Consider the following 576,716-nt stretch of genomic DNA (forward strand, 5'->3'; position numbering starts at 1 on the left):
CAGACTCCAGCGCAGCAACATCAGCATAGTGGGTCTACCTGAGCGCAGAGATGGCAAGGACCCCATGGACTTTGTCAAAAAGTGGCTGCTGGAACCTTTTGGCAGGGATACCTTCACCCCACAGTTTTCCGTGGAGCCCACAGTACTTCTACTCAACCGCTGCCGTCGGGACACCTGCCTAGACCATTGTTGGCCCACCTGTTGAATTACATAGACAGAGAAATTGCTTTACGTTTAGCTCAGGAACAATTCAATATTCAGTTTAATGAGACAAAAGGTATCCTTTTACCCTGATTTTTAATCTGAGTTCTAGCATAAGAGGGCTACATTTCTGGATGATAAAAAGAGCCTTCAATGACTGCATGTGCAATATGCGATGCTATACCCAGCCCACCAGAGAGTTACAGGTGCATTTCTTCTATACAGCTACCGATGCCTCTGACTGGCTGGATGCAATGATGCCCAACTGTATGAACAACAAACTGAAGCAGCCCCTAATGGCCCGTACACAGGATCCGAATATCGTACGAAAATTGACATCCGAGGAAGAATCGTACGCTTTTCGGATCGTGTGTACACTACTTTCAACAGCCGATCAAAACAGTTCATCCCATATAATTCGATCGGACATGCTCGAAAATTTTTCTTGTACTATTCCAAATCGTACGATTTTCATTTAGTTAGTATAGTTGTCGTCTGAAAGTACAATACAAATACATTACAACACATGACAACACTTCTGATTTTTTTTTTCTGTCGTACGAGAATTTCCGTGACTTTATTTACCTATTCAATTCCTACTTTCGACTATTAAGCGAAAAAGGTTGTACAATCTATCGTACAATATTCGGAACGTGTGTACAGGCCATTAGTGTGCCCTGTTTCATGGGAGAGAAGCATGGCTCTTAACTACCTTCTTACCCCAGGACACGTTCCTATTTTTGTAGTAAAGTTGTGCTCCTACAACACTAAATAGGCTCTCCCTGATATGGCTACTACTTTTGAAACTTGTCAGTTATATGCTAAACACAACCCACTGCCCCTAAGGGTGTGCCTATTGGTCACCCCAGGGATTGTGTACTGGCTGTTCCTAAGCCAGTTCACCTGTTGTTTTGAATGGAACTTTCATTCTATTTTGGTTGCTGGCTATTTTGCAGTGACTCATCCTTGTTCTTATAGTCGTGACTGTGTCTATGCTCCTGTGGTGGTTCCCTTCTGGCTGGGTGGTAACCTGGTACTTTTTGTGACTGTCTCCTCCTGTCATCTAATACACTTATGCCTGCATTTATGGTGGATATTCCTCTGATATCCTGGAACTTCAGAAGGGTTACAAAGGGTTACAAAGCCCTCTGAAGATTACACAGTTCTATGCAAATATCAACCTGCAATAGGTGGCCTTCAAGAAATGCACCTTACAAAGGGCACTTTAAGTTGTCTTAGTTACTTCTGGATTGGACATGCTTATCACTCTACTCACACATCCTATTCTGGGGGGTGGGTTAGCATTTTGATACACAGTTCTCTGAACTTCCAGGAAGTTATATCTGCCATTGACGCAAAGGGCAGATATATTTTCCTGTACTGCAGATTGTACATGGTTAACTGTATAATGTGCACCTTACTTTAAAAGCTAGTTATAAATTGGGGTGTTTGCCATTTTTGTTTAGTTTGCTGGCATTGGTATAGGGACACATTGGACACCTTCACCTGCAAATTGTGCTTTGCTTGGCTTCTGGGATAAATGGGCTTTCTCCAGGCACACCTTCCCCCTAACATATGCATTGCTATATATGCTCCAACATGGAATAACTTAAAGACTAGGAGCACACTATACAGAGGACCTTGACCAGACATTGTCAAACAAACTAAAACTAAAATCCAAATTGTTAAGACAATGTATTTATTTATGTTTGCTAGCTAGCTGGTAATTGGGAAATACATTGGAGTTGGTTTACTAAAACTGGAGAGTGCAAAACCTGGTGCAGCTGTGCATGGTAGCCAATAAGCTTCTAACTTCAGCTTGTTCAATTAAGCTTTGACAAAAAAAGAACAGGAAGTGAATTGGTTTCTATGCAGAGCTGCACCAGATTTTTTAGTCTCCGGTTTTAGTTTGCTTTCACCCTTGATGATGCCTGACCAAACATAGTGCTATTTTCCCAGAGACTAAAGCAGATGAATGCAACAAATCTTACCCAAGCTCTACTGCTGTGTTTGGAGTATGGAGGCTGGAGACCGGTGCTCTGGCTAAGGTGTTCATTTACTACAGTGTAAGTCCATAATGATAATAGCTGGCAACTCAGAATACTTCTTAATACCATGTATGCTATGAGGAAGGCTTTGTAAGCCGAAACACGCTAGCATTTTGGATTTTGTGTGATTGCTTTTGTAGCCAATAAAGAATTCATATCAAGAAGCACTCCGAGTTGCTGGCTACTATCATTATGGACTAAAGCGGATGAATGCATTGTCTGGAGAAGTGCTGCGATCTCTGTAGGAAGTAATGAATAACTGAAATTTTACACTGACACCTAATGGTGCTAAGTCCATGTAACTTAAAATTTGTGTTAATCGCTCTATGGTTGTCAACTTTACACAACAAAAGATGTTGTGCAACAGAAGCAAAAGAGCCTACTGCAACCTGAAATGGACCCCCTTATGTCTCCTACAAGAACCCCTGATGGATCCTTTCATGTTTTAGTTTTCACATAGTTAATGAATCAGGATGTATGTCCTATGTAAATGCTCCTAGATTGTTAAATAGTAGGTAACAGATAGAAATAAGGAGAGAAATTCAGCTTATTCTGAAAAGAATGCAGCTAGTTAATAAGGAGCATCTTCATCATCACCATAATCATCATCATCAACATTTACACTTAATTATACCATAGACAAAGTTCATACATATTTCTATCTTTCAAATGTTTTATTTTCTCACACATAGGGACAACACTGTTTAGTTGTACTAACAAATGATAATAGAGGACTTCCCAAAACATCACCTGAACACTTGGTAACAATGTGGTGTGCCTATTTACTTAGGGTTTTACAAACCGGTTAAAGTTGGAGTGAGCTTTATTAGTTAAGCTAGCCACTGACAAACCACTGTAAGGTGTTTGGTTTGTTTTATTTCCATGTTTGTTGTATTAATAGGCCTTTGTTCTTGAGTGTTTATCCAGAGCCCATTTGCTCTTTGATGTCCAAGTGAAATCCTTTATGTGGATGAAGTGTGGACAGATGTGAAAACCTAGCAATTGTGATAAAGAAAGAGAAAAACATGACTTCTCTTGCTAGCTAACTGAAAAACTGGTCTAAACCAGCAGTATCTGCAACATTCTGCAAAGTTGGTGTTGACATTCCACAAGCCAGCTTATCTGACAGCTAAATTATTTGTCTTCTATTGCCACAGCTAAAAGCAGAGGAGACAATAACCTATCCCAACTAGTCAATCCTGGAAGGGTTCACAGGTCAGAAGGGAAGGGTTTAAAGGCCAAGTTTCTAGCAAGAATTCCATTCTGTTTATGTGGTCTTAGATATTTGTCATTTAAGCATCACACGTCAGAGACAGGAAATTGTTGGAGTCTAACCATCACAGCTCCTTCTTTTGGCTATTGGCCGTGAATTGGTCTAATCCAGCTGTTAAAAGCTGACTAGGATTTTGGGGAAACAAAAAAGAAAACAAAATAGTACCATTTTAAGATAGAGGAATAAGGCCAGCGATAGACGGTTCAACAGAGAAAATTGAGACGGATACTGCAGAGCGTGGCACCACATCCAATAATATATGAGCAAAGAATAAATAAAAATATATTTTGCACCTCCATCTTAGACACCCTAAGTGTTACTCCTTGGATCACCAGATGAAAAGAAAAAGAAAAAAGTAAAAAAAAAAGAAAGGAAATGCAGACACCACATTTAAGCTGCAATACATACATTTTTGGGGTTTATTCCAACTTAAGCTTTTGCCTAGCAAGGCATAACTCTTTTAACCTGGATTTCAGGGTGGCAACCTAGTAGAATAGTTAGCTTCCTGCCTTTACAAACTTACTTAGACAACAAAGCTAAGTTATGTAATACATTTTTGTGTTTTTATGCTGCCCAATTTATTTGTCAAATAAATCAAAACCTGTAAACATTAAGGGGCAGATTTACTAAAACTGAGGCACTGCACCGGCACAGCGGTGCAGTGGTTAGCACTCTCGCCTAGCAGTAAACAAGGGTCGCTGGTTCGAATCCCAACCACGACACTACCTGCCTGGAGTTTGCATGTTCTCCCTGTGCCTGCGTGGGTTTCCTCCGGGTACTCCGGTTTCCTCCCACACTCCAAAGACATGCTGGTAGGTTAATTGGCTTCTGTCCAAAATTGGCCCTAGTATATGAATGGGGACCTTGGATTGAGGGTAGGGATTGATGTGAGTGTGCGATGTTCAGGGTTAGGGACAAGGGTCAGGGTTGTAGACCCACACTCACTCAGGTTGAACTGGATGGACTGGTGTCTTTATTCAACCTTACTAACTATGTAACTATGTAACTATGTAACTATGTAACAAAGAATCTGGTGCAGCTGTGCATAGTGATAACCAATCAGCTTTTAATTTCAGCTTGTTCAATTATGCTTTGACAATAAAACCAAAAATTTGATTGGTTACTATGCACAGTTGCACCAAATTCTGTGTGCACCAGACTTAGTAAATCCCCCCCACATGTCAAACTCTACCCTAAGTGCACAAAATCATTCTGAAATTAATCTCCAATCTACAATTCATCAAACACAGTTATTAAAACAATTTAATGAATCCTATATTAAAATTAGTGTTGGGCGAATGAGTTTGGGCCGAACATTTGCCTGTTCGACTGTTTGCGGGTGTTTCTGTTGTCTTCACTTGTATTTCAACAGATCATTTGTGGTTATCAATTGTGATATTAAACTGTACTTTTTCTGTATTAGCATCCAGATCCATTTCCTGTTTTTGTATATTCATGTGTTCATTCTTTCAATTTAAATTATTAAAAGATTTATATTTTTGTAATACTCGTGTGATACCTCAGCTGCTCTCTGTCCCTTTCAAAAGTCCCATCTAGAGGAAACCTGTTTCTTAACTATGTTCGACTGTTTGCCGAACACCCGAATTTGCAGGTTGTTCGCCCTGCCAAACACCCTACAATGCACTGCATTCTGCGTCTTGATTGAGCAAAGCTTTGCCCAATCGGGGCGCAGTGTAAGCTGGATGTTAAGGAGCGGGGCTGTGAAGTTGGCCGTGGCGTCCTTAACAACTGATGAGTCATCAGCTTTCAATGGGTTTCCCCGCTAAAGGCTGAATAAAAAAAGTGCCGGTTAAAAAAAAAATGGCGTGGGGTCCTCCCCAAAATCCATACCAGACACTTATCCGGGCATGCAGCCTGGCAGGTCAGGAAAAGGGGGGGACGAGCGAGCACCCCCCCCGAACCATACCAGGATGCATGCCCTCAAAATGAGGGGGTGTTTTGGGGCAGGGCTCCCCCAAAGCACCCTATCCCCATGTTGATGGGGACAAGGGTCTCTTTCCGACAACCCTGGGCTGTGGTTGTCGGGGTCTGTGGGCCGGGGAGCTTATCCGAATCTGGAACCCCCTCTTTAACAAGGTGACCTCCAGATCCCAGACCCCTCTATGTGAATATGGCTATGAGGTACATACCCCCCTGCCCCAAAGCACCCCCCCATGTTGAGGGCATGTGGCCTGGTATGGTTCAGGAGAGGGTGCGCTTGCTCGTCTCCCCCCTTTCCGGACCTGCCAGGCTGCATGCCCAGATAAGATTCTGGTATGGACTGGGGGACTGGGGGGGGGGAACCATTTTTTTCTTTATTCCTTACATTTTTTAATAGCTGGTGCCGGAAATTGCAACCGTGAGTCATTTTAAATGTGATTTGACTATTTTTTTTTTTATAGAAATTTTTGCTGCCTCATGTTATATACACTGTACAGATGTGCCACTTTACAGGCAGACTAAGGGGACCCCCAGGCACTATATTTAAAGGAAATTTTCATTTTTATTGTTGCACTTTAAGCATAATTAAAATCTCTGCTCCTGAAAAAACAATTGCTTTTAAAAACGATTTTGCTTTGATACATGTCCCCCAGGGCAGTACCTGGACCCCCATAGCCCTTTTATGGCCAATTACTTGCATATAAGCCTTCAAAATGGGCACTTTTGATTTTTCCTGTTCGGCTCTCATAAACTTCAATGGGGTTCGCCGTTCAGGTTAGAATCTTTCCCCTGTTCTGGAATTCTGCTGTGAACCAAACAGGGGGTTGTTCGGCCCATCTCTAGTTAAAATTTATTGTGATAATAAAGTGCTCAGCTGTCTGTAAATGTGCAATATTTCAATACAGTTCATTCATTAAAATCCAATTTTCATCCAAAAGTGCTCAGTGTGCCGTGTCTTCATTCCACACATCAAAAGCTGTGCTCAACCGTGCTTGGTGACCCACTCCCATAAGACCATAAGAGAGTAACTCACCAAAACATTTTGCCTTTCTAATATTAGATCGGCAAAAACAGCTTGTTCACTCCTCATGGTAATGATGCTTCACTTTTCAAACAACTTTCAATCCCTTTCAGAATGCCTCGGTTTTGATCCAGATAATGTGCTTCATTCAAAAGAAAAGGACAGCCCAATAGTGTAATTTCATATTAAAAATACATGTATTAAGCCAATAAAGCCTACAAACAGACACAGGGTACAAGAGATTATTTCAATGAGCCACCGGGTCTCTGCATTCACACCGCAATCAGCTGCCACGCTGTGTAACCCTCAAACCAGAGTTCCTTGATCTCACTGACAGCTTGCACATGCCCACTGATTAAAGAACACCCCAATGTGTTTCGTCCGTTACGGACTTTATCAAGAGGATCAATTTTTTTGTTAACCACAGTTTTACCAAACAAAGTAATTATGAATAAAAGACATCAAATTGCCAAATAGTTGTCAAGTGTATGGCCAGTATTAGGGTTAAATGAGACCTTAAACCTTTTTGCTGCTGGAGGAATGTTTTAGACTTCCAGATTTCCTGGCCATTCTTTCTAATTTTAAATGAGCCATTGGGGTTGATTTACTAAAGACAAATAGACTGTGCACTTTGCAGGTGCAGTTGCACTGTGCAAAGGAATGTGCTTAGTACATACGGTGATGTTTCACTTTGCAAATAATACCAAATCACATGCAAGAAAAATAATAAAACAGCAGCAATTACTAAACTCTGGAGCAAATTATCTTGCAGAGTGCAACTGTGCTTGCATAGTGCACAGCCTTTAGTGAATAAACTCCATTAATTTACTTATTTTCCTCTCCCATGCAGGTCAGCTGCATTCACCGAAAAAGGAACAATCCGCCGCGCTAGGTGTAAACAATATATACAAGTCTTAAACAGTCCCAATATGGTGATATAAAACTGCACGTGCTCAATAGTAAATCCGTGTTCCGAGGTGCTCGAGCACGGATTTACTATTGAGCATGAGCACAAGCACTTTTATATCACCATATTGGGACTGTTTAAGATTTGTATATATTGTTTACACCTAGCGCAGTGGATTGTTTCTTTTTCACTTATTTGCTATTTAGCAAGTTTTTACTGCAGCTTTACGTTTGAATTTATTTGATCATTATTCATTGGCGCTCAGTATTTATTCCTATGTCAGCTGCATTCACCATTGGGGCAATAATCTCTTCAGTGCATAGTCCAGGTGTCTAAAATCTGCCATCATTCCTCATTCAGTAATCAAGACCATATGTACAAATCTGTGATGATGTAATGGGCATTTTTTTTTTTTTTTTGCAGTGGTAAATCAGGGACAAATCTATCATTGTCATAGCAGTTTAAGGGTTAATCTGCTGGAAATGAAGGCAAAAGACCTCAAAAATAAAGCAAAGACCTAAAGGCTGGGTTCACACTGAAGCGCGAAGCACATGGCTCCCAGCAGGGGTCCGGTGCATCCCCATTCACCATTTAGGGTCCAATTTCAGCCCAGATTTTTGTCTGAATTCAGACCTGAAATGGACCAAAAGAAGTACAGGGCTCCTGTGCAGTTCACACCGGAGCTGCTCTGGAGATGTGTGAACCATAGAGAGCCAGTCACAATCTCCTAAAAAGCGAATTGGATGCGGTTTCTCCGCATCCAATTTGCAATAGTGTGAACCCAGCCTAAAAGCTACTGGAGCTTATGTGTACTTCCTTGCGAACATAAACTATTTGCTCAGAAACGCGATGTTTGACAAATGAAAAAAAAAAACCACGTCAGAATTTCAACTGTCTTTTAAAGTCAGATGAGTTGAATTCACTCACACTATTTTTACTTCTAAATTGCGTCCTTACCCAGCCTAGAATAGAGATGATTATATTTTTGCCGATGGCAGGAAAATATGTGGTCAGTGACTGTACAGAGAAAAAACACCTCTTAGTCAATGCCACCTATTGGCATGAGTTTACTTTGCTTAATGTTAAATCCAGCCTTGATTTTAAACCTGGCCGTACGCTACTGGAATTTCAGCTGTTTCCTGCTGAATCAGCCAAAATTTGAGCCAAGGGTCACTCTGTTGGCACCCATTGTCAAACAAATAATGACTGCATCCGATCAGATGGTGTCAGTATTCTGGTATTCAAGCAACTGCGGGTGTAGCGGCAGTGTTGGCAGTGGATAGTCCTACATTCATGCTGTTAGGAGTGGCTGAAAGAATCTATCAGACTTCTCTTGCTCAGCTTGCTGGCTAAACTAGAGAAATCTATGCATGTAAGACTATCCTTACATTCCATTTTAATAATATAGTCACATTATGTTCAAATAGGGCTCTGCTTAAAATTATACATGTGTCAGGGATGAGAAGTGTGACAGTTGCTGCCGACTAGTACTGTTCTTGATTACATGTCACTCACATTCAAGCTAAATCTAATAAGTGAAGGTAGCAGTCTAATATGTAAATGTATTGCCCGTGTTGATTTTTTTATATTTTGATATGCCTTATAATTAATTTTAAAGTATATCATTTTTGAAATGAAAGAGAATCTGTCATTTACAAAAGAGCACATGGACAGGCAGCAATTCACGCTGCTATATTAAACAGGTCTCTGCTGTAACCAGGCATATATAAAAGATCTGACTCTGTAGTATAAAGCCGGTACACACTACAGTTTTTTTTTTCATGCAACCCAGCACAAAGAAAAACTAATAGCTCCGGTCGGAGACACTGTACTAACCATGCAAGGTTAGTTCAGCAATCTCCCCCGCTGAGCTGTTGTGTTCTGACAGGGGTATGATGTCTCCCGACATTCGGCCCATGTGTACAGGGCTTAAGAGCCAATCTGATTGGATAAAACTTAATTAGATTAATCAGGTAAACTCTCAAACTACAATGTTGATTGTAAATCTAAAGGAGGTTCTACATAACTTGCACAATCAGATTGTACATGTATGGCCAGCTTTAAAATAGAACTTCACCTAAAAGGCAAAGTTCCTCTTGTCTGCCCACCCACCCCCCACCTTTTAACTTTTGGCAATTTACTTTTTCCAGTTGGATCGCCACAGTGATCCTAGTGGGAGTTCTCCCCCTCCTTCCCCCGCAGCCTTCTGGGACACATCACAGGTCCCAGAAAGCTGTGGGACACATCACAGGTCCCAGAAAGCTGTGGGACACATCACAGGTCCCAGAAAGCTGTGGGACACATCACAGGTCCCAGAAAGCTGTGGGACACATCACAGGTCCCAGAAAGCTGTGGGACACATCACAGGTCCCAGAAAGCTGTGGGACACATCACAGGTCCCAGAAAGCTGTGGGACACTTACAGGTCCCAGAAAGCTGTGGGACACATCACAGGTCCCAGAAAGCTGTGGGACCATTCACAAAGAGCATCACAGCTCATTTATGTGCAGTAGGAAGCTGGGTGTTAAGGCGCAAGCAGTCACAGCTGGCTTCTCAAAGTGCCGCCACCTGGACTTGAAGACAGCCAAAGAGCCACCTCGGTGAGGACCACGATGGGTCCCTGGCCAGGTGAGTGTCCTATTTTATAAAGTCATTACATACAGTATTTGTAGTTGCTGACTTTTAATTTTTTGTTTTAGACTGATTCAAAAAACAAGGCCTGGATTCCTTTCTAAATGTACATAATATAACTAGATACTAACATTTATAGGTAAAGTTGATCCAGGGAATATCCGATTACCTCTTGGGGGATCAAAAAAGGAATTTTTTTCCCTGCTGGGGCAAATTGCATCATGCTTTTCTGGGTTTTTTTTTCCTTCCTTAGAATGTAAGCTCCACGAGCAGAGCCCTCCTATCCCTTCTGTATTGAACTGTATTGTAATTGTGCTGTCCCCCCCCTACATTTTAAAGCACTGCGCAAACTGTTAGCGCTATGTAAATCCTGTATAATAATAATAATAATAATAATCAACTGTGCGTATAGGATTGTATATATAGGATTGTATGATTTATTTTTCCCACCATTTTTTTAGCTGAACTAGATGGACTTGTGTGTTTTTTTCAACCAGAATAACTGAAGGACCACTTTAAGCGTATACACTGCTTTCTTCAAAAAGTGTCAAGGATTTAAATAAAGGGGACAATACTTTTTCGACAGATCATTATTGTCAATGGTAGCATGGATGAAACATGGAAGTAAAGGCGCTTTCAGAATCTACTCAGATTGCTCTACAACACTGTGATATTGCCTCTTGTAACAGATTAAATTGTAATGGATTAAAAAAAAATTATACTATTCACAAAACAATTTTAATAACCCTTTAAATATAAGGAAGGCACTGTAAATGTGTTTCCTAGAACTTTGTGGTAATATTTTGTGACATAAAAAACTACCACTATTTTATTCTCTTGGGTGTCTGCTTTTAGAAAAAATATAAATATTTTTGGGTTTTGTGTAATCTTCAGGCCTAAAATGATTTTTTAAACATGCGTGCAAAAAATGCAAAAACGGCTCTGGCAGTGAAAGGTTTTTTAAGTGGGCATGGCAGGGGGCCTGTCCTATGCCTACATAATTTTGGCAATAGGTGTCCCTCGTTGCCATCTCAAAAAGTTGGGAGGTATGCTTCTGAGATATGGGAACCGTGGAAGAATAAGCATTTCAAAAACTTCTGAAACACATAGGGGGTTATTTACTAAAGGCAAATCCACTTTGCACTACAAATGCAATGCAAGTGCACTTGGAAGTGCAGTCGCTGTAGTTCTGAGGGGGACATGCAAAGAAAATAAAAAACAGCATTTTAGCTTGCACATGATTGGATGATAAAATCAGCAGAGCTTCCACTCATTTCAGATCTTCCCCTCAGATCTACAGCGACTGCACTGCCAAAGTGCACTTGTAGTACAAAGTGGATTTGCTTTTAGTAAATCAACCCCATAGTGCTTTACGATTATGAAGTACAGACATATTCAATTCTGAGTTTTGTAAATTTGTTTGGGGAAACTCCCTGACGAGACACGTGTGTTTCAATTACCAGGCCTTCATACATGTCACTGTCCTCCAAAGGGGCTTTCACACTTCCTGTTGGGCCCCTTTCACATGGTCGATTTGTTGCACTGAATCTGGGGTGACATCGGCAGCTTCTGGTCACATTTAGCTGCACACAGAGCGATTAGCTGTAGTTTGTAGCCTGGAGACAGCTGACTGCCCACCATTAGTTTAAATAGGCTGAACGGCCCCTGCTGATTGCATAACCTCATCATTCTAGCAGCAAGAATCCGCAGAACCGACCATGTGAAAGGGGCCTTAGAGTGTCCATTTTATATTATGGAGTAGGTAACAAGAAAGGGAAGAATACTCGAAGGCGAGGTATACCCAAAACTCCAAGATAGATATAAACAGAGCTAGGAAATATGGTAGCAAACTCTCACCAAAAGATACAATAAATGAGCAGATGACTTAGCTTACTAGACTAAACCCATATTATTATATTATTATTATTATACAGGATTTATATAGCGCCAACAGTTTGCGCAGCGCTTTACAACGTTAGGGCAGACAGTACAGTTACAATACAATTCAATACAGGAGGAATCAGAGGGCCCTGGTCGTTAGAGCTTACAATCTACCCATAAGGCCCCTTTCACACTGGGGCGGTGGGTGCGTCGGCGGTAAAACGACGCTATTTTTAGCGGCGCTTTACCGTCAATTTTGCGGCGCTATTTGGCAGCTAGCGGGGCACTTTTACCCCTGCTAGCGGCCAAGAAAGGGTTAAAACCACAGCAAAGCCGGCGGTATAGCCGCGCTGCCCCATGAATTCAATGGGCAGGAGCAGTTTAGGAGTGGTGAATACACTGCTCCTTCACCGCTCCAAAGATGCTGCTTGCAGGAGTTTTTTTAACGTCCTGCAAATGCACCGCACCCGGGCTTTCACACTGGAGAGACAGGAGCGGCGCTTTACAGGCGCTATGCAGGCGTTATTTTTAGCGCTGTAGCGCCTGTAAAGCGCCTCAGTGTGAAAGGGGTCTAAGTGAAAAATCACTTTTAGTAGGTTAACTTAAAGTGGTTCTTAACCTCCCTGGCGATATGATTATGTCAGATTTTTGCGTCTCAAAGCGGTACAATTATTTTGCATAGAAATTTGGCGTTTTATATTGTAGGCCTGTAATTCTTAGCAATAACACACTTAAATCTGTCCAAACAAGAGTCTAGTAGATATCCCGGGTATGATGAAGTTTGAAACACAAAATCATAAATTATAATATAATAAATAAATATAAATAATTATAAAAAATATTAATAATAAAATTAATTTCCCCACAATTCACTATCGCTCAATTCTGCAAGTGCTCTAATTTACTATCGCTGTTTTCTAGCTGGTCTAAAACCACTTTTGACGTAAAGGGACACTTTTTGGTTGCTATGGACAATCTCCAGTTTCCAGGGAGAAAGAACTTCCTATGGGGGCGCACCAATAAGAGGAGCCAAGGGCACCAGCAGGGGATCCCCAGAAGAGGAGGTTTGGGACCGCTCTGTGCAATGGTATTGGTTTATATAACGTATTTGTTATTTTAGAAATAAAAAGCCCTTACAACTTTTAAAGCGACACTAAAATGTAACATTATTTTCAGAAAATCATCCATGCACATCCATTACGTAATGACCTTGTAATCTTTTTTTTATGAAACTGTTTCTTTCTGCATTTTTTCTGCCTCTTTGTAATGTCCTCTGTGATCTCCCAAGTTTTTCTTTTCCCCTACTCACTTCCGTTTGTTTAGAACGAGCAGTGCATGTTAGTTGTGGTCATGTACGCTGCTCTATGCACACTCCATATCCCATAGTTCATAGTCCAAAACCCATCTCGTGAGTAAGCAAGATAGGGTGGCTACCTTCCTACATACAGTGGGATCGTAGAGAATGAATGTAGCCACACTGTAATGCCCTGTACACACAATAGGATTTTCCGACAACAAAATCCGTGGTTTTTTTCCGATGGATGTTGGCTCAAACTTGTCTTACATACACACGGTCACACAAATCTTGTTGGAAATTCCGAACGTCAAGAACACGGTGACGTACAACACGTACGACGAGCCGCGAAAAATGAAGTTCAATAGCCAGTGCGGCTCTTCTGCTTGATTCAGAGCATGCGTGGAATTTTGTGCGTCGAAATTGTGTACACACGATCGGAATTTACGACAACGGATTTTGTTGTCGGAAAATTTGAGATCCAGATCTCAAATTTTGTGTTACGAAATTCAGATGGAAAATATGGAGCCTACACACGGTCGGAATTTCTGAAAAAAAGCTCCCATTGAACATTTTCCGTCAGAAAATCCGACCGTGTGTACGGGGCATTAACAGTAAGTCAGATCACAGCAGCAAAAACATATCTATTGGAGATTTGGAGGAGTCTGAAACTAGTAAAAGGTACTTTTTGGGATAAGAATATATCATTTTTTTAATGCAGAGTTTAGTGTCACTTTAATGAAGCTGCATCATTTTTTCTTTTGTTTTTTGTGTTTTTTGCTCTGTTACATATGGCTTTTTTTCACTGTTCTTTCACACTGAGGATAAATCAATAATAATAATATGATTTTTTTTTGTGTAGAGTACAAGATACTCTCTTCTGTTGTCACATGTACCTTTCACTTCTTATTTATTTATATATTGTACATTCACAACAGTCCCTGTCCTCAAGAAGCTTATAATCTAAGGTCCCTAAAGGTGGGTACACACTATAAGAAAATTGGGCAAACGATCTGAAAATTGGGCAAGTCAAAACCGAGGATGGAAATAACATACGAAAATTCTCGTATGACAGAGGCTTTTTTGTTGTTGTTTATTGTTTTTGACCATGCGCAGTCTTTCGTATTTGATTTTTCTTGTACGAAAACCGTACGATAACATTACACACAACATTACACATTAAAACGAAAATCATTCATTCTGTTCACATACAAGAAAAGTTTTGGAGTTTGTCCCTTCAGAAATGTTCATTTGGAAAGTCTGAACCTAGCACATATACTTGGGCCGATATAGACAGGAGCCAATGAACCTACCAGCATGTCTTTGGGGTGTGGGAAGAAACCCGAGTACCCAGAGGAAACCCACACAGCCACAGATAGAACATGCAAACTCTGGGCAGGTATTGCCAAGGTTTGAGTTTGAACCAATGACCATGGTTCTGCTAGGTGGAAGTGCTAATCTCTTAGCTACTGTGTTGTCCTTATTAGCTTTATATTTAACAGCTTGCCGGCCATATAACTTACATATACGATGGCAAGGCAGCTCGGTGACGCTCCCGGATAGGGGGGCGTTAAGGGTGTCGGCAACGGCCCGGCCGTGCTGTGATTAGACCCAGCAGATGTCGACCACCGGGTGCTGGCCAATGGATTACCGCCAGCACTCGGTGATTGTCATGAATTTACACAGGACAGAACCCTGCCTATGTAAACAAGTCAGAGTCATGTCCTGTCAGCGGGGAAGTAATGGATTTTCTTTCCCCGCAAAGCAGGGAATAAAATCTATTACTTCCCCTAGTAAAAGCACAACATAAAGTACACATAAACACTGGCTAGGCAAATATTTAACCCTTCGATTGCCCTAGATGTTTAACCCTCCTGTCGGTATTCCCAAGTGTGGCCCTGGGTTAAATTTCAGTACCATTAGCGGTAACCCCAAGTCACACTCGGGATTGCATTGCAGAATCCTGGTACAACATTGCCTTGTCACCGGGATCCTGCGAAGTCCCCCCGCTGTGTCCTCCACCAGATCATCCGCCCGATGCTCTGTGTGATTTCAAACTTTATCATAACCGGGACGTCTACTAGACTCTTGTTTGGACAGATTTAAGTGAGTTATTCCTAAAAATGACAGGCCTAATTCTTAGGAGTTCAAAAATCTTACATAATCATACCACCAGGGAGGTTAAGTGTCATTAGTACAGTGACGGTGTATATTTTTAGCACTGATCACTGTATTAATGTCACTGGTTCCCAAAAAGTGTCAAAAGTGTCAGTTAGTGTTTGATGTCCATCACAATATCTCAGTCCTGCTATAAGTCGCTGATCGCCACCATTACTATTAAATAAATAAATAAATAAAAATTCCAGTATATATCCCATAGTTTGTAGACTGCATAACTTTTGCGTAAACCAATCAACATATGCTTATTGGGATTTTTTTACCAAAAATATGTAGCAAAATACATATTGGCCTAAATTTATCAAGAAATTTGATTTTTTACATTTTTATTGGATATGTTTTATAGCAGAATGCAAAAAATATTGCTTTTTTTTTTTTTTTAATTGAATTAGATCAAGTAACTCCGAGCCAAGCTTCCCTAGAAATAACATGACAGACTGTAATATTACAGCACATTGGGGTTGATTTACTAAAGACAAATAGACTGTGCATTGCAAGTATCATTGCTCCAGAGCTCAGTAAACTAGATGAAGCTTCACTTTCCAAAGAAAACCCAATCACATGCAAGGAAAAAAAAAAGAAATGGCATTTTTGCTTGGACATGATTGGATGACGGAAGTCAGCACAGCTCCCCCTTATTTACTAAGCTCTGGAACAACTTCACTTTCAAGGTGCTCAGTCTATGTGCCTTTAGTATATCAACCCCACTGTCACATTACTGGGTATCCCTCTGAATAAGGCATGACTCACTTTATGTATAGTGGTCCTTCATCAACTTCTCTTAGGTCACTTTGCATTTTTAAGGAGTGTAGCTTGTGTTTCCACTTTGCAGACATTTGTTTCTTAAAACCTGTCTGACAAGACTACAAAACACCCTTCTGAATCTACAAGAAACAACCAGTTTGCTCTGGTTTCTTCCTAAATTTAGTGCATCCCATATGTGAAATGGGATGTTAAGTGTCAATAAAAAAAGCCACCGTTGACTGAACCTGGTTACCTGGAATTATATATAGGTAAACGATAATGTTTGTATACATCAGAAAGAGCTGAGTTCGGAGAAAAGGGAGGATTGCTTTTCAATAATGACCTTATTGCACGGCAAAAAGTGCATTTTACCAAACAAGTAAAACACTTGAAGGTATATATATATATATATATATATATATAGAGAGAGAGAGAGAGAGAGAGAGAGAGAGAGAGAGAGAGAGAGAGAGAGAGAGAGAGAGAGAGAGAGAGAGAGAGAGAGAGAGAGAGAGAGAGATATACAGTATCTCACAAAAGTGAGTACACCCCTCACATTTTTGTAAATATTTTATTATATCTTTTCATGTGACAACACTGAAGAAATGACACTTTGCTACAATGTAAAGTAGTGAGTGTACAGCTTGTATAACAGTGTAAATTTGCTGTCCCCTCAAAATAACTCAACACACAGCCATTAATGTCTAAACCGCTGGCAACAAAACTGAGTACACCCCTAAGTGAAAAATGTCTTAATTGGGCCCAACATGTCAATATTTTGTGTGGCCGCCATTATTTTCCAGCACTGCCTTAAGGCTACTTTCACACTGAGGCGTGCAGGCGCTGGCAGTACAGAGGCGCTAAATATAGTGCCGCTTTACCGTTGTTTTAGCGGCGCTAGAGGGGTGGTTTTAACCCCCCGCTAGCAGCCAAAAAAGGTTAAAAAAAAAGGGTTAAAAAAAGGGTTTGCAGTGCTGCCTCATTGTTTTCAATGGGAAGGAGCATTTTAGGAGTGGTAAATACATCGCTCCTACAGCGCTCCAAAGATGCGGCTTGCAGGACTTTTTTGACTGCCCTGCAAGCACACCGCTCCAGTGTGAAAGCCCTCTGGGCTTTTACATTGGAGTGCATTGAGCGGCTCTTTCGGGGCGCTTTGCAGGTGCTATTTTTAGCACTTTAGCGCCTGCAAAGTGCCTCTGTGTGGAAGGAGCCTAACCCTCTTGGGCATGGAGTTCACCAGAGCTTCACAGGTTGCCACTGGAGTCCTCTTCCACTCCTCCATTATGACATCACTGAGCTGGTGGATGTTAGAGACCTTGCGCTCCTCTACCTTCCGTTTGAGGATGCCCCGCAGATGCTCAATAGGGTTTAGGTCTTGAGACATTCTTGGCCGGTCCATCACCTTTACCCTCAGCTTCTTTAGCAAGGCAGTGGTCGTCTTGGAGGTGTGTTTGTAGCCCAATCTCCAAAAGGGAGGGGATCATGCTCTGTATGTCACAGTAAATGTTGAGTATTGGTACGCCTGCCCTTACCCCCACATGAAATTTAATGGCATCCCAGGCTTAGCTTAGTCTGTAGGGTTCAATATTGAGTTGGCCCACCCTTTCCAGCTATAACAGCTTCAACTTTTCTGAGAAGGCTGTCCACAGAGTTTAGGAGTGTGTTTATGGGAATGTTTGACCATTCTTCCAGAAGAGCAGTTGTGAGGTCAGACACTGATGTTGGACGAGAAGGCCTGGCTCACAGTCTCCACTTTAATTCACCCCAAAGGTGTTCTATCAGGTTAAGGTCAGGGCTCTGTGCTAGCCAGTCAAGTCCCTTCACCCCAAACTTGCTCATCCATGTCTTTATGGACAGTGCTTTGTGCACTGGTCCAAATCATTTGGTGAAGGGGGGGGGATTATGGTGTGGGGTTGTTTTTCAGGGGTTGGACTTGGCCCCTTAGTTCCAGTGAAGGGAACTCTTAAGGCGTCAGCATACCAAGACAGTCCTGGGTGGATGCCATTAAAGTTCATGTGCGTGTAAAAGCAGGTGTCCTAATACATTTGGTAATATAGTGTATATGTACAGTTTATACATACAAATAAAAATAAATTGCGCTTGGTGCAACAATATATGTACAGAACTGCACTGTATATATATGTATAGATTATGCAAACATAGGCTGATGGGCAACTTTATGGCTAGCGACCCTGCTGCTGGCAATTTGTCAAAATCAGCAGCGGCAGGATGGCACGCAGGCTACCTGTTTGTTCCTATGAAATCGCTACCTCTGTAGCTGAGGCCACAAGATTCATCAGCATTAAGGCCAGGGATAGAAAATACTCTAGCTGCATCTAGCAACAGATGGAGGGATTCCATAGGGACAGACAGGAAGCAGTGGCGAAATTTCCAGGGTCACAGCAGTCGCACTTGCGACTGGGCCCTTGAGTTGTGCCACTGTAGGGGGGCCCGCTGCGCCCGGGAGATAGTACACTCACTGGCCATTCACGGGCACACAGTCCCCAGCTGCTCCACCCATCCTCTCCGCTCCTCTCCGCCCATCCTCTCCACCCACACTTACGGGCACACTGCACAGTCCCCTCCCTCTCCGCCCATCCTCTTCTCACGCTCCGCCCATCCTTTCTGCCCGCACTCACAGGCACACTGCACAGTCCCCACTCGCTCCGCCTATCACTCCTCCCTCCGATACGGGCACAGTCCACGCCCATCCTCTTCACCTGCTCCACCCTTCCTCTTCACCCTCCCGCATGGGCACAGTTCCCACCTGCTCTGCCCATCCTCTCCGCCCGCACTCATGGGTACACACAGGCCCTGCCCATCCTCTCTGCCCGCCCAAGCAAGACCTAGCAAGGAGGGGGAAGCAAGTGATCTGCGAGTAATCTGCAAGTGAGTGGCACTGTATTCATCCCTCATATCAACATTGCTAGTGCCACTGATACCCCCCACCACCACTACTGCCAGTGATTCCCCCCCACACCACCACTACTACTGCCACTGATTTCCCCACCACCACCACTACTGCCACTGATTCCCCCACCACCACCACTACTGCCACTGATTCCCCCCCCACCGCCACCACTACTGCCACTGATTCCCCCCCCACCGCCACCACTACTGCCACTGATTCCCCCCCCACCGCCACCACTACTGCCACTGATTCCCCCCCACCACCACCACCACTTCTGCCACTGATTCCCCCCCACCACCACCACTACTGCCACTGATTCCCCCCGCCACCACTACTGCCACTGATCCCCCCCACCATCACCACTACTGCCACTGATTCCCCCCCACACCACCACCACTACTGCCACTGATTCCCCCCACACACACCACCACCACTACTGCCACTGATCCCCTCCCACACCACCACCACTACTGCCACTGATTCCCCCACCACCACCACTACTGCCACTGATTCTCCCCCACACCACCACCACTACTGCCACTGATTCTCCCCCACACCACCACTACTGCCAATGATACCCCCACCACCACTACTGCCACTGATTTCCCCCCCACCACCACTACTGCCACTGATTCCCCCCGCCACCACTACTGCCACTGATCCCCCCCACCATCACCACTACTGCCACTGATTCCCCCCCACACACACCACCACCACTACTGCCACTGATCCCCCCCACACACACCACCACCACTACTGCCACTGATCCCCTCCCACACCACCACCACTACTGCCACTGATTCCCCCACCACCACCACTACTGCCACTGATTCTCCCCCACACCACCACCACTACTGCCACTGATTCTCCCCCACACCACCACTACTGCCAATGATACCCCCACCACCACTACTGCCACTGATTTCCCCCACCACCACCACTACTGCCACTGATTCCCCCACCACCACCACCACTACTGCCACTGATACCCCCACCACCACTCCTGTCACTAATTCCCCCCTACCACCACCACTACTGCCACTGATACCCCCCACCACTACTACTGCCACTGATACCCCACCACCACCACTACTGCCACTGTTTCCCCACCACCACCACCACTACTGCCACTGATACCCCCACCACTACTACCGCCACTGATACCCCACCACCACCACTACTGCCACTGATTCCCCCCACCACACCAAAACCACTACTGCCACTGATTTCCCCCCACACCACCATGACCATTGCTGCCACTGATCCACCCCCCCACACCACCATGACCACTGCTGCCACTGATCGACCCGCACCCCCACGGCCACTGCTGTCACTGATCCCATCCCGCAACTACCATCCTTGCCACTGATCCCATTCCCTCCCCACCACTGCCACACATCCCATCCAATCCCCCCCTTCCAATACCACTCAACCCATCCCCCCAACCACCACCCTCGCCACTGATACCATCCTCCCACCCCCACTGCCACTCATTTCATCCAATGCTCCCCACCGCTTCCACTCATCCCATCCCCCACACCACCACCCTTGCCACTGTTCCCATTGCCCCTCACCGCTGCCTTTCATCCCATCCCCCACCACCACCACTGCTGCCACTGATCCCAATCCCCACCACAACCGCTGCCACTGATCCCAGGGACATAACTACAGGGGTCACAATTGCAATGGCGCACATGTTGACCATGTACACCTGGATGGGGGGGGGCATATAGAGGAACAAATCCCCTCCATTTTTCTACTGCAGCCTCTAAAAGCCTGCTTCTCCTCCTCTCCCTCCAATAGGCATTGCGTGGCTGCAGGAGGAAAATGGAGGGGATTTGTTCCTCCGTATGCCGTCCCTCCTATCTTGGTCCTGCTGCCCCCCCCGGGATCAGTGGGAAGGGCCTTGGCCAGAGATCAGGGGGGCCCTTTATGGTTTCTTGCACCAGGGCCCTGAAGGTTCTAGTTACGCCACTGACAGGAAGCCTCTTTAACAATCCTGCCGCTGATGATTCCAATTGCTAAAATCGCCTGTCTGACATCAGCCTTACAGCTATAGGTTTTGATGAAAACAGAACACCTTAAGCTGGCTATACACTAGTAGTCTTCGTACCAACAATCATATGAAAATTCTTTGTACATTTGATGGCTGAATGACTGTCATTCAAAAGTCCTTGAAATTTTTGTTTTAACGTTCGATTTTGGAAAGATTGTAATTTCCTGAATGAAAACCACATTCACCGACGGAAATTGGTTAATTCGAGAAAAATGTTCTACCTGCTGCTCTGAATTTCCTTGTCACCCTGGTCAAAAATGAACTTCAGTTTGACCCCACTAATAATTAGAAAATCTAAAAACAAAAGCTTTTGAATTAAATTCTACTAGAGTATAGCCAGCTTTAGTATTGAATTTGAGATAAGCAAAACCTCTCTAAGTGGAATAAATGGTAAATACACATAAAATATGAAATAGTAGGAACTAACATTAAGTTCTCACAATTTGTGGTGGGATGGGTTTCAAAAAGTCAGTGTTTACAGTCTTTGTGTGAATTAATTGATCTCATTAACAATCACATTTTTTTTTATAATAAAATTATAAGAAAAGAGACTTTTTTCACTGTTCTACTAGCAATTTAAGCGGGACTAAACTGTATCTGAGCAGCGCAAACTGAAAAGGCTTTTTAATATGCAACGCAAACTCATTTATCCATGTCTCCATGCTTCATTTTGTTGAGAAATCACTTTGAAAAAACCTCCTAGCATACAGCCATTCTAGCCACAGCCATCTTAAGTATGGGTGGATGATACATGTAGCATTTACTTCCTGCAAAGCCCCTTCCTCCAAATAAAAGCAATAAAAAAAATAAAAATGCCCATGGTGACCATTTGAATGTATGACATAATTTTGACCTAGGCCAGAAAGTTTAGTTTAAAACAAGTAAATATAATATACTATACCTTCCTATCATCACCGATTAGTCATTACTTTGTGACCACTGACAAGTTAAGTGAATAACATTGATTATCTCATTAAATGGCATCTAAAAGATAGTGAGATATATTAGGCAGTACGTAAACATGTTGTCCTCGATGTTGATGTTTTGAAAGCAGAAAAAATAGGCATCATAGTTTGTTGCATGTGGGGCAGCGAAGCCGCAGACTGGTCAGGGTGCCCATGCTGACATGTGTCCACAGCCAGAAGTGCCTAAAATAGGCATGAGCATCAGAACTGGACCGTGGAGCAGTGGAAGAAGGTTGCCTGGTCTGATGAATCTCCTTTTACATCATGTGGATAGTCGGTTGCATTGCTTACTTGGGGAAGGCACCAGGATACAGTATGGGAAGAAGTTTAGCTGGTGGAGGCAGTGTGATGCTTTTGGCAATGTTCTGCTGGGAAAGCTTGGGGTCTGCCATTCTTGTGGATGTTACTTTGATTTGTACCATCTAGCTAAACATTGTTGGTGACCAAGTACACCCCTTCATAGAAACGGTATTCACTAATGGCAGTGGCCTCTTTCAGCAGGATAATGCACCCTGCCATACTGCAAAAATGGTTCAAGAATGGTTTGAGGAACACCACAACAAGTTTGAAGTGTTGACTTTGCCTCTAACAGGACTTAAAGAATCTACTAAAGACAGCTCTTTGCCAGATACCACAGCATACCTTCAGAGGTCTAGTGGCTTCCACACCTCACCTGCCAGGGGTGTTTTGGCGGCAAAATAGAATAGAAAATACTCAGTATTAGGTGGGTGGTCATAAAGTTATGACTAGTCAAATAAATCAATTCTAGCAACATAAGGATTGAAAATAGTTAACTTTGATTAAGAGAGTTTAGTTTTGTTGTTAAGGAATATATATGTGTACAATTATTTCTGATGGCTTAATTTAAAGCCCAATTGAAAGTTTACTTTAAATTAACTAAATACCCTTTAGGTACAACAAAACAAGTGGTATGAAAGGTTGTACAAGTTGTTCCCTTTAGAAAGCAACCACAGCTTGAACAGAAAAGCCTGTCCCTGGTCAGAATGTTATACAGAAGAATCCTCGCTCTCTGGGTAGAAGCAGTGTCTATCTGCTTGTCCTGTTGAGTCAGGCCTATAATCTGCAATATGCACAATTCATCCTGTTGATTGGGAAGCTCAAGCTCTGAGTCAGCAGGGGGAATCAAATACATGTGTCACAGTAATTGCACCTACATGTGTGTACGATTGTTGTGGAACCAGTTTTGGTATCACCCACACAATCAGAAAGCCAACATATTCCTCAGCAGTATTTTACAGAAAACGCACATTTATTCAAATGAATCCCTTCTTCTAGAGCAGCTCACAATTCAAGGTCCTTATCTGAGTCAAATTAACATACATTCTAATTCAAAATTGTATGCAGGGCTGCATACCTCCTAACTTTCTAAGATGGGAAAGAGGGACACCATATCGTGCATAGTATGTAGGACAGTCCAATGCCACACACCTCAATTATGAAGGCCTTAAAGAATGACTACTAAAACCAACAAATCCTTCATACTGGTTGTTCAAAACAGCAGATGTAATTCCCCGTACACACGATAGGAGCTTGTTGTCGGAAATTCCGTGTGTAGGCTCCATCGGACATTTTCCATCGGAATTTCCGTCACACAAAATTTGAGAGCTGGTTCTCAAATTTTCAGCAAAATCCGTTGTCGTAAATTCCGATCGTGTGTACACAATTCTGACACACAAAGTTCCACACATGCTCGGAATCAAGCAGAAGAGCAGCACTGGCCATTGAACTTCATTTTTCTTGGCTCGTCGTACATGTTGTACGTCACTGCGTTCTTGACATTCAGAATTTCCGACCAACTTTGTGTGACCGTGTGTATGCAAGACAAGTTTGAGCCAACATCCGTCAGAAAAAAAACATGGATTTTGTTGTCGGAAAATCCTATCATGTGTACAGGGCATTAGAATTAAGAGGATAGATGTAGCATAGTGTAATATTTTTTATAGTTAAATATTACATTGTTTAATGAGGTTTGTACTTCTAGACCAAAGGGACAACTGAGGAAAGAAGGACAGGTGGATTTTGTTTATAAAAGGGGCCAGTCCCTTGAAATGAGGGACAGTTGGGAGCTATGGGACTACATCTACCATAGTACACTCATGGTCCAGTGTCTAGGGTAGCAGGCTAAGGAGGGGAGGCACCATGCGTAAACTATGACATTTTTTTTATTCTGTTTCCACTATTTGTGGGTAAATTTGAAAAGAAAAAAGCAGAGAGGATTGCAGAGAGATCCGCTATAGTTCATAAACATTAAACCATCTTTCCCTTCTCTTGTTCCTTAATTTGTATATTTGAAGGTAGTTTAGACTGTAAAGCAGATACTATGGAGTGTATTTACTAAAACTGGAGCACTCAGAATCTGATCCAGCTCTGTATGGTAGCCAATCAGCTTCTAAATGCAGCTGATTGAACTAAGCTTTAACAATAAAACCTGGAAGCTGACTGGTTTCTATCATAGGTGCATTATTGCATTAGGGTGTGCACCCCAAAGCTCAAACACACATGCGTGTATCTGTATATATATATGGCCCTGGCACATTGATCTCCCTGCTGACGCAGTGACAGAGAAGTGCATAAGCATTTCTCTTATGGCAGAACCGGTAAGAGGGAGATCTTTCCCATCTCTCCACTGCTACACAAAGCGAAAATGCTTATGCGCATTAGGTGATTATGGTGTGCCCAGACACATCCGGAACACCCTGTGCGCATGCCTATGGTTTTTATGCAGAGTTGCACCAGATTTTGCACTCTCCAGTTTTAGTAAATACCCCCATATGTTTCACTCAATAGCACATTTTCTTACTTGTTTTACTGTACTGTATTTATGGTGGACCGGCATTGTCACCCTAGGCTGCTCTCCTGATTTGAATTATACACATCTACTCATTGTCCTCATCTTCATTACATAGAGAAGAGGTGTTTTATAGTTCACAGAAGAATGCTGGAAAAATTGATGACCTTTGAGATATCCATTCAATGCAGGGGAAGTTACAAGGCTACTGGATTTCCATTAGGACTAACAAGTATTTGCAGAAAATGAAAATGAATATAGCCACTGAATCTAAGTACTGGTAAGCTGCAATATATTACATTTTTTTCTTGGTTTTATATATCCTTTAATATGGGCTGAAAAAAAATAAATTATTCATAACTGTATTTAAATGTCTACAATTATAGTAGGTGGAATGAGGAAACCAGTGACAAAGACAAGAAATGGGCAATACATCCTTGCTATATTGGATGATGAATACAGGTCAGGTTAGGTGAGCAATAACTGGTCTTTTATTTATCTTTCTGCTCTGCCCACCCGTCTGTCTGTCTCTCTTTCCCTCCCACATTCTTTCAGCTTTCTAGAAGCAGCTCAAACACAATCTGATAATGCAAACAGTGCTTTTGAGCAGTCAGGTTTTCACTAGTTTTGGTTGGCTTTCCAGTCAAGATTGTTGACATTTTTGTTCAAGATAAGTGACATTAGCAGTATAATATGGGTCTGACAAATGTCGTCTTCCTCCAACCTTGTATAGCAACACTATACTGCACAGTTAAAACAATAATTACTTGCAAAGTAGCTGGATATTGCCTTTTTTTATCACGCTATGCTAAAGGTCATATATTGATCTATATTTTGAGAATGTTTATTATTAATATAGTTAACTTTATACTTTTAAACGTTCATCACATTATTCTTATAATAAATTTGAATCTGGCCTCCTGCAAGTATGTCATTTCAAGAAAATTCATAAATGTAACAATTGACAACACACAAGGCACCATATTACCAGGTTTTAGTTATACTTGCATACAGGGGCAGTCATACATTTTATGCATACTGTGTTTCTGTAGGAAGGCCCTCTGGGAATGAGGGTCCCATTCCTTTTAGACATTGGTGGAACTACTGTCATAGCAGCCCCGGTCAGGACCAGAATGGGTGAGCTATCTGCGTGTGGTCTTTACCTGCCCTGATACTATGCTCCTCCACCTTGACTGCCCAAGATTCCTATACACTTGTGTACTAAACCTCTGTGTTCACAGGTGCTCTCCTTCCAGTGGACGCCTAGAAGGTCCGGCACTGATTAAATTAGTCAGGGCCAGAAGGTGCTGCAGAAGAAGAAGATAGCTATAGAATAGAATATCAGCCTGTTTGGGGGATAATATCTTCACAAAGACAACAAAGATTCTTGCTAGGACACCAATAAAGCTGGCTGGGGAGTGGGGGTTATTACACTGAAACTAATGAAGCTGGTTGGGGAAGAGGGGGGTTATTTTCACATGGACACCAATAAAGCTGGATTTCAGGGGGTATTATCACACTGACACAAATAAAACTGACTGCAGTTATATTATCACACTGACACCAATAAACCTGGCTGGTAAAGTTTTTTTAAATTATATTATGGCCTGTGAAGCTGGCTTGAAAGGGGTATCATCATGATGACACCAATAAAGGTGTTGGGGAATGGCTATTTTCACACTGAAACCAATTAGGCAGGAGGGATAGGGGTTACTATCAAACTGCCAGGTACCACAGAGGGGGGTCCCAGACAGGGGGTGACTTATCAAAATTTTGCTATGGGACTCCCTGATCTATAGGTATGCCTCTGACATTAGATATGGGTCAGATCAGAGGTGGCCAATCCATAAGGGGTGCAGGGGCGCCGCCCCCCTAATCTCCCTGCGGGGCACCGGACTCATAGGTTTCTATGAGTTTTTTTTTTTAAGCACATGATTAGAGCCTGAGGCTCTAATTGGCTTCAAAAAGGTTGAGCTGGGAACCCACCCACTTGTGACATTAGCGAATCAATATTCGCTATAGTCTTCTGGCTTCTCCTCCTGGCCAATCGGGACAGGAGGTGGATCTTAAAACTGGATTAACCGGGAGGAGAAGCAGGGGAAGCCGTGACCTGGATGGGGTAAGTGCGGACCTGGCGGGGGGGGGCTTGTTTGCTGCCCCCCCAAAAAATGGGTCAGATAAATGTTGAGACCCACTTTCACTGTGCTGTAGACCTGGATACGATACGACTCACTTCTATCTCGCTATCAATCGATGCACAGTGAATATTTTTTTTCACTTGTGATAACTGGTGGGGCACAAAAATTGGTCTTGCATAAGGGTCCCTCGGTGACCCTGTCCACCACTGCTTGCATAACTGCTACATTTATTAGACCAATATTAAACATGGCAATATTCCAATATTCCACTTACCTTGTTTCTGTTTTCTTCTGCCTTTATAAGTTTCAGGACCTGCTATTGAGCAACCTTTCTCAACCTTTTTAACATGGAGGAGACCATAATAATTAGAACAAGCTTATCCTGAAGTAAAATAATGACACATCTTCTTCTGTAAGCAAGAAGGACCCACTCTGAATAAATCCTTGTGCTGGCTCTGGTTGCTCGCTGCTACTAGGCCTAGTAGTTTAAAAGCACATTTTGGATAATAAACTACTGTTCCCAGCCAGCCCAGCTTGCAAATCCTGTGCCTGCAGGCCACATCGATTTGACACATATCCCCACAGTCTCTCCTCTAATCCAGGACTTTTCATTCTGTTGAATAAGATGACAACACTCTGTCTCTGTCCCCCAGTTGTGCTTCTACGCTGTCACATGGGTTTCCAATAAGGACTATAAGTGGCCTTTTTCAATACACATTACGCAGGCATGATCCACTGTTGTTATATCAGGAAACCTGCCCCGACAAATGCCAAGTACCTATCACTAAATATATGTGTGCGCACTGCGCTAATGAAAAACAACTGTTTGTGCTGCCACTTAATATTCAGTAAACATGCAAATGGGGTGAAACAAATGTCAATGTAAAAAAGAGACAAATAATTCCACAGTACCGCATTAATCTACAAATCTCCTAAATATTAGCATTGCGAAATGATCAACATAAAACACCCATACATAATGAAAAGTGTCCATATGGCATATCCAACCTAATGGAGCTTGAGAGGTCCTGCAAAAAAGAATGGGAGAAACAGCCCAAAAATAGGTGTGCCAAGCTTGTAGCATCATACTCAAAAAGACTTATTTATTTATTCATTTCAGGTACTTATATAGCACCGTCAATTTACGCAGTGCTTCACATATACATTGTACATTCACATCAGTCCCTGCCCTCAAGGAGCTTACAATCTAAGGTCCCTAACTCACATTAATACATACACATACTAGGGCCAATTTAGATAGACTGGAGGCTGTAATTGAAAGGTGCTTCAACAAGGTATTGAGCAAAGGTTGTGAATACTTATGTGCATGGGATTCTTTTCCTTTTTTATTTGTAATAAATTTGCAAAGATTTCAAACAAACTTCTTTCACGTTGTCATTATGGAGTATTGTTTGTAGAATTTGGAAGAAAAGAATGAATTTAATCCATTTTGGAATAAGGCTGTAACATAACACAACGTGGAAAAAGTGAAGCACTGTGAATACTTTCTGAATGCACTGTATGTTTTGAGGTGACCTTACAAATAATTGTATTTGTTGCTTATTTCTCCCTTCCCTAGGCCAAGAACTACAAGCAAAAAGAAGACAGAAAACAAAATACTAGAGAGATCTGCCAATGCTGCCCTTCTTCTGATAAAGTAAGCCACCCAGCTATTTCTCCAGACACCTGCATAAAGTATGAAGCAAGTAAAATCAATGTAACTAGCACTCCTGATCTGCATACATATACGAGTTCAGTCACTACTGAAGCCAGAGAATTCACACAACAGGCATCTAGCATTTCCAAAGGGGGAAAGTGATGGCAGTCCTTAGTTTCCTGTCAGGACAAGTGTCTTAAAAAAAACTCTGCCCCAGGTTATTCCACAATGATCTGGCTAGTTGCAAGAATTGCATATGGTAAATAGTACTTTAAGTTGTCTATCTAGTCATCAGTGACACAGAACAACCAAAACAAAAGCAATCCCAATGATCTCTGGGGGATGTGTTACCTTTGCCTTTTATTACCTCTTCCTGAGCCAAACAAGTTTAGCTTTACTTTCTCAAACTGCCTTAGGATACAAAATTCAAACAGTGAAAATTCCTGTATGAAGATGCCTTAAATCTCTAACGAGAGAACATGTACAGTCTGTCTTCACCGTAACTTGAATAGTACGTTCTCTTACCAAAGACACCAAGGTCTTTTTCTGAGTAGAAGTAGATGAATATCTGTATTGTGAACATTCTAGGTAATTGATTTGATTTTATTCAGTGAAATATTCCATACAACAAAGAGCACATGGGCACACAGCAATTATCTATTTAATTATTTATTAATTCTATATAATATATTTTTTTTTTTTCATTTAGTTATTTTGCCATGTAAAGGGAAGATTTCCCTTCCTTTCCTGTCCCATAGCCAAAACAGGAAGTGAGGGGAAATCCCTCCAAAGTGAGGGTGCCACCAGGTCATCAGAATTAATGTCCTGATTGGAAGATTTCCCCACTATTACTGTTCTGGTGTCAACCCAAAATTTTGGGATATTCTTTTTTTTTTTCACTTTCAATGATGATGGTAAACAGAACAGAGGGTGAATCTTCATAATGGGGTCACAGAGAGCGATAAAAACTGACAAGTGTTCTTGTCTCCCTTCACGCCATTAAAAAAAATGTTTTTCTTTCAGATATACATTGATATTAAAATATAATATAGGATCTGCTAGGAGACAAACTATAGAGAATAACTGCACATTCAGAACACCATTAAGTGCCACCACATCCTTTTCAAATATGTCACATATTGAAGCATAGGTAATAAAGCCATGTCATTCAACACTACTATTTACTCAGCAATGGTAACATTAGTAAAGTAAAATCTCAGACATTTTGTGAAGTTCTGTCTGTATTCAGACTGGACACAGTACTGGCACTGCAATTAATTTGATCTTGTCTTGCCAAAAACAATTGAACAAGGAACCAATAGCAGCCAATGAAAATGTACTTTTCTGAAGTCAGACCAGTATAAGGCAGATTCTGATAAGTTGCTATGGGTGCTATGGGTACTAGGCCCTTGGCTTACTATCCCTGACCTGAGCTATGCAGTTTTGTTTTGTTTGTTTTTTTTTGTTGTTGTATTTATGTAAAACCTTTAGTTTAGAAGTAAACATGACATACCAGGTGGATTAAAGACATTTCTGTACTGCACGTTCAGTACTATGGGTTTTCTAAAGGTAAAGTGCTGCAGATGCTGTTTTCCTCCAGACTCTCTCTGTCGAATTGATATTTCTGCATTTGTTTATTTACCGGTAAGTCAAACTCAAGGCTTAGCTAAAACATATTGGTTGGAATGCTCATGTCCCAACATACATGGAATGGACAGTGTCATTTGTAGAGAAACCTGTGTACTGACAAATCACAGTACTGTTGTTAAAGAGGAGTTCCACCCAGGGGGGCCGTCAAAAAAAAAAAAAATTAAAAGTCAGCAGCTACAAATACTGCAGCTGCTGACTTTTAATTGGACACTTACCTGTCCCTGGGTCCAGCAATGCGGGGGATCGAAGCCCCGCTCGTCCCCCCCCTCCGCTCGTCGGCGCTGGCATTTCAACTGTGGGCGCCGGGCTGTGGCTTCACAGCCTGGCACCCACTGCGCATTCGCGAGCGGCGCCGCGCGCCGTGATTCGCCGCTCAATTACCTGGGACCTGTAATGGGTCCCAGATGATTGACAGGAGGGAGGGAGCAGAGCGGAGCCCTTCCTGTGCCTGGGGGGAAGTGATGTCACCAGCCCAGGCAAAGGAACAGGCAGACTACGAGGGACCACCTAGCAATAGGCATTTAGAGGTAAGTGAAAAAAAAAAAATATCCAAATGTTTTTTTGTTTTTTTTTTAGAATTTTTACAGGTATTTTTGTTTTTTGGGTGGAACCCCACTTTAAGAGTGGTTGTATATTCTCAGGCCGAGCAACCATTATATTAAGGACAAATTTACAAATGATATAACTACCCCCTTTAACAGTCCTGTAGACTACATTATACGGAACCACTCCCCTCCCCAGGTGCATACTTGCCTCCTCTGATGGGATAGCCTCCCGTATTGTGTACGTCCGATAAAAATCTTGTGCCTGGAGTTCAGCTTTAAATAGCACACATAAATTGGCTATACACTGATCAAAATTTGTCTGGGTTAGCAGGGACCAGCTGAATTTCGATCAGTGTGGACAGAAATCGATCAAACGATCAACATATTGGAAAATGTTTCTCGATTAGAGGTTGCAGCTATTGATTAGCGTATTCTGACAGCTGCAAGTGCTGCTGTCAGAATACAATGTCCCAGCAGGAGGGATTCTTTCATCCACCTCATTTGTATTTTTTTTTTTCTTTAACTTGTGTGTGGCCTGTTTTACTCTCCGATTTCTGGGGTTGAACCTACGCTAGGTACAGTCTTCAAACCCTGCTGTTAGTTCACTTCATAGGAGAAACCAGTAAATCACTTTTTCTCTCAGTTCATTCAAAATTCACAAATATCAGGCTATCTTCAAAACTGTCTGATCTGAATGGAGTATCTGTTGGGGTAATTGAATTTTTTGGGGTAAATAAGATTTTGGGTTTTGGGTTCTCCCTTCCTCCTGCAGTAAGGAAAAAATTAGCCTAAGCTCTACATAAGGCTAGTACTTATGGGGCGGTTCAACAGAAACTGGTGGCCATTCGGCCAATGTGTATAGCAGCCTGTCCAACAGAAGCCAGTCCAACGACCAGCTTCGGTCGAATGGGCATGCTGAAAAACCAGCACCTGATAATAACTGGCAGCTCGTCTGCATGTTCTGGTGGGGGAGGGGGGCAGTACCTGTCAGAACACAATAGCACAGCGGGGAGATTGCCGCACTAACATTGCTTGGATACAGTGACCTCTCAGTTTTTTTTTCATTCAGCCCACTGCATTGAGCAAAACAATACTGCTTGTGTGCACCTAGCTTAACCCTCTCTATACTCCAGCACTGTACCCAGCTTCCTCTTCTGTTCAGCTCTACTGATTCCCATTGGGTAAAACGACAGCCAGCACCATTCTACCCATTTCCTGTGAGCCCAGCCTGTTATTGACATACCCCCTGGGGGTGTCTCATCATACAACTTGGGCTCACAGTACTCTGAACGGCACTCACAGATCATTATGCAATTGCTGCTTAGTCCAGGAGGAAGGGCTGACTCTAACAAGGCAGACTGTAACGTTATGGGAAGGACTAGAGGGCTGTACTGTAAAAAGTATGTATGGGAGGTTTTCTAAAAATTTAAAAAAAGGGAGGGGGGTTTAAAGGATGGTGGGGGGGGGGGGAGTTGGGAGGGAACAGAAATAATTGTTACATTTTAAACACAGGTATATTTCTAAAACAAAGTATTCTAGGAACAATTTTCCAAAATAATAGTTTTGGACAGCCATGCTATGTCACTTTCATTCATTTCATTGCATGTATCCTTGTGTTATGAAATAAAAATTGAGGACTTATACTTTCACTGAGTTTGGATCCGTGCTTCTCACTAGATTAGATTGCCAGGAATCAGGATGTATTATTTGGAAGATTAGACATGAAGGTGGATGACCTTCAGAGATGTCTCATGAGAGGTTTTGGTGAAGACAGACAGAAATATTTGGTCAGTAATAGATCTGGTAAGTGTAACATATTGGGTTGCCAAAGGCTTGCTAATATTATACACTGCTATAGGGATGAGAGTAAAAGACCCAGCCAGACATATGACCTTTTCTTGCCCAGTTTTATTGCTTTAACTCCTACTGCTTGCTTTTATCTAGACTTTAACTAGATAGATCACTTACAGAATCGGTTTACAGAGGGAGCTTGTTAGTCAATACTATTTTCATGCTGTACAAATACTGTACAAATATATATATCAACAGCACCAGTGCTACCAACATTAAGGTTGAGAAAAAGGGAAAACCTGAAAAGGAAAGCGTGCTGCAGAGCACAATTGGTGACTACTTTGCACTAAATACTGGCTGGAGCCAAAAGTGACAAGATTAAATATAGTCTAAACCTACTCACAGTACATACTGCACACATATGTCACAGTCCTTGTACCTACATAGAGAGCTAACAATTTGTGTTAGACTACCTTTATAAAAGAACCTTATTAAAATAGTCAGAAACTACTTAGCAACCAGAAACTGTTGAGACAATAAACACTTTCGGGAGTATGTAACACACAGTGGTAAGCACTTTGTTATGTACATGTTGTTTAGAGTGCAGTGGTCAGCAGTATGTGTCACGGTGCCACTTATATTGCTGGTCAGCAGGAAGAAAAAAATGTCTGGTATCTGTGGCCTGTAGGATATAAAAATGTGCAGTATCTATTGCCAGTGGAATGTAAAAATAGCAGGCATCAGTGGCCAGTGGGATGACAAAATGGCTGGCAATGGAGATTAGCAGGAGGAAAAAAAATGACCAGCATCAATAAACAACAGAGTAAAAATTAGCCAGCATTAGTGGCCAATGGAAATAAAAAAAAAAAGAAGCTGTCATTGGTGACCAGTGGAGGAAAAATTGCCAGTGTTGATGGTCAGTGGAAAGAAAGATGCGCTCAGTGGGGTAAAGGGGGGATTTGGTGCTTTGAGAGTAGTTGGGAGGGCATTGGGGCTCTGTGAGGGGGAGGAACTGATGTTCTATGGAGGAATGGGATGATGTTTGGTGGAGGTAGAGGGGGGCACTGATGTTCACTGGAGGGAGAGGAGGGCAAAGTTGCCATGTGGAGGAATAAATTGGACACGGTTGTTCTGTGGGGGGGGGTCACTGATACCTGGTTAGGTAAATGAGTCATTGGTGTAAGTGGGTTACTTACCTGTCCTTGTTCTATGTTTCACACCACTGCTTCCCTCTGCCAGAATTATAGTGCTCATGTAAGACAAGAGATCACTCCAGCCGACAGATCGACAAAGGAGCCAAAGCTGTGTGTGTGATGCCGGGATTGAGTTAAAATCCTGGGACAGTTCCACGGAATCTGGGACTGTTGGAAGGTAAGCATTACATATTTTCTCTGAAACACCAATTAGAATTTTCCAAAAAATATTTTTCCCACTGCTACATCCCTCAATTCAGGAAGCAAGTAAAGTTTCTGGTGCTCGTTTTAGATTTAAATATGCAGGTTGCACATTTTTTTAAAGCATCATGAATGTATGAATTAATTTGCTAAAGTAACCATTGTCACCAGGAAAGTAGGTAGAAAATATAGTTCCATTTTCTCCCTCAGTAACTGCTTGATTTAATAAAGATTAATTTTAAAAAAATATATCTAAACTCAAGAACCAACATCTAATATATTGCAGCTTACCAGTCCTTAGATGTGGTGGCCACATTAGTTTTCTTCTTTCAGGTTAAGTACATTTTCCAAGCTCAACTTACCGACCAGCCTGCGACCAACCGAATTGACCTGTCTAACAGTATGCGTTAAAAACAGGGGTTTAGTTGCACACATTTGCAAATACATGAGTAAGCCACAGAGCCCTGGCAAGGCACCCCATTTTCTGTTGGCCTAAACTCTCATTTCTGTGAGTCTCCAACAATGGAAGCAGATGCATTTAGATGGACAGGTGTAGGGCAGATAAACCTGGAGGGACCCCACTCCTCCTTAAAGGCACAGGGGCACACTGAACACCCAGCCCATAGCACTGTGGCAGAAAAGGTGTCAGTGCGTTGCCTGGCCAATATCATATCCTTTAAGGAGGGGTGGGCTCCCTCCAGGTTTATCTGCCCTACACCTGTCCATCTAAATGCATATGCTTCAATTGTTGGAGAATCATGGAAATTAGAGTTTAGGTCCACAGAAAATGGGATGCCTTGCCAGGGCTCTGTGGTTAGCGCATGTATTTGCAAATGTGTGCAACTAAAAACCCTTTTTTAAACGCATACTGTTGGGCAGGTCAATTCGGTTGGTCGCAGGCTGGTCCGTAAGTTGAGCTTGGAAATGTCTTTGTTTTTTTATATGCGTTACCTTTCCAATGCTCCTTGCTGCAGCGACCAGTTACAGGTGGGGGCAGTAACCACTTGTTTGTACTATTAAGTACATTTTCTACAAGTACAGAAAAATACCTGTTGAATTGTCAGAATTCCAGTGTACTTGTGCACTGAACTAATATCAAACAATGGGGATGATTTACTAAAGACAAATCCACTCTGCATTACAATTGCACTTGGAAGTGCAGTCACTGTAAATCTGAGGGGAAGATCTGAAATCAGGGGAAGCTCTACTGATTTTATGATTCAATCATGTACAAGCAAAATGCTGTTTTGGATTTTCCTTGCATGACCCACTCGGATCTACAGCAACTGCACTTCCAAGTGCACTTGTAGTGCAAAGTGGATTTGCCTTTAGTAAATAGACCCCATCGCTATCAGCTCTGCCAGCTATCTTCTGCTAACAACAAAACACCTTATCTCTATGTAGTGGCGATGAAGAAAATAGGATGTATTTGTGGTTCAAATCCAAAGAGCAGCCTACAGTGACACCGTTTAGGTTCTGCCACAACTGAAAGGTTTTGATTTTTTTTGGGCAGGAGAGAAATGTAAAGTCTCTTTTGCCAAAAAATAAATAAAAAGTTCCCCCCCATAGTGAAGTGCATCATACAGTCCTGACTTTTTCCCAGCATTTGTCAGCTGCCAATAGAGAGAATATATTTTCTGTGTGCACGGTAGCCCAATGATACAAAAGAAGTGTTGTGTGACCCAGGAGCAGATGTTAGGGTGGGTGATGGAGTATGACTCAGGCCTGGACCTGATTTGGCTGGAGGAGGCCACTGAGTGAGGTAATTGTGAAATACTGTGCAAGTATGCCATGCATACATGAAAATTATAGTAACTGTCCAACCCTCACACAGCAGACCCTAGTTCCATTTTAAATGCCAATTCCTAAATGCAGTAACCATATGTCTGTGAATGCTCTCATTTATCCAGGTCAAGTAGTAATTGGTAGCATTCAACTTGAGTTGTTCTATAGAGTTTAGGGCTTTTTGAAGCTTATTTTCTAGGCATTTCTTTAATTATAATGAGTGTCAGTTAGACACCCCAGCTTTTGTATCCAAACAGTTAGCACTAACACCTTGATCCAATCACCATGGAGAGGTAGATGCTGTTGTCCAAGAACACAATGGGGAGTGTGAAAATAGTGAAACTACCCTATTCTAATAACATAATCCCATTTTTGGTGTCAGGAACTCTTCATAGATGTTAATCCTTTGATTTACATGGCGGAAGGTGTAAAAATGGTGGGGCAGAGGGTGTTAAAAGAGCATTATATGTGGAAAATGATGGCTAAAGCCTAGTACACACCATGAGTTTTTTTTTTTTTTCCTTTAACTCAGTAGGTTAGTACAGCGATCTCCCCCCTGAGCTGTTGTGTTCTGACAGGGGGACGGCCCCCCTGCCAGAACACTCTATTCAGTCGCTGGTTTTCCAGCATGCTTATCCAACAGAAGCGAGCCGAACGCTCGGCCTCTGTCAGAATGGCTGCCATAAATGTTGGACGTTTTTTATTGAACAGGCCAATGTCATCCGATATTCAGCCTGTGTGTACTAAGCTTTAGAACAACCCAACCACTGTTCAATGATGGTTATTTAAAATTGACATAGATGGCCCCTCTCGTGTTACTTGTGAAGAAGTTGTCCTCACTTTCCAAAATGTGCAGCTTACGTTTCTTAAAGGAATGTCCCTTTTCCTTAAGGTGATGAAAAACTACTGCATCTTGACCTGTAGAACTTGCCCTCAAATGCTGGGCCACTCCTTTGTTAGGAGGTTGCTTCTTCTTCCCAATGTATAGGTCTTTGCGTTCCACCCTACACTCCATTGCATAAGTTGCTTCACTTGTGTTTGGGTGAGGCGTCTTTTGAATGTACAAGCTTCTGTCACAGTTTATTGCTGGCCTTGAAACACATGGGGATGTGATGTTTGCTTTTCCATGATGGTTGGATCATGGAGACAATGCTTCCTGTGCAGATATAAGGGCTTTGGTATTTTCCTGACACTCATTAGAACTTGAGAAGTGGCTTGGATAAGCAACAAAATCCAGTTGAATGTGACTAACTACCAATTGATATGACAACTAGCTTGTACTGGTTGAATTTAGCATAATGGATTAACTGGTTTCTATGGTTTACTACAATTAGGAGCTCTCTTTCAAATAAAGATACATTTAATCTATAATTCTGAGATAGAGTGCTCGCTTTTCAATTGCCCTTCCCAATTGCATTAATCTAGTTTGAAATGTATATTTGTGAAACCAGGAAAAAATAACAGCTGCAATAAGATTGTTTGCCATGAGCAACATAGAAAATGCCCGTTACTATTAGAAATATGTTCCTGCAAATATTAAAATATAATATCATAGCCAAAAAGTAGAAAACTGTAGATACATTTCATTAGATTGTCTTGTCACATCTTAGCTGTTCCAGAGAAAGCATTTCCTATGGAAAGTTTAGTAATCCACCATCCCATGCTAGCTAATGATATTGCTGCTGTTTATAGATCTGTAAAAGGCACGTGGATTACAACTTAAAAGTTCATGATCTGCTTTTAACATGAAGTGGATTTATACAGGGATAATTCCATTACTGTAAATCTGTCTGAGATGATATGTCATTATAGTAGATTTGTTTATAACTCCAGAGGTCACATCTAACATTGGCACAGACAGGTGTCATTTGATAGAGCAAAACAGTTGAGTGTAGCCACAATACCTTTCACTTGATAATGTGAAACGTAGAAGAAATATCAATTAGTTAAACTCTCCTTCTTAAGTTTTGATATAATTTAGGATCTGATTATCATATCACAATAGCTCATCTTGCGGATATATTTTTTTGGATGAGATCCGTTATATTTTGATACATTTTACTTAGCCTTTTTGTCTTACGCTCTAGTTTCATATCATTAAACCATGATTTAATTAGCAATGTTTTGTTTGTTAGCGGCATGCTCTTTTAAATGGTAGGCCCTGTAATGGCTTCCCATGGTGGCCTTTGGAAGTTAGTTTTGCACTTTGTTCAGGGAAAAGTTGTTTTTTGAAATGTGTAAGTGATGGGACTCCCATTGGGAATGGTCAATGAGCACAAGTTCTTTAACACCTAGAAACTGTTCAGCTATCTTAGAAAGTGGATTCGTTTTCACCTGGCTCTAGTGACAATATGCCTAAAGGAAAATTTCAGCCCAAACCTTTTACTTGGAAAGCGTTAGTACCCCTGTTGACTTTTTATTGCTCTGTTCCTGAGTTCATCTGGGATATTCATTCTTAGACCTCATTCACACAGCCGTACCTACCCATACATCCATAGGAAGGGGCACCTTTGCCCGCATTAGATGCCCAAAGGTTTCTACTTTGGGTATAGCCGACTTGGAAGTGCTATGCAAGTGAGGCATAGCCAGACAGTGCCACAATGCCACCAGCAGTGCCTTTTACATTGGCGGTCCGTGGGGAGAATATGTAAGGTGATTATTTTCCTGTTACCACCAATGTAAAACACATTTTCTCCCCTGGCCCCCAGTGTAAGTAACATTGATCCCTCTGACCATATAGCTCTGCTCCCACCAATTGAGCTCAAGTTATTGTCACTGTTGTTGTCATTACCCATATATTTATTGGCTGTGTATTGTCAATGATTAACCATCTTTAACCCATATATTGTCAGGAATACTACATATTGTCAACCCACACCTAGAAAATCATAGACCTATGCATTTTTCTTATACAGGCCTGCTATAATCTTCATGATTTGCCACAGAAAACTTGCATGATTATACTGTATATACACCAATTAGATAAAGAATATCTTCACTGCAACAGTTTTTTTTTTTATTACTAATATTGATAATCCTTTATATTCCTGACCAATAATGAAGAAAATCCAGCACAGGTGTCAAATATGCTAGGTATGCCACCAGGTACATATTCAGCTTCTCAACTTCCTTTGTGTTATCTTATTTATGTTTGCAATTATTGAGGGATTGTTAGGGGGACCATAGTTGGGCAGATCTCTTACCGAGAATGACAGGAGAGGAGTCAACTGACTGTTTTAGCAAAGGAGTTTCTGTTGAGAAAAGTGAACTACAGAGAATTTGCAACCTGTTTTGTTGCTTCAAAGCACTCATTTCCCCACCCTCAAACTACCTAACTGTAACAAGCCCTGCTAGAAGCTGTCACAACGCTAGCTCCAGTCAGTCCGTGTAAGGTCACCCTTGTAAATGCTGACGCTAATGTATATTAAATAATAGTTACAGTATGTTTATTTTACGCAGGGTCGTTCAGCTAAGGAAATGCTCTCTTATAGCAAATGAATAGCTGCAAAAATATAAACATATATAAACAATAATTAAATGTGATCTCTATGTCTCTCTACAATTACCTAACTAAAATACCTAAATTCTACAGTGTAACCTTAAATTATATGTTATTTATGGCTGTGATATTAAAGTGTGTTAATGCATGCAAGCAGTACAGCTAAAAGCAGTGTGTGTAAATGTAACTTTGTACTGCACAGTGCATGAAATCCCCTGTAATTACCATCTACCCAGAGAAGGTTTATGTGTGCTTAAATGTTCCCAGGCTTTGAAAACCCCCTTCCGATCTGACTATTCATTCCATTTGACAAACATGAAAATGTTTACATTTTTTTACAGAAGTTAATAATGTAATATTTAGATTATGTAGATTACGTATTCATATCACAAAAGAAATGTCCCTTCCCCATACGTTCCTGCACCTTTACCTTGAAAGACATTACATCATTTCATGTGAACATCTCCCCCGGACTGATCGTACTGTACTGTACTTGACCTTGTTTCATTTGATCACTTTGTACATAGAACAGTAATCACAAGCCACGGGTATCTGCAACACTGACAAATACAACAAACTGGTAAAAAAAAAAAACTTCAATATGCACTTAGCAGTAGACGGAAGCCACATGTAAGTTTACAAAACTGGTTGCCCACCACCTATTAAGAACCATTCACTATGGAAGAACTGCATTTGGAAGCACATTATGAAGTGAACAGGCTGACCCCTATTAACAATGTGTCCCATAACATTTTAGTCTTCTATTTAAATGAAATCCTAAACAAAGACAGATAATTCAAGGTAGTAGCCACAATGTTTCATTTTAGAGAAAAATTTGAGTCTAATAATCTAGCTTTAAATATATCTGAGGCCAAAGCTATTTTTATTGGAGTTTTGGATTGGTGTGGGGAATGGTTAAAAATCTCTTACAGGTTTATATTGCTGGTTTTGTCCCAAATGGGGGAGATTCACTCTCTCCACTTGTCTTAAGGTGGCCATAGACGGATCAAAATTCAGGTGGTTCAACAGGAACCGGCCGAATTTCAATCCATCTATGAGCAGGCTGGTTGTACTAAAGTCGATCTATCTATTGACTTCATTACAACCAGCAGAAAGCTCTTGTGGCCAGCACACAATAGTGCAGCCAAAGGGATTGCCTCAGCAACTCTGACTGTATTGATGTGAAATTGAGTGATTTTCTTATCTTCAAATCGTGGTTTGAAGAAAGAAAATTGCATAAGCTATAGCCAAGAACTAGACGAGAGTACGCTTCCCTATGCACCAAAAGGCCACTTAACTAAAACGTAACCTTTATTGTAAATCATAAAAAGTATGTAAATGACCATATGACCATATCAGGTATACCTATAGGACAGGGATATGCAATTAGCGGACCTCCAGCTGTTGCAAAACTACAAGTCCCATCATGCCTCTGCCTTTGGGTGTCATGCTTGTGGCTGTCAAAGTCTTCCTAGGCCTCATGGGACTTGTAGTTCCGCAACAGCTGGAGGTCCGCTAATTGCAAATCCCTGCTATAGGATGAGGTCAATGCCATTATATATAAAAATCAACGTTCTATCTCTTATGTGCTAATATTAACATCTACCAAGTTTAAATGGTGAAACCTTCTCTTGAATATATAGGTATAGACAATATGAGGGTTATAATTTCCTCCTATGTTCAATATAAAGGCTCCAGGCTGTATTAGAGGATGCTTGCCGACCAGCCACCTCAGTTTTACTGCGGCAGAATGGCGCAGCTGGGCAAAATGACGTCACCTTACGTCGCTTCACCTTGTGGCCACTAGGGGCGCGCATGTGCCAGCAGCGTGTGCCCAGAGCCGGTGCGCTCCCATGATCGCTTGTGACATCATGTGATCGCTCGTGAAAACACACAGATCCCGGTTCTTTCATGGGAGAGGAGACAGATCGTGTGTTCATACTATGTATGAACACTGATCTCTCTCCCCTCCTAGACAGTCCCATCCCCCCCACAGTTAGACACACAACTAGGGAACACAGTTAACCCCTTGATCGCCCCCTAGTGTTAACCCCTTCCCTGCCAGTGACATTTACACAGTAATCAGTGCATCTTTATAGCACTGATCGCTGTATAATTGTCAATGGTTTCAAAAATGTGTCAAAAGTTTCCAATGTGTCCACCATAAAGTCACAGTCCCGATAAAAATCGCATATCACACTATTACTAGTAAAAAAATAATAATAATAAAAATGCCATAAATCTATCAAATTTTGCAGACGCTATAACTTTTGCGCAAATCAATATTCACTTATTGCGATTTTTTTTTTACCAAAAATATGTAGAAGAATACATATCGGCCTAAACTGAGGAAAAAATTTGTAAAAAATAAAAAATGTGGGATATTTATTATCGCAAAAAGTAAAAGATATTGGGGTTAATTTACTAAAGGCAAATCCACTGTGCACTATAAGTGCATTTGAAAGTTCACTTGGAAGTGTAGTTGCTGTAAATCTGAGGGGAAGACCTGAAATCAGGGAAAGCTCTGCTGATTTTATCCTCCAATCACATGCAAGCAAAAATGCTGTTTCTTATATTGCTTGCATGTCCCCCACAGATCTACAGCAACTGCACTTCCAAGTGCACTTGTAGTGCAAAGTGGATTTGCCTTTAGTAAACTGTGTTTTTTTCAAAATTGGCACTTTTCTTTTGTTTATAGTGCAAAAAATAAAAAACGCAGAGGCGATCAAATACCACCAAAAGAAAGCTCTATTTGTGGGGAAAAAAGGATGTAAATTTTGTTTGGGTACAGCGTCGCATGACCACGCAATTGTCGATTAAAGCGACGCAGTGCCGAATCGCAAAAAATGGCCTGGTAATTGAGCAGCCAAATTTTCTGGGGCTGAAGCGGTTAAAGGTCTACTCACCAAAACCACCTGGTATCAAGAGATGGGGGCATATCTGTCTTTCCTCCCATCTATTGGCCACATATGAAATTGAGATGAACAGAAAAAGAGAAGATATGCTAGTGTATACTGTCTTACTGAGGATATGGGCTATCTATCTTCTGTGGCCAATAGATGGGAGGAGAGACAGATATACCCCCATCTCTTACCAGATGGTGTTGGTGAGTAGACCTTTTGATAAAGGACATTTTGGGTACTTTTGTTAGGTACGTTTTTAAGCACGTCATTTAGCAAGAATATTATGCATATGTCATATAACATGTAAATTGTGATACTTGTACTCTTGTGATTGGATAAACTAAGGGACCGCCCCTTGGTTTGCCCCTAATGATGTATAATGAATTGTTGCCCTATATAACATGTGAAAAGATATAATACATTTGTATTCTCGATATCCAACGCGCTGTGTGGTGTCTTGTTTACCCAATCGATTGAAAAAGATCTTCTTGGTGTCTGAGTCCAGCTCGAGCAAGGAAAAGGTTTGGGGGCGCACTTGACCAGTTGACCAGTTGACCACTAGCCTTTCATTTACATATCCTCTAATACAGCCTGGAGCCTTTATATTGAATATAGGAGGAAATTATAACTCTCATATTGTTTATACGCATATATTCAAGAGAATGTTTCACCATTTAAACTTGGTAGATATTAATATTACTACATAGAGATGGAACGTTGATGTTTTTCTGTATAATGGCATTGACCTCATCCTATAGGTATACCTGATATGGTCATTTACATACTTTTTATGATTTACAATAAAGGTTAAGTTTTAGTTAAGTGGCCTTTTAGTGCATAGGGAAGCGCACCCTCGTCTAGTTCTAATCTAATTTTGCCACAGTTAAGTGTTATCAATATCACAGGCATTTGTATATATATATATACAATCTATAGCCAGTCTTAGTGACTATTGTCACTAGCTAAGATTGTCATGTGAAATTCAAAACATTATGTTTGTCTCAAAACAAGACGTGAGGGAAAATCATTTAATAGTGACACCTGTTCTGGTGGGAACTGTGTAAGAGAGGATTTTTCCTCACTTTAGAAGAATTTCCACCCTTTGCCATTGTGTCTCCAGATCAGCAAGTGAAGAGAAATCTCCCTAAAGGGTCAAGGACAGCAAAAAATTGACACAGGCTTTAATCTGATAACAAAAAAAGTTTTGCTGTAAATACACTTTATATGTATCATAAATGTTCTTCATCTCTTAAGGATATTATGCAATGATTTTTAACTTTGTGTAATGAATCCTCTGTGTTTCTGTGTGGAAGTTAAACTGGCTGCTACAGGCGCTACAGGAAATTGGAGTTCTCAGCGATAACCAGCAGTCGTGTATCTAGTGGAGATAAGAAAAGGAAATGTAACAGTCAGCAGATCTAAGTGCAGCAATGAGTCAACATATTTTAATAAGAAGTAATGCACTTACTACAAGTGCTTTACTTCTTATTAAAATATGTTAACTCATTGCTGCACTTAGATCTGGCGCTGCTTGTCCTTCTTACGTTTTTTGGTAGAGGTTCTTCTATCCTCCAGCACGCTGCCTTCTCAGTGCCAGCTACATATCCCCTGTGGTAAACCACCCAGCCTACGGACCCTCAACAAACATATCCCTATCAGAAATCCTCCTTTACCAGTTCTAATTTATTATTGACTCTCTGATTTTCCACCCCCTGGATTTTTGGACCACATGTCCAGACCCCAGACATTTTCTACCTTTTCCCTATCCCACGGATGACATAATCCTATATGGTCATAATACCTTAGCGCAACAACTTTGTGTGTTTCTAAAAGTCAGCAGATGTCCTGCGTTTTGGGGACTAAAGGCTGTCAAAGATGGTTTGAATCTCGGCTGGTTTAGCAGGGACCGGTTGAGATTCTGCAATCTATGGACTGGCTGATTGTACCCAAGTCAATCCATTGACAGTACAACCTGCATGTCAGATTTTCATTGTGTTCTCTCAGGGACGGCTTGCCGCGCCCCCACCTCCCGCCGGGAGAACACAATAGCTCCAGGGGAGAGATTCACAGTCATGGTTGATGGGGGAATCAAGTGATTTTGTTTCCTGCAACCCGTGGTTGCAGGAAAGAAAATCGCATCATCTATGGCTGGCTTAAGATTGAATCCTCTTCAGCATGACTGGGTTGGTAGATGATACTTTAGGCTATGTAGTTGAATGAACTACCTTTGGGAGTTTGGATGTTAACGCCAAAACTTTTCTATATAATTCTGTTATATTTTTAATATAGAACAACCTCGATTATGCTTCTGATGAACTGGAATCTCATGTGAATTTATGAATTAAAACCTATGTGCTATAAGTACATTTAATATGATTTTATTTGATATTAATAAACTGACTTTTTAAATAACAAGCATGTCTAGTTTGGTTACCTAAGAAAGCCACATACTTTGTCAATATATATATATATTTTTACAGTAATGCTAGAAAATAAAAATTAAAGACGTATTAAAGTATTTAAAAAGATGGTCTGTAAAAAGAGCATGGATAAATCAGATCATGGGAAAAAAAACAACAAACTATTTATTTCCAAAAGTACTGCCTTCTATTAGTGGTCAATGGCAGGAAGCTGGGATCATTGGATTAGGTGGTTACTTACATGACTGCAAGCCCTGGCAGTGATTGTCTAAGCACTGTGCATGCACTTCAAGCAGCACATTGATTTGCTAACCCATAGAGAGTTACTAGTGCCAGCTTGGATAAGTGCAGTTCACTGTTTTCCATCAAAATCTCTGCCCACCACCATGTTGTTGAAGACGACATTTTATTCTTAGCACCATGCCAGTAGACAGCACAAGATAGATCTGTGGTTCTTGGCTGCTAGGCGGCAAAAAAAATCCCACTGCTACTCTTCAGTAAAATAGAAAGTGATAGAAGCAAATGTAATGTCTGCAGTACCTTCAAAAGGGCAGAAACCCTCCTAATTTATTCTGGAATTCCTGGGAAATTGTGGGGAAATATGCTGATGTTTATGTAAAACATAGTTTTGGGTTCACGTGACTTAACCCTAATATTTTTGAACATGTGCTTAAAACAACAGAACAGTTCAGGAGAAATTTCCTATGATGATACATGTAAAGTATGTATTTTGTGTTGCAAAGGTCTTAAAATAAAGTCAAATTTCCTTTTTAGAATGGGGCACCTTGGGAACCCAGTTTCTTGGCTGATACAAAGCGACAGACTTTCTTGTCTCGCTGCCTGTGAATTAATAATATCTGCAGTTGTGGAACATGACTTTGGGCAAGGTTATGACACAGTTTCTGAATCCATGTATTTATTAAACAACAGAGTGGCTGCGTCTGTATTTTCAATGTGTGACATTTCAACTCTTTTCTTTTATTTCTAGTAATTATATTTGCCTAATGTTGGCTGTACATGCTATGTCATCAGTAATAACAAGCCTTTGGATGGAAAATTTTAGAAATCAACTGCAGTGCATGAAAAGAAAAATCAGTAATAATATTTAATATTATGCTTGTACTCCAAGCTATGAGCTAAAAGTCCCACTGTAATATTTCAAATACACAGTAAATTTAATGGCTTGTGTACACCTGATCACTACTTGTTACAGAGCAACAGACACCATATTTAATATTTACCTTCTTTACCCAGGCTTTGATATTCTGCCAATTCGAATAGCTATTAGGGGGATTATGGGCTGCATTTTCACCAAAACATATGCAGCAACCCGCATTTATTTCAGCCCAATAGGGTACAAAAGTAGTGGACTTGGGGATGATTTACTAAAGGTAAATCCACTTTGGTTTTTAGTTTTGGACAAAGTGGAAATGGATTAGAACACCTGGCAGGTTTTTACTGCTGTCTGTGGCCTGAAATTCCCCCTCTCTATTTGTCATGTTTACTGTTATCACCAAACTTGAAAGTTCAAGAAAATCCCAAATTTTGAGTTGCCTCCAGGACAGTAATGGAGGGAAAACTTCCAATGGGGAAATAGTTGTGGTTACCTTGATGACAGGGATTTCTTCACTTTGAAGGGATTTCCTGTCACTTCCTGTTTTGACTATGGAACAGGAAGTGACGGGAAAGCTCCCAAATGGGACAGAGATGGAGAAAAAAAAAACTGACAAGTAGAGGCGTAACTAGAACCTTTAGGGCCCCGGTGCAAGAAATCATGAAGGGCCTCCCTGACCCCCCCCCCCTTTCCATCCGAGCCCCAGGCTTCTAGTTCTGGGAGGGCATCCATGGACATGCTCCCAGAGCCCTGCCTCGTGCATCCACAGTTTGCGGTATAGGGCCAATTACAGCGGCCCTTTACTATGTGATCAGCTGATCACATGTAAACAGACTTGCTTAGATTCACACTTCCTGTGGTGCACACAAGAGGAGAGGGGCAGGAGGAGAGGGAGCAGATCGGCTCTCTCTTCTCCCATCCGTGAGAGGGAGGAGGGAGAGGGAACTGTCAGTGCAGGCTCTAGGATGCATGAGAGAGATGCTCTCAGCTCACTGCCCTGCAACTAGCAACCCTGCTGGGGCCTCATGACAGTGGCGGAACCATAAGAGCCCATTAACACCTGAGCGTTTTGTAGCTTGAAGCCTGAAGCTACAAAACACTTGAGGGGAAAAAATCCATTATTCTCTGTGGAAATGGTTCACATCTCCACTCCAAGTCACCTGAAGCTCTACGCCTGAAGCTCAAGCAAGTTCTGGACCCTTTTTTGTCACGCAAATCGGGCAGATTTGGGCGTTTTTGTAGCAGGAAGCAGATGACAAAATCTAAAAACATAGCAACAAATGATGAAACAGATGATCATTTTTCCTATTGGCTAATAAAAAAAACACCAAAGCTCAAAAACAGCGGACAACGCTGCATGGAAACGCGCAAATATGCCCAAAAAAGCATGACAAAACGCTGGAAAAACACTAAAAACCGCTACGCTCAGGTGTGAATAGGGCCTAAATGTGCACAGCCTATTGCATTAGAGTGTGCACCCCAAAGCTCAAACACATATGCGTGTGTGTGCGCATCTATATATATACTGACAGTGTCAGTAGGGCAGAGATTAGTGTCAGTAGGGCAGTGGATGGTGTCAGTAGTTTTTATTTTTATATTTATTCTTTTTTTTTTTTTACAATTTAATTTTTTTATTATTATTATTTTTTACTATTTTTTTTTAGGATCCCCTTTAGGTGGCTTTTGTGAAACATCGGGAGTTTTAACAGGGGGAATCTGCACCACATGGGGTGCCCTTCCACCCCCCAAATACCTACCTGAGTCTTGTATTGATACAGTGCTGTGCCTGTCTGCCGATCTTCTCTCCACTCTTTCACAAGCTTGGCTGAGAGCAGCGCGAGCCAAGCTATGGAGGCAGACACAGAAGAGGTCACCGGTGGGGACCCCAGAATAGGTGGTTTGGGGCTGCTCGGTGCATTACCATTGCACAGAGCAGACGATAGTAAAACATGTTTATTATTTTAATAAAAAAAACCTCTTTAAACAATGATTGGATATTGGTACAGTAGGTATAATTTATTGAACAATATGTAAATAATTCATTACTGTGTTAAGCAGAATGTTTTTTTTTTTTCAATGCAGTAGTTGCAAAGTGATTTAAGTTGGAAAAGAAAACAATCTGTCCCAAACTCCAGAGATTTCTGGCAAGAGAAGCAAAGACAAGTCTACATTTTTTTGTCTCTCAGGGAAAAAAATATTCCTTTATAATCCTACAAGGCAGTCAAATTAGTTTCCTTGATAAAAATTACTATCCTTAGCAATTGTAGCTTTGGAGGCTGTTAACTTTAGTAAAAACATTTAAAACCTTTTGTTTTTAATTCTGTTATCGATATCGCCATTACTATCATCTGTGGTAGTCCATTTGACAGCTTACAACCTTTACTGAAATAACCCTTTCCTAAAGTATACTGATGGTTAAAATGCCTTTGTATCCTACCCAATTGTCATTGCCTTGTTCAATGTATAGGCCTTGGAATAAAAATGTAATATGACAAAAATTTATACATTAAGTACTGTAGGTTTAATCATGTTATCACTCCTAACTAAAATCCTAAAATCCTAAAAATCCTGAAATCCTAAAATTGTTATTTGCTCTACATATGCATTCTTTATGGGGTCATTGATCCTATAGTGGTTGAAGGATTCTCTGTAACATAGAAGATATGACTCAATAACTGGGTAGTCCAAATGAGAGACAGAAACACCTTTATAATGGCCTTTATAATGGAAAGGGAAGGACGGACAACTCCTGGAAAAAAAACACACGTTGAGAACACCCAAACCGTCTCCTACAGGACAGCAGCAAATGTAATAAAATCAGGCCCCCGATGACTCTTGTTCTGGTCTTGACTTTTGTCAAAAAATAAAAAAACAGAAAAGGCATTGTTCATAGTTAGATTATGAGTAACATAAAAAAATCACATAGTTTATGTTAATGTGTTTATTAAATCCAGCTTTCATATATTGCAAAATGATTGATGAGTATATCTTGTTTTTATATTCATTTTGTTTTTTGTTGCTTGTTTCTAAGAAAATGATCATAATGTTCTTTGTCAACAAACACTCTTGCAAAAATCTGGATATGTCCGTAGCAGCTGTTTTTGTCCTGAGGCATATGGGACAATGGGCCAAATTGTCCTATAGCTTACAGCGTCAATAATGTCTTCCCTGTATTCCATCTAACTACAAGCTATTTATTAAGGTGTGTTGCAGTGAATACACAGCTCACCCAATCAGAATTAGCCAGACAGAACAGGCCTTCATTGGCAAAAGATTTATAAAATGTTGATACAGCAATGCATGATAACATGTTTTATTGAGCAAGTCCGCTTAGTATAATCAAGCAACCTCTCTATTACAACACAGAGATCAGGCCAAAGTGACCTCAAAGTAAGATACAGTGTGCAATATGCAGTGGCACGACTTGTTTTTTTGCAGAACTATAGTTATATGACTTATAAAAATAATGTTATATTACTTAGTGGGCATACCAGCTGTATACATGACACACATGCCTGAGTCCTTATACCACCAAAATATGCTTTTTGTCACATGTCTCACAGACACAAATGAAGCTCAGCACAATCATTTTTTTTAAAATATAACAGTTCCTTTATATAGAGCCATAGGTGTGCACAGCTTATTGCATTAGGGTGTGCACCCCTAAGCTCAAACACACAAATGCCTGTGTGTGTGTGTGTGTGTATATATATATAAATATATATACTGTACATACACACACACTTATATAAAGAAATGTAAACATTTTTATTTTATTTTTTAAAGACACTTATCAATGTAAACAAATACTTAATTTTTTTTAACTTATCGAAAATATGGTATGGATAGTCAGTGGGCACTATGCGGTGTGGATAGTCAGTGGGCACTATGCGGTGTGGATAGTCAGTGGGCACTATGCGGTGTGGATAGTCAGTGGGCACTATGCGGTGTGGATAGTCAGTGGGCACTATTTAGTGGGAGCACTAGCAGTTTTCCAATTCTTTGTGTACAGTGTAAGGGTTGAAGCAACACAGATGGAACATGGAGGGATTTCCTGCAGGGAAAAGGTAAACCTCTCCCCATCAGCCACTTACAACATGGCTGGAGGTAGAAGACTCCCGGGCTACCATCTCTGCCCCACCTCCTTCCCAGTTTAAGCTGCTTGATCAGCCAGAACAGCCACCTGTAAGTGTGTATGAAGGAGAGTGTATGAAGCTGCACAGGTTGATACTGAAGAGCTGAGAGAGAGAGTCCCTGCAGGCTGCAAGCTTCAGGATGCTGTGTGTGGTACCCTAGAGGGGCACCTCGGCCTGGGTAGAAAGTCAAAGACAGCCCTTGCTGGCCTGGCGACAGACATGGTCGTAGAGATGGGGGTGAACCCAAGCTCCCCCCTGGTGCTGCCTCTGGATTAGGGTGTGCCCAGGCACACCTGGCACACCTTTGTATAGAGCTAACACATTTTTTGAGCCTCCCTAGAAAGAACTTCACTAATATAGTCTGGGACAGATCGGAAGACATAAGGTGGAAACGCTAAACCCAGCCACTATATACAGAGATAAAGATACGGCTTCAGCCTGAACTCCTCCTAGGTTTGCTCCTCTGACATGCTTTGCCCTGCCTACAGTGCTTAATCATAGAGATCTCTGTCTCTTAATTATAGCGTTCTCGTCTTTATGATTAAAGCACTGTAGGTGGGGCTAAACATGTCAGAGGAGCATAGCCAGGAGAAGTTCAGACTGAAGCCATATTTTTGCCTCTATATATAGAGCATGGATTCTGGGGGTTGGCATTTCCACCTTCTGCCTTTTGATTTGTTTTAGCTAGCCTAAATGACCTTGTTTGAATGTGGCACCAGATCTGTGCTTTGGACTGCGGGGGGAGTTTTGCAATGCTTTAAGTGGTGCTCTAAGTTTTTGTATATGGGTCATAATATAGTCTGGGACTACTGATCCACCAGTAACTGTTGAGATCATTTACATTTGGTCAAGAGTATGTAATGTACAATATAGTGCAGGGATAATAAGCATTTAAAGCACAGAGTGCAAGAGTCAGGAGTATGTAACAAAGTCCAGCATGAAGGGGGCTGACATATATACATCCCAGTGTATAATTATCAGGATACCATGTGCTGGTATCCTGTAGTTATAGCATGACTAGATATATGGAGCTACACAAAGGAAATCAGACTTAAACCCAAAGTAAGGAAATAGGATTTCTTAAGAACATAAACATAAATACAGCAGCCTATACAACACCCTGTAAATATACATGACAAGTGAAAATTAAAAGGATAACTATGTACAGAGAAGAAGGGGGGGGGGGGTCAGGTAACCAGGGTCAAGTGGGGGGTACAAGGATCAGAGATCAAGACAGGTTAGAAGCAGAGTTCCTGGGGTAGCAGGTTCATGAGCAACAGATAGAGGTAACAGTTTTAGGGGAAGCAAGTTCAAGCTGCATGGATCAGAGTATACCAAATACATAGACCAAATGCTGAGGCCCTGTGAAATTCCTAAGGTGGTGCTAAATACCCTTCCAGCAGCCAGTATCAGTTAGAAACTAATTTCCGGGATCTGATGATAGCTGGGAGATGCCGGCTGGTGGACACTGGAACTGCACCATTTAGGTCCGGGAACCAGAGTGCCACCAGCAGGTTTTCCAATTCCCAACAGTAATGTACAGAGCCTTTTACAAATATGTAACATACAGAGTGCAGGTGCCAGTATGTAATGTAAAGAGTGCCAGGGCCTGGAGAATGTAATGTGCAGATTGTAGGGCACAGAAGTCTGTAATTAACAGTCTTGAGTACTAAGTGCAGGGGCCAAGAGTATGTAAAGTTAAAAAGCCCAGAATAATGTACAGGGGCCAGGAGTCTGTATTGTACAGCTTAGTGTACTAAGCTCAGGAGTCAGGAGTATAGAACATACTGCCCAACCTACAGAGTGCAGCAGGCATAGGTATTTAACCTACATAATAATCTAGTGGTATGTATTACACAGAACAACATACAAAGTATGTTGTTCAGAAGTATGCAACATATAAAGTACATTACATATGCCTGACTGCTGTACTCTGCATGTTGCATACTCCTAGTCTCTGTACTGCCAGCATACAGGGTGCAGAGGTCAGGAATACACACAGTACAGATTGCAGTCTTTAGGTGCAGTCTTTAGGTGTATGCAGTGTATAACGGAGTGCATGTTTCAGCAACCCCACAAGCAAAAATTCATTCTAAAGCAATATGTTTCCAAATAGAAGTCTCATATTTCCAAGCAGAAAAATTCACAAAGCAAAGACATCCTGGATCTCCGTCCAAGCAAAACCCCCCTCCCCCACCCCCCCAAGTAAATATTATCTTTCAAGAAACTCTCCCAGAAGTAATAATCCCTTCTCCAAGCACCCCCTCCCAATGCCCCTCAAAATAAACATCTCCACTCCTCCCAATAAACATCCACCCCATCAATATTCTACCTCCATCAATATCACACTCCCACACCGATAACATCCCCACCAGTAACAATAATACCTCCTCCAATCACCTTCTCTCCTCCAGACCTCTGATGCAAAGAGGGCCGCCTACATAGAGGTAGTGAAAATCCTTCCAGGCTTCCCCTCAGGCTTTGTTACACGACCCACCATTGCTGAGAAGGAGCCTAGGAAAGCTTCTCTCAACCCTAAGAGAAGGCTGTAATCCCTTAAACCCCGTACACATGGGCCTAATGTCGGCCATTTTTTTATTGAACCACCTGATGTCTCCCGACATTTGGCCCATGTGTACAAGGTTTTAAAGGGTAACTCCACTTTCATGGGGAAAACATATAGCAAAAAAAGAAAAATAATATAGCATATACAATTGCGACACAAGTCTTATTGTAATTGAATGTCATTAAAAATGACCTTTCCTTTTCAAACTGCAGCTGCTGTAATTTTCTGTCAACGCAGTGCAATATGGCTACCTGGAGTTGTTCAGTACACAGAGTGTGTACTGACCACTCCCCAGAAACATAATTTCCTGCTTGTGTGATTGGCTCACCAATTTTCCCAGAAGTCTGCCTAAGATATGTCAGATTTCAGGCATCCCCTGCAACAAAAATGTCATTTATGGTGAGATACTCCCTGTAGGAACACGTCTAAAGGGATGCAGGCCCAGCAGATTTCCTCATTGGTGCTCTGCAGGTGCACAGCTGAGAGATAATTATGAAATCACTCCCATTAGACCCACTCATCGCAGAGGAACATACATGGATTTCTTCAGAATAACAAAAGGTAGGAATCTGCAACAAAGGTTGTTATAATCCTTGCAATGTACATAGATCACCCAGAGGGGAATGTTTTTTTCTCAACAAAAGTGGAGTTATGTTTTAAGGGATTACAGCCTCTAGATACATGATTCTGTACTTTTTGACCTTCAACTTATTCCTCAATGAGCAAATAAAAAGCTACAATGGCCTAAGAAAGAGGACGGTGCTTCAAAAATAAAGCGTGTATGCATGCAGCATACAATAATGCATTTTAACAGCTTCATATTCTGGACAATTCAGTAAATAATTGGACAGCAGTAGGACAGTTAGAACAGTCTGTAGGTATAATGTGCTCTCTTGATGCAAAATATCTATGTTTGGCTATATGTGTACCCGGTCCTCTAACATGCTTATATTTTTTTCTTTATGCACACCACTGTATATTTTTTTTTTCTTTTACATTTTCTCTCACCTGACTAATGTTTATAGGAAAATGCTTATGCACTGATGCGGCCTATTGCCTAAACTAACTGATGTTGGGGTTGATAAGTAAACCTAGCAGTGTTGCCAGGAGCATTCTCATGTTTTTCCCTCCAATCTCCTAAATAAGATAAGATGAATAGTTTCAGCACGTGTTACAAAGCAGTCTGTCTCTTCCTACTAAGCTGCCTTAATTGAGCATAGGCTTTAAAAAGGATTACTCCTTACCTGTCACATAACAGAGAAGTAAGCCACTTCCAAGAATATTACAATTATGTCAGAGAGGAGCATTTTCCTATGGTACCCATCATATAACATACCATTTTACACATGCAGCCCAGAAATGCCAGAGCATATACAGTATCTGTGCAGGTTAGCCACAGAACTGTATACCAGTACATAGCTGTAGGATCAAACAAATTTGCCGGGAATCAATTCGCAAAGGGGTCAGTGAACTTGAACTTAGTGGTGAATCACAATGAAGTCTAGTGGGGTGAATCTGAATCTGGCCTTTTTTTAAGCTAACTACTGTCAAAAAAGGCACAGGGCAGCTGGTCACCTCTATGGGGGACATGTACAAGTTAAAAAACAAGTACAGCAGGGGGCTTTGAGGTCAGGACCAGTTCCTCTGCCGCGGCAGTACATTTAGGGGTGTCCCACAAAGCCCCAGGCCACTCCTCAAGCTCCTCACAAGGAGCTGAAAGCCCACACACCACCACCGACTGTGGTGGTTCCTCGACGGGTAGGGTAGAAGACATGCAGTGCCTCTGATGGTCATAGAGAACCACTTCCCTCTGCTGGGTGTGCTGCTGTAGGTGGCAGTGCCTCAATTGCCTCCATGGATGATACCTTCGATGCAGGCTCTTGACAGAGCTCGACCCTGCTGGCACTGGGGGAGCGCTCCACCCCGTGGGCCATGGGGGAGCCCTGGTGGGTACTATCCTCCTCCACCAGGTTTGGAGAGCCTGGGTGTTGCACTGCAGATGACATGGCCACAGTGGTGACCTTAGTAGCAATGGTCCATAGTGCATTGTGTCTTGGTAGGGTACCAGGTAGTCACTTAGAGCCTCCCCGACTGGGAGCACCTCAAAGAGGAAGGCCTGGCACTCCCCACAACAGACCCGGATGTTAGAGCCAATGTCAGGACTCCAAGCTCAGGGCACACAGAAGCCAAGGTTTCTGTGATCCCAGTGGGGCACACTGCCAGAGCCCTTCTGGGCATGACACAAAGTCCAGTGTACAGAGAAACATCACGGATATCAAGTAATATAAAGCGGGACCGTGTCACCCGAGCTACAGTCTGTTTCAATATTTTCTACTGTTTTTAAAAAAATTTACGATTTTTTTTTGGGAGGGGTGCAAGTAGCTGGTCTTGCCTAGGGCGCAAAATAGTTTAGCACCGGCCCTACTTACAGTAGCACTCAAAACTGAAAAAATAAATTTTTCAGGATTTAGCAAACCCACATGCTTTTTCATCAAATGGTACTAGGCCTGCTTTGCCAGTTAAAAAATGATCAGTAATTTCTTTTTCTTGCTCATGGCCTGCTGGCTAATTTCTGTCAAACTGTTATTAAAAAATAAGAGACCACAGAAGATACAGCAGCATAAAATTAGCAAGCAGCAGAACATTTTTAACGAGAAAGAGTTGTCCAAAATGTGCTAGAGAAAAAGAGCACATACAAGTGTTACTACAAGAATTAGGAGACCACAGATGATGCAGAAAAGTAAAGTTTGCCAACAGTGGGAACGTTTTAAAACAACAAGGGTATTCCCCCGGGTCATTACTTCAAATTAGGATACTGCAGAGGATGCAGCAAATCTGCATCAATGACAAAAAGGTAAGAGGTCTAAAGGGACCATTTGGGTTGCATATAATCCCTAGCTTAATGTTAACACAGACAGCTTTCCAAGGCAATGGACATACCATATGCATATCAGTTTGAAACCTAAGCCTATCTACATTAGGCACCAGTGCTTTAAGTATTGTTCTCTTTCTTTGAGTGCCATTCTAAAACCATTGTCCAAGTATGTTGGAAGTGTATATACAGTATATTTATATATACACTGATCAACCATAACATTATGACCACACACCTAATACTCAGATTGATTAGGCCCCACTTTTGCCACCAAAAGAGTCTTGACCCATCGAGGCATGGACTCCACTAGACAAAGCATCACACTGCCATGCCTCTTTGGCGCCATCTATTCCCCAGGTAAGCAAGGCACATGCACCCAGCCATCCACACGATGTAAAAGAAAATGATTTCATTGATGATATTCATCAAACCAGGTCTCCTTCTTCCATTGCTCCATGGTCTAGTTCTTATGCTCACATGCCCATTGTGGGCAGAGGTCAGCATGGGCACCCAAACTGTTTTTTGGCTATGCAGGCTACTCTAAGATGGAGGATTCCCTTTTTCTGCTTATGGGACACTGGAGAAGAAGCTGAAGAAGGCGCAGAAGACAATTCGGCAACCTCTTCAAGGAATTTTGCACAGGTCCCTTCTTTGAGTGCCTCAGTTCCACTTCCATTTGAATCTGTGGCAAGAACTCTGGGGCTTCAGGCCTAAGTACATTAGAACTACCCCCACAGCAGAAGTGGATGGAGTGGCATCCATAGGCTGACAAGGCCACAACTAATCCACATCCAAGTCATCATCACTGTCATCTTCTTGTTCTGCTTCAGCAGGTGAATGTGGTTGAGACCTAGTGACTGGAGCTTGCCTGGAAGAAGATGGTCTGGAAGATGGCACCTCAGTTCTTGCTGGTACCCTGACGGCTTCACTCAGGGGCGGGAAATGGGTTGGATGCCGAGTCTTCAGAAGTCTGGTCCTCCAAACAAAGCGAATATGGTATACAGGGAGGCTAGGCAGTTGCTTGCAGATAATATATTGCTGAGAACTTGACTGGTCAGCTAACTAATGCTTTCCAGGAAGTCTCAGATTTCTTAGCAACAACCTGTCTCCTGGCTGTAAGTCATGTACTTGAACTCTCAAATCAAAAATCCTTTTGTTCAGTGGACCACTGGCATCAGTAGCTTCTCAAGCTTTCTCATGAGTCTTTTGGAGCCTGTTCACATAACCACTGTGAACTGCAGCTGACATTCTGTCTAGGGAGATGCCACAGGCCAAATACACTGGCAGATGAGCTTCTCTCCAAAACATAAGTCTATAAGTGGGGTCTAGTCGCATTGTTCTCAGTACTATTGTAGGCATTCACCACAGCAGATGTGTTAACTCAAATGCTGCTTTCTTTCTGAAGGAAGGGTCCCTAACATGTCAAGAGATTAAATCCTTCTGATTGTGGATCCCCTTGAGGGTGGTAGAGTGGCATTCTTAACTTCCAATAAATCAAACAGCTGTTTATTGAGCCTGCTCTCAAAATCTCTTCCTTGATCGGAATGGATTCTCTCTGGATAGTCCATAGTGAGCAAAGAACTGCTTCACTAATATGTTGGCAACTGTAGCAGCTCCTTGATCTCTTATTGGAAAAGCCCGGACATAACAAGTGAAATGATCAGTCACTACCAGTACGTTCCCTTGGCCACTCGTGTCAGGATCAATACTCAAGAAATCAATGCACAACAAATCTATGGGACCTTGATGGCCCATTGGGACTGCGCTGGAGGGCAGAGTCTTGCTCTGGATGCAGCAGAGACAGGCGCTGCGCTCTCAACTGCAGTCTGCATACAGGGCCAGTAGAAACGATCTCTGACTAACTTGAATGTTCTGCCAGGTCCCAAATATCTATATTCATAATGTAACACATTTTGCACTGTCCCTCTATGTTGATTGGTAAGGAACAGTTGCCATCATTTATGTCCTAATTATCTTACTAGACCAGCCTGGCCACAGGAGCAAGTAAACTCTAGTTGAACTCAGCTGTTTCATTTGAAAGGTTTGTTTACACCAGATGCAGTAAACCGCATTTTTAAACGCAGTACCAATGCATATGCAAGAATAATGAATGGCTGTGGCAAATTTAGGGTATGGATAAAATGAGCTAAAAGGGGCAGAAGCTTAAAAGAGATGTATGGGGTTTTTTGTTTTTAGAATTATACTTACTTAGGTGGATGCAGCATCGGTTCCTCGACACATCTAATACTGAGAACCGACCGATTGAACACCGCTCGGTTTTCACAGACCCCTGAGAAGAGAGCTGCTGGCTGTCAACAGCCCTCTGCTCTGCCCCCTCCTCACTCACTGGAGTGCTGAGCTGTGGAGGGGCGGGAGAGGCTGAGTCGGTTGCCGGTCTAGGCATGTGGGCGGATCCCAACTCCATTGCCGCGATCTTGCCCGAGCCTGGACCGACTCTGTGATGTCAGCTGACAGCGGGCTCAGCCTGCTGTCTGCTGAAAATGGGTCACAGGAGTGCAGAATGATCCACAGGAGAAGTACAGCCAAACGAGCTTTGGTTGTACTTCTCCTTTACTTTTTTTGTCCACAGCTGCAGCTTAAGTTTCCAGTACCACTCAACAGTGCACAACAGAGCAAGTTTTTTTTTAGCAGGACTTAGCAGAACTGCAGACTTGCCTACCTACACATATTGTCAGCAAAGAGCAAGGAAAAAAAAGCTTACATTTCACAGCTTCTCATACATGCACATCAGTGTAGCCATTTCCTGTTGGAATCTTAACCACATCAGCCCCAGAAGGATTTGCCCCCTTAATGACCAGGCCATTTTTTGCGATACGGCACTGCATCGCTTTAACTGACAATTGCGCAGTCCAGCGGCGCTAGAGCAAAACAAAATTGACGTCCTTTTTTACCCAAAAATAAAGCATCCTTTTGGTGGTGTTTGATCACCTCCGCGGTTTTTATTTTTAGCGCTATAAACAAAAAAAGACCGTCAATTTTGAAAAAAAAAAAATAATAATTTTACTTTCTGCTATGATACATATCCAAAAAAATATATAAAAAAAAATGTATTCATCAGTTTAGGCCAATATATATTCTTTTACATATTTCTGACAAAAAAAAAATGCAATAGACGTATATTGATTTGCGCAAAAGTTATTGCGTCTACAAACTATGGGATAGATTTAGGGACGTTTATTTTTTTATTGTTTTTACTGATAATGGTGGCGATCTAAAATAAAAAGAAAAACTGCGCTGCAGAGCAAAAAAGGTCAAAGGTAAAAGCTGCACACAAAATACACCAATATCTGTGTATACCATGAAAAATAAAAAATAAATAAAGTGCGCTAATTATATGAAAATACACACATAGATGTGAATACATGTGGGTGGTAGTAAAAACCACAATCTACTGAGAGCAAGTAAATGACTCCATGAGTGGTAAAAATATATAAGTGCAAAACATAAAAACTCAAATAAAAAGAAGAAACAAAAAATGTGTACATGTGAAGTACAATGATATTAATAGCGTGAAAATCTGAAAATCAAACAAACTCAGTCCATGGGTTCAAATATAAAAAGTTCATCAGTGAAAAAAAGATTCCATCCACTATACAGCTCAGCAGCAACTAATCCCCCTATGAGTGGATTGACAAAGGAGAGAGATGTGCAGGATGGTGCAAATCCACTGGCGGAGACTCCAATAAGTGAGAAAGTGATAAAGGTGGACTCTTACCCTCCGTGTTGGACCCCCTCCTTGGCAGGGTCTATCAGGCATGCAGATTTTTGCCCTCTGCAGGGACCATGTAATGAGAAGATCTCCCCAGCAGCTGTTAGGAATGTTGTCTCCGATCCGGGCTGGTCCAAGTGAAACGCCTGGAGAGGGGGGAAGGAAACCTCTCTTGCTCCCAGTGTGGCAAAGGAAAAAACAAAAGAGCAGAGCTCCAATAGTGTAAAAAGTTTCAGAATTTATTAAATAAAACTACAGACCGCAACGGAGAGTGCACGCTCCGTGAGGTGAAAATACAATTAAAAACAAGCCGGCATATAAAAATCGTAATAACCCGTGCATAACATGGGGCAATCGTGACGGCAGTTTTGCACTTATATATTTTTACCACTAATGGTGGCGATCTGCAATTTTTAGCAGGACTGAGACATTGCGGCGGACAAATCTGACCCCAAATTACACTTTTTTGGAACCAGTGACATTATTACACTGATCAGTGCTATACAAATGCACCAATCAATGTAAAAATGACACTGGCAGAGAAGGGGTTAACACTAGGGGGCGATCAAGGGGTTAAGTGTGTTCCCTGGGTGTGTTCTAACTGTAGGGGGGATGGGCTCAGTGGGACATGACAGAGATAACTGTTCCCGGTCACGGGAGCAAAAGATCTCTGACATGTCATTAGGCAGAACGGGGAATCGCCTTGTTTACAGGCAGTTCCCCGTTCTGCCTCTGTACACATCGATCGCGGGTCGCCGGCACGCCCACCCGCTATCCTCCTTGCACAGACCAACGTACAGGTACGTCAGTTCGTGCAGGAGAGCTGACCTGCCGCAGTAAATGTACGTCAGCAGGTTGGCAAGTGGTTAAAATAATTACATGGCAAGATTATTTTTCTTTAGCAGAGATCCCCAAAATCCCACCCTGGGAAATGCACTTTGGTACTGCATTTGCCGCTGGAAAAAGAAATTGATGCACACCACAGCTGTTCCTGAGTCCTTTTATTGAAATATCCCAATGTGACACACACATGACAATGTCAGGCTGTTTGACGCGTTTCATATGATTAAGCACAGTTTTTTGTGTGAAACGCATCAACCATCTGTAGCCTGTCAGTGTCCTGTGCGTGTCACGTTGGGATATTTCAATAAAAGGACTCAGGACCAGCCATGGTGTGCAGCCATTTATTTTTCAAGTATACGCATCACGGAGACAAGCAGGGGCAGGCACCCATGTGTGGAGTCTAAAAGGTTCAATTACCTCACCTGGAGTGGAATGTCTCTTGCCCTCCATGGCACTGCATTTGACTTTAAATGAATGATAAAGGCACCATTAGCCACTCCAACAGGCCGTAGTAAGGCCAGACTCAGGGAGGAATTTGTGTGTGGCCAGCCACCTCATGCACCATTCTCTTTTCCAGTTCTACCCATCCACCCACAGTCGGCCTCCTAACAAAATGGTCTCTGGCTCATCCCCCTCTATTCCCCCTCCTCTATCTGTAAGGCATAGCTGCCACATAGCACCACTTACATCTCTGCATGCATAAATCAGCCATTCTGATAATGACCCGGCAGCCGCTTCCAAACTCTGGCATTGCCTGGGTCTTTTATGTGCAAGTCCCTACTTATGACCACAACTATGCATTTATGTAACCCAAGCTGGTACGATAGTAGCAAGTAATTGCTAATTCATTGCTGTTCAGAAATTGTGAGTGTCAAGGTGCATAAAGGTGTGTAAAGCTAGAAAAGTTAGGGAACATTTCCTGGTGCATAAAGGTGTGTGAGAGTCTCTAAAACTAGAAAAGTTAGAGTTTGTAAACATTTAGCCAACAAAAGATTGACAGCACAGTAGAATCTCTATCCTAAAGGCATATCATCAGCCTTTTACCAGATTTCTCTGGGTAGAGGTTGTTTAAGTTTTCTGAGGTGAACAGTAATTTTTGCAGATATACGAAGTGAAAACACATTCTAAAGCCTCGTACACACAGTACGATTGTTGGCAGGGGATTGTCCATTGACAGACTGTTGTCCTAAAATCGTACATCGTTGATGTTTAATTTTCGTATGGTCAGTACACGAATCCGTCACACAAAAGTCGAAAGTACAAACACGCATGCTCTGAATCAATGCTCACCAAACACAAAATTAGCAGAAGGGGCCCAAATGATGGCACTCAAGAGCTGAAATTCCTCGTAGTACATCACTATGTTCGTGTTTGTGGCACGACAACTGTGTAACGTTAGTATACAAGACAAGATCCTGGCACACGCCCTTTTGACAAAAATCAGACGCTCGGTTGCCCAACAATCGTACCGTGTGTACGAGGCTTTACTACCAAGGGCATGTATTCAGTTGCAGCTAGGGAGTAAAGGTTGCAAGGCTGTAGAGATGGGCAACTTTTCATGATGTGGGTCAAGCCTTGCATCCCATCATTTTCATACATACAAGGCCAACTTCTGAGAAATGCAGGTTTGTGCACCTTCTTGGGATATTCAGGTGTAATAAGCCCTAATGACCTAAAGTTGAATGACTCCATCACCACATGGCCAGTTGTAAAATAAGCCAAGCCTGTAATAGAGGCTATATACTAAACTTTCTGGAGGCCAGTGTGTTGAAACAACGCAGCTTTGCTGCTCTTTGGCCATGCCAGGTATTCTACACATCCAGGCATTTTGTGGTGAAGTATGAGGCGGTGATAGGTAGTACAGTGTGCAATGGTAGGAGCAGGTCTTTACTCACCTGTGTCAATGGTGATATTTCAAATAACAAGCTGACAGAAAGGTGAGAATATAACCTCTCCTTTCACACGATCGGACCGTTCAGGTCCGCCTGTCAGTTTTGACGGCAGACCTGAAAGGGCGCTCCATGTTAGTCTATGGAGCGTCGGATGTCAGAGGAGACATGTCCGCTGACATCCGACCCCGTCCGATCCGCTAAAACCAGACGGATGGCTCTACGTCCAGGTCCATCGCTGGTGGATCAGATCGGGTGAGATCTGATGAAAACGGACATGCTGTATGTTTTCATCTGATCCCTCCATAGGCAGCACTGGCGCCTGAGAAGCCCCTCCCCGCTCAGTGAGCAAGAGGGACCTGTCATCCGCCGGCTCAGCAGAGATCAACGGAGTCCGCCTCGTGTGAAAGGGGGCTTATAGCATGGGCCTTATTTCTAAGTGCCTAGTAGTAAACCCTTTCACTGCCGGGGGGGGGGGGGCACTTTTTTTTTTTTTTTTTGCCCACATGCTAAAATGCACATTTTCTGCCTCAAAAATTACTGAGAACCGAAAAACCATATATTTTTTTCTGAAACGAGAGACACTAAAGAACAAAATGGTTAGCAGTTGCAATTGTTTTCAATAACACCATAATTGCACTATTTCTTATCAAAACAAAATTTTCTTAAAAAAATGCTGAAATTCATTTTAGTGCACACAAACATTGTAGTTTTTTGAGTGCATTTTTTTTTTTTTTTTCCAAAAATACAAAAGATGAAGTTGCTTTGCGTAAATAGATACCAAATATGTCGACCCTAAATTTGCATGTGCCATTGAAATGGCCAAATTCAATCATACCCAAAATTGTTTATAGGTAATGCTTTAAAAACCTTTACAGCTCTTCAATTTAGAGTTGACAATGAATGATGGCCCTGCAATTATTGCTATTACTCTGGTGTGTACAGTAATACCTAAAATGAGTAGCACAAATGTAATTTTTGTATGCATGCTTTTAAACATTTTTGGGGGGGTGTTTTTCTTATTTATTTTATGAAACTTTTTTTCTGTTTCTTTGCTTTCAGTTTAAACAGAATAGGAGAGAAGAGGGTGCGATCTGTGTGTAGTATAAATATGTTTATTGAGGTGAAAGACAATTGGCAACTCATATTATACAGTAAGGATGAGCTGCGGCGTGTTCGCACAGCCCACGTGCAGAGCCCGCCAGGAAGTCGGCACTGCGCTGCGCTAATCACAGGCAGTGAGACATTTCCCGATCTCTGCAGCCACACATCGGGTAAATGTCTCACTGCCTGTGATTAGCGCAGTGCAGTGCCCACTTTCTGGCGGGCTCTGCACGTGGGCTGTGCGAACACGCCGAAGCGCATCCTTATTACAGTTAAAAACACTGGCTCATCATTAAGGATGAGCTCCGGCATGTTCGCACACTCCACGTGCAGAGCCTGCCAGGAAGTCGGCACAGCGCTGCGATAATCACAGGCAGTGAGACATTTTTCCGATAAGCAGCTGCAGAGATCGGGAAATGTCTCACTGCCAGTGATTAGCGCAGCGCCGACTTCCTGGCGGGCTCTGCACGTGGAGTGTGCGAACACGCCGGAGCTCATCCTTACTCATCATTAATTGGGGCCTCTGGGGAAGATCTTCAGCACAGCAGGACACCTGGGTCCAGGCAAAGACACTGGGTGGGCTGGTGGAAAAACTTGTAGGGCCAAACTAAGTGCCATATATTACAGGCAAATTGTAGGTGCATATAAGTTAGCAACTCACATGGTGGGAAACAAATGGTGCTTTTTGTAGCACTGCTGCCGTCGGCTGGCTAATGCATGTAGAGCATTGAGACTCATCTGTAAAAATTGCAGCCTTGTCCAGAGGTTGGGCCAGGAACCAGCTGTGTAGGAGGAAGCAAGATGATGGTGGCAGACTCCGCAGAGCGGACCTGATGTGACGTCAGGGGAGCAGGGTTATGCGTTTTGAAGCTGCCCAAGTTCCTGAAAACAACCTTTTGGCTCAATATTTAGACAATATTTAAGTCTCCTATCACACAGGCAGCCGGAGGGCAGTAAAAACAGATGGTTGATTCGTGTTTAACCGCCTCTAACTATGAACACCTGCAAATCTCCTTTCACCGTCCTTTGAAAAGTGATCCACCGCGGTAAACACTAGTGTGAAAGGAACCTCAAGGAAACTAACGTTTTCTGGCTTACATTAACATGCAGTATTTTATGTGCTGTCTGGAGGTAGTCTTATGCCGCTTACAAACGACCGGAATTTCCGACAACCAAACCATGGATTTTTTTTCGACGGATGTTGGCTCAAACTTGTCTTGCATACACACGGTCACACAAATGTTGTTGGAAATTCCGAACGTCAAGATTGCGGTGACCTACAACATGTACGACGAGACGAGAAAAATTAAGTTCAATAGCCAGTGTGGCTCTTCTGCTTGATTCCGAGCATGCGTGGAATTTTGTGTACACACGCGGAATTGTGTACACACGCTCGGAATTTCCAACAACAAGTCTTGTTGTCGGAAAATTTGAGAACCTGCTCTCAAACAGTTGTCGGAAATTCTGACAGCAATTGTCTGATGGAGCATACGCACGGTCTGAATTTCCGACAACAAGGTCACATCAAACATTGGTTGTTGGAAATTCCGACTGTGTGTACGCGGCATAAAAGTTTAGCAGAACGTTTGTGTATTAATTATTGCAGGTACTGTATTTATTTAGCACTTAACATACTGTATATTCACATCAATCCCTGCCCTGAAGGAGCTTATAATCGAAGGTCCCTATCTCACATGCTTACATATACATACTAAGGCCAATTTTTGGATTACCTGCACTTGTGGAAAGTGAAAATTCTTTTTCTCCTTAAAAATTCTTGCTCCATATAAACCATTACTATGTTTTGCAGAATGCTGAACGTACACACTTACTACACGTAGACACACTACAATTCTGTCTGTTTATGTTTTATAACTGTTCCTCATAATATGCAAAGGTGTTCAGCTTCTTTTTTTAAGTTCCCCCTTCTCCACTTCTCCCACCTCAGCTGCTCCACCTAGTTTTTATTGTGGCAGATACCAAATTGTATGCATTATAATTAAAATTATTTGCATTTCCATTAGTCACACTACTTGTCAGATCTGAATGGATCACAAGATAAATGATAACAGTTAATGTTTTGTGATCTAACAAGTTCATTTTGCCACTTCAATAAAATAACAAATTATGCTTGACTGCTGGAAGTACAACAAATAAATATTAGCTCTAGGGTGCATATGCACATTTTATATACATTTTGGCAGCACAGCAAGTGAGCTGGTGCCAAAAAATACATTAGTCTAATTGGTACAATATGACCAGGTTTATACTAAAACACAAGGGGGTGGATTTATCTTTATTCTTTTAGCCCTGGTTCACATTGATGCGATTTGGCATGCAATTTGACATGTCAAATCGTATGCCAAATCGACGGCTATTGCCCGCAATGGAACCGTCCGAATCGGTGCGATGCCAACCGATTCCCAAAAGTAGTTTCTGTACTACTTTTGCCGATTTCAGGTGTGATTTCAAAAGACATCTGTGCAGGAAACCGCACAGATGTCTCTGAAATTGTCAGACTGATATGCGGGAATGAAATTGTGCAAGTTCAGCTGAACTCGCACAATTTCAATCCCGCAGCAGTGTGGACCTGGGCTGAATGTACTTTTTAGGGTAATTTTCTATTTAGTAGTCTTTGAAGTGTAACTAAACCCACAACAGTAAGATCAATCTGTATATGCAGTAAAGCATGTTTGTTAAATTCACTGTGGAACCTAAGGGGTTAATCCTCAGCATTGTGTAAAAAGGCTGTTTGATCCTGTCTTCTCTGATCCTCCCCTTCTTCCACAGTCCCCAATCCATCTGCTGATAGTACAGAGTATTGGATGCACTCTGTACATGCTCAGTTTGAGGTGTATTGCTAGAGAGTTTTTTTGTTTTTGGAGGGGGTGCATGTATGGTTGCCACCTCATCCCGTTAAAACCAAACACATATTAATTATACAGGTTCTGTTGCTGATTAAGGTGGTAATGAAGCTCACTCAGTGTCTTATCTGCATTAAGTTAGCCACAGACCCTGTGTAATTATTATTATTATTATTATTATACAGGATTTATATAGCGCCAACAGTTTGCGCAGCGCTTTACAACATGAGGGCAAACAGTACTTACAATACAAATCAATACAGGAGGTATCAGAGGGCCCTGCTCGTTAGAGCTTACAATCTAGAAGTTAATATGTGTTTGGTTTTAAAGGGGTAGGGTGACAACCCTAAGTGCATGTGATTGGCAAAGTCGATCAGCACTCTTCAGACACAGGGTCAGGGGTCATGCAGCCTCATAGGACAGTCATAGGAGAATGGAAACTCCTCCTACAAGCTTTAACCAGCTTGTAGTGCCACTGGGCACTGATAGAGGTCACATGACTACTATATGCTGCTGAGAAAAGGTATTTAGCAGTTTATACTTATTGATGTAGCAATATGTACTACAACCATACAGTGATCCTCTTATATTTCCATGCTTCGCATGTACCTCTAGTGATCAGTTTTATCAGGTGACATTATATTTGTGTGCCAAATAAAAGTGACTGTGGGATGAGTAGTTCCTCAGACTGATAATTGCTTGACATGATTATGCGCCTGGACTGCATATCTCAGGGATCTTTGCTACCATCAGGAAGATTGCTGAGAGTAGCTATAAAAGAAGCAAAAGCCAGTGCGGAGTTCTCTTCCTCCTGGGCCTGACGTGAGACAGACCTCTTCATGCATGGAGAGAGGAGTCATGGCCTACCACACAGTATAACACACTTCTACCCGTACCAGAGGGCCTAGCTCCGCTGCTTGTCATCTGATGTCCATCCAGCACCACTCCGGTCACCTGCCAGTCGGTGTACCAAGATTCACATCAGGAGATCGAGGCGGCAGATCCGCTGCACGAGTGTCGCTACAAGAGATACTGTCCAGAAGACATCATATCAGCCTGGTCGTTGGTGAGAGGGAAATCGCCCAAACTTTACCCATCCTTTACCCATAGCTAAGGTAAATTGACTCCAGAAAGGACACCGCCTGAACCGCCATCTTCACGTGCAAACCACCAGGACTGGAATGTAAACTTTGTAAGGTAAGACTACCTTGGTCCTAGGAGGAGGACAAAAAAAGAACACGGTCTCTGACTAGATGCAAAGATTTATGTGAGTAAGGTCCTGTGGGGTCCTATGAGGTATGAGAGGCGGGATTAACCCATACGTAGGCTGCCATGGAATCTGTCAGGAAAGGCTATTTTCTCTTCTTAACTAAAGGTCTTTTATTATGGGCAGTAGTAACATACTGAAACTGGAGAGTGCAAAATGTGGTGCAGCTCTGCTGATTTTAGAAGCTGATGGGCTACCATGAACAGCTGCACCAGATTTTGCACGCTCCAGTTTTAGTAAATCAGCCCCACTGTATTATGGCCATTAGATAGAGCTGAGAATAGGAAATACATACACTTTGTAACAAGAGATACAATGTAACAATTCTAGAGAATGCTAGAGGGAATAGCAAATAAATGCAACCATTTGTAAAATTATCACTCCATGTCAAACTATAAACCTGTACAGGGCTGGTTTATAATTCAACAGTGTATTGTCACACAGCACCAAGCGTGCAGCTCCCACCTTGCTGTACTATGCCAGGCCACATGTCCTTCAACATTGAGGATACATTACATGGAAGGGGGATAAGGGGGTGACCAGATATCCACCCAATCCCAGGGGAATGAGTACCGAAAACCCTTACCCAATCCCACAAAGAGTTAAAAAAAAATCCTTTGATTAAATAAAAACACAAACACATATTTAAAATAAAGTTTGTCCCAGAAGCAAATGTAGCTGCCTCTAAATGACAAATTCTCATGTGTGTTAGGTTAAATTTATTGCTGGGAATCCCGGGTAACCCCATTGACCAAATCAATGACATCAACTGGCAGGAAATTTAAACTTTCCCATCTGGGATTTTAGTGTTGCATGTACAGCCCTGACTTTAATGGTGTTCGAATTTGGGTTAAGTGTTTTTGCCGCATATTAGCCTGTTCGGCCAAACTGCACAGAAATCGAGCACAGACATGTTTGAGCAACTCCAGGTAATATTGCATCCACTGACACAAAAGTTGGGGGTTATTATTGCATCCACCGACAATGATGGGGCTTAATTTACTCCCACTTTCTCTTGTGTACCCACAGGCCTTATTTCCTCTAAAGCAGTGGTTCCCAACCTGGGGGTCGAATGACGATTTGCCAGGGGTCACTAAATCCTGGGCTGTTCCTGAAGCCTGCACCGTTCTCCCAGCTTTTTCGCAGCAGCCCATTCATTTCACGGCATGACTGGGGGGGCAGAGACTAGAGGTCAGCTGACTGGTGAGCAATGTGAAGTGGGAGGGGCTGGAGGAAACCCTATCTCCTGATTTCAGCATAGGTGTCACTGCTGCGAGACACCACAGAGTCGGAGACACAGTGAGTAACACTACCTGTGATTATAGTTGCCATTAAAAGTCCGCACCAAGTTGGCTCATCAGAACTCCCCCCAGCATTTCCACTAATCCCACCCCCCCACCAGCACTGCCACTCATCCCAACTCCCCACCAGCACTGCCACTCATCCAATTCCCCCCACACCCCCACCAAAGAGTAAGAGAAGGAATAAAAATAAAGAATACATGGAAGGGAGAGGAAAAGAGGGGGAGGAACAAAGAAAAAGGAGAGAAAGAATAAGAGAGAGAACAAGAAAGATGGCTAGAAAGAGGGATGGGGAAAAAAATAGGAAATTACGATAGAGATAAAAGGCAAAGAAAGGAGAACAAAGAGAGTGGTACATCCTAAAATGTACCATAAAGGGTTTTAATATTGTACGAGTGGAAGGGACTCGGGGACGCTAAATGTCCTTGGGTTAGGGGTGCAAATTACTTGTCTTGCCTTGGGTGCTGACAACCCTTGCTACGAAAATTATTTTTCTGTTAGGGGTCCTCACAACTTGGGAAATGTTATCAAGGGGTCACAGCACTGGAACGGTTGAGAACAACTGCTCTAAAGCATAGCAAAGCAGTGGGGCATAGGTGCTGAACCTTAAGTGATACTCACTTTTTTGACCATGCCAACTTTTTGGCCACATCCTCAGCATCGCATTTGTTTTCCCGATCCCTTGAAGATATTTCTCCTAATTATTTTCAAATGTTGGCAACTACAGTCAGGGCCATAAATATTGGGATATCGACACGATTCTAATCTTTTTGGCTCTATACACCACCACAATGGATTTGAAATGATGAAAGATGTGCTTTAACTGCAGACTTTCAGCTTTAATTTGAGGGTATTTACATCCAAGTCAGGTGAACGGTGTAGGAATTACATCAGTTTGTATATGTGCTTCCCACTTTTTAAGGGACCAAACGTAATGGGACAATTGGCTGCTCAGCTGTTCCGTGGCCAGGTGTGTGTTATTCCCGCATTATCCCATTTACAAGGATCATATAAAAGGTCCAGAGTTCATTTCAAGTGTACTATTTGCATTTGGAATCTGTTGCTGTCAACTCTCAATATTAGATCCAAAGAGCTGTCACTATCAGTGAAGCAAGCTATCATTAGGCTGAAAAAACAAAACAAACCCATCAGAGAGATAGCAAAAACATTAGGTGTGGCCAAATCAACTGTTTGGAACATCCTTAAAAAGAAAGAATGCACCGGTGAGCTCAGCAACACCAAAAGCCCGGAAGACCATGGAAAACAACTGTGGTGGATGACCGAAGAATTCTTTCCCTGATGAAGAAAATACCCTTCACAACAGTTTGCCAGATCAAGAACACTCTCCAGGAGGTAGGTGTATGTGTGTCAAAGTCAACAATCAAGAGAAGACTTCACCAGAGTGAATACAGAGGGTTCACCACAAGATGTAAACCAATGGTGATTCTCAAAAACAGGAAGCCCAGATTAGAGTTTGCCAAACAACATCTAAGAAAGCCTTCACAGTTCTGGAACAACATCCTATGGACAGATGAGACCAAGATCAACTTGTACCAGAGTAATGGGAAGAGAAGAGTATGGAGAAGGAAAGGAACTGCTCATGATCCAAAGCATAACACCTCATCAGTGAAGCAAGGTGGTGGTAGTGTCATGGCATGGGCATGTATGACTGCCAATGGAACTGGTTTTCTTGTATTTATTGATGATGTGACTGCTGACAAAAGCAGCAGGAGGAATTCTGAAGTGTTTCGGGCAATATTATCTGCTCCTATTCAGCAAAATGCTTCAGAACTCATTGGATGGCGCTTCACAGTGCAGATGGACAATGACCCGAAGCATACTGCGAAAGCAACCAAAGAGTTTTTTAAGTGAAAGAAGTGGAATTTTATGTAATGGCCAAGTCAATCACCTGACCTGAATCCGATTGAGCATTCACTTAACTTGCTGAAGACAAAACTGAAGGGAAAATGCCCCAAGAACAAGCAGGAACTGAAGACAGTTGCAGTAGAGGCCTGGCAGAGCATCATCAGGGATGAAACCCAGCGTCTGGTGATGTCTATGCATTCCAGACTTCAGGCTGTAATTGACTGCAAAGGATTTGCAACCAAGTATTAAAAAGTGAAAGTTTGATGGATGATTGTTAATCTGTCCCATTACTTTTGGTCCCTTAAAAAGTGGGAGCCACATATACAAACTGTTGTAATTCCTACATCGTTCACCTGATTTGGATGTAAATACCCTCAAACTAAAGCTGAAAGTCTGCAGTTAAAGCACATCTTGTTCGTTTCATTTCAAATCCATTGTGGTGGTGTATAGAGCCAAAAAGATCTAACCACTAACGGGGTTTATTTTTACACCACTGACACCATTGATAGAACCATTGCATTTACTGACCAGCAGTGTAGGGAACGTAGTTACATACTTCTGACCTCTTTACACTATATTGTATTTTACTTAGTTCTGACCACCAGAGTGTTTGCTGGCTGCTAAGTATTCCCTGACAGTTAACAAAGTTTTTCTCAAAGGTAGGCTTGGAAATAACCTTAGCCCTCTGTCTATATTCAGTGTACAGAAAAGTATATGTAATAAAATTGTTAATTCTTGACAGTCTTTTGTTATATATGAACAGTCTGTAACAGTCTTTAGTACATGCGAGCAGTCAATAAAGCATTTTGTAACATGTATTGTAACTGTACTCTCTGCCCTCATGTTGTAAAGCACTGTGCAAACTGTTGCCATTATGTAAGACCTGGTTCACACCTATGCATTTTTTAGTGCGTTTTCAGTTTTGCAGAAACACAATACAGTCCATTTAAAGCAGAGGTCCGCCCACCACTGCAAAAATTAAAAGCCAGCAGCTACACATACTGCAGCTGCTGGCTTTTAATAATCGGACACTTACCTGTTCTGGAGTCCAGCGATGTCGGCACCGCAGCTGATGTTTCCATCAGCTGTCGGGTGCTGCTGCCTCCATTGCGAGTAAGGAAAGCCGGCAGTGTAGCCTTACGGCTTCACGCCGGGAACCCTATTGCGCATGCGTGAGGCTCAGCTCCTCTCTTCTACTAGCCCAGTGGCTGGGAAAAAAAGGAGGAGGGAGGAGGAGGGAGCCTGCGCTGTGACACAAATATCCGTGGCTCCCGGAAGTGGGGACAGGATACCTGTGAAAGACAGGTATCCTGTCCCCCCTTCCCCCCTGAAAGGTGCCAAATGTGGCACCAGAGGGGGGGGGAGAGTACAATGAGCAGAAGTTCTACTTTTGGTTGGAACTTTGCTTTAACATGGTTTCCTATGGATGTAGTTCATATCTGTGCATTTTATGGAAAGGGCCAGGGATTTTTTTCTGGTTTTTGGTTCCATAGATTTCAATGGATCAAAAATGTATATTGAAGAATGCAATATGCAACTGGAATATGCAAACTGCAACCTGCATAGGTGTGAACCATGCCTAAATCCTGTATATTAATAATAATATTAATGCAAGCAGTCTCTGTTGGTCTTTGTAACCTAAAAACCGTAGTAATAGGCTGCAGGTAGTTCGCTCCCCTGTTACTTAACCACTTAATACCGCGCCATACCCGAATGACGGCTACAGCACGGCTCAATAACTCTGGGAGGGCGTACATTGACATCATCCCAGAATCCCGCTCCCGTGAGTTCCCTGGGGCACGCACCCGGGAATATCTGTGGCCCTGGCATCACGGATCACGGTAAATGGCCCCTGACAGCGCCCGTTTACCACTTGTAAACAAACAGTTGTCATGTTCGGTTCCTCTCTCCCCTCTCTGTACCGATCAGTACAGTGTGAGCGGAGAGGGGAGAGATCGGGTGCAGCAGCGCTGTGGGCTGGATCTATAGTGCACACAGCGCTGATCCATCCATACTCAGCATTACTCATCCATCCATCCATACTCAGCAATACTCATTTATCCATCCATGCTTAGCCATCCATCCCTAATCAGCAGTACTCATCCATGCTCAGCCATCCATCCATACTCAGCAATACTCATCCATCCATCCATGCTCAGCCGTCCCATCCCCCCCATCCATACTCAGCCATACTCCGCCATACCCAGCCATACTCAGCCGTACTCAGCCATACCCAGCCATACGCAGCCGTACCCAGCCATCCGATTCATACCCAGCCATACTCAGCCATACCCAGCCATACCCAACCGTACCCAGCCGTACCCAGTCATACTCAGCCATACTCATCCGTACTCAGCCGTACTCACCCATACCCAGCTGTATTCAGCCTTACCCAGCCGTACCCAGCCATGCTCAGCTGTACCCAGCCATCCCATCCATACCCAGCCATACTCAGCCATATTCAGCCATACTCAGCCATACCCAACCGTACTCAGCCATATCAGCTGTACTCAGCCATACCCAGCCATACCCAGCCATACTCAGCCGTACCCAGCTGTACTCAGCCATACTCATTCATGCCCTGTCATCCCATCCATACTCAGCCATCCCCATCCACGGCTCATCCCTCCCCATTCATGCTCATCCATGCCACATCAGTTCTCATCCATGCCACTACAGTGCCTCACAAAAGTGTAATAGGTAGTCCAATTAGATTTGAAACTTATGCCCCTAGAACACTTGATGGTGCTCCCTGCATGTTGGGCCTCTCTATGTGGCCAGGCTGTGTAAAAGTCTCCTACATGTGGTATCGCCGTACTCAGGAGGAGTAGGAGAATTTATTTTGGGGTGTAATTTTTGATATGTACATGCTATTTGTTAGAAATATTGTATAAATGGACAACTTTGTGTAAAAAAAATGTGTTTTCATTTTCTTTACACATTTTCCAAAAACTTGTAGAGAAAAATTACATGTGCAAAAGACTCATTATTCCTCATAGATTATATGTTGGGTTGTTTTCTTTCCAAAATGGGGTCATTTTTGGGTTATTTCCATTGTCCTAGTGCTCCAGGGCCTTCAAAAGTGTAAGAGGTAGTCAAGAAATTATATGAGTAATTTATGCTCCAAGAACGCCTGATGGCGCTCCCTGCATGTTGGGCCTCTGTATGTGGCCACCATGTGTAAAAGTCTCACACATGTGGTATCCCCATACTCAAGAGGAGTAGTAGAATGTGTTTTGGGGTGTAATGTGTGCTATGCATATGCTGTGTGTGAGAAATAACCTGCTAATATAACAATTTTGTGAAAAAAAGAAAAAAAATCTTGATTTTGCAAAGAATTGTGGAAAAAAATTACAACTACTTTCCAAAAAGGGGTAATTTGGGGGGTATTTGTACTTTCCTGGCTTGTTGGGGTCTCAAGAAATGAGATCATCAGTGCATCAGGTGTGATCAATTTTCAGAGATTGGCACCATAGCTTGTGGACTCTATAACTTTCACAAAGACCAAATAATATACACCAATTTGGGTTATTTTTACCAAAGATATGTAGCAGTATAAATTTTGGCCAAGATTTATGAAGAAAAATTACTGTTTTGCAAAATTTTATAACAGAAACAAAGAAAAATGCATTTTTTACAGAATTTTTGGTCTTTTTTCTTTTATAGCACAAAAAATTTAAAAAACAACGGTGATTAAATACCACCAAAAGAAAGCCTCATTTGTGTGAAAAAAGGGCAAAAATTTCACATAGGTACAGTGTTGCATGACTGAGTAATTGTCATTCAAAATGTGAGAGCACCAAAAGCTGAAAATTAGTCTGGTTAGGAAGGGGGTTTAAGTGCCCAGTGATCATGTGGTTAAAAATGAAATGAAACCAATATGATAAAAAAAAAACATTTTTCCTATACTGGCCCTATATTTCAATTTAGAGTAAAGCTGGGTACACACCAGTAGAATTTTGTTTTAAATGTATTGTTGTAAGAACGCTTGTTCTATTTTCTAATCATTAGTGGGGTTATATAGTTGTTAAAAAAAAATTCAAAGCAGCAGGATGGAAATTTTTCCTCAAACAAATTTCTAACTGTGAATGTGGTTTTCATTCAAGACAGTTCATTCACTACAAAATTGAACGTTAAAAGCAAACTGAATTTTAAACTAGTTTTGAATGACATTTGTCAAGCCGTTTAATGTACTGAGAATTATTGTATGAATTTTAATGAAAAACTTTTACAGTGTTTAGTCGGTCTTTCAGAATACACTAATTAGTGGCCACAGCTACTGATTGAGAAAAACTTTCACTTCGACTGAAGTCAATCAAGCAATCAACTTCTGCCAAGTGAGGATGGCAACACACTGATTGAAATTTGGCCCTGCTGGATCAGCCTAATTTCTGTTTCAATAGTTTTTATTCAATTTTAAGAAGAAGTTAATATGCAAAAGTTCTGCCCATGCAGGGGCTAGCACTGAAGTTGGAACAGGTATTAGCTCATAAGAAGGGAAAAAATAAAGTGACACAAGTAGAAAAGATGCAACAGCAGTAAATGATACCGTCAGGATTCAGGGGTCCCAGAGAGGCTCCACATAACTACCGGGGCACCCCCTAGGTCTCTCAAAACCCAAAAGGTGGTGTAATGTACAGCTAAAACTGAACTAGCAAGGGAAGAGTAGCAGAAAACAGAAGAAAGTTAGGCAGACAGGTGAAGCTAAAGAGAAGGTCGCTCACCTACTGAGTATGAAGCTAGAGAAGGGATATGGGGATCTAGGAAAGAAAGGAAAGGCCAGAAGGATGGGGACCAGGAGATGGAGAAAAGGGAAGGGCTCAAGAACATCTGGACCGTCCGTCACAGGTGGTCCAAGCTAGCTGGGGGAGGGTAGGAAAAGCATATGACAGCCATGGTTCCCAAATTTTGAAGAACTTGGCATGAGTGTCTCTGTGGATGCTTGACATCTGTTCATTAAGCATCAACGCGGTCATGCAATCTTACACCCCTGAAAGGGGACAGATGGCTTTTACCAGGCTTGGGCAATAGATCTTTTTGCCGACAGAAATAGGTAGGAGGCAAGTTTCCTCTGATAAGAAAACTGGAATTGAACAGTGTAATAAGGCAAACTTGGCCTCTTTTGGTACAGGCAGGTGAAACAACGTAAATAGGAGGCCAAATACCTGAGACCAGAAGCCAATTAGTATAGGACATTTCCACCATATATGTATAATATCCCCCCTGATGGCCACACCCCCCAGAAACAGCGGTCACTGTAGGATGGATTGGCATGGGCAATGCGAGCAGGGATTCAATACCAGCGTAGGAGCATCTTATATGTCGCCAACAAGGTTATTAAAATAGCATTTGGCCACAGAAGACCAGGCCCGGCTCTAGTCCGCCAAATCTATTTTGGTCGCCAAATCTCGTTCCCACTGAGCTACATACTGTAAGTGAGAGAGGTATGAGATGAACGATCATTCAGAGAAGCATAGAGAGCCGAGATGAGTCCTGGGGATCCCGGGGAGTGCAGGTAGATGTGCTCAAACGCGGTTTTCTGGAATGGGTGCATAGCAGTCCCGCACATCAAGGTGAGCCAATGCTGAAGTTGGAGGTAGCGAAAGAGCACCTCTTCTGGTACATCATGGGTCTCCCGAAGCGAAGCCCACGTGTGAAGTGATCTGGTGGTTAGGAAGTGTAGAACATGTGAGAACCCATTAGTGACCCACCTAAAAAATGCCCGTGGTTGATCTAAACCCCAGGCAAGAGAGGATGTTTACTGATTGAGAGCAAGGGCAGAAAGGGCGACATGAGGCAAACGGAGTACCACACAGAGTCCCAGACTTGTAAGCTATGGTGCATGAGTGGACTCAAAGTTGATGGGCGGAGGTTATGGGGTAGCCAGAGGAGGATTGGCATGGCTATGGGAGCACAGTTGGGTAATTCCAAAAGAATCCATAAAGGAGTATCAGAAGTAGCATGAAGCAGGGATAATTGGGCAATCTGGGTGGCTCAGGTAGTATTTGGCGATTTTGGGAACCCCCAGGCCCCCCTGTAGCCTGTGTGTCAAAAAGGTCGCTCTGGAGATCCTGGGGCATTAATTGGCCTAGATAAATTGGAAGATTCTGTTTTGGAGCAACCGGAGAAAATGCAATGGAACTCGCACTGGTAGAGTGCAAAAGTTATATAAAAGTTTGGGCAAGATAGTAATTTTCACGAAATTAATACGACCTATCCACGATAAGTGCGGAAATTGCCAAGACTGCATAAGGGAAGATATAGAGCGTAGCAATGGGTAATAATTAGAGGCAAATAAGAAGACGTATGAGGGGGTCAGCCGGATCCCGGGGTAGTCAATGTGGGAGGACGTCCATTGGAAAGGGAAGTGGGACTGTAGGTGAGTGACCAGGTCAGGGGCCAAGGTCACATTAAGGGCAACCGTTTTGTTGAGATTGATACATAAGCCCAAGAGAATCGGTAAAGGACCTGCTGCAGATTTGGGAGTGTGATGAGAGGATTGGTCAAAGTCAATAGGGTGTCACCTGCGAAGAGGTTAAGCTTATACTCATTGCCTGCATAAGGGATTCCGGAGATATTCGGGTCAGCCCGGAGGGCCATCACCAGAGGTTCCAGCACCAGGATGAAGAGAGCTGGAGACAGGGGGCATCCCTGCCTCATGCCCCTCTAAATGGAAAAGGGGGATGAGAAGAACTCTGCATATTTCACAGAAGCAGAAGGTGTCGAGTATAAGGCATGGATCCAGGCTAAAATGGCCTCTCAAAACCCCCAGCGAGACAGTACAAAGCACAAATATTCCCATGACAGGGAGTTGAAGGCTTTGTAGAGGGCCAAAGATAGTAGGAACCCAGGAATTTTCCACTGATCTAGGAGGTGTATGAGGTGGACCACTTTGGGGAACTTGTCATCTGCCTGTCGACCTGGGACAAAGCCCACCCGGTCTCTATGGACCAGGTGGTGCAGATATTTATTGATACGGAGGCTTAAAATCTTTTAAAATCTTCATATCCTCATTTAAGAGAGAGATAGAATGGAAGGCTTTTGGTTCTGGGGTGTCCTCTGATGTTTTAGGGTGTGCCCTGAGTGCGTCTGAAGAAAGCAGGGACCCCTGTTTCAAGGCCTTGAAGTAATTGGCTAGGTGAGTCGCTAGAGGACCAACAAATTTCTTGTAATAAAAGCCAGAGAAGCCATTTGGGCCAGGAAGCGAGGAAGGCCTCAAAGACCTGATAGCCTAAAGGACTTCAGCCTCTGTTATGCTAGCATTGAGAGTCACAGTGCAGGGAGATCCAAGTCACAAAAAAAGACTTCCGCTTGGTCTAATGGGAATGGATCAGGCTTAGCATAAAGTTTTGACAGAAAGTCTGCAAATGTCGACGTGATCCATTGAGGTTTGGAGGTATAACCTCCTACAGACAGTTGTAACGGGACTGGCCTATATGGCTTCCCCACCGAGTTCTGCTTCCTAACCAGCATCGGGCCCAGTTTGTGTGCGCAGGTATAATATTTGTGCTTGGTCCAGCGCAGGGCCTTTTTGGCATCTGAGGTGGAAATTAAGTCCATTTCTGTGGACAGGGCATTACGGGCCTTCCTGTGGGCTGAGGTAGGTTGTGCCTTCCAGCGTACCTCAGCGATGGCTAAAAGGGAATGGAGTTTTGACAAGCGATGTTCCCGCTCTCACTTTCGTGAAAAGGCCAGCTGCATAATCTGGCCACATACAGTGGCTTTATGGGCCTCCCACAAGGACACTGCAGAGAAGACCGAGCCGACATTGTCAGCAAAGTAAGTGTCGATTGAAGACTGAATGTGTTGGCATGTAGCCTGGGGAGGTTAGCAAACTAGGCTCGAGAGAGCAATCAGGAGGACCAAGGGGTCATGATCGGACCAAGGAGATGCAGGGATAGATATTTTCTTTACCAAGGGAAGATGGTAAAGATACATGAATATGTGATCAATTCTGCAGAAACCGTCATGAGGGTAAGAGTAAAAGGTAAAGTCATAAAGAAGAAGGCCTTTTTGATTATGTGAGATCACCTTGCATAAGTGAGAAAATAATCTGTGTTGAAACCTATTGGGAGCATAATAAGTGACAAGGGTGACTTCGTGATCCCAAATGGTGCCCTGCAGAAACAGGTATCTGCCAGTGGGGTCAGCGATTTCTAGAGTATAAATGAAGGGGAGGTTACACCGAAAGGCGATCAGGACTCCCCTATGCTTCTCAGCAGCCAAGGCTGTGTAAAATGTAGGGTAGTGTGGCGATGGGTATCTTGGTGTGGATGATAGGGCGAACCTGGTCTCCTGAAGACAAACCACATCATTTTGTTAAGATTTAAGGTGATGGAAAACCTTAGACTGCTTGACAGGTGAGTTAAAGCCATGAATGTTGTGGAAGTAGATCTTCAATGGGGCGGTGGCCATGGTGGAGAGAGGTGAAGATGCTCTGCAGCCGTAGCGTGTGTCAGCCAAAGTGTTGTACGCCAATTGGCGGATGGCCCGAGGAGTCCCGAGACCCAGGGGGAACAGGGAGGGGAAAGGAAAAGAGGGGAAAGAAAAAGAAAGAGAAGAGAAAGAAATAAGAGTCAAGAACAAATAAGAAGGCACCATCAGTGAAACACATCCCAGTAATGTAGGATACTAGGTAGGGGTGACTCTACCACCGGACACATAGCTATTATAGTAAAATTCAACAGAAGCTTCCAGGGCAGCTGGGGGAGAGGAAACCAGGAGACTGCTGGCGTCTGGGTCGAAACCTGGACCACTGTACCGCAGTAGCTAACACTTGTAGGAAGGAGGGGGGAAAGGGAAGGGGAGGGAGAAGAGGAAGGAATTAAGGGGTTCAGGGCTAGAGGTTTGAGCCCAAAATAGGAGAATTAAAAAAAAAAAACATTCTGCAACAACATTAATAAACATACAGATAATAAAAAATAAACTAGTTATGGATTGCAAGAGCCGTGTGGGGGAGGGGTAGGACAAATCTCAATCCAAGGTCCCCCCTCTATAGATAAGCATTGCAAAGTGGCCTCCCAAAAGATGGCTGCTGCACTTCTGTATTGATGAAAAATCAGTTTAACCCTGTCCACACTGCAGAAGGATTATAAAACAGCAACAAAGGAAGAAGTTCCGCAGCAGTTATCCGCTACAGTCCAGGCTATATACATCACAGGGCATCTTTCTTTCTCTGTTTCCTGTAAACCAGCCAGGTATTTCATCTTTGTAGCATGTGCATCAGATTGTTTCATTATTGGACTGCTCATCATCTCTAAAATGAAGTGGTATGCTCAAATTTGCAAATGTTTTTTTCTATTGTTATTTTTTTTATTATACAGGATCATACAGGATTAATATATAACTAACAGTTTGCACAGTGCTTTACAAAATAAAGGGAGACAGTACAGTTATGATACAATGCAAGACAAAATGGTTTATGTAACTTTTTTTATAAAGAATGTTCATGCAATAAATATGTTAAGATCAGCCAGCACAGCATATCAGTAACTGTTTTACTAATCCTTCAGTTACCTATGGAATGTGTATATAAATGTTCCTAACTATGTTTATATGTGTACACTGTGCTTTTTACTTTGTTGTTTGACTACTTACAGACCTTTTTTTTCCACTTTTTTCACTTTCACAGCTCATCTATTGTATATACATTTTACAATGTAGTTATATTTATACTCTTTATAACTCAACCACTCATAATAAAGGCTGTTACAACTGTGTGTAAAATCTTTATATGTGTTCATTCTACAGGCCCGGGTTAAAGTGGGTTCCACCAAATGTGAACAAAATGGAAAAGTGCTTGCACCAACTCCATTCAGTCTACTCTTAGGTAATAAGTAGGATCAAAAAGAGAGGAATCTGGATGGCAGTGCCGTGGGTACTCTGGAGAAGGAATCAGAAAGGGGCACAAAGATAGTTTATAGAGATCAAAGTTTCCAAAAAAGGATACAAAATACATAAGCAAAGCACCAGAATATAAATGTGGTTGCCCATCTGATGCCCTGATTTTTAGAATATTCTGAATGCCAACTGTCCTCCTCTGTTAAACCATTGCAGGTGAATATGCTAACATAGCATAGTGCCTACATTTGACCACTCAGAGATGCTTGACCTTTTTAACACAGTATACCTCTATTCTCAGAAAAACACTGGAAGGCTGGCCATACACATTTACAATCTAAATATACTGTATATGTTCAAGGACACAACATATTTCCTGTAAGTGGTGTGCAAAGAAACAAATGTATATATGCAGCCTAAACCAGTCTGAAATGAGTAGGAGGAATTCAAACAGTACAAATCTAACCAAAGCAAGCTAAAACTAGTCAGCATGATGTGAAAATGGAGCAATATGTTGAAGAACAGCTTTTGCTGGCCACCTCCTTCTCAGAAGGTTACTGAAGACACTTTTGATGGATGACTTTATTTCCAACAGCATAGCAGACGCATTTTAGAAACCTAGCAGAAACAATGTAGACCGCCAAATTCCATATTTACAGCTATATATAACAAATACAGTAAATAAAATAATTTGTCTAACTAAAACTGTCATAAGCTGTAGTTTTTCATTTTTGCTCTTAAAAGTAGTGGATATCTGCATAGCCAACAAAGGCCATGGCTTAGGGCAACAGAGCTGCCAGGTATGGAACACAGCCACCCACAGGTCATGTTACTGACTGCCATTAACACATTTTTCTGTCTAATAATAGGATCAGGCTGCCACCCTGACCTCAATGGGGCTGCCCCTGCACATTCTGTGCACTTTTGTTGGTGGGACTGTGAACTGCTCACTAACAGTTTGCCCTCTCTGTCCCTGTACACCTGAAAATGAATTTCTAGCAGAGTAATGCCCCGTACACACGGTCGGACATTGATCGGACATTCCGACAACAAAATCCATGGATTTTTTTCGACGGATGTTGGCTCAAACTTGTCTTGCATACATACGGTCACACAAAGTTGTCGGAAAATCCATCGTCCTGAACTCGGTGACTTAAAACACGTACGTCGGGACTATAAACGGGGCAGTAGGCAATAGCTTTCGTCTCTTAATTTATTCTGAGCATGCGTGGCACTTTGTGTGTCGGATTTGTGTACACACGATCGGAATTTCCGACAATGGATTTTGTTGTCAGAAAATTTTATAGCAAGCTCTCAAACTTTGTGTGTCGGAAATTCCTATGGAAAATGTGTGATGGAGCCTACACACGGTTGGAATTTCTGACAACAAGGTCCTATCACACATTTTCCATCGGAAAATCCTATCATGTGTACAGGGCATAAAAGGAACAGTTTGTTCTGATCATCCAACCTTTGGTTCTAGATGTTCTAATACAAAGTGGGAAAACTGTTTATTCACATTCTAGCCTTGTTGTGCCTTTTGTGGCTTTAGTGGCTTTTGTTAGTGTAATACTAAGGTAATCTCTCCACTGGTGTAAGATGGGCATTGCAGAAAACAGTTGTAGTAGGGGACTTAAAGTATAAATCATGCCCTGGTAATAGTCTGGAGTCAATACATCACTGAATCAATGTACAGAATATTGTTTGTTAAAGGTGTTTTCATTTACAAATGTTGCCATACATTATACCTGTTGGCTTTAAAAATGCAGTGAGTTGCCATTTACACTAGGTTGTCTAATTATGTATAGAGCATCCCAGGACCCCTTGAAGCGCAGGGAACTGTGATGTGCCAATAGAAATTACATACTATGTTCACCATCTCTGTTCTTTCAAATCGCTTCTAGGATCACCTGTAGAGGAACCCAGGTCCCCCCAAACTGAGCTGCCCTACAGGTGACCAGAGGTCATTGGTCACTGACTCTGGACTACCCCATCTTGTTTCCTTCCTAGATCATCACATGGGTGGCCTCACTAACCAGTAGAAAGGTACGAGAGCCAGGAGGTGGCAGATCAGAGCCAGCAACCAAAGGTGGTGGTTGCTTTCGGCACAGCAGAACATCCCAGGATGTGAGATTTCATCTCAGCAAGGTGATGATTATTCAGAGGCTCAGCTTATAGATAGGAAGTGCCAAAATGCAAATCTAAGTATAGATTATATTCAAATGATTAGTTACAAGCCAAATCCACACTCAGAACACAGCTGAAAAGCACTCATTATGCCACCAATGTATTCAAGTTCTTAAATCGGTAGTGGTAGGTATGATTGTGTCTTGCAAGGGAATTTGCTGAATGTTAGCAAACATAAAATAGAGGACTCTGATTTATGAGTAATGAGATTCAGTAATAAATCTGCCTTAAGGAATACTGAAAAGGTACATTTTTTTGTTTTTGTTTTAGATAAACTGGAGACAGATTAGAACACCTGTCAGCTGTTCTAAATTGTCAGGGAAATCTTCAAATGGGGACATTAGTTCTGGTGGTGACCCTGGTGACAACATGGGATTCCCACACTTTGGAGGGATTTCTCTCACTTCTTGTTTTGGCTATGGGACAGGGAGTGAAGGGATTCTCCTCAACGGGACACAGATGGCAAGAAAAAAAAAATAGTTCTTGTGAGGAGTTATGCTCACTAAGCACTAATCAACAGCTTATATTGTATGTAAACAAAATACTTTTTTTAGTCTTAGATAGAGTGGGGAAGGGTTTGACCCTCTGCCAGTTTTATTGTTGTCTGTGTCCTTGCTGAGGCCATTTACACTGTTTGTCCTGGTGACCACTGTCACCAAGATGGAAAGTAAGTAAAAATCATAAATAAAGAATTGTCATTAGGGAACTCCCTTCACTTTGGGAAGATTTCCTCTCACGTCCTGTTTGTCTTTAAAGCGGTTGTATATATATATATATATATATATGTCTTTTTTTTTTTTTTCTACACCTGCAAGGGAAAAGGCATAATGAGCTAGTATGCACCGCATACTAGCTCATTATGAGATACTTACTTTAGAACGAGGCGCCGGCATCTCACCTGGTCCACGCCAAGGGAGCTGACATCTCCCCTCGGAGTGTCTTCCGGGTATCGCGGCTCCGGCGCTGTGAGTGACCGGAGCCGCGATGTCGTCACTCCCGCGCTTGCGCGCGGGAGACTTCTGCCCGGCAAGCTCCGGAGTTTGCCGGGCTGTTAGCCAAGAATCCCCTGTGCGCATGCGCCGCTGCGGTCAGCGGCTCATTGCGAGGGAAATATCTCCTAAACCTTACAGGTTTAGGAGATATTTTTTTTTACCTACAGGTAAGCCTTATTATAGGCTTACCTGTAGGTAAAAGTTAAAAATAAAGGTATACAACCGCTTTAAGACAGTAAATGAAGGGAAATCTCTTCAGTGGGAAATAATCTGATAGGGGTTTTCCAAAACCAAAAACATAAATAAGTAAATCATTTTGGCCATACATATGCTTTAAGCTACTGCAGTTTGGCTGCTGAGCAGTGAGACCTGCTAGCCACTGCAGGGTGCAGGCAGCTACAATGAAGAGGCCCATACTAAAAAAAAAGTATTCATACCCCTTGAAATTTTCCACATTTTGTCATGTTACAACCAAAAACGTAAATATATTTTATTGGGATTATATGTAATAGACCAACACAAAGTGGCACATAATTGTGACATGGAAGGAAAAAGATAAATGGTTTTCCACATTTTTTACAAATAAATATCTGAAAAGTGTGGTGTGCATTTGTATTCAGCCCCCCTAAGTCAATACTTTTTAAAGCCACCTTTCACTGCAATTACAGCTGCAAGTCTTTGTGGGTTTGTCTCTACCAGCTTTGCACATCTAGAGAGTGAAAGTTTTGCCCATTCTTCTTTGCAAAATAGCTCAAGCTCTGTCAGATTGGATGGAGAGCGTCTGTGAACAGCAATTTTCAAGTCTTGCCACAGATTCTCAATTGGATTTAGGTCTGGACTTTGACTGGGCCATTCTAACACATGAATATGCTTTGATTTAAACCATTTCATTGTAGCTCTGGCTGTATGTTTAGGGTCGTTGTCCTGCTGGAAGGTGAATCTGTGCCCCAGTCTCAAGTCTTTTGCAGACTAACAGGTTTTCTTCTAACATTGCCCTGTATTTGGCTCCATCCATCTTCCCATCAAATCTGACCAGCTTCCCTATCCCTGCTGAAGAAAAGGATCCCCACAACATGATGCAGCCAACACCATATTTCATGCTGGGGATGGTGTTTTTAGGGTGACGTGCAGTATTAGATTTCCGCCACACATAGCGTTTTGCTTTTAGGCCAAAAGGTTTTTGTCTCATTTGACCAGAGCACCTTCTTCCACATGTTTGCTGTGTCCCCCACATGGATTCTCACACACTGCAAATGGGACTTCTTATGGCTTTCTTTCAACAATTGCTTTCTTCTTGCCATTCTTCCATAAAGGCCAGATTTGTGAAGTGCACAACTAATAGTTGTCCTGTCAACATTCTCCCACCTGAGCTGTGGATCTCTGCAGTTCCTCCAGAGTTACCATGGGCCTCTTGGCTGTATCTCTGATTAATGTTCTCCTTACCCGGCCTGACAGTTTAGGTGGACGGCCATGTCTTGGTAGGTTTGCAGTGCCATACTCTTTCCATTTTCAGATGATTAATTGAACAGTGCTCTGTGAGATGTTCAAAGCTTTGGATATTTTTATATAACCTAACCCTGCTTTAAACTTCTCCACAAAGTTATCCCTGACCTGTCTGGTGTGTTCCTTGGCCTTCATAAAGCTGTTTGTTCACTAAGGATCTCCAACAAACCTCTGAAGGCTTCACAGAACAGCTGTATTTACTGAGTTTAAATTACACACAGGTGGACTTTATTTACTAATTAGTTGACTTCTGTAGGGCAATTGGTTTCACTAGGTTTTAGTCAGGGGTCTCAGAGTAAAGGGGGCTGAATACAAATGCACACCATACTTTTCAGATATTTATTTGTAAAAAATGTTGAAAACAATTTATCATTTTCCTTTCACTTCACAATTATGTGCCACTTTCTGTTGGTCTATCACATAAAATTCCAATAAAATTAATTTATGTTTTTGGTTGTAACATGACAAAATGTGGAAAATTTCAAGGGGTATGAATACTTTTTCAAGACACTGTAAAGGGCATGAAGAAAGATCCAACTCTTCTATTAATTGTCCTGTCATTTACAGACTATGTATAATAGATTGATGTTAAAAAGTACAAATCTGGGGCTTTTAATAGTGGTTTACATCCAATTTTTGAAATTCACAAAAAAAGTGACACTAAATTTTGGATTTTCAGAGGACATAAAATACTTGCACATTATTTTACTTAGCCATACTCTATGGGGTTCATTTACTAAAGGCAAATCCACTTTGCACTACAAGTGCAATGCAAGTGCACTTGGAAGTGCAGTCGCTGTAGATCTGAGGGGGACATGCGAGGAAAAAAAAACAGCATTTTTGCTTGTACATGATTGGATGATAAAATCAGCAGAGCTTCCCCTCATTTCAGATCTTCCCCTCAGATCTAAAGCGACTGCACTTCCAAGTGCACTTGCAGTGCACTTGTTGTGCAAAGTGGATTTGCCTTTAATAAATCAACCCCTATGTGTTACTAATAATAAAGAACATTTTTTAATCGAATCTACATATAAAAAAATAAGAACCACACTATATTGGTAGTGATGAGATTAAATTCCATCCATAATGTAAATATATATCTTCCCCAATTTAAAAAAAGAAACATATATTTTCTAATATTCTAATGCTTATTCCCTAATCCCTGATATGATTTTCCAAAAACATGACATACCTATGCACTAGTCTAAAATGATGGGCAGACACACCCAATATGCTTAGTATCACTATTTTTTTTATTTGCATTGCATGATACAGGATATAGCCAGAACATTGTACTATGACATTGTAAGGCTTTATCATCTTCTAAATCAATGATTTTGCATGCTCTTTAAAAGGATTTATGTGGATATTGAGTAATACATTGGAGGAAGTATTATCATGATGAGTAAAAGTTTGGAATTTCCAATAAGCTTCTGTCTGTGTCGACAACACACTCCTGTTTGTTAATATTGCAAGAAAGAGCATTAGAGGTAGACATATTGCTGAAGCATATACATGTATAAAGATGAACTACGGTATTTTCTTTAAAAATAAATAAGTAAATGACTTGAAATCTGAATGGTTCTTACCCTGCTAACCTATAAAAAGATTTCTAGGCTGATGGGATTTGTGCTATTTCCAACTATGAGCTTTAACAGTTTATTTTTTATGGAAAAATATATACTGTATATTCCTGCTAGGTTCCTACATGTATTCCACCTTTTTGACTTACATACATACATACATACAGTGCTTTGAAAAAGCATTCACACCCCTTGACTTTTTTTACATTTTGTCATGTACAACCAAACGTAAATGTATTTTATTGGGATTTTATGTGATAGACCAACACAAAGTGGCACATAATTGTGAAGTGGAAGGTAAATAATAAATGGTTTTCAAAATTTTTTTACAAATCTATCATTCGAAAATGGAAAGAGTATGGCACAACTGCAAACCTACCAAGACATGGCCGTCCACCTAAACTAACAGGCCAGACAAGGAGAGCATTAATCAGAGAAGCAGCCAAGAGACCCATCCATGGTAACTCTGGAGGAGCTGCAGAGATCCACAGCTCAGGTGGGAGAATCTGTCCACAGGACAACTATTAGTCGCGCACTCCACATATCTGGCCTTTATGGAAGAGCGGCAAAAAGAAAGCCATTGTTGAAAGAAAGCCATAAGAAGTCCCATTTGAGGTTTGTAAGAAGCCATGTGGGGAACACAGCAAACAAGGAAGAATGTGCTCTCATCAGATGAGACCAAAATTGAACTTTTTTGGCCTAAAAGCAAAACGCTATGTGTGGCCGAAAACTAACACTGCACATCACCCTGAACACACCATCCCTACCGTGAAACATGGTGGTGGCAGCATCATGTTGTGGGGATGCTTTTCTTCAGTAGTGACAGGGAAGCTGGTCAGAGTTGATGGGAAGATGGAATGGAGCTAAATACTGGGAAATCTTAAAAGAAAACCTGTTAGAGTCTGCAAAAGACTTGAAACTGGGGCGGAGGTTCACCTTCCAGCAGGACAACGACCCAAAACATACAGCCAGAGCTACAATGGAATGGTTTAGATCAAAGCATATATATGTGTTAGAATGGCCCAGTCAAAGTCCAGACCTAAATTCAATTGAGAATCTGTGGCAAGACTTGAAAATTGCTGTTCAGAGATGCTCTCGATCCAATCTGACAGATTGAGCTATTTTGCAAGGAAGAATGGGCAAAAATTTCACACTCTAGATGTGCAAAGCTGGTAGAGACATACCCAAAAAGACTTGCAGCTGTAATTGCAGTGAAAGGTGGTTCTACAAAGTATTGACTCAGGGGGGCTGAATACAAATGCACACCACACTTTTTACATATTTATTTGTAAAAAAACATTGAAAACCATTTATCACCTTTCTTCCACTTCACAATTATGTGCACTTTGTGTTGGTCTACCACATAAAATCCCAATGAAATACATTTACCTTTTTGGTTGTAACATGACAAAATGTGGAAAATTGCAAGGGGTATGAATACTTTTTCAAGGCACTGTATATCCAAAAATAAATGATTTAGATGAAGAGTGTTTTACTAAGGGCATTTGAGCATATTATCCTGTTACATTCCAGAAATGGAAGTTGGATTTTTAGCTAACATAGAGTCAACGAACGTTAAACAGACCCAGTCAGCAACTTTAAAAGCGCAGAAAAACAGGATATTTAAAAGCTTACTTGCTGCATTTTTCCTTTCCATTAATTTTTTTTTACTTGCAATGTACCTTTGAACTTGTAGAAAATGTAACTACTTCAAGAAAAGAAAATTCTTTATGACAGCCCCTACCCTCTTTCATGTCATACATAGTTACATACATACATAGTTACATAGTAGGTGAGGTTGAAAAAAGACACAAGTCCATCAAGTCCAACCTATGTGTGTGATTATGTGTCAGTATTACATTACATATCCCTGTATATTGCGGTCATTCAGGTGATTATCTAATAGTTTCTTGAAGCTATCAATGCTCCCCGCTGAGACCACCGCCTGTGGAAGGGAATTCCACATCCTTGCCGCTTTTAGAGTAAAGAACCCTCTACGTAGTTTAAGGTTAAACCTCTTTTCTTCTAATTGTAATGAGTGGCCACGAGTCTTATTAAACTCTCTTCTGCGAAAAAGTTTTATCCCTATTGTGGGGTCACCAGTACAGTATTTGTAAATTGAAATCATATCCCCTCTCAAGCGTCTCTTCTCCAGAGAGAATAAGTTCAGTGCTCGCAACCTTTCCTCATAACTAAGATCCTCCAGACCCTTTATTAGCTTTGTTGCCCTTCTTTGTACTCGCTCCATTTCCAGTACGTCCCTCCTGAGGACTGGTGCCCAGAACTGGACAGCATACTCCAGGTGCGGCCGGACCAGAGCCTTGTAGAGTGGGAGAATTATCGTTTTATCTCTGCAGTTGATCCCCCTTTTAATGCATGCCAATATTCTGTTTGCTTTATTAGCAGCAGCTTGGCATTGCATGCCATTGCTGAGCCTATCATCCACTAGGACCCCCAAGTCCTTTTCCATCCTAGATTCCCCCAGAGGTTCTCCCCCCAGTGTATAGATTGCATTCATATTTTTGACACCCAAATGCATTATTTTACATTTTTCTACATTGAACCTCATTTGCCATGTAGTCGCCCACCCCAGTAATTTGTTCAGGTCTTTTTGCAAGATTTCCACATCCTGCGGAGAAGTTATTGCCCTGCTTAGCTTAGTATCGTCTGCAAATACAGAGATGGAACTGTTTATCCCATCCTCCAGGTCGTTTATGAACAAATTAAATAGGATTGGTCCCAGCACAGAACCCTGGGGGACCCCACTACCCACCCCTGACCATTCTGAGTACTCCCCATTTATCACCACCCTCTGAACACGCCCTTGTAGCCAGTTTTCAATCCATGTACTCACCCTATGGTCCATGCCAACGCACCTTATTTTGTACAGTAAACGTTTATGGGGAACTGTGTCAAATGCTTTTGCAAAATCCAGATACACCACGTCTACGGGCCTTCCTTTATCTAGATGGCAACTCACCTCCTCATAGAAGGTTAATAGATTGGTTTGGCAAGAACGATTCTTCATGAATCCATGCTGATTACTGCTAATGATATCATTCTTATTACTAAAATCTTGTATATAGTCCCTTATCATCCCCTCCAAGAGTTTACATACTATTGATGTTAGGCTAACTGGTCTGTAATTCCCAGGGATGTTTTTTGGGCCCTTTTTAAATATTGGTGCTACGTTGGCTTTTCTCCAATCAGCTGGTACCATTCCAGTCAATAGACTGTCTGTAAAAATTAGGAACAACGGTCTGGCAGTTACCTGACTGAGTTCCCTAAGTACCCTCGGATGCAAGCCATCTGGTCCCGGTGATTTATTAATGTTAAGTTTCTCAAGTCTAATTTTAATTCCGTCCTCTGTTAACCATGTAGGTGCTTCCTGTGTTGTGTCATGAGGATAAACACTGCAGTTTTGGTTACTGAAGCCCCCCGATTCACTCGTGAAGACTGAGGAGAAGAATAAATTCAATACCTCTGCCATCTCCCCATCCTTTGTAACCAGATGTCCTTCCTCATTCTTTATGGGGCCAATATGGTCTGTCCTCCCTTTTTTACTGTTTACATACTTAAAGAATTTCTTGGGATTTTTTTTGCTCTCCTCCGCTATGTGTCTTTCATGTTCTATCTTAGCCATCCTAATTGCACCCTTACATTTCTTATTGCATTCTTTATAAATTCTGAATGCTGTGGATGATCCCTCAACCTTGTATTTTTTGAAGGCCTTCTCCTTTGCTTTTATATGCATTTTTACATTGGAGTTAAGCCATCCAGGATGTTTGTTCGCTCTTTTAAATTTATTACCCAATGGGATACATTGGCTAATGCCCTTATTTAATATGCTCTTAAAGCAAACCCATCTCTCCTCTGTATTCTTTGTTCCTAATATTTTATCCCAATTTATGCCTTTTAGCCAGGTTTGTAGTTTAGGGAAGTTGGCTCTTTGATTTGATTTGTCATAGCCCTCTCCTTTTCTGGGATGTCTAAATGCTCTGTATGCTGGCCCAGCTCCTAAACCCTTCCCTTCACATCCCTACATGATGTTCTATGTAGCTGCTGGGGAGAAGCGAAGGGCAATACTTTAACGTGTCACTTGAGTGCCAACTCTGAGTCTGCTGGGGCTGCTGACATCACATCCAAGATGGTGGCACCCAATGGTAGTCCCAGGGCTATTAGATGTCTACAAAAGGTTTTATAGGTTTTTGTAGGTAAATAACATGCATAAAATACATTAATTACACATCTTATATTATCAGTATCTTATGGGAAGATTTTTGTTGAACTGAGTTGTCTGCCAATTGGGTCTCTTTAAATGATTGAAGCCCAACTCTGGGAAAGTCTAGGGAACAGGAAAAGTACTTTTAATATACTGATCCTCTGCTCCCCAGCACATGGCAATCCGCAGTCTGCTGGGCTGATGACCTTAGACCGCAAGATTGTAGGGGAGAAGAGGCTGCAGTGACTGATTTAGCAGCCTTGAGAAGCCTGATGGGGCAGAGGATCAGGTAAGAAAAACTGCTAGACCTGATCTCCCTGGACATAAATGCGCAGCTAAACCTTGCAGTTTGGACACAGCCCCATTGCAGGGGAGGACTTTTATTTTCCCCAAAGTTCAGCTTTAAATACAAAGGGGAAGATTTACTAAAACTGGTGAGTGCAAAATCTGGTGCTGTTGTGCATAGTGTCCAATCAGCTTCCAGGTTTTATTGTCAAAGCTTATTTGAACAAGCTGATTGGCTACCATGCACAGCTGCACCAAATTCTGAGTACTCCGGTTTCAGTAGATCTACCCCAAAGGGCCTATACATGACTAAACATTTTCAAATGCAAAAGACAAGAACAAGAGGAAACAGAATGTTCTCAATAGCATAGAATCATGCTAATGTATTGTCTTGCCAAATATTGCGAAAAAAGTTTTGCATGATTCATTTTGTGTGCTTTGACCTATATTTCATCATTCAGGTCAGTTAGATGAAGTCCTGAAACTGGAACTGTAGCCAAAACTTTTTTTTTTGTTGATAAGGAGAGGGATTAGAACACCAGTCAGCTTTTTTATTGCTGTCTGGCAAAAGGGAGGAGGTTCACCCTCTTTATTTGTCCTGATAGCCGTCAATAAGTGATGAGCAATCTAAAAATTTTAAACATGAATTCCAGTTAATTATATTGTATAGTTACATTTGCCCAGCTTGGACCAATGTAACTATAAATACACCATATCTGACAATGCCCCTGAGAGCTTGAAATCACTGAAGTAGATTGCTACTTCAGTAATCCTCCACTAGCCTTTGGATCCCATGCTGAGCGGCCAGCCTGATGCATTGTGAATACAAGGGGTCAGCCATTGAGCATGGGTGCCATTCAGAGAATGTTTTGCATTCCCTGAATAAAAGCAACACGCTCTATGATTGGACAAGGTAAAGAGCATGATATAACTGCCCTGTCTCTCTGATATGTGAACTGGGGATGAACACCTAATTCTCACATATGCCAGCACTTGGGGTAGAAAATATTCACAGTACTAAAACCTGGGACTGGACAATAAAAATATAACTTTACTTTCAAACAGCCCCTATCACATTACCTGGGTCATTTTGTGTAAATGGGGAGGAGGTATGTATCTATTAGCTCTCTGTGTTCTTGAATTGACTAAATATAACTTTAATACAAATATGACTCTGCTCCTAAAATTAACCTAAAGCCTCGTACACACAATCAGATTGTTGGCCAACAGAGCGTCAGACTTTTTTTTAAAAAGGCGTCTGCCTGGATCTTGTCTTGCATACTAATGGCACACAATTGTCGGCCAACAAACATGAACGTAGTGACGTACTACGTGGAATTTCATGTCTTGAGCGCCATCCTTTGGGCACCTTCTGCTAATGTCGTGTTTGATGAAAACAGACCGTTGTCCGCCGAAAATTTACTAGCCTGCCATCCAAAATTTGTTGGCCGAAAGTTGGACCACAATTGTCAGGAGCGTACTAACAGTCGGATTTTAGGCCAACAGTCTGTCATTACACAATCCCCTGCCAACAATCTGATCGTGTGTACGAGGCTTAAGACTTGCTATATTCAGATAGATGACTCATAGAAGGTGATATTTGGTGAGATATCTACCAATACTCTTGACAACTGAACCATTAGATTGGTTGCATTCTTCTCCCTGACCCTAGAAATGTGTACATCAGGTGCAGACACGGTGAGAGGATCTGAAAAAGGGAATGCTTGCTATCTGGTCACAGAGATCTCTAAACATTTTGCAGATTTTCTGTTTTTGCTTCCAATGTCAGAGGCACTGATTAGTGATACATTCATTTTCAGTACTAGAAGTGATGCCCCATGCTAAGGCCAGCCTCCTTTCCCATACTAATCTTCTCTATGACCCCAACCCAAACACTATCCCTCTCAAATGGTAATTTAACCACTTGTTTGCATGATCATTTTCTCTAATCTGGGATCCTCTGCAATGAAGATGGAGACTCCCTGTGCTGGAAGAAGCTAAAACCAAGGTCCTTGCAACTAAATCTCCTTTTTTACCACTATCTGTTAACTGTACATGGCTCAATGATTACCAACTGTTGTGCTTTAATCTGCTGCACTGACCTTACAGAGTGGTTTTATACATAAATGGCAAATCCCAGCACAGTTTTTAGTATTAGCATCTCGGTTGATCAGAGATGGCCATATCTCTTACTAGTAGTAGGATATCTGTGTATTTTCTGCACTGAACAGTCACAGCTCACTTTAATATGCCTTTAACCTTATATTGTATTGTATTTACCATAACGTCTCTTGTGAGCTTAGGCCTAGGGTAGAAGAGCTCAATATGGAGGCACCAGGCCTCAAAATGCCTAAATTGTGATTAATTTTCCCTTATTATGTTTACGTCTTCTGTGCACTTCTGGACATTTATGGCTAAATTCAGTAAGAAACCATTTATATATTTGCAGTGTAGGAGGTCTCCCGGTCGGCTCAGTGGACTAACATTTCAACTCTCAGGGCAGAAAAAGGCACCAGTCACTTTAGAATGTTTAAAAAGTTTAATTAGCACAATAAACTCAGGAGAGAGGGTTAAGGCACAGCATACCCATAAACAGACATAAATAGCTCTACAACTCATGCTATGGACCGAGATGGCAATCTGTTTTGTAGAATGTTAAGCACAACCAGGTAACACAAGTACCTTCTGGTATGACCAATTAGAATTTCCTGCAATGTCCACCAGCAGCAACTTGTAGCAGGGGGTTACAGTCCTGTTAGAGTGAACCATCTTTCTGGATATTTTAGGATTGATTTATGATACCGGTAGTGTTGTGAAAACTGAGGAGGTTTTGCAAGTGTTTAGGAGGCAATACTGTGACCCCCTAATACCTGTTTTTTTTTTACTTTTTTCCTGGAACACACCAGAACTGCAAGTCAAGCATTCGGCTCATGCTTGCAGTGCAACCCCATTCACTTACATTGGAGGGTTTGACAAGGCGTTGTCACCTGTTAACATCTGCATGCAGTGTCAAAGTTGCCACATCATGGCCATGGCAATGCTTACGCACCTGAGTAGCACCATGTCCACTTGTAGGTGGGCAGTTGGGGGACAGTAAAAACAAGGATCAACCCCTGTCTTTCTGGGAAGGGCTCTGCCCACTTTCTATTTAGGGGAAGAAGAAGCATGGCTAGGAGTCGTCCCTGAGAAAATAGAGAGAAAGTATTTGCAGTAAGCCATGTGCATGCAATCCCCATTCCAAACAAACAAGTAGGCCCGGGGTAGGAGTCTGAGAAAGGAGTCATATATGGAAAAAATAAAAAATAAAATGATCTGGGAACATCAGAATACAAATGACATTCCTACCCCCCCCCCCCCCCCCCCCATATGATGGGACCACACAGGACCCAGGAGATTCCCCCCCCCCAAATAAAGATGGTACCCCTGAATGATACCACCTGCAGCCTGTTCCTAACCAAGGTATGCACAGTGTGAAATGCTCCCAGAAGTCTAGCTCTGCACCTCTAGCTCTGCACCTTATAGCCACAATGGGCGAATGCAGTAGCCTGACCCGTATTAACTATTTTTGGGAGACAAATCACTAGGGGATGACCACCTTGAAAAGCTACTTCCTATATATCAAATGGAGGTTAGTCCCTGCTGTATAATGGAAGTCCTGATGAACTTGTCAGGATGACCGCTGCAACAGGCGTAAAGTTAACATGTGCTAGATATGAGTGGATGGCTTAGTCTAAGCATAGGGACATCGCCTATCATGCCTCTTGAAGTCACCACAGGATTCGTCAATGAGAGACTGTGAGTATTGATGGAATTGATCTCATTGTTTCATGTGAAGCATGTGTAATAGCATCCGATCAGGCCAGAGTATGTGTGGATCACAGCACACCGGGTATCCATAACTGCCGATATGATTGGTCATGCAACAATGTGAAAGTACTCAATCTCTTGCTTCCTCTAGTGACAGCTTGGTATTGTTAGTGTGATGTAAGTCCTCCAAAAATCCAGATCACCGTAGCTGTTCATGGATCATGAGTCGGAAAGGTTCAGTGGGGGCCACATATGGGATTTCCCAGATTAGTCAAGATAGCCTTCAGAATCGATGAGGGTGTTGAGAAGGAAATCAGAGCGGTATTTAATAGAGATGAACCAAACATATCTAGTCGAGAAACTGAGGTCAAGTAACGATTTGGAAAATATAGCAACCTAACAATGAGGCATCTAAGGAGGAAATGGAACCATGTTTCACTAGAAGCCTATATTGAGGCAAAATTAATCCCACGATGACTACGGAAACGAATTATCTCGGCAGAGCACCTCCTTATTGACCTATTCTTTATGTGTGGAAAGAAGAATCGATCAAACATGGACTGCACCTTATGGGACTAATTATAAATGAGGAAAAAATACAGCTACGTGAACTGGAGGAGCAGTTACAAGAGTCTATTAAAGAGGAAGTAAAACCTGATGGGTTTTACTTTCTCTTTTTTCCCCTGCAAAGTAAAAGTATAATGGGCTAGTATGCATCGCATACTAGCCCATTATGTGCCACTTACCTGCAAACAAAGCCCACGATGTCCCCGCTGGTGGCCGCATACATCTTCACCCCTCTTCCTTCTGGGGTCGTGGACTCCGGTGTTCTGCCGAGAAAGTTCCCCTCGGTGGATAAGGACCCCCTCTACTGCGCAGGCGCAGCGCTTGCACAGTAGGAACAACTAGGGAGCCGCCGAAAAGAGCCGAAGTTGAACACCTGAGTCAGCTGTACACGGCGCCTGCGTGCAAAGACTATTTTAATAAAAAAGAGTTTGTAACAGGCCGCTCGCCACGCTTCGGGCACGGCCTCGCTGCGCTCGGCATATTATTATTCTAACTCTATGTCCACTTGGATGGTGGGGCTTTAATGTGGACATAGGGTAGAATGTAGTGCGCAGGGGCCGTGTACAGCTGACTCAGGTGTTCAGCTTCGGCTCTTTTCGACGGCTCCCTTGTTGTTCCTACTGCGCAAGCACTGCGCCTGCGCAGTAGAGGGGGGGTCCTTATCCGCTGGGGGAACTTTCTCGGCAAGACACCGGCTCTGTAACGGGAGCCGACGGTCATGGCACGGGTCCTATAGAAATGGCACGATCGTGCCCTTTCTTAAGTGCGCATTCGTCAATGACGTCAGCGCAAGCATATATGATAAATATATCCATATTAGCAGTACCTACAGATAAGCCTTATTATAGGCTTACCTGTAGGTAAAAGTGGTCTGTAAGGGTTTACAACCACTTTAAGGGACTGGATGAATATAAAAAAATTAAGGAATTTGATAGATTTAACGACAGGTTGAAAAAGGAGGTAGATGAATTTCAGAAAGAACAGAAAATAGGCAAACAGAAAAAATATCAAAGAGATGTGGTAGACTTTAAGAATGGACAGGTGTTTGACCTTGAAGGAAAACGAGGACGGTGCAGATCTCGAAGCAGACATAGAAAATTCAATAAAGATGGTAATCCAGTAGGGAAATCAGTCAGTTTTTTAGAGAAAGGAGTGGACAGGGAAGACCCAGGCGGAAAGGGGAAATAGAAAAGTAGGAGAAAATGGGAAGGAATCCCAAATAGGGAAACCAACGAAATCCAAGATGGATAACTATACTTCTCAGAGAAATGGAGTAATAACTCAGAGCCAGAAGAGAAACTAGAACATAATGTGATTAACTTAACTGACATACATTAGGACAGGACCATCTATCCCTACTTAATAAGGGCCTGGGTTTCTCACCCTGTAACCAAGGTAACCTTTTTGATAGATAGATATATATATATATATATATATAAAATGTACCCGTCGCAGGAACAGACATATATCTTTATATATATATATATATATATATATATATATATAAAGATATATGTCTGTTCCTGCGACGGGTACATTTTAAATTGATGTATTATGGTAAGGTAGACAATAGAGATATGAACCAGGAAATAATGCAGCTAGATGATCTTGGTGATATCGAACTGGTTGATTACCTTGAAGTAAATACATGGATCGATTCGGGTCTACTTGATCCCCCACCCCCATCAGACCTAGCTAATAAGTCTAAAAAATTCCCAATGTTTGGAAATAATAGATACTTGCAAATGTTTATGGAAGCGATTACACATGATTTACTGTTAACTGCATGAGAACAGATGCAACCTATACAAGACGACCTGACCCTAGGGGAACGGAAGGCTCTGGACGAGCTAAAAGAACTGCCCAACTGTATAATAAAACCCAGTGACAAAGGGGGCAATATGGTCCTATGGCAAGAACAAGAATACCTAGATGAGGTATATAGGCAACCTAATGACCCATTATGTTATGGAAAATGTATCAGAAATCCATTCTCAGAGCTGGTAGAGGAAATGAATTACTGTCTTAGCAAAGCCTTTGAAATAGGCTTACTAAAGAAAAAGGAATATGAGTACCTAAAGGTGAATGAATGCAATATCCCACGTTCTATGTCACCCCGAAAGTTCATAAAAATATAGAGAAACTGCCAGGGGCCATGACACGAATCTTGTAGTGACTTCAAGAGGCATGATAGGCAATGTTCCTATACTTGGACAAAGCCATACACTCATAATTTGTTAACTTTCCACTTGTTGCAGCGGTCATCCTGACAGGTTCATCAGGACTTCCATTATACAGCAGGGACTAACCTCCATTTGATATATAGGAAGTACCTTTTCAACGTGGTCACCCCCTAGTGATTTGTCTCCCAGAAATAGTTATTACGGGTCAGGCTACTGCATTTGCCCATTGTGGCTACAAGGTGCAGAGCTTTCCGTTTAGACTTCTGAGAGCATTTCACACTAAGCATACCTTGTTTAGGAACAGGCTGCAGGTGGTATCATTCAGGGGTACCATCTTTCTTTAATTTCAGCTCCCAGGGCGAGGTCCCTTGTGGTCCCATCATGTGTAGGGGCAGGGTGGGGATATCATTGGTATCCTGATTTTGCAGTTTATTTTTGTCGTTGTGGGGAGGAACTATGGGGGGGGGGGGGGGTTGTGTGGTGGGGGAACATAGCTTTCCTGGATAGGAGTTTTCAGTGATGCTGTTTATCTTTTTGTCTCAATAAATCAGACATCAGGAGTTAACCCTTGGGTGTCTGGGAAAGGAGAACAGATATATTCAGGACAATCACAGCACAGCACAGCAGCACCCGTCCGTTGCCATCCAACACATGAGAATAGTTATGTAAGTTATAACCATATTTTTGGTGAATTCTCCCATACTTTTATGCCGCGTACACACGATCAGGATTTTGGTTGGAAAAAGATACGATGGCTTTTCCGACGGGATTCCGCTCAAGCTTGCCTTGCATACACACGGTCACCCAAAAGTTCGCTGAACTTTCGACCGTCAAGAACGCGGTGACGTACAACACTACGACGAGCCGAGAAAATGAAGTTCAATGCTTCTGAGCATGCGTCAAATTGTTTCCGAGCATGCGTAGGAATTTTGCACGTCGGAATTGCTACAGACGATCGCATTTTCGGATAAGAACTTTTTCCGACTGAAAAATTGAGAACATGCTTTCAATCTTTTGCTGGCTGGAATTCGGCCAGCAAAGGTCCGATGGAGCATACACATAGTCGCATTTTCCGACCAAAAGCTCTCATCAGTCTTTTGCTGGCTGAATTTTCGATCGTGTGTACGCGGCAATAGACATGTTTTTGGATTGTAATTTGTAAAGCCTAATTTACTGTTAAACTGTTCGCTAATGACAATCAGCGTAAGAAGTGAAGCTTAGCTGGGTAACAATCTTTCAGCAGCCAGGTCTGATACATTATGCAGTTGTTAATTATGCTAAACTGGTAGTATAGTCTTTTTGAGACAGCAAGACACAGCCAATATCTGGGGAGAGTGACATTTTACACCGGTTAAGGTATGGAGTGAGCGGTGGTTTAGTGGTGAAGGGTCCGTCAGTGGTGGTGGCCAGGAGGATTTTCCTGGATGCACAAGCACGCCATCTGGGCCCCCATTCCCATGGGCTTCAGATGGGACCCCCTAGGACTAAATCTGATGCCACTGATAAATCAAGGCCTCATGAGCGAAGTGTAAGTTGTGATTTTTACCAGGCCAAGTGCCAATGTAACATGGAACCTGAGTGTGTAAGGAGCCGGTGTGTGGAGTTGAAGCCTTGGCTTGCCACCCCTGAAAAAGTGAATCAAGGGCCCCTGTCTGACAGCTGGCTTAGCAACCCAGGTGCTAGGGGGCCCACTTACAATCCTATTCTGAGCTCTCCAGGAAACTATTGAGCAGCGCAGCCTTTTCTCAAGATACTCCACAATCATCTTTCTACTCCCCTCTTTCTTGGTGTACCCTCCAGCAAGGCAGCAGAAATTCCTTAGTCCCCTCTTTTAGCAAAAATCCTTCCTAGGCAACTGGCCTGGAAGACAAAAGACCCCCAACACTTCCTCCTCCAAAGACAAAGCATGGAAGGTCACCTTAAATATTATATTTCTCCCCAGCATGCAGAGAGGAATATGTATTCATAACTCTGTGATATTGTTTTTTTCTTGCTTTATCGGCTAGGTACGCTGTCTAACAAAAAGCAGAAGAAACAATAGTCTGTAGGCTCAATAGGCTCACGCTTGAGCATAGAGTATCCCAAGTGATTGAAAGGCGGTTACTTTTTTTTTTTTGCACATTTTTTGTATGCTTTAGTGGCAATTTGCTGTTAAATTAGCTTTTTTAGGGGCAGGATCACATTTTTTTGTCCTAAAGACTTATAGTATGGGTGTACCTGATGTAACACGTGTTTTCTCATGTACTTCCATTGAAGTCTGCAGAGCCAAAAACACCCAAGACAGCCCAAAAAAAAAACTGTACTTTTTCAAGCAACAGGCATCTACAGTAGCAACAGGCGCCTGAATGCTTCAAGCTACAAAATGCTCAGATGTTAATGGGGTCTAAGTAGAAACCAAACAGAAATAACTAGAGCTCATGCTGCCTTTAGCCAAGCTTCCCAATCAATTTGGACTAGGAACATTCCCGCTTAGCGCAAAGTCCCTACACATCATGACATGTACATTGCCATGTGTTACTACAATGCAATACTGTAAATGGAGCCCAAGAAAACTACAGATTTAAAGAGAAAGGGGGATCCTTGAAAGGAGTCAGAAAGCTCATTGTATTTCAGAAAACATAAAAGCAGTTCTCCTTTTGCTTGTGTTTGGTCTGTTACATATAGTTATATAGTTACATAGTAGGTGAGGTTGGAAAAATACACAAGTTCATCAAGTCCAACCTATGTGTGTGATGCTCCCCGCTGATACCACCGCCTGTGGAAGGGAATTCCACATCCTTGTCGCTCTTGCAGTAAAGAACCCTCTACGTAGTTTAACCTCCCTGGCGGTATGATTCTGTCTGGAATTTTGTGCTGAAAGCGGTACAATTATTTTGCATGGAAATTTGATGCTATGTATTATAGGCCTGCAATTCTTAGTAATTACTTACTTAAACCTGACCAAACAAGACTCTAGTAGACATCCCAGATGTGATAAAGTTTGAAACACAAAATCATGATTTTAAATTTTTAAATAATATAATTTTATTCAATAATGTAATACAAACTAAAGAAATTTGTCAGACAAAGAAAATTCAGTAAACATCCTGAGTGTGATAAATTTTAAAGCAAGGTACAGCACACAGTCCCACGTCACAATCTGGACAAAAGAACCTGCTTTCTTTTCGGATTTTTTTTCCCTTGTCATCTCTGTGTGAACAGCAAACCACACACATCCTGGTAGGTGCTGCCTTTTTTGCGGTTGGCGGTATATAGTCCATAAAGTGCCGACCTGTTAGGCGTTCTGGGTTGGCAACACCAACAGCACGTCGTCCAGGTCTGTTCGCATCAACTGATGGCATCTGGTGTTTGGCAAAAATCTGCTCAGCCACCTTCCAGATAAAATCTGAATGAACAAGAGGCCTGTCACTCCCTGCTCGGTACAAGATGTACGCGTTCCAAAGGCATTGTTCTAGAAGATGCCTGAAAATCTTTTTGTAATATTTTTTCTGCTGTTTCCGCATAGTCGGATAAAAGGTCATTGCCTGATCGGCTCGGTCGACACCTCCCATAGTGCAATTATAGTCTATGACGACTTGCGGCTTCAGCACATCTTTCCCACCTTTTGTGTGGACCGTGGCAGTGGAGGTATTGTGCACAGTGCTCATGAGACACACGTCCTTCTTGTCTCGCCAACGTATTGCCATCATCTTACCCTTCTGCCAGACAACCATTTCTCCGGGTTTTAGTTTTTTCTTTCCAAACATTGATGGCATGTCACGTCTGTTAGGCCTAACTGTACCATAGGCATCCGTCTTGTTTTGAATCAAAACCTCAAACAGTTCCGGCGACGTATAGAAATTGTCCATGGTCACACAATATCCCTGGTTCAGTAATGGCTCCAGCAGTGTAAGGACAGATGATGTGGCCATCCCATAATTGCTGTACCTGGGGTTGAACTTCGTGCCTTTACCGGTGTAAATGACCGAGTTCCATATGTATCCGGTGGATGACTCGCAGAGCATGTATGATTTGATGCCAAACCGCGCTCTTTTGGATGCAATATACTGGATCCAGCTTAGGCGTCCTTTGTAGGCCATCAAACTCTCATCCACGCTGACGTCCCTTTCTGGCACGTAGGCCCGCTGGAAATTGTTCCCAATAATTTGGCATACCTCCCAGATTTTTTTTAGCTTTGGCGCAGGATGCGTGGCCTCATCAAACTCTTCATTGTTAGTGAAGTGAAAATATTTCATGATGAGGGAAAAACGGTATTCGGACATCACAGTACCAAAAAACGGAGTGGCCAATAACTTGTTGGTGGTCCAGTACCATTTCTGGCGTGGTTTCCCCACCACCCCCTGAAGAATAATGAGTCCGAGAAACAGCCAGATGTCCTCTTTAGTCACCGGTTCCCACCTTCTGCTTCGGGAAAACCTGGCATGCAGCGTAGTGGATTGCTGCTGTTGGTAGCGATTTGTCTCTATGACAATTTTTTCAATTACCTCCTCTGTGAGAAATAATTGCAGGTATGCCAGAGGGTTGCCACGCTCAACTTCGACCTTCATCCCAGGTGATCCAGTGAAGGGAAATCTTGGGGGCGCTACCTGGTCCGTATCGCACTCAATAGGGCACCAAGTGCGCACATCGCTGATGTCAGGTGCAGGATCATCACCGCTGTCATCGCTGTCACTTGTCAGCTCAGTGTCAGATGACAAATCTCCCCACGACTCGCTATCGCTGAGTTCTGGGAGCAACTCCAAGTCGCTGTCGCTGTCGCTGTCATTCAACTGCTCCAAAGGCGATTTTGTAGCGAAATGACGCTTTTTGGATTCCATTTTCTCAATATTTTATTGGAGGCAAAGGGCACAGGGGCACTGTATCAGTGAGATCTGAGATGATACAATGTAATCCTCTCAGATTACACTGTATCACCTCTTTTTATATGTGTGTTTTGTGTTTAAACTTTTCAACTTTGAATTTCCCGCCTAGTTCCGCTCCCGTGCGCCGCTGCTGCTCGCAGGGAACGGAACTAGGAAGTGAGATGCTGTGATCGCGCTGGCGATCACAGCGGAGCACACCCGAGGACACTGGAGGGCATCGCTGGAACCCAGGAGAAGGTAAGGGCTCCGCTGGATGCTCTGCAATGTTACCCCGAGCGTGACTCGGGGTTACCGCTCCTGACAGTAAAAGTCAGACCCGAGTCACGCTCGGGATTACCGCCAAGGAGGTTAAGGTTAAACCTCTTTTCTTCTAATTTTAATGAGTGGCCACGTGTCTTGTTAAACTCCCTTCCGCAAAAAAGTTTTATCCCTATTGTGGGGTCACCAGTACGGTATTTGTAATTTGAAATCATATAAAATATCCCCTCTCAAGCGTCTCTTCTCCAGAGAGAATAGGTTCAGTGCTCACAACCTTTCCTCATAACTAATATCCTCCAGACCCTTTATTCGTTTTGTTGCCCTTCTTTGTACTCGCTCCATTTCCAGTACATCCTTCCTGAGGACTGGTGCCCAGAACTGGACAGTATACTCTAGGTGCGGCTGGACCAAAATCTTGTAGAGCGGGAGAATTATCCTTTTATCTCTGAAGTTGATACCTTTTTTAATGCATGCCAATATTTTGTTTGCTTTGTTAGCAGCAGCTTGGCATTGCATGCCATTGCTGAGCTTATCATCTACTAGGACCTGCAGGTCCTTTTCCATCCTAGATTCCCCCAGAGGTTCTCCCCCCAGTGTACAGATTGCATTCATAGTTTTGCCACCCAAATGCATTATTTTACATTTTCTACATTAAACCTCATTGCCATGTAGTTGCCCACTCTGTTATTTTGTTCAGATCTTTTTGCAAGGTTTCCACATCCTGCAGAGAAGTTATCTCCCTGCTTAGCTTAGTATCATCCGCAAATACAGAGATTGAACTGTTTACCCCATCCTCCAGGTTTTTTATGAACAAATTAAATAGGATTGGTCCCAGCACAGAATCCTGGGGGACCCCACTACATACCCCTGACCATTCCGAGTACTCCCCATTTATCACCACCCTCTGAACTCGCCCTTGTAGCCAGTTTTCTATCCATGTACTCACCCTATGGTCCATGCCAATGGACCCTATTTTGTACAGTAAACGTTTATGGGGAACTGTGTCAAATGCTTTTGCAAAATCCAGATACACCACGTCTACGGGCCTTCCTTTATCTAGATGGCAACTCACCTCCTCAAAGAAGGTTAATAGATTGGTTTGGCAAGAACGATTCTTCATGAATTCATGCTGACTACTGCTAATGATACCATTCTCATTACTAAAATCCTGTATATAGTCCCTTATCATCCCCTCCAAGAGCTTGCATACTATTGTTGTTAGGCTAACTGGTCTGTAATTCCCAGGGATGCATTTTGGGCCTATTTTTAAATATTGGTGCTATATTGGCTTTTCTCCAATCAGCTGGTACCATTTCAGTCAGTAGACTGTCAGTAAAAATTCGGAACAATGGTCTGGCAATTACTTGACTGAGTTCCCTAAGTACCCTCGGGTGCAAGCCATCTGGTCCCGGTGATTTATTAATGTTAAGTTTCCCAAGTCTAATTTTAATTCTGTCCTCTGTTAACCATGGAGGTGCTTCCTGTGATGTGTCAGGAAGATAAACAACTCTTTCATATAAAGCAGACCCCAAGCAGCTTTCAAGGGGACATATTCACTAAAAGAATGGCACAAGAATTGGAGAACTATCATTCAGCTGTTGCCTAGGGTAGCATGATGTTTAGGTGTTGCCCTTCCCTAATGCCCACCCTAAACCAAATACTGACTTATTTTGAAATGGAGTGTTTGGCCACATTAGTTTATAAGAAATAATTGCCTGAAAATTTGCATATATTTGGTTTGAACAACATCTCACTATCCTAGATTTGCAAACAGAACTTGCTTGACAGTCGTTAATTGAGGAAGTGCTAAGTAAACATTGCCCCACTAAGACAGCTTTAGTAACAATGCAAATTACAGGTGATTATTTCCACTAAGAAAACTTTAATGACAATGCAAATCACAGGTGATTATTTCATGAATCATCTATTTAAACCAAATATATTGGTTATACCTGTATGGGATACATATAATTTTGTCTGATACATGTTTGAAAATTGATTTCAAGGGGCTAAGTAGTTAGGACTTCCACCTAGCAGCATTAGGTTGTCACTTTGAATCATACCCCAGCAATACCTGCCTGGAGTTTGCTTGTGTGGTTCCCTGCCACACACCAAAGACATGCGTGTTGGCTGATTGTCTCCTGACTGCATTGACCCGATCCCTAGTACATGTAAGAATGTGATTTAGGCACCTTAAACTATAAGCTCCTTGAGGGCAGGGACTGATGTGAATGTACAATATAGGGAAAGTGCCGTATAAATTGATTGTGCTATATAAGTATCGGTAATAAATAAGAAGACAATAAAGAAGTGCTACAATCAGTTTGTAAAGTACGTAAAATCATTAATACACAATCCCCTGCCAATGTGGTGAACGGTTTGGCTGACTATGACTCAATATTGGTATGCACTGTATTTCTTTCTATAAACAGGACTGTGGACAGTGGCGTCTCCAGCTTTCAAATTTAGGGGGGGCACATGGGGGGACAGGGACAAAAGTAGGGGGGCAACTATAAAATGCATATATATATATATATATATATATATATATATATATATATATATATATATATATATGTATATCCTGGGGCCCTTTACTACGACCCCACAACGGGCCCTTTCACATGTTCTGCAGTGAGCTCCCTTCCTACTGTATTGGGGTCCCCCTGGGTGGCAGAAAACAAGAGATATATGTCACCAGCATATCAAGAAAATATAAGGATCCAAAGCAGTGGGAGAACTATCAGGGTTGCAATAGTTGTCTTGCCTCCGGGCCCTGGTGTTGTGCCACTGTGGGGTTCCCCAGCCTCCTCTTGCTGTCCTGCCCCTGCTATTGACAGCTCTGGTCTGGCATCTCTTGGAATTTACAGGCTGGTCCTCCTGTCCTAAGGACGGGAGAAATCAGTCTGTTTTTTCAGTAACTGAAAGTCCTGGTGGAGTCCTTCCTGCAACTCGCTCTTCTCCCTGCCAATGAGGATGCAGGTGAAGGAGCAGATCAGGCGGCCGTGGTTGTGTGAACGCTCGCATTATGCAGTGTCAGTGAGCAGGGGAGGAGGGAGGAATCACCCGCAGGAGCTGACTGGGGACTCTCTCCCTCTTAGACATTGATTTTTTGTAAAAAAAAAAAAAAAAAAAATTTTTTTTTTTTGGGGGGCACATGGTGGGGCACAGCATAATGTTGGGGGGGTCAGGGCCCCCTCTGCCCCCCCCCCTAGGGTCGCCATTGACTGTGGATAAGCTTGGATTCAGTCTGAACCAGGTTTGGACCAAACCCAGAAGTGAGCTGTCATTACTGGGCCAATGAGCTGCAGACAGGAGATTTGCCACCCTGCAGCTCCATTGATGTCACGGGGATACACGTGACATCAATGACCTAATATGGCCATAGTATGACAAAACCCAAGTGTGAATCATAGCTCATCACTAATTGGGAAATGTCTTACCTTCCTGCAGGTAATAATAAGCACATCAAATGGACAGAAATGCACATTGTTGCATGAGGAGATTTTCTAGCCTGTTATTAATCTGCCCTTGCATGAGCCACATCATACTTTGTACTGTGTGCGCATTGTTGTCACTCATCAGTAAGATTCACTGCAAGTCTTGGTTCTGAAACATCTTGCTTGTTCTCAGGAAGGCATCTTCACCTCTGGGGCAGCCCTAACTTATAAAACAGTTTTTAGAGAATATCTAAACTAAAAAAAAAATGTAATATATTGCATTTGACTGGACCTTCGATGCGGTGGCTACTTTTTTTTTTTTAGTTTTTTTTTTGTTTTTACCTGATGATCCTTCCAATAACATACTTCCAGTCTTACGGTGGCGATACTGTATTATATCAGGGGAGAAGCAGTGTTGTCACTATAGGACAGAATTGCAAACAGTTCTCGCCTCTTTTCTATAATATAGAGGGGAGGTGATGTAACAAATAAGGGTACATAAATAAGGGTACAGCTCAGGCAGAAGGCATAGGAAGTTATCAGCTAATTACATTTCTGGAAAGATCAATAGGTATCTTTTGCACTTATCACAAAACATTTTTAATTTTATTTTTAACAGACCAAAAGGGACCGAATAAGAGATGCTTATTGTTAGAATTTACATACTCTTAAAAAAAAAAAGACAAAAAGTGATATAAGGGTGATTTAGGTTTGTTTATGAGTGGGTCAGCAGCATTGCATCCTAGGTTGTTCTCCTGATTGAACTACAAAGCTGAAAAAATAGTTTGGAATTTTAGTTAAATGAACAGAATGTAAAAAAAGACCCAAGATATCTATCAGGATTAACAGCCATCACATCTAAGCCTAGCAGTTGCATCTCTGCAAGTGAGCAACTCACTATTATTTAGCAGATGCGCTGAGGTGCAATTCTTATTGGCATCCCCACGCATTGTAAATGATAGCACATTTTCCTGTGTGTAGAAACACAGAGTACCATGTGGTTTCTGTGCGGCTACGATTTTGGAAAGGGTTCAGGGACCTTTTCCCTATCATTTCCTGAAAATATAGCATCCCATTCAAATGAATGTGCTGCCATGCCTGTGCAAACACAACCGCAGAGAAACTGCATAGATGTGAATAAGGATGAGCGCCGGCGTGTTCGCACAGCCCACGTGCAGAGCCCGCCAAGAATTTGGCGCTGCGCTAATTACAGGCACTGTGACATTTCCCGATCTGTGCAGCCGCGCATCGGGACAATGTCTCACTGCCTGTGATTAGCGCAGCGCAGTGCTGACTTCCTGGCAGTCTCTGCACGTGGGCTGTGTGAACACGCCGGAGCTCATCCTTAGATGTGAACCTAGCCTAAGTGCTAACAATATTACATATTGGTCTTGGATTTACTATCAGAGACACACGCTGCATACAATTGCTTGTGAATGTTTTCCTGTGGGCTTCTGATTATCATTGATGCTTTCAAAACAGTGTGGTCCACAACAAAATGGGCAACACAGTGGCTAAGTGGTGAGCACTTCTACCTAGCAGCACTAGGGTTATCAGTTCAAATCCCAACCATGGCACTAAAAATACTGCAGCTGCTGACTTTTAAAATAAGGACACTTACCTGTGCAGGGCGCTCGCGATGTCGGCACCCAAAGCCGATCTCTCCCTCGGCTCTCGGGTGCTGCCGCCGCCATCTTCGGTGAGGGAATCAGTAAGTGAAGCCCTGCAGCTTCACCTCTTGGTTCCCTACTGCGCATGTTTAGAGTTACAAAGGAGGTCTAGTGCTAGAATTATTGCTCTCACTCGAATGATCGCGGCGTAAGTAACCTGTGTGTATTTAGCTCTGATACTAGCCAGTGCCTCAGCAGCCACTGACCTCACTGCACGTCCCTGACCCAAATCTTAAAAATACATTTGGACAGGGCTGTACGAATGCTGTAGCTGTGATGCTTTACTTCATAGCTGCGACTTTTTTTTTTGTAATTACTTTAGCTGCAGCATCTTTAACTCAGCCTGCAGAGTTTGACAGGCAGCACCGCCTGTCAAACTCGCCTATTGATTTCAATGGGGCCACTCTGCAACTGCAAGCCAAACTCGCTCGCAGTAGCAGCATAGTCCAACAATGTAAAAATACAATTCAGCAATGTAAAAAATTAACAAGGAGGCGGCAGTAGCACCTTATGAACGCCTGCTGCTATACCACTCATTGAAAAGCAATACACCACAGATCACTTTTTAGAGGGCAGTAAGCATTACCGCTAATGTGAAAGAAACTTGAAACACATCATCCATTTCACACTCCCCACCAACCAAGTCACTCCCCAGCCACTTCCCATGTTAGCCACCTCCCTTCAACTTATAAACTTATATCACAGGTGACCATTTCCCAACCTGCAGATGACAGACCCTACTCAACAAAGATATCACTCCAAGTTACTCCCCCCACCCGCTGATTGATATCCCTCCTTGACCACCTCACACCCCTCTGCTGACAGACATCTCTCCCCAGCCTGTCCCCACACACCTTCTCAACTGCTGACCTGTGGATGGGGGAATCACTCCCGCAGTGTTATTGTGTTCTGCCAGTGGGGAGCCTTCCCTACCTACACAATACAATGATCAGTGTTGCTAACTATAGCTGGCAGCACTGATTGTTTTGGGAAAAAAACCTTGTTGTACTCCAGTCGATTAATAGAATGACTTGTGTACAACCAGCTAGCCCATACATAGATCAACTATGGCTGGTCTCTGCTTAACTGGCTTACTTTCAATCCATGTATGGCCCGCTTAACCACTACGCAGTCCCTAAACATCCTTCCACAAACCTTTACATTTTTCTTCCCAGATTCCTTCACCTGTACATAGTGCCCGCTGTCATACCCTCCACACTCCTCTCCTGTACATACTGCTCACTGTCATACCCTCCAAACTTCTCTCCTATACCTAGTGCCTTCTGTCATACCCTCCAAACGTATCTCCTATACATAGTGCCTGCTGTTATACACTTCTTTCCAGAACATACTGCCTGCTGTCATACCCTCCACACTCCTCTCCTGTACATACTGCCCTCTGTCATACCCTCCACACTTTTCACCTATACATAGTGCACGCTGTCATACACTTCTTTCCTGTACATAGTGCCCACTGTCATACCCTCCACACTGTCATACACTTCTCTCCTGTACAATAGTGCCCGCTGTCATACCCACCACAATCCTCTCCTGTACATACTGCCCACTGTCACACACTTCTCTCCTGTACATAGTGCCCACTGACATACCCTCCACACCCCTCTCCTGTATATACTGCTCACTGTCATACATTTCTCTCCTGTAAATACTGCCCGCTGTCATATCCTCCACACCCCTCTCCTGTACATACTTCTCACTGTCATACACTTCGCTCCTGTACATAGTGCCCACTGTCATACCCTCCACATTCCTCTCCTGTACATATTGCCTGCTGTCATACCCTTCACACTCCTCTCCTGTACAAACTGCACACTGTCATATCCTTAACACTCTTCTCCTGTACATACTGCCCACTGTCTTACTCTCGACACTTGTCTCCTGTGCATACTGCTCAGTATCATACCTTCCACACTGCTCTGCTGTACATATGGCCCACTTTCATAAACTCCTCTCCTGTACATAGTGCCAGCTGTCATACCCTCCACACTCCTCTCCTGTGAATACTGCCCATTCTCATACCATCCACACTGCTCTCCTGTACATAAAGCCCACTGTCATACCCATCACACTCCTCTCCTGTTCATACCGCCCGCTGTCATACCATCCATAAGCCTCTCCTGTACATACTGCCCCCATCATACCCTCCACACTCCTCTCCTGTACATACTGCCCACTGGCATACCCTCCACACTCCTCTCCTGTACATACTGTCCACTGTCAACTCTCCACACTCCTCTGCTGTGCATACTGCCCACTGTCATACCCTGCACACTCATCTCCTGTACACAGTGCCCACTGCCATACCCTCCAAACTCCTCTCCTGTACATAGTGCCCACTGTTATACCCTCCACATTCCTCTCCCTCACCTGCACATACTTCCCACTTTTATACCATCCATACTCCTCCCCTATGCCTCTTACCCACAAAAACAGTTCTTTAAAATTATATATTGAATATCCTCAATGTTACAATGTTACAGTCTCTAAAATGGGCACACTTTTGTTAGTTCTTTAGTTAACTAAAGGAAATCTTCTCAGTCCTCAAATTTGTTCTGCCCATTATTAGTATTTATTTCATTTTGTGATTACTACTGTTATATATAGAGGAGCATAGGGGATGTCAGCTACTCTAAATATACCACTGGTAAAAAAAAAAGTGTCCCTGAAAATATTTTTGAAATGTTGGCAACTATACACTTGGGCACTGCCCAAGGGCCACCGGGTCAGTAGGGGGCCCCATGAGAGGCTCCTGGGATCGTGTGATATTAAAGCGGTGGTAAACTTTGCTAACATTACTACTTTTTAGAGGCCCTGAGGTAGGTTATGCCATAATCTACAAGTATGCACAGCATATTAGCATATTAGGGTACACTTACCTGTCAGTCTGAGCCCTCCAGCGCTGCGCTGTGATCAATCCGGCGGGTCCCAGGCGTTTCTATCTTCACCCGGTCTTCCTTCTGGGTTCTGTGCCTTCGGTCACTTGCCTTGGCCGGGCTGTGTTGATGTCACTCCCACGCATGCTCATGCGCATTCTCTCTCTCATCCTCCCTTCCTTACCCCTCACCCCTCTCCCATCCTCTTTCTCTCTCTCTCATCCTCCCTCTATTTAATTAAATTTTTTATAACAAAAAATTGTTTGCATTTTTATTTATTTTTTTATAAAAAGCCCCGCCAAAATCCTCAGTACCAGGCCCATGATGTTCTTAATCTGGCCCTGGCCCTAACCCTCTCTCCCCCAGTTCTGTTTAAGAGACAATAAATTCATTCATTTTCTTGCATTCCAAAAAGTGACTGGCGCCTATGTTTCCAACTAGCAATACACCCAACATGCCTTATAACCCACACTACAAGGAAGGATGTCAGCTCTCCCTGACTCTGGAGGTCACCATTAGGCCTCCGGAGGTCGGGGATGCCACTACAGTAAAAAAAAAAAAGAAAGAAGAAAAGTCATATAATGGGGGGATGAGCTTCTTTATGTGGCATCAAAGGTAATATGAAAAGTACAGGTCCTTTAAATTACAGGTTGGGCAATGCTATAAAGCTGGACTTGGTAGTAAGGAACCAGTTTGGTTTTCATGGACAGCCTTAATGACAGTGTACTTTGACATTATTATTATTCTAAATTATTTTATTCTTTTGCAATAAGCTTGTGCTTACAGACAGCAGCAGTCTAGTATTATTTGATTAATTTTACTTAAAAAAAGGTATTTTTGTCGTTTTAGCAGTGACACTCATGTTTTCAACAAGAAGTTTTAGGCCTTCTTTGACTGGCAGAAGTGGTAGGTGCAAAATACCTAAATGCAAAGTGGGAAGCCGCACAGAGTTTACTGTCTAAATACTAAATAGTACTTACTAAAAAAATGTAAGCAAAATTGCTTGGTATGGGATGGGTAAAAGTTAGTAAATGTAGTAAAAGTAGAAAGATAGTTTAATGACATGAATTGTGGGAGGGTGAACAAAGCACTCCCCACACCTCTCCCATACCCATATTCCCAATTTCCCAAAAATATTAGCTTCACGGGCCTCAGGTATGATTTAGTAGAAGTTAGCCAGTGGCAGGACAATTTGGCAGTAACAGGAATGCATACCTCCAAACTTTTTGAGATGGGAATGAAGGACACCTATCAACAAAAGTATGCAGGTATAGGACACACCCTTTGCCACGCCCCCATAAAGGAGAATTGTACAAAAAAACAAGATTGGTTAAAGCCACTATTCCTTTATATTGGCTTTTGGAATTTACAAATGCAGCAATTTAGAAATCAGATGAAAGGTTTAGGGCTGTAAGACTTTTTGATAGATAAAAAATTCATTTTATATACAACTACTGTATATAGATCAGACCAAAATGAGGGACAAATGAGGAGGAATGAGGGACAGAGGGACATTGCTCAAGATCAGGGACAGTCCCTCAAAATCAGGGACAGTTGGGAGCTATGGGAATGGGCCAAATGTGGGGACACAAGGCACAGGCAGTTTTTTTTTTTTTTTGTCATAATATAAAAAAATAGAGTGTCAGCTGAAAACATTGGCTAGCTGCAGTACAGTTTTATAGCAGGTATAACAAGACTATCATATAGACAAGGCACAGGCAGCGTTTTTATATATATATTAACTGTCCTCTGTTTGAAGTGAGACTTGCTCTACATCACAGACAGGCATCTTCTCTATGCTGTGCTCATCAGCTCCATCTCCTCCTCCATTTCGTTACTGTCAGTCCACTCTCAGAGAAAATAAAGGAAGACTTGTACATCACAATGCCTTTTCTCTGTTTATGGCAAATCCTGCAGCAAGCCAGAAATAGAATATTTAAATAATTCCACCAATTCCTCATGGCCAGTTTGTATGGGTATTATGGGGGGGATTAGCAGAGGAAAAGTAAGAGGGAGCAGCAGCAATGCTGGCTAAATGACTGTTCTGTGCCCAGGAAGAGGACGCTGACGAAAGCTTCCTGAATTAAAGTGATTGTGAATGATCACCTTGTAAAACAACACATTCATTTTACAATAAAAATGAAAGGCAAAACATTTGTATATACAGTGCATACAGAAAGTATTCACAGAGCTTCACTTTTTCCACATTTTGTTATGTTACAGCCTTATTCCAAAATGGATTAAATTCATTATTTTCCTTGAAATTCTACACACAATACCCCATAATGACAACGTGAAAAAAAGTTTGTTTGAAATCTTTGCAAATTTCTTAAAAATGAAAAACGAAAAAATCACATGTACATAAGTATTCACAGCCTTTGCCATGACACTCAGAATTTAGCTCAGGTGCATCCTGATTCCACTGATCATCCTTGAGATGTTTCCACAACTTGATTGGAGTCCACCTGTGGTAAATTCTGTTGATTGGACATGATTTGGAAAGGCACACACCTGTCTATATTAGGTCCTGTAGTTAACAGTGCATGTCAGAGCACAAACTAAACCATTTCATTGAATGAAGGATGAATGGAAAAATGTACCAAGACATTCTTGATAAAAATCTGCTGCCATCTACCAGGATGATGAAGATGAAACAAGGGTGGACATTTCAGAAAGACAATGATCCCAAACACAAAGCCAAGGAAACTTTCAATTGGTTTCAAAGAAGGAAAATAAACTTGCTAGAAGCTGTCAGTGTGTCCTAAATTCAACTGTCCAGGATGAATTTGAGTTCTGGAAAAATATAAAAGGCTAATACATTAAATCACATTTACAGAATATAGGCACATCTAATGCTGCGTACACACGACCGTTTTTTCCGTCGGAATAAACTCTGAAGGTTTTCCGACGGAGTTCCGCTGAAACTGTCTTGCCTACACACGATCACACCAAAGTCCAACCGTCTAGAAGGCAGTGACGTACAACACGTACGACGGGACTAGAAAAAAGAAGTTCAATAGCCAGTAGCCAATAGCTTACGTCTCGTACTTGCTTCAGAGCATGCTTCGTTTTTGGTCCGTCGGAACAGCATACAGACGAGCGGTTTTCTCGATAGGGATTGATTCCGTCGGGAAAAATTTAAAACATGTTCTATTTCTAGGTCCGTCAGCATTTTCGAAAAAAAGTCCGATGAGGCCCACACACGATCGGAATGTCCGATGAAAAGATTCCGTCAGCCTTTTCCTGCGGAAAGTCCGACCGTGTGTACGCAGCATAATGCCATTATTATATTACTGTAATTTTTTTTTTTACCAGTAAATACACTATATTACCAAAAGTATTGAGACACCTGCCTTTACATGCGCATGAACTTTAATGGCCTCCCAGTCTTAGTCCATAGGGTTCAATATTGAGTTGGCCCACCCTTTAAAGTTTTAACAGCTTCAACTCTTCTGGGAAGGCTGTCCACAAAGTTTATGAGTGTGTCTAATGCCGTGTACACACGACCGGACTTTTCGTCGGACTGAACTCCGAAGGACTTTTTGACAGAGTTCCCTCGAAACGGACTTGCCTACAGACAATCACACCAAAGTCCGATCGCTTTGAACGTGATGACGTACGACAGCACTAGAATAAGGAAGTTCATAGCCAGTAACCAATAGCTGCCCTTGCGTCCTTTTTTGTCCGTCGGACTAGCACACAGATGAACAGATTTTTCGATCGGACTCGAGTCCATCGGAAAGATTTGAAACATGTTCTATTTCAAAAGTCCGACAGATTTTTCGACAGAAAAGGTCCGATGAAGCCCACACACGATCAAATTGTGCGACAGATTCATTCCGTTGGACCAGTTCAGTCAAAAAGTCCGGTACACGGCAAGTTTGGGGTGGAGGAACTTGACTGGCCTGCACAGAGTCCTGACCTCAACATGCTAGAACACCTTTGGGATAAATCAGATTGGAGACTGCGAGCCGGGCCTTCTCGACCACATAATTGCCAGACGTCACAAATGAGCTTCTGGAAGAATGGTCAAACATTCCAAAAGACACACTCCAAAACCTTGTGGACACCCTTCCCAGGAGAGCTGAACCTGGTATTGCTGCAAAGGGTGGGGCAGCTCAATATTGAACACCACGGAAGAAGACTGAGATGCCAATAAAGTTCATGTGCGTGTGAAGGCATGCGTCCCAATACTTTGGGTAACATGGTGTATATTTACATGCAATCACTAAACTCTCCTATAACATGTCATTTCAAAAGTTGTTTTCAATATATTAGAATCTGAGCTTTCATTAAAATAATACCTGTGATCCTGCCATAAAGGTCCTTATTTAGATGCTTCCTGGTATAGGATGACAATGCACTGCCCTGTCTCTCAGTTGTGCTCCAGTGTTGTCACAGTAATGCCGTGTACACATGATCGGACATTCCGACAATAAAATCCTGGATTTATTTCCGATGGATGTTGGCTCAAACTTGTCTTGCATACACACGGTCGCACAAAAGTTGTCGGAAATTCCGAACGTCAAGAATGCGGTGACGTACAACGAGCTGAGAAAAATTAAGTTCAATACCCAGTGCGGCTCTTCTGCTTGATTCCGAGCATGCGTGGAATTTTGTGCGTTGGAATTGTGTACACACGATCGGAATTTTCAATAACGGATTTTGTTGTCAGAAAATTTGAGAACCAGCTCTCAAATTTTTGTTGTCGGAAATTCCGACAACAAATGTTCGATGGAGCCTACACATGGTCGGAATTTCCGACAATAAGCTCACATCGAACATTTGTTGTTCCAACCATGTGTACGCGGCATTAGTGCATGTAGACAGGAAGTGCCTGTAAAGAGGCTACAGGAGGTTAACACCCCTAAGATGCAACAAAGGATAAAAATGGAAGAAAAGAAGGTATTTAATTTAAAGTATGGTCTCTTCTTAATGGTACACACAGTGCTTTAGCAAACTAAATGTTACTTAGTTAGGATTTACATCTACTTTAAACCCAGGGAATACTTTAAAACTCCTGGAATACACAGTATACAAATATAAGTCATAGGATAGTAAAATACAGATGCTCATCAAACTGTCACATATGTGACTGTTGTTGAATAATGTCATAAAAATGTTTTTGCAGACTTTATTACTGTTTCGGTAGTATTTACCAAAGAAATGTATTTTGCAGATCTCAGATACAGTACATTAAATCTGAACTCTGGCCAATTTTTATTCCCATACAGTTGGGCTGTGCCCGCACTGTATGGGTTAACTGCTTGTTTTTGTCTAGGGCAGTGGTTCTCAACCTGGGGGTCGGGACCCCCTCGGGGGTCGATTGCTGAATTGCCAGGGGTCACCGAATCCTGGGCTTTTACTGAAGCGTGCACTGCTCTCCCAGCCTTTGTTGCGGCCTCCCAGCAGGGCTGTTCCTGGAGCTTTTGGCCACCCAGCTGGGCTGTATCTGGAGCCTGCTGCTGCCCAATCAGCCTCTTCGCAGCCACCCATTCAGTTCACGGCATGGCTGGGGGGGCAGAGACTAGAGGTCAGCTGACTGGTGAGAAATGTGAAGTGAGAGGGGCTGGGGGAGACCCTGTCTCCCGATTTCGGCATAGGTGTCACTGCTACGAGACACCACAAAGTCGGAGACACAGTGAAACCGGAGACACAGTGAGTAACACTACCTGTGATTATAGTTGCCATTAAAAGTCCCCACTACAGTTCTCAGATCAGCAGATGACCTCAATGAGAGCACCTAAGTTGGCTGGTCAGAACTCCCCACCAGCACTGCCACTGATCCCATTCCCCCACCAAGGAGTAAGAGAAGGAATAAAAACAGAGAATACATGGAAGGAAGAGGAAAAGAAGGGGAGGAACAAAAAAAAGGGAGAGAAAGAATAAGAGAAAGAACAAGAAAGATAGCTAGAGAGAGGGATGGTAAGAAGAAATAAGAAATTAGGATAGAGAGGGATAAAAGGGAAAGAAAAAGAGAAAGCGATGTACATCCTAAAATATACCATAAGGGGTTTTAATACTGTACGAGTGGAAGGGACTGGGGGAGCACTAAATGTCCATGGGTTAGGGGCGCAAATTACTTGTCTTACCTTGGGTGCTGACAACCCACACTACAAAAATAATTTTACTGTTAGGGGTCCCCACAACTTGGGAAATTTTATCAAGGGGTCATGGCGCTAGAAAGGTTGAGAACCACTGGTCTAGGGGATTGCAGAGCGGAGATATACTCACTTAATCCTCTGATCATTTCAGTGCAAGACCGGTCCCTGCCTCTCCCCCGTGGTCCAGCAATCTTGGATGGGGGGAATGTTCCTGACATCATTATGCCCATAAACCGACTTTGGACGTGAATACGTCAGGACCAGTCCACAGCTGGACGTGGGGGAGTGCCGTTTTCCCGAAGATCGAAGGTTTAGGTGAGTATAGGTTCTGTGTTCACCCCCCAGTCAGAACGAGCAGTTAACCCATGCAGTATGGGCTAATGATGTAAAATTTCCAGAAATGTTGAAGGCATGAAAAAAAAAAAATGTTTATTCTTTTTTTTTTAACCAGAAAAAATCATTAAAAAATCAGCTAAGGTATTGTGTATTTTTGTGAGGCTGCACTTTGCAACACTTCCTTACTTGAAGATGATGCCGGTGAAGAAACACTTTATGATGATCCAGAAGCAGCAGAAAGAGTGTTCTGGAATGAGAACTCTAGAGGGAAAAGATACTTGCACTTTCATTATGGTCATGTCATGTACCAGGGTGTCATTGACCCGGGATGTTCCTGGTTGCACAGCTGTAGCCTTACCTGTTGTGCCACAGCGGAGCTCTGGAGTTGTCACAATGTTTTCCCAGCCTGATGCATTGCCTTGAACTCACTAGCCCCACCTGCTGCCAGCTGCGGAAAATGTACAATCAAGCAACCCATAAATAGCAGCACTTCCTATTACTCAGTGCCTGTTTGTGTGGACTAGCTCCCTGGGTATATTGATAGTGCTGTGACTCTGATTACCGTGTATGAACATCTGCCTGAATTCTTGACCACTCTCTAGCCTGTTGATTTTGTACTTCGCCGCCAGCTAATGTTTGACCTCTGCCTGTCTGACCACTCTCTGGATTTTGATTGTGCATCGCTTTGCCTGATCCGTTGCAGACCTGCCCAAATCCTCAGCACACAAGCTCCACTTCGGACACTACCTTACATAGGTACCTTACAGGTCCTCATTATTTAATTCCATAAATTATTTTTTTATATATTTAAGGACACCTCTGGCATGCTAGGATGTGTTTTGTCTTCCTTGTAGCATTTGGAAATGAATATTTCTTCTCACAATATTTGCAAATTGCAGCTTTGCTCTCAACAGAAATTGCACTGTGAAAATGTTTTCAAACTCTAGATACATTATTATTATTATTATACAGGATTTATATAGCGCCGACAGTTTACGCAGCGCTTTACAACATTAGGGGCAGACAATACAAGTACAATACAATTCAATACAGGAGGAATCAGAGGGCCCTGCTCGTTAGTGCTTACAGACTAGGAGGGAATATAGGATGGAGGAAATGAAAAATCAATTTACTGACCAGACTGTAGGTAAACATAATGCTTTAGGGGTGGAGAAAATTAATAGGAATTATTTAAAGGTTAAAAAAAGATACACTAATCTGTCAGACAAGTTTACCCTCTTACCTGTCAAGGCCTGTGAGGACAGAAACTATCATTTACTTTATCCCAACAATCACCCAGCTGTGGGGGGGGGGGGGGGGGGGGGGGTAAAGATGGAGACCACAAGCAAACTAAACTGGAGCCTTCCCCTGCAGTGCCCCCTAGTGGCAAAAATGCATATTTCTCTTGTTTGAGAACTACATTGATAAATACAGTGTTACTTGAATTGTATTGCAGGATTTGCTTGTCTTCAGCAGAGCATAAGAGAACTTGCAATCTTTTAAAACTTTACATAAAATGTCTCCAATATTTCATTAAGGCCTTCATGTTAAAAAGTTTAAATACCACATCATAGGTATAATAATTATCATTGTAAAAGAATATACTCCACACTTTTTATTTTTTCACATTTTTCAGGAAAAACGAACAAACAAATGGCTTGGGAAAAAAAAAACATTTTTTTACCCAATTTTTCTTTTTTTCTTGTTTCCAGGCCTTCCTATCTCTAGTGAGGGCACACACCACTGGATGTGAAAAAAATTTGGACTAGAAATGGCCTTTAAATATATAATATAATGAAATGAACACAAATAAAGAGACACTGACAGCTTGCCCATGCTGCACAGCCTGTAGCTGCTATACAAGTCATGCATAATAGTAATAACAATAATAATAATAACTGTAGGTGAGAACAGCTGGGTGATTTTGATAGTGGATATGACATGTTTACTGAGACACAATAGTAACAAAGTATAGAATGACGTTTCTAAATCAGATAGGATATAGATTCCCATAGCTGATAGCTGTGCATATATATTTAAGGTGCATGTTATGTAACAATACATGACCTCCAGGGATTTGGCCTACAGCTAAGGAGGTTGCAATTAAAATAGATCTTTAGTCTCAATTTTCCATTTAATTTTTAGTTCACACAGCATTTCCTCCGATAGACTAACATGCATTTCTAGTTCTAGAAATAGACCTAATTGCATCAACTAATCCTAACAGATGTTGACCAGCCTAATAACATTATCTGAGTCTATCCAGGATGCCTGTCCTAGACCATGGTGACTTACACCATCTGTTGTTAAGATCACATAACTGAGTCAGAAGTCAAGGCTCTTTGACCATGTTATATAAAGCATGCAGTATGAGCATTCATTGATTATTTGTTTTGACAAAATTATCAAACTTCGGCAAAACTTTAAAACTGACATTTATATTTAGAAGAATGGCTTTTAATACAATGCATGATATATTAAAGAGGAACTTCATTTGGGTATTAAAATTAAAAATATTTAAAGTATGTAATTAAATAATTCAAATTAAAATGTATCTGTAGCTGCTGACTTTTAAGAAACAGATCCATAGTAGTCCAGTGCAGTAGTACCAGTGCTGTAATATATGGGATGGAGACTTTTGGTATTAGGGCAGTTATATCTTGGATGGAGACTTTTGGTATAAGTGCCAGGCCAATACAATATCTTCTAGCACCCAAGGTGTAGATGCCAAAGTGCTGACTACAATTTTTATTCTAAAAGACTTAAAACACCTGTACAAAAGCTAAAAATAAAACCCCTGAAAAATGGTCAAAGATTTCCAGTTTAAGTGTGAATGGGCCTTAGATAGTAAAAAAATGAAAATCCCACACTTTGAACTCTATAATTCCCTGTCATTTAACATTAAATAGAATAGTTACATAATATATCCAGTTTAATGAGCTTACAGAAACAAAGGTCAATGCCTTTATTAGGCTACCTCAAGAAATCGTTGGATCAAGCTATTACTACACTGTTCTAAATGTTCTATTTTTATGCATAGTGTTACAGCATAGTGGAATCTTACAGAATGACCTGTATGCTTTTCTATAGACAAGTAGGGATGAGCTTTCTGTTTGGGTCGAACATGAGTTCAACTTGAACATTGGTTGTTCTCCCGTTCGTCGAAAACATAACATTGTGGGCCGTTCACGCCAAATTCGAGTGGCGCGTAACGGCCCATAATGCACTGCGGGAGCGCAGTGCATTGCTGTATGATGACTGGCCAAAGCATGCACATGACTTGCATGCTTTGGCCAATCCCAGCGCCCTCAACTAAGAGAGCCATAATTGGCCAAAGGCAGGGTGCACGTTCCCAATCATGGCTCAGGGGGAATAAGTCCACGCCCCACACTATATAAGGCTGCCTGCACGTCGGCCCCGTGTAGTGTGTTGTTGGCATGGACGGAGAGAGAATCTCATTTAGATTGAGCAGGCAAGCAGTTTATTCAGCTGCAGTTTATTTATATATATATATATATATATATATATATATATATATATATATATATATATATATATATAATATAGCCACTGTATCCAGTTTAGCTATATCTGCTACTACTTTTCTGGTGGTGTACACAATACAGTACAGCCACAGTTGTTATTACACTTCTGTTGGTGCAGGGTACACAGTACTGTGCACCCCTAGTGCAGTTGCTACTACTTTTCTGGTGGTGTACACAGTACACAATACATACAGTGCACCCATAGTTGCTATTAGACTTCTGGTGGTGTACACAATACTGTTCACCCCCTAGTGCAGTTGCTACTACTTTTCTGGTGGTGTACACAATACAGTACACTCATAGTTGTTATTACACTTCTGTTAGTGTACACTGTACTGTACCGTGCACCCCTAGTGCAGTTGCTACTACTTTTCTAATGGTGTACACAGTACCATGCACCCCTAGTGCAGTTGCTACTACTTTTCTGGTGGTGTACACAGTACACAATACAAAGAGTACACCCATAGTTGTTATTACACTTTTGTTGGTATACACAGTACTGTGCACCCCTAGTGCAGTTGCTACTACTTTCCTGGTGGTATACACAATACATACAGTGCACCCATAGTTGTTATTACACTTCTGTTGGTATACACAGTACCATGCACCGTAGTGAAGTTGCTACTACTTTCCTGGTGGTGTACACAATACATACAGTGCACCCATAGTTGTTATTACACTTCTGTAATACACAGTACCGTGCACCCCTACTGCAGTTGCTACTACTTTTCTTGTGGTGTATACAGTACACAATACATACAGTGCACCCATAGTTGCTATTAAACTTCTGTTAGTGTACACTGTACTGTACCGTGCACCCCTAGTGCAGTTGCTACTACTTTTCTAATGGTGTACACAGTACCATGCACCCCAAGTGCAGTTGCTACTACTTTTCTGGTGGTGTACACAGTACACAATACATACAGTGCACCCATAGTTGTTATTACACTTTTGTTGGTGTACACAGTACTGTGCACCCCTGGTGCAGTTGCTACTACATATCTGGTGGTGTACACAGTACACAATACATACAGTGCACCCATAGTTGTTTTTAGACTTCTGGTGGTGTACACAATACTGTTCACCCCCTAGTGCGTTGCTACTACTTTTCTGGTGGTGTACACAATACAGTACACCCATAGTTGTTATTACACTTCTGTTAGTGTACACTGTACTGTACCGTGCACCCCTAGTGCAGTTGCTACTACTTTTCTAATGGTGTACACAGTACCATGCACCCCTAGTGCAGTTGCTACCACTTTTCTGGTGGTGTACACAGTACACAATACATACAGTGCACCCATAGTTGTTATTACACTTTTGTTGGTGTACACAGTACTGTGCACCCCTGGTGCAGTTGCTACTACATATCTGGTGGTGTACACAGTACACAATACATACAGTGCACCCATAGTTGTTTTTAGACTTCTGGTGGTGTACACAATACTGTTCACCCCCTAGTGCGTTGCTACTACTTTTCTGGTGGTGTACACAATACAGTACACCCATAGTTGTTATTACACTTCTGTTAGTGTACACTGTACTGTACCGTGCACCCCTAGTGCAGTTGCTACTACTTTTCTAATAGTGTACACAGTACCATGCACCCCTAGTGCAGTTTCTACCACTTTTCTGGTGGTGTACACAGTACACAATACAAAGAGTACACCCATAGTTGTTATTACACTTTTGTTGGTATACACAGTACTGTGCACCCCTAGTGCAGTTGCTACTGCTTTCCTGGTGGTATACACAATACATACAGTGCACCCATAGTTGTTATTACACTTCTGTTGGTGTACACAGTACTGTGCACCCCTAGTGCAGTTGCTACTACTTTCCTGGTGGTGTACACAATACATACAGTGCCCCCATAGTTGTTATTACACTTCTGTTGGTGTACACAGTACCGTGCACTCCTAGTGCAGTTGCTACTACTTTTCTGGTGGTGTACACAGTACACAATACATACAGTGCACCCATACTTGTTATTAAACTTCTGTTGGTGTACACAGTACCATGCACCGTAGTGAAGTTGCTACTACTTTCCTGGTGGTGTACACAATACATACAGTGCACCCATAGTTGTTATTACACTTCTGTAATACACAGTACCGTGCACCCCTACTGCAGTTGCTACTACTTTTCTTGTGGTGTACACAGTACACAATACATACAGTGCACCCATAGTTGCTATTAAACTTCTGTTAGTGTACACTGTACTGTACCGTGCACCCCTAGTGCAGTTGCTACTACTTTTCTTATGGTGTACACAGTACCATGCACCCCTAGTGCAGTTGCTACTACTTTTCTGGTGGTGTACACAGTACACAATACATACAGTACACCCATAGTTGTTATTACACTTCAGTTGGTGTACATAGTACCGTGCACCCCAAGTGCAGTTGCTACTACTTTTCTGGTGGTGTACACAGTACACAATACATACAGTACACCCATAGTTGTTATTACACTTCAGTTGGTGTACATAGTACCGTGCACCCCAAGTGCAGTTGCTACTACTTTTCTGGTGGTGTGCACAGTACACAATACATACAGTGCACCCATAGTTGTTATTAAACTTCTGTTGGTGTACACAGTACCGTGCACCCCTAGTGCAGTTGCTACTACTTTCCTGGTGGTGTACACAATAAATACAGTGCACCCATAGTTGTTATTACCCTTCTGTTGGTGTACACAGTACCGTGCACCCCTAGTGCAGTTGCTACTACTTTTCTGGTGGTGTACACAGTACACAATACATACAGTACACCCATAGTTGTTATTACACTTCAGTTGGTGTACATAGTATCGACTTTTCTGGTGGTGTACACAGTACACAATACATACAGTGCACCCATAGTTGTTATTACACTTTTGTTGGTGTACACAGTACTGTGCACCCCTGGTGCAGTTGCTACTACTTTTCTGGTGGTGTACACAGTACACAATGCATACAGTGCACCCATAGTTTTTATTAAACTTCTGTTGGTGTACACAGTACCGTGCACCCCTAGTGCAGCTGCTACTACTTTCCTGGTGGTGTACACAATACATACAGTGCACCCATAGTTATTATTACACTTCTGTTGGTGTACACAGTACCATGCACCCCTACTGCAGTTGCTACTACTTTTCTGGTGGTGTACACAGTACACAACACATACAGTGCACCCATAGTTATTATTACACTTCTGTTGGTGTACACAGTACCGTGCACCCCTAGTGCAGTTGCTACTACTTTTCTGGTGGTGTACACAGTACACAATACATACAGTACAAGCATAGTTGTTATTACACTTCTGTTGGTGTACACAGTACCGTGCACCCCTAGTGCAGTTGCTACTACTTTTCTGGTGGTGTACACAGTACACAATACATACAGTGCACCCATAGTTGTTATTACACTTCTGTTGGTGTACACAGTACTGTGCACCCCTGGTGCAGTTGCTACTACTTTTAATTGCATGACTATTGGTGCAAAACGCAGCTTTAAAAATCAGGTGAAGCTTGTCGCCCAAAATGGAACAGGAGATTCTTTTGGGCAACAAACACTTATAGGGGAGCCCATTGAAGTGAATGGTTTTCCCTATGCGTGACATGTGGAATTGTGTGAAAATTGCTCACACAGAATCACGAGCGGGAACACTAGGGGCCTTAGATAGGGATAAACCGCTGTTGTGCTGTATCTCCTTGGGAAGATTTCCCTTCATCAAGAAGAGGAAATTTCTGCAAAGGGGAAAATTATTTCCTAGAGCTCATTCACACCTGCAATTAGGGACGGACAGCAGATTCCTGTGACAAGAATCAGATGATTCCTACATCTGGGAAGTCAGATTTTTTTTTTTTTTATGTAAGTTGGAGTTCAGCCAAGGTAAGTGTAGAAAGGCTGAGTAGCAGCCTAATAGCCACAATGAAAACATGGAGGCTACCATTGCTGAGCTCTCTTTCCCAAGATGCCAACTCTCTGGCTATCATGCTGACCCTTTTTTTTTTTTTAATTATTAGGCAGTATACAGATAAGAATTTCTGACATGTCTTTTATTTCCCACATCTGCTATCTTTTACCAGGTCGATGACTTATCACACACACAAATACACACACACATACTCATTTACTGAATTGGACTCCAGTAAATGAAATACAAGATAGTTCATCTCGGCACATTACAAGAATCAGTCACAAATATATAAAGGGAAAACTGCATCTGCTATATTTTTGTTGTGTTCTGGAGTCTCTGGACAACAAACTAGAAGTACCTGCAATAAATGGATTTGTAAGGCTCAGTGCTCACAATAAAAAAATATACATAAGCTGAGATTATATAAGTTTTATTTGTAGCCAGGAGTTAGCTAATATTGCTTACATTATCAGGAGACACTTCGCAGCACTTGCCACAGTGAGAATGTTCCCTCCTAGTGCTCAGCCAGGACTCTGTAATCACATCCTGAAAGCAGAGTGAATACCTAAGAGTGAAGCAAAGCATCTTGGGACATGTAGTCTGAAGAGCCAGGTTTTGCATTCAAGTCAGACTGTATTGGACTACAAATACCAGCTGGCTGCATAAGAGAGAACAGAACTCTGGTAGACGGATTATAAAGCCTGTGAGGGTATGGGATCGCTCTCTTGGGACCTCGGCCTGGATCTGCAGTGACTCGAGCTGTAGGTTGTGCTGCAGTCAGGTTGCGGCCTGTGTTACAGAGACAGAGAGTGATTGCGAGTGGTTGCATTCTCTGCCAGCCACATCTGATCGTTTGGCGGCAGCCTGGAGGCCACCCTCATCATGTCCACGCCAGATCCAACTGGACAGTAGTGCTGTCTCTTGAGCCAGACTCTGCAGATGCCTGCTGTGGATCCCTCACGCCACAATCCAACACAGAAGGTCACCGGGATAGGTAAGCGGCCACTTGCCCATTCCTTTCACAACAAAGGACACTGCATGCAGACACCATTGCCTTATTCACTACAAGTCTGCAAAGGGGACCCTTGTTGTACTTTAATCCATACTAAGAGATTCCAGTGCACATCTTGTCTGCCAGGATACATTGTGCACATCTTATAGAGCTTGCTGAAGACTCAAGCTTTCCTCTTCAAAGGGGCTACAGAATATCCCCCAGCCCCCCTCACCCACAAGGGATATGAAAATAAGGTGCCTACCTAGGTCCATACAGTAACCAAGGACTCTATCTGTTATAGAATAGGGATAAGAACTCTAGTGTGTTTGATTAATGTGAATTTAGAGTTTACACATTACTGGGACTGTGGTGTCAGGGGATTAAAGGGAGAGGTTTAATGGAAGCCTAGTCACTCCTTTACCCTTAGTGGCCTGTAGCCATAGCCTCAGTTCAGAGTTATATTCTGCTGTCTATATGTTTTGAAGTGCTCTAATTGCCTATTTCCTCATAGGTTATGCCACCAAGCTTATTGACTGTGTCTTATCTATTGCAAGTTACAAACTCTTTGTTACTGAATTCGCTGCCAGTTTCACCTGGTTTACATTGCATGTGAGTTGACCTTTAAATTCTTTATTTATAACAGAAATTTCAGAACCCAGAGTGGAGTGTCAGAGGTGTTGGGGGACGTGCAAGGTCAAGGCAGCCAGTGGGGTACATAATCTGTGAGCGGCCCTCACGGCGGTAGCGCTACACATATTTTCTGACTTACCCACCTCAACAACTAGAATTTGTCTCTACAACTCAATGGCAAAGAGTGGCTGTACTGTTCTTGTTGGGAGTACAACTTCCTGCATTTTGCAAGGTTTCATTAGTCACTTGGACTGCAGATCAACTATGAACAATGTTTACTGTCCTTACTGCCAGTGGCTTATGACTGTGGGTCTTGTTCTTTGTACTTCTACAATCTTATCATATCCAAAAGTGACACAAATTAACTTGTCTTCATTCTCATGCCCCCTAAGCCATATATGGAACATCAGAGAGAAAGGGAGTACAAAGGTTAATTGTTTAGAAACAGGAGAGATACACAAACGTGAATAGCTCAAATAGCCTGCCCCCATGCAAGACTGCGAATAAAAACGCCCAAAAAATTATTTTCTTCAGTGTACACTGGACAAAACACAAAATTGTATGTACTTTGATAATATATTCCTGAGTAATATACCTCATAGGTACTATATCATTGCACAAAGTGACATTATCAAATTGTGTCCAGGACCATGTCAGAATCCTACATTTAATGAGGTGCTTCACATTACTTAGTAGGGAAAGGCTTCTAACAAATTCTACAGGGAATGTAACCAGAATCCTTAGGCCTTGGTTCTTTGCTGATGGTGTAAAGGCTGTTTGCTACAGAAACATTCATCACCATAGACTGCATAAAGGCTTTATTACATACATCCATGGCAGTTTTATAATAGCATATCTGAATATCACATGGTACATTAACACATAGTATTTATAATCAGAAATAACTTTTAGCATATTTTCCTTTTGGTTACCTGTATCACGATTGCTTTTGATGGGAGTGTGTGAAGAGGGTACCAAACATAGAGATATATAGTAACACTACATTTTATTGTGGAAATCTCTTTTATTAACAAAACAAAGAAAATAGTAACAAAAATATATGTTTTTATTATATATTCTTCGTTTTTATTATAGGTTTAGACAGGGCCACTGATAGGGGGTACAGGCAGTCCTCCTGTACAAGAGAAAGGGGGGTAACTGGCACCAAACATAGAATATTATGAATACTGACAGCCCTATGGATAATAACATGTAATCATGGACCAACATAAATAAATGAATTAAATCAAATAAGATACGATGTTAAATTCTCAGGTATATCAAGTCTCAAAGTCCAATCAATGGCTAATGGTGGCAGCCATCCTCAGAGATAAGCCAACTCTGTGAATACAAGCAAAAACAGACAAAGGAAGCGCCACCTGAGTGTAGTATTAAAATGCACAATTTTACTCATAGGATTGAAAAACTTTTTTAACTGTTTTTTAATTCTATGAGTAAAATTGTGCATTTTAATACTACACTCAGGTGGCGCTTCCTTTGTTTGTCCGTTTTTGCTCCTGTACAAGGCCTGGGCACCATTGGGTCAACAGGAAGACCTGGCAGGGGCTGCTTGTGGCCCTCCACTCTCCTTGAAGTTCAGGTTGTCCTCTGGGGCTCTTGAATATCTCCTCCCCAGTGCCCCGTGTAGAGTAACCTGGGGCCAGGGGCCAGCGGGTGCTAAGCAGTTTCTTCCCAGGCAGCCAGAGGTGGTGGGTGGGGCAAGGGTTGTGGCTGCCTCCTCCCCTTCATGCCCAAGTTGCCGCTTCATTCTGGCTGGCCCAGAAGCTGAAAATGGGGCAGGAAGTGGAGCAGAAATAGCAGCCTTGCAAGTCTTCAATCTTCAGCTGTGTGGTGACTGATTGCCCTGCCACTTCAAACTGTTCACCGATTGCCCTGTCACCACATACAACTCACTGACCACCCTACCACTACATACTTCTCAATGCGCTGCCAATACATACTGCTCGCTGACTGCCCTGCCACTGTATACTGACTGTCCTGACACTACATACTGACTGTCCTGACACTACACACTGCTCACTTACTGCTCTACCACTACATACTTCTCACAGACCCCCCTGGCACTACATACTGCTCACTGACCACCTTGCTACTACATACTGCTCACTCACTAGCCTACCACTACATACTGCTCACTGACCACCCTGCAACTACATACAGCTCACTCACTAGCCTACCACTACATACTGCTCACTGACCACCCTGCAACTACATACTGCTCACTCACTACCCTACCACAACATACTGCTCACTGACCACCCTGCAACTACATACTGCTCACTCACTACCCTACCACAACATACTGCTCACTGACCACCCTGCAACTAAATACTGCTCACTTACTACCCTACCACAACATACTGCTCACTGACCACCCTGCCACTACATACTGCTCACTCACTACCCTACCACAACATACTGCTCACTGACCACCCTGCAACTACATACTGCTTACTCACTACCCTACCACAACATACTGCTCACTGACCACCCTGCAACTACATACTGCTTACTCACTACCTTACCACAACATACTGCTCACTGACCACCCTGCAACTACATACTGCTTACTCACTACCCTACCACAACATACTGCTCACTGACTACCCTGCAACTACATACTGCTCATTCACTGCCCTACCGCTACATACTGTTCACTGACCACACTGCCACAACAAACTGCTCACTGACTGCCTTACCACTATACACTGCTCACTGACTGCCCTATCACTACTTCCCTACCCTGCCACTACATACTGCTTGCTGATCTCCCAACCACTACCTACTGTTACATACCATACACGCCACAGCTCTGCGCTGCCATTTTCTACTGCCCTGCACTGCATGTATTGTATTGCTCTGCACTAACACCAAGTGGGGGAAGGGAGGATGGACCTGTCAGATAAGCTCTATGGCACCTCATGATTTCTAAAGGTGTCTCTGGGTTTATAATATATTATTATTACGTTATTATCATATATTGTATTATCTGTTAGGTTTCTTATTATTACATACAGTGCATATTAATGAGAATTACATTTTAAAAGCAAGATTTCAATAGTCAATTTATAGAGCACAGATATTTAAATATCAGTTGAATTACTTGCTATTATTTGAGCACATTGGCAGCAACATCTCAACATTTGGTTCTGGTCCACTTATTATCCTTGTCCATAGCAAAGGCATCACAATCTTTTTCATTAGAGCGAGACTGCTTGTCAGAAGGGGCAGAGCTGGAGACATCAGACATAAGAAAGCGCTATTGGGTGGAATTGCTGCAGTAGATCAAATCACAGTGCCCGCCCCTCACTGAAATGTCAGTTTTAGACTGACGCATTATATATGTAGCGGTACCCCCGTAGGGGCTGCTGGTTTGTACATCATCATTTTGCCAATCACTCTGCTTCCGATTTCCCATACACGCACATGACACCAAACAGTCAATGTTTAAGTTTTATACCTCTTTATTTGTGGCGTTAATCTGGGGTTGTTCATAGGTAGATACGAGACCCCATTTTACAAGTGTATCATCCATAGCCGTAGCTTTTGTTAATGGACTTCCCTTATACAGAACTCCCAAGATGAACAGAAAGTCATTACTCTGAATAATTCCCTCTGCTTGACTGATAGAATTCCTTTGGAGTATTACTGCCAAGTCACAGGCCTTCACCGCCTATTTCCAATGACCCGCATGCTAACGCTCCTCAGTCTCTGGAAGTTACTGTTCTTATGGTTCCTTCACTTGTTTCTCTGGGTTGTCACTGACCTGTTTCCTCCCAATCAACAGTCAATGTTTCACTCACAGAAAGTCGATCACCCAGTTCACTTCCTCCGCTTTACTCCTACTTCTTCCTCGCTTGCCCGGCACATCCCTGTGTGGGAATGCCCGGCTCTTCCCCAGCGTTACATGCTGGCTCCGCTGTACTCCAGTTGCCCGCCTGGACCTCCTGGAACACTGCTCGACCTCCTTTCTCTCTCTCAGGCCCTCGACCCTCTCCCGTCTCCCGGGCCCACGGCCCTCTCCTCTGTCTCCCGGGCCCTCGGCCCTCTCCTGGGCCCTCTCTCCTCCCTGGAGCATGTGACCCCCCCTTATATGAGAGACCTCCTCACAACCAAAACAAATTAATGATTGGTTCAGACTCTCACATGAGCTTCATGCCACTCAGATCTCAGCCCATCTTCTCCTTCCCAGAACAATCCACCATCAGGCAGAGGAGGTATCTCTGAGCCTAAGTGTAGGTGGCCACACCCCCCTCTATTCTGACACTCCCAACCCTGAATCAAAACAACCAGGCCTGGCTAAATTTACCTACAACTAAATGCTATTCTATTAAACCACACTATAGCACCTACCCTAGGGTAGAGGGCGCTACATATAATTATATATTACCTTGGCAATTATTGGTAGGAATATTGTTTTTGGAATGTAATTCACTTTTGCCTTTGTATAAAATGCAAAGATAGCACATGAAATTCGTTTTTTTTTTTTTTTACTATTAACAGAAGTGGCAAAGAGCAAAGCAGAAAAATATGTGCTGTTTCAAAAATACAATCATCTGTTTACTTCCATAGTTTCTGACTGGCATATTATCATTGTTATCCATAATAATGTATAGCAGATGAATTTGCAGTGAACAGGAAAGCCAACATCTAAATAATGCATCTGAAAGGTAAAATAATGTGATCTATTGTGACAATTTGTCTCAGTGGTGCTGTTATAGGGAAGAGAAGTTTCTAGCTTTGCTTAAGGCATGCATACACAATTATGTAGAATTTTCTGCAAACATGTAGCTATTATGCTAAATACAGCCCACTCTGGTAATGGTAGCGAGAGGAATTCCTAACTCACTCCTACAACAGTCAGAACTGTTCCAGAAAGCTTAAAGCTCAACTCTAGACAAACAGCTAAATGCAAAGTTAAAATATATGGGAACTGTTTTACCTGCTGAAGACTTTTGCCCTGTACACACGGTCGGATTTTCTCACGGAAAAAGTGCGATTGGATTGTGTTGTCAGAAATTCCGGTCGTGTGTGGGCTCCATCGGACTTTTTCCATCGGAATTTCCGACACACAAAGTTTGAGAGTAGGATATAAAATTTTCCGACAACAAAATCCGATCGTTTAAATTCCAATCGTGTGTACACAAATCTGACGCCCAAAGTGCCACACATGCTCAGAATAAATTAAGAGACGAAAGCTATTGGCTACTGCCCTGTTTATAGTCCCGACATACATGTTTTACATCACCGCATTCAGAACGATCAGATTTTCCGACAACTTTGTGCGACCGTGTGTATGCAAGACAAGTTTAAGCCAACATCCGTCGGAAAAAATCCATGGATTTTGTTGTCGGAATGTCCAATCAATGTCCGATCGAGTGTACAGGGCATTTATGTTGTCTAACTTAGCCTAAGGTGTACACAGCACAAACAGACAAAAGTTTCCCAGAACACTTACCAACTAACAAAAAAAAAAGAAATACAAATTGACCCAATTTACAATAAAAACAGAGGTTTTAATTGCACACAATTGCAAATATATGTGGAAACAGCAGTGCCTTTGTCAAGGCTCCTCTGTATAACGCAATCCTAACATTTTATTTTTGAGAGTCTCTAAGTTGGAGCATACTGTAAATAGCAGTGGATAAATAAGGGCAGATTTGCCTGGAGGGAGCCCACACATTTCTTTAAGGCACAGGGATATATTGGATGCCCAGCAAGGGCTCAATGGCAGCTGAAGGCATCCAATGTCTCCCCATGCCAAATCCAATGACCAAGCCATAAAAAAAGATGACAACCATCCCAATTTAAAACTAGCCTTTGCAGTAAGGTGCACATGGATGGGCAACACACATCACAAACAGACAAAAGTTTCCCAGCACGCTTACTGGCTAGCCTGCAAAACAACAAAATGACCCTGCTTAAAAATTCACATTAACAACCGAGGGTTTAGCTGCCCTTAATTTAGCCATTGCTGTATATGCTCCAACTTGGAGATGCTCAAAAATTAAAAAAAAAAACTCTTTTTATTGTTAGACAGGGTCGATTTGTTTTTTGTTTTTTTGGGAGGGTGGGTAGCTTTTTTGCAGGATAGCTGGTAAGTGTGCTGGGAAACTTGTATGTTTGTGATGTGCATTACCTTTTCCATGTGCACCTTACTGCAAAGGCTAGTTATAAATTAGACCCCTTTCACACTGGGGCACTTTGCACATGCTACAGCGCTAAAAATAGGTCCTGCAAAGCGCCCCGAAAGAGCCGCTCCTGTCTCTTCAGTGTGAAAGCCTAAGGGCTTTCACACTGGAGCGGTGTGCTGGCAGGACGGTAAAAAAAGTCCTGCTAGCAGCATCTTTGGAGCGGTGAAGGAACGGTGTGCATACCGCTCCTCCACCGCTCCTGCCCATTGAAATCAATGGGCAGCGCGGCTATACTGCCAGCAAAGCGCTGCTGCAGCAGCGCTTTATGGGTGGTTTTAACCCTTTCTCTGCCGCTAGCGGGGGTTAAAAGATCCCCGCTAGCGGCCGAAAACCTCTGCAAATATGATGGTAAAGCACCGCTAAAAATATCGGTGCTTTACCACCAACGCCGCCCCCGCCGCACTGTGAAAGGGGCCTTAGGGTGGTTGCCATCTTTTTAATTAAAGCGGGGTTCCACCCAAATTTTGAACAATATCTGTATGTATTCTCTTCCTTGCCTAGATGCTGACATGCCGTTTAAAAAAATTTAAATCCCCGTAATTACCTTTTATTTTTCTATTCTATTCTATAGCACTTCCTGGTTCTCCTCCCGTGGGAGTAGGCGTGTTTCTAGCCTCTCCCAGACTCCGCACAGAATCCTGGGAGCTAGTCTCAGGCTTCCCAGGATGCCACTGAGCATGTGCGGGAACGAGCAGTGAATGCTGGAAGCATAGCATTCACCACATCCAGGAAATAAATGCTTGTGGGCTTCAAATGCCCACAATGAAGATGGAAACCGTCTGCAGTGAATAATATAAGTTATTCTTTCCGACGAAATCTGACACAGGTGGACATATTACACACAATATGTGAGTATGTAATGCTGAGAAGAAAAGTTTGTGAATGAACTAAAAAAAAAAAAAAAAAAAAAAAACGATAGATAGGTGGACCCCCGCTTTAAGGTGTACACAACCCTACCAGACAGAAGAGACAGATTTGTGAATGGCCTTTTTTCTATTGCAGTTAAGCAATAATGCCTAGTTGCTTCTCTACCTGCCAAGTGGCCAATGAAGAAGAAGCAGAGTGATGAGGTCATCCCACTCTGCCTGTCAGTAGGTTCCTTCTGAGCATTGCTAGTTTGGACCCCCCTCTACCTGTATAAGTGATCATTAGTACAGGTAAGTAGTAGAGGCTGATTCCAAGTCAAAGTCACATTACAAAGTGCACAGAGGACAAATATTCAGATAATAGTGGGTTTTGATAGTGACAGGCCTGCAGTGTGTTCAATGATAGGACTATGGTCCTCCAAACAAACAGCTCTAGCATAGACAAGACAAAAAATATCAATCCTGACATGGGAAACAAATATACAATCTTTAAAATATGCAGGCTAAAAATGGGCAATATATTTTAGGAATACAAATACTGTACATTGCATGTCATGTTTAAATTGATGGTTATTGTATTTTTCCACATGCCTTTGTATTTGGAGTGACTCTTTTTAAAGTATACTTGAACTTAAAAACAAAGATTTGCTATGTTATTTGGGGACAAGAAATGTTAATTGTGCCTAAGCAGTACCCTGGAAAATATACCTTTTGTCCTGTATTCCTCCTGAAAAATAGAAATGTTTCTATGTGAGGATGCCAAGCACTTCTGTGTCTACAGCCTCATTGCTTTTTAACTGTAGTGTGAATCTCAGGAATTGTGCCTCTAGCTGCTACGTTTACCAGCTGTGGAGCAAGATTTGGTGATGGCAAGAACAAGGCATGGCAAGTCATGGGAAAAGATCAGACTCAAGGACAAGATCGAAGACAACATCTTTGCCCTCTGCCTGCTTTTTTGTGCAGAGCATCTAAAGTTTTGACTTTTCATTTTATATATATATATATATATATATATATATATATATATATATATATATATATATATACAGTATCTCACAAAAGTGAGTACTGAGTACACCCCTCACATTTTTGTAAATATTTTATTATATCTTTTCATGTGACAACATTGAAGAATTGACAGCTTGTATAACAGTGTAAATTTAGTGTCAAAATAACTCAACACACAGCCAATAATGTCTAAACCGCTGGCAACAAAAGTAAGTACACCCCACATGTGAAAATATCCAAATTGGGCCTAAAGTGTCAATATTTTGTGTGGCCCCCATTATTTTCCAGCACTGCCTTAACCCTTTTGGGCATGGAGTTCACCAGAGCTTCACAGGTTGCCACTGGAGTCCTCTTCTACTCCTCCATGATGACATCACGGAGCTGGTGGATGTTAGAGACCTTGCACTCCTCCACCTTCCATTTGAGGATGCTCCACAGATGCTCAATAGGGTTTAGGTCTGGAGACATGCTTGGCCAGTCTATCACCTTTACCCTCAGCTTCTTTAGCAAGGCAGTGGTTGTCTTGGAGGTGTGTTTGGGGTTGTTATCATGTTGGAATACTGCCCTGTGCCCCAGTCTCCTAAGGGAGGGGATTATGCTCTGCTTCAGTATGTCACAGTACATGTTGGTATTCATCATTCCTTCAATGAACTATAGTTCCCCAGTGCCGGCAGCACTCATGCAGCCCCAGACCATGACACTCCCACCACCATGCTTGACTGTAGGCAAGACACACTTGTCTTTGTACTCCTCACCTGGTTGCCGCCACACACGCTTGACACCATTTGAACCAAAAAAGTTTATCTTGGTCTCATCAGACCACAGGACATGGTTCCAGTAATCCATGTCCTTAGCCTGCTTGTCTTCAGCAAACTGTTTGTGGGCTTTCTTGTGCATCATCTTTAGAAGAGGCTTCCTTCTGTGACGACAGCCATGCAGACCAATTTGATGCAGTGTGCGGTGTATGGTCTGAGCACTGACAGGCTGACCCCCCACCCCTTCAACCTCTGCAGCAATGCTGGCAGCATTCATACGTCTATTTCTCAAAGACAACCTCTGGATATGACGCTGAGCACGTGCACTTAACTTCTATGGTCGACCATGGCGAGGCCTGTTCTGAGTGGAACCTGTCCTGTTAAACCTCTGTATGGTCTTGGCCACCATGCTGCAGCTCAGTTTCAGGGTCTTGGCAATCTTCTTATAGCCTAGGTCATCTTTATGTAAAGCAAAAATTATTTTTTTCAGATCCTCAGAGAGTTCTTTGCCAGGAGGTGCCATGTTGAACTTCCAGTGACCAGTATGTGAAAGTGAGAGCGATAACACCAAATTTAGCACAACTGCTCACCATTCACACCTGAGACCTTGTAATACTAATGAGTCACATGACACCGGGGAGGGAAAAATGGCTAATTGGGCCCAATTTGGACATTTTCACTTTGGGGTGTACCCACTTTTGTTGCCAGCAGTTTAAACATTCTTGTCTGTGTGTTGGGTGAGGGGTGTACTCACTTTTGTGAGATACTGTATATATAATATTTATAATATTCATATATTACCAATATAAGCTCTACCCAAAATGTTGTTTTAGTCTGCATCATATTACCGCCATACCATGCTACTGCCACAACACTATATATTGCTGATTTACCCAATCAGACTTTGAATACAGGAATCCAAATTATATACTGATAATAGCATATCTGTTTATTCACCCTTTCTTGAGGGTGAAAAAACACAATGCAGACATTCATTTGTCGTGATTTACTTATCAGCAGAATTTCATGGATACTAATGTTTGCTTCCTTTGGTCTTTGGTCATCACTAATAGTTCATGTTTTCCAGACCTCTAGGCAGAAGTACAATTTTTAAAGTCTTAAATAATTAAATAAATCACAATAATTAGTTTTCATTAAAAAAAAAGTTTGAAAGAGAGGTGGAAAATAAGTTATGCTAGCTGCTACCAAGGACCGATGCTGACAACAGTGGACCAGATACCCTACCGTACTTCATGTGAGAACATGACCAGTCAAGTGATGGACAATTAAACAGTGGAATCAAAGATAATGGAACCAGTTATTTCCAGATTTTTCTGGCTAGCTAATTCTGCTTTCTTTCCAAGATAGTTGGCTTCCTAAGTGTTATTACTGCAAAGCAACACATCTCATTGCACTTCAATGGCATACATTTGTTTTGCTCCACTGAATCTGGATTTGTGTACACTGCACTATGGAATGGTAGCTTTGTAAATCAGCAGACCAGTGGTGAAAATATCTGAATGTTATTCTGGATTGAGTTTTGCAGGAGGAAAAATAATATTAAAAGAAACCCAAAAGGTTAAAGACATGTATTTTGGGAAACATTCAGACAGCCGGAATGTGGTGAGCTGGAAAAACATTTGCCCAGAAAATGTTTGCTTAGTCTAAGTAGATTTTTAGGCAAGTGTTCAGTTTGTACTAGTTTGACAGATTAATAACAAAACAGAAATATGAAGGAATTGCACGGTGAGTGGATGACAGCAGCATTTAACTATAGACCCTTTTTCATTCAGACAACCAGGCAACATAAAAGTAAATGATATACAGTTCTTTGGGATGAAATGTGCCATGGTTCTTTTTACAAGTGTGGTAACCATTTGCTACAGTATATTCTATTGGCTTTGAATCTTCATTAACATATGCCCACTAAAAACATCGTTAACAAACACACACTGCTTTGTTTTTGATTATTTGAAGGATAAACATCAAGCAGGACAATTTGGTACCGCCCAAGCCAAAACAATGTTTGTATTTGAGTGCACCACAAGATCCAATAATTAATGCATGTGTCATTGCTATGTCTTCTATATACTGTATGTGTAGCCGAGTGCCACCGATCTGTCAACCCCCCCCCCCCCCCCGCTGCAAGGAGCTGTACACATCTATGTGTATTTGCAGACTCCACCCCCCGACTCGCAAAGTTGAACCTCTGGCGAGATCTGACAACTGGAACTGTTAACCACCAAGCATGTGGAGTCACACGTGTCATCTGCTGAGAGGAGATAATACAACACTTAACCCCTTACTGCATCCAATCCACATAGTCTGCTCATTACTCGACAGCCCTGTGACTATTCTCCACACACTTTTAAAGATACAGATCTGTCCGCACCATCCACAGAAGGGCCCCACCACAAGCTTTCCAGTGCTAATCTTGAGGCATCAGGTACTTGAGATAGCACCATTAAGGTGGTACCCCGCTTAAGAATATTTACAGATACCCGCATCTGGGGCATCAGTTTAGAGTGCACTCAAGAACATTACCTTTGTGTTAATTTGGGTCTAATTCAGCTTATTGATGGTTATCTCAGTTAAAGTTTGAACTAACATTCATGCAGCTTAGGTATTTCTCCTGTTATAGGCAAGAGTTCACTTTGCATAGTTCTACACCTTTAAAGTGTTCTATTGTTTGATGCTATGTTTGGTACTGTTTACCTGCTTTGATATAATACACTTACTTTACTTATCATCTGGTAGTCTTTGGCCTAATTTCTGTGCATTATTATACATTTGTGACATTCATTTATTAATCCAGATGTGAGTGGTCCTCTACCTTTAACTGGGTTTGTCAGTGGGGACCGGGCACTTTTAAGAGTCATGACAGAACAGAGGATCCACCAGCGGCTCCTGTGTAGGTAAGCATTACATATGCAACCAAACTGAATATAACCACTCTGCTTTCTCACCTTCTTAGAATCAGGTGCGTGGCAAGTCTTCTTAGGTGCTCAGGTGTGGCCTAGAATCTTCAGATTCTAGGCCACAACTGACCTAATCCCTTTTCTTTTAAAATTGTAATAAAATACCAACGGGCATAGTGATGGACCCCTTAGCTGTTTAAATACTGTGACTTTATCTGCTCCTGTAATTTCTTCACATGCTCTTTTTTTCAGATATTTCAGACTTATTGGCTAACAAAAGCATCTTAGTAATGTGACAATTTTAAGAAGCGGTTTATATTTCTGGATATAGTTCCTGAAGAAAACTTTTACAAAGGTCCTGTGAACAGTTAAGCAGAAAAAATGTTTTTTGGGGGGAGAGACAACATTAGGCTATTTATTAGAGCTAGCTAGCTAGATAGATAGATACATAGATAGACAGATAGATAGATACAAGCTGCATGGCTTTTTTCAGCCAAAACGTGGCAGTACTCTGTAAAACCACCTCTGGCACTGCCCTGTCCTCACTTACTTGTCACTGGCACTGGTAAACACAGATGTGTGGCGGGGGAGCTCCATACTTTGGGAGTGGGAGGAGACATTCTGTACTGGGGGAGAAGGGCAGTGGGGGGAGAGTTTGGAGAAAGCTCTCTACTGTGAGGTGGAGCTCTGCACTGGGGTGGGGGAAAGCTCTGTACTGGGGGAGGGGAAGCTCTGTATTGTGAGCTGGAGCCCTTTACTGGGGGTGGGGAGTGCTCTCTAGTGGGACGGTTAGGGAAAGATATACTGGCCTGTGCTACCCATTGCTGAGTCCTGCACCTTGTGCTAAATATACTCCTTGGTCCTGCTGCAACCTGTGTGATATGCACTCTTGAGTCCTACGCTATACGCACTCCTGGTCAGTAATGGCAGCGCCTATGTTTTTATTGTGACAGGTTCTCAATATGTATATGTAGAGGAAGTATGTCTTATCAAGTCTTTTTTCAAAGATCTCACAAAGCAGACACAGAAGGCTCACATTTGACAGTGCTAAGATTCAATGAATTTCAAATGTAAAGCATTATGGCCCATAAGATAAAGAACATTTGCTAGGATCACTCAGAGGTATTAGAGGCAGATCAGATGTACAGCAAAATCCAAATGTTGAACAGAGCGGAGTGCTCACCTACACTTACAAGCTCGTAGCATATATGTGTGAAAGGGGAGAGAGGTGATTAGGCTAATCTGAAGCAGTTAGCTAGTGGTATTTAGGAGGTTTCACAGATATTTGGGCTAGATTTAATTGTTGTCATCTAATGTCTGTAGGTAGTGCAGTATAAGGCCAGTTTCTTTGCTGTTTGTGCTTGTTATAGCCATTCTGTAGGTCGTCTCCTTGCTGTCCCATGTACTATAATTATTGCTCCGCTAGGGCCTACAGGAATCGAGAGCTATCCAGGGGCTACCTTCTTGGTACTGTAACCAGCCCAAAGCCCATGCAGACCCATATTGTCTGCTTAAACTTCATGTATGGAAAGCAAATTCAAATTCCCATACCACCACCCCTCTAGTCTAGTCCAGCACCAAACCCTTGAACGAATGGGGGTTACTCCTTCACAAGGCCTTATATTCCACACATTGCAGGTTATGGCTCAGACGATCTCCCCAGGCACCTGGGGCCAGTGCAACATGAGGCTTAGATCACCTATGTTCCATTTCAGTTCTATGTGAGGGGCCCTCTACTCACTGTCAGAAGGATAGTGTCACGTACCTAGTGGCAGAGCCTGATGTGTAGAGGGGAACATCTTGTACAGCCCCGGCACTGATGTTGCAACAGTGGCCGCGAGAGCACAAGAGCAGGTAATAGTGCCTATAAGATCTTCCGTTGGTTGCAGAGGTGCGTGGCAAGTGCGTCACCAGTGTTGGGCTGGATAGCTAAAGCAACAGATGACAACAGGAACAGCAGACCCTAGGCTGGGTAGGCAGCAGTTGGTAGCAGATGCAGGAAGGCTGGCAGCACACAGTAGATGGAGGACCAGTGTCACCAGTCACAATGCAGAGCAGTACAGACGGATGACTGGATACAGGGTCAGACAACCCAGGTCAGCAATTGACGATCAGGTATAAGCATAAACGGCAGGCAGAGAATGGTCAAGATGCAGGCAGAGATTGGCAACAGGACATCAGGCAGATGAGCAAAGATAAATGAAGTCTAAGGCAAGCCATGATCAGGACAGGTGGATTGCAAACACGGTCAGGATAATCCGGATCAAACACAGGAATCAAGCACAGATAACAGGAACATGGCTAAAGCTGCAGATCAGACAGCAATGTACTAGTGCAGCTGCTGCACTTATAAAGGCCATTTGGTGCCAGTTTTAATGGCTAATACATGCGCGCATGCACATAGGCGTTTGCATCTGCGGGCAAATATTTGTGCGCATACATTCGTGCGCCTGTGCCAGGAAAAATGGACACCTGCAGGACTGTGCCTGTGCATAAACATTAGCCTTGCCTTGGAGATTCAGCTGTGCTATGGCCAGCATGTCCCTGACAGATAGACCTCTTTACACTAGCCACCATCAATTCTCAACCCGAACAGGTACTCTTTGCTCAGGATAATGACCAATGACAACCGTGAAGCATATTATAGGTTGCACCCTTCCAGCCAACTGTGGCCTAACTATGTACAGGCCCACTTACTACCCTTCAACTCAGGTATTCAGGCATTGCCTTGAAACAAAATACCTCCAGCCAGAAACCAATTTCTTGCTTTCCTCAGCAATAAATAGTGCAACTTCCAAAAACAGACAAAGTAATAAAGTCACTTCTGGTTTAAATCCATAAAAGCCAAATCTTCTGGTAATATTTCACATCCTTTTGCCCCTGGTTAGTAATAAGGGAAAATAGGTGTGTAAATTGCGTAAGCTGTTTTCACAGCGTTGTACATGTCTTTTCAATAAAGGAATACTATTTTTGGGATGTCATCCTGAGTGCCGACCATCCTTTTCCTTATAGTGATGAGCATCAGGTTTCTTTAAGCCCAAAGCAGGGGAAGCCCACATAGTGAAACCGGGCATAGTTCCTCCACTAGTCCACTCATACATCTTCCTTCTCTAAGGAACACTGTCATCTTATTACCACCTGATACATGGGGTTCTGCCAAAAAGGAAGAGATAATAGGTCACTTCCTATAGGAAGGTCCCAAACTAAGAAAATAGGTGAACCCCTTTCTACAAGTATCTCAATGCAGTAGCCCAAGCTGCTATTGCTAACCACAGCTTCAGCTAAAGTTATAAAATAAGCAGCCTACTGAATCAGCCAAAATTCTAACAGTGTTTGTAAAGGCTGAAGGTTTTTTACCTTCATGCATTCTATGCATGAAGGTAAAAACTTTCAATGTGTAGATTACCCCTTAGCCCTCCTAATACTTACCTAAGCCCAATCTGATCCAGTGATATGCATGAGACCCGAGGCTCTCCCGGGGTCTCTTCCTCCTGATTGGCTGAGATGTAGCAGCAGGAGCCATTTGCTTCCGCTGCTGTCAATCACAGCCAGTGAGGCGGGAGTGGGGGGTGGTGTTGAGCCATGTTCTCTGTGTCTTATGGATACAGAGAGCCGGCTCAGGAGCGAGCATGCACAAGTTCCCCCTCAGCAAGGTGGAGGGGCCCAAAGCGCCGGTGGGGGACCAGAGAAGAGGAGAATCGTAGCTGCTCTTTGCAAAACCACTGCACACAGCAGGTAAGTATGACATGTTTGTTATTTTTTTTTATAAAAATATTTTCTTTACAATCGCTTTAAAAAGTGCTTTAACATCGGTACTGCTGATTTTGTAAAATTATGGTCATTTATGACATCTTTTGTCTTTTACCTGGAGCATTTTGCATGTAATTTACAACTGCATGTGTATTAGAATTGCATCTTCCAAGGTGTTTTAAGACAATATGCCCAATTTTACCAAAAATGAATATTAGGTTTCTGTAGCTGTGTGCTTGTGTAAATTTGACCAAAACAATTATTCCCTGTCCTTTCAATTACAGAATTTGTTAAAGCAATAGTTATCAAGGCCTTTCCTATCACAAATAATATTTGAAACTAGCCTGACACAATGGAAAAAAATGCCATGGTCTAATCCTATAAAACTTACAGTTAGGGAAAATAGTTAAACATTACATAACTAACAGCCCTTCCTAGACACATTGCTAAAATGAGATGACTGAAAAGCACTAACACCATTCTAAGAAAACGAATCATGTGATTACCAAGACATGTGCCTTTATAAAGGGTAACCAGACAGATGACCTTGTTTTCTCTAGCAATCCCTGCACTGAAGGACAAATGAAACACCTAATTTACATATTTGAAGGAGCCAGTATTATAGGTATACTTGCCATATACCTGAAAATTGACACCCATGGGACTTTATCTTCAAAACAACAAAATCTTATTTTTTTTATTCAATATTCAACAAGTTTAAGAACATTTCTCATTATACATACAGACAGATAAAAAAAACAAAAAAACAAAAAAACAATTGGTTTTCTTCTGTCAAACAATTTAGCAAAAATAGTAGCTGTGTAAGTTACAATTTCCAAAGGCAGTATTTCAGGAAACTTATGAATGGATGGATTATATCATGAATCTCAACATGTTTCTTGAATATTAATTCACTTCGTCAGGAGCAGATGTGACTGACAGGGTGTCTATAAAAAAAGAATTAACAAGTTATAGAACAACATATACAAGTCCAAATATAATGGAAATATCAATTTTAATAACCACTTGCAAAAAACACTTACAAACCAGATTTGAAAAAGGAAGGGGAAATAAAACCAGAAGGCTTCGTGAATGACAACCATCCACTGGCATCAGTCCCCAGAGCTGTGGGAGGGTGAGGGCCCACACGATGCAAGTTACAACCAAATAAAGGGCTCACAAACATGATTAGTCTCTATGGCCCAAATGATGTCACTAAAGTCACTATAATGACATCATTTGGGCCATAGAGAACCACTCCTGCATTTGTGTTATAATGTAATTTCCATAGGAAACCATTGTAATAGGGTGACTACAGGGAAGCACAAATGAGAGACATTGTCACTATATAACAGGAAGTGCCTGAACCTGGACCTTCATCAGGTTTTATTTAAGTGAAAGCTGCGGATTTATATGAAATTTAAAGATTGTGTTTATACTTGAAATAATAGGTCATTTCTTTATATATACCTTAGCCATCTTTTTTTTATTAAAATGTATAATTAATCTGTATTAGCTAATTACATGCTATAGTGTCATTTATGTTACTGTCGCTTTTAATTTATAAACATCTTAACAGAGCTTTTCCAGGTTGCAAAAAAAATATATGCTGAATATCTCATAAAATATATATTATATATTATATTATATATTCCGCCTTTCTTTACAGCCTGATGAAGCCTTCAAAGCAATTTTATACTGCATTTGGTTCTTTTTAAAATAATCTTCCTTCTACTTTAGATTCTATGCCTGTCTATGCCTTTGTATGTCTCGCGTGTGGCATGATGTGCTTTTAAATTGCTCAAAACTATTATAGTCCGTGTGAATGCAAACGTTAGTAATGTTTCATAGCAGCTAGCCTCTGTAGGATCACATTTATTGGAGCATACAAAGTGCCTGGATCAGGTCTTAGCCAGCAGCACCTTTCCAGTGCTCAGTGCCAGGCCCAGTAAAGTTACATCATATGCAATACATCATATACAATTCTAGCTACCTATAGGAAATATGTTATTTCTCCTACGATTTCAAGTTTTTTCGGTGAAAGGGAACCAAGCGGTAAATGTATCCCTTTAGATTAGTGCATATCCAGTGTATATGAAACATCCAAGCGTGTTTTAAAAATGCCTTTTTAGTGTAACGCACTTGAATGCGATTAATATAGTATTTCACAAAAGTGAGTACAGCCCTCATATTTTTGTAAATATTTTATTATATATTTCCATGTGACAACACTGAAGAAATGACACTTTGCTACAATGTAAAGTATTGTGTGTAGAGCTTGTATAACAGTGTAAATTTGCTGTTCCCTCAAAATAACTCAACACACAGCCATTAATATCTAAACCGCTGGCAACAAAAGTGAGTACACCCCTAAGTGAAAATGTCCAAATTGGGCCCAATTAGCCATTTTCCTTCCCCTGTGTCATGTGACTCGTTAGTGTTACAAGGTCTCAGGTGTGTTAAATTTGGTATTATTGCTCTCATTCTCTCACACTGGTCACTGGAAATTGAACATGGCACCTCATGGCTGATAAGGTCAGGGATTTAATTTAGAGTTCTCACTTAATATGATGCCTACATGTAAATCTGTTTTTAACTTTTTGGCTGTTGAACCCAATTGAAGCTGCTTTTGTTGTCTTGTAACTATATTGCCATGGTGTTGAAGCTTGTGTTCGTAACCCAGGTGACTCCTGTTGTTGTTTACCCTTGCCCTGTGTGGGGGGGTTGTGCTAATGCTATTGTTTGTATAAAAGGCCTTGGAAAGATTAAAGAGCAGCAGTCCATTATGCTCAAGAACTGATACACGGATTTCTGACTCTGTGTCTTAATTCCTATATGAAGCAATAATTTGGCAAAGCAATATAAACTATAAGCAACTTATTTAACAGTTGCATCTAACATTTTGGCGCCCGGACGAGGAACTCACCGATGATACTACAAGAGGTGGATGAGCTACGCTGACGGAACAAAAGGCAGGCATTCCGGGAACCACAGATCAAAAAACCTGCGCAGGTAAGAAAAAGCTTTATTTTTCTTATATTCTGTGCTCCCCTGATTTGTGCCTATCCGTTCTGTCAGTTACGGTTCTCCTGGTTTTAAAACACCAGCCTCTGTAGTGGTGAGTCTAGAATTACTGCATATTTTCGTTTATATTGCTGGAATTATTTGTTTGTTTTTGTTATCTGTGTTTGTCTTGTCTGTCTTGTTGAGAAAGTGAATGAGCCTTGTCAAGGATGGTATGAGTTAGAAGGGGATTGCCGAACTAAGCAACAGAATGCGCCTTACCTCACACGATTGGGAACCTGAGGGCTTGTGAGCTTCGGGGTCTGACGCTTATGCTTAACCTCACATCTAACTCATAAACCATAGACGGGTTGAGAGTATAAGCCCTGTCTGCTCCATAAAGCAGGGATAAGAGTGTATGAGAGGGATTCCCAGATACGAGGGGGGGAATAAGGTCTCAACAAAGTCCCGAGATCTAGTCGGATACCTGGCCACTTAAAGGAATGCTTGTATATGTTGTAGCCGCATTTTTGTATATGTTGTAGCCGCATTCTGGTTTGTTATTGGGCTAGCATATAAAGTAATTATTTATTTTTGGGCTAGCATATAAAGTAATTCGGTTTCAGAAATCTCATTCCGGAGAGGTTTCTAGAATTCTAGCACCCTAAGAGGAAGGCAACGAGGAACTAGTGTAACTTAGCTGGTTTGCTATTGGGCTAGCATATAAAGTAATTATTCATTCTTGTATATGTTGTAGCCGCATTATATTGTACACTAAGTGTCCCACACGCTACCTAGGCAGGACTGTTAGAATGGGCCAGAGGAACACAAAACCCCGTCAGGGAATTGTAGCACATTACACAGTGCCACAGATAATTAAAAACATCTGTGGAGAAGATGAAGCACGGGACTTAAAGGATGTCCTTTGTAAATTTAAGGTGAAAGGAGCAGCGGGTTTAGACCCGGATGTATGGAGTGAAATAGTGAAAAAAAAAAAAAAAAAAAGTGAAATAAAAAGGGACAGACAAGGAGAGGTGTTAGAGAAGCAATGGATGAGTCAGGTTCAATGCTTAATTAAGGTTTCAAATAGAGAAAAAGAAGAGGGGTGGAAACATAATCCAGATTGTGATGGTTGGGATATGAAAGACAGAAGAACAAAAAATGTTGAAATTTTAAATAATCTTAGTTCAATCATCCCACCCCCATATACTGACATAGAACGTAAACCACACAAGATATATCCTGTACTTAAGGGTAGAGAATGTTTTTTTGTTTTTTTTTTCAGGTTTGTGGAGTATAAGAATTTCATTCAGAAACTGTAGCTCCCGTACGCACTGATACATGCATTATAGTAAAGCCAGCTGTTTTCTGTAGATTTGTGACACAGTTAATGAATACACATGAAGCAACCTGGCAGGATGGGGAGGATTTATGCAGACATAAAATGACTCTGACCCTGTTTAACCAGTTTATGACTGACCTGCAGACCGAGCTGAGGGGGATGGCAATACTGGAGACAGACAGACACATAGACTCAAGGGCTCCTTTTATTGTTAGATTAGAAGTTTTCTGTCAGGCAAAACAACAAGAGAGGGGGTCAATATCACCCATGAAACAAATGCCAGGACAGACTGTATCAGAATTTTACTTGTCTATGGAAAGTATGATGGCAGATGAGAGAATGGATTTAGAGCTGCCAGTCACGATCCGAGCCTTCAATAGACAGTTTATGGAAGGATTAATTCCACAGATAAGTGAAAGACTGAAAGCTTGCACACCACCCTTAATTTGTTGCGATTTTTGGCAGAAAAAGGTTGCAAAGGTTAATAAGAAAAAGTTGCAAGTGTGTCAGGAAAAGGTTATCTTTTTGGGACATTGTATATCACAAGGTACAAGACATCTCACTGAGGAGAGGGTTCAAGTGATAAAGGGAATGTTACCCCCACGGAATTTCAAACAATTGCGTATGTTTTTAGGTATCGTGTCATATTGTAGACAGTGGATACCACATGCTAGCGCTTTGATGCAGCCATTATACGATTGTTTGAAAATTGTACCGTATATGCTTACAGAAATAGCTTATGAGTCGTTTATCACTTTGAAAAAGTTGTTGATTTCTGCCCCGGCTATTGGTATACCAGATTACACCAAGATATTTAATCTGTACATTGCTGAGATCACTGGACACGCCACAGGTGTTCTGACACAGGCACATGTAAAACAAAGACCAGTCGCTTACTTTTCAGCAGCATTAGATCCAGTATCTAGAGGTTCACCGTCTTGTGTCAATTATCATAGATAAGTCATCAGAGATTGTTCTAGACAATCCAGTCGTAGTGCATACCACACATGACATACATGCAATCTTGTCTCAGGTACAGCCCAAACACATTTCAATGGCCAGGCAATTAAGGTTACAGTGTACTTTACTCTTACCTCCAAATGTCACTTTTCAGCGCTGTACAACTTTAAATTTGGCCACCTTTTTGCCTCTTCAGTCACCAGATTTGGCAAGGGGGAATGATAGTACTAATAGTACTAGTGAGAAAAAAAATGAGGACACTGACACTCTTTTGTTTAAAGAAGTAGATGAGCACGATTGTTTTCAGCTCATGGAACAGGAGACAATGGGATTCCCACATGTTACAGATACACCGATTTTAAATGCTGAGCACACCTTGTATATAGATGGTAGTAGGTTTGCTGATGACAAGGGTAAATATCACACAGGGTATGCTGTAGTGACTGATACGCAGGTAATTGAAGCACAGGCCTTACCAGCCCACATGTCAGCACAGGAAGCAGAATTAAAAGCTTTAGAACAAGCCCTAGAATACTTAAAAGAACGAGAAGGGAATATTTATACTGACTCTGCCTACGCTTATGGTGTAGCGCACGATTATGGCCACATATGGAGGGCTAGAGGTTATCTGACAGCAGCAGGTACACCTGTAAAACATGGAGAAGGGATTAAGAGAGTCCTGAACAATCTTCAAAAGGTTAAACGAGTAGCCATTATGAAGATAGCGGCACACACGAGCGCAAAAACAATTGAGGCAAAAGGAAATGCATTTGCAGATTTGACTGCAAAACAGGCAGCTCTAGGGGAAGGAAGCCCTGAGACCTTAGCAGCGGTAGAGGTGAGTATCCCAGAACCAACATGGCAGCAGCTGAGTAAATTACAGGAGCAAGCAGGGGAGAGCGAGAAAGATAAGTGGGTCAGAATGGGAGCAGCACCAGACCTTGACAATGTATGGAGGGAAGGGGGCAAAATATGCCTGCCTGCCTCTCTGTACCCAGCAATGGCAGCGGCAGTTCACCTACCCACACACGTCAGTTCCAATTCCATGTATAGGATTGTGAACCAAGGATGGCTCGCCCCTGGATTCAGTAGTACTGCAAGAAACTACTGTGCAGCCTGCCAAATCTGTCTCCTGAATAACCCAGGACAGAGAGTAAAAACCCCACGAAAACACCAGGTCCGGGCCCAATACCCCTTCCAGAGACTGCAGATTGATTACATACAAATGCCTAAGAGCGGCCCTTTTGAATTTGTCCTCGTGTGTATCGATTTATTCTCAGGTTGGCCCGAAAGTTATCCAGTAAAATCGGCTACAGCTAAAGCCACAGCTAAGAAACTGATCACTGAGTTAATACCTAGGTTTGGTCTTCCTGAAACCATAGAATCAGATAGGGGGACACACTTTACAGGAGAAATCATGCAGAATGTGATGACCATGTTAGGGGTTCAACAAAGTTTTCACACCCCTTACCACCCACAGAGTTCAGGATCAGTGGAGAGAGTAAATGGGACAATAAAGTTAAAAATACAAAAGGCAATGCAAGGGTTAAACAAGCCATGGCCTGAATGTCTGCTTTTGGTTTTAGTCTCTATAAGGTACACTCCAACAGGAAAAACAGGATTGTCCCCATATGAGATACTTTTTGGTAATACGCCTAGATTAGGTCTATACTTTCCACAGAGTATGCAATTGCAATGTGACAGTTTGACTGCATATGTAATACAATTACAACAACGTCTAACTAAGATCCACAAAAGTGGGTATTCTTCTCTTCCAGACCCTAATTAAATAGCAGGTACACATACTCTGCTACCAGGGGATTATGTATATGTAAAGAAACACACCAGAAAGACATTGGAGCCAGGGTTTGAAGGTCCTTATCAAGTGCTTCTGACCACAGCCACTTCAGTAAAGCTGGAAGGAAAACCTACCTGGATACACGCATCACACTGCAAGAAACAACCCGAGAAAACAACATGATGAAATATCTACTGACATATTTTCTGTTGAAAATTGTTGTTTTACAAATACATGCATGGACTCCTGGTATTAATGTACTTGAGGTAGAAGAAACAATGACTTTTGAATGGAGTATAGATGATCCTAAAGTAGCAAATGTATCAGGATATGAGATAAATAAGGATTACACTGTGGGTAATTATACTGTTGAAGGACATAGGCGACCATTTCATGTAGATGTAGGTATAGCATGGATACAGGCAGACCCCCTCTCAGAAGTAACCGTAACTTCCCAGTGGAATGATAATATGGGTTTCCCCTTTAACAATAGTAAGAACCATAGGTGTCATAAAATATCCCTTTCACAGACATGGAAACAAGCCCGGGAACGGGTAGTGGGACAAATGTACCAAATATTAACAGTCATGGCAGAAGGAGGGAATATAACCGAAGGGATGTTTAATCTGACAGATATTACCGTTAATCAATCCAGTACTTTCCTCTGTGCCTCTTGGTGGAGGGAAGAGAGAAATGATGGGTGGTATTGGAGTGCAGAGGCCTATGGGTTTCACATACAAATGGAGGAAGAAGTAATGCCAACAATTGAATCTTCCATATTAACACCCGTACCAAACACTTGCATAAATGTATCAACATCACAACAGAAAACAAAAATAAAATTCATTATCACCTTTCCCTCGATACCGGAGTGTAGGTATAAACGAGAATGGTATGACACACTATTGGGACTGACAGGTACAGGGATGGGAATTTTAAACTCGGTCGAGATAGAAGAAATGAACAACAGATGGAAGCATGCAGGGGGACACATAGCTGACAGCTTGACTATCACAAGCAAATGGTTACCCACCACTTTTGAAACCCAATTGCAAGAAATACCCCTATTACAATTTTTGGGAGGGTTAATAAATCACACGATAGGAGCAGAGCTCCAGCTGTGGAATCAAAATCAACAGTTTGTAAATTTCACACAATGCTCTTTTAACCTCTTATCCTATCATATACAAATAAATAGGGCCAGGACTGAACTACAGTTGGGAAATTATCATACCTGGATGAAATATTTTAAGGGTTTAACTGACGATGGTGTATGGTTCCAAGTAAAAGGGGATAAGATAGAATGTGAGGAGAAATGGTGTGTAGGAAGGTTTGAAGCATACCGGGTAGCAGATGTAATGGAAATGTGTAAAATAGTGGTTATGCCACTAGTAATTAATGACGAATTTTGGTATCTAGAAATATATGGGAAAAATGTAGATAAAGGAAACAGAACCCATGATTTAACTCTATGTGAAGGAACTAATAAGGGAATGGTATGTGGCAGAAGTTCCCCAGTATATGAACCTTGCTTGTTAAAATACCAAACTAGTATATGCAAAATGCAAAGAACACCGATAAATGTGAACAATAGATTCATAGAAATAGGACCCCAGCATATTTGTATCACTACTAATGATAACCGCACCATGTTAGCATTAAATAGATCGGCGCCGTTTGCGGGATGTATAAAAAAGATTAAAATATTACAATGGGGTAACGACACCTATCTTTTTGAACCAGACGCCGATAAGATATTCTCTTCAGTCTATGAGGTACATAATCTCACTGACACTACACCCTTTATAATTTCTTTAGAACCACTAAAACAGGTTTTGGAACAATCAGAGTTGTTAAGACAACACATAGAAACACTAGAACATACCCTACAGAATAACCTCGTATCCGCAATTATTGACAAAGGTAGACTAGTACATCTTTCCTCACAGATACAACAGGATACTGCACCACATTGGTGGGATATATTTAGTGGAATGTCTTCTACAGCAACCAATACCTTTCACTGGTTGTTAAGTCCAATGGTAATTATTATTTTAATATTAATATCACTTACAATCACGAATATATGTGTATACAGGAAAATAAATAGGAAAATTAGGAGAATAGACAGGGTATACTGATAAATGTGTATTGACATCACCCTACTCCTATAAATCTCCTCTTCTTGAATTTTAAGATGTTGGTAATACCTAGGGAGATGGGTTCTACCCCTCTGACAACTCGCGGTCAGGGAAAGGACTCTGGGGAAAAACTGACTAGAACTTATTCATGAGGACCCAGGGGGAAGGAGAGGATGATGTCAAAGGGGGAAATTGATAAGGTCAGGGATTTAATTTAGAGTTCTCACTTAATATGATGCCTACATGTAAATCTGTTTTTAACTTTTTGGCTGTTGAACCCAATTGAAGCTGCTTTTGTTGTCTTGTAACTATATTGCCATGGTGTTGAAGCTTGTGTTCGTAACCCAGGTGACTCCTGTTGTTGTTTACCCTTGCCCTGTGTGGGGGGGTTGTGCTAATGCTATTGTTTGTATAAAAGGCCTTGGAAAGATTAAAGAGCAGCAGTCCGTTATGCTCAAGAACTGATACACGGATTTCTGACTCTGTGTCTTAATTCCTATATGAAGCAATAATTTGGCAAAGCAATATAAACTATAAGCAACTTATTTAACAGTTGCATCTAACATGGCAAAGAACTCTTTGAGGATCTGAAAAAAAGAATTGTTGCTCTACATAAAGATGGCCTGGGCTATAAGAAGACCCTGAAACTGAGCTGCAGCACAGTGGTAAAGACCATACAGCGGTTTACCAGGACAGGTTCTACTCAGAACAGGCCTCACCATGGTCGACCAAAGAAGTTGAGTGCATGTGCTCAGCGTCATATCCAGAGATTGTCTTTGGGAAATAGACGTATGAGTGCTGCCAGCATTGCTGCAGAGGTTGAAGGGGTGGGGGGTCAGCCTGTCAGTGCTCAGACCATACGCCGCACACTGCATCAAATTGGTCTGCATGGCTGTCGTCCCAGAAGGAAGCCTCTTCTAAAGATGATGCACAAGAAAGCCCGCAAACAGTTTGCAAACAGTTTGCTGAAGACAAGCAGACTAAGGACATGGATTACTGGAACCATGTCCTGTAGTCTGATGAGACCAAGATAAATGTATTTGGTTCAGATGGTGTCAAGCGTGTGTGGCGGAAACCAGGTGAGGAGTACAAAGACAAGTGTGTTCTGCCTACAGTCAAAGATGGTGGTGGGAGTGTCATGGTCTGTGGCATGGACGGCATGAGTGCTACTGACACAGGAGAGCTACAGTTCATTGAGGGAACCATGAATGCCAAAATGTACTGTGACATACTGAAGCAGAGCATGATCCCTTCCCTTCAGAGACTGGGCCACAGGGCAGTATTCCAACATCATAACGACCCCAAAGACACCTCCACGACTACCACTGCCTTGCTAAAGAAGCTGAGGGTAAAGGTGATGGACTGGCCAAGCATGTCTCCAGACCTAAACCCTATTGAGCATCTGTGGGGCATCCTAAAATGGAAGGTGGAGGAGCGCAAGGTATCTAACATCCACCAGCTCCATGATGTCATCATGGAGGAGTGGAAGATGACTCCAGTGGCAACCTGTGAAGCTCTGGTGAACTCCATGCCCAAGAGGGTTAAGGCAGTGCTGGAAAATAATGGTGGCCACACTAAATATTTACACTTTGGGCCCAATTTGGACATTTTCACTTAGGGGTGTACTCACTTTTGTTGCCATCAGTTTAGACATTAATTAGTGGTCTTCTTCTGCTGTAGCCCATCTGCTTCAAGCTTCGATGTGTTGTGTGTTCAGAGGTGGTATTCTGCATACCTTGGTTGTAATGAGTGGTTATTTGAATTACTGTTGCCTTTCTATCATCTCAAACCAGTCCGCTCATTCTCCTCTGACATCTGACATCAACAAGGCATTTTCATACACACAACTGCAGCTCACTGAATATTTTCTGTTTTTCAGGCCATTCTCTGTAAACCCTAGAGATAGTTGTGGGTGAAAATCCTAGTAGATCAGCAGTTTTTTTAAATACTCAGACCAACCAACCATGCCATGTTCAATGTCACTTAAATCCCCTTTCTTCCCCATTCTTATTCTTGATTTGAACTTCAGCAAGTTATCTTCACCACATCTAGATACCTAAATGCATTGAGTTATCACCATGTGATTGGCTGATTAGCAATTTGTGTTACCAAGCAATTGAACAGGTGTACCTAATAAAGTGGCCGGTGAGTGTATATTGATATGGGGTGATTAGACTACGATGTGTTGAGCATTTTTAAGTGAGTCCACGTAAGATAGGAACCATATTGAAGGGCTCAGTGGCCCGCTTTTATTGAGACACAAAGTCCAACACAAAGTTCAGTTCAGACTGGTTTCCCACACAGGGGTTCAGCAACCATACACAATGAGAAAATGCTAGCCCACCTGGCCACACTGCTGCTATTAACACTGGTCTCCCAGATCATGAGTTCTTCAGGCTCACTTAGCCTCTTTGTCACAGCACCTCACTATACGGGCTCCCTCCTGGCCTCCAGATAGGGCTCTTCCAGCACCTCGGGTTCTCACAAACTTCTTGGGAACTCAGACTCCTTTCAGGCCCTTTGGATTCACAAGTCACCTCAGCTTTCCCAGTCTCTCCAGACCTGCATAGCTGTCCTGCCTTTCCCAGTCCAGTGGGCAGATATGGGTTAGTGTAGTTTTCTGATACAGAGAAACCTCACCATTTTCAAAAGACACCGCGGTACCCCCCCGTTTGGTGATTTTAGTAACTGGAGCTTTCTGAATTCAACAATTGAGTCAGGCAAGTTGACAGTTAATAGACAGCAGGAAGCAGGGATAGTGTGCTGTAGCTTGTGAGCCCTGCATGAGATTAACTATATAGTAGGCCATGATCAGAGGTGGCCCCGAGGGAAGTGACTGAATGGAAATTGGCAAGACCGGGAAGAATGAAAGCTAACTCCATGGCTCGCATGTGAGACAGGCCAATTCTTTTTCATTAAACTCATATACCACGAAGTAGAGTATAATGCATCTCCTTGTTGCTTGGCCTACATTCCTCATCCCATTATGAAGAGAACACAGGGCTCCGAAGAGGCCACTGAGTGCCTAAGGATACCTTTCTAGGAGAGCGGGGGTAAGGTTAGGCTGCTGAGCATGGCCTGATGGCTGTGAATGTCTCCAGAGGACCAGATACTTTATAACTGGTCACCCTGATGAGGGACGAGGGTCAAAAAGATGAACTAAGGGGCTGATTCCTGAGAGGATTAACCTAAATGCTGGAGGGAGAGACTGGGAAAAAAAGGGAACAGCCAGGCAGCCATTAAAGATTTTGCCATGGACTGTAAGCTGCTCTCTGGATGCAGGTTACACATTCCCTCTCTAGTCACCCTGAGTGAAGAATAGAATCAGTGCATGTAAAAGGCTGATCCCTGAGATGACCTGTAGGTTTTCAGCTGTATCCTAGTTTGATTCCTGTGACATAGTTATTATTAGATGCTCACTACTAAAGGCTAATTACAATGTCAGTGCAAGCCAGGGGCACCTCCAACAGACCAATGTCAACTTGCATGATAGTTAGTGCATTGCATGTGCTGACTGCATTTTACAGTATGATGTAGGGCCAGGGTAGACAAACTTTGGCCCTCCAGTTTTTGTGGAACTAAACTAACTAAACTAAGTCCATTAGCATGGCAAGATTCTGAAAGCCAAAACCCTGACTCCCAAAGGAAGAGGTATGATGGGACTAGTGCAGGGATATGCAATTAGCGGACCTCCACCTGTTGCAGAACTACAAGTCCCATGTGGCATTGCAAGACTCTGACAGCCACAAGCATGACACCCAGAGGCAGAGACATGATGGGACTTGTAGTTTTGCAACAGCTGGAGGTTTGCTAATTGCATATCCCTGGACTAGTGGTCCCAACAGTTGGAGGCCAGAGTTTGCCTACCCCTGGTATAGGGTCTTAAATAACTTATGGAAAGGTGCATTCATTAAGTAACCTATTGAAAGGTACCTCACTGCAGAGGGGCGTCCCCTAATTTCTGGGCAATTTGAAGCCACATTTTAACAAGCAAGTGGTGCTGATGGGCACCTTATAGTGTCTATAGTGTCCTTATTGAAGATGCAAGTATAGTTTTAAAAGTAGCGTAACAGGTTTTGTCTAAATTATCCAGAGATTGTGAGATGATTATTGCCAAGGAAGGTCATTTTAGGTCTCCTCTGCCAAAAATGTCCCTATGTATGGCCATCCAAGGACATAAGTGACTTAAGTTAGCCATACCCAGGCAGATCCCACAGCAACACACAAACAGAATGTACCTTTTCATAAATCCCAAGTACAACCAATATTTTGAAATGCAGCTCATGCAGTCAGTGCATTTTATAAGTAAAAATAGGGAGTGACTGCTAATTAGTCACAAATTGAAAATACAGTGTTACATTGTAGTGTTTACTGGTTGTAAAATAAAAAAATTGATTACTGGGACAGATATCGGTTAGAGAAGTGGCCCTTTAAAAAGCAGTCTGGAGGATAAATCTCAGAAAATGTGGCAATCAAAACGTCACTTCTGGTGTTAACCATGCACCATGTTCAGTTACATGGTCAGCAGCATCATGTCTTACCTACAAACAAGATAAAACCAAGTCAGGGTAGGTGCAGCATTACCGTTATTTTCTGCTTAGCATGCTGCTTGTAGTTGAGTGGTTATAAGGATTGTTGTGGTTTATGCAGTACTTATACCACCAGTTCATAAAGCATTTACACTGGTCAGCTCTATTGCAGGATTGTGCCTCCAATTGCAGTGAGCCTAGAGTTCCACTTAAAGAAATAGTTTGATCTGATAATTATAAGTTGGTGAACATAAAATGTCAAAGGCTTCTTGAGTTGAAGTCTAGCATTCATTCACAGTTTACATGGGGTGACAAAATGCTTTTAACAACCAACTAACGGCCTGTGTTCTCAAACAATGTAGAACTTCTCTGATTTGTCTTCCCTGTTAGGTTTCAAAAGCACAGTAGTACACAGCCACCTAGTGGCAGCTTGTCATACTGCAGAAGACAAACATCAATACTTTTTTGTCTTTTTTTTTAATCAGAACATTTTGAGATGGGAATGAGGGACACTTACTAGCAAACATATGTAGGCATAGGACACGCCCCCTGCCACACCCCTTTAAAGGAGAATTAACAAAAAAAAAAAAAAAAGGTTAATTAAATTCACAAGGCAGACATCTCAAGTCTCCTGGGAGCCGCGGGAACCTCCCGCATTTGGCTGCGGGCTCCCGCGAGTGTAGGGCGATCTCCCAGCTGTGCCCGTCACACAGCCACAAACAGACAGAGCAGGCCAAATGGAGTACGGCCGCTTGGTCTGTGGCTGAGTGACAGGCAGATATAAGTTGCTGCGAGCTGAGGCAGAGGGGGGACAGCCCATACTGCTGTCCCCAGTCTGCTTTTGCTGCTGCATGGGCACGGGTACTTTTTTTCAGCAGGGAAGGAGGGGGGTGGGCGCATCCGGGTGACACCTGTGGGCAGCGGCATCACACGATCCGCACACCCCACTGATCTGTGGCTCTCGGCTCAGATCGGAACCCCGCCCCTGCAGCCTTCTGCACTGCAGCTCCTCCCACACTACTGTACACAGGATGGATGAGGGAGTCCATGGAGGGACACGCTGCTGTGCAGGGGGGGGTCTATGCTGTGGGAGGGGGATCTGCACTGGGGGGTCTATACTGATGGAGGGGGGTGTATATGCTGAGGGGGTCTATACTGATTGAGGGGGGTGTCTATACTGAGGGGGAGGTCCATACTGAGGGGGGTCTGTACTGAGGGGGAGGTGTCTATACTGCAGGTGGAGGGTCTGCACTGCGGGAGGGGGGTCTGCACTGAGGGAGAGGGGTCTGCACTGCGGGAGTGCGGGAGAGGAGTCTGTACTGTGGGAGAGGGGTCCGCACTGCGGGAGAGGGGTCTGCACTGCGGGAGTGCGGGAGAGGAGTCTGTACTGCGGGAGAGGGGTCTGCACTGCGGGAGAGGGGTCTGTACTGAATTAGCTGACTGGGATGCCTCACCAGCCCCGTTGCAGCCAGACCCCAGGACTAGCAGCCAGACCCTTGGCCCCAGCAGCCAGACCCCAGGACCAGCAGCCCAGCTCCAACAGCCGGACACTTGGCACCAGCAGCCGCACCCCAGGCCCCAGCAGCCAGACCCCAGGACCATCAGCCCAGCTCCAGCAGCCAGACCCTAGCAACCAGGCCCTTGGTCCCAGCAGCCAGACCCCAGGACAAGCAGCCCAGCTCCAGCAGCCAGACCCTTGGCCCCAGCATCCGGACCTTGGCCCCAGCAGCCAGACCCCAAGCTCCAGCAGCCAGACCCCAGGACCAGCAGACCAGCTCCAGCAGCCAGACCCCAGGCCCCAGCAGCCCAGCTCCAGCAGCCAGACCCTAGCAGCCAAACCCCAGGACCACCAGCCCAGCCCCTGTGTGATCAGGCTGCATTTCACAGGCACTGGTAAGGATGCATTTCATGGGCACTGGTGTAGCTGCATTTAATTGGCACTGGTAAGCCTGCATTTTATTGGGGGGGTCAGCACTGGCGCGAAGCGTCACCTCCCTGAAATGAGTTTGAAACCTCCCTGAAATGAGTTTTTGTAGGTTGGGATGTCTGCAGCACATGCAGAACCCTTGGCTTACAGGACTGATTAAATCCAAAAAGTTACAGCCATTTAGGTCAATTGTCATATAACTGTTTTAGTCCTTATTAGATTTTGAAACAGGGTACTTAGAAATCACACATAAAGTAGAACTAAAGGCAAACTTTTTTCATTCTGGATAGAATAAAGAAGGGTTCAGTTTTTTTCTTTTTTCTTTCTTTTTGCTATCTGTGTCTTATTGGGGAGATTCCAAAGACTAATAGAAGGTACAAACTCGATAAACAAACTAAGGGGTTATACGTATATAAATCCCAAGCATAGTTATCTGAAAACTGCACAGACATCTGTTTGAAAAAAAAACAAAACTCTTAATTATTGATTATTTTAATGCTTTAGTTTGACTAAGCAAGAAAGAAACACTTTTAAAATTACAAATTATTATAGTAGCATACAATATATGTTGAAAATATAGACTGTAACCTGTTCAAAAATGGAAACAGTAATACTGCCCTCTTGTGTCTGTCTACGGAACTTCAATTACCCTATCCTATACATGGTAACATTTTACCAAAAAATATAATCTGCACATTTAAAGAAAAAAATATTCTAAGTATTGTCTTGCAAGCTTTAAGAGGGTTAGCATTTGTGTAAAGAAGAAGAAAATGAGAGTTGATTTGAACAATTTAGGCAATATTGGAAACATGGACATATTTACACTTGGCTTACTCACTAACAAAGTAGATAGGGCATTTAAGATGAGTGAATTATCAATCAGAAGGCCATTTATTGAGTAAGATCAGTGGAAGATAGACTCTCGTTGGATGCTATGGGTTGCTCTCCATATCATCATTGCCATTTGTACTAAGTTACAGTATAAAACATATGTAATTATTAAGGTGAGTATAGTTGTGGAAAATAGTAATCTGGACTTTGCTTTGTGTATTTGAATATTGAAAGTCTCTAGTGTCTCCTCTAGACATTCCCTAACAAGGGCCTGGCTGAGGCAGAATAGGCAACTGTCTTGGGCACTGTGCTGCGGAGGACTCAGCTGAAGTGGGAGCTTCTCTTGGCTCTGCATTGCTTGGCTGCCTCCTGCACTAAGCAAAACTGGGCTATTAAACTCATAGCTTAGTCTTGCAGATTACACAGATCCTGCAGACCTCCCAGTTTAGTTAACCCCTTTTAGTTTTATTAACTCTTTAATTTCCTTCCATTTTTATATTGTTTGCATATATACAGTATGTTTATAATTCGTGGTCCTTTTTGTAGTGCTGAATTAACGAAGACTTTATACTGGCACTGTCCCTAACTACTGCATTGATGCATGTGTATGCCAGGACAATTAGATGTAAAAAAAAAAAAAATACAAGCACATGCTGGACAGCCATCCCAGTTTCTAGATGTATCAGAAAGGCTTTAGCTTCACCTCCTCCCAAACCACGGCCCTTAAAGGCGTATCACCCGCTCATGTAGGGTTGCCACCTCATCCCTTAAGGCTTGGTTCAAATTTGAGCCGCACCTGACGCACAGCAGGAGTCTGGTGCATGCTGGTTCACCATTTCAGGTCCGATTTCAGCCCGAATTTTGGGCTGAATTCGGACCCAAGACGGACCAAAAAAAAAAAAAGGCACATGCTTTTCCTGCAAAACGCACCGGAGCTGCTGCAGAGATATGTGAACCGGCTCCATAGAGAGCCAGTCACATTCTCGTACTATGCGAATTGGATGCAGGGAAATCCACATCCAATTCGCACAGGTGTGAACCCAGTCTTAAACCAGAACACATATGATTTACACAGGTTCTGAGGCTAATTCAATGCAGACTGTGACCATACATACATCTATAAAACAGAACAGAAGACTTTTAAACCATAAAAATAGAACAATATACTTTTAAACTCAGTAATACACTTATTTATATTAAATCAAACACAATAAAACCTGCAGATGTCCATGTAAATGAGCAGTCTGACCTATTTGTCCATAATTATTTTACTGTTAGACTGCTTGTACAGACAGACCAGCAGGGTTGCAAAGCTGATTATTTCAAGCCAAAAGGCAAAAAAAAAATCCTGGTTACCCAACTTTTTCAAGGACACCCCAAATTGTATTGTTCTTTCTCCCAGCATCACATATATAATTTAATGATCCCTTTACCTTAAAAGGCTATAAGCATGTAGGCGGGGACTAAACTGGATAAGTTTGGAGTAAGCAGCCACATATTTTACATAAGCACAGTTCCTTTACAGTATATGTGTCCTTATTATTGTACAGTATGAAGAAGTATACAGTCTTTGGCACAGTTTATGGATATATTCAATATTTACAGAGTAGAGCAGAATTGTACAGTATAGCATTTCCCAATGATGTTATCAGAGAACAGCTTCAGCTAGCAGGGGTAGCATTTCTTAAGAAGATGTATCTAGGGCAAAATAGGACCTCTCACAGACTCGTATCTCTGTTCTGAATACCTGAGAATTATCAATAACCAAGGAGCCTGCCCTGCGCTGCCCCTACTCCTCAGGAACCTTTCCCTATGCTTTGCACTCTCCATCACAAGCCTGCCTTTTACATATTCCTGGCTTGAGGCCTGTTACCCGCAATAAAATACATTCGCCAGAAGCATGTTGACAGGTGCAGTGCCCTTTATTTGTAACCCCTCCTTTGATGATGCAGTGGGTGGAGTTTATGCTCTTTATATAACAGCTGTGGGTGGGACCTAGGCAATCTGGGGTATGGACACCCCTGTTCAGTAACATGTAGAACCGTGTCTGTAGGAGAGATCAAGGGCCCTCTGCAGGGCTGGATTGCTAAAATGACTAGAGGACACATAGGGGAAAGATGGAGGAATCTTGTCACCCCTGACCTTTGTTTAGTAGGCCCTGCGGCTTTTTTCAGGTTGGCCTCCGAGCCTAAGTGAGGAACACCTTATGTGTGAAACCGCATGTGGGAAGTGTCTGGTAGCATCCGGGAAGATGGCTGGTTGCAATGGTAATGTGTACTGCACTGTGGCTGTGTATCACGAAGTTGATGTATCTTTGAATGTGTCTGGGTTGATGGGGTAAAGCATTAAAAATGCTTTTGGACTAGATATATTTTATTGCGGGTAACAGGCCTCAAGCCAGGAATATGTAAAAGGCAGGCTTCAGGCCAGGATAATGGACCTGGGCCAGCTTGGTGCAAACCACCATACTATCTAGGCCACTTACAAGCCCGCCAAAGTAGGGTTGCCACCGTTCGGGTTTTAAATCATGTGTCCGGGTTTTGGCCCGCCTGAAACCCGGACACAATATTTAGACAGGAATGTGGCTCAGAACAAGTCCTGATAGGAGGGTGAGGGGGCACTATGCATGTCACATTATCATTCTCTTTGGAGCACCTAAAAGGTGTCCCAGGTCTGCTACAATCCTATAGTGTATGTTAAAAAAAAAAAAAAACATTTTGCTGTGCACCGCTAAAGTGTTCGGCTTGAAGAAAAAGTGGCAACCACATGCCAAAGTAACATGGGCCCTATATGAGACTTCCCCTGTATTAATGGTACAGAGCCACCTACAGGTAGGAAGGTTAACTGCACCTGCCTACAAGCTCTTCTACCTTCTGCAGCCTTTGGTGATTGCTAAAGATGGGTACACACTGATAGTTTGTTTTTAAAAACTGACAGATCACAGTACCAACCCAAGTGTTGTTGGTGTGGCAATCTCCCCTACTGTTCTAATGAATTCTAACACTGGAGGGGCCCTCCCGCCCTGCTCCACCAGAATTCACAGATCAGTACTTACAACCATTGGCTGGTTTTCCAGCATGTCACCTTGCCTGTTCATCAAAATAATGAACAAAGAGTTCTTCAATGATGAGTCTAACAGCTGGTTTGCACCATTACCTCTTCGTGCTGCAAGGGTTAAACTCCCAACCAATCGTGAACAGGCTCCATCCAGATTCAACTCACTTCAACGAACACTAAAGAACAGGCCTGAAATGAAGGACCATTTCATTACCTTTATGAAAAGGATCTTTGACAATGATTATGTTGAACCAGCTCCACCACTTCAAAGACACGATGAGTGCTGGTACCTGCCTTTCTTCGGAGTGTATCATGCCACCAGGCCAATGTCTGCAAGTGTCTTCGCAAATTCTTCTTGGTTAACAGGGCCTGAATTCCTGCTGGATCATCCAGAAGAAAGCACAGCTGATGTCTTCAGTCTTCTAGAACCTGACAAGGATCCAGAGATTCGCCCTGAAGTTAAAACCCTCATCACCAGAACTGAACAAAGACTCGCCTTGGGCTGTCAACACTTTGAACGTTTCTCCAAGTGGAGGAGGTTTGTACGCACCATCGCAAGGTTAGTTCATATTGCAGAGTGCTTCCACACAAAGCCCACAGATGCTCACTGTCAAGGTTGGCATGTGTGCCAAAAGCTTCTTTCTGCAAAGGACATTGCTGAAGGTGAACTGATCATAATACAAAGTGTGCAACAGAGTGTCTTTGGCTCAGAAATTAAATGTATCCGTGACAAGAGGGACATTGCAAAAAAACATCCCAATTGCCAACCTGAATCCATTCATTAACAATCATGGTATGTTAAGGGTTGGTGGACGTTTAAACAAGGCTGAGTTGAGTGAGCAAGAACAGAATCCTCTCATTATATCTGCTCGCCATCACATCACCACTTTGCTCATACAGCACTACCATGAAGGGGTTAAGCACCAAGGTAAACACTTCACAGAGGGTGCCATAAGAGCTGCAGGCCTTTGGATTATAGGAGCAAAAAGACAGATCACAGCTGTATTCAGTGCCGCAAACTGAGAGGGAAAACACCAGCAACAGCAAATGTCAGATTTGCCAGCTGACAGGTTAAGTACTGACTCACGTTTCACTCATGTTGGTCTGGATGTCTTTGGGCCATGGATGGTAACAGCCCGCAGAACTCGAGGTGGCCAAGCAAATAGCAAATGATGGGCAGTGCTGTTCACTTGCATGAGTGTGCTTGCAGTACACATTGAAGTAATAGAATCTATGGATGCTTCAAGTTTTATCAATGCTCTAAGATGATTCCTAGCCATCAGAGGACCAGTCAAGACACTAAGATCTGACTGTGGAACTAATTTCGTTGGAGCCTGTCGAGAGCTACAGCTCAACTCTAGGCCAATCCAAGACCTGTTAGCTGAAAAAGGCTGTACATGGATTTTCAATCCTCCTCATTCTTCCACATGGGTGGCTCATGGGAGAGAATGATAGGTATCACACGTAAAATATTGGATTCTATGCTTATGGACTTTAATTCCACAAGACTTACCCACGAGATCCTAACTACCTTCCTGGCAGAGGCATCTGCCATAATCAATTCAAGACCACTTGTTCCAGTGTCCAAAGATCCAGAGACCCCAACTATCCTTACTCCAGCTACTCTTCTTACCCAGAAGCTTGGGTCTCTTCCTGTTCCACCTGGAAACTTCAAAGTAGGAAACCTTTGCTATGACCAGTGGAAGCGAGTACAACACCTCGCCAACTGCTTCTGGAATCGTTGGAAGATGGAGTATCTTTCTACTCTGCACGGATGCAGGAAATGGCAATGCCTGAACCCTAACATACAAGTTGGATATCTTGTTCTGCTTAAGGACCAGCAAGCTGAAAGAATTGAATGGCCCATGGGACTTATTGTAAAGAGCGTTCTTAGTGATGACGGTAAGGTACGCAAGGTGGGGGTGAAGGTTTCAAGACAAGGGACTGTAAAGACTTTCATCAGACCTATCATGGAACTTATTCTGCTCTTACCCCTTGGAGAATGAACTTGTTTGCCTACGCTGCTGGATCCTACCTGCGACTTCAAGAAGAAAGTGTCTTGGACTTAAGTTGACATATCCTGAAGCCTTGAATTAATAGTTGTTGTTTTAGCATTATATGCATGTTCTTTATGTCTTTCAGGTCTTTAAGACATCCAGCAAATTACACTGTTGTTATTTGCAGTTGTATCACTACCGTTCTGATATATATAGTGACATTTACCAATGCCAGACGGGGAGTGTGCTGCCCCAACAGGGCATAGAATTTATATATATTGTTTTCCTAACCATTTTATATGGACTTTTATGCTTAGTTTACATGCTGCCATCTAGTGACCCTTTGTGGTAATGCACTTGATTCTCAAGTATATTTTTCCCTTATGTTATGACACACTACCTTTGAATGTAATGCTCCACCCTTCTTCCTGTGTTTGTACTTCCTGTGTCATCTATGCAGTTAACAAGCCACCAGTGGCGGCCCGTCCATAGAGGGCGCCTGGGCGCCGCCCCCCCTCCTGTAGTCAAAAAAAAAAAAAAAAAATTCCCAAAAAAAAAAATAATTTTTTTTAAAACGGCCCCTTTAAGAACAAAACGAAAAAAAAAGTCATTTAACAAAGTGCACTGTGGCGCCAGACCCAGTGCACTATGGGAAGCGCCACGTCAATGCAATCACGAGATTGCAGACGTGGCGCTTCATTTGCGGGCTTTTAACCCGCCTTGTGGCGCAAACGAAAACGCTGATTAGCTTCCGCCCGTAGAATCAGTGTGATTCTATGGGCGGGAGCATTGCTTTTCAAATCTTGAGGTCACTTCCGGCTCTCGTGAAACAGACGAAAGCCGGAAGTGACGTCGGCAGCTCCGTTCTTCGGCCGAGCGGAGCTGCAGGAGGAAGGTAAGAGAGCAGTATGAGGGATCGGTTGCTGTCTGGCAAGGAGGGTGAGCTCCAGCACAGCACAGCTGCATCTGTCTCTGTCCCTCTCTTCTCCATCCCCCCCCCCCTCCTGTCTCACTAACACACGGACTCTTCCTATACACAGATAGAGGGGGAGGGGGAGGAGAATGGACACATACACAGGACGTGCTGATCTGAGGTCTGAATATGACACTGCAGGGGAAGGGGGGCAAGTTATCAAAGAAGGATAATTACAGTGATTTTGGGGGCTGAGAGGATGCTGTATGTGCTAGGGGCCACTTTGGGAGCAGAGAGGATTTGTGCTAGAAGGGGGGTTGAATAGAAAATTAGACCCCCCCCCCAGCACAAATCCTCTCTGCTCCCAAAGTGGCCCCTAGCACATAAAGCATCCTCTCCCAGCCCCCAAAATCACTGTGAGTATCCTTCTTTGATAACTTGCCCCCCTTCCCCCTTGTTCAAAGAGATGCTGGCTGCTATTAAGGAGACAATCCTGGTTTCTGGGATCAGTGGACACAGTGAATGCGTTTTTGATGACACAGTGAATGCGTTTTTGATGACACAGTGAATGCATTTTTGATGACACAGTGGCTGCGTTTTTGATGACACAGTGAATGCGTTTTTGATGACACAGTGAATGCGTTTTTGATGACACAGTGGCTGCGTTGTTGATGTCACAGTGGATGCGTTTTGATGACACATTGGATGCGTTTTTGATGACACAGTGAATGCGTTTTTGATGACACAGTGGATGCGTTTTTGATGACACAGTGAATGCATTTTTGATGACACAGTGGCTGCGTTTTTGATGACACAGTGAATGCATTTTTGATGACACAGTGAATGCGTGTTTTGATGACACAGTGGATGCGTTTTTGATGACACAGTAAATGCGTTTTGATGACACAGTGAATGCGTTTTTGATGACACAGTGAATGCGTTTTTGATGACACAGTGAATGCGTGTCTTGATGACACAGTGGATGTGTTTTTAATGACACAGTAAATGCGTTTTGATGACACAGTGAATGCGTTTTTGATGACACAGTGAATGCGTTTTTGATGACACAGTGGCTGCGTTTTTGATGACACAATGGCTGCATTTTTGATGACACAATGGCTGCATTTTTGATGACACAATGGCTGCGTTTTTGATGACACAGTGGCTGTATTTTGATGACAGTGGCTGCGTTTTGATGACAGTGGCTGCGATTGATAACACAGTGGCTGCGTTTTGATGACAGTGGCTGCGATTAATGTTTTTTTTTCAGAATTTTTCAGTTTGTTTGCGCCCCCCCAAAAATTTTGAGCACCAACCGCCACTGCAAGCCACATGTAGCAGGGCACATGTATTCTCCATTATAATTTGAAAAAAAGAGAAACTAACTAAATGGGACTTTATACGAGGACATTTACAAAAATGTACCTCCATCCCCAAAATGTATACAAAAAACAGAGAAATGGGGGGGTTTTGGGACTTTAAATGAGACATGCAGCTGGGAAGGTGACACAACATAGTAATGATATGAATATCTAGTAATTGCACCATACATGCGACCGCATCGTATTGCATAGTAATAAATGTATAAACAGTAAATTGTAATAAATCAAGGAAACTTTATTGCATAGTAAAATATATATTATTGAAACATCATAAAACAACAATAATGGTTAAAAACCATAAAGGGTTACTTACAAGGAACCTATGTGGATGGGTGGAGGGCACCGAGGGTGTGAGCCTGTCAGGGATAAAAGTCAAACAATCCCGGGAGCTGAGGCGGTACCTAAAGGGCGACTAGTGTTTGTGAGGAGTTATTGGAAGTGAAAATCACATCTTCATGTCCTAAAGGATAAGAATACTAAAATTGGTACCATGATGACCATAATAGGCTGCTATGCCATTATGTTGTTTTATGATGTTTCAATAATATATATTTTACTATGCAATAAAGTTTCCTTGATTTATTACAATTTACTGTTTATACATTTATTACTATGCAATACGATGCGGTCGCATGTATGGTGCAATTACTAGATATTCATAATCATTACTATGTTGTGTCACCTTCCCAGCTGCATGTCTCATTTAAAGTCCCAAAACCCCCCCATTTCTCTGTTTTTTGTATTCTCCATTATAAGCTACAGACAGTATCATCTTTTGACCGCACAATACCACAACCTGTTCATCTGTTTGTATCCTGTCATCTGCTGTAATCTGATGTTTGGAATAAAGCATCTGTGGATGGAAATCGGTATTGGTGAGTTCAAGCTATCTGATGAGGATTGTCCTCAGTGATTATATCGGCTTATACAGGCCAGGCATAGAGGTCTCACAAGGGATAAATTGCTTCACAACAATTGGAGTCAGAATACCATACAACACACTGTAACATAAATATTTGAATGCAATCACCAGTGAAATGTGCAAAAAATGATTAAATATGAAAATAAAAAACAAAATAAAATTTCCAACAAGGTCAAGTCCACTCCGATGGGCTATTAAAAAGAAGCCCCACTGAATATACAGTTCATAGTGATCTTCCAAGTGATGATTTTGCAATCCTCAAAGTAGTAGTTACATGCAACCGCAACACCAAGGGAAATCTGATGGGGTGCGACAGAAAGGTACCTCCACCTGTAATAACACTGCCGCTTACCAGCTCGTTAGATCTCTTGTTTAAGGAGATCATGCGTGCCTGTGGCCCTCAACCCCAGCACTGGGTCTTTAAAACATGGATGGCTAGATGTCCTCAGACAATTTTCTTGGGGTTTCCTCTTTACGGCATATGTGCACTGGCTGATGGTGTCCTGGTCTGGAGGTTGATGTGAAGCTCCTCTGATGAGTTTTCTATGGTTGGGGTCCTCTTGGGTGGTCCCTCTTGGCTCCTCTGATGAGTCTTCTATGGTTGGGGTCCTCTCGGATGGTCCCTCTTGGCTCCTCTGATGAGTCTTCTATGGTCGGTGACATCTGACTCTTCCCAGCACAGTGACTGGACATGAAGGGGGAAATCTCTCCCAACTCTTGACTTCTCTTCCTCCTGCTCACAAGTGTCCACAATCAGGGGAAAGTTCTCCTTAAAGTGTCATTCCACCTTGTGGGAGGTCCTAGGCCTGCAATGTGCAGACTGAAGACATGAAGCTGATTCTGCTCTGACCTGTGTTAGGATCTTCTCTGTCTCTTCTCCTTGTCCTCGATGGAAGATGGAGGCTTCTTGTCCTGGCAGAGAGGTGTGAGGGACGTTCTGTGTCTGCACTACGGATCTGGGAAGACTCCAATCACATTGTGAGCCAGCTTTCTCACATGTGATTGGAGTCTTCCCAGATCCATAGTGCAAACACAGAACGTCCCTCACACCTCTCTGCCAGGACAAGAAGCCTCCATCTTCCATCGGGAACACGGAGGAGAGACAGAGAAGATCCTCACACAGGTCAGAGCAGAATCAGCTTCATGTCTTCAGTCTGCACATTGCAGGCCTAGGACCTCCCACAAGGTGGAATCACACTTTAAGGAGAACTTTCCCCTGATTGTGGACACATGTGAGCAGGAGGAAGAGAAGTCAAGAGTTGGGAGAGTTTTCCCCCTTCATGTCCAGTCACTGTGCTGGGAAGAGTCACGTCACCAACCATAGAAGACTCATCAGAGGAGCCAAGAGGGACGATCCAAGAGGACCCCAACCATAGAATACTCATCAGAGGAGCCAAGAGGGACCATCCAAGAGGACCCCAACCATAGAAGACTCATCAGAGGAGCTTCACATCAACCTCCAGACCAGGACACCATCAGCCAGTGCACATCTGCCATACAGAGGAAACCCCGAGCAAAGAGTCTGAGGACATCTAGCCATCCATGTTTTAAAGACCCAGGGCTGAGGTTAAGCGTCACAGGTACACATATTCTCCTTAAACAAGAGATCTAACGAGCTGGTAAGTGGCAGTATTATTACAGGTGGAGGTACCTTTCTGTCGCACCCCATCAAATTTCCCTTGGCGTTGCGGTTGCATGTCACTACTACTTTGAGGATTGCAAAATCATCACTTGGAAGATCACTATGAACTGCATATTCAGTGGGGCTTCTTTTTAATAGCCCATCGAAGTGGACTTGACCTTGTTGAAATGTTATTTTGTTTTTTATTTTCATATTTAATCATTTTTTGCACATTTCACTGCTGATTGCATTCAAATATTTATGTTACAGTGTGTTGTATGGAGTTCTCATATCTCCATTTGTTTAGCTGAAGCATAGTTTTTTCTTTTAAGTCATTTTATTTTTTGATCACTAAAATTACACAAGACAGCTTCTTTTTTCTTATGTTATATGTATTGCGTGTGTCTCACATTATAGTTGCGGCTTTTTTTCACTTTAAATATGGTTTATTCCATTATATATGATTTATTAGGATAGCGCAGCAAAGATTACTTTTTCCTGTTCAATAAAAACCATCTGACATTTGGCCGGTGTGTATGGCAGCCGGTCGGACAGACCGTCAGATGAGCATGCAGAAAAACCAGCAGCCGACCGACTCCCGATCAGTGCTCCCAGCCAATTGCTGAGAGTGCTAATTGGAGTGTTCTGGTGGGGGGGCGGGGGGCTTCCTCCTGTCAGAATACAACAGCTCAAGGGGGGAGATCGCTGTACTAACATCAGACCGTTAGTACAGCGGTTCCAACCAGAGCTGACAGGTTTTTTTTTTCGAAATGAACTAATAGTGTGTACCAGGCTTAACTCTTCTGGGATACAAACTCAGCTGCCTCCCCACCCCCTAACTTTTAACTACTTATAAGAGGTTCCATTCTATCAAAAATATCTTTGGGCCTAAAATTTTATCAGGACCAATGGTTAATACATATTTTTGTCAAGTAATGTATGATAAAAAATTGTTTAACTGTACGCTTATAGTAGTTTTATAGCACTGACAGATATGTCAAAAGGTCTTGACACTATATAATTCTATTATAAGCCCAAAATCACAAACATTTAACATGCTCTGTAAAAGATATCAGGATACGTTGCCAAAAACTGTAGCAGCCAAGAATTGTTTGGCACTACATACATCATTAGGGTTCTTGGGCACTGTACACTGAATTTTCAGTTCTAATTGCCATACCAACTCAAATCAGTCTGATAGAGCTGCTTATCTGCTCCACTGCCTCGGATCTTCCTGTTGGCAGTGATGTAGCTGGTGCATTTGCAAAATGGGGGGGAGTTAAGTATATTAACCTTGCAAACCATACTGGAATCGATCCTATTATGAGCATGGTACTGTAAAAACTCCAAACTGATCATAGTGTATATAACATGAATAAGATTTGTCATCAGCACACTCACAAGTTTGTTGTCTTCATGTGCTTTTATTTTATGATCACAAAGCAACATTTTGGGACTATGCAGGGACCCTACATCAGACATGTGGGGGGTGACTGGCAGGGTTAGGCCCTCGGAAGAACCTGTACAGCCAGTATGATATTAATATACACCAGTGCTGCAACATCACGCTAGATGCTTTACGGAAACTGAGTGGTACAAAAGCACACAGGCTTGGGCCTATTTACATCCTGTTGTCTCGTCAATAGATACAGTGGGCACGACTGAATTTGTTTCACAAACAGTCCATAAAAATCGAATAGTTGGCAGCACTGTAGGCCAGTAAGGCGGAAACTCTTATCTTACAGTCACCTTTATACAAATTCTAAAACAAGAGTCAGACATTTTATATGTGTTTTGTCTTCTGGTAGGCCAGCCATTTGAAAGATAATCACATTGTTTCCTCGTATAAAATTTATTTAAAATACAAATAAAACAGAAGGGCCATTTTATTGGTATGAAAGTACACATTTATTGCAGCGCAGAGTACAGTACAACATGTCTCCAAAGGTTTCTGTACTAATCATGGTAATAAGAATGCTACTTGTGTGCGTCCAGTGGTTTTAGGTCAGCAGTCCTTCCACATCACTGACTTCCAGAAAACTGTTCCAGTTCTTATACGCTAAATTTATGTGGGTTGAATGGGAACATGCTCATGACATAGTACAAATGCTACATATGCAAAGCAAACATAATACAAACAATGTATAACATTATATATTTCATAAATAGGAATCAACTGAAGACAATCAAAAATCCTGGTAGCAGCCAGATGTGTGTGTGTGTGAGACATTACAGCCTCAATGATCTAAGCTGCTAGAAGGTGATTTCTGTCCACCTGCAATGGATTACTGCTTGCTTATCTTTTCTTTATGGGATTTTTAGTGAGTAAGGGCCCTTTCACAGGGGATTTGTCCGTTCGAGTTAGCAGAGGATCCACAAGCAGGTTCTCTGCTGAACTGGAGTAGAACTGAACAGATGTAACTTTTGTGACATCCATGTCCTTCAGGTTTTTCCTCCAGCTTGAAACTGGAGCTTAACCAACCCATGTTAGAATTATGAGCAGGTGGATGTAACAGATATGTCTGTTTACATCCTTTTACCTTTGATCCATCACATTTAGGTCCGAAGAAATGGAAAAGCCTTTTCCATTTTCTTCAGACCTAGATGGACTCTGAGGTAGTCGGGTGTAAATGGACATGTCTGTTTACTTCTGCCTGTCCATAGACTGACATTAAGCTTTTGTTCAGATCCACCTGAAAAACTGTCAGCCAAATCCGAAACAGCTGTGTGAAAGGTACTAAGCTTATTGCTGTATTATTTAATAAGCCTGTATAAAAGCGATTCAGGTACCAGTTAGTGGTAAATAAGCCTGGTAACATGTTGCAGACACTTCAAGCATCTGCTTCCACAACCTGCAAATTGCCAAACATTCTTTTCTGAAAAGCTTCAACATTTCTTGATAGTATCAGGTAAATTTACCTGTATTCCTATTGGTCCATCAATAGCACAGCCAGCCTTACTTGTGTAGCGCTGGTAGATTTTTAATCTACCACTGATAGGTAAATCTAGTGGGTCACTTGTTAGAGGAAGTCGGATTTGCCTCTGTTCCAGCTTGGCTGAGTTGCATGTGGTTCCACACTGTGACGGTGGGTGTCGTAGTCACTATGGGCCAGTGTTGGAAAAGCAACGAGTTGAAGCTTATGAGTGCTCCTCTGTCCCGGGGACAACTCGGTGGAGGTGGTCCTCCGAGTTGCATTCTGGGAGAGGGTATTTATGGGACAGACGTCATATTTTGGGGTTCGTTTTCAGCCACCTGCTGGCCCTCCTCACCGACAGGTATGTGTTAAGAGTACCACCTCGTGGTCCTCCGTTCCGGAGGCCCACGTCGCTGCGTCGTGTGGGTGGGCCCAGAAGCCTGTCTGGGGCCTACCACAGCAGCAGAGGTACGGTCCTGAGCTGTCTATCCTGAGTGAAGTAGCTGGACAACTGAGAAGATCCCAGGGGAGGACCCATCATGGAAGGATCATGCAGAGTGCTGGTCTGGAGAGGGGCCTAGTGACTCGGTTGGAAGACGTATCCTGAAGTAATCATACTGCATAGTACTGCCGGGTTGGCTTAAAGGTTCAAGTACTGTGTCTGACATTCATCGCAAACCAATACATCCTATGGCAGAGGATCGTACGGGTTTCATTCCAAACAAGTCTGTGGCAGAGACTTTTGTTCGTGCTGCGTACTGGCTGCTAGGCAAGTGAGAGTTGTCTATCCAGGTGGGCAAAGATTAGATTCTACAAAAAAAGGGGAGACTATTCAACTACAAGTGTTCAATTCCAAAGAATGTTCTGAAGATTGCTACTGAAAGGTATTTGAGCTTCCCTGCAGCTTTCCTTCTGCCTCTTTCCTGCTACTTCCTTTATTTGTTCATTAAAGCATTGGAAAAATATACTAGAGTGTTCAGTGCTTGCATCACCCAGAGGTAAACTCAACGGAACCCTAGACCCGGTGCCGGTGAAACAGAGGTATCGAGAGTGAAGGTAACAGCCCGCTTTAAACCAGCAGCTCCACCAAGAGTTATTGCTACACTTGCTATTAGGAATGTACAGAAGGCAAGATTAGATAAGCAATCTTTAACAGTGCCAGGAATAATAGAAATCTTTGCAGATCAGAACAGCTGGGATTCAGGGGTAGCAGGAAGGATTTAGGAACAAGTACCTGCCCTTCATTTACACTATGTTTCTAGCCTCATTTTTGTCAGGTGTCCTTTAGAGTCTATGTATAGCCAAAACTTTTTTGTTTGTTTTGGGTAGAGTACATAAGTGTTAAAGCTTCTGCCTGTTTATATTTTGCTGTCTGTGTACTATTAGGAAACTTTCCATTTATTTTCTGTACCAGGGCTGCAGCAGGAAGATAGAGGAAATCTCACAAAGTGAGAGGAATTCCCACCTTAGTTGTCCCGGAAATAGGCATCCCTGTTGGAAAATTTCCCCCAACCTCTTGTTCTGGGAACAAAGCTAACATTTTGGATTTCCCCTCATTAACTAGATGAAAATGGTCACCAGTAAAAACAGAAGAGTTCTCCACAATTGGGACATGGCAATAAAACTTGACAGAGGGTCTAGCCCTTCCCTATTTTTTCAAACTAAAGAATGTTTAGACATATACTTTGAAGATAAGTACCTAATATCTGGTATAACCCTTTTTTTTGGGGGGGGGGGGAGGGTTGGGTATGACAAATGGCCCCCCCAAACAAGATATTGCACCAAACCTGTAGGTAAATAAGAGACCCAGTGTGTTTGACAAGTTGGCAGTGCCTCCACCCTGTACAGAGCCTCTGTGAACAGAGGGGGTGCCTTCCTGGGAAGTTAATCAGTAATCCAATCAAAGTAATTGGGCGCACTGAGAACAATAAGATAGATATGATCTCACCTATATATTCCAACCTTCTTTTGCTGTTGCCGCCAAAGTTGCCTTGTAGGAGTAAATTGGAGCAAGATACAGTATATGGGATAAAGACGGTGAGCGATGGGATCTGGTTCTTTCATCTATGCCATTAGTTTCAGTATCTGCTTGTAGGCAGGTCCAAGTCTACTTTCTCCACTGTGGGTGACACTCTCTGCAGCACTGCAGTTGGAGAGGAATTAAAGAGGAACATGGTTCCTCTATGGTTTCCTGGGTCGCTGAGGAAGCATCCAATAGGATGCTGCTAGGTAATGTGACTCTGGGCCTGTTTAAGGCTCAGCTCCCAGGATGGCTAGGCTAGACCGTATTCTTCCCCTCTCTACATACGCTGACAGTCGGCTACAGTCTGCTCTCTATACGTTGCTGGAACTGTGAGTGTTCCCAGCTGGGCTTCCTTCCCATGGGGTTATTTGTGGACTGTCTCTGCATTATTTCAATACAAATTCTTTTTCTGCACTGGGATTGAGTGTGTTATTCTGCCGCACTGTGCTGCACCCCACCATCCCCAAACAAGAAAAACAGTTCAAACGTAAATTGGGCAGATGAGATTCCCCATTTTGCCCCAAATGTAATGAAGAGGCTGGGGACCTGCGGATAAGTTGCGAATATGTCCAGAATTATTCAAATATTTGAAGGATATTAGTAGCATTGTGTCTTCAACTTTTGCAGTTATTATTCCACCCGATCCCTTTGTTTTTTTCTTAGGGGGTTTGGATTAGGAAATGTGTACACCCGACATTTATATAGCACTTCCTAGACTTTTATATATTGTCATAAAACCAATAGAGAGACAGTAGAACAGGTCAGTTCTGTACTAATATGTGAAAAATTAACCTATCAACATAGGAAGTTTACCAAGACATTTATGAAGATTTGGAAATTTTGGCTAAATATACCTGGACTGGCTCCACCACAACTAGTTCTTCATAGATTGCTGGAGAATTGGCATTCTCTCCTACCTGTTGGAACATATTTAGAGTAATAGTCCTGATATTTTCTGGAAGAACGGTCAACACACTAGGCATTGCTATGAGCATTAGAACTCTTTCCAGTCCAAAAAAATTAAAAAAAGGGATGAGATAGTGGTATTTAAATAGGTTATATGATTTCTCTACCCTGCCATTTGGAGTTTATTTTGTTTGGTTTGGTTTTTCTGTAACACCAGATATGCTGAATATGTGTCACACATGCTTACTAACGAATAGTATGTAATTTCACCAGGATGTATACAGTATGTGAGATTCTTGTACATTGCGCGCACAACTATGTTAATAAAAACAAGTACTTGATTTTAAAAAAAGTAATTGGAAGCAGAAGAACTACTGCAACCAGCATATACCTTTAACCTTTATATATATATATATATATATACACACAGTATCTCACAAAAGTGAGTACATCCCTCACATTTCTGTAAATATTTTATTCTATCTTTTCATGTGACAACACTGAAGAAATGACACTTTGCTACAATGTAAAGTAGTGAGTGTACAGCTTGTATAACAGTGTAAATTTGCTGTCCCCTCAAAATAACTCAACACACAGCCATTAATGTCTAAACCGCTGGCAACAAATGTAAGTACACCCCTAAGTGAAAATGTCCAAATTGGGCCCAAATTGTCAATATTTTGTGTGGCCACCATTATTTTCCAGCACTGCCTTAACCCTCTTGGGCATGGAGTTCACCAGAGCTTCACAGGTTGCCACTGGAGTCCTCTTCCACTCCTCCATGACGACATCACGAAGCTGGTGGATGTTAGAGACCTTGCGCTCCTCCACCTTGCCTTTGAGGATGCCCCACAGATGTTTAATAGAGTTTAGGTCAGGAGACATGCTTGGTCAGTCCATCACCTTTACCCTCATCTTCTTTAGCAAGGCAGTGGTCATCTTGGAGGTGTGTTTGGGGTCATTATCATGTTGGAATACTGCCCTGCGGCCCGGTCTCCGAAGGGAGGGGATCATGCTCTGCTTCAGTATGTCACAGTACATGTTGGCATTCATGGTTCTTTCAATGAACTGTAGCTCACCAGTGCCAGCAGCACTCATGCAGCCCCACACCATGACACTCCCACCACCATGCTTTACTGTAGGCAAGGCACACTTGTCTTTGTAATCCTCACCTGGTTGCCGCCACACACGTTTGACACCATCTGAACCAAATAAGTTTATCTTGGTCTCATCAGACCATAGGACATGGTTCCAGTAATCCATGTCCTTAGCCTGCTTGTCTTCAGCAAACTGTTTGTGGGCTTTCTTGTGCATCATCTTTAGAATAGGCTTCCTTCTGTGATGACAACCATGTAGACCAATTTGATGCAGTGTGCGGCGTATGGTCTGAGCACTGACAGGCTGACCCTCCACCCCTTCAACCTCTGCAGCAATGCTGGCAGCACTCATATGTCTATTTCTCAAAGACAAACTCTGGATATGATGCTGAGCGTGCACTCAACTCCTTTGGTTGACCATGGAGAGGCCTGTTCTGAGTGGAACCTGTCCTGTTAAACCGCTGTATGGTCTTGGCCACCGTGCTGCAGCTCAGTTTCAGGGACTTGGAAATCTTTTTATAGCCTAGGCCATCTTTATGAAGAGGAACAATTCTTTTTTTCTGATCCTCAGAGAGTTCTTTGCCATGAGGTGATATGTTGAACTTCCAGTGACCAGTATGAGAGAGTGAGAGTGATAACACAAGATTTAACACACCTGCTCCCTATTCACACCTGAGACCTTGTAACACTGACATGACACCGGGGAGGGAAAATGGCTAATTGTGCCCAATTTGGACATTTTCACTTAGGGATGTACTCCCTTTTGTTGCCAGCGGTTTAGACATTAATGGCTGTGTGTTGAGTTATTTTGAGGGGACAGCAAATTTACACTGTTATACAAGCTGTACACTCACTACTTTACTTTGCAGCAAAGTGTCATTTCTTCAGTGTTGTCACATGAAAAGATATAATAGAATATTTACAAAAATGTGAGGGGTGTACTCACTTTTGTGATACATTGTGTATATGTATGTATATATATATATATATATATATATATATATATATATATATATATTTACACACACACATACCAGTATGGAATAATACAAGCTTTATGTAAAAAATATTAATAACAGTACACACATTTGATGTACAAACAGATAATATCATCAAGGGGCGATAGGAGTCCTAGTGCCATTGTGCACATATACCCGTTTTATATATATAGATATTTATAGAGATACCTTCAGATGAATTTAGCAGCAAAGTCTCATTGCAGGGCCCTTAAGGAATTATGCAGCATCTGTTTTTGTATCGGAGACCTGAACACAAGATTTGCAGTGCTGAGGAGACCTTCCAGGTATTATCCAACGAGTCTAGAATTATATGGCAATGTGCATGTAAGATAGTAATAGGGCAGAGAGATACTCTGTTTGTCACAAGGATTCAGCAATACACTCAAGACATGAGCAGCTGCAGTTAAACTATTAGAATATGGAAATGCTTGCATAATCATCTCTTTTAATATGGTATTAGTAGCATGGACCAAGACATGTGGCTAAGAGCCTTCCTGGATCTTTTCCCAACAACCCCAGAGTCAGGAAGTGACATGCATACCTTTACATTACAGTGTAATATTAGCAGCTGACAATAGAGGACAACAGATCCCTACACACGTATTAGCCTTTTTGTAATTCACTTCACGTCAACAACATAGTTGCCCACGGTCCCGATTTGTCTGGGACAGGCACAAATTCTAATCATCTAAGTCCTTGTCCCTGGCTGGTTCCTGAAAAAACAGGATTGATGATGGACAGATAGCACCGTGGATGCTGCCCACATGTGCCCAGCATATTTGAGCTAGGGTTGCCACCTTTTCTTCAAGCCAAACCTGAACACTTTAGCAGCACATGCCAATTTATTTTAAGGAGGAACGCTGTGGACTCTGGTGTAAAGAAGAACTCTGATGTAAGGGGGTTTCTGCTCACCAAAGCTCCCACTTACTTTGGAGTTCCCAGCATTTCCCCTTAAATCAGGGTTTCTCACCTCCCGCCCCCCCTACATCAGAGTCCCCCTTATCTTAGTGTACACACTCGCTCAGAGGCAGGAGAGAGAAGAGAGGAAGGGGAAGACTTCAGACATTGGTTGGTGAACTCACTCACCCAAGGATGGAGGCTCAAGCACTGACACCTTTCATCCACAATGTATCTTCTGGCTGTTGAGCTTCAAATTTCCACGTATCCCTTTCTGGTGATTGAAGAATACCGGGGATTGGAGTTTGGGTTGCCAGACAGAGGGGTAAGGGCAGGAGAAGCAGAAGGAGATCAAGTCCTCTCTCCTCTCCTGTCCATGTTTGGGGGTGGGCACACCTATGTACTTGGTGCTTGTGGTACTCAGTTACTTGGGGAACCACAGTCCATTCTCAATAATGTGTCCGGGTTTCAGGAGGTCTGAAACCCAGCTGCACAATTCCAAACCCAAACTATCCAGGTGAATCCTGGATGGGTGGCAACCCTAATTTGAGTACACGTGTATCACATCAGAGCTCAAAAATGCTGCTGAGCACCATGAGTGGGGTCATGGTGCCAAAATGTGAGAGGGAAGAACATGCTGGGGACCTCCTCTTCCAGCCGTCGATGTCTTCAGGTGGTGCTCTCACTGGGAAATTACTGAGAACATGCAGTGTGACCGTGCAATGATTTCTCCTTCTGCTCAGTGTGGGTGTGAGGCTGCAGAGAAAGCATGGACAGAGGCGAGTTAGTGCTGGCGGTCGCTGCACGTGCATGTTACAATATTGTTTGCTGACCCCATACCAGAGGATGCAACAGAACACCCCTCTCACAATTCAATCCAGACTCTGTGTACAACAGTACCTCACAATCCCTCTTTGTATGCCGCGGTGCTGTCAAACCAACAGTCTCTGGACTAGTGGAAAAGTTGGATATTGTTTTAAAATAAGATGTTGAGATCTCTGAATTTAACCCATTAACACTTTTACTTCCTTTCCTGTGGATAAATCATGCTGCATACTGTACTATCAGAACATAATACTGTCCCACAATCTGTCATCTACCACCCTGCACACAGTCCTCTCCATATGCTGTACACAGGGTCATCTCCATGGAAGGTTCACACTTGGCATCTTTGGCCCCTCGACCTGCAGTGTACATTCCCTATTTAACATTACCATATTCTGTACTCTGTAAGTAATCTCAGACTCTATTTAACCACACCCAAATAAAGACACACCCAATTATAAGCGTAATTTAAACCACACCCACTTTTTGTCAAAGCGCACTTAGTGTGCCACCTTTTTTAGTTCTCTTGCTTCTTGTAGCCACACCCATAACAAATTAATGCCACACCCCTAATTAACCAGTTCCTGACCGGCTCAGGTACATGTACAATGGCACAGCTGCGCGAAACCCCGTATATATACGGGGTTCCTTTAAGAGCCGCCAGAGGGCGCGCGCCTGCTGCGGGGACCCGATGTGCATGGCCAGCGGTCGCGATCGCGTGAACGAGCGCCAGCACGTGCTATCAGAGGAGAGGAGACATGTTGTTTGTTCCTAGTAAGTAGGAACAGCGAAATGTCTCCTTCCCTGCTCAGTCCTATCACCATAGAGTTAGAACACACATTTAACCCCTTGATCGCCCCCTAGTGTTAACCCCTTCCCTACCAGTGTCATTTACACAGTAATCAGTGCATTTTTATAGCACTGATCCAATCTGTCCGCCGCAATGTCGCAATACCGCTAAAAATCTCAGATCACCGCCATTACTAGTAAAAACAAAAATAATAATAATAATGCCATAAAAATGCCATCAATCTTTCCCATAGTTTGTAGATGCTATAACTTTTGTGCAAACCAATCAATATGCGCTTATTGCGATTTTTTTTTTACCAAAAATATTTTTGAGGATATTTATTATAGCAAAAAGTAAAAAATATTGTTCTTTTTTCAAAATTGTCGCTCTTTTTTTGTGTATGGCGCAAAAAATAAAAAATGCAGAGGTGATCAAATAGCACCAAAAGAAAGCTCTATTTGTGGGGAAAAAAAGGACGCAAATTTCGTTTGGGTACAGCATTGCATGACCGCGCAATTACCAGTTAAAACGACACAGTGCCAAATTGTAAAAAGTGCTCTGGTCAGGAAGGGGTTAAAACCTTCCGGGGGTGAAGTGGTTAAAGCAATGCCCCACCTGCAGTGGCTTTCTAGCACACACAAAAACACAGGTGTACCTAAAAACTTTTTTGAAATGTTGGCATCGATGCAACAATCAGATTGGAGTAGGTAAGGTCAACAATTTCTACAAATCAAACTGTATTGCTTTGCACTATATTGTCAGCAAAACCTTGAAACATGCCTACAGAGGGGTATGACAGAGGAAGATACAGGACCTGGCTGTTTTCTGGGAAGGATGCCTTGATCACAGGGCTAAGCAAAATTATAAACATTTTAGCAGGTCATGTTTTTTTTTTTAATGCACTTCATATGTCTTCCTGGAGTTCAGCTTTAACATATTTGGTACCAATAGGCATATGAAAGCCGATATGTAATATGTTACTTGACTCTTTTGGTAAAAACTAGCTGTAACAATTACCAAGTCTGTTTATTCCTACATTGGTGTCTGACTCCCATTGCTATAACAGCTGTCAGCCATATTTCAACAATGGCATTTCTGATAATATGAAAAAAAAATAAGAGAGTGGGAGGCCCCTTTTCAATTGCGATCAGGAGGTATAGGGATTTATGGGCTAGGGATAATTCCAAGTAATTGGCGACCCTACTTTATAATATGTGGGTACTGCAGTGTTGATTTTAATTCTTTTTGATTTACTGTAACCCTTTTAATTGCTGGTCTGCTGACCTGGGAACTTGTGCAAGGTTAAAGATTATTCATGCAAAGTTCAGTAAATTACTGGGACATGAGAACAGACCATTATATAAAGAACACTGAATGTTTATGAACATCATAGGATAGTCAATGAAAATGTATATCATACAGGAAAAAGTCCATTCAGCGGCCATTCTAATCTTGGTGTCTTTTTCCATGTTTCCTTCATATAAACCACATGCACGCTTCTTCTATTAATAAACCCTTAACTAATACATGGAGTAAATCAGCAATGTATACTGGCATTCCTGCTTTACCCACTATATGGGCAGTTATAACTTTTTAAATTGCATCTTTTATTTTAGTAACTAAGCTATGTTAAACTGTAGCTACCTATTTTAATTAGTGAAATGTGATAAATTATACTTAAGCGCTGACATAATTTAATTTAATTTAAAAAACTGGTTAAATTAAAAAAGAGTACCAAATGACATCAGCTGCAACCATTCAAAAAGTGATCTGACACTAGTTAAGTGATATATTATAATAATGGTGCGCTAATATCAACCTTTTAAAATTTGCACAGCGCCCTTAACATATACACATGTTAATAATGTGACAAAAAATTGTGACTTGAATACCAAATGAGAATTATTATGACATCACAAATAATAAAATAAAAATAGGTGAGTCCTCCGTAGGTGAAATGAATGTGAATGAAAAAATTAATCACCACCACCTAGAATGTAAAGTGTCCGCTCACCTTCTAAGCTAGGTACAAAATAGTCACTGGATTTCCACATACATGTAGCGATCAGATTGACTTTGAGTTTTTGCATAAAAGACCTTTCCGCTTCTCCGTAAATGCTTGATTAGAAAACCATTTTACTTCTCCATAAATGTTGGTTCTCAAAGAGAAGGGATAAATGATATCGTGCAATATTGCTTTAAAACTGTGCTCGGTGTTATATAAATGAATAGACTCACATATGCACAGATGTATCGGGCGTATCGTAACAGTCAGGCTCATAGGCTTGCTCCTCCTCACTGCACCTCCCGTGTAGCAAGACACTGGAGTGACGTCACTGGCTCCTCCCGACGTGTTGCGTCACAGGTCACGTGACTTTTTCAAGGGAATAAAGCCTTGTGACGAGCGTGAAGGGATTTATAGCCACCCATTGTGTATGGATTGCTATAGTGACATAGGAATCATCATAACATCATGCCATTACACACTCGGCTTCACTCAATATAGTGACATCTGCCAATACAATAACATCTGCTATTGCAATTTAAAATAATTAAATGCAATGATACCATTATGGTTATACATGGTTCAATAAAGTGCCTGATTAGATAACATGTCACCTGTTACATGATATACAATTCGACAATACTTTAATTAAAACACATAAGTTAAAAACCTCTTTGAAGTATTAAAAAATATTATATTAATATCAATGTACTTTAAAAATAGGACCAATTGGAAATGAAAAATAAAAAATAATTTAAAAATAGTTTAATACTACTGACAACTAATATAATCCAAAAAGTCCCCCTCTGGTGGCAATCAGTGATAATGCACCTAAAAATCAGATATGAAACAATTTAAATTGAAATCAATGTTCAGCCCTAACGCCGCAAAACAATTGATTTCAAATATCCATCTTGATTCGCTTTTACTCAGTTCCCTTACTTTATTACTTCCCCTCCAATGAGGTTTATCGATTGCCCAAAACTTGAGATCAGTGGGATTTTTGTCATGGTATTCTGCAAAGTGCAGAGATACACTATGTTTTGGAAACCCTGCCTTGATATTTTGTATGTGTTCCCGCAGTCTTTTCCACATAGGACGTTTTGTTCTTCCTATATATTGTAGGGAACAGGAACACTCCAAAATAACTATTTCTGGTATAATACAGACTATTATCGGCAACTCAATGGAATCGGAATGGGAGCAAAGCATGCACCGAGTATTTCCAATATTGCCAATATTTTTATGGCAAAGTGGGAAGAAGAAGTAATGTACTCTAATTTTCCAACACAACTGGTCCGATGTAAGCGATTTATAGATGACTGTATCATAATCTGGAAAGGAGATCAAACCAGTTTAAGTCAGTTTTTTTAAAAACTCAATGATAATCAAAGGAACGTCAAGCTCTCGTACGAGATCGGTAATAAGAGCATAACATTTCTTGATCTCGAAATAACATTAGAACTGAATGGTCTCACAACGAAAACATTTTTTAAATCAGTTGAAAGAAATAGTTATATCCCAGTAGATAGATGTTGATCCATGGCTCATAAATATACCTAAAGGACAAATGATACGTATAAGAAGCACCTGCAGTAGCCAAAATGTTTTTCTGGAGCAGGCAAATTTAATTGGGAATAAATTCATCCAAAAGGGATAAAATTGAAGATTTTATAAGAGAAAAAATACAGGAGGTATCAAAACTACCAAGGGAGTCCCTTATTCAGGATAAAGAGAAGAATCAAACAGACCACCAAGAAATCCCTATGATTTTTAATTATACTGTTCAACATAGACAAATTGAACATATAATTAGGAGGCATTGGCCAATTTTAAAAGCAGATAGTCAGTTGTGGAAGATCTTACCAGAGAAACCTTGTTTTATGTACAGAAAGGCCCCAACATTAAGAGACATGATAGCAAAAAATGTTCGTGATCCCTCCCCCAAAAAAGTCAGGATTTTACGTTCTTCCAAGGGAAAGGATTTTATCCTTGCAAAAAATGTTATGCCTGTAGGACTGCCAATCAAAATGGCCAAAAGTGCACTAAATGTATATCTAATACCACGAAAAAAGAATATCAAATAAATTACTTTATGTCATGTCGGACAGAAGGAGTAGATTATATGTTGGAGTGTTCCTGTTCCCTACAATATATAGGAAGAACAAAACGTCCTATGTGGAAAAGACTGCGGGAACACATACAAAATATCAAGGCAGGGTTTCCAGAACATAGTGTATCTTGGCACTTTGCAGAATACCATGACAAAAATCCCACTGATCTCAAGTTTTGGGCAATCGATAAATATAAACCTCATTGGAGGGGAAGTAATAATGTAAGGGAACTGAGTAAAAGCGAATCAAGATGGATATTTGAAATCAATTGTTTTTCGCGGCGTTAGGGCTGAACATTGATTTCGATTTAAATTGTTTCATATCTGATTTTTAGGTGCATTATCACTGATCACCACCAGAGGGGGACTTTTTTGATTATATTAGTTGTCAGTAATATTAAACTATTTTTAAATTATTTTTTATTTTTCAATTCCAATTGGTCCTATTTTTAAAGTACATTGATTTTAATATAATATTTTTTAATACTTCAAAGGGGTTTTTAACTTATGTGTTTTAATTAAAGTATTGTCGAATTATATATCATGTAATGGATGAAATGTTATCTAATCAGGCACTTTATTGAACCATGTATAATCATAATGGTATTATTGTATTGAATTATTTTAAATTGCAATGGCAGATGTTATTGTATTGGTAGATGTCACTATAGTGAGTGAAGCCAAATGTGTAATGGCATGATGTTACGATGATTCCTATGTCACTATAGCAACCCGTACACAATGGGTGGCTATAAATCCCTTCACGCTCGTCACAAGGCTTTATTCCCTTGAAAAAGTCACGTGACCTGTGACGCAATGCGTTGGGAGGAGCCAGTGACATCATTCAGGTGTCTTGCTACACGGGAGGTGCAGTGAGGAGGAGGAAGCCTACAAGCCTGACTGTTACGATACGCCCGATACATCTGTGCATATGTGAGTTTATTCATTTATATAACACCGAGCACAGTTTTAAAGCAATATTGCGCAATGTCATTTATCCCTTCTCTTTGAGAGCCATTTACGGTGAAGCGGAAAGGTCTTTTATGCAAAAACTCCACTCTGAAATACCATACTTTGAAGTCAATCTGATCGCTACATGTATGTGGAAATCCAGTGACTATTTTGTGCCTAGCTTGGAAGGTGAGCGGGCACTTTACATTCTAGGTGGTGGTGATTAATTCATTTTTTATTCACATTCATTTCACCTACAGAGGACTTTCACCTATTTTTATTTTATTATTTGTGCATATTTAATAGCAAATTATGTAGCTACAGGCTTTCCATAATAATATCATTATGAATCTGATACCAAAAATAACATAGGCCCATCCCTCAAAACAGAGCGGAGGAATATATGGCTGTCCCAGAGATCTCATTTGTTTCACTGTTTTCAATGATTACCAAAGGCATCATTGCTTTATGCAAGTCCTATACGGTGTGCACAATTTACCCGGGAGAGCTCCAGAGCAATGCACAGTTTCTTGATATGTAACATTACCAGAAGTGACCAATAGGAATCTAAATGCAGTTCATTGAAATCTTGTAGTTAATACAGTTGACTGTTATTCACTGCCTTAAAAAATGTTTTGCTTTGTTTTTAAAACAGCAGGATAGGGTTGAAGCCTCTGTCAGATTTTTTGATTACCATTGGCATCCTTTTTTAACAGGTAAGCCAATTGCATCCTTCTTTCCACACACTTCCTGTGTGGACAGGAAGTTTTGGGAAGTCTCTCCAATAAAGACATGGACAAAAACAAAATCTCCTATTTAGCAGTGTGAGGAATGGTTGGACCTTATGCCAGTGTTTTTATTGGCATCTGTGTCTTCCTGTCCCGGTGACAACTGCACACAGCTTTTCTTGTGTTGGCTCCACAGGGATAGAACGTGAAGAAAAATCTCCTCAATAGGATCAGCGACAGAAATAAAAATGGACAGAGATGTTAACTCTCCCCTATTGTTTGGCTGGACTGATTTATAAAAGAAGCAGAACAAACATGGGCCACCATGGACATCTATCTGTACTGTAAATGGCACCTAAAGTAGCTTCTAGTCTGGTAATTCCACCATAGCAGAGGATCACCAGTAGCCTTAGCAAATACAGTATAAGAACTGTTTTGTAGCTCCCCCGACATTTGTCAGCATTCAAAACTGCAGGTTGCAGTCTGAGCTTCATTCAGCTTTTTGGCTGTGGTATCAGTGTATCCCATGCGACTCCTACAGTTCTGACATTTGTCAGTGCAATATTGTGCCTTGTGATTTGCTGCAACACATGTGTGTTGTGGAGTTGCATTTGGGTGCCATTCCAAGTGATGGCACTGCAGTGTTCCAAGGCATAAAGCAGCACAATGGCATGAATAGGCTCTAAGGTCTACGGCAGGGGTGGTCAACCTTTTGAAGAGCGAGGGCCACTTCAGTAATTTGGTAACTGGCCACAATGAACTATGGGATTTTACTGCCCCCAAACTGCAAATGTAAACGAGCCCTTACTGTCCTGAGTCCCCTATAATGCTACTTTCACACTGATGTTCACACACACCGCGGGTGCAGCACAGTGCCCCTGTGGCTTTCCTGCAGGTTAGCTGCGCTTTGTTATAGTCTTCAAATACATCTTGGGAGTGTGGCGCACTTTTTGAAAATGCACCAAACTCACAGGATATAATAGAGGTCTATGGCTCAGTGCAGCTAACCCGCAGGAAAACTGGAGGTGACCTGTGCTGCACCTGCGAATTAGTGTGAAAGTAGCATAATAATCCTTTTTATAAGTGCTAATATGGCCATTGCAAAACTGTAGTGGTTGTGATGTTTAATACACTGACCTTTTCCTCTTCCAGCTTCTGCTGGCATTACTCTTCAGGCTGCTAGAAAAGTCTACATTCACTTGGTGTCACTCCACCTGGGACAGGAGCCAGTGCTACAGAGGAAGCATCAGTTTATGCAGCTCCTGCTCCCTCCACTGCCGGCGCCAGCTTCATGCACTCTGATGCTCTGGGGTGGCCGGTCAGCAACACGTTGAACACGATCTGTGCTTGCTGATCCACCATCCCAGAGGATGGGCATGTGATTCACTGGTTTGATGTCCTGGGCCACATCAGTTTAAAAAGGACCGTTTACAGGAAATTGCTTAAAAAAGTTTTTCATGAGTAATTTTGATTACCTATAGATAAATATCTTAGGACCCTTTCACACCTACACTATATTACCAAAAGTATTGGGACGCCTGCCTTTACACACACAAGAACTTTAATGGCATCCCAGACTTAGTCAGTAGGGTTCCATATTGTGTTGGTCCACCATTAGCAGCTACAACAGCTTCAACTCTTCTAGGAAGGCTGTCCACAAGGTTTAGGAGTGTCCAACATCAGTGCCTGACCTCACAAATGCATTTCTGGAAGATTGGTCAGCATTCCCAGAGGAGTTGAAGCTGTTATAGCAGCAAAGGGTGGGCCAACTCAATATTGAATCCTATGGACCAAGACTGGGATGCCATTAAAGTTCATGTGTGTGCAAAGGCAGGTGTTCCAATACCTTTGTTAATATAGTGTATATATGCATGTGTTGATGCAAGTGTTAACATACATTATAATGCATACATAAACATGGGCATACCAGAATGTACACATATACTATGCAAACAAATGCACCTGCCCCTCAGTGCAATGCAACACAACACATAAAAAAAATGTTTTTTTCTGTGGCTACGCACAGTGCACTGCAAATCAAATAATGCTTGAAAAACACCTACATAGGTGTGAGGGGGCCCTTAGGGGTTCAGTTTTAACACATATGTTGGATAGAGGTCAAAATAATTCACCCAGCCTGCAGAAATTTTCTCTGTATTTTCTCTAGTACAATTATTTTCAGCTCCATCTAGTGGCCAAAATGCATTTTTCCTGACAGACTCCATGGCAGCATACATGTGGGTCAACCCCGCTTCTACTCCTCCCCTATAGCACCCCTCTCCCATAAATCTTTGCTTCGGGCCAGCGGCCGTTTTCCTTTTTTGTCCTCCTCCTAAGGACCAGTTTGGTTATTCGTCTACCTGAAGTTTTTTCTCTCTGTGTTCAACACTGGCCGGCAGCAAGCACTGGGAAGAGATGTTGTGATACTCCGATAAGCCCTGACTATTAGCAGGGTATGGAACAAGCTAAAGGGAAGATACTCCGATAAGCCTTGGCTGTTAGCAGGGTATGGAGTGGGCAAGCGAAGGAGGCGCTGGTAGAGCTAAAGCCTGGCCATTGGCAGGCAAGCGGCACAATGGCCAGATAGCCCAGCTGTTAGCGGGTGGCCCTATCTGCCCCAAGCCCAGTGTGAACAACCTAGCTGGCCCAGTCTGATCGTGGAAGCAGGATTGAAGCTGCCTTGTGCGGTGATGTATACTTTTATATTACATATTCTATGGCAGCAGTTTGTGGGTTTCTGTTTGTCTGTTTCTTCTCTAACTCAAATGTCTTCCAGTCTATGGCAGCTGGAGCGCATTTGCGTTCCAAGCCGCTGCTTTCTCTTTTGGCTAGGCTTCCCTGGGTTGCTTCTGCCTAGGGGCCCAGTGCATGGTCGCTGAGGGCAGTGGTGGTATAATTTCAGTGGAGAATAAGGATGAGCTCCGGCATGTTCGCACACTCCACGTGCAGAGCCCGCCAGGAAGTTGGCACGGCACTGCGCTAATCACAGGCAGTGAGACACATTCCCGATGTGCGGCTGCAGAGATGGGGAAATGTCTCACTGCCCGTGATTAGTGCAGCGCCATGCCGACTTCCTGGCGGGCTTTGCACGTGAAGTGTGCGAACACGCCGGAGCTCATCCTTAGTGGAGAAATTAAATTGGCGGTCAGTACTGTTGATATAGGGATTTCTCTGTAGGCAGCTTTCAGCAGTTTCCCTAAGTAATGTGTGCAATCATCACAGGGTATGGTCTGCATTAACAGCCTTGTATGCTGTCTCTGTGTGATTCTGCTATGATTTGACCACCTGTGCAGGTTCACACTGTGGATGTATCACGTCCCCCCCCCCCCCCCGTGTGGCCAGCCCTGGTGTAGCAGGTATTGGAGGGTGGGTTTAACCCTTTTCCTTTCCTTGCTGACCTGGGTTCTCTTTTTGAGTTTTTTAACCATTTCGTTTCTATCCTATTCTGCTTTTGTGAGTCTTTCTAGGTCAGGTTGACAATACATGTCAAGAGATGATAAAGACATCATTAGGTCACAACATTTTTCTTCAGATGTATTTGTCATAGGTCACCATCAAGGTCCAGCCTTTATAACAGAAGCTATGAATCCTCCTGTACGCACCCACCGCTATGTCAGCTGCTCCAAGGAGGGAGCCTGCGGGGGCTGCGGGACTCCAGTCCCAGAGGGCAAGCTCTGTGTGAGCATGATAAGCCCAGGCGGGGTTGTTTTCCAGCAAATGGAATCCCTAGTGAGGCACGTGGTGCAAGAATCCCTTAAAGAGTGGGATACAAGCCACACACGAAGTCCAAAAGCCATTGTGGCGTGTTCTTCCACTAGGATGACCAGGAAGAACTGGAATAGTCCCAACCAAGGTAGAGTCTCCTGAAAAGCAAGGGGAAGTTCTGTAAGCACCTCTAGGATCTGTTTCCACTAGTGCGACTTGTCATGCGACTTTGGACACATGGGATCACATGGCGGATCACAGCCCATTGAGTTCAATAGCACCCAATCTATGTAACTTAGATTTGCAACAACTTGAGGGGGTCCTGCGCTACTTTGATGCGACTTTTGATGCAACTTTGATCCAGACACTGTAAAGTTGGATTGGAGCTGCACTCGGAGTCGGATTGGGGTAGCACGCTGAATCGCACAACTTGGAGACATAGCCGTTAGAGAGAGTGTGCTAAATTCTCATTCTTAACAGAACTAGTGGACATCGTTTTGGATAAGTGGAGCAAGGTCGCAAGACATCCTTCCCTTCTGAGTAAGATGGCCAAGCTCTATCCATTCAGAGATAAGGATGTGAAAATTCTAAAGGCTGCCTCTCTAAATGGCTGAGGCCTTGATGAGGCAAGCAAGCATGCAGTGAATAGCCCAAAAGTCGGCCTGGGCTCTTGTGGCCATAATGAAAAGGATGGAAATGTGTATGGAGAATGTGGACGAAGTATACAGGAGCGTTTTCAGAAACTCTATAGTTCAGTTTTGGAGCTGGTGTCGGTTTCCATGATAAGGCTCCAAATGACATCAGCCACATAGTGGCACGTGTTATGCTCTCGTCAGTTACAGCAAAGTGAGTGCTATGGCTGGGGCCTGGGCCTGCTGTTCCCGCCTCTAATTGGCGTAGAGTAGCATTCCCTTTTAGGGAGCTTCATCTTTTGGCAAGCTGGATAGCACCGTAATGCGGGCCACATTTGGCAAGTTGAGGTCCTACCTCAGGACCAGCACTGGCTAGGCCAGAAGAGGACAGCCTAGAGAACAAAGTTCAAAGCGTGTGAGGGTCGCACATTTTTACAGACCAGTTCGGAATTTTAGGAAGTGCTGGTGAGGGGACCTAATATCCCCTCAGAAGTATGCTAAAGCTTGAACTTGGAATCCAAGAAGCTACTGCGTTGGGCTTCAGACAATTGGGATGTCAAAGTGGTCCTTTTGGGACATGCATGGTCCACCAGAGGTCCTCCATCTTCTCTGATTCATTTCCATGGATTTTGCCTCACGCTGAGGTAAAGAAAGCATATACTCATGCTTTACATAAGTCACTGGTGTCGCAAAGTGCTGCTGTGCCAGTCTCTGAATGCGAAAGATTTCAGGGCAGGTGCCCGCTCCCCTCTTATGGTCATGAAGAGGAACAGCTTGCAGAGACCGGTTTTAGACCTTGCGTACCTGAGGCAATTTTCCACAAAGGAGAAGTTCAAGGTGGAAACATCGTCCCTGTTTCATAGGGGGTTCAGCCAGGTGACTGGCTTGTTTTCAAAAGACTTAAGATGCTTACCTTCATGTCCATTATAGAACACTTCCGGAAGTTCCTTCGGTTCACTGTAGGTCAAGACCATCTCCAGCTCCAGCCATTCAGGCTTTCAACATCAGGGTCTTATTGGTTGTTAGTCTTTATAAAAACAAGGAGCATACGCCTGCCTAGTTACGTGAATGTCCTAGTCATAATGTCCCAAGACAGAGGGCAGCTGCTGGAGCCCAGGTCCTTTCTATGCTCCTCAAATTTGGCTGGCTGCTGATTCTGGCAAGGACAAACCTGGAGCCCACTCAGTCTCTTGTGGGCCTCGGGGCACAGTTCAATATCATTTTGGATCACTGCCTTGGCTTTGGATTTCAATGGTTTAGATCTGAATTCTCCTGGCCCGGATTCCTCCCACCTATGCGCCTTTCAGTGTCTAAAATGATTGGCACTATGGTGTCTACGGATCTGAGGACCAAGTGGAAGCTGGAGAAGGTGGCCTTTCTGGAAGGGTTTTCTCCAACAGTGGGAGCCAGGAAGCAGATTTCACCATATAACAAGGGAGCATCAGTGCTCTTAGGTTAGTCAACACTATGGCGGTCTCCTACGTTAAAAGACAGTCTGGGGACTCAGAGCCTGTTCTCTATTACAGGAAGCGGAGCCCATTATGTCTTGGGCTCAGAAGAATCAAGACTAAAGCTCAGCGGTGTATGTTTCCAGAGTCCAAAATATTCTAGCGGATTCTCTTTCCAGAGTCCACAACAAATGGTCTCTACATGTGGAGGTTTTTAGGTGCAGATGCCCTGATGGATCATTGGAAATGCGGTAGGACCTATGCATTTCTTCCAGTCCTGGTCAACCTTGGGTTTTTTACGAAGACTCCGAATGGAGGTTGTGGTGTTAGTGGCACTGATGCCTTATTGGCCAATTAGGTCATGGTTCCCCTTGCTAGCACAGTTCAGCTTCTGGAACCCAGTTCACCTTCTCCTCAGGCCAGGCCTTCTGTCATTGAGTACAATTCTACATTCATGTCTAGCACGGTTGCATCTGATGGTCTGGTTCTCGAGATTGGAGGTCCTCAGCTGCTCTTCTAGAGTCATCTCTGCTCTCTTGAATACTAGAAGAAATGAATGCAGACAAAGTTGACGGGAGTATCTGGTCAAAGTTGTTCAATACATGTCTGCTGCTGACAGATCATGTGGTGATCTAGAAGTTTTAGCTATTCTAGGCTTCCTCCAGTCGGATTTAGTTCTGGCTCTATCGGTTAGCTCCCTCAGAGTTCAAGTGTCAGCTTTATCTGCCTTCACAGGTGTTTTCCGGTCTAGGCATGTTTCCTGTCCAACAATTCTTCAAGGAAACAGCTAGGCTCAGACCTTGGAATAAGCGGAGGTTTTCCAATGGAGTCTCCCTCTTGTTTTCAACTCCCCCTCTGGAATTGGAGCGGAGTGTTCTAGGGCTGTCTCCATTAGAGGCACCCCTATCAAGTTTGTCTTTTTCCGGTTATCACGTTGGCATAAAAAGCCTAATGCCCTGTACACACGATAGGATTTTCTGAGAACAAAATCCATGTTTTTTTTCCAACAGATGTTGGCTCAAACTTGTCTTGAATACACACGGTCACACAAATCTTGTCGGAAATTCCGAACATCAAGAACGAGGTGACGTACAACACGTACGACGAGCCGAGAAAAATGTAGTTCAATAGCCAGTGCGGCTCTTCTGCTTGATTCCGAGCATGCGTGGAACTTTGTGCGTCGGAATTGTGTACACATGATCGGAATTTACGAGAACAGATTTTGTTTGCAAAGATTTATGGAAGAGGGGTCCTATAGGGGAGGAGTGGAAGCGGGGTTAACCTACATGTATGCTGCCATGGAGTCTATCAGGAAAGGAAAATTACGGTAAGTATTTGATAGGAAATTTTCAGTTATTTTTCTGATAGAGTAAAACCTTGGATTGCGAGCATAATTCGTTCCAGAAACATGCTTGTAATCCTAAGAACTTGTATATCAAAGCGAATTTCCCCATAAGAAATAATGGAAACTCAAATGATTTGTTCCACAAATATTAATTGATAGGTCCTTCAGTTTATAGTCCATATAAAAAGATTATAGCAATGTGACCAGGTTGTGTGACCATAAAATGTCCGTCCACAAATGGAAGCCTCCACAAGGGGATTAGAAGCAAAATCCATCAGGAGCTACAGAGTATAAAAGAGAAGAGAGGTTCCTCTGAGAGCCCATTCACACAGGGGCAACTTTGGATCCGACTTCAAGTCGCCCCAAGTCGCCCCTAGTCGCCTCAAGTCGCACTACAAGAAAAAATCAATGTAAGTGAATGGATCTGTCTTAATGCACACTACTGCAGTCGCTCCGACTTCAGAAAAGGTTCCTGTACTACTTCAATCCGACTTGAAGGCAACTTGTACCCATTGATTTCAATGGAAGTTGCCTCCAAGTCTGATCACTGTTCATACTGAGGCAACTTTACAGGAAGCAGAAAAGAAACAGAAAGTAATTTCCTCCACTAAACAGCCAGCCCCCTCCTTCTCACACACAGCTGATAAGCTCTGATTGGCCACTTGTAAAGTTCCCTGTCCTGGAGGCGACTTCAAGTTGTGTTGTAAGTTGCCCCAAGTCGTGCTGTGATTCATACTCAAGTCGTGTCCAAGTTGCCTCCCAAAGTCGTGCTGGAAGTCGTGTTGCCCCTGTGTGAATGGGCTCTAAGTGTAGCAATATGTTGCTAAATGTTGTATCTTCATTAAATGTAACCATATTGCTACACTTAGAGGCGTCTCTCTTCTCTTTTTATACTCAGTTGTGACATGACACTACTTGTATATCAAGACATCACTTGTATATCAAGTCAAAATTTATTTTAAAATTTTGCTTGTCTTGCAAAACGTTTTCAAAGCAAGGTTTTACTGTACTTTGATCAGAAAAAAATACTGCATTTGTGGAACTGGGCATTATAAAAAATAATAGTTTTAGAGAAAATACAGAAAAAAATCATGCAGGCTGGGCGAATGTGTGTAACATTTGTCCAGAGATTGTTTTATACATAGATCACCAGTGTGGATATGTTTCAGAAATCCTTATAAAGTTGTTAGTATTCTCTTCAGCAGTCTCCTTTATACCTTGTTGAGCAGTTTCCATATTTTATTACAGTTTTATTGCCACCCACCTATATCCTCTATAAAATAGGAAAACCTTCTTCTGGATTTTTTACAAACACAGCAGGGCAAGAGCGGATGGCTCATTTACCTCTAGGTCAGTACTCTTCAGGACATTAACCTAGTGATATTCAGTTGATTATGACATCAATCCTATAGTTACAAAGTGTACAGGTGACAAACACATCTCATGCCATACCAGTCATTTTTTGTTACTGCATATCAGAGGCTGACTGCCAAAAGTTTATTATGTACCCAATCTATCATGATCTTTTCTGGTAAATCTATTCCAGCCGATTCCGGCCCTGCAATTATGTACAAACAGGTGCAAATAATCTTTTGGCAACGAGTTAGGACTTAACTGGAAAACAGACTTGTTCTGAACAACACTGCAATATTAAAATGGCTTTTAAACCACATTTATACTTCCTTGAAATAATTTTCCATCAATCAACAACAACAAAAAAAGATCAACTTAGTAGACAAAAACATTCATTTTCTATTATGTGATGTTTTTACAAAATGTTTACTTTTTTTCCTATGGCTACAGAAAAGTATGGCATATGTACTGTAGGCAATGGCGGATCTACCGCCATAGCGACCCACGCGGGCGCTACGGGGCCCGCAGCCGAGTGGGGCCCGGCAGTGGTCTACTAACTGGGGGGCGGGGGCGGTCCGCACCGGGTGGCACACGCTGGGGGGATGTCAGGCGGCGTATGAAACAGGCTTGGTAGCAGCAGTGGCGATGTGCGCAGGGAGATCCCAGCTCAGGTGGACTGACCCATTGGGCATAAATATAGGGATGTCTGCTGTACTTGACACACTGCCGTGCATTCTACATTACGTTCTAACAGCCCAGCAAGTACAACTCCTCCCCCCTCCACAGAAATGGAAGAGGCTGCATCGGCTCTGCCCCCTCCCTCCCCTCTGTTCCTGTGTCTGTCCAATCTCGTGCAGCCCGTGTGCTGTGTCTGAGAGGAATGTGGGGGCGGGAATGTTTACACAAGCAGCCGACAGCTACAGACGCTAGTGTGAGCATCCTGGGATCATCCAAGTTAGTTAGCAGCACTGTCAGTGTCCAGATTCTGCCCTCTCTCTCTCCCCCAAATCTCTTTCTCTCCCCCTCTTTCCTCTGTTGTCCTCCAGCAGAATTAACTCTATCCAAAGCATTTTCTTTTAACCAGCCCATACTAATAAATGGCCACACCATGTTTCTTTAGCCAGGGTTTTCACTAGTGCGATCACAGACATTGCATGTGATTCGCACCGCATTGCTGTGCAAATCACATGCGATGTCTGTGCAATGCAAGTTCAGCCATACAAACTGTATGGCTGAAATCACATTGCATTCGCTCCAAAATGGTGCAGGACCCTTTTTTTGGTCCGCACTGGAATCGGATCACATGGGTGTTCACACCTATGTGATCCCATTCCTGCACCATTTTACAGTTCGCACTGCGATCTGCAAACTGATCTGGGGATGTCATTAACTTTACATTGACACCCGTAGCAGTTTGCAAAGGGCAGTGTGATTGCCGACAAGTCACATGCAATGCAGGAATCCGCAGTAGAATTGCGCTGATTCCTGCATCGCATATATGTGAACCAGGACTCAAGTGGGTTCACACTGATGCACTGTGGTTCAATTGCAGTACAGGTGTATACACAGTTTTCCTGCATTTACCTCCATTTTCACTACAGTCCCACAGACTTCTATTAGGTTACACATTTTTGCAACATTTTCTGAAAGCGCACCAAATGTCCTCTATACTGCAACTTTGGTGTTTCAGAAAACACAGTAACATTATACAAACTAATAGAAGACTGTGGGACTGCAGCTAAAAATGGGGATAAAATGAAGAAAAACTGCATATACCCCAGCACTGCGACAAACTCCAGGACACCAGTGTGAACCCAAATGCTTCAGGGTGCAGGGTGCTGTGTAATGTAAAGGGGTCCAGATGTGCAGGGGGTTGTGTAATGTAAAGGGGTCCAGATGTGCCGGGGGTTGTGTAATGTAAAGGGGTCCAGATGTGCAGGGGGTTGTGTAATGTAAAGGAATCCAGATGTGCAGGGGGTTGTGTAATGTAAAGGGGTCCAGAGTGCTGTGTAATGTAAAGGGGTCCAGAGGTGCAGGGTGCTGTGTAATGTAAAGGGGTCCAGTGGTGCAGGGTGATGTGTAATGTAAAGGGGTCCAGTGGTGCAGGGGGTTGTGTAATGTAAAGGGGTCCAGAGGTGCAGGGGGTTCTATAATGTAAAGGGGTGCAGGGAGTTGTGTAATGTAAAGGGGTCCAGAGATGCAGGGTGCTGTGTAATGTAAAGGGGTCCAGTGGTGCAGGGGGTTGTGTTATGTAAAGGGGTCCAGAGATGCAGGGTGCTGTGTAATGTAAAGGAGCCCAGTTGTACAGGGGGTTGTGTAATGTAAAGGGGTCCAGATGTGCAGGGGGTTGTGTAATGTAAAGGGGTCCAGAGGTGCAGGGTGCTGTGTAATGTAAAGGGGTCCAAAGGTGCAGGGGGGCTGTGTAATATAAAGGGGTCCAGTTGTGGCGAGGGGGTACAAAGTAGTATGCAGGGAGCACAGTGGGGTGTTTTTACATTTTAAAGTTGGGGGGTGCCAGATATAGGATGCGCCCCGGGTGCCAAATGCTCTAGGTACGCCCCTGGGGCCCAGTGAGGATGAGGAATGTAAGTTTGCTGTTAAGCCTCCTGGGCCCTGCGAGTCCAGCCATGTCCTGACACACGCAGCCCCATACAGCAGGAGACAGGAGCAGAGAACAGAGTGGGCGGGAGCAGAGTGGGCGGGGCAGAACGATCGAGCGCGCCTGTGAAGAGACATAGTTTTCGGCACGAGGAGGCTCTGGACTCTGGACAGGAGGTAGAAAGGGAGTGGGAGACTGTCATCTGTTTTGCACTGTTTTGCTTTTTTGTGGGGGGGGGGCATACAACATTTTGTTATGGGGCCCTGTGATTTCTAGTTACGCCCCTGACTGTAGGATGTGACTGATGGAAAGGCCACATAGCCTCATTCCTGGTGTGGTAAAATTTCATTACAATGCATGAAACCTTGGTTATATGAATAGAAAAGTAAAAGGGGCAATGGTGTGAGGCATGTGTCCGCTCTAATAATTCTGATGCTGTAGAATTCTGGTTGGTGACAGATCGCTAACGTGACAGGGGACTAAGTCAGTAAAAAAAATGATCTTCATATCATAAAGGTGTAGCGCAATAAATAAACAAAATTATAAAAATTCATATAAAATTCATGTAAAACTAATCTTATGCAGAGATGAAAATAGACCAATGAGTTAAAATCATGTCATAGTCATCATTTAGGTGTATACGATGCTCAATCACATCACCAAAAGCAATCGTGGCTGCTCACCTTATGAATATGACCCCTGAATCAACCGGGTTGGGCATAACACGCTTTCCCTGTTAAGGTTAACACTTAAGCCTCGTACACACAATCGGATTTTCTGATTGTGTGATGACAGACTGTTTGTACGCTCCATCGGACAATTGTTATCGGATTTTCCGCAGACAAATGTTGGATGACAGGATTATACATTTTCCGTGGACAAATGTCTGTTGTCAAGTTTTCCCATTGTGCATACACAAGTCCGTCAGACAAAAGTCCAAAGTACAAACACGCATGCTCGGAAGCAAGGACGAGCCAGAAGCTGTCGGTCTTGTAAACTAGCGTTCATAATGGAGAATTAACATTCGTGACACGGCAAATTATGAAATCTCAAAAATGCAGCGCACATTCTCCTATTCTTTAATAAGAGAATAATGAAGCTGCTTTGCTGGTGATACTGATGGAGTTCTGCCAAACGTATTTTAAGTCTTTTTTTTCTAGTGATATCAAGAATAATATTATTATACTTTTTTTTTGGGGGGGGGGGGGGGGGAGTTACCACAACACCATTATCCCGTAGTTTTTAAGATCAAAGATACAACTATATTGGTGTGCCTTGTTAATTTTACATTGTATTTTTTAAAATGTAACTGCCTACTCCCAAACTGTCATTTGAGGTAAAACACATAGCCAAGTATTATTCTCCAAATTTTTTTTATTGTGCATTAAAAAAAGAAAACAAATAAAATTAGACATGCTATCTGCCAATAGAACTTAACCAAAAAATGCATTCTATGCATCCAAATATATAGAAAATATACCAAATCAAATCATTATTATTCAACCAAAAAATAAAATAAAAGCCTCATGCATGTGTCCTGCTTCTTAATATAGGGGGTCAGCAATGCCAAGAGTTGGTGAAAGCAGGGGTCCATCATCTAGAGATAATTCCCCAAATCATCCGGATTATATTCCTGGAGCTCCCGCAGCAAAGGCATATGACATAATTAGTCACGATTAATAAAGCAACCAATTATTGGTCCAAGAAATCCTCCTCCTCCTGTTCCTGGACTGGACTTGGGTCAAAACAATAACTCCAACATGTCTGGTTGACGAACGGTCGTTCAGAAACAAAATGAAAAGCGAGAAATGAAAAGCACAAATCAACACTCACCAAACTTCTACTAACATGAAATTAGCAGAAGGAGCCCAAAGGGTGGCGCATGACATCTAGTACGTCACTACGTTCGTGTTCGTTGGCCGACAATTGCTTGTCATTTGTATCCAAGACAAGTTTTTGGCCAACGTCCTTTGGACAAAAGTCGGAGGCTTTGTCTGCGGAAAATCCGATCGTGTGTACGATGCTTAAGGATGATAACACCACTGTTCCAGGCTGAGCAATCCTCAGACACCTTAGATGCATCAAGTGTACATAAAAAATCAAGAAAGGGACAAATAGTGTTCTCTGCTATATTTATTATACTAAAAAGAAGTTAAAGTTATTGTAAGGCAGAATGTTTTTTTTTTTTTATCATAATGCAGAAAAGATAAAAAACCTGCCGTTTGCAGCAGCCGCCCCAGCACCCCATCCCGATCCTGCGATGTCCACCAGTCCCTCGGGCCGTCTGGGACTCTCCCTCCTGATTGGCTTAGACACAGCAGGGGCGCCATTGGCTCCTGCTGTGGTCAATCAAAGTCAGTTAGCCAATCAGGAAAAAGAGGGGTGGGGCAGAACTGGTGCCTCCATAGCAAGCTGCTTGCTGTGGGAGCACTCAACAAGAGGGAAGGGCTAGAATCAACGAAGAGGGACCCGAGAAGAGGAGGATCTGGGCTGCCCTGTGCAAAACCACTTCACGGAGCAGGTAAGTATAACTTGTTTCTTATTATTTTTAATTTTTTTAAAACAAGACTTTACAATTACTTTAAAAAAGCACACTTACAAAAATGGCACTTTTTCAAAAGTGCATAACCAAGCGCTTGGTAAAACACAGTCCACATTGACCCGAAAGATAGCCATGGGTGACGTCAATAGCTTGACTTTTTTTTTTTTTTTAACAGAATGGAGATGGAAACCCTGACCTGAACCTGGTATATCTGTTATGCCCTGTACACACGGTCGGACATTAATCGGACATTCCAACAACAAAATCCATGTTTTTTTTCCGACGGATGTTGGCTCAAACATGTTTTGCATACACACGGTCACACAAAGTTGTCGGAAAATCCAATCGTTCTGAACGCAGTGACATAAAACACGTAAGTTGGGACTATAAACGGGGCAGTAGCCAATAGCTTTCGTCTCTTAATTTATTCTGAGCATGCGTGGCACTTTGTGGGTCGGATTTGTGTACACACGATCGGAATTTCCGACAACGGATTTTGTTGTCGGAAAATTTTATAGCAAGCTCTCAAACTTTGTGTGTCGGAAATTCGGATGGAAAATGTGTGATGGAGCCTACACACGGTCGGAATTTCCGACAACAAGGTCCTATCACACATTTTCCATCAGAAAATCCGACCCGTGTGTACAGGGCATTAGTCTGGCTCATTGTCTTGGACACTGTACAGTCCGTTTCCCAGCCAAGACCAACAGCTGCAGCCAGCATAGCTCCATTGCGAATCAAACTATTCCACCTGGCAGAATACCTTTTTGTAATGGTACCCCTCCCTATCTTTCCATATTTTGAATTATCTGAGTTTAATGTTTACAAGATATGTACTTTATGTGATTGTAGCCGTATTAGTCCAATTGTGACAGAGAAAACTGAGTACTGTCCGTGCTACTTTTTTTACAAGACATGTACAAACTTTTAGAACATTAAAACACATTATCATAGCACAATATGGTACACATACTTAAAGCGTAACTTCACTTTTGTTGAGAAAAAAACATTCCCCTCTGGGTGATCTATGTACATTGCATGGATTATAACAACCTTTGCTGCAGATTCCTACCTTTTGTTATTCTGAAGTAATCCTTGTGTTTTTGTCTGTGCCTCTGTACTGAGTGAAAAAGAGATGCCCCAAGGGGCTATTATGGACAGGGGACCACCACAGGATCAATAGATTATAAATACAAAAAAAAAATCTAAAAATATACATTTTATTCAATGTACAAAAAAATACTAACATCTAAAAACATATATAGAATAGGAACAATGGTGTCGAAATACAGCTGCTAAGTGCTGCAGCAAACACAGGTTCTGATGGACCAAAAGGTCAAAGACAGATTGTAGCTGCAACACAAACCCTACATGTTTCGGAAAACACAGAAAGATTAATTTCTTTTTATGATATTGTACTTCCTTCTTCAGGGTTCAGATAAAGCAGGCTGTTGCATTTCTATCAGAAAAAGACATATACATACATATAAATAAATGGATAAACATTACATCTTTATATAAGAATCAGTTTTGCAAAAATAAGAAAAAAGTAATTTCAAAAAGGCAGAAATACACTGGAATGTATGCTATATAGATTGGTACTCACACAACACGTGTTCCTCTATAGTAACAATGGAGCACAGCAATGATGTAAAAAGATGGATTCCCACGCCCGTAGGTCCACTGAGCTGGAATGCCATTCAAAGGTACCCCCAATGGGTTAAAGCTCACTGAACTCTTCAAAGGCGGTAGATTAAGGTATGAAATTGAACTTTGCCTGCGACTGGGGCTAACCTAGTACCACTGAGCGGAGAGGCAAGTCAGAGCTCAGGAGGAAAAAAGAGATCTCTTAAGTGGGGGGCAGTTGGAAAAGCCATACAAATAGCCAAATAGATTGGGGAGTATAGATGTAGTTGCAGGGAAGAAAACCCCCCATATAGATATAAGAAAGAGAGTTAGTTACAGACCTTTTCTAGACAATCCTCTGAAGACCATGCGAGAGCGACGCTCATCTCGGCTGTGCAGCAAAGATATGTTATGCTTACCTGAATTAAAAAGTCAGAGCAATGGGAGTGGTAAAGAAAGAGCAGCCAATTCCGCATGCTGGGTGTTCCTGACAACAGGGAACGGAATAAGCCCTAATGATAAATCTATCAATTAGAACTCCAGGCACCTACATGGAAAGCACACCTGTGTGTGAGAAGCATCATCCAATCGAGGTTTCCCGGCGGGCGTGTCAATGACGTCAGACGTCGACGCAGGCCGCCGACACAGAGGGTGGGCAGCAACTGAGAGCAAAGATGGAAAGCGCCAAGTCGGGACACTCGGTCAGGCGCATGTGCCGCAAAATAATGCCTCCGTCTCCAACTTGGAAGGAGCGGAGGACCCCCCGTGTCGGGGAGCGCCAAAGAGCCACACCGCCAAGGGGAAAGGAGAGAGAAAAACATAAAACCCAGCAGGCCAAAGCTCAATGCCATCCAAACTTTGAGAGAGAGTGTGTTTAATGTATTATATATATTTTTGGGGTAAACTTCTGTACATAGAAATGTCGTTCTTGGAACATTAAGAACAAAATCTGTAAACAACAAGAGAAACACATATGATTTCAAAGAAAAATAAGGAGAACCATATTAACAAAACATAATGATAATATTAATATGTAAAGTGTATAACATTTAAAAGGACAATGAAATGGGCCAATACACCAAAGATGACTGATAAAGTAAAAGAAAAAACAAAAAAGGAGAAAAGAGGAGAAAAAGTAAAAGAGAAAAAAAGAAATGGGTAGAAGGGGAGAGGGGGGGAAAGGAAAATAATAAGTTCAAAGTTCCTTATCATAGCCTCCTGTAACGAAACCTGGTAGGATGGGTTTGAGGTTGAAGGGTTTGTACTGAGTGGGTCTAATGTGAGTGGTTTCATAATTATCTGTCAGTTGTGCAGCTGCAGGGCACTAATGAGGAAATCTGCTGGTCCAGCATCCCTTTAGACATGTTCCCATTGAAAGTATTTCTCCAAAAATGACATTTATGTTGCAGGGGATGCCTGAAATCTGACGTATCTTAGGCAGACTTCTGGGGAAATTGGTGAGCCAATCACACAAGCAGGAAATGATGTTTCTGGGGAGTGGTAAGTACACACTCTGTGTACAGGACAACTCCATGTAGCCTATTGCACTGCATTCTCAGAAAATTACAGTGGCTGCAGATTGAAAAGGAAAATAAATTTTTAATGACTTTCAATTACAATATGATTAGTGTCGCAATTATATGTGCTATATTATTTTTTCTTTGTTATTTTTTTCCCCCACGAACGTGGAGTTACCCTTTTAGTATAATAAATATTATACACCCTGAAAAACTTCTACTAAGTTGATTGATACTGAAGGTTTTGTCTTGTCTTTAAGTAATCATAACAGGGATCATTCACACTATGTTTACTTTATGTCTGTACCTGTGCTTTTAATTGTAATGCATTTTTAATGTGGTAGCTTACTGCTATAGTGATCTATTTGAAGAGATCTGTTGCTGTAGAGCTGTATGTGGGTCCTAGATCTGGTCTCCACTGACTAGATCTAGCCCGCCCTTCCCTCAAGAAAATAAAGTAAAAAACTAAAAAACAAAAAAAAAAAAAATATATATATATATATATATATATATATATACACATACATACACATACACAGTGTATATTAATGTTAAAATCCCCTCCCTAGATGATTAGTTTCCAGGTCTCAACAACAACAATAATATTGGATTACTTGGCTTACATTTGGGTTTATTGCACATGCGCCAAATGCTCATGCCAATTTGTGCCCTTGTCAACCCACTTTAATCTTAACCATATAAATCTCATCATTTTTCCCTGCATGCGTCGCAATGTAGCATTGTACAGGGATAAAGCTTTTCTAAAGTAAAAAACATCCATTCAGTTTGAGCCATTCCCCTAAGCTACATAAAAGTCATGCTTGTGTAATATCATTTTAATCAGCAGACCTTGTTGGCTATATTTTCAGGTAAATATATGAAAAATAAAGTTAAAGGAATACTGCGCTGTGAACCTGCAACTTAGCAGCCAGCACAGCTTGTAGACAAAAAGCAAAAACTGTAAATAAATAAGTGCAGCGCTAAGGTTGAAAAAAGGCTGAAAAAAATACATGTATGGTGAAAAATGTGCTAGTATGGTGACTTTACCATAAATTAGGTGAGAGATAGAAATTAGGGTGTTAATATTAAGCAGAAACACATCAAATAAACAAGGATTAACACATAATGAATGTAAGTCCAAACTCCAAAAAAATTAGAATAATTTCTGAAAAATGTGCTAGTATAATAATGTGCTAGTATAACTGCACAATAAACAAAGTTCAAAAAACAGAAATGGTGAAGTCCAAAGAAATCCAATTAGATGTGCAGTCCCGTTAGACATATGGGGAATTTCAATCACTGGTATGAACTGTGAAGGAAAAAAACAGAAGTACCACCACCATATACAGGGGGAGGCTTACCAGATCTTATTGACTTGGCGGGGCTTACACCACCCAAGTCTGCAGAGCTTATTAGGTTGCACACATCTGTTGGAAACAACTGGTCCTAGATCTGTATCAATCAATTGACCTTGGACTGTCACTGAATAGTGACTTGAAGGCTCCAATCATCATGAGGAGGGTGGAAGGTAAATGCCAGGAGGGATATATCATGCAATGAAAAGATGGGCTAACATAGTGTGATACCGTATAAAAAAGGCAATTTATTAAAAATAGAATAAAACACTCACATTTGGAAGAGTAGAAAAAAGCATATGTATAACAAAGAGCGATGCAAACAGGAGGTCCACCCGATGAGTTTCGACTCCACGGTCATCATCTGGGGTGTGCATATGGGTGTGTGCAAATGTTATAGTAATAGAGTAAAATGCATTTTTTCAAATTTTTACTATTTATTCACAATAAAAAGCCCCATCTATCCTGAAGCACAGGTGGACAACAAATGCTAAACTGTATAATGTGCAGAACTGAGACATCACCAAAATGAAAAAAATGCTCTGGAACTCAGGGGGACTTGGCAAGAAAAAGGCTCAATAATTCAAGTTATTGAGATTGAACAAGATTAATAAAAAAAATGTAAAAACAAGATTGTAATACGGGAGGATGAGTGCTACACTATTTATTCCAGTGAATGAATGCTACACTATTTATTCCAGTGTGCCGTCAGTACAGATTTCATCTTTCCCATACAAAATGGCTTGGCAATGTGTCTTTTCCACTTTTTCTTTTTAGCAGTTGATATCATCTCAGGTCTGAAGATCATCCAGTATTTCACATGACAATAGTGCTCTTATCTTCTAACATGACCCTGCAGAGGAAGATCCTATTCTGTCTATTCATGGGTTGGGTGGGGAAGGAAAGGAAATTGACAGAGGATGCCAGAAACAAAACATGTTGAAACACAAGCTGATACTTCTACTCTGCTCTGGTCATGTGCATTAATATCTGACAAGTTACAACCCTGATGGGAACTGAGAAAAGTAAATATCTGTCTAACCTTCCCAAAATGACTTGAACATCTTCCAGTGTTTCCCAAAAGAGGAAAGGCTTATTATCAGGGTGTAGACCTTCATTTCACGCTGAATGTGGGAATATGGTTTATGTGAAAAATGTTTTTCTGCTTACATATAATCAGATACAATCCTGGCTTCACTTTAGGTGGAGGAACACAGTGGTAGCTGGAAAATGCCGTAGTACATCAGCAACCTTTAAAATGAAATGCAATCTTTATATGCAGGATGCAGCTGTGAGGCCTGTGTAACATCACCAGTGCCTCACTCAGCCAGGCGGTGGAAAAAACAGTATAATCAGAAAAATGATTGTTTAATGAATGCAAAATGATTTCATATCAGTATGCGGAGTAATTGTTACAGAAAGTGGGGAAAGGGTTTAAAGAGAATCTGTTGCTAGGGTCAAGAGGTGCAAAGTGCTTCAGATTATCAGTGAGTTTATGGTTTGGTCCAAAAGTTCCGACCAAACCTTAGCAGTTCAGGCATTTGGATGAATGCCTGAACATTTACCTGTTCAGTGGGAGCATCATCTAACATAGCAGAATTACCGTATTTATTGGCGTATAACACGCACTTTTTTCCCCTTAAAATCAGGGGAAAATCGCGGGTGCGTGTTATACGCCGATCCCCTGCGATCCCCCGCTGACAGATCTAAAAAATCGCTGACCGCGATTTGAAAATGGCGCCGCCGGTGCCGAAATACACAGAGCCGGTCCTCGGCTCTTCTCGGCCACTTTCGGCTTCACTCGACGCCGCCCGAACCTAGCCGAGTGTACTCGGCTAGGTTCGGATAGCTCCGGGCGGGACTACGAGTGGAGCCGAAAGCGAACGAGAGCCGCCGAGAAGAGCTGAGGACCGGCTCTGTGTATTTCGGCGCCGATGGCGCCATTTTCAAATCGCGGTCGGCGATTTTGAAGCCTAGGATGGCAGAGGATCACTGGGGAAGGCTGCACTGACAAGGCTGCACTAACAAGGCTGCACTGGGGCAAGGCTGCACTGGGGAAGGCTGCACTGACAATGCTGCACTGGGGAAGGCTGCACTGGGGAAGGCTGCACTGACAAGGCTGCACTGGGGAAGGCTGCACTGACAAGGCTGCACTGGGGAAGGCTGCACTGACAAGGCTGCACTGGGGAAGGCTGCACTGACAAGGCTGCACTGAGAAGGCTGCACTGAGAAGGCTGCACTGAGAAGGCTGCAATGATGGGCATTTAAATGTAAGTTTTTTTCCCTTCAACTTCTCTCCTAAAAGTTTTTTTTCCTTAAAATTCCCTCCTAAATTGGGGTGCGTGTTATACACCGGTGCGTGTTATACGCCGATAAATACGGTACTAGCTAAATATAAATGGACGCTCACCTTGTGCGCATAGACAAATAAATATATATATACAGGCAGGTCCATAAATATTGGGACATCGACACAATTCTAATCTTTTAACTCTATACACCACCATAATGGATTTGAAATGAAACGAACAAGATGTGTTTTAACTGCAGACTTTCAGATTTAATTTGAGGGTATTTACATCCAAATCAGGTGAACGGTGTAGGAATTACAACAGGTTGTATATGTGCCTCCCACTTTTTAAGGGACCAAAAGTAATGGCGGTATGATTATTTCGGATTTTAGGTGCTGAAAGCGGTACAATTATTTTGCATGGAAATTTGGCGTTTTATATTGTAGGTCTGTAAATCTTAACAATAACACACTTAAATCTGTTCAAACCAGAGTCTAGTAGATATCCCGGGTATGATAAAGTTTGAAACACAAAAACATAAATTATAATATAATAAATAAAAATAAATAATTAAAAAAAAAAAAAAAATTGTAATAAAATAAATTTCCCCACAATTCACTATCGCTCAATTCTGCAAGTGTTCTAATTTACTATCGCTGTTTTCTAGCTGGTCTAAAGCCACTTTTGACGTAAAGGGACACTTTTTGGTTGCTATGGACAATCTCCAGTTTCCAGGCAGAAAGAACAGTGTATATCATGTAAAACTGCATGCAGGGCATGGGCCAAAGCACTGGGGACAAAAGGGATGTGAAATCATTTCATACAGTACTGTAATCTGTAAGATTACAGTACTGTATGTGTTATGATTTTTACTTTTTTTTTAATTTGCCGCCAGGCTCCACCCCCGTGCGTCGCGCCGCTCGCAGGGAACGGAGCATGGCACGGAGAGGCTTCAGAGGAGGACGGAGCCCTCGGACACTGCGGGTGACATCGCAGGATCCCGGGGACAAGGTAAGTAAAGCCGCCCCAGGATCCTGCAATGCGATCCCGAGTGTGGCTCGGGGTTACCGCTAATGGTACTGAATTTTAACCCCGAGCCACACTCGGGAATACCGCCAGGGAGGTTAAAGCCTAGATATACTAGGCATTGAATCACTGGTGGCAACTTTTCATTGAAAGGATTACCAAGTGCCTTCTCATCTGTTTTTACAGCATCTCTAGGTCACTGACCATTGCAGAATCTTGCTCTCCATTGATGGAGCAATACTTCACTGGTTTGGCAAGGTCTGATGCTTTAAAAGCCAGCGAATGGTCTTTTACCAATATGCCACTAGGATGGTAGGGTACAAGCAGTTATCCTGTAGTATGGACGCAAACAGATTGGAAAATAAGGGTGCATTTCTTATTCCACACAACCTAATTTTGTATGCTATGCTGTATATTACTATTTCCACACTGCCTCATTCTGTACTGTGTGCTGTACATTCCCTATTCCAAATAGTCACTTCTCTCTGTGCTCTGCTGTACATCCCTCATTCTACATCACTTTATCTGTATGTAGTGCTATATCTTCCTGATTTCACAGTACCTAATTTTGTACACTGCTGTACATTCCTTATCATACATGACCTTTATGGTGAGCTCTACATTTCCTTTTCCATACCACCTCATTCTGTCCCCTCTGTACCCCCTTTCGGCACCATCTCACTCTGCTCTGTTGTGATTTTCCATAAGTCCTAATTCTGAACACTCACACAGAAGTGTCATGTTAAAGAACATTTAGCCGTTTTATGTGTTTGTACATTGGTAAGGACCACATCTGGACTTAAGCCTCGTACACACGATCGGATTTTCCGACAGGAAATGCGTGATGACAGGCTGTTGGCGGACTATCCGACCGTTTGTACGCTCCATTGGACAGTTGTCGAATTTTCCACAGACAAATGTTTGATGGCAGGCTTTAAAATTTTACGCGGACAAATGTCTGTTGTTGGATTTTCCGAGCGTGTGTACACACGCCCGTCGGACAAAAGTCCAAACATGCATGCTCGGAAGCAAGGACGAGCCAGAAGCGGTCGGTCTTGTAAACTAGCGTTCGTAATGGAGAATTAACATTCGCAACGTGGCAAACTATGAAGTCTCGAAATGTATCGCACAATTCTCTTCTTCTTTAATAGGATAATAATGAAGCTGCTTTGCTGGTGATACTGATGGAGTTCTGCCAAACGTATTTTAAAAGTCTTTTATTTTCTAGTGATACCAAGAATAATATTATTATGCTTGTTTTTTTTTGGTGCAAGTTACCACAACACCATTATCCCGTAGTTTTTAAGATCAAAGATACAACTATGTTGGTGTCCCTTGTTAATTTTACATTGAATTTTTTTAAATGAACTGCCTACTCCCAAACTGTCATATGAAGTTAAACACATAGCCAAGTATTATTCTCCACAATTTTGTTATTGTGCATTAAAAAAGAAAATAAATAAAATTAGACATGATATCTGCCAATAGAACTTAACCAAAAAATGCGTCCGTCATACGGAGATAATTCCAAAAATCATCCAGATTATTCTCCTGGAGCTCCCGTAGCAAAGGGATATGACATAATTGAAAAAAGAAGAAAAAAGCTGCGCTAGAAACCAATAATGTGAAGCAGCGGCTATTAGTGGGGTACACCAAAGACAAATAAAAATAGAAAAGCCACGCATTAGACTGATATATGCATATATAAATTAATAATAAAAATGAATCTGTGAAAAAAGTTTTTTGAAAAAGTTCCTTTGTGATATAGAACTAATAAAAGTCCAACTCCAAGAAAGGAAATCCAAAACTACTCGACTGTCCAATGGTTATCACTTAATAATTGAATAAAACAATTAAAAGTCCCAACTGATGAATGGTATGCTTACCAGATGGCAAGCCAAATCGAGCAGATGGCTTAAACCCAGTCTAGGCCTTTGAGAAACCGATCACAGTGGAATATGGCAATTTTCACTCGTGAGATTGACGTGGATTCATCAAAAATTCAACCACTGGCGATAAATCATATTTTAGTCATGGATCGCTTTTTTTTCTCAGCACTCCACACTGCGCAGCTGCCCGTTACCTAGTTACCGCCCTCACAGCAGAAGCCTTCACTTCCGGTGCACGTATGACATAATTGGTCACGATTAATAAAGCAACAAATTTTTGGTCCAAAAAATCCTCCTCCTTCTGTTCCTGGACTGGACTTGGGTCAAAGCAATAACTCCAAGGCCAATAATAAATAACACGTTATCGCCTCTGATTCCGCAACATGTCTGGTTGACGAACAGACGTTCAAAAACGAACTGAAAAGTGCGAAATGAAAATCGCAAATCAACACTCACCAAACTTCTACTAACACGAAATTAGCAGAAGGAGCCAAAAGGGTGCCGCTAAAGAGCTGAAAAACCACGTAGGACGTCACTACCTTTCATGTTTGTTGGCTGACAATTCCTTGCCATTTGTATGCAAGACAAGTTCCTGGCCAACGTCCTTCAGACAAAAGTCCGAGGTTTTGTCTGCGGAAAATCCAATCGTGTGTACCAGGCTTAAGCCTTCTGTAGAAGAGCCAGCTGGTTGTACCTGCTTGGATATTCAGTTTAAACAACCTTTATAATCGCCTAAATTCTATAAGTAGCAAATGTTTTGTCTATTTCATAAACCTTAATGCCCTGTACACACGGTCGGACATTGATCGGACATTCCGACAACAAAATCCATGGATTTTTTCCGACGGATGTTGGCTCAAACTTGTCTTGCATACACATGGTCACACAAAGTTGTCGGAAAATCCGATCGTTCTAAACGCGGTGACGTAAAAAACGTACTTCAGGACTATAAACGGGGCAGTAGCCAATAGCTTTCGTCTCTTAATTTATTCTGAGCATGCGTGGCACTTTGTGCGTCGGATTTGTGTACACACGATCGGAATTTCCGACAACGGATTTTGTTGTTGGAAAATTTTATAGCCTGCTCTCAAACTTTGTGTGTCGGAAATTCTGATGGAAAATGTGTGATGGAGCCCACACACGGTCGGAATTTCTGACCACAAAGTCCTACCACACATTCTCCGTCGGAAAATCCGACAGTGTGTACAGGGCATTACATTGATTTAAAGTAGGTCACCGCTACTACTAGACACCTTATCACTTCACATCATCTATCCCTTTGTGGACCTTTCAATGTTACCCTATTAAACCAACCAAAATCATTTCTGTTGTATATTATAATGGTTTGATTGCTGTTGGTTGAATTATTTCTAGTGTTAGCAGGTTTAAGCACAGTCATTTTTTCCGTTCTGTCTCTCTCTCTCTCTCTCTATATATAAAAATATAAATAATCAAATGTGCCTGTCTTTGTTGTAAGCAGACCAGAAGCCAAACAGGTAAAAGATTAGCAGGTAAAATGCTTTGCTTTTGTTATGCATAACAGGAAATAAACAGGCAATAGAAACGTGGTGATAAAACATCTAAATTCACATTGTGTTTCATGGTTCTCACTAATTGTTTATATGGCAGGTACGGTATTGTCATGCTCAGAAGTCAATAGTTTCAGAATTAGCCTTTATTCTTTATTATATTGCATGCGCATGACAATCCAATCACTATCCAAGCACAGTTCAAACTGTGCTGCCTTTACTGCTATGTTGAAAGAAAGTGGCCTGGCTACTGTCTGTCAGGGGCATCTAAGATGCAGTTCACACACATATATTTCAGTTGTGAATTTATTGGTTTCTGAGTTTTGTTGACAACAAAGAATCAACTACTTTGCATCAGAATCTAATGGGGCCTTCTGTTTAATTGTTTAATTTCCCCTAGCAATAGGAAGCAGCAGCATTGTACAGTACTATAGCATAGTTGCCAACATTGCAAAAAAAATACGTGGGACACTTTTTTGGCTGTGGGCGGAGCTGTATAATAATTACGGGGCGGGGCATGCGTTTGTAGGCGTGACATAGCACTAAAAAAAATAAAACTGCGGCTTCACACGCTGCTGCGGAAAATGGGCGTGGTTTACGTGAAATAGTGGGCGTGGCTTAAATGGGTGTGGCTCAAGGGGGTGTGGTTAGAGTCTGAGATGAATGAGGGATGGAGAGGGAAAGGGGGAGAGAGGAATGAAGGGACAGCAGCCTCAGATCCTACACAACAATGGAAATATGTGTATTCTAGAAAGTTTAAAAATCAGCAGATAAAGATACTCCAAACACCTGGTGTTAGGACTTCAATCATCCCGGCACCATGATTGTTATGATGTCAGGATGATTGAAGCGCATTATTTCTATTATTACATAAAAAATTAAATTAAATTATAAAATTAAATCATTCAACACACCATAATGCCGAATCAGTGGGATCCCTGAGCATGTCACCTGCCACGTCGCCTGCCACCAGCAGAGTCCATCCTTGCATCAGGGGTCCCCAGCAGAGTCTGTCCTTGCATCAGGTGCCCCTAGCAGAGTCCGTCCTCGTATCAGGTGTCCCCAGTAGAGTCCATCCTCGCATCAGGTGCCCCCAGCAGAGTCCGTCCTTGCAACAGGTGCCCCCAGCAGAGTCAGTATAGACCCCCTCAGTGCAGACCCCCCTCAGTGCAGACCCCCCCACCATCAGTGCAGACCCCCCCATCAGTGCAGACCCCCCCATCAGTGCAGACCCCCCCATCAGTGCAGACCCCCCCCCCCATCAGTGCAGACCCCCCCTCCATCAGTGCAGACCCCCTCAATCAATGCAGATGCCCCTCCATCAATGCAGACCCCCTCAGCAGACCACCCTCAGTGAAGACCCTCCCCTCCCATAACGCCCCCAAGGCCCCGGCAGCACATATCCATTACAGCATGAGTGGCACCTGCGACCTATGCAGTCTCTCGACCCATGTCACTTCCTGTGCGGCTACGCCAGAACACAGCTGACGGCGGGGCTTTACTGCGCATGCGCAACTTCACCACGGCTTCACCACGCGTGCGCAGCCTCTCCTTGCAGTCGAGGAAAATTTTAGACTCGAGCGGGCGGGCGGAGGCGGTGCGAGTACATTATCATCACATTACATTATCGTCAGCACCGCCTCCACCACCCCTGCCCCTAATATGCCTCTAGCCTGCTCTGGAGAAGGGGGGCGGGCATAGGACAAGGTCGAGATAAAATATAGAGCTGCCCCACACTTAGCCTGCTCTGCTGAAGGGGGGAGTGCCCATTTCCCGCATAGCACAGTCTATATGAATGGGGCAAAGTCGAGATAAAATATAAAGCTGCACCGCCTCCAGCCCCGCCCCCGCCCCGAGCCTGCTCTGGTGAAGTGTGTTCAGTGGAGAGGGGAGGGGCCGATCCGTGCGAGAGGATTCATTGGCTGCACGGATCGAGCCCCCTTCCTCTCTCCACTGAACACAAGGGGGAGCGATCGAGCGGCGGCGGCAATTTAGCTGAAACCAGCTGCAAAAAAAGGTAAAATGCAAACATTCCCGATTCGGGACAGCCTCCGATCGGGACGAGGGTCCCAAAATCGGGATTGTCCCGGGAAAATCTGGACTGTTGGCAACTATGCTATAGACATATATTTTTATGTTTTCAAGGCACCTTCTCATGTTTCCCCTTGCAGCCTATTGCCTAGTACACATTCTGAGAAAATCGGAAGAAAAATACCCATTTCTAAGTGATTGTGCAATAATCTGATTGTTAGTATACAGCTTTCGAGAGACGATCACGAGAGTTCATGCTAAATTTTTGGAAGGAACAAACATGAAAATATTTCTTTTACGATGCAAGAACAAACGATATTTGTTTAATCAGTATAGTATTCGACCGAAAAAAAGACCAACACCGCGCATGTTCGGTAATGAAAGAATACGTTACTCTACAAAACAACACATTACATCACTTACAAAGTTGTATTCTGTCATACAAGTTTTTTCATAACTTTAGTAACCTATTGGTTTTTGATACAAGACTAGCATGCAAAAAATAAAAGAAGGATCATTAGTCCAATACTCTCATCATGTGTACAAGGCTTAAAGTGGAACTTTACCCATAACAACTTGATAAAAAAATGTTCTTTAGCGAGGAACATAAATTCAACATTAATAATTATGCTACCAAAATAGTGTGTGCTGTAAATTGCCTCCAGCATTGTTCCTGTTTCTTCTTGCTGGAGGTTGCCATTTTGCTGAAGCCCAAAGCCCCAACTGTAAATCATAAAGCAGAACTAAACCCATCGATTTACCAGTTTCAAAAAAGTTTGATTTGATTGTGCTCTCAACCAAACTGTCAATCTATCAAATGACTGGTGTTATAACTGATCACTTGTGCAGCATCATTAGTGTGCGTTAGCTTAATCCAGTTAAAATGCGAAATGCTTGTTCCATTGATATAATGTTTCTATTGCTCTTTTCAATAGAAATGTATTAATAAAAAAAAAAAAAATGTGCAGCACCATGACAGTTGCAGTTCAAACAAAAGCAGCTTCCTTGGCTGTAAAGGATAGGAGGGTTTAATTTCACTTTAAGGGTGTCAGAAGATCATCCTCTACAAACTCAGCAGTGCCTAAAAGTGCCTAAAAATGGAGAGCAACTGAGCATGTGTAGAACAGGGTGAGACAGTGTATTACTGGATTTTAAACAGTATAAGCACTTATTTTTAATGTTTTACATAGCTATACCTGCAAAAGGGGCCAGCCTGGAGTCATCTAGCAGGACTTAATTTTCTGACTAAAGTTCCACTTTAAGAGCTATGTCACACAGGCACTAAAACATTGCCATTAATAAAATCACCCATGAGAGCCTTATGCCCCGTACACACGATCGGACATTCCGACAACAAAATCCATGGATTTTTTCCGACAAATGTTGGCTCAAACTTGTCTTGTGCACACACGGTCACACAAATCATCTTGGAAATTCCAAACGTCAAGAACGCGGTGACGTACAACACGTACCACGAGCCGAGAAAAATGAAGTGCAATAGCCAGTGCGGCTCTGCTGCTTGATTCCGAGCATGCGTGGAACTTTGTGCATCGGAATTGTGTACACACGATCGGAATTTACGACAACTGATTTTGTTGTCCGAAAATTTGAGATCCAGATCTCAAATTTTGTGTGACGAAAATTCCGATGGAAAATGTCCAATGGAGCCTACACACGGTTTCCCGTCGTAAAATCCGACCATGTGTACGGGGCATTATACCTACCTCTATGGGATCACTCCCTCCCTGGACTAGAACAAATTTCCCTTACAAATGAGGGACAGAAATAAAATAAATACATAAATACAAAGAAATAGGCAAACAGTCCCTAAATGATCTTGGCACCGGCGAGTTTTCACCAGTGACAGGATCTCGTGTGACATGGCTCTACAACATCTAAATATGATAAATGACAGGATCTCTTGTGTAACATGGCTCAACAACATCTAAATGACTATTTTTGTAAACCCATTTAACTATTTGTCCATTAAGAACACTGTAAAAAGACTGTAACTACTGCCATATCATCCCACACAGATATTGTGGGACCTGAGAGGCAGGGAGCTCAATCGGAGTGGAATTTCAGGAGCATTTGTTAAGAGCTACTCAACCTTTGCTGACAAAGGATCTTTCAGATTATTAGTTAAAGCGGGAGTCCAGCGACCAATCTTTTTTTTTTTTTTTTTTAGGTCATTGAGACACTTTGCTAACCCCAAAATATTACTCACAGTTTGGGTGTAATATTTCCGCCTCTGTCTGTTTTCGTACTGAAGAATAACTTAAAAAATGTGATGCTGGCTGTTTCCATCTTGCTTGTGGGCATGTGAAGCCCACAAGCATTGATTTCCTGGATGTGGTGAATGCTGTTCATTCACAGCTTGTTCACACGCATGATCATTATTTCCGCACTGAATCTTGGGAAGCCTGACACTAAGCTCCCAGGAGACAATGCAGCGCCGGGAAAAGGCAATAAACACGCCTACTCCCATGGGAGGAGAGACAGGAAGTGCCACAATAAAGTACAATATAAAGGTAATTACAGCGATAAAAAAAAAATTTGTGCAGCATTTGAACATCTATGCAAGTAACTGAAGGGGGTAAGATTAAGTTAAAAATTTGAGTGGAACCCCGCTTTAAGCATAGTTTCCCTATCAAAAATGTGGTATAGGTCATTGACTAGCAGCAGTCAATGGTGCCATTATTACGGGTGCTGCAATGTAAGTTAGTGGCCACGCGTGTACATCGTTGGATACTGTACAGAGGGGTCATCAGAAGGCCCTGGTATGCAGCCCTGTGATTTCCAGTTCCACCCTTGGAATTTCTAGATGTCATAGCTAATCTGAAAGGCTGGTTTTCTTGGCAAAGCAATGCAGTACATCATGTCCCTACAATATTAAGAAAAATAAATATCTGTTTAATAGGTAGACAAAGTTATACAGCCTAACCTGAAAAAGTGACTTACATTCCATGCATAAACTATTATAAAGGTTACGGTCTGATTAATCATTGTTCACAAGCAGTTCCTTTAAAATTTTTCTTCAGTAAATCATTTGGGGTCCTGCCAAGAATACATTTCTGGGCAAGGAAAGACGTAGGTGAGAGGTTAGAGAAATGAATGAAGAGCTTTCTGATAATGTTATGAAAGACACAAGGGTGAGGACTGGTATCTTTTTGAGATATCTTTTGATCACGCACAGTAAATGTCACAACACTGACATAAAGCAGCAAATCACATGGCAGCCTCCTGACAAGCGGTATAGAAGTGAGAGCCACGAGCCAACAGGTCAACCACCACTTCCTCTCTCCACTACTCTGCTACTATTTTAGGAATCCATAAGGGAGGGAGAGGAAAGGACATGGAAACATATCCCAGTTAAATTTCCTGGCATGTGTGATAAGTAGCATCAGTGTAAAAAGATTTTTATGAAAGGACAAGAAAAAAAGAACAAAGGGCTTTTTATATAGCATAATGTAACAAATTACTTTGTTTGAATGACTGGGTCAAAAGTCAAGTCTTCAAACAAAACACAAACTCAATTTATCATGATGGAAGTGAACTTATTTGATTGTATTTTATTTTTAACTCATGGCAGCCCTGACAGTCATAAGCCATATAGTAACCATGTGTCAGAAAAAAAGTGAGCTATACATGTTATTACATAAAGTAACAGCTTTGTACACCACTGTGTTCTATTGATGCTATTCAAGTATCTTCTTTGGATCCAGTGAATTGATCTCACTGCCCAGGGTCTTCCTGCAATGCAAATTGGCTACTGTTGCCCAGGGAGTTTTTGTTTTTTCCTTCCTTCTGGACCAAAGCTGCAGGAGTTGACAGGCTGAAACATGAAGGACACAAGTCTTTACATAACCTTATTATAGTATATATCAGGGATATGCAATTAGCGGACCTCCAGCTGTTGCAAATCTACAAGTCCCATCATGCCTCTGCCTCTGGGTGTCATGCTTGTGGCTGTCGGAGTCTTGCTATGCCTCATGGGACTTGTAGTTCTGCAACAGCTGGAGGTCCGCTAATTGCATATCCCTGGTATATATGATTCCCAAAGGTTTTTCTATTTTGGATAGAATAGGGAAGGGTAAAATTGCCATCATGGATTTTTTCTGCTTGGGTCACATTTAGGGAGATTTCCCTTTACTTCCTGTCATGTAGACACAGCAGAAAATGAGAGGAAATCTCTCCAAAGTGAGACCAAATACCCTCTTAGTTTTCTGAACAGGAGTCCTCATTTGAAGATTTTACCTCACCTCCAGTTACAATAACATTTTGTATTTCTCATTTCATTTGGTCCTGATGACAATGGTTTGAAGGTAAGAATTGTCTTTAGACTCTCTGTGTTGCCCTTTGGCTACCACTCTTTCTTTTCAGTTTAGAAGAATGCAATAAATAATCTGGTTTCTTTAGAGCAACCAAGACTCTGTTCTTCCCACAGAAAAATAATGAGGACAGTTTTGGCTACTACCTTGGGCTTGCCACATAGGTGGTTGGCCTGGTGGCACCAGAATCCTTCCACATCTTGATGAACTTCAAATAAGCTTTATGAAGATTGTGAAACAATAAAATATGACAATCATGTTAAATGTTAGCATATATTTTATTCATTGTAAATGTATAGAAAAAATATTAATGTTTTATGGTGACAGTCTTGACCTCAGTAAAGAATTCATATGAATCTTTTGCTCCTTCTCTTCCTAGTCCTGATGCTTTCATGCCTCCAAAAGGTAGGTTAAGGTCTCTCACGAGCCAACAATTGGTCCATACAAGACCCGACTGCAATCTCTTAGCAACACGGTGGACACGTCCCACGTCTCTTGTCCATATAGTGGCAGCCAGGCCATATTTGACTCCATTGGCTTTTTCAATAACCTCTTCTTCTGTGTCAAAAGTAACAACACATGTGACCGGTCCAAATATCTCTTCTTGCATACAACAAGAGGTTTCTTTCAGTCCAGTTATCACTGTAGGCAACATGAAGTAACCACCATGGTTTTCTGGTGGGATGTTTAATGCATCCACACCTTCTCCACAAGCAACAGTAGCTCCCTCTTCTAAAGCCTTCTTCACATAGCCCTTTACCTAGGTGACAAAGTATGTCAGAAGTTCAGCACAGGTTGTTATTGTGTAGCAACCTATCTAAAGACAAAACGGTACCCACAGCAGACATTTGAAAAAGAAAATTGCTTAAAATTGAAAGCTCTACAGTTTCAGAAAAGATGTCACAGTAGTGTTACATAAAACAAAAAACAAAACTCACATAATCTATGTGCAAGGAGCCACCTACTGGTAAAACCAGGTAATTGTGTCTCTATATATATATATATATATATACCGCTATACTATGTACATGTATGTATATACCACTATACTACAGTCAGGTCCATAGATATTGGGACATTGACACAATTCTAATCTTTTTGGCTCTATACACCACCACAATGGATTTGAAATGAAACAAACAAGATGTGCTTTAACTGCAGACTTTCAGCTTTAATTTGAAGGTATTTACATCCAAATCAAGTGAACAGTGTAGGAATTACAACAGTTTTTATATGTGCCTCACACTTTTTAAAGGGACCAAAAGTAATGGGACAATTGGCTGCTCAGCTGTTCCATGGCCAGGTGTGTGTTATTCCCTCATTATCCCATTTACAAGGAGCAGATAAAAGGTCCAGAGTTTATTTCAAGTGTGCTATTTGCATTTGGAATCTGTTGCTGTCAACTCTCAATATGAGATCCAAAGAGCTGTCACTCTGAAGCAAGCCATCATTAGGCTGAAAAAATAAAACAAACCCATCAGAGAGATAGCAAAAGCATTAGGTGCGACCAAATCAACTGTTTGGAACATCCTTAAAAAAAAGAACGCATCGGTGAGCTCAGCAACACCAAAAAACCTGGAAGAACACGGAAAACAACTGTAGTGGATGACCGAAGAATTCTTTCCCTGGTGAAGAAAACACCCTTCACAACAGTTAGCCAGATCAAGAACACTCTCCAGGAGATAGGTGTATGTGTGTCAAAGTCAACAATCAAGAGAAGACTTCACCAGAGTGAATACAGAGGGTACACCACAAGATGTAAACCATTGGTGAGCCTCAAAAACAGGAAGGCCAGATTAGAGTTTGTCAAACAACATCTAAAAAAAGCATTCACAGTTCTGGAACAACATCCTATAGACAGATGAGACCAAGATCAACTTGTACCAGAGTGATGGGAAGAGAAGAGTATGGAGAAGGAAAGGAACTGCTCATGATCCAAAGCATACCACCTCATCAGTGAAGCATGGTGGTGGTAGTGTCATGGCGTGGGCATTTATGGCTGCCAATGGAACTGGTTCTCTTGTATTTATTGATGATGTGACTGCTGACAAAAGCAGCAGGATGAATTCTGAAGTGTTTCGGGCAATATTATCTGCTCATATTCAGCAAGATGCTTCAGAACTCATTGGACGGCGCTTCACAGTGCAGATGGACAATGACCCGAAGCATACTGCGAAAGCAACTAAACAGTTTTCTAAGGGAAAGAAGTGGAATGTTATGCAATGGCCAAGTCAATCACCTGACCTAAATCTGATTGAGCATGCATTTCACTTGCTGAAGACAAAACTGAAGGGAAAATGCCCCAAGAACAAGCAGGAACTGAAGACAGTTGCAGTAGAGGCCTGCCAGAGCATCACTAGGGATGAAACCCAGCGTCTGGTGATGTCTATGAATTCCAGACTTCAGGCTGTAATTGACTGCAAAGGATTTGCAACCAAGTATTAAAAAGTGAAAGTTTGATGGATGATTGTTAATCTGTCCCATTACTTTTGGTCCCTTTAAAAGTGGGAGGCACATATAAAAACTGTTGTAATTCCTACACCGTTCACCTGATTTCGATGTACTTGGCTTAGTTTCAGTAAAGGGAGTGTCAGCATACCAAGACATTTTGGATAATTTCATGCTCCCAACTTTGTGGGAACAGTTTGGGGATGACCCCTTCCTCCATGACTGTGTACCAGTGCACAAAGCAAGGTCCATAAAGACATGGATAAACGAGTTTGGGGTAAAGGAACATGACTGGCCTGCAGGAGTCCTGACCTCAATCTGATAGAACACCTTTGGGATGAATTAGAGCAGAGACCGCGAGCCAGGCCTTCTCATCCAACATCAGTGCCTGACCTCAAAAATGAGGAAGAATGGTCAAACATTCCCACAGACACACTCCTTAACCCTAGCAGAACTGCTTCCCCTCACAAAAGCTGACTATTGAGCTACAGCAAAGTTAGAGGACCAAACAATGTTTCCCATCTTTTACAATGTGTGGGGGCACAGTGCTTCCCCCTCAGTGCAGGTGAGGTGTGGGGAACTCTGAGATTGGAATGCATTAATGTCTCACTGACACTTCCCTGCGCTGCTCTGCTGATGGGGAGGGAGTCGAGTGTCGGCGAAAGAGGCTTCGAGTGCTGCTTGTGGCACCAGTGCCGAGGGTTGCCTACCCCTGGTCTACACTATTTGTAGATGGTTCTTTTATTGTTGCAACAAAAAAAAAAGTTTGATACAAATTAACTTTTTATCTTTAGGTTCATTAAAGACGTTTTCTGGAATTTCAGTTGCGATAGTTTGTAGTAGAAAAAAATATGAAGAATGATCATTTCTACTGATGAACAAATCAATTCTCAAACAGGCACTTCATAATTTTATTATTTGCCTAATATTCATGCAGGTATATCTAATCTGCAGAGAATCATATGATTAACAAATCATGACTGGATTGAATTGTGCCAGTTATATATACTGTTTCTTTGGGTGCTGCAGAGCTCCATATCAGTGGTATGGGTTATTATGGCTAGGGTAAGTCTTTTATCACATGACACGCTCCTTCCACTTTTCCTCTTTAGGACTGTATTATCATTAATAACTTACTTTTGCTAGATGGTTCTGACTGATCAAAGCTCCCATGCTGGCTGATGGATCAGATGGGATTCCAACCTTCCATTTTCTGGTAGCTTCTACAAACCTCTTGAGAAACTCTTCATAGATTGAACGCTGAACATAAATTCTGCTTGTGCAGAGACAAATCTCCCCCTGTAAAATGACAAAAAAAAGTTTTGTTTTTTTTCCTCCTGTTCAAAAAGAAATTTTTTTCATAATATGAATGCAATCCCTAACCTCTGCATGTGGTGTGATAGCCAGGGCATGGCAAAAACCTCATGCTCCTTGCTCTTTGCAGACTAGGCCTGTACAATGGACTCCATTTGCCACTTGGAAGGTTTGATCTCCTGGTAAACAGATAAAACTGACTACACTCTCATTTGGTCGGTGTGGAATTGCTTCCAACGATCCCACAAATCTGCCTCCTACAGTGCCTTGAAAAAGTATTCATACCGCTTGAAATTTTCCACATTTTGTCATGTTACAACCAAAAATGTAAATGTATTTAATTGGGATTTTATGTGACAGACCAACAAAAAGTGGCACATAATTGTGAAGTGGAAGGAAAATGATAAATGGTTTTCAAAATGTTGTATAAATAAATATCTGAAAAGTGTGGCGTGCATTTGTATTCAGCCCCCTTTACTCTGATACCCCTAACTAAAATCTAGTGGACCAATTGCCTTCAGAAGTCACCTAATTAGTAAATAGAGTCCACTTGTGTGTGATTTAATCTCAGTATAAATACAGCTGTTCTGTGAAGCCCTCAGAGGTTTGTTAGAGAAACTTAGTGAACAAACAGCATCACGAAGACCCAGGAACACACCAGACAGGTCAGGGATAAAGTTGTGGAGAAGTTTAAAGCAGGGTTAGGTTATAAAAAATATATCCCAAGCTTTGAACATCTCATAGAGTACTGTTCAATCCATCATTTGAAAATGGAAAGAGTATGGCACAACTGCAAACCTACCAAGACATGGCCGTCCACCTAAACTGACAGGCCGGACAAGGAGAGCATTAATCAGAGAAACAACCAAGAGGTCCATGGTAAGTCTGGAGGAGCTTCAGAGATCCACAGTTTAGGTGGGAGAATCTGTCCACAGGACAACTTTTAATTGTGCAGTCCACAAATCTGGGCGCTATGGAAGAAAGCCATTGTTGAAAGAAAGCCATAAGAAGTCCCAATTGCAGTTTGTGAGAAACCATGTGGGGTGCACAGCAAACATGTGCGTGTGTGTGTGTGTGTGTGTGTGTGTGTGTGTGTGTGTGTGTGTGTGTGTGTGTGTGTGTGTGTGTGTGTGGGGGGCTAACACTGCACACCACCCTGAACACACCATCCCCACCGTGAAACATGGTGCTGGCAGCATCATGTTGTGGGGATGCTTTTCTTCAGCAGGAACAGGGAAGCTGGTCAGAGTTGATGGTAAGATGGATGGAGCCAAATACAAGGCAAGCTTAGAAGAAAACTTGTAATGTCGCGTACACACGAGCGGACTTTTCAGCATCAAAGGTCTGACGGTCTTTCCGACGGACTTTCGAACGATCGGACTTGCCCACACACGAAAGTCCATTCAAAAGTCTGTTGGTTTGAACGTGATGACATACGAAGGGACTAGAATAAGGAAGTTGATAGCCAGTAGCCAATAGTTGCCCTTACGTCCTTTTTTGTCCGTCGGACTAGCATACAGACAAAAGGATTTTTCAATCGGACTCAAGTCCGTAGGAAAGATTTGAAAATATGTTCCAAATCTAAAGTCCGTCTGATTTTCGGCAGAAAGAGTCCGCTGAAGGTCCGATGAAGCCCACACACAGTCGGATTGTCCGTCGGACCAGTCCGGTCGAAAAGTCCGGTCATGTGTACACGGCTTTAGAGTCTGCAAAAGACTTGAGACTGGGGCGGATGTTCACCTTCCAGCAAGACAACGACCCTAAACATACAGCCAGAGCTACAATGTAATGGTTTAGAACAAAGCATATTCATGTGTTAGAATGGCCCAGTCAAAGTCCAGGCCTAAATCCAATTGAGAATCTAATTTGTTCAGACGCTCTCCATCCAATCTGACAGAGCTTGAGCTATTTTGCACAGAAGAATGGGCAAAAAATGTCACTCTCTAGATGTGCAAAGCTGGTAGAGACATACCCAAAAAGACTTGCAACTGTAATTGCAGCGAAAGCCGGTTCTACAGAGTATTGACTAAGGCTCGATTCACACCTATGCATGTTGCTTTTGAGCATTTTTGGAGTTTTTTTTGTCATGCTTGCCACGTTTTTGAGCAGCATTTTTGTAGCGTTTTTACAGCGTTTTTGCGGCTTTTTTTTTTTTTAACTGTAAAAAAAAAAACGCAAAACGCCAAAAACGCATCAAAAATGCTGCAAAAACGCTGTAAAAACGCTGCAAAAACGGTGCACTTGTGTTTTTGATGCTGGTCCATTGAATTCTATTACATGCAAAACGCTGCATTTTGCATGAAGAAAAGTCCCTGACCCTTTCCAAAAATGCAGAGGTACAAAAAGGCATTGATGTGTACATGTTCCATAGGAACCCATGTTAAAAAATTCCCATGCATTTCTGCAAAATGCATCAAAAAACGCGCTAGTGTGAATGGAGCCTAACAGGGGCTGAATACAAATGCACGCCACCCTTTTCAGATATTTATTTGTAAAAAATTTTGAAAACCATTTTGAATACTTTTTCAAGGCACTGTACCTCTGATCCTGTAGAACTATTATTTATCAGGCCCCTTCCACACTGGCGGAGTCCGCCAGCGGAACTGCTTGCTTAGCAGGGGATCTCTCCACTGATCCCCGCCAAGCAGGCGGATGACAGGTACGTGTTTGCTCCGCCTGCTGTTCTCTATGGGGCTGCCGGATGGAAACGCACTGTCTGTCCGTTTCCATCCGACTGTCATCCAACCCGCAGGACGGATGGGGAATGTCTGTTTTTAGTGGATCTGATGCCGGCAGGTATCAACTGACATGTCCACTGACATCTGCCGCTCCATACAGTGCAATGGATGGTCTGTTTGGGTCAGCCTCAAAAACTGACAGGCGGAACGAAATCAGTCCATCAGTGTGAAAGGGGCCTCCTAAGAGAGGTATCCAGCCCTGCTACCCCGTGTAATGTCTGGATCCTGCACGTTCTTTGACTTAAATTACCTCCCCCCCCTTTTCCCCTTCAGTTCTATAATACCGGTCTTCTCTTTCGTCTACGTTTTATAAATATTAGATACTTTCTAGGGGTTCTACATCTGGTCATTGCCATACTACTGTTACATGTATACCTGCAGCTAACCCAGGGGTAGGCAACCTTTAAAGAGGTGGAGATCTACCTGAACAATATGGGAGAAGTCAAAGATCACCGTGCAGTGTCACCTCCACACCTGATTTAAACCTCTAATTGCCGTACTACCGCGTAGCAATCGCGTGCTTTGCATGACAATCGTGGCTTTAAATCAGTTTAAATCAGGTGGTGAGAAGGCAACATATCGCCTCTCTACCACCTATCAAACACACTCGGATCACTTCTCAGAGGAGCAGCAGTGCCTGCTGCACTTGTGAATGAGCCCTTAGTTGCGTTCCGCAGCAGCACTCTTAGGGCTCGATCACATGTACAGTTGGAGGTGGTAAAACCCTGCAGTTGCGTTTACTGCCCCATTTTGCTTTTGATGGGCGCTACCATCGTGACCCAGTCAAGTAAATGGGGCCACTCTGCAAGCACCCCACAACTGCATGCATCTGCGGGGTCCAAGGGATTAAAGCAGGTGCTGAGAAAGCAACACAATGCTGCCTGCTTTAACCCCTTGTTTGCTGTACTGCACAAGGTTGCAGGGCACTTGGAGAGTGGCCTCATTCACTTGAATAGCTCATGCTTGGCAGGTGCTACACCCATGTGTACACCCCTGGCCTGGTTTGGGCGGGGGGTGGTAAAAACATCTCAACTATGGAGTTTTACCACCCCCCAAACTGCAAATGTAAATGAACCCTTACTGTTCTTAGCCTCCTGTAAGGCTGCTTTCACACTGATATGCTGCGGTTTACCTGCACCGTTGGTGCAGCACAGTGCAATTGCGATTTTCCTGGGTTAGCTGCTCTTTGCCATAGACTTCTCTTCTATCCTGCAGGTGTGGTGCACTTTCTGAAAGCACACCAAAACTCCTGCATTTCAGAAAGTGCACCAAACCTGCAAGATATAATAGGTAAAGATAAAGTCTATGGCTAAGCGCAGCAAACCCTCAGGAATGCTGCAGGTACACTGCACTGTACCCGCGGTGTGGGTAAACCGCAGCACATCAGTATGCAGGGGCGAACTGACCAGTTGGTCACTTCAGGCCGTGGTCCGAGGGCCCAGCCGCTGAAGGGGCCCACCAGCGCCACCTGCTTGAACTCTCAGGGCCGGTCCAGGGACAAAAAACTTGATGATCCCCGGCGACCATCTTTTCAGGGCACCGCCGGATCACACATAGCGGGGATCTCCTGCTTACCCGGCGCGCGCTGTCATCTGGTGTCCGGCCTCCTGGACCGGCTTATGTGACGTCTGTCTAAGGAGCCGGTGCAGGAGGCAGGACCTATTCTACCATCCCGGATAGGGCAAAGGCCGCTGCCTCCCTCCAAGTCACTCCCTCGCCTTGGCAAACAGTGCCCGTAATGGCGGAAGAGGAGAGGACACACCAGCCAGCCACAGCAGGGCCAGCATGCCAGCCAACCAGCCACCCACACCGGTGATCCACACACAGCAGGGCCAGGGTGCCAGCCAACCACCCACGCTGACCCACCCACAGCAGGGCCAGGGTGCCAGCTAGCCAGCCACCCACAGTGACCCACCTAAAGCAGGGCTAGGGTGCCAGACAGCCAGCCACCTACGGTGACCCACCCACACCAGGGAGCCATCCACAGCAGGGTGCCAGCCAGCCACTCACAGAAGCCGCTCACAGAGGACATGGGAGCCAGCCAGACACAGAGGAGGCAGGGAACCAGCCACAGCTGCAGTACCCATACTTAAGGTAAGAGGAGCGCTACACAGTGCCAATTTTATTTCTACTTTGTGAGAGGTTGGGGCAGGGCTGAGAGTCATGACACAAGGAGGGGGTCCTGTGAGGGCCAGCGTGAATGACGGTATTCACTGTACACTCTGTTAGAAAGAGGCCCCCCTCCAGGTCCCATTATACACCTTTGTAGTCTCTAATGGGTCCTGGAGGGGGGGTCTCTCGCTAACAGAGACTCTCTAATGGACACTGTTAGAGAGAGTCCCCCCCTCCAGGTTCTATTAGACTCTGTTGTAGACTCTTTCGTTACGCCTCATATATCAGCATTTACAATGTTCTTTCACCAATATTGTATTGACTACAGATATGTCTCTGTGCCTTATGTTCTTTTGTTTTCTGGTGAATTTGCTACATAGTTACCTACATAGTTACATAGTAGGTAAGGTTGAAAAAAGACACAAGTCCATCAAGTCCAACCTATGTGTGTGATTATATGTCAGTGTTACTTTAAACTTTAATAAAAAGATTAAACATAATAAGAACATGACCCCAATGCTAGGGTATTGTTATTGCTTTGCAATGCAGACTGATTCATGAATATCTGAGCAAAGAAAGATGGAGCCAAAGTAAAAAGGTATTGCCCATAGCAACCAATAAGGTAGCACCTTCCATTGCATGTTTCTGTAAGTATATTTATTTTAGGTTATCCCACAAGTTTAAAATATGTACAACGACTCCACCTTGTGGTAACATCTAACATTTGTTACTCATTTTTTTCTTTGGTAAGTATTGGAATATTTGTGATTGGAATCTGATCATTATTGTGGGTAGCATTTAGACATATTTTACTCTTCCAGCTGGATGCCAACATAAACAATAAAGATGCCCATACACAGTAGAAGTCCACTATGTACATCTCATAAACAGAAATTAAACATCAAGCATTAATGAACATCATTTACAATATCATAATGACTAGACGTGACAGTGTTCCTGTTTACACCAATAGTACAGGCCCCGTAATAAGCCCCCTGAAGTTTCCTTCCACAATCCCAATACCCACAGTAACCCCTCAAACATCCTATCCTGTCACTGATAACTGGCACTCTCAGCTTCCCACTACTGTTTCACTTTTTTTTTGGCCGAAAAAAACCCACCTGATCGGCTCCTAGCCATTTCCAGTAGGAGACCAGCGGCCAAACCAAAGAAGAACCAAATATTTTTCCCAAGCCTTACTATTCAGTCACTGTCCACTCCAGTTTGAATACCCACATTTCTGGGAGTTGAGCAGTCCTTGGAGGAGGTAGTGGATGGGTAATCAGCCAGTAAGCCATGTACCAACTGATCTAAGAGGATCCCGTGTTTTCTGCTGTATGGAGATGAACTGTTATCCCAGCTCTCTCCTCGCTGACACTTCTCCTGTCTGGACTTGAGTGGGCGTGGGTAGAATGTTCATGGGGGGGCACACAGAGAGCTCACTACTCCTCACTACTCCTGTAAGATCAAAAGGGGAGGGGCGTTTGTGCTGGGAAGGGTATTGTGCTAGAAGGAGGAATTGGGGGGGGGGGGGGCATATGTGTTAGGGAGCAGAATTGGGGATGATTTGTGCTGGGAGGGGAAAACTGATGGGGGGCAGGAGTGGGGATTTGTTGGTGGGGATTTGTACTAGGAGGGGGTGATTTGGGAGGATAACTTTGCGGGGAGGGTTTACGCTAGGAGTAGGGATTTGGGGGTATGATTTAGGCTAGGAGGGGGTATTTGGGGGAGAGGGTTTAAGCTAGGAGTAGGGATTTGTGGGAGAGGATGTGTGCTAGGAGGGAAGATTTGGGGAGATTTTGGAAGGAAAGAGGATGTGTGCTAGGAGGGGTTGAGGGGGGATTTGAGCTGGAAGGTGGGGTTGGAGGGGGTAAATATGTGCATGCTGGGAGGGGGATTTGGATTGTGAGGATGGAAAATTTTTGTTTAGGGAGAATTTTAACTTGCAGAAGGAATTCATGCTTAGAGGTGAACATCTACATCATGAATTTTAACTTGCAGAAGGAATTCATGCTTAGGGGTGAACATCTTCCTGCAGTGCCAAAGCCTGGTGATCTAAATGAGCCTTTCTCACACAGGGCACGGCAGCACCCTGAGGTGCCCTCGGAGGTTGTCAGAGGTGCCGCAGGATCCTGGATGAGAAGGGCATTGAAAAATCAGACCGAGCTCCTGCTCCTCTGCCAAACTGTAAGTCGGTAAGGACAGTAAAGTGCAGAGCAGGGAAGGGCAAAACATATTCTTAAGTCTTAATCTCTCCATCTCCCTCTACAGTTTAGTACTGTGAAGTGCAGTACCCGGCAGTGTTGGTAAAGGAACAGTACTGATATTTTTTTTAAAATGGCTATATGTGTGTGTATGTGTAGGTACATGTGCATATGCCTGATGTATGTATTTGTGTGTGTGACTGTATGTTCATGTATGTACAGCAAGGGGAAAAAAGTATTTGATCCCCTGCTGGTAGGTTTATTTTAACAGTGAGAGACAGAATAACAACAAAAAAATCCAGAGAAATGCATTTCAAAAAAGTTATAAATTGATTTGCATTTTAATTAGTGGATATTTTAGTTATTTTGTCTCTCACTGTTAAAATAAACCTACCATTAAAATTATAGGCTGATCATTTCTTTGTGGGCAAACATACAAAATCAGCAGGGGATCAAAGTGTGTTTTTTTTTTTTGGTTTTGGACAGAGTGGAGAGCATAGGCATACGCACAGGGTGTGCCAGGTGTGCCTGGGCACACCCTAATAACCCCCTGCGTGTTAGTGTAGCTGCATGCCTGCTGTATCCCAAGATCTGCTGTGAAATGCTGCAAGAGACAATTACACACTGAGCAGTCAGCGAGGCTTGTAAGAGCGTTCAGTGCGTGAAACTGTCATGTAATGTAATTGCATGCAGAGCCAAGCTGTCAAAATACAGAGGTGATGTTGGGGGTGAGCGGGACAGAACAGCTATTAAACACCAGTCAATGGGATAGAGGCTGGGGGCTGCTCCATGTGTGTGGCTCCGACCCCTTAAGCAGCCCAATCATTGGCTGGTGTTTGATAGGTGATAGAAAGGGGGCGGAGCCACACACACAGAGCGGTCCGAACAGCCCCTATCCCGTTGGCTGGTGTTTAATAGCTGTTCTGTCCTGTCCACCCCCAAAATCACCGCTGAATTTTGACAGCTGGTCTCTGCATGCAGTTACATTACATGACAGTGTCACGCACTCACAAGCCTCCCTGACTGCTCAATATGAAACTCCCCCTCTCCTCTATCAGTGCCAATTGGTGACGCTTATCAGTGCCCCCTGTCAGTGCCAATCAGTGCCACCTGTTAGTGCCAAGCATTGCCACCTATCAGTGCCAATCAGTGCCACCTGTCAGTGTCAATCAGTGCCAACCAATGCCACCTATCAGTGCCTTCAATCGGTGCCAACCAATGCCACCTATCAGTGCCAATCAGTGCCACCTGTCAGTGTCAATCAGTACCAACCAATGCCATCTATCAGTGCCGTCAATCAGTGCCAACCAATGCCACCTATCAGTGCCGCCTATAATTGCCCATCAGTGCTACTTATCAGTGCCAACCAATGCCACCTATCAGTGCCGCCTATCAGTGTCAATCAATGCCACCAATCAGTGCTGCTTATCAGTGCCTCCTATCAGTGCCCATCTGTGCTGCCAATCAGTGCCGTCTATCATTGCCAACCAATGTCACCTATCAGTGCCAATCAGTGCTGCCTATCAGTGCCAATCAGTGCTACCTATCAGTGCCAATCAGTGTTGCCTATCAGTTCCCATCAGTGCTGCCAATCAGTGCAGCCTATCAGTGCCCATTAGTGCTGCCAATTAGTGCCCATCAGTGCTGCCAATCAGTGCCACTAAATGCTGCCAGTGTTGCCTATCAGTGCCATTAGTGCTGCCAATCAGGGCCCATCAGTGCTGCCTATCAGTGCCACCCATCAGTGCTGCCAATCAGTTCCCATCAGTGCTGCCAATCAGTGTCCATCAGTGCACTGAGTGCAGAGATGGGGAGATGAACTCCGCAGACAAGCATATTGTCCAAGGGAGGGGCTGGCCTGGTGGGGCACAACACATAAAAATGAGAATAAGACATACATTTTTTTTAAACTTAGCAGGAATGGTGAAAACCCCTCTACAGATAATTGCAATACAAATTAACTTATATACTACACACGTGTTTTTGAGCTTTGGGGTGCACACCCTAATGCAATAGGCTGCGCACGCCTATAGTGGGGAGGGATTATTATACCTGTTTTTATTCCTGTCTCCGCCCCTGTTAGGTAGTTCCACCCTCTCTATTTATCATGTTTACTGTTCTGATCATAAGTGGAAAAAAAAATCAGAACAGTAATAGAAGCAAAATCTTCTAACGGGGTCCTATGTTCTGGTAATAACCAGGGATTCCCTCACTTTGGAGGGATTTCCTTTCACATTTGTTTTATCTATGGAACGGGACGTGGAGGGAAATCTCCCTATTGGGACATAGATGGTAAAAAACCTGACAGTGGTTATAATCCTCTCTTACTCTCTAATCCAAAATTAAGGCCGGGTTCACACCTATGCAAATTAGATGCGGCTTTACCCGCATCCAATTCACAATAGCAGGAGAATGGGACGGGCTCCCTATGGAGCCGGTTCACATATCTCCGTTGCGGCTGCGGAGCGCATTGCACAGAAACGCTGTGCGTCTCTGGCTCTGTTGCAGGGCTGAATTCAGGCATAGAATCGGCCCTGATTCGTCCCTGAAACAGGGAACTGGGACGCACAGCGCTCCTGTGCGATCCGCAGCCAATTGCAGTGTGAACCCAGCCTAAAACAAAATTTTGCCGTTTTACTTTAAAGAGTAACTTCGCTTTTGTTGAGGATTCTAATGAGAAAAGTTACAGTGTCTTTAGAAGAATATAATCCTTACAGAATATCTCACCAAAAATTAAACTTTTATTGCAGAGGATGCCTAAAATTTCACGTACATTTTGGTGCAGACTTCTGGAAAAATCTGTGAGCCACTTACACATGCAGGAAATTACATTTCTACCAACAGTCCACAGAACGCCTCTAGTTTGCCATATTGCATTAATTTTACAGAAAATTACAGTGCTGCAGACTGAAATGGAAAGGTAATTTTTAATAACATCTACAATAACAATTACCACATAGCTTGTGTAGTAATTGTATATGCTATTTGTTTTTTATATTTGCTATTTTTTGTCAGAAAATAGAGTTACCTTATACACTAATCCTTTGGCAAAAAAAAAAAAAATGTACCACACACATATATATATATATATATATATATATATATATATATACACACATCACTATGGAGGAGGTCACTGTCAGGAATCTGAAGCATAGTGAGAGCACCTACTGTTGGCACTCTAGTTCATACACAGGAATGGGGCAATCCCAGGGTCCACCAGTGGTGTCTACCATTGGTCAACTCAGCTTAATTAACAACCACCTGAGGCTAGCTACTGAAAGACTATTTAGTCCAGCGCCCATGTGCATGGGGCCTTAAAAATAACTTAATTAGCCAGTGACTACTTAGTAACCAGCAACTGTTGAGACAGTAAATACATTGTTCAGAAGTATTGGTGGACATTGCCTGGCTATAAAAAACCTCCTCCCCTCCTTCCCGGAATTGGTGGTCAGTGGCTGCCTGCAAACATATCCCTCCTGGCATTGGTGATCAATGGCCATCTCTAAAAACAAGCCATGACAAAGGACTAACGTCCAAAACGCGTAGGCTGTTTTACAACTTTGCACATGAATAAAGAAATACTATTTTGGATGTTATCCTGAGTGCCAACCATCCCTTTCCTTTTGTCTGTAAAAATAACCCCACTTCTCCAGCCTTCACAATCACCAAGACCATAAACCAACTGTCCATTCATTTAAAAATATCCAGGACCTCCAACAGCCTTGAGAGTGATCCACCACAAGGTGTGTGTGTAGATAGATTCATTCTCTACAAGGTTAACAACCAGTTACTGACCACATTTGTGTTTTTAAAGAGGAGTTCCACCCAGGGGGGCCGTCAAAAAAAAAAAAAAATTAAAAGTCAGCAGCTACAAATACTGTAGCTGCTGACTTTTAATTGGGCACTCACCTGTCCCTGGGTCCAGCGATGCGGGGGATCGAAGCCCCGCTCGTCCCCCCCCCCTCCGCTCGTCGGCGCCGGGCTGTGGCTTCACAGCCTGGCACCCACTGCGCATGCGCGAGCGGCGCCACGCGCCGTGATTGGCCGCTCAATCACCTGGGACCTGTAATGGGTCCCAGATGATTGACAGGAGGGAGGGTGCAGAGCGGAGCCCTTCCTGTGCCTGGGGGGGAAGTGATGTCACCAGCCCAGGCAAAGGAACAGGCAGACTATGAGGGACCACCTAGCAACAGGCATTTAGAGGTAAGTGAAAAAAAAAAATATCCAAATGTTTTTTTTTTTTTTTTTTTTAGAATTTTTCCAGGTATTTTTGTTTTTTGGGTGGAACCCCACTTTAAGCAAATCTACATATATGAACGCAGATTCTCTGATATACAAGTTCAACTTTTTTCTGACTCCTCATTAAAATACTATGCTATAAAGTGGTTGTTCCTGTATTTCCTCTCCCCCTTTTCTCTTTCTCAGTCCAAAAGAACATGATCCTTGGATCATTGTTTCAGAAAAAAAAAAAACAGATTAGAGTACCACTACCAACCACCTCAAAACACATATATGCCTCAAGTCAACAAGGTTGTCACACCCATGTTTCGACCTGGTCAAACCTGCCGGTCATTGCTAACTTTTAAAAGGAGAAATCTTGTTTAGGAGAGTACCTGCTATTACCCATGGTGGGCAGAATAAGGCTGTTAACTCCTCTTTTATTGCATTTATTGTGTTTCTAAGCACTTTAACTTTTGCAAGTCTAGGACCTACTCTCCTTCCCATTATCCAATGAAAGGACTCTTATTGGCCAATAAGATTATTTAAAAGCGGGCAGCAGGTTTTGTTGCAGATGGGGGGCTTAATCGTGAAGTTAGGGGAAAGGGTGCACAAATGCAGCTAAGTGGAAGTATGCACTTCTTACCTGATTGGAAAAACTTGAGCGAACGGTAGTATTGATACAATCTTCTAGGTTTGCATCTTCAAATACGATGGCTGGGTTCTTTCCTCCAAGCTCCAGTGACAGCTTTTTACAGTATGGGGCACTCTTCTCAATGATGCGTTGAGCAGTCACAGTGCTTCCAGTAAAGGAGATTAGAGGAACATCAGGATGGCATACAAGAGTCTCTCCAGCTTTCGGGCCAGTACCAAACACTATATTGATGACACCTGGTGGGACACCTTTCAAGAAACAGATATAATTGACAATATACTTACATAATTTTGCATCATCACTTTTCTATGCAGCACACAAGAAAATGTTTCTCTCTCTCAGTTTCTACTATCAGGTGGAGATTTAGCAATTTCAGATAATGTGAACAAATACTCAAATGTTAAGCACAAATTAGGAAAACCTCCAATTCAGCAGTTTTTGATTCTTTTGAATATTTTTTATAAAAGGCCTTATGATCTGTGGAGGATAACACAATTTAGGAAGCCAGGTATCCATGATTTGTTACTCAAATGATTCTCTACAGATTTAAAAAATCCTCATGAATATGGAAAGGCTATCATTTTTCTGATTCATTTTATTTTTCAAATAAGTTCAATCATCAACAAGCTTGCTGTCAACATAGTAGGTCTAAAATACAAAACTTTCCTGAAGCAAATGCTGCTTCCACTTCCCTTCAGCACTGGTCATGTTGCTGAAAGCCTAGCCAATTCATCATAAAATCACAACTGAAATAGAAGATCTAGTTCAGATTAGATATTAGTCCTGTTTTACAGCAGAATTCATGTGACCAGTTGCCTGGACTTTCCTTTATATAAGAAGCACTAGGAGATGTGCACACTGGAAAAATGTGCTTTGTTTCGGATTAATGAGTTAAGTAAATCATTTAATTTCATCATATTCGTTATGTTACAATGATTCATTTTCAGAAATTAATTTTGTATATTTGGATTTGTTTCGTATTTTCATTGTTCCGAATCCATTTGTATTTTCGGAAGATTGGCTATATTCATTTTAACGTGTTAATTTGTTATTTCGGGAGATTAATTATGCACTCTGAGTCATCCCTACTAGTCCAACCCACAAAGAGAAATGGCATGAGCTGAATGGATGATACCGACTGGAGTCACAAGCATCCGAAAGTAACAAATGGAACAAAATTAATTTTGGATTAATTCATTATGTTATGATTCGGAGATTCTGATGGCTCCACCTCTATCCAAACCAAACACAATAAGCAGGAATCATCTAGTTTCACTTTTATACCTTACTGTATACTTTATTGCAATATGTTTCCATTTCATGTGTAGTGCATTTTTTATAATAATGAAAAATGTTAATGCAAAAAGAATTAGCTGATTATTCAAGAGTTCAAAACTACTGCGCCGCTCTCATCTAAGTAAAATGAATGGATCCAAATTAATTTGTTATGTTATTAAGTTGAATTCATTTCCGTATTCCCAACTGACTTTGTTTGTTGGGTCACGCACATACAAATTAACAAATGGTCTCTTAAGTTCAACCACAATTCAAAAAGAATCTTATTAGAATATTCATGCTACAATCACTAGAATAAAATCGAATGGATCCGAATCAATTCGGATTATTCGTTATGTTGTTACGTTATTTCGAATACTTAAAACATTAACAAAAAGCCCTATCCATCGCATCATGTCATTCAAATGAATGCAAATGAATTTGTTGTTTTTGTTTTAATTTCTTTTAGATTTGTTTTAAATTGATTACTAATGTGATTCGGAGATCCGGATACATCTGAATCTCTGAATAACGAAAATTTAGTCCGTATTTTATAACAACACAAACCGCACATGTCTAAGAAGCACTGATGAGAACTTGAAAGATTTTTTTTGCCAACTCTTCTATTACTATTTGCACATGCATCTCAGGAATGCTATTACTGTATCTTTAGGTCAATTATTTGAACATCTACTTAACAGTATCACTTCAATCGGCTGCAAATAGTCCCCGATGACCTTTTCTATGGTAGCATTGGAAGAACTCTTCTAGACAACTGTCTAACAGAATTATAAACCTGGGTACAAACTATACAAATTCCGGACAGTTTCTATGAAATCGGATAACATTCATTACATGGGTAGCCCTGTTGGCCACCTCTCACCCAACATCCTTGAAGGAGTCAGGCAGAACATTGTTGACCTTGCATCCACTCAAATACAGTCACTGTTTGAATACTTTTAAAGGTGTCAGGTGTGGCTCTGAAAATACATTCGCTGCAGCAGTAGATTTCTCCATCTGCGCTGTGTAGTGTGAATAGAGGAACCTGTTAGATTATTTTAGTTCAGCCAGCAGTTTGAACAAAAATAATCTCTGTTTGTATACCCAAGTTAAAGTGTTTGTAAACCTCAGACATGAAATCCTATCCCTCTATAGTGTGCACTTGTCCCTAAGTGTCATTTCTGTCTGCTGCTTTGTTCTTCTGCTATTAGCATGAATCCTTTCTGACAAGTTTTCCTGTCACCAAGAGAAAAAGGGTGACAAGAGAGGGATCTCCAGCTGATTGACAGCCTCAGTTCTGTTTCTGTGTGCTGTGTGAAGAGGGGTGGGTTCCATCTCTCCAATCAGCTCCCAAGGCTCTCTTTACTGAGCTCTGCAGTGTGTAATTTTAACTATCAACCCCCTTTTTTTCTGAACTCTCAGACAAGCTTATAAATTCAGCACTTTTAATGGATGTAGAGAAGAGAAGACTGCAGATAGATAGATAAAACTTATGTAGGAGGATTTATTTTATCTCTGTGTATCAACCGAGGCTAGTCACTTCACTGGGGATATATAAGGGTTTACAACCACTTTAAGATAGATGACAGGTAGCCAGTAACAACATAGTATTATTATAATAATACTCTATATGTTATAAAAAAAAAATTCTCATACACTACCTGCTTCTTCCATTAACTTGCACATCATCCACGCAGTAAGTGAGGTCATTTCACTTGGCTTTGCCACAACTGTATTCCCACATGCTATAGCAGGAGCAATTTTCCAGGTGAGTAGATAGAGGGGCAGATTCCAGGGGCTGATTAGTCCAGCTGACAAGAAAAAAAATTTATTAGAAAACTGATTTAATGTAACAAGACCCCTGCCAAACCCAAGTCTATCAATATTACCAACTCCAATAGGAGTGCGCACTGTATAATTCATGCAGTTCAAGTTCTCCATTTGTGTACACTCGGTGGTATGGTGCAGGATGGAGGAGGCAAAGAAGCGAAAGTTGTACACTGAACGTGGTATATCTACAGTCCGAGCAAATGTCAGTGTTTTCCCTGAAAGGCAAGAAAATTGTACGATATCTATAAATTTATCATAATTTACTTTCATATGCTAGCATTTTTTCACATTGTGCAACAAAACCAGAGCATTTAGAAGAAACTTTTTAAACTTATATCACATGAATGATTGCAATTTCATGATAGATCCTTTAATCATTGTGCTTGGCTAGAGTAAGAACTTGCTAACTTTCCAGTAGAAGTCAAAAAATTTGTGGCAGAATTTTCCAAGATCATGTGATGTGCAATGACCAATGCAGTACAACTTTGAATCTCTTCAGAATCATTTTAGAATCTTTTGTGGCAACATTTCTGATTGTGCAAGCTTTAAAGCTGAAATTTATTCTCCTTATATTATATTATATCATTGGGTCTCTGTGCTACTTTATGGAATAAAGGCAGATCATGGCTGGTGGGGCTGCCAGGTTGCCATACATAGGTTCCTAAAAACATTACAACACCCTGCCCCACGCCTCCTACAAATGTTATAAATCGAGTTGCAGTTCAGTGAGTAAAATAAGTATTTGATCCCCTACCAACCAACAATAATTCTGGCTCCCACAGACTGGCTACAGTATGTGCTCATGTGGTACACAGATTCGTCCTGTCAATTTAAGAAGATGCGCCTAACAACAACTCGTTATGTGTATAAGAGACACTAGTCCACAGAATCTCTTTCTTCCATTCAAACCTCACCATCATGGGAAAGACCAAAGAGCTGGCAAAAGACATCAGGGAAAATATTGTAGACCTGCACAAGGCTGGAATGGGCTACAAGACCATCAGCAAAAAGCTTGGTGAGAAGGAGACAACTGCTGGAGCGATTATTCGCGAATGGAAGAAATAAAAAAAAAACATCAATCGACCTTGGTCTGGAGCTCCATGCAAGATTTCGCCTCATTGGGTAAGAAGGATCATGAGAAAAGTGAGGGATCAGCCCAGAACTACATGAGAGGAGCTTGTGAATGATCTCAAGGAGTTGGGACCACAGTCACCAAACAAACCATTGGTTAAACAATACCCGCCATGTAATTAAATCCTACAGTGCCCGCAAGGTCCCCCTCCTCAAGAAGGCACATACACAGGCCTGTCTGAAGTTTGCCAATGAACATCTAAATGATTCAGAGAAGGATTGGGAGAAAGTGCTGTGGTCAGATAAGACCAAAAATTAGCTCTTTGGCATTTACTTGACTCGCCAAGTTTTGATTCAAATCTTGCAAGAGAACCTTCTTCCCTCAGTCAGAACACTGAAGATGGGTAGTGGATGGGTCTTCCAGCATGACAATGACCCAAAACCTACCACCAAAGCAACAAAGAGTGGCTCAAAAAGAAGCACATTAACCACTTGCAACCTGCCATATAGCAGAATAACAGTGGCAAAGTGGTTTCAATTACCTGACTGGGCGTCATATGACGTCCTCAGGATATTGAGCCGCTGTGCGCCCCCGGGGCCGCGCATCGCGGCTATCATTGTTGCAGTGTGTCAGTCTGACACCCCGCAACACCGATCTAGGTAAAGAGTCTCTGACAGAGACTCTTTACCAAGTGATCAGACGTGTCCAATCACGGCTGATGACGATGTAAATAGGAAGAGCCGGTGATCGGCTTTTCCTCACTCGCTTCTGACAGACGCGAGTAGAGGAGAGCCGATCGGCTGCTCTCCTGACAGGGGGGGTCTGTGCTGATTGTTTGGTAGCACACACCCCCTCGGATCCCACCCAGGACCACCAGGGAAGCCGCCCAGGACCACCAGGGAAGCTGCCCAGGACCACCAGGATGGCCATCCACACTGGACCACCAGGTATGCCCCCTAGACCCCCAGGGAAATACTAATCTGTGCCCAGGCAGCTGCCAATCAATGCCTAGGCAGCTGCCAATCAGTGCCCACTCACAATGCCTACCACTGTCAGTGCCACCAGGGATGCCTATCAGTGCCTCATATCAGTGCCTCATATCAGTGCCGCCTATCAGTGCCCATCAGTGCTGCCTATCAGTGCCCAGTGCCACTCATAAGAACCCATCTTTGCAGCCTTTCGGTGCCCATCAGTGTCGCCTATCAGTGCCACCCATGAGTGCCCATCAGTGCCGTCTATCAATGCCCATCAGTGCTGCATATCAGTGCTGCATATCAGTGCCACCCATCAGTGCCGCCTACCAGTGCCCATCAGAGCCGCATATCAGTGCCCGCTCATTGGTGCCACCTCATCGGTGCTGCCTTATCAGTGCCTGTCAGTGCTCATCAGTGAAAGAGAAATTTTTTTTAACAGAAACAAAAGCAAAGCTTTTATTTTTTTCAAAATTTTCGGTCTTTTTTTATTTGTTTAGCAAAAATAAAAACCACAGAGGTGATCAAATACCACCAAAAGAAAGCTCTATTTGTGGGAACAAAATTATAAAAATTTAGGTTGGGTACAGTGATGAATGACTGCGCAATTGTCATTCAAACTGCGACAGCACTGAAAGCTGAAAATTGGTCTGGGCAGGAAGGTGTATAAGTGCCCTATATTGAAGTGGTTAAGGTCATGGAGTGGCCTAGCCAGTCTCCAGACCTTAATCCTATAGAAGATTTATAGAGGGAGCTGAAACTTCGAGTTGCCAAGCAACAGCCAAGAGACCTTGAGGATTTAGAGAAGATCTGTAAAGAAGAAGAGTGGACCAAAATCCCTCCTGAGATATGTGCAAACCTGGTAATCAACTACAAGAAATGTCTCACCTCTGTGCTTGCCAATAAGGGTTTCTCCACCAAGTACAAAGTCATCTTTTGCATGGGGACCAAATACTTATTTTACTCACGGAACTGCAACTTAATTTATGACATTTGTATCATGTGATTTTTTTTTTTGTGTTTTGGTTGATATTCTGTCTCTATAATTTAAAACACATCTATGATAAAACTGATAGACCCTTCATTTCTTTGTGAGTGGGCAAACTCACAAAATCTGCAGGGAATGAAATAATTATTTCCCCCACTGTAGTTGCATGCAGACCACCCTAGGTAATGCCCACATGCAACACTAAGCCATGATTGTACTGAAATCCAATGAATGAAAGAGCTGGGGAGGAAATAGCTGCATGATCCTGGATGTCCTCCAGCCAGGAAATGAGGACAGCTCATCTGACTTGTAGCTCCTAAAACACAGTTTTCAGTGAAATCAAATGAAGCCATTTCAGTACAGGAGAAAAGCCTGTACAGCTGTGCAAAACTGAAGGTGGGGCTAGAGTTCAGCTTTAATAAAGCCCTTCCAATGGGCTAAAACTACCTCATGCTTGCTAGAAGGAATACAAAAGAAAAACTCAGAGTTAAAGCACCAGCAATTCTGCAAAAGATTTTATTTCTAAAACATTTGTTGCACGAATGTCAGAAGCATTTGTGCAAACTGAATGAAATCTCAATGTTATTTTTAAGAGATTAAAGTGTTATTAAACCCAGTAACATGAAAATAGTTAATCTGCCCCCCACAGCTTAAAAATCTTCTTTTTACATTAAAATACTGCCACTATATACCTTTTTGGATGATCTGTATACCACGGTTACATAATTAACTGCACAGTTTCTCCAGTGCCGAGAGTTCAGGAAGGAGGAGATTTCCACTGCAGCCTGTATACACACCCACATGTGTGATGTCAATATCATGTGACTTGGCTATCTCTGAGAACAACTAAAGTATCTCTCTAGCATAAAAGACACAACTGAGTATGTGCAGGTCGGCTACTCTGCCTGTGTTAGCTGGCCTTCCCCAGATAGACAGTGCAGGAGGAGTAGGATCTATGCATACAGGGTAAAACAGCCTTTTTACACAATGCAGAGGATTAATCCCTTAAGTGCCACAGTGAGTATAACCAGGGCTTTTTCTCTGCCGGAACTCGGCGGAACACAGTTCCGGCACTTCTGACAGGCAGCCCTCTCTGCTCTGACCTATCTCACACTAGCGCTGAGCACACAGAGCTGCTGCCTTTTGGGATTTTTAGGTCCCAGCACAGAAACATACAGCTGCCTGTGTTAATTCAAGCAGCAGCTTCTGTCCCCGCCTCTTCTCACACTGTAGCATTGCGCAGAGAAGCCCTGAAACTCCGCCCCAGCTACAGTTCTCAATCGTCTGAAAAGCCCGCACATAAAACATGGACTGGAGCACTGGAACAGCAGTTGAAAAGGTGAGATGAAAAACGGAGGGGAGGGGGAGAGAGAGAGAGAGCCCTCCAGAGACTGAATTCACAGTGAGAGGATACTGTGAAAGAAGGGAAGGGGGGGGGGGGGGGTTGTGCAGTGAGGAGGGGGGGGTGGAAATCCGTCCAGTGAGGAGAACTGGGAAGGGAGCTTTGTACAGAGGTAAGAGCTGCAGAGGGCAGGGTGGGGGAGGTTGTGTAGAGGTGAGAGCTGTAGGGGAAGCTGGGGGTGTAGAGGTGGGTGGCAAAGGTGAGAGCTGTGGATTGGGGTGAGCTTTAGATGGGGGGTGCAGAGATAATATGGATGGAGGTGCAGAGGTGAGTTGTGGAGTGGGGGTGTAAGCTGTAGTTAGAGGGCTGCAGACGTGTGATGGGGGGAAGATGAGTTGTGGATAGGGGTGCAGAAGGGAGCTGTGGACAGGGAAAGAAGAGGTGAGCTGTGGGTGAGGGTTGCAGAGGTTAGGTGTGGATGGGGCACACAGAGGTAAGCAAAGAGATAAGCAGAAGTGAGGATTTGATGGTTACTTTTGGGGGGGATACATGAGGGGGAAGATCAGGGGGCGGTGCGGGCATTAGTGGTAAAATGCTAAAACTAGCGGCACTTTACCGCTGTTATAGCAGCGCTTTGGCACCTCTAGTGGGGCGCTTTTAACCCCCAAGAAGGGGTTAAAAAGGGATTAAAAGTGTCCACTTAGCGCTGCTTTCTAAACTCTTAAGGCGCTTTGAAAGCGGTGCCCATTGATTTCAATGGCCAGGGCGGTGGAGGAGGGGTGTATACACCCCTCCCCCACCGCACCAAAGATGCTGCTTGCAGGACTTTTTTTTTCCTGTCTTGCAAGCACACCGCCCCAGTGTGAGAGCACTCAGGCTTTCACACTGGGACTGCAGAAGAGGTGCTATTTTTAGAGCAAAAATGCATGTAAAGTGCCTCAGTGTGAAAGGGGTCTAAAGCATACAGAGTTAGTGACCAAGAGTATGCTATGTATGGCACAGTGTGCAGGGTCCAGTGGTGTGAATTTTGTAACACCTTGTACATTACATACTCAGAACCGCTATACTCTGTGTGCTGTGCTGTACGTTACATATCTAAGGCCTCGGTATGGTACTCCTGAATGCTGTACTCTGTACAATGGGTTTTGCATTACATACCCCTGGGCCCTGCACTCTGTATGCTGGACTGCATATTATACACTTTATCACTGCTCTCTGTGTGCTGGGCTCTATTTTACATATTCCTGACCCCTGCACTCTGTACACAGGGCTATATGCTCCATATTTCTGAGAACAAGGGACGCTTTGCATTGAATGTAAGTACTATCCTGTTTGCTGTTTTTTTTTCTGCACCCTGTGTGATATGCACCACTCACAATTGCACAATACACACTCCTGAGCCCTATGTGTTATAAAGTCCTGAGTCCTGTACTTTGTGTGTTACACATTAGTGATCCATGTGTGATACACAATTCTAAGGCCTCACTTATTACAGTTATTTGACGCCGCTGTACTTCTCTCCTCTAAGGAAGGTGTGTCTGGGGGTGGAGTTTGGGCGTGAATTGAGGTGGGGTTTGGGCGTGGTTGTGGGCGGGGATTTGGGCTGGGAGGGTGAGTTCCTGCACCTATTTTCTGAGAAAAAAAGCCCCGAGTATAACAAGCATGCTATGCTGCATATACAGACTGATTGTACTGTCGTGGGTTTAACACTTTAATTCCTGTATCATCAACTCCATCTAGTGGCAAAAATGTGGTATAGTTTTCTTAATGAGGTATTTCAGAAAACTATACCGCAGTTTGCCCACTAGATGGAGCTGATGATACAGGCATTATTCTCCACAGTGACATTTCGTTCAGCTTTCACGAATGCTTCTGACATTCCTTCAACAAATGTTTTCATGAAAATTCTCTATAATGTCAGGTATTTATTTTTGTTTGATTGTGAGCTGCAGTGGTATCTAAAATAAATGTTGCTGAGCTTGATTAGAATGACAGTAATTTATGGATAGAGAGATGGGGGAAGGGATTCCCTGGTGAATCTCGTTCTATATTATTTGTAATGGGTAGGAATTGTCATAATACACAGGAGAGGCATCATTCTATATTTCCTGCTGATTTTATATGATATTATTTTTACTCACCAGTGAAACCGAAAAACAGACATAGGTAAGTAGCCATTCACTTTTTTGTGCATCTCTCTTTCCTTACTAGGGTTTTCATTGGTAACAAAAACAATCTCACCCCAAATATGTCTACACCCTAAACTAGTTCATGGCAAAATATGTTCATTTACATGATTTCTGAGAAAACGTCTTACTCAGAAAGACATCTGTAAACATAAACATGAAAAGTACCACAGAGAGCAGGCATCTCTGAAAGGAAATGGAGACGTACAGTACAAAGCTTTCAGAGACATAAAGGCTGTTACCTAAGGAAATACCCGTTCTCATCTTTAGTACTTGTCAGTCCATCTATAGCTTATTTATGCAAAATTGTTTCCTTTAGAATGCAAGTGAAGTTTCCCAGTTTGGAATTTGCAGCCATAATCACTTCTTTTCTGACTCATCTTATGTGACCACTTCTATAACATCTTTACACCAGTTTGCAAGCTTGACAGTTTGTACATGACACAAGAGAGTGAACACATTTGTTTAATGATTACTTTGAGGTTTCTTGAACTGGTGATGCAAAACTTTTGTTTACAAAGATGGCAGTCAAAAATACGTTGCCTTGGTTATACACTGGATTTGCATTTTAAGCTATCTACTGAAAAGTCCCTATTAATACACATATCCCTTAAGTGCTTCATAGACTGCGCAAAGTATATACAGTATCTCACAAAAGTGAGTACACCCTCACATTTTTGTAAATATTTTATTATATTTTTCATGTGACAACACTGAAGAAATGACACTTTGCTACAATGTAAAGTAGTGAGTGTACAGCTTGTATAACAGTGTAAATTTTCTGTCCCCTCAAAATAACTCAACACACAGCCATTAATGTCTAAACCGCTGGCAACAAAAGTGAGTACACCCCTAAGTGAAAATGCCCAAATTGGGCCCAATTAGCCATTTTCCCTCCCCGTTGTCATATGACTTGTTAGTGTTACAAGGTCTCAGGTGTGAATGGGGAACAGGTGTGTTAAATTTGGTGTTAGCGCTCTCAATCTCTCATACTGGTCACTGGAAGTTCAACATGGCACCTCATGGCAAAGAACTCTCTGAGGATCTGAAAAAAAAGAATTGTTGGCCTAGGCTATAAGAAGATTGCCAAGACCCTGAAACTGAGCACTGAAACTACAGCATGGTGGCCAAGACCATACAGCGGTTTAACAGTTCAGGTTTCGCCATGATCCACCAAAAAAGTTGAGTGCATATGCTCAGCGTCATATCCAGAGGTTGTCTTTGGGAAATAAACGTATGAGTGCTGCAAGCATTGCTTCAGAGGTTGAAGGGGTGGGGGGTCAGCTTGTCAGTGCTCAGACCATACACCGCACACTACATCAAATTGGTCTGCATGGTTGTCATCCCAGAAGGAGGTCTCTTCTAAAGATGATGCAGAAGAAAGCCCGCAAACAGTTTGCTGAAGACAAGCAGACTAAGGACATGGATTACTAGAACTGTCCTATGGTCTGATGAGACAAAGATAAACTTATTTTGGTTCAGATAATGTCAAACATGTGTGGCAGCAACCAGGTAAGGAGTACAAAGACAAGTATGTCTTGCCTACAGTCAAGCATGGTGGTGGGAGTGTCATGGTCTGGGGCTGCATGAGTGCTGCCAGCACTGGGGAGCTACAGTTCATTGAGGGAACCATGAATACCAACATGTACTGTGACATACTGAAGCAGAGCATGATCCCCTCCCTTCAGAGACTGGGCCGCAGGGCAGTATTCCAACATGATAACAACCCCAAACACACTTCCAAGATGACCACTGCCTTGCTGAAGAAGTTAAGGATAAAGGCGATGGACTGGCCAAGCATGTCTCCAGACCTAAACCGTATTGAACATCTGAGGGGTATCCTTAAAAGGAAGGTGGAGGAGCACAAGGTCTCTAACATCCAGCAGCTCTGTGAGGTCGTCATGGAGGAGTGGAAGAGGACTCCAGTGGCAACCTGTGAAACTCTGGTGTACTCCATGCCCAAGAGGGTTAAGGCAGTGCTAGAAAATAATGGTGACCACACAAAATATTGACATTTTGGGTCCAATTTGGACATTTTCATCTAGGGTTGTACTCACTTTTGTTGCCAGCGGTTTAGACATTAATGGCTGTGTGTTGAGTTATTTTGAGGGGACAGAAAATTTACACTGTACACTCACTACTTTACATTGTAGAAAAGTGTCATTTCTTCAGTGTTGTCACATGAAAAAAGATTTAATAAAACAATCACTCAAAATACATACATATTAAAAAGTGTGCTTGAGTGCTATATATATATATATATATATATATATATATATATATATATATATATATATATACACATACACACACACAGTTGTGCTCAAAAGTTTGCATACCCTGGCAGAAATTTTGGAATAAATAATGAAAATATGACTGATCATGCCAAAAAACTGTCTTTTATTTAAGGATAGCAATCACATGAAGCCATTTATTATCACATCATTTATGGATCCTTTTTAAATCATAATGATAACAGAAATCATCCAAATGGCCCTGATAAAAAGTTTACATACCCTGGAATGCTTGGCCTTGGTACAGACGCAGAAGGTGGCACACACAGGTTGTGGCTTTTTAACTCTCAATTAGTGTCTGCGTATAAATAGTTAATGAGTTTGTTAGCTCTCACATGGATGCACTAAGCAGGATAGACACTGAGCCATTAGGAGGTAGAAAAGAACATTCAAAAGACCTGTGTAACAAGGTAATGAAACTTTACAAAGATGGAAAAGGATATAAAATGATATCAAAAGCCTTGAATATGCCAGTCAGTACTGTTTAATCACTTATAAGAAGTGGAAAATTAGGGGCTCTTTTGATACCAAGCCAAGGTCAGGTAAGTCCCGTGGGGGGTTTTGGTGTGGATATTATACTTATTTATTTTTCATCCTAGGTTCATATTTTGAATGTGCCATCTTTTACCTAAATTACCTTTTTTGTTATTTATTTAGATCTTTCCCCTTTTCTAAGATGGCGCAGTTGACCCTTGCCGTAGCGGATGACTTGTCCAGCCCGTTCTACTTTGCCTGGGTATTTCCCTTCTGTAAGATGGCGCTGTCGGCTTCTACCGTGATGAATGACGCACTTATATTTCTTATCACTCGGCGCATGCGCACTGCAGACAATAACGTGGTTAGCGTCACATCATTAAGGCTCCGCCCTTTTGATTATCCGCACACCCCCTTGGGCTTCCTCACTACACGTCCGCATCCCGGTTGTGACGTCAGACGCCACCGGAATGCAAGGACTATAAGAATGCGGTTCCGCAATCATCTGTCGTAGGCTCCCCATCTAGGGGAGAGGTTGTTTCTCTCCCACCCTATGCCTGTCTGAACCATCATTATAGGTAAGTGTCCTATATGTGACTCGGTTTGATCCTTGAGTGATTTACACATATGGACCTCATTTGACCAGTATATATTTCTTTATTTTGTTTTTTTTAGCTATACCCTTGTACATTTACACCTTTGGATACTATTAAGATCTTCTTGACCCTTTAATTGCTGGCTGGGAATCTCCATATCTATGGTGACTCTAAATTGCCGTTTGTGCTTGCAGTGAGGATTTCTTGCCTCTAGCAAAAGAGTTTTGATTCCACCTAAGGTAACCCCTATGTCAATACGGTGCTCACATTTGATGTCTTAATCACATCATCTGTTCAATACCTTATTTCATCCCTCTTATTTTTCCCATTAAGGATATACTAATTCTTTGTCCTTCTGTGGCCATAATGGACGGAACTTTTGTTTGAGAGACCTACTTGATGTCTTGTGTCTCTGATGTTATTCATCGGTAATACTCCTTTACCAATATATAATTCGTATTTAATTTCTGGCAGCCTGGTAAGATTATTAATTTTGATGGATTGATTTTTTGATTGTCGTTTGATTTTTTCTAATTTTTTCAGCTGTTCATAGTATTATATGACATGCTATGCATATATACTCCTATATATTCTAGATTGTAGATTTTATGATGTAATACGATATCTTATCCGTGTTTCTCTTTATCATTTCTAGTATACCATAATCTATACCAAAACTCCTGAGGAAGCTCCAAATGAGCGAAACATGTTGAGTGGTATTTATTAAGTGGTATTTCTTCCACTGTCTGCATAATATTGGATGTGGATACTAAGATACTAGGTGTTTACATGTTTAAAACAGGTTTTTTTGCTAGAAAATTACTTAGAACCCCCTAACATTATATATGGGTTTTCTTCTAATACCCTAGAGAATAAAATGGCAGTTGATGCAATACTTTTTTTTGCACCCTATTTGCGCAGCGGTCTTAAAAGCGCACTTTTTTTTGAAAAAATTCACTTTTTTGAATAAAAAAAATAAGACAACAGTAAAGTTAGCCCAATTTTTTTTATATTGTGAAATATAATGTTACGCCAAGTAAATTGATACCCAACATGTCACGCTTGAAAATTGTGCCCGCTCGTGGAATGGCGTCAAACTTTTACCCTCAAAAATCTCCATAGGCGACGTTTAAAAAATTCTACAGGTTGCATATTTTGCGGTACAGAGGAGGTCTAGGGCTAGAATTATTGATCTCGCTCTACCAGTCGCAGCAATACCTCACATGTGTGGTTTGACCACCGTTTTCATATGCGGGCGCTTCTGCGCGCGAGCTCGTCGGGACGGGGGTTTTTAAAAAATGAAAAACATTTGAAAAAATGTGCCTTTAAGAGGTGTGGACGGAAGTGACGTTTTGACGTTGCTTCTGCCCAGCAGTGTCATGGAGACGAGTGGGCGCCATCTTAGCCTCACTCGTCTCCAAAAACAGGATGGAGACAGACGCGATTGCCTCCGCCGCTACCGACGGCTCCAGTAAGCGGTGGAGGGCACTGGATCGCAGCGGGAGGGGGGCCCATCCACCGATAAAAGTGATCTTGCGGCGAATCCGCCGCAGGGACCACTTTTATCTGAAAGCCGGCCGCCGCACGAAAACGGGGATACCGGGGTTATGGCAACTAGCTACTTCCATAACAACGATATCCCCGTTCAAAGTTTGGACGTACATCGTCGTGCGGCGGTCGGTAAGTGGTTAAATAAAAGACAGTTTTTTTGCATGATCAGTCATATTTTCAATATTAATGCCAACATTTCAAAATTTCTGCCAGGGTATGCAAACTTTTGAGCACAACTGTGTGTGTGTATATATATATATATATATATATATATATATATATATATATATATGGCACTCAAGCACACTTTTTAATATTTATGTATTTTGAGTGATTACTATATACTTTGCACAGTCTATGAAGCAGTTAAGGGGTATGTGTATTAATAGGGCCTTTACAGTAGTTAGTTTAAAATGCAAATCCAGTGTATAACCAAGGCAACATATTTTTGACTGCCATCTTTGTAAGCAAAACTATGTGATAATAATTGGCTTCACGTGATTGCTATCCTTCAATAAAAGACAGTTTTTATGCATGATCTGATCAGTCATATTTTCAATATTAATGCCAAAATTGCACAATTTCTGACAGGGTATGCAAACTTTTGAACACGACTGTATATATATATATATATATATATATATATATATATATATATATATATATATATATATATGGTAGATGGGAAGAAATGCTTTGATAATTATAGATTTTAATTGTTTATTTTCAACAATTTACAAAATGCAATGTGAGCAAACAGAAGAAAAATCTAAATCAAAGCAATATTTGGTGTGACTAGCCTTTGGCTTCAAGCCAGCGCGACTGCCTCAGGCGACCCAGGACACCACTCAGCGGCGACTTGCAAGACGACTTCTGTATAGAAGTCAATGCAAGTCGCCCCGAAAGTCGTACAGGAACCTTTTTCTAAGTCGGAGCGCCTTGCGTCGCTCCGATTAGAACGGTTCCATTGCACAGAAGGGGATGCTCCTTGTCAGGCGACTGTCCAGTGTGAACCGGGACTCAGGGATTTTGTAGGATTAGAATCAGGAGTATAATTAACCAATTATACCAAGTGCTAATGATCATCAATTTCATATGTAGGTTGAAACACAGTCACTAACTGAAAAAAGAAACACCTGTGTAAGAGACTTAAAACTGGGTTAGGAACAGCCAAACTCTGCTACTAAGGTGAGGTTGTGGAAGAACCTTGCATGTTACAGGTCATACACCATGGCAAGACTGAGCACAGCAAAAAGACACAAGGTAGTTTTACTGCATCAGCAAGGTCTATCCCAGGTAATGATTCCAAAGCAGACAGGGGTTTCGATGTGCTTTTTAAGCTCTTTTGAAGAAGCATAAAGAAATGGGCAACATTGAGGACTGTAGACATAGTGGTTGACCAAGTGAACAATGCAGCAGATAAAAGACACACCGTGCTTACATCCTTTCAACATCAGAAGATGTCCAGCAGTGCCATCGTCACAGAACTGGCAGAAACCAGTGGGACCCAGGAACACCCATCTACTGTCTGGCGAAGTCTGGCCAGAAATGGTCTTCATGAAACAACTGCAGCCAAAATGCCATACCTCTGACATAGGTACAAGGCTAGGCGGACTCAACTATGCATGTAAACTTACTAACTGGGGTGCAGAAAAATGGTGTTCTGGACTGATGAGTCAAAATGTGAAATATTTGGCTGTAGCAGGAGGCAGTTTGTTCACTGAAGGGCTGGAGAGCGGTACAATAAGTGTCTACAGTGAAGCATGATGGAGGTTCCTTGCAAGTCTGGGGTTGCATTTCTGCAAATGAAGTTGGAAATTTGGTCAGGATCAATGGTGTCTTCAATGCTGAGAAATACAGGAGGATACTTATTCATCATGCCATACTACCAGGGAGGTGTGTGATTGGCCCCAATTTTATTCTGTAGCAGGACAATGACCCCAAACATACAGCCAATGTCATTAAGAACTATCTTCGGGGTAAAGAAGAACAATGAGTCCTAGAAGTGATGGTCTGGCCCCAACATAGTCCTGATCTCAAAATCATCCAGTCTGTCTGGGATTGCATGAAGAGACAGAAGGATTTGAGGCAGCCTACATCCACAGAAGATCTGTGCTTAGTTCTTCAAGATGTTTAGAATAACCTACCTGCCAAGTTCCTTTAAAACTGTGTGCAAGTGTACCTAGAAGAATTGGGTGGTCACACCAAATGTTGATTTGATTTGGATTTCTCTTCTATTCATTTACTTTCCAGTTTGTTAATGGATAAAAATGCACACCTCTACTTCTGAAAGTAATTTACAGCATGTTTTCACACCTGCCTAAAATTTTTTTGCAAAGTAGTGTAAACCTTTGGTGCCTGCTGTGTAATAGACTTAAGTGGTGGTGGGGGCAGTTCTTATACACGTGCACTCTCTACTGGAAAGCATGAACTGTAGAGTAAGGCTAGATAAGTAGATATAGATGCTACAGTTTTCCCCATTTAAAAATATCCCCCTATCTCTTCCTCATATTCCAAACATCAGCTTGGCTTAGGTATCAGTGAGTCATTACTTCCATCACAAAAGAGCAGGCGATAAGGTTTTTCCCCAGAAATTACAACAAGGTTGTGTGATGTAGGTCAATCTCACTAACAACGGGGTGAGGTGTAAATGTGAGATTCCCATTAAATTCTATGTTCAACAGATTTGTTTTATTACACTGGGGAAAAAAAATGATGTTTAGGTAACAATAGAGTGCTTGTCCAAATTTTTCCTTAATTGCCTTTAAGATTGAATATGAGCAGCATGTATGTCTCTCAGTACCATTAGTTTCTATATGTGCGTATCGATTCCCATTGACAGAGCAGTATAGAGGGGCATTTACTATTTTGTTTTTTTTATTAACAAAGTATTCAGGTGTACCTTGGTCTTTTGATTCTGCTTGTGCAAACTCATCCATATGTCTCTCGATCAGGTCAGCTAGCTTATTCATAATTGCAGATCTGTCCTGAGGGCTCAAAGTCGACCAAATGGGGAATGCAGCTTTGGCAGCATGGACTGCAGCACTGACCTTGAAAGAGAAATCATTAGCATCTAAACATGTAATGTGTACTTATTTAAATAATTTCTACAATAAGTCTATGAGAAAAAAAAAAAAAAAATTATTTGCTGTAGTCTGTAGCATAAATACAGCATTTTATTTATTTTATTTCATTACTTGTTGATCCTGCCAGTAGATCTGTTTTTTTTTTTTTTTCACTTCCTGTTATAGAGTGACAATTCTGTTCATTCTGCAGTGAAATAAAGAAAATTGACACTTTGTTGACAGGGTAGTCTTAGATGGATAGGCCTTTTTAAATGGACGTTAAAAGTTTATTTAAAAGACAAAACTTTTTTTTTTTTGTCTTTTTTTTTTTTGGATGGAGTGTGGAAGGGTTAGAACCCCGGTCAGAGTTTTTATTCTTTACTCGGGAGAATCACTCTTTGTGTGTCTTGAGGACCACTGTCACTGGCTAAAAAGCGATAGGAAATCTGCAACTTTAGAGGCGGCCCTGGAACTGGAGGTGAAAGGAAATCAAACCTGAGTAAAATGGGAATTCTGTTCACTTTAGAGAGATTTTCTTTCCATTTCTATGTTTTCTAGACAGGGAATAAAGGGTAATCTCCCCAGTGGGATAGACAGCAAAAAATAACGCTTTCCGTCTGTCCAAAACAGAGAAAAATATATTTTACTATTTTTAAGTAGTTTTTTTTTTCTTTTGTAGGCTACAGGAACAAAAGCTGGCCATTGTAAACACACCCGCCAGCTAAATATAGTTTCTCCTAACCATGTAAGGCCTCTTTCACATGGACGATCCGTATGTCCGTTTTTCATCCTTCCGTTTTCGGATGAAAAACGGACATACATTCATCCCTATGGAGCGTCGGATGTCAGCGGTGACATGTCCGCTGACATCCGACCCCGCTCCGATCCGAAAAGTGTAACGGAGGAAAAACCTACTTTTCCATCCGTTTTCGGATCGGATCGGGTGACAACGGACACTACGGTCCGTCGTCATCCGATCCCCCCATAGGGGAGAGCGGCGCTCTGACAGGTCCGTCGCTGCACAGTGTGCAGCGATGCACCTGTCATCTTCCTGCTCAGCGGGGATCGGCGGAGCGATCCCCGCTGAGCCAGCGGATGTTCACGGGGCGGATCATCACTGATCCGCCCCGTGAGAAAGAGGCCTAACTCTCACTTTTGCTGGACACCTTTTTCTGTTATAGAAAAAAAAAAAAAAAACCCAGATGTACTGGTTGGATCAATTGTATAGTATATTACAGGGGGATTGCGAAGGCTAGTGATAGACTGCATCATATGTGTTTTTTTATTATTTGCATATATTTCAATTTTAATCTCTTAACAACTGTATAACACATATATACAGTATCTCACAGAAGTGAGTAAACCCCTCACATTTTTGTAAATATTTTATTATATCTTTTCATGTGACAACACTGAAGAAATGACACTTTGCTACAATGTAAAGTAGTGAATGTACAGCTTGTATAACAGTGTAAATTTTCTGTCCCCTCAAAATAACTCAACGCACAGCCATTAATGTCTAAATCGCTGGCAACAAAAGTGAGTACACTCCTAGGTGAAAATGTCCAAATTGGTCCAAAAGTGTCAATATTTTGTGTGGCCACCATTATTTTCCAGCACTTCCTTAACCATCTTGGGCATGGAATTAACCAGAGCTTCACAGGTTGTCACTGGAGTCCTCTTCCACTCCTCCATGATGACATCACAGAGCTGGTGGATGTTAGAGACCTTGCACTCCTCCACCTTCTGTTCGAGGATGCCCCGCAGATGCTCAATAGGGTTTAGGTCTGGAAACGTGCTTGGCCAGTCCATCACCTTTACCCTCAGCTTCTTTAGCAAGGCAGTGGTCGTCTTGGAGGTGTGTTTGGGGTCATTATGTTGGAATACTGCCCTGTGGCCCAGTCTCTGAAGGGAGGGGATCATGCTCTGCTTTATTATGTCACAATACATGTTGTCATTCATGGTTCCCTCAATGAACTGGAGCTCCCCAGTGCCGGCATCACTCATGCAGCCTCAGACCATGACACTCCCACCACTATGCTTGACTGTAGGCAAGACACACTTGTCTTTGTACTCCTCCCCTGGTTGCTGCCACACACTCTTGACACGATCTGAACCAAATAAGTTTATCTTGGTCTCATCAGACCACAGGACATGGTTCCAGTAATCCATGTCCTCAGTCTGCTTGTTTTCAGCAAACTATTTGTGGGTTTTCTTGTGCATCATCTTTAGAAGAGGCTTTATTCTGGGACCACAGCCATGCAGACCAATTTGATGCAGTGTGTGGCGTATGATCTGAGCACTGACAGGCTGACCCCCCACCCCTTCAACCTCTGCAGCAATGCTGGCAGCACTCATACGTCTATTTCCCAAAGACAACCTCTGGATATGATGCTCAGCACATCCATGCAACTTCTTAGGTCGACCATGGCGAGGCCTGTTCTAAGTGGAACCTGTCCTAGTAAACCGCTGTATGGTCTTGGCCACTGTGCTACAACTCAGTGTCAGGGTCAGGGTCAGGGTCAGGGTCTTGGCAATCTTCTTATAGCCTAGGCCATCTTTATGTAGAGCAACAATTTATTTTTTTCAGATTCTCAGAGAGTTCTTTGCCATGAGGTGCCATGTTGAACTTCCAGTGACCAGTATGAGAGTGAGAGCGATAACGCCAAATTTAACACACCTGCTCCCATTCACACCTGAAACCTTGTAACACTAATGAGTCACATGAAACCGGGGAGGGAAAATGGCTAATTGAGGGGTATACTCACTTTTTGTTTCCAGTGATTTAGAAATGAATGACTGTGTGTTGAGTCATTTTGAAAGGACAGCAAATTTACACTGTTATACAAGCTGTACGTCAGGGGTAGGCAACCCCTGGCACGCAAAGCCTATTTTGTCGGTACTCGCCTCCCTCCCCATCAGCAGAGCAGCGCAGGGAAGTGTCAGTGAGACACTAAAGCATTCCACTTTCAGAGTTCCCCACACCGCACCTGCACTGAGGGGGAGGCACTGTGCCCCCACACATTGCAAAAGATGGGAAACATTGTTTGGTTTCCTAACTTTGCTGTAGCTGCGATCGTCAGCTTTTGTGATGGGGAAGAGATTGGGTGCAGTTCTGCTGGGGGGGGGATCCCTTTTTCCAGGAGGAGGAGGAGGAGGAGGACTGTCATTGGCCACTGCTAAAGCCAATCACAGTCCTGCTAGCCCCATCCACCATCTGGAGGAAGATGACTCGCTTGGTTGCCACTACCAATCTCAGAAAGAAGGGATTTCACTGTGATTGAGAAAACCACAATCAGGTGATAGTTTGTGGAATTACTGTTGAGCTTCTGGAAACTTTGTTGAAATTATTCCTGAACCTTTGTGTCACTTACTACTGAACCCTGCACTCTGTGTCCCTTTAAGCCAGTATTCAGCACAATCAAAATAACACCCAACCACTTTTTCTCAGCTGCAGGGGCCCAGCTTATGATACTGCACACAGGCCCACCGCTTTCAGAAAATACCCCTGGCCTGAGCTCATCACTGTGCATCCATTCCAGATGCTTGTATGTGACATCTCATACATCACATACAAGCACGTGGGCTGTATGTGAGAGGTGGATCAGCGGGATGAGTGTGCCAGGAGAGGTAGATGTGGCTCATCTCTGCTTCCTTTCACCACTCTGCATGTCACGCATATCATAGATGAAAAGAGGGTACAGTGGTAGAGCAGATGAGAAGGAGGGTACAGCGGTGGGGAAAATGAGCAGGAGGGGTTCAGAGGCGGAACAGAAGAGCAGGAGGGTACAGCGGTGGGGCAGATGTGCAGGGAGGTACAGTGGTGGAAGAGATGAGAAGGGGGTTCAGCGGTGGGACAGATGAGCAGGGGCATAGAGTGATGGGCCAGATGAACAGGGGGGTTCAGTGTTGTGGAAGAAAAGCAGGGGGTAGAGCAGTGGGGCAGAAAAGTAGGGGGTAGAGCAGTGGGGCAGATGAGCAGGGGGTAACAGTGGTGGGGCCGGAGAACAGGGGGAACAGAGGTATGGCAGAAGAGCATGGGGATAGAGAGGTGAGACAGATGTGCAAGGGGTACATTGCTGGGGCAGATGAGAAAGCAGGTTACAGTGGTGCAGCAGATCAGCAGATGGGTTCAGTGTTAGGACAGATGAGAAGGTGATTCAGTAGTGAGACAGAAGAGCATAGAGATATAGCGGTGGAGCAGATGTGCAGGGAGGTACAGTGGTGAGGCAGATGATAAAAGGGGTAAATTGATGGGGCAGATGAGCGGGGGGGGGGGTACAGTGGTGGGGCAGATGTGCAGGAGGTACAGTGGAGGGAGGGATGAGAAGGGGTTCCAGTGGTGGGACAGAAATGCGCAGGGGGGGGTACAGTGATAGAGCAGATGAGCAGAGGGGTTACAGTGGTGCGACAGATGTGCAGGAGGTACAGTGGAGAGAGGGAGGAGAAGGGGGTTCAGCTGTGGTACTGAAAAGCAAGGGGGTACAGTGATGGTGCAGATGAGCAGGGGGTTACAGTGGTGGGACAGACGAGCGGGGGGTTCAGTGTTGGGGCAGAGTAGAAAGGAGGTACATTAGTGGGACAGATGTGCAGAGTAGAACGGAGGTACATTGGTGGGACAGATGTGCAGAGGAGAAAGAAGGTACATTGGTGGAACACATGAGCAGGGGTTACAGTGGTGGGGCAGAAGAGCAGGGGCAACAGAGGTGGGATAGATGTGCAGGAGGTGCAGTCCTGGGGCAGATGAGAGAGGGGTTTACAGTGGTGGGGAAAATGAGCAGATAAGTTCAGTGTTAGGACAGCTGAGAAGATGGTTCAGTGGTGGAGCAGATGTGCATGGAGGTACAGTGGTAGGACAGATGAGAAAGGGGGAACATTGGTGGGGCAGATGAGCAGGGGGTTACAGTGGTGGGACAGAAGAGCTGGGTGGTACAGTGGTGGGGCAGATGTACAGGGGGTTACAGTGGTGGGACAGAAGAGCAGGGTAGTACAGTGGTGGGGCAGATGTGCAGGGGGTTACAGTGGTGGGACAGAAGAGCAGGGTGGTACAGTGGTGTGGCAGATGTACAGGGGGTTACAGCGGTGGGGCAGATGTGCAGGGTAGTACAGTGGTGGGGCAGATATGCAGTGGGTTACAGTGGTGGGGCAGATGTGCAGTGGGTTACAGTGGTGGGGCAGATGTGCAGTGGGTTACAGTGGTGGGGCAGATGAGCAGGGGGGTACAGTGGTGAAACAGATTTGCAGAGGGGACAGTGATCTGAGGTGTGAAGGCGCAGGAATTGGGGCTGATCTGAGGTGTGAAGGTGCAGGAATTTGGGCTGATCTGAGGTGTGAGAGTGCAGGATGTTAATTTCTCACTACTAAAATTGTTTACAGCATTTACTTTATAAAAAATGATTTTCGTGATTGAGAGTGTGAAGTTGACATTTTTTTGTAAAAAAATTGGCACGCTCAATTTCTTTGAAAACATTTTTCAGCACACTGTGCTCAAAAGGTTGCCTACCCCTGCTTTACACTCACCACTTTACATTGTAGCAAAGTGTCATTTCTTCAGTGTTGTCACATGAAAAGATATAGTAAAATATCTAAATGTGAGGGGTGTACTCACTTTTGTGAGATACTGTATGTTGTCCAGGAGGTGGACTTTACCGTACGTTCACACCTATGCACTTTTTGGTGCATTTTTCACCTTGCAGAAATGCACTACAATCCATTTAACATGATTTTCCTATGCATGTAGTTCACATCTGTGAGTTTTGCAGTGCTGCATTTTTTGAAAAGGGTTGGGGACTTTTTTCCCACAGCAGATTGCATTTTGCGTGTAATAGACTTCAATGGAGTCGCACCAAAAACGCATGTTGCGTTTTTCCCTATAAAAACACTGTATATAGCTGGTTGCTAAGGCTGCTAGGTAGGTAAGGGGCGGGGCCACCCGGGTGACGTCAGACAGAGGAGCGGGCAGTTAGATCTGAAGGGCCTGGTATGGATTGAAGAAATTAGTATGGATAGATGTGAACCTAGACTTAAACCTCAAATGTATGTGTTCTTGTGTTTGTAGTGGGAGTGCGGGTAATCTCGTTCTCCCAGAACTAAGACCAGGTTATCAGTGACAGTCTCTACTAACAAATGGGACCCAGAGGAACCAGATCCCAATCACACAATTGCTGTGATAGCCTCTGATTGGCTATCACAGTGATCACTCACTTTGTAACCCTTCCCTGTATTAGCTTTCCTCTGTGAGGAGGAAATGATACATTGGGGTTTATTTACTAAAGGCAAATCCACCCTGCACTACAGGTGCACTTGGAAGTGCAGTCACTGTAGATCCTAGGGGGACATGCAAGGAAAATAAAAAACAGCATTTTAGCTTGCACATGATTGGATGATAAAATCAGCAGAGCTTTCCCTCATTTCAGATCTACTCCACAGATCTACAGTGACTGCACTTCCAAGTGCACTTGTAGTGCAGAATGGATTTGCCTTTAGTAAATCAACCCCATTGCATCTAATCCTCCTCTCGAAGGAGAAGCCTGTACAAAAAAAAGAAAAAATAGATTAAGACCCCTTGCACGCCTGAAAAACAGACATGGATCAGAAGATTAGACCATTGGCATCTGATCCGTTCCCCATCCGTCCAGCAGATTGGATCGGATGACAGTTGGATGGAAACAGACAGGCAGTCCGGAGAGATCCCCACTGAGCAGGCAGATCCCCTTGCCGGAGTCTGCCCCATCTGAAAGGGGCCTAACTAGTTCAGTGCTTTATCTAGCTTAAAGTGTAGGTGTCAGTGTTAGTAGCAATATTATCAGTTAGGCCTCATGCACACTGGACATTATAATAATGTTCTAAAAACGCCAGTAGCTTTGCAGTGACTTTTTCAATGTTTTTGCAATAGCGCTTTTTTTGCATTAGCGTTTTTTTTTTTTTTTCCCAATGGATCAAAAACATTAGAAAACGCTGGTGAGCCATGTTTTTGAGCGTTTATAGGCTTTTTTTTTACGTTAAAGCGTTTTCACAAAAAAACTCCTCTCAGAACCCACTAGTTTTGGGGGTTTTTTTTTTTACAGCCAAAAAATGCCCAGCCAAAAACAGTTGATAACAGCCTATGTGTGCATGGACACATAGGATACCATGCTGGAGCTTTTATTGACTGTAGAATAAAACGTTTGAAGCCAAAAACAGCAGCTGAAAAACGTCTAAAAACATTCAGTGTGAATGAGGCTTTAGTGTCAGTGTAACCATTAGTTAATGGCAGTTAGTGGCAGTGTGTCAGTGCAGCTGTGCATTGCAGCCAATCCGCTTTTAACTTCAGTTTGTTTGATTAAGCTTCGGTTAAAAAAAAAAAACCTGGAAGCTGATTGGCTTCTATGCAGAGCTGCACCATATTTTGCACGCTCCAGTTTTAGTAAATCAGCCCCAGTGTGTTTTAGGTAAGAAAAAAAGGTTTTATATTTAGTCAGTGCGTTATTGTCACAATACGTATTAATTGTTTTTTGTCCTACTATGGGTACAAAGAAAAAAATCACACACATTGCTGTAATCGTCGGGAGTAGGGGAATTTATTTTGCAGGTTTTTTTGCTGGCGGTGCATAGTAATGGCATAAAAAAAGAGTCAATAAAAAAAAATATAGATTTTTTTTTACTATTTTGGAACACGAAACATACCTCTGGAGCAACCCCAGAGGAACCCTGATGAAGAGCAATGCTGCCTTTCCCTAGTATATATAACCACAGATCCCAACGAAGTGCCCGCATCCATGGAGAAAACAGGAGATTTATCTCTACCGCCAAGAGCCTATGCCTGGTTGAAAGTCAAAAAACCTGAGGCCCATCCTCAATGGGCTCTGAATCTTTGAAGGGAAATGGACCTAACCCTAGTTGGACTAATCCACTGACTTCAGTAAAGGGTTCTCCATGTCTCTTTGAGGGTATCTACCACAGAAGGCTAGTGTGCTCTGCCTAATGATCATCTGGGGAGGCCCATAATCCTCCTCAAAAGGGCTTAGCCTACTGTGGAGTACGTAGAAGTGTGAATCTCTACCCTGTAATGAGAGACTACCAGAAGGAACTAGTGTCCAATGAATTGCCCCTAATAAAGATTGTTGTGCGTGAAGCCAATGCTCAGAGTATTTTCCAGTGCAGGAGAAACAAGGCTAATTTTCCTGACGCAGGAAGGACTCCCAATCGTTCTTAGTTGTGAAGACACAACAGTATTTGAATTGTATTCAACAGAATCTGACCCAGCAGACCTACAGAACCCCACAAAGTGGTTACTACCACCAGAGGACAAGACTTTGTGGACACACAAGGGACTACTTGGTCCATGGAAGCAAAGGACAGGGAGTGCTAGCAGTGGAATATTACACCCTAGGGGAAAGCTTGTCAGTCAAGGATTTGAGCAAATTAGAATCAGAGGAAAGGTGCGAGCAGACTTCCAACTGTTAGCAGAAAGTGAGCGACCCGGTACAGCAGGAAGTAGAATTAGACATGTTGCAGCAGCGTAGATAGGCAGCACACATACTCAGAGTAAGGGGCATGACCTCATGTACCCAGAAATACCTGGACAGCTAGTAGCAAGTAAGGGTCGATGACCAGAGGGTCATGTAGCCATACGTGACCAAAGCTATGTATGCGGGAAGCAGGAACATATTGAATTTTCATATGGTTCTTTGCACACAGGTGTCATGCTGGTGGAAGTAAGGTTATACCCTGGGCTAGCCTACAGTGTTTTTTGTTGTCAGTTGTCAGTGTCCAATCCTCATGTAGGTGGCAGTATAACCCCAAGGTTTAAGACTTTGTGGAATTGATTTACTAAAACTGGAGGGCACAATCTGGTGCAGTTGTGCATGGTAGTGAATCGGCTTGTAACGTCAGCTTGTTCAATTAAGCTTTGAAAAAAAAAAAAAACTGGACGTTGATTGGTTTCTATACAGAGCTGCACCAGATTTTGCACTGTTCAGTTTTAGTAAATAAACCCCAGTGTGTCCCATGATCCCTGTATCCCCCTTTTAAACTAATTTAAAGCAGACTCAGGATAATGGGTATGTGTGTATGAAAATGGCAGAAACAAAGTGGAGATGTTACATGTTTCCATGCATAACCAAAATAGATGAGAAATCTAGTTGCTTGGGTCAACCTCTAGATTTTAGCTTTTTGTTTTTTATACACGAGATACTTTTGGGTCTAACCTGACTATTAATAGTTTGCAACTATATTTACAATGCAGTTTATGAGATATACAAAACCAAATAATTGAAAAGTACATCTGTATTTATATTTTTCTTGAAGTGGATATAATGAACAGTTGCTGTTGACACTATTTTTAGAGGCATACATTTAACAAGTGCTATACATTAGGGACACAGGAGTTATTTCAGCATTCTTATGTGTAAATTATAAAAATCATACTAAAAAATATGTAAGATTCTTAACAGGAACTCCAACCTAATAAATAATTCTTATTAATAAGTTCAATAGGCACTAGCAACCAAACTTTATTTAACCTGACCTGGTCAGAAAATACTCCTGCTACTTGATAAAGGGCACAGTCCAGAATAAGGCAAGGGGCCAGCATAGAGGAATATTTAAAAATTTTATTTTTGTTCTTCTGTCCTGTAAAACTAACCTAACTAAAAATACAGCAAAAAGAAAAGGACTTTGGTAACATATATCAAATTGTTCCTATATGAAGGGTATAGTCACTTTTAGACAAACACACACAAAAAGATCCCAGATCTCACCTCTTCATTGTCACTATCAGGTACTCTACAGAAGATATTTCCTGTAGAAGGATCAAAAGAATTGATGTAGGATCTGCTAGGGACAAATTTTCCTCCAATGTAATTCTGCAGCTCTAAAATAGTGCTTTGTTTTTCCATTTTAGCAGGAAAGAGCAGCATAGTAGCCAAGTTTTAAAAACAAGCAGGCTATATTGGAGTTTGGACCGCACGTCTATTTACTCCTCCCCATTGAGCAAATAAATAACTTTGACCAAGTATTTGTCTGCACATGAAAAAAAAAAAAGAAAGATTTGTAAATGTCAATAAGGGTCATGCTTAAAATAAAAAAAAATAAAAAAATAAGCTGACTATAGGGTATTTTTATAAACTATAATAACCACAATGTTAAAAAAAAACAAAAACAAAAAAAAACAAAACAAAAAAAACCAAATGCAGATCCATTCCTCAATAACTCTTTGAAAACGCTAAGGGCCCATCCACACCACATGCAGTGCTCTGCTTTTTTTTCTGCAACAAAAACGCATGGAAAGTAGGTATATGGGTTTCAATGGCATCATTCACACCAGTGCAGTGCATTCTAGTGCTTTTCTATTCCAGAGAAAAAAAAAAAGAACATGCTGCTTTTTTTTCCTGGCCAAACTGTACTGGAATACAGTAAAAAGCATAAAAAATGCATCAAAAATGCTGTGGACCCCAGTACAGTGAAAAAAAACACAGCAAAAAGAAGCATGTGGAATGAATCCAGAAACACATCAAAAAAGAGCATGCCGAAAAACATCCAGAACAGATCTGGAGGACAATTTTGTGGTGTGAACAGGCACTAAATCAGCTACCTAAAATGTATAGGGCCAGACTTTGAAATCTCCCTCTGTAGACCACAGTGATCTAAACATCCATATAAAAGGCAATATGTGTACTATATATATGGTAAAATAAGTATTGAACACATCACCATTTGTAAATATGTTTCTAAAGGTGCTATTGACATGAATTTTTCACCACATGTTGGTAACAACCCATGTAATCCATACATACAAAGAAACCCCAAAAGATAAGTTCAGAAATTAAGTTATGTGTAAAAAAAATGGAATGACATGGAAAAAGTATTGAACACGCTAACTGAAATAAATACACAGCAAATTTTACAAAATTCCTACTAAATATAAAAGCTTAACCTGCATTGAGTTAATAAATAACAAATATTTGTAATTTTTACATTGCGCCTTTTTGCAAAATGATGAAAATCGAACGTACGCAAAAATGTAAATATCCAAAGCTCTCTAACAATCTGAAGGTTTTCATTTTTCCCTTACAGCTTTTGTGAAAGACCCCCAAAACCATACATTTTCTGAAAGCATATAACTTCTAGAATAAAAAGAAGGCGCTACTGAATTTTTAGACCCCCGCTGTATTTGCGCACATGTTTATCAAACTAATATATTCGCAAAAAATACACTAAAACCATTATTAGCAGATAAAAATACAGCTAATTTTACAAAATTCCTGATAAAACCCTACTAAATATAAAAGCTTAACCTGTATGGAGTTAATAAATAACAAAAATTTTACATTTTTACAAAATGGTGAAAATTGAACGTACCCAAAAAATTTCTCTAAAAATCTGGAGGTTTTCATTTTTCACTTACAGCTTTCAGAATTTGTAAAAGACCCCCCCCCCCCCCCCCAAATCATACATTTTCTGAAAGCACATGGCCAGTAGAATAAAAAGAAGGTGCTACCGATTTTTAAGGCAGCGTGATATTTGCGCAAATGTTTAATTAATATTTTCAGTAAAAAATACACTAAAATCATTAATAGTGTACATAAACACAACATAACATTTCTGCTAAATTGCTACTAAAGCATCGTTCACATGTGGCATACTAAAGTGTACACCCATGGGGGGCCATGTTTACCCACACAGAGATGCACAGGTGTTCCGTGCATCCCCGTACAGGCAGTCCCATTTATGTTAATTGGGATGAAGCAGCTGCACAGGCAAAGCTGCTGTTCCCAATCTGACATCTATGTGGGTGTGGGTACAGGACCCCGAACGCAGACAGTGTGAGCTCAGGGACATGCATGCGGACCTACATGGATATAAAATTGGGAGCTCTGTTTATGCAGGTGCTACATCACAAATGACATCAATGGGACTGCCTGCACAGAGACGCATGGACCACCTGTGCATCCCTGTAAAGGTACGCTGTGTATGCCTTGTGTGAACAAGGTCTTAGGCCCCTTTCACACAAGCAGACCAATCGGGTGTGCCTGTCTGTTTTTCAGGCAGGCCCAATCGGACCTCCCATTGTTCTCTATGGAGGGGCTGATGTAAATGGACATGTGGAAATGGACAGGCGGTCCGTTTCCATCCGACCGCCCCATAGAGAACAGCGGGGCTGTGTCCGTTTCTGCTCTGCAACAGTGGAGCGGACGCGGACCTGTCATCCGCCTGCTCAGCAGGGATCAGCAGACAGATCCCCCGCTGAGCAGGCAGATCTGTTTGACAGAGTCCACTCCATGTGAAAGGGATCTTACCAGGAGCAGCTGGTCCATTAGGGGCGCAGGGACATTTGTATGATTTTTTTTTTCAAGCCACATGATTAGAGCCTGAGGCGCTAATTGGCTTGAAAAAGGTTGGGCTCAGGGCACAGAGCAATGCACCCCGAACCCACCCACTTGTGACAATAGCAAATTAATATTCGCTATTGTCTTCCGGCTTCTCCTCCTGGCCAATCAGGACGGATTGGGTTGGCTGGGAGGAAAAGCTGAGGAAGCCGGGGGAGGGGAGGGGGGGGGAGTGCGGCGACTGTCACCGTGGAGGGGGTGAGTGCGGGTGGACCTGGGGGTCTTACTATGTTTGTGTTTTGTTTTGTTTTTTTTTACAGTTTTTTTTTTTTATTTGGTGAGATATCAGAGGTCTAAACAGATACCCATATCTCTTTTTTTGAGACAGAGAAAGGGACTGAAGATACTCTCTTTCTCTGTAGCATTTTACATGAATGGATGGAATCTGTATAGAGATTGCATTCATTCGTAAAATGACAGTCTGATACATTGTAACACTTGCGGTTACAATGATCAGCTGTCAGTGGATATAGCAGGGATCGCTGCCTATATCCATTGTACAGCGGGGGGTCAGGATCTCCGCGATCTCCAGCCTGACAGATCATAGGAGATCTGTGCAGGAAGAAACTGCAGGCGTCAGGAGGGAAGGAGAGATGCCACTCGGAGCGTCCATGGATCGGCGGTGCAGGAGCAGTATAGGGGGTGATCAGAGGTATTGGAGGGGGGGCACCTGGATCTCCTCCAAGCCCCATGCAGCACCTGAAGCTGGCGGGAGCGGCAGAAGAGGTATGCTGGCTAAAGATGGTGGCTGCGGGGAGCGGGGGGGGGGGAGAGGGGGGTGAAGGGAAAAAGAGAGGAGAGTGGGGGGAGTAGTTCTAAGTGAAAGTTAGTGGTGGGAGGTGGAGTGGCAGGGGACAGGGAGGCAGCGGTCACACTAGGGGTTAATAACTCTGATCAGCGGGTTGTAATCGGCTGATCAGGGTTATAGAATCGTTCAGCAGAGTCTGCAATTCTGTTATAAAGTTATGGTCATTGAAGTGACCATAAGCTTATAGGAGAGGGAGATATGAGGTCCGTACGGACTTGGTCACCTGCAGGCACTGACTACCAGTGAAAGGGTAAACCAAGCTAAGTAAATTCCTTTTATTATTATAATCTTGAGTTGACTGAAATTATTGTATGATACCCACATATCTGAAAGGTTAAACATAGGAACTTAACCCCTTAACCCTTCTAACCCTTTATTACAAATACTTATGCGAAGTGCATTTTAAATATGTTTGATGATTTTAATCAATAAATAATTGCATAATCAGAGTTCAGTTTAATGCTAGCCAAACGAGTAATATTCAGATGCATAATAAAATGGCTGAAACACAAAGGACAAGGAAACAATACATGTATGCTCAAACCAAAGCCTTTTAATTTCTCTATTTTAGATCCATTTTTATCATTGAATAAAATTGGCAGATCCCTCACAGCAAATCTACATACACACAGCAAACAATCATCTCGTGGGAGGTTCAGATCTTCTTAATGTTCGGCCATGCTCTAAAAACGTAAAATAAAAAGTCCTTCTGTTTTGTTCTGCTTCATATAAGCAATTTATATTTATAAACTAAATATATTAACCTAAGTTATCAGAAAGAAAGAAAAAAATTACAGACATTTCAGAAAGAAACTGTAAACATGTCTGCTAGGATCAGAAGAGAATATCATGCCAAGTCAAAGATTGTTATTAATATAAATTAATCTTGCATGAAAAAAGCTGCAGCGTTCATGAGAGATTGAGGACAGTAGAGACACAATAAGGAGCACTTTATCACAGGTTTAACCATGTGAATGAATCACAGACGGAGGTCCTGGTTCTTTGTTCTGTTAGATGGAGGTGGTGGGAAGTAGTCCACAGGTGAGCTCCCGCGCTGAGGTTCCCTCTAGATTTGTATACGGTTTGTCCTTTAATTGCACTTCATGTCTTTAGCCGGGCAGTTTAGTTAGAGAACTCTCCACTCTAAATGTGATTAGTTGGTGAAGTCCCCTTTGTGAGACTGTAGTGTCAATCTTTTATCTGAGAAAAATAAAAGTGAAACAGTCAACCACAGGGTGACTTTAAATGTCAAGTATACAGTAGATGTTATCATTTTTCACTATGCAGCACATGAACGGATTTCAATAAAGCAAGACAGGGCACCTGGCAGCCAAGTTTTGTTTATATCATTAACCATTTCAGCTATGGAAGATTTTATCCTCTTCATGACCAGGCCATTCTTTTTCTACTTAGCATTGCACTACTTTAACTGCCGATTGCATGGTCATGCAATGCTGCACCCAAACGAAATTTATAAAATTTTTATTTGGTGAGTGGGGTTCTTAGATCACAGCCCATCATCAGTTTTGCAGGTGATTCCTATTTTAGAACAGAAATTATAGCTTTGCTGAAGAGGAGTCCCTCATACAGATGTGTCTTAAGGCCATTTTTTTTTTTTAAAAAGCTTTATTTAACAGAATGCGGTTTGTACAGAGTAATAAAATAACACACATGTCAACCTACAAAGATCAGAGATAGGCTATACAAACAACTCTTCCGAAAAGTCCACTTAGATTAGTAAGAAAAAATGTATGGTTTCATACCATCATTATATTATGTCAGGAGTCTGGGTCTAAGGATTCCACAGCAGTTGTAATCTATAATATAACCTGAACAGTAGAGGGAACTCTCAGTCCTAAAATAGGGGTTCCTTATTTGGCAGTAATTCATTCCTTATTTGGCAGGAGCTCATCTATCCTCATCTAAAATGTGTCTCTCGGTCCTGATTTCGCAGGGGCAATACTAAAAGATTAGCGCAATCCCAAGGAATTTTCTTTTTTATAGGAAAACAGAGTAGATGACACCTGAGGTGTCTAAGAGGAAAATAAGGATAAAGAGTAAAGGAGTGTCAGAGGGTAGGTAAGTGGGGAGGGGGGCGGGGACAGAGGGTTCCGGTAGGGTTGACGGCCCTATGCTTCAATTTCCCCTAGAACAGGTTATTCAAAAGTAGGACTTGTATTCATCTGAAAATCGGAACAGATTCCAGTGTGTTCAACGAGTGTTATGTCCCTCCTCCCTTTCCCTAGGGCAGCTGTGAGTTGCTCCATCCGCTGTATGTCGCACACCCTAGTAAACCATTGTGACACCACCGGTGGAGATTGTTGCTTCCATACACTGGGGACGCACGCCCTGGCTGCATTCAGGAGGTGTTTCAGTAAGGATTTGTGATATCTCTTGCGAGACATGGGGGTTAGGTTTAGGAGTACTGCTGCCGGGTTATCAGAAGGGAGACATCCGTAATTTTGTGAATGATCTGCAATACCTGCCCCCAGAAAAGGGTTAACTCTGGGCATTCCCAGAAGATGTGAAGTAGTGTGCCAGTTTGGTTACCACACCTCCAACACAATGGACTACATGTCCTGGAAATATTGACGCTAGTACAGATGGAGTCCTGTACCATCGCGTCAAGATCTTATAGGTGATCTCTTGATATTTGCTATACAAGGATGACTTGTGTGCAAAAAAGAGAATGTGGTTCTTTTGATCCTCAGTAAATGTGATGTTAAGATCTCTCTCCCATTTCCTCAAGTATGGGGAGTCATGTTGAGATATGCGTGCAAGTAAGATGTTATAAGAAAGAGATTTCCGTATATGTTCATCTCCCAGGCACAGATCTTCAAAGGGCGTTGGCTTTCTACAAAAATAGCCATTATCGGGGATGGACCGGATGAAGTGTGAAAGTTGAGAAATCTTCCACTTACCCGAAATAGAGGAATTAAGGGTAGGATATAGGCATGTGAGATCAACCCATTCTGAGGGGCCAAGAAAAGAGGAGGCTCTAACCAGCCTCTGTTCCGGTTGGATCCAAAGGGATCTATACGAGAGACCTGGTATGAAGTCTGGGTGCCCAATTATGGGCGTTAATGGGGAGGGAAAGTTTGCCATTTCTGCTATTTTAGGCCATTTTTAATCACCTCAGCTCCAGAAGGTTTTACCCCCTTCACGACCAGGCAATTTTTTTCCTATTCGCCACTGTGTAACTGGTAATTGTGCGGTCATGCAACACTGTACACAAACTAAATTTATATCTTTTTTCCACACAAAGAGAGCTTTTTTTGGTGGTATTTGATCACCACTGGGTTTTTAATTTTTCTTTGCGAATATATATATATATATATATATATATATATATATATATATATATATATACACACACACACACAGTGGGGACGGAAAGTATTCAGACCCTCTTAAATGTTTCACTCTTTGTTATATTGCAGCATTTGCTAAAATCATTTAAGTTCATTTTTTTCCTCATTAATGTACACACAGCACCCCATATTGACAGAAAAACACAGAATTGTTGACATTTTTGCAGATCGATTAAAAAAGAAAAACTGAAATATCACATGGTCCTAAGTATTCAGACCCTTTGCTCAGTATTTAGTAGAAGCACCCTTTTGATCTAATACAGCCATGAGTCTTTTTGGGAAAGATGCAACAAGTTTTTCACACCTGGATTTGGGGATCCTCTGCCATTCCTCCTTGCAGATCCTCTCCAGTTCTGTCAGGTTGGATAGTAAACGTTGGACAGCCATTTTTAGGTCTCTCCAGAGATGCTCAATTGGGTTTAAGTCAGGGCTCTGGCTGGGCCATTCAAGAACAATCACGGAGTTGTTGTGAAGCCACTCCTTCATTATTTTAGCTGTGTGCTTAGGATCATTGTCTTGTTGGAAGGTAAACCTTCGGGCCAGTCTGAGGTCCTGAGCACTCTGGAGAAGGTTTTCGTCCAGGATATCCCTGTACTTGGCCGCATTCATCTTTCCCTCGATTGCAACCGAATCTGTCCCTGCAGCTGAAAAACACCCCCACAGCATGATGCTCCCACCACACCACGCTTCACTGTTGGGACTGTATTGGACAGGTGATGAGTGAGCAGTGCCTGGTTTTCTCCACGCATACCGCTTAGAATTAAGGCCAAAAAGTTCTATCTTGGTCTCATCAGACCAGAGAATCTTATTTCTCACCATCTTGGAGTCCTTCAGGTGTCTTGCACTGAGGAGAGGCTTCCGTCGGGCCACTCTGCCATAAAGCCCAAACTGGTGGAGGGCTGCAGTGATGGTTGCCTTTCTACAACTTTCTCCCATCTCCCGACTGCATCTCTGGAGCTCAGCCACGGTGATCTTTGGGTTCTTCTTTACTTCTCTTACCAAGGCTCTTCTCCCCCGATAGCTCAGTTTGGCCAGACGGCCAGCTCTAGGAAGGGGTCTTGTCATCCCAAATGTCTTCCATTTAAGGATTATGGAGGTCACTGTGCTCTTGGGAACCTTAAGTGCAGCAGAATTTTTTTTGTAACCTTGGCCAGATCTGTGCCTTGCCACAATTCTGTCTCTGAGCTCTTCAGGCAGTTCCTTTGACCTCATGATTCTCATTTGCTCTGACATGCACTGTGAGCTGTAAGGTCTTATATAGACAGGTGTGTGGCTTTCCTAATCAAGTCCAATCAGTATAATCAAACACAGCTGGACTCAAATGAAGGTGTAGAACCATCTCAAGGATGATCAGAAGAAATGGACACACCTGAGTTATATATATGAGTGTCAAAGCAAAGGGTCTGAATACTTAGGACCATGTGATATTTCAGTTTTTCTTTTTTAATAAATCTGCAAAAATGTCAACAACTCTGTGTTTTTCTGTCAATATGGAGTGCTGTGTGTACATTAATGAGGAAAAAAATTAACTTAAATGATTTTAGCAAATGACTGCAATATAACAAAGAGTGAAAAATTTAAGAATTTAAGGGGGTCTGAATACTTTCCGTCCCCACTGTGTGTGTGTGTGTATGTATGTATATATATATATATATATATATATATATATATATATATATATATTTTTTTTTTTTTTTTTTTTTTTTTTTCATTTCAGCTACAAAACATATCCAATAAAAAAAAATTAAAAACATCAAATCTCTTCAAGTTTGGGCAAAATGTATTCTGCTACATGTTTTTGATTAAAAAAAATACCGATAATTATATATTGATTGGTTTGCGTGAACGTTATAGCACCTAAAAACTATGGTATACATACGACTTATAACAGGACTGGGATATTGCGGGGCACAATCTGACACTAACTGATGCTGGGGGGAACTAACTGCCACTAACATCACCAGTGCCATTATAACAGTGATCAGTGCTAAAAATATACACTGTCACTGTACTAATGACACTGGCTGGGAAGGGGTTAACATCTATGGAGATCAAGAAGTTAAATATGTGCCCAACACATGTGTAATGTGTGCTGCTTTTTACCAATGATCTCTCAATTTCTCATCCCTGCTTTGCAGGCTGAGAATGACAGATCCCTTCCTGTGTACAAAGCTCTGTGTTGAATTTCAACACAGAGCTCTCGGCTGTGAATGTACACAGCCAATCTGCATGTCCTGGCTGTGAATCATTGGCCTGGAACTTGCTGACAGGAGCCGGCCAGGAGACATGCATCCTAAACCTGGAGATAGGCAGCGATGTACCAGTACATCGCTTTGCCTACAGCAGCCGCCCGTCCGCAGTACAATGCGGCAGGCAGTCGTTAGGTGGCTAATGTCTGTTTGCTAGGATAGATCAAGTATTTTTTTTTTTTCCATCAACAACCTATTTACAATATTCTGGCTATGGCTAGTGTTACATGTTCAAGTGGGAAATCCCCCTTCCTGTCCTGGTAATAGAAAATGGTGAATTTATGCATTAAATACCTGATATATAAAAAAAAAAAAAAAAGGTAAAAAAAACTCCAGCTTTGCTCTCCCCAGTTAGATTTTTCGAACAAAATGGCAATGTTGTTATGATGTAACTTGTGCCTTCAAGCCAAATCAATTTGTTCTGGCAGCACACAAAGTGTCCTGTACTACTGCAGATTACATCACTGCATACTGTACAGTGAGGGGGAAAAAAAAAGTATTTCATCCCCTGCTCATTTTATACGTTTGCCCACTGACAAAGAAATGATCAGCCTATAATTTTAATGCTGGGTTTATTTGAACAGTGAGAGACAGAATAGCAAAAAAAATATCCATAAAAATGCATTTCAAAAAAGTTATAAATTGATTTGCATTTTAATGAATGAAAAAAGGATTTGATCCCCACCTGACTCCCAGGTGTCTTCTATACAGATAACAAGCTGAGATTGGGAGCACTCTCTTAAAGGGAGTGCTCCTAATCTCAGCTTGTTCCATGTATAAAAGACACCTGTCCACAGAAGCAATCAGATTCCAATCGCTCCACCATGGCCAAAACCAAAGAGTTGTCCTAGGATGTCAGGGACACAAGGCTGGACTAGGCTACAAGATCGCCAAGCATCCTGGTGAGAGGATGACAACAGTTGGTGCAATTATTCACAAATAGAAGAAACAAAATAACTGTCAATCTCCCTGGGCCTGGGGCTCCATGCAAAATCTCACCATGTGGAGTTTCAATGATCATGAGAACGGTGAGGAATCAGCCCAGAACTGCATGGGAGAATCTTGTCAATGATGTCAAGGCAGCTGGGACCCTAGTCACCAAGAAAACAATTGGTAACACACTACGCTGTGAAGGACTGAAATCCTGCAGCGCCCATAAGGTCCCCCTGCTCAAGAAAGCACATGTACAGGCCTGTCTGAAGTTTGCTAATGAATATCTGAATGATTCAGAGGAGAACTGGATAAAAGTGTTGTGGTCAGATGAGACTAAAATTGAGCTCTTTGGCATCAACTCAAATCGCCATGTTTGGAGGAGGAGGAATGCTGCCTATGACCCCAAGAACACCATACCCACCGTTAAACATGGAGGTGGAAACATTATTCTTTGGTGGTATTTTTCTGCTAAGGGGACAGGACAACTTCACTGCATCAAATGCACGATGCACGGGGCCATGTACTGTCAAATCTTGGGTGAGAACCTCCTTCCCTCAGCCAGGGTATTGAAAATGGGCCGTGGCAATGACACAATGGCTGGCAGAATTAATCTAGTAAAGATGATTTTTTTGCCAAAGTGTTTTTATGTGACATCTCGGTGCCTAAAGCATTTTTCAAAACTCGGAACACGTTACTTATTTCCTTTATTTGGGCTAATAATAGGCAGAAACTCTAATTTTCTATTCTACAGCGTCCCAAGGTTGATGCCAGAATAGCATTGCCAAATCTCTAGTACTATTATTTGGCAGGGCAGCTAAGCCACTTGACTGGTTGATACCGGCAGTGGTTGAGTCATATCTTGCCTATGTACTTAAAATCAAACACGTGCTGGTGGCACTGGAGGGACCTTTGACCACACTGGGGGAAAGGCATATACCAATCTTAACTTTGGCTCGTATGGTGTGGAGAGAGGCCAAGAGAATCTCAGATTTTAAGGGCACTAGTGTGGCTCTCCCGCTCTGGCATAACCCAATGTTCCCTCGTTTAAAGCAATTTATGTACTATTTTTTTGGAGAACGTAGTGAGATGGTTACTCTACATAACATTTATGATGACAATGTATTGGCTTCTTTTGACAGCTTACAGAGAAAATATAAACTGCCCCAAACCGCCTTTTATGGGTATCTTCAGCTTAGACATGTGCTCCAAACTCAATTTGGCACTCATGACACTGACTTTTCTGATTACCCACTGATAAGGGTGATGAGGTCTCAGGGCCCTAATGCCATGTACACACAGGCGGACTTTTGAGCATCAAACATCCGAAGGTCTTTCCGATGGACTTTCAATGGAGTTACGAAGGACTTACGAACGACCTGACTTGCACACGCACGAACGGACTAAAGTCCGTTCGAAAGTCAGTTCGTTTGAACGTGATGACGTACGACCGGACTAAAATAAGGAAGTTCATAGCCAGTAACTGCCCTTGCGTCCTTTTTTGTCCGTCGGACTAGCATACAAACTGATTTTTCGACCGGACTCAAGTCCGTCGGAAAGATTTGAAACATGTTCCAAATCTATTTTCGACAGAAAAAGTCCGCTGAAGGTCCGATGAAGCCCACACACGGTCGGATTGTCCGACGGATTCGTTCCGTCGGACCAGTCCGATCGAAAAGTCCACCTGTATGTTCACGGCATAAGGGACTTATATCAACTCTATATCTCAATTTGTTATCTGCCACAACTGGCGGGGCCCCACTGGTGGTTTGCACTTACTGGCAACTGGCAACAACAACTCCCTGATTTATCTGACAATGACTGGGAGGAAGCATACTCATACCATTTATCTGCATCTCTGGCTGTTAATAAATTGATACACCTTTATATGTTACATCAGTCATATCTGTCCCCAGTTCGATTGCCCGCAATGCATCGTATACCTACCTCTACCTGCACTAGGTGTACCTGCCCGCGTACGAACTTCGCAAATGTTATGTGGCTTTGCCCAGTCATAGCAAGGTACTGGCAGCAGGTGACGGAGATATTGACTACAGTTTTGTCAATTCCTGTTCCATGTACCCCACTGGTATGTTTGCTAGGGGTTCTGGACGAGAGCTGTGGCCGAGACATACTAGGACCATGTTAATGAAAACACTATGGCTCGTAAAGCAGTGGCACTTAAGTGGATTCAGCCTACCCCTCCATCTATAAGTACATGGTTTTGGTTAGAAAATCAGGTATTGCCTTATGAAAAATGTATTTTTGAACACAGAGGTTGCCCAGCTAAGTATAAAAAGGTTTGGGATGCATAGTGTTCTTTCAATCTCACTGGAACCAACGCATGAAAATATCACTGGGGGTATTAAGTAGTAGTAATCAATAATTTTGTTTTTCTCTGTTATTAAAGTGGCTGTATGCCCTGGAAATATAAGAAAAAAAAAAAAAAACTGTACGGCAAAGGTATAATGAGCTAGTTAGTATGCACCGCATACCAGCTCATTAGGAAATACTTACCTTAGAACGAAGCGCCCGTACTGCCTCCCGGTCACCGCTGAGGGAGCTGACATTTTTTCCTCTGTGTTTCTTCCGTGTTTGCGGCTTCGGCGCTGTGAGTGGCCGAAGTGGAAATGACGTCACTCCCGCGCATGTGTGCGGGAGTCCTCTTTCCGGCAGGGAGTTCTGATTTTCTGGCAGCATCCCCCGGACCTTCAGAGCGCATGCGCCGCTAACGTCAGCGGCTGCATGCAAGGTGAATATCTCCTCGTACAGGTTTAGGAGATTTTAAATTTTACCTACAGGTAAGCCTTATTATAGGCTTTCCTGTAGGTAAAAAAAATCACCTACAGGGGTATACAACCGCTTTAAACATGTATATCAGGATTGGTTTAAAGGGGAATGCTGTATAATTGTAATTATGCAAACTGTTTGTGCATTGATTATTGTCACTGTCTTTTACCTTTTCAATAAAAAAAGAGTTTAAAAAAAAAAATAACCTACCATTAAAATTTTTGACTGATTATTTCTCTGTCAGTGGGCAAACATACAAAACAGCAGGGGATCAAATACTTTTTTCCTCTCACTGTATGTAGCTAATGTTACTACAGTATTATACAGCACTCACAGCTGCCAACTAACTTAGTAATGGAAAAAGTTTGTTTGGGCCAGCTTAGTGCAAATAAACGATTTAGGAAAGCTGGACTTCGGCCTTAAAGTGACATTAAACCTTTTTTTTTTCCTTTAATTAAAATAATAAGCATGTGATACTTACCTGCTTCTGGGCAATGGTTTTGCACAGAACAGCCGCGATCCTCCTCTTCTGGGGCTCCCCGCCGGTGCTCCTGGCTCCTTCTCTTTGGCGAGTGCCCCCAGCAAGCTGTTTGCTATGGGGCACTCATATGTGTTTGCTTGCGCGCCGCCCTGTCTGCATCTATTGACCCAGACCGGGCGGCTCAAAACCCCCCCCCCCCGTTACAGCATATGATTGACTATCAATCTGCCCAGTGAGAAGGGAAATAGCGGCAAGAGCCGCATCCAATTTGCACTAGTGTGAACCCAGCCTAAGGCTTTATAACCACTAAGAATAAATGGTGGGTGAAGTAGAAATATACTACAGCTTTTGTGGACTAGCATGCTTTTGGATCTGTATATTTTTCCAATAAAGTTGTTGGAAAAATATTTTTAAAAATTTAATATGTACAGCAGTAATACACAACATATCATTGTTAAGCACCCCCTACTGCCGTATTGTACAAAAAAAATTAAATAAAAAAATAATGGGAACGTGGAGGATTATTTCTGTAGTGCCATTTATAAACGACACTGTAGAAATAAGGCACGAGCAGCCAGTGCATCCAGTAAATGTCTCTGATCAGGAGATCATTAGATGACAAATCAAAGACTTAACTCTAACAGGATGACATGGTATGGTATGGCATGGTAGCCAATCGGCTTCTAACATCAGCTTGTTCAATTAAGCTTTGAGAATTAAACCTGGAAGCTGAGTTTCTATGCAGAGCTGCACCAGATTTTTCACTCTCCGGTTTCAGTAAATCAATGTATCAAACATGTCATGTTTTTTCATAAAATGTACATTGATCATTTTGTTTTCTCAGTGCTGCTATTCTCCTTTAGTGCCTTTCAGCCACTTGCTTTCTACATGCTCTTGCTCCAGCCTGTCACCCTGACAGTGACAACAATGAACCATGCCTGCACAATGTGTGTTCACATGGCCACTTGTAGTCTTCACCAGGGATGCATGTGACAGGGCGATAACACAGAAGCAAGTTGGCACCCTAAACAAGTAGTGCCTGAACAAGGACCTTCGTGGAACGATCATCTAGTATTAATTTAATGAAAGCAACAGATTTAAAGTGATTGTAAAGGTTCACATTTTTTAAAATAAGAATAACAAACATGTCATACCTGCTCTGTGCAAGGGTTTCTTCTGGGGTGCCCCGACGACGCTCCTGGCTCCTCCCCTTCATCGCGTGCCCCAGCAGAGAGCTGCTTTCCATGGGGGCACCCGTGTAGGCTCGCTCCCGAGTCCCACTGCTGCGTCCATTGACACAGACAGCAGCACTCTGCCCCGCCCCCACTCCCGTGTCACTGGATCTGATTGACAGCAGCGTGAGCAAATGGCTCCTGCTGCTATCAATCTATTCAAAGAGGTCAGAAACAGCGGCTGAAGCCGCTGGGCTTGTGCTTGTCGCTGGAACAGATGGGTTCAGGTAAGAACTTGAAATTACATTAACATATTACAATTTATATGAGATTTAAATGCTTGGATTTAGATTGACAGTAAGATTGACTGTAAAGAATAAAAGCCAGCAACTTGAAAAAAAAAAAAAAAACCCCAAAGGGGTTACCTCAGTGACAACTCCAGCAGCTATGGATGACCCACTGTAACGTAACATGAACCTCCCAAGTTCTTTAAAGTCTTTGTATAATTCTAAAGCAACAGGTCTCTGTGTTTGTAGCTCTATTACAGCATTCATTCCTTTTGTTAGACATCTGGGGAAAAAAACATAATTTAGTACTGTCAGAGGAGTAACCTACATTGTAAAATGTACTATATTGCCCATTGATCCTTTTAAACAAGAAAACAAAAAACAAAAAAAGACTTTCATGCAGTGTAAGATTTTCTGGGATGCAGAACGGTAGCACTGACTAGCCAGCTGCATGATTTCCAAGCCTGTTCTGCAACATGTCTACATGTGTTGTCTGAAGCCCCTATGCTTGAATGTATTTGCCTTCTAACAAGTGGCATAAAAGAAGTCATTCCCTCTCAGCAGGGGACGGTTTCTGCTGCTAGCTACATAAAAGTGATGAAAAGGCATTACTTCAAACAACAATGATGGGACGATATGACTGTATGCAGACAGGGTAGGTTCACTTTTCCCAATATGCAACAGTTCGCCTGTGTCACTATCATGCCACATCATTAGCCAGGTTAACTACTCCATGTCATAAGTGTCAAAACAGGAGCGACAGAAAAGACATATCCATTTGTTACAACAGCTATATATGCCTTGGTAGGTTTCCTCCTAGGTTCTGAGCACTTATGGTTGACTGGAAATGTAGAGGCACAGTACACCAATGTCTATAGATGATAGAGAGTTTAAAAACAGCATAACAGCTCTACACATATGAACCGGGACAAGGGTCCAATGCATTTACTATACCTCTGGTCCTGTTTATAAAACAACTAATTAACCTGTATAATATGAAAGTTCCTAATTCTGTTATGGTCTCAGCTGGCATTTCTGCCTTGAGTAGAGGACATAAAAGCTGAACAGTGTCTCTTACTATCTTGTTGCTTACCTACTGGCATTAATTATAACAGTCCACTGTAGACTATAAAGGTTCAGTACTTGAAACTTGAAAACGAGGACATTAATTTTCATCCATGTGACTGTTCTTCTTAAATCTTTTGGCAATCAGCTGAATATTACAGTCACTTATTTAAAAAAAAAAACACTCTTATCTTTCTATCTATGCTTAAGATGCATTAGAAAATATTGGAAGTTAGCTCAAGCTCCCTTAATATGACTTGAATAAAGATTGCTTATGTCCAAATTTTATACTTCGATAGAAAGATAAATGTGTTGATGTGGGACATACAAAAGTGCTGGTGGTTTCTGACAGTGAATTACAATATTTATATGCATTGTTAATTGCATCATAGATCACTACAAAAAACATGAAACAAAACTGTTCTCACTTTGGCTTTTTCTTTACAACCTCCCCTGTGCTCTTGTGTAGGACACTGACCAGCTTCCTGATAGTGGCAGGCTCACTTACAGTTTGATAGTGGATGATTACCTGAAATTAAGAAATATAAACAAAGCATAACACAATAAAAAGGAAGAAAAAAAACATCTGTTCTATACTAGGAATAAAGGAAAAAACACACCTACAAAGGCAATCGATTTCAATACAAAATTGTATTTATTGGACATACATGTAAAAAGCAACCATGGCACAGATGGGAAACCCCTTCCCCACACATACCCCTCCCCCCTGGCCCCCCACTCTGATCTCCCCAAATCCTGGCCCCCATAATCGCTGCCACCCCTCTATCTCCCACTCCAGTGAATGTACTCCCCCTTCTGATAGTAAAAAGTCCGGTTGTATCAGTTATCTGTGTGAAGTGATCTGTAGACTGAATGTCTAAATGTCTGTAATGAAAGTAAGTCTGACTGCTTATTCACCTGGTTCGACCATCAGCAAGTGAACCCATGTCCAACCCACTCAAACCAATGTCAATGTGAACCACTGACAAATGGGAGCTGCAAACAGACTACAAGGGGCTGCAGCGGCATATACCAATGGCGGTATTGGAAGGGCTATAGACTTGGTGATTGGGTTGATGAGCATGCATCGCAATGAACGATAGTAATGTTATCATCCAAAGTGTACCTACATGGGTTGGTGTCCTCTCATAGTATAGAGATCTGTCTTACCATGCTGATTGGTAATCCCATAAATATAATTCTCATACACGCTTCCATTGACTCCCGTTTGGTCCAGCCTGCTGAACACTGATGTCAGATAAAACTCAGTAGCTGATTGACCGTCACAGGGAGATGGTGCTAATGAGAGATCTATAACCAACTATCTGCATGTGTATGGACTTCCCAGTAGTGTGCACACGTGGATTTGTTGGACATGAAAGACAACAGATTGACATGTACGAATACAGAGTTGCAAATGAGATGTATCAACATTCCATGTCATATCATGCTGACTGGTGATCCCCTTGATATATTTCTCAGATCCACCACCATTAACTCCCTTGTGGCTCCAGCCTACTAGGCACTGACGTCAGATAAAAAACTCAGTAGCTGATTGACCTTCACGGGGAGATGGTGCTAATGAAAAATTTATAACAAACCATCTGCATGTGTATAGATTTCCCAGTAGTGTGTACATGTGGATTGTTGGAAATGAAAACAACAGATTGACATATATGACAACAGAGTTGCAATCAAAAATAATCAGCATACTATGCTTTCCCCCTGATTCAAAAAAAAAAAAAAAAAAACGTGCATCACTCAATGTGCTTGTCCTCCTTCCCGTTTTGTCCAGTCTGTTATGCAGTGTCTGCTTGTGCTGTGTGAGCACTTGCTTCTTACATGTATCCAATAAATACAATTTTGTATTGAAATCGATAGCCTTTGTAGGTGCATTTTTCCTTTGGTGTTTTTTTGGCTTATACACCAAACCAGACCACTGAAGGTATGTTGTGGTATCTGGCACAAGGTCATCAGTATCAGATCCCTTAAGCCATCGATGTCTTCCCCAGGTAGGTGATGCACACATCAACATGTAAAAGAAAACGTGATTCATCAGACCAGGCCACCTTTTTCCATTGCTCCGTGGTCCAGTACTGATGCTCACATGCCCATTGTAAAGCTCTTTTGGCTGTAGAAATGGGTCAGCACGGGCACCTTGACTGGTTTGTGACTATGCAGCCCTATATGCAGCAAACTGAGATGCACTGTGTTTTCTGTCACCCTTCTATTGGAACCTGCATTAACTTTTTCAGCAATTTGAGTTACAGTAGCTCTTCTAATGGATCTGGCTACACATTCCAGCCTTTACTACCCATGTTCATCAATGACAGCCTTGGCCGCACAAGACGCTGTCGCCAGTTTTCCTTCCTTGGACCACTTTTAGTAGGTGCTGACCACTGCAGACGAGGACCATGCCACAAGAGCCACAGTTCTGTAGTTGCTCTGACCCAGTTGTCTACCCACTACAATTTGGCTCTTGTCATAATCGCTCAATTCCTCACGCTAGATCATGGTTTCTGCTTTCAAAGCATCAACTTCAGGGACAATATGTTTACTTTCTGCCTAATAAATTCCACCAACTTTCAGATGCTTTTGTAATGAGAAAATCAATGTTATTCACTTTACCTGTCAGTGGCCATAATATTATGGGGGATCAGTGTATTTGTACAGCCAATGATAGAGGTTTAATAACACATGGATGAATAAAACCTGGTAATTACCAACGGAAAGTCATACTGTCCCTGTGTGCTGGAAGCTTGCTCTACAGTAATGCACTAGAGTCTAGTCTAAACTTTTTTGTCTTTGGCCAGATCCTCTCACAGATTATTATTGAACTACCCCACCTGGAAAGACAGACAGCAAAAAAAAAAATCAAATTTCTCCTCGCTATATTCTGACATAAAATTGTTAAGGCTGGCATTCCAGTTTATGTGTACTTCACACCTGCAAATTTATGGTGTAAAACAAACACAGACACAAGTCAAAAAAAAAAAATAAAAGGTCAATTGTGGTGCAGAAGAAGTGGTGATATGTATTAAAATGTGTGAATCTCCAATCTGCTGTATTCACAAGATCTTTTCTGACTTTAGGGCTGATCTCACTATCCCATTTCCGTCGCTGGGCACTCTGATAAGATCTTAAAGAGGATCTTCACCCTAGAAAGAAAAATTTAAAAATCAGCAACTACAAATCCTGTAGCTGCTGACTTTTAATAAAAAGGACACTTGCCTGTCCAGGGATCCGGGGCTGTCCCCACCCGGGCCGATTCTTCGCCGGCCTTCAGGTTTCCGGTGTCAGCAGGTGTACTGTGGGAAGCTAGCTGAGCCTACTTGTGGCTTCAAAGCCTGCTTCACACTGCACATGTGCGAACGGCACTGTGCATTGTGAATGGCCCTTCAGCCTTCTGGGACCTATGATGTGTCCCAGAAGGCTGCAGGGAAAGTGAGGGGGGCCGAATTTCTGCTTTGATTGCTTAGGTGATCCGAGTGGAAGTGGAAGCGGGTACCAATCATAATTAGGCACCTGCTCTAAAAAAAAACATTTAATGTGCCAAATGTGCTAGGGAGAGGAGGTCATAAAGCAGAACTTCCCCTTTAGGGAGAAGTTCCACTTTAATATAACCATACAAATCAAATGCATCCTTTAATTTGCATATTTTATGCAATGGAAATGCTACCTTGGAAGAGCCATTGTAAGTACCTTGTTGATTTCATATTGTGATATAGTCAGGCCATTCAAAATGCAAAAGCAGATCCTACTCTGTACAGGATAGGTACACAACAAAGTGGCTACTGAGTGTATTTTGCTAATTTACAAAGTGCTGACAATATGTATGCAATACTTTAGAAAGCACATAGAAACGAGCACATCAGCCTCCAAAAGGAGTATTTTATGAGTTATGCTTAACATATACTGCAGAGCCAATTTGGCTTGAAGTCAATTGAAGCACTAAAAACAACCCTCTGCATGTGAAAGCACTGTTTTTGGGTTACACATGGCGCTAACATTGCCTGAGATGAGAAAAGTTCAAAATTCAAAACACTAGGGCAGGCAGTTTAGTTCTACAAAAATAGAAGAAACCCAGCATCCCTTGCTTTCCTAGAAACTCCAATGTCCACTTTTGCCACTGGATGGTGCTGTCTGAGCATAGAGCAAGCATATGCTGAAGCACCATTTGCAAAACAAAAAACCACACGCACCCTCCAATTTCTGCAATACTGGAATTCACATGCCCCCTTTCCTTCAAGTTACTCAGACAACAGCCATGACTCATAACGAATTATTATGGTTACTGGGTTTTATAGTCATAGCTATTTATTATATACAGTATACAGCAATTTTTTTTAATCAGGTGAATTTTTATTGCAATTATACAATTTTCACAGTTTGTTACATTCAAACTTAAACATTCAGCTATAGCTATTTTTGGTTAAGTCTGGTGTTTCTCCTAAAGATATGTTGGAGGACACACTCATACAAATTCTGCACACTTGAGTAATCAACCTCAGGACACCAGTGCTGCATCTGAAAAAAGTCAAACTAGTTGGCAGATTTGTGCTGCGAACAGCAAATGCAGCAATTTTCCTATCAACATCTTTTTTCATACGGGAACTAAGTATGATACGCACTTCAGTACTTTCATTTGTTCTAACAGCAAATTGAGCAAGAGAAAAGCATACTTACAGGGAAACCTTGGGTTATAGGGACATCAAAGTTAAAGATGAGAACTCTGGCTCGGAAACGGGTACAGGCTTTAATAGGTTCATTTTGACTGCAAAACACGCATCCTACACTATAGACAAATAAAGAAAATTATTTAGTATTGGCAGATAACTTATTAATATCTGATGTCATACGTTGCCGATAAAGGAGGATGGAGAGGTGCATCTTTTCTAGACACATACACAAAACATTATGAGATTCTGTTTACCTATTTTTTGCGTAATGGAAGCTTTTAGGTGGATTGTATTGTTATAGTATTTTGTGCAGTTATAAGTAATGTCAAAGCAGGAACAAAGATCTACGTCTGTTATAGGACATTAACCACTTCTGTCCAATTCTGACATTGCTTGCATGTACAGTGCCTTGCAAAAGTATTCACCCCTTGGTATTTTTCGTGTTTTGTTGCATCACAACCTGGAATTAACATGGATTGTTTGAGGATTTGCATAATTTAATTTACATAACATGCCCACAACTTTGAAGATTTTTTTTTTTTATTGTAAAGCAAACAACAAATAGGACAAAATAACAGAAAAAGTCAATGTGCATAACTATTCACCCTCCTAAAGTCAATACTTTGTAGAGCCTCCTTTTGCGGCTATCACAGCTCCAAGTTGCTTTGGATAAGTCTTTATGAGCTTGCCACATCTTACCACTGGGATTTTTGCCCATTCCTCCTTGCAAAACTGCTTCAGCTCCTTCAAGTTGGATGGTGTGCACTTGTGAACAGTAATCATTAAGTCTGACCACAGATTTTCCTTTGAATTTAGGTCTGGGCTTTGACTAGGCCATTCCAACACATTTACATGTTTCCCCTTAAACCACTCAAGTGTTGCTTTAGCAGTGTGTTTGGGTTCATTGTCCTGCTGGAAGGTGAACCTCCGTCCTAGCCTCAAATCACACACATAATGGTACAGGTATTGCTCAAGAATATCCCTGTATTTATCACCATCCATCTTTCCCTCAACTCTGAGCAGTTTCCCAGTCCCGACTGCTGAAAAACATCCCCACAGCATGATGCTGCCACCACCATGTTTCACTGTGGAGATGGTGTTTTGGGTGATGTGAGGTGTTGGGTTTGCGCCAGACATAGCGTTTTCTTTGATGGCCAAAAAGTTTAATTTTAGTCTCATCAGACCAGAGCACCTTCCTCCATACATTTTGGGAGTCTCCCACATGCCTTTTCACAAACTCAAAACGTGCCATTTTGTTTTTGCTGAAAGTAATGGCTTTCTTCTGGCCACTCTGCATAAAGCCCAACTCTATGGAGCGTCCGGCTTATTGTCATCCTATGTACAGATACTCCAGTCTCTGCTGTGGAACTCTGCAGCTCATCCAGGGTTACCTTAGGTCTTTGTGCTGCCTCTTTGATTAATGCCCTCCTTGCCCGGTCCATGAGTTTTTGGTGTGCGGCCGTCTCTGGGCAGGTTTGCTGTTGTGCCATGTTCTTTCCATTTGGTTATGATAGATTTGATGGTGCTCCTAGGGATCATTAAAGATTTGGATATTTTTTTTTTTTTTTTTGTACTTCTCAACAACATTGTCCCTTACTTGTTTGGAGAGTTCCTTGGTCTTCATGGCAGTGTTTGATTAGTGGTGCCTCTTGCTTAGGTGTTGCAGCCTCTGGGGCCTTTCAAAAAGGTGTGTATATGTAATGACAGATCACGTGACACTTAGATTGCACACAGCTGGACATCATTTCACTAATTATGTGACTTCTGAAGGTAATTGGTTGCACCAGAGCTTTTTATGGGCTTCATAACAAAGGGGGTGAATACAAACGCACATGCAAATTATCAGTTTTTTATTTCTAAAAAATAGTTTTATGAATATATTTTTCTAATTTTAGTTCACCAAAGTAGACTATCGTGTTCTGATCTATCACATATAATTCAGATTAAAAGATTAAAAATAACTAAAGGCTGTAATGTAACAAAATGGGTAAAAAGCCAAGGGGGTGAATACTTTTGCAAGGCACTGTATGCATCAGCATTTGTTTCACAAAAAAATTACTTACAATTGTCACACATATTTTTTTTTTTTTTTTTGAAGCAGAGGCCACGGAGAATAAATTGTTGGTTTTTGCATTTTTTTTTTCACATTACATATTTGCACAGCCATTTTTTAAATGCAAATTGTTTAGGAAAAATACACTTTATTGAATTTTAGCGCACACAAATACTATACAATATTGCATTTATTGGAGAAATATAAAAGATGGTGTAGCATTGAGTAAATACTGTGGATACCCAACATGTCATGGGTTAAAATTGTGCTTGCCCATGGAATGGCTATAAACTACGGTACATTAAACTATCCATAGGTAACATTTTAAAAGCCTTTACAGGCTGACTATCAGCTTAAAGTTACACAGAAGGTCTTATCTGGTGCTAGAATTCTTGATATCACTCTGACGCTCATGGTGATACCGCACATGTGTTGTGTGATCACTATTTACTTATATGTGCAGGACCTACATATGTGTTCACATATGAATGTGAGCGGGGCGTGCCTTAAAAAAATAAACGTATCCCTTTGGATAGTATGGGCTGTGATGACAGGTCCTCTTTATGGAGAGATCTGAGAGATATGGGGGTCTGATCATCTGCTTTTCTAGCCGGTAAAAAAACCTGAAATATTGCAGTTTCATACACCAGAGAGACGTCTCCATGGTCAACCGGCACAACCGTAGACAGTGGCCTTGCACTCCTCTTTGGGATGGGAGAGCCTGAAAACAGTGGTGCACAGGAGCTGGGGGGGTGTCATGATGCCTTATGCTGTTCGTAAAAGTGATTGTGCAGCCGTTTAGCCGCTCCGATCCCTTTTTTTAAGAAAGTCCATCACCAGATCTAAAGAATGGTATCTGGATCATCCTCCAAGTACCATTCTTTAGATCTAGTGATGGTCTTTCTTAAAAAAGGGATCGGAGCGGCTAAACAGCTGCACAATCACTTTAACAAACAGATAATGACTGTAGCTATATACATATATTAAGATGTGGTTAAAGTGTAGCGATAAAACAACATTATCAAAGGAAAATCTCTGCATGGTAGCAGTTTTGTAGGCATGTTGTACAAAAGCTGACTATACAATCTCCTTTAGATCTACCATCAATCATGTAGTGTAAGGGCCTAACAGATTGGATACAGATTTAATTGATTGTTTAGGGTCGTCCATATTTTACATAATTTTGGTATATCTAAAGGAGACTGTACAAAGAAAGTACAATCAAAGTTGATGGTTTATGGCCTGCCTTATTCAAAGCATCAATTGGACATGTGTCTACCTCCCAACTTCCTGTTTCACAAGACCTTTACAAAGCTGGTGTTCTGCCGAGAAAGTTCCCCCCGGCGCATAAGGACTCCCCTGTACTGCGCAGGCGCAGCGCTTGCGCAGTACGAGCCGCCGAAAATAGCCGAAGCTGAACAGCTGAGAGTCAGCTGTACACGGCGCCTGTAACAGGACCCCTCACTGACTCGCTTCGCTCGCCACGCTTTGGGCACGGCCTTGCTTCACTCGCCACGCTTCGGGCACGGCCTCGCTTCGCTCGGCATAGTTTTATTCAAACTCTATGTCCACTTGGATGGTGGGGCTTGAACCTGGACTCAGTGCGCAGGCGCCGTGTAGAGCTGACGATCAGCTGTTCAACTTCAGAGTCCTTCGGCGGCTCGGTAGTCGTTCGTACTGCGCATGCGCAGTACAGGGGGGTCCTTATCCGCCGGGGGAACTTTCTTGGCAAGGCACCGGCAATACATGAATGGAAGTTTGCCTGGTTCAGTAGGGGCCAGGCCAAATTTCGATCCATGTTTGGGCTAGCTGGTTGTAGACAAGTCGATCTCTCGATTGGCTTGTGTACAAGTCTGTCCAGTATTTCTTGAATGGTTCTGCTGGCTGTAGCCAGCAACACTGATCATTGTATGGAGTCATCCCCGCCAACAGTATACAATTGTTCAGCGGGAAAGATTTCCCCATCCACACTGAATGTGTAGATGGGGGAAGTCGGCTCATTTCTTTTTTTTTTTTTTTTTCATTCAACCAACTTGTTGAAAAAAGAAATGAATCATGTATGGCCCCTGCTCTACTCATTGCCTTCCCAGAGGCTGAAAAAGATTTCTCAAGAGAGTTATAGTGTAACTGCAGACAGCGTAGAAAAGTTAGGGATCACAGGGGCCACATGTGAAACTGGGACTGTTGTGGAGGGCCGAACTTAATTCTGCTCAATCTGAATTCTGGACCGGTATACCCCCTTATACCCCTGTTGATGTCCTATCAGATGAAACGCGTTGGGTTTGCTATGCCTATCTTGCCACCATTTGATCTAAGCGCTTTTTAAACCGTTTTATACCTGACTTTTACTTATGAGCCAGAGTGTATTTTTACCATTTTATTTTAAATAAAAGCTTTTGGATAAGCTGATTTATACTATGGGGAGCCTCCCTTTTTGATCTCTTTTCCCTTGAGGATTTTTACCTACTTCATGGAGTTCAATCTGTGGTGAGCAGCCCTTCACCTGCACCATTGAAGCCGAGAGTCAGTGAGACCAGAGAGTGTCGGTCGGTGAGTGCCTTAGTTCTCCTATCAACTTCGATCATTGGGGACAAAGAGCTGTTTCCCCTGCTCCATTACAAGCCTGTCTGACTCCCAAGCCGCTGGCTGGGAGTCCACCACTGCTGGTAAGGGTACCTTTACCTATCCCTTTCACATACAAGCTGGAAACCCCATCCTGTGGATGCCATTCCCAGATTTAAGGGACTCCTATTACCATTTTCCCTTGTTGTTGATCTCTTCAGCCTTCTTTCCAGATGTACATCCATTTATTTCTGGACTTTTGGTCATATTAGCAACTTATGAGTTTACGTTTGATGTTCTAACACCAATCTATATGTTCCCAGCCCACAATTTTAATATTTTTAGTTCCACTTTCTCACCATCTGTTTTGACAACACATTTGGGGGCAATATAGTTTAATGATGTCTTAGAAATTTGATATCAATTTTTCTGCCTGACTTCTATTTTATTTTACTACTCCTTCCCATCATTGGGATGTGTAGTAGCTATAGGATTTCTCCATATCCTATTCACTCTTTTCACCTTTTTTCCTGCCAGTGTCAGCTAATAGCTTATATACGTCTCACTTGTGTATTTCTATCTAATTACTATAGGGTATACATTGCTGTCACTTCCACTTATGATTAAGTTTCATCAAGACACTTTATTGTGCATACCGTCTTTCAGAGGATATTCTGTCTGACTTTGCTCACTAACGTACATTCACATTTTTTTGTTTTTTAGCGCAACACTTATTCACACCATATCTATACCACAATTTGTCTGATTGTTGTGTTGGCAGCTCTTCCTTTGCTTTCGTTGGCGCACTATTACCTTTGATTTTTTTTGTTGTGACCTAAGGACACTAGCAAAAAAAAAACACAAATTTAGCTGGGAGTGGAGAGAGAGTTATATACAGTAGGGGAATGTCACTGCAGCCTTTTTTGCCCACAGTCCAATTTAAGAGTCGTAATGAATTAAAGAAACCTGTTTCCTATACTGTACTATCAGGAAAAGACATTTTAGGAGAAATTAGGAGGGAGGGATGTTTTGGTGAAATGCGATCTTTTAGAGCTTTCTAATTAAAATGATGTGACGGCTAGCTTAATTCTGCCGACAATGCTTCACATATCATTTAATAGAATGATCAGTTATAATGGGTGGAGTCACTGCCCTGGCCAACCCAAATGTGAGACAACCCTTGAAATCTGTATTGTTTTTACTTTTATTTTCTAGTCACCAATCAAATAACAAGAGAGAGATCTGCACATAAGACATGTTTGCTCGATTATAAATGAGTAGGACAGGGCATTTTGTGTCCCACTGAGCCTTTGAAAATGTGTGATATACATGTGAACTGACCATAAATGTTAGCTTTTCCTCAACTTTTTTGTCCTGTGATATATTACTACTTCCCAATATAAAAACTAGTTGTGGCAGACTGCTGTGCACCAAAAATCTTCTGGTTATATAATTTATTACAGACAATGGAGTGCTGAAGTGCCAGAATTTAGCTGTGGGTAAGCTATACATTTTATTTCTTTAAAGTCTAAGTTCACACCTTTTGAGAAAAAAATTAATAAATGCAGATTTAAAAAATGTGCATTTATAATTTTCTTACACTGCAGCCTGCAAAGCATTGCCAGGTTGCAATGCCAGGCTCTTGCAGACTCTCAAGTACAGCTGTCTATCAGTACCTCCATCCGGGCAGAAAGCTACCAAAGTGCAGGAACAGCTGATGAACTACAAGGGTTCTCATCAGCGCTCTCGTTGTTGACTGATAACTACAGGCTGTCTGCCACAGTGGAAGGGACATGTAGTTTATTTATTCACAGAGCTCCGAAAATGAATGATGCAGCTGTCTGGGTGGAGCCTCACACAGCCGTGCTGTTTTTTAAGTGTGGCAGTGGGTATAGGGAGAGGAACTCCTGCCCAATGTGGGGGGGGGGGGACGAGACATTGGGGAACTGCTCCAAAGTAACATGCTACACCCATGTAACATGCCAAAACCAGCTTTTTGATAAAATGCATGGTTATGGCACCTTCATGGTAGCCTTTTAGGCTCCTTGGTATGTTGAAACCAGAAATAAATGATGCCATGCTTGCCAGCCTAAAGCCAGCACTTACATTGTGGTTGCTTTTTTCAATTAAAAGAGTGAACCATTAGAAGGTTCATTGTTTGCCTGTTATGCACATTCCCTATGATGAATTATAAGTGCCCACAGGCTGAGAATGTGGTTCCAGGTTGTTCCTGTCATGTGACACCATTCATAGTGTGGAACAAAGAATCAGTTTAATCTTTTTAAAGCAACCAATTAATCCAACATCTATTTTTTCATCAAAGTGTATCTGCTATGATTCCTGGTACAAATGCTATATAATTATCTTACCAATGCTGAAATCCCCACTATCAGATGAAACAGTTGATGTTTGGCCAGCTTGGAGCTACAATCTACATGCCAATTTCCTCTTGGTGGGAAGAACAAATGGATAGTTAGATCTTATAGCTTTTTTAAAGTCTTAGAACACCTATGCAAATGTATAACCCACTCAAGCAAGACACAAGATGTAGTAGTGAAAATGTTGCACAGTACTGACAAGGCTGCAAAATGCTCACAGCAATTTCTGATGACTGAGCACCTATTGTATTGTGCTAAAAAAGGCAGAACACCCTGTGTTCCTGTTCGCTGGAGGTTCAGTTTCAGTCAAAGTTTCATTAATTGACAAATTTCGAGTAACAGTCAAATCGGTCCAAAAATAAAACCACATGGCTGGCAGAGGCTACACCCGTTTCACCATCTCCTGAAACTGAGGATGACTCAGACATTAGCTTACTTGATTTTGATGATATCCACGCCGGTCAAAGTGAGACTAACTTGATCTCCCGCCGCGGCCCAATCGACTGCTTCATCATGTAATGTGATTCCTGGAAATGAGTAAGATCAGAACCTCACTAATGGATGCTAAACATAATCTTTCCTCCAAGGTAAAGGCGCTTTTATATTTCCATGAGTCATCTTATTTCAGTTATATGCCAAATAAAAAAAAAACAAAGTTAGTAACGCATTTCCTGGAACACAAATTGTTAAAGCAAAGTGTAGCATTTAAACATTTAAAAGACAGGGATTAAAGGAAAAAAAAAAAAAAACATTGGTAAAAAGAAAAAGCTTTACATTCACAAAATATTTGACCTGTCATGCCAACACGCAGGCATAAATGCACATCAATGAGTCATTGCCTACTGCAAGGTGCCAACGGTTTCATTTCAAACACTAATAATGAACAGGTTTATTTGGCAAATTAACCCAAAGATAAATGCATTATAGGCAATTTCTAGGAAAGCGGAAAAGCAAACAATAATAGATGCGCTATCAACGCCTGTTCCTACATGGACATGCATGTCACAAAGCATGAAATCAAGCGAACATAAATGATTGCACCGGATGGATTAATTTTGTTTAATTAAGCTCATAGCTCCTTGTTATGCATTGACAAAGGTCAGGGGCTCAGCTATAGGTCCCTTTAACTAATAGGCATGTTACTTTGTCTTTATAAAAGGTTTTGGTACAGTGGGCTTACACTGCATTGGACATGACCTTTAACAATAAACTATTAATGGAGAAATAGGGCCAAAGTTAATTTGGCCCAACTTCTCCTGTTGATCAACCCGTATTAAAGCCTAAAGTCCGCTGACGGCTAATGTCACTCATGGTCCAGGCTCTGGAGAGATCCCGGCTTTAATGTCGGGATCCACCCAGATGCCTGACTGGCAGCTTGTTTAGCCTCCAAGCGTGCCGCTGAGAGCCTGAACCAGCAGCTCCCACCCCCCTCCACAGCCCAGTGCTGGAGACTGACAGTCATCGCCTCTCTGCTCACTGAAGACCAAAGACTGAGCAATCTGTGGTCTTCGATCACTCAAGTTCACTGTGCAGAGGCGGCGGGGGACAGATGAAGCATCGTTTCAAAGCTGCATCCACCTATCTGGATATGAATGTTTATTTTCATATCCCGCACTTTCCTTTTAAGACCTAAAATGTGCCACTGCCAAAATAGGAGCTGCAATTGCCATTTTTTAAATTTTTAGATAAGATATTATTCTTATCGGACATGTGTTTTAAGCTTTTATTAGAATGCAGCCAGTAAAAGCTCAGGATACCTGTCCTCTAACCTTATTTTACAGTGCATTTCAAATGTATTTACAGCGCTTCACTTTGTCCACATTTTGTTATGTTACAGCCTTATTCCAAAATGGATTAAATTCATTATTTTTCTCAAAAATTCTAAAAACAATACCCCATAATGACAACAGGATTCACCTGAGCTCAATTCTGAGTGTCATGGCAAAGGCTGTGAATACTTATGTACATGTGATTTTTTTCATTTTTTATTCTTAATAAATTTGCAAAGATTTCAAACAAACTTCTTTCACGTTGTCATTATGGGGTACGGTTGGTAAAATCTGAGGAAAATAACGAATTTAATCCATCTTGGAATAAGGCTGTAACATAACAGAATGTGGAAAAAGTGAATTGCTGAGAATACTTTCCGGATTCACTGTACATTAAGTGATGGTACAGCTAGTGAAGCAAGAAGAACACGATACCCCTGAAACATGCACCTTTATTTACGTTTTACAGCAGTAATTATAGGTCCTGTTTATTCTATTCTGCCAGAAATATGCATATATATATATATATATATATATATATATACATATATACACACACACACACACACACACACACACAGTACATATACATACACACACACACACACACACAGTGGGGTTGATTTACTAAAGGCAAATAGACTGTGCACTTTGCAAAGTGCAGTTCCACTCTGCAAGTGCAGTTGCTCCAGAGCTTAGTAAATGAGCAGAAGCTCTGCTGACTTCCAACAACCAATCATCATGTTTTCATCATGATCAAAATATGGTCATAACAGATCATCATGTACAGTATTGCTATACATTGCAAATTTGCAACATAAAAAGATGTACATTCTCTAGGCTATATTTATATGGACTGGTACGCCTGGCCTGAGCAACTTCCAATACAATGTAGAGCTGAATAATCTCTTATACAACACATATATCTTTCAAGCCTAGAGAATGTACATCTTTTCATATTGCAATACATCTGTTATGGCAGTGGCGGCTGGTGCTCAAAGCTTTTGGGGGGGGGGCGCAAAAAATGTTGAAAAAAAATCATCAAATGCAGCCACTGTGCCAAATGCTGCCATTGTGCCCATCAAACACTGCCAGTGTGCCCATCAAACACTGCCAGTGTGCCCATCAAACACTGCCAGTGTGCCCATCATGATTGGCGGAGAGGCGGTTTAGTGTTAGGAAAGTGAATAGTCATTCGCTTTTCTAACACAGGTGAGTGACCTACGAGCGCCCAGCATGGCGCTTGTAGGTCACCATTTTTGATGCCTATTAGAGCCTATGGCTCTAATCAGGTGCTTAAAAAACACCCCCGCTGCTGTAATTCAGGCGTCCTGTGCCCGAAAAGGGGCCAGGCGCCTGAGTAGGGGGTGGCAGTGGCGGCCACAGATAGATTCATGCAATGCATGAATCTATCTATAGGTGATAGAGGGGTGGCAGGAGAGAAGGGGCGGCGCTCCTGTGCGCCCTTAATGCACGGGCCACCATTGTGTTCTGGCCATATTTTGATCTTGATGAAAACAGCTATACAGACTGTATAATACAGTCTGTATAAGCTGTTTCCATCAAGATCAAAAAATGGCCACAACAGTACCAGTTGTATTGCAATACAAAAAGATGTACACAGTGGTGTCGTTGTGCAGGCACTGCTGTTACCTGTGGTTCTTCAGCGATAGCCCCAGGACAGGCACTGGCAGTGTATTCTCTGTCGTCTCGGCCACTGCACACCACGCACCTGTGACCTGAGGGAGGAGCCAGGGCCGCATAGGCACAACATATTTACACAGGCAGAGGCAGGCTGAGGCAGCAGCCAATCACGGAACAGCCGGGTCAGTGTCACGGTGATGTTAAGCAGAGGCCCGAGCGCCAGAGCCAATCTGATGCTCGGGCCGGGGGTGAGGAGGGAGGGGTGGATGCATGTGTAGTCGGAAAAGACTGAGAGAGTAGCCCCAGCCCCCAGGCCAGCAGCAGGCTTTGAAAAAAAAGACCACGGCTGCCGCGGAGGCCATTGCAACACAGGGGGCAAGTCAAGTGCCTTCACTCTGAAGGACTTCAACACTCTTACGATTCCGGGGGGGGGGGGGGGCAATTGACCCCCCTTGCCCTATGGTGCGGACGCCCATGGAGGGGTGTACTCACTTTTGTGAGATACTGTATGTATGTATGTATATATATATATATATATATATATATATATATATATATATATATATATATATATATATATTTGCAATCCATACATGCAAAGAAACTAAAACAAATAAGTTCAGAAATCAAGTGTTATGTGTAATAGAATGGAATGACACAGGGAAAAAGTATTGAACACGCTAACTGAAATGTATTTAATACTTTGTGCAAACTCCTTTGTTGTTAATGGCAGCTTCAAGACACCTGGAGAAACTAGTCGCATGCATTGCTCAGGTGTGATTTTGGCCCATTCTTCCACACAGTCTTCAAATCTTGAAGGCTCTGTGGGTCTCTTCTATGGACTCTGATCTTTAGTTCTTTCCATAGATTTTCTTTGGCTTCAAGTCAGGTGACTGGCTGGGCCATTCTAGCAGCTTTATAGTAGATCTGAAAAGTATACACGGCGCTTCACTTTTTCCACATTTTGTTACATTACAGCCTTATCCCAAAATGGATTAAATTCAATATTTTACAAACAATACCCCAGAATGACAACGTGAAAAATGTTTGTTTGAAATTTTTGCAAATTTATTAAAAATTAAATGTACAGAAGTAGTCACAGCCTTTGCTCAAAACTTTGTTGAAGCACATTTGGCACCAATTACAGCCTCAAGTCCTTTTGAGTATGATGCTACAAGTTTGGCACATCTATTTTTGGGCCGTTTCTCCCATTCTTCTGTGCAGGACTTCTGAAGCTCCATCAGGTTGGATGGGGAGCGTCGTTGCACAGCCATTTTCAGATCTCTGCAGAGATGTTCAAGTCTGGGTTTTGGCTGGGCCACTCAAGGACATTCACAGAGTTGTCCCATAGCCACTCCTTTGTTATCTTGGCTGTGTGCATAGGGTGGTTGTCCTGTTGGAAGTTGAACCCTTGCCCCAGTCTGAGGTCCAGAGTGCTCTGAAGCAGGTTTTCATCAAGAATGTCTCTGTACATTGCTGCATTTATCTTTTCCTTGATCCTGACTAGTCTTCCAGTTCCTGCCACTGAAAAACATCCCCACAGCATGATGCTGCGACCACCATGCTTCACTGTAGGGATGGTATTGGCCAGGCCAGAGAATTCTGTTTCTCATGGTCTCACAGTCCTTCAGGTGCCTTTTCGCAAACTTCAGACGTGCTGTAATGTGCCTTTTATTGAAGAGTGGCTTCCGTCTGGCCACTCTACCAAACAGGTCTGATTAGAGGAGTGCTGCAGAGATGTTTTTTCTTCTGGAAGGTTGCAACGATACTAGTATCAGTGCCGATACCGAGCATTTGCACAAGTACTTGTACTCGCGCAAATACTCCGATGCTTAATCCGATGCTTAATCCGATACCTTCAGGCTCCAGCACCGCCACATGAAGAGACATTGCGCAAGGGAATCGGAGGAGTGTTGGAAGCGTCACGAGCTGATTCCCGGAAGTCAGTGGGCGGAGAAGACCTAGGCAGTCAGCAGCGCATTGGAGGCGTCAGAACACTACGACAGCCATCTTGGTACATCCAGCACTCGCCCCGCAGTAAGACGTGTTGGTTGTTACACACAGCCAAATCAGTGCTGCCTATCAGTGCCCATCATTGTCAACTATTAGTGCTCATCAGTGCTACCTCTCAGTGCTGCATATTAGTGCCTCATCAGTGCCACCCCATCAGTGTTCTTCAGTGCTGCCTCATCAGTGCCACCTATCAGTGCAGCAGATTAGCACCTTGTCATCAGTGCAGCCTTATCAGCGCATCAATGAAGTAGAAGTAGTAGTAGAAGTGAAATAGAAAAATTACTTATTTACAAAACTGTGCTTTGAAAACTTTCACATGACATTAAAAAAGTATCGGTAATCGGTATAGGCGAGTACTTGAAAAAAGTATCGGTACTTGTCTTAAAAAAGTGGTATCGGTGCAACCCTATCTGGAACGTTCTCATCTCTTCTCAGAGAAATGCTGAAGCTCTGTTAGAGTGACCATCGGGTTCTTGGTCACCTCCCTGACTAAGGCCCTTCACCCCCGATCGCTCAGTTTGGTCGGGCGGCCCGCTCTTGGAAGAATCCTGGTGGTTTCAAACTTCTTCCATTTAGGGATGCTGCAGGGTCATTGGGAACTTCAATGCTGCAGACATTTTTCTGTACCCTTCCCCAGATCTGAGCCTCGATATAATCTTGTCGGAGGTCTACAGACAATTCCTTGGACTTCATGGCTTGGTTTGTGCGCTGACATGCACTGGTAATTGTGGGACCTTATATAGATAGGTGTTTGCCTTTCCAAATCAGGTCCAATCAACTGAATTTACCACAGGTGGACTTTAATCAAGTTGTAGAAACATCAAGGATGATCAATGGAAACAGGATGCACTTGAGCTCAATTTTGAGTGTCATGGCAAAGGCTGTGAATACTTCTGCACATGTGATTTTTTTTGGTTCTATTTTTAATAAAGTTGCAAAGATTTCAAACAAACTTCTTTTGCATTGCCATTATGAGGTATTGTTTGTAGACTTTAGAGGAAAAAATAAATGTAATCCATTTTGGAATAAGGCTGTAACATAACAAAATGTGGAAAAAGTGAAGCGATGTGAATACTTTCCGGATGCACTGTATTTTCTTTCTTTGAAACCAATTGAGAGTTTCCTTGACTTTGTATTTGGGATCATTGTCTTGCTGAAATGTCCACCCTCATTTCATCTTCATTATCCTGGTGGATGGCAGCAGATTTTTTTTATCAAGAATGTCTTGGTACATTTTTCCATTCATCCTTCCTTCAATGATATAAAGCTTGCCAGTACCATTTGCTGAAAAACAGCCCCACACAATGATGTTCCCACCTCCAAACTTCACTGTTGGTGTGGTATTTTTGGGGTGATGCGCAGTGCCATTTGACCTCCAAACATGGTGTGTATTATGGCACCCAAGGAGTTCAATTTTGGTCTCATCTGAGCAGACTATATTCTCCCAGTATTTCAGTAAATGGGAGTAAATGTTGTGCAGCAAACTATAAATGAGCTTCAACATGCTTTTTCTTCAGCAATGGAGTCTTGTGTGGTGAGCGTGCATACAGGCCATTGTGGTTGAGTGCATTACTTATTGTTTTCTTTGAAACAATTGTACCTCCTAATTCCAGGTCTTTCTGAAGCTCTTCACAAGTGGTCCTTGGCTCTTGGACAATCTTCTGATAATTCTTTTATTTCTGACATCCTCTGTCAGAAATCTTGTGAGGAGCACCTAGTCGTGGCCGGTTTATGGTGAAATTTTCTTTCCACTTCTGGATTATGGCCCCAACAGTAGAGATACAAAAACACAGTCACTTCCAGCGCTAATAGGTCTTCTAACAGATGTCAGATAAAATGGTGGTGAAAGGTATATATGGTATCCCAAAACTAGATGGATGCTGCCTTCCTGTTTTTCTTGTATGGCCCCAACAGTGCTCAATGGAACATTCAGAAATGTTCTCAGTATGTTTTGCAACAATAAGGTTGCAAAGGTCTTGAGAGAGCTATTTGCTTTTACCCATCATAAGATGTTTCTTGTGTGACACCTTGGTAATGAGACACCTTTTTATAGGCCATCAGCTGAGACTGAACCAGCTGATATTAATTTGCACTGACAAGGGGCAGGATTGCTTTCTAATTACTGATAGCTTTCAGCTGGTGTCTTGGCTTTCCATACTTTTTTGCACCTCCCTTTCTTCATGCGTTCAATCCTTTTTCCCTGTGTCATTCCATTTTATTACACATAACAATTTCTGAACTTATTTGTTTTGGTTTCTTTGCATGTATGGATTACATGGGCTTTTACCGACATGTAGTGAAAATGTCATGTCAATAGCACCTTTAGAAATATAATTTACCTAGAAAAACTTTTATCCACTGTATACATTTACACATACAATATACTACAATAGTTACTTACATTACAATCAGACACGCAGACATAATTTCACCATCTACAAGCAGCAGTGTATTTTGCTGGGACCATTAAAATTATCAAATTACTTTTCTCCTTTTGCAGGTGCCTAACGGTGCTTGAATTGTCCCTGCATGTCTGACAACAAAACTGACCAGAGTAAAGTGGAACTTCAACCCAGTTTTTCAATCTAACCTACAATAAACACCTTTCCCACAAATGCAATTTTTTTTTTGTAGCTACCTTTTTGTGTAGCCAACTGGGACTTCTGTTAATTCTTGCCTGGGTGAGAATGACATAGTCCCAGCCATCCACAGCCTCCTAGGAAACCAAGCAGCACCACGGTAGGCTTCAGGGCCAACTATCCCATACTGAGCATGTGCAGTGCACATCATCAGGGGACTGGCTGCAAGGACCCAGAAAAGACATTTCACTCCCAAAGATGTCAGAAAGGAAAACTGTGGAGCACAATCCAGTTGCGATCAGCAGATCACAGCAGGACAATGCTGGATTTGCTGGTAGGGTGAATATGCTATTTAAGCTCTACCTAAAGCATAAGGCAAGAAGGGTATAATAGAAAAAATATCTGTTGGGGAAGTTCCTCTTTATTTTAATTACACGAATCCATAACAAGCAAACTAACCAGAATTCAACCTGTTTTGGCCTTATTTCAGCAGGAAAGCTGAAAACAGAAAGTTTCCCACACAAGTTAACACTAGTACAGAATTACTGAAAAGTTATTTTTAAAATGCTTCATTGTAATATTCCCTTTCAATGATGAGTCATGTTTACCATGCTGGCTCATTTGGCATGCTGCAAAGTGTGTCAAAGTGGTGAATGGTTGCTCAGCTAGATAAAGCTTAGTTCGTCTATAATACATTTTGAATGCAACATATTTTGAAAAACAATAGAACATTTTAGAATAGGACATTCAAAATCTCAGCCCAGCATAGTTACAAGATCTTTAGTCCGTGGGTTGTGCTGCAAGCTCTTGGAACCTGTGTGTAAACCTAGATGTACATTATCAGCTCATAATGGATTGTGGATTTTACATTGTACATTGTACAGGAACTGTCTGCTATTTTATCTGCTCTCAGCAGAGGGTGCTGTGTGAATGTACAAAAGGACAGAATGCTAGCGTACAACAAACACATGGTGTAAGATGTACCCTACGGTGCAGCACGTAACAGCTATTAACCCCACATTTTAATAAGAGCTTGTTTACACCACATGCAGTGCAGTGCTTTGATTCTGCATCAAAAACACATGGGAAGTAGGTTATATGGGTTCCACTGGCATAGTTCACACCAGTGCAGTGCGTTCCAGTAAAAAAAAAAAGTGCAACATGCTCCTTTTTTCTGCACATAACTGTACTAGTAAAAAAGCATAAAAAAACGCACCAGACTCCAGCACAGTGAAAAAAAACCAAAAAAAACAAAAAAAAAAAAAGCATCTGGAATGCATCCGGAAATGCATCCGGAAATGCATCATTAACACGTTAAAAATGTGCATGCAGAAACGCATCCGGAATGGATCTGGAGAACATTTTGTGGCACTCAATGTGTGATCAGTCACAATTAAGTGCTGTAACATGCTGCTCTGCAGTTTATATGAAAAAGGATAATCTGTTATGTCAGGGATTGATTTTATTAGTGTGATGGGGCTACTGAAAATAGTATGTGTGTGCTCCATTCATAAGGCAGGCCATTCATTTCAATGGACTGCCCTACACACTTGGCAAAGTAGCTTACCAATAAATCAGATGCACACATTTTCCATGTCCTTTGTGAATGTGCACAAAATTGCACAATTCTGCACACATTGGCACAATACACTTGAATGCAGGCTTGCTGCTAAGATGTCTTAAGGACTGGATGTAAATATTATAGAACTATTAAAGAGAAGCTCAAAGATTTCAAGTTTGGATGCATAAGCCATTTACAAACAAGCTTCATTACTAAAGTTGTAATAAAGGCAGAAACAAAAATGGCATATATGATGCAAGCTGCCACTAGCAACAACAAAGCAGGTCACCCTGTAACTTTTTTTTTTGGTCACTCTGTACAAATCATCACTCACAATTTCAAAATGCAATTGGAATTTCTTAGGTAAGAAGTCCTGATCATTGTGGATTGGCAACTGGTAAATCATTTACCTAATAAAATCGACATGCACATGGTGCACTGACATGTCCCAGAAGGTTGTGGGCAGGAAGGGAGAACTTCCGCTCTAAACACCTAGGCAGCCAGAGCAGAAGTGGGAGCAGGTAGCTGATAACACTAGTTAACACCCTCCCCCCACCCCCCCAAATAAGTGTGTTAAAGTGAAAGTGTCCTTCTAGAATGAAGTTCCACCTTAAATAGAGTACGTAGGGGGCCATTAAAGAGTGTTATATTTCCATGGAATAAATGAATGGCATTCCTTTTTGAATGTGACATTGCTCAAATACAACCATTTGCACTGGAAATGTATTTTCTTTCTACTTTAAGAAAGCTGTAAGATTTTCCATTCAGAAGACCTCATTGACCTAAGAGATTTATTGTCCGATAGAAGGAGGCTCAGTACTTTGCCTTGTAACTTAGTTTTTTTACTTGTTAAACTTAATTTGTTTATGCATTTTTTGGGTACATGTTAAAATATACATTTTAGACCTGAAGATTAGTTAATATCCCAAAAAAAACATTTTCTGAAAGCAGGGACCCTGGAGAATAAAATGATGGCAGCTGCAATTTTTTTATGTTGTGCAATATCAGCACAACTGGTCTTCAAATGCATAGTAAATAATACATTAAAAGGAGCCATCTTTTCTCCTAATGGAGTACACCATTATCTATAAGTGCCAGGCTGCTGTATCTTTTTCTAATAGGCCAAACTTTTTCCAATGTTGTCTGCTTTGTCTTACAAAAAATGGAGTTAATTGTTTTAGTGATAACGAAGATTGTTCTTTCTTTTATGCTTCTCTTTGTGTTATATTTTGCATAGTTGGGAGTGCTAGTGATTCAAAGGCATCCCCTGGAATGTGTTATTATTGGTCATCTATACTTGTAACTGGAATTTTTGTTTTTTCCTCTTTGGTTGCAATTGAAAATAACGAGTTAAAAATAAAACGTTTATTTTAGTGCACTCAAACACAATACTTAATTTTTTGCAAAATAAAAAAGATGTGGTTACGTTGAGTAAACAGATACCCAAAATGTTAAGCTGTAAAATTGTGCATGCCTGTAAAATGGTGACAAACTTCGGTACCCAAAATTGTAAAAAAGGTCACAGCTTTAAAAAGTGGTTCTAAAGGCAGAAGGTTTTTTTTTTTAACTTAATGCATAAACTTCTGTGTGCAGCAGCTCCACTAATACTTACCTGAGCCCCATCTCGATCCAGCGATGTTGCACAAGAGACTCGGTTGTCCGGGTTTGGCTGAGAAGAGCAGCAAAGCGCCATTGCTTGTTATTTTTAGACCAACAAAAGCAAGACTTTAGTATCACTTTAAGAGCACTAACAAATTAGCAGTTTACGGCTAACCGCGAACTATGGCCCTGGAATTACTGTTCTCACTCTGGGGTGTGTATGTGTGGTGGTGGTACCCAATGTGTGGCACAATCTTCTTTTTTTCTGTAGGTAACTGCAACCCTCATATTTACATAGTGACATTTTTAAAAAAAAAAGTATTTTTTTCTTTCTTTACAGCCCCCTGGGTGATAACATATCAATTTTGTAATGTCCTATTTAAGATCTAGACCCTTAATGTCACCTATGGACCCCAACAAAGCTGTTCAAGCATAGAGAGAGGAGCCTGGAAAGGTTTGCGGCATGAGAGGGCCAGAGAGCAAAAGACACATTTCTTCTTCTCTCCCACAGCGATGATTGACAGAAGCTGTGTCCCTCTCACACTGCCTGCATGTGCAATGTTCTGAATGGCTGCAAATACAGTTGTAGTCCCAAACAGGTGTGCACATAGGTCCCAGCAGAACAGGGGGCAGGGAGGAGTGTGGCAGTGTGGCCTTTTAAAAAAGTAGTACTATTTTATGAAATTGAAAAAAAAGCAAAATGCATGTAACTTGTTATTACCACCTGATTTATGAAAAAAAAAATGCACTTTATACCCAGATGATAATGGGATCCGTGGCTGTGACTTTAAACTGAAGAAAAGATGAAAGTGGCCGCAGCGCACATGTTAATAAAAGCATGTCTCCATTTATTGCACAACATAAGTAAACCCTTACATTCAAGTAAACAAAGTTCTGCTTGAGCTTGGAACAGAGGAGAGCTGAGTTCAGTGAACTGGCAAGCATCTGTCATGCACAAGATTCCGGATGTGGAGACAGTGACATCTATGGGCTCCTAGGATCAAGAAAGCAGGCATGGGGAAGTAAAGGGGCTTGTACAGGGGCCCAGAATCTTGTGCATGACAGATGCTTGCCAGTTTACCGTACTCAGCTCTCCTCTGTTCCAAGCGTAAGCAGAACTTAGTTTACTTGAATGTAAGTGTTTACTTACGTTGTGCAATAAATGGATACATGCGTTTATTAACTTGTGCGCTGTGGCCACATTTATGTTTTCTGCATACCCACAAGGATCTTCCCAGATCTGATAAACACTGCTGCACTGTAATTCAAGCTCTAACTCACCTTTCCACCCATCCCTCTGCTCATCCATCACTGCAGGATATCCTGCTCTCCTGCCCTTCTCTTTGATAAGGCTGTTGGTTATTTCAACAAAGCTCATTTCATCCAGCTGGATTCCCTGACCTTTCAGCTGCATAAGTCCTGGAGTCTCTTTCTCTACCATTACCAAGTTCTTTTTCAGATAGATCATCATTTTGCACACATACCACTATTATTATCATCATCATTATCATCTATAACAAATCTTTTCTGATGTGTCTGATCTCATGAGCACAGAGAGATTATTTTTCTTTTTGGATTTTCTATTTTAAAATGAAGCTTGTTTTAACAGTCTCTAAAAAAAGTTGCTTGAAGCTAGCTGAAAGCTTTGTAACTGTTCTTGTATAAGCTGAAGCCCATGTGCACAAGGCCTACAGGCCCACACTCTCAGAGCTGAGATATTCAAATCTGGTTCTCAATATCCCATATACAAACGGATGTCTGTATGTACAAGGTCCTTTAAGGCTATTTATATGTCTGGAAAAGCAAGATAATGAATCCAATTGGCCACTTGTAACAACAGCTCCATATTTGTTTCTAAGCTCTCTTCTCCAGTTTTTTTTTCTCAATAAACAGCCTTATTGGCGTAATTTTATCATTACTCTGACACCCCAAAAAGCAATCTTACACTTTGTTGGTAACTGGGTATGAATGAAATACCTGCATGCCCCAAAGATTACAAACACAGGTTCTGCTCAATTTAGGATTCAATATACAGGTTGTAAACTCCTCCTGTAGATAAGCACTTTTCAACTACCGATCTTTCTGTTCATTGTAGTCTTCCATTTACACAAATATCAAGGATTTACATACACAAATTGACATTTTCTGGGTTGTTTTCAATAAAATACTGTTGCATTTTATTAACTATATTATTAGCTTAAAATGATGTTTGTTAAACTGATCAAGCACAAAAATATTAATTTGAGAAAAAAAATGCACTAGTAGCTATCTTTATTTTAATGGGGGTTGTCTGGGAATTAAAAAGCTGTAAAAAAATATTTTTTTCTCCACATGAGTAATTTCTATGTCGAAAAGAAATCGACATTATGTGAAAATTTGGATTTCATTATGGCACTAGAAATACCAGACTTTCACATATGTAGCGGTCTTATTTTTAGGATTTGCATCCAAAACGAAACTCTCCCGCTGCTTGCCTGAACCCTGTGAGAGGACACAGTGATGCAAAAGGGTATTGCTGATGCACCACTAAATAAACAAACATGAGTAATAGAACAATGTGGGGATCTTTGGTGGCGTGAGAAAACAACCCAAAGTGAGTGTGAGAAGCCTCCTAAACTCTCGACGAGTTACAAGTGAAATGTCTCACACAAGTTGAAGTTCATCTCATCAGACACACACAGTCGTCACCTGTGAGGAAATTCGTTTGAAGAATCAGAATTCAATATTCAACAGTCAGTATCAGTATGACAGAACATTACAGTTTCAGGTGCAAACAGAACTTTCAGAAGTTGCTGGGCCAAAACACATACAGCAATAAAAATAAGAAAGATTGTTCTTCGATAGCAAGTCTATTTGCTTACCTTTTACTGTGCATGTTTCATTAGGTGGCATGGCTAGTATGCGGTCACCCGTTTGTATGTAGCCAGCTTCTATTTTGCCAGTCACACAAAATCCAGAACCTTGATCTAAGTGCACAAAGATAATGTTATAGTTAAGGCTGCCTAAATACATAACAAGTTGAATGTTCTGAGCATCACTAGAGATAATTTGATCATGTAGGGGAGGAACACAATTATCTAAAGGCTGGTACACACAGACTGAATATTGGCCGGTTCAACAGAAACAGTTAAGGCCTCATGCACACTGGGCATTAAAGAAAAAAAAAAATCTTGCTTATAAAGGTGTTTGGTGTTTTTTCTTTCAGCCTGTAAGCCTGGTTCAGACCTATGCAGTTTGCTTTTTATTCGTTTCTGCAGTGCTTTTGGCGCTGCAATTTGCGTTTTTTAAACAGCTCAGGAAGGTTTTACCCACTTCCTGACCAGGCCATTTTTTGCGATATTGATTAAGACGGATTCACGAAACACGTCTAGGTGTACTAAACGGCTTGCTATACAGGTCATTGGCTCTGGTTTCCCCCCGGGAACCACCATGGATGATTACAGCTCTCCAACTAGTGGTGAGATTAACAGAATCGAATGCACCGTGCTATCATTTATTGGATGCTTTTCTTATCATTTGTTTGTAAGTTTATTTTTTTATAATTTATTTATTTTTCTTTTACATAAACAGGAGAGAAATGAATAATCCTTCTGTATATTACATTCCATTTCTGCACATACAGCCAGACAATAAAAAAATTAAAAAAATAAATAACTTGATAACTCGTTACATTCCATTCCATCTACTCCTGTCTGTTTCTAATATATTATCCAATAAAGATGGATAAAAGAATGAACCCAAATAAACATAAAGAAGTCACAAAAGAGGCAAAGAAGACAAAGAAATAAGAGGAGTTATCTTCCTCTCTCATTTCCGCCCATCATGTTGTTACTCCTTGCCGCGTTAGGAGGGGGGCGCTTCCCCCAGACCTGGCCATAATACTCCAACTACCTCTCAGTATTTCGACTGCAGTTCCTATTTATAGTCAATTTCGCCCTCCTTTCCTTACCCCCCTCCCAAAACAAAAAAAAAAAAAAAAAAAAAAAATACTAAGGGGCTTTGATTGATCTTTTTTCTGGTGAGTGCAATTCCTAGAGGGGGCATAAGCACTAGATGGATCAGTGGTCGAACGTTTAAAACAGCTGATGAATCATTTATGAACTGTTATATGCAAAAGACTGTTTTTGAACTTCAGTTTCAGTTGGATTTACAGACTACCAAGCTTTTATGCAAAACCTTTAGCGCTGCTGAAGTTTGAAAGTCTATCTTTTAATCTAATTTTATTTTAATTGTAGTTTTGATTGCTTCCTTTTTAGAAACGGCACTGCATTGCTTTAACTGACAATTGCGCAATCGTGCAACGCTGTACCCAAATAAAATTGATGTCCTTTTTTTCCCCCACAAATTTTTTGCGCTATAAACAAAAAAAGACCGACAATTTTGAATTAAAAACAATATTTTTTACTTTCTGCTATAAAACATTCCCAATAAAAAAAAAAATTAAATTTCTTCATCAATTTAGGCCAATATGTATTCTGCTACATATTTTAGTTAAAAAAAATCCCAATAAGTGTATATTGATTGGTTTGCGCAAAAGTTATAACTTCCAAAAACTATGGGATATATTTAGGGACCTTTTATTTATTTTTTTTTTTTTATTGTATTTACTAGTAATAGCGACGATCAGCGATTTTTAGCAGGACTGGATTCGAACAAACAGGACACAAAGTAACACTTTTTGGGGCCCAGTGACATCAATACTGTGCTAAAAAAATGCACTGGTACTGTATAAATGACACTGGCAGGGAAGGGATTAACACCAGGGGTGATCAAGGGGTTAAGTGTGTGCCTGGAAGGTGCTTTCTAACTGTGTGGGGGACTGATACACTGGAGGAAAAGGGAGATTGTGTTTCAGCTTAGCTTTGTTTACACCACTGCTCTGTGTCTCCACAGAACGATCGGCTGGTTACGGCGGCCAACGTGGCCGCCGATTGGCTCCCGCTGTGTGCAAACACAGCGGGAGCAGTATTTCTGCAGCACTCGCGCCCCTACACAAACAAACAGGTACGTGATTTTGCACAGCCGGGCCGCCCTGCTGCAGTATATATGCGGTGGGCGGTCCGGAAGAGGTTAAGGGTTTTCATACTTTTTTTTTTTTTTTTTTTTTAATGTGTTTTGCATTTTTTATGTTTTTTTTTTTAAAGGGGAGATGTTTAATTGTTAGGCAGATTGCATATGCAAAACGCATCAAAAAACGCACTACATGCATTTCCGCAGCACGTCCATTGAAGTCTATTGAACCAAAAACGCAGTGTGTTGCGTTTAAAAATGTCCCTGGCCCTTTCCAAAAATGCAGCGGCTGATAAACGCATGGATGTGAATGTGTCCCATAGGAAACCATGTTAAATGGACTAATGCATTTCTGCAAAACGCACTAAAAAAAATATATAGGTGTGAACCAAGCCGTAGAAGCAACTCTATGTTAGCTTATGCGTCCATACACATTTAGGCATTTACAGACATATTTATACAGGATTTTTAAGTGTACATTTTTTTCTACTGTTTTGGGGAAAAATGCTTATAAATGCAAACTTGCCTAAACACGTGTACATTATGTTCCATAGGAGCGTTTTTTGTGCTGCATTTTTCTGTTGCCCAGTGTGCATGGACCCTTAAAAAAACCTGTTATGCAGAAAAACACGTAGGTTGCCATTATCCCTTTAAAGATGCTAGCTGACTGGCTGTTATGCTGATGATTTGCATGAGTTATCAACCCAGAATATGTATAGAGGCCAAAAATTCAGACCAACAGCAGTTTTCATGCTTATATAATAGGTATACTTAAAGTGGTTCTAGAGCCTAAATATTTTCTACCTTAATGCATCCCTTGCATTAAGGTAAAAAATGTTTAGGCTTCAGTTTTGCCCCCCACCCTGTCTTTTATTTACCTGAGCCCTCATTTCATCCAACGCTGTGCATGTCTGCATCTCTTCTCTCCCCTCACTTCCATGTCTCACTGGCTTTGCTGGGGCACTGCATCCCGTTGCTGTCAATCAAAGCCAGTGAGGAGAGAGTGGTGGTGGTGGTGGTGGGGGGGGGCTGAGTCCTGCTGTGTCAATGGACGCAGCAGAGGGGCTCAGGAGTGATCATGGCTTCCCAAGGGAGCACTCGACAGGGGAGGAGCCAGAAGTGCTGGCGGGGTCCCCAAGAAGAGGCGGTTCGGGGCCTCTCTTTGCAATTCTAGTGTACAGGGCAGGTAAGTATAGAGATGTTTGTTATTTTATATTTTATATCACTTTAAGCTCTAACTCATGCTAAATCCTTAATGTCACTGTAGTAAATGCTATCTGCAACCCACTTTATTCAGAAAGCAAGCTGTATAGAATTTTTGCAAAACAATTGGAAAACTGCAGACCTCCAGGTAGGGTGTGACCCTTGTCCCTTTGAGAAGTCTATGCTCTCTCTGTCCTGTACTATGCAGTCACACAGAGTTCTGGCATATTGCCATTATCTGTCCTCTGCTTAACAGGGCAGGTTAAAAAAAAGGGGGTACCCAACCTGCAGTGTGCTCTTGTGGATCTCCAGATTTCCAAAGATTTAGCAAACGGCCATATTTCTTGATCCAGGTATCCTTGACATAACAGAATGTGGACCGTAGCTGCTAGTTATAATGAATCACTTTTTTCTACCTGGATCTTCAGCAGCGCTAAATTACTCTAGCCACAGCTTCACAGGCCTCACGCCACCAATTCAAAACTAAATTCCTTAGGCTCAATTTACAAAGCTTTAATAGAAAGGTAAATGTCTATTTTAGCCATGTGAATGTGATCTAAAATTACATCACTTTCATTTTATAACATCAGCACTTTAACAGCAATACAATCAATGGCCATTTTTGGCAATCCAATATAAATCTCCTTTTGTCTTGTGAGCGTTGTCTGTCTGCTGGCCATCTCCTTCAAGAACTGGTTTATGACAGTAAGAAAAGGCTCTTCATATGGGTTCTAGATGTAACAAAATTCTGCAAAATAGATCCAGTGGTAGTGGTAAGTTGCACTTAGTACCATATTCAATAGCCACTGGATCTATAACTGATGAACCAAGGTAAACCTACTTCATGACTGCAATTAATGTAGGACAACACCCTGGTAATTTAATAGTCACACATGCAAATACAAAAACAGGTGATAATATCAATCTGAAGACTTTTTTCAAACCAGAGCATTGATGCTACCTGATGGACTAAAGTTCCCGTACTTAGAAAGTATTACTTGTAGGTGCTTTTTCTCTTTACAGCTGGAGGCCTGCCCATACAAGTGGTGTGTGTAAAAAAACTTACCTTTGAAAACATCTGATGCACACAGTCTAAAAGGTTTATCTGTGGACCGCTGTGGGGCTTTAAATGAATCTGCATAGGAGAATAAAACCAATTAGCTTTCACATAATACACAATGATCAATAGAACAAACCTAATGCCAGTGTACTGTACTTTTATGTTTTTATTTACAATAATACTATTCACGGTCTAGAGAAAAAGTAGCCTACAAGTATTCTCTGAAAACAAGGAGGATTGTTAAAGCTCAACTACAAGATCACTCCATACCTACAATATAACTTAAAATACTTCAATTGGACTTCTTCAATTTAGTAAGTTCAAGAGCAATAGATGATGGCTACTATGGGTTTCTGGGATTTGTAAATTGGCACTCCTCAAATAACCCTTGCTAAAAAAAAAAAAAAAATTTAAGACAAGTTGAGGAATAGTAACATCTTTTACTACTCTATGACCTTTACTAGCACGTGCAGCAGTGTCCATACAATCGCTGCTTCCCCATAGAGTAATATAGGCTGCCTACATGTAGCTCCATATGCTTAAGGAAATGGCTCATTTACGCTCTACAGCCCATAGTGTGCACGCGCATGAGACCAAAAGAGCCAGTAACATGGACATGAGTTCACAGAGAATTCTCCGATAAACTATAAGGCTAACATCCTCCTAAGAATGAAGCACCTGGCTGTCACAATAAAGCCCTGTACACACGGTCCAAATATCGGCCAGTTCAACAGAAACCTGCCGTAATTCGGCCCGTGTGTACACCATCCTTGCTGGCTTCTGTGAAAAGAGTATGCTGGAAAACCAGCATCTGATCAGCACTGGCAGTGCTGACTGGTGTGTTCTGGGGAGGGCAGTCCTCCTGTCAGAACACAATAGCTCAGAGAGGAGATCGCTGTACTAACATTGCATAATTAGCACAGTGGCTCCTCTCAAGCGCCTCCGTTTGTTACGTGCAGCCCGCTGGGTTTAACAAAAAAAAAAAACTGATAGTGTATGTATACCTAACATAAGAATGGAGGAGAAATCTACTATGGAACACACACAGCACTAAAAACCTGACACAAGCCTTGGCAAGAGATTCTCTTTAAAGATGCTTCTATATAGAGCTTTCATGGTGAAGAAAAAACATAAAAGGCATACAAAAAGTCTGCCACTCTCACATATCAGTCATGGAGGTACAAAGGAAGGCATTTATAAACATTTGCTGCACCAGGCAATGCTAAATGGGAGCAACGAGACAATTTTAAACAAACTTGAGACAGACTTATAGTATATTATTTAGGCAGTTTTTGTCATGAATTCCTCCCTTAGCTGCTCACAAGTAGCACTTCGACAGTATAAAACCTGACCCTGATCTGTGCAAATCTGGTTCAGCTGGCTGGCCAGATTACAGGCTCAGGGGTCACAAATGCACATAAAACTACTGCATAGAATCTGCTGTCAGGCAGCCTGATTTTCTTCCACATTAGTCCCTAATTTGCTTAAATGCCCCTTTGAGGTTCTTACCAATTTGGTCAATAAGGCACGGTCCTTTATACCAGCTTGTCAGATCAGGTATTTGACTACATTTGGCCAGATTTTCTCCACTGAGCCCACTGGTAGGAACGTAAAATACATCACTGTCCTAAATAGGCAGAAAAGGATTAGTGTTCCTACTGCACTTATTATTTCAAAGAGACAAAAATTTGTTGGTATCAATGTTTTATATCAATGCAAATCCAGTTAGTGTAAAACAATATATGACTGACTATATACTGAAAGCAATTGCAAAAGAAGGACATTTCCTATTTTAAGTACTGAACTAATTACAAAGTCAGTTACAGAATATCAACCACAGTTTATGCATACAACACTAAACATTAAGATGAAAGCTGTGACCATTTTTACAATACATAATTTTTCTATATGTGATCTCCGTTTTATTTATAGGCTCTCTTTCTTCTGACTTTTCACTTCCACATAATTTACCTGGCCAAAAACAAGACCTTTCAATAACAATCCTTAATTCCACTATCTAGTAATCTGTTCGTTCTTATTTGACTAAAACAACCCACACACATCAAATGAGTGTTTCCCAATTCAGCAGCTTTTGGCTTGTCTATTGGGGTTAAGGCAATGCCCACCTGACAGCCAATCTGGAAGAAAAATAAAAAAAACACTCAGGCAAGACAAAAAACTGTGGCAATGGTAAAGCTGACTAACAGATATGACTGTGGGTGCTCAGTTGATGTTTGCCTGGCTAACGGCCCTTATACAAGATGTGCCCAGGCAACTGTACATTGTACAGCTTGTTGGTAATCAAGCCAGACTGACAAACACTGCATGGATAACAAAAAAAAACTTCATAAGTAAAGCCTGGTTTGCCTTATGATAAATAATTCTAGAGTAAGGGGGGTTAGTAAGCATTCTTGAATTTATAATTATGATGAATGCTAGAGGAAGTATACACTGCACAGATCTTGTACAGAGCAAGTTTATTAATTCAACACAGAATACAGAAAATGTTATGTATATTCTTTGAACAGAAATGTAGAACGCAGCAGAGAAAAAAGTGTGGGGAAAAAAATGTATGTATGTCAATAAGAATACCTGCGAGGGAAAAACTCAATGTACGTTGGTAGGAATGAAGTGTTGGTGTATTTTATTCATATATTAAAGGGCATGTATACCCTAACAATTAATTTATCTTATTGCCCCTTTAACCACCAGAAGACCAGACCTTTTACTGACACTTTTTGTTTACAAGTAAAAATCTGAATTTTTAGCTAGATTATTACTTAGAAGCCCAAATATTATGTATATATTTTTAGCAGAGGCCCTAGAGAATAAAATGGTGGGTTTTGCAATTTTTAATGTCACAAAAAATTTGTGCAGCGGTTTTTCAAAAGCAGTTTTTTTTTTAGAAAAAATACTTCAGTAAAATAAATGTAATAAATTTGAATACACACAAACACAATAGCACATTTTTTGATAAAATATCAAAGAGGCTGCTACGCCAAGTAAATAGATACCCAACATATCATGCTTTAAAATTTCATACACTCGTGAAATGGTGACAAATGACGGTATTTAAAACCTCCATAGGTGCCGCTTTAAAAGCCTTTACAGGTTACCAGTTTAGAGTTACAGAGGAGTTCTGGTGCTAGAATTATTGCTCCTGCTCTGACATTCGTGGCAATAGCACACACGTGTGGTGCGATCGTAATTTACGTATACGTGCAGGATCAACGTGTGCGATCACCTTTGCCCACAAGCATGGGGAGGGGCGCCTCAAATTTTTTTTACATTTTATCCTTTAATTTTTTGTTTCTTTACATTTTTTTTTATTACTTTTATTGCTGTTGCAGGGAATGTAAAAATCCCCTGTAAAAGCAATTGGCAGTAACAGGTACTCTTTATGGAGAGATATGGGGTCTATTAGACCCCAGATGTCTCCTCTGCCCTTAAAAGTATCTAACACCACCAATTTAAATGGTACAGTTTACATCAGGGGAAACGGAATTGACAATAATCCTTGTTGCTTCTGGTTTCCTAGATCATAGAGCCCATTGGGGACCTTCTGTTCCTTGACAAGCTCTATGTTAAGCCAGTGGAACTGCTGGCTTCATTCCGGGTTCACTTGTGAGACAGTAGAGTCCAGAGAGGCGCAGGCTGGGGGGGGTTTGAGGGCTTCTGCCACCCGTAAAAGCTATCCAGCGGCTATTTAGCCACTAGGATGGCTTTTACATAAAAGCCGATCACCTCTTAAAAAAATAATACCGGGAAAATGCCTGCAACTGCAGGCATCAGCCCGGTATAACCACTTAAAGTCAAATAGGTACATGTATGCGATTTGGTGGCAAGTGGTTTAAATGCGTTAAACATACTATTGAAAGAGTTTTGTTATATCAGCAAACAATCAAGAAATGGGGACTACTGTAGAGCTACACGAAGGACTTTATTCCCAAAGCTACCATCAGATGAAGCCAGAAAATACATCTGGTAGACCTTAGAGAACCTGTGAAGAGACGACCAGGTGGTAGCCTTGCAAATCTGGGAAACAGCTGCTTGATGAAATGTCCAAGAAGCACTCACATATCTAGTAGTGAGCACCTGTACAGGAAAGGGTGGAAACTGATCCTTAAAACCATAAGTTTGCATGATCAACTACATGAGTCACTTAGGGATGGGTAAGTTAAGGAGACAAAGCATCCTTACGGTGCCTATCCAGAATTTTAAAAAAAGGCAATCGGTCTTCTTAAAGAAAGCAATAGCCACGAGATGGACTTGCGCAGCCTGAACCCCATCCAGACAATGGAGAAAAAGGGAGGGATGAGAGAACAATATCCTTGTTGAGGTGAAAGGGGGAAACTACCTTAGGCCAGGAGGAAGTTTTGAGATTCTACACCAATCTGTCCCTATACAAAACCAGAAAGGGTTCTTTGCAGGATAAGGGTGCCAGTTTAGATACTAGCCTCATAGAAGTGATGGATTAAATAAATACCATTTTTTTGGGGTGAGATTAGAGAGAGGAATGCCACTAATGGGTTCAAACAGCAGTTTCTGAAGAGAAGAAAGAAATAGTTTCAGATACCACAGATTTACTGAGAAACTCCCTTTATAGGTCTTAACCAAGGAGTGAGAGGCCATTGGTCCCTGAAATAAGTATAGGCAGAAAACTGACTTTTGATAGTGCTGAGAGCCAAATGCTGGTCTAGACCTAGTTGCAGGAAGGAGAGGATTTATTCCACAGAGAAACCTTTGGGTGGAATCCCGGAAACACACCAATTGATGTATGCCTTTAATGCCTGGTGATTGATCTTGTGTAAAGTAGACTGCCTATTTTTTAGAATTGTAAGAATCACACACTCAGACCCTCAAACCTTTACAACCTGGGCTTCGACTACTGTTGAAGTCAGTGATCCTGAAGGATGATGGAACTGAAGATCTGGCTGAGCACATTAACCACTTCCCTACCCGCGTATAGACATATGACGTCCACAGATGGGATCTCCCATCCTGGGTGGACGTCATATGACGGCCTCGGGTTCCCGGCCACCTAGGGGGCGCGCGCGCACCCGCCGCGTTGCTCGGACCCGGTGCGTGTACCCGCGATTGCCCGTTAACCGGGCCGGACCGTGGACCTGTGTGTGTAAACACACAGATCCACATCCTGTCAGGTGAGAGGAGAGCGATCTGTGTTCCCAGTACAGCGGAACACTGATCGGTCTCCTCCCCTTGTACGTCCCCGCCCCCTACAGTTAGAAGCATTCCCTGGGAAACACATTTAACCCCTTGTGTCCCCCTAGTGGTTAACCCCTTCACTGCCTGTCACATTGACACAGTAATCAATGCAATTTTATAGCATTGATCGCTGTATAAATGTGAATGGTCCCAAAAATGTGTTAAAAGTGTCCGATGTGTCCGCCATAATGTCGCAGTCAGGAAAAAAAAAAAATCGCAAATCGCCGCTATTACTAGTAAAAAAAATAAATAAATAATTTTTTTTTAAAAATGCCATAAATCTATCCTGTATTTTATAGACGCTATAACTTTTGCGCAAACCAATCAATATACGCTTATTGCGATTTTTTTTACCAAAAATATGTAGAAGAATACGTATCGGCCGAAACTGAGGAAAAAATTTGTTTTTAAAAAAAAAAAAAATTGGGATATTTATTATAGCAAAAAGTAAAAAATATTGTGTTTTTTTCAAAATTGTCGCTCTTCTTTTGTTTATAGCGTAAAAAATAAAAACCGCAGAGGTGATCAAATACCACCAAAAGAAAGCTCTATTTGTGGGAAAAAAAGGATGTCAATTTTGTTTGGGTACGACCGCACAATTGTCGTTTAAAGTGCGACAGCGCTGAAAACTAAAAATTGGTCTGGGAAGGAAGGGGGTGAAAATGCCCTGTATTGAACCGTTGAGTGTCAGCTAGAGGTCTTACCAGGTCGGCATACTACTTCATACTTTATCCACTAGGGCCAGTCTGGAGCAAATAGGACCACTGAAATGCCCTTCAACCTGATCCTGTGAAGCAGACAAGGAAGAAGTTTCGGAGGGTGGGGAGTAGAAGCATAAATCAGATTCCATGGAGCAACCAAAGCATCTACTAACTAGAGGATCCCTGTACCTAGAGACATTCAGAGCTTTGAGATCCAAAATGGGCTGGATGCTCCTTTGGGTTTTTGAATGGTGAACAGGTTGGAGTAAAATCCTTGAAACTGTTTTGCCACTAAGAACTAAAGAAATGATTAGTTGAGTGGTGACACAGGAAGGTTGGGTGTGAGAAACTGTGGTGGGGAAAGGAGCAAAACAGCACAAAGTGTCCACCAGCTTGGAGGGTTGCGACATGGAGGATGGGGGGCAGAGAAACAAAAGGGAGGTTTCCTAACAGATAAAAAGGAGAAGACTTTCTGAGAAATATATAATGCACAGGTACCATTGCATGATGCAAAGACACGCCAGTAGTGTCTTTGATAATGATTTTAAGATTAGATCCAAAGAAATTAAATGTTGCACCTTGAAGAAGGTCAAACACTTCTTGGATGTGGGTTTCGCAGTCCAGTAAATTGTTCTACACATGTGTACTTTCATAAAAACCATGCGACAGATAAACCTGGAAGCCTACAGCAGACCATCACAACTGAAGTATAAAGCTACAGCCATTTGCTCCATGTGTCCTATAATCAAGGGATCAACCACAGTAGTGGTAACATCTCTTTTAAAGCGTATTTCCACTTCTGTAGTCAAATTTGAGAAACCCCACTGTATGTTTGTTATGTGCTCCCAGTCACACAGCATAGGAAAAAAAGTTGGTTTTTTTTAAATATTTCCTGCCCTTTCAATGTTTCAAGGAGAAGGTATGATACTGACTGCAAGCATTTCAAAGTGAGTTCAGGTAGATCTGTCCTAATAGCCCGGCTGGGACTTCCAAACAAATTTAAATGAAGTATTATCACAATTAGGATACAAAAGTGGAAATACGATAAGGGAGAGTAGGGCCCACCAGCGAGAAGAGAGTTCTAAAGAGGGATTTTAATGACTTATCAGTTAGGTCCTTAAGGACAGCTGCCTCCTAAAGTGCTTGCAAAACCCAAACAGATGGTAGTAGGTGAGGATGGCTGGAGGGAACTATTAGCAAGCATCAGGAATGGATTGAAGATCGATGTTCTATGTGATTCTTTGCAAGCAGATGCAGAGGTGGGGAGTGAATTCCTCAATGGTAATATGACAGGATAGGCCGCTCATGTCTAATACTCCACCCAGCAGATGAGGTCTCCACTCAGTCCCACAGCATTAACTCTTTTTGTAGCAAAAATGGTGGGAAATTAGGACTTTGTCCAGCATTCTATGTAACTGTGGTAGCTTCCGGTGCTTGTCTTGACTGACTTACTCACAAAGTGAGTCTACAGGGACAGAGATTGTTTTCTTAGAGGTTATACTGGCTGTCATTATAGAGTCTGTCAATGCTATAGACAGGCATGTGAAAGACTGCCTTGTTGTAGTGGTCTGTCTCCCAAAGTGGAGACCCATGCTAAAATGTGAGTTATGCAAGAGAGAAACCCTGTTATCTTACATGCAGAGCTGTGAAAATATACCACCCTTGTCTCTGGCCTGATGCTCTCTGGCTATGCACTATGAAACAAATTTCACATATTACCAAGAAATGCCCAGATGTGGATAGGATAGCAGCTTCCCTGCACAGGTTTGTGTATAAATATGTGGGAAGAGGGGTTGTGTGTTGCCTGTATGAACACCATCATATTACCAATGGTATGTCAGGACAATTTTACTCTATTACCCACTAAACTCCCCCATATCGATCTTTGAAATGACCTGTGGGTATATCATATGGGAAAAAAACAAACATGACCAAGTCAGGATCCCACACTCATGTAGTCTGTGCTCTGTAGATCAAAAGTATACGTTAGTTGACAAACGTAAATAAATGTTCATGCTACCTTAAATCCAGCTTGTTTCAGAAAGTGCCCAAGCTTACTAGTAACTTCCCGAAATCGATCTTGTTGCCAGTTAACCTACAGGTAATATAAGAAAGCTTGTAACAGGGTGGAACAAAAAGCTGCAGGGACTAGTGAAAGTGTGGTAAAAACAATGCAAATTTGTTTACAGAAAAAGCATACTCTGTACACAAATTCCCATAAATGAGCAATGAATTATGACAGATGTGACATAACACAAATGGAGCATCTGAATTTTCAATTTGACAAATGTCTCCAAAGTAGTCCGCGACTGTAAAGTATAACTTCAGCCAAGCTGCTGAAATATAGACACATGAGGTGGTTCAAGTGACAAAATATGTGTGACTTAGCCACTCTTGTGATTCACACACACCTGCCACTGCCTGTACTTTTGTGGCTTCCTGTTTTCTCCCCACAACCAGCAAAGAAACTAGACCATGTATGAAAATCAGCACAGTGGTGAGATCTTCCCTGTGCTCCCCCTATCTGGTAAGCCTGAATGGACACCTTTCCCGCCAGAACCAAAAACATTAGGATTACTACTCCTGTATAAACTGCCTTCAACTGACTGATTTACAACACAGCCATATTGCTTCTGAAATATGGATCAAGGTCACCTAAGTCAGAATAAGACTGCAAAAAAAACAAAAAATGACAATGTGTTAAGCAGGTGTCAATCTACAGCCATATTAACCTCTTAGACCCCTTTCACACTACTGGACCAGTCAGGTCCGCCTGTCAGTTTTTCAGGCTGACCCAATCGGAACCTCCAGAAACCTTTATGGAGCAGCAGGTGTAAATGGACATGTGTCCATTTACACCTACCGACATCCGACCTATCTGCTAAAAACAGACAAGTAGGGTTCCCCATCCGTCTAGACCAGTGGACTCCAAACTGTGGCCTCAGGGCCGGATGCGTCCTTTTGCTTGTCTTTAACAGGCCCTTGATACGATGATACTATTCCACCCACTTTCACCAACAATGAGGCATAATTCCTATCACTGACACAAAATAATGGGGCACTATTCCTCCCCCTAATATCAAAAGTTGGGGCACTGTTTACTCCCACTGATGTCGGGACAATTTCTAGCCTCACTGGTCACAGTCCGGCCCTCCTAAAGTCCGAAGGACAGTAAACTGGCCCTGTGTTTAGAAATTTTGGAGACGCCTGGTCTAGCAAATTGGATCGAATGGCAGTTAGGTGTAAACGGACAGGCAGTTTGTCCCATTCTGATGTTTTGGAATAAATAACGCTCCATAGCGTCAAACACAGTGAAGAGATTCTGTACTCACAAAAATGGAAATACTAAAGCTGGGTACACACTGTCAATGCCAGCGGGCTAATCAAAAGAAAACAGACAGATTCTTGCATCCATACAAGCGATGTGGATGCAAAAATCCCCTGCTAGGACATTTTATTCTGACAGTGGGGACTCTCTGCTGTCAGAATAGACTGATAGTGCTGAAGTCAATCGGCTGCACGCTGCTGATCGAACAGGGTTTTCCAGCATCTAACAATCGGCTTCTGTTAAACCAGGAGGGCTATGCACACACAAACTGAAAATTGCCCTGTTCCTGCTGAACTGTCTAAATTTCAATCTGTGTGCACCCAGCTTTAAGTATGTTCAAAGAACTTCAGGATAACCTCCATTTACCGGGCATTAAAACTATGGCTACTGATGCAAACAAGTCATAGCCTTACTGAGTAAGGCATATACACATGGTTTTTCATAGAAAGGGAATAATCCAGCAAACTTGATTAATAAATAGAAGACAATGTACCTGATCCATTTTATTGACTGCGACTGCAAGCTGAGTTACACCAAGAGAGCGGACCAGCAGTGCATGCTCACGTGTCTGTCCACCAGCTTCGAAGCCTGCTTCAAATTCCCCACGGCTGGCATCTACAACCAAAGCGGCCACATCAGCCTAAAAAACAGGAAACCGTCTATACACAAAGAAACATTATGGAAAATGCAGGTTTATATGTAATAATACTAACCTAGCAATCCAAAAGAGTGACTACATGCAAACTGACAAAAAAAATTAAAAACATAAAGAGAACTAAAACTTATTTTTAAATTGTCCATTAATCAAAATAACAACAAATGACAATGATAGAAAACAGAAACATGGCTTTTCAAAGTAGAAGTCTAACAAGTTTGTGCTTTTAGTTTTAAAAATAGTAGTGAATAGTTAAACTTCTACCAGGTTAAAAAAAAAAAAAAAAAGTTACACTTCTAGGTAAATACATGTCTCTGATAATAAAAACAGACAGAACTCACTTGAGCAGCACCTGTAATCATGTTTGGGATAAAATCCTTGTGCCCCGGAGCATCCATTAAAGTAATAACTTTGGACTTTGTTTCAAATTTGGTCATGCCTACATCCATAGTCACTCCTCTACAATAAGGAAATAAATTGCTGGATTATGTACATCGAACAGCAGAAAAAAATATAAAATTCAAATGTATTGCTGATGAGGTACACAGATGAACCGCCCCTTTCTGTGTGCCAAACACTGCGCTTATGGGATAAGCCCCTCACTCTAAGCAGCTGCTTAAAACTACAAACTCATGTGATATAAAATAAATGATACACTATATAATTGCCCTCACCAATAGTGTGATCAAATAGCAGCGCTAAAAACCTAAAACAAATTATTATTTTTTTGTGATTGCTCAATGTGATACCTAAAAATAGCAATGTGTGCCCCAAACAAATGAACCAAAAATTGTTTCTAATAAACATCCATCGTGCAGTCCATTTGTGTAATAATCTAAAATCAGAAAGTTCAATATATAAAGTCCAAAATATAAGTGATAACGTAGTGAAATAATGGTGACAATATCAAAAGTATGATCTTCAGTGATGATATCTTCCACCACACCGCTGTGAATGTGACTTCCACTCCCCTTCAGCGAGCAAACTCACCAGCTTTTTTTGCCTTATACTCTCGTGTTCGGCTTGCAGGCTTTTCCCACACAGTAGGGGCAAAGTGATAACCTCCAATCAATTTCCATGTAGTTAACCGCAGTATATAAGCAAATGCTCTCTCCACATGAAAAAAAGGAAAAGCGAACCAATGGTGCAGTAACGTAACACACTTTAATATAAAATAACACTCTCCTTCACCATAAAACTCACATTTTCCAATTTTCAATAACGCAAATAAGCACAGCAAACATGGTCATCACCAACAGCACTTCAAACGGTAACCCGGACATATGGTGGTCACGGCGGACCCAGGTGATTTGGTGAATGCAGACACTCTCACCCGTTCCCTGGAGCTTCCCGTAGCCACTTCCCCGCTCACTCGTATGGCGCCGTGGCTATACGGCAATTGAGGAAGCTTGACGTAGGACGCTGTGACAGGCGGCGCCATACGAGTGAGCGGGGAAGTGGCTACGGGAAGCTCCAGGGAACGGGTGAGAGTGTCTGCATTCACCAAATCACCTGGGTCCGCCGTGACCACCATATGTCCGGGTTACCGTTTGAAGTGCTGTTGGTGATGACCATGTTTGCTGTGCTTATTTGCGTTATTGAAAATTGGAAAATGTGAGTTTTATGGTGAAGGAGAGTGTTATTTTATATTAAAGTGTGTTACGTTACTGCACCATTGGTTCGCTTTTCCTTTTTTTCATGTGGAGAGAGCATTTGCTTATATACTGCGGTTAACTACATGGAAATTGATTGGAGGTTATCACTTTGCCCCTACTGTGTGGGAAAAGCCTGCAAGCCGAACACGAGAGTGTAAGGCAAAAAAAGCTGGTGAGTTTGCTCGCTGAAGGGGAGTGGAAGTCACATTCACAGCGGTGTGGTGGAAGATATCATCACTGAAGATCATACTTTTGATATTGTCACCATTATTTCACTACGTTATCACTTATATTTTGGACTTTATATATTGAACTTTCTGATTTTAGATTATTACACAAATGGACTGCACGATGGATGTTTATTAGAAACAATTTTTGGTTCATTTGTTTGGGGCACACATTGCTATTTTTAGGTATCACATTGAGCAATCACAAAAAAATAATAATTTGTTTTAGGTTTTTAGCGCTGCTATTTGATCACACTATTGGTGAGGGCAATTATATAGTGTATCATTTATTTTATATAAAATTCAAATGCCAATGAATGTTGTTTAGGAGATACAGTATTTATAAATCAGGGAATAGCTTCATACCCCAATAAACAAAACCAGAAATATGCAAATTACTTTCCACAAACTGGTGAGAGGGACCTATGGATTCTAGAAGTTTTTAAATAACCAGCTATTTATGACAAGCCACTAATTTCAGAAAAAAATACCTTTGCCTCTCTTCGCCCGTCTCATCAAGCACCCAAGCATATGCAAAAGAAGCTTTTCCTGCTTTCTTAGACTCTTGCTCATATTTGTGCATGGTTCGTTTATTCACATGTCCCAAGAGATATAATAGGTGACCCATAAGTGTGCTTTTCCCAGCATCAACATGGCCTGATTACAAAAGCAAAAAGATTAAAAAAATGTATTATCTCTTGTGCAGTAGAAGCTACAATTCAAACACCAATGAAGGTTCATTTTCTCATTAGGAATTTTTTTTTTTTTTTGCCATTTAAATGGATTTTTTCAATAGAGTTTTTAAGCATATGTAGCATGTGTCTCCTGTCTAAAACTGGCTAAAGAAAACCAGTCATAATAAAAACATTGAAACCACCACTGCTAACCTCTTCTCTTTAAAGTGCTAGTTGCCTAGTTTTCCTGTTCAGCTGCTTGCATCCAATACGAATAATATTTATGGATCTGGAACCAAGAAAGCAAATATGGAGTTCGGACTGCTCTGACTTTCTTGACCTGGGTCAGTAGCTCCAAAGCCAGAGAATACCAGGCAATCCGTATTTTCACCAAAGGCAGCTCCACTACTCTAAAGAAAGGCTTAAAGTAATCCTAAAGAAATACACAGTTAAAGACCAAGCTTATGTAAATAAAAAAATAAAAAACATGAAACATAAATAAAGCAAGCACAAGGGAAATTACCTGCCTTCAATGTGATGTGCCTCTTGTACTGTTCTCCTGTAGTAGAAATCCTCCTTCTCCGATGTCCACCCCCTGCCCCATCCACTTTCGCTGCAGTAGGGATTATTAGAACTAAGGTCCCTTTCATATGGGTTGGACTCTTGGCTGCAATCCGATTGCTCAGCAGGTCATCTATCTGCTGATCCATGCTGAGCAGGCGGATAACAGGTCTGTGCCCGCTCTGCTTATGTAAACATTTAAACCCGCCGCTCCATAGGAGAAGAATGATATAACTTTTAAACTGCATATACTGTAAAATCAACATATATTATATTCAGACCAAATGATGATTTTGACACTTAAAAGCGGAAGTAAACCCATCCATTAAACAGTTTCATTTCTGGCAGGTCCCGGAAATATAATACTACTATTGGTTGTGCTCTTAACCAAACTGTCAAGCCATCCAATGGCTGGTGTCTAAACTGATCACATGTGCAGCATCATGGCAGTTGTATATAAAACAGAGGCAAAGATGGCAGCTTCCTTGGCTGAAAACAAAAGCGGGGTTTACTTACACTTTAAGGTTTCACTGAAGGTAACCTTTGATTATGCATTTTATCATCATATGTCTAGGTTTGTGACAGGTTTATATTAAGGAAATATATTTAAACCAGCCATTTTCATCCAGAGTTTCATGGAACCCTAGGGTTCCCCCAGAAGTTGCTAGGGGTTTACTTGAGCTATTGCTAACAGACCTCTTATTTGATAGTGCCTGTCTAGTTCCAGAGCCAGCACCACTTGGCAGAGCCAGCTGTAGGATAGCAATGAGTTTTTTGGTTGCAAAAGTTGCATTCTGACCATCACTTTAAGGGAATTCTTCCTACTTGCCACCAATTTAGGAAGCAATTGTCCCACTGACCTCCAATTAATTGGTTTTAGCAGGGGTTCCCTGAGACCTGAAGATAATTTCAAGGGTTCCTCAGGGATTGGGAAAGGCTGCTTTAAACACCTTTTAATGTAGCAATGAATATGGGCTTTTGCAAGAAAACAAAACAATGTCTTATGAATAACACTAACTCAGAACAGCAAGGTGCAGAAGAAAGAAAAATGCTTACACATTACCTATTACAACAAGGTTTAGCAGCTGTTTTCCTCCTTGTCTCTTTTCTAGCTCTTCTTTAACATTAATTTTCTGCTTGGATTTTCCAGAACTTTTTATTTGAGATATGGCATTAAGTTCATCAGAGCCCTGTGATGTGTTTATTTGTGTGGTTAATGGAACGGTGCTTTCAGATTCCTCCACAATGTCATCCATAGGCTGGCCTTTTGCAGTCAAAGGAACACCCTGTCCATTTACCTCAGATGCTGCGCTATAATATGTAGAGAGAACAAATTTTATCATAAAATCTTTTGGCTTTCAGGCCTCATTCACACTGACACTGTCAAACCTGTGTTTATGTGTGTTTAGATGACTTATCCAAATGCATTTCATGTATGTAATTACTTTTCAATGGTGCCAGTCACATTCAGTTTAACTGTTTTAGTGTTTACACACCTGCTTTAACGCAGAAACATCTAAAAAGCAGGAAAAAGTGATCTGGGAGGCAAAAAAAAAAAACTTTACATTTCTCAGATAACTTCTTCGACAGAAAAGCTAAATGCAGAGTGTCAGTGGGAATGAAACCTTACAGTAAATCTGTGTTTATTGCAAAGAAATGTCCAATTATCAAAACTCGTGTTAGTTGAAATACCTTCTGCAAACTGGGCATTAAGACTAAGGATGAGCTCCGGCGTGTTCGCACACTCCACGTGCAGAGCCCTCCAGGAAGTCAGCACGGCGCTGCGTTAATCACAGGCAGTGAGACATTTTTCCGGTGTGCGGCTGCAGAGATCGGGAAATGCCTCACTGCCTGTGATTTTTTTTTTTAAAGATATTTTTATTGGTTTTAGGTTCAACACAAACCAACAGACACAAAACAGTCACAAATAAAATAAAATAAAAACAAAAACAAAACACACCTGGATATCTGATCCATTCAGTATACACAAGCCATATTCAATTAGTAGATAGATCACACAAGTCGTAGTAAGCATGTCATTTCGTTTCAAGAGAGTTGAGAAATTGGTAATCGCAACAGTCAGATATATGCATTTTTACACAGCATAACCATATTAATGGACCTGGTATTGGGGGTCCCTGCGGCACGGCCCATCAATGATCAATTGTATTCAATTTTTGGAAAGAGTTAGTGGACTATCCAACCATTTCCCCCAAATTTTATGAAAGGTTTTATTTCTTTTACGAATTTCAAAGGTTAATTTGTATAATGGAATAGAGTCATTGATGAGTTTTAACCAGAGGGACTTCAAAGAGGTCTGTGCACCTTTCCAGGACAGTAGAATAGATTTTTTAACATAAAAATAAAGAATACGGAGCAGTCTCTTGGCATGTGATGGTATATGTAAATCTCCAAATACTCCCAACAAGCAGTTCTTAGGGTGAATTATACTAGGAAGGCCCAGTACGGTCGAAATAAAGGCACCCACTTCTTTCCAGAAGTCACTAACTATCGGGCACGACCAGAAGCAATGTAAAAAGTCTGCCTCCTGGCCACAGCCTCGGAAACAGACAGCTGATGGCAAGAGACCCATTTTATGCAGTCTGGCCGGAGTGAGGTGGGTTTGATGAAAAATTTTAACTTGTATGATACGGTCTCGGGAGGAAATGACAGAGGTTTTATATGTGTATTCTGTCCAATCGTCTTTTACCATATCAATATCCAATGTCTCCCACTTCTCCTGTGCTCTGTGAAACCTAGGGTTAGAGTCTGTCACTAAGGCTGCGTAGTAGGTGGAAACTAATTTAGAGGGTTCTGGTTGCCTAAGTAGTTTTTCCAGTGGAGGCAGATCAGTAATATCATTTAGGGTACCAAATTGGGTATGTATGGCATGTCTAAGTTGATAATAAAATAAATGAGATTTTGGTAGATCAAAGTCTGTACTCAACTGAGAGAAAGTTTTAAAGCCCTGCGTAGTATATAAGTGACATAGATATTTAACTCCCTTTGAATACCAACGATTGGCATCTGGAAAAGAGTATAATTCTTGCAGATTGGGATTAAACCACAAGGGGTTATTAGGGGATTTCAACCAAGAATGTTTTGATATTTTTGTGGTAATGTATTTAAACAGTGAAAGGGAGATTGAGAGTAGAGAGGTTCCAGGACGGTCTGGGACCTGGCCTCTATATATTATATTATGTAAGGTTTCATGGGAGGATGCGATAGCCCTACAGGCATTAGCTGGATCCGGGTTCATCCAGTCATCTATATGCACCAGTTGAGATGCCATGTAGTAAAGGAAAAAGTTAGGGAATGCCAGACCTGCCAGATGAGCTGGCAATCTCAAGGTCTCCAGTGCCACTTTGGGGGATCCGCCCTTCCACAGGAAAGAAGTACACATCACATCTATACGTTTGAAAGTAGCTTTGGATATTTTACATGGGGAGTTAGAGAGAATATAGAGCAGTCTAGGTAAATAAATCATTTTAAGTATATTGGCCCTCCCCATGAGATCTAACGGTAAATCCATCCATTGTTTAGTTTGTTCCTGGAGGCGGGTCAGCAAAGGGTCAAGATTAATAGTAGCATATAAAGATAAGGGAACCTGAACCAACACCCCAAGATATCTAAAAGAAGACACCACCTGAAGCTTAGAGTCCGGGTGTACCCGAGGGGGGTCATTCACATCCAAAGGGAAAAGACTGGACTTATTCCAGTTAACTCGGAATCCAGAGTAGTCCCCAAAGGTGTTGACCTCCTCCAGTAACGTCCCCAGAGACTCATCAGCATCTGCCAGGTATACCAGTGTATCATCTGCGTAAAGAGAAATGCGCTCCTCTATATTTGCAATTGGGAGGCCTTTAATTATAGGGGAGGAGCGAATGCGAACTGCAAGCGGCTCCATAGCCAGGGCAAACAACAGGGGTGACAATGGGCACCCCTGTCGAGTGCCCCTAGTAATTGGGAAGGAATCAGTAATAAATGAATTAACCCTTATCCTAGCCGTTGGGGAGGTGTACAGAATTTTTATCCATTCTATCACTCGGGGACCAAAACCATACTTCTGCAACACCTGAAAAAGGTACGGCCATTCCACACTGTCAAATGCTTTACAGGTGTCTAAGGACACGATGACGCGTGTAGGAGGGCAGTCATGTGGATATTGCAAGTTATGGAACAGTCTGCGTATGTTCATTCTGGTAGACCTGCCAGGGATAAATCCACCCTGGTCGCTGTTAACCAAGGATGTGACCACAGTATTTAAACGATTTGCTAATATTTTGGCTAGAATCTTAACGTCTACGTTTATAAGCGAAATTGGACGATACGATTCACAGTAAAGTGGGTCCTTTCGGGGCTTCAGCAGAAGAACTATCAAAGCTTCCCGCATTGATGGAGGAAGGATCCCAGCCTCTAGGGCTTCGTTATAGGTTCGAGAAGGAAGGGGGATAGGAGGTCCTTGAACTTAGCATACCATTCAGTCGGGAAACCATCAAGTCCAGGGGTTTTATGTGCAGGCATTTGGGAGATAGCTGCTGCAATCTCCTCTACCGTGATAGGCTCCTCCAACATGTCCCGTCCCTCATCTGACAGGGAGGGAAGGGATATGTCAGCCAGATAGTCAGACAACTGGGAATCATCATAGTCAACCCTGGAAGTGTACAATTTTCTGTAAAAGTTTAGAAAGGAGTCTAGGATGTCTCTTGGGTTGTCACTGATCGTACCATGAGTAGTCAGGATTCGTGGTATAGAAATGGGGGTATGGTCAGGTTTGGTCAAATATGCCAAGAGACGTCCTGCCTTATTACCATATTCAAACGACTTTTGTGAAACATATAACATGCGTTTTTGTGTGAGATCTAGCAAACGAATTTCATATTCCCTACGGCACTGTAACCATGTCTCCCTAGTGTCATAGACAGGGTTAGAGGTATAAGCAGATTCCGCACTTATCATAGCATTTTCTAATTCCTCAGTGCGCATCTTATTATTTTTACGTAAAATACCTGTAATAGACATAAAGGTACCTCTTAACGTGGACTTAAATGCATCCCACTCCGTGGGGGGGTCTACTTTGTTTAAATTTTGCTTCCAGTAATTAGAAATACTCATCCTGCACTCACCCTGTACTATCTCGTCTTCCAGCCAGTATGAGTTCAGGCGCCACAAAGCAGGTCCCGAACCTGGAAGGATGAGAAGGGACACAGACAAGGGGGCATGATCGGAAACCCCCCTGGGCAAGTATGAGACGGCGGAGACAACTGGAAGGGTCTCCGTCGACGCAAAAGCCATATCTAGCCTAGACATAGTATGGAAGGAATCCGAATGGCAGGAAAATTGGCGTTCATCCGGATGTTTCCATCGCCACACCTCGGTCAGACCATGGACCTGAGCCCAGTCTACAAATGAGGGAAAAGATCTGCCTCCCCCACCCAGGCGATCCACCGTTGGGTCCAGGACTGCATTAAAATCCCCTATATAAAGTAGAGGGCCCGAAGGCCTATTCAGTAATTGCAGAGATAATTTAGAGAGTACTTCTACTGAGAATGGAGGGGGAACATAGATGTTCACCAATGTAAAGATTATAGTAGAAATTCGTAATATAAGAACAATATACCTCCCCTCTGGGTCTGTTTTAACGCTAATCAACTCAGCTGGAAGGGATTTAGCCAGGAGTATAGATACACCTCTTGAGTAGTTAGTGTGGGTGGCATGATATAGCTTAGATAGCCAGGGGCGTTTTAGAGCCCTTATCTTAGAACCTGTCAGGTGAGTCTCCTGGAGGCAAATAATGAGGGTGATATTTTTTTAACACAGATAAAACCAAGGATCTTTTCTGAGGTGCATTCAGGCCTCTAGAGTTCCAGGAGACTATCCTGAGGGGTTGTGCCATAATAAAACATGAAGTAATAAAGATGCATAAGTAAACCTCTGAATTGATATCAATATGAGTAGATAGGCCGTGCCACCTGAAGCACACACAAGCACATGACAAAAAAGTGCGTGGGTCTGCCGATAAGGTAACATGGACCAGGGAAATTTTCCCTTCTTTGCCTTAGAAAAAAACATTAGACATATAACTGACCACAGAGGTATTAATAAACCCCTTTAACCCCTTCCCGCCGACCGAACGCACATATGCGTCCTCGGCTTTCCGGGGTTATACCGGGATGATGCCCGCAGCTGCAGGCATCATCCCGGTACCGTTGTTTTCAGCGGGCGATCGGCTACCCGAATATAACAACCGATGCGGCTAAAAGCCGCTCGGCTGTTATACCGGAGGAGCGGGAGGGGACATCCCCCCCTCCCGCCGCCTCCCGCCGCTGTTACCGGGCCTCCCGTGCGATCGGGAGGCCCGGTGTCCATTCGGGAATCTCCGGCGGCTGGGGGCGGGCTGGAACGAAGCTGTGAGCGGCTTCGTTCCAGCCTTCTAATTGTAAACGCGGAAGCGACGTCATGACGTCACTTCCCGTTTACTCGGCTGCCAATGGCGCCGAATTTAAAAAAGTACACAGTATTCAGAATCGCCGTTTTCGGCGATCTGAATACTTTGAAGTGTAAAGGAGGGATGGGGGGTCTTTTAGACCCCCGATCCCTCCATAAAGAGTACCTGTCACCACATATTACTGTCACAAGGGATGTTTACATTGCTTGTGACAGCAATAAAAGTAAAAAAAAAAAAAAAATTTTTAAACACAATTTATAAAAGTACAAAAATAAATAAAATAAATAAAAAAAAAAAAAAAAAAATTTTTTAAAGCGCCCCCGTCCCCGCGAGCTCGCGCAGCGAAGAAAACGCATACGGAAGTCGCGCCCGCATATGTAAACGGTGTTCAAACCACACATGTGAGGTATCGCCGCGATCGTCAGAGCAAGAGCAATAATTCTAGCCCTAGACCTCCTCTGTAGCTCAAACCTGGTAACCGTAAAAAATTTTTAAAGCGTCGCCTATGGAAATTCATAGGTACCGTAGTTCGTCGCCATTCCACGAGTGCGTGCAATTATAAAGGGTGACATGTTTGGTATCTATTTACTCGGCGTAACATCATCTTTCACATTATACAAAAAAATTGGGGTAACTTTACTGTTTGGATTTTTTAAAATTCATGAAAGTGTCACTTTTCCAAAAATTTGCGTTTAAAACACCGCTGCACAAATACCGTGTGATAAAAAATATTGCAACAATCGCCATTTTATTCTTTAGACTCTCTTCTAAAAAAATATATATAATGTTTGGGGGTTCTAAGTAATTTTCTAGCAAAAAATACGGATTTTAACTTGTAAACACCAAATTTCAAAAATAGGCTTAGTCATGAAAGGGATAAGCAATGACCCAGTATGCCTTTGATGACTTTCCATTAGCAAACGGTATAGGTGTGTTAGAAAGAACATAAAAAGTAAAAAAGGAAGGAAAAAACAAAAAACAAAAAACCTGAAAAAAAACCCCAACCACCTTTTTCTTTAAACCTTTGTGCCCCCCACCCCGCTCAGCCATCCCAAACATAGCAAGCTTTGGATCCCTAAACTAGAAGTCCTTCCTAACTAGCAACTGCGGAAGTCAAAAAAAAACTGTACCGTGGCCTCGCCACAAGCTGGTAGGGGGGGTAACGTGGGGTCCGGTGGGGCTCCCAACTATTGACCGAGTAGAGAGGGAAGAGAAAAAAAAACTTTTGTTCCTTCCCCTCTAGTAGACATGTCCTGTTGAAGGATAGATGAGCTGAAAAATTCTCTTCTTCTCTTTTCCCCTTTCCTTCTCTCCCTTCTTTGATCGGATGATTGTTCTGGTATGATTGTTCCGGTACGCAAGTTACCATACGATGTAAATCGTAGCAGTGCAGGTTGGATTGTAAAGTAGAAGATCAGGAACAAAAAAAAAAAAGGGGGGGGGGGGGAGAAACACAAAAAAAAAAAAAAAAAACCCCCCAAAACATTACAATGGAGAGACATGCAGACTGTTGACGCTGTAGCTTGCATAGCAGGGTGTAGATCTTTCCTAGCAGGTTAAGAGTGCCCTCAGTCTCTTCTGCTTCTATGTGCTGCACCATATTGATCGTTTCATGGCCTCCTTGGGGTTGGTATAGAAAAGAGCCCTACCATCATGGATAATGCGCAATTTAGCAGGGAAAAGCATGGCGTAGGAGAGGCCTTCTGTGCGCAATCTAGACTTCACTGCTGAGAAGGAGATCCGCTGGCGCTGAACTTCAGCAGAAAAGTCCGGATAAACAGAAATATTATTGCCATTAAATGTGAGCGGGCCTTTTTCACGTGCCAGGCGTAGGATGGCCACTTTATCTTGAAAGTTGAGGATACGTGCTATGATGGAGCGTGGTGGGGCTCCCACTGGAGGTGGACGAGGAGGAGTGCGATGTGCGCGCTCTATAACATGTGAGAATGAGGGCGCGTCTTTACCAAAAATGTCCCGCAGCCATGAATAAAGAAACTTTTCAGGATGGGAACCTTCCGCGCGTTCTGGAAATCCCACAAATCTGAGATTGTTCCTGCGAGAGCGATTTTCCAAATCGTCGATTTTAGCGCGTAGTGCCGCCATCTCGCTTGTAGTATCACGTATAGTAACAGACATGGGATGTACAGTATCTTCTAATGTACTAATCCGTTCCTCAGCATCCCCTGTGCGGTCTCTGAGATTCTGGACATCTTGTTTCAATAGTGAAAAGTCCATACGGATAGAAGCTATTTGAGTGGAGAGGGAGGCCTTGCAATCCTGAATAGCCAGCATAATAGTAGATAGTGTAGGCTCAGCAGGGGGAGAATCCACAGTCTGACTAAATTCAGCAGACTGCTGTGATTCTAGTATCTGCAGGGGTTCTGTAGGTGTGCGGAATATAGCAGGAATTGATGCACTCACCCCTGTTACAGAGTCCTGGATGGCTGAGGAGGAGGGCTGCAGCGTGTCTGAGTGCCCTGCATGTGTCTCGGCGCCATTTTGTCTCCGGAACCGCGCCAGTTGTTCCGCTGTATGTGAGGGCCGCGGCGGCCCGTATTTCACCATGTCAGCCAGTCTGGTGGGTGCCCACAGCCGTGGGGAACAGAATGATGCCTTCCACGAGGATCTAGGACCAAGGATAGCTGTAGGATGGCCGTTGAGAGCCGGAGCTGTGTGTCTATGCGACTGCTCTCTTCACCATCCGGCCACGCCCCCTCACTGCCTGTGATTAGCTCAGCATCGTGCCGACTTCCTGGCGGGCTCTGCACGTGGAGTGTGCAAACAGGCCGGAGCTCATCCTTAATTAAGACCTTATGCATAAGAGTCTGACATTTAGGTTCAAGTGGAAGGCAGTAAAGCTATGAGAGGTTGACAGCTGATGGGACTGAACGGTGTTACCAACTTTGTGTCTGTAAAGTTTGTTCCAGTCCTTAGCTGTCATCCTAATCTAACACTATAGCAGCACATGCAAATCACTACTTTATCCTGATAACTCAATTTGACCCAAAGGTGAAAACAGAGGCGGGTAATGACACGTTTGCTTTGTTTTATTAAGAAGGTAGGCAGATTGTTAGGGATTGCACAGAATACCCAATTGCACACAAAAAAGAAAAAAGGATTTTTGCTTGCAAATGGTTGGCTGGTGAAAGGCAGCAGAACCTCACCTCTTTCACTAAGCCAAGGGAAAATCCCCTGTAAAATGAACAACCAACGTGCCTTTAGTAAAGCAGCCCCAATGAATCAGGCTAAATACTTTACCTGAAGACTAGTACATAGAGCGGCGGATAAAATTTACAGAAATATTTAAAAAGGTTTCACTCTTCAGAACTAAAGATGCTTGAAATAAAGTTATGATAATGTGAAAGAGATTTTAGAAAACATAAAAAGGAGACAAAAAAAAAAAAAAAAGATCTGGGAAATAACAAGAAAATAGAAGTCTACACAAAGCTACAGAATTCAACAAAAAAGTTTCACACACCTCTTTAAACTTGGCTTTACCAAAGTAAAAAAGACAAGGGTAAAAGAGATAGAGTCTGCAAACAGCTCTGAGAAATTGCTGAGGCTTTAACGGCCACTCAGCCTTACGTAAAGAAGCAAAACCCCAAATGTTTGAAGAATTGGACACAGATATTAGTCATCTTTGCTCTTGCTACCTACAGTGTCTATCTAAAAGCTCATTCTCTATAGCTGTATTTAAAACACATTTGACTCAATTCTCTCCACCTGTTCAAATCTAGTACAGAAGTCTATCATTCATCAGCAGTTATTCTCATATCCTGTTCCTGATAACTATATAATGCTGTTTAAATAAAAATAAATGGAGGGAAAGAGAAATCTATGACAAATGACTAATCAATACAATTTAGTAAAAACTATTTCACTGTCATTAGTTTACCACAAATTGTGTTTATTGACTTTCACAGGTCTCTTTAAATTAAGGAGCTAGGTACTTTTGCTGCATAAAGCACAATGTGATACATAGCAAACCTTACAACCTTGATAAGGCTTTTCCACTTTCACATAGGAAGGCAGCTCTAAAGCCTCGTACACACGATCGGATTTTCGGACATCCGTTTGTCTGTTTTTTGTTGCATGCTAGTCTCATGTCAAAAGTGAAGAGGTTACTCACCATACGAAAATTCTCGTATGACAGAATTCAACTTCGGAAGTGATGTAATGTGTTGAATTGTTTTGTATGTATTCTTTCATTTCTGAGCATGCGTAGTCTTGCTTTTACATTTTTTTTTGGACGAAAAACCAGGCTAATTAAAACGAAAATCGGACATTGTGTTCACTTTAGACAAAAATTTTATAGTCTGCAAATCCAGCTTTTGTCGTCCGAAAAATCTAAATCAGCTGTCGAAAGCACCATACTAACAATCGGAAAATCAGCAGATTGTTCGTCTGACAAAATTTTACTTCCGATTTTCGTATCGTGTGTACGGGCCTTTACAGATGAGGCCGATTTAGTGAAGGAGTCTTTACTCAAAATAATTATGTGAATATTCACTTCAATTATCTATTCATGGCAAACATCTGTACTGGGTATTTACACTAAATGGGCATTTGCTTTTCACATGGCTGGATAATTGTAGTGAATAATCACACTTTTTTGAATAAGGATTCCCAACTCCTTTAACCACTTCAGCCCCGGAAGGTTTTACCCCCTTCCTGATCAGAGCACTTTTTACAATTTGGCACTGCATCACTTTAACTGGTTTGCGCAAAAGTTATAGCGTCTACAAACTATGGGAAAGATTTATGGCATTTTTATTATTTTGTTTTTATACTAGTAATGGTGGTAATCTGCGATTTTTAGCAGTATTGCGATGGACAGAGCGGACACTTGACACATTTTTGGGACCATTGACATTTATGCAGCGATCAGTGCTATAAAAATGCAATGATTACTAAGTAAATGACACTGGTAGGGAAGGGGTTAACACTAGGGGGCGATCAAGGGGTTAAATGTGTGTTCCCTCAGTGTGTTCTAACTGTATGGGAATAGGACAGAGTAAGAGAGGAGACATATTGCTGTTCCTAGATACTAGGAACAAATGACATGTCTCCTCTCCTCTGACAGCACAGGGATTTGTGTGTTTACAAATCCTCGTGCTGGCGCTCGTGCACGCAACCACACGTGGCGATTGCCGGCCACACGCATTCGGTCCCCCGTCGGGCAGCGGGCGCGCACCCTCTGGCGGCTCTTAAAAAGACCCCGTACCTGTACGGGGTTTCGCGCAGGGGAGCCATTCTGCCCCCGGTATATAGATGTGAGTCGGTCGGGAACCGGTTAATAACTCAGCCCAAGTATTAGTAAACATTGTTGATCATATGCTATGTGCGAATAATTTACCCTTACGTGTTTCAAAGCTATAAAATTATAAAATAGATTTCTACAAAATTTCTATATACGGTAATACAGTGCATCCGGAAAGTATTCACAGCGTTTCACTTTTTCCACATTTTGTTATGTTACAGCCTTATTCCAAAATGGATTAAATTCAACATTTTCCTCTAAATTCTACAAATACCCCATAATGACAACATGAAAAAGGTTTGTTTGAAATCTTTGCAAATTTATTTAAAATAAAAAACAAAAAAGATCACATGCACATAAGTATTCACAGCGTTTGCAACAACACTCAAAATTGAGCTCAGGTGCATCCTGTTTTCACTGATCATCCTTGAGATGTTTCTACCACTTGGAGTCCACTTGTGGTCAATTCAGTTGATTGGACATGATTTGGAAAGGCAAACACCTGTCTATGTAAGGTCCACAGTTAACAGTGCATGTCGGAGCACAAACCAAGCCATGAAGTCCAAGAAATTGTCTGTAGACATCCGAGACAGGATTGTATCGAGGCACAGGTCTGGGGAAGGGTACAGAAAATTTTTTGCAGCATTGAAGGTCCCAATGAGCACAGTGGCCTCCATTATCCATAAATGGAAGAAGTTTGGAACCACCAGGACTCATTCTAGAGCAGACCGCCCGGCCAAACAGAGAGCGGGGGAGAAGAGCCTTAGTCAGTGAGGTGACCAAGAACCCGATAGTCACTCTGACAGAGCTCCAGTGTTTCTCGATGGAGAGAGGAGAACCTTCAAAAGAACAACCATCTCTGCAGCACTCCATCATTCAGGCTTGTATGGTATAGTGGCCAAACGTAAGTCACGCCTCAGTAAAAGGCACATGACAGCCCATCTGGAGTTTGCCAAAAGGCATCTGAAGGACTTTCAGACCATGAGAAACAAAATTCTCTGGTCTGATGAAACAAAGATTGAACTCTTTGGCCTCAATGGCAAGTGTCATGTCTGGAGGAAACCAAGCACTGCTCATCACCTGGCCAATACCATCTCTACAGTCAAGCATGGTGGTGGCAGCATGTCGGGATCGAGGGAAAGATGAATGCAGCAATGTACAGAGACATCCTTCATATAAACCTACTCCAGAGCGCTCTGGACCTCAGACTGGGGCAAAGGTTCATCTTTAAACAGAACAACGATCTTAAGCACACAGCCAAGATAACAAAGGAGTGGCTACAGGACAACTCTACGAATGTCCTTGAGAGGCCCAGACATCTCTGGAGAGATCTGAAAATGGCTGTGCACCGACACTCCCCATCCAACTGATGGCGCTTGAGAGGTCCTGCGACGAAGAATGGGAAAAACTGCACAAAAATAGATGTGTCAAAATTGTAGCATCATACTCAAAAAGACTTGAGGCTGTAATTGGTGCCAAAGGTCCTTTAACAAAGCAAAGGCTGTGAATATTTATGTACATGCAATTTTTTTTATCTTTAATAAATTTGCAAAGATTTCAAACTTTTTTCACGTTGTCATGGGAAACTGTTGTGTAGAATTTTGAGGAAAATAATGAATTTAATCCATTTTGGAATAAGGCTGTAACATAAAAAAATGTGGAAAAAGTGAAGCGCTGTGAATACTTTTCAGATGCACTGTATAACCCATGCGGAAAATAGGATTTTATAAATACATTTTTGAAGGAAAAATGTTTGGTTTCAAAATCAGTACTGTCTGTTCCTCTCCTCTTACTCTTTTCATAGGTGTTCCCCAAGGCTCTATCCTTGGGCACCTTCTATTTTCCATCTACATCTCCTCCTTGGGCCAGAATAACCTCCCATGGTGTCCAATACCACCTCTATGACGAAGACTTCCTCACACATCACTAATTTATCATTTGACATATCTGTATGGATGCTGCACAACATCCTCAAATTAATTCTTTCCAATCCTGAGCACATAATATTTCTTCCCCTCTCCCCTTCCCCTGGCATCTCATTACCCAGCTTCTCCATCGAGATCAACTGCCCTGCAATCAACCACTTCCCTAAGGTCAGGGTGTAATATTGGTCTGCAGCCTCTCTTTTTTGCCCCATATCCAATCCCTGACCAAATTTTGTCGCCTTCATCTCTGCAACGATTTAAAAATTAGCCCCTTCTTAACAACTGACACCACAAAGCTTCCGATTCACTCCCTTATCTCTCACCTCACTTATTGCAACTCCCTCCTTGTTGGTCTACCTTCAGACTCTCATGAATACTGCTGCCAGACTTAATAACCTTTCAAACCATTTAGGGTCCACCAACCCTTTGCCAATTCCTCCACTCGCTCCTGGTCACTGAACCCATTAAATTCAAAATGCTAATTACAACATATACGTCACCTCCTCCTGTGCTGCAAGACTTCTCCAGAGCCTCTCTCTTCCTCTGCAACACCCTACCCCAATCTATTCGGCCATCTCCTACTCTAACCTCCTTCAAGTTACCCTTGTAAACTCATCTATTTAGGGAAGCCTGTCCTACCTCTACAGGTATTGAATTGTATTTTAACTATACTGTCTCCCTTTAATTTGCAAAGTGCTGTGCAAACTGTTAGCACTTTAAATAAACCTGTAAAAGAATAACAACCACCACGCCTTTTAATTAAGGGTTGTTCCCATGTCAGTACTGTACTTCCTTTTTCTTCAAAATAACCACTTCTTCTTCCAAAGCCCACGTTACCCATCTGCTTAATTTAACAAACACACTGTTTTATAACCACAAGTACTACTACTTAGGCCCCATGCACACAGGACGGTGTGGAAATTCTTCTAAAAGTCTTTCCTCCTGTCAGCAGCATTTTGGCAAAAAAAAAACACCTGCCACTTGTAAAAGTATGTGGCGTGTCAAGCGCTTGGGCGTTAATTTCACTGACAAGAATAATAATTTATTCTGACCACTGAAATGAATTAACGCGCTTAGCCTTAACAAGCGTCAAGTGTTTTTTCTGCCAAAACTCTGCTGCTCCTGAACGTACTGGCAGTATTTTTTTCTAGCTTCGAAAAGCCCCTGGCGCTAAAAGCTGCTTAAAAGTCTAAGTGTGCATGGACACATAGGCTAAGAAGCAGGTAAGTTTAGAGGCAGGAAAAAAAAAAAAAAAAAAAAGTCTGACGCCTCTAGGAGGAGCTGCAAAGATACCCAGTGTACATGAGGCCTTAATGATTAGTGAAATTAACCCGGCTGGGACTTCCAACAGCAGGGAAGCTCTGATGGAGGTAACCGTGTAGTGACTTGACAGTAAACATGGGAAACACTCTAGCATTCTAGCTACTGGCATATGAACATTAAAAGCATCTTCCAGTCTCCCCTTTTTGGTAGCCAGGCAGCAGCACTGCCACAAATACTTCAGCCCTGATGAACACAATAATAAGTAGTTATCACTTTCATTTATACTCTATTTTAACTGCCCTGAAGATGTCCTTCAACATACACATGAAAGATTCCAAAGTGTAACAATATGTAACTTACAATTATCGGTAGAGGGCCTGGCCTTTTAGATAAAAATTCAACTCCAAAAACTGAAAGACCTAGCAATTACCAATTTTCAAACTTGTTCAATAAGCTTGTTTGCAAAAAAAAATGAAATAAGTGTTAAACCAAAGGTCCATGGACCACTGGCGGTCCACAAGAAAATTTTGGTGGTCCTGACGCAAATAAACATTGTGGTGGATGTATACTGCTTAATGTTATTTCTAGTGCTGTTCTCAATGTGCGCTGACAGTTAATGCTGTCAGTGCGCATTGATAACCATTGCCTCCTTTGTAGTTTAGGCGCCTGTGAACTCAGAGGGAGGCGCCTGGAGTAGTGCACAGAGAGGGAGGGGAAGGAGGGGACTCCCAATGGCAGCGCTGATCACAGACTGTGGGAGGGAGCAGGGGGCTCAAGCACATGGCTGATGAGTTTGTGTAAGGCAGCAGTTTGATGCAGAGTGTCGGGGGGGGGGGGCAGAGAGCCACAGCATTGTGTGTATAAGGCATGTAAAATTCATGTTAGTATTCCGTGGGATTCAAAATTGTGAGCTTAGTGGTCTGAGGTCCGAAAGGTTGGCAACCACAGTGTACCCTCCTATCAAAAATCTACAAATAAAAAAAAATGGTGGCAGATCCTCTCAGTTTCGAGTACTGGCATCTTTTGCCACCCGCCACTCTTAGAAACACAACTGCCCATCATACTATCATTCATGGAAACCTTAAGCACTTTATCAAAACATATACGTCATTCTTTTTGCATGTAGTAGCACTTAAGTTATATCAAAACTATTTTACGATACTGTCATTTGTAAATCGAGCAACAACATACCTTGGAATATTAAATCCCATTTTCTGCTTCTTTCCAGAGACAGTCATCTTGGCAATTTTAGGGACAATTTCATTCTGTGCCTCCATAGAAGTCAAGTCTCTTGACCTGCCTAAAAAAAAATAAAAAAGTATCTTTAGAGGAAAAAATAAGTAAAACCAATAAGGCAAATAACTGAAAACCATTTCCTTCCATGTTAGTTATACACACAAAAACACAAACTATATTGATGATCACTATAACAAAAAAAACAAACCCGATAAACCCGATAGTTCAAGATGTTTGCCCTCTAAGTCACCACTAGAATTCAGTCCTGTGAATCAAGACTCAGGTGACCTCATCTTTGCAAACTACCAGAAAGTGAAATTTGTTAGGCAAGTCTTTTCCTTAAATTTAGTAACTTTACTTACCTGCCCCACACATAGCTGGATTTGTTTGGAGTAATTCCACCTAAAGCCAAAAATCCAAGAGAGGCTCTGCCAAACCTAAATCCTGAATACTACACGAAAAACCATGTTCACCTACTGCCATTCTTTTTCATGGCAGCCAAACAGAATCTTGCCAAAGCATGCAGTCATCAACCCCCCGAGTGAAGCAGTAAATAAATCCCTCAATTAGAAAATGTCAGTGGTCCGCAAACAAACTGTCTCTAAGTTTAAATGCATCTGGAGACTCTGGAGGTTATTTATTAAAACTGGGGCATGCAAAATCTGGTGCACCTCTGCATGGAAACCAATCAGCATCCAGGTTTTACTGCCAAAGCTTAACTGAGCAAGCTGAAGTTAGAAGCTGATTGGCTAACAAGCACAGCTGCACTAAATTCGGAGTGCTCCAGTTTTAGTAAATCACCACCTCTGGATCGATCATTACATCCCATCCCACCTGACTGATCATTGGGCCTTTGATGAAATTTTCACTAACCTAAATGATATGGCAGTGGGGATTAACCCCCCCCCCCCCCCCAACTAATTTTTTTTTAGAACACTCTAATTCCCTTCCTTTCTCTATTCTTCTACTCTGGTTCCTTACTTTCACATTCTGACTACCTTACACAGGAAGCAGTAAACATCAAGGCTTACCTTTCTTCCCTGTTTTTTGACTCCCTTAGGGAACATTGCAATTAGATTCACTGATGATCGAAACCTGGGGGATATCTCAACATACAATTTAATCATCTATGAATGTTTTGCTTTTAGAGAAGAGTGATTTTATAACAATTCTGGAACAATGTTCAATAAGAAGCCTTGAATTTTGTATAGTTTTATACTGTATTGTATATTCAAAGCATTCAATACAAACTCTAAGATTTTAGTAAAGAATAGAACTGTACTGTAGGGGCAGACTCTTAATTGCTGATACCTTTTCAGTTGTATATATGCTAGTTGAGATTTTAACCACAGCTGGTTTTTAGGTTAGAGACTGACGCTTTATTAATTTCTTTTGAACCACAAACAGGGCGAGGCTCTTGCCACACATCCTTCATCTTCTTTCTTCTGTCTGGCCACAGTTACATTTTGCAGCATAAGAGCGTGTGAAGTAAAAGTGTACACGGGTACTCTGCTCCTCTGAATAGACAATGACTGCATGCACTTATATAAAGGTGTGTAATGTGTTATTGGAAAAGCAAACCTGCTGAGTAAAATTAAGGCGGCCTAGACTACGTGCTTTTAAAGGCACTATAGTATATTTTGAATTTATGTTTAGTACTAATACAAAAGCTCTTTAGTCAAGTAAATATGAATATTTTACATTTACTACTTGCAGCCAGCAAGTGAATGCTAGCAGCATTAGCATAATGATACAAGAAGGACTGGATTTACCTTGGGGCACAGTAGGTTTCTATAAAAACTAACAACTAACTAAAAGCCTATTTAACAACAGTAGAAGATGATTTTTGTTGAATAAGGAGATCCTATCAGAGAAGGTTTGCTCACGCCAATCACCGTGGTCAGGTCAGTCCCCATGAAAAAAGTGGTAAGAAAGAAAAAGAAATGGAAACAAATATAAGAGGTACAATATAAAAGTGCTTTGCAAAAAAATTATTTACCATGCTTCACTAGGAATAAAGTAATAAGAATAAAATATGTAATAAAGGAAAAGCAATAGGAACTGACCTGACCACGGTGGTGAGATAGTTTACCATAATTATACCATTTCACATATAGGCTTTAGTCAATTACCTTACTATTTTGGCCTCAACCTGGTGACTCTGTGTGCTGTCTACTTGGCAGCTTGCTCCATCCACAGCTCCCGGGGAAGACAGATCCAGGAGGTGCCTCTCCATGGCATCTGCTATTTGGCGATAGCTGGTTCCTGTCCCATTAAGGATTTACTGATTGGTGTTTGAGTATAATTACTCAAATATGTAATGGGAAGTGAGCTCTATATAATTTATTCATGTATAGTTCCCCATGTGGTTACACATTCTATCATTACATGCTTTAATGACAATGTCTCTCCACAGATGTCTTTATCAGTTTGGATTATATTAACGCCTGAAGAAGTGAACATTGTTTCACAAAGCGCATTGAGATGAATATCAGTGCCTGTTTATCATCATGCCGCGTCCCATTGACTTCAATGCTATATTGCGTCCCATTGACTTCAATGTCTTCAATGTATGTTAAAAAACTGTCCATTTCGGCTTTCGGCCAAGTGCATCCTAAAATTTTATTTCGGTGGACCACTAGATTTAGGTCATAAATGTCTTGGAATAAAGCTGAAAACTCAGACCTCACTTCAGGAATGTGTTACAAGACTTGAAAAGCATTGTCCACTAGCGATCCCAGGCCAGCCTGTCAGAGCTGAAGCAACTTTGCCAACACAAATTGAAGGAAACTGCATGATTCATATCTGTAAATCTGATAGAAACCTATCCTAAAAAGTCTTACAGCTATAACTGCACCTGTAATTGCAGCTAAATACTGACTTTGAGGTGAGGGGGGGAATACTTGCACAACAATTGAACACCGACCTTTAAAGCTGAACTCCAGTCAGCCATAAAATATTATGTGCCCCCACTTCCCAGTATAGCAAGGGATTAACACTTTTTTCAGTAGATATAGTAGAGAAATCCTTCCCTTATTCTGCGCTCCCACAGGATTCCTCCCCGCCATAGATCTGCTCACACTAAGCTTCTCCCCTTCACTTCTTTTCTGGTTGAAAGCTCCCAGACATCGGGAACATTGTAGATCCAGAATTATACAGTTTGTGAAGATGTTCAGGGCAGACCATTGGCTGTCCAAGTGGGTAAAAATATATGCACAGAACTGTAGTCATAGAAATACAATTTAAAACTCTACTCTGTGCTCATTCCCCATGCCCCCCACCTCAACTTCCCACTTGCAATTTATTTTCTTTTTTAATATACTCACCTTTTTTCAGTCATCACGTCAGGCGGGTCAAGTGACATGCTGCCCACTGGTTTATACATATAATTTCAGAACTTTTTCCACCTTTAATGTGACCTATAAACTCTACAACTTAATTGAAAACAAACTGAAATTTTTTAGGGGGGAGTAAAAATAAAAAATAAAAAAATAAAATAATGTGGTTGCATAAGTGTGCACATCCTCTTATAACTGGGGATGTAGCTGTGTTCAGAATTAAAGTGTAACTCCAATTTTGTTGAGAAAAAAACATTCCCCCTGGGTGATCGATGTACATTGCAAGGATTATAACAAACTTTGTTGCAGATTCCTACTTTGTTGCAGATTCCTACCTTTTGTTATTTTGAAGAAATCCTCTGCGTTTGTTTGTGCCTCTGTGCTATATGGGTCTAATGGGAGTGGTTTCATAATTATCTGTCAGCTGTAGAGCACTGAAGGGGAAATCTGTTGAGTCTGCATCCCTTTAGACGTGTTCCTATTGAAAGTATCTCTCCAAAAATGACATTTTTGTTGCAGGGGATGGCTAAAATCTGACTTGTATCTTAGTGCAGACTTCTGGGAAAATTGGTGAGCCAATCACACAAGCAAGTTTCTGGGGGTGGTCAGTACACATCCTGTGTACAGAACAACTCCAGGTAGCCATATTACAACGTATTTTCAGAAAATTACAGCACTGCAGATTGAAATGGAAAGGTAATTTTTAATAACATTCAATTACAATAGAACGTGTCGCAATTATATGCGCTATATTATTTTTTCTTTATTTGCTATTTTTTTTTCCCACGAAAGTGGAGTTACCATTTAAGTGATCACATTCAAACTCATGTTAAATAGGAGTCAGTACACACCCGTCATCATTTAAAGTGCCTCTGATTAACCGCAAATAAAGTTCAGCTGTTCTAGTGGGTCTTTCCTGGCATTTTCTTAGTCACATCCTACAGCAAAAGCCATGGTCCGCAGAGAGCTTCCAAAGCATCAGAGGGATCTCATTGTTTAAAGGTATAAGTCAGGAGAAGGATACAAAAATTTCCAAGGCAATAGATGTACCATGGAACACAGTGAAGACAGTCATCATCAAGTAGAGAAAATATGGCACAACAGTGACATTACCAAGAACTGGACGTTCCTCCAAAATTGATGAAAAGACGAGAAGAAAACTGGTCAGAGAGGCTGCCAAAGGACTACAGCAAAATTACAGGAGCTGCAGGAATATCTGACAAGTACTGGCTGCGTTGTACATGTGACAACAATCTCCCATATTCTTCATATGTCTGGGCTATGGGGTAGAGTGGCAAGACGGAAACCTCTTCTTGCGAAGAAAAACATCCAAGCCTGGCTAAAAACACATCTTAAATGTCCCAAATGCATGTGGGAAAATGTGTTATGATGAAACCATGGTTGAACCATGGTTGAACTTTTTGGCCATAATTCCAAAAGATATGTTTGGCTCAAAAACAACATTGCACATGACCAAAAGTACACCATACCCACCATAAAGCATGGTGGTGGCAGCATCATGCTTTGGGCTGTTTTTCTTCAGCTGGAACAGGGCCTTAGTCAAGGTAGAGGGGATTATGAACATTTACAAACACCAGTCAATATTTGCACAAAACCTTCTGGCTTCTCCTAGAAAGCTGAACATGAAGAGGAACTTCATCTTTCAGCATCACAAGGACCCAAAGCATACATCCAAATCAACAAAGTAATGGCTTCACCAGAAGAAGATTACAGTTTTTGGAATGGCCCAGCAAGAGCCCAGACCTAAATCCAACTGAAAATCTGTGGGGTGATCTGAAGAGGGCTGTTCGCAGGAGATTTCCCTGTAATCAGAGATTTGCAGTGTTTTTGCAGAGTGGGCAATTATTGCCAAGTCAAGATGTGCCATACTTATAAGACTCATACCCAAAAACACTGAGTGCTGTCATAAAATCAAAAAGGTGCTTTAACGACGTATTAGTTTAAGGGTGTGCAGACTTATGTAACCATTAGGGATGAGCCGAACACCCAAAACCCCCCCCCCCCCCCACGGCTTAGGTTCGCAGTAGAACTTGCGCACAGGCAAAAAATTTGTTCGAACACGCAAAGTCTATGGGACACGAACATGAATAATTAAAAGTGCTCATTTTAAAGGCTTATATGCAAGTTATTGTCAGAAAAAGTGTTTGGGGACCTGGGTCCTGCCCCAGGGGACATGTATCAATGCAAAAAGAATTTTTAAAAACCAGACGTTTTTTCGGGAGCAGTGATTTTAATAAAGCTTAAAGTGAAACAATAAAAGTGTAATATTCCTTTAAATTTCGTACCTGGGAGGTGTCTATAGTATGCCTGTAAAGGGGCATATGCTTCCCGTGTTTAGAACAGTCTGACAGCAAAATGACATGTCAAAGGAAAAAAAGTCATTTAAAACTACTCGCGGCTATTAATGAATTGTCGGTCCGACAATACACATGAAAGTTCATTGATAAAAACTGCATGTGATTTCACGACAGGGGAACCCCGAACCAAAATGTAAAAAAAAAAAAAAAAAAAACGGCGTGGGGGGTCCCCCTACATTCAATACCAGGCCCTTCAGGTCTGGTATGGATATTAAGGGGAACCCCACGCCAAATTTTTTTAAAAAAATGGCGTGGGGGTACCCCCTCAAAATCCATACCAGACCCTTATCCGAGCACGCAACCTTGCAGGCCGCAGGAAAAGAGGGGTGGACGAGAGCGCCCCCCCTCCTGAATTGTACCAGGCCACATGCCCTCAACATTGGGAGGGTGCTTTGAGGTAGCCCCCTAAAGCACCTTGTCCCCATGTTGATGAGGACAAGGGCTTCATCCCCACAACTCTTGGCCGGTGGTTGTGGGGGTCTATGGGCAGGGGGCTTATCGGAATCTGGAAGCCCCCTTTAACAAGGGGACCCCCAGATCCCGCCCCCCCCTTTGTGAATTGGTAATGGGGTTCAAATGTACCCCTACCATTTCACAAAAAAGTGTCAAAATGGTTAAAAAATACAAGAGATGGTTTTTGTTCCTTTATTAATATCTTCTTCTTTCCGCTTCTTCTTTCATCTTCTTTCTTCTGGTGGTGTTCTTCTTCCTCCATCATCTTCTTCATCTTCTTCCTCCGTTCTTCTCGTCCCACATCTTCCTCCAGGCTTCTTCTCCGCTCCGTCCGCACGATCCGCCTCAGTGGGAGTCTTCAGCCGTGTGACGCTTTGCTTCTTCTGACACTTCTTTTATAACGGAGGATGGGCCACCCGGTGACCCCGCCCTCCTCTGACGCACAGGGAATTCACGGGAGTTCCCTGTGGCTTTCCCCGTGTTGTCAGAGGGTGTGGAGTCACTTTAAGCTTTATTCACTTTAAGCTTTATTAAAATCACTGCTCCCGAAAAAACGCCAGTTTTTAAAAATTCTTTTTGCATTGATACATGTCCCCTGCGGCAGGACCCAGGTCCCCAAACACTTTTTATGACAATACCATGCATATAAGCCTTTAAAATTAGCACTTTTCATTTCTCCCATAGACTTTTAAAAGGGTGTTCCGCAGCTTTTGAATTTGCAGCGAACACCCCAAATTGTTCGCTGTTTTCGGCGAACAGCCGATGTTCGAGTCGAACATGAGTTCGACTCGAACCTCATCCCTAGTAACCAAATTATTTTCGGTTTTTATTTTTACTTCCCTCCACCTAAAAGATTTGTTCAACTGAGTTGTACAGTTTATAGGTCACATTAAAGGTGGAAAAGGTTCTGAAACGATTTATCTTTGTCTCAATTTTTTTTTACATCACAGAAACCTGACATTTTAACAGGGGTGTGTAGACTTTTTATATCCACTGTAATTCTCCATAAAGCAGGGAGCGACGCTTTTGTGGTGAGGTCAGGGCCACTCTCTGTATTAATACACTATCAATATAGGATTCTGTGGTTACTTCCATGACGCCCTGAATTTAGAAAAAGCTCTAATGATGAGTAACACCAAGCATTTTACAAAACAGCTTTGTCATTACAAAGTATCTTATCAAACTTACAGTGGCCTCTGCTTATTTTTTTCTCATCCCCTGTAAATAAGGTCAGGTTTTGTTTCCTAGACTTACAGCAAAACATAAAAAGGTAGCAACGTATATTTCCATGAGAAAAATTAATAACCGTTTCATTAGCCTTAAGTCTCTTGACTAGACAAGAATTTATAAACCACATTATCAATCGCTGCTTAGGTTAGGTTTTGTGGTTACAGATGTTAGACATTTGTTTCAGGTAAGAAGCAACAAAACCGCAGAATCTCAATGGACACAAGAAAAACATGAGCAATGCAGCTAAGATACAAAAACAGCTTTCAGCACACAAGATGGCAAAAACTATGCAAATTTTAGTCACAAAACCCATCTTCTAAAACACATTTTTTAAACAGACTTTTTTAAAATTTTCTAGCCTTAAGCACCTAATCTGAAGTTGTTGCATGGATTTAAGTTGGACCAACGTAATTATACATGTGCCAAACATAGTAACATAGTAGGTAAGGTTGAATAAAGACAACAGTCCATCCAGTTCAACCTGTGTGGGTGTGTGTGTGTAAAAAATCATTTCCCATATCCCCTTAAATTGTTTTCGTTAAGATGCAAATCCAAGAGTCTTTTAAAACTATCCATACTTCCTGCCGATACAACCAATTGTGGAAGAGTGTTCCATATCCTTACCTTCCTGACAGTGAAAAACCCCCTATGCAGCTTAAGGTTAAACCACTTCTCTTCCAATCTCATCGTGTTGCCCCGTGCCCTCTTACACACCCTGGGACTGAAAAGTTTCATACTTACGCTGGGATCACCTTTCAGATATTTGTATATAGCAATCATATCTCCTCTCAAGCGTCTCTTCTCCAGGGAGAATAAATTTAGCACTTGTAGTTGTTCCTCATATTTGATGTCCTCCGGTCCCCATATTAGATTAGATGCCTTTCTCTGGACTCTCTCCAGCCCATCCTCTCTGAGGATTGGTGACCAGAACTGGACGGAAAACTCCAGATGCGGCCAAACCAGAGTTTTATAAAGTGGCAGAATAATCGTTTTATCTCTGGAGTAAATTCCCTTTTTAATTGCATGCTAATATTCTGCTGACTTTGGTAGCCACAGCTTTACAATGCATGCTATTGCTCAGTCTGTCTTCTACTAGGACCCCTAGATCCTTCTCCACCCTGTAAGCCCCTAGGGATTCTCCATCTAAAGAGTAACTTGCATTTATATTTTTACCCACCAAGTTTTTATTTTTATCCACCTTACATTTTTCAATGTTAACCTGTTGCCGACCAGCCATCGTCATTTTAAGGCAGGCAGGATGGCACGGCTGCGCAAATCGCTGTAGGTGTACGTCGGCCACTTTAAGAGCTGTGGGAGACGCGTGCAAGTCCCACCGCCGGCCATCTGCGATCGCTCCACAGAGAGCCAGAACGGGGATCTGTCAATGTAAACAGACAGATATCCGTTCTGACAGAGGAGGAGAGAGATCTGCTGTTCCTAGTGATCAGGAACTGCGATCTCTCTCCTCCTCCAGTCCCATCCCCCCACAGTTAGAAACACCTCCCAGGGAACACCTTGATCGCCCCCTAGTGTTAACCCCTTTCCTGCCAGTGAAGTTACACTGAAATCAGTGCATTTTTATAGCACTGATTGCTGTAAAACAACAATTGTCCCAAAAAAGTGTCAAAAGTGTCAGATCTGTCCGCTGCAATGTCGCAGTCCCACAAAAAAAATCGTAGATCGCCGACATTACAAGTAAAAAAAAAAAAAAAGTATAAAATGCCATAAATATATCCCCTATTTTGAAGATGCTATAACTTTTGCGCAAACCAATCAATATACACTTATTGCATTTTTTTTTCACCAAAAATATGTAGAAGAATACATATTGGCCTAAACTGACGAAGAATTTTTTTATTTTTTGGATATTCATTATAGCAAAAAAGTAAAAAATCGTTTTGTTTTTTTCAAAATTGTCAGTCCTTTTTTGTCTACAGCGCAAAAAATAAAAACTGCAGAGGTGATCAAATACCAACAAAAGAAAGCTCTATTTGTGGGGAAAAAAAAGGACATAAATTTGTTTGTGTACAATGTCGCATGACCGTGCAATCGTCAGTTAAAGCGACGCAGTGCCGTATCACAAAAAATGGCCTGGTCAGGAAGTGGCTAAATCCTTCCGGGGCTGAAGTGGTTAAACTTAATTTGCCATGTAGTAGCCAATTCCATTAATTTATTCAGGGCCTCTTGTAAAGTTTCTATATCCTGCTGTGTTATTGCCCTGTTATTTTTGTGTCGTCAGCAAACACTGAGACTGAGCTATTTATCCCATCCTCTATATTATTTATAAATAAATTAAACAGAGTTGGTCCCAGGACAGAGCCCTGGGGTAACCAACTAACCACTCTAGACCAGTGGTCATCAACCCTGTCCTCAGGGCCCACTAACAGGCTAGGTTTTATGTATTACCTTGGGGAGATGCAGACTAGAATACTGCAATCACTGAGCAGCAAATGATATCACCTGTGATGTATTTCAGTTATCTTGCAAACCTGGCCTGTTAGTGGGCCCCGAGGACAGGGTTGATGACCACTGCTCTAGACCATTCTGAGTACATATTATTTATCACAACCCTTTGGACACGTCCTGTAGCCAGTTTTCTATCCAGGTACATACCCTATGGTCCATGCCTACAGTCCTCAGCTTGTAGATTAAGCGTTGGTGGGGGACTGTATCAAATGCTTTTGCAAAATCCAGATATACCACATCCACCAGCCTACCTTTGTCCAGATGGCAGCTCACTTCCTCATAGAACATTAATAGGTTGGTTTGGTAAGAGCGACCTTTCGTAAACCCGTGCCGATTACTGCTAATTATACTGTTTTCATCAGTAAATACTTGGATATGGTCCCTTATCATCCCCTCAAATAGTTTACAATCTACCAACGTTAGACTTACAAGCCTATAGTTCCCAGGAATAGATCTCTGTCCTTTTTTGAATATTGTTACCACATGGGCTTTTTGCCAATCAGCTGGTACCAATCCTGTCAGTATGCTGTCCATGAGGATTAGGAATAGCGGTCTGGCTATAACATAAGTTCTTTAAGGACTCTCAGGTGTAAGCCATCTTGTCTTGGTGATTTACTTATGTTAAGCTTCTCTAATCCTTTCTGGATTTCGGCTTCTGTTAGCCACAAGGGTAGATCTTGTGGCATGTTGCTAACAACACTGTCTTGGTCGGTATACCCCTCCTTTTCCTGTGTGAAGATGGAGGAGAAGAAAACATTTAGTACAGCTGCCTCCTCCTTGTCATCTGTAACCACCTTCCCTTCCTTGTCCTTTATGGGGCCTATGTGTTCCGTCCTCGCCTTTTTACGGTTAATATATTTAAAAAACTTCTTGGGATTATTTTTACTCTCCTCTGCTGTGTCTCTCATTCTTTTTTAGCTGCCCTGATTGCGTTCTAATGCCCCGTACACACGGTCGGACTTTGTTAGGACATTCCGACAACAAAATCCTAGGATTTTTTCCAACGGATGTTGGCTCAAACTTGTCTTTCATACACACGGTCACACAAAGTTGTCGGAAAATTCTGAACGCGGTGACGTAAAACACGTACGTCGGGACTATAAACGGGGCAGTGGCCAATAGCTTTCATCTCTTTATTTATTCTGAGCATGCGTGGCACTTTGTCCGTCGGATTTGTGTACACACGATCGGAATTTCCGACAATGGATTTTGTTGTCGGAAAATTTTATATCCTGCTCTCAAACTTTGTGTCGGAAAATCCGATGGAAAATGTGTGATGGAGCCTACACACGGTCGGAATTTCTGACAACAAGGTCCTATCACACATTTCGGAAAATCCGACCGTGTGTACGGGGCATTACACCTCACATTGTATTCCTTGTATTGTTTGAATGCTGATACTGACCCCTCTGTGTTGTACTTTTTAAAGGCCATTTTTTTGTCCTCAATATGACATTTAGCCACCCAGGTTTAACCTTTGTTTTATATTTATTACCCCTTGGAATGCACTTGGTGATACATTTAATATATTCCTAAAGCATTCTTATTTTTACTCTGTGTTCAATGTTTCAAGGATTTGAAAGCAGCATTAAGCGTAGTTAAGAAAAGTTGTCTCTTTTGAAATTTAGTGTTCTTGTACTCCCCTCATACCTCCCTTTCCTACAATTTATGTGGAATGTAATAATCCTGTGGTCGCTAGCTCCCAAATTGTCCCATATTTCCACATCTGCAATCAGATCTATATCATGTGTAATTAAAATATGTAGCAATGTGTTACTCCTAGTCGGGGAATCCACCAATTGGGACATGAAGCTGTGCTGTAGAACTTTTAATAAATGGCAGGCCTTTAACCACTTCCCGACCGCTGCATACCGATATACATTGGCACAATGGCAGACTTCTTTGCAAAATAGCTCAAGCTCTGTCAGATTGGATGAAGAGCGTCTGAACAGAAATGTTCAAGTCTTGCCACAGATTCTCAATTGGATTTAGGTGTGGACTTTGACTGGGTCATTCTAACACATGAATATGCTTTGATCTAAACCATTACATTGTAGCTTTGGCTGTATGTTTAGGATCGTTGTCCGGCTGGAAGATGAACCTCCGGCCCAGTCAAGTCTTTTGCAGACTAACAGGTTTTCTTCTAAGATTTCCCGGTATTTGGCTCCATCCATCTTCCCATCAACTCTGACCATCTTCCTTATCCCTGCTGAAGTAAAGCATCCCCACAATATGATGCTGCCGCCACCATGTTTCACATTGGGGATGGTGTTTTCAGGGTGATGTGCAGGGTTAGTTTTACGCCACACATAGCGTTTTGCTTTTGGGCCATGTCTTCCACATGTTTACTGTGTCCTCCACATGACTTCTCGCAAACTGGACTTCTTATGGCTTTCTTTCAACAATGGCTTTTATCTTGCCACTCTTCCATACCGGCCAGATTTGTGGAGTGCACGACTAATAGTTGTCCTGTGAATAGATTCTCCCCACCTGAGCTGTGGATCTCTGCAGCTCCTCCAGAGTTACCATGGGCCTCTTAGCTGCTTCTCTAATTAATGCTCTCCTTGCCTAGCCTGTCAGTTTAGGTGGACGGCCATGTCTTGGTAGGTTTGAAGTTGTGCCATACTCTTTCCATTTTCGGATGATAGATTGAACAGTGCTCTATAAGATGGTCAAAGCTTGGGATATTTTCTTGTAACCTAACCCTGCTTTAAATTTCTCCACAACTTTATCCCTGACTTGTCTTGTGTGTGCCTTGGCCTTCATGATGCTTTTTGTTCACTAAGGTTATCCAACAAACCTCTGAGGGCTTCACAGAACAGCTGTATTTATACTGAGAATAAGTTACACACAGGTGGACTCTATTTACTAATTAGGTGATTTCTGAAGGCAATTGGTTCCACTAGATTTTAGTTAGGGGTATCAGAGTAAAGGGGGCTTAATACAAATGCACGCCACACTTTTCAGATAGTTATTTGTAAAAACAATTGAAAAACAATCTATCATTTTCATTCCACTTCACAGTTAGGTGCCACTTTGTGTTGCTCTATCACATAAAATCCCAATAAAAAACATTTACGTTTTTGGCTGTAACATGACAAAATGTGGAAAATTTCAAGGGGTATGAATACTTTTTCAAGACACTGTATACTTGGAGATTTTTCTCTGTCAAAGATTGTTGGCAAGTGCAATACAGTATCCTTTGCACTAAGTTTTCCTAGTAGTTAGCATGAACACAGTTTTATGCCAAATTTGCAAATCCTTCGGGCAACTTGCACAGATTTAATACTTACTGTGACCCTATAGATGCTTTAAGAAACAGTTTTACAATGTAAAAGCCATATGCTACCAACACACCGTTAACCATAAAAACCACTGAGATTAACCCATCTTGTTGGGAAAGGTCTGTAGTATCAGAACTTCCAGGGCCACTGAAGCCAGTTCTTGCTTTATTTTATTTATTTCAGGTACTTGTATAGCGCCATCAATTTACACAGCTCTTTACATATACATTGTACATTCACATCAGTCCCTGCCCTCGAGGAGCTAACACTCTAAGGTCCCTAACTCACATTCATACATACTAGGGACAATTTAGACAGGATCCAATTAACCTAGAGTACTCGGAGAAACCCACGCAGGCACAGGGAGAACATGCAAACTCCAGGCAGGTAGCGTTTTGGTTGGGATTTGAACTAGCAACCCTCTTTACTGCTAGGCAAAAGTGCTATCCACTACACCACTGTGCTTTATTGCCTTGATCCATCATTAATGTCGTGTTCTTTGACATGTAGAAAATACATTTAAACTAAGTGCCTAAATGCTGAGACTGTTCCAAGCAAGTAGATATTGGAAAAAAATCCAAAGTTTCTCAGTTACAACTTCCAGCCATTGCAACCATTCCACTAGCACAGTAAGGCAAACAACTGCACATACAAGGTTGATGAAATAGCACTTTTAATTAGTAGATACTTCAAAACATTTGAGAAATTAAACATTTTGTTGCTGAGAAATAGGGATTAATTTTAAACGTAGAAGGGGTTTTCCTAGCTGCCCTTTGAACTTTTACAAGCAAACAGGGTTTCAGTCTTGCCTGTACATCATACACAGAACATTTTGGCTTCAATATTCAAAGAACATTTGGGGTTTTCAAAGGTAAAAGCAAAAGAAAATTTACAAGCTAAAAAAAAAAAAGAATCTACGAGCAAGGTGAAACCTGTCTATTTTACAGAGAGAAGTTACTAACATTCAGGCAGAGTAGGCATTAACAAAAAGGTAACGGAATTACATAAAATGTCCTAAAACTAAAGAATCTCAGTCAAGGTTACAAAAATGTTTAACTACATGTTCCCAAATTTTAAAAAACAAAAATGAAAGGAAAGTGGTTTTATTAAAAACAAGCAAAAATCAGTTTAAAGACATCCAAATTCTTCATGTTCACACTCCTCCATAGACTGACAACTGTTGCCTGCAGACTTTGAATCATCTATAACAGAGGATCCTGCAGGACAAGACTGGTGGATAGTGCAAGTGCATACACAAGAATGAATAGGGCCATCTAGTACATGTGCACCAAGAAGTGAAAAGGTTGGGACTCCCCGGGTAAGGCTGCACAGCAAAGATCACTGGTTCCAAGAGGAAGGCAAGTATTTGTCCAGGAAGGCAGAGGGTTGGGGGAAATGGATTAAAGGACAACTGTACCCAAGGCCCAGCTAAAGATATGCAGGCATTTAAACTCTATACTAGCAACCTCCATTTTTCTAGTTTTACTTCCACCAGCATAGAGCACTGGAGTGGTAAAAAGTATTTTCTCTGAGAGAAAAGGGTACTTTAAGGCATGGTGAACACCCAAGTGCAGAAGAAGAGGAAGGGGCAGGAACCAAACTAAGGTATGTAGCCCTAGGAAGCCACTTCTTGCACCCCGGTATCTGGAATGCAAGCTGTCCATGCCTCTACAAAGGACAACAGACATACCCAAACTCTGGAAAGTGGGGGTGCATCTGCATGCAAAGGTGTGTCTAAGGATTTTACAAACTTGGAGTGCCAGACTTTGCAGGTAGTCAGGAAGTCAAGCTTGGAAGGCCTCAATACTGAAGTTGAGGGGGTGGAGAAATGAAAGGGATGCTTTTTAACACTCAGACATCTAGTGCTGGTCTATAGAGGCGCTGTCCATCAAGGGCCATGCAGATCAAATGCTTCTTAAAGATAGTTCTACAGTCCAGCACCTTGGCCAAAGTACCCTACTCCTATGTATGAACAAAGAAGGTGGGAGATTCAAAAGTAAGTTGTCATGGCTGAAATTTATGTTGCGCTGGTGAGATCCCTTTTAAGGAATTTCACCCAGTCAGCCATGGTTTGACAAAGCAAAATTACAGCCAGGATTGGGTTCAGAGTGGGACCCACCAGAGAAACCAATTTTGGAGAGGCTTCCAACAGCTTACTGGGTGGCCACCAACCCCTTCACGCTGACATAACACATATATGCGACCTCATTGGACTGGACTTTTTGGTGTGGGGCCGCATATATGCGTATCTGTCATTGTGCTGGGAGTGCGCTGTGCGGCACACTCCCAGCCAAAAGACAGACACGCATATATGTGGCTCTACGCCAAAAAGCCCAGTATAATTAGGTCGCATATACAGTACAGGCATACCCCACTTTTAAGTACACAATGGGGTTTATCTACTAAAGCTGGAAAGTGCTGTATCTAACAAAAGGGAGTACACCCCTCACATTTTTGTATATATTTTATTATATCTTTTCATTTGACAACACTGAAGAAATGACACTTTGTTACAATGTAAAGTAGTGAGTGTACAGCTTGTATAACAGTGTAAATTTTCTGTCCCCTCAAAATAACTCAACACACAGCCATTAATGTCTTAACCGATGGCAACAAAAGTAAGTACACCCCTAAGTCAAAATGTCCAAATTGGGCCCAATATTTTGTGTGGTCACCATTATTTTCCAGCACTGCCTTAACCCCCTTGGGCATGGAGTTCACCAGAGCTTCACAGGTTGCCACTGGAGTCCTCTTCCACTCCTCCATGATGACATCACGGAGCTGGTGGATGTTAGAGACCTTGCGCTCCTCCACCTTCTGTTTGAGGATGCCCCACAGATGCTCAATAGGGTTTAGGTCTGGAGACGTACTTGGCCAGTCCATCACCTTTACCCTCAGCTTCTTTAGCAAGGCAATGGTCGTCTTGGAGGTGTGTTTGGGGTCGTTATGTTGGAATACTGCCCTGCAGCCCAGTCTCCAAAGGGAGGGGATCATGCTCTGCTTCAGTATGTCACAGTACATGTTGGCATTCACAGTTCCCTTAATGAACTGTAGCTTCCCAATGTTGGCAGCACTCATGCAGCCCCAGACCATGACACTCCCACCACCATGCTTGAATGTAGGCAAGACAGGCTTGTCTTTGTACTCCTCACCTCGTTGCCTCCACACACACTTGACACCATCTGAACCAAATACGTTTATCTTGGTCTCATCAGACCACAGGACATGGTTCCAGTAATCCACGTCCTTAGTCTGCTTGTCTTCAACAAACTGTTTACGGGCTTTCTTGTGCATCATCTTTAGAAGAGGCTTCCTTCCGAGACAACAGCAATGCAGGTCAATTTGATGCAGTGTGCGGCGTATGGTCCGAGCACTGACAGGCTGACCCCCCAATCCCTTCAACCTCTGCAGCAATGCTGGCAGCACTCATACATCTATTTCCTAAAGACAACCTCTGGATATCCCTCACCTCTCCCCCCATCCTCTCCTTATTCTCCCCTCCCTTCCTTCACATCCCATTCCTCTCCCCTTGTTCTTTCCCCCCCCTGGCTCTCTTGGTTCCCCCTCCCTTTCCCTCTCACTGGCCCCCCCTTTCGCCCCCCTTTTCCCTTCCCTTTTCAATCCCCTCCCCTTTTCTCTCCCGGCTTTTCTCCCCCCCCCTTCCTTTTCCCCTTCCCTCCCCCTCCCCCTTTTTTTCCCCCTCCCTTTCCTCTTTGTCCCCATCACCCTTCCCCCCCCCCTTTTACCCCCTCCGTTCTCCCCCTTCCCTCCCCCCTCCCCCACCATCACCACCCCTGTTTCACCTTCCCTCCATTGGGTGTGCACTCCCCGCACTATGCCCCCCCACATGACAGTGTTATCACTTCAATCATTATATTCTTTTTATTTATTCTTTATTAAACTAGAGTCTGTTCACAATCCCCCGTGTCCGCCGCAGGGGGAATTGTGTTGGGTCCTGCTGTCCCACTGAACCTGCCTGAGTGGGTGAGCTTGTCCTCAATTTTACCTCTCCTGTATCATGGTTTGTGACTACTTTTGTGATTACCTATGTTTGCTGCATATGTTTAATGTGTTCATGTATTAAAGATGTCCTAATTACCTTATAGACCTGTTCCTCCTGAAGAAGCGGTTCCGACCGTGAAACCGGTCGAGATAAAAGTCTTGTATATACCCCCCCGTACAGAAAACTTGCGGGCCCCATTCGTTGTATTCAGTGTGGTATATATTCTTGATTTTATGATTGTATGTATATATTATGTTTGTATTTTTGTATTTCAATTATTAAAAATTTATATAACTTTTTAGATTTCTGTAACTGTACATTATTATCTAGTACCGGGATAGTCCCAATTTCCAATTCTGGGGGTGCACACGTGAATAGACAGTAGCAGCAACTGCCTTCACGCCTCCACCCCTATATGCCTTTCATTAACCAATTTTGGGATGATGGTACGTGTACGAGCTTTCTACTAATTTGCAACCGAGGCCTTACTCTTCTCTTTAGTATACATAGGGTGGACAACACACCCACTTTTTTGGTTTGTGCATCTCTTGATGGATGGCAACTTCAATTGATACTCCTGTTAGTGCCTCTATACCTGATGTTTTTTCCTTGATTATTCTTTACTAACACATCTCCTTGTCACCTTAACACAATCAGGGTCTCTTCGTCATAGATGAATGTAGCTATGGACGTCCTAGGCACCGAGCGGGTAGGCTTTATGTCGAATTTCAAAACTGCATGTCTAAATGATCATAAAACTGAAGATGACATCCAAACGTTTTTTGCTAAAATGTTCAAACTACTTAAACATAAGTCGCACTTGCATTGGCACATCGAATACTTTAAAATGTACGTCAGTGAGAATATTTGCCCTCTTGGTCTGAGAGGCCAAATATTCCCCACTATAAAAGATCCATCGGTGGACTTCAAGAAAACATGGGAGAATATTTTAACCAAATGTAGTCTTGACTTAATAAGACTCCTTATTACTCAGTACACCCATGATATGACTACCCTTGACAGTGACATCGAACGTCTCAACTCTGACTACTCTCACTTAGCAGAAAATACTGTATTCAAAACCAAGTGGAAAGAGCTTAAAGAGCGCTTGGAAATTATGAATAAAGACATTATTGTCAAGAAACAAATCAAATTTGGGAGGGACAAGTCAGCCTTTACAGAGGGCCTAGCTTACCGTTGGTCCGGAAGGAACCAGGGTAGACGGGGTCCTCCTCGAGCCAACACCACTAGAAATTCCACTACGTATATTGAATCTGACTCATCCTTATCTTCAACCCTGTCCCTTCAGAGCAATATCCGTCCCAATGCTATACCCACAACCAATTCTTCACGAAAGAGACTTCGTTTTGGGGGAAATACTCCACCAACGAATTCCAAAAAGGATAAAAAAGGCCCTAAAGGCCCCAAATCCTTACGTGCACCCCCTACACAAACCCCAAAATGACACCACTATCTCCTCAGAAGGGGCAGCGGGCCACTACACTGCATGGCACTATTCCAAAAGTTCTCAGTTCTGCTCTGATGACAAATAAGTATAGCAAAATAAATGAAGATGCCATTTTTTTAGACCTGAAGAAGCAACAGAGCAACCTAGACACGTACGTTCTGAAACCTTCACAACCCCAGCAGAATACCCCTCACGTGACACCAACCTCAATGTCATAAACCTCACTCCTTATATGCTGACGAGGAACCCTCGTTATTGCAGCTGGGTCTAGGTTTCTGTCCCCTCGATGCGCTCAAAGTCACCGAGACCATCAAGGACCTATACCTGTTTGCACGCAATCTCACATTTAGATTTATCTACGACACTGACCGCACCAATCTCAACTTGGAGTGTGAGCTCACGGAGCGCACCAGTCAATTCAGTATGGAGGAGTTTCGAGTGGTCCGTGACCTCATGCTCCTATTTGATGAGGGGGATACGGGGGGACCCCGGCCCGTCTCAGGATGCCCGGCTCCCTATCGATACTTCTCAGAGTGTCCTCTGTGGGGACCTCCTCTCACCACACCTCTGCACCCAATCTCCCCGGTCGGACTGTTACCCCCAACCAAGTCTCACGATCCAAACCTTTTCGATTACGGTCTCGCAGGTTCCCTGATCTCAACACCTGTCCGGAGATTTGGGCCTTTCTCCAAGCCACTATCAGAGACCTTAAAAAACAACAATGGCCTGATTTTCCCTCTAACCTCAACCCCAGCCAAACCCGAGCACTTCAATCTTTACAGAGACGCACGTATGTCATCATAAAACAGTCCGACAAGGGCGGTAATATCGTCCTCATGACACATTATCAATACCAATCCATGTGCCTGGCCATTCTCAACAATAGTAACTGGTACTTACCCATCACCCAATCCCATGTATCGTCCTTTGCACAGGAACTCCAGGTTCTTTGCACTGAGGCCTATCTTACAGGCCTCATTGACAAAGACACTCTGGAGTTCCTGGTCCCTAAATTTCTCGCGTCCCTACCTTTTATTCCCTACCCAAGACTCACAAAAATGTCCGAACCCCCCCAGGAAGACCTATAGTCTCGGGGATAGGTTCTTTAACCGATAACGCCAGTAAATTTGTGGACGCGTTTTTTATGCCACATGTCCGCAGCCTCGGTCCTACATTAGAGACACCACCGACCTATTGCAATGCCTTGAAGGAATCCAGATCCCTCCTGACGCCCTGCTCGTGGCTGTTGATAGCACTTTACTCCAGTATCCCCCACGAGCAGGGCGTACGGGCGGCTGGTTCCTTTCTGTTTGAACAGGATACCACCACATGGCCTCTAAATCACTTTGTGCTTGCGTTACTACATTTTATATTAACGAAAAACTACTTTACCTTTAACAATCAATTGTTTTTGCAAACACAAGGAGTCGCGATGGGGACTTCCTGTGCCCCAGCCTACGCAAACCTATATTTAGGCGGTTGGGAGAGGCACATCCATTCGGACGATAGATATTTTGAATTCCTAGATGACATTCTTCTGTGGTACCGTTTCACTGATGATCTATTATTGGTATGGACTGGACCCAGGGACAAACTTTTGCAGTTCCTCCATGAGTTAGACATCAACTACCTAAATCTCAAGTTTACCTTTAAGATTGATACAGACCAGATTTCCTTTCTAGATCTGAACATCATTAAACAACAAGATGGTACCCTTGGTACGGACCTTTACCGTAAACCCACGGCCGGCAATACTCTTTTGTTTGCCACCAGCGCCCACCCTAGTCCACTGTTGTGCAGCATACCATACGCACAATACCTGCGCTTGCGCAGAAACTGTACGCCTGATAGCGATTTCATACTTCAGGCCAAGGCGTTACGTGAACGTCTGCTCCTACGAGGTTACTCCTCTACCAATCTTAGAAAAGCATACAACAGAGCTTTGTCACGTCCTCTCAATTCCCTACTATTTAACCGTAAAAAGCCCCCCCCCTCTAAGGATACCGTTAGATTCATCACCACCTATTCAGCACACCACAATGTGCTTCGTAACATTTTAACCAAGAATTGGCATATTTTGGCTGAGCACAATACTCTAGCTAAATATGTACGGCCTATTCCGGAATTAGTGTTCCGTAGGGCTCGTTCCTTGCGGGACCAACTAACTTCCAGCCACTACACTTCCGAAAAAACCCCCAGGACAGGACCTAACGGTACATTTAGATGCGGGGACTGTCCCCGCTGTCCCTGGGTTCGCAAGGGCAAGCGGTTCATCCTACCCAACGGAGAGCTCCTTGTCCCCCGAACCTTTGCTGACTGCGGCATGAAAGGGGTGATCTATTTGATGGTATGCACCTGTAAAGCTTTTTACGTTGGAAAAACCATCCGAGAATTTAGACAGAGGATTGGCGACCACCTCTACTATTCCGAGAATGGGAAATTGACCACGATTGGTAGACACATTGGTCCATATCACAAATTTGACAGATCTGTTGTCCAATTTCTTGTCCTCGAGGTGGTACAACCCAATCCCAGGGGAGGCGATTGGGACCGCACAATCCTTCAGAGGGAGACCTTATGGATTGAGTGGCTCAATGCCACTTTCTCCCCTGCCCTCAATGAGATGGTATCTTACAAACCCTTCCTGTGACAACCTTGGGTTTCCTCATCCATTTCTCCCCTACTCTCTCCTTCCCCTCCTTCCCTATTCTCTCCTCCTTCCTCCCCTTCTTTCCCTCTCTTCCCTTCTTACATTCCGTATCCTCCCCCCCCCCCTCCTTTCCCACTCCTTTCCTTCTCTCTTTTCCCCCCTCTCCCCCCCCCCCACTCTTCATGGTAACCGATACCGTTTGTTGTTCTTTACATTTTTGCATCATCTCACTACTCCATCGACATTTTATCTTATGATTGACCTATCTGTTTGTGTTAGGATCGGCGACAGTCCTTGGGTGATATCCCCAGAGATTACCATATAGTTTATATTTTTTGATCATTTATTTGTATTCCCCTTTTTTAATTGATTCCTGTTATCTTTTGCTGTAAGAGGACGCGCTCCCCCTCCCTCTCAGCGGTGGTGGTGTTTTGCGGGATCCCTGTCTCCTCTCCCCCCGGCGGACATGTGTTTTCCCTGGCAGCCTTGTTTATGTCTGTTTGCACTGTGTGTCCTGAATTGATATGCCTCTGACACCAGTGCGCGCTTGCGCAGTAGCACGGGATTGTGCACCTGCGCAGTGTGGGCAAACAGACCCAGTTACGTCAGAGGATGCCCACGTTGGCGTGCTCTGACTTCCGGGTTGGGGAGCCCTTATAGCGGCCCCGACAGGACCACTGTTCGAGCTGACGGACTCCTGCGCTGAGCTGCATGAATGGATCACCGTCCCAAAGGTCAGCGTGTCACTGCTCCGTATGTATGCAGCCTCCACATCCATCCCCGCACTCCTGTTCTGTTTTCAGTGTTGGCGTGCACCTGCAATAGGTGCAGGGATGTGCTCTTCACGACCTCCTGGCTTCCCTTCTCTTATGTGCTGCATGTCCCTGTAACCCTTAGAGGGTTATGACATCTCTCTTCCCTTTTTCATTGCTTTCTTAATTCTCCTTTCACATCTACACCCCTGCCAACGTTGCAGGATTTCCTTCTCTCTCCCCCCATGTGTGTTCTGTATCATCCTCCCTCCACCCCTGACCCCCGGAGCTGTGATACGTCCATACTGGTCATATTGTTTTATTTTATTTACTTTCTAGCTGATGTGGCCATACTTTATTGTGCCCAGCATCACTATAACCCCAAAATCCTGAGGTTCAATCACCGAACTCCGATTTTCTCCTATGTTATCTATTGATGCTGCCCGCCTACAGCCCCCTTACTATATACAGCTCATGCGCATATTCCTGGCTCACTAAATATCCGGTGAGTGCCAGCTGGTTATTTTCTTTATTCTCTTTATACTTCACAATCCACAGCACTTCTATACCTGGTGTTCCTCCACATTTCCTCCTCCTGTCCCCTTCCTTTCTTATCCCTCCCCTCTCCCCCATCCTCTCCTCCTTCTCCCCACCCTTCCTTCACATCCCATTCCTCTCCTCTTGTTCTTTCCCCCCCCCCTGGCTCTCTCCCCGCACTATGCCCCCCCACATGACAGTGTTATCACTTCAATCATTATATTCTTTTTATTTATTCTTTATTAAACTAGAGTCTGTTCACAATCCCCCGTGTCCGCCACGGGGGGAATTGTGTTGGGTCCTGCTGTCCCACTGAACCTGCCTGAGTGGGTGAGCTTGTCCTCAATTTTACCTCTCCTGTATCATGGTTTGTGACTACTTTTGTGATTACCGATGTTTGCTGCATATGTTTAATGTGTTCATGTATTAAAGATGTCCTAATTACCTTATAGACCTGTTTCTCCTGAAGAAGCGGTTCCGTCCACGAAACTGGTCGAGATAAAAGTCTTGTATATACCCCCCCGTACAGAAAACTTGCGGGCCCCACTTGTTGTATTCAGTGTGGTATATATTCTTGATTTTATGATTGTATGTATATATTATGTTTGTATTTTTGTATTTCAATTATTAAAAATGTATATAACTTTTTAGATTTCTGTAACTGTACATTATTATCTAGTACCGGGATAGTCCCAATTTCCAATTCTGGGGGTGCACACGTGAATAGACAGTAGCAGTAACTGCCTTCACGCCTCCACCCCTGTATGCCTTTCAACCTCTGGATATGACGCTGAGCATGTGCACGCAACTTCTTTGGTCAACCATGGTGAGGCGTGTTCTGAGTGGAACCTGTCCTGTTAAACCGCTGTATGGTTTCGCCACCATGCTTCAGCTCAGTTTCAGGAACTTGGCAATCTTCTTATAGCCTAGGTCATCTTTATGTAGAGCAACAATTCTTTTTTTTCAGATCCTCAGAGAGTTCTTTGCCATGTTGAACTTCCAGTGACCAGTATGAGAGAGTAAGAGCAATAACACCAAATTGAATACACCTGCTCCCTCATTCACACCTGAGACCTTATAACACAAACGAGTCACATGACACCAGGGAGGGAAATGGCTAATTGGGCCCAATTTGGACATTTTCACTTAGGGGTGTACTCACTTTTGTTGTCAGCAGTTTAGACATTAATGGCTGTGTGTTGAGTTATTTTGAGGGGACAGCAAATTTACACTGTTATACAAGCTGTACACTCACTAATCTACATTGTAGCAAAGTGTCATTTCTTCAGTGTTGTCACATGAAAAGATATAATAAAATATTTACAAAAATGTGAGAGGTGTACTCACTTTTGTGAGATACTGTATGTGTTATGCCAGCATGAAGGGATTGATGGGTCAACCAGTAAGCAGTCGGAAGCCTTTTGGTACAAACGATTGGGACCCGGAACTCCTGATTCCAGGTCACCAGATCGCTTTGGTAGCCTTTGGTTGGCTACTACAGTGATCAGTCACTTTGAAGCCTGCCCCTTTGTTTCTCTCTCTGTGAATGGAGAAGAAATATACATTGCATCTCCTTGCAGAGAGAAAAAAGTGTGTGAAAAAAAAAAAATATGAATAAATAGAAAACATTAGATCAAAGTTTCATCTAGGTCAGTGCCAGGGTTAGTGTTTGGGTCAAAGGTCAGGGTCAGCATATTTCGGGCAGGATTTTTTTTTTTTTTTAAATCAGTATCAGTGTTTTAGGTAGGACAAAAAAAAAGCAAAATGTGCACCATTGTTTCTGGGCTGTACTACAGGTACAAACAACAAATAACATACACATATGTGGTATCACTGCGATCGTCAAAAGCATGAGAATTGATTTTGAGTTGTTCTTTGCTAGTAGGTTATGGTAGCAACAAGAAATTTACACCCAAATTTAACCACTTCCGGACTGCTCACCATCGTTACACGTCAGTACTTTGAAGGAGGATATCGTCATGGCAGCAGCTAGCTGCCATAATCCCGGCATCCTCGTCTTCAGTGGGCGGTCCAGTTTAAGATAAAAGTGGTCTCTGCGGCGGATTCGCCGCAAGATCACTTTTATCGGCGGCGGGAGAGCGCCACCCCTCCCGCTGCGATCCGGTGCCCTCAGCAGCGGCGGAGGCGATCGCATCTGTCCCCTGCCTGGGTATGGAGACGAGTGAGGGGAAGATGGCCCCCACCCATCTCCATATCACTGTAGGGCGGAAGCGACGTCAAAACGTCACTTCCGCCCATAGCTCTTAAAGGGCCATTTTTAAATTTTTTTTTTTAAATGACAATTGTTTTTTTTTTCTTTTTTATTGTATTTTAATGTAAATATGAGATCGGAGGTCTTTTTGACCCCAGATCTCATATTTAAGAGGTCCTGTAACACTTTTTTCCATTACAAGGGGGATGTTTACATTCCTTGTAGTAGGAATAAAAGTGACACTTTAAAAAAAAAAAAAAAACAGTGTAAAGAAAAAAAAAAGGTAAAATAAATAAGAAAATTTTTTTTTTAAACGCGCCCTGTCCCGACGAGCTCGCGTGCAGAAGCGAACGCATACATGACTAGCACCTGCATATGAAAACGGTGTTCAAATCACACGTCAGGTATCACCGCGATCAGTAGAGTGAGAGCAATAATTCTAGCCCTAGACCTCCTCTGTAACTTAAAACATGCAACCTGTAAAATTTTTTAAACATCGCCTATGGAGATTTTTAAGGGTAAAAGTTTGTCGCCATTCCACGAGCGGGCGTAATTTTGAACCGTGACATGTTGGGTATCAATTTACTCAGCGTAACATTATCTTTCACAATATAAAAAAAATTGGGCTAACTTTACTGTTATCTTATTTTTTAATTCAAAAAAGTGTATTTTTTCCAAAAAAAAGTGCGCTTGTAAGACGGCTGCGCAAATACGGTGTGACAGAAAGTATTGCAACGACCGCAATTTTTTGTCTCTAGAATGCTGGAAAAAAAAGTATAATGTTTGGGGGTTCTAAGCAATTTTCTAGCAAAAAAACCTGTCTAACTTGTAAACAACAAATCTCAGAAAAAAGGCTTGGTCCTTAAGTGGTTAAAAAATGTTTTGTTCTTACTATTTTGGGCCAGTTTCCTTTGATAATAATAAAAAAAAAATCAGGAGAAATCAATTAAATTTAGCATCAAATGAAAGCCTTATTTGTCCTGAAAAAACAAGGTATAATCTGCCTGTATGTACAAAGCAGTTGATATGTATGGTTTTACTAACACATGTCAAAGTTGCAAAATTGTGTTTAGGCATTAATATTTGTTTTACCCTGGAGTGGAGTGAGGAGTGAATTGGTTAAAATGAGGTATATTATTCACTTGGATCCAGACATTGCTGAATCCAAAGTTGAAACATATTACTTCTGAAAAACTCTGCACTAAAATAGATACAAGGTCAGAAAGTGCTTATATGGTGTACAAACCTATCAGGGTGCTTATCAATCTTTGTAAATAAACAGCTGGAAAAGTGAGTGCAAATGGAAAGTCAACTCAGCTTTAGGGGCCCTATACGACCCTAGGCTGGAAACAGCAATCACCTTTAAAGTAATATTAAAGGCTTAATTTTTTATTTATTTTTATTATATAACAAACATGTCATACTTACCTGCTCTGTGATATGGTTTTTCACAGAGCAGCCTGAATCCTCCTCTTCATGGGTCCCCAGCCGAAGCTCTTGGCCCCTCCCTAGTGCCGAGTACCCCCAGAGCAAGCAGCTTGCTGTGGGGGCACCCAAGCAGGCTCTCTCCCGAGCTGCAGCTCTGTGTGTACATTCACACACAGAGCTGCAGCTCAACCCCACCACTTCTCTCTCCTCATTAGTTCACTGGCTGTAAAGAGTGAGAGTACCCGAAGAGCCGAGCGCTCTTGTGCATATCAGTGGATCGAGAGGCAGCTGCTGCAAAGAGAAGGTTTTTTTACCTTCATGCATAGAATACATGAAGGTAAAAAACCTTCAAGCCTTTAGAACCACTTTAACCTTGTTATAATAGCAGAGGACTGCGACTTCTCGGGCGTAAGCTCATCTAACAAAGATTTAAGCTACTCAGAATCAAAGAGTCCCTGCAGCCAAATTCATAGTTAACTTGATTACTGCAAGCTGCCCAGCCATTGAAGCAGCAAAGCAACCCCAAACCAAAACCTTTCATCCACCATGCCACACAGTTGGTATGAGGTTTTACCTCGTAAATGCTGTCTTTGGTTTGTTTTAAACATGTCAACTGTTACTGTGACTCTACTTTTAATTTATCATTCCACAAGATATTGTTGTAGAAAACCTGGAATTTGCCCTTATATACAATGGCAATCCTAAATAAATGCAAAATTTTTCTTATCGCAGATGCATGCACTTTGACAGCAACTGTTGAAACATTTATCTGAAGAGCCCCTGACAAAATTTGGGGATTTTTAGAGACTTAACATTAAATGGTCAGTTCTTAGGATTAATTTACACATTAGCAGTGGTTTGAAATCAATTGCAGTTTTATTTCCTTACAAAGTAAGTTTAATTAAAAAAAAAAAAAAAAAAAAGGCAATCTTTTTATATACCTCGTCAGACCTATAGGCATCCACCACCATTTTCTGTGGGCTTCAGACAGACAGCTCTTTTGATCTTGGCATGAGGATACCCTGCGCATCACTAGCAAAGAGAATATCAGACCACAGACATGCAGTTAAAAAAAAAGGGACCTAATTTGGAACATATCATTCTGATTTCATTGATATGTGTAAAGAGCCACGTCCGTGGGTCTTTAACCATGTGATCGGCTGTGTCCAATCACAGCCAGTGACATGTAAACAGAGAGATGCCGGTATTCAGCTCTCCTCGTCTCACACTCACATAGTGTGAGGAGAGGAGAGCCAATCAGCGGCATCTCCTCACAAGATGACATCTGATCATCAGTGCGCTGATTACAATAGCTAAATGCAGTATCACAAACAGTGCCCACCAATGCCAGCATATAGTGCCCATCAGGGGCAGCAATCAGAAACCAACCGATGTCCACAAGTGCCACTAATCAGTGCCCATTAGCGATGCCAGTCAGTGCTGGCAATCAGTGCCACCTATCAGTGCTGCCCATCAATGCCCATCACTGCTGTTGATCAATGCCCATCAGTGCCCATCTGTACCGCCTCTCCTTGCCCACCAGTGCCGCCTATCAGTACCCACCAGTGCTGCCTATCAGTGCTCATCAGTGCCACCTATCAGTGCGGCATATTAATGCCTCATCAGTGCCCATAAGTGCCACCTCATCAATGCCCACCAGTTCAGCCTATCAGTGCCCATCAGTGCCCCCTTAGCGCACATCAGTGAAGGCGAAAAATTACTTTGTTACAAAATTTACTGACTGAAAAAAAGTAAAAAACATTTATTTTTTCCAAATTTTTGGTCTTTTTTTTTGTAAAAAATAAAAAACCCAGCAGTGATTAAATACCACCAAAAGATTTAGCTCTATTTGTGTGAAGAAAATGATAAAAAATGTGTTTAGGTACAGTGTAGCATGACCGCGCAATTGTCATTCAAAGTGCGACAGCGCTGAAAGCTGAAAAATGGCTTGGGCAGGAAGGGGGTGTAAGTGCCTGGTAGGCAAGTGGTTAATGTCAATTTGTGTGTGCTACAGTGGGGAAAATAATGATTTGATCCCCTGCAGATTTTGTAAGTTTGCCCATTTACAAAAAAATGAAGGGGCAATAATTTTTGTCATAGGTGTAGTTTAAAGAGGAACTGCAGTCTGCTCACATAATTTGTAATAAAAACATCTTTGCCGTGCTGAAGCTTCCCTCCAACCACTTTGCATATTATTTTATTTATACTGTGATTCTGTACTTGCCAAATATGCTGCAGAAATCTCCCTCCACTGAGTCTGGCTGTAACCATTTTAACTGTGGGCAGCTGAAGCTGCTGCCTGTTCACTTCATGGATTTACACAGACACACAGAGGCACACCTCCAGCTCTGCAGCTTTCACTGGCCCTCTTATAACTCATACCCCCTCCCTTCCTGGCAAACTCTCACGAAAGAGATCTGTGCATGACGTTATAAGCCTAGGCTTTTTACCAGACAAGAAAACAGGAAGTGGGCTGTATAAGGTATTTACTGGCAAAAAAAAATGTTTTACTATCCAAAGTTAAAACAAGGGCAGAAGATTTAATAGATGGAAAGATGAAAAAATGACTGAAGTTCCGCTTTAACTGATAGAGACAGAATATCAACCACAAATCCAGAAAAAATACACGATACAAATGTTATAAATTGAGTTGCAGTTCAGCGAGTTAAATATGTACAGTACTATTTGATCCCCTACCAACCAACAATAATTCTGGCTCCCATACATGGGCTACAGTATGTGCTCATGTGTTACACAGATTACTCCTGTCAATTTAAGAAGGTTCTCCTAATGACAACTGGTTATGTGTATAAAAGATTCCTGTCCACAGAATCTCTTTCTTCCATTCAAACATCGTCATCATGAGCAAGACCAAAGAGCTGTCAAAGGACATCAGGGACAAGATTTGTAGACCTGAACAAGGATGGAATGGGCTACAAGACCATCAGCAAGAAGCTTGGTGAGGGGACAACTGTTGGAGTGATTATTCGCAAATGGAAGAAATACTAAATAACCATCAATTGCCCTCGGTCTGGAGCTCCATGCAAGATTTCGCCTCATGGGGTAAAACTGATCATGAGAAAAGTGAGGGATCAGCCCCGAACTACATGGGAGGAGCTTGTGAATAAGCTCAAGGTAGTTGGGACCACAGTCACCAAACAAACCATTGGTAACACAATACTCTGCCACGGACTGAAATCCTGCAGCACCCACAAGGTCCCCTTCTCAGGAAGACATTTTTAAAGGCCAGTAGAAGGACCTGTGAGCCCCGAGCGCGTAGCCTGTACTATCCCTGCATTATCCCCAACACCTGCCTGGATGTTTGCCATGCATCAGTGATGTCATTTCCTCTTCTGCACTCCAGAGTGGTCAGCGTGGAGCTTTCCATGCACTGGATGCAGTGGTTCAGCCTGTGTACAGACTCCACACCCAGACGCCTGAAGGAATGAAATCCAAACCAGAAACAAGATCACAGCACATCCCAGGACACTTTTAAATCTCAAAGAAACATCTCCACCCTGCGAACCAGGGCCGCATTCTGGGATATGTGACCACCCGTGCTGGGAGGATTCTTCTATGAAAACGGTTGGGACCCTTATTTCTCCAGGTTGCCAAGATTTCCCCCCTCATTGCCGGTGGGCAATACAAGCTGGTTTGACCCTTACAGTATATGCTGTTTCGGGTTCAAACCCTTCAGTAAGCCTCCAACTTTACTGGTTGTGGGAATTTCACATGTGTTTTGAATATGACACTGAGGTGGATTTAGCTGAACTGTATCGGATCTTTGTAAACTTTTATCCACATTTGATTGAGCAACAACTATCACCATACAATTTCTTGTTTATACTGTCTCAGGAGTTCAAGACAGTTCAGACTGTTTTTCGTTTTCTCTGTTATTTATTATGGTGACACTTCTATTAGTCTCACAGTTGAAGATCACAATGGTCATATTCACTTATTGACTAGAAGGATTGACATTTTTTGTGTGATAAATTAGTATATTTATTTCACTTAGGTATTTTTCATATTATACTCATCACTTTTTATTTCAGCGCTACACTTTGTTTTATATATGTTCCAAGTATATTATCCTGATCTGTAGCCATTGTATGCTTGTTGAAATATGTGTAAAAAGTCAAATCATTTCCATGGAGCGTAATTCCTTTTTCATACAACTGTAAATACCAGGGGTATGAGACAAACAAGCAAACACCCTCAATATGTTTGGTGGCAATAAGAGGGAATACAAACTCACAATACTTTTTATATTATTGAAAAAGGACAGTCTTTTCTCCACAAAGCAGGCTGTAAGACAACACTGCAGAAGCAGTGCTTTACATTAGGCAGAAAGGAAAAAAATAATTAATTTCATTATATGTGCATGTTAAATCTAGTATTACATTTCTTAGTGTAAACTGGAAGGAACAAAATTCTTCTAAAACTCATGACATCCACAGTTTGTGACTAGCTGGTTTCATATTCAATACTCACCTCTTTGAACTACCGCGGTTCACTGTAAAATATTACTTCGCAATGCCATCTGCTCACTTTCTTTATTCCTGTTATTAAGAAAATTGCTATTTTTCTGTCTTGGTTAAGAAAAGATATATTTTAAACTGAAATGAATATATATATTCAACCATAAAACTCAGACCATCCACATAAATAATCTGAAAACAAAAAAGTAACTGACCAGAAGGTGGTGCTAAAGGTCTTCATTCTGAGAAAGCACCCAAACTAAGACGCACACAATTCAACGTATTGATTGAACACTACGTGATCTAGTACAAGCCAGACTATTTTCTATGAAAACCCTAATTAACATCTCATGTATATTTAAGAGACCTTTTGGTCTCTTAAATATACCATTGAAAGTGTTTTTTTTTTATTTGTTTGATAAATGCAAAAAAAAAAAAAAAGAAAAGAAAACAACCCGAAGATCCTACTAGAAATCTAGTGTTGCCCTATGCTTTCTGCAATGTTATTAAGCATTATCATCCTAGGACAGGAAACGTGTTATTGGAGCGATCACAAGGTAAAATTACATTAAAACCTGCATGACAAAAAAAAAAAAAAAAAAGGACTGGAAAGCTGCAAAAAATTTTTTAATACACTAATAGTCCTTCAATTTCAGTGAAATAAGTTATCATATATTTTCTTCCTAACTCCCCAAATCTAACTTGGCTTTCTCCTACAACTCTACACAATTAAAGGATCAGAAAGGAAGGCATATTCTGAGATTGTCCTCAGATTACTGTAGAATAGTATATCCACACATGTTAAATCCAAAGAATTACAATTGAACTTTGCCTCACTGAAGATTAAATACATGCATGTCATGTACAGCAGATTAAACACACACAGAAAAAATTTAATAAAAAAAAAAAAAAAAATGCTCTAATGAATGAAAAAGGGGGAGGTGCTCAATCGGACTAGCCCTATTATATTCATTTTTAAGTCCTATTATCAGGATCTATATACTTCTAGGGCTGACTATAATCCAGCAGAGCTATCCAGTTATCTGGCCAGTATTAATCTTCCAGTTATCCCAATAGAGAGAGAAATTCCTAATGCTCCACTCACTCTATTGGAAGTGGAAAGTGTGGTGGCTAGCTTCCCTAATTTTAAAGCTCCAGGAACCGATGGTCTCCCTATAGAGATCTATAAAAAATACAATAAAGAGATGCTTCCCACCCTCCTAAGTACATTAAATGAGGCCTTTCATTTGGGTCAGCTTCCAGACACTATGGGCCAATCAGTATTAGTAATTTTTACCTAAAAAGAATAAAAACCTGTCTGAATCTTACAGACCAATCTCTCTACTCTTTACAGACATTGAAATTCTTGCTAAGATACTTGCTACCAGATTCAATAAGGTTATTAAACATATTATCCATTCAGATCAGGTAGGATTTATGCCCAATAAGTCAACTGCATTTAATATCAGACGTGCATATTTAAATATGCAGGTTCTGCTGTTTGCCCAGGCTATAGAGCCCTTGGCTTGTCTTATGCGGGCATCTTCTGATGTTACAGGTCTGATTAGGGGAGATATGGAGGAAAAGATATCACTATATGCAGATGATCTTTTTTTCTTGACCAATATCTGCTCATCGTTGCCGGTAGTAATGAAATATATTGAGGAGTTTAGCAGGTTCTTCAGGTTAGGCATAAACTGGGAGAAATCCATGCTGATGCCCCTGGATCCCCTTACAGACTCATTACCATTTTCTATTTCTCATCTTAAGGTTGTGTCCTCTATAAAATATTGGGTATAACTATTTCTGACTCCCCAATGTCATATATTGTTGATAATATACTTCCATTACTTTCTAGATTTTAAAAACAAAGTAAAACCTGGAATAAGCTCCCCCTATCGCTAATAGGCCGTATCAACTTAATTAAGATGATATGGATGCCTCAGCTTCTTTATATTTTACACAATGCCCCGATTTGGATAACCATATGGATTTTTATTAAGATTAATACCATATTTAGGCGATCAATATGGCGGAACAAAACCCTCGTATTAAACTGGAGACCTTACAACATCCCAAACATGCGGGTGGAAAATGATAGACTTCCCCAAATTCAGGCTCTTAGAGGCTTTCAGAGATGGGGGAAATCAGGACTTTACTTCAGCTATACGAGAATGGTATACTTAAATCCTTTGAAGAGCTCAGCGGAGAGTTTTTTCTACAATCTTGGTTCTATCAATTTCTTCAATTAAGACATGCTTTACATGCCCAAATACTCTTCTGCTAGGATGTTCTTCCCCCGTATCTTTGTTCTTGACAAGATAGTACAGGCAAGGTCAACAAAGGGCCTTATCTCTATCTACCACATATAGCTGTTGTCAGGTTCTTACTGAACTTTCCCATCCACTCTAGGGCCAGTTGGGAATAAGATATCAGTCCCATCCCAGAGGAGGTCTGGGATGGTATTCTGCGGTCCTCACCCTGGGTGTCTCTTTCTCCATCACACAGACTGACACTGATTTTTATCCTCCATAGAGTCTATAGAACTCTCCAATTTCTGTATGCAGTCGGACTGAGATTTGAGCCAGCCGGTCCTAGATGTGGTAACACAGGTATGCTAATACATCTTTTGTGGCGGTGCCCGAAACTCCAAAGATTTTGGGCGGAGGGGATTGGTACCTTAAACGGGCTATTGGATACTAACATTCCATTTGAATCACTTACATGTCTACTGGGCTAGTGACAGGTTTACTTATATTCCCTCTACGGGTAACACTATAAGGCGTGCACTTTTTGCTGCCCGTAGACAGATTTCTCTTAGGTGGACTTCTCCCTGGACTGTATCTGAGTGGATTCTAGATCTCAATAGGATTATTCTTTTTGAAAAACACACATACTTCCTAAAGAATTCCATGAGTAAGTACGATGCTACCTGGTCAAGGTGGCTTCAATCCATGACTTGTAAACCAATATGTATTATGTAATATTGTATACTGGTTTTTTTTTCTTCGTTTAAAAAAAAAAAAAGTTTTCATATATACTCCAAGAGTAGGAGGGGGTGGGGGATGCTGTGGCGGGGGGGGGGGGGTAATGGTTGGTGCAGTAGGGTGGCTTGGGTTTAACTTTTTTGTTTTTTGGGTTGTGTTTGGTGTAATGTGATTTTGTTGGAATAACCTGTTTGTATTGTTTTAATGTTGTTTGCTTAAAAAAACTAAAAAAAAGGTCTGATTAAAAAAAAAAAATGCTATACAGTACTACTGGAATAAACATTTACTGTAGGATCAAAATCCGATAAACATGCTGTGTACGTAAATCCTAACAATTAACTTCTCGTATATGTTCCTTTTTTTGGTCTTTTAAATATATTATTAAAAGTGTTTTGTTATATATGTAAATGCAATAAAAATGCCTGCAGATCCTCTCAGCATGTCAATCAGCTCCTAATTTCCTTTGTTCTCTGCAGTGTTAAAGTGATATTAAAGGCTTTGCTTTAAAGAAAACAAAAAAAACAAACATTACCTGCTCTGTACAGTGGTTTTGCACAGAGCAGCCCTGATCCTGCTCTTTTCGGGCTCGCTACCAACGCTCCGGGCTCCTCCCTTCTGCCCCAGAGCAAGCTGTTCATTCACACATACAGCCATGGCTCGGCCCCATCCCCTCTGCCCTTATTGGCTCGCTGGCTTTGATTGACAGCAGAGGGAGCCAATGGGCCTCGCTGCTGTCTCAGCCAATGAGGAGGGAGAGTATAAGGAGAGCCAAAGCCCTCGTGCACATCGCTGGATCGAGATGGGGCTTAGGTAATATAAAGGGGGACTGGGGGCGCTGCTGCACACAGGTGTCTTTTTTTATCTTAATGCATAGAATGCATTAACCTCCTTGGCGGTATTCCCGATTGTGGCTCGGGGTGAAATTTCAGTAACATTAGCGGTAACCCTGAGCCACACTCGGGACTGCATTACAGGATCCTGGAAGAGGTTACTTACCTTGTTCCACGATCCCCCGATATACTTCCGCACGATGCTCTGTGTGTTCCGGCTTCCCTTCCCTGCGAGCGTCATGACACAGATGGGTGGAACTGGCGGCAGATTCAAAATGTATAAATCACAACACATACACAATACATTGTAATCTTATTGGATTACATTACTGTATCAAATCATTTGATCTCAGTTTGTCCCCAGTGCTTTGTCCAGTGCCCTTGCCTGCAGTTTTACTGTTCATTCTGCCTGGAAACTGGAGAACGACCATGGCATCCAAAAAGCGTGCCTCTACATCAAAAGCGGTTTATGACCTGCTGGAAAACAGAGATAGCGATACAGAATCACTTACAGAATTGAGTGATAGTGATTTGTGGAGAAATTCGCCATCAGACACAAAGTGATTTCAGCGACAATCCTGCGACTAAGCTCAGTGATGTGCGGACTTGGTGCTCTATTGACTACGGTAAGGATCACGCAGCGCCCCTAAGATTCCCATTTACTGGAGCACCTGGTATGAAAGCTGTTGTTGAAGATGACAACCCCTTGGCATACCTACAACTATTTTTGACCGATGAGGTTATTGAAAAAAGTTACGGAGACAAACCGGTACCAAGAGCAACAAGCTGCTACACATCGGAAGTTTCCAAGAAGTAGAAAGTGGGAACCAGTGACCAAAGAGGACATTTGGAAATTTCTGGGCCTAATTCTTCAGGGAGTGGTGGGGAAACCCCTGCAGAAGTGGTATTGGGCAACCAATAAATTACTTGCCACTCCATTCTTTGGCATGGTCATGTCAGAGTACAAATTTTCCCTGATAATGAAATATTTGCACTTTGAAAACAATAAAGAATTTGATGAAACTACTCATCCAGCACCAAAACTCAAGAAAATTTGGGAAGTATATCAAATGATTCTGAAGAATTTACAACAGAGCTATGTGCCAGATAGAGACATCAACATAGATGAAAGTCTAATGGCCTACAAGGTAAGGCTCAGCTAGATACAACACATGGCGTCAAAGAGAGCACGATTTGGCGTAAAATCTTTCATGCTATGCGAATCGACAACTGGTTACATTTGGAATTCTGTCCTATACACTGGGAAAGGAGTCAAATTCAACCCAAAATACAGGAATTATGGAATGGCAACATCTTCTGTTATTTCACTGATTGAGCCATTGCTAAATCAGGGCTATTGTGTAACGACAGACAACTTTTACACATCTCCTGAACTTTATGAGTTCCTTCTGCAGAACAAAAACGAATGCCTATGGAACCGTTAGGGCTAACCAGCATGACATACCGCCAATATTTAGCAATAAGAAGCTCAAGAGTGGAGAAATGTTTGCCTGGTAGAAAGGCAAAAATGATGGCACTGCAATGGCATGACAAAAAATATGTGTCTAATGAGTACAATCCATAATACCTCCACTGTCATGGTACGCACAAAAGGTTGGAAAGACATCATGAAGCCACAAGTAGTGATAGACTACAACACCATGGGAGGTGTTGACAGAGCCGACCAAGCAATGACATTCTATCCAGCAATGAGAAAACAACAAAAAAAGTACAAGATCTTCAGTCATATTATTGAGCAATGCTTGTGGAATGCATACATTCTGCTAAAAAAAAGTGTGACAAGCCTGTGGTTCATGCTTACTTTATTTGGAAAGTCGCCGAACTGATCTTTCTTGAACCACCAAACATCAATGGCTGTGAATAGAGCTGGAAGTTAGCACCCACAAGGATGTACGTGATTTGTTGCTCAAAGTGTGAGGACAGTGGAAAGAAAATCCGAAAGGAAACCAGGTTCCATTGTCCTGACTGTGACGTTGGACTTTGTGCAGTCCCATGTTTCAAAATTTATCATACCCGGGATGTTTACTGAAGCAATGACTAGAAATATTGCACCCTTGTTTGGACAAATTTCAGTGTTTTTGATTTATTTTATAATTTTTGATTAAAATTTATTGAATATTTTTTAATTATTATATTATTTGTCATTATTTTAGTCATTATATTATAATTTATGCTTTGGTGTTTCAAATTTTGCCATACCCGGGATGTCTACTAGACTCTTGTTTGGACAGATTTAAGCGAGTTATTCCTAAGAATTACAGGACTACAATATAAAGCACCAAATTTTCATGCAAAACAATTGTACCTCTTTCAGCATCAAAAATCTGACATAATCATACCGACAGGGAGGTTAAAGTGATTGTAAAGCTTTGATTATTTAAAAAAACAAAAAAAACAAACATGTCATATTTATCTCCACTGTGCAGCTCATTTTGCACAGAGTGGCCCCGAATATTGTCTTCTGGGGTCCCTCAGCAGCTCTTGCGGCTCCTCCCCACTTCAGATAACCCCCTAGGAGAAGCTCTCTCCTGGGGAGTTACCTTGCGGGCGTCCATAGCCACCGAATGTATGACTTGGCCCTGCCACCTGGCACCCACGTCATTGGATTTGATTGACAGCAGCATAGGATGCATTAAGGTGAAAAAACACAAGGGTTTACAACTCCTTTAAGGTAAAGAACCTTCTGCCTTTTGAACCACTTTACTTAAACCACCGTTATTAGCCCTGCCCAGTTCTCTTCTGTGAGCTACAGAACTATTCTCCCTATGTTATGGAGATAAGGAAAGTGGGTGGTTTTCTGTAGTCTTAACACTCTGTCTTATGGTGGCAATGCTTTTCCTTCATAAATACAGTGCAGTAAGTGAGCACTGTCAACCTAGGATAAGAAGTGGGTTACTAGTTGGGTCACCAGGGTAAAATAAAGAAAACAAAGCTGAAAATAGGAAAAAATGCAAGCACTATTTCTATGGACTGCTAAGCTACAACTCCTTTAAGGTAAAGAACCTTCTGCCTTTTGAACCACTTTACTTAAACCATCGTTATTAGCCCTGCCCAGTTCTCGTCTGTGAGCTACAGAACTATTCTCCCTATGTTATGGAGCACTATTTCTAAGGACTGCTAAGCTACAATATAGGTTTAATTTGTGTGATGGGTTCATATTCATGCGAAAAAAATATAATGGTTAGAAGCCTTTTTTTAAGTCACAATTTTTCCCTAGTTTAATACAGGCAACTGTGAATTCATTTGTCATCCTCTCCATGTTTGTGGCACCATGACATGTAGGCCCTATCCACCCACAAACCAGTTATTCACATTCCCTTGTATGGGACCAGTTTTTCAGGACACACATACATTAATTTTTGGGGGGAAAAAATCTCTGAAAACTAAGAATGTTTTCAAATGAATATTGCTTAAACTTTTCACTGAACTGTTTTCCATTTTCAAAAAAAATAACACATTGTTAGAGAATATGATAAAAAAATCAACCCAATTAAAAGCCTACGAAGAGTCCACACCTGTATAACCGCTTAGCTGTAAATATAATTAAAAACATCAAAAACCTTTACACTTACAAAAAATTTTAAATTTTAAAATATCTAGCGATAGCAGTGAAATGTGTGTAGGCACCTAAACCACCCTGTAAAAAAGAGAAAAGATCACTTTCAGTTTCCTGTCAACAGTTCTAAAGAAGTCTTGCACACATTAAAGAAAACCTGAACCCAGAGAAGAACGGGGGCTGCCAAGGTTAGCCTCCTTCTGAAAGCGCTAGAAACCTGGCAGGCTGGGCCTCTGTCTTTAAGTACTTTTCTGTTTTAATGATTTGGAACATCAATTTGAACGCTTAATTTGTATACCTGTCAAAGTTGTTTCTCTAAACCCAAAGAAATAAAAAGGGCTGCCACTGCTGCCCTTCTGAAAGTAACAGTTGCCCCATATTTTTTGTGGTAATGACATGGAACATGTATACAGCCAGTGAAATCAAAGTCAGTCCAAACTCTTTATTTGCATACCTGTTCCACGTCCGTGACTCAGAAGTACTGCAGCCATTACATCAGTAGAAACGCCAGGCAGCTAGCATTTTCTAAGTGACAGTGCAGTCTTTATATTTACCTTAGCACAGTTTTATTTTAATGATGAAGTACTGCCACAACTTGAAAATCCTTCTTGAATCCTCAGGGGATGAAGTGCATGCAGCACTTGGTCCCATTCTCATTGTAACTCTACCTCAGGCTGAAGTCCAATTTATGGGTATATATAGGGGAGCTACAACACACCACTAGGCACCCTCTCTTAGATTAGGTGACTGGTACCTTCGGGGAGTGCAAGTTACCCTTCCTCTATTACCCTGTTCAAATAGTTTGTTCTTTTTCAGGTGAGTAACTGGTCTAATAACATTAGTACATAGAACAAAGTACATACATTGCACCAGCAAAAAGATCACAGAGCCTCTTAACACCAATTGATCGATCGCTATTGTGAATGAACAATTAGCACAGGCTGGCCTGCATAATCTTTGAGTGCCATGTATGTTTACTAGCAGCCACCAATCTATCACACAAACCAGCCACTGCTTCTTTCATTCAGAATAGTAAATAGCACTGTGGTACTGTGTGATCTATCTGCCGCTTATTTTTTTATTTTTTTTTTTTCCTAGTGTTTTGTTTTATGAATAAAGCCAACATCTCCCCCTTGCTGTGCTGGATGACAATACTCGTCTCTAGTGTGCATCTGCTGCCAGAGATGAGGCACTATCAGTCAGTGCTCATTAAGTCTTGGTTTCCTTGTGAGCAGGGTGTGACAATGTTGGGGATTTATTAAAGATTTTAAAGATGTGGTGATACTTCTTAAGTCGTAACAGTCTAAGGAATCATGCCCTAATACCCTCTCCCTCTCTTCCAATCACCATCTCTCAGCTCATCATTAAAGGGGTTGTAAACCCTTGGTTTTTTTTTGTTTTTGTTTTTTAAACAAACATACATATCATACTTACCTCCACTGTGCAGTTTGTTTTGCATGGAGTGGCCCCGATCATCATCATCTGGGGTCCCCCAACAGTGCTCGCGGCTCCTCCCCGCAATCGGAGAAGCATTCTCCCTGAGCGCGCTCCCGAGTCCAGAATTTGTGTCCATACACACAGAATGCCGGACTCGCTCCCCCCCGCGTCATTGGATTTGATTCACAGCAGCGGGAGCCAATGGCTGCGCTGCTATCAATTTATCCAATCAAGAGCCGAGAACCCCGGACAGAGAGGTAGAGCGCATCTCTGACGTGGGAACGAACGGGCTCAGGTGAGTAAAACGGGGGTGCTGGGGGGCTTGTCAGTGACAGAAGTTTTTTCACCTTAATGCATAGGATGCATAAAAGTATTTCTCAACCTTTTTTCAATCAAGGCACCCTTTAAAATTATCCATAGCCTTGAGGCACCTCATTCTAAAATGTAAAAAACTATTCCAATAGTTTTACATATTGCAGAAACATCCACACATAGGATTCCAACATTGGAGGAGTATTATTCTTCAAAAGCAAATATACCTTTGCACACTTGTACTGACTAGTATTTTCCCTCAGTTTCTCTTCTTCACTAAGGGCAGGGGAGGGACAAACAAGGATTATGCGCAGGGGCCCCTGACATCCTCCTTATCAACCAATTACATCATTGGTTGTTGGGATGCTGGCAGCTGGAAGGTTGTAATGGTGCACAATGGAAACCTTTTGCTTTGTGTAACGAAAAGGCAAGCTTGATCAAACCTCTGGCTTGTATATGATTTTTGGGCAATTTTTAGGTATTTTGCCAAGGAACCCCTGTAGAGACCTGAAGGCACCCCGATTGAAAAAGGCTGATCTAGATTAGTGTTTCTCAACTTTTTTTTAGTCAAGACCCCCTTTAAAATTATGCAGAATCTCAAGGCTCTCCCCATTCTAAAAATGTAAAAAACAAAACTAAATACTTTTACATAAAGCAGCAACATCCGCGCATGTGGGACATCAACATTGAAGGCGATTGATACTTTCTAAAGAAAATACACCTTTACACACTCTTCTCCCTGCTCTCCCTCTCACGCAGGTAATGCGACCCCAGTGCTAATGGAGAGGGGCACGCAGGGGAAGTTCAAACAAGGATGCTGTGCAAGTATCTGATGTCCTCCCTATCAACCAATGATGTCACTGGAAGCTGGCGGCTTGAAGGTTGTAATGACGCACAATGAAAATGTGTGGCTTTGTGTGTGTGTGTGTGTCTCTAAACGACAGGCTTGTATACATTTTTGGGCAATTTTTATGCATTTTGCCAAGTCATCCCTGAAGAAACCTAAAGGCACCCTGATTGAAAAAGGCTGCTCTAGATAACCTGTGACCTGGATGCCCTGAGTTTTGAGAAGGGCAAGAAATATTTGGAAGAGGATAGGTTGAAAAACAGCAAAGCGCAGAAGTGCTGATGAGGTAGATAGTTGGATTATGCAGATAGGCATCTTGACTACCTACATATGCTTGGTATTCCCCTTGTCTCAGAAAAGGCATTAACTGACTTTGCGGATTCCATGCAAAATTTTGGAGGTATACATTCAGGGATTTTAAGTCCAGAATAGGACGCGTAGTCCTGTTGAGATTTGGTACCATGAATAGGTTGAATGGAAAACGTACCCCTGTCTTCTGGGGAAACTGGCACAACTACTCCCTGGGACAAGAAATGGTTCTGGGCATTTGCAAATCTGTCTTTGGGCAGTTTTTGGTTGATTTGAAAGAAGAAAGTGGTGAGGGAGTAAAGATTTAAACTCTATTTTGTACTCTTTTGAAACTGCTGGATGAACCCGCAGGTTTGGAACATCTTTGCCCCGAGAGAGGCAAACTGTAAACAGATATCCCCCCATTCTTAGGAGTGAGGGTGTACCTTCATTGGGAAGAAGAATTGGGGAAGATTTAGTGGGCTTTTTGGCCCAAGTGTTGCGCTGAAAGGAAGGGCTGAACTTAGGTTTTGTAGTTTAAGCCTGGGTAGGTGCCCTGCATTTTGAGGAAATAGAGACACCTGTGGAGGGAGGTTTTGGAGTCTTCTGTTGTGGAAGTAAAACCTTACCTTTTTTGACATCTTTGATGAATTGGTCAAGTGAATCCCCAACAAGACATCTGCCTTGAAATGACATATGTGAGAAGTGCTTTTTGTAGACAGTTTCTGCTGTCAAGGTTTTTAGCCACAAGATTCTGCACATGTGAATTGAGATTAGAGCCATCCAGGAAATTTGTGTCAACACATTTTAGGGTATCTATACAAAAGACCAGACATACTGAAATTGCAGCAAGAGCTAGTTGCAGGGCTGGGCCTAAAAGAGAGCTTTGAGCAGCGTCTCAAACTTTCTATCTGTAAAAACTTTGAATGGAGGAATTTCCTCAATTGGTACAGTGAGATGTTTGTTTAGACAGACAGCAGGATCAATTATAAGAAAAGACCACTTTTTAGCGAACTCCCTTTTCAACTACAGAGTTGAGTGGTGTAAATTTCTTCTGGAGTAATCCAATTCTCATGGATTGTCTTTAAAGATTTTGCAGGTCTCTTTGTACCCAAAGGGCCATAGTGAGATGAAGTAGAATCAAATTCTACGATACATAGACTTTGCGACACAGCAGCATTAAAGTACTTGTTACCCCAACACTTCATATTCCTGCTGTATCATGTACTTGTATGAGAAAGTATACAGTTCTCTTTGAATTAATTCCTTAATGTGAAATCCCTGGTGTTTCTGCTAGTTCACTTGCTTTCCTATTAAAAACTGACCACACTAAGCAGGAGAGCACATCGTGGTCAGTTCTCTATCTGTGCTGGGAACTCGGTGTACTCTCCGCCAATGATCAGACTTGACCTGACATGCCCCCAACTGCACAGCCATTCACTGGGAAGCTCAGTGCACTGCTTCTCCTCTTCCCCCCAGCTCTTATGTAGAGAACAGAGAGAATGTGATCACTTATAAAAAAAGGGAAAAAAGGTATTTATATATATTTTTTTTTAATCTATACAAAATGTTTTGTCATTCATTTCTATTTTTAATTGAATGTGTTGTTTTAGAAGGTGATCATTTTCAATGACTTAGAGCTTATTATCATTAGAAAGCATGTTCCATGAAGGTCCCACTTCAGGTGTAAGGAGAAAAATTGTCCACAGCCTACTCTAACATTGCCTTTTTATACTGGGAGTGGCTGAAGTGTACATGGGTGCTGTAGGGACAACAGTCAGGAAACCAGAAAAACTCAGAGGCAAGGAATAGGTCACTAGCACACCAGAAAACTCCATTAAAGTATCCAACATTTTGTGAAAGATCACAGCAAAGAATAGTGACATTTGGAAGCAACGCAGGACCCCTTTATCAGGATTTGAAATGTCGCTATCCATTGCTGTGATGTGATCGATCAATAAACTGTTAGACCCTTTTATGGAGTTCTCTGGTGTGCTGTTGACATATTCCTTGCTCTGCCTCATTTAGGCACACACTTTGGGATCTGACTCAGGTGGAGATGGAGAAGGGGCATTGTTTTTTGTAGACCTGGACATAGATGGCTGTATTAGGGTCATTAGTTGCCTGGAGAATTTTGACATAGACATTGTTGCATGCCTGAACTAGAATTGGATACAGATAGCAGTGTTAAAATCAGCTCCTATTGTGGTGCAAGGGAAGAATTGTAATTCTAAGGTTAAGAATTGTGCGAGTTGGCCAGGAGGATGGGGCGGAGCGCCAGCACTTAGGCGCACCTTGAGCATATCCTGGATCCTCGTCCCTCCCTGCATACCCGCTCTGTTTGTATCCGGATGATGAGACGCCAGGAGCGTGGAGAGACGGAGCTGGCTCCTGCCTGACAAGCTGCCGTGCTTTTGCTGCTGGATTGGAGACCGTGTCCGCTCCCCACCACCACCCACCATCACCCCTGCTACTACCCCCGAACCAGGAGACCAAACATCCTTCCTGACCGCGGCGTTGAAGGGAGGAGGATTCATCAAAGCCTGCGCTCGTAAGAGGTGCCATAGAGCTGGATGAATGCAGCGCTGCAGCAGGAAGGGGGAGCCTCGTTATAGGACTCCAGTGACTGACGGCGAAGGTGGAGGTGACAGCGCATCTGTGTTCATGTGATCCCCCTGTGATAGACTGGCATAGACTGGTACAGTAAGGGTCTTGAAGGAGAGGTGGATGTCGATTCCTTGATAGCTCATTGTACCTGGTATAAAAATCCTTCGTTATGCCCCTTCCACAGAAGTGCTAAGTGTTGAAATCCCCATACTATCCTATGACATTGGAGAGACTTTATTTTGTCTAGGGGGCGTACGGCATATGGGACGAGGACTTGCATAAATAACAGATTGAAGGAGGACTTGGGGCTCCCGCCCCCCCCTTTCTCCCCCCCCCCCAAAACCCCCCCGGTTGTTCTCCTCATTACATGAGTTGTATTGATCACTGGAAGATACTTGTACATAAAATGACTTGTTTTTTTTTTAATCAAGACTGCACTAAAGGCACCTGGCGACACTAGCGGAGATACAAGATAGAGAAATGAGGGGGAAGTCAACAAATGTAAATAAAGGGGCATCAGCTGTGTTAAGCCCTGGGAGTATACAGGGTTATATGTCTGCAGACTCTAGCATCTTGGAAGAATCGCAAAGTAGCCCCAAGATGAGAGCTCCAACACGTTTAGGAGCAAATAAACAAAAACTGGTAGTAGAGGAGAATAAAACGGGGAAAGGGCAAGAAGGTAAAACCACAAGACCAAGAAGCAACGGGAATCACCCCCAAGTTAGCTCTAAGACCCAAGAGGGGACGCAAAGGGAAAGTGTGGGGGGGGGGGGAAACCCAACAGGGAAAAGACCGCTCCAATTAACAAAGCAGGAGGAAGGCATACAAATTAAAGAGATGCTGTCCAAAATGGAGGCATCACTGAAAAAGGACATTGCTGCAGTAAGAACGGATATTGGGCAGGTACTCCGAAGGGTGGAAGAGACGGAGGGCAGATTAGATGATCACGAGAAGCGATTGGAGGATATCAGTAAACAACTAAACTATCTACACAGTGCAAACAGGGGCCTCCGCTACAAGCTAGAAGACTACAAGAATCGCAGCCACCGTAAAAATCTGTGAATTAAAGGGCTCCCTGAGAAGTGCAGGAGCGAGGAATTGATGACAATAGTACAACATCTATTCAACCCCCTCTTCTGGAAAGAGAACTAACAGAGCGTTTGAAATCAGACAGAGTCCACAGGATTGCACGGTACACTACACATAGATCTGAGAGCCCAAGAGACGTTATAGTAAGTTTTCATTACGCAGAAGAAAAATTAAAAATTATGGGAAAACTGCGGAATTCCTCAGGTGTAGGTTATGAAGGAGTAGATTTACAAGTGTTTGCAGATCTATCAGCTGAGACTTTGTCAAGAAAAAGGCTCTTGAAACCCCTTACTGAACTTATGAGGTCATCTGAGATAACTTACCAATGGGGGTTCCCGGCCTGCCTGATTGGAAGTAAAAATGGTTGATCTGCAGTAAGGGTTTGATGTGGGGGTTTTTTGTTTTGTTTTTTCTCTCTCCCAGAGTACCTCGCTGGATCGGTCGGACGCGCCAACCTGAGTGATTTATGGGGGTTGTAAATTTGGTTACATATAATGTAAGTGGATTAAATACTGCAAAAAAAAAGGGTATAAAGGTTAACAGGGAACTACAGCATTTGGGAGCAAATGTAGTTTGTTTACAGGAGACCAATATTACACATGAGTCAGGAGATAGCTTGGCGACACAACAGTTCCCAAAGTGGTTTTATGGGGATGCAAGATCATCCCACTCAAGGGGTGTTGCGATTGGATTTGATAGAACAACAATATTCGTCGAGGGAGAGCGCCTGGCCGATTCAGAGGGAAGGTATTTTTTCATAAAAGGGAAACGGTTTGATAGACATGTACGATAGCGAATATATACTCCCCAAAATTTTTAAATTTTTAAAAAGAGTATTAAATAAGCTTAAGAGGTTTAAAGAAGGGAAATTAATAGTGGCTGGAGATCTGAATTGTAGCATGGATCCAGGGCACGATACTGCAGGTGATGCCTCCAAATCTACATCTGATAAACGAGAAGAACTTAAGAGAACACTTAGGGGCCTCCAGCTAATGGATGCATGGAGGGTATACCACCCAAAGAAACGAGACTATACTTTTTATTCCCCGGTTCACAAATCATTCTTGAGGATAGACTACATCCTAATAGAACATCAATTGATCCAAAATCTTAAGACAGCAGAAATTAAAGCAATTACATTATCTGATCACGCCCCAGTGAAAATCCAATTGGAGCTATCTGGGTGCACTCGGACTGGGATGAACTGGAAACTAAATGATTCTCTTATTCAGGATCCAGATACGGCCGAAAGGGTAGAGCAGGAACGAAGCATATACTTCGAGATAAACGACACAAAAGAAATATCTACGGCTACACTTTGGGAGGCTCATAAAGCATATATAAGAGAGATCCTGATCAGTATAGGAGCAGGAAAAAAAAAGGAGGAAAAAAATGTCACTACTTTATAACTTGAACAAGGGACGCAACCAAGGGGGATACCCGATAGACAAGAACTAATAGGGAAAAGAAGGGAATTAGAAGATTTGCTCGAAAAGGATAGGAAATGTGCTTTTGATACCATAAATAAGGAAAAATATCAGGGGGTAATAAATCAGGCAAATGGTTCACGAGGAGAGTTAAGGAAAAAAAGAACAAGACCTTTATACCCAAGATTAGAAATAAAGGAGGTGGGTTAGAATTCTCCTCCCCTAAAATAGCAAAAGTTTTCCACTCCAATTATAGCGCTCTATATAAAAGTGGGTATGAAAGAAGAAGGAGAGAGGAGGAAGGAGGATATTCGGGAGTACCTGCGGAGCCTAGACCTTCCCAGGGCACAGAAGGAAGAGGTAGAGCTCCTTGAGACCCCAAACTCGCAGGAGGAGGTAGAAAGAGCAATTAGTAATACTGCCCTTGGGAGGAGCCCAGGCCCCGACGGATACTCCATCTTATACTACAAAAAAATTTCGAAATTTTTAGCACCAAAACTCTGTAATTATCTAAATGCTCTGGGAGAGGGAGAGACGTTTCGAGAGGAGTCCCTCCTGGCCCATATTACTCTCATCTTAAAGGAAGGTAAGGACCCAGCATCCCCAGGTAGCTATAGGCCGATCTCGCTATTAAATACTGATATAAAAATATTTGCCAAAATACTAGCAGATAGGCTAAAGGCCTGGGTACCTAGGTGGGTGCATAATGATCAGGTGGGGTTCGTGCCGGGCAGGGAGGAGAGGGATAATTCCCCAAAATCCATCTTTTTGATTCAGGAGGTGAGTAGGAGAGGTCTTCCGGCAGTCCTCATGTCAACTGATGCCGAAAAGGCCTTCGACAGAGTTGACTGGGGGTTTATGTTTGAAGCGTTACAGTATTTGGGAGTAGGTGAGAGGATGATGAGGTGGATTACCTCTCTATACCACCACCCAAGAGCTAGAATCAGAGTGAACGGAACCCTGTCTTCTCCCCTTGAACTATTTAACGGGACAAGACAGGATTTCCCTATGTTCCCAATCTTGTTTATAATAACTTTGGAACCCCTACTAGCAGCGATTTGCTATCAAGGTCATCTGGGCGGGAGAAAGGGAACACAAGGTGGCAGCGTTCGCCGATGACCTGCTCTGTTTTATCTCCAGCCCTAGAACAACAATTCCTATTCTTCTCGAGGAGATTAAACAATATGGGGAATTTATGAATTTTAAAATAAATATGGGTAAATCTGAACTCTTAAACATAACACTACAGATGGGAGAGCAGAGGGCAATTCAATCTAAGTTTCCCTTTACTTGGCATAGGAAGGAGTTGGGATACCTGGGCATAAAATTGACATCATATCCAAAGGATTTGTTTAAAGCTAATTATATCCCCCTGCTCAGTAAGCTTAAGGATCAATTGAACTTGATGAAGCATCGATCTGTGCCATGGATTGGCAGGATAAACGCTGTAAAAATGTTTGTCCTCCCAATGCTGATTTATACTTTTTCAATGATTCCAATTGCGCTCCCCCCTGACTTCTTTAGAAAGCTACAATCTATGGTATTGAGGTATATCTGGGCAAGTAAACGCCCTAGGATAGCGTACGACACTATGACCAGGGATAAAAGACAGGGAGGATTGGGTTCTCCGGATTTTAAAAAATACTATGAAGCAATCTTGATCGCTAGGATCGTAGATTGGTCGCACGATAGAAAAGGAAAAAGCTGGGTGAATATAGAAAGAGCACAATGTGGGGTAGATTTAGAAAAAATGGTATGGATTCCGCCACAATTTTGTGAGTTAGGATGTAACACTAATATTCTGACGAAAAACACACTCAGGTTAAGTAAGAGATTTCAATGGGATTATAACTCACCATGCATATCACTCACTAACACAAACTATTTCAAGCCGGGAAAGGAGGAACACTTATATTTTACAAGGTGGGCAAAAAAAGAGGTAATACAACTACAGGATGTGATGAAGGGCAATAGACACAGAAATCACGAGGGAATGGGGAAATAAACCTCTGGATAAATAGAGATATGCACAGTTACAGCACTTCACACATTCTCTTCCACAACCACTGAGGGGAAAAGGTCAACTAAGAGCAATAGAAAAATTATTAAAGCACTCCCTCGAGGGGCACTCCCCACAACGGGCACTATATCTAAAATCTATAAAATATTTAGAGACAAAGCAAACAATGGGCTCCCTGTTTACCTGGAAAAGTGGGAAAGAGAAATAGGGCCCTTGAGAGATGAGGATCATAGGCTTAAGATACTCAAAATGGTGTATGCATTGGCAAGAGATACCCAGACATATGAAATGAGCTATAAATTAATAGCAAGGTGGTATGTGACCCCCCAAAGGGCGCATGAATATAGGTCAGAGAGTCCCCCAACCTGTTGGAAGGGGTGCGGGGAGGTGGGTACTTTTGCGCATGTATGGTGGGACTGCCCCAAAATCTACCCCTTCTGGGAAAAAATCATAGGTAAAATTGCACAGATAACGGGAGAACAGATTAAAAAAAAAACCTGGACGTGCTTGTTCCATGATGTAGATGTGGAAGTACCCCAATATAGCAGACTATTGGTGCAGTTTCTTTTGAATGCTGCGAAAGCTTTAATACCACGCTTCTGGAAAATCCCGGAAGCTCCAAATGTGAAAGATTGGATAATAAGGGTGGAGTGGGTGAGATCCTTAGAGGAGTCAATACACCTAATAGAAGGTACACGAGAGAAATACCTTAGGGTATGGCAGAAATGGCTCAATTTCAAGAGAACAGAGGAGAGTCTATTGTTGATGGAGTCATCGAAGCAGATAAGATGCGAGGAAAGAAAGAGGGAGACTGGGGGATTGGGTTTTTTTTTTTTTTTTTTTTTGGGTTATGGGTGGGAGGGATAAAACAATGTATTATTCTTGGTTCATAATGTGCTTAATATTCCCCTGAAGGGAGATATGTACCTTGTTACTTTTTTTTGTATTACTTAATAAAATAAAGAATATATATAAAAAAAAAAAAAAAAAGAATTGTGCGAGTTTTTGGCAAAGCGAATGTTCACCTGAGGATATTCCCCTGTGGGAACGTCTTGTAGCGAATTCCTCATGGTTAAAGGAGTACCTTATAAGTGGTTGATTTTTATCGCCAATTTTAAAAAGTTTACAGTGAAAAGTGAGTACAGTGAAAAGTGAACATAACCCTGGTTTTTACAGTGGGCTTTGCATGTCATGGTGGGCATAACCCTAAAGGGTCTTCAGGGTCTGGATTCCTTTAGGAATGAACCATGGCCTTAGACCTGTATATCACCCTGCAGCTGACTTCACATGTTGTACTGCCAAGGTGAGCACAAATGCCAGGATCCAGTGTCCAAAGCGACACTAGAGGCAGACCCACAGCATGGGATCCAGGCATGGCTCCAAAGATCAATCCACATGCACTGCTTCTATCTGTGTTATTCAAAGACAGTGAAGGATGGCAATTGATATTTCCTGATTTTGTTTTATCAAAGAAAAAGTGTCCAAAAATAGTAAAAAATTTATTTTTATACCGCTACCATTACCCACCACCAAAAAAACATGCAAAATAAATTTTCCTTCTTCTGACGACTGCAGCGATACTACATGTGTGTTATTTGTTCTTCGTATGCATAGTAGGGTAAAAAACCAATAACACATTTTGGTTTTTTTTGTCCTACCTAAACACACGGACACTAAATATAATACCCTTTTTTTCCTACCTAAAACACACTGACCCAAACACTGTCACTAATAGGGATGAGCTTCGTGTTCGAGTCGAACCCATGTTCGACTCGAACATCGGCTGTTCGATCGTTCGCCGAATTGCGAACGTTATGGGCCGTTCGCGCTAAATTCGTGTGGCGCGTCACGGCCCATAATTCACTGCGGCATCGCAGTGCATTGCTGGCTGATGATTGGCCAAGCATGCACTATGACCCGCATGCTTGGCCAATCACAGCGCCGTCAGTAGAGAGAGCTGTAATTGGCCAAAGCCAGGGTGGCTTTGGCCAATTATGGCTCAGGGGATTTAGTACACACCCCACACTATATAAGGCCGCCTGCACGGCGGCCCTGTGTAGTGTGTGTTCCGGTGTGCTGAGAGATAGAGAGAGAGAGAGACAGTGTCATTTGATTTGAGTTAAATAGATTAGGCAGAACAGTCAGTCAGTTAGCTGCACTTACAGTGTATTGTGTATATATATGCATCCCAGGTGTTGCATATATATATATACACTGTATTCAGTTTAGCTAGATCCGTTCCTGTTATCTTCTATCTAGACTATTTACATTTAATGCAGTGCGTCCTGCTCACAGTGTTCAGCTAGATCCGTTCCTGCTATTTACATTTAGTGCAGTGCGTCCTGCTCACAGTGTTCAGCTAGATCCGTTCCTGTTATCTTCTAGACTATTTACATTTAGTGCAGTGCGTCCTGCTCACAGTGTTCAGCTAGATCCGTTCCTGTTAAATTCCTACTGACAGGCAGGCTTGTCTGGTTACAGTATATAAAGCTACCTGAAGAAAATTACAGGTGTTCTATTTGATCCTATTAGTACCACGGTCAGGCAGCTAGACTATTTACATTTAGTACAGTGCGTCCTGCTCACAGTGTTCAGCTAGATCCGTTCCTGTTATCTTCCTACTGACAGGCAGGCTTGTCTGGTTACAGTATATAAAGCTACCTGAAGAAAATTACAGGTGTTCTATCCCAGCTTAGTGCAGCTACAGGCCATTAGTATGTCTGGAAGGCCAAGAAGGAGAGGCAGACAGTCACAAGCCAATAAGAGAGGGCAAGCAGGCTCTGTGTCTAGTGCTGGTCGTGGAGACGGTGCATCCTCATCAGCACGTGGCCATGGGACACGCTTGGCCTTTTTTTCGGCAGCTGGCCGTGTTGAGCCGCAACATGCGGAAGACTTGGTCGAGTGGATGACCAAGCCGTCCTCATCCTCCTCATCCTCTCTCACCCATGCCCAGGGTGCTTTGTCTGGCAAAGCAGCGGCCTCTTCCCTCAGCTCAATGTCATCAGTGACTCCTTCCCTAGCTCCACCATGTCCTCATGAGGATTCCCTCGAACTGTTTGACCACAGTGTTGGGTACATGCTCCAGGAGGATGCCCAGCGTTTGGAAGGCTCTGATGACGATACTGAGCTCGATGAAGGCAGTAACATGAGCACGGACAGAGGGGGTGCCCAAGAAGGACAGCAATCTGGCAGTCATGCTCCCCCTGCTGCAGCATACTGCCAGGTTTGCTCCAGTGATGAGGAGGGAGGGGATGATGAGGTCACTGACTCAACGTGGGTGCCTGATAGGAGAGAGGAGGAGGAGGAGGAGGAGGAGGCGGCGGCACATCACCAACGAGGCAGGATGCCCTCCAGGGGCCAGCCTAAGGGCAGCACATTGACTGCATCACACCCCAAAGCTCCACATGTGCAGGGCGCTGCAGTCTCTGCGCGTTATTCAAAAAGTTCTTTGGTGTGGGCCTTTTTTGAGACGAGTGCATCAGATCGCACCGCTGCTATTTGCAACATATGTCTCAAGCGTATCTCGCGTGGCCAAAACATCTCCCGCTTGGGTACCACATGCTTGACCAGACATATGTTGACCTGCCATGCAGTTCGTTGGCAAGCGTATCTAAAAGACCCACACCAAAGAACAAAGAGGATCTCTCCTTGCTCCTCATCAGCTGAGATTTCCAACCCCACTAGACCTTCAGTCCTCTCTGAGACCTGCAGTGAGAGGAATGAAGGTGTAGAATTAGGTGTGTCACAGCCAAGTACTTGTGGGCAATCTGCTTTTGGTACACCGACGTCAGATTGTACCAGGCAAATTTCCCTGCCCCAGCTGCTGCACCGCCGAAAGAAGTTTGCTCCCAGCCATCCACATGCCCAGCGGTTGAATGCTAGCTTGGCAAAATTGCTAGCACTTCAACTGCTGCCTTTTCAGTTGGTAGACTCTGCCCCCTTCCGTGAGTTTGTGGAATGTGCGGTTCCTCAGTGGCAGGTACCCAAACGCCACTTTTTCTCACGGAAGGCGATTCCGGCTCTCTACCGGCATGTGGAAGGCAATGTCCATGCCTCGCTGGACAGGGCGGTCAGCGGTAAGGTGCATATTACCGCTGACTCATGGTCCAGCAGGCATGGACAGGGACGTTACCTAAGTTTCACGGCGCATTGGGTGACTCTGCTGGCAGCTGGGAAGGATGCAGGACAAGGTGCAGTAGTGTTGGAGGTTGTTCCGCCACCACGCCTCCAAAATGCTGATTGTGACACACCTCTCTCCTCCACCCCCTCCTCTTCTTCTTCCTCCATGGCCTCTTCCTCGGAACCAGCGGTGCTCCGTAGGCGTTCAAGGGGCTACGCAAGTACGCAGGCCAAAAGATGCCATGCGGTGCTTGAGCTGGTGTGCTTGGGGGACAGGAGCCACACTGGGGCAGAGGTTCTGTCAGCTCTGCAGGGGCAGGTTCAGAGGTGGTTGATGCCACGCCAACTTAAGGCAGGAATGGTGGTTTGCGACAATGGCACCAACCTCCTCTCTGCCCTCTGACAGGGACAAATGACCCATGTGCCCTGTTTGGCTCACGTCCTTAACTTGGTGGTGCAGCGGTTCTTGGGCAGGTACCCGGGCTTACAGGATGTCCTGAGGCAGGCCAGGAAAGTCTGTGTGCATTTCCGCCGGTCATATAATGCCAGTGCTCGGCTGACGGACCTCCAAACGGAGTTTAACCTGCCCAAGAACCGCCTAATCTGTGACATGCCCACCAGGTGGAACTCAACGTTGGCCATGCTGCAGCGGCTGCACACGCAGCAGAGGGCCATCAATGAGTACCTGTGCGACTATGGCACCAGGACAGGGTCAGGGGAGCTTGGTTTTTTTTCCCCACGCCAGTGGGCCATGATCAGGGATGCATGCACTGTCCTGTCACCATTCGAGGAGGCCACGAGGATGGTGAGCAGTGACAGTGCATGCATCAGTGACACTGTCCCCCTTGTCCACCTGTTGGAGCACACGCTGCGTGGAATAATGGACAGGGCACTTGAGGCAGAACAGAGGCAGGAAGAGGAGGACTTCCTTAGCTCTCAAGGCCCCCTTTATCCAGACAGTGTTCCTGCGTGCCCGCCGATCACACAGGAAGAGGACGAGGAGGAAGAGGAGGAGGAGGAAGATTGTGTCAGTATGGAGGTGGAGCCTGGCACTCAGCATCAGCAGCAGTCTTTAAGGGATCAGTCCCAGGAAACACATGGACTTGTACGTGGCTGGGAGGAGGTGGCTGCGGACCATGTCGTTCTTAGTGACCCAGAGGACTCCGGACCGAATGCCTCAGCAAACCTACGCTGCATGGCCTCCCTGATCCTGCAAAGCCTGCGTAAGGATCCTCGTATTCGTGGTATCAAGGAGAAGGACCAATACTGGCTGGCAACCCTCCTTGATCCACGTTACAAAGGTAAGGTCGCGGACCTTATCTTGCCATCGCAGAGGGAGCAGAGGATGAAACATCTTCGGGAGGCCTTGCAGAAAGGTCTGTGCAACGCGTTCCCAGAGACTGGGAGGTTACAAACTCCTGTTTCTGGACAACGTGTTGCTGAGGCTTCGGTCAGTCAAAGAAGGAGCGGTGGAGAAGGTGGCCGTCTGACCGATGCGTTCAGACAATTTTTTGGTCCGCAGCCCCAAGGTATGATCGGTTCCAGCAACCATCGCCAGCGTCTGTTTTACATGGTGCAGGAATACCTAGGGGCAAGATCAGACTTGGACACCTTTCCCACTGAAAATCCTCTGGGTTACTGGGTCTTGAGGATGGATCACTGGCCAGAGCTTGCACAGTATGCAATTGAGCTACTGGCCTGTCCTGCATCCAGCGTTCTTTCGGAACGCACATTCAGTGCTGCTGGAGGCGTGGTAACCGATCACAGGGTGCGTCTGTCCACCGACTCGGTCGATCGGCTGACCTTCATAAAAATGAATGAGTCTTGGATCACCACCAGCTACCAAGCACCTGATGCTGATGTAACCGAATAATTTTTTTTGAAATCTCAGATCCCTTCAAAGACTGCCTATGCTGATGCTGAGTGACTATCCCTGAGTAATTATCCTCTTCCTCCTCAATCATCACGCTGATAGCTTGTAAGAACATTTTTGGTTCTGGGCGCCACCACCAGTGCCTAAGGCACAATTTTTCAGCCCCTGTTTAACAGGGGCGTGTAATTACAATTTTTGATGTAATACTTTGCAGCAGGGCTCGTTCCTGCATTCCAACTAGAGTGTCTGTGAGGGGTTGCAGTGTTGTGGCACCAGCACCAGTGCCTAAGGCCCAATTTTTTCTGCCCCTGTCTAACAGGGGCGTGTAATTACAATTTTTGATGCAATACTTTGCAGCAGGGCTCGTTCCTGCGTTCCAACTAGAGTGTCTGTGAGGGGTTGCAGTGTTGTGGCACCAGCACCAGTGCCTAAGGCCCAATTTTTCTGCCCCTGTCTAACAGGGGCGTGTAATTACAATTTTTGATGCAATACTTTGCAGCAGGGCTCGTTCCTGCGTTCCAACTAGAGTGTCTGTGAGGGGTTGCAGTGTTGTGGCACCAGCACCAGTGCCTAAGGCCTAATTTTTCAGCTCCTGTTCAACAGGGGCATGTAATTACAATTCTTGATCTAATATTTCACAGCAGGGCCCTGTGAGGGCTTACAGTGTTGTGGCCACAGCAACACCTAAGGCCCAAATTTCTGCTGAGTATATAGGGCAGGACCCTACTTTCAAACATCTAACTTACAAACGACTCCTACTTGCAAACGGAAGGAGACAACAGGAAGTGAGATGAAATCTACCCCTAGGAAGGGAAATTCTCTCCTGTAAGAGTTAATATGGGAAAACAATTTCTCCTTTCCACTGATGCTTTCCAATCCTTGTTCCACAAAAAAACCCAAATTTTCAAAAAACATTTTTCATTGGGACAAAAAAGTGAGGTGAAATCTTCTGAAGAGGAGGAAAGACAGCAAAACAAATGTCACAGGGGTGATAACCCTTCCCTATGTTTTCCAAAAAGCTTAGAAAAGATTTTTTGGCTGGAGCTAAACACGTTAAAAATGTTCAAAATTACAAACAGATTCTACTTAACAACAAACCTACAGTCCCTGTCTTGTTTGCACCGCCTGTATACTGCTGTTCAGAGTATATAGGGCCTGGTGGCCCCACACCTTTCCTTATTTTAATTTGGGTGCGGGGTTCCCCTTAATATCCATACAAGACCCAAAGGGCCTGGTAATGGACTGGGGGGTACCCATGCCGTTTGTCTCACTGATTTTCATCCATATTGCCATGACCCGACATGACATTAAACCCGCAAGCAGTTTTAAATGAGATTTTTTCCTTTAAAAATGACATTTGGTGCAGGGACTGTTCTAAACATGGGAAACACGCGTCACTTTACAGGCATACTATAGACACCCCCCAGGTACGATATTTAAAGGAATATTTCACTTTTTTTTTTTTTTACTTTAAGCATCATTAAAATCACTGCTCCCGAAAAAACGGCCGTTTTTAAAAATTTTTTTTGCATTGATACATGTCCCCTGGGGTAGGACCCGGGTCCCCAAACCCTTTTTAGGACAATACCATGCAAATTAGCCTTTAAAATGAGCACTTTTGATTTCGAACGTTCGAGTCCCATAGACGTCAATGGGGTTCTAACGTTCGTGCGAACTTTCGGTCCGTTCGCGGGTTCTGGTGCGAACCGAACCGGGGGGTGTTCGGCTCATCCCTAGTCACTAACTGCCACTTAAATCAGCCATAGACAAATCGAAATCCTGCCGGTTCACCAGGAATGGGCCAAACTTTGAATGATCTATGAACAAGCTGAGAGTACTGAAGTCGATCTATCGATTCGGCCGGTTCACCAGGAATAGGCCAAACTTCAAGTTATCTATGGACGGGCTGGGTGTACTAAAGTTGATCTATTGACCGACTTCAGAACAAACCAGCATGAGTTTTTTGGGGTTTTTTTGGATTCCTGCCACCTGCTATTGCCAGCAGCAATCCGTGGTTGAAGGAAAGAATACTGCATAACGTATGGCCAGCTTTATACTGACACAAACACTGACTCGCTAAACTAGATCAAGCCCTGATCTACTTAATATTTATTTTTTCAAAAGACTTTCAAAGAGGAGAAACAACACTGGTGGGGGGGTCACTGATCACTGTGATTGGCGAATAAGAGTAATTACATGATTGGGAGCCAGTTCTCAACAAGTCCTGGAGCTGTCAGTAACAGTTCGGTCTCAGTGCTGGGAGCCCGCTTCCAGCACAGAAACAGGAGTGCATGCAGCCACATTCCTGATGCCACATATACAGTATCTCACAAAAGTGAGTACACCCCTCACTTTTTTGTAAATATTTTAATATATCTTTTCATGTGACAACACTGAAGAAATGACACTTTGCTACAATGTAAAGTAGTGAGTGCACAGCTTGTATAACAGTGTAAAGTTGCTGTCCGCTCAAAATAACTCAACACACAGCCATTAATGTCTAAACCGCTGGCAACAAAAGTGATTACACCTCTAAGTGAAAAGATCCAAATTGGGCCCAATTAGCCATTTTCCCTCCCCGATGGCATGTGACTCGTTAGTGTTACAAGGTCTCAGGTGTGAATGAGGAGCAGGTGTGTTAAATTTGGTGTCATCGCTCTCACACTGGTCACTGGAAGTTCAACATGGCACCTCAGGCAAAGAACTCGCTGAGGATCTGAAAAAAAAGAATTGTTGCTCTACATAAAGATGGCCTAGGCTATAAGAAAATTGCTAAGACCCTGAAACTGAGCTGCAGCACGGTGGCCAACAGCATACAGTGGTTTAACAGGACAGGTTCCACTCAGAACAGGCCTCGCCGTGGTCGACAAAAGAAGTTAAGTGCACATGCTCAGCGTCATATCCAGAGGTTGTCTTTGGGAAATAGATGCATGAGTGCTGCCAGCATTGCTGCAGAGGTTGAAGGGGTGGGGGGGTCAGCCTGTCAGTGCTCAGACCATACCCCGCACACCGAGTAAAATTGATCAGCATGGCTGTCGTTCCAGAAGGAAGCCTTTTCTAAAGATGATGCACAAGAAAGCCCACAAACAGTTTGCTGAAGACAAGCAGACTAAGGATATGGATTACTGGAACCATGTCCTGTGGTCTGATGAGTCCAAGATAAACTTATTTGGTTCAGATGGTGTCAAGCATGTGTGGCGGCAACCAGGTGAGGAGTACAAAGACAAGTGTGTCTTGCCTACAGTCAAGCATGGTGGTGGGAGTGTCGTGGTCTGGGGCTGCATGAGTGCTGCTGACACTGGGGAGCTTCAGTTCATTGAAGGAACCATGAATTCCAACATGTAATGTGACATACTGAATCAGAACATGATCCCCTCCCTTCGGAGACTGGGCCACAGGGCAGTATTCCAACATAACAATCCCAAACACACCTCCAAGACAATCACTGCCTTGCTAAAGAAGATGAGGGTAAAGGTGATGTACTGACCAAGCATGTCTCCAGACCTAAACCCAATTGAACATCTGTGGGGCATCCTCAAACGGATAGTGGAAAAGCACAAGGTCTCTCATCAGCTCTGTGATGTCATAACGGAGGAGTGGAAGAGGACTCCAGTGGCAACCTGTGAAGCTCTGGTGAACTCCATGCCCAACAGGGTTAAGGCAGTGCTTGAAAATAATGGTGGCCACACAATATATTGACATTTTGGGCCCAATTTGGACAATTTCTCTTAGGGGTGTACTCACTTTTGTTGCCAGCAGTTTAGATATTAATGACTGTGTGTTGAGTTATTTTGAGGGGACAGCAAATTTACACTATTATACAAGCTGTACACCCACTACTTTACATTGTAGTAAAGTGTCATTTCTTCAGTGTTGTCACATGAAAAGATATAATAAAATATTTACAAAAATGTGAGGGGTGTACTCACTTTTGTGAGATACTGTAAGTGTTATATGGACTTAAATGGGTTAATATAGATGTGTAGTTATTATACAATATTCACTGTTTCCCATTTTTTTGCACTCGTGTTATAAAGCACTGCGCAAACTGTTGGCGCTATATAAATTCTGTATAATATAATAATAATTTTATGGCTTTCTATTAGCACTAAATATTTTTATATGTGTATAAAAATAATGGTGATTTTAGCTTTGCAAACCATTGCACCGACTTTTTTTTATTTATTTCTCCAGACTACTTTTGGAAGACCACAAATGAAGGTGTACAGATGTAGAACAATACACAGTATAAGACTCAAGTACTGTAAACAAAGACCAGATTGAAAAAGGAAGCAATGGGAAAAGCTTGTTTCCTATTGGAGTTGTAGAATATTAAAGTATTTATTTAAATCACAGAGAAAAAAAAACCTCCTTTTATAAAAGGTAGGCATTTGCCAGTTCCTCATAAAAACATTGATAGCAAAGCATATCAGGCAGGTATGTTGTCACTGTAGAAGTATCAATGTTTATATTTCCTCCATGGAAACAGCCAGGGAGTATTAATGATGTGGCTCAACTTGCTGAAACACAAACTAATACTAAAGTTGATTAGGCTATTTAAAAAAATGAGGATAAAGTCTATAGCTGTGACATTTCTATACAAACAGTAAAAAATATGACAAAGCACAATCGATAAGTGTTTTGCCGACTCCTCTGGTACCTGGGATACCTGAAAACAAATACAGATACTATCTCAACACTAAAAGAACCGTTAAAGGGTTCTATTTTTACCTAAGTTAATAAGAATTATTTCCTGTAGACTTAGCTAAAGCTACTTATAGCTACTTCACCCTGTACCGAGCCATTTTTTTTTTAGTTTTCCCAGGCAATAGGAAAGGATTAGAACCCCGGACATATTTTAAGTTCGGTTTGCGTCTCCCCTGATGAAATTCACTCTGCTCCCCTGTATCCATTGTCATCAGAACTAAAACTGATGGGAAAATCTAATATTTTGAGAGGACTTTGGAATAGGAATAAAATGAAAATCTTTCAATAGGTATATTGTTCTAGCAGCAGCTGTCTAAAGCTGACCATAGATGGGTAGAATTTCAAATGGAAATTCTTGGGAAAAGAATATTCCAACAAAGTCTGTTAGTTTTCCTTCATCATCAGTGGGGTGAAATCAGCATTAGTTTCTGATTGCAATTACGAGTAAATTCGAAGGAGCGGGTTCGAAAAAAAATTCTCACACTAACATTTCTAATAGTGTATGTGGTTGTTTGTTTGTTAAAGTCCAATTATTCTAAAATCAAATGTTAAAAGCAAATGAAATCTTTCGAACAGACAAATGTTCTGAGAATTTTCATCCAAAATTTAATTTTTAAATTATATCCATCAATTGTTTCGATCCTCAAAAAAAAAAAACAAACACATGTTGGATCAGGCATTTTCGATTGCGGCATGAAAATCGCATGTTGCAGCTGGCACATTAATGATGCAAAAAACAAACGATCAACACTAATTTTGTTCGTTTTTCAACTTGTCTATGGTCTGCTTTAAGAAGAGGTTTCCCCTTGTGTTGGACATGTATCCTCTGACTGTCCGCTGTGTCTACAGGAGAGGAAGTTAACATGGATATCACAAAAAGTGACAGGTGTTTTATCCGTTTTGCAGCCCTTTCAAAGCAAAAAGAAAAGACTTTAGTTATTATTGTAGTTATATTTATTATTTTACAGCTAAAATTAAGTGCTGGTATAAATGTTATGTGAATTTTGATAGCACTTCTGTTGCCATCTGCCTGCTAAGATATTCCACAGGAAACCAGTATGGTCAAGTCACACAGCTGCTGCGGATAAGGCCTAGAAATGTCTGGCACAGCCCTGCTGAGGGTAGAGAAGCAGCTTTACTAAATGGAACCAGAGAATCCAATCCAAACCAAAATCATAATCAGTTTTGGGTGGATATAACCTTTAAAAAAGGAAACTACATAAAGATGACGATATTCAAAAGTAAATTGTCCGTATTGCATTTAACCAATGGCTGTGTGAGGTCCAAACCACTAATTTGAGAGCTTAGCTCAGAGATAGTTTATTAAAGTGTATCTATGATCAATACCTAAAATGATATGTTAATTCCCATCTTGAATGTCAATTATATATAGCCTATTCCTATTTATCTGAATTATCCAGAAGAAGTTTTGTAAACTTACTCTGTGAAGATTCCCAAAAATTTACTTATCCACTATGCCCTGTGAATAGGCACTGCTGTGTCACATATTTCACAGAGCCTAAGACCCCATACACACTATTACATTTTCTGCAGATTTTTGTCTTTTGATTTACAAAAGCCATATAATATGAGGCCAAACCTTTATGCCCTGTAGACACGATCGGACATTCCGACAACAAAATCCTGGATTTATTTCCGACGGATGTTGGCTCAAACTTGTCCTGCATACACACGGTCGCACAAATGTTGTCGGAAATTCCGAACGTCAAGAACGCGGTGACGTACAACGAGTCAAGAAAGAGGAAGTTCAATAGCCAGTGCGGCTCTTCTGCTTGATTCCGAGCATGCGTGGAATTTTGTGTGTCGGAATTGTGTGAACACGTTCGGAATTTCCAACAACGGATTTTGTTGTCGGAAAATTTGAGAACCAGATCTCAAATTTTTGCTGTCAGAAATTCCGACAACAAATGTCCGATGGAGCCTACACGCGGTCGAAATTTCCGACAACAAGCTCACATCGAACATTTGTTGTTGGAAATTCCGACCGCGTGTACGCGGCATAAGAGTTTCAATTTGTATGCAATCAGGCAGGTCCTTGCACTACATGGTTTTGGTAAATCTGAAGACAAAAATCTCCAGAAAATCTAATAGCGTGTATGAGGCCTAACTGAAATATGCTGAGGGGAGGAGTTTCAGAAGGCGTAGTCAGTACAGGAATAACAGCTTGCCGTCAGCAATGTACCATGGGGAATGTAGTCCTTAGAAATGAAAAGTACAGTGCCTTGAAAAAGTATTCACACTCCTTGAAATTTTGTCATGTTACAATCAAAAACTTTAATGTATTTTATTGGCATTTTATGTGATAGACCAACACAAAGTGGCATATAATTGTAAGGTGGCAGGAAAATGGTAAATGTTTTTTAAACTTTTTTACAAAATACTGAAAAGTGTGGTGTGCATTTGTATTCAGCCCCCTTTACTTTGATACCCCTAACTAAAATCTAGTGGAACCAATTGCCTTCAGAAGTCACCTAATTAGTACATAGAGTCCATCTGTGTGTATTTTAATCTCAGTATACAGCTGTTCTGTGAAGCCCTCAGAGGTTTGTTAGAGAACTTTAGTGAACAAACAGCATCATAAAGGCCAAGGAACACACCAGACAGGTCAGGGATATCGTTGTGGAGAAGTTTAAAGCAGGGTTAGGTTATAAAAAAAAATATATCTCAAGCTTTGAACATCTCACGGAGCACATCATCTGAAAATGGAAAGAGTAATGCACAACTGCAAACCTACCAAGACATGGCTGTCCACCTAAACAGACAGGCTGGGCAAGGAGAGCATTAATCAGAGAAGCAGCCAAGAGGCCCATGGTAACCCTGGAGGAGCTGCAGAGAGAATCTGTCCACAGGACAACTATTAGTCGTGCACTCCACAAATCTGGCATTTATGGAAGAGTGGCAAATCGAAAGACATTGTTGAAAAAAAAAAAGTCATAAGAAGTCACGTTAGCAGTTTGCGAGAAGCCATGTGGGGGACACAGCAAACATGTGGAAGAAGGTGCGCTGGTCAGATGAAACCAAAATGGAACTTTTTGGCCTAAAAGCAAAACTCTATGTGTGGTGGAAAACGAACACTGCACATCGCCCTGAACACACTATCCCCACAGTGAAACATGGTGGTGGCAGCATCATGTTGTAGGGATGCTTTTCTTTAGCAGGGACAAAGAACCTGGTCAGAGTTGATGGGAAGGTGGATGGAGCCAAATACAGTGCAATCTTAGAAGAAAACCTGTTAGGGTCTGCAAAAGACTTGACTGGGGTGGAGGTTCATCTTCCAGCAGGACAACGACCCTAAGCATACAGCCAGAGCTACAATGGAATGGTTTAGATCAAAGCATATTAATTTGGTAGAATGGCCCAATCAAAGTCCAGACCTAAATCCAATTGAGAATCTGTGGCAAGACTTGAAAATTGCTGTCCACAGACGCTCTCCATCCAATCTGACAGAGCTAGCTTTTTTTGCAAAGAAAAATGGGCAAAAATGTCACTCTCTGATGTGCAAAGCTGGTAGAGATATACTCAAAAAAATACTTGCAGCTGTAACTGCAGTGAAAGGTGGTTCTACAAAGTATTGACTCAGGTGGGCTGAATACAAATGCACGCCACACTTTTCACATATTTATTTGTATAAAATTTGGAAAACCCATTTATCATTTTCCTTCCACTTCACAAGTATCTGCCACTTTGTGTTGGTCTATCACATTAAACATATTTACGTTTTTGGTTGTAACATGACAAAATGTGGAAAATTTCAAGGGGTATGAATACTTTTTCAAGGCACTGTAAAACAGCAGTGGAGAAGCTATAAAGCATGCAGGGAATCCAGGAAGTTGTGGAAGGAGACGGCCAGCAGACAGGCTGCATTTACAACATGAAACGAGATTTTTGAAATAGGAATATATTTGCTTGTTAAAATAAGTTTTTTATATTGCTATTTCAATACTGTTAAAAAATGAATGTGCATGCTGTGACCATAGATCTGCTTTACATTTCTAATGTCTGCAGTCAGGTGTGAGTGATTTTTTTAAATACAATGTAAATGTAAATATGTATATGTTAAAAAATGTGTATAATATGGAATATTAATAGGACTTCTTGATAGGTAAGATATCCCCTAGACGTCTGAGAAAGCAGATTTGTTCTGGAAAACGCTTCAAGAAAAACACCATCCAGTTACTGTTTAATCATCAGCATTATTCTGGAGGGAAGAAGCTCTGCTCTTAGAATATAAATAGCTGGACAGAGTAGTGGATGAGGTTATTAATATATGGCATTATGGCTGAATCGTGTATCATACAGTGGGAGCACAGCTTTTATTGTTGTTCAAGTGACACTGATCCTGGAGCAGGGATTTAAATAAAAGTAAATCCCTCTAAAATACACATTTATTGTAGACCAAAGCACCACAGGGAAAACAAATCTAAACTGAATATACCAGCTACAGGTATAAAGAACCACAGTAGAAATAGAACTTCTAAGCTGTAAAGTTGCATTGCTATTTTGCTTACAACACAGCAGTGGAAGTCAAGAAATGATATTAACACCATTACTTTCTTTATCAATCAGCCGCTCGTGTCAATCATTTGCTGCCAACACCAGTGTCATACTCATCTCATTAGTCCTTGTCCAATACAAGAATTCAAACACATAACATCCACATCAGCACATTTATGTGGTTGTGGGAGCAACTGTTTTTTATTGCTGCCTGCATGATTGTCAAAATTTAACAGGAGTGGCAATTACCCATTTGTGTGCACAGAAAAAAAAAAAAAAGAACAGTCAGAATTCCAGCATAAAACATTTCATGTTTGCAGCTTTAGTTTAACTGCTTCCCGACCACCTCCCGCAGTTGTACTGCGGCAAGGTAGCAGGATACTGCGAATTGCCATCATTGTACGTCAGCTAAGTGATATAGCGGGAGCGCGCCCGTGGTCCGGCGGACTCTATGTTCGCCGGCAACCTGCGTTCGCGGTGTACAAAGGTGAGACGAAGATCTGCCTATGTAAACAAGGTGGATCCCCGTTCTGACAGGGGACGTCAGAGCTCTTCTGTTCCCAGTGATCGGAAACAACGATCTCTGTCATATCCCTGGCAGCTCATTCCCCCTACAGTTAGAACACACTGAGGAAACAGTTAACCCCTTGATCACCCTCTAGTGTTAACCCATTCCCTGCCAGTGTCATTTATACATTGATCAGTGCATTTTATAGCACTGATCAATGTAATAATGTCACTTATCCCCAAAAAGTGTAATTTGGGGTCAGATTTGTCTGTCGCAGTCCTGCTAAAAATCACTGATCGCCGCCATTACCAGTAAAAAATAAATAAAAGTCCCTAAATCTATTCCATAGTTTGTAGACGCGTTAACTTTTGCGCAAGCCAATCAATATACGCCTATTGCAATTTTTTTTAACAAAAATATGTAGAGGAATATATATCGGCCTAAACTGATGTATATATATATATATATATATATATATATATATATATATATATATATATATATATATATACACACACACACACACACACACACACACCGTTCCAGTGAGAAAGCAGTCAGGATTTCACACTGGGGGAGAAGGGGAGGCGCTTTTCAGGTGCTATTTTTAGCCCAAAAGTGCCTGAAAAATGCCCCAATGTGAAAGGGGTCTTAAAGTGAGGCAGTGCCGTATCGCAAAAGGGGGTAAATCCTTCTGGTCCTTAAGTGGTTAAACAGCAACCCATCTGGTCCAAATTAAAAGTTATGCATTCAACTATGTGTGCATAAACAATAGAAAGCAACAAAAAGACCCATCGGAACTTCACAAAGTCAACATAAACAGGACTGGAAAATAATACTAAAACTTCTGCAAAGCATACAGATATTTATCTGTTGAGGTTTTGTCAAAACTTTAACCTGTAGCTACGTATAGGCTACTTAGTATGTTTATGCATGTTCACATGAAAGCTGGAGTGTCATAGACTTTCCAGAGTAGGTGTAATGGTATATAAAAAGTGAACTGCTCACTGCTAACACAACAGAGAGAAGCCACATCCTCTAGAGAATACCTACAAAGCAAAATTATATAATGTACGTAAAAGTGCACATGTAGGGGGAAGAAGAATGGTACCTTGAAAAAAAAGCAATTGCCATAAATAAATATTGTCAAAGGACCACATCTACTGACAGGTAACGATCTGGAGCTCTCTTGCACTCTTTCATTTGTTAACTGTAGGGAGAAGAACCACCTTCAGTTCAAGAATACTTATTCATAGTTAAACTACCTGAAGCTACCTTCGGATGTAAGTTTAGAAGCCAAAATTGTTCTAGAGCAGGGGGCGGAAACCCATTGATCGCAGTCTACCTGTTGACCGCGGGCAGGTTCTTGCGTGGCTGACCTCCACCTTCTAGGTGGCGGTCCTTCTCTCTCCACCCAGCCTCCTCCGCTGTGCCTTCTATGTCCCAGTCTCTCTCTCCCTCCTCTGCCACTTTAATCAGTGAACAGCGGAGAGCGGGAGGCAGCACAGCTCAGGACGGAGGGTGGGAAGAGCTAGCCAAAATAACTTTTTAATTTAAAAACAGCACGTGATTGTTTGCTAGGACACAGAGTGGTCCTAAGCAACCAATCACCAGCTTGCTAATATGAAAGTCACTTTGCCAACTCGTGCCCTCTGTCCAGAACTGTGAACATTCTGAGCGCAACACACTCCAGATCCCTGCATTCTAAGCGCAATGCACTCTGAATCCCTGCATTCTGAGCACAACGCACTCTGGGACCCTGCATTCTGAGCGCAACGCACTCCGGATCCCTGCATTCTGAGCGCAACGCATTCCGGATCCCTGCATTCTGAGCGCAACGCACTCTGGATTTCTGTAACGCTTCCACATACCTGCATTCTGAGCGCAACGCACTCCAGATCCTTGCATTTTGAGGGCAACACACTCCTGAACCGTAAATTCTGAGCGTAATGTACTCCTTTAACCCTGCATTTTGAGCGTAGCTCACTCTTTAACCCTGCATTCTGAGCGTAATGCACTCCTTTACGTTGCAATCTGATCGTAATGCACTGGTGAACCCTGCATTCTCTGCGTAATGCACTCTCCTGTAATACTGGTTTTATTTTTGTCACTGCTTTTTGAACATGGTGCAGGAAACACACAGGGAACATGCCTTTTTGGAACCACGTTCTGGTGTGAAGTGTCCCTAACAACAGAACACTGTGCCCGGTGATCTTTGACTTCATCAGTGTTGTTCAAGTAGATCTTCATCTCTCAAAGGTTGCCTACCCCTGTTCTAGTTGACCAGGAGAAAAAATAACCTGGGTGCACTATCATGCAAATCTTGACATATACTTTACTTCAGTAAGCCAAACATTACAATTTTGGAAACTGTTGCAAATCTTTTTTCATAAAATGAGGCCAAAATGTATTCTGCTACATTTCTTTGGTAAAAAGTCTGTGTGAAAGTTATAAAGTCCACAAACAATGTTAAGTGTATGTGAAAATTGATCAATCCTGATTTATTGACTGTCCATCTTATTTTCTGATGCCCTAAAATACCAGTACAGTACAAATACCACCCAAATTACCCCTTTTTAGAATGTGACAATCCAATGAAGAGGTGAGGTTTTTTGAAGTTTTTGAAGTATTTTTTTTGTCACAATTTTTTGGAAAATAAATTAAATACATTTTCCCACAGCTGTCATTTTAACAAGTTATCTCCCCCACACAGCATAGCCATAATTAAAATTACACCCAAAAAAAGTAAAACATTACTCTTCTCCCCATATACTGGTATCATTACGTGTATGTCTGTCTGAGGGACCCTCCCCATCTGGGTTGTCATCTACATGGTACACTCAGGAGGGTCTCCAACCTTCGGTACCTCTGTTACATTTTTGATGTTGCTACCTATCCAGATATGGTCTTACCAATTTGCTGTTGTTTTAAGCGATGTTGCTTTTAACTACAGTGAGGGGAAAAAAGTATTTGATCCCCTGCTGATTTTGTACATTTGCCCACTGACAAAGAAATTATCAGTTTATAATTTTAATGGAAAGTTTATTTTAACAGTGAGAGACAGAATAACAATAAAAAAATCCAGAAAAACGCATTTCAAAAAAATGTTAAATTGATTTGCATTTTTATGAGTTAAATAAGTTTAAGTATGACCCCTTCGCAAAACACGACTTAGTACTTGGTGGCAAAACCCTTGTTGGCAATCACAGAGGTCAGACATTTCTTGTAGTTGGCCACCAGGTGCACACATCTCAGGAGAGATTTTGTCCCACTCCTCTTTGCAGATCCTGTCCAAGTCATTAAGACTTTCGAGGCCGACGTTTGGTAACTCGAACCTTAAGCTCCCTCCATATATTTCCTATGGGATTAAGGTCTGAAGACTGGGTAGGCAACTCCAGGACCTTAATGTGCTTCTTTGGCCACTCATTTGTTGCCTTGGCCATGTGCTTTGGGTCATTGTCATGCTGGAATACCCATCCATGACCCATTTTCAATGCCCTGGCTGAGGGTTCTCACCCAAGATTTGACGGTACATGGCCCTGTCCATCGTCCCTTTGATGCAGTGAAGTTGTCCTGTCCCCTTAGCAGAAAAAAAACCCCAAAAGCATAATGCTTCAACCTCCATGTTTGACGTTGGGGATGGTGTTCTTGGGGTCATAGGCAGAATTCCTCCTCCAAACACGGCAAGTTGATTTGATGCCAAAGAGCTTGATTTTGGTCTCATCTGACCACAACGCTTTCATCCAGTTCTAATTGTTTTCTTGGTGACTATGGTCCCATCTGCCTTGAGATCATTGACAAGATTCTCCCGTGTAGTTCTGGGCTGATTCCTCACCATTCTTATGATCATGAAACTCCACGAGATGAGAGCTTGCATGGAGCCCCAGACTGTGGGAGATTGACAGTTATTTTAAGTTTCTGCAATTTGCGAATAGTCGCAGCAACTGTTGTCACCATCTCACCAAGCTGCTTGGCAATAGTCTTGTAGCCCATTCCAGCCTTGTGTAGGTCTACAATATTGTCCCTGACATCCTTGGACAGCTCTTTGGTCTTGGCCATGGTGGAGAGATTGGAATCTAATTGATTGCTTCTGTGAACAGGTGTCTTTTATACAGGTAACAAGCTGAGATTAGGAGCACTCCCTTAAAAGGAATGCTCCTAATCACAGTTTGTTACCTGTATAGAAGACACCTGGGAGACAGAAATTCTGCTGATCGATAGGGGATCAAAAACGTATTTCACTCATTAAAATGTTTAAAATTTTTGTTGCTATTCTGTCTCTCACTGTTAAAATAAATCTACCATTAAAATTATAGACAGATTATTTCCTTGTCCGTGGGCAAACATACAAAAAATCAGCAGGGGATCAAATACTTTTTTCCCTCACTGTAGATGTACCTGTACATGGGCTGACTTCATCTGGATTGTATGTTCAGCGAAGCTGCCTTTTTATTGTATCTGTTGCATACCCTTAGATAAAGAATTAAAAAAATAAATGAAATAAATTACATCGCAAAACACATTCTGCTGCTACTCCTCTGATTGGGGATACCACAAAATGTGCAAAACGTGGAACGTAAATGAAAGTTTTTTTTTTTATTTTTATTTTTTACACAAAGTTGCCAATTTAATAAGATATTTCACACACACACACAGCATGAATATACTTAGAATTACAACCCAAAACACATTCTGCTACTCCTCCACTCCTCCTGAGTGTGGAGAGACCACATGTACGAGACTTTTATTAATGTTTGGACTAATATACCATACAAAATCAACCAATTTTATCAAAACGAATGTCCTGTGATGATTGATCTATACAAGTGATCAGGGAATATTGCTTAGTGTATGTAGCATCACTTATAGCAATCCCAATTCCTATAAGCCAAGCAAGCCTAGCCTACTGGTACTTGGCTGCACCCAGGAATGCCATGTTCACTGGCTAGGAAGTACAGGAGGCTAAAGAAAAAAGAACAAAAGAATTCCTGTGGATCCAGGAGTGCAGTTGTCCGCAGGGGATGGCTGCGAATGGTGTCCCTCAGGAATACATTTAGACCTGCACATTGGTCAGTTCGGGCACAGGCAGAGACATGGTCAGCAAACAGGCAAACTACCAGTCCAGGCAACAGGCAGAAACATGGTCAACAAACAGGCCAGGGTTAGTACAGGTAGCAGGCAGAGGCAACACTGCACTGCTGTGGCAGCAATCAGGAACACTTCTGACTTACGCTGGTCTGGTGACACTGGGCCTGGTATGGCGACAATCAGAGACACGATTGCTGGCTTTCACTGGTGTGGGGACACTGAGACTAGTGTGGCAGTGATAAGGAACATGGTTGCTTGCTGGCATACACTGGTCTGGGAATGCTGGTCAGGAAAACGGTCGCTTGCTACACTGGTCTGGCAACACTGTGGCTGGTGTAGTGGTGGTCTGAGAACTGTGACTTGCTGCACTATTAGAGCTCATTAACACAAGAGGTTGGGGGCAGCAAAACCTTGCAGTCACTTATAGGGACATTGTGACTGGTTGAGCGGTGATCAGGGACACACTGACTGGTGGGGCGGCGATCAGGGACACTGTGACTGCTGGGGCGGCAATCAGGGACACTGTGACTGGTGGGGCGGCGATCAGGGACACTGTGACTGGTGGGGCGGCGATCAGGGACACTGTGACTGGTGGGGCGGCGATCAGGGACACTGTGACTGGTGGGGCGGCGATCAGGGACACTGTGACTGGTGGGGCGGCGATCAGGGACACTGTGACTGGTGGGGCGGCGATCAGGGACACTGTGACTGGTGGGGCGGCGATCAGGGACACTGTGACTGGTGGGGCGGCGATCAGGGACACTGTGACTGGTGGGGCGGCGATCAGGGACACTGTGACTGGTGGGGCGGCGATCAGGGACACTGTGACTGGTGGGGCGGCGATCAGGGACACTGTGACTGGTGGGGCGGCGATCAGGGACACTGTGACTGGTGGGGCGGCGATCAGGGACACTGTGACTGGTGGGGCGGCGATCAGGGACACTGTGACTGGTGGGGCGGCGATCAGGGACACTGTGACTGGTGGGGCGGCGATCAGGGACACTGTGACTGGTGGGGCGGCGATCAGGGACACTGTGACTGGTGGGGCGGCGATCAGGGACACTGACTGGTGGGGCAGCAATCAGGGACACTGACTGGTGGGGAGGCGATCAGGGACACTGTGACTGGTGGGGTGGTGATCGGGGACAATATAAGTGGATGGCGATTATTAGGGACACTGACTGATGACAGTATGTAATAAAAAAGGTTGTGTTTTTTTTGTTATACATACTGTCACCACAGTTGTGCAGTGTCACCATAAGAGGGGGAGATAATCGGGATGTGGGTGCTTATCACAGTGATGATTACTGTAAAACCAATAATTTTAACTGTCATGAATAGCTTCCATTCGTGATTCCTCGTTTACCATTGTGACTGGCCACAGCTATTACATGGTACTGGTCTACTGTGATTGGCCCTATAACAGGTAATCACTGTGATCAATCATAGAGATCACAATAGTAAAAAACGCTATCATGAATGGATGCCATTGATTAATTATTTACTAGTAGACATGCGATTGCTCACAGAGAAAACATGGTACCTGTTACCCAGAACTTTGATCCACTGTGCCACAGATCACACCATTGTGTGTACGGGTATGTCCTCCCAGAACAACAGAGCACCCGCCCGGATATGTACATACACTGGCCAGGTGGGAAGCAGGTAATGGAATGGGCAGTTTAACAGTTTTACCATATGTACAAATACTTTGTGTGGGTGAAGGGCATTGTCAAATCTCACTGCCAGAAGCCTGCAAGCTGCTGCGGTTGAGTGGTATTACCGCTTAGGGCAGTGTGCACCCAGGGACAAATGCCTGTAATGCCTTCTAAGCATTCATCACTGGATGTATATATATCATTGCACTGTCCACCCACAGCAGCTTTAGGCCTCTCAGAGTTTGAGGCTGCCAGCGGGGGGGCTACATGGTGCGCCTATGCCGCACAAAGACACCAGCATCTCATGCAGAAGGGCTAAACAACCCAGTATGCATGAGGTCCAAAGCATTCATTATTCTATGTGCACTTTATGAATACTACAGTTACCACAAACTGTACTGAAAGCAGCAACAGAAAGGAAAAAAACAAACAATCAAATAAACTTTAATTGTATGTGAAAAATTGGAAATTTCTCGGCACCTTTTATTAAGTGTGTATTTCGTTAGCAAACAAGGATCACATATATTTTAAAGATACACTCATTAAAATAGATTTGCTCAAAGATTGTAAGAACAGTTTTGTTGTAATTAATTTTAAAAACTGTATGCAAAATGCAAAGCGTAGAAATACTGTTAAATATAAAGGCCGTGGCTCATGGACTGACCCTTCCAATGATTCAAAAGCTTAGCTACCCTTAAGACAGTTCACATTCAATGCATACCATTATATACATCCATGCTTAAAACAAGACTTTAAAAACGAGCCTATAGTTAACTTTACAAAGTTGCATCATTAAATTCCTGATACGTCATAATATTCAGCAACAGTATACATTTGTAAGAAAAAAACATTTACTATTAAAAGGCAACAATTGAGCGTCAGTCATGTGGCTGTTGCAAGGCTTAAGTGCAATGTGGCAGAATGTCACTAGTTTTCTAGAGGGAACTAGAAAGCAATCCTCAGCAGGGATGAGCCCGATGTTACGTTTGACTCGAATATCGGGTGTTCGCCTGTTCGCCAAATAGCGAAAGCCGCAGAACACCCTTTAAAATTCTATGGGAGAAATCAAAAGTGCTAATTTTAAAGGCTTATATGCATGGTATTGTCATAAAAAGTGTTTGGGGACCCGTGTCCTGACCCAGGGGACATGTATCAATGCAAAAAAAAGGTTTTAAAAAAGGACGTTTTTGCGGGAGCAGTGATTTTAATAATGCTTAAAGTGAAACAATAAAAGTGAAATATTCCTTTAAATTTCGTACCTGGGGGCTGTCTATAGTATGCCTGTAAAGTGGCGCATTTTTCCTATGTTTAGAACAGTCCCTGCACAAAATGACATTTCTAAAGGAAAAAATTCATTTAAAACTGATCGCGGCTATAATGAATTGTCGGGTCTCGGCAATACAGATAAAAGTCATTGAAAAAAATGGCAATGGGATCCCCCCCAGTCCATTACCAGGCCCTCTGGGTTTGGTATAACTATTAAGGGGAACCCGGAACCAAATTTTTTTTTTTTTAATTGCGTGGGGGTCCCCCAGGTCTGGTATGGATATTAAGGGGAACCTTGCGCCAATTGTTTTTTAAAGAATGGCGTAGGGGTCCCCCTCAAAATCAGTATTGATTTTAAGGGTAACCCCGCACCAAAATGAAAAAAAAAATGGCGTGGGGGTCCCCCCCAAAAAACCATACCAGACCCTTGTCCGAGCATGCAACCTAGCAGGCCGCAGGAAAAGAGGGGGGATGAGAGAGCGCTCCCCCCTCCTGAACCGTACCAGGCCATATGCCCTCAACATGGGGAAGGTGCTTTGGGGTAGCCCCCCCCAAAGCACTTTGTCCCCATGTTGATGGGGACAAGGGCCTCATCCCCACAACCATTGCCCGGTGGTTGTGGGGGTCTGCGGGCGGGGGGCTTATCGGAATCTGCAAGCCCCCTTGAACAAGGGCACCCCAGATCGGGTCCCCCCCTGTTTGAAATGGCAACAGGTAGATTATACCCGTACCATTTCACAAAAAAAGTGTCAAAATGTTAAAAAAACCACAAGACACACCTTGGGACAAGTCCTTTATTAAAAAATAAAAATGTCCCATGAAGTCCATTCATCTTCTATCGCTCCGCAGACGGACCGAAAAAATAAAAATAAAAAAACCCGCCACCGATCCGCCTCCATGGGAGGCTGCCGCCGTCTGACGTGCCCTCGCAGGTGACAGTTCTTATATAACTGAGGGCGGGGCCACACGGTGACGTACCCGGGTGGCCCCGCCCCCCTCTGACGCCCCAGGAAAGCCATGGGGAACTCCCCCATGCAGAGGGGGCGGGGTCACCCAGGTACGTCACCTTGTGGCCCCGCCCTCAGTCATATAAGCACTGTCACCTGCGAGGACGCGTCAGACGGCAGGAGCCTCCCATGGAGGCGGATTTTTTAAAATAATTTTTCGGTCCGTCGGTGGAGTGATAGAAGAAGATGAATGGACTTCGTGGGACATTTTTATTTTTTTATTTTTTAATAAAGGACTTGTCCCAAGGTGTGTCTTGTGGTTTTTTTTTAACATTTTGACACTTTTTTGTGAAATGGTACGAGTACAATCTACCCATTACCATTTCAAATGGGGGGGGGCGGGATCTGGAGGTCCCCTTGTTAAAGGGGGCTTCCAGATTCTGATAAGCCCCCCACCTGCAGACCCCCACAACCACTGGGCAAGGGTTGTGGGGATGAGGCCCTTGTTACCATCAACATGGGGACAAGGTGCTTTGGGGGGCTACCCCAAAGCACCCTCCCCATGTTGAGGGCATGTGGCCTGGTACGGTTCAGGAGGGTGGGGCGCTCTCTCGTCCCCCCTTTTCCTGCGGCCTGCCAGGTTGCATGCTCGGATAAGGGTCTGGTATGGATTTTTGGGGGTAACCCCACACCATTTTTTTTATTTTGGCGCGGGGTTCCCCTTAAAATCCATACCAGATTCAGGTCTGGTATGGATTTTGAGGGGGACCCCTACGTAATTTTTTTTAAAAATTGGCGCAGGGTCCCCCTTAATATCCAAACCAGACCTGAAAGAGGGGGGGCTCTCTCGTCCCCCCCCTCTTTCCTGCGGCCTGCCAGGTTGCGTGCTCGGATAAGGGTCTGGTATGGATTTTTGGGGGGAACCCCACGCCTTTTTAAATTTTGGCGCAGGGTTCCCCTTAAAATCCATACCAGATTCAGGTCTGGTATGGATTTTGAGGGGGACCCCTACGCCATTTGAAAAAAAAAATTGGTGCAAGGTTCCCCTTAATATCCATACCAGACCTGAAGGGCCTGGTATGGAGTTGGGGGGCCCCCCCACGTAATTCTTTTAAATTTTGGTTCAGGGTTCCCTTAATATTCATACCAGACCCAAAGGGCCTGGTAATGGACTGGGGGGGATCCCATACTGTTTTTCTCAATGACTTTTATCTGTATTGCTGGGACCTGACAATTCATTATAGCCGCTAGTATTTTTAGAGGAGTTTTTTTCCTTTAGAAATGTCATTTTCTGCAGGGACTGTTCTAAACACGGGAAACATGTGCCACTTTCCAGGCATACTATAGACACACCCCAGGTACGAAATTTTAAGGAATATTTCACTTTTGTTTCACTTTAAGCATTAAAATCACTGCTCCTGAAAAAACTTCCGTTTTTAAAACTTTTTTTGCATTGATACATTTCCCCTGGGGCAGGACCCAGGTCCCCAAACACTTTATGACAATAACTTGCATATTAACCCTTAAAATTAGCACTTTTGATTTTTCACGTTCGTGTCCCATAGACTTTAACGGTGTTCACGCAAATTTTTTGCCTGTTCGCATGTTCTGCTGCGAACCGAACCGGGGGGTGTTTGGCTCATCCCTAATCCTCAGTCTACTCTCCTCCAGTACCCACTTACCTGGCTGATATGTGAGAGATGTGTATATAGTGTCAGAAATATAGCAACTGCTACACAGGCAATTACATGATAGTGCCAGCCATGGAGCAGGATGATGCCTGAACAAAGATGGCACCATCCCTGCTGGGTTTAAAAAAAAAAAAAAAACAGACAAAAATAACGATCTTTACTATGTCTTGCTTATTCCAAGTTCACTTTTAAGTAGTAATAAATACAAAACCAAAAATGTAATGTCGTAGCTTACCAATCCTTGTGGTGGCTGAATCAGTTTGCTTTTTTCCCCCCGGTGATCTAGCCAGTAACACACCTCTTGTATTAGAGTGCCCCCACTCTGGATTAACCGCTTGCCGACTGGCTCGCGCCGATATACATCGGCAGAAGGGCACGTACAGGCAGATTATGTACCTGTACATTGCCCTTTAAGAAGCTGTTTGCGGGCGAGCGCGCCGCGACCTCCGTGAGTGTGATCGCGGGTCCTGCGGATTCGATGTCCGCGATCGTCTCACGGAGAGGAAGAACAGGAAAATGTTATTGTAAACAAGCATTTCCCCATTCTGCCTAGTGACAGGACACTGATCACCGCTCCCTGTAATCGGGAGCGGTGATCAATGTCATGTCACACATAGACACGCCCCGCCCCCCACAGTTAGGACACACTTAACCCCTTCACTGCCCCTTAGTGGTTAACCCCTTCACTGCCAGTCTCATTTACACAGTAATCAATGCATTTTTAATTGCACTGATCGCTGTATAAATGTGATTGGTCCCAAAATCGCACCAAAAGTGTCCGATCTGTCTGCCATAATGTCACAGTCACGATAAAAATCGCTGATCGCCACCATTACTAGTAAAAAAAAAAATTTATAAAAATGCCATAAAACTATCCCCTATTTTGTAGACGCTATAACTTTTGCACAAACCAATAAACGCTTATTGCGATTTTTTTTTACCAAAAACATGTAGAAGAATACGTATCGGCCTAAACTGAGGGAAAAAATTTTTTTTTAATATATTTTTGGGGGATATTTATTATAGCAAAAAGTTAAAAATAATGCGTTTTCAAAATTGTCGCTATTTTTTTTCTTTATAGCACAAAAAATAAAAACCACAGAGGTGATCAAATACCACCAAAAGAAAGCTCTATTTGTGGGGAAAAAAGGACGTCAATTTTGTTTGGGAGCCACATCGCACGACCGCGCAATTGACAGTTAAAGCAACGCAGTGCCAAATTGCAAAAAGCGCTCTGGTCTTTGGGCAGCCAAATAGTCCAGGGCTTAAGTGGTTAAGAAGCACTAGAAGGTTGAGAACCACTGTGCTAGTACATCTAACACTCCCCTCCCACGTGCTCCCTTATCCAGTGTAGGAACTCTAAAACAGGAGGTGTGTTACTGGCCAGATCACCAGGGGAAAAAGCCTAGAAAAGAAAACAGATGCAGCCATCAAATCTAAATGATGGGTGAGCTGCAATATAGTAAATTTTTGGTTTTGAGTTTAATACCGCTTCAAAAAGACTTTTGTTTATTGACAAAAACACAACACAAGCTCTAAATAAAAAAAAAAATAGGTTATGCTCACCTGTCCAACCAGCTGTTCCTCAAATATTCACTTTTTGGCAGACCAAAGCCACTGGCAGAGTTTTTAACATCCAACACACTTCGGAGGCTTAGTCCCCTCTGTGCACTGTGGTTCCACCTGCAAGTTGCTACTTCCCTACTGTGCCCCATTGTGGCATAGCAGCCAGCAGTAAAAACCACAGAACAGCCGGACCAAGCACCTGACACATCTAAAGTGTGTTGGATGTTGAACATTCTGCAACAGAGCAAACACTTGAAGAACATCCATCTGGACAAGTATAAGCAGTCTTCTCCTGCAGGTTGTTTTTTTTTTTTTTTTTTTTTTTTTGTTTTTCTTTTTTTTAAATAAACCAGCAAAAAAGTATTTTTAAGTAAAGAAGCATTAGTTCCGAGTTAAGAAAAGTAATCACTTAGACAAGCCATTATCAAATGACCTGTCCAAAATCAGATAAAAATCACATGGGCAGTTGTGGTTATCTGAGGACCATAGTTGATAAACACTAGAAGCATTCAACCAAATGTAGCCTTTCTAATGCAGCAAGGCATCTGTTTTCACCATTGGGTAACTTACCCATTTATGCACCAGGTTTTTTTTTTTTCCTTTAGCAGCCTCGTCTAGATTATTCAAAGAACCATGAATAATGGCTAAATTAAATTTGCGTAATTTTAGTCCCACATTAACCCTAATATTATATCACACCAAAATATCTTACAGCATTTTAAACACATTTGCTGGTTTAAACAACCACTGCAAACTGATCTTAAACGGTAGTAAAGAAAAAAAAAAAAAAAGTTTCACCCTGCAAGGCAATATTATAATGTGCTAGAATGCATCACATACTACAGAATAAAGAATACTTTATTAATCCCAAAGGAAAATTGTTACTAGCACATTATGAAAGACACACCTCTGCAGAGGCTTCCATCTTCACCTGGTCTTCCTACCGGGTTCATGGACGCCGACCTTCTGATTGGCGGAGCCGCGATGACGTCACTTCTGCCCATGCGAGTAGGAGTCTCGGCCGCGGCACGCAGCTCTAAAAAGAACGCCACGGCATGCCGTTCCTTCAGAGCGGATGCGCCGGTGACTTCACCGGCTGCTGATCACTAGAATATCTCCTTAACAGTGCACGTTTAGGAGATATTCAATTTACCTACAGGTAAGTTTTATTATAAGCTTATCTGTAGGTAAAATAATAAAACATAGATAGGAACCCAGCAATGGAATCAACAACATAAAACAAACCTGAAAGGAGTATAAATTTTCAGATTACTATCCTACATCTTTCATGATGTTTAACAGTAAGAATATAGACAGCGCTTTGGTCCCCATATGTCAACATGCCCTTTTTTGGACATCTAAAATGAATCTGTTCTTTGAAACAGTAGCCCAAGTCAACAGTGTCCTAATGCTTGTTGTTTCAAAGCAAATTTCTGAAACAATGACATATTCGATTGTAAAGTAACTTAAAGTGGTATTAAAGATTCGGCTTTAAAAAACAACAAAAAACATACACGTCATACTTACCCACTCTGTGCAATGGCTTTGCACAGAGCAGTCCTGACCCTGCTCTTCTTGGGTCCCCCGCCGCTGCTCCTGACTTCTCCCCCACACCACTTGCTATGGGGCACTGGTGCATGCTCGCTCCTGAACCTTGCTCTACGTGTCCATAAGACTTATCGAGGCGCTGCTTGCCCCCCCCCCCCCCCCCCTCATTGGCTCACTGGCTGTGACTGAAAGCAGTGGGAGCTAATGGCTCCCTCTGCTGTCGGAGAGGGAGTCCTATGGAGACAAGGCCCTGGTGCACATCGCTGGATTGAGAGGGGGATCAGTGGCGTATTAAGGGGGCAATGAAGGGAGCAGCACACAGTAGGTTTTTTTACCTTCATGCATAGAATGCATGAAGGTAAAAAACCTTTAGCCTTTACAACCACTTTAACACTAGACCTAATATGCTGCCCTGAGGTACATGTTATGCACCCTGTTTAGTGTAGGTCAGAATCAGCAAACATTCTACATAACTGCATGCCCAGAAATTACACTTACAAAGCTGTAAATTAAAGCTGAACTCTAGGCAGTTATGCAAAAAACACAATTTAATATGGTTACATAGTTATTTTTAAAAAGTCAGAGGTAGTTTAAATACAAATAGTACAAATACCCAAATTTGGCAAGTATCATGCCTCCTTTGAACAGCAGTCCTGCTGCTCCTTCACTGTCCAATAAAAGTGCATAAAAAGGAGGAATAGACCGCATTAGTTTACGTGACAGTGAAAAAAAGATGTGCATTGGATAACAGCAATTATCGGCAAACGAACAAAGCATACACCCAAATTTCCGGGATCACGTGGGGCACAATGGCATCAGCGCGTTGCACCACCCGACATGTTTCATCATATATGATAAAACATAACAAAACATGTCGGGCGGTGCTACGCGCTGACGCCATCGCGCCCCACGTGATCCCGGGTGCATGCTTTGTTCGTTTGCCGGCAATTGCTTTTATCCAAAGCATATCTTGTTTTGATCTTTTGTAAGTAGCCAATTGGCTTTTTTTTTTTCATAAATTTATCCTTACGGTATTATACTATTGGAGTTTTTGTTTATATGATTACTTCCTACCCCTGGATATTTCGGACATGCCGTGAGGGGAGGGTACTACCCCAATATCCAAGAGGCTTGGTTGTCATCAATATAACCCGCAGAGCTATTCTGCCTGCCTGATTGACCATCCTAGAGATACCTGGTCCTGATGATTCGGTAAGAGTCCCAGACTCTTGGTGGTGTATCACAGAAAAGTGTCATCAAATCACTTGGTGGTGGAGAATTCATATGTGCTTTTTTTTTGAGTTTACAATTTGTAAGGGATTCAGTCACTGCTTTTTTTTATTTTTTATTTAAATTATGTGTTAAGTGTCACTTTTGTTGTTTTAACACATATGATTTGTTTATTGGTAAGGTGTGTCACAACACTACAAGCATATTCAATATATTTCACGATATACTTTTGATTAGCGCGATTTTAAATATTGTGACTGTCCAATAACAGACTTGGGGAAAAAGAAGTGACTTTGTTGTGTTTCTTAACTGCATAAGGTAAAAGTCAGCTCACCAAGCTGGCTGTGCTATATGGCAGGACTGTGTAAATCTCAGATCTGGATAGATAGAAATAAAACAACTTTTGCACAAAGCACACAAATATGTATTTTTAACTATGTATTTTGCCGTTTGCCTGGAGTTTAGCTTTAACAGACATTACCAATAGCCAAGTCTTTTAAAAGAAGAAAGTAATTATATAAAAAGAAAAAATATACTCTAAATCAAAACAATTCTAGGTGCACAAAAAATAAAAAATATTTTAACATGTCAAGCAACTGCAATTAAAAAAAGGTACCTATGGGAAGAAAACACTGTTAAAATGCTATTTACCTATAATGTGCTTTTGTATTAAAATCATTTTATTTCAAATACAACCATTCAGTAAAAAGTAACTTTCAATACTGAAATTAGTTTATAAGCATATGTTCACAAAATCACAAAATTATTCATCAGTAAAACTGCTGGTTTAAAATGAGTTGAGCTGTTTTTATAAAGAAAGTCTTGGGAAACATTATGCTTGTGTAGCAGAGTTCAGTCAGCACATCCATAATACCAGCAAGCACCATCTATTGATCCGGCAAACCAATACATTATAAGTATCTAAAAGTAGCACTTAAAAATCCCTGATGAAATACAAAAATAAAAATACTTTCTAAAATATAAGACATATCCCTCATTTTAGGAAAACTGTACATAAAATCACTGTAAAATGAATAGCAACAGTGAAAAAAAAAGAAAATCGTTTTTGAAAGACATTGCTAGCTTTATCTTGCAAAGGCCTTTTTTTGGCTCTCTTTTACAATGTCATCGGGGGAAGGTGTTTGAAAATCAAAAGGGATCAGTGCTGGGTGGCCCAGGTTACCAATTACAGCTGATGAATTATGCTCATGGTCCTGATGAAGCATTAAGACAGTGTTGCTGCATGGTTTTGGAATGTATCTATAACATAAACTTAAAGCAAACGCAGAAGGTCTGGCTTTTAAAGTCTTTACGCAATGGGTACGTTTTTTAAAATTCTTAGAAAATTTTTGAGGGTAAGAATTTCTGTAACTTGAATGTTTTGAATCTAGAGGTACTGAAGCCGCTGACTGCATGTTAAGACTAGGAGGATAAGCGTCAACAGGTTTACTAATGAGAGAGCGGAGATCAATATTTGAATCAGTTTCAGTCAAAGGCATAGGAAACATATTTAAGTCATCAAAAACAGGCTTGTCAACTTCAGCAATTAGATCAGACAGGGAAATCTGTGGATACTTAACAGCAGTCGGCTGAGTAACAGCCAGCGATGACAAGGATGTTGTCAATGATGGGACATCACTTAATGTATCACATAGATCCGACAACTGAGAAAATGCTACAATAGAGTCAGCCTGCAATTCTACGTCTGGATTCCTCTGTGGAGATTCAATACAAAGGTCTGGAAGGACATTCCTATCCTTATGCTCCAGGATCAGATCTGCCAGGGATGGACTTCCAAATTTGGGAACAGACAAATTTTCTCCATCAGAAGACATACTATCCTCAGAATGTAAAAATGAACTTAGACTGCCAAATAAATTAATCTGTTCATTTAGGACATGATTTTCTGGTGCAGAGTGTTTAGGAACAGATCCACATTTTAATTGGTCTAGTTGTAATTCCTTTAAATTTGAAATCTCGGCTGTATGTTTAGAGTGTTTGGCTATTTCAAGAGCTTTAGTTGCAGACAGACCTGAACCCTCTGACACTTTTGGATGTGAAAGTAATTCAGATAGACTCTTCTCAGAAAAAGCAGTTTTTGAACTACTAAGGTTTGAATGTGAACTTTCATTTATCAGGTCAGATAAAGACAGACAAGAAGCAAAGTCAGAAATTAGACTTTCCTTCCCATGGTCAGTCTGGTCAAGAATAGCGTCTAATGGTTTTTCCACTGTGGCAAAATTGTTGGACTCTGAATTATCAGTATACTGTGAACTGTGCGGAGCAGGACAAAAAAAAACTTGATCATTAGATAGGTTGTATTTAGAAGAATATATGGCTTCTTACCTTGCAATGGCCAACATTTTTCATGATTAAAGGATTAAAACAAAAGGGTCCAGGCCACACAGTTGAACAGCACAAAGAAGAGAAGGGAAAAGAGAACACAAAAGGCATTTATTTGCCAAATATCAAAATAAATCTTGTGGCACAATTCCTTTAAAACTAGCTTTCAAAGTTAAAGTAACACAACCTTTCAAATAATAAAGGTAATCATTAACACATAGGTTTTTTTTAGTTTATTTATATAATATTTTTACGTTTTGAATAGAGTGCTCAAGGGTTAAACTTTTATCAAGTTAATCTTTGATCTTTTTTTCTCCCACTGGGTATATTTTCCTTCATTTCCTGCCCTGGAGATCAGGAAAAAAAAAAAAAAAACACAGGATATCAGAGGAAATCTCACCAAAGTGGGTTAATTCCCATTATAAGCTGGCCATACGCTAGTAGATTTCATGAAATAAACAGGAAAAAGCACCTAACAAAATATAAGTGAAATTATTAAAGCGGAGTTCCACCCTAAAGCTCATCGGATTCCTCCCCCCCTCCAGTGCCACAGTTGGCACCTTTCGGGGGGAGGGGGGTGCAGATACCTGTCTAATACAGGTAACTGCAGCCACTTCCGGGCTTAGACAGCCGCAGAATATCTGCAAATGCCCGCCCCCCCGTTGTGTTCTGGGAAACACACAGTTCCCAGAACACAACGGGGACCCTTGCAGAGGCGCAGCGCGACTCGCGCATGCGCAGTAGGGAACCGGGCAGTGAAGCCGCAGCGCTTCACTTCCCGATTCCCTGACTGAGGATGGTGGCGGGGGCAGCCGAACGATTGATCGTCTTCGACTGCCGACATCGCTGGACCCTGGGACAGGTAAGTGTCCATTTATTAAAAGTCAGCAGCTGCAGTATTTGTAGCTGCTGGCTTTTAATATTTTTTTTTAAGGTGGAGCTCCTCTTTAAGGTGATGCAGCTGCCCCTGTAAGTGTCTGACAACAATCGAAATAGTGAATTTTTTGAAAAAGGTAGAGCGATGACCATTATATTATTGTCCAGACAATGTAAAAAAAAAAAACATCAACTCATCAAAAATCTATATCTAGCTATGCATAAACATCTTATTAAGGGGGTTGTAAAGGTAATTTTATTTTTTTTAAAAAATAACTAACATGTCATACTTACCTTCACTGTGCAGCTCGTTCTGCACAGAGTGGCCCCGAACCTGGTCTTCTGGGGCCCCTCGGCGGCTGTTTCAGCTCCTCCCCGCAAGAAATAACCACCTTAATGCGAGCTCCCTCGCATGGTGGTTAGTTGTTGCGGGCGCGCTCCCGTGATACAGCCGGCGGCTATAGCCGCTCGCTGTATCACTCGGCCCCGCCCCCCTGCGCGCCGCGTCATCGGATGTGATTGACAGCAGCGCGAGCCAATGGCTGCGCTGCTTTCAATCCATCCACTGCAGCCAATCAGCGACCAGGCTGAGCTGCAATAGAGATGACGAGAACGAGCAGCGGAGATTCGAGGTGTCAGGTAAGTAAAACGGGGGGGCTGGGGGCGGCGGTATTGTCAAAAGTTTTTTCACCTTAATGCATATAATGCATTAAGGTGAAAAAATTTTTACCTTTACAACCCCTTTAAACAAACAAAAAGACCATATAATGTCCATAAACATGGGTGAATAAAATTTCATTTGAACACCGTGCGGATGATGAAATACTTGTGTCTTCTTTCGGAATCTATATATGCTCCACCTCGTCAAGTATAAATGCAAACTTAAAAAAAAGTGACCAAACATGGCCCAATCAGCTTGTATAACAATAGTTCCTCCAGAGATGTGGTAAAGGATCCTCAACACCTTCCAGCAGTACTCGGACATCAGAAACCTCACGCTGTTCTAAATAGTGACAGATGTCATGAAAAGCTCAGGCCTTCTAGTGTAGTAATTATTATTAAATCATCCAACAAGTAAAATATATAGCAATGCAGTTACATAATATGGTGCCAAAAAGCACTAAGGTAAACAGCCTTACAGAAGGGGAGCGCACTGCCGCTCCTAATCACAGAGTCGCCGTGCGTTCCACAGACTGGAATTGCTGCCAACCTGAAGTGACAACCTGAATGGATCCAGAACTGATGACAGCGGTCCCGCCTCAATGCTTCCCGAGAATGATACAGTGTGAAGGGCGTTGAGGCAGGACCGCTGTCGTCGTTTCCAGATCTGTTTGTGACGTCACTTCCAGCTGGCGGCAATTCCGGTCACCTTCTGTGATACACATGCTGTTTACATTGCTGTTTTGGAACCATATTAAGTGAGTGTATTCCTAAATATTTTACTTGCTGGATGATTTAGTAAAAATGACTACACCATAAGACCTTTTCTTTGCATGGCATTTGTCACTAATATTTATAATGAAGGAGGATTTCTATGTCTGAGTACTGCTGGAAGGTGTTGAGAATTCCTTTACCACATCTCTTGAGGAACTATTGTGATATATGCTGACTGGGCCATTTTTGGTCACTTTTGCCTGGTAAGCTTGCAATTTTTACTTCACGAGTTGGAGCACATATTGATATAGAAAGAAGACAAACACAAAAAATGAATCATCATCTGCACTGTGTTGGGGTGTAATTTATTCACCCATGTTTATGGACATAATATAGTCTTTTTATTTGTTTAATAAGAGGTTTATGTATAAGCTGCATATAGATTTTTGATGAGTTGATTTTTTTTGTTGCCATGGTCTGGTCAATAATACAATGGTGAAACATTCTGCCTTCATTAATTTACTAGTAGACTTCTTTACAAACATTTGCATGAAAAATCTGATTAGTACATTTAATGACTTAACAAATGTCATTCGAAGGTATTTCAAAATGTAGTCTTCTGTTAACAGTTGATTTTGTTAAAGATAAAATTTCTCCAAAGAATTCACATTCACGATTAAAAATCCATCAGTTCGAGAAAAATTCTTCATCCTGCTACTTTTAATTTGCTCATCACTGTGGTCAAAAACAAATGATGATTTCGGACAAACTAAATTCTACTAGTGTTTGGCCTGCTTTAGACCGTTGTTACCAAAAAATATGCACCATTGGTAGATTTCCCCTTACTTCTTCCTTTAGTGACCTCTATAAAATGTGGGATTTTCCTCACTTTCAGCCTCAGTAACCATAGTCCCCAAGGCAAATCTCCCAGTAGGGATGCAAAATAAAAAAAAATAATAAAAAGAAAGAATCTAACCTCTGCCCCAGTTTAAAAAGGTCTTTACATACATGCTAACCCTTCCAAAGTTAACCTTATATTTACTCTAACTGGCCTAAACGGCAAGCTTCCAGGCATAGACGGCACATATCACAAGCTTTGATCATCTTAAGGAGCACTGTTCAATCCATCATCCAAAAATGGAAAGAGTATGGCACAACTGCAAACCTACCAAAACATGGCCGTCCACCTAAACTGACAGGCCAGGCAAGGAGAGCATTAATCAGAGAAGCAGCCATGGTAATTCTGGAGGAGCTGCAGAGATACACAGCTCAGGTGGGAGAATCTGTCCACAGGACAACCCATTGTCGTGCACTCCACAAATCTGGCTTTTATGGAAGAATGGCAAGAAGAAAGCCATTGCTGAAAGAAAGCCACAAGAAGTCCCATTTGCAGTTTGCGAGAAGCCATGTAGGGGACACAGCAAACATGTGGAAGAAGGTGCTCTGGTCAGATCAGACCAAAAGTTTACTTTTTAGCCTAAAAGCAAAATGCTATGTGTGGTGGAAAACCAACACTGCGCATTACCCTGAATACACCATCCCCACCATGAAACAGGGGATGCTTTTCTTCAGCAGGGATAGGGAAGCTGGTCAGAGTTGATGGGAAGATAGATCAAGCCAAACACAGGGCAATTTTAGAAGAAAAGCTAGTCTGCAAAAGACTCCAGACTGGCGCGGAGGTTCACCTTCCAGCAGGACAACGATGCAAAACATACAGACAGAACTACAATGGAATGGTTTAGAGCAAAGCATATTCCTGTGTTAGAATGACCCATTCAAAGTCCAGACCCAAATCCAATTGAGAATTTGTGGCAAGACTTGATAATTGCTCTTCAAAGAGACTCTCCACCCAATCTGACAGAGCTTGAACTATTTTGCAAAGAAAAATAGGCAAAAATTTCACTCTCTAGATGTGCAAAGCTGGTAGAGACATACCCTAAAAGATTTTCAGCTGTAATTGCAGCAAAAGGTGGTTCTACAAAGTATTGACTCAGGGGGGCTGAATACAAATGCACACCGCACTTTTCAGATATTTGTAAAAAAACTTTGAAAAACATTTATCATTTTCCTTCCATTTCACAATTATGTTCCACTTTGTGTTGGTCTATCACATAAAATCCATTAACGCCTTTGGTTGTAACATGAATGACAAAATGTGGAAAATGTCAAGGGGTATGAATACTTTTTCTAGGCACTGTATATGTGTACCCATCACACCAGCACATACAATTTAAGGGCCCTCAATTTTGGTATAACACTTTTAAATCTAATATCTGCGTTAAGGCTAGTCTTGGCCCATGATTTACGTATAGCCCAATAGCTCAATAGTTCACATGATAGGGAAGTTGACGGTTAAGTTTGTATGGCTTAGGGTCAGAGGGACCCTTCAGCCCTTTTGCTGTCTGAGCCATTTTTTTGCACAAATTAAAATGAGCATTTTAGGTCTGAAGGTTGCCTAAAACATGAAATTGTTTCTAAAAGCAGGGACCCTGTAGAATAAAATTGTTACAGTTTCACTGTGTTATGCCACACAATAATTGTGCTACCTTATATCAAAACATACCCTTAAATTAATTTTAGCCCATTAAAAAACAAAAAAACAAAAAAAAACACACACCTGCCTTACTCCCTTGATCACAGCTCAACGGCGGGTTTTAGGCCCCTTTCACACGAGACGGACTCCGTTTCCACGGAGCCCGCTTTGGTCCGCCGGCTCAGCGGGAGATCAGTCCGTTGATCTCCGCTGAGCCGGCGGATGACAGGTCCCTCTCTGCTCACTGAGCGGGGAGGGGCTTGTCAGGCGCCGCTGCCGCCTATGGAGGGATCGGATAAAAACGGACAGCATGTCCGTTTTCATCAGATCTCACCCGATCCGATAGCGATGGACCTGGACGTAGGGCCATCCGTCTGCTTTTTGCAGATCGGACCGGGTCGGATGTCAGCGGACATGTCTCCGCTGACATCCGTTGCTCCATAGGCTAACATGGAGCGCCCGTTCAGGTCTGCCATCAAAACTGACAGGCGGACTTGAACGGTCCGCCGTCAAAACTGACAGGCGGACCTGAATGGTCCGATTGTGTGAAAGGGGCCTTACTGTCCCCCAATCGCAAGTGTAAACAAGCCCAAATACCTCATTTGTAATCGAACCAATGAAGCTGTGTCATATAAATTAGGTAACAAATGTGTTGAGCCTCAAAAATGTAGTTAAAAGTGAATGATGGCCCTAGGATTATTGCTCTCAATTTATGGAGCATGAGTATGGCAATAGTATTATGTGGCACAATCATATTTTTGATACAGGTGAACATCCAATGTTTTTGATCGTATGTTTGTTTACTTGGAGATGGATGGGCATTTACAAACTGAGGGTATTATTTTCTAATTAATTTGATTAAGATGTAAAATTTTAAACATTCAATTTATTTTTTACTTATTTTTATTGTTATCACAACTGGGCTGATAAGCCTATGTAATAGCACAGTGTAGGTGACAGGTTCTTTTTAACTCATTGTCTACAAAGTTACTTTTATAAATGTGCTAGTATTCAAGGAGTTAAAACAAGTGCTTGATTACGTACAAATACATCCCTGATAAAGAGGATCCATCACTCGTTCATGCTTCCACACAGGAGGCTTAAAGCGATCGTAAATTCTCATTTTTTTCGCTATAAAAAGAATAAACACATTATACTTACCTCCTCTGTTGCAGTGGATTTGCACAGAGCAGCCCGGTTCCTCTTCTCCGGTCTCTTTTCTGAGATCCTGGCTCCTCCCTCCTGTTCAGTGCCCCCACAGCAAGCAGCTTGCTATGGGGCACCCGAGCCAAGTTACAGCTCCCTGTGTCCTTTCACACACGGAGCTCCGACCCCTCTCCCCTGATTGGCTAGCTGACTGATTGACAGCAGCAGGAGCCAATGACGCTGCTGCTGTGTCTCAGCCACTCAGAAAGGAGAATCTTGGATGGCTGAGACACTCGTGGAAATCGCTGGACAGAGAGTGAACTCAGGTAAGTGTTAGGGGGGCTGTTGCACACAGAAGGCTTTTTATCTTAATGCATAGACTGCATTAAGATAAAAAAAACCTTCTGACTTTACAACTTCTTTAATAAAAAAAATAAATAAATGTCAAAAAATAATAAAATAACTACAAATAAAAGAATATTTTAAAAGCAACACTGTAGCCCCCTGCACACAAGTGAATGCAAAAAGGTGTGCGTGGTGTACATATAAACATAAATTGTGCCACATATATGGAGGGAACATCAGGGTGAAAGCAATAACTCTAGGGCCATAATTCATTGCAAACTCCAAACTGATTACCTGTAAAGGCTTTTATATTGTTGCCCATGGACAATTTTAGGTACCATAATCTTTCACAATTTTACAGGCATGCACAATTTTAAGGCTTGGTATATTTGGTATCTATTCAACACAATTCCTTTTTTTAAATTTACCAACAATTTGGGTATTATATAGTTTTTGTTAGCACTGAAATTCTATTTAGTGTAGTTTGTCATAAAAACACGTTTGATAAATAGTTGCTCAAATATCAATATGCAATATAAAAATTGCAACTGCCACCATTTTATTCTACAGGGTCTCCTTTTTTGGTGGGTTTAAAGTCATTTAATAGCAAACAAAAATGTAGATTTTATCATAGAGTAGGTACAAAAAAAAAATAAAAAAAACTGCCCTGGTGGAAAGGAGGTTAAGGAGACATTAGGGGTCACCTCTGCAGTTTGCTAAAGCTGATCAAGAACAGACCGAGGTTCAAACCCCTCACCATACTATAATTTTTTTTTTTTTTAGTGTTGACTATAGATACAATTACATTTTTTTTTAAAAAAGTGGTTAGAACCTCAGACTGGTTTAACTGTTGTCTATGTCAAATTTGGGAAGATTAACTTACTACCTTTCCAAAAAAACATTAGTGACTAATGACGGAAGGAAAAATAAATATGCTTATGGGTGTGACAGACAGCAGGAAAACTGAAAGAACCCTTCCCTACACCACTCAAAAGTTTTTATTGCTGTCTGTGTTTCTTTTCACTTTTTGTCCCAAGTAGCACCACTAACCAGAAGAGGAAGTGTCCTGTTCCAGGGACACATGTGGAAATTATCAGCTCTATCCAAAACTTAAAAAATGTTTTTGCAGACTTCACCTTAAAGAGAACCAATCAGGAATGGGCAAATGTCTATTCCCTATACATCCTTACCTCTCAGGGCTGTTTTTTGGTACTATTCACCTGTATTATATGTTACTGCCTGAGTATCACTTTCAGCAAATTGTTAGGCTGTAAGATACCCATGGAGGCTGTCTCAATTCAGGGCTGATAACTGCCACATTTAAAGGACGGATGCAACTGAGAGTTAAAGCAATATTAAACCTTCGAGTTTTTTTTGGCTAAAATAACAAACAAGTTATACTTACCCGCTTTGTGCAAAGGTTTTCCACAGAGCAGCCCCGATCCCCTTTTTCTGGGGTCTACCACCGGCGCTCCAGGTCCCTCTTCTTCCGTGAGTGCCCCTAGGGAAAGTTATTTTCCTTGGGGGCATCTGTGTGTGCTCACTTCTAAGCTGCCCTGTCTGTAACTAGACCAGGTGACTCGGCAACCTTCTCTGAAGCTTGAAAGCAGCATAGGACATAATGACACTCTCTGGCGACCAGATGAGTAGTGCCACTAAGTTCCATTGTGACCAGCCTGTGCATACTCATCAACCCCCCCGTGCCCCTCGCCACATTTCCTGTGCCTCCCTCTGCATGATCATCATCATTAGCACCACTCCCATCCCCCACCCCCCCATTCCCCTGAATTGTCATCTTCACACCCCTCGCACCCCTGAACACCAAACCCCTATGCTATTCTTATTCGGCCTTGGGCCCCTCTCATCATTATAAACCTCTGTGCCCCCCTCATCATCATGACATAACCCCTGTCCCCCATGTATGTGAGGTATTGTAGACCTGGTAACGGTTGCCTTCTGTTTTGTTTGTGTCTGACATTGGTGGCGCTGACCAATCAGAATCTATCTGGTTCTCCTGAGAGAACAGCAGGGATTTTAAATCCTCATATGGCTGGAGCGGCTGTGGGAGCGCTGACAGCTCAGCAACCCCAGAGGCAAGTAGAGCGGGAACTAGGGGGTGGTGTCTGGTATTAGTTCACCTTTACAGTTTTTATGTAAAGGTGAACTAACCCTTTAGCTAGTATTAACCTTTTTCGTGATGATTTTCCTTTAAAACTGTGTGAATCCAGCCTGTGCTTTTACAATGCTGTCTTGTCTTTTTAAATCAAATTTGTACAAATAAAGAGATATTTTAACTAAGAGTACAAGTTTGAATTGCACATCACTGTGGCACCTGAAAAGTTTTAGTTACAGTAAACAGTTGAGGCCCCTTTCACACTGTTGCGACTTGAAAGTTGCGCGATTTTGCTGTGATTTCAGGGAATGCCTGTGTAAACCTGAGGTCTATGGACCTCAACTCGCATGAAAGTCAGACCAAAGTAGTACAGAGACTACTTTGAAGTCACACAGATATGAATGGTACTCATTGGAAATCATGGGGTACGACTTGTCATGCGACTTTGCAGTTCAAAGTCGCAGGACATGTCGCACAAGTGTAAAAATGGGCCTAAGGTCTGTATTAACTATGTATCTTTCAGCTACCTATATAATCATATTCAGGTTGCGTAGCACTGACTCCCTGGTTTTTAAAGATGGATCCCAGTTCTGAGTGAGATTTGTTCAAGCATGATTTTGTGATCTCTCTCTAATCTTTACATAAACAAAACCTGAATTAAAAAAAAAAAAACAATTAAAAAAAACTACCTTTTGCTGGTTTCTCAGTGGAAAGCAAGTCTTGGCTCACAGGTTTGGTGCTTGTGTTGGTGTTGCAGTCCTGTTTGAACACAAGTTCAAGGGCCTTGGAGACATCGAACTGACATTTCAATGCCGCATCAATCATAACTTGCTCTGAAACAGTCTCTCCCAGGACTTCACTCATGTGCTCCAGGCATGAAAATAAACGAGCTAGAAGACAGAAAAAGGACATTTATATAAAACCCAAGGATTTGTAAATCAGAAAATCACACTTCAGTAGCTGCTCATCATGTTAACAGAAAAGCACAGAAACAGTTATATGTTTATGTTCAAATTTTTCAATTGTTTTTAAACTGCTGAAAATATTGGGTGTTTAATTAGTGGGACTGCTTTAGCAGTCCCACTATTGTTATTCGTTTTTTTTATTAGTGGGACTGCTTTAGCAGTCCCACTATTGTTATTCGTTTTTATTTATTAGTGGGACTGCTTTAGCATACTTTGTTATTCGATTTTATTAGTGGGACTGCTTTAGCATCTCAGCTCTGATTACAGAGCCCGGGGGAGGGGACAGACACACCATGTACTGATTTATAATAGAGGAATATGATGGGGCAGTTTTGATGGGGCAGTTTTGATGGGGCAATTATGATGGTGGCAATATGATGGAGCAATTCTGATGGGGCAGTTTTGATGGTGGCAATATGATGGTGGCAATATGATGGTGGCAATATGATGGGGCAGTTTTGATGGGGCAGTTTTGATGGGGCAGTTTTGATGGGGCAGTTTTGATGGGGGAATGCTGATGGGGCAGTTTTGATGGGGCAATTCTGATAGGGCAGTTTTGATGGGGCAATTCTGATAGGGCAGTTTTGATGGGGGCAGTTTTGATGGGGCAATTCTGATGGGGCAATTCTGATGGGGCCGTTTTGATGGGGCAATTCTGATGGGGCCGTTTTGATGGCAATATGATGGGGCAGTTTTGATGGTGGCAATATGATGGGGCAGTTTTGATGGGGCAATTCTGATGGGGCAGTTTTGATGGTGGCAATATGATGGGGCAGTTTTGATGGGGACAATTTTGATGGGGCAGTTTGATGGGGCAGTTTTGATAGCGTCCGTTTTAGCAATTCAGTATTCCCACGCATTTTCCCCAGGAAATGCATTTTCTAGTTTTATTTATTCTGTACGTTTTTTTGGCTCTGCGTAACTTCTGCATACTTTCAGCTATTAAACCATTCAACTATTAAAATGTTCAGCTCTTTCAGCTGATGGGACTTTTTTTCTACTATTTATACTTTTATAAAAATATTTAAAATATTAAGCTTTTTAACACTTTTTTTTAACATTGAAGTCAATGGGAGCATGCTTCAGATCCTTAAAATCTTCTTCCGCTCCCAAAAGTTTCAGCTCCTTCATACTTTCACCTACAGATGCCAAACAAACTTTAACCCTTTCATGAAAAAGCCTATTTTTGGAATTTGGTGTTTAGAAGTTAAAATCCATATTTTTTTGCTAGAAAATTACTTAGAACCCCCAAACATTATATATATTTTTTTAGCAGAGAATCTAGAGAATAAAACGGAGATTGTTGCAATATTTTATATCACACGGTATATGTGCAGCGGTGTTTTAAACGCAAATTTTTGGAAAAGGGACACTTTCATGAATTTAAAAAAATCCAAACAGTAAAGTTACCCCAATTATTTTGTATAATGTGAAAGACGATGTTACGCCGAGTAAACAGATACCAAACATGTCACGCTTTATAATTGCACGCACTCGTGGAATGGCGACAAACTATGGTAGCTATGAATTTCCATAGGCGACGCGTTAAAATTTTTTTATGGTTACCAGGTTAGAGTTACAGAGGAGGTCTAGGGCTAGAATTATTGCTCTCGCTCTGACGATTGCGGCGATACCTCACATGTGTGATTTGAACACCGTTTACTTATGCGGGCGCGACTTCCGCATGCGCTTTATTCGCTGCGCGAGCTCGCGGGGACAGGGGCGCTTTAAAAAAAATTTTTATTTTTTTTTTATTTTTATACTTATAAATTGTGTTTAAAAAAAAAAATGTTTTTTTTTTTTTTCCTTTTACTGCTGTCACAAGGAATGTAAACATCCCTTGTGACAGTAATAGGTGGTGACAGGTACTCTTTATGGAGGGATCGGGGGTCTAAAAGACCCCCGATCCCTCCTCTGCACTTCAAAGTATTCAGATCGCCAAAAACGGCGATTCTGAATACTGTGTATTTTTTTAAATTCGGCGCCATTGGCAGCCGAGTAAACGGGAAGTGACGTCATGACGTCGCTTCCGCGTTTAAAATTAGAAGGCTGGAACGAAGCCATTCACAGCTTCGTTCCAGCCCGCCCACAGCCGCCGGAGGCAGCCGATTGGACACCGGGCCACCAGCTCGCACGGGAGGCCCAGAAGGAGCGGCGAGAGGTGGCGGGAGGGGGGGCGTCCCTTCCCACTCCTCCGGTATAACAGCCGAGCGGCTTTTAGCCGCATTGGTTGTTACATACGGATAGCCGATCGCCCGCTCGAAACAACGGTACCGGGATGATGCCTGCAGCCGTGGGCATCATCCCGGTATAACCCCCGAAAGCCGAGTACGCACATCTGTGTACGGTCGGCGGGAAGGGGTTAAAATGTTCACAAAATATTCAGCTATCTGGCTATATCTTTTCAGTTTGATATCATTTACAGTTTTTGTGAAAAAGCTGTTTAGTGGTCATTTCAGGAAATTTTAGCTATTAAACAGAATGTACTGTGCTGCTTTTGCTGCCATGGTTACCAAAGCTTCTGTTATACACAGTGAGGGGCGGTGGGGGAGGCAGCTGGAGCATCTCAGCACTGATTACAGAGCCCGGGGGAGGGGATAGACACACCATGTACTGATTTATATTATAGGAATATGATGGGGCAGTTTTGATGGGGCAGTTTTGATGGTGGCAAAATGATGGGGCAGTTTTGATGGTGGCAAAATGATGGCGCAGTGTTGATGGTGGCAAAATGATGGGGCAGTGTTGATGGTGGCAAAATGATGGGCCAGTTTTGATGGGGACAATATTGATGGAGCAGTTTTGATGGTGGCAATATGATGGGGCAGTTTTGATGGTGGCAATTCTGATGGTGGCAATTCTGATGGTGGCAATTCTGATGGGGCAGTTTTGATGGAGGCCGTTTTAGCAATTCAGCTATTCAGCATTCCCACGCATTTTCCCCAGGAAATGCATTTTCTAGTTGAAATATGAGTTCTGCACTCTGGGCCTTCTTTCACATCATTTTCATTATTACTATTTTGTGTTTGGAATTATTTGGCACCTATTATACTTTGGAGACACTTTAACATCCAGCATCTCTGAAATCTATGGACAAATGATTTTTTATTTTGGTGATATTATTGTATTAAGGAGGCTGCAGAAAGATTATAATTTTTATTATTGTTACTGCTTTTGAATGGTGATTTGAATACTTTAAGGGCTGTGGTTTTGAGATATATTTTATAGCGCAGTGGTGTGAGATATAATAAAAAAGTAATAAATGCACATTTTTGTACCTGCAAAAAAATGTGCATTTATTTTTTAACCACTTAAGGACCAGCCTCGTTTTGGATTTTAGGTGTTTACATGTTTAAAACATTTTTTTTTGCTAGAAAATTAATTAGAACCCCCAAACATTATATATGGTTTTTTTTCTAACACCCTAGAGAATAAAATGGCGGTTGTTGCAATACTTTTTTTTGCACCATATTTGCGCAGCGGTCTTATAAGCGCTGGAAAAAATTCACTTTTTTGAATAAAAAAATAAGACAACAGTAAAGTTAGCCAATTTAGTGCCATCTTAGCCTCACTCGTCTCCAGGCACAGGACGGAGACGGATGCGATCGCCTCTGCCACTACAGACGGCTCCAGTAAGCGGCGGAGAGCGCCGGATCGTGGCGGGAGGGGGGGCCCTGTCCCACCACGAGACCACCGGCGAATCCACCGAAGGGACAACTTTTATCAGAAAGCCGGCCGCCGCACGAAAACGGGGATACCGGGGTTATGGCAGCTAGCTGCTGCCATAACGACGATATACCCCTTCAAAGTTTGGACGTACATCGTCGTGCGGCGGTCCAGATGTGGTTAAAGGTGAGCACATCTTTTAAAAAAGGTACCTACAGCAAGGATGTGGAATTCCCTTCCACAGGCGGTTGTCTCAGCGGGGGGGCATCAATAGTTTAAAAAAACTATTAGATAAGCACCTGAACGACCACAACATACAGGGATATACAATGTAATACGGACATATAATCACACACATAGGTTGGACTTGAGGAACTTGTGTCTTTTTTCAACCTCACCTACTACGTACTGCCTAAACAGAAGAAAAAAATTTTTTATATTTTTTTGGGATATTTATGATACCAAAAAGTAAAAAATAATGCGTTTTTTTCAAAATTGTCTCTCTTTTTTTGTTAATAGCGCAAAGGATAAAAACCACAGAGGTGATCAAAAACCACCAAAAGAAAGCTCTATTTGTGGGAAAAAAAGGACATCAATTTTGTTTGGGAGCCATGTCACACGACCGCGTAATTGTCAGTTAAAGCAACGCAGTGCCGAATCACAAAAAGTGCTCTGGTCTTTGGCCAGCCAAATGGTCCGAGGCTGAAGCGGTTAAGACGCTGTAGGAGGCGCGCGCTCGCAGCCTGTCCCTGGAGCCGATGTGAGTGCCCAGCATGCGAGATGACCGCTGGGCACCCACGATCGCTCGTGACAGAGCGAGAAACAGGATCTGTATGTGTAAACACACAAATCCCGGTTCTGTCAGGGGAGAGGAGAGACAGATCATGTGTTCATACCAATTATGAACACTGATCTCTCTCTTCCCCTAGTCACTCCCATCCCCCACAGTTAGAACACACCTAGGGAACACAGTTAACTCCTTGATCGCCCCCTAGTGTTAACCCCTTCCCTGCCAGTGAGACATTTATATAGTAATCAGTGCATTTTTATAGCACTGATCGCTGTATAAATGTCACTGGTCCCAAAAATGTGTCAAAAGTGTCCGAATTGTCCGCCGCAATATCGCATTCCCGATTAAAATCGCTGATCAGCGCAATTACTAGTAAAAAAAAAAATAATAAAAAGGCCATAAAATCTATCCCCTATTTTGTAGACGTTATAACTTTTGCGCAAACCAATCAATATACGCTTATTGCAATTTTCTTTACCAAAAGTATGAAGAATACATATCAGCCTAAACTGAGGAAACTTTTTTTTTTTAATTTGGAATATTTATTAAAGCAGAAAGTAAAATATATTGTGTTTTTTTTTTTCAAAATTGTCGCTCTTTTGTTTATAGCACAAAAAACTAAAAACCACAGAGGTGATCAAATACCACCAAAAGAAAGCCCTATTTGTGGGCAAAAAAAAGGACGTAAATTTTGTTAGAGTACAGCATCACACGACCACGCAATTGTCAGTTAAAGCGCAGAGCCGTATCGCAAAAAATGGCCTGGTCAGGAAGGGGGTAAATTCTTCCGGGGCTGAAGTGGTAAAACAGTGTGTGTTTAGAATCACAGTAAGGTAAAAACTTTCTGCCTTTTAGAACCACTTTAACTTCTGAATGGGCAATTTTTGGATGTACAAGGTTTTAAAAAGTCATTATGGATAATGAAAAGGTTTTATCCATCATATATTTGGCAGCTGAAAAAACAATCCTTCAAAAATGGATCTACCCCAAACCACCCATGCTGAATCTTTTATTAGACTGAAGTGGCCTTAAAGTGGACCTTCAGTAATTTTTTCAACTTTCCATCTATTAAATCTTCTGCCCTTGTTGTTTTAACTTTGGATAGTAAAACATTTTTTTTTCTGCCAGTAAATACCTTATACAGCCCACTTCCTGTTTCTTGTCTGGTAAAAAGCCTAGGCTTATGACATCATGCACAGCTCTCTCTCACTCTTGTGAGAGTTTGCAAAGGAGTGGGGGTGAGTCATTAGAGGGCCAATGAAAGCTGCAGAGCTGGAGGTGTGCCTCTGTGTGTCTGTGTAAATCCAGGAAGTGAACAGGCAGCAGCTTCAGATGCCCACAGTTAAAATGAATGCAGCCAGACATAGTGGAGGGAGATTTCTGCAGCATATTTGGAAAGTACAGAATCACAGTATATATAAAATAATATGCAAAGTGGTTGGAGTGAAGCTTCAGAATGGCAAAGATGTTTTTATTACAGATTATGTAAGCAGACTGAAGTTCCTCTTTAAAGAGGAGTTCCACCCATTTAAAATGTCAGCAGCTACAAAAAGTGTAGCTGCTGACTTTTAATAAACAGACGCTTACCTGTCCCATGGTCCAGCGATGTGGGCGCACAAAGCCCCGCTCCTCTCCCACTTTCTCTCCGCGGCACCGTAACTGTGGGGGCCCGGCTGTGACTTCACATCCGGGCATGAATTGCGCAGGCACGAGCCGCGCTGCGCATTGTGAATGGCCGGTAAATCTTCTGGGACCTGTGACGTGTCCCAGAAGATTGCAGGGAGTAGGGATGAGCTTCGAGTTCGAGTCAAACTCATGTTCGACTCGAACATCGGCGAACTTGCGAACAGCCAAACAGCGAACAATTTGGGGTGTTCGCGGCAAATTCGAATGCCGCGGAACACCCTTTAAAAGTCTGTGGGAGAAATCAAAAGTGCTAATTTTAAAGGCTTATATGCAAGTTATTGTCATAAAAAGTGTTTGAGGACCTGGGTCCTGCCCCAGGGTACATGGATCAATGCAAAAAAAAGTTTTAAAAATGGCCGTTTTTTCAGGAGCAGTGATTTTAATAATGCTTAAAGTCAAACAATAAAAGTGTAATATCCCTTTAAATTTCGTAGCTGGGGGGTGTCTATAGTATGCCTGTAAAGGGGTGCATGTTTCCCGTGTTTAGAACAGTCTGACAGCAAAATGACATTTCAAAGGAAAAAAGTCATTTAAAACTACTCGCAGCTATTGCATTGCCGGTTCGACAATACACATAGAAGTTCATTGATAAAAACGGCATGGGAGAGAAGAAGATGAAGAAGAGAAGAAGATGAAGAGAAGAGCGGGAGCCTCCCCCCTAGAAGAAAGAAGAAGCATTTAAATAAAGGAATTGTCAAAAACTGTCTCTTGTCATTTTTAATATTTTTGACAGTTTTTTAGTGAAATGGTAGGGGTACCCCCTTACCATTTCACACAGGGGGGGTGCCGGGATCTGGGGGTCCCCTTGTTAAAAGGGGGCTTCCAGATTCCGATAAGCCCCCCGCCCGCAGACCCCCACAACCACCGGCCAGGGTTGTGGGGATGAGGCCCTTGTCCTCATCAACATGGGGACAAGGTGTTTTGGGGGGCTTGCCCAAAGCACCCTCCCAATGTTGAGGGCATGTGGTCTAGTACGGTTCAGGGGGGGGGGCGCTCTATCGTCCCCCCCTCTTTTCCTGCGGCCTGCCAGGTTGCGTGCTCGGATAAGGGTCTGGTATGGATTTTTGGGGGGACCCCACGCCGTTTTTTTTTTAAATTTTGGCCGGGGTTCCCCTTAATATCCATACCAGACCTGAAGGGCCTGGTATGGAATTTAGGGGGACACCCACGTCATTTTTTTTTTTACATTTTGGTTCGGGGTTCCCCTTAATATCCATACCAGACCTGAAGGGCCTGGTATGGAATTTAGGGGGACCCCCACGTCATTTTTTTTTTTTCTAATTTTGGTTCAGGGTTCCCCTGTGGGGAATTCCCATGCCGTTTTTATCAATGAACTTCTATGTGTATTGTCGGACCGGCAATGCAATAGCCGCGAGTAGTTTTAAATGACTTTTTCCCTTCGAAATGTCATTTTGCTGTCAGACTGTTCTAAACACGGGAAACATGCGCCCCTTTACAGGCATACTATAGACACCCCCCAGCTACGAAATTTAAAGGGATATTACACTTTTATTGTTTGACTTTAAGCATTATTAAAATCACTGCTCCTGAAAAAACGGCCGTTTTTAACACTTGTTTTGCATTGATCCATGTCCCCTGGGGCAGGACCCAGGTCCCCAAACACTTTTTATGACAATAACTTGCATATAAGCCTTTAAAATTTGCACTTTTGATTATTCATGTTCGTGTTCCATAGACTTTAACGGTGTTCGCGTGTTCGAACAAACTTTTTTCCTGTTCGCATGTTCTAGTGCGAACCGAACAGGGGGGTGTTCGGATCATCCCTAGCAGGGAGTGGGGAGAGGTGAATTCCTTCCGGTGCCAGGGGAGGAAGTGGGAGCTGGATGCCTGTCAAAACTGGGTACCCGCTCCCCCCCCCCCCCAAAAAAAATGACATACCAAATGTGGCATGTAAGGGGGTCAACAGTACTTAAAGCGGAAATTCCATTTTTGGGTGGAACTTCGCTTTAAGGAAGGAAACACAGACTCAAAAGTATATGAATATGTGGAAAAAGTTTGACACCTTATGGACATTGATCAAGCAAAAAAATTATACTACGCTTTATACTGAATGCTTAGCCTATTACAAGAACACTTTCCAATGACTCTCTGGTTCAACTATAACTCCCCTCTGTACTGCTCTTTCAGCGATTTCTTCAGCATCTCACTGTTGGCTGGACACTGCTGAGCTCTGTGGTTACATTCATGTAGCTGTGTGTCCTACTGTATCTTTTTTACTTCTTTTACCCCTTCTTCACTTCCAATAATCAATATTGTTTGTTGCATTATTTCCATTGGTTTAAAAAGCTTGGTAACCATTTTCTATACTCAAAATAAACACGATTGGAGGTTAAAATAGCCATCTTGATCACTGCTATCAGACCAAGCCATGAAATAGAATAGTTTTTCCACTGTTAGAAGGCTTTGTACACACATAACAGTTAAAGTGGTTGTTAACTTCAGACATGAAATTTGAATAAAGCATATCCCTCTCTAGTGTGTACTTGTCTCAATTAAGAGCACTAAGTGTCACTTTTGTCCCTTGCTTCTTTCCTCTGTTATCAGCATGAATCATTTCTGACAAGTTTTTCTGACAGCAAATGGTGAAAAATGGTGACAGGGGAGGGATCTCCAACTGATTGACAGCCTCAGCTCTTCCTACGTGATGTGTAAAGGGGGTGTGTCCCTTCCCTCCCTCCTAAATGCATCAGGGCATTTACATTGTATGAAGTTTATGTACACAGTTGTTTGTTTTTGTTTCGGTTTGTTTATCAGGCCATACTTGTTATGCACCCTTGTAATGTGTAAATTCCATATGTATTTTATTCTACACCATTAAAGATATTTTTTTTATATATACACTGAGTGGATGGTCCATCAAAGTCCCACCTGAGGGGGTGTTTTTTTCCTTCGTTCCTATTTACAGGGATGGGACCATTTCACTCTATGTGACATGATGGGAGCCTCTTTTCTCCTTCCCTCCAATCAGTTCTCAGACCTCGCCACACTGAGCTCTGTGGTGTATTAACTTCAGCTCTCAGCTCTTCTTTTTTTTGAACTCTCAGACAAGCTTTATAATTCAGGACATTGAACAGATGTAAAGGAGAGAGGGCCGAGCTCTGAGGAAGCCCCCAAAACACGTCAGTTTGCCAGTATAGTGGGGTGTTGGAACATGTGTATCCTGCACATGGCATGTTCTGGTTTACATGATCTCACTTGCTGCACTTTTGCGAGTATTCATTTTTATCAATTTAATATCTTCCCAATCATTTTTTGGAATCTTTTTTTTTGTAGTTTAACACTGGATTCCCCCATCTAAAAGAGGGCTGCATTCGCCATACATTCCAGATGTGCCTGTTAAGTCTGATCTTTCTGTAGAGAACCTCTGAGCACTGGGAGCGACTGCTTTTTCTTGGGCTGTTATTTTTATGTTATATGGGTTTTCGGTGAAAGGAAAATTTTTAATATTTTTTATATTGGGAGTTGTTTACATGGCATCCAAAATTTGCAATAAAAAGATAAATACATTTGGCAGAGGGATTTTGGGGTTTGTCTTAAAAGGAACAGCATTGTCAGCAAATAAACACATTTTGTGGTGATAGTGGTTAACTTCAAACCCATGTTTTCAGGATTTTAGTTGATAAACAGTCCAAAGGTTGTCAATAGCCAATAAAACAAACAGTAGATATCAGGGACAGCCCTGCCTTGTTCCTTCTAAGTATCAGGAAAGTGTCAGAATAGAAGCCAGACTATTTGACATTTACTTGGGGTTTGCAGTATAGTGCTTGCACCCAAGTAGTGAGGTTGTTGCTAAATTCACATTTTGCAAGTATGTAAAATAGGGACTCCTTATAAACGTATAGTAGGACAAGGATTCAGTAATAACAGTACCTTGGTCTAATGAACTTAAAGCAATATTCGAAGCCTTTTGTTTTTCCAGTTCATCATCATGTTCCTCTTCCTCCTCCTCTTCTAAAGGCTCAGTAAAGCTTGAGTGTCTGTCCCGCTTAGAATATATGAACTGAGCAGCTGCAGGAAAAAAGAAAAACAGAGCATACATATATATGTAGTTAACATCAATAAGTGGGCCAAATGATAATTGGCATGATAAAAGGATGTTTGATATACACATGTGCTCTGTACTGGTAGAATAAATTACAGAAGTATAGACTAGCTGAAGGAGAATCTCCAAGAAAAAAGAAAATTCACCAAAAAGTGATTTCTTTGCATTCAGCGCAGGAGACATCACTACTTTATTACTATATTTATTATACAGGATTTGTATAGCCCCAACAGTCTGTACAATGTTTTACAAAATAAAGTGAGACAGTACAGTTACCATTAAATTCAATACATGAGGGCCCTACTTGTGAGAGTTTTAACTGGCTCTAAAGTCTAGCTGTTTTTTACATTAACACATTCCCTTCATTAAGGTAAAAAACACTCCAATACATGGTCTCCTGCTGCTGTCACTAAAATCATTAGAAAAGAAAGCGGGTGTCTCTATGGATAGCACATGGCTTGCTAAGGGGGCACTCGGAAGAAAAAGGAGCAGACAGCACCGGCAGGGACTCCAGAAGACGAAGTAAGCCACTACTCTGTACAATACAATGCACAGAACAGGCAAGTATAACACCTCTTTCTTTTTATTTTAATGAAGAAAAACTTCCATTAGAATTACTTTAAGATTTTCACCTACTGGGTAGAGTGCCACCTACAGGAGTAGGATTCTAGATACAACTAAAAAACAAAACAAAAGAGCCCATGGACTCCCCTGCTGGTGGCCGAAAACCCCACACTGTGGAGCACGACACAGCAGTACAAAAAATACAAAATACAAAAAAGTATATAAAACACACCCAGCAGCATAGCTCTAATTTAGATCATCACCTACAGGTATGTTGCAAAGTAGTACGACCAGTCAGTCTCAAAATAAAAGGATACAGGCCAGTCATAGAGCTGCCAGTAAAACCTTACACCAAAAGTTTGTATTAGCAGATGCTTCCACATGCACCTGGTAAACATAAAACGGACAACCAAGTGGCCCGTCTTACAAATCTGAGCCCAGGATGCACATACCACTCTTGTAGAATGAGCTGTAACCACAAACCCCAAATCCCAGACTCGACATCCAAATACACTCTAATAGCCCTGACTACTACATATAAAGCATATAAGGCAAGCGATGAAAGCACAATGTCTTCATTCAAGTGGAAAGCAGATATCCCCTTAGGAAAAAAAGTCTCAGAATGCAGGACCTCCTGATCCTTACAGAAACCAAAAATGGAGGCTTGCAGAACAACTCTGCTAACTCCGAGATTCTCCACACTGAAGCAATGGCTGCTAGCAATATCACTTTTTGAGAGATTGTTGGGATCATGATCTCCCCAATATCCTTGAAAGGTGGTTTTAGTCAACACAGACAATATTAAGGTCCCACAGCAACAATGGTGGTCTGACTGGAGGAGCAACATGCATAACGCCCTGAATAAAGGTGGGGACAAGTGGTAGCTGTGCCTAAAGACACCGAAATAAGACCAAAAAAACACTGCTAAATGACCCTTTATAATTGCTTAAGACCCTCTCTGCGCTGGAGAAAAGCAAGGAGACAGACAACTCAGAAATTACATGGGACACCTAAGGCACCATGCAGAATACATCTTCCAAGTATGATAACACATCTTAAAAAAAAAAAAACTTGCGAGCCTTAGACCCCTTTCACACTGGGGCGGTTTGCAGGCGGTATTTCGCTAAAAATACCGCCTGCAAACCGCCCCTAAACAGCCTCCACTGTTTGTTCAGTGTGAAAGCCCGAGGGCTTTCACACTGAAGCGGTGCGCAGGCAGGACGGTGAAAAAAGTCCTGCAAACCGCTTTTTTGGAGCGGTGTATTCACCGCTCCTGCCCATTGAAATCAATGGGACAGCGCGGCTATACCGCGGCAATGCCGTGGCTATAGCCGAGCTGTACGAGGGATTTTAACCCTTTTTCGGCCGCCAGCAGGGATTAAAACTGCACCGCTAGCGGCCGAATACCGCTGCAAGAACGACGGTACAGCAGCGCTAAAAATAGCGCTGTTGTACCGCCGACGCCCCCACCGCCCCAGTGTGAAAGGGGCCTTAAGCATAGTGTAATAAGGCCACATCGAATAATCCTCTGTCCCTCAGAACCTTTAAATACAGCAGCTGTAAAGCATTGTGGTAAATGGGTCCTTGATACAAGAGGACTGCTTGAAGCGGTAGATGCCACAGATCATCCACTACCAAGCGAATGAGATCAGCATACCATGACTTACAGGGCCAATCCAGAGTCACCAATATTACCAGATCAACTTCTATCCAGCATAGTAACTGTGTCAAAAGTTTTACCGATGGGTAATCATAAAGCAGTACAGTGATCCCACAGAACAATCAATGCATATGCCCAAAGGTCTTTTGCCCTTGCTACAAACCTGTCCACCTTTTTATTGAAAACTTATGGATAAAAAGGCCCCCACCACTGTACCTGATCAAAACCTCTTCAACTGAGATAGTCCGCTTGCCAGAAATAAAGGGGGAGGGGGCACTTTTTTTTAGAGCAGCGGTGTTTGAGCTCTCAGCCTTAGAGCCAGCAGGGGACAGATGCAGCATCAGATCGATGCTGCATCCATCTAGGTAAATATGATTTAAAAAATTGAATACTTCTCTTTTAAATAAAGAAGAGTGGATGATGACTTTAGGGATAAATGAATGGATAGATAAGACAGACAGACCACATGGTGAACTTTTTTTTTGCATATACAAGGGAAAAAAGGGCCAACAAGATTCCACTAAAAAGGACTTAGGAACACAGTGCATTCCTGACAGATTACCATATACCTTGCAGGGTTTTTAAAGGGATAAAACGTGAGGTGACGTGTATTGGAGAGATGTACTGCATATGTATATAAAGGCTTTACATATCTCTGTTTGTGGATATTTTGTTATACTTCCCTTCTTCACTCATAGTTTATTGTTCTCCCCAATTTCTCTTGAATATGGTTGTCTATATAAACTCGGGTTTCATGTTACGGTTACTGAATACAGCTAGCTTCAAGATATGCACATAAAATGCCAAAGGATTAAACACTTCCAAATCTAAAATCCTATACAACCATCACAAAGCAACCGTTAAGTGATTCTTCCAAGATGCATATTTCAAAACAAGATTCATACTAACAACACCTGCCAAGGGGCATTTAAATGCACTATTGACATGGGCTAAAAGTGTACAGCCAAAAAAGTAACTGAGGTGAACTTCAGGCAAACTACATAAAAAGATTATATACATACAGTATCTTACAAAAGTGAGTATACCCCTCACACCAAGTAAATATTTAATTACATCTTTTCATGTGACAACACTGAAGAAATTACACTTTGCTACAATGTAAAGTAGTGAGTGTACAGCTTGTGTTAGGCCCCTTTCACACGGTCGGACCGCTCAGGTCCACCTGTCAGTTTTGATGGCGGACCTGAACGGGCGCTCCATATTAGCCTATGGAGCGACGGATGTCAGCGGAGACATGTTCACTGACATCCGACCTGGTCCGATCCGCTAAAAGCGGACGGATGACCCTACGTTCAGATCCATCGCTGACAGATCGGATCGGGTGAGATCGGATAAAAACGGACATGCTGTCCGTTTTCGTCCGATCTCTCCATAGGCAGCAGCGGCGCTGAACAAGCCCCTCCCCGCTCAGTGAGCAGAGGGACCTGTCATCCGCCGGCTCAGCGGAGATCAACGGAGAGATCTCCCGCTGAGCCGGCGGACCGAGGCGGACTCCGTGGAAGCGGAGTCTGCCTCATGTGAAAGGGGCCTAACACCCTGGTGTCATGTGATTCCTTTAGTGTTACAAGGTCTCAGGTGTGAATGGGGAGCAGGTGTGTTAAAATTTAGTGTTATTGCACTCTCACTCTTATTCTCATACTAGTCACTGAAAGTTCACATGGCACCTCATGGCAAAGAACTCTCTGAGGATCTGAAAAAAAGAATTGTTGCTCTACATAAAGATGGCCTAGGCTATAAGAAGATTGCCAAGACCCTGAAACTGAGCTGCAGCACGGCGGCGAAGACCATACAGTGTTTTAACAGGACAGGTTCCACTCAGAACAGGCCTCGCCATGGTCAACCACAGAAGCTGAGTGCACGTGCTCAGCGTCCTAACCAGAGGTTGTCTTTGGGAAACAGACGTATGAGTGCTGCCAGTATTGCTACAGGAGGTTGAAGGGGTGGGGGGGGGCATCCTGTCAGTGCTCAGACCATGCGCCGCACACTGCATCAAATTGGTATGCATGACTGTCATCCCAGAAGGAAGCCTCTTCTAAAGATGATGCACAAGAAAGCCCGCAGTTTGCTGAAGACAAGCAGACTAAGGACATGGATTACTGGAACCATGTCCTGTGGTCTGATGATTATTTGGTTCAGATGGTGTTAAGTGTGTGGTGGCAACCAGGTGAGGAGTACAAAGACAAGTAGGTCTTGCCTACAGTCAAGCATGGTGGTGGGAGTGTCATGGTCTGGAGTTGCATGAGTGCTGCCGATACTAGGGAGCTACAGTTCATTGAGGGATCCATGAATGCCAACATGTACTGACATATACTGAAGCAGAGCACGATCCCCTCCCTTCGGAGACTGGGCCGTAGGGCAGTATTCCTACAAGATAACGACCCCAAACACACCTCCAAGATGACCACTGCCTTGCTAAAGAAGCTGAGGGTAAAGGTGATGGACTGGCCAAGCATGTCTCCAGACCTAAACCCTATTGAGCACCTGTGGGGCATCCTCAAACAGGAGGTGGAGAAACGCAAGGTCTCTAACATCCATCAGCTCCGTGATGTTGTCATGGAGGAGTGGAAGAGGATCCAATGGCAACCTGTGAAGCTCTGGTGAACTCCGTGCCCAAGAGGGTAAGGCAGTGCTGGAAAATAATGGTGGCCACAAAAAAAATTGATACGTTGGGCCCAATTTGGACATTTTCACTTAGGGGTGTACTCACTTTTGTTGACAGCAGTTTAGACATTAATGGCTGTGTGTTGAGTTATTTTTAGGGGGACAGCAAATGTACACTGTTATACAAGCTGTACACTCACTTTACATTGTAGCAAAGTGTAATTTCTTCAGTGTTGTCACATGAAAAGATATAATAAAATATTTACAAAAATGTGAGGGGTGTACTTACTTTTGTGATATACTGTAAATTAGAGCTGCACGATTCTGGGAAAAAATGATAATCACGATTTTTTTGCTTAGAATAAAGATCACAATTCTCGACGCAACATCTTTCATATTATACAAAAAAATTGGGCTAACTTTGCTGTTTTTTTAATTCAGTGAAGTCTATTTTTTCCCAAAAAATTGCGTTTATAAGGCCGCTGCGCAAATACAGTGTGACATAAAATATTGCAACGACCGCCATTTTATTCTCATAAAACAAAAAATGTATTTATTTATATATTTATATATATATATATATATATATATATATATATATATATATATATATATATACACACACACACACACACACACACACACACACACACATATATATATACATATACACACACACATATATATATATATATATACACATACATACATATACATACACACATACATACACGGACAGAAAGTGGACAGAAAGTATTCAGACCCTCTTAAATTTTTCACTCTTTGTTATATTGCAGCCATTTGCTAAAATCATTTAAGTTCATTTTTCCTCATTAATGTACACACAGCACCCCATATTGACAGAAAAACAGAGTTGTTGACATTTTTGCAGATTAAAAAAGAAAAACTGAAATATCAGATGGTCCTAAGTATTCAGACCCTTTGCTAAGTATTTAGTAGAAGCACCCTTTTGCTCTAATAAAGCCATGAGTCTTTTTGGGAAAGATGCAACAAGTTTTTCACACTTGGATTTGGGGATCCTCTGCCACTCCTCCTTGCAGATCCTCTCCAATTCTGTCATTTTGGAAGGTAAGCGTTGGCGGACAGCCATTTTTAGGTCTCCAGAGATGCTCAATTGGGTTTAAGTCAGGGCTCTGGCTGGGCCATTCAAGAACAGTCACGGAGTTGTTTTGAAGCCACTCGTTCGTGATCTTAGCTGTGTGCTTAGGGTCATTGTCTTGTTGGAAGGTAAACCTTCGGCCCAGTCTGAGGTCCTGAGCACTCTGGAGAAGGTTTTCGTCCAGGATATCCCTGTACTTGGCCGCATTCATCTTTCCCTCGATTGCAACCAGTCGTCCTGTCCCTGCAGCTGAAAAACACCCCCATGATGCTGCCACCACCATGCTTCACTGTTGGGACTGTATTGGACAGGTGATGAGCAGTGCTTGGTTTTCTCCACACATACCGCTTAGAATTAAGGCCAAAAAGTTCTATCTTGGTCTCATCAGACCAAAGAATCTTATTTCTCACCATCTTGGAGTCCTTCAGGCGTTTTTTTTTTTTTTTTAGCAAACTCCATGCGGGCTTTCATGTGTCTTGCACTGAGGAGAGGCTTCCGTCGGGCCACTCTACCATAAAGCCCCAACTGGTGGAGGGCTACAGTGATGGTTGACTTTCTACAACTTTCTCCCATCTCCCGACTGCATCTCTGGAGCTCAGCCACAGTGATCTTTGGGTTCTTCTTTACCTCTCTCACCAAGGCTCTTCTCCCCTGATAGCTCAGTTTGGCCGGATGGCCAGCTCTAGGAAGGGTTCTGGTCGTCCCAAACGTCTTCCATTTAAGGATTATGGAGGCCACTGTGCTCTTAGGAACCTTAAGTGCAGCAGAAATGTTTTGGTAACCTTGGCCAGATCTGTGCCTTGCCACAATTCTGTCTCTAAACTCTTCAGGCAGTTCCTTTGACCTCATGATTCTCATTTGCGCTGACATGCACTGTGAGCTGTAAGGTCTTAAATAGACAGGTGTGTGGCTTTCCTAATCAAGTCCAATCTGTATAATCAAACACAGCTGGACTCAAATGAAGGTGTAGAACCATCTCAAGGATGAAGAAATGGACAGCACCTGAGTTAAATATATGAGTGTCACAGCAAAGGGTCTGAATACTTAGGACCATGTGATATTTCAGTTTTTCTTTTTAATAAATCTGCAAAATGTCAACAATTCTGTGTTTTTCTGTCAATATGGGGTGCTGTGTGTACATTAATGAGGGAAAAAAATGAACTTAAATGATTTTAGCAAATGGCTGCAATATAACAGAGTGAAAAATTTAAGGGGGTCTGAATATTTTCCGTCCCCACTGTAGCTATTGAAGGGCGCCAATCAGCCAATCATGATCCTTACTGACCACAAAAACTTTGGGTATCTGAGGTCCACCAAACGTCTAAGACCCCGAAAGGCTAGATGGGCGTTATTCTTCTCAAGATTCAATTTCCATTTAACATACAGACCAGGATCCAAGAACGGGAAGGCGGATGCCTTGTCCCGGATTTTCCCTGAACATCTGGAACATCTGCTCCCCCAAGCACCATTCTTTTAGCCCAAAACTTTTTATTGATTCAACCCAGCTTGAAAATCGCTCACTGAACGAGCCTCTGCTTAATGCCCCGAATCTGAACAGGCCTCGTTAAGGAAACAAGATGGATTACTCTGGCATCAGGATAAGGTCTTCATACCTCAGGAGGCAAGCCTTCAGGTCTTCAAGACGTACCATGACCACTAGTTAGCCAGCCACTTTGGAGCTCGTAAAACAAAAATTTCCAGGGGAGGTGGAACCACCTCCGCCACCAGTAACTGTTGGAGAGGAAACAGAATATGAGGTGAAGTCAGAATAGGATTGCAGAAAGCAAGGCAGGCAAATCCAATATCTGGTAAAGTGGAAGGGGTATCCACCTGAAGAAAGCTCCTGGAAACCGAAGATCAACATCCTTGCCCCTAGACTCCTTCCGGAAATTCCATGCCAGATATTCAATAAAAGATGGCCCCCTTGAGCATCCAGGGGCTAACATCGGGGGGGGAGGGTGGGGGGCACTGTCAGGGCACCAATAGCAGGAGGACTATAGGACCCAGCATCTGTCAGGGCATCTAGGACCCAGCATCTCCGCCAGCATGTCACATGGGCCTTTATAAGGAAGCTAGCCCTTGGCTGAAATGCTTTTTCATCTTCAGCTCTTACCAACGTTCCTGTGTTTCCTTTGATTCTTGATTACCGACCCGGCTTGTTCCAGACCTGTCTCCTGCCTGCCTCCTGACCCTGGCTTGTTTAATGGCTCTCCTCTGCCTGCTACCGGTCCTAACTTCGGCTCCCACCTGACCTAGTCTCCCCTGCTACCCCCCACCTGGCACCGAACCTTGGCTTGAACTGACTACCCTTTGTTTCAGTGACCCTAGTTACCCGCTACATCTCACAGGCGCCACCTGCCTGTAGAAGCCCCGCAGCACATCAGCAGTGTTCCTGAGCCTTTTCTGCAAGCAACTCTGCAGGCGACCTGTGCTACTTTGGGCCTGACTCCTCCTGTCTCACCTCCAGGGGAGTCTGGAACTTAGCTGCAAGAAAAACCCTCTCTCCATTGGCCTCCAGCACTATGGTACCCAATACCTACATATTACAGACCTGTGTTCACCGCTCCAACACGCTACTGACCTGTGTACACCGCCCTACACGCTACTGACCTGTGTACACTGCCCTACACGCTACTGACCTGTGTACACCGCCCTACACGCTACTGACCTGTGTACACCGCCCTACACGCTGCTGACCTGTGTACACCGCCCTACACGCTGCTGACCTGTGTACACCGCCCTACACGCTGCTGACCTGTGTACACCGCCCTACACGCTGCTGACCTGTGTACACCGCCCTACACGCTACTGACCTGTGTACACCGCCCTACACGCTACTGACCTGTGTACACCGCCCTACACGCTACTGACCTGTGTACACCGCCCTACACGCTACTGACCTGTGTACACCGCCCTACACGCTACTGACCTGTGTACACCGCCCTACACGCTACTGACCTGTGTACACCGCCCTACTCGCTACTGACCTCTGTACACCGCCCTACTCACTACTGACCTCTGTAGTCTGTCCTACATACCTAATGACCTCTGTACACTGCCCTACACACTACTGACCTCTGTACACTGATCTATACAATACTGGCCTCTGGACACTGATCTCAATAATGCTGACCCCTGGACACTGCCCTACCTATTACTGACCCCTGGACACTACCCTACCTACTACTGACCCCTGGACACTACCCTACCTACTACTGACCCCTGGACACTACCCTACCTACTACTGACCCCTGGACACTACCCTACCTACTACTGACCCCTGGACACTACCCTACCTACTACTGACCCCTGGACACTACCCTACCTACTACTGACCCCTGGACACTACCCTACCTACTACTGACCCCTGGACACTACCCTACCTACTACTGACCCCTGGACACTACCCTACCTACTACTGACCCCTGGACACTACCCTACCTACTACTGACCCCTGGACACTACCCTACCTACTACTGACCCCTGGACACTACCCTACCTACTACTGACCCCTGGACACTACCCTACCTACTACTGACCCCTGGACACTACCCTACCTACTACTGACCCCTGGACACTACCCTACCTACTACTGACCCCTGGACACTACCCTACCTACTACTGACCCCTGGACACTACCCTACCTACTACTGACCCCTGGACACTACCCTACCTACTACTGACCCCTGGACACTACCCTACCTACTACTGACCCCTGGACACTACGCTACCTACTACTGACCCCTGGACACTACGCTACCTACTACTGACCCCTGGACACTACCCTACCTACTTCTGACCCCTGGACACTGCCCTACCTACTTCTGACCCCTGGACACTGCCCTACCTACTACTGACCCCTGGACACTGCGCTACCTACTACTGACCCCTGGACACTGCGCTACCTACTACTGACCCCTGGACACTGCCCTACCTACTGATGCCTGGACACTGCCCTACCTACTACTGACCCCTGGACACTGCCCTACCTACTACTGACCCCTGGACACTGCCCTACCTACTACTGACCCCTGGACACTGCCCTACCTACTGATGCCTGGACACTGCCCTACCTACTACTGACCCCTGGACACTGCCCTACCTACTACTGACACCTGGATACTGCCCTACGCTGCTGCCATGTGACACTTATTTCCTTGGTTAGCAGTTTCCTTAATCACATCTAAAACTAAGCCTGCTTGCTGGACAATGAAAAAACCTCATCACCTCTGACCAAGCATGGGGATGGCTACCCAGAAGCAAAAAAAATGAAGAAGAGGAAAATCTACTTGGCTGTGTAGTGTGAACCATAAAAAAGAATAAACAGGATTCTAAGTAAAAAGAGACCATTACCAGTGTATTTAACCTTTTGCCAGAGTATACTGTATCCTACAGAACCTAATCATGGCTTCAGTTTTTCATCCAGCACCTGCTGTAGAACCCCCTGGGCAACCTACTCCCTTTTTTTAAGTAAGGCTCATACCCAGAGAGCTCCTTCTCACCTGTCACATACTGAAAGTCTGATTTATCAAAGTGTCAGTGTAGGAAGTCTTACTGCCAAAAATCAGATTGAAACTTGCCTTGCAGTCTAAAACCCAACTGTGATAACAGTAAGCATAAAGGATAGTTCTGAAATATAAAGAGAAACTTCAAGGCCTCACGCACACTTTATTAAAATGCCAGTAGCATTTTTTACCTTTTTTTTCTTTTAGTAAAAACTATACTCCCACAAAAGCTTATGGCTCAAAAACATTGATAAACGATGAATAGCCGCGTTTTTAAGCTTTTACCAGAGTTAGAGCAGTTTTTCAGCTGAAAAACTCCTAAAACCCACTGGTTCCGGGCAGTTTTTCAATCCAGAAAATGTCCCTGCCAAAAAACGCTGATAAAAGCCTGTGTGTAAATCGACACATAGGATAACATGCTGGGGAGTTTACCGGCTGCAAAGAAAAACGTCTGAAGCCAAAAACAGCAGCTGTAAAAAAACGTCCAATGTGCATGAGGCCTAAAACCTATCCATCTCACTTTCCATACAAATTCAAGACATCCCAAAAAATGCTTCAATTAACAAGACACATCCTACAACATATACTCCTACCACTACAGCAGAGCAAGTAAAATAGGCAGCAGTAATTTTGAAATATTTTTTAAGTTCTGCTATCTGAATGGAAGTATAATAAATATAGATTAGGAGTTAGTTATGCTAATTTGGCTGCAAAAGTAGAAACTACAGGAAAGTATACAGGTGATACTCGAAAAATTAGAATATCGTGCAAAAGTTCATTTATTTCACTAATGCAACTTATTAGGTAAAACTAATATAGGAGATAGACTCATTACATGCAAAGCAAGATAGTTCAAGCCGTGATTTTTCATAATTGTGATGATTATGGCTTACAGCTCATAAAAACCCCAAATCCACAATCTGAAAACCCCAAATTAGAATATTGTGAAAAGGTGCAATATTCTAGGCTCAAAGTATCCCACTCTAATCAGCCATAACACCTGCAAAGGGTTCCTGAGCCTTTAAATGGTCTCTCAGTCTGGTTCAGTAGGAATCACAATCATGGGAAAGACTGTTGACCCGACAGTTGTGCAGAAAACCATCACTGCAACCATCCATAAGGGTCGGTTCACACATGGGCAACACGACTTTAGCGCGACTTTGTACCGCGACTTCAACGCGGCTTCAGCGCGACTTTAGCGCGACTTCAGCGAGACTTCGGCAAATTACGAGGCGACTTGAAGTCGCCTCCATGACAGGCGACTTCGCCTGTGGCCAATCACGGGGCAATCAGCTCTCTGGGAGGGAGGGGGGAGGGAGGGGGGGAGGGAGGGGTTTTCCCTGCAAAGTCGCTTGACTTTACAGAGAGATCCGACTTGGAGGCGACTTCCATTGATTTCTATGGTACAGGTCGCCTACCAAGTCGGATCAAAGTAGTACAGGGAGTACGCTCTGAAGTCGGAGCGACTTCAGTAGCGTCTATTAAGACGCTAGCGTTCACTCCCATTCAAACTATTTCTGGGGCGACTTGGGGCGACTTGAGGGCGTACAAGTCGGATCCCAAGTCGCCCCAGTGTGAACCGAGCCTAAGGAGGGAAAGCCTCAAAAGGTAATTGCAAAAGAAGTTGGATGTTCCCAAAGTGCTGTATCAAAGCACATTAATAGAAAGTTATGTAGAAGGGAAAAATGTGCACAAGCAGCAGGGATGACCGCAGCCTGGAGATGATTGTCAGGAAAAGGCCATTCAAAAGTGTTAGGGACTTTCACAAGGAGTGAACTGAGGCTGGAGTCAGTGCATCAAGAGCCACCACACACAGACGGATCCTGGACATGGGCTTCAAATGTCCTATTCCTCTTCTCAAACCACTCCTGAGCAACAAACATCAGAAGCGTCTTACCTGGGCTAAAGAAAAACAGACCTGGTCTGTTGCTCAGTGGTCGAAAGTCCTCTTTTCTGATGAGAGCAAATTTTGCATCTCATTTGGAAACCAAGGACCCAGAGTATGGAGGAAGAATGGAGAGGCACAGACTGCAAGATGGTTGAAGTCCAGTGTTAAGTTTCCACAGTCTGTGTTGATCTGGGGAGCTACGTCATCTGCTGGTGTTGGTCCACTGTGCTTCATTAAGTCCAGGGTCAACACAGCCATCTACCAGGAGATTTTGGAGCACTTCATGCTTCCTTCCGCAGACAAGCTCTATGGGGATGCGAACTTCATTTTCCAGCAGAACTTGGCACCTGCCCACACTGCCAAAAGCACCAAAACTTGGTTCAACGACCGTGGGATTACTGTGCTTGATTGGCCAGCAAACTCGCCTGACCTGAACCCCATAGAGAATCTATGAGGCATTGCCAAGAGAAAGATGAGAGACATGAGACCGAACAATGTAGAAGAGCTGAAGGTCGCTATTGAAGCATCCTGGTCTTCCATAACACCTCAGTGGTGCCACAGGCTGATAGCTTCCATGCCACACAGCATTGAGGCAGTAAATGCCGCAAAAGGAGCCCAAACAAAGTACTGAGTACATATGCATGCTTATACTTTTCAGAGGTCCGATATTGTTCCATGTACAATCCTTGTTTTATTGATTGCATGTAATATTCTAATTTTCTGAGATTGTGGATTTGGGGTTTTCACGAGCTGTAAGCCATAATCATCACAATTATGACAAATCACGGCTTGAACTATCTTGCTTTGCATGTAATGAGTCTATCTCATATATTAGTTTCACCTTTTAAGTTGCATTAGTGAAATAAATGAACTTTTGCACGATATTCTAATTTATGGAGTATCACCTGTATAGCAAATACTGCTGAACTCTCGATTTGAAAATCTTAGTTGCCTGACCGTTTTGTTGACCCAATGATTTCATACCTTAGGACAGCCTTTTTCTACCAGGGTGCCTTGAGATTTCTTCAGGGGTGCCTTGGCAAAATGCCTTAAAATTGCCCCAAAAATGTATACAAATAAACAGGTGGATCAAGCCTGCCTTTTACTTATACAAAGCCACAGTTTTACATTGTGCACCATTACAACCTTCTAGCTGCCAGTGTTCAAACAACCATTTAATCGGTTGATAAGGGCATCAGGCACATGCACAGCATCCTTGTTTGCCCCTCCCCTGCTTTGCTGTATTTGCTTTGAAAGAATAAAACACAGCTGTCCTATATCTGTGGGTGTTCCTGCATTATCTAAAACTATTAGTTTTGTTGTTTACATTTAAGAATGGGGTGCCTCCAGATTGTGCATAACTTTAAAAGGGTGCCTTTACTGAAAATGGTTGAGAAAAACTCCCTTAGGAGTTACTTGAACAAACTTACACAACAGGGGCTCTGACTTTCTGATGTGCATGCTTGTTGTAGGACAGGGACTGAAAATATAGAAGACAGGGAAAACCAGGGAGTGGAGTCTTAGAAACGGGTTAGTAATGGCAGCTTTCATATATCCCTTAATCTGGTGCCTTTTAAATGCTCTTTTTGTACATAAAATAATAGTTAACCTGTACTGAGCGATATAAGGTGGTTGTCACTGATGACCTTCTGAAAATACCAGCTGCCTTGCTGCCTCTAGAATTAAAGTGTTACTTAACCCACAACAGTAAAATTAGTCTGTATATGTAGTAAACATGCTTGTTATACTCACTATGGAACCTAAGGGGCTAATCCTCTGCATTGTGTAAAAAAGCTGTTTGATCCTGTCTTCATCCCCTTCTTCCACAGTGCCCAATCTATCTGCTGATAGAACAGAGGCTAGAGGACAAGCTGCACATGCTCAGTTTGGTGTGTATTGCTAGAGTTTTTTTTTCTTTGGAGAGTGCATGTGATCACGATCAGGCCAATCAGCACTGTCCAGACAAAGGGTCAGGGGTCATGCAGCCTTATAGGATAATCAGGGGAGAATGAATACTCCTCCTACAAGATTGAACTAGACACTGATAGAAGGTACAAGACTGCTCATGAGAAAAAGTATTTAGCAGTTTATATTTACTAAAACTATTGCATTTCCATGTTCTGTGTACTGTAGGAGACCAGATATAGTGAATGCAGGGTCCTGGGTTTAGTAACATTGTTTTTCAGAACAGTTATATTCAAGGCATGCCCCCACACTCCAGTGGTCCAGGGTCCTGACCTCAAGACCAAACCAGGGTCCTATTGGACAGGAGGACAGCAAGGGATAGCCTACCATAGTGTATATTGTGGGGGAGCGCAATCTGCCAGGGGAGTGGAGGATCAAATAAGTAAAACGGTTTCTTCTTTCCTCTAGACAAAACGAGCAATTAACTCCTGCAGTGTGGGTGCAGCATAACTGCAAGGGAAAATTTGTCAGTTAACTGGAGTTTGGCATAAAAGAAAAATGATTTTATGATATGGTCATTTGTTTGTTTTCAAATAGAATAGTTGTTTTTAATAAAGTAAAAAAGAGGATATACTTACCAGCTCTGTGCAACGATATTGCACACAGCAGTCCCTGACCTCCTCTTCTGGAAGTCCCCTGCCGCGCTGTCCGCTCCTTCTTCCTCTGAGTGCTGTGTGCTATGGGGACACCCAAGCAGGTGCACTCCTGAGCTGGGCTGTGTGCGTCCATAAACACACATGGTGCTGGCAAGTCACACTCCCTTTCCCGCCTCACAGGCATTTGACAGCCTATGGCTCCTGCTGCCTTCAGTGTCTCCTGTGAGACTAGAGAGAGGAGAGCTGTGCTGCAGCCAGGACAGCACTGGATCAGTAACAGGACTCATGTAAATGTTTAGGAACATGGGGCCCTAGAACAAGTAATGGCGTGTTTGACCTTAATGCAGAGACTGCATTAAAAAAGGAGAAGTAGAGCCAAAGCTGACTGCCACTTGCTCTCTGCTCACTGAAGACCCAGAACCGAGTGATCAGTGGTCTTTGAACACTCAGTTTTCGGTGAAGAGGCCACGGGGCACAGAGGCTGCATCCACACTTTATAACATCTAGTTATTTCCTCTGCCCGTGTTATTATATTTTCAAAGACAATATACAGTATCTCTATATTGGACTTTCAAAAACAACCAGCTGCTTATGGTTTCTAAAATACAATAAAGCTAATGTAAGGGCAGCATTACTTCATTTTTACTGTGATGTGCTTTGATCCAACATGAGTAGTTTTATTCAAGAAAGTAAGGGGGGGGGGGGGAAGAGAACAACAAAGTATGTCTATGAGAAGGACATTGGCCTACCATCGTGGTACATATGTAATTGTTTCCTCTAATGCTTGGAAACTGAAGAATGCAGGTAACATTTCATTCTTATAGGCACTTTCTAATATTTATTAGAGAAACAGTAGAAGCAGCGCTAAATCCACCAATGACAAACAATAAAACATCCTCTAATGATATTGGTGTTTAAAACATTCTAAACACTAAAAAATATGCACAAATGCAAATAAATACTTGTGTAATGACAATTACTACATTTTAAACCATAAAACATGTTCAAAAAATACAGAGCAAGTCAAATGATAAAACCCCAATAAGCGCCCTTGACGCCCCCTGGCCAGTCCCCCCAATGATGTCATTTTTGACAAAACGCACAGGGTGTAGATACCACATGATCTCATCACGCATACACACTGGCGAAGAAAGACGTGCCTGCTAACACAGCCTGCTATTATGGGAGTAGATGTTTGCTTTTTTATGAATGCAACTTGTGGATTTTAAATACAGATAACATTTTTACATTTTACACTATGGACCTGTTTGCTTCCTTTTAGTGGCGACATCCAGAGGTGGAGGTGCCTCATATAGCTCTGACCAGGAGACTACTGGATGATAATTCAACCTGAGCATGGTTTGACAATTTATAACCTAATGGTCCATACTATTTGGTAAGAGGTTTCTCTGAATATTGACACAAGGTGGTGGAAGCAATTTGGTTACTGGGATGTGAATGCACATTGGGACACCATATGAACTGTTGCTGTTTACATGCGCTTACTGGGACTTTAATAATTTCACTTGCACTGTAATTTTTGCACGTTTTAAGGCTTTAAAAAATTGTCTTTTTTGAGCCCGGGTTCACACCTATGCGAATTAGATGTGCGTTTCCCCACATCTAATTCGCATAGTAGGAAAATGTGACTGGCTCCCTATGGAGCTGGTTCACATATCTCCGGGGCGGCTGCGGAGCGCACTGCACAAAAACGCTGTGCGTCTTTGGCTCCATTTCAGGGCTGAATTCAGGCAGAGAATCGGCCCTGATTCGTCCCTGAAACGGGGAATGGGGACGCACAGTGCTCCTGTGCGATCCGCAGCCCGTTATAGTGTGAACCCGGGCTCAGTGTTTTAAATGTTTTAAGCACCATTTCATTAGAGGGTGTATTATTGTTTGTCATTGGTGGCTTCAGCACGGCTTCTAATGTTTTTCTATTTGTTACAACTGGTATCAAAAATTGCACAGCAGCAGCTTTATTCTGTACACAAGTTACTTTTATTTTTTGACACAGCACAGATTATTTAGATTTTTCTCCAATATATGCGTTTCAAAATGCTGGTGTCAGTGCACACTAGAACATCGGTACCTGCTCAAAGGATTATGCGGTCACTAAATTGTCAATATGCATGTGCATTTAGAGCAATTACTACAATGGTAAAATCCTGTATGAACTTCAGCGAGGGGGAAAAAAAAAAAAAAGTATTTGAGCCCCTGCTGCTTTTGTGCATTTGTCCAGTGATAAAGAAATGATCGGTCTATAATTTGAATGGTAGATTTTTTTTTTTTTTTTTAACAGTGAGAAATAGAATAACAAAAATAGCCAGAAAAATGCATTTCAAAAAAGTTATAAATCGATTTGCATTGTAATAAGTAAAATAAGTATTTGATCCTCTCACAATCAGCAAGATGTGTGGTTACCAGGTGTCTTCTATACAGGTAACGAGCTGAGATTAGGAGCACTCTCAAAGGGAGTGCTCCTAACCTCAGCTTGTCACCTGTATAAAAGACACCTGTCCACAGAAGAAATCAATCGGATTCCAATCTCTCCACCACGGCCAAAGAGCTGTCCAAGGATGTCAGGGACAAGACTGTAGAAATACACAAGGCTGGAATAGCCTACAAGACCATCGGCAAGCAGCTTGGTAGGAGGGTGACAACAGTTGATACGATTATTCGCAAATGGAAGAAACACAAAATAACTGTCAATCTTCCTCGGTCTGGGGCTCCATGCAAGATCTCAACTTGTGGAGTTTCAATGATCATGAGAACAGAGAGGAAGGAGCCCAGAACTACACGAGAGAATCTTGTCAATGATCTCAAGGCAGCTGGGACCATAGTCACCAAGAAAACAATTGGTAACACACTACCCTTTGAAGGACTGAAATCCTGCAGCACTCGCAAGTTCCCCCTGCTCAAGAAAGCACATGTACAGGCCCGTCTGAAGTTTGCTAATGAACATCTGAATGATTCAGAGAACTGGGTGAAAGTGCTGTGGTCAGATGAAACAAAAATTTAGCTCTTGGGCATCAACTCAACTTGCCATGTTTGGAGGAGGAATGCTGCCTAGGACCCCAACAATACTATCCCTACCATCAAACATGGAGATGGAAACATGCTTTGGGGGCGTTTCTCTGCTAAGGAGACAGGACAAGGGGTTGTGGATGGGTATTCCAGCATGACAATGACCCAAAACTCACGGCCAAGGCAACAAATGAGTGGCTCAAGAAGCAGGACTTTAAAGGTCCTGGAGTGGCCTAGCTAGTCTCCAGACCTTAATCCCATAGAAAATATGTGGAGGGAGCTGAAGGTTTCGAGTTACTAAACCTCAGCCTCGAAACCTTAATGACTTGGAGAGGATCTCCAAAGAGGAGTGGGACAAAATCCCTCCTGAGATGTGTGCAAACCTGGTGGCCAACTACAAGAAACGTCTGACCTCAGTGATTGCCAACAAGGGTTTAGCCACCAAGTAAGAAGTCATGTTTTGCGAAGGGGTCAAATACTTATTTCACTCATCAAAATGCAAATCAATCTATAACTTTTTTGAAATGCATTTTTCTGGATATTTTTGTTGTTATTCTGTCTCTCACTGTTAAAATAAACCTACCATTAAAATTATAGACTGATCATTTCTTTGTCAGTGGGCAAATGTACAAAATCAGCAGGGGATCAAATACTTTTTTCCCTCACTGTACTCATATCACTAAGTGCTGTATTGAAGATTATTCAACCAGTAGCACATTCAATCTGACCTATTTAAATAGGGGAGGTCAGACCTCATATAACATCATCCCCCTCCTGAGCTCATAGTTCTCACTCCCATCAATGTTGGTTGGAAGGGCAATGAATAAAAACCTGATAGAAAATACAGTAAATAAATATTAGCCAGGGACACCACCATAAAATAAAAATCCAGCATTCTCCTTAGAAAATAAGAGTTGGAAAAAAAAGGTTTACATATTTCAACATATGATAACAGTGACCTCTTATTTGAGGACAATTGTAGACATACAGCTATGAAAAGGAAGCCAAGTGATAGAACATCTTCTCAAACTGCACGCCAAACGTCAAAGATTTTTTTATCCAGACAAGTGTCAACAGGCAGCTTTTATCGAGGGAGTTAAAGCAACCAGCACAAAGCTTTTATTTAGTAGGTCAAATAAGTTAAATGTAAACATTTCATACTCAAGGGTATATATTACCAAAATGTAAATAAATTAAATGTAGGGTATATAAAAGCAGAACATGTGCCTGGCAGCAAAAATCCCAGGTAATGTTTCATAATTGAAGGATTTCTTCAAATGTCTTACCTGAGCCATTTTATAAAGACTTCAATGTTCATTTTAATAGAGCCAAAATGTTTCCAAACACCTGCTCAAAGAACACTTACAAAGCACACATGTGCCGCCTGTCACTCTGGGAAAGGTGCAAGCTGAACGCCTGCAGCTCTGGGAAATTACCGGAATGCATTAACAGTAAGCAAATCATGTACAACATTTTGGGTGCCAAGGTGTGCTATTCTGATATTGAAATAATGTGATATTTGAAAGAGAAGAAACAATTCAATTAAGTGCAATGTGTTCCAAACTCACTAAACGAAACACATAGCTACAAGCACAGTATGTTTATTTTTATCACGATGCAAAAAACACAACCGTTTCTAAAAAAAAAAAAAATAATAATTACCTTAGTCATGATCTACAGTATATTATTACATCAACCAGTTGTGAACATTGAACTTGCTACACATGCACCAAAAAAAACTTGCGTGTTATACTCACTGTGGAACGTAAGGGGTTAATCGTGCGCATTGTGTAAAAAGGCAGTTTGATCCTGTCTTCTCCAATCCTCCCCTTTTACTGTCCCCAATACATCTGCCGATAGTACAGAGCCTTGGACTCACTCTGCACATGCTCAGTTTGGCATGTATTGCTAGAGTTTTTTTTTTCCTTTTTCAAGAGGGTACATGTGATCAGCACTGTCCAGACAGAGGGTGAGGGCACTGTACAGTCAGAGGAGAATGAAAACTCCTACAGGCTTTCAGCAGTGCTCAGCCAGACATGGATAGAAGTCACAAGACTGCTATATACTGCTGATGAGAAAAGGTATTTAGAAGTTTATATATAGTGAATGCCGGTCCTGGGTTTAGTAACACTTTAAATCAAAGTACACAGGGCTTTCCTTAGAGCCCTTGCACACTGGGGCAGGGGGCGGCGTCGGCGGTAAAACGTCGCTATTATTAGCGGCGTTTTACCGTCGGTATGCGGCCGCTAGCGGGGCGGTTTTACCCCCCGCTAGTGGCCGAGAAAGGGTTAAATACCACCGCAAAGCGCCTCTGCAGAGGCGCTTTGCCGGCGGTATAGCCGCGCCGTCCCATTGATTTCAATGGGCAGGAGCGGTAAAGGAGCAGTATACACACCGCTCCTTCACCGCTCCGAAGATGCTGCTGGCAGGACTTTTTTTACCGTCCTGCCAGCGCATCGCTCCAGTGTGCAAGCCCTCGGGGCTTTCACACTGGAATGAAAGCAGCGGCACTTTTGGGGTGGTTTGCAGGCGCTATTATTAGCGCAATAGCGCCTGCAAACCGCCCCAGTGTGCAAGGGCTCTTAGCAACACGCACCTTGCTGTCAAAAACTAGACCTTTTGACACAGTATTTATAAACACTATTCAGACATATAAAGTAATATTATTGTTCTTTTGGTATCCATCTTTGGTGTCTACTATTCATCTGCAGACCAAAGGGGTGAGCTTGAATATACATATGATGTATGTTAAAGCATATTCAACCCACATATTGCAGCTTACCAATTCTTACATGTGGTGGCTGCAATAGTTTAGACTTTTATTTTCACCTGATGATCTGGCTAGTAAGTCTGTTGTTTTTCAACAGAACAAACTCTCCTGCAAATGTAGCAGTTATCGGGTTGAGGCAAACCATTTACCACTGACAGAGGTGCTTACAATGATCAGCTTTTATTTATACATGTAAAACCTTTATTGCAAAAAAAACAAAAACAAAACAACTGTTGCTGTAACTGCAGTGTGCTAGCTACACTAGCACAACTGCCCCTACCCCCCCTCCCCACACCATGGCACGGCACCAACAACCCCATCCGCTGTCTGCCATTCAGTCCTTACCCTGGATGCAGGCGGTGAGAGCAGCGGTCAGGTCTTTATGGAGTGCGGAGCTGATGCGGCCAACTTTTAGCGCAGTCGTCCTTGTCCTTAAGCGTGGCAGTTTTAGGGAAAGCTGCTCCGTTGTCCTTTCCTGGAGCAGCTTACACGGTGCTTATCCTCTATGCTCCTCCCGGGGCTAGGCATCCAACAGGATCGCCAGACGTTTTGGCCAATCAATTGGCCCGGAGGAGGATCAGTGTTGCAACAGTGAACATTCATTCACTGTTGCAACACTGAGTGCCCCCATAGTGCAGCTTGCTATGGGGAAACTCGGCAGCGAGGAGGAGCCCAGAGTGCTAGTGGGGGACCCAAGAAGAGGGAGGTAGGGGCTGCTCCATGCAAAATCATAAAGGAGGTAAGTATAACATGTTTTTTTGTTTGTTTTTATTTAAGCCTTTAGTATCGCTTTAACTACAAACTTCAAAAATGCATACCTCCCAGCACCGCCCTAATTTTTCAATTGAAAAACAAACCTGTGGCTGGTGAAATACAATAGTCATCTTCTACAGACTGTCCAAACATATCTTCATCCTCAAAATCTGGAAAAAGAAAAAAAAAAGGTTTTTAACATCATCACTTAAATGACCACAGAAAAAGTTATAATGCATTAAAGAGAACCAGTTATAAACTTCAGAAAGCATACAGGGTAATTAAAAATGTACATTATACTCCCACTCTCTGGCACCTTTCACCTCCATTTGACATCTGTCTCGTGGCTGTGCAACAAATGGTGAAATATGTGACAGAGCATGTATGTGCTGGCAAGGTGTATATGAGTCTGTCGCAGAATTGTCTTGGAAGTAATTTATTGCAAAATTGTTTCAAAGATGGTTGTCAGAGACAAACCTCGTCTTAAAGCCATATTAAACCCAAAACCAAGAAATGTAATATACTGCAGATTACCAATCATTAGATATGGTGGCCGCATTCTTTTTTTTAGCCTCCCCCCCTCTATTTTTACCTAGTGATCTGTCCAGTAACACACCTCCTGTATTATAGTGTCCCCACTCTAAATGAAAGAGCATCGTCAGGCTGAGGGGAGGGGTATGTTAGATGCACTAGTAGATTTAGATACATTAACACATTGAAACCAAACTCTAGCTATCACTTTATAAGCAGTTACACTTGGACTTGTGTGACTTTGACAAGAGCTAAATTGTAACGGATAGAAGACTGGGCCAGAGCAATTCCAAAACTACAGCTCTGGTGGGATGATCCTGGTCTGCATTGGTCAGGACCTACCAAAAAGTGGTCTGTGACAGACTCACCCGGGATAGAGGCTTTTGGAGGGGACTGAATGTGAGCCTCTTGCCTACAGATTATGGGCCCTGGCATTTGGGGTACCCTTGAGGTGTTGTTACTTTGGCTTCGGGTCCTTGTCCCCCAGGACACACAGACTCTGGGGACCCTGTATTTGCCATAGTAGCAATAGTGACTGAGTCATACTGTTGGGACTCATACTGTGAGAAGATGCTAATGTCATCAACTCCATCTCACCTGTCTGATGTCAGCTATAATGTGTTTAATGTAAATGAGTTTAGTCTGGCTTACCACAGGTTCTAAGGGTATTCAACTCATTGTTGTTTGTTCTAATTAACCCTGTGTTGATGTTTATGGTAATGTGTGTTGAATAGTCAATGAGCTAGGAGACGTAGTCACCTCGTCTGGGTAAATGATTTAGTAAACTAGCTCATGTTAATTAGGTTACAGTTGTATTGTTAGAGGAGGTTCCAACGGCATATAAAGTCTTGTAATTTTGATTCTAAATAAAGTTAGTTCATGTTAGCATCTAAGCAAGTGTCGCCTTGTTTTGTGCTTGGAAGCATTTGGAATATCTGATATCTGTATCCAGACTATAAGGAAGTGGTATACTGACGGAAGCACTCAAGTGGAGTGTGGGACGTTCCGTGACATGGTCCAAGGAAGAATAACCTGTGAACTCATGGCAAGGCCATGGGCAGTCAAGGCTCACTGATGCACATAGGGAGCAAAGGCTGGCCCTTGTAGTTCAATTACTAGAAGAGCTACTGTACTGTAGCTCAAACTGTTGTAAAAGGTAATGCTGGTTCCTATAGAAAGGTGTCATAACACACAGTGCATCAGAGTTTGTTGTGAATGGGGCTGCGTAGCCACAGGCCGGTCAGGGTGCCCATTCTGACCCATGTCCACAGACAAAAGCACCTAAAATGGACATATGAGCTTTAGAACTGGACCACGGAGCAATGGAAGGTGGTCTGATGAATTCAAGTATGCATCTGTGCGATCTGCTGGAAAACAAGCCCATTCCATTGAAGAGCCACAATAACACAACCCCTCACAACTTACAAGACTTAAAGGACCTACTACTGACGGCTTGGTGCCAGATATCACAGCATACCTTCAGCGGTCTAGTGTAGTCAATGCCTCAATGGGTTTTTATGTGTGGTCATTTCTCAGAACCGCTACCGAAGGCAACCCATTTAAGTGAATGGGGATGCAGTGCAACCATAGGCAAAGCACACAGTTGCAGGGCGATGGTTTAAGCTTTTCAAGTTTAAAGCAAGCAATTTGTGGCGACACATCGCCTCTTAGCTGTCCGTTAACTGCTTCCGGACCGCCCACCACATATTTACTGCAGCAGGGCGGTCCGACTGCGCAAACCAATGTACGCCGTTTCCTCTTCGGGCTCTCGGGTGGCCCTCTTGTATGACATCCAGTGGCCCCGCCCCCTTGTAACGTCACCGCCCTGGACGTGATGGGGTGGTAACGTCACAAGGGGCGGGGCCTCCGCATGACATCACCAGGTGGCCACGCCACATGGCTATATAAGTAATGGCACACAGCGGCCCTAGCATTACAGCGGGAGAGAGCGTCGGGAGAAGATCAGAGGAAGAACAGAGGGAGAAGAAAGCGGACAGAGAAGAACAGGCAGAGGGAGAAGACGAACCAAACCGGAGGAAGATGTAATCAGCGAAGGGAGAAGAACAGGAGGATGAATAGACGTCGAAGCTGCTTTAATAAATTACTTTGTCAAAAACTTTTTGTACTGTTTTTTATTTTTGACACTTTTATTTTTTTTTTAGGTGAATGGGTAGGGGAAAAATGTACCTTTATACTCATTCACATAGTGTGGGGGGGCCGGGATCGGGGGGGGGCTTCCAGATTCTGATAAGCCCCCCAAAGCATCCACCCTCCCCATGTTAAGGGCATGTGGCCTGGTATGGTTCGGGGGGGTGCTCGCTCGACCCCACCCCCTTTGCTGACCTGCCGGGCTGCATGTTCAGATAAGGGTCTGGTATGGATTTTGGGGGGACCCACGACTTTTTTAGGGGGTTTTGTGGTGTTTCCCCTTAAAATCCATACCAGACTGAAGGGTCTGGTATGGACTTTGGGGGGACCCCATGCCATTTTTTGAGGGTTTTGTGGTGTTTCCCCTTAAAATCCATACCAGACTAAAGGGTCTGGTATGGGCTTGGGAGGGGGAACTCTATGCCTTTTTTTTTTTTTTTTTTTTTAATTATTATTTTAGCGTGGGGTTCCCCTTCAAGATTCATATCAGACACAAAGGGCCTGGTATTGTCGGGATCAAAGTCGGATCCCGTTCATTGAAGTCGGATGGAAGTCAGACTTCAAGTCGCAGGGCAAAGTCGGATCCACAGTCGTACGACTGTTGTGTCGTACTAGTGTGAACCCAGCCTTAGACATAGGTTTCAGAGGTACAAAGCAACATTACTGTTACATGTTTTATTCATTGTTTCATTCCTCTGCAGAATAAAAGGGATGACATATGATGTCATATGATGTCAGTAAAATAGCTTGAAAATGAAAAAAAAAAAAAGATGTTATTATATATTTATACACACACACAGTTACAGTATCTCACAAAAGTGAGTACACCCCTCACATTTTTGTAAATATTTTATTACATATTTTCATGTGACAACGCTGAAGAAATTACACTTTGCTATAATGTAAAGTAGTGAGTGTACAGCTTGTATAACAGTGTAATTTTGCTGTCCCCTCAAAATAACTCAACAAACAGCCATTAATGTCTAAACCACTGGCAACAAAAGTGAGTACACCCCTAAGTGAAAATGTCCAAATTGGTGTCAATATTTTGTGTGGCCACCATTACTTTCGAGCACTGCCTTAACCCTCTTGGGCATGGAGTTCACCAGAGCTTCACAGGTTACCACTGGAGTCCTCTAACACTCTTCCATGACGACATCACGGAGCTGGTGGATGTTAGAGACCTTGTGCTCTTCCACCATCCGTTTGAGGATGCCCCACAGATGCTCAAAAGGGTTTAGGTCTGGAGACATGCTTGGCCAGTCCATCACCTTTACCCTCAGCTTCTTTAGCAAGGCAGTGGTCATCTTAAAGTGTTTGGGGTCGTTATGTTGGAATACTGCCCTACGGCGCAGTCTCTGAAGGGAGGGGATCATGCTCTGCTTCAGTATGTCACAGTACATGTTGGCACTCATGGTTCCCTCAATGAACTGTAACCGATGTGTGTTCTCAGTATAGAGCAACACCGATCGGTCTCCTCCCCTTGCGAGTCCCCTCCCCCTTCAGTTAGAAACATTCCCTAGGAACACACTTAACCCCTCGATCACCCCCTAGTGTTAACCCCTTCCCTGTCAGTCACATTTATACAGTAATCAGTGCATTTTTATAGCACGGATCACTGTATAAATGTGAATGGTCCCAAAAACGTGTCAAAAGTGTTCGATGTGTCCGCCACAATATCGCAGTCACAATAAAAATCGCAGATCGCCGCCATTACTAGTAAAAAAAATTAATTAATAATAATAATGCTATAAATCTATCCCCTATTTTGCAGACGCTATAACTTTTGCGCAAACCAATCAATATACGCTTATTGTGATTTTTTTTTTACCAAAAATATGTAGAAGAATACATATCGCCCTAAACTGAGGAAAAAATTTGTTTAAAAAAAAAAATTGGATATTTATTATAGCAAAAAGTAAAAAATTGTGTGTTTTTTTCAAACTTGTCCCTCTTTTGTTTATAGAGCAAAAAATAAAAACCACAGATGTGATCAAATACCACCAAAAGAAAGCTCTATTTGTGGGGAAAAAATAATAAAAATTTAATTTGGGTACAGTGTTGTATGACCGCGCAATTGTCATTCAAAATGTGACAGTGCTGAAAGCTGAAAAATGGCTTGGGCAGGAAGGGGGTGAAAATACACTGTATTGAGATGGTTAAATGGGTTTTTATTTAATTCATTAACCCTTAGTTTACCTTAATCAACCTGAATCAACTCCTTCCCTTTAGACAATTTTCCTGCCGACTTTCTTTTTTCCTTTTAAAGTGGTTGTAGCAGTAGAAGGTTTTTTTACCTTGCATTCTAAAAAATACTTTAAATGCAGCTCCCCCTCCCCCCTCTTATACATACCTGAGCCTGATCTCAATCCAGCACTGTGCCCAAGAGCAGAGTCTCTCTCTTTGCTCTCTCTCTCTCTCTCTCTCCCCTCAGTGGTCATGAAGGCAGCAACCAAAGCCATTGGGTCCTGCTGCTGTCAATCACAGCCTGTGAGGAGGGGGCGGATCTGATCTGCACTGTGTGTGTGAGTGTATGGACAGCTGAGCTCACAGTGCAGCTCAGGATTGAGCCTATACAACTGCCCCGTAGCAAGAGTCTTGCTTTGGCGGCACTTAGCTGGGGAGGAGGAGCCAGGTTCACGGTCCGTGGACCCCAGAAAAAGAAGACCAAGGCTACTCTGTGCAAAATCATTGCACAGAGTATGTAAGTGTAACATGCTTGTTTTTTACATTTACAATCACTATAAATGTTTAAACGTTTGTTTGTTTTTTTAGTTAATATTTTTAAAGTTACATTAAAAAGGCATTTTTTTTAAAAAAAAGCCTTTATTTGTAATTAACTTTGTACCAGAATCATATTTTTATTATCATTTTAAACAGGAGGAATTATAGAATACAATGTGTATTTTTATTCACAGCAAGGTCTCACTCACATTGGTACTATGTGTGTTTACAAGTCATTTATAAATGCATATAAATACATGTAATGTTTTTTTTTTTTTTTTCTTGAACCACTTGCTTACTGGGCACTTAAACCCCTCCTCCTGCCCAGACCAATTTTCAGCTTTCAGCGCTGATGCACTTTCAATGACAATTGTGCAGTCATACAACACTGTACCTAAATGAAATTTTTAGCATTTTTTTTTACACAAATAGAGCTTTCTTTTGGTGGTATTTAATCACAGCTGGGGTTTTTATTTTATGCTAAACAAAAAAAGATGGAAAAGAAAGAAAAAAAAAAATCATGTTTCATAGTTTGTTATAAAATTTTGCAAACAGGTAATTTTTCTCCTTCATTGATATGCACTGATGAGGCGGCACTGGTGGGCACAGATAAGGCGGCACTGATGGGTGGCACTGTTAAGGCACTGGCAGGTGGCGCTGGTTGGCACTAGTCGGTGGCACAGATGAGCTGGCGGCAGCTCTCCTTGATCTGGACTGATGTCCCTCTGGGAGTCGCCGGTGATCGGCTTTTTTTTTTTCTCCTCACACTATCTGCGCGAGGAGAAACCATAGCCGATTACCGGCTCTGTTTACATCACATGATCAGCTGTCATTGGCTGACACCTGATCACGTGGTGAGGGGTCGGGATCGACCCCTTACTCTGATCTGTGATCAGCCGATTCTCAGACTCTCCAATCACGGGGCACGCAGGCTGCCCGGGCACGGGAGGACGTCTATTGACGTCTCCCGGCAAAGTACAGTATGTCTGCGCTGTAGCCGTCAGTTAATGGGTAAATTTATTGACGTTTCACAAAATAAAACAATAATGACATCATCCAATTCTCATAAAGTACAAAGTTATATAACCGTAATAAAAACATTTGTCCAACTAGAAATACGGTTTCTCAAGATACATCAGTGGAAGTATTCTCCAAGCCAGTGAAAAGAATACCGTTGTCACGAGTCCTACAGTGCAAACAACTTAAAGGGGATGTAAACCCTCGTGTTTTTTCACCTTAGGCTTCTTTCACACTGGAGCGGTGGGTGCATCAGCAGTAAAGCGCCGCTATTTTTAACGACGCTTTACCGTCAATTTTGCTGCACTGCTCGGCTGATAGCGGGGTGCTTTTACCCCTGCTAGCGGCCGAGAAAGGGTTAAAACCACCTGCAAAGCGCTGCTGCAGACACATTACACACCCGACCCCCCCCCCCCGATCACCCCCCAATCACCCCTCCCCCCCCCCCCCCCGTCACACTGACACCAAGCAGTTTTTTTTTTTTTTTTTTAATTACTGCATGGTGTCAGTTTGTGACAGTTACTGTGGTAGGACAGTTACTGTTAGCCCCCTTTAGGTCTAGGGTACCCCACTAACCCCCCCTAATAAAGATTTACCCCTTGATCACCCCCCGTCACCAGTGTCGCTAAGCGATCATTTTTCTGATCGCTGTATTAGTGTCGCTGGTGACGCTAGTTAGGGAGGTAAATATTTTCACCACTGATCAGCGTATAAGTGTTACGGGTGATGCTGGTTAGTTCGTTTATTTTTTATAGTGTCAGGGCACCCGCCGTTTATTACCGAATAAAGGTTTAGCCCCCTGATCGCCCGGCGGTGATATGCGTCGCCCCAGGCAGCGTCAGATTAGCGCCAGTACCGCTAACACCCACGTAAGCAGCATACGCCTCCCTTAGTGGTATAGTATCTGAACGGATTGATATCTGATCCAATCAGATCTATACTAGCGTCCCCAGCAGTTTAGGGTTCCCAAAAACGCAACGTTAGTGGGATCAGCCCAGATACCTGCTAGCACCTGCGTTTTGCCCCTCCGCCCAGCCCTGCCCACCCAAGTGCAGTATCGATCGATCACTGTCACTTACAAAACACTAAACGCATAACTGCAGCATTCACAGAGTCAGGCCTGATCCCTGCGATCGCTAACAGTTTTTTTAGTAGCATTTTGGTGAACTGGCAAGCACCAGCCCCAGGCAGCGTCAGGTTAGCACCAGTACCGCTAACACCCACGCACGCACCGTACACCTCCCTTAGTGGTATAATATCTGATCGGATCAATATCTGATCTGATCAGATCTATACTAGCGTCCCCAGCAGTTTAGGGTTCCCAAAAACACAGTGTTAGCGGGATCAGCCCAGATACCTGCTACCACCTGCGTTTTGCCCCTCCGCCCGGCCCAGCCCAGACCACCCAAGTGCAGTATCGATTGATCACTGTCACTTACAAAACACTAAACGCATAACTGCAGCGTTCGCAGTCAGGCCTGATCCCTGCGGTCGCTAACAGTTTTTTTGGTAGCGTTTTGGTGAACTGGCAAGCACCAGCCTAGTACACCCCGGTCGTAGTCAAACCAGCACTGCAGTAACACTTGGTGACATGGCGAGTCCCATAAGTGCAGTTCAAGCTGGTGAGGTGGCAAGCACAAGTAGTGTCCCGCTGCCACCAAGAAGAAGACAAACACAGGCCCGTCTTGCCCATAATGCCCTTCCTGCTGCATTCACCAATCCTAATTGGGAACCCACCACTTCTGCAGCGCCCATACTTCCCCCATTTACATCCCCCAACCAAATGCAGTCGGCTGCATGAGAGGCATTTTCTTTATGTCCTCCCGAGTACCCCTACCCAACGAACCCCCCCCAAAAAAAGATGTTGGTGTCTGCAGCAAGCGCAGATATAGGCGTGACACCCGCTATTATTGTCCCTCCTGTCCTGACAATCCTGGTCTTTGCATTGGTGAATGTTTTGAACGCTACCATACACTAGTTGAGTATTAGCGTAGGGTACAGCATTGCACAGACTAGGCACACTTTCACAGGGTCTCCCAAGATGCCATCGCATTTTGCGAGACCCGAACCTGGAACCGGTTACAGTTATAAAAGTTAGTTACAAAAAAAAGTGTAAAAAAAAAAAAAAAAAAAAAAAACCAAACAAATATAAAATAAAAAAAATAGTTGTTTTATTGTTCTCTCTCTCTCTCTCTCTCTATTCTCTATTGTTCTGCTCTTTTTTACTGTATTCTATTCTGCAATGTTTTATTGTTATTATGTTTTATCATGTTTGCTTTTCAGGTATGCAATTTTTTATACTTTACCGTTTACTGTGCTTTATTGTTAACCATTTTTTTGTCTTCAGGTACGCCATTCACGACTTTGAGTGGTTATACCAGAATGATGCCTGCAGGTTTAGGTATCATCTTGGTATCATTCTTTTCAGCCAGCGGTCGGGCTTTCATGTAAAAGCAATCCTAGCGGCTAATTAGCCTCTAGACTGCTTTTACAAGCAGTGGGAGGGAATGCCCCCCCTCCCCCACCATCTTCCGTGTTTTTCTCTGTCTCTCCTGTCTCAACAGGGAACCTGAGAATGCAGCCGGTGATTCAGCCAGCTGACCATAGAGCTGATCAGAGACCAGAGTGGCTCCAAACATCTCTATGGCCTAAGAAACCGGAAGCTACGAGCATTTTATGCTTTGAGGGCAGAGGAGAAATCTAAGGTCTAATAGACCCCAATTTTTTCAAAAGAGTGTACCTGTCACTACCTATTGCTATCATAGGGGATATTTACATTCCCTGAGATAACAATAAAAATGATTAAAAAAAATAAAAATGAAAGGAACAGTTTAAAAATAAGATAAAAAAGCAAAAAAATAATAAAGAAAAAAGAAAGAAAAAAAGCACCCCTGTCCCCGCCTGCTCTCGCGCTAAGGTGAACGCAAGCGTTGATCTGGCGTCAAATGTAAACAGCAATTGCACCATGCATGTGAGGTATCACCGCGAAGGTCAGATCGAGGGCAGTAATTTTAGCAGTAGACCTCTGTAAATCTAAAGTGGTAACCTGTAAAGACTTTTAAAATGTATTTATTTTGTTGCCACTGCACGTTTGTGCGCAATTTTAAAGCATGTCATGTTTGGTATCCATGTACTCGGCCTAAGATCATCTTTTTTATTTCATCAAACATTTGGGCAATATAGTGTGTTTTAGTGCATTAAAATTTTAAAAAGTGTGTTTTTCCCCAAAAAATGTGTTTGAAAAATCGTTGCGCAAATACTGTGTGAAAAAAAAAAAAAATGAAACACCCACCATTTTAATCTGTAGGGCATTTGCTTTAAAAAAAATATATAATGTTTGGGGGTTCATAGTAATTTTCTTGCAAAAAAAAAATTTTTTCATGTAACAAAAAGTGTCAGAAAGGGCTTTGTCTTCAAGTGGTTAGAAGAGTGGGTGACGTGTGATATAAGCTTCTAAATGTTGTGCATAAAATGCCAGGACAGTTCAAACCCCCCCCAAATGACCCCATTTTGGAAAGTAGACACCCCAAGCTATTTGCTGAGAGGCATGTCAAGGCCATGGAATATTTTATATTGTGACACAAGTTGCGGGAAAGAGACAATTTTTTTTTTTTTTGCACAAAGTTGTCGCTAAATGATATATTGCTCAAACATGCCATGGGAATATGTGAAATTACACCCCAAAATACATTTTGTTGCTTCTCCTGAGTATGGGGATACCACATGTGTGAGACTTTTTTGGAGCCTACCCTCGTACGGCACCCTGAAAACCAAGCACCGCCTTCAGGCTTTCTAAGGGCTTAAATTTTTGATTTCACTCCTCACTGCCTATCACAGTTTCGGAGGCCACGGAATGCCCAGGTGGCACAAAACCCCCCAAATGACCCCATTTTGGAAAATAGACACCCCAAGCTATTTGCTGAGAGGTATAGAGGTATTGCTGAGAGGTTTAGTTTTGGCCTTCAAAACTGTGATAGGTAGTGAGGAGTAAAATCAAAAATTTACACCCTTAGAAATCCTGAAGGCAGTGATTGGTTTTCGGGGCCCCCGTACGCGGCTAGGCTCCCAAAAAGTCCCACACATGTGGTATCCCCGTACTCAGGAGAAGTAGCTGAATATATTTTGGGGTGCAATTCCACATATGCCCATGGCCTGTGTGAGCAATATATCATTTAGTGACAACTTTTTGTAATTTTTTTTTTTTTTTTTTTGTCATTATTCAATCACTTGGGACAAAAAAAAATAATATTCAATGGGCTCAACATGCCTGTCAGCAAATTCCTTGGGGTGTCTACCTTCCAAAATGGGGTTATTTGGGGGGGGGGGGTTGTACTGCCCTGCCATTTTAGCACCTCAAGAAATGACATAGGCAGTCATAAATTAAAGGCTGTGTAAATTCCAGAAAATGTACCCTAGTTTGTAGGCGCTATAACTTTTGCGCAAACCAATAAATATACACTTATTGACTTTTTTTACCAAAGACATGTGGCCGAATACATTTTGGCCTAAATGTATGACTAAAATTGAGTTTATTGGATTTTGTTTTTAACAAAAAGTAGATAATATCATTTTTTTTCAAAATTTTCAGTCTTTTTCCGTTTATAGCACAAAAAACGGCAGAGGTGATCAAATACCATCAAAAGAAAGCTCTATTTGTGGGAAGAAAAGGACACAAATTTCGTTTGGGTACAGCATTGCATGACCGTGCAATTAGCAGTTAAAGCGACGCAGTGCCAAATTGTAAAAAGTGCTCTGGTCATTAAGGGAGTAAATCCTTCCGGGGCTGAAGTGGTTAAGAGGTAACTTGGACCAAGTCTGCAAATCGGTTTTCAGACGAGTCACCAGAGGGGTAAGATTATAGGAGATATAGGTACTCAAAGACAATTGGATCTCCACTACCAAGTATTAGAATTTATTGACCACCTTTAGAGGAATATCCGGGGGTATCGTAGGGGCAAATATTGGGAAGACGATTGATTTACTACAATTAACTTTATAAACCGGAGTAAGTACCAAAACTGGAGATTATACTCAGTGCTTGGTTCAAGGATGCACCATCATCCTCCAAGTACAGCAGCATAACATCTGCATACAAGGAGGTTTTCTCTCCAGGGCATTTATCCAACAACCTTTAACTGTCTGGTCTGCTCTAATCATGGCCGCCAGTGGCTCTATAGCATCGTCAAGCAGCAGGTGTGACAATGGACACCACTGTCGTGTGCCTCGAACTATTACAAAGGTGTCAGTTATAATCATATTTACTCTCAAAAACGGGCCAAGGGACTAGCATATAGTAATTTTACCCAAGCTATAAATTTAGGCCCAAAACCCACAAGGACTGCCATTAGATAAGGCCACTTAATAGAGTCAAAAGCCTTATGTGTATCAAAGGAGACAACAATTCAGGTCCTTCAGACTGCAGGATCGCAAATAATCTAAGCAGATTATTAGCCATGGATCGCATTGGTATAAAACCGGCCTGGTCTGGGTTAATAGTGGAAGCCATCACCTTATTCAGCCATCTAGCAAGGAGTTTGGCCAGTATTTTGGCATCAACATTAATTAGTGAGATAGGGCGATAGGACTCACAAAAATTGTGGTCCTTGTGCAGTTTAGAACTATCAAAGCCTCTCTGGAAAAGTCTGGGAGTATACCCTTATCAAAATCATCCATATATCGTATATACTCGGGACTTATACTCGAGTCACCGCCGTCTGTCTGCATGATCAGCGTGTCATACAGACGGCGGCCGGCGTGTGATAATACCGTTCGGAGGCTATTCCAGCTTTCAAAAGCCGTGCCTCCTGCTTATCTGTGATAGGCTGAACACTCCATTTCCCAGCAGTCAGTGTACAGCCTATCACGGACATTCTCTCATCCTCATCCGTGGTATGAGAATGAGAGAATGTCCGTGATAGGCTGACTGCTGAGTTGAACAGTGGAATGGTCGCCGAAGTGTATTATCACACGCTGATCAGAGGATGGAGATCGCCACAGGGAGGTTGCACAGGGACACATACACATGTACAGGACACAGGGACACATACACATGTACAGGACACATGCACAGGACACATGTAGCTGCAGATGGGCATTGCTGACCCTCTTTTTCCACTTACAGTAGCTGCTGCATTTCTCACCCTCGGCTTATACGGGTCAATAAGTTTTTCCCAGTTTTTTGTGGTAAATTAGGGGCCTCGACTTATACTCGAGTATATACGGTAAACCTCCAATAATTTTTGTGCAAAAAATGCCTGGTAAGTACAATACTATTCTACCGGATATCTGTCCAACCCTGAGGTGTTGTTAGGGTGTAGAGAGTGCATCCCTGCTTCTATCTCTGGCACAGATAGGGGGAGATCTAGTTATGTTGCTGCCTCCTGGGACAGAGCAGTAAGTGAAATTTGTTCTAAATACCTCTGTACCTCTGCTATTTTGTAACTCACAGAAGAGGAGTATAGGGGGAGTAGAATTGGAGGAATGCATTCGCTAAATCATCTGGAGATGTACAAAAAATTTGGTGTGCATCATATATGCGAGGAATAGAAACAGGGGCATGTTAAGAGTGAGCTAAATAAGCCAGCAGTTTACTGTTCTTATCGCCATATTCAAAAATGCGTTGGGATTGATAAAGTAATTTTTTTGTGTTTTTTTTCAACCAGTACCATTAAGTTGTCAGGCTAAGTCCCTCCATACCCTAACGCAGTGTTTCTCAACTCCAGTCCTCAAGGCGCCCCAACAGGTCGTGTTTTCAGGCTTTCCATTATTTTGCACAGGTGATTTGATCAGTTTCACTGCCTTAGTAACTACCACAGCTGTTTTATCTGAGGGAAATCCTGAAAACATGACCTGTTGGGGCGCCTTGAGGACTGGAGTTGAGAAACACTGCCCTAACGTTAGAGGAGGATGAATTCCTGACATATTCCACCTCAGCATCTGTAGCCACCAGTTCACTTTTCCTAAGTTTCCATTCCCTATTAGCTCTGAATTTTTTAATGATCTCTGAGGTAACATGTAATGATTTTTAATGGTTTAACCATTTGACCTCTGGAAGATTTATCCCTTCATGACCAGGCAATTTTTTGGTTTATGGCACTGCGTTACTTTAACGAACAATTGCGCGATCATGCATCGCTGTACACAAATTAAATTTATGTTATTTTTTTCCCCACATATAGAGCTTTCTTTTGGTGGTATTTGATCACCACTAGGTTACGTTTGTGCTATAGAAAAGAAATACCAACAATTTTACAGAAAAAAAAAAAAATTAAAATATATATATATATATATATATATATATACACATACACACACACACACACATACACACACATTATATTATATATATATATATATATATATATATATATATATATATATATATATACACACACACACACATAGACTTATATACTCTGTTATAAAATATATCCAAATAGACCAAATTTCTTCATAAATTTAGTCCAATACGTATTCTGCTACGTGTTTTTGGTAAAACAAAATCCAAATAAGCGTATATTGAAGGGTTTGCGCAAAAGTTATAGCGTCTACAAGCTATGGGATATATACATACAAGATATATACTGGAATTTTTATTTACGCTAGTGATGGTGGCGATCAGCGACTTATAACAGGAATGCGATATTGTGGTGGGCAGTCTGACACTTTGCGTGAACCAGTGACTTTAACACAGTGATCAGTGCAAAAAATATGTAAGGTCACTGTACTGACACTGGCTGGGAAGGGATTAAACATCTAGAGCGATAAAAGGGTCAATTGTGTGCCTAGCCAGTGTTAACAGGATGGAGCTCTGCCTTGTTTACATAGGCAGAGCTCCATCTTGTGCCTCTCCTGGACGATCAGCGGGTGCTGGCGACCCAGTGATCGGCATCTCCTGTGACGAATCACAGCAGAAACGGAGCGTGCATGCTCCTATGCAGGAGTGCAGAATCACACGCACACACATATACATATACACAGTAAATCTGTTATGGGGCAGTCAATAAGTGGATAATTCATACTACTCTAGGCGTTTACCTGCTTTTAAATGTGGTCAGTTTAGCTACATTTAGAGAAAACAGAATTCTGTGTGTCCAGGGGAAGATTATACAGTTGTGCTCATATGGTTACATACCCCCGCAGAATTTATGATTTCTTCTCCATTTTTCAGACAATATGAATAACACAAAAACTTTTCTTTCACTCATGGTTAGCATTTGGCTGAAGCCATTTATTCAACTGTGTTTACTCTTTGAATCATAATGGCAACAGAAACTACCCAAATGACCCTGATCAAAAGTTTACATACCCTAGTTCTTAATACCGTGTTTTGCCCCCTTTAACATCAATGACAGCTTGAAGACAACTTTTGTGGTAGTTGTGGATAAGGCTCTTTATCTTCTCAGATGGTAAAGCTGCCCATTCGTCTTGGCAAAAAGGCTCCAGTTCCTGTAAATTTTTGGGCTGTCTTGCATGAACTGCACGTTTGAGATTTCCCCAGAGTGGCTCAATGATATTGAGGTCAGGAGACAGATGGCCACTCCAGAACCTTCCCTTTATTCTGCTGTAGCCAATGACAGGTCGACTTGACCTTGTGTTTTGGATCATTGTCATGTTGGAATGTCCAAGTATGTCCCATACGCAGCTTCCTGGCTGATGAATGCAAATGTTCCTCCAGTATTTTTTGATAACATACTGCATTCATCCTGCCATCAATTTTGACCAAATCTCCTGTGCCTTTGTAGTAACTCATACATCAGCGATCCACCTCCGTGTTTCACAGTAGTAATGGTGTAACTTTCATCATAGGCCTTGTTGACTCCTCTCCAAATGTAGTGTTTATGGTTGTGACCAAAAAGCACAATTTTGGTCTCATCATTCCAAATGACTTTGCGCCAAAAGATTTGAGGCTCGTCTCTGTACTGTTTGGTGTATTGTGCGTGGGATACTTTGTGGAATTTGCGTAGTAATGGCTTTCTTCTGGCGACTCGAGCATGCAGCCCATCTTACTTCAAGTGCTTCGTTATTGTGCATCTTGAAACAGCCACACCACATGTTTTCAGAGACTCTTGTATTTCACTTGTAGTTATTTGTGGATTTTTCTTTGCATCTCGAACAATTTTCCTGGCAGTTGTGGCTGAAATTTTAGTTGGTCTACTTGACCGTGGTTCAGTTTCAACTGAACCCCTCATTTTCCACTTCTTGGTTAAAGTTTGAACACTGCTGATTGGAAATCTTTTTTTTTTTATATATCCCTTACCTGTTTTATACAGTTCAACTAACTTTTCCCGCAGATCCTTTGACAATTCTTTTGCTTTCCCCATGACTCAGAATCCAGAAACGTCAGTGCAACACTGGATTAAGGATGCAAGGTTCTGTCAGGAGTTCAGAAACTCACTGACCTTTTACACACACACTAATTAAAAGTAAACAGATCACAGGTGAGGATGGTTACCTTTAATAGCCATTCAAACCACTTTGTGTCAATTTGTGTGCATGTTATCAGGCCAAAATCACCAGGGTATGTAAACTTTTGATCAGGCTCATTTGGGTAGTTTCTGTTGTGATTATGATTTAAAAAAAAGAGTAAACACAGTTGATTGATAATAAATGGATTCAGCCAAACACTAGTTTTTGTGTTATCATTCATATTCTCTGAAAAATGGCCAAGAAATCATAAATTCTGCCAGGATATGTAAACTTATAAGCACAACTGTATACTCTGAATGCATTTTAACACATGTAAACATGTATATGCTTTTAAGTGTAATTAAACATCTAAATCTATACAGAGAAGCTTGATCTGGAAAGTACAAAGTTTATTTAAACTTCCAAGATAATTTTCCTGCATTTGAAGTTTAGTACACCTGCAGATAGCTGCTTCTGTTGAAATATTTTCCCTGCACTGTGTCCTTTACAGCTGTCAGATAAGGCCCTCAGGTTTCCAGCACTGTGAGAGATAACAGTTGCCGCTGCTACTATGAGTAGTTGTGTCACTCGCCCGTCCCCTTCTGCCCTCTCCGCCAGTCACAGAACTCCTATCACTGTCCCACAATGCAGCACAGCCTGTGACTGGAGGGGTAGCAGTTGAATGACAGGATCTCCTCTGTCCATTCACGGAACACAATGCACTGTAGGAATGTAGTAATACCAGCTCAGTGAATGGTGGAGAGGGCAGAAGGGAAGGGGCAGGTGGCACATATTTTCTCTAACAAATAAATAGGATAAACATCATTACACACATCTAATGTGTATGATGCTGCATCCCAACAAAAAATGTTGGCTTTAAAGTGCAATTAAACTCCACTTTTGAACTTGTACCTACAGGTATGCCTATAATAGGGCTTACCTGTAGGTACAGTGAATATCTCCTAAACTTTTAAGAGATATTCACACAACATACAGCCGGTGACTTCATCGACGCATACGCTGTGAAGGGACAGCATACCTTGCCAGACCTTCAGGGCTCCCGCGCGAAAGCACAGGAGTGACGTCATCGTGGCTCCAGCCACTCATACAGCTGGAGCTCACAAACCCGGAAGAAAGACCGAGTGAAGATGGCAGCGTCGGGGAGCCATGACAGTGCTGTGCTAGAGGGCTTTGTGTACAGTTAAGTCTGTCATAATTTGCTAATTTGTTTTTCTGGCTGTTTACTACCGTTTTAAATAACTTAAACACAGGAGGCTACTGTGAGCGTAGCCTAAGGCCTCACTCACATGGGATTTTTACCACAGCTGCGAGTGATGAATGTACAGTGGGGACGGAAAGTATTCAGACCCCCTTAAATTTTTCACTCTTTGTTATATTGCAGCCATTTGCTAAAATCATTTAACTTCATTTTTTTTCCTCATTAATGTACACACAGCACCCCATATTGACAGAAAAACACAGAATTGTTGACATTTTTGCAGATTTATTAAAAAAGAAAAACTGAAATACCACATGGTCCTAAGTATACAGACCCTTTGCTCAGTATTTAGTAGAAGCACCCTTTTGATCTAATACAGCCATGAGTCTTTTTGGGAAGATTGCAAAAAGTTTTTCACACCTGGATTTGGGGATCCTCTGCCATTCCTCCTTGCAGATACTCTCCAGTTCTGTCAGGTTGGATGGTAAACGTTGTTGGACAGCCATTTTTAGGTCTTTCCAGAGATGCTCAATTGGGTTTAAGTCAGGGCTCTGGCTGAGCCACTCAACAACAGTCACGGAGTTGTTGTGAAGCCACCCCTTCATTATTTTACATGTGTGCTTAGGGTCATTGTCTTGTTGGAAGGTAAACCTTCGGCCCAGTCTGAGGTCCTGAGCACTCTGGAGAAGGTTTTGGTCCAGGATATCCTTGTACTTGGCCGCATTCATTTTTTCCTCGATTGCAACCAGTTGTCCTGTCCCTGCAGCTGAAAAACACCCCCACAGCATGATGCTGCTACCACCATGCTTCACTGTTGGAACTGTATTGGACAGGTGATGAGCAGTGCCTGGTTTTCTCCACACATAATGCTTAGAATTAAGGCCAAAAAGTTCTATCTTGGTCTCATGAGACCAAAGAATCTTATTTCTAACCATCTTGGAGTCCTTCAGGTGTTTTTTAGCAAACTCCATGCAGGCTTTCATGTGTCTTGCGCTGAGAGGCTTCCGTCGGGCCACTCTGCCATAAAGCCCCGACTGGTGGAGGGCTGCAGTGATGGTTGACTTTCTACAACTTTCTCCCATCTCCCAACTGCATCTCTGGAGCTCAGCCACAGTGATCTTTGGGTTCTTCTTTACCTCTCTCACCAAGGCTCTTCTCCCCTGATAGCTCAGTTTGGCCGGACGGCCAGCTCTTGTCGTCCCAAACGTCTTCCATTTAAGGATTATGGAGGCCACTGTGCTCTTAGGAACCTTAAGTGCAGCAGAATTTTTTTTTGTAACCTTGGCCAGATCTGTGCCTTGCCACAAATTTGTCTCTGAGCTCTTCAGGCAGTTCCTTTGAACTCATGATTCTCATTTGCTCTGACATGCACTGTGAGCTGCAAGGTCTTATATAGACAGGTGTGTGGCTTTCCTAATCAAGTCCAATCAGTATAATCAAACACAGCTGGACTCAAATGAAGGTGTAGAACCATCTCAAGGATGATCAGAAGAAATGGACAGCACCTGAGTTACATATATGAGTGTCACAGCAAAGGGTCTGAATACTTAGGACCATGTGATATTTCAGTTTTTCTTTTTAAATAAATCTGCAAAAATGTCAACAATTGTGTTTTTCTGTCAATATGGGGTGCTGTGTGTACATTAATGAGGAAAAAAAATTAACTTAAATGATTTTAGCAAATGCCTGCAATATAACGAAGAGTGAAAAATGTAAGGGGGTCTGAATACTTTCAGTCACCACTGTAGATTTTTTTTTTTTTTTTGCTTAGAATAAAACTATGTGATTCTCATTTTGGCCAGAATTGTGCAGCTTTAGTTTAAGGGTGTGCACACTTACACAACCATATTTTTTTTATTTCCCTCCACCTAAAAGATTTCAGTTTGTTGTTCAATTGAGTTGTACAGTTTATAGGTCACATTAAGTACCAGTTCACACAGGGGCGACCTGTCAGGCGACCAAATCGCACTCCATGCATTGCAATGGAACCGTTCTAATAGGAGCGACTCAAGATGACTTAGAAAAAGGTTCCTGTACTACTTTGGAGCAGCTTGCATTGACTTCTATACAGAAGTTGTTTTGCAAGCCGCGTCTTCAGAGTCAGACGACTTTGAAGCTACCCCTGTGTGAACCGGCACTAAAAGGTGAAAAAAAGTTCTAAAAATGATTTTTGTCTCATCTTTTTTTACATCACAGAAACCTGACATTTTAACCGGGACGTGTAGATTTTTTATATCCACTGAAGTTAAATGTAAATCTAAAGGAATTTTAATATGAAAATTGTATAATGTATGGCCAGCTTTGGCCTTATCAGTGTGTTTACACTGGATAAATGAGCAAAAAAGTAACAGATATACGAGTACTTAGTGGTTAGGCTGATCACAAGGAGAGAGGTCTGCCAGGCCTTTTAGCTAGGTGGACCAGTGTGCCGTACCCCTGATAGGAATAAGGTGCCCAGGGTTGGGGGGGTCAGGGACGGGTCCTTCCTCCTCAGGAGGGGACCATATGACACACCCCAGTGTACATATATTTTTGTGTGTACTTTTCTGGTTCACTGGTGTTAGTTTTTGCACACCACTGGCCCAAAAACATAAAATCAGCCATATTGATGATTATAATGTCCACATACAATATAAAGAGTCTTGTGACTACACACAGCACCCTCTACAATCAGAGGAGTCACTAGGCAGCCAGGAACTATTCCCATTTGCTGCTCCCCCATCCCAGTCTCAGGGTAGCTCTGGCCCGACGCGCACAGCTGGGGGGGGGTAGAGCTCTGGCCCAACGCGCACAGCTGGGGGGGGGTAGAGCTCTGGCCCGACGCGCACAGCTGGGGGGGGTAGAGCTCTGGCCCGACGCGCACAGCTGGGGGGGGTAGAGCTCTGGCCCGACGCGCACAGCTGGGGGGGGGTAGAGCTCTGGCCCGACGCGCACAGCTGGGGGGGGTAGAGCTCTGGCCCGACGCGCACAGCTGGGGGGGTAGAGCTCTGGCCCGACGCGCACAGCTGGGGGGGGTAGAGCTCTGGCCCGACGCGCACAGCTGGGGGGGGGGTAGAGCTCTGGCCCGACGCGCACAGCTGGGGGGGGTAGAGCTCTGGCCCGACGCGCACAGCTGGGGGGGGTAGAGCTCTGGCCCGACGCGCACAGCTGGGGGGGGTAGAGCTCTGGCCCGACGCGCACAGCTGGGGGGGGTAGAGCTCTGGCCCGACGCGCACAGCTGGGGGGGGTAGAGCTCTGGCCCGACGCGCACAGCTGGGGGGGGTAGAGCTCTGGCCCGACGCGCACAGCTGGGGGGGGTAGAGCTCTGGCCCGACGCGCACAGCTGGGGGGGGTAGAGCTCTGGCCCGACGCGCACAGCTGGGGGGGGGGTAGAGCTCTGGCCCGACGCGCACAGCTGGGGGGGTAGAGCTCTGGCCCGACGCGCACAGCTGGGGGGGGTAGAGCTCTGGCCCGACACGCACAGCTGGGGGGGTAGAGCTCTGGCCCGACGCGTACAGCTGGGGGGGGTAGAGCTCTGGCCCGACGCGCACAGCTGGGGGGGGTAGAGCTCTGGCCCGACGCGCACAGCTGGGGGGGGTAGAGCTCTGGCCCGACGCGCACAGCTGGGGGGGGTAGAGCTCTGGCCCGACGCGCACAGCTGGGGGGGGTAGAGCTCTGGCCCGACGCGCACAGCTGGGGGGGGTAGAGCTCTGGCCCGACGCGCACAGCTGGGGGGGGTAGAGCTCTGGCCCGACCCGCACAGCTGGGGGGGTAGAGCTCTGGCCCGACGCGCACAGCTGGGGGGGTAGAGCTCTGGCCCGACGCGCACAGCTGGGGGGGGGTAGAGCTCTGGCCCGACGCGCACAGCTGGGGGGGGGGTAGAGCTCTGGCCCGACGCGCACAGCTGGGGGGGTAGAGCTCTGGCCCGACGCGCACAGCTGGGGGGGGTAGAGCTCTGGCCCGACGCGCACAGCTGGGGGGGTAGAGCTCTGGCCCGACGCGCACAGCTAGGGGTAGCTCTGGCCCTACACGCATAGCAGGGGTAGCTCTGGCCCTACACGCACAGCTTGGGGTAGCTCTGGCCCTACAGACACAGCTTGGGGTAGCTCTGGCCCTACAGACACAGCTTGGGGTAGCTCTGGCCCTACAGACACAGCTTGGGGTAGCTCTGGACCTATACGCACAGCTGAGGGTAGCTCTCCTCCTGCCATATGCCTCCATGTATTGTAGACGAAGGCCCCTATGTGAGCCCGCCCCCTTTAGGGGCCACGCGTTCATGTCCTCACCCTCATCATAGTTGTACCCCCGCACGTTCCGGTGTCTCGCCATGTTCCCCGCTGCTACGTGCCGATCACTCCGCCCTCACCACCTGCACGTCATCTCTCTGTACACACTTCCACCGGTGCCACGACTCCGCCACCGAGCCTACAGTGCCGCACTAAGAGAACCCGCCGCTAGAGAACCACCTAACATTGACACATACGCTCAATATTGTCTCCCAAGGAAATACACGTGTTAAAGCGAAAGCCATGTTGTCGAAGACCAAAACTCCCCGCGTTTCTCTATAGGTCCGCGGAAACCATTAGAGAAGACATACTGTAACTATACGGATGAAACCTCCAACCCAGACTTTTTTTTTCTCCTATTAGTTTTATTAGGTGAAACAAAATAACAATTGCTTGTGTGTTATGTTACAAAATGCGTGTTAATGAAGTTCTCGTATTCACTGCAGTTTGCTCTGTTAAACATAGCATTGAAAATGTTGCGTTATATCTGTTTATTAAACTGGTATTAAACCCAAAAGGGTTATTATTTATTATCACTTCTCGCCCAGTCCGATGCTGTTATTTCTCTCCTACATGTAAAAATCATCTTTTTTTTTTTTAGCTAGAAAATTACTCAGAACCCCCAAACAAACATTATATTTTTTATTTTACGCAGAGGCCCTAGAGAATAAAATGGTGGTTGTTGCATTTTTTATGCCCTATGGTATTTGCACAGCGATTTTTCAAATGCATTTTTTTTTTTTAAATACACTTTAATGAATTTTAATAAAAAAAAAAATATATATATATATATATATATATATATATATATATATATATATATATATATATATATATATATAATATATATATATATAATATATATATATATATATATATATATATATATATATATATATATATATATATAACCCAATTGTTGGTAAAACCTAAAATATGATGTTACACTGTGTAAATAGATACCTAACATGTCTTGCTTTAAAATTGCGCGTGGAACGGCGACAAACTACGGTACTTAAATGTCTCCATAGGCAACGCTTTAAATTTTTTTTTTTTTTTTTTTTTTTTTTTTTTACAGGTTACCAGTTTAGAATTACAGAGGAGGTCTAGAGCTAGAATTATTGCTTTCGCTATAACATTTGCGACGATACCTCACATGTGGTGCGAACACCATTTACATATGTGGGCACAACCTACGTATGTGTTCGCTTCTGCACGCAAGCATGAGGGGACAGGGTGGTTTAATTTTTTCCTTTTTATCAATTTTATTTCTGTGATAGAAATAAGGCATGACAGGTCCTACTTATGGAGACCATAGATCTCCCCTCTACATGAAAACAGGAGAGCAAAAAAAAAAAAAACATTAATCTCTGCATTCCAGGGGAAAAAAATTGCAGTGTTTACATCTGTCAGAGTTGCAAGTGAAGTCATGATGTTGCTTCCGGCCTCCCAGGATCATGAAGATGGCCAGGGACCATCTGGTCCCTGGCCAGCTCTGTCGAATTGGATCCTGGGCTCCCTGATCACATGGTAGAGCCTGGAGAGGCGCCGGTGGGCGGCAAGAGGGGGTGAGCGTTCCCTCCCACTGCCTATAAATGTAAGGCAGTAGCTAATCAGCCACTAGGATGACTTTTACATTGTAGGGAATTGCGGCTGAAAAGAAAGGTAGCTACCGGCATCATCCCAATATCTCCACTTCAAGTCCAGGATATCATATGACATCCTACGGGCGGAAAGTGCTTATATTGCAGCCTACCAATTCTAATGCCCCGTACACACGGTCGGACATTGATCGGACATTCCAACAACAAAATCCATGGATTTGTTGGCTCAAACTTGTCTTGCATACACACGGTCACACAAAGTTGTTGGAAAATCCAATCGATCTGAATGCGGTGACGTAAAACACGTACTTCGGGACTATAAACGGGGCAGTAGCCAATAGCTTTCGTCTCTTAATTTATCCTGAGCATGCGTGGCACTTTGTGCGTTGGATTTGTGTACACACGATCGGAATTTCCAACAATGGATTTTGTTGTCGGAAAATTTTATAGCAAGCTCTCAAACTTTGTGTGTCGGAAATTCCGATGGAAAATGTGTGATGGAGCCCACAAACAGTCGGAATTTCCGACAACAAGGTCCTATCACACATTTTCCATCGGAAAATCCGACCGTGTGTACAGGGCATAAGATGTGATGACTGCATTTGTTTTCTTTCTTCTTCTATTTTCATCTGGTGATCCAGCCAGCAAATCAGTTGTTTTTCAAAAGAACAAGCTCTCCTGTAGTATAGCTCCCAACTGTCCCTGATTTGGAACAAAGTCCCTCTGTCCCTCTTTTCCTCCTGGGATTTTATGTGATAGACCAACACAAAGTGGCACATAATTGTGAATTGGAAGGAAAATGATAAATGGTCTTCATTTTTTTTACAAATAAATATGTGATAAGTGTGGTGTGTATTTGTATCCAGCCCCCCTGAGTCAACAACTTTGTAGAACCACCTTTCGCTGCAATTACAGCTGCAAGTCTTTTTGGGTATGTCTCTACCGGCTTTGCACATCTAGAGAGTGACATTTTTGCCCATTCTTCTTTGCAAAATAGCTCAAACTCTGTCAGATTGGATGGAGAGCGTTTGTGAACAGTAATTTTCAAGTCTTTCCATAGATTCTCAATTGGATTTAGTTCTGGACTTTGACTGGGCCATTCTAACACATGAATATGCTTTGATCTAAACCATTACATTGTAGCTCTGTCTGTATGTTTAGGGTTGTTGTCCTGCTGGAAGGTGAACCTCAGCCCCAGTCTCAAGTCTTTTGCAGACTCTAACAGGTTTTCTTCTCAGATTGCCCTGTATTTGGCTTCATCCATCTTCCCATCAACTCTGACCAGCTTCCCCCTCCCTGCTGAAGAAAAGCATCTCCACAACATGATGCTGTCACCACCATGTTTCCTGTTTGGGATGGTGTGTTCAGGGTGATGTGCAGTGTTAGTTTTCCACCACACATAGCATTTTGTTTTTAGGCCAAAAAGTTTAATTTTGGCCTCATCTGACCAGAACACCTTCTTCCACATGTTTGCTGTGTCCCCCCCGCAGATGATGGATTGAACAGTGCTCTGTGAGATGTTCAAAGCTTGGGATATTTTTTTTTTTATAACTTAACCCTGCTTTAAACGTCTCCGCAACTTTATCCCTGACCTGTCTGGTGTGTTCCTTGGCTTTCATGATGCTTTCGCTTTAAGTGACAATTGCGCGGTCATGCAATGCTGTACACAAACAAAATTGATGTTCTTTTTTTCCTACAACTAAAGCTTTCTTTTGGTGGTATTTCTTCATCAGTTTAGGCCAATATGTATTCTTCTACATATTTTTGGTAAAAAAAAAATCACAATAAGCGTATATTGACTGACTTGCGCAAAAGTTATAGTGTCTACAAAACAGGGGATATATTTATGGCATTTTTAATATTATTTTTTTTTCACTAGTAATGTTGGTGATCAGTGATTTTTAGCGGGACTGAGACATTGCGGTGGACAGATCAGACACTTTTGACACTTTTTTGAGACCATTGACATTTATACAGCCAGTGCTATAAATAGCCACTGATTACTGTATAAATGTCACTCGCATGGAAGGGGTTAACACTAGGGGGCGATCAAGGGGTTAAGTGTTCCCTAGGGAGGTGGTTCTAACTGTGGGGGGAGTGGACTGATTGGGAGTACAGAGAGATCACTGTTCTTGATCACTAGGAACAGCAGATCTCTCTCTACTTCCCTGACAGAAAGTGGATATGTCTGTTTACATTGACAGATCCCTGTTCTGGCTCTATGAGGTGCGATCGCGGGTCGCCGGCAGACATCGGTGCCTCGTGTGCTCCTTAATCCAGAGTGAGGGAACTCTATAATATAGGAGGTGTGTTACAGGCCAAATCGCCAGATGAAAACATAGGGAACAAAGCCTATTGCAACCACAACATATAATGATTGGTAAGCTGCAATAAATTATACTTTTGCTTTAGGGTTTAATACTGCTTTAATTGTGCACCCCGCAGATGTAAGGGGAGAAAAATGTGCATCCCACCCACAGTTCTCTCCTCCTCTTCAATTCTTCTAGGTATCTTTTCAATTACTTGCTACAAGTAACAACACTGTTAGTACACATGGGCTGAATTCAATAGGAATCGACGACATTCGGCCCTTGTATATTGCAGTCGGTCTGACAGAAGCTGGCCGAGTGACCATCGAAGGGCCACGACCAAAAAAGGTCTGCCGATCGGCTCCCGATCAGCACTCTCAACCAACGGCTGAGAACACTGACCAGAGTGTTCGGGCGGGGGGGAGGGGGGGTGTTCCCATTGTCAGGTAATACTTCATATTCCCATCGCACACATTCCTGGATGAGCTCACGAATATGGGTGCTGCAGCAACAACCAGCTGGATACTGGTTCAAGTCACAATGAAGATATTTGCCAGCACACCATGGAACGACGTGGATAGCGTCCAAATGTGTAATTTATTGCATGATCAAAACACAAGGAGAGTGCAATGTTTCAGAGTCACGCAGGATCCCTTCACATGCCTGACAAAGGGGTCCTGCGTGACTCTGAAACGTTGCACTCTCCTTGTGTTGTGATCATGCAATAAATTACACGTTTGGACGCTATCCACGTCGTTCCATGGTGTGCTGGCAAATGTCTTCATTGTTCCCATTGTCAGAACACAATAGAACAGCAGGGGAGATTGCTGTACTAACGTTGGATAGTTAGTAGAGCTCCTCCTCCTGAGCTGTCAGTTTTTTTTCATTCAGCCCTGCTTGGTTGAACGAAAAAAAATTACTAGTGTGTACTAGGCTTAAATAGGGGAGGTCAAGTGCTTAAAAAAATAATACTGTGCTTTAATATATTGATTTATTGATTTGTATTTTAGTACAAAATACATGTATGTAGACTCTGGACCTGCACTTTAAGCCCCTCCTACTTTTAAGTGCATTTAGGCCTAACACACTGTTCAGTATGGCACGCATGGTTAGCCCTGTCTCTTCTACACCCCATTCTCTGAAATTATAAGGGTTAACTGCTCATTTAGTCTAGGGCAGGGGTACTGAATTAAAAATCACGGAGGTCCAGTCAGTAGAATTTTCTTCCAGCCAAGGTCGAAATTGCATGTTCGCATGTGCGATAATGCAGAGCCTTTAAATCACAGCCCCCCCTCCCTTCTCATCTTAGGCTAGGTTCACCTCTCTGTGGCTAAAGAACGTGCGCAAAATCGAACGTGTTCCTGACCTGCAGAGAAATGTGCTGCACTTTAGTAGATATGCCATTGATTCTTAAAAAAAACCCACACATCACCACCTATGGCACATTTTTGCACCCACCAAACCACATGGTTCTGAAGCACTATGCTGCTTGGTGCAGCCCAATTTTAAAAAAAAGGGTCAGGGACTTCTTTAACTGCCTTTTTCAAGGATAGGGCAGCAGCCCTTTAAAATGAATTGTCTGCCCTATCTGCAACGTGAGTGCAGAAATATGCATGCACAGATCTGAACTGAGCCTCATATCGCAGTCCCTCTTTTTACATCACACATCCTTCCCCTTCACATCAAAATCCCCTCTTCACATTACTCTCCTCAGTCCCCCCATTGCTGTCCTCAGCCTCCCTCACATTACTACCCTCAGCCCCCCTCACATTACTATCCCCAGCCCCCCTCACATTACTGTCCTCAGTTCCCCCCTTACAGTCCTGAGCCCCTCATACTTGTCCTCAGGCCCCCCATGATTGTCCTCAGCCTCCCCATAATTGTCCTTAACTGTCTTAAGACAGTCCATTACAGTTCTCAGCCCCCCCCCCCCTATTACTGTCTTCAGTTCCCTAGCAATAGCAACCAATTACTTGTCTGTGAACTCGGGAAGCAAACCCTCTGTGCAGAACTGTCCTGCCTCCCTCTGTGGGCTACGAGGATGACAACAGTGACAGCTGCAGGGCACAGGCTTCTAAATAGCAGGACCCCGGCGGTCCAGAAAGGACAGTGAGTCAGTCCAGTTGTGGACCACGGTCTGCAATTTAGTGATGCCTGGTCTGGGGGGACAAGAAAATCACTTTTACTTACCTGATCCTCTGCTCCCCCATGCTCCGGCAGAGTCCTTCATAGATCCAATGCATTGCTATTGTCCCTGCATCGGTCTTGATGACATTGGAGGACTTTAGACCGCCTAATCGTAGGGAAGAAGAGGCTGCAGGGACTGGTCTAGCAGTACAAAGAAGCCTGCAGGAGTGGAAGATCGGGTAAGTAAAACTGCTTTACAGCTTTTTGATCCCCTACACATAAATGAGCAGTTAACCAACAGCAAGGGTGAACCTTTACTTTTCCTGTAGTTTGGCTTTAAGGATGCTTTCACGCTGCCCCACTGAGGTGTGGCTACAGCACAGGTTACCTGCAGATGTAATGCGAGTTACCCATGGTTTCCCATAGACTTCTATTATGTCCCACGTTTTTTGGGGCATTTTCTGAAAGCACACCAATGATGCAGGAGGATGCAGGACTTTTGGTGCGCTTTCAGAAAACGCACCAAAAACATGAGACATAACAGAAGTCTATGGGAAACTATAGGTAACCCACACAGAAACTGCGAGTGCACTGCGCTGCACCTGCGCTGTGGCCAAATTGTTGCGGGGTAGTGTGGAAGCGCCCTTAAGCCTCGTACACGCGATTGGATTTTCCGCAGACAAAACTGCAGACCTTTTTCCGAGGGGGGGTTGGCCAGGAACTTGTCTTGCATACAAACGGCCCACAATTGTCGGCCAACAAACACGAACGTAGTGACGTACTACATGGTTTTTCAGCTCTTTAGCGCCACCCTTTGGGCTCCTTCTGCTAATTTTGTGTTAGTAGAAGTTTGGTGAGTGTCGATTCGTACTTTTTACTTTGTGCTTTTCATTTTGCGCTTTTCAGTTCGTTTCTGAACGGCCGTTCGTCAACCAGCCATGTTGCGGAATCGGAGGAGATAACGTGTTATTTATTATTGGCCTTGGAGTTATTGACAGTTTTGGAGTAGGCAGTAACATTTAAAGAAATACAATGTAAAATTAACAAGGGGCACCAACATAGTTATATCTTTGATCTTAAAAACTACAGAATAATGGTGTTGTGGTAACTTGCCCAAAAAAATTTAAAAAATAAATAATATTATTCTTGATATCACTAGAAAAAAAAAAGCCTTTGAAAATTCATTTGCAATAACTCCATCAGTATCCCCAGCAGAGCAGCTTCATTATTATCCCATTAAAGAAGAAGAGAATGTGTGCTGCATTTTGAGATTTCATAATTTGATGCGTCACGAATATTAATTCTCCAATACGAGCGCTAGTTTACAAGACCGACTGCTTCTGGTTTGTCCTTGCTTCCGAGCATGTGTGTTTGTACTTTGGACTTTTGTCCGACGGACTTGTGTACACACGCTTGGAAAATCCGACAACACACATTTGTCCGCGGAAAATTTTAAAGCTTGCCATCCAACATTTGTCCGCGGAAAATCCGACAACAATTGTCCGATGGAGTGTACATACGGTCGATTTTCCGCCAACAGCCTGTTATCACACATTTCCCATCAGAAAATCCTATTGTGTGGCAGAGGATTAAAAATCAAATGATTTGGTTGAGGTTGTAAATTGACTCTTTTAAATAAAACCAAGTGTATAGAACAGCCATTTTCAAGCACGGTTCCATGGAACCATAGGCTTCCTCCAGAGGTTTCTAATGCCGCGTACACATGATCGGACTTTACAGCATACTTGGTCCGGCGTACCGGATTTCGTCAGACAATTCGATCGTGTGTGGGCTCCAGTGGACTTTGTTTTCTCAAAAGTTTGACGGACTTAGATTTGAAACATGTTTCAAATCTATCCGACGGACTCGAGTCCGGTCGAAAAGTCAGCTCGTCTGTATGCTAGTCCGACGGACAAAAACCAACGCTAGGGCAGCTATTGGCTACTGGCTATGAACTTCCTTTTTTTAGTCCGGTCGTACGTCATCACGTACGAATCCATCAGACTTTGGTTGATCGTGTGTAGGCAAGTCCGTTCATTCTGAAAGTCCGTTGTAAAGTCCGTCGAAAAATCCGCCAGGCAAAGTATGCCGTAAAGTCCAGTTGTGTGTACGCGGCATAAGGATTCCTTAAGCTGTGGCTGATTGACCTCCTATTTGAAGATGCTTGTATTGTTCTGGAGCCATTTCCACTTTACAAAGTCAGCAGCATTACACCAGTAATCTTTTCTACCTGTTTGTAGGGGGGCATTCTTCCGACCAGCCACCAATGTAAGGAGCATTCTTCCTACTGACCACCAATGTAAGGAGCATTCTTCCCACTGACCACCAATGTAAGGAGCATTCTTCCCACTGACTACCAATGTAAGGAGCATTCTCACACTGACCACCAATGTAAGGAGCATTCTTCTCACTGACCACCAATGTAAGGAGCATTCTTCTCACTGACCACCAATGTAAGGAGCATTCTTCTCACTGACCACCAATGAAAGGAGCATTCTTCTCACTGACCACCAATGTAAGGAGCATTCTTCTCACTGACCACCAATGTAAGGAGCATTCTTCTCACTGACCACCAATGTAAGGGGCATTTTTTCCCTTGAATTGGTCCAGATGAATTGGTTTTGGTAAGGTTTCCATGAGACCTGAAAATTATTTTAGGGGTTCCCCTGGGGTAAATTTTTCCATAAGATACAAAGACAGCAACAAAACCATCTTTATAAGTAGATTGTGGAAAGGACTTTGTGTGTTTCTATTTCTGTCTTCGCAATTTATCCATTTCTTGTTTTGGGACAGGAAGAAAAATTTCTCTATTGGGGCCACAAACATTAAAGTTGTGCTAAAGGCCTTTTTGGCTAAAATTAAAAAAAGATGTTGTATGTAACTGCTCTAAGCAATGATATTGCATAGAGCAGTCCCTTACCTCCTCTTTAGTGTTCCCCCTCTAGTGTTATCTACTCCTGCTTCCTCCAGGTGCCCCCTCAGCAAGCTCAGTGCTAAGGGGGCACCTATGCAGCTGGGCTTTGTGCTTCCAAAGATACACACAGCACTAGCAAGCCACACCCCCGCTCCCTCCTCACAGAAGTTTGACAGCAGCAGGAACCAATGGCTCCGCTGCCCCTGGTATCTCCTGTGAAACCAGAAAGTGAGGGGAGCGGTGCTGTTTCCAAGACAGCGCTGAAGCAGGTGAGAGAAGTCAGTATTTAGGGATGGTGGTACATATATGGCGATGGGGTGCCGCTCTGCTCCAGATAAAGTACATATACGTGATCTGGCATTTCTGGGTAGGGGGCTCGGACTCGCGCACACATGTGCCCGCCGCCTGATCTGTGCTGTGATTTAGTACAGCACAAGTCGATCAGCAGGTCCTGGCCAATGACTTATGGCCAGGACCTGCTGATTGGCTTAGCGAATCACTGTACAGAGCCCTGTGTTTATTAACAACATAGGGCTCTGTACACGGAGCAGCAATGTGGTTGTTTTTTTTTTCTCCCTGCAAAGCCACCTCAATTAGTAAAAGCAGCACATAATGCACACATTACACGTTGTTAGACACACAGTTAACTCCTTGATTGTCCCTAGATATTAACCCCTTCCCAGCCATGTCATTAGTACAGTGACAGTATAGTATTATCACTGACCACTGTACTGGTGCCACTGGTGTGTTCAGTGTCAGTTAGTCAGTTTGTCTACCTCCCACCCAGTGTCCGTTAGTGTCAGATTGCTTGCAGCACTGTCACAGTCCCATCACCGCCATTACTAGTATAAAAAAAATAATTATAACTTTCGCACAAACCAATCAATATACACTTATTAAGATTTTTTTTTTTTTACCAAAGACATGTAGCAGAATACATTTTGGCATAAATGTATTAATGAATTTGATATTGTTTATTTTTTTTATTGGATATGTTTTATAGAAAAAAGTAAAAAATATTTTTTTTTTTTCAAAATATTTGGTCATTTTTCATTTATATAATAAAAAACCCAGTGGTGATCAAATACAACCAAAAGAAAGCTTTATTTGTGTGAAAAAAATAATATAAATTGACTTTGCATACAGTATTGCATGACCGCAACAATTACCAGTTAAAGTAGCGCAGTGCCGAATAGCAAAAAATGTCCTGGTCATGAAGGGGGTAAAATTCTCTGGAGGTCAGGTGGTTAGTGCAAAGAATTTATAAGGTAAAAAAACATTTGGACTTTAGAACCACTTTAAAGTGAAAGTAATCTCTGGTTTTAAAAAAATGTAGTCAAGTGTGTATTCCTAACTCATTTTTTTTGTTTTTTTTTTTGTTTGAAAATTCTTTTTATTGAGTTTCAGGTTTAGATACAAAACAAAGCCTATTGGGCATACCCAGGCTCGGTGAAACAACATTGTGAGGGAAAAAAAAAAAAAAAAAACAGAAAGACAAAACCTAGAGTATTGTAGGTATCAGCAGCTCAGGGGTAGCAGTAAGTCATATTATATAAGAAGGAAGTCACAATAATTAGGCACCTGGTCTATTGTAAGGTAATCTATTAATCAGGTTCAGGGTTGGTAGATAGGTCCCCTACCCAAATGTCCCAGACCTTGTGGAATATTCCTAACTCATTTTAACTTTTGCTTTTAACTATTGCTCTCAGCCTCCTCCAAATCTCCAAATTCATTTTTTTATGCTGTGATCTGACTTCCTGTTGGGAAGTCATTCATTCTCATAAATTCATACATACATTCATTCTCTATGGTCCCATTGTATGTAGAAAGGTAGCTCACCCCTAAGATGGACTTGGGACTATGAGATTTGTAGTGTGCATAGAGCATACACATGACAAGGCGCACTACTATATGGAAGTGGGAAGGAAAATGAGAGTTTTGGGAGCTCATGGAAGACATTACAAAGAGGCAGAAAAACTTTACATTAAATTGAAAAATAGAATACAGGGCACTTAAGTAGTGGATGTATATGAATTATTTTTGGAGAATAAGGATATCCTTTAGTGTTGCTTGAATAAAAACTTGACAAAAGTTCTTATTGTGCCGCTCTCTATAAAAAAATAGAAACATTTTGGCCAGATTTAGATTTTATTGAATTTCTTTAAACACATTTTTTCATTTCTCAAGTTCCTTAACATCCAAACTACATATGTGAAAAAAGTAACATGCAGAAAAGTTATTACTTCCTCAGACAGTACATAATATTGGCCCTTATAAAACCAACTGCATGAATACATGGGAACCAGCAAGAACACAAACACAATGGACGGTTAATTTAATATTGTAAATTAATGCTGTGGGGGTGTGAGAGACAACAAAGGCCCTACAACTTTGAATAAATAAAATAATTTGTGGTCTAACCATATTTTTGCTGTAGGCAGAGGTTAGCTACCTATAGTAGCAGCTCTAGGCAAAATAAAAAAAAAACTTTAAATAGGAGAAGACCTATTGTAAAATAAAACACAAAGGCCCGGCTATACACAGTCTTGGCCCATTAAAGAACTAGCATCTGTTTTGCTTTTTATCAGTAGCAGTGACTCAGTAAAAAAAAAAAAAACTCCCCCTGGCTAATTCACAGTACCGTGTTCACAAAGAAACATTTATGCAGTGTAATTGCACAATTCACCTCCAAAAAGCTTTCTTCTCTGGTGATGAAGTTTGGAGAAGAGGATTTGGCATATTGTGTAATGGGAATCACCAGTGAGAAGGATGTTCTAATGGTAAAAATTTGTCCTTATCTGCCCTACCTGCACCATAGCCATGAAGAGTTACATGTACCGCAACATAGACCCGTGGGGCTGTTCTGCTAAAAATGAAAAGGAACCTGTTTACTGGGGTCATTACTTAAGCTGGCCTTATTGGATCAAAATTCAATTGGTTCAACAGAGACTGGACAAGTTTCAATCCATCTATGGTCGTTACAGATCGTCAGAAGTTGATCTAATAACTGCTAACTGTCCAACGGTAATGCCTGCTGGCTAATCGAAAATCCTTGGCTAGCCTTAGGCCGGCCAAGCACGGTGCAAATTTCTTTCCTGCAACCACGGGTAGTGCTGACGGGGGAATCCCTCCTGCTGAGCTATTGTCTGCTCTGGGCGGGAGGGGGGGGAGAATCCGTCCCCTCCGGGAGAAGACAGTGATTATCACTAGCAGAAAGTGGAAACTGCGCTCCCTTCTATTGTTTAAAAGTGCCAGTGCATATATGAAATTATACATAAAGTGCAAAACCTAAATAAATCAATGCAATAAATATACATAAATTGCTGTGCAATACATGAAAAAAGTGCTTATGAATGAACTGCTGTGAATTAAACAAATTATTATGTGTGAATCCAAGTATGTTATCAGTGAAAGATGTGCAAAACAATTCCTCAAAAGGAAATTCCATACACAGATGCTCCAAAAATGTGCAGATATCCACTGTAATCCTCTGTGCCTGCCCCCACCAGGACCCCCTATGTGTATCTCTACACAGGTTTAACAGGCTTTTGGGTGGCGTTGTGATGCCCAAGGATATGGAGAATGTTTCAATGGATCCATTGTTTAAGAAGAATAAAATCACTGGGGATATCATAGTGAAATAAGGTTTATTAATATGTGTATTAAAATGGAATTGTAGTACACTCACAAACAAGGCGCCTTGCCAAGGCACTGGGAATGATCTGCCGATACACAATTCAGGAGACGATGCTGCTCCACAATCCCTAGAGCCAGAGTGCGTTTCACTGGACAGAAGTGACGTTCTGCGTGACCGAACAGCCCGCCCCTACGTGTTTTTGTCATCAGGAGGCATGTCCTATAGCAGCCGCTAGCGATAACTGTAAGAGAAACCGGCAGGCTGGTTGTACACAAGTTGATCGATCGAACAACTTGGTACATTCAGCCTGCCCATTAAGGGTTCGAATCTCGGCTGGTTCCTGCTGAACCGGCTAAGATTCAAACCGTGTATGGCCAGCCTAATGCCCGTAGACACGATCAGAAATTCCGCCAGCGAAAGTCGGATGTAAGCTTTTGGTCAGAAATTCCGACCGTGTGTATGCTCCATCTGACTTTTGCAGGCAGAATTATAGCTAGCAAAAGATTGAGAGCAGGTTCTCTATTTTTTCGGTTTGAAAAAGCTCCTATCTGAAAATGCGTTCCTCTGTATGCAATTCGGACGCACAAAAAATCACGCATGCTTGGAAACAATTCGATGCATGCTCGGAAGCATTGAACTTCATTTTCTCGGCTCGTCGTAGTGTTGTACATCACCGCGTTCTTGACGGTCGAAAGTTCTGAGAACTTTTGTGTGACCGTGTATGCAAGACAAGCTTGAGCGGAATTCCATCGGAAAAACCATCCAAGTTTTTTCTGATGGAAATTCTGATCGTGTGTACGGGGCATTAGACTTTTTGCAGTGGACATATCATATACAGTACCAATCTCCTCTATATGTTCCCGCTTGGTGTTCTATAGTAATCAATCGGAGCTGCAAATACTGTTGACAGTATGCAGCCATCAATAGCCATATTTATTGTGTAATATGAATGGTAAAAATAAGTTTATATTCTTACATAAGACTTTTTGCTATATTTGGTTAATAGACAACGCTTTTTTAAACATGAATTTGCCCTTTGTCAGTAAAGCTGAAAGGCTTAGTTCAGCTTTTTTTAAAAAATATTGCAGTCCATGAGCACTATTCCATCATTTTAAACTAATACGATTTAAAAATGAGCTATTTATGCCCCTCCCATACCTGTAGGCTATTCATGCACGCAGTGAAGACTGTCCCAAACTCCTGATATTTTTCACAGCTCCATCCTGTCCTCTTTTCTAGGCACTCGTCCTAATGGCTGATCTGTCCTAGAGAAGAATTTGTGTGGTATGCGCAGAGCAGAAATGGATATTTTTAAAATCGGGTTCGTTTAAAATTATGGAATAGTGTTTGTGTGCTGTATAGAGTAATTTTTTATAAAGGTGAACTAACCCTTGAAAGTAAAGTATGGACTATTTTTCATAGTTACATTGGTCCATCTTAGATCCCGACTGTAGTATGCACCGCTACTGTAGTGATTGCTGCTAGATTCTGGATCCTGTACCTAGTGAGTGCTCTGCTGCTTAGAGAACACAGGAGGTCACTTGCTTGATCACCATTCAGTGAACACACAAGTGAGCCCTCGTCATCCGCCAGGGTGACCTGCCTGTGTTCCTATCCTGCTGGTTTCTGTGTGAGCTTCCCGCTGCTAAAGCAATTGGTCTTCGAGCCTGACCCCTTGATCCTGACAGCCATGCTGTGTCGGAGCTGCCTTCCTAGGGCTATTGAGCTTGTGTGAAGTTTTCCTTTATATGACTTTCTGTGAAAGTTTGAAAGTTCCCAGGGGCTTTTTGAGTATGTTGTTCTGAGACTATTGTATTCTGACAGCCTCTAGCATTAGCTTTCAGAACACCCGAACAGTGCCTGCATTCGATTGTCTGCAGGCACTGTTCAGCCAGAAATTTGCAGTCTGGCTTCTTCAACCAAATTTGATTGAGTATGTGGCTTTTGTTGAGCTGGCAGGGCCTCCCACTGTTAGAATTTCAACAAATACCTTTGAATCGGAAGAAACGTGTGGCTGGGCGGAGGTAAAAAAAGAATCACCATGAATCACTACATATGGCCAGCTGTAGAAAGTGAAAGCAAATAAACAGGCAGCAATAAAAACACCATTTTAGAAGAATGGGTAAAAGTTACAGATGACAATAAAACACCCCAAAAAAACTGAGATGAGTGAGAACCTTTCTAGCTGTCTGTGACTCTGTGGGGAGTTTTCCCAGTTACTGTTACCTCCCCAGCTTGATCCCACAGAGCAATAAAAACCTGCCAGATGCTAACTTTTTCTTACTGTATACAAACTATACCCCAGTCACACCTTTGCAATTCCGGGAACGTGTGCCGAAACACATTTCTGCGCACAGTCCTGACAAAGCGCAAAAAATGCACCAAAACATGCATTGTGCTTGCGGTGCTATTATATCTTAATGGCACCCCAATTGTAGGCAGCAATCACACGAAAAAAGGGGTAAGCGATTTGTTGCTGGCAATTTGTCAGGGCAATGGCTGGTGTTAGCACTTCAATCATCACGGCACCATGCTTGATATGGTGTCACGGTGATTGAAGCGCATTATTTCTATTATTACACTGTAGAAATAGTTCAACTTGCCATAATGCAGAATCAGGAGGAGCCCTGAGTGTGTCACTTGCCACTATCGCCTGCCACCAGATGCAGCTTGTCACTTGCCATGCTGCCTGCCACCAGATGCGGATTGTTACTTGCCACGCTGCCTGCCACCAGATGCGGATTGTCACTTTCCACCAGATGTTGATTGTCACTTGCCATGCTGCCTGCCACCACATATGGAATGTCACTTGCCACTCTGCCTACCACCAGATGCGGAATGTCACTTGCCACGCCGCCTGCCACCAGATACAGAATGTCACTTGCCATGCTGCCTGCCACCAGATGCGGAATGTCACTTGCCATGCTGCCTGCCACCAGATGCGGATTGTTACTTGCCACGCTGCCTGCTACCAGATGTGGATTGTCACTTGCCACGCCGCCTGCCAACAGATACGGAATGTCACTTGCCACACTGCCTGCCACCAGCTGCAGATTGTCAATTTCCACCGGATGTGGATTGTCACTTTCCATGTTGCCTGCCACCAAATGCAGAATGTCGCTTGCCATGCTGCTTGCCACCAGATACGGAATTTCACTTGCCACGTTGCCTGCCACCAGATGCGGAATGTCACTTGCCACGCTGCCTGCCACCAGATGTGGATTGTCACTTGCCAGCAGATGTGGATTGTTACTTGCCACGCTGCCTGCTACCAGATGTGGATTGTGACTTGCCACGCTGCCTGCCACCAGATGTGGATTATTACTTGCCACGCTGCCTGCTTCCAGATGTGGATTGTCACTTGCCACGCTGCCTGCTTCCAGATATGGATTGTCACTTGCCACACTGCCTGCTACTAGATGTGGATTGTCACTTGCTACGCTGCCTGCCACCAGATGTGATTTGTATCTTGCCACATTGCTTGCCACCAGATGTGGATTGTTACTTGCCACGCTGCCTGCTACCAGATGTGGATTGTCACTTGCCACACTGCCTGCTACCAGATGTGGATTGTCACTTGCTACGCTGCCTGCCACCAGATGTGATTTGTATCTTGCCACATTGCTTGCCACCAGATGTGGATTGTTACTTGCCACGCTGCCTGCTACCAGATGTGGATTGTCACTTGCCACACTGCCTGCCACAAGATGCGATTTGTCTCTTGCCACGTCGCCCGCCAGTCCAATTCACCAGATGTGAATTGTCACTGCATTGGTGGTAGCACTGGTCCATTTAGTACAGAGGAAGACCTCTGTGCAGTGGTGGGTTCCGAGTGAAGGCAGGGGAGCGGTGATGCGGGGCGTGCGCTGAGAGATGTCATCTCTCTGCTCCCTGCCGTACCCCCAACATTGAGGCTGACAGAACACCGGCTGTGAGGGCAGAAGAGCAGTGATGCAGGGGGGCGGAGAGAAATGATGTAATCTCTGCTTGCCCGCCTGCTGGTTTCTCTCATTCACCCGGATCTCATGCCGCCCGCCCGGCTCTCTCATGCCGGCTTAGTGGCTCTCTCTCCTGGTAGTGGGCTGCGATCCATTGGTTGGGGACCTCTGCTCTGAAGGGACCTTTCTAAGGCAACACTAGTTCTCCCAAGTGTCAGTTATCACATCACCACTGTGATAACCAGTGCTCCTACCACAAAACCAAACATAAAAAAAAGCTAGGTAGAGTGAGTGCTGTATAAACTGCAGGCTGCCACCTGGCACTTACACAGGGCTAAGAACTCTCCATCGGACACTCAAAACCCATGTTAGAGTGTTGGGCGTTTGAGTGTCGCATAACCAAGCTCAAGTTTACATGAAAATAAACCTGTAGCACATTCTAGCAGTAGTTTTTACCATGATTATTATTGCACATGGAGCAGAGCTTGTACCAAAGGACGTCATTACTCAGGTGTGCCCAAGACAGCATGATATCAAAATACTGCCCCAAAGTTCCTAATTTGCAGAATTGTTGCTAATCAGTCGCACAATTATTGAAACCACCAGACCAGACTGACAGCCGGGATACTAGTATTTTCAGAAGAGGAAGTCAACAATCGCAGCCTTCATATTTACTCACTGAGGACCAATAGTGGCAATAAAGTAAAAATGAATAGTGTGAAATATGAAATATCCCTATCCCTACTTTGCTTTTCATTTCACAGCTTGATAGGCCACATGGTGTAATCATATACCCTACCTTTCCTCTCTATAACCACTTTCACACGTTTAATCAGAGACTGCTGCCCGTTTTCATCCGATCCCTCCATAGGCGCCAGTGGCGCCTGACAAGCCCCTCCCCACTCAATGAGCAGAGGGGGACCTGTCATCCGCCGGGATAGATAGCATGGAATGTTGAGAGAGCTTGGAACGCAGCTGAGGCGCACGCCGATCGGCTGGTGCTTTTTATCTTAGCTCCCTCATTCCATGCTATCTATCCCACGTATAGTGTGAGTTTTTGGCCGCCCCTGCTTGGGGAGTCATGATTGTTTTCATTGTAAGCCTTTTTAATAAAACCTTTTCATAAATACTACACTATGGGAGTCCTGTTTTTTCCTATGAGGCTGTGATGCAAGTAGTTGGTGTGCCATCCATTGCTTGGAGCTGGGTCGCATAGGAGACACGTATGGACGCTTGCAGTGGATCTGGGAAGCCCTTTATCTTTTGTCGCTACATGCCTATTACCCCTGCAGGGGTATGAGGAGCTGGTGAGTGGGGACCCTTTGAGGGGGATCACGGAAGTCACCGGATATTAATTTCAGAACAAGAATCACAAATTTTATGAACATTTTGCCATTCTGGAGCTTCACTTATATTTTTTACATATTTTGTTACATTTTTATGGGACTGCTATTCACATTTTATATGTTGATTTTTCATTTACTATTTACGTTTTATATTCACTGGAGTGGACACTTATCAAGTGTTTTATTATTACACGCTTAGATATTAATATTGTTTATATAATTTTTCCTGTTTATCTACTGTGGGTTAGCAGGTGAAGATTTTGATGGTCACATTTTCTCTCACTGCAATTAGACTTTTATGTCACTTCATACACTTTTCAAATAAGGTAGTGTTACTATGTTCATCTGAACAGGTATTGAGACACATATGTGCTCATTAGCTTTGCTTTGTTTTACTTCGTTACACTTTATTATGAGGTATAGGTTTCACATGGTTGTAGCATTATTTCTTTAGGTGTTTAGCAGACACACCCTACAGGATACCCCGTCATAGGGAGCGCCATTTACCCCTACCCCTCTTTTCACAGTCTTTGGCAATTCCGACGCACAAAATTCCTACACATGCTCGGAAACAATTCGACGAATGCTCGGAAGCATTGAACTTCATTTTCTCGGCTCGTCGTAGTGTTGTACCTCATAGCATTCTTGACGGTCGTAAGTTCAGAGAACTTTTGCGTGACCGTGTGTATGCAAGGCAAACTTAAGCGAAATCCCGTCGGAAAAGCCGTCACATCTTTTTCCGACAAGAATTCTGATTGTGTGTACGCGGCATAACACTACCTTCTCCCAAGACTGACAGCTTTGCTGTCCAAATGTGACTCTGTTGCTCCACCATCCAGAGTGGATACTCTAATGCCGCGTACACACAATCGTAAATTGGGCCAGCAAAAGACAAATGAGAGCTTTTCATCGGAAAATACGACCTCGTGTATGCTCCATCGGACTTTTGCTGGCCGAATTCCATCCCGCAAAAGATAGAGTGCATGTTCTCAATTTTTCGGTCGGAAAAAGTTCCAATCCGAAAATGCGTTAGTCTGTAGCAATTCCGACGCACAAAATTCCTATGCATGCTCGGAAACAATTAGACACATGCTCGGAAGCAGGGGCGTAACTAGAAATAGCAGGGCCCCATAGCAAAATGTTGTATGGGGCCCCCCTGCAAACAGCCCCCCCCCCCACAGCTGCCCTAGTGTCAATGCAGCGTGACCTGTGCCATATACATTGTGACCTGTGCCCAATGCAGCGTGACCTGTGCCCAATACAGCGTGACCTGTGCCCCATACAGCGTGACCTGTGCCCAATACAGCCTGGTCTGCCTGTGCCCCATACAGCCCCACCTATGCAGAGGAAGAGGCAAGCCACCCGGATCAGCAGAGAGCGGGATTGCTTGCTGTAATAGCTTTCATTTGAATTTCCTGTCTTCCCGGGGCTCATCGTCACATAGCCCCACCTCTTGGCCTGACGCCTTTGATGACGTCACATGTCCCACATTGGATCGGCGTTCTGTCTATCAAAGGCACCGGGCCAAAAGGTGAAGCTATGTGACTTGAGCCCCGGGAACACTGGAAGTTCTAATGAAAGCTCTTACATTGGGCAATTCAGCTCTCTGCTGATACGGACAGCTCGCCTCTTCCTTTCCTCTCTCTCCCCTGGCTGGGAGACTGTGCCGGCGGTGCTCTTATCCTCACTGGGCCCCACTCGGCAGCGGGCCCCATAGCGCCCGCATGGGTCGCTATGGTGGTAGTTACGCCCCTGCTCGGAAGCATTGAACTTCATTTTCTCGGCTCGTCGTAATGTTGTATGTCACTGCGTTCTTGACGATCGGCATTATGCCGCGTACACACGGTCGGAATTTCCGACAACAAAGGTTCGATGGGAGCTTGTTGTTGGAAATTCCGACCGTGTGTAGGCTCCATCAGACATTTTGTGTCGGAATTTCCGACAACAAAAATTTGAGAGCTGGTTCTCCAATTTTCCGACAACAAAATCCGTTCTCGTAAATTCCGAGGATGTGTAGACAATTCCGACGCACAAAATTCCACACATGCTCTGAATCAAGTACGAGACGAAAGCGCTCAGTCTGGTAAAACTAGCGTTCGTAATGGAGATAGCACATTCGTCACGCTGCAAATTTTTAAATCTTTTAATGCAGCACATTCTCTTCTTCTTTAGAATACTAGAATAAAGAAGTTGTTTTACTGCTGATAGTCACAAGTTCTCACAAACTGATTTCTTTATTATTTCTCGTGATCTCCTGAATAATATTTTTTTTTTTTCATCAGATCTCCAGAATAATGTTTAGAATTTTTTTTATAGTGATTTTTTTAATTATTTTTTTTATCAAGATCTCCTGTTTTTTTTTTTTTTGCCAAGTACCGCAGCATGGCGACTAGCCTCTGCTCGGGAGTGATGGCTTGCCGCATGCAGGTGTCCTGCTTGGTAATATAAGGGGACAGCAAAGCCAACAAACAGTGAAAAACTGGGTCCGTCATCCTGAGATAATTCATGAAATCATCAGGATTATTCTCCTGGATCTCCCGCAACAAAGGCATGTGCGAGAATTGGTCACACTGGAGTAACCAATTCTTCGTCCATGAACTCCTTCCTGCCCTGTTCATGGACTGGGCTTGGGTCAAAGTAAGAACTCCAACACCAAGCACCTGCACAGCACGAACTCTACGATGAGTACGTACCCGCAACATGGCTTCAAAACGGTCGGCTCGTCAGAAAGGACTAACAGAATGCACTGAAAATCAGAAAGGCCTGAGAAGAGCGAGCTGAAAATCAGAAACAAGCAGACAATAACGCACTGAAAATCAAATACGTACTATGAAAATATGCACTGAAAAACAGATGCAAACCCACAAGCACAAACTGAAGAGCAGTACTGATCTGAAAAGCACGAGGCTGAAAAGCACGAATCGTCTCTCAAACTTCTACTAACACGAGATTAGCAGAAGGAACCCAAAGGGTGGCGCACTGGCTATTGAACTTCCCTTTTATAGTGCCGTCGTACGTGTTGTACGTCTTGACTATCAAAATTTCCAACAACATTTGTGCGACCGTGTATATGCAAGACAAGTTTGAGTCAACATCCGTCGGAAATAAATCCAGGCTTTTGTTGTTGGAATGTCCGATCGTGTGTAAGCCGAATAAGATAAAAATTGTATAGCTGGCCAGATCACCAGGTGAAACTAAAGGGGGGGGAAGCCTTAAAAAAAAGAAAAATAAGGCAGCCACCACATTTAAAGTAGAAGTTCATATAAAAACGAATTTCTATCAGTGCAAATGTATGTGTAAATACTCTAAATGAACTAGTGAATAATGAGTGACAGTGAGTGATATCACAAGGATACCACTAAAACTAAAACACCAAAAAATACCCCTCCCCCCCCACCTGGCTGCTGCATACACAGAAAATGCGTTCACTTCACATAAAATAATATACATAACCAAAACAGTGTTGTGCTGCCTAAATAACAAAATAGCTGAAAGAAAATCCCAACAAGAATAAATGATAAATTTGCAAAATAGCAAGATACTTGGTGCAAAATCAAATATTCGTGTTCCCTGACTGGGAATAATATACGCTAAAAGTTAAAGTGAAAGTGACATGATAAATCGGAATATTTCAAACAAATGTGATATAAAGTCCAAAAACTGTCCTCAAAATCTTCTGAACAAAAATGGCTGTCAAACGAACCAACACCCGTAGTGCAAATAATAGAAAGTGCCAGTGCTCTCCTCCACCTCAATATTCTAGCCGCTCTCCTCAAATTCTGACCCCTGTTTTACCAGCAGGTCAGAAAAAGCAGATTCCCTCTCAGGGACACAAACGGGTCAGCTAAACATGAAGCTCCTATTCCATCTGTGCTGCCACAGGCTAATTATCTGCATATCAGCTAGTGAAAGTCCCTCGGTTGGTTCTGGCCCATCACGCACCACAAGGCCCCATGACACGCCCAACTGGGCTAACACCGGATATAGGAAGCATTCGGACGACGAGGGAACAAGGGAAACACAATACTTCCCAAATCAGGATAATAATGTATACCTAAATGTATATACCTATCCACTACTAATAACATCGCTGGTGACTCCATCGTACAAGCATCTTGACTACAATAAAAATACAAATAAAATTACAAATACATTTATACATTTTTATAAACACAATTAATTTTAAATAAAAATATAAATATATTTTATATAAAAATGAAGTTCATAATAATGAATACCTACACTCATAAATTGCTAATAAAACAGTTTAGGTCGAAATCCACATTTCCACATTCAAACCAGGGCTTGTGGTGACAACTGTCCACTGACAGATACGAGTTTCTGTCTGTGGGCTTAAAATTTCTTGGTTTCTTGTCAGCAGTCTGCCGTCCTCCTTAAAGATTTCCAGATCAAGGAAGGTGACACGCTCATTACTGACAGTCCAAGTTAATGATAAGTGATATTTTTGTCATTCCCATCCATAGATTCTTTAAATACTTTAAATGATGCCACATGCCCCTTCCAAATGATTATAAGATCATCTATGAATCTTTTGTACAAAATAAGTTCTTTAGGTCTAGGGTTAAGTATGTCCGCATCCTCCCAACGGGCCATAAAGAGGTTTGCAACACTCAGTGCGAACCTCGCTCCCATTGCATTGGCAGAAAGTAAATAAAAGGCGTACGGCAAGATATGGGGTTATTTGCAAATAAGGGGTATTGCAATGGGAGCGAGGTTTGCACCGAGTGTTGTGAACCTCTTTATGGCCCATTGGGAAGATGCGGACATACTTAACCCCAGACCTAAAGAACTTATTTTGTACAAAATATTCATAGATGATATTATAATCATCTGGAAGGGGCATGTGGCATCATTCGAAGTATTTAAAGAATCTATGGATGGGAATGACAAAAATATCAAATTAACTTGGATTGTCAGTAATGAGTGTGTCACCTTCCTTGATCTGGAAATCTTCAAGGAGGACGGCAGACTGCTGACAAGAAACCATTTTAAGCCCACAGACAGAAACTCGTATCTGTCAGTGGACAGTTGTCACCATAAGCCCTGGCTGGTGAATATAGCGAAGGGCCAGAATATGAGGACACGTAGGAATTGTACTAATAAGGAAGATTATTTGAGTCAATCTGAAGTACTGACTAGTAGATTGATAGAGAAAGGGTACGATCTAAATAAAGTGAAGGAAGACAAAATTAAGGTATAAGGTATATTAAATATGGATAGAGATTTATTGTTATTAGAAAATAAACCACATGAGTCCTTTTGTTGTGAGTTTAATCTAATTATGGATTATAATGTACAATTCAAACAGGTGGAAAAAATAATAAAAAGGCATTGCGGTATTTTAAGGAGAGATAGGTTGTTGGGACCCAAATTACTGGCCCTTCCAGGCTTTATTTATAGAAAAGCACCTACCCTGAAAGGATTTAATATCACCAGGAGTTATTGATCCCCCAAAAAAGCAGAAGGGTCCTTCTTCTTCTTGTTTTGGTATTTTTACAGGTTTCTTTGCATGTGGCAGATGTAAGGCTTGTCGTCATGCAAAGAAGAACATGAAAAAGAGGAAAGAGTTTTGTTTTACTAGTACAGGCAAAAGGTATACATATTGTGATTTTGTAACCTGTGCATCCACGGGTGTCATTTATATGCTACAATGTGGATGTGGGTTGCAGTACATTGGCCATACATCTAGAACCCTGCAAATTAACCACCAATATTGTTTCAAAACACTTCAAATTAGTGCATAATAAGGACCCAAGTTCCCTGCAATTTTGGGGTATCGAACAGGTGAACAAACACTGGAGGGGGGTCATTACATCAGACAACTCAGCAAAAGAGAATTCTTCTGGATTTATGAGAGTAAGGTACTTTGTCTGAGGGGTTTGAATGTGGATTTCGACCTAAACTGTTTTATTAGCAATTTATGAGTTTAGGTATTCATTATTATGAACTTCATTTTTATATAAAATATATTTATATTTTTATTTAATATTAATTGTGTTTATGAAAATGTATAAGTGTATTTGTAATTTTATTTTTATTTTTATTGTAGTCAAGATGCTTGTACGATGGAGTCACCAGTGGTATTGCTAGTAGTGGATAGATATATACATTTAGGCACACATTATTATCCTGATTTGGGAAGTATTGTGTTTCGCTCGTCGGGTGTCCCCATATGAGAAGGTGCCGTTGAATGGCTTCCTATATCCGATGTTAGCCCAGTTGGGCGTGTCATGCGGCCTTGCGGTACGTGATGGGCCGGAACAGGGAGGGAGGATACATTGCACCTGATTAGGGATCGTCAGTTTATTTAAACAGTGGTGAGATATCTAGTCTCCACCCCTTACTGAAGAAGTCACGCCCATTTGACGTAATGCGTATAGGGGAGGAGTCGCAGTGGGGACGTCATCCCACGAGTATCTTGTTGTTCTTATGCATCCTGAGCTTGCACTGCTTAAGTCCTGCTTTTTTAAAAAACGTTTTAATATTTTATCAATGGGTTAAACCATTTTGATATACAGAGAGCACTAGATCTGCCTTTTTTAATTCCTATGTTTACCGGACCCAACCGAGGGACTTTCACTGGCTGATATGCAGATAATTAGCCTGTGGCAGCACAGATGGAATAGCAGCTTCATGTTCAACTGACCCGTTTGTGTCCCTGAGAGGGAATCTGCTTTTTCTGACCTGCTGGTAAAACAGGGGTCAGAATTTGAGGTGAGCGGCTAGAATATTGAGGTGGAGGAGTGGCACTTTCTATTATTTGCACTATGAGTGTTGGTTCGTTTGACAGCCATTTTCGTTCAGAAGATTTTGAGGATAGTTTTTGGACTTCATATCACATTTATTTGAAATATTCCAATTTATCATGTCACTTTCACTTTGTTAACTTTTAGCGTGTATTATTCCCAGTCAGGGAACACAAATATTTGATTGTGCACCAAGTATCTTGCTATTTTGCTATTTTTCTTGTTATTTTTCTTTCAGCTATTTTGTTATTTAGGCAGCACAACACTGTTTTGGTTATGTAAAGTAGAAGTTCAGATAAAAACGAACTCACACTGAAGGCGGGTTTGAAATCGTGCGCGTTTAGCTGAACGCGCACAATTTCAAACCTGCATCTCAGTGCGAGTTCAGTGGCGATTTGCAAGACATCTGTGCTGGTTCATGCACAAGTGTCTATTGAAATTGCCCCCAAAGTCACCAAAAGTAGTGCAGGCACTACTTTTGGAAATCAGTGCGGTACCCTGATTGGGACAGTGCTGATTGGGACATATCAAATCGTGCCGTTGCGAACGGGGGCTAAATCTACTCGCAGCCAAATTCTAAAACTATTCTATCTAACCCTGTAAAGCAAAAATCTGAAGCTGCTCCAGTCTGGTCTCCAGCGGCGGATGCTGTGTGCAGGAGACAGCTGACAACGGCTGGAAAATGCCCGAGAAGCGATATCAGCCATAGAGTTACTATGGATCTTCTGTTGTCGCCTACCTCTCCTGCACATTCCTACACACTGAAGCCGTTGCTGACAGCTCAGCGTGGGACCAGACTGGACCGGATCGGCTAGAGAAAAGGTATGTATTTTTGCTATACCTATACAGGGCTAGATAGATTTGTTTTAGAATGTGGCTGCCAGTAGATTTAGAGTTACGGTAGTTAGTTTTGGGCTTTAAAACCACTTTGAGAATATTTGAAAAAAAGGGCTTATAAAAATCGCTGAATTAAAGTAGCTAATTTATAACATATAAAACAGTGGGTTTGGACATCAATAAGTGTTTTTATATGTCTACATGTGTAAACATATTTTGCTTTATGCAAAACTTGTATGCATTTAAAGCATGAATTGGCAAACATAAAAAGCTTTCACGGATACCTGCCTCTACATGGACAACCAGCTGGTTGCCAATCAGCAGATTAATCATAGATTTGTTTAGTATGCAGCTTTTCAATCAAGTACAAGTAAAAGATTTGGACATGTAGTGCATATAACTATGAATAAAATCCAGATACTCGCACTCTAATGCAATCACCTTTATTGGTATAAAAGACAGTCCATACAGTACAAGAAGAGCAGGAACAGCTGTAGCTATCGCGTTTCACACCCTCACTGGTGCTGCGTCATGGCTAAAGTGACATGTTATGTCACTTTAGCTATGACGCAGCACCAGTGAGGGTGTGAAAGTGCGGCTATCTGGATTTTCTTCACTATATGACCATTGCATGCGGAGCCAGCACCCCTTCTTCATCCATCAGCATCGAGATTACCATCTTGAACGGTATATTATTTATATATTGCATATAACTAGTTCTTAAAGTGATTGTAAAGACTAATGCCCCGTACACACGGTCGGATTTTCCGATGGAAAATGTCTGATCGGAGCGTGTTGTCGGAAATTCCGACTGTGTGTGGGCTCCATCGGACATTTTCCATCGGATTTTCCGACACACAAAGTTTAAGAGCAGGCTATAAAATTTTCCGACAACAAAATCCGATCGTGTCAATTCCGACCGTGTGTGACCAGTTCCGACGCACAAAGTGCCACGCATGCTCAGAAGAAATTCCGAGACGGAACAGCTCGGTCTGGTAAAATTAGCGTTCGCAATGGATACAGCACTTTCGTCACGGTGCTATGTAAAAAATGGTTTAATACAGCGCACTCTCTTTTTCTTTATAATGTGAGAAGAATGAAGTAGTTTTGCTGCTTATATTCACACAGACTTCTCACAAACTTCTTTCTTTATTATTTATTGGGATTCCCTCAATATATTTTAATTTGTCACATCTGACCAATTTTTTTTTGGTTTGTTTTTAATTGTAATAAAAAATTTTTCAAGGCTGTTTTTTGTTAAAAATTTTTTTTGCTTTTTAATAAAGATTTTTTTGTGTGTGTTTTGTGTGTCAATTTACCACAACACCATTATTATCTTATATTATTGAATCTCGATTAGATTGTTTGGTGTTGGTGTCCCTTGTTAATTTCACATTGTATATTTGAAATGTACCTGAATCCTCACCAACAAACTTTTTTTGGAAGGAAAACACACATAGGAGAGTATAATTGAACCAAAAATGCCTTTATTAAGGGCTCAGAAACAAAGAGGGAGGCAACACTGGAGAAACAGCAGAAATTGGTGAAGCCTTTGGCCCCCAGGGCAGACATCAACTATTTTACTGCCAAATTGGTGGCCTGAGGAGTCCATATCTAAGGGAGTGCAGTCTGGTCCAGAAGTCCCAGAGATCCTGAAAGCAGCAGATGACATCTGTGTCCCCAGGCTGTGGTACTACAAGAGACTGCATCTTTTGCCAGACCAGACTGAACCCAGGGTCATCACTCTCTGGTCTTCCTTCCACGCTTCCTTCCACGCTGTGGCTCTGGTGGTGGAGCTGTGGCAGCAGGAGGAGAAGGAGGAGGATGGTCCAACTCAATCACGTTGGTCTTGGGTGTGATTTCGCCACTCACCCCCTTAGTTAGGACTTTATAAATAAGTTGCTCACACATGAGGCGTTGACCCTCCTGCATGCACTTCAGTTTGGTGGCAGCCATGCAGGCCAAGGCCTCTTCAGGAGTGGGTAAGGCTCTGAGGGACGCAGAAGCCTCCTGAATGAGCCTGAGTGCTGAATCCTGCATGTGAGTCGCCTTCCTCGCTCTTTTGTATGGAAGGCGGAGGGGAGGAACCTGCGATTCGGTCAGGCTGCGACTGGTCCCAGGCTTCTCCTGGCTGACACTTAACCCCGCCTCCTCCTGGATGCCACTAACCCCCGCCTCCTCCTGGCTGCAACTTAGCCCCGCCTCCTCCTGGCTGCCACATTCCACAGCCTCCTCCTGGCTGAGGTCTTCCTGTGTATGAAAAAGGGACATAGTTTTAGTTTTTTAATCGTCAAGCACAATTTTCATCTCATGACTGTTGCAAATTGAATGTTAACAAATATAACAGACTATCATTCTGAGCCCGGCATTTTTCATTCTTGTCCCAATTATTTTTGCCCACTACTGTCTATTGATATGTAAAACACTTTATTAAATCAGCAATTAGTGATCAATAATGACATCTAGTAAAGATCATTTATTTATTGACCAGAAATCTGTAGAAGAATGCTATACCTGACTCCAGCTGGGCTCCTCCACTTCTTCCTGACTGGAAGGCCCAGGTTGGACATCGGAAGCCTCAGCTGGGGTGGAAGATAGGGTGGAAGGAAGAGTGGAGAGGGATTCCTTGACTTCAGTGTGGTCTGACAGAAATCACAGTCTCTCATAGTACCACAGCCTGGGGACATAAATGTCATCTGCTCCAGCTCCGGATCTCTGGGAATCTGTGACCTTCTTGCGCTCCCTTAGATAAGTGCTCCTCAGGCCACCAATTTTGGCTTTTAAATAGGAGATGGTTGCCGTGGGGACCACCGGCGTCACCAACCCCAGCAGTTTCTCCAGCGCTGCCTGCTTCTTTTGTTTATGGTTATAATGCGGGTGTTTCACCTGCCACAGACAGGGCAGCTCCCTGTACTTGTCTATGAACAGGGGGAGGAAGTTGTGGTCATTGAAGCCATCCATTTTATCTGCAAGACACAACACGAGACAAACCCTAATGTCAGGCAAAACTCTCCTAATCTTGTCCCAATATAGGCCTCAATCTAGAAGCAGTATAGGCCCAAGTTTAGATCTTACCTTCGTTATCACGATCGGCGCCTCCTATACTCCTTCCTCCGCTCACAGATCGTACGTACTACGCACGCGTGTTACGCTTTATACACACTGCGCATGCGTGTAACTACGCCCACCCCTGACGTTCTTTCTAGTCTATTCCCCGCCCCTTTTCATTCGGCGCAGTGGGGGAAGAGCACATGAAGGAGACACAGCAGGTGCGTGCTAATTACAGCAACGAGGAGGAGGAGGAGACAAGCCCGGAGCCTGAAACGTCTGGATCCAGAAGGAGAAGATTTAAGGCATCAAATATGTCCTTTTGGGGAGATGTTGGAGATGGTCGACATCCTGAAGAGGGCCGACTATGATGGAAAGTATGGACCTTACCCCAACCCCAATGTCCGAAAGGCCAAGATCATGGCGAAAGTGGTCAAGAGCCTGCACCGAAATTTCGGGGTACGTCGATCGAAAGATCAGCTCAGGAAGCGGTGGTCGGACCTAAAATTAAGAGAACACGAGCAGTAAAGAAAGATCCAGGGAGTGCTGCAAAAAAGTAAGTAGTTGTGCTGTGTTCCGATTCTTTTTGTGTTTATTACGATCGTGCTGCTCAATGTGCTTTTGTTAACTGTTGTACAGTTTAAAATGGCAACTTTCATGTTCATTGGCACATTATTCGTTCGTATCAAACATTTTTCTTTCGGCCTATAAAACACCATTGTTTTGGCCATATGCATTTGACCACATTTTTTAGGGCCTACTTGTCTGAAAATAATTTGGTTGTGTAGATGGGTTTGTTACTAGAATGAAATGCAAACTAGATTCTGTGTAAGGAGAGGACACTCAGCAGCTGTTTACACATCTGGACACTGGAGCACTAGTGTGGGACACCAGAACACCCTTTTTATTAGGGGGTCCCACACAGATGCTCCAGTGTATACTATAGGGGTGTCTCCATCTTTGAAGCTTGTACAAAACAGGTAAGTATTAAAGCTTGACAAAGGACACTGAAAATTCTACATCTTGGAACTCTGCCAAAATAGACAATTGTACCCCACTTCTAAGCAATGTTTCATATTTATAGTTCTTCCCTCAAATATCTGTGTGCTAAGTATACCATTTTTTGTTTTACATAGGGGAGAAAAGACTCGGAGGACACCCCTCATCCGAGGAGACCAGAGACCCCCCACCTCTGGAAGAAGGGGAAATCCCACAAAGACAAGAAGAGGAGGAGGAGGAAGACGTGGTGGAAATTGGCACCACAACAGGTGAGTGTCTGCGACCACAGGCTCAGGTAAGATTTATAATACATTTTTTTTTTGGTTTCTCTCTTTTTAGGTGATCGTGATGTTGTGGATCCAGGGCATTTCACCTCGGAAAGTGCACAGATCCTGATCAGGGAGATCATGAGGTGTAATGTTGCATTGGAAAACATCAAGAAAAACATCAATGATGTTATTCAAAAAAATAAGAACATCATTGATGTTTTGGGGAGAGTTTAAAACCCCTCCAAAGCCCTTTCTTTTATGGTGTGCTACAATTTTTAACTTTTTTGAGGAATTGTAGAAAAGCCAAATTTTGAAGATGCACGCAGTGTGTCAACATGTGCTATCTGCCATCACGGGAGATCAATGGACGCATTTTGGGGTGCAACCCCTTCCTCAATAATAAAGTAGCTGAGAGGAAGGGGTTGCTCCCCCAAAACACGTCCCTTGATCCCCCGTAATGGCAGCTAGCACATGTTGACATCTGTACATTTGTGTGCATCTTCAAAATTTGGCTTTTCATGGGGTGACTTCACCCCATCTGAACTCAATATCAAACTCAGTTCCTAAATACTCATGTCTGATATTGCCTTCAAGATCTACCTAATGTGAACTTTGTAAGTTCAAGATTTCTGTCTTTGTTGGTTTGAAACATGCCTGTTTTATCTTAAATGGACATTTCTACTTTTTCTAATGCCACCCCAAAAATTGTTATACAACAAACACGTTGGTTTGTTTTAAAAACCTTTTCTAAATGCACATGTGTTTGTGCTGGTATTAAAAAGATTGTTAATCAAGAATGTGTGGATAATTGTCTCAACGCTACAACACTTTTGTGGTGCTCCAATTGCTGCTTTCTGTGACAATGGGGGTTATTTTATAAGGGCAAATCTACTTTGCACTACAAGTGCAGTTTCAGTGCAGTTTCAAGTGCACTTGTAGTGCAAAGTGTCTTTGCCTTTAGTAAATAACACCCAACAGTGCTTTGTATAAGGTTACACAATCACGCTATTTTCAGGACTCACCACATTTCTGTCAGGGTCAGCTAAAACAAAAACAAGCAGTAAATGTCACCAAAGATTTGCTTACTTTTTTTTAATTTGATAAAGGTTTCACACATTGTCTGGCATATTGATAGCCCCCCCTACCCGCAAAGAATTCAAGATATCTTAGCCGGACATCACGGGCACTCAGGGAGGGCAAGCCAGGACGGCCACTTTCAAGCGCCGTTGGGGTTGTTTCATTTATAATTCCGGCCTCAGGCCCAACTGAGCCAGCATAGTTGGCAGAATGTTGCCGTAAAAAGTTATGTAGAACACAGCACGCCAGGATAATGTGATTCAGTTTGTACTTCGCCATATGTATGGGTGTAAGAAATAGGCGGAACCGGCTGGCCATGATTCCAAATGTGTTCTCCACCACTCTTCTGGCTCTGGCCAGCCGGTAATTAAAAACCTTCTGGTCCGGGGTGAGGGTCCTCATCGGGAATGGCCGCATAAGATGGTCCCCCAGCGCAAAAGCTTCCTCCGCAATGAAGAGGAATGGGAGTCCTTCCACATTGTCTTCTGGAGGTGGCAAGTCCAAGCTGCCATTCTGGAGATGCCTGTAAAACTCCGTCTGGGCGATGGCTCCATCGGACATCCGGCCATTCTTCCCCACATCCACATACAGGAACTCGTAATTAGCTGACACCACCGCCAACATCACAATACTATTGAACCCCTTATAATTATAATAGTACGACCCCAAGTTGGGTGGTGGGACGATGTGGACGTGTTTCCCATCAATTGCCCCTCCGCAGTTAGGAAAGTCCCACCGCTGGGCAAAGTGGGAGGCCACAGTCTGCCATTCCTGTGGCGTGGAAGGAAACCGTTGAGGAAAACAAAAAAAAAAGTCTTTTTGCACATTAAAACATGGAAAGCAGATTAGACACAAACCTTCTTGGCCAACATCAAGATAACATTTATTAATGGGAATTTTTTAACACCAAAGTATAAGGTACACCTATCATATTCCCCCTCCCTCCCCCTCTCCTGGGCCCTTTCTAACATTATAGGGGGGGGGGTCTCTTGGACAGGTAACCCTTTCCACTTCATTGAGAGATGAATGCCTAAATAATGGGTGTTACTTTGGCCAGACCCTCCTTAGTTACACTATTGGCAGCCCACTGGACAGGTAAGAAGTGTCATAATACAAAGATATAAATACACACTGTACACATTTGAGCACATTTGGAAATTCTGCTATTACCTATCAAGATAATAATAGTATACAAAAACTTTAAACAGTACCATTTGAAAGTATACAGGCAGGCCCTTGTACTACATGCTTTGGGGAATTCATCCATAAATCTGACCACAAAAGAGATGGGTATAGTGTGTATGGGTTTGGCAAAGTCAGCAGATAGATGATTGCGGATAGATAGAGAATTGGTATCAGCTGACTTAGCAGTTGGGGGGAGGAAGGGTTCCAAATGATTTGGGTACCCCCCAAAAAAAGCCTTTGGCACTCTGCCTGAATTTAAAGCACAAATCACATTTAAAAACATTTTAGGGGGTGTTTGGGGTAAAACACTACTATGGAGCTGATAAAATACATTGTTAAGTGACTACATGAGGTGAATATAGGGCCAGGAGACCATGCTGGGGAGGTAAGTGAAGGCAAATATGTATGAAGGACAACAAAAATAATTACATAAAAATCCAGCATGCATTAGGACAAAGGGGACATTCGCAGCATATTACAATCATGGTAATTAGGGAATGAGGAAAGAAATACAATATATTATCAAACATTAAATACAATAAAATGTGATATTAAAGGATAAATCTTACCTTAATATACTCCTTCTGCAGGACCTATATGATGGCAGAACAGGTCTCTGGGATAATGATCCCCAGAGCCTGGGGGGAGATGCCTGTTGAGAACTTCAAGTCCTGCAGGCTTCTCCCCGTCGCCAAGTACCGCAGGGCGGCGATGAGCCTCTGCTCCAGAGTGATGGCTTGCCTCATGCAGGTATCCTGCCTGCTGATATAGGGGGTCAGCAAAGCCAACAAAAGGTGAAATACGGGGTCCATCATCCGGAGAAAGTTCCTGAAATCATCAGGATTATTCTCATGGATCTCACGGAACAAAGGCATGTGACAGAACTGGTCACGCTGAAGCAACCAACTCTTGGTCCATGAACTCCTCCCCACCCTGTTCATGGACTGGACTTGTGTCAAGGTCAGGACCCCAACACCAAGCCCCCACACAGCACGAACTCTACGAGGAGTACGTATACGCAACATGGCTAGAAAACGGTCGGCTGCTCAGAACGAAGTAACAGAACGCACTGAAGAACAGCAAGGCCTGTGAAGAGCGACCTGAAAAACAGTAACGAACGAACAAGAACACAACGACTAATCAAAGTCACGCGTAGCTTGCTTGCACGCACTGAAGAGCAGATACAAACCCACAAGCACAAACTGAACAGCAGAAAACGATCTGAAAACCACGAGTCTGAAAAAGCGCGAATTGTCTCTCACCAAACTTTTACTAACACGAAGTCCCAAAGGGTGCCGGCGCTTGGTTCTGAACTGGCCTTTTCTAGTCTCGTCGTACGTGGTTTAAGTCACCGCGTTCTTGCCGATCGGAAATTCTGACAACTTTGTGCGACCGTGTGTACGTAAAACAAGTTTGAGCCAACATCCGTCAGAAAAAATCCTAGGATTTTGTTGTCGGAATGTCCGATCAATGTCCGACCGTGTGTACAGGGCATAGAGTTTTTAAACTAAAAAAAAAAAGAGGTTTATACTTGCCTGCTCTGTGCAGGATATTGCACAGAGCAGCCTCTTACCACTACTGTGGCGTTTCTCCACTGGCGCTGTAATCTTCTTCTTCCTGTGGATGCCCCCATAGCAAACCCTATGCAAAGGGGACCTTTAGAACTACTTTAAATCAGACAAAATGAAAAAAAATAACCCTGCATGAGATCTGAGAATGCATGGATACCAATTCAAGCTGTCCAACAAATGTTTACCACAAAACACTACAGTCCTGTTCATGCCCAAACTATACTGAAAAGTCTTACGTGATTTTACATTTTTCGAGATAGGTGACCAAAATTCACCTGGCCAATTGGTAACTGTGGGATCCCTACAGAAGCTGGACATCACTGTAGTAGATACTGGGGCATGTGAAGCTGGGCACTACCATGAGGGACATGCACCAACAGATGATAAAAAAAAAAAAAAAAAAGTAAAAATACTATGCCACAGGGAAAGGAACTTTACATGTGGCTTCATTGGCAGCTTCATGCGGTGTGCTGAGAACCAAAGGCAGCTTCATAAACAGATGTCAGTAACAAGTGAATGCACTATTTGAGTACCTCAAATTTAAAGAGTATTGCCTTTTACACACGGGCCAAATGTTGGGAGACATCAGCCGGTTCAATAAAAACCAGCTCGTGTGTATGTCAGCCAAGCCAACAGAAGCCGACTGCTTGACCGGCTTCTGTCAGATGAGCATGCTGGAAAACCAGGTCAGCCCTCTTAGCTAATGGCAGAAAGGGCTGATCGGCGGGGGGAGATTGCTGTACTAACCATCTGACCAGAGCTGTCAGATTTTTTTCGTTCAACCTACTGGGTTGAACGAAAAAAAACTATTAAGGTGTACCAGGCCTAAAGTGATTGTAAAGTTTCGTTTTTTTTTCCTATAAAAATAACAAACATGTTATACTTACCTGCTCTGTCGCAGTGGATTTGTACAGAGCAGCCTGGATCCTCCTCTTCTCTGGTCCCTCTTCTGTGATCCTGGCCCCTCCCTTCTGTTCAGTGCCCCCACAGCAAGCAGCTTGGTATGGGGGCACCCGAGCCAAGTCACAGCTCCCTGTGCCCATTCAGACACGGAGCCCCGACCCGGCCCGGCCCTGCCCCCTCTTTCCCCTGATTGGCTAGCTGACTTTGATTGACAGCAGTGGCAGCCAATCAGGTGAGAGAATCTCAGACAGCTGTGAAACTCCTGGACATTGCTGGACAGTGAGGGACCTCAGGTAAGTGTTGGGGGGGCTGAGGGGGGCTGCTGCACACAGGAGGCTTTTTATCTTAATGCATAAAATGCAGTAAGATAAAAAACCTTCTGCCTTTACAACCACTTGGCAGCCCATACATGAGTCATTTTCTTTCATTCAACCAGTGGGTTAAATGAAAACAAATACTCAATCCCCCCCCATCCACACATTTAGTTGCAGAGGATGCCTAAAATGTGATTTGCATCTTGGTGCAGACTTCTGGGAAAATCAGTAAACCAATCATACAGGCAGGAATTTCCATCTCCATGAGCATTCCATACACCAACTGTGTGCGGAATGCCTCCAGGTTGCTATAATGGCATTGAATTTCATAGAAAATTACAGTTTTGCATATTGAAATGGAAATATATTTTTAATAACAATAAATTACAATATGGCTTGTATCGCAATTGTATATGCTATATTTTTGTATTATTTACGATATTTTTTTACCACAAAAGTGGAGTTACCCCCTATAAAAAGGCCCCATCAACTAACAATAAAGAAAAAAAAATCCTCACAAAAGAAATAAAAACCCAAAAATACTACCCCTGAAACATAAGCCCACATTTTTAAAGGAAAGCCTTGCAGCAAAATTAAATAAATGAAAACATTATAACTCCAAATTAAATCAAAATACCAACCCTCTGAAACAAAAGCCCTTTTTAAGGTAAGCCTTTCAGCAAACAAAAAAGTTTGCTATTGTTGAGATGGCAGCTAAAAGTACCCACTGATTTCAAATCAACCACAAAAATAAAAGACAAAAAATCCTCCCTCCACTGGAGGGAGGAAAAGACAGGAATCCTCCCTCCACTGGGACATCAAATTCTGACAGTGGGACCCACTTCTGTCAAAATATACTGATCAGGGGCTGCAGCTACTTTTCTGCAGTCGCTCATTGACAAAAGTTTTTCTGTATATCCTTTTGATAGAGGTTGATAAAGAGATCAAATTCTGTCAAGCGGTGATGGCCACACGCTGATCAAAATTAAACGGTCCCTGCTGAACCAGCCATATTTCGATCATGGCCAGCTTATGGCTGCTCTGTGCCCTCCTTTTATATTGAAGCAACTGACTTAAGCAGAAGTCCCTCTTTTGGCCATTCTAAGCTTGTTGAGTAAAGTTAGAAGGCCACATAGTGTATTATGCAATAAGAAAAATTCCTGACTGAATTTATGCATAAATACACCTGGTCTGCAAACCTAAACCCTGCAGGATTCGTCTTGAACCCATGGTAGTAAAAAAGCTGAACCTCATCCCTAATCAGTATGCTATATGCCTGGATAAATTGCGACTGCTCCAAACTGTGATGTAACAGGATAGGTAAACCATCACCATTATCCCCATGGGACCACTAACTATTACCCCTAGTGGTTGCTACTACCAGCACATCAGCCAGCCTCAACATATAACAAACTATGAATTGTGCCAAAAAAAAATTCTCACTGAAAGAAGACTTGCTCGAGTAAAAGAAAAAATGGAAATCAGTAAGGAATGGCCACTGGGATATACATTTTTAATTATTGAATTAATTACTGAATCAAGAAAGTTGAAAATGCAAAAGAAGCCTTAACCAGCATCCCCGCACCCCCCCCCCCCCCCCCAATAATAAATTCCTCAGCCTGTTGATCTCCTGAATTATAGGATGAATACCTGCTGGTAGATTGATTTTCTGCCCTCTGTTAGACCCTGAATTGATCTACACTACAAAGTGATGTTAGCCAATTGTCTTTGTCACAATTGTGAGGCAATAAAGTTTAGCGGCAGTAGGCAAACCAGAATATAATGCAGCCTTTAAGAGATCAATGTATTTGTAGTGAAGTCCCTCTTTACTAATGATGAGTTCAGGTTTGGGTTTGGCTTTGCTCTGGAAACAGGTGCTTCTGAACCCAGAAGTTATTGGTTATTTCTGGGCCAATGAGCTGCCACAGGAGATGTTCTTATCCACTGTTGTCATACACAGCTGACATGTAAAAAATTGTAACTGACACAGGGGCGGACTGACCATTGAGCCACTCGGGCACTGCCCGAGGGCCCTGGGCCACTAGGGGGCCCCATCAGGGTTGCCAGCCTCAGTAAAACCAGGGACAGTATGTATAAATCTGTGTTTTTTTTACATCTGTCTGTGTATACTGTGTGTACATGTATGTGTATACTGTGTGATTGTATACGGTGTGTGTGTATACTGTGTGACCCCATAATCTCTGATTGCCTGGGGTCCCCATAATCTCCTATTGCCCGGGGGCCCCATGAGTTATCAGTCCGCCCCTGAACTGACATAATATGGTTATGTGGCCATATTAGTTTCATGATGGCAGGAGCATTCCTGCCATCATGGAACCTGGCAATTACAGCTAACTTTCAATGACAGCGTTTGGCCTGAACTTAAGCTTATCCCTACTCTTTACACACGTTGTTCAGTAGTGAGTGCAGGCCCTTAGCTTTCTTTTTCCACAACCCAGTGGGTTCCAAAAAAAAAAGATCAGGACTCCTGGGCACATACAAGAGATATAAATTCCATTGTTTCCCACCCTCAAGTGCTCATAGAGCTCATGCCTGATGGGACAGCAGAGACTGGGCACGTTAGCTCTCACCATGTGGAGGGTTGTTGTTCCCAGTATATGGGCAGCTGGATGAGAGTACAAGAGCTTCATCTTAAGCCCCAGTCAATGTGGTGAGCACTGTACTAGCTGGCCCTAAAATACTGCATGTCCAATGGGGTAACCTGTATATTCAGCCGCCTCCTTGTACACTATGCACACTTGTGAAGACTTTCTGGAGATCCCTGTGGTGAACTACCTGGACTACCAGCTACAGGCAGCCTCCTTCTGAGGAAAGTGTTACACGCATAGAACCACAAGTAGGGCTGGGTTCATACTATTGCAAATTGGATGCGGGTATCACCATGTCAGAAGCTTGTCACAAAGCTCCGGGACGAGTGCGGAGCAAATTGCCCAAGAGTCCTGTGAATCTTCTGGTCCATTTCAGGTGCCAATTCAGCCAAATATTCACACCGAAATCAAACCTGAAATGGTGAACAGAGATGCATCGGACCCCTGTTGTGAGCGGCTTCGCACGGATATGTGAATCCAGCCTAACTGTGTATGCGCCAGACTGAACTGTAATGTCCCATTTATTACCAGTGTGTAATTTTTATACTCTATTCTCTCAGATACTGTTATTCTGTATCAGTGGCGGCCTGTTTATTAGGGGCACCTGGACGCCACTCCCTCTCTCATGCCGTCGCCTATATGCATAATGGATAGATTCCTGCATAGCAGGAATCTATCCATTGCCACCGCGGCCACCCCCTATTTATGCATCTGGCCCCTTTCGGATCACCGGGCGCATGAATTACAGCGGCAGGGTTTTTTGTTTTTTTTTTTGAAGCACCTGATTAGAGCCAGAGGCTCTAATAGGCTTCAAAATAGGGTGGGCTCAGGTCGCAGAGCATGCGACCGGGAGCCCACCCAGGTGTGTTACAACAGCGAATGAATGAATATTCACTGTTGAAACACAGATCCTCAATCCAGCCAATCAGAAGCGGGTGTGAGACCCATTTCCCGATTGGTCGAAAAGAGAAGACTCCCGATTAGCCGCCAAGGAGGAGGGAGGAAATGGAAGCCGCCGCTGTGGAGAGCAGAAGAACAGGAGGCCGCCGAGCAGGGGGAAGCCCCCCCCCTGCCACGGAGAGCAGGAGAATGGGAGGCCATCAAGCAGGGGAAACCGCCGGTGATGGAGAGCAGGAGAATGGGAGGCCGCCGAGCAGGGGGAAGTCGATGGTGATGGGGTAAGTGCTACCGACCAACTGACCGACCGGTGGGAGTTGGTTGGTGGGGTTGCACACTGTTTGCCTCCCCCCCAAAAAAAATTTCCACCAGCTGCCACTGTTCTGTATTGTGTCTTTGTGGGAACTACCCCAGGGCAGCCCCGTAGTACAGTATTGAACTGTTTTTGCATTGTCTTATGTTTGTTACGTACACTCTCACCATTTTATTGGCTTTGTTAATTTGTCATTCATTTATACGGTAAATGTAATTGAACATTACTGTTTGTCTGATCATTTGAATTATATAATTATATATCCACATAACACATTTATAAAGCATGTAGGCTTGCAAAATACAGTACCAAATGTTTGAAATAATTACTTTTTAAATCAGTCAAAAGTGGAAAACCTCTCCATAAACCCTATACTGCTGACTTGTGGGGATTGTCTTGCTCATAACCCATTCCAGTCTAGTTCTAGTATCTGCTTTGCACCTTTGTTGTTTACAGGGCCTAATAGTTCAACCTGAAACTTCAGCACACATGTATGACTCCTCTTTGTTTCAAATAGGGAGAGCCTGCCCTAGTATATATAGCACCCTCTTAGATAGGTGTTAACAGGGCCGGTGTAACCATTAGGCGGGATAGGCAGCCGTCTAGGGTGGCAGGATAGGAGGCGTGGTAAAATCCTTGCTGACAAAGTGACTCCGCACCGCTCCCTGCTATTACACCCCCGCCGCATAGAGCAGATTGGCGCTCTGTTGCGGGATGCAGGGTGACAAGCTAGAGGATGAGATGGGCGGGGATAAGGATAAACAAGCGCGGGTGGAGCAGAGGGCGAAGTCTGTGTGGGCAGCTGCGGGAGGAGCATCTTCTCCCCCAGGCACCATGACTTGTAGTGTGGAGATGAAGAACATACTGTCACAGTAACACAGTGAGAGCGGGGAAAGCTTACACAGGAGTCGGGCTGTGTTCCGTCTCCACTGTCCTACTAACCCCCGCCCTCACTCTTCTGCTTCTCCAATCCGATACTCCGTCTCCCATTTGTGCCTGCCCAACCCCCGCCCACACTCCATCCACATGCATGCCATGCACTTGCTCTGTGCTGCCAGAGGAGTTTTGTGAACAGCTGGGTGGCACTTTTCAAGCGATAGCTGCTACAGCCCTGAGGGACACCAGACTGAATGGGGGAGACATAATTGGCGAGTGTGACTTCCATTCCCAGAACAACCCCCCTCTCTGTTCCCACCACTTTGTGCCCTGCACCTTCTTCCCCCCTCCCCCTTTCTTTTTCTCTCTCTAACCCCCTCTTTTCCTTACACCTCTCTTTTTCCTCCTCATGAAAGACAAAAACAGAACATTCCATAGCTCAACTCATCAACCAGTCTGCCAACTGACCAAATTAACCTGTCCAACAGTCTGCGTTAAAAACAGGGGTTTAGTTAGCACACATTTGCAAACGCATGCATAAGCTGCAAGGCCTCTTCACGGCACCTTATGTATGCTTGCAGTCCTAACACTACTGAATTTATAAGTGTCTCCACAATGGAAGCACGTGCATAAAACATTCTGTTTTTGTGTTTCATGTGATAGAAGACATCAAGTAAGTTTGCACCAACACTACATGTACAGTAGAACACGCAGGCACACTTTTCACCCCCCAATCACCCCCCGATCACCCCCCTGCACCCCCTGTCACAGTGACACCAATATGAGTTTTTTTTTTTTTAACTGATTATTGCATTAGTGTCATTTTGTGACTGTTATAAGTGGTAGGACAGTTAGTGGTAGGCCCCTTTAGGTCTAAGGTACCCCCTAACCCCCCCCCCGTAATAAAGGTTTAACCCCTTAATAACCCCCAGTGTCACTAAGCGATCGTTTTTCTGATCGCTGTATTAATGTCACAGGTGACGCTAGTTAGGCAGGTAAGTATTTAGGTTCGCCGTCAGCTTTTTATAGCGTCAGGTACCCCCATATACTACCTAATAAAGGTTTTAACCCCCTAACTGCTCCCTAGTTAACCCTTTCACTAGTGATCACCGTATAACTGTTATGGGTGACGCTGGTTAGTTAGTTTATTTTTTATAGTGTCAGGGCACCCGCCGTTTATTACCTAATAAAGGTTTAACCCCCTGAGGGTGATATAAGTTAGGTTTTAGGGTCAGATAGGGCCTGCGTCGCCTCAAGCAGCGTCAGGTTAGTGCCAGTACCGCTAACACCCACGCACGCAGTATACACCTCCCTTAGTGGTATAATATCTGAACGGATCAATGTCTGATCTGATCAGATCTATACTAGTGTCCCCAGCAGTTTAGGGTTCCCAAAAACGCAGTGTTAGCAGGATCAGCCTAGATACCTGCTAGCACCTGCGTTTTGCCCCTCCACCCGGCCCAGCCCAAGTGCAGTATCGATCGATCACTGTCACTTACAAAACACTAAACACACAACTGCAGCGTTCGCAGAGTGAGTCCTGATCCCTGCGATCGCTAACAGTTTTTTTGGTAGCGTTTTGATACAGTCGCTAACAGTCAGGAGCTTTTTTACCTGTGAGTCTCACTACTGTACCACTAAATTTAGATCCCAAAATGGCAAATCAAAGGTACAGTAGTGAAGAGGCCTACACGTTTCTGAGCATGACAGATAGTGAAGAGGAAGTCACTCATCTGTCAGATTCAGGCTTAGAATACGATCCTGTAGACGACAGCGGCTCCATGACAGATAGCTCTGACGACGGAGTTGTGGTCCCTGCCAAGGTCAGGCGTACCAGACCCTGATCTTCTTCTGCTGTTGAAAGGAATTATGAACACGAATACTCACAATAAAGACTGGTACCACATCCCATATAGTAAAAATAGTAGATGGAGGAATTGTGGGATTTTTTAGGTGCAAAAAACAGGAAATTATCAGTTGTATATAAAAAATATATATTTATTTAACAAATAGAAAAGTAGAAATTCATCCAGTAAAAACACCAAAATAGGACATAAATTGTGGCAAGTACAATTTGGTACATAGACAGTGATACAGCAGTATAGAATGATCTTCCCTACATGTTTCGCCCCTATATCGGGCTTCTTCAGGGGATGCTGGTCACATGCACGGTACAGTGCCTTCTGACAAGAAATAAGTAGACAATTGAATAGATTAGAGTAGTTCAAAGGCCTATACATGTGATTGACAATTAACAAAATAATACAAATTAATACAAAAGATAAATATGCAAGTGCGTCTCCCAAGAGTAGGGCACCGCTGCTTACCCGTATCTCCTATAAGTAGGGGACAGGTTTCTGCTGCCAGGATGACTAGTGGTAACTGCTACATCAAATTTCCCAAGTGCTACAGGTGACCATAGACGGCAAAACAGACCAACTATAAATAGTATCCCCTACAGCCAATACTTAAGACTGCAACGCAATTGCAGCAGAGATAGTGACTTCCAAGATGAATCAAATCTTCTTTACGGCCGACTAAGAGAAAGAGGCTATACTTATAGCATTCTAAAGAAAGCATTTAACAGAGCCAAGACCCACGTTAGAGATACCTTGATACATAACAAAACTACCAAAACTGAGTCTCAGACTGTTAGAATTATTACTGCATATACCAAGCAGCATAAACAAGTTAGACAAATCATTGCAAAGTATTGGCCACTTTTATTGGCAGATCCAATTGCCACTAAATATGTTGAGAAACAACCCCAAATTACCTATAGAGGTGCTAAATCTCTTAAAGATCGCTTGACCTGGAGTCATTATCAAATTCCTTCATTATCCAATCAATTCCCAGGTACTTTTTCATGTGGTAAATGCGACAAATGTCGCTTTATGCCCAACAACGAGGTAAGATTACCAAACGGACAGATCCACTCAATTAGACACAGAGTTACCTGTCAAACTCAAGGCGTTGTTTATCTCATGCAATGTATATGCCAATGCTTTTATGTAGGCAAAATAAAACGTCCATTTCATAAGAGAATTAATGATCACATTTCTCTCATTAAAAAACGCAAAATGGAAACACCAATTAGTCGCCATGTAGGACTTTTTCATGGTTTTGGTCTCAATACCATCAAATTTGTGGCTCTTGAGCACATTCCCCCAGACGTTAGAGGAGGTAGTAACGATCAAAAATTGCTACAACTGGAATCACATTGGATTTATTTACTTAAAGCCACAGTATATCCTGGAATAAACGATATGCTTAGCTACAAACCTTTTTTATAATTAATTGGTCCTTGCTGTCCCCTTGGCCTCTGCTGCTCTTTATCCCCCCTTTTTTCTTCCTCCCCCCATCCCCTGCCTCCCCCCCCTTTTTTCTCTTTCCCCCCCCCCCCCTTACTTTTTCCGACAAATATTTGGCTATGAATAGTATACTTTTAATTATTGTTGGAATTAATGTTGATTTTTTAAATTTAGGTAATACCCCTTCCTTGTAGAAATATATACAAAATTGTCATTACCAGTGATTTATGTTTAATCATACCATATTAAAATGAATCACTATATAACCTATGTAGATATTTATCTAATTCATGTATGTCCTTTTTTCATTTTTGTCATGTCTTTTTATGTTTCTACACGTATTGATTTATTCATCATTGTAAGTGCATCTGCGTCTCCCTCTTCTATGGCTATGCATGTCCCCCTAGTGTTTTTCCATCTTGAGCTTTGTCTTTGGCCTGCCCCCTTGACTTAGGGGTATACCCTGCTTGTCCTGGCCCTTATGTGCACTTTTGGGTGACCATATGGACGCCCAGGGTGCCGCTGTTCCACTAGCGCTGCACCCGATCCTCTGCACGCTCGGCGCGAGCGCTGCCTTGCTTCAGAAATCTTGCTTGTCTCACAACAGGCTGGTTTCTCCCCTCCCACCACCAGAGGGACCCTTTCTGCCATTTCTCCGACCGAATCCTAGTACTCGGCGGAAGCGATAGGCCTCCTTTGTCATGGCAATGCGCGCGCATTCGCAGTGCAGCTATTACGTCTGCATCCGGTCCCATAGACCGGATGGACGGTATAAATAGCCATCACCAGCAGCATGGAGACACTGCAGGATTCATGGGACTTATGCACACCAGTTTGCTCCATCAAGGTAACCATTCCAAGCTATCTTACCCAGATTCAAACAAAATATAGGTGTCTTGCGAGCCACAGATGGACTAATGCCTCTAAGGAGTAAACTATTTAAGCTGCAAGCACTGAACCACGTTTCATTGCGTGTAGATAGATAAAAAATATATAATAAATGTGCCCGCGCTAGTATAGTGTCACATATAAAATATATAAAAAATATTTTCACATATAAAACACATGTAATGTGATAAATAAAACCATACAGGTAAAATATAATGCAAATAACTATAAATGATAAACCACCAAGTGTATATAAAGGTGCAATCGTGGTAGTAACTAATAAAAGTGCAACGTGCTAAAATATAAATATCAAAACACTTTCCAGTGACAAATGAGTGTATATCCCAATTAATAAATACAAATCACAAAAAACGTGAATAAATAGTGTCCATAAAATGAATAAACATCATGCTTCTTCTGATGGGTGTATAAATCACAACACGTGAAAACTGTGCTCTCCCGTGACACCCCACATGTGCTTGCGCTCACCTTCAGTCCTGTGACACAGTAATTAAACGGTGTCAAAATAAGCATTGGGGCCACTCCTAGGCTCACTCAGGATACAATGATGCAAAGACACTCCTCCCAAGTGAAACTGCTAGGCTCACTCAGGTTACAATGGTGCAAAAACACTCCTTCAGTCCTGTGACACAGTAATTAAACGGTGTCAAAATAAGCATTGGGGCCACTCCTAGGCTCACTCAGGATACAATGATGCAAAGACACTCCTCCCAGGTGAAACTGCTAGGCTCACTCAGGTTACAATGGTGCAAAAACACTCCTCTCAGGTAAAACCAAGCTCCAAAATCATAGCAAAAACAAACAGAGGGACTCCATAGTGCAATATAGCCAGGACATTTATTAAAGAATAAGCCCTCCAAGAGGGTACTCACATTGGATGGGTGCTAGAGTGCACCAGACTGTACAGGTAAAATAATAAGCAGCTGATCGTATGGCGTGCGGTATGGCATGTGCAATCCTCCTCCTCTGCTGACAGCTCCGTCCTACCCCTCCCCGACGCGTATTCGGCACAGGGGTTTCGTGCCTTCCTCTGGGGGATATCCCCCCCTCCCCGACGCGTATTCGGCACAGGGGTTTCGTGCCTTCCTCTGGGGGATATCCCCCAGAGGAAGGCACGAAACCCCTGTGCCGAATACGCGTCGGGGAGGGGTAGGACGGAGCTGTCAGCAGAGGAGGAGGATTGCACATGCCATACCGCACGCCATACGATCAGCTGCTTATTATTTTACCTGTACAGTCTGGTGCACTCTAGCACCCATCCAATGTGAGTACCCTCTTGGAGGGCTTATTCTTTAATAAATGTCCTGGCTATATTGCACTATGGAGTCCCTCTGTTTGTTTTTGCTATGATTTTGGAGCTTGGTTTTACCTGAGAGGAGTGTTTTTGCACCATTGTAACCTGAGTGAGCCTAGCAGTTTCACCTGGGAGGAGTGTCTTTGCATCATTGTATCCTGAGTGAGCCTAGGAGTGGCCCCAATGCTTATTTTGACACCGTTTAATTACTGTGTCACAGGACTGAAGGAGTGTCTTTGCACCATTGTAACCTGAGTGAGCCTAGCAGTTTCACCTGGGAGGAGTGTCTTTGCATCATTGTATCCTGAGTGAGCCTATGAGTGGCCCCAATGCTTATTTTGACACCGTTTAATTACTGTGTCACAGGACTGAAGGTGAGCGCAAGCACATGTGGGGTGTCACGGGAGAGCACAGTTTTCATGTGTTGTGATTTATACACCCATCAGAAGAAGCATGATGTTTATTCATTTTATGGACACTATTTATTCACGTTTTTTGTGATTTGTATTTATTAATTGGGATATACACTCATTTGTCACTGGAAAGTGTTTTGATATTTATATTTTAGCACGTTGCACTTTTATTAGTTACTACCACGATTGCACCTTTATATGCACTTGGTGGTTTATCATTTATAGTTATTTGCATTATATTTTACCTGTATGGTTTTATTTATCACATTACATGTGTTTTATATGTGAAAATATTTTTTATATATTTTATATGTGACACTATACTAGCGCGGGCACATTTATTATATATTTTTTATCTTACCCAGATTATCCTTACCATCACAGAAGCTATCTGTAAACATTCCCTTTCCCCCTTTTTTTCTATGAAGAAAACTATGTCCTTGTTCCGCTGTTGGTATACAGCAGGCTCTTATTCATTCATTTTTTGCCTTATGCTTTTTTTACTAGATATGCTCGCTTAGTGATCCATTATCTGTTGGTGTGTTGCCCCATAGCATCAAGTTAACCGCTACATCCGCCTTGCAAGTTTTTTTTATTATTATGCTGTATGCCCCTACTTTCTAGGAGATTATTCCACCTCTTCCTCAGCCAGTAGGGGTTAGTATTGTTCTATTTTTCTATTTATAGTTGGTCTGTTTTGCCGTTTATGGTCACCTGTAGCACTTGGGTAATCTGATGAAGCAGTTACCACTAGTCATCCTGGCAGTAGAAACCTGTCCTCTACCTATAGGAGATACGGGTAAGCAGCGGTGCCCTACTCCTGGGAGACGCACTTGCATATTTATCTTTTGTATTAATTTGTATTATTTTGTTAATTGTCAGCCACATGTATAGACCTTTGAACTACTCTAATCTATTCAATTGTCTACTTATTTCTTGTCAGAAGGCACTGTACCGTGCATGTGACCAGCATCCCCTGGAGAAGCCCGATATAGGGGCGAAACATGTAGGGAAGATCATTCTATACTGCTGTATCACTGTCTATGTACCAAATTGCACTTGCCACAATTTATGTCCTATTTTGGTGTTTTTACTGGATGAATTTCTACTTTTCTTTGTTAAATAAATATATATTTTTTATATACAATTGATAATTTCCTGTTTTTTGCACCTAAAAAATCCCACAATTCCTCCATCTACTACTTCTTCTGCTGTTGTTGAGGTGCAAGAACCGCAGGTCCCTCGTATGGAGCAGAGCAGTACTAGCGCCCATATTCCTTCTGGTGAACAGGCAAGCACCAGCGGCCTAGTACACCCTGTTCGTAGTCAAACCAGCACTGCAGTATCACGTGGTGACGTGGCGAGTCCCATAAGTGCAGTTCAAGCTGGTGAGGTGGCAAGCACAAGTAGTGTCCCGCTGCCACCAAGAAGAAGACAAACACAGGCCCGTCGTGCCCATAGTGCCCTTCCTGCTGCATTCACCAATCCTAATTGGGAACCCACCACTTCTGCAGCACCTGTACTTCCCCCATTCACTGGCCAACCCGGCATTCAGGTGGAAACAGTTGATTTTATGTCACTTGATTTTTATTCGCTGTTTTTTCACCAAAGATCTCTATAGATCTATTGTGGACCAAAGCAGTTTTTACGCTGGTCAACACATCGCCACTATTCCCCAGTCCTCCCTTGCCAGAGGTTGGAGACCAATTACGGTTTCCGAATTTAAGCTCTTTCTGGGCCTATCCCTCAACATGGGCATAACTAAAAAGAGTGAGTTGCGGTCATATTGGTCCACTGACCCCATTCACCATATGCCCTTGTTGTCTGCCTCCATGATCAGGGCACGATACGAGCAGATCTTGCGGTTCATGCATTTCAACAACAATGAACTCTGTCGTCCTCGTGGAGACCCTGGTTACGATCGGCTCTACAAAATTCGGCCCCTCGTAAACCACTTCAGCCAACGTTTTGCAGACTTGTTTACTCCCCATCAAGTTGTCTGCGTTGATGAGTCCCTGATTAAGTTTTCTGGCCGCTTGTCATTCAAACAGTACCTTCCCAGCAAGCGTGCCAGATACGGGGTCAAGATGTATAAGCTCTGCGACGGGACCACAGGCTATACATGTATCTTTATGGTTTACAAGGGCAACGATAGTCACGTAGAGCAGACAAACTGCCCTGACTACATAGGAAGCACTGGCAAGATTGTGTGGGACTTGGTGTCACCCTTATTCGGAAAGGGGTACCACTTGTACGTGGACAATTATTACACGAGCGTGCCACTTTCTAGTGACTTGTTTGATCATTAGATTGGAGTATGTGGCACCGTGCGATCTATTCGCTGGGGCTTTCCCCAGCGGCTTATAGATTCACATCTTAGGCTGGGGGAGAGAGCCTGCTTGAAGTGTAATAACTTGCTCGCTATGAAGTGGAGGGATAATAAGAATGTTTTCGTTCTTACCTCTCTTCATGCAGACACGACGGTCCAAATTACTACGGCGACTGGTGTTGTGGAGAAACCCCTCTGTGTCCACGAATATAACCGCAGTATGGGAGGGGTGGACCTCAACAACCAGTTATTGGTGCCGTACCTAGTTGCCCATAAGGCCAGACGCTGGTACAAGAAAGTGTCTGTTTATTGGCTTTGCTGAACGCTCATGTGCTATACAGAGCTTCAGGACGGACTGGATCCTTCCTTAAATTCCAGGAATAGATCATCAGAGCCCTTCTGTTTCCAGACGGTGCTCCACCTCACCTTTCCCAACCAAATGCAGTAAGCTGGCTACATGAGAGGCATTTTTCTTATGTCCTCCCGAGTACCCCTACCCAACGAGCCCCCCCAAAAGGATGTCGTGTCTGCAGCAAGCGCGGATATAGGCATAACACCTGCTATCATTGTCCCTCCTGTCCTGACAATCCTGGTCTTTGCATTGGTGAATGTTTTGAACGCTACCATACACTAGTTGAGTATTAGCGTAGGGTACAGCATTGCACAGACTAGGCACACTTTCACAGGGTCTCCCAAGATGCCATCGCATTTTGAGAGACCCGAACCTGGAACCGGTTACAGTTACAAAAGTTACAGTTACAAAAAAAAGTATAAACATTTTTTTTTTTAAAAGTAACAAAAAAAAAAAACACAAAAAAAAAATATGAAATAAAAAAAAAAAGTTGTCATTTTATTGTTCTCTCTCTCTCTCTCTCTCTCTATTCTCTCTCTATTGTTTGTTCTGCTCTTTTTACTGTATTCTATTCTGCAATGTTTTATTGTTATTATGTTTTATCATGTTTGCTTTTCAGGTATGCAATTTTTTATACTTTACTGTTTACTGTGTTTTATTGTTAACTAGTTTTTTGTTTTCTGGTTCGCCATTCAGCTGCAGCGCAGATTTAACTATCTTGACAGCAACAGCGTTTGCTCCCACGATACATGAAGCCGTGACTCCAGCGCTGTAGGAGGTGATTTCACCACCACAGTGTAAAAAAAGAGCATATATGCCGAAGCATGGGGGCAACAGGGGGTGGAGGAGCGATTTGCTCCTACCTTTTGCGGGTGGATGCCTCCATGCTTCGGCATATATATATTTTAGGCACAGGTTGCGTTAAAAAAAGTTTTATTTTTTACTATTTTTTTTGTATTTGCTTTGCAGGTATGGTATGTCTTACTGTTATACTGTAATGTTACTTTGTTTTATTGTTAACCATCATTTGCTTAGCAGGTACGCCATTCAGTTGCAGCGTGGATTTATTTATCTTGACAGCAACAGCGTTTGCTCCCACGATACATAAAGCCGTGACTCCAGTGCTGTAGGTGATTTCACCACCACAGTTAAAAAAAAGAGCATATATGCCGAAGCATGGCGGCAGCAGGGGCGGAGGAGCGGTTTGCTCCTAACTTTTGGGGCGGATGCCCCCATGCTTCGGCATATATAAATGGTGCATGTATGCCCATCATTAGAAGTGGGTGAATGAAGGGAGGTATTCTAATGGTGGGCATACCCACCGATCAATTTCTATTTTTCATTCAGCCCACAGGCTGCATGAAAAAAAAAAAGATTACAATATATGCCCAACAAGGACCAGCAATGTACTGGTATGTTGCTGGACTTTGAGTGGTTATACCAGAATGATGCCTGCAAGTATAGGTATCATCTTGGTAGCATTCTTTATAGCCAACGGTCGTTTTTTATGTAAAAGCAATCCTAGTGGCTAATTAGCCTCTAGACTGCTTTTACAAGCAGTGGGAGTGAATGTCCCCCCCACCATCTTCCATGTTTTTCTCTGGCTCTCCTGTCTCAAAAGGGAACCTGAGAATGCAGCCGGTGATTCGGCCAGCTGACCATAGAGCTGATCAGAGACCAGAATGGCTCCAATCATCTCTATGGTCTAAGAAACCGGAAGCTACGAGCATTTCATGACTTAAATATCGCCGGATGTAAACAGCGCCATTGGAAAATTGGGAAAGCATTTTATCACACCGATCTTGGTGTGGTCAGATGCTTTGAGGGCAGAGGAGAGATCTAGGGTCTAATAGACCCCAATTTTTTCAAAAAAGAGCACCTGTCACTACCTATTGATATCATAGGGAATATTTACATTCCCTGACATAACAATAACAATGATAAAAAAAAAAAAAAAAAGAAAAAAAGAAAGGTACAGTTTAAAAATAAGATAAAACAAAGCATAAAAAAGAATACAGAAGAAAAAAAAAAAAAAAAAAAAAGCACCCCTGTCCCCCCCTGCTCTCGCGCAAAGGTGAACGCAAGCATCGGTCTGGTGTCAAATGTAAACAGCAATTGCACCATGCATGTGAGGTATCACCGCAAAGGTCAGATTGAGGGCAGTAATTTTAGCAGTAGACCTCCTCTGTAATTTTAAAGTGATAACCTGTAAAGGCTTTTAAAGGCTTTTAAAAATGTATGTAGTTTGTCGCCACTGTACGTTTGTGGGCAATTTTAAAGCATGTCGTGTTTGGTATCCATGTACTCGGTCTAAGATCATCTTTTTTATTTCATCAAACATTTGGGCAATATAGTGTGTTTTAGTGCATTAAAATTAAAAAAAGTGTGTTTTTTCCCCAAAAATGCGTTTGAAAAATCGCTGTGCAAATACTGTGTGAAAAAAAAAAAAATGAAACACGCACCATTTTAATCTGTAGGGCTTTTGCTTTAAAAAAATATATAATGTTTGGGGGTTTAAAGTAATTTTCTTGCAAAAAAAAAAAATATTTTTTCATGTAAACAAAAAGTGTCAGAAAGGGCTTTGTCTTCAAGTGGTTAGAAGAGTGGGTGATGTGTGATATAAGCTTCTAAATGTTGTGCATAAAATGCCAGGACAGTTCAAACCCCCCCACAAATGACCCCATTTTGGAAAGTAGACACCCCAAGCTATTTGCTGAGAGGCATGTCGAGTCCATGGAAAATGTTATATTGTGACACAAATTGCAGGAAATAGACACATTTTTTTTTTTGTCACTAAATGATATATTGCTCAAACATGCCATGGGCATATGTGAAATTACACCCAAAAAAAAATTCTGTTGCTTCTCCTGAGTACGGGGGTACCACATGTGTGAGACTTTTTGGGAGCCTAGCCGCGTACGGGTCCCCGAAAACCAAGCACCGCCTTCAGGGTTTCTAAGGGTGTAAATTTTTGATTTCACTCCTCACTGCCTATCACAGTTTCGGAGGCCATGGAATGCCCAGATGGCACAAACCCCCCCAAATGACCCCATTTTGGAAAGTAGACACCCCAAGCTATTTGCTGAGAGGTATGGTGAGTATTTTGCAGACCTCACTTTTTGTCACAAAGTTTTGAAAATTGAAAAAAGAAAAAAAAAAAATTTTTCTTTTCTTTCTTCATTTTCAAAAACAAATGAGAGCTGCAAAATACTCACCATACCTCTCAGCAAATAGCTTAGGGTGTCTACTTTCCAAAATGGGGTCATTTGGGGGGGTTTGTGCCATCTTGGCATTTGATAGGTAGTGATAGGTAGTGAGGAGTAAAATCAAAAATGTACGCCCTTAGAAATCCTAAAGGCGGTGATTGGTTTTCGGGGCCCCGTACGCAGCTAGGCTCCCAAAAATTCCCACACATGTGGTATCCTCATACTCAGGAGAAGCAGAAGAATGTATTTTGAGGTGTAATACCACATATGCCCATGGCCTGTGTGAGCAATATATCATTTAGTGACAACTTTGTGCAAAAAAAAGTTTGTCATTTTCCCGCAACTTGTGGCAAAATATAAAATATTCCATGGACTCAACATGCCTCTCAGCAAATAGCTTGGGGTGTCTACTTTCCAAAATGGGGTCATTTGGGGGGGGGGGGGGGGTTGTGCAATCTGGGCATTTTATGGCCTTTGAAACTGTGATAGGTAATTAGGAGTGAAATCAAAAATTTACGCCCTTAGAAATCCTGAAGGCGGTGATTGGTTTTCGGGGGCCCCGTATGCGGCTAGGCTCCCAAAAAGTCCCATACATGTGGTATCCCCGTACTCAGGAAAAGCAGCAAAATGTATTTTGGGGTGCAATTCCACATATAACCATGGCATGTGTGAGCAATATATCATTTAGTGACAACTTTTTGTAAATTTTTTTTTTTTTTTGTCATTATTCAATCACTTGGGACAAAAAAATTAAATATTCAATGAGCTCAACATGCCTCTCTGCAATTTCCTTGGGGTGTCTACTTTCCAAAATGGGGTAAAATGGGGTAATTTGGGGGGGGGGGGTTGTACTGCCCTGCCATTTTAGCACCTCAAGAAATGAGATAGGCAGTCATAAACTAAAAGCTGTGTAAATTCAAAAAAAAAAACAAAACTAGGGTTTGTAGACGCTATAACTTTTGCACAAACCAATAAATAGACGCTTATTGACATTTTTTTTTACCAAAGACATGTGGCCAAATACATTTTGGCCTAAATGTATGACTAAAACTCAGTTTGTTGGATTTTTTTTTATAACAAAATGTAGAAAATATCATTTTTTTTTCAACATTTTCGTTTTTTTCCGTTTATAGCGCAAAAAATAAAAAACGCAGAGGTGATCAAGTACCAACAAAAGAAAGCTCTATTTGTGGGAAAAAAGGGACGCAAATTTAGTTTGGGTACAGCATTGCATGACCGCGCAATTAAAGCGACGCAGTACCAAATTGTAAAAAGTGCTCTGGTCAGGAAGGGGGTAAAACCTTCCGGTGCTGAAGTGGTTAAGATGCCTGAGGCGGCACGCGTGCCTGAAGCGTGTCCCTGGAGCCGATGTGAGTGCCTGGTGGGCGCGATGATGGCCAGGCACCCGCAATTGCTTGTTACAGAACGAGAACGGGGATGTGTGTGTGTAAACACACAAATCCCAGGTTCTCTCAGGGGAGAGGAGACAGATCATGTGTTCATACTAAGTATGAACACCAATCTCTTTCTTCCCCTAGTCAGTCCCATCCCCCCTACAGTTAGAACACACCTAGGGAACACAGTTAACCCCTTGATCGCCCCCTAGTGTTAACCCCTTCCCTGCCAATGTTATTTATACAGTAATCAGTGCATTTTTATAGCACTGATCGCTGTATAAATGTCACTGGTCCCAAAAATGTGTCAAAAGTGTTCCGATTTGTCCGCGGCAATATCGCAGTCCTGATAAAAATCGCTGATCACTGCCAATACTAGTAAAAAAATAATAATGATAAAAATGCCATAAATGTATCTCCTATTTTGTAGATGCTATAACTTTTGTGTAAACCAATCAATATACGCTTATTGCGATTTTTTTTTACCAAAAATATGTAGAAGAATACATATCGGCCTAAACTGAGGAAACAATTTTTTTATTTTTTAAAATTTTGGATATTTATTATAGCAAAAAGTTAAAGATATTGTGTTTTTTTTCAAAATTGTCGTATTTCTTTTGTTTTTCGCGCAAAAAATAAAAACTACAGAGGTGATCAAATACCACCAAAAGAAAGCTTTATTTGTGGGAAAAAAGGACGTCAATTTTGTTTGGGTACAGCGTCACACGACTGCACAATTATCACAAAAAATGGCCTGGTCATTGAGCAGCCAAATCTTTCCGGGCTGAAGTGGTTAAACTAAAAAATGGCATTCAAATAGCACAAACCCTTCACATAAAAAAACACTTTTTACTCATGTGCAGCTATACCCTAAACTATAAGTGCCCTATATATAACTACAGAGTTGCTGCAATCACTTATGCCCTGTACACATGATAGGATTTTCCGACAACAAAATCCATGTTTTTTTTCCGACGGATGTTGGCTCAAACTTGTCTTGCATACACATGGTCACACGCAGTTGGTCGGAAATTCCGAATGTCAAGAACGCGGTGAAGTACAACTTGTACGATGAGCCGAGAAAAATGAAGTTCAATAGCCAGTGCTGCTCTTCTGCTTGATTCTGAGCATGCGTGGCACTTTGTGCGTCGGAATTGTGTACACACGATCAGAATTTACAACGGATTTTGTTGTTGGAAAATTTGAGAACCAGCTCCCAAATTTTGTGCGACGGACATTCCGATGGAAAATGTCTGATGGAGCCTACACACAATCGGAATTTCTGACAAAAGGCTCCTCTCGTACATTTTCCGTCGGAAAATCCGACCGTGTGTACGAGGCATAAGTGGCACTCTAACACCAATATGTATCTATAGATGTGAGAAACAATGCTGCACCACTCTTTGCCAATAATGCTTGTACAGATACACCCTTGATTAATAACACAATAAAATATTCCAATATGATAAAAAGAAGCATATATCATTAAAAAAATTAAAAAATGTATGTGTGTATTTAATTATCACATTTTGTACTTTTTGTTTAGCAGTCTCTCCGTGGTTCTTTGTTAGTCCACTTCACACTGTGCAGAAAGTTCCTGTATTCACTCTCCATCACCACTTGTGCTCAAACACCATATGTGATTTCACCTTCTTTTTTTTACCTATATGTTGCAACAGGTCAAAACACGCTTGTTTCCCCTTAAGGGATCTGTCAGCCTCCAACTACAGAAGGTGCCTGCTCTCTCATCCACTTCTCAGAGTAAAGAGAAACATAAAAACTCCATAGTGCTTTATCTCTTTAAAAATGTTTATTAAAACCAATCTCACACATATATCAACTCACATGTTTAAGTGCACTTAAACTTTGTGCACCAAAGATGTCAAGTGCAATTAAAACAGTTTTTGCAGGGTTACTAGCAATCGGTATGCATACACCTTTAAAAAAAAGAGCACTTCCTAGTTCATCTCCATTTGATGACATCACCCAGGCTTCACCCAACATGTTTCGTCACAAGTCTCATGACTTCCTCAGGGGATCCTGAGTATATATATATATATATATTCAGCATCCCAGTCTTAGTCCATTGGGTTTGATATTGAGTTGGTCCACCCTTTGCAGCTATAACATCTTCAGCTCTTCTGGGAAGGCTGTCCACAAGGTTTAGGAGTGTGTCTATGGGAATGTTTGACCATTCTTCCAGAAGCACATTTATGAGGTTGTAGAGAAGGCCTGGCTCACAGTCTGCTCTCTAAATCACCCCAAAGGTGTTCTATCAGGTTGAGGTCAGGACTCTGTGCAGGCCAGTCAGGTTCCTCCATTTCAAACTCGCTCATCCACATCTTTATGGACCTTGCTTTGTGCACTGGTGCACCTTCATATTGGAACAGGAAGGGGCCATCCTCAAGCCATTCCCACAAAGTTGGGAGCATGAAATTGTCCAAAATGTCTTGGTATGCTGACACCTTAAGTGTTCCCTTCACTGGAACTAAGGGGCCAAGTCCAACCCCTAAAAAACTACCCCACAACATAATCTCCCCTCCACCAAATGATTTGGACCAGTGCACAAAGCAAGGTCTATAAAGACATGAATGAGCGAGTTTGGGGTGAAGGAACTTGACCGGCCTGCACAGAGTCCTGACCTCAACCCGATAGAACACCTTTGAGATGAATTAGAGCGCAGACTGCGAGCCAGGCCTTCTCTCCAACATCAGTGCCTGACCTCACATATGCGCTTCTGGAAGACTGGTCCAAGGGGTCATGGTGATTAACTCCATGAAGTGCCTTAAGTATATGAAGCAACAGACATTCCCCTAGGGAGGGGACTTTAAAGGCACTGAACAAAAGATAAAATAATTATTTTATTAAACACTTATAGATTAAAAATATTTTCATGGAATGAACATGGCAAAAGCGACTAGAAATACACAAACTGGTAGATGAAGAAATGACACAGAGTGATATTCTCCACCCAACACGTTTCAGGGTTAATTACAGCTCCTTTATCAGGGATAAGGGAGATATCAATTGTCTATAATATAAACACAAGAGTCAACAACAACGTAGTCATAGGCAAAATATAAATATGGTAAGTAATAAGTCTCAGACTGACGGACACTTTTGAGGTGTGCATATAACCATTCCATGTTGCAATACAGGAAAGACATGGTCTCAAGAGTTCCTGCTTGCTCTACTCTTATCATAAGTATCATGGATTATGTAGTAAATGAAGAAGCCATAGTTTTAAAGGAGCATTGCCATATTCTCTCCTCAACAGAGGGAATCAGAAACCACTGAGGCCTGAAAGGTGAAATCCTATAATTGTGACATGGTGTTACCACATATATATGTATGGAGAGTAGAGAAGGATATATATAATCTAGCAACTACTTGCCTGTCAATATAACTATATTGACAGGCAAGTAGTTGCGAGATTATATATATCCTTCTCTACTTTCCATACATATGTAGCAAGGTCCCAGAGTCCAAGAGGCCTATGGTGACCTCAAGGGTTAGGGAGAGCTGACATCCTTCCTTGTAAAGTGGGTTACTAGGCATGGTGGGTGTGATGCAAGAAGAATGATGGGCGCCAGTGACTTTTTGAATGCAAACAAGAGATTTATTGTCTCTTAACAGAACTGAGGGAGAGCGGGTTAGGGCCAGGACACCCTTGAGTAGATGCAATGATAATTAGCAGACTCCGAGACTTCTGTAGGTAGACAGCTATATAGTGGAAGGCTTCCAGCCGGATAACACTTATGTATAGGCAGGACCGTTGTCTCCTATGGCAACTAATCTTGCAACAGTCACTAACAGTAGTTATACATAACTCTTGGTAACACAGAACAGTCCTTTTACTTATCTCACAGTATCCCACTGCAGATCTTCACTCACTGAGCTCCCAGTCTCTAACTAGACTTCCAGATCCCAGTCGTCACTGGATTCCCTGAGCTCTTCCACATCTATCCCGATGTCTACTCCTCAAGCGTCACCCCCGCTATCCTGCTGAGTCCTGGCTTGGCACTTGATGATGCTTTCCCACTTCTTCACCGTCCCCAGCTGGTGAGAAGACTGCTCAGGTACTTGCTTCAGCTTACTCACAGTAATCTCCGGTAACAATGTGGACGGTTCCTTAGTGGTGACAGCTTCCCCTCTACCTCCGACCACAACTGGTTCCCCTTGCTGCTGAACCTTCTAATCTCTGTTGGACTCCAATCCTGCAGTCCCAACCCTACGCTGCTTCTCCTGCTCGTGGATAGGCCTCAGGCAGCCTAGCATCCAGATGTCCCTGGGAAAGACCTCAGGCTTCCGGCCTAGCAGCCTGGGGCGACATAACACACGTCCACCCAGACAGCTGTCCAGGTGGCAAAGAACCCTGATCACCTGACTCCACCCAAATAAATAGGCTCTCCCAGTAGGCCAAGGGGCTTAAAGAACCCCTTGCCCATTGGCTGAGACACCCCATTTATTCATAATCTGTCCTTGCTCATCTAATGTCACCAGCTCCAATGCCTCCTAGTGACAGAAGAGAAAAATGCAGCAATTCCAGAATTAGGGGGAAATCAGCGAATCTCCTAACAATTAGCCAGGACAATTACTACCTGGCAGACTAAATTGGTTAGCAACCCTGTCCAAACACCAGGTTGCTACACATAGATATATGGTTACACCATGTCCCAATTATAGGATTTCACCTTTCAGGCCTCAGTGGTTTCTGGTTCCCTCTGTTGAGGAAAGCATATGGTGATGCTTCTTTAAAACTATAGCTTCTTTATTTACTACATAATCCATGATACTTACAATGAGGGCAGAGCAAGTAGGAGCTTTTGAGACCATGTCTTTCTTTTATTACAACATGGAATAATTATATGTACACATCTAAAGTGGCTGTAAGTCTGAGACTTATTACTTACCATATTTATATTTTGTCTATGACTATCCTGTCGTTGACTCTTGTGTTTATATTATAGGCAATGATATCTCCCTTACCCCTGATGAAGGAGCTGTAATTAACCCTGAAACACGTTGGGTGGAGAATATCACTATGTGCCACCTCTTCATCTACTAGTTTGTGTATTTATAGTTGCTTTTGCCATCTACATTCCATGAAAATATTTTTAATCTATATGTGTTTAATAAAATCATTCTTTTAACTAGTTACATATTACTTGTGTTCAGTGCCTTTAAAATCCCACCCCTAGGGGAATGTCTGTTTCTGAAATAATGGTCAAACATTCCCATAGACACACTCCTAAACCTTATGGACAGCCTTCCCAGTAGAGTTGAAGCTGATGCAGCTGCAAAGGGTGGGCCAACTCAATATTGAACCCTACGGACTAAGACTGGGATGCCATTCTGCCATTCTGGGATGCCATCCAAGTTCATGTGCGTGTAAAGGCAGGTGGCCCAATACTTTTGGTAGTGTATATATATATATATATATATATATATATATATATATATATATATATATATATATATATATATATATAAAGATATTATTGGCGCAGCACTGTTTTTCACATATATAAACCCATCGCATGTTCCCTCTAAGACAGTGGTCTCCAAACTGCGGCCCGGGGGCCAGATGTGGCCCTTTGCTTGCTTTTATCTGGCCCTTAGGGCACTATTCCATCAACTGACACCAATGATGGGACACCATTCCTCCCGCTGACACCATTAATGGCTCTATTCTTCCCACTGATACCAACAATGGACATTTTGTACTCCCACTGACCATAGTCCGGCCCCCTCTAAAGCCTGAATGGCAGTAAACTAGCCCTTTGCTAAGAAAGTTTGGAGACCCCTGCTCTAAGATTATGATCCAAAAGAACAGCCAGATAATTCTCCATCAATGATTTAATAAGTTTTAACCCTCCTATATCCCTCCGCATGTATACAACTATTATTTTTATTATTTCATTATTGTGAAAGATGATGTCTAGGGTATTACATTCAGCAAATTATTGTTCAGGTACTGATAATCTTTAGAAAAAAAGGCAGTTCTCTGCTTTTTAAACACTATTGACAAGCTGCTCGTGTATAGCTCAATAACCTATGATTTAATGCTTTATAATTTGTCTGTTCACTGCAGTATATACCCTTTAAATGTTTAAGATGTGTGAAGCATTTGCTCTATCGTCTCACACCATATCTGCAGAAAACTAATCTTTTCAGAAAGCTGTATTTGAAAATTGAAAGAAATCTATCTGCAAACCAATCTGATAGCAAATACATGCCTGCAGACTGATGATTCAAGTTATATCTGTGTACTTGTCACTCAGACTCCTCTTAAATACAAAAAATATGTAGCCATGGTTTGGGTGGGTGTAAAATATGTGAGCACACGATAATAGGAAAACATTTGCCACAAAGATTAAAAGAAGAACACAAACAACACAAGCAAGAACCCCAGTACACCTTATAATGGCTGAATGCTTAATTCCAGGCAGATGTAAAAAACACAATATAATGTAGCTCCATATTTAATAATATTGTATATCCTTAATTCTATTTTATGTCAAGCAGTGTACATACCTGCGTTTGACTTAGCATTGGTCTATTGCAGTCTCTCTACAGAAGAGCTCAGACTGGGGGTGGTAGAAGCAAAACAAGGAACCAATCAGTTGTGTTACAATGCAAAACCCAAACCGAAGAGAATAAAGTGGAGTGACCAAGAGGTGAGCTCATCGTTGTGTTGCTTCTCCATGTAGGTCCATGCAGCTCCATGCCCGCCTGTCATTAATTTAAACAGGCCACCTCTCAGGACGATAAGTTTATTTTTAAACTGGTCCTTGTACCATTGTGCACTATGTTACATATAAACTAGTAATATCTCCAGGGTCTTTAATGTCTCCAAGTATCTACCTCCACTACATACTACTGTCAGTGCCCCACAATCAAGGTCATTTTTATGATGGCTGATGTGGCTTTTCACAGGTCACTCACATTAACACACCCTTATCACTGGAGCTTCTTATTTTATGTCGGCTGCCATCCTGCAATGCTTCCAGGAGACAGAATTCTCCCTTTTGAAGTATAGTCAAAGTTCATGTCCAGCTTAGCCAAAGCTCATGTCCAGCTGACACAATGCTGCAGATAATTGTTTGCCTCTGTTTGATTGTATTATCTACTGTATTTTATACTGCATAAATATTTAATTCTACCGCCTCTAGCAATTATGAATAACAGTCTTAATAAACGAAGGTCCAATCCACCTAAAATTCATATTTTAGTTACTGATGGATGATGGCAGGTTAAACTACGTTATGGCTTATTTATTCTCCTGTAATGAGATGTAGTTATTGGCTCTAGTCCTTCACAACATTATGGTTCAACTAAAGTCAAATTTTAAAATCCTCTAAGCAGGCAGCAAATTTCCAGCAGAAAAGACATGCAAAGTCCCCTCTGCAAAAAAATAAACCTACCCGCCTGCTTAAAATCCTCTCTACAATGTACACTCAGTTTACATTTCCAGCACACTACCAAAGTGCCAATGCGCCAGGATGACTAACCTGCTCATGCATGGGCGTTAGAGACAGCCTAAGACCAGCACCCAAAAGAAGCTGTAAAAAGATGCCAGCGAGGGACCTTTTAGATGTCAGGTCTGCCTCTTCAATTCAAAGATCACGTTTCTTGTAAGCTATAATACAGCTTCTATGAATGGAGAAAGTGAGCAGAAAGAGCGAGCGTAGCCAACACTCATGAGTGCCTGTCACAGGTCATTTGGCTTCATTAACCCCGCCACACCAGAAGGTTACAACGGGAGGGGGGTAAAGGGAAACAGAGGAGGAAGATTTCAGGTAATGCAGGAGTCAGCCACACAAGGGACACAGTCTATTGACTGAAAGTAATGTCCCTTGTGCTGATTTTTGTGACTAAATTTAAGCTTTAAGTTAGTCATCTGCCCTTACTCAAGATGGCTAGGAATACTAGGGGGTGTTTTTTAAAGTGGTTTCTCAGAAAAATATAGCATGGAGACATGGATGGATGAGTTTGCTGTGAATATTAAAAACAAATTTACTGCTTGCCGACGGGGCCATAGACATCAAAGGTCAGAAGTGGAATACCGGGGTTACAGCTGCAGCAATATTGTTATTGTTTTTTCAGCCGGCGGTTCTCTAACCAATAAAAACGGTCCAAGCGGCAGATTCGCAACTGGATCACTTTTAGAAGTGACAGAAGGGGTCACTCCCCCCCCTGCCATTTCTCATTGGTTCTCGGGCTAACCTAGATAATCTGTATCTCCGAGAACTGATCCGGCGGTTGCGGTGGCTGGTAACAGATGAGTGGAGGAAAGATGGACTCCGCTCATCTCTATGGTCTGGGACAGTGATGTTGAACCTTGGCACCCCTGATGTTTTGGAACTACATTTCCCATGATGCTCATGCACTCAGCAGTGTAGTCATGGCAAATGTAGTTCCAAAACATCTGGGGTGCCAAGGTTCGCCATCACTGGTCTAGGAGGACCGCAGCGATGTCACTTCCGGTAACAGCCCAATGTGAACAAGGCCATTTTTTTAAAACACTAGATCAATGTTTTTTTTTTAATCTAATGCTTTACATTGTAGTGAAATGATGTGGGGTATTATTGACCCCAGATCTCTCCATGAAGAGGACCTGCCACTGCTTATTTCTATCACAAGGGATGTTTACATTCCTTGTAATAGGAATAAAACTGATCAAATTTTTTTTTTTTTTTAAGTGAAAGTGTAAAAATAAAAAAAATGTGGAGCAGTGGTGAACGCATACATAGGTCACGCCCACATATGTAAACAGTGTTCAAACCACACATGTGAGGTATCGCCATGAGCGAGAGAAATAATTCTAGCACTAAATCTCATCTGTAACTCTAAACTGGTAACCTGTAGAATTTTTTAAACAGTCACCTATGGAGATTTTTAACCCCTTGGCGCTGGCCATCCGCAAATATGCAGCCTCTTGGTGCCTTGTCCTTATCATCGAGGGGCCACATATTTGCATGATTTGCTGCCTATGCAATTGTGCTGAGAGCGCGCACTGTGCGCTTCTAGCACAGTTACGATTGACTAACCAAAAGCTTCCGATCACTTGTTGCCACCTGGAGATTTCAGACCATGTGACCGCAAGCCGCACCTGTCTCCCGGCGTCATAAACCCCATAAAGGGATGGGAGGCGCCGCCACAAAGAGTTTGAGTCCTATAGTTTGTCACCATTCCAAGAACGTGCACAATTTTACAGCATGACATGTTGGGTATCTATTTACTCGGTGTACTCATCTTTCATATTTTACAGGAAAAAAAATGGGTTTTATATTGCATCTTGTTTTTTTAAATTAATTCAAGTGTATTTTTTTCCAAAAAATTGCATTTGAAATACCGTTCCGATCATGTGTACACAAGTCCGTCGCACAAAAGTTCACGCATGCTTGGAATCAAGCAGAAGGAGCCGCACTGGCTATTGAACTTCCTTTTTCTCGGCTCGTTGTACGTCTTGTACGTCACCACGTTCCCACGTTCGTAATTGTTGGCCAACATTTGTGTGACCTTGTGTATGCAAGACAAGTTGGAGCCAACAACCTTTGAAGAAAAATCCATGGTTTTGTCGTCGGAAAGTCTGATCGCGTGTACGGGGCATAAGTGTTAGCGATGGGTTGGAGATAAGGGACATTTAAGGACACTTGTTGCCATGACCAAAAGCCCCACACAGTTCTGGACTTTGCTAATGGCAAAATAAAATTCTTCTTGTTGCACAACATAGATGTAACTCTAGTGGCTTGCTTGGAACTTTGAGGCTCGATGCGGATTATGTCCTCAATAAACCTTGCTTTACTTTATAATGGCTGCATGGTTTCCTGCTGTTATGTCACTTCTGGAGTCTCACTGTTGTTGAAACAATTAGACATGAGAAGCCCCCAACTAAGATTTATTATTACCCCATTGTAAGCTCCCTGTGTATATGTACCATTTTCTAGAATTGTACATATGAAGCAATGTGACTGTTAATACCTGTTTAGCACATAAATGCCAAGCCTGCAGTGTTTTGACTAGGACCCACAAAAAGTGTGAAAGGAAGATGGAAACTGTTAGGGCACACTGTGCTAGGTAAGAATGAAAGCAGCATATTTTACACCTACATCTGAATAATTTAACTCATTGCCACCAAAGATCTGCATGTAGAAGGAATAATGTAAAATTGAATTCCATGGTGTACTCTATACGGTTACAGCTTTTTGCACATCTAAATATTGTAACACATTAAAAGTAATCAAAGATCCGCATGTAGAGAACAGTGGTAAAATTAAAATCTGTAATGTGATTATTACAGTTACACACTTTGGGCATTTGTTGCAATAAAAATACATTTGAGGCATCAAGATTTATACAGCTGTTTTAATTAGTCCAATTTTAAAGATGAAGATGGGAAAATCCCAACAGCTAGCTTTAAAGTTAATCCTATATTTAAACGAATTTCCCTGGCACAATACTAAAAGAAAAGAAAATGCATACAGTGTTTTAATTTCAAAAGAGATATTGCCATGGGCATAAGTGTGGGGAAATCCTGTTTATAAATAAGCAGCTATTATGTATAATAATAACTTTGCTTTATTGGAGCTGTACAGTAGAGTATATAGAGGAACACATGTTTTTTCCGGTCTATTCTAGAACTGGGTTCAAACCAGGCAACATGTATGATGTGATAAATACGTAGTGCTGCTTTTATCAAGGGTTCAACATCACTCTGTTTCACTAAATTTTTCTTATGGCTTAAATATAAAATCGTGTCATGTTAAATTTTCTAATGTCACAAAGGTGCTTGGGATTTTTTGTGATCATAGCCCAAATGTCACTATGCCATTGGATCAGATTGGCTGCTTTGGGAGGTATAAATATTATTGCTGCTTGCTTTTGGAATAGGGAGTGGGAGCTTTCTACACCAGTTCAGAATGCCTCAAAAACTTAGCCTATCATAAGGTAGGTGTGCTTTTGAAGGAGTAACTAAAGCTGATCATACATGCCTCAGTTTTTTCTGCTCAGCAAGTAGGCTAGTAAGACAGAACCGATTCCCCAATGCACACAATTGAGGTGGATGGGCAGTGGCGGCTGGTGCTAAACTTTTTTGGGGGGGGCAGCAAACACACCCCCTCCAGGTCCACACTCACCGATCCACAGTTCCCTGCACTCACCGCTCCACAGGACGGTCCCAGCACTCACCGCTCCACTGCACGGTCCCTCCGTGGCTTTCTCGGCTTCTCCTCCCGGCCAACCTGATCTGCCTCTTGTCCTGATTGGAAGGAAGAAAAAGCTGGAAGACAATAGTGAATATTAATTCGCTATTGTCACAAGTGGGTGGGTTTGGGGCGCAGTGCTCTGCGCCCCCAGCCCAACCTTTTTCAAGCCAATTAGAGCCTCAGGCTCTGATCATGTGCGTGGAAAAAAAAAAACACATTTTATGAGTCCGGCGCCCTGCATGCATCACCGCATGCAAACTAGGGGTGGTGCCCCTGCGCCTCTAATGGACCAGCCACTCCTGTGAATGGGGGAATCCTCCCTGTTGTGGCTTTGTATTCTGACAGTTGTCAGAATACACTGATGAGTGCTGCAGCCTATTGGCTGCAGTGCTGATCAAACTAAAGTTTTTCAGCAAGCCCGGTTGTGAGCATTTGATTGGTAGATTGACTGTTCTCAAACAGGACCAACCATAAATGGATCGAAAATTTGGCTGGTCCCTGCTGAACCAGCTGAATTTCAATCCATGTATGGCCAGCTTTGGTGTTAGCAGTTAAATTTGGGACTTAATTTAATGATAGGGTTTAGGGTTTCAGGTTAATGTAAAGGTTAGCATTAGGTTTCAGGCAGGTAAGTATTAAGTTACATTAAGGTATTATTAGCACTAATTATTTACAGATTTAAATGCAACCCTTCTCATTGACACAGGCAGCACAGTAGCTGAATGGTTAGTTCTTTTGGTTCATGGCACAACCTGCCTGGAGTTTGCTCCACCTGTGCCTGCATGGTTGTTCTCTAGTTACTCCGGGTTTCTCCCACATTCTAAAGACATGCTGGTAGGTTAATTGGCTCCTGTCTAAATTGGCCCTAGCATGTGTTCGTATGAATGTGAGTTAGGGTCGGGACCTTAGACTGTAAGCTCCTTGAGGGCAGGGACCGATGTGAATGTATAATATATATATAAAGCACGGTGTAAAATTGTCAGTGCTATATAAGTACCTGTAATAAATAAACACTTCCATTTTTCCCCCCACTGCTCTATTCTACCAGGAACAAAGAAAAGTACCTCATGCTTAAGTGTATGTGACTCACTTCCCTTCATCCCATGTGAAGGTGGGATTGAATAACCAGTCACTAGGAGAAGAGCGAAAGCCTTTAGTGCCATAACTGGCATGGCCAAAAACAAGCATTTTAAAGTTAGCGTGAGGCTAGGAGGTAAGGCAACCATGTGGCCATAATAGGTTCTAGGGGACTCTAGAAGAGACGGTTCAGGGCCACTCTGTGCAGGTAAGTATAACATGTTTTACATTTTAGGGAAAAAAAATTTAGGTTTAGAACCACTTTAAGGTCAGGCTCATCTGCAACTTTGAATGAGTTTTTCTCTTGCAGTTACCCAGAAAAATTGTGCCTTCTCTGTGAATCCACCCATTGTCACCTGAAGAACCAAGACCAATCAAATCAACTGTATATCTTGTGTGATGCCCCCAAACATTGATCTAATTCAAGGCTACATTTTCCATGTTTATGACAATGTTTTGCTTTGTAAAGAGGAGAGTTCTGATTGTTAAATAGTTAGACTTTTTTTTTTTTTTGGTCTGATTTATATATTTTTTTTAGGACAGACAGCCTAAATACTGAGGTAAAATAGAAAGTGAAGTAAAACAGTAGATAAAAACACACAGTTATCAGAGACAGGGTTTGCAAGATTTTAAAAAGAAAATATTCCTAATTATACAAGAAAAGTTATACTTCAGCATACCTAGTTGTTTGAAAAGTCAAGAACAGGGAAGAAAATAATACAGTTATTGTACAGTGTGCCGCTCTGATCTTTCATAAGCTCATAAAGGTCTCGGTGACTGCAAAACTCACCTAAAGAATACAGTCCATAAAGAGAATTCAGCTGTGAGATAGCTAGAGTTAGCAAAGAATTACATTTTGTAGTTTAAACAGTGATTTTTTTTACCAAACTATTGAGGATGAAACACTCTTTACAAGTTTTTTTTTTTTTTAAAGCTTTGTTTATTTGGTATAGTCACATATCTTGACAGACATTTGCAGTAGTCAGTACATTAGTGACATAGATTTATCTTTGCGTCATAGTAAACAAGAACATATATTACATATTAACACATATGCTATAAGGGTGGTAACTTTTATAAGAGGCTAAATGACCCTGTAGTGACATCGGCCTACTGCTTAAAATAATTTTAAGGGTACAGTTGTCAACCATGTATCTGCCAGCAGGAGTGAGCTGCCTAACGTAGAAACCAACTTCCTGCTGCATACCAACCTCAGCCAGTGCGTTCGTCTAGATGGACTCCAACGCAACCTGTCCCAAGCCCCACACCGACGGAGGGGGCCAACTAGTGCCTCCATCAAACCCCTCTTAGCACTCTGCCCAGGCCCAAGCCACATCCAAGCCCCTCCAGAGCACCAGAGGGGGGCAGAGCAGTACTGGAAGAGAGCAGGAAGAGAAAGTAAGAAGATGTAAGGAAGAAGGATCAAGATCGTACCTATAAGCTCTTGGTCGCAGTCATCACTCGCACCGGGCTGGGCATGCGTGCTCCTTTTTCAAGACACTTGAAAAAGGAGCGCGCATGCCCAGTGGGAACTTCGCGCATGCTCTGAAACGCGTTGTGGTTCTCTCAAACTCCGGTGACATCACACGCCCACGAGCGCCCCTTTTTGGATTACGGAACTTCCATCCAGCGCAGCAGTTTGCTTTCTCCTGGCGGGGGACCGCAGCCATCCCTTCAGACTTACTCTGCTGTATCCACACTATGGACGCCGCGACCGATCCAGGAGCTGTTCCCCCTCGTAGTTTGTTTCTCCTTACTTGCTCAGAAGCGCTTTTCTTTCGATTTCTCTCATGTTTACTAGAGAGCTGACTTCACTTACCTGGAAAGCTTGCCCTCAGCGCTGGTCTTCATACAAAGACATTTCAGTTTTTCAATTACATTTCTCTTACCACAGAGTTTATTGCTATGGACTGTTTATTGCTATGGACTACTTATAACAATTTTCAGCAGCTATAGCCTTGCCTCTATTCTTAGCTAATAGAATATTGAACGGCATTTTTTATTGCATTTTATACTGCATTTTCATTGGTCCCGTGCGCTCGCATGTATTTGTATATATACAAGTCTCTCTCCCAGGCCCGGATATGTACAGGTTTAGGAGCCGACGAGGGAGACCCCAGCAGCTGGTAAAGTTCTGAGACCATATGTGGTACGGGTTTGTCAGCTATAAAAAGGCCTTCAAAATATGTAAGGGATGTAATATCTCTTATGGAGCTGCTGTGCACTTCAAAAAAGTTGTGTAATTGCCTAAAGTTCATTTGCGGACCTTCTCGTCTAGCCGTCATAGACTCAAAATGTATCAGGTTGCTGTTCCTCAATAGTTTCCCACAGCTAGCATTTCCTTCATCCACCCAGGGTCCGGAGAATGCCATTTTCTCCCCTGGAGGGAACCATAGAAACCCTCCCAGCGGCGCCAGTGGGGACACAGCTGGAGCCAAATCCAGCATTCGGTTGACATGATCCCATGTCTTAAGTGCATGGGTCGTCAATGGGGATGTATTTTCCGACAACCCCCTGTGCTCACAAGGAAGCCACGGGGCATAGGATAGGTTTCTGCCTGCCTGCCTGCCATATACTTCTTCCATAGAGACCCAGAGTTTAAAATGGGTATAAAAGCGCCAGTTCAGGATCCGCTGGAGGACTATAGCCTGATAGTATCTCTGTATATCTGGAATTCCCAAGCCACCCAAATGCTTAGGGCATTTCAGTACTGTCAGAGCTATGCGCAATTTCTGCGAGTTCCTGATAAAACAAGTAAACATGCTGGATATTTGGGTGAAGAAACTTCTGGGCAGGGGGATTGGGAGCATCTGCAGGTAAAATAATATCCTAGGGAAGACATTAATTTTTATGATATTCACCCTACCCAGCCAAGTGACAGCAGTCTTTGTCTATTGAGAAAGATCACGTTTAACTGCGGTCACCAGCCGAGGGTAATTGGTTGCGTATAGTGTGTCAAAGCTGTCTGTTAGTGGAATGCCTAGGTATCTCAAGGAGGATGATGCCCAAGTAAAATGGAAAGCACTTTTAAGATTATTGGCCTTTGCCGGAGATAAGCGGATAGGTAAAATTTCAGATTTTGTAAGATTCATTTTGAAGTTCGAGAGCATCCCGAAATATTGGAGTTCTCACATCAGGACCGGCAACTAGAACACCGGGTCTATTAGGGGGAATAGGACATCGTCAGCATAGGCTGAGAGCTTATGCTCTGTGTTGCCCACCTTTATGCCTTTGATATCTGTATTTGCTCTCACTTTACGCAACAGAGGCTCGAGGGCTAATGCGAAAAGGAGAGGTGACAGTGGGCACCCCTGTCTCGTGCCGCTCCTGATCGAGAACCTAGATGAGAAAATACCACTGATTTTAACTTGTGCACTGGGTTCGGAATAAAGGGCCAGAATCCAAGTGAGCATTTTTGGTCCCAACCCTAAGGTTTCCAGCACCCCACGGAGATACATCCAGTTGATGCGGTTGAATGCTTTCTCCGTGTCTGTGGATAATATCAAGTAAGGAGGCAGCTCCTGTCTATGTATAGCCCAGTGTATGAGTTAATGGAATTATCTCTGGCCTCACGTCCAGTAATGAAGCCCGTTTGGTCAGGGTGGATGATGTGAGGCATGAGATATTTCATTCGATTTGCCAAAATCTTAATATCTGTGTTTAGTAATGATATGGGGTGATAAATTTGGGGGACAGTGGGGTCCTTACCTTCCTTCGGTATTACCTCTGGGGGGATTATTTTGTTGTTCGCTAGGGAGTTAAAATACCTACACATGGGGCTTATCAGTAAAGGGGTAAACGTCATGTAGCATGCTTTAGTGAACCTCTCTGGGTCCGGACTTTTCCCATTGGGCAGCGATTTCACAGTCGATTCAATCTCTGCTGCAGTGATTGGAGTTTCCATATCAGACCGCTGGTCTTCGGTCAAGGGTGGTAGGCCAGTTGTCCGAAATTTTCCCATTGGGCAGCGATTTCACAGTCGATTCAATCTCTGCTGCAGTGATTGGAGTTTCCATATCAGACCGCTGGTCGTCGGTCGTCGGTGGTAGGCCAGTCATAGCCAAATGGTCCTGAATCCCAGGCAACCTGGTGGCCTTAGCGCCAGGAGTCAAGTTGGCGTCTAAATTATACAGTTCTGCATAATAATCGTGGAACCCTGAGGCAATTTTGGAACTCCAGTTCTCCAGAAGGGGAGCAGAGTTTATTCACGTATGTCTGAGCACGTGTCGAAGGGTAGAGCTCTAGCTAGCATATGGTCGCATTTATTACCATGTTCATAGTATTTGTGTGACAGGTACCGTAGTTTTTTCTGCGCCTGGTGGTCTAGCAAGCGCGAGAACAGCTCCCTTAGCTCCGTTAGTTTTAGTAAAGCCTCAGGGTCTCCACCATTTTTATGTTTGAGTTCCGCTTGTTGTAGTGTGGTCAGTACCCTGTGTAAATATGCTTGATGTTCCCTTTCAATTCTGGAGCCAAGGGAGATCAGTTCTCCCCTTATCACTGCACCATCAAATTTAAAAAACGGTTGTTTACGCATTTTTTGCATAATACGATCCTTGAGGGTGTATTTGTGCAGCTTGCAGATAATGTCTCTAGGATTGTCCACATCTTGTGAAGGGGGTCTAAGAGCCCTATTGGCCCTATCAATCTCAATGGGAACAGTGTCCGGTAATTCCAGAATTTCTCTGACTACACCCACCAAGGTGGGGATAATATCTTTGGAAGCGGTAGCTTCTGGCAGACTGCGAATGCGGATGTTTGCATGCCTGCTACGGTTTTCAAAATCCCCTAGCTGGGATAATAAAGTTTCCATTTTCTGATCTTGTGCAGCACATCTCATCTGCAGAGTAGATAAGGTGGGGATAGCTTCATGAAGCCTCTGCTCTAGTTCCACTACCCTTGTTCCCAGGTGTGTGGTGTCTTCTTTAAAGCTGGGCTAAGTCTTTTTAAAGGCCTTTTCAACCCGCATGGTGAATTTCTCCAGGTCCTGCCTTGTAGGGAGAGACCAAATGTGTCTCTTAAGGTCACCATCCTCCATGAGATCCGCTATATCTGAGCTTCTGTCTCGTGAGGTTGTGGAGCCAGGGGAGGCCAGGGGTGCAGAGTCACTCACCGATCCAGGAGAGGGCTGTGGGGATGCTGCGAGCAGTGCAGTCTTTGATAGCTGCGCCTCGTGCTGTTTAGATGCCTCAATAGGCGGCGCCATCTTGGATTTCTCCTGTCCCCTGCCCGGTCCTGGGTAAAAAGGTTTCCAGCTGCCCCTGTCGGGTCTTGTCGGTGCCTGAGTGCTGGGGTAGGTTTTGCCGCCTCTGGGACATAATCCGTGCTGTTTTGTAGCCGGTATGCTGCTACTTAAGTTGCGGTGTAAGCACAGCTGAGGCTAGACAGGTCCTCACTCCTTCATGTCCAGGACACTCATCAACAAGTTTGTTGATTGAACATCACCTACCCCTGTTAACACTGAAAGTCAGGAAACAAGCAAAAACCTCACGGCACCAAGCTGTCCATTTGTTTTCTTGCACTGCAGCTAGCCAGGTGCCAAAGCTCAAAGAGCCTGTTCACATGCAACAAACAGCACTAAGAAAAATGGGCCACACTCAGATGATGTCACGAAAGTTTGTCAGCTTTATTGATTTACCGCACACACTGCTGCATCCTTCCACCTTAATTTTGCTGAGCTAACACATTTCACCCATCTGGGCTTAGTTGTAGAGATCACTCCCGGATGAGTGAAGCGTGTTGGTGGGGTGGACCTAGGGTGAAAGGATGCAGAGTGTGCTGTGCATCAATAAAGCTGTTAAACTTTTATGATGTCATCGAAGTATAGTCCCTTTTTTTTGAATGACCTACCCCTGACTGCATCTGACCACACCAGTCCACTGTTCAGAAGAATGCTCCTAGACTCCGTAATTGCAAAGCAATATATATGTGGACATCGCAAGTGCACAACCATAATCAATGATGCGGTGGTACCAGACTGCACCTACACTCTCACTGATATTGTGAGAAGGGAACGTTTTACCCTTTGTTTGGATGGAAGCAATGATGTGTACAGTGAAAAACTTTTCTTTTTGATAGTTTGTTTTCTTGAACCCTCTTCTTGCAAATTGCAACTTTAGATGCCTGGAGAATAGGCAATTGGTGAAACGCCTTCGACAATTGGCAAACCACCTTTTAGTTCTTTTATACCGCGTACACACGACTGGTTTTGCCATCGGAATAAACTCCAAAGGTTTCTCCGACGGAACTCCGATGGAATTCCATTCAAGCTGTCTTGCCTACACACGGTCAAACCAAAGTCCGACCGTCCAGAACGCGGTGACATACAGCACGTACGACGGGACTAGAAAAAGGAAGTTCAATAGCCAGTAGCCAATAGCTTCTGTCTCGTACTTGCTCCAGAGCAAGCGAGTTTTTGGTCCGTCAGAACAGCATACAGACGAGTGGTTTTCCCGATAGGAATTGGTTCCGTCAGGAATTTTTAGAACATGTTCTATTTCTAGGTCCGTCAGAATTTTCGGGAAAAAAAAAGTCAGATGAGGCCCACGCACGATCGGAATAGACGATGAAAAGCTTCCGTCGGACTGTTTGTGTCGGACATTCCGCTTGTGTGTACGTGGCTTTACACAGCAATGCTGACAATGAGAGGGTGTTCTCTACAATTAAAAAAAAAACATAATTTAAAACATCACTATCATCACAAACCACTCTGGCATCTTTGATGAAGTACATTGTACAAAATTAGTATGTTTAAAGAATACACTGGTCACTCCACAAAATATAGAACTTCTGTTCTAGCTAGTGCTGGCATCAAGTTGCATGAAAAAGTGTTAATGGGGATGCTTAAAATTCAGTCTATTAATCAATATTGCAACCAAGTAACAAATGTAGAGCCACAGCGATATAGATAGTTGATACTGTTTGTTATGGTAACTTACTGCAAGTATAGTATTGTTTTCATATAGTAGATGTTAGAAAGTTTTCACAACCCAAAAATCTTTGTTTCTTTTCCCTTAATTATTGGGTCAGCTCTTCTTCAAATTACAAACGACTGTTGAGGTAGACAGCTGATCTGGTAAGGGTGTTGATAACTTTTTCTCTTTTTCTTGAGGATATCCTTAGACGATATACAGTGGGGACGGAAAGTATTCAGACCCCCTTAAATTTTTCACTCTTTGTTATATTGCAGCCATTTGCTAAAATCATGTAAGTTCATTTTTTTCTTCATTAATGTACACACAGCACCACATATTGACAGAAAAACACAGAATTGTTGACATTTTTGAAGATTTATTAAAAAAGAAAAACTGAAATATCACATGGTCCTAACTATTCAGACCCTTTGCTGTGACACTCATATATTTAACTCAGGTGCTGTCCATTTCTTCTGATCGTCCTTGAGATGGTTCTACACCTTCATTTGAGTCCAGCTGTGTTTAATTATACTGATTTGGCTTGATTAGGAAAGCCACACACCTGTCTATATAAGACCTTCACCGTCACCACTGTATGTGCCTAGCTGTGAACTTAATAGATCTCTCCCAACAATACTGGATATGCTGTTTGGATACCAGGATCTGATAGTAGGGACACTGTTTTTGCCTTTATGTGCGATCGAAAGCTTGGACAGCACTGATTACATATCTTGTTGCACCTTTACCATCTTTTGCCGAAAGCAGCTTAATAAGTGAAATAAGAATAAATACTGCGCTGCATCATCTTATATACTGTATGAGTGTATGTTATATATTTTCTTTAGAAAATAATGTAATTGTTGTGCTGGTCTGCTTCTCTTTAAGCTGCTACATACAAGAGCTTTAAACATACATGACACAAACTCTGCTATTCCCGAAGAACATCTGTCCTTAACAGACCTTGAAGCATGCATAAATCATGTTCAAACTACACTTTAAGATAATCTAACATCCAGAAAGTTAGGAAAGCTGAAATTATATAATTATAAAAAGTTGGTGGAGCACTCCAGTTGTGCATAGTAGCTTACATTCCCTGCTGTTTCTGCTGGATACCAGCTGTCTTGTGCTTTTCCCTTAGGCAGTCAGAGTACCAGCTGACGCTCTTGTTTAGACATATACCTTAAGTGTCAAAAGAAAGATATGTCAGCTTAAGTATAAAACCACTCCAATTATCCTAATTTCTCCAACTGTACTTGACCTTCTCTGCTGGGACTACTTTTTGAGCAAAAACTCCTGATATGGGCATATTGTTCCTCTTTGGTGTTAAATGGAGCATATATGGTCTAGTATAGCAAAATAGTTGGTATCTGAACATTTTGACTGGCTTACTGATTACATTTGTTAGAAGATTGTGTATTTCTTGCAACATGATTCTCCTCTCATGATTTTCCTGGCAAGAAAATGTAATGTATTTTTTAAACTCTATCAGAAAAATAGTTTTTCAGCAATTTGGCCAAGCTGCCCTTTGGAGGAACGATCTCGGTAAATTGAAGCTACAGTACCAAATGGCTTGAATTATCAAGTTTGCTGTTTTCTGTCTATATTTATTTTACAAATTCTTTATTTAAGTTTTGTCAGGCAAATAAAAGCATACAGCATAGTAAGGCAAAAGGATATGCCCATCTGACACAGTTGACATTGCCAGCTTTCAGTATAGTAGACATTAGCAACAATTTAAAGGAAAAAATCCAAAGATAACAGTGTAATTTGCATCTTGAACAGCATGTATGTTTAACGTCTTTCTTTATGTATTTTAAGTACTCATTACACGGGGCAAAAAGTTTGCAACACAAAGGTAGTAGTGCATTACAGCTGCAAATAATTAAAGAAGTCCTAAAGCTTTCATGTGAATATATTCCCATGAATAGTAGTTTTTTCCTTCTTTCCTAAATATCCTATTAAAAAAACTTTTTTTGGAAGTCTAGTAAATCAGAAATAGGGTATTCTTTTTACACATTCAGCTATTTTACTTTTCAGTTGTGCTAAAAGAAGCCTCTTTATAAAACAGTGTTACAGCAGTGACTTCTCTTTTATCAGACATCCGATGGTTATATATAGACCAAGGGAGCTGCAAGGTAATCTCCATTTGCTGTGCTGTCTTTTTAGATAACCCATAGTGCTATGGAAATCTTTTTCATGTGTTGAATGTTTATTTTTAAAACAAAGATTTTGTATATGTAATAAAAAAAGAGTGTAGCGCCACACTCGAAAGAGCCACTTAATTTTGGGTCCTCTGTTCTGTGCCTTGACTCCAAGAACAACCTCCACTCCTCTGGCACACCTGGTTAAATTGAGAAACCCCTGCAACACCAGGTATATAAACAGTTGGAAAATACCCCCACACCTGGCTGTTTGTTACTATAGTAAAAGTTCATACAAACCACTTAAAATAAAAACAGTCTAGGATAAAATAAGCTCACTCTGGTAAATTAAATTACAATCAACTATACAGAATGAAAACTATACCCAGGTAAAGGAGAATAAAATCTTTTAATTCAGCTAGGGTCAATAAGCAAAATGACAATAGGTAATGTGAATAAACCTTAAGAGCAATTTAACGTGAGTAACTATACTATCTTAGAGTGCACTCTAAGGAAAGGGGCCCAAAGTGTGGTTCTTTCTTTAAAAAAGTAAACAGGCAAATGCCTTGGGGCAGCAAGAGTTAGGGGCAGCCTTTGAACCTGACTCTTCAGCCGGCTAAGATGTTGGGGCTCTTTTACTGCTGGCGCGCTTTGAGGCAGGCTCTAGGGCCTGCAGGCAGTGTTAAAGCTAATATGTGGCTGACTGTGTAAATCCTAGTGGCTTAGTCTCTGATGATGGCAGCAAAAAGTGACAGTCATAGATAATGGGCGTAAGGGCCTCTCACCAATCCCAGCGACACACCAACAACGGTTCCTCTGACCAGATGTTTTTTCACTCTGTTGCCCATGACGACTCCAGCAACTGGCACTGCAGGGGCTGTGTCTTGGCAGCAGCTCTGTCCTCTGGCTCACTGGTCACAGTGCGGTGCTCCGGTCTCTTTCTAAGATGGCACTCTCTCTGTAGAGCTGGGGAGAAGCATGGCCCTCTCTCTGCTGGGTTTGCTTGTGGTTTATCCCCTTCTATGCATCTCTCTCCTCTCTTTTCAGGCTCCCCCCTGATCAGCATGCTGGGGGCTGTAGCCTGCCCCTGTGAATCACAGTGGGGCCGCTTGTGGCCAGGACTACATGTTCCGCTCAGTGGCCAATCAGGGACAGTCAACGTTGGGCTGGTCTACACAAAGGCCACCATCTCTCTTTGGTTCCGTGCTGCTGGCAGGGAAAGGGGGGAGCGGGGGAAGGAGACACTGTCAGCGGCTCTGTTCCCCATGCAGCAGCAGCTGTGCACACTCTGCCCTTGGACTGGGCAGGAGACAAATGTCGGGTCCACCAGCACCCGTTACAGGAGTGTAAAACAACAGTTGAAATATAGAAATAAAATTGGCCCCCAAGCCATTATAGTTTAAACTAGTATGAAGCATAATATTGTCATTTTTTACAGCAACCAAATTCTAATTACCATGGTTGTCATTAAGGTAAAAATAGGGAAAATGGCATTAGAGTAGATGTTATGCATGCACGCACGGCTTTTACTGTTATACAGTAGTTGTCATAGACAAGGCAATTCTCAAGCAATGTCAACCATGTTTCAATCACGATAGTCACCTATCATTAACAGATTCTTTTAAAACAATCAAGACTATTTATATATATATATATATATATATATATATATATATATATATATATATATATATATATACACATATATTATTATATGCGTACATACTGTACATAGATATGCTATATGCTATATTGTCAAAAGTATTGGGAAACCCGCCTTTACACACATGAACTTCAATGGCATCCCAATTTTAGTCCGTAGGGTTCAATATTGAGTTGGCCCACCCTTTGCAGCTATAGCAGCTTCAACTCTTCTGGGAAGGCTGTCCACAAGGTTTAGGAGTGTGCCTATGGAAATGTTTGACCATTCTACCAGAAGCGCATTTGTGAGGTCAGGCACTGATGTTGGACAAGAAGGCCTGGCTCTCAGTCTCTGCTCTAATTCATCCCAAAAGAGTTCTATTGGGTTGAGGTCAAGACTCTGTGCAGGCCAGTCAAGTTCCTCCACCCCAAACTCGCTCATCCATGTCTTTATGGACCTTGATTTGTGCACTGGTCCAAATCATTTGGTGGAGGGGGGATTATGGTGTGGGGTTGTTTTTCAGGGGTTGGGCCTGGCCCCTTAGTTCCAGTGAAGGGAACTGTTAAGGCATTAGCATTACAAGACATTTTTGACAATTTGATGCTCCCAACTTTGTGGGAACAGTTTGGAGTAGGCCCCTTCCTGTTCCAACATGACTGGGCACCAGTGCACAAGGCAAGGTTTGGATAAAGGCATGGATGAGCAAGTCCAGACCTCAAACCGATAGAACATCTTTGGGATAAATTAGAAAGGAGACTGCGAGCCAGGCCTTCTCATCGAAAGTCAGTGCCTGACCTCACAAATGCACTTCTGGAAAAATGGTCAAACACTCCCATAGACACACTCCTAAGACTGATGCACTGTACACACGGTCGGACATTGATCGGACATTCCGACAACAAAATCCATTGATTTTTTCTGACAGATGTTGGCTCAAACTTGTTTTGCATACACACGGTCGCACAAAGTTGTCGGAAAATCCGATCGTTCTGAACGCGGTGACATAAAACATGTACATCTTGACTATAGACGGGGCAGTAGCCAATAGCTTTCATCTCTTAATTTATTCTGAGCATGCGTGGCACTTTGTGCGTCGGAATTGTCTACACACGGTCAGAATTTACGCGAACGGATTTTGTTGTCAGAAAATTTTATAGCCTGCTCTCAAACTTTGTGTGGCGGAAATTCCAATGGAAAAAGTCAGATGGAGCCCACACACGGTTGGAATTTCCGACAACAAGCTCCGATCTCACATATTCTGTCAGAAAGTCCGACCGTGTGTACAGGGCATAAGACTAGGATGTCATTAAAGTTCATGTGCTTGTAAAGGCAGGTGTCCCAATACCTTTGACAATTACTATATATTATATATATATATATATATATATATATATATATATATATATATATATACATACATATACATATACATACACACACACACACAGTACCTCTCATAAGTGAGTACACCCCTCACATTTTTGTAAATATTTTATGTGACAACAGTGAAGAAATTACACTTTGCTACAATGTAAAGTAGTGAGTGTACAGCTTGTATAACAGTGTAAATTTGCTGTCCCCTCAAAATAACTCAACACACAGCCATTAATGTCTAAACCACTGGCAACAAAAGTGAGTACACCCCTAAGTGAAAATATCCAAATTGGGCCCGATTTGCCATTTTCCCTCCCCGGTGTCATGTGATTCGTTAGTGTTACAAGGTCTCAGGGGTGAATGGGAAGCAGGTGTGCTAAATAAAGATGGCTTAGGCTATAAGAAGATTGCCAAGCTTATGAAACTGAGCTTCAGAACGGTGGTCAAGACCATACAGGGACTTAACAGACAGGTTCCACTCAGAACAGGCCTCGTCATGATCGACCAAAGAAGTTGAGTTAACCTGTCAGTGCTTAGACCATATGCTGCACACGGCATCAAATTGGTCTGCAGGGCTGTTATCCCAGAAGGAAGCCTCTTCTAAAGATGATGCACAAGAAAGCCTGCAAACAGTTTGCTGAAGACAAGCAGTCTAAGGACATGGATTACTGGAACCATGTCCTGTGGTCTGATGAGACCAAGATAAACTTATTTGGTTCAGATGGTGTCAAGCATGTGTGGCGGCAACCAGGTGAAGAGTACAAAAGACAAGTATGTCTTGTCTACAGTCAAGCATGGTGGTGGAAGTGTCATGGTCTGGGGCTGCATGAATGCTGCTGGCACTGGGGAGCTACATTGAGGGAACCGTGAAAGCCATGAATGGGCTGCAGGGCAGTATTCCAACATGATAATGACCCCAAACACACCGCCAAGAGGAGCACTGCCTTGCTAAAGAAGCTGAGGGTAAAGGTGATGGACTGGCCAAGCATGTCTCCAGACCTAAACCCTATTGAGCATCTGTGGGGCATCCTCCAACAGAAGGTGGAGGAGCACAAAGTCTCTAACATCCACCAACTTCGTGATGTCGTCATGGGGGAGTTGAAGAGGACTCCGGTGGCAACCTGTGAAGCTCTGGTGAACTCCATGCCCAAGAGCGTTAAAGCAGTACTGGAAAATAATAGTGGCCACACAAAATATTGACACTTTGGGCCCAATTTGGACATTTTCACTTAGGCTGTACTCACTTTTGTTGTCAGCGATTTAGACATTAATGGCTGTGTGTTGAGTTATTTTGAGGGGACAGCAAATTTACACTGTTATACAAGTTGTACACTCACTACTTTACATTGTAGCAAAGTGTCATTTCTTCAGTGTTATCACATGAAAAGATATAATAAAATATTTACATAAATGTGAGGGGTGTACTGTGAGATACTGTATATATATATATATATGTACACAAATATACTGGCACACACAACAGGCACCACAGAGATAAAGTTATGTTCTAGCTGCAACTTACTGTTATGTTATCCGGAATATGTTTCCACAGAGTTTCTCTTTTGGGATTCTTTTAAAATCCGTAACTGTAAATCACGAAAAACTATCATCTTCATAAATCAAATGAATATTATTAGGGATGCAATTATTTTTGTATGTTACAGAGCAAAGCACAATGACTGAGGCCTGGTGAAAATTTCAGCACTAAACATGGGACTGCTTCTTCTCTAGAAAAAACAAGTTGGGGCTGCCATTGCTGACCTTAAAATATCAAAAAAGTTATTTGCATATTTGTTCCGGGCTATTGACTCAAAGAACTGAAAAAGAGAAAGATGACACAGCAGCCAGGCAACTGGCATTTGCAAAATGAGAAGCAACCTCCATTTTTTTTCCCATTATTCCCATTCCTATAAGGCGTAAACAGCACTGGGTTGATTTACTAAAACTGGAGAGTGCAAAATCTCATGCAGATATGAATAGAAACTGCTTTCCGTTTTTTTAATTTTTTTTTATTAAAGCTTAAGGTGATTTTAAAGTCCCATTTAAAAAAAAAAAAATAACAAACATGTTATACTTGCCTCCTCTGTGCAGTTGGTTTTGCACAGAGCAGCCTGGATCCTCCTCTTCTCATGTCCCTCTTTTCTGCTCCTGGCCCCTCCCTCCTATCGAGTGCCACAGTCAGCAGCTTCCTATTGGGGCACTGGAACCGAGTCACAGCTCTGTGTGTTCATTCAGACACGGAACCCTGACACGGCCCAGCCCTCTCTCTCCCCTGATTAACTGACTGACTTTGATTGACAGCCATGGGAGCCAATGGCACCGCTGCTGTGTCCCAGCCAATCAGGAGGAGTGTCCCGGACGGCTTAGACATTCGTGGACATCGCTGGAGAGAGATGGGGCTCAGGTAAGTAATTAGGGTGTGCTGGGGTGGCTGCTACACACAAAGGTTTTTTTTTATCTTAATGCATAAAATGCATTAAGATAAAAAACCTTCTGTTTTTACGACTCCTTTAATTGAACAAGCTGAAGTTAGAAGCTGATTGGCTACCATGCACAGCTGCACCAGATTTTGCACTCTCCAGTTTTAGTAAACCCCCATTGAGTTTGTTCCTGGTAGTCTCCTACAAGTATATATTTTAACTGTGCACTTGGTTAAAGACCCATGTATCAGAAAGTACAAACATTTTCACAATAGTTATTTTCTCATTGATGCATGGGGTTAAAGATAATCATACACATTTATCAAAATAAAAGAGAGATAATCAACTAAGATGACTTTTATGTCACTAGAAATGTGACAATTACAAGCAGGAAGGGCATTATTAGTTTAGGACAATGATTTATCAGAAGAAAAATAGATAACACAACACAGATCTCTGATAATATCTCATACAGTGTGCTATAGGGATGTCATTGCTTATTTCCTAAAATGATACCATTTATTTAAACTTGACTAAGTCTTTATGGGGATATGTATTGCACAGGTTATCTACTCTTTACGTGGGTCAGATTCTTTATAGTAACTGTATGAGGCTCACTTGTTCAATGCTTGTCAAGTTGTATTCATTTTAGAAGCTGTAATTGCCCACTTGACTGCAAATGGTTTCAGGTATGACAGTATCGCAGATGTATTCAAGCGGAAAATTGCTAGGAGTGAAGCCTCTTACACACGATCAGATTTTCAGATGGGAATTGTGTGATGACAGGCTGTTGGCGGAAAATCTGACCATTTGTACAACTGTTGTCGGATTTTCCTCTGACAAATGTTGGATGGCAGGCTTTAAAATGACAAATGTCTGTTGTTGGATTTTCCGAGCGTGTTTACACAAGTCCGTCGGAGAAAAGTCCAAAGTACAAACACGCATGCTCGGAATCAAGGATGAGCCAGAAGCAGTCAGTCATGTAAACTAGCATTCGTAATGGAGAATTAACATTCATGACGCGGCAAATTATGAAATCTCGAAATGCAGCGCACAATTCTCTTCTTCTTTAATGGGATAATAATGAAGCTGCTTTGCTGGTGATACTGATGGAGTTGTTGCAAACAAATTTTCAAAGGCTTTTTTTTTCTAGTGATATCAAGAATAATATTATAACACCATTATCCCGTAGTTTTTAAGATTAAGTAGAAGTAAAACACATAGCCAAGTATTTTTCTCCACTATTTTTTTTATTTGTGCATTAAAAAAGGAAAACAAATAAAATTAGACATGCTATCTGCCAATAGAACTTAACCAAAAAGTGCATTCTATGCATCCCAAAATATAGAAAATATACCAAACCAAATCATTATTATTCAACTGAAAAGTAAAATAAAAGCCTCATACATGTGTCCTTATTCTTAATATAGGGGGTCAACAATGCTAGAAGTTGGTGAAAGCAGGGGTCCTTCATCTGGAGAAAATTCCGAAAATCATCTGGATTATTTTCTTGGAGCATATGACATAATTGGTCGCGATTAATAAAGCAACCAATTTTTGGTCCGAGAAATATTCCTCCTCCTGTTCCTGGACTGGACTTGAGTCAAAGCAATAACTCCAAGGCCAATAATAAATAACACGTTATCTCCTCCGATTCCGCAATATGGCTGGTTGACGAACGGCCGTTCAGAAACAAACTGAAAAGCGCAAAATGAAAAGCGCGAATCAACACTCACCAAACTTCTACTAACACGAAATTAGCAGGAGCCCAAAGGGTGGCGCTAAAGAGCTGAAAAACCATGTAGTACGTCACTACGTTCGTGTTTGTTGGCCGACAATTCCTTGCCATTTGTATGCAAGACAAGTTCCTTGCCAACGCCCTTCGGACAAAAGTCTGAGGTTTTGTCTGCGGAAAATCCGATCGCGTGTACGAGGCTTTATAGTATTTTGGGACAAGAGACATGCAAATTCTTTCCCATATTGCTTCTAGAAATTAGTTTCTTAGACTGTAGAGCTGGGCATGATGTAACTTCTGCATGCAGTAGTTACCTCATCAGTGGCCAACCAATGGCCAAAGAACTGCGCTGTGGAACCCAGAAGAAGCCGCAGGGGAAATGGCAGTGGCGGATGGAGGCTGGACCTGCCATTGCTAGAGGAGGTTACACTGGAAAGTATGCCATAGTGTGTAAGTATGCTTTTATATCAGCCTAGCAGTTGATATAGAATGGCCTAGTAATCTACCCAATAACTGGCCCAGGTATGGTCAGTCATTACTACTGACAATAGTTGATATCCAAAACTTGTAAGGTTTTCATATAGTTTGCTTGTTCTACTTTCATATATACTGTATACCACATTGGTACAAAAACTTCTACCACAGTTCCTTGTGACTCACTTTTTAAGATTTATGTTTGGAGACTCATTTGATTTTTACCAGCATAAATGATAAACACTTTATACTCAGAAATGAAATTAATTACTAAATGTAAAATGTTCTGAGGTTTACAGATGAATTTGGGTGTAGTACTACCTTTTCCTTGTTATAAAACCTTGAAGACTTCCTGTTGAGAGACACAGTCTTGTCTAGCACATTATCGAAACTGCATTTAACTGCTTGGGTACATTCCATGACCTCTATAACATACATATTAAGACAATTCCAGGCAATGCAAAAGGACACATTGTTATACTGAAATACAGTATGTGTTAGGTAAAGCTTTTTTTTTCAACTCTAGTACTTAAGTACCCACAACCCCACAACAGGACATGTTTTCAGGCTTATTATTATTTTGCACAGGTGATTTGATCAGTTTCACTGCCTTAGTAATTACAACAGCAGTTTCATCCAAGGGAAATCCTGAAAACATGACCTGTTGGGGGTACTTGAGGAGTTGAGAAATATTGAGGTAAAGAAGTACATAAATGTTTTTGGAATCTACAGCCAGATTGTAGAAAAGCAATGTACAACACTGTGTGGTTGACAAAATTAAAGTGATTGTAAATATAATTTTCTTTCTTTAAAATAACAAACATGCCATACTTACCTGCTCTGTATAATAGTTTTGCACAGAGCAGCCCCAATCCACTTCTTCTTGGGTCCCCCACTGGTGCTCCTGGCACATTCCCCTGCCGAGTGCCCATCATAGCAATCCACTTGCTATGGGGGCACTCATGCTCACTCATTCCCAAGCCGACTCTGTGTCCATAGAAACACAGAGCACAGCTCAGCCCTGCCTCCAGCTCCCTCCTCACTGGCTGTGATTGACAATGGCTCCCGCTGCTGTCTCTGAGCTTTGAGGAGGGAGAGAGCCGAGAGAGTCCATATTCTTGTGCACAGCGCTGGATCAAGATCAAGCTCAGGTAAGTATAATGGGGGGGAGCACAAGAAGGTTTTTTACCTTAATGCAGAGAATGCATTAGTTATTGACTTAGCCTGGAGTTTAGTTTTAAAAAACGGTTATGTTATGTTTTGGAAAATTGTTCAAATGGTGATAAATATGCATGCTGTAATGTAAACAATCTTGCTACAAATCAATTGTTCAGGTTATTGTCTTTGATAAAGCACAGTAGTCTTGTCACAGATCTGCAGCAAAGCTGATCTGCTACTTGTGCTTCTACCAACGTGTTTTTCCTACCTTGCTACAGCCTGTTTTGTTTAAGGACTGGAAGGTATAGTTGTTGCTCGATTTCACCTGCTGGTTATTATTATTGTTATTATTATTATACAGGATTTATATAGCACCAACAGTTTGCGCAACGCTTTACAATATAAAAGGAGACAATACACCAACAATACAATTCAATACAAGAGGGTTAGGAGGACCCTGCTCCTGCAAGCTTACAATCTAATAGGCAGAGGCTGGTGAAACAAAAGGTAGTAACTGTGAGAGATAAACTGATGAAGGAAGTAGAAAATTGGTTGTTAGCTGAAGGCAGGATAGGCCTCCCAGAAGAGATGAGTTTTCAGGGATCGCCTAATTGTCGACAAAGTAGGAGATAAACGGACAGATTGGGGTAGTGAGTTCCAGAGAATGGGAGAGGCTCTGTAGAAGTCCTGGAGACGAGCATGTGAGGAGGAGACAAGGGAGCTAGAGAGCAGGAGGTCTTGGGAGGAACAGAGAGGATGGTTTGGGTGATATTTGGGTTTAAGATTAGTGATGTGGCTCAGGGCAGAGTTGTAAATGGCTTTGTATGTTATTATTAGTGTTTGAATTTTATTCGTTGGGCAATGGGAAGCCAGTGGAGGGATTGGCAGAGAGGGGTGGTGGACAATGAATGGTTGGTAAGGTGGATGAGTCTGGAGACAGCATTCATAATAGACTGAAGAGGGGAATGCTTGCGGAGAGGTAGGCCAATGAGGAGAGGGTTACAATAGTCAAAACGAGAAATAATAAGGGAGTGAATAAGTTGCTTAGTGGTTTCAACAGTTAGAAAGGGGCATATTTTGGAGATGTTACGGAGGTGAAGTCTGCAAGATTCGGAGAGCGATTGGATTTGGGGCTGCAAGGACAGGTCAGAGTCCAGGATTACACCTAGCACCCTGGCATGAGGGGAGGGACTGATGGTTGTATTATTGATCTTGATGGAGAAGTCAAGGGAAGTGGCACGGGCAGGAGGAAAAATTATGAGTTCGGTTTTAGAAAGATGGAGTTTGGGGAAGTAGTGTGACATCCATGCTGATATGTCAGTTAGTAAGTTTATAATGTGAGAGGAGACTGAAGGAGTGAGGTGAGGAGTAGAGAGATAGATTTGTGTGTCGTCAGCATAGAGATGGTACTGGAAGCCATAGGAGTTTATTAAAGGACCAAGGGAGGAGGTGTAGATGGAGAAGAGGAGGGGTCCGAGGACAGAACCTTGGGGTACCCCTACAGAAAGAGGGAGTGGAGAGGAGGAAACAGAGTTGATATAGCACCTACATGACCAGTCCCCACCCAACTGAACAGCTTAATCTTTTAAAGTTTAAAAATAACAGACTTACTGGCAGGATCTAAAGGTGAAAATAAAGGAAAAAGCATAAAAAAGAAAATGAATGTAGCCACCACACCTAAGAAATGGTGAGCTGCAATATAATCCTTGTTTTGAGGTTTAATACCATTTTAAAGTGTAACTCCAGTTTTGTTCAGATAAAAACAAGCCCCTCTTTGCAATCTATGTACTTGATCTATGACTTGAACAATTTTTTTTGCAGATTCTGACTTTTTTCTGTTATGAAGAAACACCATGTTTTTCTAGACTTAAAGGAGTTGTAAAGGCAGAAGGTTTTTTTACCTTAATGCATTCTTTGCATTAAGATAAAAAGCCTTCTGTGTGCAGCAGCCTCCCCAGCACCCCCCAATACTTACCTGAGCCTCATCTCTGTCCAGCCATCCAAGATTCTCCCTCCTGATTGGCTAAGAGACAGCAGTGGCACCATTGGCTCCCACAGCTGTCATTCAAAGTCAGTTTTTCACTCAGGATAGAAAAATGTGGAGTTATACCTAGCTAGAGTATTAAAACATGTATATAGCTGCAATAAAAACTATCAAATATCTCTATAGTACAAAAAATTGTATACAAATAAGTTGCACTTATATAACGTGAATGATCCCATGTAACAAATGAGAAGAAACAAAAAGTGCACTATTGCTATAAGACACGTTCTGAGTGAAAAAGCAATAAGTGAAAGTCTGTATGTAAAAGTCTATATGAAAAACTCTTCATCAGCAACAATAAAAAATGACAATTAAGTCCATGACAGGAAAAAAATTGACAGATCCAGATTCCTTCCACCTTCACCAAAAGAGAGAGGGGAGGAGGAGGGGAGAGGGGGAGGAAAATCCTTGAATCAAAACGGACCCCACTCGGTGTATGGGGACCCTTACCCGAACCCGAGGTTCGTTAGGCCCTGCAGAGGGCTGAATCTGCTGGCATATAAGACCTTGCCCTTTAGGGGGTTCACCAGTTCGGGATACCGCAGAGGATTCCTTGCTACGTCTGGAGGACTCCAGGAACACGGAGATTCGTTAGACACTGCAGAGGGCTAAATCTGCTAGCACATAAGACCTTGCTCTTTAGGGGGTTCACCAGTTCGGGCAAGGGTCCCCACACACGGAGTGGGGTCCATTTTGATTCAAGGATTTTCCTCCCCCTCTCCCCTCCTCCTCCCCTCTCTCTTTTGGTGAAGGTGGAAGGAATCTGGATCTTATCACAGAATTGGAATTATCATCTTTCACACTGTCAATTTTTTTCCTGTGATGGACTTAATTGTCATTTTTTATTGTTGCTGATTAAGAGTTTTTCATATAGACTTTTACATACAGACTTTCCCTTATTGTTTTTTCACTCAGAACGTGTCTTATTGCAATAGTGCACTTTTTGTTTCTTCTCATTTGTTACATTGGATCATTCACGTTATATAAGTGCAACTTATTTGTATACAATTACAATCACGATAGAAAGGTGACGGGGCCGATAGGCAGCTCTGTGTCTGAATGGACACAGGGAGCTGCAGCTTGGCTCAAGTGCCCCCATAGCAAGCCGCTTGCTGTGGGGGTACTCGACAGGAGAGAGGGGCCGGAACCCGAGAAGAGGAGGATCCGGGCTGCTCTGTGCAAATCCACTGCAATGGAGCAGGTAAGTATAATATGTTTGTTCTTCACTTTAATAGGAGGGTCTAGTTCATTATAACCAGAAATGTTGCAGTGTTTGCATCCCTCTAGAAGCTGTCAACCCTTGGGAAGTATCACCCCAAAACGAAAATTCCATTGCAGGGAAAGCTTAAATTTAATTGTATCTCAGACAATCAGTTAGCCAAACACACAAGGAGGAAATTACATTTCTGGAGACTTTCCATACACCAAAAATGTACAGAACGCCTCCAGGTTGCCATGTAGTATTGATTTTTTTTTTGGCTGCAGGTTAAAATGACAAAGTATTTTTATTAACATTACATAACTTACAAAATGGCTTGTGTAGCAATTAACTATGCTATATAATTGTTTTAACCAAGGAGTAGTTGTCTGTTAACTATATTTAAATTAAATTTGAAAGATGTATTATTTTCAATATGTGCTGATTCATAAAATATGCTTTTTGACTCTTTTAACAGTATTTTTACCAATCTGAACTGCCATACTACAGAAAAGCTACGGCTTGCATTAATATTTGAAAAATCTGGATAAAAAAGCAAGTGTTGGCTTTCTGTATACTGTGTATATACTGTACCCAGAAAGCTAGATTTTCCAGGAGGTGCATACTGTGTATCCTTCAGTATAAACTGTTACTGTGTTTGGTAGCACATTGGAAAAATTATCTAATTTCTATCCACCCTATCATCTGATGCCCTTTCAAAGCTTAACTTAGAAATAACGACATAAAAGTTCATCTGATAATACCCAACAGAAAACATAGCTAAAACATATTCTGGTGTAGGGTATGGAAATTTAGCAGGCTAAGCTGGCCTTTCCTTTGGCAAGTGTTGAAAAAGAGTGGCCTACATTAACAAGCCATTTTACCTTGCTTTTGGTTGAGTCTAGTTCATTATAATGCTATCATGATTATAGATATTAATACCCAGATGTGTAACTAGATCCTAAAGGGCCCCGGTGCAAGAAACCATGACGGGCCCCTCTAACACCCCTCCCCCCTCCATTCCATCGAAGCCCCAGGCTTCCAGTTCTGGGAAGGTGTCCACGGACATCCTCCCAGAACCCTGCCTCCCACGTGCCGCCTGGGGCGTGCATCCAGCACGCTCTGTGACACAGCTGATCACAGATCACAGTAAAGGGCTAACCACAGCGGCCCTTTACCATGTGATCAGCTGATCACGTGTAAACAGACTTGCCAGATATCGGCAGTCCTTTCTTCCCACAATGTGTCTGTTTGAGGAAAGGAGAACCATTACCCAGCAAGACTGTCAGTACATTGTTTACACTGATAACCAGGGCAAAAGCTTTGGCCATACTTTTCCTTTAATACATAGAATGCATTAATGTAAAGAACCTTGAACCTTTAGAAACACTTTAAAAGTGAAAACAGAAAATATGTACGTAATTATTTTGTTATTCCTAATAAAAATAATTAAATAAATAAATATACAAAGAAAATAATGATAAAAACACAATTCATTCCCTTTTAAAAACAGGACATGCAGAACATCACAGGGTGAATGAATGTTCCCCTTATGATATAATATTCTTGACACAAGTGAAGGTCTTGCTGCGCTGGTATCCAGAGTCTAGTCTCGGGAGGGGCACTGGCAGAAAATAAGGTGTTGCTTACAGAACTATATTTAACGTATCGTACAGTCCTAACCTTGTTTAAAACAGTGACACTGTTTTAAAGTGTTACATGCATCCCAATACCAGCATCCCATTTATTTCTACTGAGACACACAGCCGCTATATCCCAATATGACATCCTGGTGCGGGTCCCTGAACACACCCTGCATGCATTCTGGGATCTGCACGCATGACATATTGGGATATAGCGGCTGTGTGTCTCAGTAGAAATAAATGCGATGCCGGCATTGGGATGTATGTAACACTTTATGCATCCCCAAGCCAGTAAAAGACAGCCCTGCATGTTAGACGCATGTCTGCAACACGCCCTGTGTGAATGAAGCCTAAGACCCCTTAAACACTGAGGCGCTTTACAGGCGCTACAGCGCTAAAAATAGCACCTGTAAAGAGCCTCTCCTGTCTCTCCAGTGTGAAAGCCCGAGTGCTTTCACACTGGAGCGGTGTGCTTGCAGGACGGTAAAAAAAATCCTGCAAGCCACATCTTTGCAGCGCTGTAGGAGCGGTGTATACACCACTCCTAAAGCGCCCCTGCCCATTGAAAACAATGGGGCAGCACCGCCAAACCGCCAGCAAACCGCCACTGCAGCGGCACTTTGCGGGCGGTTTTAACCCTTTTTTGGCTGCTAGCGGGGGTTAAAACCGCCCCACTAGCGTCCGAATAGCGCCGCTAAAACAACGATAAAAATAGCGCCGCTTTACTGCCGACACCCGCCCCAGTGTGAAAGGGGTCTTAAGATTAATTTTTCTCTCATTTTATATCAACATTATTATCATAATAATCACACAATACAGGTGCTGTGGCTGTACTGTGTGATTATCATGATGATAATGATGATGATTGGTAATTGTAATATGGCACGTGGAGGGAGTTAATGTATTTACTGACCAGTGGCAATTAATTAACCCCTTTTTTCTGCATTAGTGGCATTAGTGGCAGTGTTTAAAAATCCCTTCATGCTGTAGCATAAAAGGGGTTAATTAACACTGATGGTGCCACTGTCATTAATGCAGCACAAAGGGGTTAATTGCCACTGGTCACTAATACATCAGTGAGTACATTAACCCCCTCCATGTGCCATATTACAATTACCATTGTAAATTATTTAAACCCCCCCTCCCCTCCCCCAAAGCGTTAACCGCATCACACATCTAAGACAAGATGTTAATTCATTAACATAACAATGCCTTAGCTAAGTGATCGCTCACTTGCAGTGCACTGAGCTCTGGCTACAGGTCCTATCGCAGCATCTTGTCTTCAATCCCGGCCTCTGAATCGTGACGTCACACCAGCCAGGACTAACAAACTACTGTCGGCTGAAAATCACTCCGCCTGACAGGGAAGTGAAGTGACACTCGCACCACTCTGCTGCAACTCTGCCAGTGTGTAGCAGCGGCTCTGGTGTCACAGCGATCCAGATACCCATAGTGACGCCACTGTGCCCCTCTAAATGAACTGATGGGGCCCAGGGAAAATATTTCAGGCCACCTGGGAGCCAGGGGAAGCAGAAATAAAGTCCCTGCAGCTGCATTTAGATGATGCCTCGTAACGCAAATCTGGTAAGGTGGCGGAAGGAGACAGCCTTGGAGTCAATGCTATTTTCTGGGGGGGGCAATTGCCCCGTTGCCCCCCCCCCCCCCCCCCCCCCAGGATATGCCCCTGGCTGGTAATCACTATTTTCAGTGGATGTCTAAGGTCTTAAACATTTTTGCAAAGTGCAGTAACTTTAGTTTCCATGTGCATTTTTGTGTACGTTATCAAGAATCATTATTTTTCATGAGCTGCTATTGCCATCAATATGCCTTATAATATATGTCAACACATCAAAAAACAAACAAACAACGCATTGTACAAATGTGAAATAACATAATTTAAAGCCCCGACTAACCTGTCAATGTGTGTTGACATATATTAAAATGCATATGTTTAACCACTTGCCGACCGGGCCATAGCCGAAAGACGGCAACAGCGCGGTCGGCTAGTTCTGGGTGGACGTCCATGGACGTCCTCCCAGAATACTGCTCTCGCGCGCCCCCTGGGGCGCGCACCCGAGAACTTCCGTGACCGCCGGGTCCGGAGGACCCGGTGTTCTGCCATATAGTGTCCTCGTATCAGATAGTGTCCGCCTCGTACTGCGCAGGCGCAGCGCCTGCGCAGTACGGAGGAGCAGGAGATGCCGAAAATGCCCGAAGTTGATCAGCTGACCATCAGCTGTACACGGCGCTCGGGCACCTGTTAGCGATGGCAGTGTAAGAGGGCCCCTCGCGGGCTCGCTTCGCTCGCCACGCTTCGGGCACGGCCTCGCTGCGCTCGGCAAATATTTATTCTAACTCTATGTCCACTTGGATAGTAGGGAATGATCCTGGACATAGGGTAAGAATAAATGCGCAGGCGCCGTGTACAGCTGACGATCAGCTGTTGAACTTCGGAGACTTTCGGAGTCTCTTTTGTCCTCCGTACTGCGCCTGCGCAGTACAGGGAGGACACTATATGATAGGGGACTGAATTCGATAAGACACCGGCGCATCACGGATCACGGTAAACGGCCGCTGATCGCGGCCGTTTACCATGTGATCGCTCCGTCAAATGACGGAGCGATCACATGTCAACAGACCGGCGTCATCTCATGACGCCGGTTCCTTCCTCCCTTCTCTGTACCGATCGGTACAGTGCGAGGGGAGAGGGGGAGGGATCGGATGGCAGCACCGCTGTGGGCTGCATGTGTAGTGCCCACAGCGGTGCTCAGTGACAATTGCTGTCACATCCATCCATCCCTCAATGCTCAGCCATCCCTGCATAATACCCTACAATACTCTGCATAACACCCTGCAATACTCTGCATAACACCCTGCAATACTCTGCATAACACCCCGCAATACTCTGCATAATACCCTACAATACTCTGCATAACACCCTGCAATACTCTGCATAACACCCCGCAATACTCTGCATAACACCCTGCAATACTCTGCATAACACCCTGCAATACTCTGCATAATACCCCGCAATACTCTGCATAATACCCCGCAATACTCTGCATAATACCCTGCAATACTCTGCATAATACCCCGCAATACTCTGCATAATACCCTGCAATACTCTGCATAACACCCTGCAATACTCTGCATAATACCCTGCAATACTCTGCATAATACCCCGCAATACTCTGCATAATACCCTGCAATACTCTGCATAACACCCTGCAATACTCTGCATAATACCCTGCAATACTCTGCATAATACCCCGCAATACTCTGCATAATACCCCGCAATACTCTGCATAATACCCCGCAATACTCTGCATAATACCCCGCAATACTCTGCATAATACCCCGCAATACTCTGCATAACACCCTGCAATACTCTGCATAATACCCCGCAATACTCTGCATAATACCCTGCAATACTCTGCATAATACCCCGCAATACTCTGCATAATACCCTGCAATACTCTGCATAACACCCCGCAATACTCTGCATAATACCCTGCAATACTCTGCATAACACCCCGCAATACTCTGCATAACACCCTGCAATACTCTGCACTATACCCTGCAATACTCTGCATAACACCCTGCAATACTCTGCACTATACCCTGCAATACTCTGCATAACACCCTGCAATACTCTGCACTATACCCTGCAATACTCTGCATAACACCCTGCAATACTCTGCATAACACCCTGCAATACTCTGCACTATACCCTGCAATACTCTGCACTATACCCTGCAATACTCTGCATAACACCCTGCAATACTCTGCACTATACCCTGCAATACTCTGCATAAAACCCTGCAATACTCTGCATAATACCCGGCACTACTCTGCATTATACCCGGCACTACTCTGCAATATACGCGGGCACTACTCTGCAATATACCCCGCAATACTCTGCAATATACCCCGCAATACTCTGCAATATACCCCGCAATACTCTGCAATATACCCCGCAATACTCTGCAATAGCCCGCAATACTCCGCAATTTTTAACCAGTTCCCGCCCACAGTCATATGACGTCCCTGACTTTGAGCGGGTATATCTGAATGATGGGTGCAGCTACAGGCATCATTCAGATATCAGCTTTTTCAGCCAGCAATTTCCTACACCATAGGAATGATCATAGCTGCTGTTCCACTGCTTGATCATTCTTATGGGAGGTGAGAGGGGACGCCCCCCCCTTCCCGCCACCCTCCGGTGCTTCTACCGACTCACCGCTACGATCGAAGCCAAGATCGTTTTTTTTTTATTATTATTTCAGGCTTCCCAGCCTAGAGGTGAGATGTGGGGTCTTATTGACCCCATATCTCACTGTAAAGAGGACCTGTCATGCCATATTCCTATTACAAGGATGTTTACATTCCTTGTAATAGAAATAAAAGTGATCAAAAAATTTTTGGGGGGGGAAAAAGTGTCAAACTAAAATAAATAAAGTAAAATAAACAATAAAAAAAAAAAAAAAAAATTTAAAGCGCCCATGTCCGTGTGCTCGCATGCAGAAGCGAACACATACGTAAGTCCCGCCCACATATGAAAACGGTGTTCAAACCACACATGTGAGGTATCGCTGCGATCGGTAGAGCGAGAGCAATAATTTTGGCCCTAGACCTCCTCTGTAACTCAAAACATGTAACCAGGAAAAAATTTTAAAGTGTCACCTATGGAGATTTTTAAGTAGCGACGTTTGGCACCATTCCACGAGAGTGTGCAATTTTGAAGGGTGACATGTTGGGTATCTATTTACTCGGCGTAACTTCATCTTTCACATTATGCAAAAACATTGGGCTAACTTTACTGTTTTGTTTTTTTTTAAAGCACAAAACTGTTTCTTACCCCAAAAAAACGCGTTCGAAAAATTGCTGCACAAATACCGTGCGAGATAAAAAGTTGCAACAACCACCATTGTATTCTCTAGGGTCTTTGCTAAAAAAAATATATATATTGTTTTGGGGTTCTATGTAATTTTCTAGCAAATAAATTATGATTTTTACATGTAGGAGAGAAATGTCAGAATTGGCCTGGGCGCTCCAGAACGCCTGGAGGTGCTCCCCTGCATGTTGGGCCTCTGTATGTGGCCACGCTGTGTAAAAGTCTCACATATGTGGTATCGCCATACTCGGGAGTAATAGCAGAATGTGTTTTGGGGTGTAATTTGTGGTATGCATATGCTGTGTGTGAGAAATAACCTTCTAATATGACAATTTTGTGAAAAGAAAAAAAAAATCTTGATTTTGCAAAGAATTGTGGGAAAAGATGACAATTTCAAAAAACCTCACCATGCATCTTTCTAAATACCTTGGAATGTCTTCTTTCCAAAAAGGGGTCATTTGAGGGGTATTTGTACTTTTCTGGCATGTTAGGGTCTCAAGAAATGAGATAGGCCGTCAGTAATTCAGGTGTGATCAATTTTCAGATATTGGCACCGTAGCTTTTGGACTCTCTAACATTCACAAAGACCAAATAATATACACCAAGTTGTACTTATTTTTACCAAAGATATGTAGCGGTATAAATTTTGGCCAAAATTTACGAAGAAAAATTACTAATTTGCTAAATTTTATAACAGAAACAAAGAAAAATTCATTTTTTTACCAAATTTTCAGTCTTTTTTCTTTTATAGCGCAAAAAATAAAAAACCCAACGGTGATTAAATACCACCAAAAGAAAGCTCTATTTGTGTGAAAAAAAGGATAAAAATTTCATATGGGTAAAGTGTTGTATGACTGAGTAATTGTCATTCAAATTGTGAGAGCACCGAAAGCTGAAAATTGGTCTGGTTAGGAAGGGGGTTTAAGTGCCCAGTGGTCAAGTGGTTAAACACATAGGTGAAAATGGGACCTATGATTATTTAAAAAAAGCTTGTTACTTTTATACACTAAAAAGAATGCATTGGCTAATAAACATGTCCATAATATTTCAAATAATGCATGTTATTCAAACAAAAAAGGAATAATGGTATTGGCAGCAAGCATTTATTTTTCACTGGAACTTGTTGTAGCAAGTATTGGGAAATCCATAACAAGTCAGAAAGCAAGTAGAAGCACAGGTGGAGTTTCCCTTCTACGTGTTTATGATCTAATTGGAGAAGTACAAACATGCAAATGCTTTTTCCTATTTATTCTGCAATATGAAGTTCCCTAAAATATATGCTCTGGAAAGTGATGACGTTGTATCAATAAACTTTATTTTCTGATTTAAAAAAAAAAAAAAAGTTCTCTAAAATATACACAGACCTTCAAACCTCATCTACAACTTCTGAACAATGGCTCATACATAATATGCAAGTGGCAATTTGATCATTATATACTAAAATCTATTTGAGACCTAGGGACTTTAAATAGTAGTTAAAAAATGTTACTGTGTCAGGTGAACATCACCGCTCGGGTATCAATATGGCTGGTATTCAACTTTTTCAATGTAATCCGAAATATTGCTAAAATGCAAAAAGGGGAAAAATGATAAAGAATTCAATAAACCTTAGTAGGCTCAATTTTGTCGCCATATTAACCACTTTTATTATTTTTTAGTAATCTATTTATGTACGTGAATTATCAACCACTGTCTAGCATGATGAAAACATGATAGAAAAATCACCTTTATTCTAGCAAGTAAGATTTGTAAATATACATACAGTTTGACTGCCCATCCCTCCTCAATCCCAATTGTACCTTGGTACATTTTTCAATAGATTCATTTCAGCAATTAATCTCACCAAAATTGGCATAAGGTAGCAAAATCACAAAAGACACCGAGAAAGGGTTACATATGACAGCAGAAATCTGATCATACTAGAGTTATCTTAAGAATTATGAATTTTTATTTATGTAATAAAAAAAGTAGGCACAAATACAGGCCGAAATATCAAAAAGTATGGTTTAAGCAAAGCTGGCCTATTGGTAATCACAGTAATGAAATAATCACCACACAAAAGACACACACAGACACAAGACAACAATGAAAACAATTAAGACAAAAACGTCCGGACGCCGTGTGACAGCACGCAGGCAGGCTGTCAGATGAAACAAATCATCATAAAAAACCTTATAAAAAGGAGGGAAGCCAATTTGGCTATATCAAAAATGACAGCCCAGCCACGTGTAGCCCCAGGGAAAATTTTTAATAGAGGAAAGGAGGAAGGCTAATAAATGTTGGTATGATATGTCATAGTATAGAAAAATCAAAAAAAGGAGCCAGGCCTGCTCAATGTATTGTAATAGTTAACCATTTATGTCCTGATTAGTCCATCCTGAAGTGGCTCATGACCACCTTATAATGAGGTAGAAAAAGTTAGATTATTTTATTACAAAGGAATCCAAGTATACATGCAACAGCTCATATAAGTCCTGATATCACTATCAAATAAACCTTTCATTAGGCGTAATCCAAAGTAGGTTGGGTCTGCCAGGCAGATTCTGTAAATTTTTATGCACCTTAGGGATGATATAGAAGGTGGGTACATTGAATTCCCTCACTTGGAGGTGCTCATGTTCACGTGTACTCAAAAGACCTGTATCCCTGGCATTTTGTAATTTCCGATTTAGTTCACAAACCACTTTAGGGAAGGGATTGTGATCCAGTCTCCTATATGTTGATCGATCATCCAAAAGGCGTCTTGCTTCTTTTTCATATTGGTTTTCATTCATTAAGACAACATTACCGCCCTTATTGCTCTTTTTAATGACGATATTTTTAATTTCCCTAAGTTCTTTAAGGGCACGTCTTTCGTGGATCAAATTGTCAGTGCCCTTTTGCGTCCAGTCGATGCCCTCGAGGTCCACCTGCACCATTTCCAGGAAGAGGTTCAACCACCTATTCCTGGATAGGGGCGGCACTTAGATTGAATCTTTAGGTTTGCAACTCTCTTACTAGGATTTATAGTCTCTGGTATATCCTCATTCTCCTCCAGAAGAGAATTCAGGATTTCTAAGGCTTTCTGGTCATCCACATCAAGGTGGGTTTCACCAGTACCTCTAATGTCTTTTCTCTCGTAGAAAGATCGCAAAAAAACCTTTCGAAGGAAGAGTGTTATGTCTTTATAGACAGTAAACTCATCCATATTACTTACTGAGAATGTCATACCTTTTTGTAGTAGCTTAATATGGTCATGGGAGAGGGGAAAGTCAGATAGATTAACTACTTTCATATCTTTTTGATCATTACTCTCTAGTAGGGACGAGATTAATGTCTTTTCTGACTCCTTGTATAGGATCGCTGACTGACTGTGTCCAATCACAGCTGATCACGATGTAAACAGGAAGAGCCATTGATCGGCTTTTCCTCACTCACATCTGTCAGACGCGAGTAGAGGCGAGCCGATCGGCTGCTCCTTTGACAGGGGGTCTGTGCTGAATAATTATCAGCGCAGCCCCCCCGAGGATGCCCACACTGGACCACCAGGGATGTCACCACCAGGTATACCACCCTAGACCACCAGGGATGCCAATCAGTGCCCACAATGGATACCAATCAGTGCCCACCATGGGCATCACTGATTGACAGGCATTATGGTTTGGCACTGATTGGCATCCATCGGTACCATCTATTAGTGTACATCAGTGCCCATCCGTCCCACCTATCAGTTCCCATCTGTGCCGCCTATCAGTGCCCATCCGTACTGCCTATCAGTGCCCTTCCGTGACGTCTATCAGTGCCCTTCTGTGCCGCCTAACAGTGCCACCTATGTGTACCCATCAGTGTTGCATATCACTGCCACCTATCAGTGCCCATCAGTGCCACCTATCAGTGGCCCATCAGTGCCGCATATTAGTGCCCATCATCAGTGTCCATCAGTGCCACCTCATTGGTGCCACCTCATCAGTGCCGCCTTGTCAGTGCCCATCAGTGCAGCCCCATCAATGCCCATTAGTGAAGGGGAAAACTTACTTATTTACAAAGTTTTGTAACAGAAACAAAAAAAAATCATTTTTTTTTCAAAATTTTCTGTCTTTTTTTTATTTGTTTAGCAGAAAATAAAAATCCCAGAGGTGATCAAATACCACCAAAAGAAATCTCTATTTGTGGGAACAAAATGATAAAAATTTAGTTTGGGTACAGTGCTGTATGACCACGCAATTGTCATTCAAAGTGTGACAGCGCTGAAAGCTGAAAATTGGTCTGGGCAGAAAGGTGTATAAGTGCCCTGTATTGAAGCGGTTAATACAGAGTTCCTTCCATTTCGGAAAGAATCGATTAGTATGTAGGTGTCCTGCTGGGGTAATTCTATCTCTCAGGCCCCTTGGTATTTTTTTGTGTTTAATGTAAGTTTCCAGAGAGGACACGTCCCACTTTCTATTCAAATGCCTGATCAGGAGTTTTTTATGTTCTTTGAATTTAATTATGATTTCTTACGCCTGATCAAGGGATTGGGACGTGTCTCTCTGAAAAGCTGTCCTAATTTCCTGGTCTATCTCCTCCCCCAACATAAAAGTCACCCCCCCAAAAAAAACTAAATACAAGAATTGCCTTATTGAGGCCGGACAGTAGTAATGAAAGAGTGTCCGCAAATTCATGATTCCTAAGATAACTCTAGTATGATCAGATTTCTGCTTTCATATGTAACCCTTTCTCTGTGTCTCCTGCCGGGTGTCTTGTGATATATGCCTTTCTTTTGTTACGTCAGCAACACCCTACACGGTGAACGATCTATGAGTGACCACTCTATGTGAGTGGATAAATATGTGCTAAGCCTGCACTTTCCCCTCCATTTTTTCTATAAAGTAGCAAAAATCTACAGTACCTAGAAAAATTGTGTTACATTACCGCACCACATGCTATCTATATCAGGCAGGCCAACCAAGTGTGCATCCACAGGCAAGGTGGACAACCACCAATAAAAACTGAGGTTGCCTGTTTCACTGCTTTAAAATATATGGATATCAGAGGTCAGAGAATAGTTTCATGAACATATAAAGACACAAAGACTGAAATAACTTACTATACTATTACTATACTATTGGAGCTACATGTTTTTTTATATTTTCAGGAGCTAATGAATACAGTAATACTTTGGATTGCGAGCATAAATCATTCCAGAAACATTCTTATAATCCAAAGCACTTGTATATCATAGCGAATTTCCCCAAAAGAAATAATGGAAACTCAAATGACTCATTCCACAACCATTTATTCATAGGTCCTTCAGTTTATAGTCCATATAAAAAGATTATAGCAATGTGATAGGTTGTGTAACCATAAAATGTTCATCCACAAATGACCACCTCCACAGGGGATTAGAAGAAAAATCCAGCAGGAGCTACAGAGTATAAAAGAGAAAAGAGGTGCATCTAAGCGTAGCAATATGTTGCTAAATGTTGAACTTTTATTAAATGTAACCATATTGCTACACTTAGAGGCGCCTCTCTTCTCTTTTATACTCTGTGACATGGCGCTACTTGTGTATCAAGTAGATTGTATATCAAGTCAAAATTTATTAAAGTATTTTGCTTGTCTTGCAAAAATCTCTCAAACCAAGGTTTTACTGTAGATTGGATGCATATTGTGTTAAATGGACATTTAAAAATATGTAGGAGATTTAAAAACATATCTTTTTATGCACCCTAATTTTTTATAATCTGCATTCAACAAAGCTAAAATTCAAATTTAAAGTATTCCATTCTACTCCTGTCTTTGGAGCTTTGGAAGACAAGTTATAGATTATTTTTCGGATAGTGTTTTTACCAACAAGATCTCCACATAATAATCTGTAATGCCCCGTACACACAGTCGGATTTTCCGATGGAAAATGTCCGATTGGAGTGTGTTGTCGGAAATTCCGACCGTGTGTGGGCTCCATCGGACATTTTCCATCGGATTTTCCGACACACAAAGTTGGAGAGCAGGAGATAAAATTTTCCGACAACAAAATCCATTGTCGGAAATTCCGATCGTGTGTACACAAATCCGACGGACAAAGTGCCACACATGCTCAGAATAAATAAAGAGATGAAAGCTATTGGCCACTGCCCCGTTTATAGTCCCGGCGTACGTGTTTTACGTCACCGCGTTCAGAACGATCGGATTTTCCGACAACTTTGTGTGACTGTGTGTATGCAAGACAAGTTTGAGCCAACATCCATCGGAAAAAATCCTAGGATTTTGTTGTCGGAATGTCCGAACAAAGTCCGACAGTGTGTACGGGGCATAACACTTAAAGAACTCCATTCACGTGGAGGTGTTCTCCATCTCCCCAGTGTACCTTTGCAGCCCCAACCCAACTAGCTTTGACATTCTCCACAACTACTTTGTGGGCAGGGCTTAAGGCACCCCACCAAGGACGCTGTGAAATGGTGCTTGCTAATGCCTGTATTACAGGCAAGAGCTGTAGTCATGTAAATTCAGCATGAAGGCGACACTCAAGTTTTAGAAGTGAGCCAAACACTCTTGCACAGTTAACACTTTGTAATCTGTGGCCATATTCATTGCACTGTGGAAACTACTACATTACAGACACAACTTCTTGTTAGAGATCACCTCTCCCCAGGTTTGCAGTATTTCTAAGCCGGTACCGGAGTCCACCTACTCAGCAGTCCCATCACCTCACTCCCAGCCACAATGTCTGTATGTTACTATTGGACACATAAAACACTTCGCCGAAACTCATGCTTGTTCTGGTCCGGGGGCCTCTTCTACATCTAGGGCCCTAGGTACTCTGTGCCTCAAGGTTGGTTCCAGTATGTGGTGAGCCAGTTGCTAGTGAAGGGGCCAAGCACACCACTCCTTCACTACCAGAATATTCATCACCCCTGTCATGCCACCCATATCCTGGCTGGTTGGGTGAATTAGCAACTGACACAAACACTGTAGTCCTTAGCAATGGCAATATAGCCTCCTTAGGACAGCTTCTCTGCTCATTAGACCTATGTACTCGATCTTCTCTAT

The 576,716-nt window shown here is 42.4% G+C and overlaps 2 protein-coding genes across 4 annotated transcripts; both read right to left on the reverse strand.

Moving 5' to 3' along the window:
- Positions 1 to 215,712: 215,712 nt before the first annotated feature.
- ALDH8A1 (aldehyde dehydrogenase 8 family member A1) lies at positions 215,713 to 258,700 on the reverse strand. 2 transcript variants are annotated; one of them, XM_073627316.1, is made up of 7 exons: positions 258,497 to 258,700; positions 248,594 to 248,741; positions 234,277 to 234,432; positions 234,049 to 234,198; positions 231,104 to 231,360; positions 219,006 to 219,167; positions 215,713 to 216,180 (listed from the first exon to the last, which is right to left on the reverse strand). In XM_073627316.1, exons 1-7 carry the CDS (start codon positions 258,653 to 258,655, stop codon positions 215,728 to 215,730), a joined length of 1,485 nt encoding a protein of 494 aa, XP_073483417.1. In that variant the 5' UTR covers positions 258,656 to 258,700; the 3' UTR covers positions 215,713 to 215,727. The 2 variants fall into 2 exon arrangements, with proteins under 2 accessions (XP_073483417.1, XP_073483418.1); XM_073627317.1 differs by having other exon boundaries at positions 248,594 to 248,736; positions 258,497 to 258,638.
- Positions 258,701 to 262,465: 3,765 nt separating this feature from the next.
- HBS1L (HBS1 like translational GTPase) lies at positions 262,466 to 477,244 on the reverse strand. Of its 2 annotated transcripts, XM_073627318.1 has the most exons (18): positions 477,040 to 477,243; positions 455,832 to 455,897; positions 434,089 to 434,226; positions 423,780 to 423,980; positions 333,502 to 333,610; positions 318,478 to 318,725; positions 316,671 to 316,836; positions 314,639 to 314,756; positions 314,136 to 314,282; positions 312,335 to 312,409; positions 305,897 to 306,014; positions 304,394 to 304,462; positions 299,976 to 300,080; positions 286,386 to 286,476; positions 278,964 to 279,072; positions 274,706 to 274,806; positions 273,351 to 273,495; positions 262,466 to 263,132 (listed from the first exon to the last, which is right to left on the reverse strand). In XM_073627318.1, exons 1-18 carry the CDS (start codon positions 477,080 to 477,082, stop codon positions 263,121 to 263,123), a joined length of 2,061 nt encoding a protein of 686 aa, XP_073483419.1. In that variant the 5' UTR covers positions 477,083 to 477,243; the 3' UTR covers positions 262,466 to 263,120. The 2 variants fall into 2 exon arrangements, with proteins under 2 accessions (XP_073483419.1, XP_073483420.1); XM_073627319.1 differs by lacking the exons at positions 262,466 to 263,132; positions 273,351 to 273,495; positions 274,706 to 274,806; ... (9 more) ...; positions 318,478 to 318,725; positions 333,502 to 333,610 and adding an exon at positions 412,887 to 414,701 and having other exon boundaries at positions 477,040 to 477,244.
- Between the last annotated feature and the right edge of the window lie 99,472 nt (positions 477,245 to 576,716).

The sequence above is a fragment of the Aquarana catesbeiana genome, linkage group LG04 (genome assembly GCF_042186555.1).
Source record: "Aquarana catesbeiana isolate 2022-GZ linkage group LG04, ASM4218655v1, whole genome shotgun sequence".
NCBI classification, from domain to species: Eukaryota; Metazoa; Chordata; class Amphibia; order Anura; family Ranidae; genus Aquarana; species Aquarana catesbeiana.

Coding starts and splice junctions, on each gene's coding strand:
- HBS1L (XM_073627318.1), bottom strand. CDS start 477,082: ATGGCGAGACACCGGAACGTGCGGGGGTACAACTATGATGAGG. Junction 316,837..318,477: donor GCTAAACCTTGTTGTAATAG/GTAATGTGTAAG, acceptor TTTTGTAATCAG/GCCATGTTGATGCTGGGAAA. Junction 274,807..278,963: donor CTATAACCCAAGGTTTCCCT/GTAAGTATGCTT, acceptor TCTTAATTTCAG/GTAATCATCCACTATCAAAC.
- ALDH8A1 (XM_073627316.1), bottom strand. CDS start 258,655: ATGCTGCTCTTTCCTGCTAAAATGGAAAAACAAAGCACTATTTTAGAG. Junction 231,361..234,048: donor CAAGTTAATGGAAGAAGCAG/GTAGTGTATGAG, acceptor GTTTCTTGAAAG/GTGTCCCACCAGGTGTCATC. Junction 219,168..231,103: donor GCTCAAGTTTTTCCAATCAG/GTAAGAAGTGCA, acceptor GTCATTTTACAG/GGGGAGATTTGTCTCTGCAC.